We start from the raw sequence: 576,716 nt of genomic DNA, 5'->3' as shown, positions 1-576,716 counted from the left end.
ACTGGGTATTTATCTACAATAAAACATGAAATATACACTCAAACTTTTTTGTACAATATGAATCTATTTTATTGCTACACAAAAGATTAATCTCTGTAGAGAAAGCAATACTTTTGTAATATGCACAATAATGAAGACAGGTAAAATGTATCTATTAAGAGTTTCTTGCAATGGAAATGTTAATGTTTCCCTAAAATATAATAAAATCAGTAATGTAATAGAGCACAGCCCATTGCCTCATGCCATGGTTACTCACTCTCGAGATGGATGTGTGGAACTGCAGACCAGTCCCTCTTCACACGGGCATAGCTGGTTGATGCTGAATGCCAAGCCTCCTTCTGGAACATAACAGCTGCCCCCAGCAGGTAGTTTGCGCTTGCAGATCATTTCTCCATGGTGCCTGGCACAGCACATAGACGAGGGGCAATCCTTATCCTGGCGGCACCTGGACCCTGATGGTAAATGTAAATTATTCCAAGTGTTCAAAAAAATTGAATATATACTTTTATATTATTATTGGAATTAAATATGCACACATTCCCTTGAGACATACATAGAATACTTATAGCAGGGGTGGGGAACCTTTTTTAATCCGAGGGCCATTTTAATATATAGAACATGATTTGCGGGCCCAGTGCAGGCCACGTTCCCTCCATGTGATTTTACATGGTGGCGGGATCACAATCGCCGGTGATTACAGCAATGCCTGGAGCATCCTGAGGATGCTCAGGGGAGCTGTAAGGACAGCGGTGTGACTGTCTGAAGCATCCTAAAGATGCTCCAGACGGCACTGCTGCAAATATTCTGGCTGCAGGGGGCCAATCTAGGCACCTTGCTAGCCAGATGAAGCTAGTAGAAAAAAGCTCAAAGGGCCACATCAAATGATTCAGGGGGCCTTATACAGCCGCCGGGCCTGAGGTTCCCCATCCCTGACTTATAGCAATATTTACTTCACAGACTTGAGCTTTCCTTACCTTCATGTCCACCTGGTATAATTTGTTGGCACCGGCCAAACATACAACCCAAGCCTCTGGCACACTGGGAATCCTTTCGGCAGTACTGGCCTTCGTGGCGCAGTGCTACACACAGACCAAAATGACGATCACAGAACAGGCCACGCCCACAACTACGATCATGATCACATGTTACCTACAAATTATGAGGAAGAATTTTGTGAAGTACATAAACATATCAGTACATGCCATTGTATATCTATGCATTTAAACTGTTTGTAACCATTTTAGCAGAACATGATACATCTAGTGATATGGAAGTGCATTGATGTCTTAGAAAATTAACCAGCAACTTCAGTATTAGGGAAATAATTATCAAGCAATATAATTGATAATGTTACATTGATTTATCTCGGACTTATAACATTACAAGGTATGAACTAAATGTAATCTTGTAAAATTAAAAACTTAGACAAAGCTTAATTAAAACAATATGCAGTATTTGTAATTATTTAAAAAAAGGTTTGACTTTCAGCTGACTTCCTGTTAAGGATAAAATCTTCTGCGGTGTTAGTATTACAATAGCTGTCTATTAAAAAATACTGAGAAGTCAGCAGTATAGCAGAGAATGCTTTTGTACAACCATTTCCAGGCCGCATATGCTATTGACACTACAGAAAGTTTTTTGTCTTTCTCTGTACTGTAATTTAGTTAGACAGCATCAGGAAAAGTTTGCAGCACCATACTAAAGTGAAAGTTCAAGTCCAAAGACATTAAATCACCAGTAGGTTGGTAGATTTATTAAATAGAATGCATTCATAGTTGGTAATACAGAGGGTGGTTAAAATGTCATCAGAGTTTGAAATATGATAAACATTTAAGAAACAAAACAGAACAACAGTTAGTTAGTTTGATAGGTAATCAATGGGACTGAGGGACTGCTATGAGTTTTTGATAGTAATAAGCAGAGGTCCAGAGATTTCAGAGAATTATAGAGTGGAAAATAAAACTTACAGTGGGTCCCTTGGTTGTAGAGCTCTTTGCAAGTCCACCTACATCTTCAGGGTTGTTATAGGGCATTGATAACATCCAGGCCCAGATGTAGCCATCTGTGTAAGGTAGGAGTGTGAGGAGAAGAGATACCAGTAGCTTCATGGCGATAGTGTGCTATGGGACACACAGCTGATGGTGCCTGGCAATATGTACTTAGTGTGGGGTCCTCCCCCTCTCTCTGCACCTTGCTATCTGTTTACTAACTTAATGGGGCAATCAGTATTTATCAGCTTAACCTAATCACTGCTCCCCTCTTCCAGACCCCAGAACAATCTCCCGCCACACAGAGAAGCAAACCCAATTACATAGCGACCTGCAGGGGATTCATTAGTGTCACTCACACCCATTATAATGGGAATTTGCTGTGCTGTCTCCATGCACAGAACAAGTTACATTGAGAATGATAAACCTTTGTCTACAATGATGGCTTCACAGTGTCATCAAATCTGTTTGCTTTAAACTTCTAGTTGTTAACAAATACTAAATTTTACAGGTCAAAAGTTGTAGGTTATGCTTTTAAAGAACATTTACCATGATCATTGAAAAAAAACATGCCAATAAACAGCTGCAATCCCTACAGGGACTATTTATCACAGTCTGCAATTTGACAATGACTGCCATACTCATAATGCCAATATTTCACATGGGCAATAAACGCGCAAAATGTATTATGCTAACAGACATGTGCAGACACTTTAGTATATATTTGAGCACAAAGGATCAGAAAACACAACTAAAGCTGGATACAACCTATACAATGTATCGTACGATATATCGTTCCAATGCAGATCGGAGCGATATATATCGTACACATCGTAAAGTGAGCACGCCCTATCTGTCGTTCATCACATCGTCCCATCTTCTGTCCTGCAGATGAGTCGATGAAATGAACGACACTGTGCATGTAAGGATTCATTGCGCCGACGTATGCTGGATCGCACAGTGTGTATGGCGTGCACAATGTATCTGTACATTGCATCGCTGCTGGGTCATACCATCGTATCGTGTGTACTCAGCTTAACTGTACACACATACCAGACCCTGAAAGCATATAATACTCTGTAGGCATTGATTTGCGGAAAGGCCACATACTGAATGCTAAATCTGACAAGTGCAGGGGCGGTAACTTCACCTTGAATATCATTAGATCCATTTGTAAATCAATAGTTTGGCATTTATGGTACAATTATTTATCATAGGCCAAATCAAGGTAATATTTTTCATTGTAAACATTTAACTATAGATTGAATTAGGATACATTTATTTTCATATATTTATTTTATATCTTGAAGAGCTATGGGGCCTGATTCAGACCCACTCGCGAGCGGCTGTCCGCTCGCAAGTGGGTCGATGTTATGGACTGAGCATGCGCACGACGGAGGGAGCTCCGTCGTGCGCATGCGCCAGACACGACGAGCGAAGGAAAGTCCTTCGCTCGTTGTGTCCGATCAAAGGGGGCGTGCTGTCAATGTTGATTGACAGCACACCCCCTTTGGTGGGCGTGCCGGGGGCGTGCCTCCCTGACGGGGGCGTTCCCACGGGAACGCCTCCCGTCAGAAGCCGGCCCACTGACATCACTAGTGATGTCAGTGGGAGTGATTTTGGCTCTGATAGAGCCAAAATCACTCCGGAGCTTGCGGTTGAAAACCTCAACCGCAGGCTCCGGCACGCAATTTCGATGGTCGCGATGGTCTCGACCATCGCGGCCATCACAAAGCACGCTCGTATAGCCTGTGGGTGGTGACCCACAGCTATACGAGCGTCCAGGAGGACGCTCCATGAAAATGGAGCCCGGCACTCATTCAGAGCGTGCGCTCTGCTCAGAGCGTACGGCTCTGAATGAGGGCCATAGTGTGGGAATGACTTATGTGTATGTAGTATGTGGAAAAGGTCCTTTAAATTATGACACTAGTGGAATTTTCTCTGCTTTCTTTGCATGAGGACATTTATGCATATTGTCGTTGGGATAATCCAACAGTTTATGTTAAATGAAGCAGGCACTGTGGGTGAGATTCGGGTTCTGTGCCTACTATTTGCCCCTATCTGGTGAATAAGGAAAAGTCAGTCAATACCAGTTATAAATTGTAGCTTGAGTTTTTAATAGCTCAGTAACTAAAATGGAATTTAAAGTGGCAAATAGTTTTGCTAATCTATTCTTGCCAATTTATATAAAGGCATCCTTTGTAATTAACAGAGGTTTTTCATCCCCCTGAAAGCATAGCATGGAGGGAATTGAACTGCTGACATCGACGCAATGTGCTGTTCCGGAATAATGCATCCAGAAAGGTGCGAGAGAAAACGTGCGATGTCGGCACTACCATAGATGACGGATAAATGCGCAGCAGCATTTCCCGCACAGTTGAATTGCCCCCATAGAATCAGTATAGCATTTTGTACAAATATAAAGAAAAATCAGATTAATTGAAAAGTTATGTCCACTTATATTACAACATGTCTACAAAAAAAATTTATAGGGCGGATAAAATCTAAATTCATAGGGGCATATCCAGTTAGCCGCGGGGTTTACCCCACGGCTATTTATTGCGCAGGTTGGGATTCAATTAGCGGGGATTCCATGCGCCGGTGTCCCCGAGACCCCACGCGCAAGTCCCTGCTGACGATCTTTACCTCGCACCTCATGTAGGTGCGAGGTAAAATCTGCGTGAGGCCACTCTATTCGGCCTTGCGCGAGCGGGTATACCACACTGATTCCGCAGTTCTCGTGGAATCAGTGTGTTCTTGCGCAGGAGTCCCGTTCTAATGATGCTGGGAAATAGCTATTTCATTGAATAGCTAATCTCTGCATCGCGGGACTTTTGCCTGACAATTAGCCACGGGTGAAACCCTGCGGCTAATTGAATATGCCCTATAGACTGTTGATAATGCAGCCACGCTCGCTGCCTCTCTCTGCAATAACGGATGCGGGAATATGCAAGTGATAATCTCAGCCTTCCTTTTGTGTTGTATGGTGTGATGGAGTGTATGAATAGTAGGACTCCCACTTTCAGGCTGTGTGGTCTCTGCATTTGCGATGGAGATTGTAAAAACACAGAAATTTACGCAATATTGGGCGTAAACATATGCGGAAGCCTACTCTAGCTACTCTCCTCAAATTCAACTGACATGGCATCTATAGCATTGTATTTGTAATTGGGAATGCAGCAGAGCTCCCAGACAGACCTGTGACGCTCCCCTAACATGTGTTTTTTAGACTTTTTCGCGCATGCGCAGTAGCAAAACATTGCACAACTGCGGAAATATAGAAACTGCGTCCATCTCTGAATTAGGCCAAGAGTAATAATAAAAAAAAAAAATACCAGAGTAACTAAAGCATTACTTTACATTTATTTACCGAAAGCTCATGTATTCCAACATACATCCTCAATACTTTATGTTTTGGTCTTTTTGGGGATTACCATTATTTTATATATGCAATTATTGTAGACCAGGGGCAGCCAAACTATGGGCTGCTGGCCAAACGCGGCCTTCCTTCTGCTGAAATCCAGCCTCTGGTTCTCTCGTTCAGGATTCCTCTGACTGGAATTTGGAGGAGCTTGACAAGGCCTGGCAACGTCACTGCAGCACAGCCCACTCTGCTGTTCAATCTCTAGTTCCCCCTGCCACTGCTCAAAGTAATCCACAGCTGTGACTGGAGTCACTGGATTGTGGCGCACGAACAGTGGACAGGAGTAAGATTTTTAAACTTAAACTAATTAAGGGGCTCGACGTATATAAATGGGTTGGCTGAGGGGGTTCTGTGTGGCATATTACTAGTTGGTGACACTATGGTGTAGCATATAATCAATTGGGGGATTATTGTGTGGCATATTATCAATTAGGGGTATTGCTGTGTGGCATATTTTCAATTAGGGGTATGGCTGTGTGGCATATTATTAATTGGGGTCATTAGGGTATGGCATATTATGAATTGGGGACACTAATGTGTGGCATATTATGCATATCATCGTAGTAAGAATACTTGCCTACTTTAAGGTTTTCCTTCGGGGAGGAGAAGCAGGTGGGTGGTGATGGGGGCAGGGCCAGGAGGTTAGCGGCAGAATCTTACAGAAGTCTTACAGTATCGCATAATTATACTCTGCCCCCTACTTGCCCAATCGCCGATCCTTAGGAAAATTCTCCCCGTTCTGCCCACTTATCTCGGAAGTCGGCAGAATGCGGAAGAGGTGCCTACTCTTTCGGGAGTGCGGGGGATTACCCGAAAAGATCAGGGGCCTCCCGCAATTTCCGGGAGAGTAGGCAAGTATGGCGGTAAGTAAACCTTAAATCTAAAATTTTTCAAATTACTATAAAATTAATAGAAAGTATTTGTATTAGTATTAGTGTTTCATAGAGTAAGATTTACTCAGCTAAGAACCCTTACCAAATTGCTGAGAGGTTAATTGAGAGACATCGTTTTGTGACCCTCTGACCAAAATAATTTTCTTAATATCGCACTCCAAGAAACACAGTCTGGACACCCCTGCTGTAGAAACTTTTAGCTTTATAAAAATTTGCTAGTATTAAAAACTGATAACCACAGGTAATATTACTGAATGGTTCTTGTACGAATAAAAAATATTCTACATAGGTGGTGAACACAGTCAGGATGACGCCGGCATCCCGACAGGGTTAGAATAACGACATGTGGCGGTAAGGATGTCTGCGGTCAGGATGCTAGCGCCTGGATCCTGACTGGTGTCTGGATTTCAGCGCCCGCATTCTGAGTGCCGGCATCCTGACCGCCGGGATCTCAACTACATCCCGTTACAAAAATATCAGTTGTGAAGAGTGCATTTATATATAAACTAGAGTAAAAAACTATTGCTATATATTGAAGTTACATCTGCATGTAATACCTTTTAAGTGTTTTTACTTTTACTGAAAAAATAACCAATGTATGTGGCACAAGCTCAATAAAAAGTTATTTGTATATTGTTTTTACATTTTGTACAACAAGAGCAACAGTAATGCTGGGTACACACTGACAGATATATTGGCCGATCAATTGATCGTCCAATATATCTGCTGCCCATCGGCCAGTGTGTACCCGCGATATGTCTGTGAATGACGTTGTTCACAGACATATCGCATTGGCTGTGCTGCACAGCTGATGGACAGATATATCTGCAGACATATCTGTCCATCGGCAAGTGTGTACGGGTGGTCTACCTCCTGCCCGTACACATAAAGCGGCAGCCGCGGGGATGGGGGTGGACCCGCCCCCTCCTACACACTGAACACAGATGATGGTGTGTACGATCTGCAGATATATCTTTTTAGTGTGTACCCAGTCTAAAGGGTAAAAATACAAATACATCCCGAAGCTATTTACAATAATGAAGTCAAAGAAATTTTGGTGGTTTTCCATGTTATGGCAAAATGACAGTAACATATTTAGGGAGTGAATTCTATAAGACATAGGGATCTATTCAACAATGATTTTTTTACATAAAAAATGCGGAAACTATCATTTCCGCATTTTTTGTGTAAATTCACTATTCAGCAATGGGATAATACAGAAGATAACGCAATTAATTCCCATCTGGCAGAGTACCACACTGTAGGGATCAGCCATCGATCTCTACAGTGCATTAACACTTTTAGCTATTCAGCAAAGCAAAAAGCGTTACTCTAAAAATATTTACTTTATATAACGCCATCTCAGAATGGCGCTATATGAAGAAAATACATTAAACTTCCTGAAAACTGCAGGGACAGAGGGAAATTTTCCCATAAGTCCCTCCAGCATCTTGTAAATCTGCCCAGTCTCCATCCCTGCTTTGATGTGACCGGTAAGTCACTCTGGAGCCTGTCAAACCTGCCTAAATTGATTGACATGTGTACACAGGGCCTGATTCAGAGCCGGATGCTCTTGAAGAGCGCTTGCTCTGAATCAGGGCATTTTTTTTTTCTTTGCGGCCCCCTGGCCGCTCGCTAAGCTGTGGGTGACCACCCACAGCTTTTGAAAGCGGCCAGGTGATGGTCGCGACTATCGCGATCATCAGGGCTTGCGACGAGACCCTTGTGGTAGGGTCTGGTCCATTGCAAGCCCCAGAGAGGTTCCTGCTCTAACAGAGCAGGAAGCTCTCCACTCGCTATGTGCTCACAAGCGGGTCTGAATCATGCCCACAGACTTTATATTAGTCTGGATACATTTATATTTATGTTCTATTATATTTAAAATGTATATATAAATTTAAAATATAAAAGCACATAAATATATATGTATAAAGACTAATATAAAACCTGTATACACGTCAATCAATTTGGACAGGCTGTATTTATTTGGACTTACCCATTATCGGTCACCGCAAAGCAGGGATGGAGACTGTTCGGAAGCGCATGACTGAGCATGCGCAGAAGCAGAAGGTGTTGTTTTCGTAAACCGACAACAATACCTTCTGTAAAATCGCAGGGACGGCATGTTAACGCAACCGCTGTCCCTGCGAAAAATATTGCTGAATAGCTGCCATAAATTTCAATAACTTATAAATAATTGTGACGATGTTGCCCATAATATTCTGGGACAAATCGTCACTGTTGCTAAATAGACCCCATAATGAAATTACAAGCACAGAGGTCTAACTCCTACGTTATTCCACTGTAGTAAAAAGGTCTGTAAAAAGGTAAAACTGCTACTATATAGCTTGAATTTTGCAATAGTGTTCCTCTTAACACACATTAGAATACTGATATCCTCATAGCCCAGCTATAACAGACAGAACGTTAGGACAGAACTTTAGGCTGCTTTCAGTCAAGCAAAAGTAAGCTTTCATCAGCATTCAGAAGGATGGTGAAATGAAGACTACATAGATCAGTGGTTCCCAAACTTTTTTGAACCACGGCGCATTGGAGTATCAGCATTTTTTCCATGGCACCCCTGTGCCCAAAGCTTCTTATTGAGAAATTCAGCAAGAAATAAATGAAGTAAATTGTGCTTATATGTCACCCTTAGGTTCAGTTATGTGGTGGAGGACAGGGCTTCGCTTCTTTATGTCCACATATGTTTTGATTGGCAGCCATTAGCACTTGATTGGTACTTGCATAAGCACACTATTTTTTTTATAGGACAGTGATGATAGGACAGATTGATAGTGTCTAGAATTCAAATGCATACATTTGACTATAAGGATTCCGAGGGAAATGGACCAGAAAAAAGCCCTAATGCGTCATAACTCTCCTGCCGGTTGGCAGTTGGACAATCATGTTATATAATAGTCTGGCAGATAAGGGGACAAGTTATAAATGGGATCCCACAAAGTATATATCAACTTTTGGATATAAGATGATTATGGACTTGCAGATCCTAGCCAGGAAGCAATGCTTGTGTGTAAGCTGCCACCCACTAGCATTTCAGGTAATTAGTGATGGGATCATTAATTGTGCTCTCCATCTCGTCAGACCCTCCTGGAGACGAGATCCTGCTGGGTGGTGTGTGTAGATGATAAACGCTTAACAGTAGACTTGGTGGGGGTCCAGTGTGGTCTTATATGTATTTGTAAACACTCAGCCATTAACAGGTTTCACACTAGTATAAAACTTTCTGGACAATTATTGACTCTCCTGATATGATAAAGATGCAGAAATAATGCACAGTGTTCACTTTAAACAAGTTGCATTCATGGTTTACTTGCCAGCTGTTAAAACCGCCATGAATATAGAAGCAATGTTTGTCATAGTGATCAACTAATAAGACAAGAGTAGGTCATCACATCACTTGCAGATATTAAAGCGCCCATAAGTATGTATTTAAGGGATAACAGTGACAACTGCAACTGTAAACTCACTATTCTATAAAATCTGAGATGAGAGCTGGTGTGTACAGAACTATTTCCGGACAGAACCTAAAATTGCAGACAGAAAATCAAACATTTAAAAGAAGAAAAGCATCTTGCTAACACAACTAATACACAAGGATATGTTTAACTAGAAATAACATTGATAAAAAAAAAACTAAATTGTCTTCAGAAAACTGTTAGTAAGAGTCAATTATAAAATGAAAAATGTACAGCCCTACAATATTTTTTTGTGCCTAATTCTCATTCTAGGGTATTTAAAGTAATCTGCCCCTAGATTTGTGGGTTGTCAGATGCTCCAGCTAATCTACATGGATAAAACCGTAAAATGTCACATGAAATACCAAGCTCCTGCAACTTTAGCATCACTCCCTTTATTAACTTTGTCTATCTTTATTACGTTTCACTTGTTTAATGATTTTTATTACATGGGTAGAAAGAGATGTGCTGACCCATAGAGATACAACTGAAGGGTGCAAAACATGTCCTGTTATAAGGATAGGGTATAGCAAGGATGAGAAATCAGGGTAGGCAGAGCCTTCCCTGTCATACTCCTGTGATTTGATATAAAAATGATTTGAATAATACAAAGAAGATACTTATAATTTATAAACTCCCTGGGACTACAGGTAGATGAGAGATGAGGCAGCAACAGCTCAGCCTCGATTCTGTAGTCAGACACTGTTTGCAGAGCTCGGGGAGGGGCCACAACACAGGCAGTAAGCTGCACAGAAGAGAGCTAATAGAGGCATGCCTCTGTGTATCAGGGGCATGTTTTGAGCACTGATGGACACCTTGGATGTGTCATGTGACCAGGGAGTGCACTGCAGTGTTTAGAGATCGGAGCTCAATCAGCAGAAGCAAAAGAAGACACAGTAATGCAGGTAGGAGAATCAATGGACACTAAAGCTTAGTGTAGTGAGGGGAGAGTTACAGTGAGTAGGGGGTAAGACAGACTCCGCACTCAGACCCATCTCCATGTGTGCCTCTCCAGTCACTGACCTCACCACACGTCACTGGGTATAGGGGTGAGACTATATCTGAGTGATCTCAGAGGTGTCAAGAGAACTCAAGGTCTTTTGTGTGTAGAAAAAGGTTGTACACCTACCTGCAATGCAAGGTACATCATTGTAATACACACCCTGCACACCTTTATCTAATCTGAATGATTTAATCCCGCTTCTTGTCATTATGGCGTAATTCTACAAATCGTTGGTCTGTGAAGAGGGAGGAGGCTAAAATGTCACAATTCTGAGAATTGCTCAACTGTGCCTCTCGTCCTGACCATTTCACTAGGAAGTGGGTGAGATGCGGCAGGGTGACCTACACTTCTGGGAGTGGGTTTTCTGCAAAAAATTGGGAGTTGTCCAAATGTTTTGGGAGAGTCTGCAATTATTGGACAGGGCTACCTAGATGTGTAAAGATATAATGTGAACAAGTCAATGGAGGCAGGTGGAAAGTTGAAGACCAACAGTTAGATAGTGTAAGAAACCGGGCATTCCAACAGCATGTAGTAACAGTGCTGCATGGCTCCTGTTAATTGATATCTGTATTGTTGGTCCATTTTAATAAAATCACAACAGTGACAGGGGTGTTTTAAGAAATACATAATTGAAGAAAACCTGGGACACATTGATGTTCACTAAAGATGTTAATCATGTCAATATTGTTTTAAATTATAGCACATCTTTCATTGCTCCGTTAACCTGGCTTGTATGTAAGCCCTGATGTAAGAACTATTGTAATGAAATACTTAGCACACCTCACTCTCTCTGTTTGTCCAGGGGATTATAGTCAGTCAGTCTGTCTCCTGCTCTCTGCCTGCCTACTAATGAGGTGCTAACACATTGTTTACTTTCTATGTTCCACAGTTTACCATTTAGTGTTAAAGCATGTTCTAATCTATACCCCCCCCCCCCCCCCCCACCTTCCCCAATCACACACACACAGCCTGGAGAGCAATAAAAGCAATTCTACTGCTATGCACCCATTCACGGGAATAAAAATTTAAACAGTCAATAAACTTAAATCTTTCGTTTTATTGGTACTTTCAACAAAATCAGTGTTTAAACATGAAAAAAACATGATATAAAGTGAGGATTAATCAACAAAAACTTTTGAACACCGTCCCTTTCATTCTCTACATATGAGGTTCATGCTCTTACCTGTACACCTCTGAGTTATGGTCATTTATCTTCCCCCTGGTACTCCCTCCAAATTCCTTGATAACTTTGCTTAATGGCTCCCCCACTTCCTCTCTTCATACCATATCTATTGATGTCCCCACAAAATCCTCTGCCTCTAAACTCATTGCACTCACATCATCTCTTGGTCTCTCTCAATGGAGCTCCTCGCCCTTCCATGTGAGTGGACACTCACTTGATCTGGTCTTCAATTACTTCTGTGATAGCTCTGATCACATCAATTTCCCATTCCCCCTCTCTGACCATCACCTTCTCTCTTTTAACTTCTCCCTCACCCCTTCTCCACCTCTGCCTCCAAAAGTTACCATCACTAAGCATAACCTTAAGGCTATTGACACAAAATCTTTTTTCCTCCCTGCTCGACTCACTTCTCTACCCCATTATTTCTCGCTCATGCCCTGGACAAGCCATTTCCCTTTACAATGTCTCTCTTACTTTTGCTCTTAATTCTGTTGCTCAGGTGACTAGTACTCATCCTCGAGATCCACACCTCAACCCTGGTGCACCAAATGCACCAGATATCTGGAAAAGTGCTCACGAACTGCCGAGCAACAGTGGAGAAAACAAGAGACATGGTAAGAACTTACCTTTGTTATCTCTGTTTCTGCGAGGTCCATAGGGTTCACAGGGTTGACCTTGGGGTATAGCTGGATCTGGATCCACGGGCACCACGCAGTTAACACTTTAGCTCCCAGGATGCACTGGGTTCATCCTCCTCTATACCCTGCCCCCGAGCCACAGGCACCTCAGTTGGTAAGTAGCCAAGGCCGGAGGAGGAAAAAAAGAGAGAAGGGAGACTGGAACACACAAGAACCATACTCACAGAAAGGTAGATGGAAAACCGGTGACCAGCCACACAGCCCATATGAAGCCAGGTGCGGCAGGGCGGGCACCCTGTGGACCCTATGGACTTCATAGAAGCAGAGATAACAAAGGTAATTTCTTACCATATGTTTTCTACTTCCGGGTCCATAGGGGGTCCACATGATTGACCTTGGGGATGTCCCAAAGCAGTCCAATCAAGGGAGGGGACGCTCCTGTGTTGAAAGGAGAATCCGGCGCCCAAAGGAAGCATCCTGAGAGGCGAAAGTGCCAAAGCATAGAACTTTAGAAAGGTCTGGATGGAAGACCACGTGGCCACCTTACACAGCTGAACAGCCGAGGCTCCACGGCTAGCTGCCCACGAGGGACCCACAGACTGAGTAGAATGAGCCTTAACAGAGGCTGGAACGGGCAAGCCCTCCCATGTATAAGCCTCAGAAATAGCCAAACAAAGCCATTTAGCCAAAGTTTGTTTGTTGGCAGGCCAACCCCTCTGTGAAAACCAAAGAGGATGAACAAGGAATCCGACTTCCGAATGGAACTAGTCCGGTCCACATAAACTTGAAGAGCCCGGACCACATCCAAGGAGGCCTCACCAGCTAAAAAGTGAGGTGACTGAAAAGCCAGCACAACAATTTCCTGATTAATGCGGAAATTAGAAACCACCTTAGGCAGAAAACCTGGACAAGTGCGAAGCACCGCCCTGTCCTGGTGAAAGATCAGAAAAGGAGGATGACAGGAAAACACCCCCAATTCTGACACCCTCCTGGCTGAAGCAATTGCCAGGAGAAAAACAGTCTTAAGAGACAACCACTTGAGTTCCAACAATTCTAGTGGTTTGAATGGAGGACCCTGAAGGGCCTGAAGCACCACAGCCAAATCCCACGGAGCCACCAGGGGAACAAAGGGAGGCTGAATCCTGAGAACACCCTGGAAAAAGGTGCGAATATCTGGTAGTGCACTGGAACCACACAGATAGTGCAGACAAATGAACTTTCAAAGAAGCTAGGCGTAAGCCGAGGTCCAAACCAGACTGAAGGAACGCCAAATTCCTAGAAACACGAAACACTTGAGGATCATAGTTTCTCGTCTCACACCACTGAAAATAGGTATGCCACACTCTGTGGTAAATCCTGACGGAGGCAGGCTTGCACGCCTGCAGCATTGTGCTGATGACCGAGCTAGAGAAACCCCGGGACCTTAAGACGGATATCTCAAGAACCACGCCGTCAAAGACAGATGACCCAGATCTGGGTGAAGGCAAGGACCCTGAGACAACAGGTCCGGACATTGAGGCAGAAGGAATGGAGCCTCGATGCAGATCTGAGTACCAAGGACGTCTGGGCCAAGCTGGAGCCACCAGAAGCGTGCTGCTGTCCTGTTTAAATTTCCAAAGGACCCGAGGTAGTAGAGGTATTGGAGGGAACAGATACGCCAACTGAAAGGTACATTACACTGACAGCGCGTCCACCAGGCTTGCGTCGGCGTCTCTTGTCCTGGAACCGTACACGGGCAACTTGTGATTGTGATGGTAGGCCATGAGGTCCACCTCCTGCAGTCCCCACTTGTCCACGAGTAGTTGAAACACCTCTGGGTGAAGCGACCATTCCCCGGGATGCCCGTTGTGATGGCTGAGGAAGTCCGCCTCACAATTGAGGACTCCTGGAATGAAGACTGCTGAGATGGCTGGAAGATGGCACTCTGCCCAAGACAGGATGTATGAAACCTCCGTCATTGCTGCTCGACTGTGAGTGCCCCCTTGATGGTTGATGTACACCACCGTGGTGGCGTTGTTGGACTGAACCTGCACGGCTTTTCCTTGAAGAGCGTGACCTGATAACTGGAAGGCCCTGTACACGGCCCAAAGTTCCAGAATGTTGATCAGGAGAATTGCTTCTTCCGCTGTCCAACGGCCCTGAAGTGAAAGTGGACCTGTTACTGCACCAAAACCCCCGAGACTGGCATCTGTTGTGAGAAGAACCCAGTCCGGGATCCAAAAGGGGCGAGCCCCAGTGAGATGGGATGTCTGAAGCCACCAAGACAGAGACAGATGCACCTCTGGAGATAACACCAGCAGCTGAGTCCTGATCCTGTGTGGTAACCCGTTCCATTTGGATAGAATCAGCCCCTGCAGGGGCCTGGAATGGAATTGGGCACACTCCACCATGTCGAATGTCGACACCATGGACCCTAGAACCTTCATTGCCGAGTGAACAGACACTCGGCAACTTTTCAGACAACTGCGCACCCGCAGTTGTAAGGAGGAATCTTTTCTGGAGTCATAAAGATCCTTTGCAGATGAGAATCCAACAGGGCTCCCAAATGAACCATCCATGTTGATGGAATCAGGGAGGACTTTTTCCAATTTATCAGCCACCCGTGCGCTTGCAGACAAGTGATCGTCAGGTGTAGATGTTGTAGAAGAACTGTTGGGGAGGTCTGTGACGAAAGGAGAGGGTGTACCCCTGAGAGACCACTTCTCGAACCCAAGCATGCGTGGTGGTGTTGTACCAGCACTGGGCGACTTGAAGAAGTCGGCCTCCCACTCTGGGATCCCCCAGAGGGAGGCCCGTCCCATCAGGCAGAAGGTTTATCCTCCAGCTTGGAAGTAGGGCGTCTAGCACTCCACACTTGCTTCTTAGGTTTAGGGGCGGCCTTGGTTGCTGACTGCCTCAGGAAGGACTGCCCCTTGAACGAAAGGACCGAAATGCAGAGGTCCTAGCCTTAGAAGGTGCAGCTGCCGATGGTAGAAAAGCTGACTTAGACTTTGCCAGGGTATCTACAATTTTGTCCAGGTCTGGGCCAAACAACATCTGCCCATTAAAGGGTAAGGTCTCCAGGCCCTTCTTGGAGTCCACATCCGCCCTCCAAGAACGTAACCAAAAAGAACGGCGAGCAAACACCGCTGCAGCCAAAACTCTGGTAGTCAGAAGGCTGGCATCCAAAGCCGCCTCACCAAGCGACATCTCTCATCTGTCCCTCTCTGAACTTCAGGCGCCTCCTCAGGAAAGGTATCTTCTAGTACATTGGCCCAGCTTTCAATGGCTTTAGCTACCCAGGAGATGGCCATGAACCGACGGAGAGAATAGATTGACTTCAAGCAAGTCTCCACTTTCCTGTCCGTGGGATCCTTTAAGAATGAAATGGATGGCATAGGCAAGGTAGCACTCCTGATTAAGCGAGTAACATGGAAATCCACCACAGGCAGACTTTCACACTTTTTGCAATGACCTGCAGGAAACGGATACCTAGACGCTAAACGTTTCTGCGGCTGGAACCTCTTACTAGGCTACTGCCAGGCCTCTGCCATGTGGTCAGTCAGCTGGTCAGATAGAGGAAAAACTATCGAAGTCACTTTTACCTGTTTGAAATTTGGGTATTTGGATTTAGGGGCCGGAGCGTCATCCTCAATATCAAGAATGGATCGAACCGCCCTAAACAAAACTGGCACATTAATAGAAGATTTGGTCTCTACTTCCCAGAGAGGGGAATCCGAGTCAGAGTCCTCCGGTAATTCCCCATCATCCGAGAACGCTTCCGAGTCTGACAACTGTACAGACTGGGATGACATAATCGGGCGTTTAGACACCTTCTGAGGCTTGTCACTTCTGAGCATAGATTGAAAAGCTGAAGAAGAAGCCACCAAACTCTGGACTGAACTAGAGAACACATCCTCCCAAGGTGGTTGACCCGCCTGGGGGAGTCCCTGAAAGGGAATGACAGACTGTTGATTCACCGGAGGAGGCTGTATATACACTGGTAACCCCATATAGGGACTAACAGTCTGATGCCCAGGTAGAGAATGTAACAAATGCGGCATACCCTGGGAGGGGAGGATGGCTGGTTGGGGTAACCCCATATGGGGGAGAGTAGTTGGGACCACGAGGCGATCCGCGATGGAGGCCAGCACCTGAGAAAATACCGGCCAAGGAGGGTCCTGTCCCATAGTTGGGGGGTTAGAGGGACCAGGTAACTGATGGCACCTCACACACAGCCCATCCTGTGATAATTCCTCCTTATTCACCCCTGCGACGCAGCGTCTGCAGGAGAACAGAGTGGGAGCCACGGACCGCTCAACTTCCTAGTCAGACATGATAATATATAGAAATACAGACATATATAAACCCTATTGGGAAGTCCAGTGGTACACTCCTGGCACACCGACAAGCATGCAACACACAGGTCCACAGATATGGTACCGTGAAGCAAGCATGCAACTGTATGTGACCGACCTCACAAATACATGAATTTATATAAGTGAGATCCGAGAAAAGCCCTTCCCCTACACACCTGCCAGGGCCGTAGGAGAAGGAAAGGGATAGGTATAGACTGACAGTAATTAGAGATCAGCACAGACAGTCAGCACTAGCAAAAGTCACATACAATGCAGAAAGTTAATACTCACTGCACCAGATTTAGTGTCTGGGAGGGCTATAGTGCTGTATATGCTGTCCTAGCAGGGGAGAGGTACACAGGGTGACCGGTCCTCACGCTGCTTGAGAGATCTGCGATATGCCAGGGAAGATGGCCGCCGGAGACCTCAGAGGAGGAGTGGCCGAAGGAGGAAGCAGCTCAGCATTACCAGACCCGTGCAGAAAGGCGCGCTTAGCCGAGGAGCCACTAGACAGTGAAGGCTGTCTCCCCTGGCTAGCATTTAACCCCCGGGATGCCGGTTCCCGCTGCTGGCAAATTACTCCCTGGTGGTCTAGTGGTCCCGCGGGGTATACCTCTGGAGAGGGGGAGCCCGCTGCCACCGCTAGCACCTCCGGTCTGTACCCAGAGACCGGAGGCAGAAGACTGCATATACCCGCGGGTCACCGCAAGTGGTGACCTGCGTCTTACCTGATCCCCGACTCTCCTGAGGTGCCTGTGGCTTGGGGGCGGGGTATAGAGGAGGATGGACCCAGTGCATCCTGGGAGCTAAAGCTTTAACTGCGTGGTGCGTGTGTATCAAGATCCAGCTATACCCCAAGGTCAACCCTGTGGACCCCCTATGGACCCTGAAGTAGAAATCATGCTCCTATGCAGACTCCCTCCATTTCAAATTTATGCTCTCAACATACAGTACAGTCCTCTCTCTCTAAACAGTCTTATTTCAAGAACCTTAGCTCCTCTAAGTCCTCAAACCCATGTCATCTCTTCACCATTTTCAACTCCCTTGCCCCCCTACTCAACTGCCCTCCTAACTCTCTGCCCTTGACTTCACATCTATAATTGACTCCATACGCGAGGACATCTCATCCCACCAGGGTCTCAGCACCCCAATCCACCCCTCCTCATACATCTTACCAACTCTGACATCTTTTTCCCCTGTATCTGGAGATAAAGTCATGTACCTAATCCGGTCCTCCTCCCCTTCCACCTACTCTCTTGACCCTATCCCCTCCCGCCTCCTCTGCTACCTCTCTCCTGTTGCCTGTTCCCATCTTGCTCACCTCTTCAATCACTCCCTCACATTCAAGCATGCCTTTGTCTCCCCCATTCTTAAAAAACCCACCCTTGATTCTAACACTCTCTCCAACTACCACCACATTTCTCTCCTTCCATTTGCCTCCAAACTCCTTGAGCGGATTGTCTACAACTGCCTTACCGACTTTCTTTCCTAGCACTCCCTGCTCAACCCAATTCAGTCTGGCTTCCGTCCTCTGCATTCTGCTGATACTGCCCTTACAAAAGTCAGCAACGATCTCCTTGTTGCCATATCCAAGGGCCACTACTCTCTACTCATTCTTCTCAACCTCTTTGCTGCTTTTGACACTGTGGACCACCCTCTCCTCCTACAAATTCTTCACTCCCTTGGTCTGGGCGATACTGCCTTCTCTTGGCTGTTCTCCTAACTCTTTGACCGCTTTTTCTCTGGGCCTGATTCAGAGCCGGACGCTATTTGCGCTCGCTCGTTCAGAAAAAAGGTGTGGCTATTCAAATGAACCGTTCGCTCTTTGCGGTCTGTTCACGCCTCTAGGTCTGAACGAGTGAACTAAACATGCGGTCGTTTTTTGGCAAACTACGCCCCCTGGCCGCTCGCATCCTACGTCATGTCCGCTATTTATTAGATTAATCGAGTACATCGACCAGCGTATGAACTGCTCGCTATTCTTGTGGTTGGTTTTTCCTACCGCAATCATGCGAGCAGTTTTGACTATAAAATAACCCAGTGACGTGGTCAAGGACGCTGCTGTATTAATTATGCACACCAATAAAACGCCCGTTTTGACCTTTAAGCACGCCTGCGTTCGGATCTCCACTCCCCGTTTTCAAGCACCTTCCCCTGTTACCACCCACATACGCCTCCTCCTGTCACTGAAATAGCAGGCATTCACTATTTAGCGAACAAATGATTTTCGGCCGCACTGACTGGTTCGCGCATGCGTATTACGATCCGTACGCATGCGCACTTGGCCAAACATCGCTCGGAACGAACGAGCGGCCGCTTACGAGCGGCTCTGAATCAGGCCCTCTGTCTCCTATCATGACTCCACTTCACCCCCACTTTCACTAAAAGTAGGTATCCCCCAAGGTTCTACTCTGGGACCTTCCTATTTTGCCTCTGTATGTCCTCTCTAGGTGAGTTCATCAGCTCTTTTGGCCTCCAATATAATTTTTATGCTGATGACACTCAGATCTGCATCTCCTCCCATGACCTCCCACCATCTCCTCACTTGTATCTCCAACTCTCTCTTTGCTATTTCTTCATGGATGTCCCAGCACCTTCTTAAACTTAACATGTCTACGACTGAGCTGGTCATCTTTCCACCCTCCCACATAACCTCACCTCCCACACTTTAATTATTTATTGGCAGCACAACCATCTCTAGCCCCCAAGTGCGCTGTTTTGGAGTTATCTTTGACTCCTCCCTCTCCTTCAAGCACATTCAGTACATTTCACAGAAATATTTCTAGGATAAGACCCTTTCTCACCCTGGAGGCAACTAAGACCCTCATCCATTCACTGGTCATCTTGAAATTGGACTGCTGTAACTTGCTCCTATTTGGCCTCCCTCACTCCCACCTCTCTCCACTCCAATCAGTCCTCAATGCTGCTGCCTGGCTCATCTTCCTCTCCAAATATACTAAATCTACCTCCCTTCTCCTGCAAGCCCTTCACTGGATCCCCTTCCCTTTCAGAACCCAATTCAAGCTTCTCACACTCGCTTACAAAGCCCTCCCCCAATCCTCTCCATTTACATCTCTGACCTTATCTCCCTGCACATTCTCACCTGCCCACTTCGCTTCACAAATGCATGCCGTCTCTTTTGCCAACTGATTACTTCCTCCCACCTCCAATATTTTGCTTGTGCTACTCCCTACCTCTGGAATTCTCCCCCTCGCAGACTCTCCACTAAACTTCGAAAGGGCTCTCAAAACTCACTTCTACATCAAAGCCATCCAGCTCTCATCCTAACCCACTGCTCCTCCTTCACTGTCTACCCCATCTGTGTCACCCCTATCTGTCTGCCCCACTCCTTTAGATTGTACGATCTCACAAACAGGGCTCTCTTCCCTCATGTGCTTCTCCTTTACCTTACTTATGCTATCATATACTCTCTGCAACAGCACCTAATCTTTGGTTGTTGCTGCCCTGCTGCTTATTTGAGTTTTACGATCATGTATGCAGCAATGTTTATAAACCATGTCCTTTTCCTGCATTGTTTTGTACTGTAAGTAATTGTTTTTTTGTTTTGCTCATTTGTAAGGCACTCCGGAACCCTTGTAGCACCATAAAAATAAAGATAATAAAAATACACATAAATATACAGTGATACACATCCATGCATATACTTTATATAGTCGCACATACTGTATATACACATACATAGTCACATACATACATACATAGACACATATCTATACACATACATTCATACAGGCACACACACACATACATAAGGGCCCATTTCTTAATAATCACATTTCCAATGCGATCTAGGCGCGATAGTAGCGGATATCAGACATTGCAGGATACGATTGCAGATGGTATGCGTTTGGCATCCCGATTGTAGGGATGCTGACACTTACATTACCAGAGCCAGAATACCAAAGCTGGTCAGAATCCCAGCGCCAGCATCCCGACCGCCAGGATGCCGAAGGTAAGTAACGGGGTGGGGGGAGGTTACGGTTAGGCACTAGGGGGAGGGTTAGGCACTAAGGGGGGAAGGTTAGGTTTAGGATGCGGGGAGGGGAGGGTAGGGGGAGGTTAGGTTCAGGCACTAGGAGGGAGGTTAGGGTTAGGCACCAAAGAGGGAGGGTTAGGGTAGGGAAAGGGGGAGGGTTAGCATACCGACCAACAAGTGTCGGCATGTTAACCCTGTCGGGATTCTGACCACCAGGATCCCGACTGTTGGTATTTCATACCAATTCCATTGCAGACACAGCAGGTTAGAATCATTGTAAATTAATGTATTAAATTGCATCCACAAGGACAGGGGCTCCAAAAGGAGCCTGTCTCTGCGATGTGCTGGGAGTGCAGTGACTGCGTCAGTGGTCTCTTCATTCGTGTGACGGGGATCCTGCGCATGCATGGTCTACTGACCATACATGCACAGCGGCCATTGCTGGGGGAGGTTCCTATGGAACCCTCTCCCTGTAATTTTTGCAATGTGTAACTCATAGTCTATAGCGGCTTACACCATCTTTAGATGGCGTAAGCTGCGGGGACCAAGTTCCGAAATGCTTCGCAAAAAACCTATGGGGATTATGGCTGCTGGTGGCAATGGAGGGACCGCAGCATGTATCAGAGATACATTCAAGGATACTAAAAATTTGTAGGTATCCCCCAAAAACTCATGTTTTCGGAGAATACGCCGCAAATATTTAAAAATAAATGGACCCCATAGTCAATACACATACATACATATAGACAATGCCCCCTCCCTGGGTTCCTCTTACCTTATAGGCTGTCTGCTGGATAGTCTCTATCATTCTGGTAACCATCCTGTCTCCCATGCTGCTGCTGGCACAGTGTCGTGCTGTGATTAGAGTATGGGGGAGCTGAGGGGGGCCCAAGGACATGCTCCCTGTGTCCCCCTTCAGTTCAGCTCTGTGCCTGCAAGTAGGTAGAGAAAGCTGTCTGGCAGCTCTGATTGTGTGTAATTCACAGAGTGGCGAGGAGCATCTTTCTCTACCTACCTCTCAGAAAACTGCCCTATGCACAGGGAGAGTGGCTGCACAGTCCATGTAGTGAATACTGAACAAAATAATTATTAAGATGATCAGCTATTACATTGTCTCCCTCAACAAGACTCCCTCTTTCTGTCTTTTGTCTTTTTATTCCACCTTTTGTTTTTCTCCTTTCGCTTATATAATTAAAAAAAGTTTTGCCCCCTTTACCCACTGACTGCGCCATTTTCTCCTCAGCTTTTACCTTTGCACATCTAATTACTTTCTTAGCCTCCTTCTGCTTTACAAGATACTCCTCTTTGTCTTCATTATTTTGCGTCTGCTTGTATTTCCTAAAGGCCATATTTTTTGCTTTCACAATACTTGCTACCTCTTTCCCAAACCACACTGGCTTCCTTTTCCTTGTGGTTTTCCTAACCCTTTTGATGTCAAATGTGTTACTACGGGGTGAGGGAAGGGAATGTGTTACAATACGAGTGAGAGAGGGGAATGTGTTACTACTGAGATGAGGGAGGGGACTGTGTTAATACAGGGGTGAGCAGGGGTAATACGTTACTACAGAGGTGAGGGAGGGGAATAAGTTACTACAGAGGTGAGTGAGGGTAATGCAATACTACAGGTGTGAGGGAAGTCATATTAGCAAGGATTCACTAACCCCGCACATCGGTGCACTCAGGACTCATACTACATTCCCCACTGATTCATCCACTCGATTCCCCAGCTGTCTCTGGAAATTGCACAGCGGGACTGCCACGTTCTTCATTCAGACGCTCTTCGTGCAATCAGCTGATGCTGACTGGCAACATTGCAGGACGGAACTACTACTTTCCCTGCAGATGGTAAGCGTGTCCACAGCTGACTGTTCACCCACGCCGCACCACTACCCTTTGTTCCCATGTGAGGATTGATGGCAGGTTCCCCCTGCTGAAGGACATAGGAGAGGCCTCTCCGGAGATTTATGCTGGTTCACCAGCAGTACGGTATTTACCTTCTCCTTCATACAGTTACAAGAATATTGCCTTGATTAAATTTTTGCTACAAAAGGTGCAGTTTTTTTATATATTTTTTTTATATATTTTTCTGTGTCAACTTTAGACATTGTTACCTGATTTATGATATTTATGGACTGAGTGATTAAGATATCTATTTGCAGCCTCATTTATCATCTGGATTAAGATTAATTAGTATTTTCACACAACCACTATTTATTACTCATTCATTTTTCATGTATGGTTTATTCATTTATTTATTCTTCTGTGGCCACAGTATGTTTTTTATACATATTTTTATATACATATTGTTATTCATTATTAGTTTGTTTATCTATATTAAATATTTTGGTGATATTCTAGCACTCCCAGTTCGTTTCTTTTTCTCCATATTAGCAGAAAGCACTTCCAATGGGAAGCCATGCAGGCTCCCAACAGTAAAATCGACCACTGCCTTTGACTAACAATATTTATTGCCATAAGGTAAACCTCTGTAAACCTCAATTATCTAAACTGCATGATAAAGTTGGTTTGTTTAGCCTAATTATAGATATTCTTCCTCTGCTTTTCTGTAGCCTAACTTTACTGTACATAAATTCATGTCTTCCCATAAACAAGTTAGTAGATAACTTGTTTCAATCATTACCATCCTTTTTTTTTTTTTAAAACCAGCACCGGACTCAAATCCGGCCGGGTGTAATGCCACAGTCAGGGTCCCTATAACCTGGACACCCCAGCCAAAGCATTATCACCCCAAGTTGGGGATCTCAGGGGAGGTGGGGACCCCCCCAATAAAGGGGTCCCACCTCTCCCGAGCACCCCAGGCTTAGTCTGAAGCCGTGCTCTTCCCCACACCCCTGGGCTGTGGGCATTGGGGTAATAGTAGTGTAAATAGTAAGAAACTATAGTTTTTTACTGCGGAACTACAGGTGCCAGCATGCCTGCCCTTTGGCACTTGTGGAACTACAAGTGCCAGCAGGCACCCATACCCCCGCTGTAAAAAAAGTAGTAAAAAAACCACAACACACACACCGTAGAAAGTATAACTTTATTACATACACCTTCCTACCCCACTCACACATACTTACCTGCTGCCCAATGATAGGTCCACTTCTCCAAGTAGAAATCTAATGGGAGTACCTGTAAAAAAAAGATCCTACACTCACCTCCTTCATGGCGCCGGGCTCCGTAGCATCCCCGGGTCTTGGCAAAAAAACAAATCGGCACCCAGATCATTCACTTACATGGCCAAACTCTCCAGACATTGCTAACTCGACCAAACTCGATTGTTAGTAAATTTACCCCTAGGTATTTCCTACAAGGATATACAATACAATTTTCATCTTACACTACAGCATCGGCAGACAATGAGGTAGGAACAAACTTATACTTAATTTTGCCACCCCTTTCTTCAACTACAGTAACCCTAACGTTGGATTCACCACGTTGCTATTACCAAGCAGTTTTTTTGTTTATTCACTGTGTGACACAGAATATGTGAATAAATGATTGTTTTGCACCACAAATTACTTTGTACTGTATTTGTGTCTGATAAAATATATTATAGCTTCTCATTGCTACATGCTGTTTCCATCTAGTTCAAGATAAACACTGCACCCGCCACCCCCTTGCATTCCTCCCGCATCCACATACACAGCCCCCCCTGCCGTACAAGCCTGGCTGCCTCCTCCCGGCAGGAGGGAGATAAATGTCGGCAAGTGTTAAATATGCTAATGTCCCCAAATCTTACATGAGCATAGGGATGCCCGACGTGCAACAGCCTGAACACTGATGCAGATTGGGCAGCTACGCAGCTTCTGAGTAAGTCTGACCTGTCTCAAACACTGTTGTTCTTCTGGAACGCTGAGAGCTCTCATGCTGCGAAGATTGCAATGGCTAGTTTATGCACGTATATGCAACAGAGTTTAAATGGCCCCGGTATGCCTGCGTTTGCCTACCCAGCCCTGTTATCTCCCCTAAATGCTGACTACCAGTCACTAATTTTGCATTTGAATACCCTGTGCAAGCGTGATCACCAGGACCGTACCTAGGGTGGTGCAGCCGGTGCACCGACACAGAGCGCTCATGCCCTGTGGGCGAAACCGGCCACCTCAACCCGCGATCATGGCCACTAGTCTTCTACAGCCCGCTACATGTATAATAGTAGCGGTGTGTCTGGCTTCTCTGCTGCCGGGCGCACCGCTACTAATACACATTACAGCGGGCAGCGCTGCTGCAGCTGTCAGTGTCTGTCTAATGTGCTCTGCCCCCTGCACGGCCTGTCTCCTTTAGTCTTCTGGGACTGAGTGAGACATCATGACGTCTCTCCTATCCAGTCCCACAGTGGCCTGCGCTGAAGAGCGGCACCAATGCCGTTTCTGGCACAGGGCACCAAAATGTCGGCTCTGGTGATCACAATTTAATCGCTGGCATTCGCTGTGCAGCTTTTGTGCATGTGCAATGGCTTACAATCTATCGATCTGCGTAAACATTGGCTTTGCGTGTGGATCTGAATCAGGCCCCTCACCCCCCGTCTTGACGTCTCTCCCATAGTGCCCACTGCGAGAGACAGAAGCTGGAGCTCAGGAGTGAACTCCAGCCTCTGGCTGCCGCTGTGAGGAAGGAGCCGGGCGAATGGCAAATGGAGCCTTCCTGCAGCGCGGGACGAATGGCCGGTAAGGTGGGCTGGAGGAGTTCCGCCCCGTTCCGGCCCACTTTAACCCCTTTGCTGGTAATATCTCCCCATCCGGTCAAAATGCCAAAATGTTATGGTTCTGAGCAACTACACAGTAATAATAGCACATCAATAATGTGAAGCTTCTATAAAACTAGACGTAAAGATTGTGGCTTCAAACATACTCTTCTATGTGATGTAAACAAAAATGGTGATATATCTCCAAGGCGCAACAATTCAGCCCTCCTATACTATACCTAATGGATCCATTAATCTTCAAATAACACAAGATAATATAAAAAGGAAGAGTGTCTAGGCACTCAAACAAATCTTCAATACATATATTAGTGCAAAAATAGAAATAAATGCCCTATCAAAATACATTTCTCATCAAAAAGATGTGTCCAATAAGATGACAGAAGGTACATATCATAGCATCTGATATTCTCCATAAGTGCATAAAAAAAATAAACACAATAGTATAATGCCTTCAAAAATATTGATACCATGAGTAATAAAAAGATGGTGTGAATTGAATTCCAAAAACCTCTACACAGTGAGAAAAGGTAGAAAGAAATCCAAAGGGTATTTTACTAAAAGTCGATTTTGGTACATTTGTGTTTCAGGGTCTAAATCACACATTAACTAACAGATGATTTTTGACATTTGTTTTTAAACAATGTCGACAAAATCAACTCTAAGTAAATGTGACTTAGACCTTGAAACAATAATTGACCAAAAATCGACCCAAATTGACTTTCAGTAAATATACCCCTAAATCACACATTTACTAACATGATTTTTGATATTGTTTGAAAAAATTATGACAAATGTAATGTAAATATGTTTGACAAACAGAAGCGCAAACCTGTCCACCACCATATAACTGAACCTAAGGATGACACTTAAGCACAATTTACTTCGCTTTATTCATTTCTGAATTTCTCAATAACAAACTTAAAATTAGGGGTCCCGTGAAAACAATGCTGATACAAAAAGGTTTGTAAACCACTGCCTTAGGGTAATATCCTTACAATAGTAAAAACAAAGACCAGCATGTTGCAAGTTTTTTGTACATACATAATCATATGTATGTACAAGTCGTCCCAGCAGACGTCTTCCACTAGATGGCTTCCTTCCTCACAGTTATATACAATAAATGCAAAAGATCCCAAATGTGCATTACTTAAAATCAAGCTATTTTAATAAACAAATGGCTAAAATAAAAACAACAATCAGAATCCACAAGTGTTAGCAGTTACTTCCTACTGAACAAAGGTGTAAACAGGCATATCAAATAACCTCAAACGAAAGGAGATCAACCCGGCATACCATCCATCAAGTTCTAGATATGTATTCACAGCATATCTAGGAAGCCAATCAGCAAAAAGTCACAACTCTCCAACGTGTTTTCGACATGTAATGTCTTTTTCAAGGTAAGTGTGTGGATAAAGAATCTCCGTTTTAAATATCATAAGCAACCAATCCAGTTTGCATCAACCTTCCATTCGCATAAACAGCCATAAAATAGATGACAATCTTACTTCAAATATGAAAGGTAAATTTATCATAGATTTCAGACCTATACTATGTAGTAGCCCATTTTTTCAATATAATCCCTTTTTGGTAAATAAAATTATGTACACTGTTATTCTTGTTAATTGAATAAAAAAAAGTCCATCTCAAATCTTGGCAGTACACTTTCTATTCATAATAAAAATAGACATAATCATAAAACACTGACCAGGTAACCAGTCTAATGGAGCATACACACGGCCAGATTTGTCAGACTTGTCAGATTTGTCAGATGAACAACTGAACGACTGAACGATTTGAACGATTTTACCAAAGTTTTGAACAATTTGAACGATTGAACGATTTTTGACTGCATTAAAATGAATGGAATCGTCCAAGTCTGACTGCAAACCCATCAGATGTCAGATATCGTTATCTGACAAACGGGAACGCGCATTGTTGATCGTCCATCGTTCAGGCATGTCAGATATGAACGATTTTCCTTCAGATATGAACGACTGAACGATTTTTAAATCGTTATCGTTCATATCTGAAGGAAAAATCTGACCGTGTGTATGCACCATTACAGTCACTCTAGATGACTTCTCATCATATATAAAATCTGAAAGCTAAACTGGAAAGTGCAATTTCTGGAATAAAAACTTAAATAAAGGAGAAACTATTGTAAATAAAGTTAATTAACGCTCAGAAATAACACCCATAATAGCATAAATCAAGTAAATATATCACAGATGTGCCATAAAATACAAAAAAAAAACATGGTTTAACCCATGAGGGATCAAAGTGTGCAAATAGTGAACCTATCTCATTTCATACCTTGCTATATTTTTGTCTCTGTTATTACTCCACCAATTTCCTTGAATTACTGATATTCCCTCAAACATGTTATACATTTTTAAGAACGATTATGTTTTGTTTTGTTTTTTTACAATGCATAGAGAATGACTGTAGTGTATTTTAATTAGGGGTGAGCGGGTTCGGATTTCTGAAATCCGAACCCCCCCGATCCGAGGCCGATCCGAGTCAGGCTCGACTTTTCCCGCCAGACTCGGATCTGAAATCGAGGCAAAACGTCATCATCCCGCCTTCCGGGTCTCGCGGGTTTTGGATCCTATATAAGGTACCCGTGTCGGCGCCATTTTCTCACTCGGCTGTGGACAGTGAAGAGGGAGGGTGGGAGTTAGGGCTGGCTGGGCTGTGTAGTGTAGTGTTGTGCTGCTGGTGTCCATACGGGGCTGTGTCCACTCCTTCAAAGTCCATAGGGGCTGGCTGGACTGTGTTGTGCAGTCAGTTGTCCATAGGGGCTGTGTCCACTACAAAGTCCTGTGCAGTGTCCCAGTCCTAAAGGGGTGCTGTAGTGTTGTCCAGAGGGTGCTCTGTCCATCAGGGGTGCTCCCTCCAAGTGCAAAAAAAAATAATATTTTTTCTGTGTTTGTGAATTGTGTGCACTGTGGCTGCACGTGCATCAACAAAGGAGCAGCGCCAAGCGTGCGCCTGTGTCCCATAAGTAAAGGGCCTGGTGGCTTGTCCGTTAAAGGGTGCTGTAACCCCCAAAGTACACTCCAAACAAAATGAAAAAATATTTTCTGTGTCTGTGAATTGTGTGCGCAGTAGCTGCACGTGCATCAACAAAGTAGTGCCAAGCGTGCGCCTGTGTCATAAGTAAAGGGCCGGCTGGCTTGATCGTTAAAGGGTGCTGTAACCCCCAAAGTACACTCCAAACAAAATAAAAAATATTTTCTGTATTTGTGAATCGTGTGCGCAGTAGCCGCACGTGCATCAACAAAGGAGCAGCGCCAAGCGTGCGCCTGTGTCCCATACATAAAGGGCCGGCTGGCTTGTCCGTTAAAGGGTACTGTAACCCCCAAAGTACACTCCAAACAAAATAAAAAAATATTTTCTGTGTTTGTGAATTGTGTGCGCAGTAGCCGCACGTGCATCAACAAAGTAGTGCCAAGCGTGCGCCTGTGTCATAATTAAAGGGCCGGCTGGCTTGACCGTTAGAGGGTGCTGTAACCCCCAAAGTACACTCCAAACAAAATAAAAAAATATTTTCTGTGTTTGTGAATTGTGTGCGCAGTAGCCGCACGTGCATCAACAAAGTAGTGCCAAGCGTGCGCCTGTGTCATAATTAAAGGGCCGGCTGGCTTGACCGTTAGAGGGTGCTGTAACCCCCAAAGTACACTCCAAACAAAATAAAAAAATATTTTCTGTGTTTGTGAATTGTGTGCGCAGTCGCCGCACGTGCATCAACAAAGTAGTGCCAAGCGTGCGCCTTTGTCATAAGTAAAGGGCCGGCTGGCTTGACCGTTAAAGGGTGCTGTAACCCCCAAAGTACACTCCAAACAAAATAAAAAAATATTTTCTGTGTTTGTGAATTGTGTGCGCAGTAGCCGCACGTGCATCAACAAAGGAGCAGCGCCAAGCGTGCGCCTGTGTCCCATAAGTAAAGAGCCGGCTGGCTCATTTCTTAAAGGCTGGTGTAACCCACAAAGTGCACTAGTCTCCAGCAAAAATAAAAATTCTGTGTTTGTGTGCGCCTTAGCCGCACGTATATATCAAATCAATATAACATAAATGGAGGACCAAACTTTCTCTGATAAAAATAAAATAGGGAAAAATCAAGAACCACTTCCTCCTAGTGCTGAAGCTGCTGCCACTAGTCATGACATAGACGATAACATGCCATCAACATCGTCTGCCAAGGCCGATGCCCAATGTCATAGTAGAGGGCACATACAATCCCAAATGACAAAGTTCAGGAAAATGACCTTAAAAAAAACATTTAAATCATCTGAAGAGAAACGTAAACTTGCCAATATGCCATTTATGACACGGAGTGGCAAGGAACGGCTAAGGTCTTTCAATATGTTCATGACTAGTGGTTCAGCTTCACATGACGATGGAAGCCCTCCTCCCGCTAAAAAAATCAAATGAGTTAAGCTGGCAAAAGCACAGCAAAGAACTGTGCATTCTAAGAAGATATCACAAATCCCCAAGGAGAGTCCAAGTGTGGTGGCGGTTGCGATGCCTGACCTTCCCAGCACTAGACGGGAAGAGGTGGCTCTTTCCACCATTTGCACGCCCCCTGCAAGTGCTGAAAGGAGCACCCACAGTCCACTTGCTGATATGCAAATTGAAGATGTCACTGTTGAAGTACAACAGGATGAGGATACTGGTGTTGCTGGCGCTGAGGAGGAAGTTGGCGAGGAGGATTCTGATGGTGATGTGGTTTGTTTAAATCAGGCTCCGGGGGAGACAGTTGTTGTCCGTGGGATGAAAAAGCCCATCACGGTCATGCCTGGGCAGAAGACCAAACATTCCACCTCTTTGGTCAGGCAATATTTCTATCCAAATCCGGACAACAACTGTCTTGCCATATGTACCGGACAACAACTGTCTTGCCATATGTACCATATGTAAAGGTGAAATAAGTAGGGGTAGGGACGTTAACCACCTAGGAACATCCTCCCTTATACGGCACCTGCAGCGCGTTCATAAAAAGTTACTGTCAAGTTCAGAAACTTTGGCTAAGACCGTAAGCAGTCCAGGGACATCTAAATCCCGTTGTCCTGTTGTATCCAAGCACCTGCAAACCACACCGTCAACTCCCTCCTCGTCAATTTCCTCCTTAGTCAGGATCGGAAGTAGTCCTGCAGGCCATGTCTCTGGCATGACTGACTCTCCTATCCGGGATTCCTCCAGAGGATCCTGCATTGCTACGCCTACTGCTGCCGCTGCTGCTGTTTGGAGTCGTTCATCATTCCAGAGAGGAAGTAGGAACACCACTACTTTTACTAAACAATTGACCCTCCAACAGTCCTTAGCAAGGAGGATGAAGTACGACAGCAGTCATCCTGAAGCAAAACGTATAACTGAGGCCTTGACTGCTATGTTGGTGTTAGACGTGCGTCCGGTATCCGCCATTAGTGCAGTGGGATTTAGACAATTGCTGGAGGTAGTGTGTCCCCGGTTCCAAATCCCGTCTAGATTCCACTTCACTAGGCAGGCGATACCGGGACTGTACAGAAATGTCAGAAAAAGTGTCCTCAGTGTCCTGAAAAATGCGGTTGTACCCAATGTCCACTTAACCACGGACATGTGGACAAGTGGAACAGGGCAGACTAAGGACTATATGACTGTGACAGCCCACTGGGTAGATTTATCACCTTACACAGCAACAACAGCAGCGTCACCAGTAGCAGCATCTCAGAAACGCCAGCTCGGTCCAAGGCAGGCTACGCTGTGTATCACCGGTTTCAGTAAGAGACACACCGCCGACAACCTCTTAGAGAAACTGAGGGAAATCATCGCCCAGTGGCTTACCCCACTTAGACTCTCCTGGGGATTTGTGATATCTGACAACGCCACCAATATTGTGCGGGCATTACATCTGGGCAAATTCCAGCACGTCCCATGTTTTGCTCACACAATAAACTTGGTGGTGCAGAATTTTCGGAAAAGCGACAGGATCGTGCAGGAGACGCTTTGGGTGGCCCGAAAAATTTCTGGCCACTTTCGTCATTCAGCGACTGCGTGCCGAAGACTAAAGCGCCAGCAAACACTCTTGAACCTGCCCCGCCATCACCTGAAGCAAGAGGTTGTGACGCGGTGGAACTCAACCCTCTATATGCTTCAGAGGATAGAGGAGCAGCAAAAGGCCATTCAAGCCTATACATCCACCTATGACATAGGCAAAAGAGGGGGTATGCACTGGACTCAAGCGCAGTGGAGAATGATTTCCGTGTTGTGCAAGGTTCTCCAGCCCTTCGAACTTGCCACACGTGAAGTCAGTTCAGACACTGCCAGCTTGAGTCAGGTCATTCCCCTCATCAGGCTTTTACAGAAGCAGCTGGAGAAAGTGAAGGAGGAGCTAAGACGGAGCGATTCCGCTCGGCATGTGGGACTTGTGGATGAAGCCCTTCATTTGCTTTGCCAGGATCCCAGGGTGGTCAATCTGTTGAAATCAGACCACTACATTTTGGCCACCGTGCTCGATCCTAGGTTTAAAGCCTATGTGGTGTCTCTCTTTCCAGCTGACACAAGCCTGCAGAGGTGCAAAGACCTGCTGGTGAAAACACTGTCAGCTGAAGCGGAACGTGACACGTCAACAGCTCCTTCTTCATTTTCTCCCGCAACTGGGGCTGCCAGGAAAAAACTTAGGTATCCTAAGCAACCCGCTGGCGGTGATGCAGGGCAGGCAGGACCAAGTTTGGACATCTGGTCCGGACTGAAGGACCTGGCAACAATTTCTGACATGTCTACTGTCACTACATATGATACTGTCACCATTGACAGAATGGTGGAGGATTACATCGGTGACAGCATCCAAGTAGGCATGTCAGACAGTCCATACCTGTACTGGCAGGAAAAAGAGGCAATTTGGAGGCCCCTGTGCAAACTGGCTCTATTTTACCTGAGTTGCCCCCCCTCCAGTGTGTACTCCGAAAGAGTGTTTAGTGCAGCCGGGAACCTTGTCAGCGAAAGGCTTAGGAGGTTGCTTCCACAAAATGTGGAGAAGATGATGTTCATAAAAATGAATTATCAACTCTTCCAGGGAGACCAGCCTCCAGAACGTACAGAGGGACCTGTGGTGGTGGATTCCAGTGGGGACGAGTTAATACTCTGTGAGGATGAGGATGTACACAACACTGAAGAGGGTGAGGAATCCGTGGATGAGGAGGATGAGGACGACATCTTGCCTCCGTAGAGCCAGTTTGTGCAGGGACAGATTAATTGCCAGCTTGTTTTGTGGGGGCCCAAACGAACCAATCATTTCAGCCACAGTTGTGTGGCAGACCCTGGCGCTGAAATGATTGGTTTGTTAAAGTGTGCATGTCCTGTTTATACAACATAGGGGTGGGTGGGAGGGCCCAAGGACAATTCCATCTTGCACCTCTTTTTTTTCTTTGCATTATGTACAGTTTGGGGCCTAGTTTTTCAAACTGCCATCCTGTCTGCCACTGCAGTATCACTCCTAGATGGGTCACGTGTTTGTGCCGCCCACTCGTGTCGCTTAGCATAGTCATCCAGCTATCTCGGTGCAACCTTTTGGACATAAAAACACTATTGTGAGGTGTTCAGAATAGACTGAAAATTAGTGGAAATTAAGGTTATTGAGGTTAATAATAGCATAGGAGCAGAAAAACCCACAAATTCTGTGATTTTAGCTGTTTTTATGTTTTTTTTCAAAAAAATACAGATCCAAAACACAAAACCCAGAACCCAAAACACGGAAGGGTGGTTTTGGCAAAACCAATCCAGATCCAAAACACAAAACATAATATTGCTAATATGTTCAGTTAACAAACTTTGAGTTATCTGTTGGTTATACCCACACAAAACATCCCACATGCACACTCAATAAACTACAGTAGCATTGTCCATTAGCTAAAAATTCAATAGACTTGATTCAGTGCACCTCTTCCGTCTTTTTGTCATTCCTGATGACATATTTTGGAAGGAATTACACTATTGTGTTTGTTTTGTTTATTTTTTATTTGCTTATGGAGAATACTAGATGCTAAGGGGTTAATTTACTAACAATCGAGATAGGTCGAGATAACCATCTCGGGTGATTTATTGATTTTTTCCCTGCTTGCAAATTTACTAAAGGCAAAGTCGGGTGAGTTAGAGAGATTTCTCTCATCTCACTCGTAAAACTCGGGTGAGATAGCAATCTCAAATGTTATCACCATCGGGCCAAAAACATACATCCCTCAAATTTACCAAAAATCGGGATGAAACGAGTTAGAACATTCCTATATATCATTTTGTGATTTTAAAACTCAATCCCTGTTTGAAGGGTATTTCTCTGCTATACTGTTGAATAAACAGTCAATATATTAATTGTTACGTAGTCATCCTTTTAACCTAGTCTCCCCACTCACACCCACATGCAGTGATTGTGGACACAGATTGGCACAGGACCAGCAGACTTCAAGGTCAGGTGGTGAGAAAAGTGGAGGAGAAGGAGGCTGCGTTCACAATTATCCAGACTACGGTTCGTTTAATGCAACAATCTGCCCACAGTTTTTGCCGACCTATTTCTAACACGATAAAGTCTACATTTGCGAATACGCTGCCGACAGATGTTGTTCACCTGTGCTAAATATACCATCTACTGGTAATTAGTTCTGAATATCCAGCCTCAAGTTTTCGCCTACCAGTGTGTTATTGCGAATAGACTGTGTCATAATTATTGGGAAAGGCATATATCACTATACTATTAGAGACTTTATACTCTGCAACCAGACTTTTCATATCAAAAGGGCTCCAGTCCTCAACACCCAGCCTCAAGTTCTTGCCTACCAGTGCATTATTAAGACTGTTATATAATTATATTCAGACATAATTTTAGAGTGATAGTTGTTTATATTAGATGCCAGTACCACAGAGCGCTTGATCAATTTTTGTTATATCGGTTTAAGGAAGTGGGGATATTTCCTGAGAGAGCAGCTAGTGGTTATACACCCTTTTCCCTCCCTATGAGTGCCGACTGCTCCTATTTGTCTTCAGTTCCACTGTAAAGACAATGATGAAAAATCTAATTTTTACACTACACCTAACACTATCAACCTGCCACCCACCACCCAGGGGTGGCGGGGATAGACCCGGGCTATCAGCCTAAGCCAGGGGTGCCCTGGAGAGGGTGACCCTTTTATTGGGGGGGTCCCCAACTCCCCAGGGATCCCTGGCTTGGGCTGACTAACGGTCAGGGCTGATGCTGCGGCTGGGGGGCCTGGTGATAGGGCACCCTGGCTGTGGCATCAGTCCCACGTTAGAAAGGGTCCAGGGCTGGTTTTAAATATATACAGGGTACCTCACGTCATTTTTTTTTCCCATATATTTAAAACCAGCTCTGTCTCTACTGCCTTGTGCTGGTTGTTACATTACAGTGGATACCTGCACATTTTTTTCAATGTAATGTTAAGAGTCAGGACAGGCTGGCAAGCCCGAGGCTGGATAGTGTTTTGGGGGGGGACCTTACATCTTTTTTTCTAAAAAATTAACCCCTTTATTACAGGCCCAACACAAGCAACTTACACACACATATATCACTGATATGTGCATGCTGCTTGCTGTGGCGAGTTAAAATGCTCAAAACATACCAGCCTGGATGAAGCGACTTTTATGAAAGTGTGGTTAACTCCGATTATGAAAGTTTGCATAAAGTCACCAATCTTTAGTTTCTGGGTAAACTGGTGGGGCAGACTTTGGGTACCCCCCTGGAGTGTTTTTATGTTTGTTTGTTTTTTTTGTTTATTCCAAAGTTAAACCCCTATTTCAATTTTTTTATGTGATGTTTTTTTTTTTAGTTTCAATTTTTTTGTGCTATTTTCGTCAGGGAGGGTTTACAAAGGGTGCAGAGTGGTTGCAGCAACTCTGCACCCCCAAACTCCATTTCTCTTATTTAGTGCAGCACCTATTCATAGGTGAATCAATTTGGCAGATTACATTGCACTGTCTTTATGTAGCTGTGAGAAGTCAATGTAATTGAATCTGTGTAAAAATGCAAACGGGCCAAAAATTAACCACGGCCAAACAGTTTTTCAAAAAACAAAAATTTAAACCTTTAAAAATACGGAACTCATATTTTCATTGGAGTCTCCCTGTGGTCCCGGGTTTCATTTCAAAGCCACCAGGCCAAAAAAAAAAAAACTTTTTGCAACCACCTATTCAGTGTTGCTAAGTTTTCCCCTTTTGTTACCTAACACTTTGCGCACCTGCGAAAAGGCAGATAACTTCACATTTGATTAAATACAATCATGCAAAAAACAGGTCAGGCCCCTTTTTTGCTGTTAAATAACACTTTACAACCAAAAAAAGAATAGTCCCAAAAGTAACTAAACTAACGGCCCTAAGTTAACAAGCAAAAAGCGCTAAGCATTAACCAATAACACACTTCCTCTGACATGCCAGTTAAGCTCGGATTGTCTGGTACATTCTCCACGTTCACTTTTATTACCAACCATGCTAAAATGCATCAACAGTTATGCTTGGATAGGCACTTAATTTTAGGCATCAAAAAACCACTACAACTGTACATTGTGCATTTAATTTTTCAACATTTAACATCAAAACGGTATGTTTTGGCAAATTTTACACACAGATGAATAATACATACAAATATTTTCGACAAAATAGCAATTAAAAAAAACGGCAATTACAAACAGAAAATAAACAAATAAAACGTTTTTTTGTGGCAAAAAACCTTAACTCATTTGCCACATTTGCACATGTATATGTTTTTGGATTTTGTTGGCATAAATAGAATGCCTTAAAGTGTGGAAAAAGTATACATTTGTAAACAAACAAAAAATAATGATCCTAACTAGATTTACCGCTGCCACCATAGCCAGTTTAGGTACCACCTCTGGTACGGAGGGTGCGTCGTGGTGGTGTGGTTACCGTTGTGGCACCGTGTGAGGTTGTGCTTGTAGTGATGCTGGCTGCTGCCTCAGGTAAGCGATTGACTATTTGGTTGCCTAGATTTTGTAACATTGCCGTAAATACACGTTGTGTCGAATTTTGTTGATCAATTACTCTTATCAATTGCTCAGTAAAGCGATTCTGAGTTTCTTGTTGTTGAAGATTTGTTTGTTCAAAACGTACAGAGGGCCTGATTCAGAGCCGAACGCTCTGACCAGAGCGCTCGCTCTGAATCAGGGCCCTCCTACCTAAAAATGGAGCGGGCTCTTGGACGCTCGCATAGCTGTGGGTTACCACCCACAGCTATAGCGAGCGTCCATGATGATGGTCGCGATGGTCAAGACCATCGCGACCATCGGGCTTGCGACGAGACCCTGCGGTAGGGTCTCGCTGCCGCAAGCCCAGGAGTGATTTTGGCTCTATCAGAGCCAAAATCACTCCCACTGACATCACTACTGATGTCAGTGGGGCCGGACCCAGACGGTAGGCGTTCCCATGGGAACGCCTCCGTCTGGCAGCCACGCCCCCGTCACGCCCACCAAAGGGGACGTGCTGTCACTCAACATCGACAACATGCCCCCTTTGGTGCGAGACCCCGAGCGACAGCTTCCTCGTCGCTCGCCGGGTCTCGCGCATGCGCACGACGGAGCTCTCTCCGTCGTGCGCATGCGCATTCGGGCACCATCGACCAGCTTGCGAGCGACCTGCGCTCGCTCGCGAGTCTGAATCAGCCCCAGATTCCATTATACTGGATTGCCGGGTGATTTCCTGCCTAAGAATTTGCATACTTCGATTATGCCTGTGTCCAATTCTGGTGATTGTGGTGTTTTGACTCACATGTGTTGTCAGTAAGTCAATTTGTTGCTGCTGTAATGCAGCCATTTCAAACCAGAAGTTATCATGTGGGAGGGGCGGTGTCAGACTAGCTGGCAAGAGTATTGGAGAAGATGGTCCGAGTGGTGTGTTAGGCATTAGTGGGGTGTATGGTATTTTCGTGAGGGTTATAAATTCCTCATCTTCTTCTTCTTGTCCTTCTTGTAGGCTTTGGTCTCCCAAACATACTGGTTCTGGAATCCATGCCATATCTGTGGAATCTGCAATACAGTATTGTGTAATTTTGAGTTTTAATTTCAGGATAATTTTATCAACATTAAAAGAGGCTACAGACATGATGTTCTGTTATTGTTATTCCTTTAGAAAAACAAAAACTTGCAGACTTTAACCAGGCACCCGGCCTATTTTGTTTAAAAAATCGACTTAGCACCATAAAAGCTAGCCTGTCTTTTAACATTAAACAATGTTGAGTTTGATAAAAATAACCAGAACAATTTAAAAACACATTCTATGTCCAAACTCAGCTTATTATCTATGGCCAAACAAATGAGGTTCAATGTTACTAATGTAACATTGTGTAAACACAAAAAGCACATTGAATAAAAAACACAAGTTATGTGGACACTATAAACTGACAACATTAGTTTCCCTAAACTGCATAATTAATAAACTCAGGTTAAAAACAAATTTGAGAAAAAAGGAAACATATTTGCACCACATTGATAAGGACATATCCCTATTTGACAAGAATGTAACAATATGATGAAATTATATTTGCCAACAGACAAATAACAAAATGAAGAGACCCAAACAATATATTGTAGAGTGCAATTCTTGATTCACCCCAAAAAAATAAAACAAAATTGATTAGGTTTATGAAGGAGAAAGAATCACACACTCACCTGGTTTGGCATAATTTTCAAAGTTCAATGGTATGTTTCTGACACTGTTATTTTAAAAGCTCACAGATTTTGTATCGTAATTAAACGGTTTTTAAAACTACATTCATGGTCAAAACATTTAGAATAAAAATTTAACAATCTAAAGACAAACCTGGAAACCTATAAATAGTTTATACAAAGTTGGTTTACATACTGTTGTTGTAACTCTGGCCCGTAATCAATTTTGAGGAAAGTCAATGCAATGTAATAGGCGGAAAGTCAATGCAATGTAATAGGCGGAAAAGTATCGCCGTATTCAAAGACTTTCCGCCTAGGCGGAAAGTCAATGCAATGTAATAGGCGGAATAGTATCGCCTATGAATAGCAGGCTAAAAAAAGTGCAGAATTGGTGTTTTGATGTGCAACGTCGCGGGAACCCAAGTGCAGCCTTCAGACAGTCCCCCAAAGGTAAACTGCATCTAAAACATTTGAAAAAACACTTAAAGGACACCCCAAATCATGTGGGGGTACAAACCAAAAAAACAAGCAAACTTGACTCTGGGGGTTACACAAGTATGCTCCATAAGTTTTTGTAATTGCAGGGGCTTGCGGCAGGTGTTTTTTTCACGAATTTACCAACTTCACTTTAGCAACTTAAAATAAGCTGAACCCCATTTTCAAGTAAAACAAATTTGCAGGGTTAAGTTATTTTAAAACCAAAAAAACGGCACTATACTATTCTGCACCACTTACACAAAAACGCTACTTAGAAGCTAATGAGCCCGTTAAAAAAAGAACGAATACCTTCAGCAAGCCAAATCTGTGAGTACCATAGCTAACACCCATGTCAGAGCATCTTTTGGGGGTATTAGACTAATTGCCAACAAATAGGACAGTACTTTTCACTTATTTAATTTTCGCAGGGTCCCGTTTTCGCATACACTCAAATTGAATACGGGGATACTCGGCCACGCATGCAATACTTTTCTGCCTACAAAACACGCGATGTAGACGAAATGTCTGGGAGGCGGAAAAGTATTGCGGCACCGTACAAATTGAATACAGCTCTTTAAAAATGGATATAAATTTACGACAGGCTTTGGATTTGATATGAAAATGAAGATTTGAGGTTTATGGGTGTAGGTTATAAATTTCAAACATGCAGCCTTTATTAAGTCCCCTTAGAATAAACTGTGTTAATACAAATAAAAAATAAAAAAACAAAACAAACTCACTAGTTTGGCCAGGAGCATCTGTGTCCCTGACATAGCTTCTTCGAACCACTTCTGGAGGAATGAGAGCTTTTAGTGGCTCCTCATACTCCGCATATGAGGCGACATAAGGCGATTCACCACCAGTAGCTTGGGCAGCCTTCATTTCATCTGACATTTTAGACTTAACATGACGTTTTATGTCGGAAAAACGTTTCTTACAATGGCCCTCATCCCTCTTGGTAGGGCCAACCGCATTCACAGCTGCAACCGCACCAGACCAAATAGCAGTTTTGCGACGAGCAGAGGTGCTTGAAGCTTTAGGGCCAAATAATAGATGCTGGTGTTTCATCACTTCGGTGACAAGTACCAGGTTTTGGTCATAACTAAACCTGACATTACGACCACTTTTGGTCTTTCCCTTCTGGGCGGCTGCCACCTCACTGGTGCTCACATGGGCCTCTGCTGCAGACAGCAACTGACCCTCAATATGGCCCTGGCTCTCATGGTCCGCAGACATCACACAACAAATAATAATACAAACAACGGAGGAAAAAACAAAAAAGCAAATTAAGGACCAAAAAAAAAAAATAAGCAAAAATTAGCCAGAAACAAGTCAACAACCACAAATCTACTCACTGGCCCTCACTCTTCAAAGTCATAAAACAACAATCCACGAGGTTGCTGCGTTTACAGGGCGAATTATAAGCTTGGTCATCAATGAAACACAGGACACCTTTTAAGCCAATCAATTTTATTTAAAAACGCGTGTAAACAATGACAATGGTGCAATCTGTGTTTAAAATTAATACAATTACCAGGGACTGGACACATTAAAGCAAAACGACTGATTTAGTGGCAGCCAAAAAAAACAACACACACATCACCATCGGCCAACACGTTTAGCCTCAATCGCCTGTTGGTAAATTTGGTAAAAGAAAAGGGATTAAATCACCCAAATTTTGTCGAGGTCCAGAGAGATAAATCACTTTGAAAATCGGGACCATCTCGAATCTTAGTAAATTTACCCTTAAAAGAAGGACAGTCTGTATTCTGTTTGGATACTCCTTTCTGACGGAACATTTCTTTTGATAGGGCATGTATTCCTATTTTTAACATAAGTATGTGTTGAACATTTGTTTGACCACCTAGCAGCTTATACTCTTTCTTTTTTCCATACTCTAAGCACTACTAAGTTTAATCAAACTTGTTTAAAATGGAAAGACCTGCCTGTCTTGGAGAGCATATGCAATGTTTACCTCAATGTCAAAAGCTTCCTTTGTATACATTTAAACTACCATTTCAGCTGTAATTGAAACAATATGGAAAATGACACCGAGGTGGGAGACAATCTGTATATGATATTTTAAAGTATACAAAAGAAAAATGTGACAATACGGTAACCATTAAAAATGCATACCTCCCAACTGTCCCGATTTCACCGGGACAGTCCCATTTTACAGGAACTGTCCCGCTGTGTCACCCCGTGGGCCGCAGCGTCCCGCAGGTTGGGGAAAGATGGAGAGGACATGCTAACACCGCTGCTCTACATAGCTGAGCAGCGGTGAATGGATGACGCTCGCATGTGCGCTTCCTCCATATACATTGTGCCAACTCTTAAAGAGACTGGGGGCTGTCCAACACCTCCTGAAGTGCTGCATGATGAAAACGGGGGCATGGCTCGTGGGCACGCTATTTTATCGCAAGGCCACACTCCTTTCAGATAGGATGTGACCCTTATTTCCGGTCACGCGCAAAGGTCCCTCTTCATAAGGATGAAATGTTGGGAGGTATGAAAATACTAAATGTGTCTGGCAATTTAAAGCAGATAAAAAGTGGTCTTTACTTGAAAATATATAAATAATCCCTTTACTGCAGAGGACCCCATGCAGGGGGCACTCTCATTTGAAAAATAGGCATTCCCTCCATTATTAGTTATTTAGTTATTAATTATATAATTTACGACCACCAGACAGCAACACCCTACCAATGAAGAGATGGAGGTGGATTCCAAATATCCAGGATTCAGTAAAATTCAAATTAAGTGGCCCCCCTCATTTGAAAAATCAGAGATATGGTAAGAACTTACCCTTGTTATCTCTATTTCTACGAAGTCCTTAGAGTTCCACAGGATACCTTGGGGGGGGGGGGGGTATAGGTGATGGCTATGCCGTCTGGCACCACACAGTTAACTTTTAAGTCCCAGGATGCACCGGGACCTCCTCCCCTATACCCCGCCCCCAGGCCAAGGCACCTTCAGTTACGTACCAAGCCATAGGCTGGAGGAGGTGACAAAAAGACAGAAGGAAGTCTGGAACACATAAGATTCACACTCTCACAGAGAAGGAGATGGAAAACCGGTGACCAGAACAAAACCCATCTGAAGCACAGGTGCGACAGGGTGGGAGTCCTGTGGAACCCTGTGGACTACGTAGAAATAGAGATAACAAGAGTAAGTTCTTACCATATCTCTTATTTTCTACTGCAGGGTCCATAGAGCTCCACAGGAGACCTTGGGGAGTTCCCAAAGCAGTCTCCTTAAGGGTGGTGATGCTCCTGTGCAGAAAGGAGAATCCGCCACCCAAAGGAAGCATCCTGAGAGGCAAAGGTATCAAATGCATAATACCTCACAAAGGTATGGACAGAAGACAACGTGGCTGCCATACAAAGCTGAACAGCTGAGGCGCCACAGCGAGCTGCCCACGAGGGACCCACAGACCGAGTAGAATGAGCAGTAACAGAGGGCAGCACTGGAATGCCCTCATGAGCATAAGCCTCAGAGATCACCATGCAAATCCACCTTGCCAACGTCTGTTTGTTGGCAGGCCAGCCCTTCTTATTGAAACCGTAGAGGACAAACAAGGAGCCCAACTTCCGAAGGGAACTGGTACGGTCCACATAAATTTGGAGAGCAAGTACCACATTCAATGAGGGCTCACCTGCTGAAAGGTCTGGTGACTTAAAGGCCGGCACTATAATTTCCTCGTTAATGTGGAAACTAGACACCACTTTAGGAAGGAAACCAGGACGAGTCCTAAGAACCGCCCTGTTCTGGTGAAAAAACAGAAAGAGAGGGCGACAGGAGAGAGCCCCCAAATCTGACACCCTTCTAGCTGAAGCAATAGCCAGAAGAAATACCACCTTTGCTGTAAGCAATAGCCAGAAGAAATACCACCTTCGCTGTAAGCCATTTGAAGTCCACTGAGCCCAGAGGTTCAAATGGAGGTCCTTGGAGAGCCCTCAGAACCACAGTCAAATCCCAAGGAGCCACGGGAAGGACAAAAGGAGGCTGAATGCGAAGGACACCGTGCATAAAGGTGCGGACATCAGTAAGCGGAGCAATCCTACGCTGAAACCACACTGACAGTGTGGAAACTTGCATCTTTAAGGAGGTGAGGCGTAGACCCTGATCTAAGCCCGCCTGTAGGAAAGCCAGAACCCTGGATATCTGAAATACCTGGGGATCGTACCCTCTAGGGCGGCACCATTCAAAGTAGGTATGCCACACCCTGTGGTAAATCCTGGCCGAAGCGGGTTTCCGAGCTCCGAACATGGTGTTCACCTCGGAGCTGGAGAACCCCTTTGACCTTAGGAGAGAGGTCTCAAGAGCCATGCCTTCAAAGACAGACGACCCAGATCCGGGTAAAGGCAAGGACCCTGAGACAACAGGACCGGACGTTGAGGCAACAGCAATGGAGCGTCGATGGAAAGACTCTGTAGATCCGAGTACCAGAGACGTCTGGGCCACGCTGGAGCCACCAGCAGGATCATGCCCCTTTCTTGCTTGAACTTTCGAAGCACCCTAGGAAGAAGGGAGAACGGAGGAAACAGGTACGCAAACTAGTCCACCATACCGACAGAGCATCTACTAGAAGAGCCTCTGTATCTCTTGTTCTGGACCCATACACTAGCAGCTTGTGGTTGTGTCTGGAGGCCATGAGGTCTATTTCTGAAAGGCCCCACTTGTCCACTAGGAGCTGAAACACTTCCTGGTGAAGGGACCATTCCCCTGGATGCACATTGTGATGGCTGAGGAAGTCCGCTTCCCAGTTGAGTACTCCTGGGATGAACACTGCCGAGATGGCTGGGAGATTGCCTTTCGCCGAGTCAGAATGCGCGATACCTCTTTTAGGGCCACCTGACTTCGAGTTCCTCCTTGACGATTTATGTAAGCCACCGTGGTGGCATTGTCTGACTGATTCTACACGGGTTTTCCATGCAGAATGAGTCCTGCTTGTTCCAGCGCTCTGAACACTGCCCGAAGTTCCAATATATTCATCGGTAGGGCAGATACTGCCGACATCCACCGTCCATGAAAGACGTGTGGACCCATCACAGCACCCCAGCCCCGAAGACAGGCATCCGTCGTGAGAAGGACCCAGTCTGAGATCCAATCCCTTGTTGAGATGAGACGTCTGTAACCACCCAGTTAGAGACAGGCGCACCTCCGGAGAAAGCACCATCATCTGTGTCTTTATCCAACGGGGTAATCCATCCCATCTGGTGAGAATCAACCTCTGCAGAGGTCTGGAATGAAACTGGGCATACTCCACCATGTCAAACGTCTACACCATGGACCCCAGTAAACGCATCGCTGAGTGAATGAACACTCGGGGACTCTGGAGACAAGTGCGTATCCTTGTCTGGATCTTCTCTTCTGTCAAGAAGATCCTTTGCTGTTGAGAGTCTGCAACACTGATAATGTCAGTTGCAGATGGCTGCAGAGTACTTCTGGATGCCCTGCCAACAGTAAAAGGTCGCAGCAGACGAACCCCCTGTAGCCGCAGGTGGGCCGCCATGACCACCATTACCTTGGTAAACACCCGCAGTGCCGTAGAGAGGCCAAACGGCAGAGCATGAAACTGGTAATGGCGGTCTAGTACAGCAAATCTTAGAAAACGTTGATGAGCTGCGACAATGGGGAAATGCAGGCAGGCATCCTGAATATCCAGAGACACCATAAAGTCCCCAGGTTCCATAGCTAATATAATGGAACGAAGGGTTTCCATCCTGAACCAGGGTACCCTTAGAAACTTGTTTAGGGACTTGAGGTTGAGAATAGGACGGTAAGAACTGTTTGGTTTCTGTACCAGGAAGAGGTTGGAATAATAACCCGTTCCCCTTTGGGGGAGCTGGACAGGCACTGACTCCTTCTTGGAGCATAGAGTGCACAACCTTCTGGATTTCCAAGGCCCTGTCTGAATGAAGGCCAGTGGTGAAAAACTGATGAGGAGGCCTACTGCGGAAGGAGAGGGCACACTCGTGAGAGACCACCTCCCTTACCCAAGTGTCTGTGGTGGTCTGACACCAGCACTGGGCATCTTGCAGAAGTCGGCCTCCCACCTTGGGATCCCCCAAGGGGAGGCCTGTCCTGTCAGGCCGAGGGTTTATCGTCAGGTCTGGCGGCCGGAAGTCTAGTGCTCCAAGCCTGTTTCTTGGGCTTATTAGCCTTTCTGGCCCCTAAGTGTTTCGGAAAGGACTGCACCTTAGGCTTACCCTGGGGACGATAGGGCTGAAAGGATGAGGTCCCTGACCCAGATGGAGCCAGAGCTGAAGGTAGACATGCAGATTTTGCTGCCACCAGCGTATCCACTATTTTGTCTAAATCAGGGCCATAGAAAGTCTGACCATTATAAGACAGACATTCTAAGCCCTTCTTGGATTCAACATCAGCTCTCCAAGAGCGAAACCACAAGGAGCGGCGTGCTGACACCTCTGCCGCGGAAATCCTAGAGGTCAGTAGGCTCACGTCCAAAGCTACTTCATTAATGTATGCAGCGGAATCTTTGAGATTGCCTACTAACATAATTTGCTCACTAGGAGCATCTGGGGAAAATATGGCTCCAAAGCATCCGCCCACTGTTCCATGGCTTGAGCCACCCAACAGACTGCCATAACCGGTCTGGAGGCTCCTCCGGTGAGGGAGTAAGTAGACTTAAGACACACCTCCACCTTACGGTCCGTAGCATCAGTGAGAGATGACATGGATGGCATAGATAAGGTCGAACTCTTCACTAAGCGAGTCACATGAGAATCCACCTGAGGAGGAGACTCCCATTTGGTAAAATAGTTCTCTGCAAAGGGGTATGCATAAGCCAGACGCTTTTGAGGGTGAAACCGTTTCCCCGGAAACTTCCATGCCTACTCTAAATTGTCCACTAATTGGCGAGATAGGGGAAAAACAGCAGCTGTACCTTTAATATCCTTGAAGTAAGCATATGTAGGTGTAGCCGCAGGAAGGCCGTCGTCTGTAATGAGCATTGCCGTACGGACAGTCCGTATGAGGCCTGGAATAAATATCTTAGACTTAGCCTCAACCTCTTTTGGAGGGGGCCCAGAATCAGATAAATCCAGAAGTTCACCCTCATCATCAGCATCATACTGAGTGATCAGGGGTGACAATAACGGTCTCTTGTAACCTATCCATTAGTTTCTGTACCGTAGTGGACAGTGAGTTTACCCAGACAGGTTCTGCCTGGGAAAGTGTCTGCTGAGGGGAACACTGTGCCACCATCTGTCCTGGGACCCCTAGTATGGGGGATGGGACTACTGCCTGCTGCGTGAACCCCAACTGAGGGAACGCGGGGGAGGGCAGACAACCGACCCACTAAGGCATTCAAGGCCTGTGCAAAACAAGCCCAGGGAGGTTCCTGTGTCAATATAGGCACAGCAAGGGTACAGGTAAGGGCATAACAAGCTGTACATAAGCGATCCTTAAGTACATCTCCTTCTCCAATACATACCTTACATCTGGAGCTTGTAGGTAGGAGAGGAGCACTAGACTGCAGTGAATCATCACTCCCAGACATTATGAAAACCAATGTGATCCACCACACAGCAAGCACTTCTCATTGTGAGGTAAATTCCCACCCTGACAGTACTGGTACCATGAGGGCTGAAGGGAGGAGAAATAGAGATAGTGAAATGGCTGACAGAAAGAAATCAGACACACAGCGCTACTATAAATCACACACTATGCAGAATAACTACCTGCACAATGGCACTACCATCAACTACAAGACCTAAAGCCTAGTAGGAATAGTTCTACATACACTGACCTTCTGGAGGAGAGGTATGCAGGGGGACCCAGGCACCACACCACATTGGGACCAGTGTTTGCTCAAAAAAAGATGGCCACCAGAGAGCTCAGAGGAGGCGGGCCCGGGGGAGGATCGCTGTTACAGCCCGCTTAATCCAAAGAGAAAATGGCGCTGTGTGCAGTGGGGGGGGAGAGTTCTCCTGTGCTGTACAGGGAAAGCGCTCCCCCCTGGCATACATTTGACCCCCTGGATGCTGGCGCGCATTCCGCAGCACTCCAGCCCCATATCCTGGGGGTCCAGTGGTAGCACAGGCTCTTGCCTGGCTCCACTTGCAGCTGTCCCCAGGGAGCCCCCAGCCCTGGGAACAAAAACGAACTTTGCATCAGCGGGCGCCTACTGCAGACGCCCGCTGCTTAACTGAATGTCCCCCGTGAAGTCCGGCCACAGTCCAAGACCCCCAGGGGTTCCCGCTAGCTGGAACCCCCAGGAGCCCGCCGAGTTCCCCGGATCAGTACCGGTGGTCGGTGCTGGCAGGGTTTCGGAGTAGCAGCACAGATGTCCACTGGACTGTCCACTCTGACTACTCTTACAGTTCTTCAGGGGCTGTTCAGCAGCCCCACTGTGCAGTGAACTGACTCTGGCCGGGCTACGAAACCGGAGGATGCCTTAGCCTGAGGTGGGGTATAAGAGAGGAGGTCACGGTGCATCCTGGGACTAAAAAGTTAACTGTGTGGTGCACAACGGCAGAGCCATCGCCTATGCCCCCCAAGGTATCCTGTGGATACCCATTGGACCCTGCAGTAGAAAGTACTATTTTTCAAATGAGGGTGCCTCTTAGTAGTTATTGATTGATGATCAAACAAAACAATAACACCCTCCACTACAGGAAACATTACACAATATTTTTCAGTGATGGGGGATTGCACCAGAAGCACCTCATACTGGAAAATGGCATAGGGTTAGGGGGGGAGGGATAGGGTTAGGGGGGGTAGACGAGAGGGTTAGGTTACTTACGTGCCGCTGTCGGTATTCCCTCCCTTCGGGCAGCCATCAGCATTTCAATCCCATTCCGATCACAACACCGTACCCTTTACTACAGAACCCATATTTTCCAGAGAAGGGAAGGGCACATAGAGTCTAGAATAGAGACACTCAATAGATTGACAACAGTTGGTAGACAGACAATAGGTTGACAGGGACTAAAGGTCGACAGGTACAAATGGTTGACATATATGGTCGACAGGGACAAACGGTCGCATTTGTTTTTTATTTCAGCCTATTCTTTTCCCTAACCCTCTTCCCTAGTGCCTAACCCTAACCTTCCCCCAAGAATTTAAACCTAACCCTAGCCTAATGCTGGCCATACACTAGTACGACCAGCATAAGATGAGATTCATCTTACGATTTCCCTTGAACTCCCCGGCAGCTCCGGCCGCACGATTGACACACACTGTACATACAATCTCACGATACAATTGATCTGCAGTTTAGGAGGGAAGGTCATTGAAAGAACACACAACTCTTCAAAATGTAACTCAAATGACGCCGGTCGGACACATGATGCATCGCATGCACAAATACACGGCACGATCTGCATAAGATTACAATAGATAATATGGGATGCACATCTGATCATACGATATGTTTTAAGAGCAGCGGGAGCGTGCATCGGATCGGATCCTACCTAAATACTACATGATTTTGACACAATTCATCGTACGATGCGTCTAAAATCGGGCAATCGGCCCAAAATCGTGCTAGTGTATGGAAAGCATTAATCTAACCCTCCCCCAGTGCCTAACACTATTTCCGCAGTCTAACCCTAACCCTCCGGCAAGTGCCAAACCACAACCTTAAAAATGTTGAAAAAACGTGTCGACCATTTGTCCCTGACGACCATTTGTCAGTTGACCTTTTTCCCGTCAACCATCTGGTGTCGACCTATTGAGTGTCTATATAGACACTGTTGATATTTAATCCGTATACCAACCCAATCTTGACTCAGGACACCCTCATTTTTGAGAGCCAATTGCCCTTTTTCAAACAAATTACACTTGAGTTTGTACGTGCCAGTATGGGAATGTAGAACACTTTTAGTGCACTCCCCCATCTCTGGAGATTGAGTTTATCCACTAATAGTAGGGGTGAGCGGGTTCGGATTTCTGAAATCCGAACCCCCCCGAGCCCCCGCGATCCGAGGCAGATCCGAGTCAGGCTCGACTTTTCCCGCCTGACTCGGATCTGAAATCGAGGCAAAACGTCATCATCCCGCCTTCCGAGTCTCGCGGGTTTTGGAACCTATATAAGGTACCCGCGTCAGCGCCATTTTCTCACTCGGCTGTGGACAGTGAACAGGGAGGGTGGGAGTTAGGGCTGGCTGGGCTGTGTAGTGTAGTGCAGAGTAGTGTTGTGCTGTGCTGTGCTGCGCTGTGCTGCTGTTGTCCACTACTTCAAAGTCCATAGGGGCTGGCTGTGTTGTGCTGTGCTGCTGTTGTTAATAGGGGCTGTGTCCACTACTTCAAAGTCCATAGGGGCTGGCTGGACTGTGTTGTGCAGTCAGTTCTCCATAGGGGCTGTGTCCACTCCAAAGTCCTGTGCAGTGTCCCAGTCCTAAAGGGGTGCTGTAGTGTTGTCCAGGGGGTGCTCTATCCATCAGGGGTGCTCCCCCCAAGTGCTAAAAAAATAATATTTTTTGTGTGTTTGTGAATTGTGTGCGCAGTAGCCGCACGTGCATCAACAAAGAAGTGCCAAGCGTGCGCCTGTGTCATAAGTAAAGGGCCGGCTGGCTTGACCGTTAAAGGGTGCTGTAACCCCCAAAGTACACTCCAGTCCAAACCAAAAAAAAAATTATTTTCTGTGTTTGTGAATTGTGTGCGCAGTAGCCGCACGTGCATCAACAAAGTAGTGCCAAGCGTGCGCCTGTGTCATAAGTAAAGGGCCGGCTGGCTTGACCGTTAAAGGGTGCTGTAACCCCCAAAGTACACTCCAGTCCAAACCAAAAAAAAAATTATTTTCTGTGTTTGTGAATTGTGTGCGCAGTAGCCGCACGTGCATCAACAAAGTAGTGCCAAGCGTGCGCCTGTGTCATAAGTAAATGGCCGGCTGGCTTGACCGTTAAAGGGTGCTGTAACCCCCAAAGTACATTCCAGTCCAAACCAAAAAAATATATATTTTCTGTGTTTGTGAATTGTGTGCGCAGTAGCTGCACGTGCATCAACAAAGTAGTGCCAAGCGTGCGCCTGTGTCATAAGTAAAGGGCCGGCTGGCTTGACCGTTAAAGGGTGCTGTAACCCCCAAAGTACACTCCAGTCCAAACCAAAAAAATATATATTTTCTGTGTTTGTGAATTGTGTGCGCAGTAGCCGCACGTGCATCAACAAAGTAGTGCCAAGCGTGCGCCTGTGTCATAAGTAAAGGGCCGGCTGGCTTGACCGTTAAAGGGTGCTGTAACCCCCAAAGTACACTCCAGTCCAAACCCAAAAAAAAATTATTTTCTCTGTTTGTGAATTGTGTGCGCAGTAGCCGCACGTGCATCAACAAAGTAGTGCCAAGCGTGCGCCTGTGTCATAAGTAAAGGGCCGGCTGGCTTGACCGTTAAAGGGTGCTGTAACCCCCAAAGTACACTCCAGTCCAAACCAAAAAAAAAATTATTTTCTGTGTTTGTGAATTGTGTGCGCAGTAGCCGCACGTGCATCAACAAAGTAGTGCCAAGCGTGCGCCTGTGTCATAAGTAAAGGGCCGGCTGGCTTGACCGTTAAAGGGTGCTGTAACCCCCAAAGTACACTCCAGTCCAAACCAAAAAAAAAATTATTTTCTGTGTTTGTGAATTGTGTGCGCAGTAGCCGCACGTGCATCAACAAAGTAGTGCCAAGCGTGCGCCTGTGTCATAAGTAAAGGGCCGGCTGGCTTGACCGTTAAAGGGTGCTGTAACCCCCAAAGTACACTCCTGTCCAAACCAAAAAAATATATATTTTCTGTGTTTGTGAATTGTGTGCGCAGTAGCCGCACGTGCATCAACAAAGTAGTGCCAAGCGTGCGCCTGTGTCATAAGTAAAGGGCCGGCTGGCTTGACCATTAAAGGGTGCTGTAACCTCCAAAGTACACTCCAGTCCAAACCAAAAAAATATATATTTTCTGTGTTTGTGAATTGTGTGCGCAGTAGCTGCACGTGCATCTACAAAGTAGTGCCAAGCGTGCGCCTGTGTCATAAGTAAAGGGCCGGCTGGCTTGACCGTTAAAGGGTGCTGTAACCCCCAAAGTACACTCCAGTCCAAACCAAAAAAAAAATTATTTTCTGTGTTTGTGAATTGTGTGCGCAGTAGCCGCACGTGCATCAACGAAGGAGCAGCGCCAAGCGTGCGCCTGTGTCCCATAAGTAAAGAGCCGGCTGGCTCATTTCTTAAAGGCTGGTGTAACCCACAAAGTGCACTACTCTCCAGCAAAAATAAAGAAATATTTTCTGTGTTTAGCCGCACGTATATATCAAATCGATATAACATAAATGGAGGACCAAACTTTCTCCGATAAAAATAAAATAGAGAAAGATCAAGAACCACTTCCTCCTAGTGCTGAAGCTGCTGCCACTAGTCATGACATAGACGATAACATGCCATCAACGTCGTCTGCCAAGGCCGATGCCCAATGTCATAATAGAGGGCACATACAATCCCAAATGACAAAGTTCAGGAAAATGAACTTGAAAAAAACATTTAAATCAGCTGAAGAGAAATGTAAAGTTGCCAATATGCCATTTACGACACGGAGTGGCAAGGAACAGCTAAGGTCGATCCCTAGTATGTTCATGACTAGTGGTTCAGCTTCACATGACGATGGAAGCCCTCCTCCCACTAAAAAAATCAAAAGAGTTAAGCTGGCAAAAGCACAGCGAAGAACTGTGCTTTCTAAGAAGATATCACAAATCCCCAAGGAGAGTCCAAGTGTGGTGGTGGTTGCGATGCCTGACCTTCCCAGCACTGGACGGGAAGAGGTGGCTCTTTCCACCATTTGCACGCCCCCTGCAAGTGCTGAAAGGAGCACCCACAGTCCACTTGCTGATATGCAAATTGAAGATGTCACTGTTGAAGTACAACAGGATGAGGATACTGGTGTAGCTGGCGCTGAGGAGGAAGTTGGCGAGGAGGATTCTGATGGTGATGTGGTTTGTTTAAATCAGGCTCCGGGGGAGACAGTTGTTGTCCGTGGGATGAAAAAGCCCATCACGGTCATGCCTGGGCAGAAGACCAAACATTCCACCTCTTTGGTCTGGCAATATTTCTATCCAAATCCGGACAACAACTGTCTTGCCATATGTACCTTATGTAAAGGTGGAATAAGTAGGGGTAGGGACATTAACCACCTAGGAACATCCTCCCTTATACGGCACCTGAAGCGCGTTCATAATAAGTTACTGTCAAGTTCAGAAACTTTGGCTAAGACCGTAAGCAGTCCAGGGACACCTAAATCCCGTTGTCCTGTTGTATCCAAGCGCCTGCAAACCACACCGTCAACTCCCTCCTTGTCAATTTCCTCCTTAGTCAGGATCGGAAGTAGTCCTGCAGGCCATGTCACTGGCATGACTGACTCTCCTATCCCGGATTCCTCCGGAGGATCCTGCATTGCTACGCCTCCTGCTGCCGCTGCTGCTGTTGCTGCTGCTGGGAGTCGTTCATCATCCCAGAGAGGAAGTAGGAACACCACTACTTTTACTAAACAATTGACCCTCCAACGTCCTTAGCGAGGAGGATGAAGTACGACAGCAGTCATCCTGAAGCAAAACGTATAACTGAGGCCTTGACTGCTATGTTGGTGTTAGACGTGCGTCCGGTATCCGCCATTAGTGCAGTGGGATTTAGACAATTGCTGGAGGTAGTGTGTCCCCGGTTCCAAATCCCGTCTAGATTCCACTTCACTAGGCAGGCGATACCGAGACTGTACAGAAACGTCAGAAAAAGTGTCCTCAGTGTCCTGAAAAATGCCGTTGTACCCAATGTCCACTTAACCACGGACATGTGGACAAGTGGAACAGGGCAGACTAAGGACTATATGACTGTGACAGCCCACTGGGTAGATGTATCACCTTACGCAGCAACAGCAGCGTCACCAGTCGCAGCATCTCAGAAACGCCAGCTCGTTCCAAGGCAGGCTACGCTGTGTATCACCGGTTTACAGTAAGAGACACACCGCCGACAACCTCTTAGAGAAACTGAGGGAAATCATCGCCCAGTGGCTTACCCCACTTAGACTCTCCTGGGGATTTGTGATATCTGACAACGCCACCAATATTGTGCGGGCATTACATCTGGGCAAATTCCAGCACGTCCCATGTTTTGCTCACACAATAAACTTGGTGGTGCAGAATTTTCTGAAAAGCGACAGGGGCGTGCAGGAGATGCTTTGGGTGGCCCGAAAAATTTCTGGCCACTTTCGCCATTCAGCGACTGCGTGCCGAAGACTGGAGCGCCAGCAAACACTCTTGAACCTGCCCCGCCATCACCTGAAGCAAGAGGTTGTGACGCGGTGGAACTCAACCCTCTATATGCTTCAGAGGATGGAGGAGCAGCAAAAGGCCATTCAAGCCTATACATCCACCTATGACATAGGCAAAGGAGGGGGTATGCACCTGATTCAAGCGCAGTGGAGAATGATTTCCGTGTTGTGCAAGGTTCTCCAGCCCTTCGAACTTGCCACACGTGAAGTCAGTTCAGACACTGCCAGCTTGAGTCAGGTCATTCCCCTCATCAGGCTTTTGCAGAAGCAGCTGGAGAAAGTGAAGGAGGAGCTAAGACGGAGCGATTCCGCTCGGCATGTGGGACTTGTGGATGAAGCCCTTCATTCGCTTTGCCAGGATTCCAGGGTGGTCAATCTGTTGAAATCAGACCACTACATTTTGGCCACCGTGCTCGATCCTAGGTTTAAAGCCTATGTGGTGTCTCTCTTTCCGGCCGACACAAGCCTGCAGAGGTGCAAAGACCTGCTGGTGAACACACTGTCAGCTGAAGCGGAACGTGACACGTCAACGGCTCCTTCTTCATTTTCTCCCGCAACTGGGGCTGCCAGGAAAAAACTTAGGTATCCTAAGCAACCCGCTGGCGGTGATGCAGGGCAGGCAGGACCAAGTTTGGACATCTGGTCCGGACTGAAGGACCTGGCAACAATTTCTGACATGTCTACTGTCACTGCATATGATACTGTCACCATTGACAGAATGGTGGAGGATTACATCGGTGACAGCATCCAAGTAGGCATGTCAGAAAGTCCATACCAGTACTGGCAGGAAAAAGAGGCAATTTGGAGGCCCCTGTACAAACTGGCTCTATTTTACCTGAGTTGCCCCCCCTCCAGTGTGTACTCCGAAAGAGTGTTTAGTGCAGCCGGGAACCTTGTCAGCGAAAGGCGTAGGAGGTTGCTTCCACAGAATGTGGAGAAGATGATGTTCATCAAAATGAATTATCAGCTCTTCCAGGGAGACCAGCCTCCAGAACGTACAGAGGGACCTGTGGTGGTGGATTCAAGTGGGAACGAGTTAATACTTTGTGAGGATGAGGATGTACACACTGAAGAGGGTGAGGAATCAGTGGATGAGGAGGATGAGGATGACATCTTGCCTCCGTAGAGCCAGTTTGTGCAGGGACAGATTAATTGCCAGCTTGTTTTGTGGGGGCCCAAACGAACCAATCATTTCAGCCACAGTTGTGTGGCAGACCCTGGCGCTGAAGTGATTGGTTTGTTAAAGTGTGCATGTCCTGTTTATACAACATAAGGGTGGGTGGGAGGGCCCAAGGACAATTCCATCTTGCACCTCTTTTTTTCTTTGCATTATGTACAGTTTGGGGCCTAGTTTTTCAAACTGCCATCCTGTCTGCCACTGCAGTATCACGCCTAGATGGGTCACGTGTTTGTGCCGCCCACTCGTGTCGCTTAGCATAGCCATCCAGCTACCTCGGTGCAACCTTTTGGACATAAAAACACTATTGTGAGGTGTGAGGTGTTCAGAATAGACTGGAAATGAGTGGAAATTAAGGTTATTGAGGTTAATAATAGCATAGGAGCAGAAAAACCTACAAATTCTGTGATTTTAGCTGTTTTTATGCTTTTTTTAAAAAAAATACAGATCCAAAACACAAAACCCAGAACCCAAAACACGGAAGGGTGGTTTTGGCAAAACCAATCCAGATCCAAAACACGAAGAAAGATCCAGATCCAAAACCAAAACACAAAACACGAAAAGTGGCCGGTGCACACCCCTAACTAATAGTATGGCATTGTGTGGTAGATCTGGAAGCGGGTTGGCATGCAGAGACCTGGTTTACTGGAGCAATCTGGGTAGTTTTAGCAGGTTTCTTTATACAGTCCTTGATGCTCACAGCCCTACTGAATTTGTAGAGGTTTTGTTTCTGAGGACAGGAGGATAATCTGTTTATAAACCACAAATCTATAGGTCCACAAGACTGACTACCAACTACTTATATCAAGCCACTGATTTGCTGATAGCATTGTATGACTCAAGCATTCAGTCAGTCATGTCATTCCCTTCCATGTACCTGTAGTAGTCCCTCACACTGTGACTGCTAATGTGCTCTTATCATGTATAGTGGTGGGAAAATATACATATGTGTATTTCACAGATAGTATTCCTTTACAGCGCAATGCCCTTTCCTCTCCTCTCTAATCACAAATATCCATGATGAGATAATAACTAACTACCACGAGACGTTCTATATTGCAAAAATATTAAGACATCCAGAAATGGAGGAAGAAGCAACAACATCTACACAATCCTCTCTTCAATAAACTTTGTGGCACCCTCGTTAGACATTACATTAAACATCACTTCAGTGCTCAGGAGGCAGATAACATCCCCATAATGTCAAATTCTGAACCATATGGAGATAATTCTGGCAGTTGAGTACTGCACTGATGATTCTCTGACTTCAAGTGAGAATTCCAGTGAGGCATAGAAAATGAAAGATCAGACCCACCACGCCAAGTCGAAACATCTTGTGACTATGCAGGGAACAAAAGTTCTGCAGTTTTTCCATTGGCTACAGGTTTTAATGCAATGGGGGGATTACATTCCAAAGCATGCAGCCAGGTCCAGAATACATCAGTATGATACTAGAAAATGTGTCAGACTAGGGTGCGCAAAACCTGCAGCCTACCTGTTGTGCAGAAACCGAGTATCACCCTACTCAAAATACAATATAAAACAAAGGCACCCTGCACATGGGCTGGCGCTGGATATCAAAAAAGTCAAAGAATAAATATAGTGTCCACAAGAGAGCTACTTAATCCTCTTTTCCTTCTTTGCTTTATATCACATTTAGTTTGATGTTTAGATAAACTTCTTTGTAGATGTTCACAATCCCCGATGGTACTCCATATTGTAAGGACTGGAAAAAGAACACAAATAAAAACAAATGTAAGGTCCTTTAGGATGTATTTCTTAACAAAGTGATTTCTCAATTCACAGGAAAAACAGTTCTATCGATCTGTAAATAGTGTACCCCAACTTACATATGAGAAATGGGTGGAAAATCTTTCAAGGTATCTTTGTCTTCCCTCCTTGTAACGTTCCCCGATAAATAAATCACAACAACTGGAGGTGATGTACAAAGGCAAATGTACCCTACTTACAGGCAAGGAGCATTCAAGAAGCTCATCAAGGTTTCTTTGATAGGTCCTCACAACATCCTCTTGTACTGTAATGAAGAAATGATTCCTCCCCTCATAGGATATAAACCATAAAAAATGGGGGGTTTGAGGCTCACATCGACAATAAAAAGTTTAACAAACAAATAAATAATATCATACAATAACAAATAAAATTAAAAATCACAAAGACCTTGATAAAGATCTGCAGGGTAGCAGATCGAAACGCGTTGATACATGGGGACTGCTTTTTAACAGCAATGCCATGTTGACACTCTGGACATTGACTATTGACACTCTGGACATTGACTATTGACACTCTGGACATTGACTGGCTCTTTTCACACCGGTGACCTGGTGCTCTTTTCAGCACCAGGTCGTGATTTTTAATCTTATTTGTTATTGTATGATATTATTTATTTGTTTGTCACATTAAAACTTTCTTTTGCGTGGCTGTTAGCAATTTCTGAGTAAGGTCAGGGCTTGTGCAAGTGTGCATATAGGTGTTACTCGATGTTACCGACTGTTTCGCTATGTTGCTCTAGTATACGGATGTGAGTAAGGGGAAGTGGGCATCCTTATGTCAGACTGCGATCGCAATGTGAATGCAAACATTTAAATTGCACCGCTGCCCAGCAGTTGTGGGCTACATGCAAAAGCAGCCAGTATTTACCCTGCATGCAAAAACAAGAAATATATTTGCACCAGAACCGTAACTAGACTTTTTGGTGCCCTGTGCCAGAAAAAGCATTGGCGCCCCCCTCATTTTTCAAAGGGACATAATGCACCCAAAAAAAGGGCCATGGCTTCATGAGGAAGGGCCAGGGAAGAGATAGGAGAGGCCCTTCCCCATGAAGCCATAGCCCTTTTTTGAGATAGGAGAGGCCAGGAGATGCTGGGGATGAAATAAGAGGAAGCTACAAGCAAGATTGATAATAAAGAGAAATTTGACAGACCCAAACAGCGCCCCCTGACCTGTGGCCTGTGGTGCCCTGTGCGATGGCACCGGCCGCAATACCCTAGCTACGGCCCTGATTTGCACCCCTGGCATTGCAACAGGGTTTGTTTCCAGATACAAAGTTACTTGCTTTTTTTGCTTCCACCTCAGAATCAGGCCCTTAACCCCTTAACTGGCGACATCGCAGCCAGAAGTGCTTCAGCTGGCAAGGTCCATCACATGTAACTGCGCCGCCCCGCTGCCTCTCCGGCTTTTGCAGAGGAGATCCGTTACGGATAAATATTAAATAGAAATATTTAAATATATTATAATAAATATAATAAAATCGTCAGTTAAGTGGTTAATGTCAAGATTTCAGGAGGTTTACTGTACATCACAGCATATTACTGTGGATGAGTCCTTGCTCTTGTTAAAGGGCCATAAGTTTTTTTAAACACTGCCTTACCTCCAAGAGACCACAATATGGCATTAAGCTGTGGAGGAAAACTGAAACAAAATGTTTCTTAGACTACAGCCTTTACATGGAAGGGGTAACAGGACAGACCAAATGCTAGAGTCATATAATGCCACCCAACACCCACATAAGCCCTTGATTGGTATAATAACAGTGTGGTAATCCATCTGATGAAGTGAAATTTCAGGAAACAATGATAGCCAGTATGCTCTCCCAATATTACCCAGCTGAGATGGTCAAGAATGTGGATCACTTGAGAGGCTGCCACTTCAGGGATATCCCATCTTCAACAGAGAAAAAAACTAATCCAACAAAAAGTAACCAGCTACCTATTACTGTCCAGAATGCCCCATCATACCAGGATTAAGCCTGCCAATCTGCTTTCGAATTTACCAAACAGTTTAAAACTATAAGTGGTCTGATTTTGCTACACTGATGCCTTCATCAGCTGCATGGACATTCATAATGAAAAAAAAAAGAAAATACCAAACTTTTGAGAAGACTCGCAGCTATTCAGAATATAATGACAAGCCGTGTTATACTTCCATTTTCCAAGTGTTTATGTCAGTGGTCGGGGAACGGGTAAATTACCCCACATGGGGTAAAAATGAAATTCCTGGGGGTAATGGACGGACAGCCGGGCATGCATATGAATCATTCTATAATATAGAATGATTCATATGCATGCCTGGCTGTGCCGCAGGGAGGCTCTTAGCCGGGCGCCCGCTGTGATGTTATTACCAGCGGGCACCCGGCTCCTTCCCTGCAGCGCCATGTTAGCCGGAGGCTGGAGTTCTCTTCTGAACTCCAGCTTCCGCCTCTCTCCATGCGCACTATGGGAGAGACGTCATGACGTCTCTCCCATAGTTCCGAGGAGCAGCCGGGTGGACAGAACGGCGGCGGATGCAGGAGCGGGGATTAAGGTAAGTATTTTTTTTTGTACAAGAGGCACTACAGGGGCATTATATGGGGGCACTACTACAGGGGCATTATTTGGGCGCACTACTACAGGGGTATTATATGGGGGCACTACTACAGGGGCATAACTATGGGGGCACTACTACAGGGGCACTACTACAGGGACATTATATGGGGCACTACTAAAGGGGCATTATATGGGAGCACTACTACAGGGGCATAACTATGGGGGGCACTACTACAGGGGCATTATATGGGGGCACTACTACAGGGGCACTACTACAGGGGCATTATTTGGGCGCACTACTACAGGGGTATTATATAGGGGCACTACTACAGGGGCATAACTATGGGGGCACTACTATAGGGGCTCTACTACAGGGACATTATATGGGGGCACTACTAAAGGGGCATTATATGGGAGCACTACTACAGTGGCATAACTATGGGGGGCACTACTACAGGGGCATTATATGGGGGCACTACTATATGATTTCCTTCCTTCAAATCAAGGGGGTAATGTCGACGTATCTAAATATATTTTGGGGTAAAAGGTAAAAAAGTTCCCTGACCCCTGGTTTATGAGGTAAATGTGTGAAAAAATGTGTTAATCTTCGCAATAGTGCCACCTTCTGGAAACTATTGTGTATTGCAGTTTTGGGTTATTAAAATAAACAACCTTTCATTTGAGGATCCCAAGCAGCATGGATTTACTCAGGGGAGATCATGCCAAACAAAACTTATTGACTTTTTTGACTGGGTGACAAAATGTATAGATCAAGGGGGGCCGTGGATGTAGCTTATCTAGACTTTAGTAAGGCTTTTGACACAGTCCCGCATCGCAGAATGATAAACAAACTGGAAAGCTTGGACTTGGATTCTACGACTGTTGAATGGATAAGATCTTGGTTGCAGGATAGGAAACATAGAGTTGTAGTAAATGGAGTGTATTCACGGGAGGGGAAGGTCACCAGGAGCGTGCATCGCTGGTCGTTTCCATCATTATAGTGCACGATTACTGAGCGATTGCATGATTATGATGTCGTAATCGTGCAATCACTCAGTAATATCGCCCAGTGTGTACGCACTTTAAGTCTACCTATAAAAATGGGGTACCATTCTTGTCTGTAGACCTGCCACTAGTCATAAAGGTATGACAATCCATGTTACAAGTGTACAGTATATGTAGTAAATATGTGAAAAATTTATTATTTTTGTTATAACATCAAATTCTGAAAACTACTCTGCAAGTTGGAATGCGACCAGTGCAAAAAGGTACAAAAGTGGGTTCAGCCCAGGATTGAGAAACATGACAGCAGTTAAAGGGTTAATATACATGAAGTCTATTAAAGATGGATTGATCCTTTAAATTATATTTATTTTATATTACACAGGATCTATAAACAGGACATATTTCTATATTATTAATCTGTGAAATATTAAGTAAAGTCTATAGACATGCCATTTTACACTAAAATGTCTGCATGGAGCCAGGGGTGCTATGCTGGGAAAGGGGTGCTGGATGAGGCTGGGGGTGCTGAGCTGGGAGAGAGGTGCTGGGAGAGTGGTGCTATGCTGAGAGGGAAGAGGTGCTGTACTGTGAGGTGGGCGGTGAAGAGAGCAGTATGTGGTACGGTGAGGAGGGTCAGTGGTGTAACTAGGGTTTTTGGTGCCCAGGGCAAAATGAAAAGTGGCACCCCCCCCCCAAATATGGGCATGGCCACATGCCACAAGGGACATGGCCACTGAAAAATGGTGGCATGTCAACATGACACGCCACCGTTTCTCGTCACTCTGGGAACATTCCTTTCCACCTTAATGCCCCCAATAGTAGTGCCCCTTACGGAATGCCCCCAGTAGTAGTGCCCATTAAGCAATGTCCCCAGTAGTAGTGCCCTTTATGCAGTGCCCCCAGTAGTGCCCCTTTATGCAGTGCCCCCAATAGTGCCCCTTATGCAGTGCCCCCAATAGTAGTGCCCTTTACACATAAAAGACACAGACACACACACAAACACTATACTTACCTACTGCTCGGCACTATGGGAGAGACGTCATGAAGAATGATCCGCGAACAATGCTGCGCAGTAGTACGCAGATGCGGCAACATTTTACGCAGATGCTTGGACTTGCAAAGCTGCAGGTGGGCTCTCAATACATCTCCCAGTGGCTGCAGCATTTGCATATTTCCACATTACATCTGTGTACACATTTGCAGCAGCGGCGGTGGCATTAGCATACGACTTTGAATCAGGCCCTTTGTCTCCAATCCCTCTGATTGTTAAAGTATCACACATGCTCAGTAATGCAAGCCATTCTTCACTGCAGCTGAAATATATCTGTCCATCAGCTGTGCAGCACAGAAGACGCGATATGTCTGTGTACAACGTCGTTCACAGACATATCGCTGGTACACACTGGCCGACACAATATATCTGGTCGACGGGCAACAGATATATTGGCTGATCAATTGATCGGCCAATATATCTGTCAGTGTGTACCCAGCTTTAGGTGAGCAACAATCTGAAGACAAAGGTATACTGTTTATACTGATAAAAAAAACACAGCTTTTTCTTAATTTACGTTTTTCTTTTAATCAGAGTGCTATCTGATAAAACATTTCTGTCTACATGGGGACTTTTTCATTTAGTTTTATTGCAATGCAAACTATATATCTCTCAGTGGGACCCTTGGACCATAAAAAGTTTTTCACCCTGCTTTAATGTAATAAATACGGAGAGAGGAATCTCGTATATGTGTAAAATGAGCTGGCCACTAGATGGGGCGATGTCACACCTCCTATCTCTATCTTCTAGGCTCCAGTTGTTTTTAACAAACAGAACATCCCACTCATAGCTCCCTCCATCTCTCTTGGATGCTCAGGATCACACACAGCACATTCTCCCAAACAGCTGTGTGTCTGCACCCTGAAGGATTATGTTCAGAAGAGGAAGCAATTTTTAGATGAGGGTAGGTGAGGGATTGTTGAATTGGTGAACAAAGTTCCCTCTCTTGTGTGAAGATGCTTTGGGTCCATGTCCTGTTCCTGACACTATTGAGAGTCACTGAGGGGACTGTGAAAAGCTGGGACTACTCATATACTTCAGGTAAGTCTAAATCTCTTCACAATAGTTTTACAATAAGGTAAATTGGATAGTGAAAAAGTACACATGCAGCGTGGATTATTCTTGTGCCTGTTATAAACTCCTTTTACTTGCAAATCCTAGACATTAAACAGCTGTCGTAAATTTGCATGGAACCTGGCTTCCCAGTAGGTGGCATGTAGATGTATGTTTTGATGTTTTTCTAAAGATATACATATATGATATTGTTTTAATATGTGCATTATCCATATGTAAATAACAATCTGTATGTATGAGATCCAGAAATGGTCTTGTTTACTGCGCATCATGTAATTTTAGGAATGGCAGTTAAAACAAATTTGTCTTCCAAACAAACAGGGCTGATATGGTCACAACATGATACAGATGGAAATATTTACTTATTCACTCCCTAGAGAACAAAAGTGATTTTATGAGGTTAAAATAGAGAGAAATGGGATAAAAAAAATAAGATGAAATCAACGTGTCTGGAAAATAAGTGCATAATGTCAAAAACACTAAACTGTAACTTTTTTTGTCCATTATATTTAGAGTATAAACAATTTTGATGATAAACACACATTTGCTCTGCAGTTACTGAATGTGTTTACGTGCATTTACATATAATAAAAAAAAATTATGTGTACTAAACTGTTGATAATTAATTTTTCTCTGTATATTTTAGTAAATATATTTTAGTGAAGCGTAGCACATCAATCATTAACCACATATCGTTTTATGCATTAACCACAAAACAAAAATGTCCATACTAAAATAGGTGTGCCTATGCGATGAACATGCACCCTAAATTAAAATACGTAAACCGGAAATAATATGCTCTGAAATATGGGTCTGCAGTTGTTAATGAAAAAACTCTTATTTACAGGTTTGAAAAAGTCTGTTTGGTGAATAAGGAAACGCTGTACTCTTAAATTGTCTGACAGTAAAGTGGTTAAATTGAATGTCACTACTTGCCAACACATCCCACATTAAGAGCTGGCACTGTACCTGGCAACATGTAATGCACACGCCCTTCTGAATCTCCTAAGCAAATGATGGGTTTCCCTAGTATTATCACTCATACTTTCCATACAGATTTATAATCTGACACAGACAATGCAGTTAATGACTAATGCTGGCCATACACTGCAAGATTATCAGGATGATCTGACCAAATGCTAAGGGGGTTGAAGTGATGGTCAGATAATAGCGGTACCTCCATGCACTGAACGATGTATGTGTATGATGTACAGTTTACTGCATGGAATTCGTAGAATGATGGTCGGGACAATCAAAAAATGTTTGCTAATCAAATAAAATTATCCCGAATGATGTTCTGCCATTTTCAAGCGTTGAACGATCATCATTCATGTACATATGTTAAATAATAATCGCCCAGAACTGCTGTGCATTTGCCGGATCTGAACAATGATTAAGAAAGATGCAAATTTGCAACAAGTGCTGGTGGGCGATTAGTCATTGATAATAGAAAGATAGCAATGTGACAGTAATGGATACAAACAGCCCTCTCAGTTGCCACCTGCTCCAACTAGGGGGTAGATTTACTAAAGCTTCTAAAACAGACACGTGGTGGCAGGGGCAGGGTGTGCGGTACACACGGGCCCCATGGTCCATGAGGACCCACAGCGCACACCCTGCACCCATTAACTCTTTATAATTACCTAATAGCAGAAGAAAATATGATTAACCAGTACTAAAAAAATCCAGCTAAATACCACTGGATTGGTCGGGGTAGCGTTGATCAATTCCAGCCCGATTCCTGTGAGAAAGAATAATTATAATGACTTACATAATCATCCTTTCTCGCGTGTACATCAAAGTATCTTTATCCCGTGGGTCACAAAGTAACAGGTTGCATATGGATAATATGTAACATTTACATCTGAGTTCTCCCTCATGTTCCCATAAAGGTATATTTTCTGTACCTGTTGAATTTATAGCAAAAAGGATATAATTGTATGTATTTAGAACTATTTGGTGCTACAAGACAGACACATGCACATATGCAATTTCAGCAATGTGTGTCTGTGTTGTTTGAGCACCATATATCATGTGTACCAAACAGGATACATAGAGTAGTGAAGTGTATCACTACTTTTTGTGGTACACACATATGTAGAATCCCTATTAGATTGAGGCAATAGACCTATTTGGGTCTGTTTGGAATTATACATAGACCCTCTATTAGAGACTTTCTAATAATTCTCTTTTTCCTTTTCCGGTATCTATGCCATAGCACTCATTAGGCTAATAAGCCAGTTATTGTGATTATCAAAGAATATATTCTTTAAGGTGCCTACATTAAATTGCTATTTTTCGCCAGTGCATTGTCACCCATGCATATGTAATTGTTTATGTATGTAAGAATATGTTTTAAACAATCTTTTGTGATATTATATCTAGGATTGCATTCAATATTTTTATATGTAATAATAAAGGTTAATTTTTAATATTTTCAACAACTTATTTAATATATATTTTGAAAGAACATAAGTGTGCCCCCACAAAGGAGTTTCTGATCTATCTCTAGTTTAGATATTTTTTTCCAATAGGAGTATACATTATACTTATTTTGGGGGGCACCACCAACACACATAATTATTTCCAATTATGGATCATTGACTTAATTAGTTGGTTTATATCTTGATTAATTTTTGATTAATTTATGTGGCAGTAATCACCCTGTGCGGGATCAAATCCATTTTTTTCTGTCCTCTATACCTGGCAAGACAGTGGTAACATTGAGAACCATCGGACCCATACGCACAATAGTGGCTGACCTGACCCTCCCGCAGACCTAGCGAGACTTCCTGTTTGCAACTAGATCTCAGGCTGCGTCCGCCGCCGCAAGGGCTTAATTATACACACCCCTGAAACGGCGTCCAAACGCACAGGCACGTCTGCGTTTGCCCGACCACTTACCCGCCACCACCCACAAATGGCACTTCCTGTCAATCACTTTTCTCTGGGGCTACAGACTCCTTGCGTACGCATACTCCATCGCACTGGCCGGTTCGCACACTGCGATGCATATGCAGAGCAAAACCATCGACCGATTGTGTACACCTGCATCCGTGCGTTCCTTGCTGAATCAGGCCCTGAGTCTGCACACGGGCACCCTTCTCTCTTAAAACGCCCCTGCTTGGTGGTGTTGTCCCTGGCATCCAATCGAATTCTTGCTATCATTTTCTAGAATGCAATAGTGAAATGATAATAGAAAACATGATTAGTTGCTATAGGCAACACCACCACTTGTCTGTTTTAGAAGCTTTAGTAAACCTACCCCTTTATATTAACATGCGTGTAATATTTCTCCACACAGAGATGTATCAGTTATAGAACAGCTACGTTACTGTATAAAGACCGGACACTGTTTTAAATCTTGAATAATAACCCTAGACTGCGATCCAGCAGATTTTAATTTGTTTATGTTTCTGAAAGCATATTCAAAGCCTCTATTGTTTTAGATTTATATAGTGGTAATATAATCTGCAGGTCTAAACAACAAGATAACTTTACTCAGGCACATCAGACCGTGCCATGGTAGGGCTTACAGTCCAGTTTCCTACTCCACAGAAGGCAACCAACGTGGGAATTGTTCGTTGAAATATGGAAGGAAACTATAAAACCTATAGGAAATCCATGCAAGCACCGTAAGAATATAGGTCTCAATGCTGATAACACCCTGTTTAAATTAAACCAAAGATTGAGACCTGCTAAGCAGTCATGCTAACCGCTTTGACCTCATGGCCCAGATGTAATAGGCTCAAATTCTGCTGGTCCCAGCATTATTCCGCCATTATAGTCTCTAAATTTAAAGTGGCAATTAATTTTAAGGCAAAACCAGGTTGTTTTTACCGTAAAAAAATAATTGCTGCTTTAAAATTACTGTCTAGGTTGCCAAACTCGTACTTGGAGCAGCAAATTGAGGCCTTTTCATTTGGCCCCTGTGTGAAATACAGCAAATGTTGGTGTGCAGAATACAGGATTTATGAATAACCTTATATAATACCCCATGTGAAGGAAAAAGGTTTTCCAATATGAGCTCAGTGTTGTTATAGCCTAAAATACACATAAAGGCACTCAATTTGTGGTGGGCTTATTATAAGGCAGTGCACATCAGTACCTATTATAACAAACTACAGCTTTCAAATATTACTAGCCATAACCAGTTTAAATTAGAAACCTACAAAACCATACCACTGAAAAAGCCAGGTATTCACTAATATGAGTAAATGTAATGTATACTTGCCTACACTCCCGGAAGTCGCGGGAGACTCCCCAATTTTCGGGTAGCCCCGGCACCCCCGAAAGTGTAGGCAGATCTCCCGCATCCCACCCACTTTCTAGTGAAGTGGGCAGGATGGGGAGATATTACTAGGAATTCACGGGTCCGGGCTCCATCAGCTGTTCAGCAGTGCACTGTAGTACTGCACTGTGGGAGAGACATCATGAAGTGTTACCCTCTTTGCTGTGCATGAGGCTGAGTCGTGGGGGCGGAGCTCCGGAGGTTGCAGACTGCATAGAAGCCGGGCGCAGTGCTGTTAAGTGCAGCGGCGACCGGTTCCACCCTAGAGTATCCTGCGCTCTGTGCGGCGGCATCGGCAGCACCACCATAGTTATGGCCCTGACGCAGATTCCTGCATTGCGCAGGCTGTAACATTTACCACATAAGCTTTATACATTGTTCTGCTAAGTTTAATGGCAAAATCTACCATTAAAGAAATTATGAGGAATGGATAAGGTGAACACTGAAACAGTATATATAACTCTGCAGTGTCTTACAAGGGGGTTAGATTCTCCACCAGCAAAGATAGTTATATGTTAGATATCCAATGGACCAGCAAATATTACACTTCTATGAAAGTATTAGGTGTCTTTAGTGTACTGGCGGTGTACCAGGAAGTCAGTAATGTTCAATGTGCAAACATTAAAAAAGATGGAGGGACAACTGAATGAATATTCAGGTTAACCCCCCCCCTCCTTCCTGCGTGTCTGATTGGACCCATATGGGTTAGAAGGCAGTAACATTTTGGAGATGTCTATATTAGGGCATGAAGTGAACAAACCCTAGCGGATGAAACTTTTATTAAAATATATATTTTTGCCGCTTCCCATTCTGGGACAATATATCTGCTATTTAGTTTAGCATATTTGTCCCAATTTATAAAGGCAGTTAGTTTGGATAATTTACTTGAGTATAACACTACTACTCATTTGTGGTATACATTGCCAGGGCCGTAGCTAGGGTAGTGCGGCCGGTGCCATCGCACAGGGCACCACAGGTCAGGGGGAGCTGTTTGGGCCTGTCAAATTTCAGTTTATTATCATTCTTGCTTGTAGCTTCCTCTTATTTCATCCCCAGCATCTCCTGGTCTCTCCTATCTCTTCCCTGGCCCTTCCCTATGAAGCATAGCCCTTTTTTGGCTGCATTATGTCCCTTTAAAAAAATGAGGGGGGCGCCAATGCTCTTTCTGGCACAGGGCACCAGAAAGTCTAGTTACGGCTCTGTACATTGCCTTAATATTCTTTATAGCAGCAACAATCACCTAGTAATGTCCTTTTTAGTACTCTGGTGACTATTCTAGTCCCCCATACTTTTTTTTTCGTTTTCACTTTTTTGCAAGGTTTATACAAATATAATTTTAATGACAGAAAATGAAAAGTAAAATTTTATACTGTATTTTTACTGTAAGGCTGGGTACACACCTAAAGATATTCTGTCTAACCATCCAACTAGTTAATTGGTTGGAATGAAAATCTGGAAAGGTATGAAAGCAAATGACAATCAGCAATTTGCTCCCAAACGCCGGAAAATGGACAAAAACTGTTATTTGAACAAATTGTTTAGATCAAACATTTAACAAACTTGTCTAACGACCATTTTCATCTGTTTTCTGGCATTTAGGAGCAAATTGCTGATCATCATTTACTCCCATGCGTTACCAGATATTCATTCCAACCAATCAACTAGTTGGATGGTTGGACAGAAAATCTTTAGGTGTGTACCCAGCTTAAGAGTGCGCCAAAAAAGGAGTTTTCTTTCCTTCTCTTTTCATGTATTAGAATCTGCCAAGTACTTGGGAAAAATTGTTATATTGTGTGCTTTTATATAGAAACAAATCCCACTGTACTGAGACATTATGTTGTATATAATGCAATGTAAGTTTAGCATATGAAATAAAGCAGGATGTTTTTTTGTGCCGAACAAACTAGATGGATAATGAGTCAGGCATCTGGTATACTCGGGAATGACAATTTTCATCCTGTGTAATATTTATAGTAACCATAATTAGAGGCACATGATTGATGGCATCCTAATTACACTGAGGAGCCAAAGGAGACTGAATGCTTGTGGGATGTGTTATTTTTATAAATCAAATCTATGTCATAATTTGACATGCTTGATGGAAATTGGACTTTTAATAAATATATATCATCCAGCAGTCAAATTTAGATTCCATTATTAAATAAATAGTATTATATTTTCATGGATACTACAATTGTACTGTTGAACTGAGAAAAGTACATGAAAGTTGCTATGTGAATAATTTTGTACATGCCAGTTAGCCAAAGCCCGGAATTACATGTACTCCCTTTCAGGCACAGCCACGCAGGAGATAGGTGCTAGTTGGCCATAGCAAGCTATAAGATGTAAAAAAATAAGATGTAAAAAAAAATAAAAAATGTATGTTTACATATGGTTATTCTCAGCCTGCTAGTTGCATGTCTCAGCTTAGTTTGAACCTCAGAACAGAGCAAAAAGTACTCCACACAAATCAGATCTTTAGAATACCTTACCATATTGAAGAATAGTTACGCAATCTCAACAGACCACACACTCATACTTTGCAGGTCTCAGTCATTTCAGGACCAGAAGATGGGATAACCGTATAATGAGACTACCACGCGACATTAGCAATGGGCAGAATCGGAGTGGAACACGTGTCAGTCAGGACTTTGGAGGTGACAGCCTGTCTATTGATACTCTTCCAGATAACCAGACACAGATACTAGTGAGTACTAGAAATCTATGGATTATTATTTATTTGTTAATTGTGCATAATATGAATCTGGAATGCTTCTTAATGTCTGATTTCTATGTTCAGTTATCTCTTGAATTTCTATGGATATATTAATACCACAGCTATGCAATTTGAGATATAAAATATAATTTAAAAATATTCTCCAACAGAATTGTTTGGATGATAAAGTTATTATAAAAAGTATAGATAGGGGTCAATGTAATATCCTCCGACCTGCAGACATTAACGAGTTTCCAGCCAGTCTAGATGTTTTAAAGGGGCAAACATTTAAAAGGCAAAACCAGCTTAGTTGCCCTACAACATTAAATCGTTCCGAGGCCCCTAGGAGCAGGGGTGTATGGTTGTAAGAAAATAGATCACTTAAGCGTCTAGGTATAAGAATACCAAGGTATTTGAGGTAGGAAGCCTGCCATTTAAAGGGAAATAAAGAACTAAGTGCTGTCACAGTCTGTTCTGAAACGGTGACATTTAAGGCAACATATTTGCTGTAATTAATTTTCAAATTTGACAGCTGTCTGAAGCACTGAAGTTCATGCATTGAGTTATGGAGAGAAGTAATAGGGTTCATGACTACCGCAGCAGTTCATCCGCAAAGAGGGCAAGGTGATAGTCCCGCGAGCCCACCTGAAGGTCAATAATGTTCGGATTGGCTCGAATCGCTCTCGCCAGGGCCTCCATGCAAAGCACAAAGACCAATGGTGAGATAGGTCACCAGAACTTTTGCCGGAGGGGGTGGCATTAATGGCATCAGATAATTCTGCTCCCATGAACAGGGAGTCGAGCGTCTGTGACACGGCTTCAGAGAGAGTAGGGAAAGCTATATCTTCCAGATAATTCTGGATCTCCAATTCCCAGTCTACAACATCCGTGCCCAAACGTGACGAGTTTAGATTGTACAGCCCAGAGTAGAAAGCCTGAAAGACCATTGCAATATCCCTGTCTGTATGACGAAGATTACTCTATGATCCTCTGTATGCTAGAGATAATTCAAGTACCTCTGGGCCCTAAATGCCTTTGCTAGCATTTTACCTGGCCTGTTACCCCAGCGATAGTACGTATGATGGGCATCTCCAAAACCCTCTCCTAACACAATCATTTAAAAGGTTATTAAGATCAGCTCTAGCTCTTTGGAGTTTCACCAGTGTATCAGAGGCCAAAGTTCTTTTATGGGTAAGTTCTAATACCCGAATTTTGGATAGTAGGGCATCCCTGCATTCAGTTTTCTTTTTCTTTTATTATTATTAGATAGGACCCCAGCTGAATGCACTACACCCCTGATAACACCTTTGTGGACCTCCCAAACTAATGGGCCTATTCATTATTACTTACAATTCTCAGGAGATAATTAGGTTTAGAACTCGCATGGAGTTCTACCTAATTATCAGAGGAATTCATCATTCCTCCTATCCATAAGTATCTATTCCGAAAAGCTGTCATTTTTGCGATGACAGCTTTTCGGAAAATAGATACTTTTCCCTACCTGCATCCACTGCTATCCTCTTCACAGCTCTGCACTGCCAGTGATCAGTCCTCCGGTGGCGTGTCCAGCTCTCCCCCGATGCTTCATCCAGGATATGTCCACGCACACCCTCCCAGGTTTGCCTGGCTGTTATTTACCGAGCTGCAGCCACTGGTCTGTCCATGCCCGGACCCCTGCCCCCCCGCCCAGATATTACTTATATGCTATGGCTCTGTGCTTTAAACTGCATCTGTTACACAACGCAGAGCCGCGACCAGTGCAGACACAGATTCTGACAGCCGGCCGCGGCTCCGTGCTGTGTAAGAGGTGCAGTTTAAAGCTGTGCATCGGGGGATGGATGCTGTCGGCAGAAGCTGGGCAGAGGGGGCTGTAAAACTTTTTTTTTTTACAATATATGTTCTACCCGCCGCCTGTTGCTGCTGCAGATGGGAAGCATCTCCGCTTTGTAGAAACTGCAGCCACAAGACTTCCCACCTGGAAGCTAGCAACTGCAAGATCTTACCCCGGTGGTGCGTTTGGCTCCCCCCGCTGCCCGTTCCATCCAGTATCTGCCAGCGGTGGCTCCGGCTCCCTCCTCCCATACAACTTGTGCCCCCGCACCAAGTGGACCCCCTTGACCACATCTGCCTGACTTTCATATATATGCTGAAGCCGCTGGTCTGCCCAGCTGGAGGGATCTCTCACCTGGCAGCGGATCCGGCCCCCCTCCCCCGCATCCTCTGTTCCCCGATTCTGCCCTGCTGTATAATGATGCAGGAAGAATGGACTGTAACAAGCGGCTTTAAGGGGGCAAAGATGTGGACGCGTCCAGCGGGGGGATGCAGTGTCTGCACCAGATGCGGGCGGCTTCGTGCTGTGTGCCAGGTGCCGTTTGGAGCTGGGCACCGGGGGATGGAGGCTGCGGGCAGGAGCTGGGCTCAGGAGGGCTGTAGTCTCTGGCCACTGAGCTGGGGGCAGCGAGGAGACAGTGGAAAGGGATCTGAAAAAAAAAGATCCCTTTAACGCACAAGCTGTAGTGTAAAATCCAGCTTATAATGCAATTCAGGAGCTGTACGACATATGAGAATAGCGTAAAGTTAAACAGTCAATTTTCGGAAGTTGATGAATAGCATAATTTCTACATCCCCATACTAAAGTAATGGGAGTGTGGAAATTATCGTGGCAGGACTGTAACCAGGAGATATCAGTTATTTATAATATGATGAATAGGCCCGTAAGACTAGTGAAATATCGTCAGTGACATTGTGGGATATGTAGTCTCCCAGGGCTTCCCCAATCTGAGCTTTACAATAGGAGTCTTGGAGGAACTAGTGGTTGAATTTCCAATTCCTGTAGTGCGGTGGGGGTAGGGGCACAGAGATATAAGGTTAGAGATATGGGGGTATGGTCAGAACCGGTAATCTGCCAGATAGTGGCCTTTGTCCCAGGAGTGGGAGTGACTAACATAGAAGTAATCTATGCGGAGTAAGAACCATGTGGGGGGGGGGGGGGAGTAGAAGGTGTAGTCCCTCTCTGCTGGATGTAGGAGCCTCCAAGTATTTATTAGCTGAAAATCGTGCAAGGCCAGTCTAAATTTGCTAGCCTCCCCAAGAGAGGAGCTTAGGGCCCCAGAGGAGGTATCAAGAGAAGGCTCCAAAGTCCAATTGAAATGCCCAGCAACCACTAAGATGACTTGAGTTGGTCCAAGGATTTGTGTAGAAAGTTAAACTGATCTTGATTGGGCACATATAGTTTTGTTTGGCGATGGTGACCTTAACCAGTAAGCCCCTACTATCTCCAAAAGGGACGGCAGTGACATCAGAAAGCCTTATATATTTAGAAAATAAAATGGCTACTCCGCTAGCCTTGGATTTTAAAAAATTATTAAAATAACCCCCTGGAAAGTAGTGAGACTGTAAGGTTGAACCTTTCTTAAACTGGGTTTCCTACAAAAAGCTATATCAACCCTTTCTACATGAAGCATATGCAGGAATGAGATCTTTTCTCAGGCAAGTTAAGGCCCTTTACATTATAAAAAAAAATAGATACAGTAGCTTAGCCATATTCAAGGTTTACAAAGAAATACCTGGACCCCTGGATATACATTTCAATCACCAGAATGCAGGTAGTATCAGCCTGCAAATGGGTAAGGAGGATCCTGCATGCATTACTTATCCAAGCTGCGTTAAAGGACGCAGCATTGGATAATCTGCGATCCCATCAGCCAGTTAAGTGACCCATGGGGTCACACAAGCCGGCTGCCACAGATACAACAAAGAGGCTAGGAAATCTCCGTCAGCCAACGGAGATCCTGGCCTCTACCCTCCCCCCAAACGGTGGCGACATGCCTCGTTTTGGTAAACGGAGGCAGTCGCCACCCCCCTCCCCTCCCACAAATGGCAGCAAACTGTCAATCATTGACAGTCTGCTGCTGCTCTGCATGCGATCACGCAGGATCCGTACTGCACAGTATGGGTCCGGTGCCTGCGCAGATTCCAAACCATCGGGAATCTGCGTTCAGCAATGCAGTTACGTGCACTGCTGCATAAAGCCCACTGAGCGGAAAACCCCATCGAAATTGAATACCCCGCTTGCGCAGTTCCTCCATGAGCGGGTGGAGCAGACACCGCGTGTGTGTTTCAGGAGAGAGCTTGAAATATCTGGACTGGACATCCATTAAAATCAATCTCCTTCACTTGCCTGGCCTTCCGCAGAATCTCCCCTTTCACAGTATAGTAATGTAAACAGCATATAATGTCTCTAGGTCTGTCAGAGGGCATGCCTTTCAGGCGTAAAGTCCTATGAGCACGATCAAATTGGATCCTAGAGTCTGGGTCAGAGTGCAGGAGCTCATTGAATATTTTGTAAGAGCATTTCTCAGATGGACTCACGCCCTCAGGGACCCCTCGGCCCTTCACATTATTTAGTCAGCCCCTATTGTCAACATCATCCTGGTGCCACTGCATTTCTATCATCATACAGGATTGACGGGAAAGCAACAGGTTGAAATCACCAAACTGGGCGTTAACACTCTCCACATGATCCTCCAAAGAGACCACCCAGTCCGCCACCTGGGTGATGTCACAATGAATGGAGGTGAGATGATTCTTGACAGTTTCCTGTATCCTCTTTTCCAAGAGTTCTAGATCTTGTTGAATGTCCTGTCTAGTCGGCAAGGATAGCAAATGTCGCAATATCTCACTAAGATCAGAGGACCCAGTAGGAACAGACAGTAGTAAATGAGGTGCAATGGGGGTGGCTGATGAACTTTAGACCACTCACGATTATGTCACCGGTGGCTCCGGAAATTTAGTCACGGTTTGTGCCAGGTGTAGGCCTAAGCTCTGTATACCTGCAGTATCAGGCACCGGAGCTTGGAATCAAGTCCCAGGGGCATCAGAGGGTCAGCGGGAACCATGTCGGGTGTCAGGATAAGGGAAAGTCCCGAAAAAGGCAATTTATGGCCCAAAAGAACCGGACTTGCAGCTCCACACAGCCACCTCGCTCTGCAGCTAAGAGAAATCATCACACACAGATTTTTTTAAAGGGGGATGAACAGTGGGTGTTCGAGTCTCCGCACTGGGGCCAAGGAATGTGCTGAGACTGTAGTGGCTGTACTCCTGTCCTATCTGATGATCATGGAGAGGCCACCTCCCCAGACTTCCCATCACATTTCTCCTATTCGTATTTAATTATCGGTATCACACGCATGACATCTCCTCTACGCTGCGCTTCACAGACACTTTCCATCTTTTTACCGACAGTGCTGTGACCCTCCCTACAGTGCTGTGACCCTCCCTACAGTTCTGTGACCCTCCCTACAGTGCTGTGACCCTCCCTTACACTTACCTCTAGGTGAACCCTCACTGTAACTGTAACCATCTACCTCCCCATTCTAGGAGCACCCACGGTGCTGTGATCCCCACTCTAGGCATACCTTTAGTGCTGTGACATGACCACTCTAAGCATACCCTCAGATCTGTGACACAACAACTACAACCACTGTAGGTGTATCCTTAGTGCTGACATTCTCTCTCGAGTGTATTATTACCGGTTATTTACGTGGCGCCACAAGTGTTCCGCAGTGCCTTACAAAGTACATAACCAAAAAAGTGACTAACAGTACAATACAAACACAATGCAGGACAAGGACAGGTATAATATACATTGCTATATTGGTGACCATAACATCCAAATAAGCCACAGAGCATAAGCAACCAAGTGTTAGGTGCCCTGGTGGGGAGTAAGAAGTAGATGAAAATAAAGTAAGGAGAAACACAAGAGGGTAGAGGGCACTGCTCGCAAGAGCTTACATTCTAAAGGGGAGGGGCAGACAAACAGGCGTGACACAGATGGGGTAGACAGGGAGGAGGGAGCATGGAGTAGCGGGTTAGGATGAGAGCTGGAAGGCTTTGATGAAGTAGTAGGTCTTGAGAGCCCAATTGAAGGATTGTAGAGAGGTGGAGAGTCTGATGTGGAGAGGGAGACAGTTCCAAAGGTGGGGAGGAGCACGGGCAAAAAGTGTACCCATAGTGCTGTGACAGCCCCCGGCCTCTCTTTGTCTATTGAATTAGTGGTTTTCTGAAGTGTGAAATTGTTCTTTTGTACTCATAGTGCTGTGACACTCCCACTCTACAGATCATAGGTGTACTCTCAGTGCTATAAAATCAACACTTTATTTGTACCTGTAGTAATTTGACACTCCCACACTACTCACCATAGGTGTACCGGTAGTGCTGGGATAACCCAATTCTAGGTATACTATAATGTTATGAAACACACATGCTAGTTGTACCCTCAGCAAGACCTCATATCTACCACTTTGTTCCCATTAGTTTGGTGTTACTGTTCTCACTGCTGTGACACATTACTGTTACTGTCCTCGCATTCTCATTAATAATACTACCTGACCCCATCCCCGACAGAGCTTGATATGCTTTGTCTAGACTAGAACAACATGTTCCTAGAGATACAGTATGTCTTCCTTCTGCCATGAGATGCATCGGCTACAAATGTGCCTCCAAAAGCCTCTTCTTCAGTACCTGCTGACCTGTATGTGTATCCACTGTGATCTCTATGACCCTTTACTCCTCTAACTGGATGTGGAAGTCTCTGGATTAACCCACCAGTCTTCTCTGTTGGGTTGTTCTGACAAAGTTACTTTTCTGAGAGAATGATTACGGTCTACCTGGATGCACATAATTCCATTATATACTTTATGCATATATTACAAATGGATAATGATTACATTTATGTCTGCCATATACAGTACTATGATATGATGTACAGTACGACTTTGCAAAATGATTTATATATAGTGTTGAACTGGCACACTGAGTCTAACAAGATTTTTATCTGTCATGCTGATAACAAAAGGTTGTCTACCCCTAAACTATATGATGAAAATTTAATGGTCATCTAATGATGTTTCCTTCCTGAGATATTAGGATCTCCTAACCAATTTAAAGAATACTCATGTATAACAGGTGTTATGCTAGTATTGTTACATTATGCGTTAATCAACTATTATAAAAATTAAATACTTCCAGATGGAAATTATATAAAAATTGAGGAAGCATAAAGGGGAGTTCACGTTCTGCAATTGCACCCCAAATTGCAAGGATCTATTTGCATTCATTAAAAAGTGCAATGTGATCATTTGCAAACCGCCACTATGTTAAGATGTGGTCCGGTTGGCAACAGTAGATAAATGCCTGGTTTACGCCATGGAAGCATTACATACAGTTACGTCCCACTTGTACGTATATTTATATCAAATTGTATTTTACTTCCAATAAACACATTTGCTATTAGGCAAGCACATGCTCCAACTTTGACCAACTAAAGTCGTTTCAGAGTCATGCACATCTCAGCTGTAACTTCCTTTATGGCTCAGTGTGTGTAACTGAATGACAACTGGGCTCCCACAAATAGGCAGGGGTGTATTTATAATGGGTGCAGGGTGTGCGGTGCACACGGGCCCCTGGGTCCAGGGGGGCCCACACCACACACCCTGCACCAATATTATACACCACTTCGGAGTAAAAAAAGAGAAAAAAGATGTGAGACTATCGGGTGCACTCTCGGGTATTGCCTAGGAACACCTATTTAAACTAAGGAAGGCAGAGCGATCGGCTTGCCCTGAGGAAGCCGGACATCTGGCGAAATGCGCATAGGCATCTGAGACCGCTGGGTCACATGGACGTACGAGTCCACTTTGAATTTTAGTAAAACGCTGTCATAAGAAATATCACTGTTGATATACATGATACACTGATCCTGACTCGGAGAACAAGCGCTATTAGAGCCGCGGCAATTGCTGTTTACATGCTAATAAACCCCAGGGATTAGCTACGTTACAAAGGATAGCCATCTGAATCTAAGCTGTATGAAGCAGGCACTTTAATGTGTTTATTATCAATACACATCTAGCTGCTGATCATTAGGTCTATATTGAAGAAGAGGGTAATAATAACCCAATTATATACTGTGTAGTGACTATATATAGTGAAAACATAAACGTATACCACAGCAGCAGTATATTATGTGTGTGTGTGAGGTGTCTGTAATGACATTCAATTAACCTTATACACAGCAAAGCAGACCATCATCCAAGTAATTGTTTATTTGACCATTGCTGAGCAGATTTTATTGATACAATCATAAGTCATGATACATTGTAACAATGAGTTAACTGGAGTTACCATCGATTAAAGATACAGTGAATTGGCTCTGCTCTGATGAATAGCAATATTAAAGCTACATAATAAATGCGCAGTAATTTGTACTCTATGCAGCGCTTAATCAGAATATATACTGAAAATATAAATCACTGACTCAGCGGCCTCATTATAAATTTTATTTATCACTTTTCCTACTTTTTGCACTATATTCTATGTTTTAATTATAAATGTTATGGAATAAATTTCCATTTTAATAAATATTAAATAAAAGTTACTTTTTATAATTTTTTCTATGTTGCTTCTGTAACATCAATAACATTGGAGCTGAGCACCTGCCCTTGAATACCCGAGAGTGCACCCGATAGTCTCACATCTTTTTTCTTTTTGTTATCTAAGTATTTTAAGTGAGCAGGGTAGCACCTTTTTCTACATTTATTTTCTGTTAAAAACGGAAAGAAAAGGATCAACAATAATAGTTGAACATCCACATAGAGATTTAGTAGAAAGGGTAAGATCAAATAGATATACTAGTATAAGGATCAGTGCGGATTCTTTTCATATTTTTTAACACCACTTTGGAGTCCCAGGTCAGCACCGGTGTCAGCACTGGAAAACCCCCCCCCAAAAAAACGCCTGGAAAATGGCTGCCGTTGCCAATTCTCTGCATTTTGCACATGTGCAGTATGGAAAACATCTGGGAAATGGCAACCACACCATTTTCCCGGTGACCTGCCGGCCGCCAGAGAGGAGGAGACCTCGGCCTGTGACTGCACAAGGGCCCCCTCCTCTCTTGAAATGCCCCTGCACATAGGCTAATTGTTCTGAGGGCATATTGTGACTGGGGTTTCAGGCAATTCAGAGGTGAGCGCACAAGGAGACCTGTTTGATTTCAGATAGATCTCTTGCCAAATATAGTGCTGGAGCAAATGTGTGCTGACAGTGACAACTGCTACTTTCACAAGCAGATACATAGGGACACTGCAACTGCAGATGAGGATCCACATTGATTTCCAAAAATGCAATAAAGCCACATCTCCAGCTGACTTGTGTGCAACTCTCAATATTTAGGAAAAAGTCCAAATCACTACCCGTGGCAGAGCGTTAAGTTGCACCAAGCGACTCCAACCAGCTGGGTTTACCCAGTCTACTCGTGCTATTGTGCCTGCCCTAGTAACAAGTATTAATGACCAATAAACTAAGTTAAGTGAAAAAGAGCTAGAGAACCGTTTCCGGGAACGGTGGCCACCCACGCCCCTGCTCTGCCCCCAAACACTGCAACATATCAATCATGCTGCGGCTTGGAGAGGTCTGCGACCAAGATCGCAGGACACGTTCTGTACATGCGCAAAATAGGTCCTGCGCATGCACAGACCCTAAACCATTGGATGTACACTAACCATCGGGTTAGCATACATCTCTGAATCAGGCCTGGGTACTGTACTTAGAATCAATGTTTTGGTGCAGCCAGGTCACAAAGTCCGTGCACAAGCATTAACCAAGACGGCTGTTTTGTTCACCACCAAGTGGCAGGATCTCTGTCAGATTTGGCCATACAGATGGCTTACCATATCTGGCCTTACGGAGCTCAGGTGGAATTTCAGGTAAGAGTGGGTTTGGTGATAAAATCATTCAGATATATATGGTAGATTCTTATAACTTGACATTGTATTTACTGTGCAATGGGCTTCAAATAACCTACTCTTACCCATGAGAATAAACTTCTAGTTAATGCACATTACTTTCAGTCCCTTCATTCACTGGCTATTCTCAGCATGCATCCCAGCTAAATAGTCTTTTTTTTTGCTTAGAGGACGAACTGCTTTTGTGCTAGCTTCACTTATATAATGTAAGGGTTAAGAATTACTCTCTAGTAAAAATATATAAAATATACATGGCACGTGTCCAATGCTGTAACAGAAGAACTACCTGCAGAGTATCCAGTCCTTATTTGGACTTATCAGTGTTGTATGGGATTTTTTCTTTTTGCTCAGCACGTGAAGCACTACTAGAACAACCTAACTGAAACAAAAGATATAATGCAGCAGTGCCCTAGCTAATGTTCTTATTTGTCTTTCTGAGTCTTATAATTTTTCCTTCAATCAGAGTAATACAATTCCCTATCGTTATGGCAACTGAAAAGGTTACCCTGCATCAAAAAAATAATTGTATTTGCAACCCTTGCAGACACCTCTTTGCTGCATCTGCGATACCAGCTGTTGCGACTGAGTCTGGGATTATTATCGCAACCATCACGACCGATGGACGCTCCTATGGCCAGACTGTGGTAGTTGAAGTTTACCGCAGCCTGGTTGGGTCCTGGCAGCTGCGAGGCTAGGAAATCTACGTCCAGCGTTGCAGACCCTGGCCTCGTCCTTCCCGGAAAATGGCAGTGTCACATCCTGTTTCCGGCCAGCCACACCCCTGCTCCGACCCCCAAACACTGCAGCGTGAGAACCATGCTGCAGCTTGGAGAGGTCTGCAAACAAGATCGCAGGACCCGTTCTGCACATACGCACAATAGGTCCTGTGCATGCAATGACCCTAAACCATTGGAGATGTACATTAACCATTGGGTTAGCGTACATCTCTGAATCAGGTCCTGGGTACTTAGAATTAATGTTTTGGTGTGGAAAAGTCACAAAGTCTGTGCACACTAAACAGGGCTATTTGAGGATAAGTGTATGTGGACACATCTGTATTAATGATAAATAAGTCAACCTGGTGTAAAGATTTTATTGCAATGATGAAAACAAATATCATATATTAAATCAGGTTATTTAAAAAGGCAAAAGAGATACTCTACAATGTAAATTACGTTTTGAACTAGCTGTGTGCCTCAATTTCAACAAATATGTCTACATTTCTGCCAGGGCGCACAAAATTGCAAAGTAAAAATGCTATATTTGCGTAGCAGAAGCACAGGCAGAGAGGTAGAGTTAGGAGGAGTAGATGAATTCCCATTGAACCACATAGTAGGTGCAATGATGTACCGGGTTATAAAGAGAAGTAAAAAATAGGATCACTATATAGGGGTCTATTTATCATCACTTAATTTCTACAAAAGCTGGTGAAAATTAACATTTTCACCTGCAATTGTAGAAATTAAGTGCCCGGGCCATTCATCAAGAAGGTAAAGCAGGAGATATCACAGATCTCCTGCTTACCTTCCCATTGCGGAATGGCCCACTGTCCCAATACACTAGTATGGTGACAGAATTCATCAAGCTCTGAAAATACAATATTCATTATACATATACATTCTTCAGATGGCATTTGCTCCTGCTCTGGGCTCGCAACTCGCTCTTTCCCTATGGGATGGAGGCCAGGGTTGCGAAGAGGGATTCTTTCGGATCCCTCCGCCCCTGTCCGGTTCCTTGCGCCGGATGTCGGGGCTCTTGTGCACATGCGTGACCAGTAGATCACGCATGTGCATTAGTGTCACTGCTCTGAAAGGAGCAGTGAAAAGATTCACTGCTCCGAAAAGGAGCAGTGAAGCCGCTCGCGGGTACAGCTGATTTTCGGATCAGCTGTCTCCACACCGGAGCAATGATGAATTGATCAGGCATCCGTGGCGAGTTAAAATCAGTTTGGTCCCCGATAATTAACATCATGAATAGACCCCATAATGAGATAAAAGTGAGTCCATGAGGTGGGGCGGGGGCACTATCTGGCTGGAAGATATTAGGATATGACCCATCCGCTGATAACAATGAGGGCAAAGGGGCTGATTCAGAGCCGCTTCGATGTTACCCCACTGCGCATGCACCACCTCTGGCATGCGCGAAACCCATCCAGCGACTGCAACTCAGTCGCTACGGGTCTCTCTACAAGACGGGGCGAGCTGTCACGCACCATCGACAGCCGCCCCATCTTGTAGCGAGACCCGTTTTGTAGGCTGGGAGGGGGGGTGGCTGCACAAACACAGGCATTCCCTTAACAATGTGACCATTGTTAGTGATGTCAGTAGTGCGATAATCGCGATGGACTCCAGGCCGCTCGCACAAGCTGTGGGTGGTCACCCACAGCTTTGCGAGCGGCCTGGCAAAAAAAAAACACGCCCTGATTCAGAGCGGCTCTGAATCAGGCCCAAAATCTCTTCAACAACCTGCTGCTGTTAATGTTTCACCAAAAAAGAATGGTCCCACAATGCAGGTACCTTACAAACCACACCATACCAAATGTTTTGCCAAGGCTACAACCCGTCAGGCATCCATCCAGTGAGGATTTGTCTCTGTCCAGTACCTGTGGTTCTGTTTGTTTATCTTACCATTGACAAAGACATTTGATTCATCACAAAACAATACCTGGTATGGAAAATGAGGGTTCAGTGGAAGTTGCTCTGTTTCCCAGTGTGCAAACTCTAACCGACAGTCTGGGTCATCCTCAGTCAGATGTTGCAACGTCTGAATCTTGTAGGGATGCCACTTATGTGTAGACAAACTTCTCAAAATGGCCGTACGGCTAACCCTACATTCACGAGACAGACGACGAGTGCTATATTATGGGCTCTTTGAAAATGATGCCAGCACAGCAGTTGTTGATGCTTCATCTGTAACAGTTTGGTTTATATGCAACTGATCTGGTTTCTTTAAATTTGGCAAGGAGTTTGGCAACTGCACTGTGAGTAATGGATGGCCTATTTGGGTGATGTTGGCTGAAATCATTTGCAATAGCACGTGTGCTTCATTCTTCAGATATCAAGGCAATCTCAACACGTTCTGTTTGTCTTAGTGCCATTGTCATTAATGTCACTACCTGCAAAAGAAACCTAGAAAATGAATAAAGATACGCTAAAAATGAAGAACACCATTGTTTTTTCTTATGAAATTCTGGATGTTTGATGTCACATGACTACCACTTCAAGATGGCTGCCATACTGGCCACATACCCATTCCCCTATCATATGTGTAGACACTGGATTTCCTTACTCATTTCCTTTTTATAAGGGTGTTTTCACACTTATTGACCACCCTGTACTTATCATGAAGGTAATCATTATGTATTGAATAAGTAAGCAGCTAACATGAATAATAGTCTTTTGGGGGGGGGGGGGGGGGGCGTGGTTTGGCCAAGCATGAGGTAGGCAGCAGCTTGCTGAATCTCCCATCTTTTATCCTTCAGTTATCTTGATTCCCTAGTGACCCGGTGTTGAAACTTGCACCCCGTCCCTGCCTGCCCCTCCAGTGGTAATCTGTCCACATTCGGTGCTCGCTGGCTATACTTACCGGTGGCGCTGCATGTCACGGCGCTCTGCACTGTCTGCTGTCCTGGCCGCAGCTGCCTTCACTCCTGGCTCCAGCACAGCTTACTGGTGCTCTGGCTTCTGTGGTCCAAAGGTCCTGGAAGTGAGGAGCTTCAGTGGGATAAGACCGGCCTCTCATGCTGCCGACTCCTGCCGCCATCTTATCTGCACCCTGCCTGACCTGATAATGATATAATCCTGCTCTATTGTCCCCTTCCATTGAAAGTTAGGGCCAATTGGGTACCCCAGCAGACTGTGAAGACCATTGTTGTGACTGTGGGCATTCAGTGTGTTACTCTGGGGCTGTTCTGTGCTGGGTATAGTGGCCATTTTGGATTCCACACACGTAGCTGCATTCTGTTAACTGCATCTGTGCTCCTGCCTGCAGTTGTTCTGTGACCTGTGCATATATTTACCTAAACCAAGGTGCTCTCCTTACCTATAAGTCTGCTTTCTCAGTCAACATACTACTGACATGTGGAAAACAAGACATGCAGCATCCAGTGAATCAGATTCTAATCCTTCCTAACCCCCGCAATTCGCAGAGGGTGCATCTCAAAGTGATTCCCAGCAGTCTACGCAAAACAAATCTTACAAGCTATCACTACATCTGAGCAGCATGTTACAGATAAAATCGGGCAATTACAGGTGGATATTTCCTTGCTTCGTCACGATATCCAGAACGTCCGTGAGAGAATGGGTGAGGCTGAACACTGATCTGGAGAATCTTACCTCTCCTATGAAGGATACTGTTGCTGATCTCTCATCCTAAATGGCAGCTGTTAAAGCTAAATTATCCTATGTAGAGGGTCGGTTGAGGCTTCCTGAGTGTGCTGGGTGTTCCATTTCATAGAAATTTCTGTAAGATTAGCTGATTCAACTATTCAACAGAGTTGCTTTCAGTGCACAATTTGCTGTGGAACTGGCTCATAATGTCCTCTCGCAACCTCCTCCACCTGGTGCTCCGTCTCAGACTTTTATTGCCCGTCTGCTGCATTTTAAGAATTGGGACAGTTTGTTTTTTTTCTTAACGTAATTTTTTTTTTTTTTTTATATTTATGTGTCGGCATTTCTAGATAATACTTTGGTGTATTATTTCATAGTCCTACACCGGTATGTGCTTATGCAATTGTCATGTTTTATTATTCCTGTGCTTTAATATGCCCATTATTTGGCTACTTTGGGGTTGTCTCTTTTCCAACTTCTCTATCCTATATCCTCTATTATCTCACTCCTTTGATCTGTCTACGGTAAATGAGGGGCTCTGTCTGCTCAGCTGGAATGTTTGGGGTTCCCTTGTATTGGCCAAGATTAAAAAATATCATGCTGATATTGCTTGTTTTTTCGAAACTCATTTAGTTGGTGGTAAAGTGCTGGCCTTAAAAAACCATGGGTTGGTTGGATGTATCATACTTTTCCCATAATGCCAGGGATGTTTCTATTCTGATAAAGAAATCCCTTAGGCTGCTCTTCTCTAGGCATATGCAGTATTCTCAAGTAGAGGTGGGTGGTAGTTACTTGGCTTTTCTGGCTGGAGATGACATTGGTAGTAGGTCTATTCCTGTCATTCTCAAAGTATCCCATGATATTCTAGAACTGATATTTCTGATGTTTTTTTCAATACTATTTTTCTTTATACACCTCTAGAGTTTCTTATACTAATTCACAACTGCAGGAAGTCTGACACAGGTTTCATTGCCACATCTTACACAGAAAGCTATTGATTTCCTGGAAAGCTCCATTTACTTTAGAAGAAGTTGGCTTAGTTGTCTCCTCATTCCCTGCTTCCAAGGCTCCTGGTTGTGATGGGATTCCTGTAGTGTATAGGAACTTTAAGGGATTTTTTATTCCACATCTAATGGATACCTATAATATTTTGTATGAATGGGGCTCACTTCTGTGTCCAAAGCTATTATTATAGTGCTTGCTAAGCCAGGCAAATATCCCATGTTACCAGAGTCATATTGGCCCATATGCCTTCTATCCACCAATGTTAAAGTTGAAATGGGTTTTATACCTGGAAAGTCTACCGTTCAAAATATTCATAGACTTTTTTTATTATTTACAGAGGAGCGACCTATTAGAACCGGTGGATGTGGTGGTGTCTCTTGATGCTGCCAAGGCCTTAGATTTGGTCGAATGTGGCTACCTTTGGGAGATCTTGCGAATATTTGCCTTTGGTCCTGGTTTTATCTGCTGGATACAGTTACTGTACTCCCCGGCAGCCCGTGTTTCCATAAATGGCTATACTTTGGCTTCTTTTTCTCTTGCCAAAAGGACTTGTCAGGGCTGTCCTTTCTCCCCTGCTCTATTTGCACTTGCTATTGAGCCCCTGGCATGTCTTCTGCGTACTGCCCTTAATGTACATGGCCTCAGGGCTGGGGTAATTGAAGATGTTATAGCCCTGTATGCAGACGACATGCTTTTATTTTTTTGCAGGATGCAAATGTTTCCGTGGCTACGATGTTGACAATAGTTAATACATTTGGTGGTTTTTCCAGGTTTACTTGTTAATTGGGGCAAATCTAGAATATTCCTATTTCTGGTTGTTTCCGCTTAATTTCTCCTTCCCCGCTTCAGTGGACTTTACAATTTAAATATCTGGGAGTTTGGATAACAACTCTACCTAAAGTTTACGCATCTCAATATTAATCCCATTGCTTCTAGTTTTAAACTGAGGATTCAACATGGAAGAAATTGCCCCTTACAGTTATGGGACGTATTAATCTCTTTAAAATGTCAATATAGCCCAAATATTTATATTTTTTACATCACTCTCCAGTCTACAACCCCAAAAGTTTTTTTTCCAGGCATTGAGAGCATTCTTTTTTCATTTATAGGGGTAGATAGGCCTGCTCGGGTGGCCATTAAAATGCTGTATAGATCTAAGGCCTTGGGTGGTCTAGGCATCCCTAATCTCCGTATGTATTAAGTGGCCTCTCAGCTGGTCCATTTATTAGATTGGGTATTTAGTGTGGGGAATCGTACTTTGATTGGTTTCTTAACCAAGCGGATAGGTTCTTCTCCTTCTCCTTAGCAATTTTTACTTTCTGGTCTATCTGCTTCTGGTCTTCCTCCCTTACTTTGCTCCCTCTTTGTCTAGCGCTATGCTCTTACTTTATTTGATTGGTCAGATTTTGATGAAAATTCTCTCCTATGGTTTAACATTTCCTACCCTGAACTACTTAAACTAATATCTGGACTGTGAAAGGAGTCTGTTCTCTTGGTCAATTATACGAAGGGGGCATTTTTAAATCTTTTTTAAAGCTCCAGGAGGAATTTGGCTTCCCTAACATAGCTTTTTATAGATATTTGCAATTAAGACATCCAATACAAGCCCGTACTCCACTTTCCTGGATTGCATTCGGATGCTAATTGCCCAAAATGTGGATAAGCAAACTCAGGCTTTTGGCATTTGTTCTGGGAATGTTACGTAGTGTTTCCCTTTTGGTCCAAAGTTTGGGCACAAATAAGATCGTCAGCTCCTTCCCTTCCTAGACTGGACCCCAAGGTATGTTTATTTGGTCTTGACCTTGAAGAAGCACAGTCATTGATACTATAGTATTAGTGATACACTTTATTCCTTACAACTTTAGAGTAATAATAGCAAGAACCTGGTTTGCTACTGATTCCCCTAATATTTTGAGGTGGAGAGCTCTAGTCAATGATGTCGCTAATCATGAGAAATACCTATTTAAAAGCCGTAATTCTATGTCCAAGTACCATAAAAAATTAGATAGAATCTAGTTAATATCCCTCCAGATTGAGCAGATACTGACTCACAGTCGGTCTGTTAATGCAGATAATATATATTAGTTCCTTCCAGGGCCGGATTAATAATGGGGCTGATGAACCTGCAGCTCCAGGCCCACCACCAGAATAGGCCCACAGCAGCATCTGCTGTGTGGGCCGCTGCAGACAGGAAAAAAAAAAATTACTGACATTAGCCTGCCAGTCCGAGGCCATGCCCCCCCCCCCCGATTGCCAGTGCAACAATGGGCCTGATTTAGCCTGGCTCGCAAGCGGGTCGATGGCCGGGCAGTGCGCACGTGCCACATGCGCACTGCGCGTGCCCCTGGAGCTGTCGATGTTGATCGACCTCTCGCCCCGTTTTGTAGGCGGGAGGGGGGTGGCTGGTCAAACGGAACGCCTGCCGTTTGAGGGCGGGCCTACTGACATCGCTCTATTGGAGCCGGAAGCTCACTGGGGCTTACGGCAGACGAGACCCTACCACAAGAGTCTCGTCGCAAGCCCTATGGTCGCGATGGTCACGACCATCACCTGGCCTCTCGCAAAAGCTGTTGGTGGTGACCCACAGCTTAGCGAGCGACCAGAAGGCCGTTTTTGTTTTTTTTAAAAAGCGGCCGCCCTGATTGAGAGTGAGCGCTCACTTTTTGCGAGCGGCTCTGAATCAGGGCCAATGTCCATTGCTGCTGAATGACATATGTTCCTGACCTCCCGTTGTGATACCTATGCTTCCTACCATAGCAAGGCTGATTCTCAGAGCTTACCTATGTTCCTGAGTTCCCTGTGTGTTACCAGCGTTACTCCAGCAAGTTCATTCCACGTTACTCCAGTCCAGAGTCATATTCCAAGTTGTTCAAGTTCAATCCTCGTTACTCCAGTCCGGAGTCAAATTCCAAGTTCTACAAGTTTAATCCTCGTTGCTCCAGTCCGGAGTCAAATTCTAATTCTTCAAGTTCATTCAGTTCCAAGTCTACAGTTTCTTTCTACAGTTCCTTTTTCAAGTCCAGTGACTATTCAGAGACTTTTGTTCTACAGTTTTATTCATCATCTTCTAGTTGCGTTATCTCTGCACAGAGGCCTATATTATAACATCTTATATAACAGTCTCCTCTATTACTGTATGAGCAGAAACTACATTAAACCATCCAATTTCAAACTACCTATTGGTTCAGGTGTCTCTGTCTTACAACCCATTTCGGGTACACAACTCCAAGTTCCCCGGTCCGTGATAACACCTTCTCATTCAATGGTTTTGTTTATTTAAATTATTTTCAACATAGTAGATTAATACTGAAGACATCAAAACTATGAAAGAACACATATGGAATTATGTTGTAAACAAAAAAGTGTTAAACAAATCAAAATGTTTTATATTTTAGATTCCTCAAAGTAACCCTCTTTTGCTTGGATGACAGCTTTGCACACTCTTGGCATTCTCTCAATCAGCTTCATGAGGTAGTCTCCTGGAATGGTTTTGAATTAACAGGTGTGCCTTGTTGTGGAATTCCTTGCTTTCTTAATGTGTTTGAGACCATCAGTTGTGGTGTACAGAGGTAGGGTTAGAACACAGTGGACACCACTAATTGACTACTGTTGTAATCCATATTATGGCACCAACCACTCAACTCAATAAAGAGAAACGACAGTCCATCATTACTTTAAGACATGAAGGTCAGTCGATACGGAAAATTTCAAGAACTTTGAATGTATCCTCAAGTGCAGTTGCAAAAACCATAAAACGTTATGATGAAACTGGCTCTCATGAGGACTGCCCCAGGAAAGGAAGACCAAGAGTTACCTCTGCTGCAGAGGATAAGTTCATTAGAGTTACCAGCCTCAGAAACCGCTACTTAACAGCACCTCAGATTAGAGACCACATAAAGTCTTCAGAGTTCAAGTAGCAGACAAATCTCAACATCAACTGTTCAGAGGAGACAGCGTGAATCAGGCCTTTATGGTTGTATTGCTGCAAAGAAGCCACTACTGAGGATGAACAACAAGAAGAAGAGAATTGTTTGGGCCAAGAAACACAAGGAATGGACATTAGACTAGTGGAAATCTGTACTTTGGTCTGAGAAGTCCAAATTTGAGATTTTTGGTTCCAACCGCCGTGTCTTTGTGAGACGCAGAGAAGGTGAGTGGATGGTTTCTGCATGTGTGGTTCCCACTGTGAAGCATGGAAGAGGAGGTGTGATGGTGTGGGAGTGCTTTGCTGGTGACACTGTTAGTGATTTATTCAAAATTCAAGGCACACTTAACCAGCATGGCTACCACAGCATTCTGCAGAGGCATGCCATCCCATCTGGTTTGCGCTTACTGGGACCATCATTTGTTTTTCAACAAGGCAGTGAACCCAAATACACCTCCAGGCTATGTAAGGGCTACTTGACTAAGAAGGAAAGTGATGGAGTGCTGTGTCAGATGACCTGGCCTCCACAATCACCTGACCCAATTGAGCTGGTTTGGGATGAGTTGGACCGCAGAGTGAAGGAAAAGCAGCCAACAAGTGCTCAGCACCACTGGGAACTCCTTCAAGACTGTTGGAAAACCATTCCAGGAGACTACCTCATGAAGCTGATTTAGAGAATGCCAAGAGTGTGCAAAGCTGTCATCCAAGCAAAAGGGGGCTACTTTGAGGAATCTAAAATATAAAACATATTTTGATTGTTTTTTGTTTACAACACAATTCCATATTTGTTCTTTTATAGTTTTGATGTCTTCAGTAGTAATCTACTATGTTGAAAATAATTTAAATAAACAAAAACCATTGAATGAGAAGGTGTATCCAAACTTGTGACTGGTACTGTATTTTCATAATATATGCACATATATATTCATACTACATATATACTGTATATATATATATATATATATATATATATATATATATACACGTACAGTATATACTGTGTCTACATATTTATCTAGTATACAGTAAATGTATGTATATTATATCTATATACGTATATCTATATAAATGTATGCATATCTATGTATATATAATTAATGTATGTGTATATATTATAAATAAATATGTGTATTTATTATAAATATATAGAGTGAGAGCATGTATGATTTTTGGATGTCTGAAACAATGACAAATAAGAACGCAGTATTTGTATGAGATAGAAAGTGGGAGGTGCAAGATTAAAATTTTTGTCAGGGTGCATACAAACTTAGGGACTCATTTATCAACGAGTTTTATCATCTCGTAAATTATAAATGGTGCTCCAGCCAATCAGCTCCCAACTACTACTTTTCAAACAGATGACAGTTGGGAGCCGATTGGGTGGAGCACCATTATCATATACGAGTTTTACCACTCGTGAATGATAAACTCGTTGATAAATGAGGCCTTTAATTCTTACCAAACTTAGTACCCACGCTGGACTTTAAGCTAAAGGGAGTTTCCATACGGCTGATGCAAAAATCTGTGCGCCTGCAAGCAGGAAGCCACTCTGCCCACTATTTTTCTGTTCAGAGCCACAAGTGTCATCATTAGTACCGACACTAGCCCTATGCTTGGTACAAGAGTTCTGTCTGAAACAGGCTTCACCTTCTCCATACGCATGACTAAGAATCAGGGGCATTTCTAGAGAGGAGGGGGCCCGTGTGCAGTCTCCGACACGGGCCCCCTCCTCTCCGCCCGGCGGCCAGCAGCGCACTGAGTTATAGACTCTGGGCACTAGAGTGTGCCAGGAGTCTATAATGTATGCACAGATCACCGGGAAAATGGCCGCTGCGGCCAGTTCCCCTGTGCTGCGCATGCGCTAATAACGGGAAAATGGATGCCGCGGCCATTTTCCAGTGCCGGACCCTTGCGCCGACGTGGGACTCCGGAGAGGTAAGTAATATTATGGGAGCAGGGTGTGCAGGGTGGGGCCCCCTGGACCCAGGGGCCCGTGTTCGCCGCACACCCTGCACCCATTATAGATACGCCCCTGCTCAGAATAGCACATGACACAAGCTATACCTCCACAAGACAGAACAGTTCTGTGCGATCGCATTATGGCCCTGATTCAGAGCCGGACGCTCTGACCAGAGCGCTCGCTCTGAATCAGGGCCCTCCTCCATTAATATTGGAGCGTCCTCCTGGACGCTCGTATAGCTGTGGGTGACCACCCACAGCATATACGAGCGTGCAAAAAGATGGTCGCGATGGTCTTGACCATCGGACTTGCGAGGGAAACCCTGCGGTCGGGTTTCCCAGCCGCAAGGCCAGGAGTGATTTTGGCTTTATCAGAGCCAAAATCACTCCCACTGACATCACTAGTGATGTCAGTGGGGCCGGCTTCAGACGGTAGGCGTTCCCATGGGAGGGAGCTCCGTCGTGCGCATGCACGAGACCCGGACTGCGACAGCCAAGCTGTCGCTCCGGGTCTCGCACCAAAGGGGGCGTGCTGTCGATGTTGATTGACAGCACGCCCCCTTTGGTGGGCGTGCCTGCCAGACGTCTGAAGCCGGCCCCACTGACATCACTAGTGATGTCAGTGGGAGTGATTTTGGCTCTGATAGAGCCAAAATCACTCCAGGGCTTGTGGCTGGGAAACCCTACCGCAGGGTTTCCGTCGCAAGTCCGATGGTCGCGATGGTCAAGACCATCGCGACCATCTTGTTGGACGCTCGTATATGCTGTGGGTGGTCACCCACAGCTATACGAGCGTCCAGGAGGACGCTCCTTTTTAGTGGAGGAGGGCCCTGATTCAGAGCGAGCGCTCTGGTCAGAGCGTCCGGCTCTGAATCAGGCCCTTACTTCGCACGCTATCAGCTCTTAGGCTGCGTAGGGCATTGCAGTGGATACTTTATGCACGCCCACTTTCGACTGTATCCAGCTTTATTTCATATATAAGCTCTGATCTATGTGATGCCTTGATGTGATGACGTAACTGTTTTTTTGTAACGTTTGTACTATCTAAACTGTCAAGAATGCAGTATTCTAAACCCCTGGTAAAGCTGTCATTGTAACGTCTTGTTATATATTTTGACAAAACTAGACTTATGCTGGCCATATATTGCCAGATAAAATGTCTATAAACCAACAGACATTCTTGCTGACAGCCTGAAATCAACAGATATTGTGACCATACACTGTGAGATAATACTTGTATTGGCCATTATATCGGTATTCCTCTCCTGGGGAGAACACATTTCCTCTTTCCTCCCATGTGAAGGAGTAGGGGAAATGTTTGTCGATCGGCACGGAGAAGCAAATACACCAATGCGGCCAATTAGCAGCACACAAATTATCGGATCTTAAAAGTACACGCTGGACGATTTAGCATGTCCAACAGACGTGGGGGGGCTCCGGTGGCAGATCCGGTGGGGGAGAGTGCAGTCACTCTCTCCCGCATATAACGCAGGGAGAGAAAGGACTGACTGTTGCTGCATAGGGATGGCCATTGGTAGGTTAACCATCGATGGTACCATTGGTGGTTGACATCAATGATATGAAACCATCAGCTGTGAACTATCGATGGTTTCATCTACTGATGGCACATGGAGAGAAAAAACAATGCTTGGCTCTGTGTCATCAATGGCAGTGAACAATTGGGTCTCTGCCATCGATGGAAAAACCATCAGCAATTGGTAGCTAACCATCATTGGTCGATGGCCATCCCTAATGTATAAGCATCTCTCTCTAGCCAGCACGTAGCAGCATGTGTGTTGGCCTGGGGAGAGATGCTGGTGCAGCAGCAGTCTTTTCTCACTCCCTGCAGAAAGTACCACTTTCTGTTTCCGGGGCAGCAGTTTTATTATGGAAGTGGGGTCTCCTATTTAGACTAGGATAGATCAAGAAATAAGAAAATTATATTTAATTTTAAATTCAGTAAAGTGGTGAACAAAGATTTAGAGAATATTTTATTCAGTAAAAATGTATTTGAAAATCATGTGTATTGATACTTTTACTCATAAGAACCTCTGCCAATTACACTGGGAGAAATGGAGTGCCAAGGTCAGGGATGTCACGAGGGGACGGGGGTGGGGGGGAGGGATACTGATTACCTGGGCTTGCTGGAGGGGCCTGGCAGAGATTCTGCTTGTTTTGTATGTGCAGTCCTTTCTATAGGTATTTGGGTTTCTCAGTCCTAGAGGTTTATTCAATCCACCTCCCAATGCCTCCTCCCCTTTACAACTATAACTTCAGTTTTGAGGGATTTTCTGGAGACTTTACTGTTTATACCCTCGGCAACATCCCACACTCTTAATGCTGGTTGTAGACCTCTGTTAAAACTATTTATTTCACTACTGAATTCACTCAATAAACAGAGTGAAGACAATAGTGAAAATAAAAAAAAATAAAAAAGTAAAGTCACGGATTTTTAGAAAATCCAGTTTGCATTCTCATAAATATTGTCTCGTGCTTCAAAATGGCTGCTAAACTGTGTTTAAATAAGTACACTTTAAGTTAGATAACTAGAAGGGCTTATACTTTCATATGTACATTTTAGATCAATGACTTCTCTTTTCACACAGGAGGACAGCCACAAATATTACGCATCAAGAGTTTTTGGGCCGTTGGAGGTTCAAGGTCAGGACCTGTGGGTGAATTTACTGCAAGAAAAAGGCAAAAAGGCCAGGGTCCATAGCATCCTTTCTACTGCACACAAGCAAGCCTCGGTGAGACCTCCTCTGTACCTAGCCTAAGCCTAGATAACCAATATGTCTGACCTAAAAACTACCCAGTTTGGATGCAGACCTCTGATTCTCACTGACAAATTACTTCTCATAGCCTATCCAACACAAATGGGTTGTTAACCATCTCTATATTTAGCACTTTTTGAGTATCATTAATTACCCTGAAGTTTCAACATGCATCTATCTGTATGTTTTTATGTATGTATACATGTGTCCTTCCTTACTCTTGCTTCAGTTGTGCCAAATAGCCCCTCTTGACTCGCCAGAACTATGCACCCAGCTATGCAACTTTTTAGCTCAATCTTATTAGCATCATTAAAACACATATTGGGGAATTCAATATGGGAGCGAAAACATTGTTTTTGCGATGTTTTCGCACCTATGACATCATTATTGCAGGTTTTGCTTTTACACTGTATTCAATTTCAAAGACTTTTCGCAGGTTCGAAAAGTCTTTTCACCACTGAATAGGTGGCGAAAAAAGTGCAGAATTGGGGTTTAGGGGTGCAGGCTTAAAAAAAAAATAGCCTGCACCCCTGGGAATGACATTTAAAAAATAACTGTGTCAAAAAAAGTAAAAAAAAAAAATAGGGACACCACAAAAAATTATTTAAAAAATTGGGGTGAAAAAAAAAAAATGGGAAAAAATTGTTTAACAATAGGGAAATAGGTTCAGGGCTATTCTGCAAGTATGCGGCAGATGTTTTCTAGAATAGATTTATAGCGGCAGGTGCACAAATGCAGAATTTAAAAAAAATTACTTTAGGGACATCAAAATATGCTAGTACCCATTTTCATGTACCCCAAATTTGATGGGACCACTTAAAAAAACGAAAAAAATAACCTAAGTGCTCTTCTGCAACACTTCTTCAATGTCGGGAAAAAAAACACCTGCTGCGGCTATTTAAATCCCCGACTTTCATATACAGGCTAAAACGGGGGTATCCATAGTGATCCCCCATGTTTTTGGAACTTTAGGGGGGTCCTACAATTTTTTTAAGGAAAATTTCGTAACTTTACGCAAATCCCACTTCGCAGGCTCCCGTTTTCGTTAGTTTCATATTGAATACGGGGATAAGCAGGCGCGCGCCCGATACTTTATCCCAGGTAAAAGCTCCGATATGAAACGTAAACTTCGACAGCGAAGTTTACGTTTCATATTGAATTCCCCTCATAGAAGGAAATAGCGATGCACACCAACTGAGTCCCCAATCTTCCCTCTCATCTTTTTCCCTCTCTCTTAAATCTCCCATCCTTACGCTACTTCTTAATCTGATCTATCTACCACTATAGATATAGGGCCTGATTCAGACCCACTCGCGAGCGGCTGTCCGCTCGCAAGTGGGTCGATGTTCTGGACTGAGCATGCGCACGACGGAGGGAGCTCCGTCGTGCGCATGCGCCAGACGCGACGAGCGAAGGAAAGTCCTTCGCTCGTTGTGTCCGATCAAAGGGGGCGTGCTGTCAATGTTGATTGACAGCACGCCCCCTTTGGTAGGCGTGCCTCCCTGACGGGGGCGTTCCCACGGGAACGCCTCCCGTCAAAAGCCGGCCCACTGACATCACTAGTGATGTCAGTGGGAGTGATTTTGGCTCTGATAGAGCCAAAATCACTCCGGAGCTTGCGGTTGAAAACCTCAACCGCAGGCTCCGGCTCGCAATTTCGATGGTCGCGATGGTCTCGACCATCGCGGCCATCAAAATGCACGCTCGTATAGCCTGTGGGTGGTGACCCACAGCTATACGAGCGTCCAGAAGGACGCTCCATTTTCATGGAGGCCGTACGCTCTGAGCAGAGCGCACGCTCTGAATGAGGGCCATGGTCGTCATTTTGTCTACACTGGGGTTGACTCCCAGTGTACTTATTTTATATTCTGCCTCATTAATACATACTGTACAGCTCTGATTGTCAAACTCATCTTGTCTATATATTTGCTTGTTATCACGGACCTTATATTATCCCGTTATGTACTTTTCTTTTCTGTTTATTACTATTATGTCTGTGTATTGTGCAATGACAAAATCTTCAATAAACAGACTTTAAAATAAATAAATAAAGCACAAAGAAGCGACAAAACTACATTGCTAGTTTACACTGATCAATTTGATGTGCAACATTTGTCTAACGTCTCTGGTACACTGTAACGGTTTTTCGCTGCGTCTATGATATGATTAAAATGCAAAATTTAAAGGAAAATTGTTACATGTGCGGCTGCGGCTCTCTGCCTAATTGGCTCTCAGTCGCTATCCTAGCTACCTGGACTCACCTGTTGCTAGTTTTGTTACCTGACCTCAGCCTGACGGACCAATCACAGAGGACCTCTCCCTTCATTAGGGATTCTGGTCAGTTCCTGCTTGCCGGTGATATGACTAAGTTTCTGCACCTAGTGGATGTTCACGTGGTCGCTGCACGCTGTGCAGTTCCTTGCTCCTGAACCTTTGTTCCTGTGTCCAGTATCCTGCCATTGTATACCCTTGCTCCCAGACTCAGGACCTCATTCAGAGTCGGTCGTTGCGGCCACACGGTCGTACGGGGAAATGGGCCGGATATGCAAATGATGCACTTGCATGTTGCGTCCTTAAGATCGGATCGTTAGCTGGCCGACCAAGGGGAGGAAGTGGCCGGAAGACAAAAAATATGCCCCCTTCTCGTACGCATTACACGTCATCTCCGGGCACATAAGGATTAATCGAGACCATCGGGAACCATCGAAACTGGTCGTAGAGCTTAAGGTTGACCATACCCTCTCTTAAGCACTACGATCAGGTCAGTGTACAAACCACCCATGTCACGTGTGCCATGACACTACTTTAGTAATTATGCACTCCCATAAAACGCCGTTCGCATAATTAGGCACGCCTGCGTTCGGATCTCCACTCCCCCGTTTTCGAGCACCTTCCCCTGTTACCACCCACAAACGCCTCATTCTGTCACTCAAACTACCGACCTGGCTGTGTTCAAGGAGAGAGAAATTTCTGATCGTAGCAGCTAGTTTGCGCACGCGCATTGCGAACTTTACGCATGCGCAGTTCAGCGAACATCGGTGGTGTACGACCATGCAGCCGCGACGACCGACTCTGAATTAGGTCCTCAGTGTCCTGTCCTTGCCAGTCCTACTCCTGTGTCCTGCTGGATTCTGCCCTGTTCCCGTGTCCTTCCCAGCTCTGTGCCTGTGTCTTGCCAAGATCCTCCAGCTTACCTTCTGTGTCACCTCCAGTTTGTGTCTAGTTCCAGCGTGTACCTGTGGATTCAACCTGTCAGTTCAACCATATCAAGTGCTGGTTCTGTTACAAACTTCCACCTGCATCCTGAGTAGCTGGCCTGCCACAATCAAGTCCATATCCAGAATTGCAGGTTCAACATTATTCCTACCTGCATCCTGAGTAGCTGGCCTGCCACAACCAAGTTCATATCCAGCATTGCAGGTTCAACATTATTCCTACCTGCAGCCTGAGTAGCTGGCCTGCACAACCAAGTCCACATCCAGCATAGCTGCTTCAGCATTGTTCCAGCCTGCATCCTGAAAAGCTGGCCTGCTACTATCCAGATTTGCATTGTCTGTTTCTATGCATATCCACCCGTGCCAGTTAATTGCATGTCTGCAGACCTTCAAGCTAATTTCAAGCAGCAGACTCTAGCACACACCTGCATCTGTTTGCCTCAGCCATTAACTTCTACCTTGCCTGCTACCATTACTCCATATAAATTATTCTGTGTATTCCTGCTTACTTCATGTGCCTGTCAAACAAAGTCTAGGGGTCTCATGCTAGTAACATACCAAAAATATAGTAAGCTGCTACTCTCAGAGAATCTCAGTTGCGCAGGGTGTCTCTCGCGATATGGCGTACAGACATCCAGTAAGTGAGGACACATCTGTATGCATATATATATATATATATGTTACAAAATACAAAAATAGTGTGAACAAAAACATGAAAGAACGACAGTGACACAAAATACAGAACATTGGACCTGATTCAGACTCGGTCGCAAGTGATGTGCGCTCGCAACCGGGTCGATGGTGGGCCAGTGCGCATGCGCACGACGGAGCCGGCTCTGTCGTGCGCATGCGCGAGACCCTGATAGCGACGGGCAATCAGTCGCTCCGGGTCTCGCACCAAAGGGGGCGTGCTGTCGATGTTAAGTGACAGCACGCCCCCTTTGGTGGGCGGGCCGAGGGGGTGGCTGCCCAAACGGAGGCGTTCCCATGAGAACGCCTACCGTTTGGGGCCGGCCCCACTGACATCACAAGTGATGTCAGTGGAGAGATTCCGGCTCTATTAGAGCCGAAATCCCTCTGGGGCTTGCGGCAACGAGACCTTGACCACCGCGACCATCATCATGGCCGCTCGCTATAGCTGTGGGTGGCCAGGAGGCCGCTCTAAAAAAAAAAAAGACCGGCCCTGATTCAGAGCGAGCGCTCTGTCAGTGCGAACGGCTCTGAATCAGGGCCTTTGTTTATAAACATTTCTGCAACAGCAGTCATAATGCTCAAGTAAGTAAGAGGGCGGCAGAAATCAAAGGTTGGGTGCCGCTGTGAGCAGTGGGGAGAATATGGTGTTAGAAGTGATGTAAGCAAAAGCACTTCTGGGATCTGTGTATATATAATATATATATAAATACACTCACTCACTCACACTCTCTCTCTACCGTTCTGTGGTGCAAGAGGGATGTGGCACATTGCATAAGCAAAAGAATCTCTGCACTTGCAAAGTTGAGCTCTCCAAGCTAAAGCTAAAATTTATATAAAAACAGTATTATTTCAGTGGCGTCACAAGGGGGGCTCCGGGCTGCCTCAGGGTGTCACCCGCCGAGAGGTGACACCAAGGTGCAGACTGCCCCCTCAGTGACAGGAGCTGGGTGCTGCACTGTATAACTAAGTGCAGCACACTGCTCCTGAGACTGTGAAGGAGCCGGCCGGCACTGCACCCAGGACAGTCTGTACCTCTGGCACCCCCTTGTACCCCAGTAATAAGCACGGTGGACCTTCCCACGTGGCCATGCCCCCTGCCTGAAAGGCCAAGCCCCCTTTTTGGTGGCGCGTACAGATTCCCTTACCCCACTGGTGACACCGCGGGGCGAGACACCACTGTATTAGTTGTATATTTTGTGATCTAGATTAAGCTGACTAAATACACCAAAGACTTCCCCATCTGTCAGTCCTACACAATCACCCAGAAGTTTAAACATAACAACTGCTATACATGAGGGTCATGTCAGGACCTATGCTTTCTTGTTTGAGATTTGTCTGTACACAGGCTTTTAAAGACAAGACCTCCCCCATGCACAGTTACTTTAATACACTTAAGGGAATCACCTGACACAGGCTTAATTAAATAAAATAAAACTGGGAAGAAAAGGACGGAAGTTATTATATGGTATTATAATCACTATTTTCAGCTCAGTCTAAACATATGCAAGTGTCTGTAATTGTAATCCTTTTTCTGCAGTAATTAAAACTATATGAAAACCCTACAATAAACACCCTGCTGTATTAACAGTAGTAACATTCAGTTAGACCTCTATCTACAATGACTACCAAGTTTTTTGTCTGTCATATGAGCCAAGATGTTACATTGTTCTCTCTTTACAATGCACATTTATATACATATACTCTTCAAATTTGTAACAACAAACTAATGTCTTGATTAATATGACCTATCTCACCTCATTATCTCCTTCACAGAGAGTAGTTCTTTCGTTTGACTTTCCCTTCTATGGACACCCAGTGAGGCACATCACAATAGCTACAGGAGGTGAGAGAATTCACAGTGCAGGGTTTTGTCACCTACTTTCAGTACAAACTGATATAAATGTTTTTATATACAGGTCAGATAGGTGAGTTATGTATTGTTCACTTTAATATAACTGTTGTATTTCCTTCAGGTTTTATCTTTATGGGAGATGTCCTTCATCGCATGCTGACCGCAACACAGTATGTGGCACCCCTTATGGCAAATTTCAACCCAAGTTATTCCATGGAATCCACTATTAGCTACAGAGACAATGGTAAGTCAGTATGCTCTGTAACATGGTTTCTTAGGCCTTTATGTCTATAACATTACAAAGAACTCCCTATTTCATATGCATAAATACTAAATAACTACTTGGAGCAAATCCAATTGGAAGCAAATTTTCCTAAAATCTCATCTCGCTGAGCTTTTCCCACAGGTGCGAGATTTTTTGTATAAAATTGGGTGCCGAGATGTTAAATTTTTTTTTTGGGCACGTAATTTTTTGTTTTCACACCTTCAGAGCAAGCCTAATTTTTCCTAAAATCGTTAATTTTAGGAGAAATTGTCAGGACTTGCTTCAGAACCCTTAAGAGACTCCATTCCCCCCCCCCCCCCCCCCACGATGACAATTTAAGAAATTAGAAGTTACCAAATAGCCTAATTAGTCCAATAATTACATGTCATTGTTGGTTGTTAAAACCAATAATGACTTCAAATTACCCCAAAATTTATTTTTGTTTATTACTGCACCCCAAATTTAATTAAAGCTATTATTGAAAAAAATAATTCCTCGTTGCTCAATTAGACAGAATCCATAAAACCTCTGGCTTGGCTGATGATTACCGTAAACTTGTGGCTGCCAGAGGGGAACTTGGCCTCCTCCTTACTGCAAAAGCTGAGATTTCTCTTAAGTGGCTTAACCAAATTTGTTATGAAAAAGGGGATAAAGCTGATAGAATGCTGGCATCCAGATTACGATCTAAAATCTCACAGAACAATGTTCTGAAGATTAAATCTCAATCAGGTGAATCTGTCAGGGATCCCACGAGTATCACTGAGGAGTTTAGAAAATTCTATATTAAGCTTTATAACCTCTCGGCTCCCTCTGGTAGCTCTCTCCCTGCTGTGGACTCTATACAGAACTTTTTAACCAGTGTCATCTACCTAAATTATCCTCTTCGGCCATTGCATCCTTATGTGTAAAAATTGAGGTGCAGGAGATCTCAGAAGTAAACAAGAACCTTAAGACCAATAAGGCCCCTGGCCCAGACAGCTTTACAGCCACCTACTATAAATCTTTTAATTCCTTACTCTCCCCCATCTTGCTGAGGTGTTCACCAGCGTGATGTCTGATGGCTTTTGGCCAAGGCTCTCGAGGCTAGGATTATTGTTATTCCCAAAAGAGTAAAAGACCCCTCCAACTGTACTCATTACAGACCCATCTCGCTGTTGAACACTGATGTTACGATATATACGAAGATTCTTGCCAACCGCCTGAATTCAGTGTTGCCCAGCTTGGTCCATAATGATTAAGTCGGTTTTATACCGAGAAGACAGGCCAGGGACAAAACCAGGAGAGTTATTAGTCTTATTCATTCCATCAATTCTGCCCGCACTCCAGCCTTGGTGCTCTCCCTAGACGCTGAGAATGCCTTTGACCAAATTTGCTGGCCCTTCATGCTCCAAACACTGAGGGCCTTTGGCTTAGGGGGTGATTTTCTTCAAGGCATCCAGGCCCTCTACTCTACCCTTTCGGTTAGGGTCTCCGTGAATGGTCTTCTCTCGTCTCCTTTTCTTATAACTAGACAGGGGTGCCCTATGTCACCCCTTATCTTAGCTTTGGTTATTGAACCCCTAGGGAGCCTCATTTGGAAAGGCAGTATATAAGGTGTCCCTTTTTGCCAATGACGTTCTCCCAACTCCTCATACGTCTCTTCCCAAACTCTTTCAGATCTTAGCTGATTACAGTTTACTCTCGGGCTACAAGATCAACTTTTCTAAAGTCTCTCGCCCTCAATATTTCACCCATGGCCTTGGATCTCCTGCGTCACAATTATAACTTTGCCTGGCGCCCCTCTAAAATCAAATATCTAATAGTTTATATAACAACTAGATATGACACCCTATACTCAGCAAATTTTCCCCCTATGCTTAAAACAATTAAACTTGACCTCCTCCGATGGCGAGATCTAATAATTTCCTGGCTGGGCAGGATAGTGGCATTTAAGATGAACCTTATCCCTAGACTACTCTACCTCTTCCAGACCCTCCCTGTTACTGTCCCTAAATCAATTTTACTACAATTGCACAGGTTTGTCCAATTTGTATAAAAATCCAAACCTCCCCGTTTTCATTTTCTCACTATCCATTGCCCTACTACCAATGGAGGCAATAGGTTCCCTGATGTTAATCTTTATTTACGCTACCTAAGTAAGGCTATAGCTTGGTTTGCATCTTCCCAGATGCCTAGGTGGGTGGAAGTTGAAGCTGATTCGTGTATCTTCTTTATGTCTTCTTTTGTAGGAATAGCTGCATCTGATAGGCCTCAGTCTGCTCACTCACACCTGGTTATTTCCTTTACATGGTCCATTTGGGATCACTGCAACTCTCACTACAATATTACTTGTTATCCATCCCCAATCACTTCTATGTTGTTTAATCCAGCACTCTCCCAGGGTTTCAATTTCACACACTTTCTTTTATGGATTAAGGGTGGTGTTAGGGTGGTATCTGATCTTCTCGATGGAGGTGGGTACGCCTCTCTGGGTTCCTTATAGAATATATTTGACATACCTTCTATCAATACTTTTACTTACATTCAAGTCCGACACTTTATTAACTCCCTCCCCCTTAACTCAATTTATAGATCTCTAATCTCATAGGAGTCTTTGTGTCTCCACAATCCTCTTATGACAGGGATCATATCTGTTATTTACAACCTTTTTCTATGTTAAACTACCAGACACACCATGTCATGAGTTGCAGTGGGAAAAAGATCTAGGGAGTCCACCTGCTAAGGACACATTGTCTGTGGTGCAGGAGAGGGTATCTAAGTCCTCTATTTCCTCCTTGTATATATATATATATATTTGTCTTCAAATATTCTCTGTTTTTGGATATATTAACAATTGCTTTATGGTTTTTTACATTTTCATTTGATATTTTTTTCAAGTGGCCTAAAATTACCACAAAATCACCTGTTTTTTTTCCTACTTTTTTTGTGTTTTTTTTCTGCTTGAATATAAAAGAAAAGTTTATTTTTAGAATTTTTTTTACTGACCTAAATTTTTTTTTAAATTCATATGTATGAAAAAACAGCTTGTTTCTTAACATTTATTTCTTTGGTGGGGGACAGGCTGATTTCCCTTTTCTGATTTTCACGCGGGTATATAAAGTGTAGAAAAAAAATTGTGCCCTATTTTTTTGGGGGGGGATTTCGCGGATAACGACAGCGCGCATACTCGTGATAATTCAAAATTGGTTGTGAGGGCCGTGTATTGCTTTGCGGGCAAAACCTTGCAGCTAATTAGATATGCCCTTAAATGTTTTATTTTCTTAGACAGATTATAATCTTTGTACAATAGTAAAATGTTATGTTAACTTTATGAAATACCTAGTGAATCTGGTGCATTTTGAAGTACAAAACCCCACTCTTATTTTTTCATAATAATTAAATTTTATTTATATAGCACTGTTCTCCAAACAGAACTCAAAACCATTTTGTATAATTGCAGGTGGTGGAGCAGCCATCTTCGGTATGCTCAGTTCTGATCTATGTAATTATTTACAGTAGTCTTAATTCCCTACCACACATATACTGTGCATTTTTATCAGAAGCTAATTAACCTACTAGTATGTGAAAGTAAACCCACAAAATCATGGGGAGATAAACAAACTCTACACACAGTAATTGAACCCATGATGCCAGCTCTGTTACACTGCAAAGCTAACAACTGTGCCACTACACTTGCCATACAATGAACATAAATATGTAAAAAGTTCCTAAATATATTAATAAATAAAAGGTAGATTTGCTGGCATAATTACCTCCACTTGCACACGTAAAGACAATTTTCAGTGTTGTCTCTTGCTCAGGCACATCTTTTGTGGTTCAGTGGGACAAGGTTCATCTCCATGAAAAAGAAGACGCTGGAGGCTTCACTTTTCAGGCTGCACTATACAAAGATGGACGTATTGTATTTGGCTACAAAGAGGTAAGGATTCACTAATTCTTACCTCGTGGTCATTGAAGCAGCATATCTCGTGTATGGGACACCTCTAACAGAGCCTAATGAAAGCAAAACTGCTTTTAGATGAGATTTTCATTTTTGGAGGGAAATTTATATTGATTTCTCTGTTTGCATTCTTTCCAAAAGTATAAAAACTAAATACATCTAACACAATAATAAAAGCTTGTAATCCGATATGATGCAAGAATCATAATGTTGTAAATTCCTTTACACTCCCTGCTACAATAAGAGGCTTGTACTGTGTGCTGTACATTACTCACTGGCGCCATGCTATGTCTCAGCCCCCTCGTACCAGGATATGTTGTACACCAGAATTTAGAGGCTACACTGTCTGTCATTCAGTTTCCGAGTGAGATTTATCACCCAAGCAAATTTATTCTTTAAATAGAAGGGTAAGAATTGTAATGCATATGTAACATGTAGGTATGCCACTGTAGGTATGCCACTGTGGAAAATACATAACTTTTTATTATATATTAAGCACAATAATAGTATATTATAGATCAAAGGAGTACTAGAATCCATTTTTTTACAAGTGCAATTTATAATTTCTTTCATTTCCTGGTCTACTGTTGGATAGTATTTTTATGGATAACAATATCCAACAAAATGATGCCCGCATATGGATATTATACCAGTTTCTTCTTTTCCAAGCCTCACAGCTACAATAGACGGAGGCATTGTGAAAGTACTGGCAGGCTTACTTGTCTTACTAAGATAAATATAGAGAAAAGTGAAAATAAGCGAAAAATCAAAATGGTTGCTCACTTTTATGAACCAGTCTAAAGCTTGCCACTTGCATTGTAGGCCAAAAATAAATCAAACCATTTTCAGGCATAGTCTAGTCTTAAGACTGGTTAGCAGTTCATTGCTTATACAGGCTGATAGGCAATCTGCAACTGCACAAATAGACGTCCATGTAATTTATTTTCCATAGCAGTCCAGATTTGAATCAAGATGAAGAAAATATAAATAACAAAATAATTAAATCTTCAAGCATGTTATAACATAGACAACTATTGATTAGCTGTATAAACACCTACATATATTGCTTTTATCCCAAACATCCTGTCTCAGCTGCCTGAAAGTGCATATGGAACACAGGTCTTAACCAATTAACTGGCTAATATTTTTCCAAAAAACGTTCAGAAATTGTCTTTTTTTTTATGATCGAATTAGGTCAAGAACATGTATTTATAGCTTATGCACAACAATTTAATTTAAAAAAAAGCCATAACATTAATATTGATTGTTTACATTTGGGTCATCAATATATCGGACTATAAGTGATCGGACCATTGCAACTCTGCATTCCCCAGTGGCTGCTCCTTTGAACAGCCAGGTATACACTGGGGGGCTAAGGGCTGCTAAATCTAAATTTCCCAGGCTGCTGCCAGGTGGGGGGTCCTGCCTGATCAGCAGTACAACATACACTGGGGGAGCGTGCAGAGATGCAGAGGGGCCGGGAGGTTTCTTTGCCATTGGCGGCTGGTGGAGGATTATATTCTGGTAGCCGCCTAGTGGGCGTTTCTGAATGGTCACATTATCTGTGACCATGTCAGGTAACTCATAACCTGGCATGGTTGCAAACAATGCAACCGCACTAGGCAAGTGGTTAAGAAAAAGAAATAAGATTGAACTGGCATCTGTGGTTTCATGGCCAAAACACTGTTGTCAATATATAGAGGGTAATTCAAAGCAATGTGCATTGCGCCAATACCTGGCTGCGCACATATGACCCATTTATGATAGTGCCAACATCACAGGGTTTTCCCTCATACCTCTTTGGTGCATTGCGCTATTCCGGTACACAACACTGTGCCCATTGCTTCAAATTGAATTCCACCCATAGGGCCATATTGAATTTGAGGCGAAATTTATCGCCGACTACGTCATTTGAGCCTATTTCAATTATCTCCGTATTCAATCACATTGACTTTTCGCCGGTGCGAAAAGTCAATGTAAAAAAAACGGGGATAAGTTTTGACCAGCCTTTTGCTGGCGAAAAAGGTGCAGATTGGGGTTTAGGGGTGCAGACTTAAAAAAAATAGCCTGCACCAAAGGGAATGTCTCCTAAAAAAGATGTGTCAAAAACATTTTATTTTTTTTTTTAAATTGGGACACCCCAAAAAATTACCTTTAAATTTGGGGTGAAAAAAAAATAAATACAGAATACACTTATAAAAAAAAACCACATTAAATCCAGAGGGGTTCCCTTATATGCGGTAGGTGTTTTCTTCATTGCCGAAGTAGCGTCAGGTGCATTTTTGAAGAATTTTTAAAAATCATTTTAGGGAAATTTGATGGAACAAGTTATTTTTCAAATAAAAACAAACCTAAGTGCTATTCTTCACCACTTCTTCAATAGCCGCATTTATGCACCTGCCGTGGCTATTACATTCCCCGACTTCCTTCAGCAGGCTAAAATGGGGGTACCCATAGTGAATGCCCATGTCTGGACATCTTTAGGTGAGACCCAGGGACATTTCCCGATAATTCCCGAATTTTTTGCGATACCTTTCCGCCGGCTCCAGTTTTCGCTGCTTCCTAATTGAATACGGGGATAAAGTGGGCATGCGTCCGATACTTTATCCCCAGAAAAGCTGCTATGTGGAGCGAAAAGTCCAGCACAGACTTTTTGCTACCAAACTGAATACCCCAGAATACCAGTGTAGGATCTTAGATACATGAACCTAACATAATTCATACAAAAAAGGCAGCACTTGCAGAGAAAAGCACATATCTTACATGTTCACCATGATAGCAGTACTATGCTGACGGGCAGACTTAATTGTGAATTATACCTCTTGCACAGATTCCCCTTCCGGTGAAAGACATCAGTCCAGAACAACATCCTGTCAAAGTTGGTCTCTCTGATGCCTTTGTGCTTCTCAATCCTTCCACAGATGTTCCAGGTGAGAAGCACAAACATGTTACATTGAAGATGAAAAATCATGTTGGGTATACTTTAAGTAAACATCTTGTGCAAAGTAATTCCAAACCAGACTGATATACTAAAGCTGTCTAAACTCTGAGGGACTGATTCAATTGATAGCGCCGGGAAGGAGTTTCCGGAGCTATTCAATTCAGCACACTGTTAGTTTGACTGAATGATTTCTTCTTGCACCCTCCTGACACTCTAGTTGGAGAATGTCACTTATCGCATCTAAACAGCCAGGTTAATGGTGCGTACACACTGGGCGATTAAAGTGGACTAACTATATAGTGGATTAACTATATCGTTATCGTTCAGTCGTCCACTTTGTCGTCCATTTTTAACACCAAAACGATGAACGATAACGACGACGAACGTTCCCGCGGGTTGTTCGTCATCATCGTTCATCGGGTTAACATGCAGGCCAACCTGATGATGTCGTCAGGTTGCTGCATGTTATGGAATGGGGGAGAGAGCCCGGCGCTGAACGATATCGTTAATGATATCGTTCAGCGGGTGTGCTCAATGTCATGAACGACATTGAGCACACCCTGCGGGGGGGACACTAGACGATATCGCTCAGGGAGCATATCGTCTAGTGTGTACGCACCATAAGTTGTGAGAACCGGCATTCTCCGACTTAAGTTGTTGTAGTCGGACTAAACTGCAAGGTAAATTGAATAGCTCCGGGACAAACATCCCGTTGCTACTCACCTCGCTCTGAATTTAATCGCCCCGTGAGTGAAAAAAAAGAAACAACTAAAAAAATTAAATCAAAAGTACACATTTAGAGGAGATGTATCACGCATTGGACAGAAATAAAGAGTAGTTGCCAAAACCAATCAGGTTTTAACTGTCATTTCAAAGACTGCTAGATAAATAAAGATAGAAACTGATTTGGTTGCTTTGGAAAACTTCTCCATTTTATTGCTCTCCTCCTTAAAGAGAGAAAATGTATATGCGTTACCTGGTAGTACCTACCAAAATTTCATCCCACTAGGTTTTACAGAGTAATATTCTATATATTTTTTTATATATGCTTTTATTTAAAGATGCAAAACATCGATACAATAATGATGTATTGTAAATATAACATCAGCAACATACACTGTACAAATACATCTATATTTTAAATAATAATCAACAAACAATTACAAAGACAATAAGGGAGGGGAAGAGGAGGAGGAGTGGGGGGGGGGGCAAAAAGTATCCAAAAAAACTAAACAAGTCTCAAACTAAAGCAATGTGGGGCAACACTAACTTAGATCAGGCCATTAAGGGCTTATATTTATCAGATTCCTTAAATTCTAGCCAGTAGAACCATGTTGTGGTCAATGCAGAGAGGTGGTCTTTTGCGGACAGAGCAATCTACTCCATGGTCATATACATGTCTAAATGGGTTGACCATTCTTTAATAGAAGGAGGGGACGCTGATCTCCATTTGATTGGTATAACTGCCTTGGCTGCACTGTTCATATGACTCAAGAGGGTCTTTTTGTATTTAGAAATAGGCCGAGAAATAACATTAAGAATCCAAAATTCTGGGCCTTCAGGGACCCCCTCATTCACAATATATTTTGCAATTTGAATAATTTGGCTCTAGAAGGAAGCTAGAGAGGGGCAAAACCACCAAATATGTGAAGGAGAGCCTGGATACCTATAACATCTCCGGCAAATGTTAGGAAGACTTGGAACATTTTGCTCGAAACACCGGAACATTTGTACCACCTTGTAGAAAACTTATAATGCGTCTTAATAACTGAAACACTTTGAGAAGAAACGTGTAAAAATTGAAAGGCTTGAGAACATTGTTGGTCAGTTAGTGAAACGTTCAGATCAGTATTCCAAGCGTTGGTAAATTTGGGAAATGTAGTAAAGGTACTGTCTACCAATAATCTATAAAGAATAGAAGTGGAATGACGCAGAGGTTCTTTCTGTGAACATATTGTTTCAAAGTTAATCAGATTTCTAGGTAATGTACCTTGTTTATTTGCCTTCCTCACATACGACACAAGTTTAAATGTAAGACTCAGGGCTCTATTTACTACAATCCGTATATTGAATGCGGATTGTAGTGTGATATTACCAAGTGAATTCGCATTGCGAATTCAGGCAATATCACAGGGATTTACTTGTGATAAAGCTCTGTCCCTGCGGATCCCATCCGCACTCTAGTCGCTGTATTTTCGGAAAAAATACCGCGACTAAGAGCCTGCGCATGCGCCGACCCACCGTCGCTGCTACCCCCACCGACGCTAAGCCCCGCCCCCAGCGATTGCGGCCCCCCCCACCCTTCATTACACTTACCTGCATCCTCCTGGCCTCCGGTGATCTTCTCCGGGCTTCCCGATCAGGTCATCTCCCATACTGCACTGGGACCCGATCACCTGATGACCGGGCAGCAGTGCACTGTGGGAGATCAGCTGACCGGAGAGGAGCCATCACCGGAGGCCCGATCACCGATCCCTGGATTCAGGTAAGTAAAAAAAAAATGTTTCAATTTTTTTTTTCTTTTTTTTACAGCAATCAGCTTGCGGTCTGTTTAGACCATACTTGCCGACAATCTGGCTGCTCCTTCCGGGAGGGAGCAGCCAGATCGGCAGAACAGGGGGCGTGGCTGGCAAAAGGGGGCGGGTCCAAATGAGCTGAGGTCGGTTTGCGGGCGTGACAGGGGGCACAATGCAGAAAAAAAGGCAGTGCGAAGCAGGGGGCGGGGCCAAAATTACGCGAATTGCGTCAGCGCCCCCCCCGCTGCGGGGGTTTATCAGGTAATGGGGAGGGGTGTTCGGGGGATCGGCGGCAGGCGGGAGGCTTGCCTGCCTTTCCGGGGGGGCGGGAGCTGGACCCGTTTATCGGAAGGCTCCCGCCCGAATCGGGAGGGTAGGCAACCCTGGTTTAGACCACATAGCTGATTACTGGTACCGGCTCCCGCCTCTGCTCTCCCCGTTAGAGCAGAGTGGGAGCCCGGTAACCGGGGGAGACCCTGGTGGTGTTATTATCACAGGGCTTTCCCCGATATGTTTTTACAATGTATTTTTAGTAACTATGGTCGGATCACTTTTCCCATTACAATTATGGGAAATGCGATCTGCTTTACTAAAAATAAGTGATAATTAGGGGTTGGAGTAGAATTTTACTAATTCTACTCCAATTGCCCTGTAATAACTACAGGTGATACTAAAATAATGTGAAAAGGGTGTGAAAACACCCTTTTTCACTTTATTTTAGTAAAAATAATGTTAATAAATAGAGCCCTCAGTATTCTTACTGGGGAAGTCCCAACTCTATTTTGAGATCTGGAAAAGAATGAACCTCTCCGTAATAATATAATTAAAAGTCTCATATCTGCAAAATGATCATCATCCCTCATCCACAGTGTCAGCATGGTTTCACTTCAATAAGTTTTGGGCTCAATTCATTAAGTGTCAGTGTTGCTGTGGGCACTTTGCTGGTTGTTTTGACTTCCAAACCACTGGATTCACTATTTAATGGTTAGGAACGGTCATTCTCAAAAACACCATAAAACCGGCACATCTACAGTATCTGGCCAATTTAAAAGGAATCACAATACACTTAAAATGAAAGTAATCATTAAGTATTGAATAAGGAGGCAAATAAAATTATCAATGCTCTTATGTGGGCAATATTCTTTTATCAGTATATCATGGGGCTAGATTAATGATTAATTTGATTAAATTGGCAATATTATATATAAATTAAGGGGTCATATTAAAATTTTTGGTTTTTTTTATTATGAGCAGAGCAGGGTAAAAATTGGAGAATTGAGGCATTACATGCAGAACATTGGACAACTGTATTAATGTGCCCAATTCTACATATGAATGGAAAAACAAGATATTGTTTTGCAGAATTAGATATATTAATGAACATCATGGGACAGACACTACATATTTGGAGGAATTCTTCATGCAGTTAAAATCTGGCACAAAATAATTACAGATTTTACACCACATTGCCTGAGTCACTAGTTTCCATGGGACACGTTCATGAACCATCTCCACAGTGAAAGTACACATATAGTACACCAATATAAATAGAAAAACAGAAATCATAACTCCCAACCGTCAGAACAGTACAAATTATTTGAGAGCTATATCTCGCTATAACAATCGGGACTGCATTGTCCCAATCAGCCATGCAGTTGGGAGGCATGACCCATTGACTGCTGTTCTGCAGTGGCGATTGGGTGCCAACTGGACTGTAACCGTAATTAAAGGCTGGGATCGCAATTATGTGCTGTAGCGCGTCTTTCATGCGTTCTAGGCAGCGAGGAACTCTGTCTAGCAAAATGACTGGGTCTGACAGAATACGCTGCTGCTGACATTAGGATTCGGATGGCTCTCTCTCCAGCACGGACAGCTCGTCATCAAATCAGTAGTACAGCATAGGAGGAGAAATTGACAGGCTTTGTAGCTATAAATACCCTCCCCCATTCATTGGTGTACAATGTCACATGCCATTTCTGCAGAGCCAATCGCAGCTCTCTAGGCTCCAGGCTCATTTTTCAATCTTGCTGACTGGGCTGAACAGCATCAGCAGTGTTTAGGGTAATGGAGAGTCACATAGTCCACCTGGGGCCAAGGTGGCCAGTGGTGGTTCAGGGCAATCTATCACCCTAATACACCTTTTTGTCTTACATCCGTCCCCACTACAGAGCAGTGCAGACTGCCGCTACACCCTTATGTCTAGAGGAGTGTGGTCTTGATCGCTTTTCCGCCTCACAGCAGTACAGCCTCAACCCCTTTCCCCACAGCAGTGCATAGGCTGCAGGCACATATCATTGATTATTGATGTGCCCGTCGGATTTTGCTCATTCATGTGTAAAAGGTGCCCATCCACTAGACACGCAAAAGACTGCACGATTACGACATTGTAATCGTGCAGTCGTTTGTTTGTGATGTGCCTTCACTGAACGAGCAGTCGTTCAGTGAAGGCACATCAGTCATCTGCAAACTTGTTGAACCTGACGATATCGTCAGGTTGTACAACATATTTGTACGATGATACATGTCTAAACGACCAGCGGGGGCGTGCATCGCTGGTTGTTTTAGATATTTTTTAAACAATCTGCAAGCAATTATCGAACGATAACAATATTGTTCAATCGCTCAATTTAATAGTCTAGTGGATGGGCACCTTTACAAGGGTATGTAGCACCATGCATTCTAGCATTTAGTTATTGTAATGGGAGGAGTCATGAGTAGAGAGGGGAGGAGTCAGGATTAATTCTTAACCAACCCCTTCCTAAAAGAAAATGTCTAGATTCCATCCCTTGTACTGGGCCGAAAAACTGGTAATGTCACAGTTGTGTACTTCTACTGACGTGTGTCATACAGTTTGCTGCTCATACATACTGTGTGTGTGTGTTACATACAGTAGATATATACTGGGTTTCCGTGATTGCAGTTGCACACTATAGCACATCTTTTACGCTAGCTCCACAAGAAGAACCTTCCAGTAGCAACCCAAATGGACTGTGGGAAGGTTTGATAGTGTGCGTGTGTGGAAAGTAGATGAGCAATTTAGGGACTTTTTGAGAGATCTGAGGTGCATTTGAGGGACCTGTGGGGAGGTCAAAATGTTTGGTTACACTATTTGTTTTATTTCTCAAACTGTTTTAGATTTTTACACTACACATTAAATGATCAGTGATCGCGCTGTACGAAAAAAATTGAGGGTCCCAGGGATAAATAATTGGGGTCCTAATCCACTGTTTCTGGGTCCCATCACACATTATGAGGGGTGAGGGCAGACAGCAATTGTGACAGTGCTGGGGCCAAGGAGAGGGCTAGGGGCAGGCAAAACTGGGGGTAGAGAGGGGGGGGTCAAGGGTAGATAGCAGCTGGCATAGTACTGATGGGCAAGGAGGGGGTTAGGGGCAGGCAGTACTGGGGTTAGGAAGGTGGTAAGGGTAGATAATAGCTAGGGCAGTACTGGGGGCAAGGAGGGTGTTAGAGGCAGTGCTTGGGGTAGGGAGGGTCAGGATAGCAGCTGCGGCAGCACTGGGGGTAGGGAAGGGGCAAGTGTAAATAGCAGCTGGGGCAGTATGGGGGACAGGGAGTGGGCACGGGTAGATAGCAGCTGGGGCAGAACTGGGGCAAGAAAGAGGTTAGGGGCAGGTATTACTGGGGGTAGGGAAAGGGTAGATAGCAGCTAGGGCAGTACTGGGGGTTAGGGGCAGGCAATACTGGGGGCAGTGCTGGGGGTATGGAGGGAGTCAGGATAGCAACTAGGGCAGTACTGGGGGTAGGGAGGGGGTAAGGGTAGATAGCACTTGGGGCAGTGGTTAATTCCTTTGTTACTGCTGGGAGCCCTTGGCCGGATCACTGTTGTCTGCCTGCAACTCCCTTCTGCCCCATGCAGTGTCCACCTCCCCGCCTCCTGCGTGCAGAGAGCTTAGCTGGCTGAAGGAGCACAGGCTGCTAGAGGGTCCCGGCACCACTGACAACGCTGCTGCAGCCAAATCGTGCAGGTGATGCCGCCGTCCTTCATCAGGGACCTGCTCCATCTGCTTCTACTTTTGATGCTCTGTGCCTCCTGCTCAGCCTGCAGGAACCGCACTCCTCTCTGCTGCTGCCCAACCTATGCTGGCTTCCCCACTTCTTTAATCTCCACCGGTAGCTCAGCTCCGCCAGGAATGGATAAATTGCAGAGTCCATGCTGAGGTGTCCGGACTCAGGCAGCGAGGGCGATTGGCTGGGGAGATGCCGCCGTGCAGCGATTGGCCGGGGAGATGCCTCTGCGCAGCGATTGGCTACTGCAGCACACACAGGGCCAACGCATCCTGCAGGACTCGATCAGTTTTAATAACTGGGTCCCCAGTATTCTGTAGCACGTAAAAACACGCTATAGGATGTATTTTACAATCACTGCACTATAATAGGACCCATAAACTGTGAGGTATGACCCCACATTTTTTAAATGATGCTCCCTCCATGACTCTTACATCCCCTCTGCAAATGTTGGGCGGTATTCAGAAAGCACAATTCTAACACCTCAAATAAAGACTAACTGTATCATTGCTTAATTTAGGCTGTAATAAGTCATATTTTAAGAGGAAAAATAAGAAGTTTTAATTAAGGGGGTAATTCAAGTTAGCAGTTTTTATTTTTGCTGGCATGCTTGATTCTATCATGGAACACAAATATGGATATTGGGGGTCATTCAGACCCACTCGCGAGCGGCTGTCCGCTCGCAAGTGGGTCGATGGTCCCCACTGCGCATGCGCACGACGGAGGGAGCTCCGTCGTGCGCATGCGCGAGACCCGACGAGCGAAGGACTTTCCTTCGCTCGGAGTGTCTCATCAAAGGGGGTGTGCTGTCGATGGTGACTGACAGCACGCCCCCTTTGGTGGGCGTGCCTGCCAGACGGAGGCGTTCCCAAGGGAACACCTACCGTCTGAAGCCGGCCCCACTGACATCACTAGTGATGTCAGTGGGAGCGATTTTGGCTCTGACAGAGCCAAAATCACTCCTGGCCTTGCGGCTGAAAAACCCAACCGCAGGCTTTTACTCGCAGTTCTGATGGTCGCGATGGTCAAGACCATCGCGAACATCATTCTGCACGCTCGTATATGCTGTGGGTGGTGACCCACAGCTATACGAGCGTCCAGGAGGACGCTCCATATTAATGGAGGTGGGCCCTGATTCAGAGCGAGCGCTCTGGTCAGAGCGTCCGGCTCTGAATCAGGGCCATTGTAAGTAATATTAAAACGCAGAATAGGGGGAAGGATATATGTTATTAAATGTCAGGGACACTAAATATGTTTTTCACAACCGAATTTGCCCATATGGTACAAAAAGAAATGTGATGCTTTTAATTGTATCTTTAGTAAACATGTGTTATTTTATCTGTTCGGGCTTACTATTATTCTCACATATCCCACAGAATACGTTATTCGCATATTGTCAAAGTAGCAAATGCTGAGCAAAACAAGTGTAAAAAAAAGTAATGTGAAAGTGTGAGAGACATATTTTGTTGGGATTCATATATTAGTTTACACCTTCCCTTCTGTCCTACAGAATCGCAGAGACGTACTATCTACGAATATCATCGGGTGCAGCTAAACCCCACCAGGATTCAGAACCAGACAGTTGTGGAATTCACCCCTCTGCCAAGTAAAAATAAACACAAAATGTGACTGCTTATAAAACCTGGTTAATACCATTGATACATTTGAAACAATTCTGTGCTAAACCATTTATTGTTTGTCAAGGTACCTGTGGAATTACATTTTGATCAGTGCAACAAAGCATTACACACTTTGCTGTCCCTTTTAAAACTTCAATAACTTTGGGGTACATTGACAGCAGAATTTAAAATGACAATAGTTACAAATGACAAATCAGGCTTGTTTTGCATTTATTGCTATTGCCATTTTAAATCAAGCAAATCAAAGAAGCCGACAAGTCAGCTTTGAAAATCAAGCATAGATAATCCTGTTTGGTGTATGTAAATGCACCTTGTCAGGATTATTAACCAATGAGAAATGAGAACTTATTCCTAGTAATGTTTGCAATCAAGGTGATTTGAGGAGCAACTGAAGCCCTAGGACTGCCTGTCATTCACCTGTGGTATAAGTCAATCTGGCAGCCCACCAAATCTGGCTCCCCAGAGTACAGTATGGATAGCAACTAATGATTCCAGAACTGGGGATACTGGGCTAAAAGGGGAAAAAACAACTTATGCACAAATTAATAAAAAACGGAGACTCAAATTAGAACAAGCAGGCGCTATAATGGGGAACTTTCATTTAATTTAAAGAGAAGAGGGCGTCATAACACTATCACAAAAAAAGAACAAGAACTGTCTATGAAGGGAAGTGTACTCTGAAACATACGAAATAGGGGCAAATAATGAGTATTAATTATACAAAAACAGTTAACTGTAATTATGTGGAAAAACTGTTTTGTATCATTATTATTTATTAGTTGGCAGGGCCGTAACTAGGGTGGTGCAGACGGTGCGCCTGCACAGAGCGCACATGCACTGTGGGCGGAACCGGCTGCCTCCACCCGTGATCACCCCCTCTCATCTGCCGCAGCCGCCTGCTGCAATGTATAATAGTACAGTAGCAGTGTGCCTGGCTCCTTCTCTGTTGGGCGCACGCACTGCTGCGTGCTCCATGTGGTCTGCCCCCTCCCCGTCTGCTGTACCGTCTTCCGGGACTGGGAGAGACGTCATGACGTCTCTCCCAGCCCAGTCCCACAGTGCCCTGCGCCGAGGAGCCGTTCCTTCGGCGTTGAGCTATCTGCAGGCAGCCCAACGCAGAGAGGAGGCAGCACAAGGGAGGACAGAGACTGCGTCTTACCCCGGCTCCAACAGTGACATGCTCAGGAGCCGGAGCTATACAGGTAAGTGCCGAGAAACCAGGGGGGAGGGGGGCTGGGCTTTGTACTCAGTGTGGCATAATATGTAAGGGGGGGCTTGGCTTTGTATTGTGTGGCATAATGTGTACAGGGAGGCTGTGCTGTGTGCATAATGTGTAATGGGGGGATTTGTATTGTGTTCATAATGTGTAATGGGGGGGATTTGTACAGTGGGCATAATGTGCAAGGGGTATTACTACTGTGTGGCGTAATGTGAATAAGGGACACTATTTGTGACATAATGTGAATTGGGGGTACTGTATTGTGGCCATGCCCTTTCCCTACGAGACCACACCCCTTTTTTGGCCTGCGGCACGCACTATGCCGGTTTACAATTGGGGGTGGCGGGTTGGGCACCAAAGCACTTTCTTGCACAGGGCACCATAATGTCTAGTTACAGCTCTGTTATTTGGTATTGGTCTTTATGGACAGTTCTAATAATAATCATTTTGTGTAACATAAGTTTACATTTGACTTTGCCCCTAATATACTTTGAAACCCTCACCATAATACATATATTGTATTATCAATTTACTTTTATTTATGATGGATACAATTCTAATTTCCTATTATGTATGTATAGTACCCTCATAGATAATGTGGATTTATTACACAGAATTTAATTTTATTCTTTATGTACTATATGGATAACTGCAAATTACTCATTGTCTATTTTGGTTGGAAATCTCAATATCTATGCAAATTAATATTTTTTATTATTATAAAATGGGATTTGCAAATTGTAGAAATATTTGTAATATTGTCATTGATTTGCAAGGCACTTTAGTGCTCTGCACTGCCAGGCAGTGGGGAAAACAGGACATACAAAAAACAGGAATATACAGGGTAGATAAAACAAATACAGACATGAAAATAAATAGCAGGAAGACCCTGCTGATGAGAAAGCTTACATTCTAATTACAAGAGAGCGAATTTGAAACAAGGGGCGTGAGTATGGGCCCAGGGAGGAGATTGGGACAGTTGTGAGGGTGCATTAGTGTGAATAATATAGATGGGAGCAGGTTAAGCTCTAAAAAAGGGTGGGATTTCAGAAAACATTTAACCACTTAACTGGCAATTTTTTTCCCCAAAAACCACTCAGAAATTGTCGTGTTTTTTTTATGATTGAATTAGGTCAAGAACATCTAATTAATACTTATTCAATACGATTTTATAAAAAAATATTTTGTTTTGGACACTTAACATTAACATCAAGTTTTACTATAACGGTCATCAATATATCGGACTATCAATGTCTTGAACATCGCGACTTTGATGTAATCAGCAGCTGCTCCACTGAGCAGCAGCCAAGTATACACTGGGAAACTGAGAGGTAGTGAGTTTACATTTCTCCGGCAGCTGCTCCTCTCTGCAGCCGCCGGGTGTGGGGGGGTGGATCCTGCCGTGCTGACGCAGTGATCAGTGATTGGCAGCACGGAAGACATCGGGAGGTCCCTCTGCTATTAGTGCCGCCTACTGTGCATTTCTGGCAGGTCGTATCGTATGTGTATCAGTTAACGCACTGTCTGGTGTTTTTACAAACAATGCAACCCTGCCAGGGAAGGTCTGAAGGCTGTGGGAAAGTGTTCCACAAGTTGGGAAGACATGGGAATGAGATGTGGTTACTAGAGACAAGTTGCAGATCAGAACAGAATCTAACAGGGTGAGTATTTTGAGATGAGATTTAAGATTTATGAAAGTGTGGTGTTGCTGAAAGCTTTGAAGGTAAAGATGAGTAATCTGAATTGGATTCTGGAGGACACAAGCAGCCAGTACAGGTATCTGAATAGTAACTTGGAAGATGTGAAGTGCTTGAAAAGGATTGAAGCGGACATAGATAAGTGAGAGGTATGCCAGATAGTAGGAGGTTGCAGTAGTTAAGGCTAGAGATGATGGAAGTATAAAAATGTTGGTAACTGTAAGCGAGTATGTGTATGCATGTAATAAACTTATACTTTCACGGTGTGTGTGTGTTGTCTTTATTTTAACATTTATTTTTTAGGTGAACTAGAGGTAACAGTGGGCCCTTAATGACCTGCATGCTAGTACTTGTGATTCTCAAAGTTCAACATGCGGGAGAAGCATGCTGGGACCTGTAGTTCGACTGTAAAAGACAATGTTGTTTATATATTTTTTGTTCTACACACACACTATCAACACGGAACCCACCGGCCAGGGGTTCTGGGGATAGCCCCGGGCTATCAGCCCAGGCCTGGGTTGCCCTGGAGAGTGAGACACCTTTATTGGGGGGTCCCCACCTTCCCGGGGATCCCCGGCTTGGGCTGACTAGCGGTCAGGTGCAATGCTTTGGTTGGGGCACCCAGTGAAAGGGTTCCCCTGGCTGTGGCATTACACCCTTGCTAGAAAGAGTCTGGTGCTGGTTATGGTAATTACAGGGGACCCCTACTCATTTTGTCCCCTGTATTTCCAAAACCAGTACCAGCTCGCAGAGCCCAGTGCTGGTTGTGCTAAATACAGGGGACCCCTACGTCTTTTGTCTCCCGTATTTACACAACCGGGACTGGCTCTGAAAAGCCTGGGGCTGGTTGTGATATTAGGGGGGACTCCACGTCATTTTCTTTTTAATTTTAAAACTTCTGTAGCTCTTTACACACAGATGCATGCACGGATCTCACTGATCTGTGCATGCATCTGTGTCAATCAGACCTGCTGATGCTACAATTGAAAGCAAGAAGCAGGTCTATTCATTTGGGGATTTGAAGTTGGTTTTTGAGTGGGATTTGGTGTTCGATTTGTACATGGGCATGCAAAATCGAACATGAAATCACTGTTCAAAATCGAATTCGATTTTAGAGGTTTCTAAAATCCAATTTTAGTAAATGTGGGATTCATGAGGGATTTCTACATTCGATTTGCTTTGAGGTGAGCTAAATCGAACATCAAATCGAATGTAAAATCGAACTTTGATAAATATACCCCTAAGTATAGATACAGCAATAGATTATCTGTATATAAGAGATTGATTATCTTTGTACTGAAATGAAAGTCATTCAGTTATACGGGTGTACACTGGTTGGCACAGTAGGCCTGATTCAGACCCGCTCGCAAGCGGGTCGATGGTGCCCTAGTGCGCATGCGCACGACGGAGGCTGCTTCATCGTGCGCATCCGCGAGACCCGGGTAGCGACGGGGAAGCTGTCGCTCCGGGTCTCGCACCAAAGGGGGCGTGCTGTCGATGGTGAGTGACAGCACGCCCCCTTTGGTGGGCGTGGCTTCCAGATGGAGGCGTTCCCATGGGAACGCCTACCGTCTAGGTCCGGCCCCATTGACATCACTAGTGATATCAGTGGGAGTGATTTTGGCTCTGATAGAGCCAAAATCATTCCAGGGCTTGCGGTCACCGAGACCCTACCGCAGGGTCCCGTCGCAAGCCCGATGGTCGCGATGGTCTTGACCATCGCGACCATCTTTTTGGCCGCTCGCATATGCTGTGGGTGATCACCCACAGCTATGCGAGCGGCCAGGCGGCCGCTCCAAGTTTAGGTAGGAGGGCCCTGATTCAGAGCGAGCGCTCTGGTCAGAGCGTCCGGCTCTGAATCAGGCCCAGTGTGTTCTGGTTAAGATATAAGGAATTTTCATGTACTGTGCTCAATATTGAGTGCAAATCTGAATATACTTGTATTTCAGTCTGTATTATGCAGTTTCCTGATGGTAAAAATAGCAGACAAAGTGAGACTGGTGATGATGAGTCTGCAGCAGTATGGAAGCAGTCTATAATGTGTATGAACTCACAATCCCAGCCAGCAGCAGATGGTAACTGGAATATAGGGTGCAAAAGTAAAGTTGGAACTGCCTCTGTCACTTGTACCGGTGGTGACCTTGTACAGCCGTGTAGATCTTTAGCAGTGGCTGAACATTTCATACAAATTATAGACTACTTTCATACTACTGCAGACTCATCATCACCAGGCTCACTCCGGTGTACTATACTATAGATGCAACCATGCCAAGCTGGGCTTTTCCCTGACACGGTCGCATCTGATGCTTCTTTCATAAATGCTCACCGGCGGCTGCTGGAAGCTCAGGATACCTTGCTGCCCCCTCTGCTTCCTCCCAGACGCAGTGTAAGCCTGTAAGGGTAATCACACTTTGATTACTGATCACAGTCCGTCAGTGTGACCGGCTGCGGCTGCCTTACACTGTGGCAGGCAAGAAAGCAGAGGGGCCAGCATGGTGTCCTGAGCCCGGCGGCTGCTGAAAATTAGCTTCAGTAGCCAGACCTGGGCTCAAAGTATAAGGGCAGCCGCGACACCAGTCACACTGACAGATTGTGATCAGTAATCACAGTCTGAGCTCCTGCTGCAGCCGCAAGTCCCCCAGTGTACCCCTTCCCTTCTTCCAGGCAGCTGCAGCCGCATCCATGGCAGCCCGGCTGGTCAGATACACTGACAGACTGTGATCACAGATCAGTCTGAGCTCCCTACTGCACCTCTCCCAGCCAAGTGTCCCATGTCCACACTCCCTTCTCCCAGGCAGCTGCTAAAGTGATGGATGATCTTCAGGAAAGACCACCCCCTGCTGCTGGCTGGTTGCTCTTCTTGCAGGACTGTAGAGTCCTGCAAGAAGTAGCTTTGTACAGTGAAAAAAAAAAAAAAACTTTGCAGTAACACACACATTATATATAAATTTGTGTATGTGTTAAGTATATATGCATGTGTGTATATATATATATATATATATATATGCAGTGTTCTCCCCAGGCTGTTTTTGGCGGGTGCACCACCCGGCAAGAAACCGCCTACCACCCGGCACTTTGGGAGCCTGCAAGTGGGGACAGTATCTGGGAGCTGTATAAAAAGGCCAAGATCCTATAAACTTTGCAGCTTTTTCATAATCAGACGACTGGGCCCCTAACAAGAAGATGAAAATTAATATATAAAATGTTATTTCAAGTTTAAATCATAATGTCAGTGTTTAAAACACTGATATATATGGATATCACACACACACACACACAATGTCCTGGTCCGGCACTCAATACTCTTCCCCACAATCCTGTAAGTACCTGGGTGCTCACACAAGAAAACAGTAGCAGTCCTAAATGCAAAGCCACATGCAGTGGCTAAACACAATGCGTCACTCCAGGATTTATAACCATATTCTTTACTGTATGTTCAACGTTTCAAGGCCCAGATGGCCCCGTAATCAGGAATACAGACACATACAAAGAAGCTTACCTTTATACCCCACCTGGTGAGTACGAAGTGAAAGGCTGCTCCGTAGCCGTGTTCACAATACCGGAGGGCGTGACTCGCCAGAAACTGACATCACCCGTCTCACCTCTGGTGGTTGCTATGGCAGCAATTACAGCCTCAAGTCTTTTTGAATATGATGCCATGCCACAAGCTTGGCACACCTGGCAGTTTCGCCCATTCCTCTTTGCAGCACCTCTCAAGCTCCATCAGGTTGGATGGGAAGCGTCGGTGCACAGCCATTTTCAGATCTCTCCAGAGATGTTCAATCGGATTCAAGTCTGGGCTCTGGCTGGGCCAGTCAAGGACTTTCACAGAGTTGTCCTGAAGCCACTCCTTTGATATCTTGACTGTGTGCTTAGGGTCGTTTTCCTGCTGAAAGATGAACCGTCGCCCCAGTCTGAGGTCAAGAGCGCTCTGGAGCAGGTTTTCATCCAGGATGTCTCTGTACATTGCTGCATTCATCTTTCCCTCTATCCTGACTAGTCTCCCAGTTCCTGCCACTGAAAAACAGCCCCACAGCATGATGCTGCCACCACCATGCTTCACTGTAGAGATGGTATTGGCCTGGTGATGAGCGGTGCCTGGTTTCCTCCAAACAGAACGCCTGGCATTCATGCCAAAGAGTTCAATCTTTGTCTTATCAGACCAGAAAATTTTGTTTCTCATGGTCTGAGAATCCTTCAGGTGCATTTTGGCAAACTCCAGGCGGGCTGCCATGTGCCGTTTACTAAGGAGTTTCTTCCGTCTGGCCACTCTACCATACAGGCCTGATTGGTGCATTGCTGCAGAGATGGTTGTCCTTCTGGAAGGTTCTCCTCTCCCCACAGAGGAATGCTGTAGCTCTGACAGTGACCATCGGGTTCTTGGTCACCTCCCTCACCAGGGCCCTTCTCCCCCGATCGCTCAGTTTAGACTGCCAACCAACTCTAGGAAGAGTCCTGGTGGTTCCGAAGTTCTTCCATTTACGGATGATGGAGGCCACTGTGCTCATTGGGACCTTCAAAGCAGCAGATATTTTTCTGTACCCTTCCCCAGATTTGTGCCTCGAGACAATCCTGTCTCTCGGAGGTCTACAGACAATTCCTTGGACTTCATGTTTGGTTTGTGCTCTGACATTCACTGTCAAGTGTGGGACCTTATATAGACAGGTGTATGCCTTTCAAAATCATGTCCAATCAACTGATTTTACCACAGGTGGACTCCAATTAAGCTGTAGGAACATCTCAAGGATGATCAGTGGAAACAGGATGCACCTGAGCTAAATATTGTGCTTCATGGCACAGGCTGTGAATACTTATGTACATGTGATTTCTTGTTTTTTTTTTTTATTATTAAATTTGCAAAAATCTCAATAAAACTTTTTACACGTTGTCATTATGGGGTATTGTGTGTAGAATTTTGAGGACAAAAATGAATTTATTCCATTTTGGAATAAGGCTGTAACATAACAAAATGTGGAAAAAGTGAATCGCTGTGAATACTTTCCGGATGCACTGTATACAGTATATATATATATATATATATATATAAAAATAACCAGGGTCAACAACCCTAATTATGCAAGCAAGTAATGGCAGCACTGGGAGACTATGTAGATTAAAAGAATGCCTTTATTTCCTATGTTTCGGAGATGAATCCGTTGTCAGGGAGGCAGAGCTAATGAAAACACACAAACGGCGTTTGTGGGTGGTAACAGGGGAAGGTGCTTGAAAACGGGGAGTGGTGATCCGAACGCAGGCGTGCCAAACGGTCAAAACGGGCATTTTAAGGGTGTGCATAATTAACAAAGCAGCGTCATTGACCACGTCACTTGGTTGTTTCTTAGCCTGAACTGTTCGCATGATTGCGGTAGGAAAATCCTACCACAAGCACTGCGAGCAGTTCAGACGCCTTTCGATGTACTTGATTAATCAAATAAATAGCGGAGATTACGTAGGATGCGAGCGGCCAGGGGGCGTCTTTACAAAATAGCGAGCGCATGTTTCATTCGCTCAGACATAGAGGCGTCAACAGACCACAAAGAGCGAGCGCTCTGTTTAAATATCCGGCCCCTTTTTCTGAACGAGCGAGCGCAAATAGCTTCCGGCTCAGAATCAGGCCCTTAGAGCATTACCTGATTGCCGACAGCTGTGGAACGCCGACCTCAGACATCCCCATCTCCGAAACATAGGAAGTAAAGGCATTATTTTAATCTACATAGTCTCCCAGTGCCGCCATTATATATATATATATATAGATAGAGAGAGAGAGAAACTTCTCTGCATCCACATAAAAAAACCAGCACACCAAATATTCCCAAAAAAATTCCTTTAGTGTTGTAATACATAGTCACCGCCGTGGAACAAGCGTGCTGTTGTCCTAAGGAGCCAGCGTGTCACAGCCCGACAGCTGTTTCGGTGCTTCCTCACACCTTCATCACGGGGGGTGACTATGCATGCTTATACTGCAGCTGCCCTTATTATGATGTTGGAGCCTCGCTGTTTATCTCAAATGCTTGAATAGCTTAAAAGGAGCCTGTTGAGTGCATACTGCTGCTATGTACACCACCATTGTTTCTACATGTGACTGTACCTTTTTATGCTGCTTAGATTTACAACAGTAAAGGATTTTTTTTTTTAATATTTGGTGTGCCATGTTTTTTCTGTGGATGCAGAGAAGTTTCTCTATATTCACTGTACCGTGCACCCGACTTTTTGATGATAGGAGTGTGCGCATTTGTTCTGTGTATATATATATATATTTTATAGTGGCAAAATCAACCTAAGTGGCGAGTGAGCCATGTATTCTGTGTGAGGCTGGACGGACACGCCAACAGATAAGAAAAAGGAGGTGTGGCCACACCTAAGGGCTGCCCAGTGGATTCAGTCCAAGGTAGGATTGAGGCAGACAAGTATGTATACAGACCAGGTGGGGTAGTGGAAGCCAGTCATACTGCCTGTGGAGAGTTCAAGTGGGACTATGGCAGCTATAGAGCCCAGTGTGCCAAGCCAGGCCTGTTGGAGGCCTTGTCCAGACCTGCAGTCAGGCAGGAAGGACCACAAATCACTAACGTTAATGTTTTTTCACCTATTTTGAAATCAGTCTTGTAGCATGTAAATATGTAGTTGATGTATCATGACATTTTAAATGGTGTTTTAGTCTAATATTTTTGTATTATATACACCCAATTAGCTCACATTCATAGCGTTTATATTGATACAAAAACCCTGCATTAGTGTGAGGGGTTGTCATGGGGATTGATAAACAAATCTTGTTCCGGCCAGCGCCGCAGTACCTGGGATTGCTTGACACCACCTCCGGCATGACATCATCGCCGCAACCAGAAGTGGAGCTCTGGATGCCGGATGGATGGGGAAAGGGAGGGAGAGTCGCTTATTGTATATATTATATATATATATAGTGCACCAGATCACGGCTCCGGCGCTGCTGGCGGCCGTGTCTTTACCTCTCCGCGGCGCTCTGTGTTGGGGCGCATGGTGGGTCCGGTCTCCAAAGTCCTCTGTGCTGCCGGCTGTTCTGACGAGGGAGTCCCTCCACTTCCTCGCTGTGATTCCGCCACTCTGTCCATGGAGGCTGCCTTGTTGGGCTGTGTCATATGACCCAGCTCATCCAGTCAGCAGTCCTCAGTTCTGAGCCTCCACCAATCCTCAGCCAGCAAGGGGGATAAAAAAGGCATGAGTGCAAACACTCATTGCCTGAACAACTAGATACTGTAGTTTAACAGGGTATGCTGTTACTGTCTCCCAGAGCGGTTCTGCAAGTTCACCTACCGGTCCCAGTCCAGTTCTGCAAGTTCTCCTACCAATCCCAGTCCGGTTCTGCAAGTTCTCCTACCAGCTCCAGTCTGGTTCTGAAAGTTCTCCTTCCGGTATTAGTCTGGTTCTGCAAGTTCTCCTACCGGTGATAAAGCTTCCTGGACCGGAAGCGAAACGCGTCAGTGATCACCACTAACTGCTACTTATTGCTACAAGCTGCTACTTTGCATTCCTTATTCACCTGACTTTACTTTAAACAACCGAATGTCCGATTATTTGAAAGCCGGCTGCAATACAATTACCATACTCGGCTTGGTGACGCTGGACTTGGATTAACACGGGGACAGGTGAAGGCTGTCACAAGTTGACTTTATTACAGCCTCTGGACCCGTTGGGGCTGCGGCTCAGTGTGTCATCAGTTCCAAATTGGGAGCAACCACATTAGCAGCCCATTCGACTAATCCCGCCAAGACCAGCAAGCGCTACACTGCTTTAAGTTCCAGAGGTGATTACATCAGAAGCCTCACCTCGCTTCATACGGAGGACTGCAAATATATATTTATCCTGCGCAAAGACCTGAAGGTCGGAGATGATGGAGAGATCACTGTGTCTTTGGACGTTTTTCTAATGTTCTAAAAGTATATGTGATTCCCAGCAAGGATCTTTTTTATATAAATAATAGGAATATAGCAGCTGTTGTTTTTTCTACTTATTACTCAGACTAGTCTGTATAGACTTCTTTCAGATAAGTATTTTTAAATACTTGTGATTGTAATATTGTTGCAAATGCTAAATAATATATAAAGAGATTTCTTAATCATATATTTGGTGTCTTGACTCTATTTTCTGCCATGCCCAGTTATTAATTGATTTAATATTTGAATTGGTCATTTATAAGCGCAACACCAACATTCTTCTTTTGCTTGTCTGCGACTACCTAGGTAATCTCGTTTTTTGGGGGGGTTCCTCACAGACCCTTAGGTGTGTGCAGCTATTTTACATACTTATACATTTTTCTATATAGAATTTGACTAGCGCCAAGCTGACTTAGATTTTTTCACTGGTTTTCTCTTTGTGGCTAGAAAGCCAGGCCAGGAGGCTGTGTCCATAACTGTGAGAGACAGAATTAAACACTATGACTGTTTTACATTTGCAGACTAGCTGCCCATTATAGAAAGGGGCCAAGAAGTGAGGTAGTGCCCTGTTTGGGACTAGATTGTTTATTATTTTGCTCCTGAATGCTAACAGTAAAGCTCCATTTATTTTCATTTAACCTGAAAAGCTGCATGTGGATCTTTATTATGCACCTAGACAATGCACCACTTACCCCTCTACAGAGCTAAATGACCCCAAAATATCACTAACTATATATATATATATATATATACACACATACACACTGTATATACATATATATATATATATATATATATACATACATACACAGTCCAAAATACGTCGGCACTCCCAAAGCCAAAATGTAATGCCGTGGTGCCGGCCAGGTAATTTTGTGCAACAAATATCCAGTAATAACGGCACTCGTCGCTCCTTTTAAATAACACCAACATGAATCCAGCTTTTCAACACTTCGGGTTTATAGCAACCCGTCATCAGGATACATCAAAGACGTAGACCCGAAATGTTGAAAAGCTGGATTGGTGTTATATAAAAGGGGCCAATGAGTGCCGCCATTACTGGATATATGTTATAAATACAGTGTATATGTATGTGTGTGTATTTGTATATATACACACACACACACACTGTTGCACAGTACTATATATATATATATATATATATATATATATATTAGTTAACAGTTGTTTTTTTTAAACTGTACAAAACATTTTTTTAGAATGTTTTTCTAATTGCTGATTGTGTTTTGTAAAGTTCTTTACATATAATTTTATCGACAAATTGCATATTTGTTAAACGTATACTTAATCAGGTTTCAAGAGATATTATTTACATAATTTGATAATAAAAACATACAGTAGACAATTTTGGGGGCATTTTTTGAAAAAAAATATTACACAGTTAAGTGGTCAAGGTAATTGTTGATAAATAAATATGGTTCTCAATATTATCAACGCTTTATATTACATAAGTATCTGACCATCAGTATGTTATTGTGAAAAAATTATCTCCTACCATACTGAAGAAGCTGCACAGTACTGGTATAAATACTATTATATTGTGTATTTATATAAACTCTATCAATCACATTCTTTCTACATTCTCTTGCATTTTCCTTGGATCCCCAGCTTGACTATTTTTCGTAGTCAATTGTTTTCTAATATGTTTTTCTTTTGTCTGTAATATGATGATTTTGGCTGATTTGTGAGCTGGTTACATCATTCCTTTAGTTCAGGACTCTCCACTTCCAGATGCAGCCCTACACAGCGTGCATATTTTTTCCAGCTTCCCTGATCATCTCCATAAACACTATTATGTGACATATCAACAAACCATTAGCCATGGCCATAATGTTCTAATGTCTACATTGCAGAAAGTCAAAAGTTCTGTTTTAATAACATATACCGTATGTGGTCCTATTCATTTAAATACTACACAGTACACATTTTATGATGCAAGTTGTAATTATAAAGATTACAGTAACTGCCACCAGCCATGCACAGAGAACCAACATGTAAATCTTATGCCAGGATTATATAGTAGAGGAGGTGGCTTTGAATTTCAGCAACTGCATGCCAATGCATCAGGGAGTAGCTAGCCCGTCTACTCTATACATTGCAGTCCAGCTTCAGTAGATGGCTGACATATAGATATTTGTCACGCCTTACTTACTGCAAATATATCACTTAAATAATAAGCTGCCACTGGGATGAAGAGCTGTAATCACCTGCAAGATATGAAAGGGGAGCCAAATTGCAGTTTAGGAAGAGGACACATATATGCCTTTTTGGAATCAGTTCAATATGCATGCTGCTCAATGAATCTGATGCAATAATACTGGTGAGGTCCTTCAACAGAGTTACGCAATTATAAAGTGCTACTGCAAGTGTCATAATGTATATTACTGCCTATTTCTCTGTTAACATATGTTTCATTCAATCTAGCTTGTATGCAGCAGTCCAGCTGTGAGCAATGTATGACCTCTGCACCTACCTTCAACTGCAGCTGGTGCCATGTACTACAAAGGTGAGTATACAGGGATCAGACACTAAATGTATCTGTTTCCCACTCTTTTCCAAGTTATCTTCCAAGTAAGTTTTCACCCAAATTTATTGGTAATATCTGCTAATTGGCACATATTATTATTATTATTATTATTATTATTATTATACAGGTTGAGTCTCCCATATCCAAATATTCTGAAATACAGAATTTTTTTAGAATGACTTAAATAGTGAAACGTTTTGCTTTTTGATGGTTCAATGTACACAAACTTTGTTTAAGGCACAAAATTATTTATATAAAATTACCTTCAGGCTTTGTGTATAAAGCGTATATGAAACATTATGGGCCAAATGTAATAGGTAGTCTGTTTTGGTAAATTGCGAGTTTGGTGCTAAACTCGCAATTTTTAACAACTCTCCAATGTAATAGGGTGTCTGTTCACTAAAACTCGCATTTTTCAGAGTTACTAAAACTCTCCATTCTCAAACTCGCATCCAGATGTTTTCACATTGAAAACAATCAACTCGCCCAATGTAATAGAGTGTCTGTTTCAGACTCGCAAAAAAAAGATTACCAAAAGTCCCCAAATAATAGACCTGCTTCAGGCTAGCGAGTACATCCTGAGCAGGTCAGATTAACACAGAAACATGCACATATCCATGAGATATGTACATGTTTCTGTGTGTACTTATGTAAAATGTGTTTAAATAAAAAAAAAAATGATGTGCACCCCCTCCCCAAAAGCATAACCAGCCCTGGGCTTTATAAAGCCTGTTCTGGTTCTAAAAATACAGGGGCCAAAATGCGTAGGGGGCCCCTGTATATTAAGAGCCAGCACAGGGCTTTGTTGAGCTGGTCCTGGTTCTGGAAAATCAGGGGACAAAACGAGTAGGGGTCCCCTGAAAATTCCTGAACCAGCACCGAACTCTTTCTAGCGGGGGGATAATGCCACAGCCAGGGAAAACCTTTCACCGGTTTCCCCGGCCAAAGCATTATCCCTGACCGCTAGTCAGTCCAGGCCGGGGATCCCTGGGGATTTGGGTACCCCCCCAATAAAGGGGTACCCCTCTCCAGGGCACCCCAGGCCTAGACTGATAGCCCGGGGCTATCCCCGGCACCCTAGGGCGGTGGGTGCCGGGTTGATAGTGTAAAGTGAAAGTGTAAAATTTTATTTTCCATATTGTCTTTATTTGTAGAACCACAAGTACCAGCAAGCCTCCCCTGCATGCTGGTATTTGGAGAACCACAAATACCAGCATGCGGGGCATTACGGGCCCGCTGGCATTTGTAGTTCCACAACTAAAGAAATACGTAAAAAAACAAACTTACACCGTGAAAGTATAATTTTAATAAAACGTACATGCACACTCACACATACTCACCTATTATCCGAAGTAATCCATAGGGGTGTACCTGAAAAAAAAATCCATACTCACCTCTCCTATGCGTAGATCACGTCCTCTTCTCCAAGTAGGCAATCCAGGGGTTAAAATAAAAAACCGAAAAAAACCCGATCCATGCCGGACTGAGCAAAGGTATGTGTGTACATATCGCGACATTGTATCATTGATGTAAACCACAAGATTAACATCAATTAATCTTGCGGTTACTATGTAGCGGCTCTCACCATAGACGGGCTATGGGGATTTCTCACCATAGATGTCTAAGGGAGACAGAGGCTGGCCGCATTCAGCTAATCAGGGAGCTGCTCCGACGGAGATGCTCCCTGATTGGCTGGCGGCCCCTGCACTGACGGGGCACACGTGTGCCCCGGTCATTTACGCGGAGCAAAGGTATGTGTACACACATACCTTTGCTCAGTCCGGCATGGATCGGGTTTTTTTCGTTTTTTTATTTTAACCCCTGGATTGCCTACTTGGAGAAGAGGACGTGATCTACGCATAGGAGAGGTGAGTATGGATTTTTTTTTTTCAGGTACACCCCTATGGATTACTTCGGATACTAGGTGAGTAAGTGTGAGTGTGCATGTATGTTTTATTAAAATTATACTTTCACGGTGTAAGTTTGTTTATTTACGTATTTCTTTAGTTGTGGAACTACAAGTGCCAGTGGGCCCGTAATGCCCCGCATGCTGGTATTTGTGGTTCTCCAAATACCAGCATGCAGGGGAGGCTTGCTGGTACTTGTGGTTCTACAAATAAAGACAATATGGAAAACTTATTTTTACACTTTACACTATCAACCCGGCACCCACCGCCCTAGGGTGCCGGGGATAGCCCCGGGCTATCAGTCTAGGCCTGGGGTGCCCTGGAGAGGGGTACCCCTTTATTGGGGGGGTACCCAACTCCCCAGGGATCCCCGGCATGGACTGACTAGCAGTCAGGGATAATGCTTTGGCCGGGGAAACCGGTGAAAGGTTTTCCCTGGCTGTGGCATTATCCCCCTGCTAGAAAGAGTTCGGTGCTGGTTCAGGAATTTTCAGGGGACCCCTACTCGTTTTGTCCCCTGATTTTCCAGAACCAGGACCAGCTCAACAAAGCCCTGTGCTGGTTCTTAATATACAGGGGCCCCCTACGCATTTTGGCCCCTGTATTTTTAGAACCAGAACAGGCTTTATAAAGCCCGGGGCTGGTTATGCTTTTGGGGAGGGGGTGCACGTTTTTTTTTTTTTAACACACACAGAAGCCATCACGGATCTCACTGATCTGTGATGGCTTCTCTAAAACTCGCACCTTTTAATGCTACTCGCATTAAAATGTGTCAGTTTACATTGTCCTAAACTCGCCTGCACTCGCAAATGCAGTAGCCTCGAGCTGAAAAGTTCGCAGGCTATTGAATTTGCGAGTTTCAGTACAAACTCGCACTTTTTAAAAGTGCGAGAAAGTGCGAGTTTGTACTGTTACTAAAACTGACTACCTATTACATTTGGCCCTATGTGTTTAGATTTGGGTCCCTTTCCCAAGATATTTAATTATTGTATGCAAATATTCCAAAATACGGAATATTCTGATATCCAAAATACCCCTGGTCCCAAGCATTTTGGATATGGGAGACTCAACCTGTAATACATTTAGAAGGACTTTGGTTAGCTTAAAACACGTCAAAGCTACCATTCTTACAGCCGGTGCTACCATACAGCTGTTACAAGACTTGACGCTATGGGCCTCATTCAGAGCTGATGCAAATTCCAACTGAAGGTTGCCAAACTGCACAAGGATAAGCTTTGTTGTGATGCAAGTAGTGCAAATAATCTTTTCATTTTCACATGCAGGGAAAGCAGTATCTGCTGTGGCATGTAGTACTCTACAGATATTCTTTACTGTGATTCAGAGTTGAGCTAGGAGACGTCCTCCTCCCAACTCAAAATCTGTTTGCACATTTCACATTTTCCCCACTGCAGTGCAACAAGGTTTTGCCAAGGGCTGATGCAAAGTTGGTCACAATCTGGGCCTAAATTACTAAAAAATAAAAATATAAAAGAATAGTGTATTTTGTAAATATTCAGATGTGTTCTGGTCGGCAACAGTAGCACAAGACACATTCAACTTAAGTCATTGTCATAAACCATTATTTTATGTGCAACATTTGCTATTACGCATCAAATAAGATATAAAAACTTCTCTAATACAGCAGAAACAATGGCCCTCATTCAGAGCCATACGCTCTGAGCAGAGCGCACGCTCTGAATGAGGGCCGGCCTCCATGAAAATGGAGCGTCCTCCTGGACGCTCGTATAGCTGTGGGTCACCACCCACAGGCTATATGAGCGTGCAGTTTGATGGCCGCGATGGTCGTGACCATCGAAATTGCGAGCCGGAGCCTGCGGTTGAGTTTTTCAACCGCAAGCTCCGGAGTGATTTTGGCTCTATCAGAGCCAAAATCACTCCCACTGACATCACTAGTGATGTCAGTGGGCTGGCTTCTGACGGGAGGCGTTCCCGTGGGAACGCCCCCGTCAGGGAGGCACGCCCCCGGCACGCCTACCAAAGGGGGCGTGCTGTCAATCAACATCGACAGCACGCCCCCTTTGATCAGACACAACGAGCGAAGGACTTTCCTTCGCTCGTCGCGTCTGGCGATGCGCACGACGGAGCTCCCTCTGTCGTGCGCATGCTCAGTCCATAACATTGACCCACTTGCGAGCGGACAGCCGCTCGCGAGTGGGTCTGAATCAGGCCCAATATCCCGTCTTGCGTGTGCAAAAACTAATAGTTCACTAGTGCCAGCAACCTTTATCAACATCCATCACTCCTGCCCCACCTCCCGAGTCTTCTTTCTTGTATGCATGTATTTGCAGCTGCACAAAAAATATCCATACTGTACCAAGCATATTATACAACGCATCATCCCAGTCATCCAGGAGCAGGCACCTGTAACTGGCAGCATCATACAAATCTGCATGAGCACATACACAAGCGGCCACTGTTGTAGACATGTACAGTGTGAATTCATACAACATACAATCTGTATAAGCCCCTCAACCTCCAGCTCTAAATGAAGTTCTATGTGTGCATATGCCGTCACAGCCTGTAATAAGACCAAACTGACATTTATTTTATGTGCAACAATGCCTGATCGCAGTGTGTGCATACATGCAGATGCTCCAATGGCTTTGACCGCTATCGGCAGGACTGGTTGACATATGGATGTGAGCAAGAGGTGAGAACTAGTTTAGTATAACTATTCTGGAAAAGAGAAGTGCTAAAAAATATATTTCTTTGCTATGTTTCCATATATGCCAACTAATATAGTAAACATTTTCCATTCAATTACCCAAAAGTCCCAAAGCACATCCTGTGAAGAGTATCTGGATTTTTACACTACAACTGACACCTTCCACCCTTCCATCTCATCTGAAGGGGACTTGTCAACTCCAACTGCTTCAGTAGGCCTCACCACAGAAGGTAGTATACTGGGACACATATAGTACTGGGTTTGTAAGAAGCAAACAGAACATAGCTAGTAATCATTACATATGTTATAGTATACCAGCTAGCACTCACAAGTAGGCCTATATCCTTTGTAACTACAATATGAACTTATTAAAAGTATTCTCAGTGAATCAAGATATGATTCCACAAGGAAGAGAACAGAAAGTCTACTGTTCATTAATGCCAAAACATATTAATGTGCTTGACCAAATGTAACTTGATTTATAAGAATTTCTTAAGCTGGGTACACATCGGCTGTGGCGCAAACAAAGTGGCCAATTTGGTATGCTATACACACTTACCAATCGGCCACTCGATATGTCTGGTCAGACATCATAACTTGACAGGCATTTACATTTGCCAGCTCAGGTGTGATTTTATGTCAACGGGCGGTCATAGGGTTACCCGTACACACATGCAGATGTACCAATATAACTGCAAGATATATTGGCATCGGCTGTGCTACAGGGCCTGATATGTCTGAACGTCATCATTCACAGACATATCGGGTGTGCCCATCCACCGATGCACTACAACGTTCAAAAAAACTAAATATCTACTGGTGCATACACACGTAGCGATTTAAATGATCGATTTGAACAATAACAATATCGTTAACGTAATCTGTCCTTTAAATGGACCCTACCAATTCACCATTGACCTGCGATGCACGGCCACATATGGACGGTAGCGATATCATCCATCGGCCGTGCATGACGGTCAAGTTGCTCGATATCGAGCAGGTTACTATAGGGACCTGCTATCGTTGATCTGTAAATATAGTGAATAATTGATCGCTATTGTAGGTGGTGTGCTGGCTGATCGATATCAGTCATCCAGCACACCAGGGAGGGTGCATGACAATCAGCCAGCGATATCTTATCGCTGGCTGATCGCTACGTGTGTATGCACCATACTAGTGTGTACCCAGTAAGAAATGTACAACAGGGGTATTGATGTCAAAATTGTGTCAGCTAGATAACAGCAAAATTGACAGGATCATTAGCAAGCATAGCAGAAAATTATAATTATGTTTTAAGGAGAAAAGTCTGCATGTGTCTGTCAACAAAGGCACAAGTTAAATGGAATGTTGCTAGTTTAGTCTTGTGTAGTTTTTAGGATTGTGAATAAAACATTTTGAGCTATAGTCTGCCTGTGAATAAGGTAACTGTCTGTTGCTGTTTTTCAGATGACACAAAATTGACTCCATATGTAGGAGATGGTGAGTGCACAGGTATGCATGCATGAATGATGATTGACCTTTGGCAGACATACTGATAACTGCTGAATATACTCTTTCAGAGCTGCAGGAGGAGCTGCTAAAGAGACAGAGTGGGTCCCATGTACATTTTGGCACTATTATCGGCATTGTACTGGCAGTGCTATTAATCATGGTCATAATACTGGTTGTCATCTATATAAACCACCAAAAAGGCAAACAAGGGAGACACTGCTGTATGGAGGTGAGGCTTGTATCTGATGCATGCTTAGTTCTTGTAGCTTGTAACTTGCAACTAACATCCAAAAAACATTCTAAAAAATAAAATAAAATAACATAACAGTAACTTGCAAATTACTTCCAGTGAAAATAAAGTTTAATAAAATAAGATAATCCCAGTCAAAATTACAAATTTGATCTCAGAAACGTATGTGGATCCACAGTGAAAACAATCTGGTGGGTAAATTAAAATCTGCAGCGGACAAAAATGTTTGCTCCTCCAGCTGGCAGCTTGTTGTAGTTAGTCTAAACTAACCTAACCCCCCTAACCCTCCTTAGGGGTGCCTAACCCTAACTTCCCCCCCAAGTGCCTAACCCTAATCCCCCCTCTAAGTGCCTAACCCTAACCACCCCCTTCCCCGGAGCCTAAACCTAAGTCCCCCGGGGGGGTGCCTAACCCTAAGTCCCCCCCAGGAGCCCTAAACCTAACCCTCCCCCCCCCCCGCGGCGCCCAGCATCTCTACGATCGGGATGCCGGGCGCCGGTCTCCCGGCGGCGGGGAAATGCGGGCGTCTACATCTAGACGCCCAGCATTTCACCCTGCCGGGATATGACAGTCGGGAAGCCGGCTGCCAGTATTTAGGCAGTCGGCTTCCCGATTGCTTCCCTATATGATACCTGTATGGAAAAAAACTTGGTCACCAGGGGGTAGAGTTGTTGCCCATAGCAACCAATCAGATTCTAGCTATTATCTTCTAGAACAGGGGTCAGGGAACTTTTTTTCCTTTTAACCCAAAATATATTTAGATACGCTGACGTTACCCCCTTGATTTGAAAGGAAGGAAATCCTATAGTAGTGCCCCCATATAATGCCCCTGTAGTAGTGCCCCCATAGTTATGCCCCTGTAGTAGTGCCCTCATAGTTATGCCCCTGTAGCAGTGCCCTCATAGTTATGCCCCTGTAGTAGTGCCCTCATAGCTTTGCCCCTGTAGCAGTGCCCCATAGTTATGCCCCTGTAGTAGTGCCCTCATAGTTATGCCCCTGTAGCAGTGCCCTCATAGTTATGCCCCTGTAGTAGTGCCCTCATAGTTATGCCCCTGTAGCCTTGCCCCCATAGTTATGCCCCTGTAGCAGTGCCTCCATAGTTATGCCCCTGTAGTGCCCTCATAGTTATGCACCTGTAGCAGTGCCCTCATAGTTATGCCCGTGTAGCAGTACCCCCATAGTTATGACCCTGTAGCAGTGCCCCCATAGTTATGCCCCTGTAGTGCCCTCATAGTTATGCCCCTGTAGCAGTGCCTTCATAGTTATGCCCCTGTAGCAGTACCCCCATAGTTATGCCCCTGTAGCAGTGCCCCCATAGTTATGCCCCTGTAGCAGTGCCCTCAGTTATACCCAGTAGTGCCCTCATAGTTATGCCCCTGTAGCAGTGCCCCCATAGTTATGCCCTCAGTTATGCCCCTGCAGCAGTGCCCTCATATTTATGCCGCTGTAGCAGTGCCCCCATAGTTATGCCCCTGTAGCAGTGCCCCCATAGTTATGCCCCTGTAGTGCCGCTTGTACGAAAAAAACAAAAAACGTACCTTAATCCCCGCTCCTGCATCCGCTGCCGCCCAGTCCGCCCGGCTGCTCCTCGGAACTATGGGAGTGACATTATGACGTCTCTCCTATAGTGCGTATGGAGAGAGCCGGAACCTGGAGTTCAGAAGATAACTCCAGCCTCCGGCTAACGCGGCGCTGTAGGGAAGGAACCGGGCGCCCGCTGGTAATAACATCTTAGCGGACATCCGGCTTAGAGCCTCGCTGCAGCGCTGGAGGTCACTGACGCTGGGTGCAGCGGGTCTGCCGCTGCACACGGCACCAGTGACCTCCATTTATGGGGGTAATAGACGGACAGAAGGGCATGCAATGATTCATATGCATGCCCGGCTGTCCATCCATTACCCCTAGGAATTTCAGTTTGACTCCAAATGGGGTAATTTACCCTTGTTCCTCGACCACTTTTCTAGAAGGTGCTAGATAAATGATAAGTAGAATCTGATTGGAAGTAGCGCACTTCCAAAAAGGGGGCGTGTCCTCTTGGGAACTCCCAATAGCGTCACTCCGGAGGTGTGCCCAGCATCCCCGGACATGCTGGACTGTCCCCGGAGACTGTGCTTGCACATCCGGCTCCTCCACTGTGACAGGAGCCAAGTGCTGCAGGACAATGTGACACTGCAGCACCCAGCCCCTATAACTGAGGAGCAGCCGGCATTTTGATGTCCCTTCCAAGGGTGACACTCGGAGCGTCCCGCACTCAACCCCCCCCCCCCCCCCCCCCGACCCCCACAGTGATGCCACTGAGTTACATCACTCTGGGCCTGATTCAAATAAGAATCTTGGTAAAACTATGCTGCACTGCAGGTGGGACAGATGTAATATGTGCAGAGAGATTTAGATTTGTGATTGGTGTATCCAAACTGAAATTTAAATTGCAGTGTAAAAAAAAAACAAAAAAACAACTGCCCAGTATTTGTGGGCTACATGCGAAAGCAGCCAGTATTTACCCACATTTAAAAAAATGTATGTATTTCCACCCCTTTCATTGCAACATGTTTTTTCCAGGTACACAGGTACTTGCTCTGTCTAATGGTGCATACACACGGTGCGATCAGACACGATATCGCTGTCTGATCATCATGCACCCTCCCTGGTGTGCTGGATGATTGATATTGATCATCCAGCACATCACCTACTCGCTGATGACTAAGCGTTGATCGCAGGTCCCTATAGTAACTTGCTCGATATCGAGCAAGTTGACCTGCATGCACGGCCGATGGACGATATCGCTATCGTCTATACATGGCCGCGCATTGCTGGTCGTCTGTGAGTTTGTAGTATGGACCTAAAACTGAACTAATAAAACTATAAAGTTATCGTTCAAATCGCTCATTTATATTGCTCCGTGTGTATGCACCATTACACTATTTAAAAAATTGAATTAGGTCCTATGCTAGGAGGAAACCTGGATTGAACACAATCTAAGTAGAGTCAATGGTATTCTAGTGACATAAAGAAACTGGCATCAAGTACAGGAAAGTATAACATGTGGACTAATGACTAGAATAAAATTAAAATAGAATAAATTAAAAAAAAAACATAATTCCACTTCTGTAACAACCTGGTGCTACTTAGCATTGGCCTGATTCATATCTTAGTGCAGAGGCCTAAAAATTTGTTGGGCTGTCGCAGAACGTAAGGCAAAACCGTTTTTTACCAAATGCCCATTACAAATATGAATCCATCGAACACATTGGCACCTGTATATCGCTCACAAAACACTCTATTGTCCTGAAATGTAATCTATTTGTGAATGTCAGAAATGCCTACATATATATGAATGAAAGTATGCAAATCTATTATATAAACTCTTGGTTTCAGTATCGTCCCCACCAGTGGACAGTTATGAAGTTCAACAACTACGAAAGCCCAGGTGTATACACTGTGGTGGACTCTACACCAGGATTTGGTAAAGACAGCTTCATGGAGACAGAACAATAAGAATTTGAACCCCTACGGGTGGAGGAGACTGAGGGGCTGGATCCTCCCAATGAGTTTATTAAATTCTGGCAGACTGGGTACCCCACCGAAAACGCTAAAGACTACACATAAGAAAGAAATTACTCTTTAGCTACAGAATATTGTAACTCCGTACTCTCATCTTCCTGGTTCTGCAATACATCTCAGCTTCAGATAAATGCAAAGACTGATGTGCACACTCCGTGAGAAATCTGTTAAGCAATGTTACTAAGCCTTTGCCATTTTCTACCACAGCATCAGAACTCTGCTGCACACAGTATCAGAGGAGCACTAAACCTCAGCATAAATAAAATTTGCAGGGCACTGCACATCCACAGATACTCACAAATGTATCAGCTTGAATCTCACACCCTCCTTTCTATAGACTTGCAGAACATTTCATATAAGCACGCTCCTGCAGAACCTTGCCTGGAAGTAGAAAAAAGCAGAAGCATGAATTTCAGCATGAGAAACTGAATAGTATAAAATCGTAGACTAAATACCATTAATTTTATTTTTGTAAGAATGGTAGAACCTTACCACACAGCATGATATTGCAAAGCATTATATCCCAACATCAGAGATTGGGGCCTGATTCAGAGTTGCACTAAAGTCCACTTTGCAGATGGAGCTTGTGAGTTTTAGCAGCTTTGTATACGTTGAAGCCTGCGTACCCAACTTGGACAACTACAGGTGATTTAGAGTCATATGCATGTTACTTGCGTCTTAGTGTGCGCAACTTGGCGTACACACGTAGGATAATTGTTTCATGGATTGTAGGCGGAATTGTGGGCTACTGAAAGGCGAGCGTACACAGAGGACCTGATTTTAGACTGATCTCTTGAACCAAAGATAGAGCTGGTGCAAATGTGTGCTGGTAGTGATGACAGCTACTTTGATAAGAGGATGGATAAAGTAAGTGCAGCTGCACAGATGCAGACACCCCATAATACAGCCGGAGATCTGTATTTATATCTGAGCACGCAATGGGGCTGCAGATGCAGCCGAATCGCATGTAACTCTGAATCAACCCCAAGGTGTGCACCTTCATTCAGCCTCTGTAGAATTTAATATTATAAGATGCACGAAACCTCTTATCTGCCACATGACTGCAAAACATTAAACAGCATTACTTGAGTTTCATAGCCTTCCCCTCAAGAACCTCATAAATATCATATCCAAGATCCAACAGAGACAGCACCACACCTGGATCTCAGCACCGTCATAGAATTTCAGTCCATCATAAAACTAGCCTACTCATGATTGCACACCAAAATCAAAAGCATTGTAGTGGAGTATGGTATATTTCAGTCATTGCAGCAATGCAATCAGACATAAGGAACCTTCGTGAGGAATCTAGAGAGCATTGCATAACAAATGTGTACATATTTGCAGCTCAGCATGAAAGCTTGAAGAGCATTCTCAATGTCAAAAAAAGTCACAGGGTTTCCCAAATCTTCAAAAGACCTAAACTATTTTTGAATAATTACTAACTGATACTTTCTAAATCAGAGGTTCCCAAACACGGTCCTCAAGGTACCCTAACAGTCCAGGTTTTAAGGATATCCATGCTTGACCACAGGTGACTTAATTAGTACCTCAGTCAATTTGATTTAACCACCTGTGCTCAACCATGGATATCTCTAAAACCTGAACTGTTGGGGTGCCATGAGGACTGCGTTTGAGAACCTCAGGTCTAAATGCTTTAGTTTTACTATGCTATCTATTGCCACTATAAGATTTATATACCCTAGAAAGTTCCCTGTAACATGGCATACAAAAACAAAAGATGACATCTCTTTGATCATTATCAGTTGTTTTTTTATGTTAATCCTACTATACAAAAAAAAACCATAGCATGGTTTAGACTATTAAATGCATCATCTTTTTAAATGTCTCTTAATTCCTCCAACCCTCAATAGCAAATGTGTTACTGCACTCTCTAGTAACACTATTGTCCCCCACATACCATTATTTTTTATATTATTAATTTTCAGTTTTAATTGGGTAGTCAGTGCTGTATCCAAATTTCCACCCCTTCGATCACGACCTCTACAACTCAAACCTACAGCATTGTTTGATGTCACAGACGGGGAGAACTTTAGTTAATTAAATAGCAGATGCTTCCTGCCAGTGAAATCAGTGGTAAGTAATGAAAACAATGTTATTTCATGTAGTGAATTGGTGTGATTTCTCATTGAAACACTGTTAGCTATGAAACAGCAGCTAAAGTAATGAGTATAGTAAGTGTGTCAAGACATCCCAATCAGACAACAATAGCGATTTTAATATGAGACCACTGCTGACTGTATTGTGTGCCACAGCTGTTGGTCTTTTAGCACACATGCAGCCCATTGGCCTCCAGCCGGATGTACAAAATACAGTGCAACCTCTCCACAGTTGACTGGCTGCAGTTTAAGGTCAGCCTAGTAATATTAAAAAATTACTGTTTCCATTAATATATGTTACAGATACCACTTTATGTGCTGCATGCCTCTACCAAATACTCCCAGTTGACTGCACTAGTGAGTTGCGGAGTACAGCTGTTTATAATAACTGATTCATGGTTTAGCATAGAACTACCAATCAGACTTTTTTTTCTAGGACAGTTTAGAAAATGAAAGTGAATGTTTAAGGTTACAATGCATGTTTTCATGTTTACCTGTATTGTTAAATATCACTCATTACCTGTACAGGGCTGTCTCCACTGTAGACCTTTTGGCTTGCATAAACTTTAACTGCTGGTCAGATTTAAAGATCTAGAGCATGTTGAATTTATGATGTAAATTAAAGTTTTTCTAATCTAGCTCTTGGTTATTTCTTATATGCTTATAAAGTAGTGGTATTACAATGCAATGAACAGTGTAGCAGGGGCTTTGGTGGGGGAATACAAGACCAAACTTTTATCAACAACAGACATTAGTAAACATGTAATTGTGTAGTTCCTACCCATGCATGTTTTTTATTTTGTTTTAATGCTTCCTGAAGCTTAGAAGCAGATTCAATTAGCTGCAAGAATTACTGCGCAGCTGCAGCTCCCGAGTTTAAAACCAGGAGCTATTCAATAATTTAGCAATTTCCATGTGCAGTAAGCTTACGGCTAATGCACGTGAGCCCATAGCTCAAGGTTTAAGTGCCGGAGCTATGGAATTACCCCATGTGGTAAGCCCTAGAGGGCGCACTAATGGAGCATACACACGGTCAGATTTGTCAGATGAACGATTACACGATCTAAACGATTTGAACTATGAACGATTTTTGACTGCATTAAAATGAATGGAATCGTCCAAATCTGACTGCAAACACATCAGATGTCAGATATCGTTTTCTGACTATTGGGAACGCGCATCAGATTTTCCTTCAGATATGAATGATTTTTAAAATCGTTATCGTTTAGATCTGAAGAAAAATCTGACCGTGTATATGCACCATTAAAACTTTGGGATAAATTTACTAAGAATTCAGTCTAGGAGAGTTTGCTTTTTTCTTAACTCGAGTTATTTAAGGCTCCTGAGACTCTCAAATTTACCAAGAAGTGAGTTTAGTTGAGAGTGAAATGTCCAATGGTGAAGCAGAACGAGATTTCTCCCCCGAGTAGCAGGTTTTGCAGGAGATGACTCACCCGAGATTGCAGTGTCTTCTCTCTGCAAAACTCTCCCAAGCAAGCAGCCTGCACATATCAGTGAGATATGTGGAGGCTGCTTGTGTTCTAGCCTGTAAAAAAACGGGTTAAAAGTAAAAAAAAAAAGACATAGGGCCCACCCCCAAAGCTTAACCAGTCCCAGCATACTTGCCAGCCTACCCTGGTTTCTAAAATTACAGGGAACAAAATGTGCAGAGTTCCACCGTAATTTACGAAACCAACACCAAGTCCTGGTTTTAAATATAGAGGGAAAAATTGCGTAGGGTACCCCCTATATTTAAAAAACCAGCACAGGACCCAAAACGGCCGGGCTGTAATGCCACAGCCCGGAGACCCTTTCACCGGGGCTCAGGGGCCAAAGCATTGTCAGGCCAAGCCGGGGATCTCAGGGGAGGTGGGGACCCCCCCCAAGAAGGGGTCCCCCCCAGAAACCCCAGGCTTGGACTAAAGCCTGGGGCTCTTCCCCGCACCCCTGGAGCGTTGGGTATGGGGGTAATAATGTAAAGAATAGAATGAAACTATTGTATTTTACAGTGGGACTACAGGTACCAGCATACCTGCCCTTTGGCACTTGTGGAACTACAAGTGCCAGCAGACGGGCAGCACCTGTACCCCCACTGTAAAATAAATAATTAAATAAAGACAAAACACACACCGTGACAAGTAAAAGTTTATTGCATACCCCTACCCACTCACACATACTTACCTATACCATATGTTTCTGTCCTCTTCTCCCATGTAGAATCCTTAATGACGGGACCTGCAAAAAAGATTGCATACTCACCTATATCCTGGCGCTGGTCTCCGTAGCATCCCCGGGAAAAAAAGAGTCACGAACCAGACGGACCCAGGATCTGTATGTGTGTTGCCACTCATACAGATCCCTCGCGAATGCCAGCTGACGGGACTGCACAGGTTTGCACTTCCCGCCAGCCAATCAGCGGCCGCTACCTGTAGAGCGGCCGCTGATTGGCTCCGGCTACTAACAGTTCCCCCGGGGATGCTACGGAGACAAATGTTTTTGCATCTATAAAAGAACAAAAATAAAATAAATTTTTTGAGCGATTGCTTGCCATTGCGCATGCACCGCAGTGTGCATGCGCGAAGGTAGCTGTGCGATCCCGCAGCGATCGCCGTGCGATTCTGCAGACCATGGAGGCCCATTGCAGATTGATTGACAGGAAGTGACCATTTGGGGGTGTTGACAGGGGGTGGTTAAGGAAACGCAGGCGTGCCTGGGTGTTTGAACGCCATTTCATGGGCGTGCATAAATTAGCCACTGCAAGTGCATATGCAGCCCTGCGTGTCAGAAGAGCTCCCATGGCTGCGGCAGGTCAGACCTTCCGCATGGGTAAAATGGTCGCCAATGTCCTTCGATGTTTCCGATATTTATGCGTTTGCGATCGCGCATGCAAGTATTAAGGCAGCAGCGGGCATCTTTATGCTCGGGTGATCTTTGCTAAAATTAGCATATTTACAAAGCTGCGAGCGTGTAAATGTGCGGCTACAAACGCATTACCGTCTACCTCTGAATCAGGCCCTAAGTTCTTTCACTTTCTCCAAAATGCTTCACATGTCCGCAAACCTCATTAAATGCACCTACATACCACTCAGACCCCCCTAGGCTCCAAAATGACCCTCCGGTCCCCACACACCCACTTGCCATAAAATTCTTCCACATACCACTCAGACCGCCCACTAACTTGGCGACTGCAAAGGAAGTATGGGGACCACATGTTGCACACTGCACTCTTTCCTCAGATTAGATGTGCTGCGTTATCTGTGTTCTGCAGAAGTGGTTATGTGACACAGAAACCATCCCATCACAATCAGTCTTATTCTTGGCTTTGTAACAAAAAGCAAAAATTAATTCAGAGTGGGAACACAGATCTAGGGCTGGCAGACTTCTTGTTGTCCATAATTGTCTCGCAATGTACTTCAGAGTGTGTCTGTAGATTAAAATCATGCTCTGTTAAAGCAAATTAATTGGTGCAGTTCAAAGTATAAACAGCGAGGAGTAAAAATATATAGGGGGGAAATTCTACTCCAGCCAATGTGCTACTGAACATTATGTGCTGTTAGGCTGTGCACATATTTGCCTATTACAGTAGGCTGAATATCTCAAGTTTTCCTGCACACCATGGGGTTGCTGGTCACAATGTGCCTTTCTGGAACAGCACATCACAGCTATCGCCTGGAATTGAATCACCCCCCAAGTCTGAATGAATATCCACCTGAGAGGAGTGTTCATAACCAAGACTGGTGGAACATTAGCTACAGGAAAGTAAATAAGTGGGGGGTGGGATACATGAATGTGCTACAAGTGAATAAACATATCCACTTAAGGTTATACTCTATTTATAGAATATGGTAAATTACTTTATAATGCTCCCCTTGAAGGGTTCTAGCAAACAGCACAGAGACTGGATCCTTGAAAAAGTACTTATTGTATGACACGTGCGTTGGAGCTAACCAGCACTCTGGACTGTGGACTGCAAGCTCCCGATCACAGAGAGCACTGAGACTAGTTACACTGGCAAGGAAGGGAAACGCCACAAGTGCAACCACTGTGGACAACCAAACCCACATGCTGACTCTCAAAGAGCACAAAGACCAGAGGTAGTAGTGTAAAGAGGACATCAACAGTAGCATTAAGAGAACAGGGATGGAATAGGGTTAAGAGGCAAATAGCTTTTTATCACCATTCCCGCAGCTTCTTGGCTTCAAAGAAGCAACCCCTTAAGCCGGGTACACATTAGACAATGTGTGAGCCTGGCCGACGAACGACGCGATGGACGACATATCGTTCCGTCACGAACTGGTGAATGACTGCACGATATGTCATTTACCAGCTGCCTCCGCAAGCATGGGGTCGTTCATCAAATTGACAGATTGAGCTGCATGCAGGCTCAATCTGTCAATGCGATGAACTACCCCACGGGAGCATACAGGGTCGTTAATAGTGGGTACACACTGGCCGAAGTAGACGATATGTCGGGCCGATCCAGCGACATATCGTCTAGTATGTACCTCTCATTATTCTCAAAAGAGCTTAAAGATCGTTGCAAACAGCAACTTATTGTTTTGTATTTAAAGTTTTGTTTCTTTTGTTTTTCTCCAGTTGTTTTGATATCTATTGCAGTTAATGTTCATATGTTGTTGCTACAGTTCATGTTACACTATACATAGCTCTCCTATCGTTCAGTCACTTCTATTTGGAGACAGAACCAGTTACTAGTGGGCACCCGGCTCCCTTTCCACAGTGCCAGCCGGAGGCTGGAGCTCACTCCTGAGCTCCGGCTTCCGGCTCCCCCACGGGCACTATGGGAGAGACGTCATGACGTCTCTCCCATAGTTCAGCAGAGCAGCAGGGCGGACGGAGGCAGCGTACGCAGCAGCAGGGCTTATGGTAAGTATTGTTTTTTTTTTGTGTGTGTGTAAGCGGCTTCATATTGGGGGCATAACTTCTGGGGGCATTACTATTGGGGGCACAATTACTGGGGGCATTTACTCAGGGGCACTACTACTGGGGGCATTTACTCTGAGGCATTACTACAGGGGGCATTACTATTGGCACCACTCCTGAGGGCACTGCATAAGGGGCACCACTACTGGGGGCACTGAATAAGGGACACTACCATTGTGGGCACTACCACAACTGGGGGCACTGCATAAGGGGCATTACCACTGTGGGCACTGCATAAGGGGCACTGCCACTACTGTGTGCACTGCATAAGGGGCACTAGCACAACTGGGTGCACTGCCGAATGTGCATTACCACTGTGGACACTGCATAAACGGCACTACCACTACTGGAGGAACTGCATATGGGGCACCACTACTGGGGGCACTGCATAAGGGGCACTACCACCACTGTGAGCACTAAATAAGGGGCACTACCACTACTGTGGGCACTGCATAAGGGGCACCACTACAATGGGCATTGCATAAGGGGCACTACTGCTATGAGGCATTGTATAAGGGGCATTGTTACTGTGGGCATTGTGTAAAAGGGGCACTGTTGTGTGTCATACATGAATAAGGGACACTACTATGTGGTGTAATGTGAATCAGGGCTGAATCTAGATCGTGCTACTGTGTGGCGTAATTTGAAATGGGAATACTATTGTGTGACCACGCCCCTTTTTTTCGCCATGCGCTGTCCCATTTTTATAAAAAAAACACAGAGGGGGAGGGGAGCTCCACCACTTCTCTAGGACCACTTTAAGCACTGATATGGGGGCATCCAGTTTGAAAGAGGGGAGTTCCCTCTTTGACATAAGGGTTCCTCCAGATTTCTATGTACCAACACCCCCTGCAAATTAGGGGAAAAAATTATTCTGTGTAGAGGAGCGCCATCATGGCGGCATCGCATGCTGGCTTGCCCTCCGCGAGTCCCCACTGCTACTGAATGCAAACAGGGAAAAGGTATTTCTTTTCTCATTGATGCTGCAGGGCAGATGACAACTGCGACACATCATCCACAGTTTTGATATCTAAGCGGACAACAAGTCACACAGTGAAGGGGTTAAAAATGTTTAGGTTATCTTGCATTTTGTACTACGATGGAATTTAAAACTTGATACAAATCTTTTTTATTAATTTAGATGGAAACTAGCTGTTTCCTCTTTATTCATATTCAGTTAGCAATGTCACATGCTTCATCTTCTAGCAATATCAGGGTTAATCAAAACTAGGTTCTACGCTTAATATGTCACTGCCAGCAGTTCTCCGATATCCCCATGCCAAATAATGCTCTCAGAAACATGGAATCATAATTAATTTGGAAGTGAGTCAAGATAGGCAGTTAAATGTTCCATCTTTGCACAAGGCCTAAATACTACAGAATGTTCCTCTCTGGCTGTTTTGGAAATCCAAGTAGCTCATTACAGGACAATGTATTGTGTGGAAAAATTAGATGCTAATCTTCTTTATATTTAAGATACTCATTTGCAACATTAATAAAGAATGTTTAGAAATAAGTGTTAAGTGGGGTCATACACAGGTCACAGCCAGATAAAAGTCAACTCTAATTAATTAGTCTCGGTCAGAATATGGGGGTGATTCATTACTGGACGGAATTGTAAAGCTACATGCAAGCAGCTTTACAATTCCATCCTTGCAAACATGCAAATGCAGCAGGAGGTGTATGACACCCCCTGCTGCATTTGCGATTCCAGCACTCCGAGGTCGCAGGCTGGGATAACCATCTAGACCGGATGGTGTTGGGCCGCTGGCCAGCTGAGTAAGCCTCAGCCTACTCAGGCTGGCCAGCTTGCGAGGCCAGGAAACTGCGTCTGTGGAAGCAGCCACTGGCCTTGCTACTCCCGGAAAACAGGGCGGACACGCCCCATTTAAAAAAACGCCGGCTAACCCCACCCCCGCACTGGCCCTTAAATGCCTCTGCCTGTCAATCAGGCAGAGAAGGGGCTGCCTGCAATCACGCAGGACCCGTTCTGCACATTCGCAGAATGGGTCCTGTGCACGCACAGATTCCCGATAATTGGGAATCTGCGTTCAGTATTGCACTTGCATGTAATGCTGAATTAGCCCCTATATCACAAATATAAACATCAGTATTAAAAAGGTATATATGACAAGCTGTGTGTGAAAGTAAGGTATAAAAAGAATAGCTGAAATTACTTTCTATCCTCAATGGGAAACAAGTCACTTGACAATGTTTTTTTTTCTGAATTTGAGAAAAAGGTGAAATTATTGAATGTAAAAACTAAAGTGTATTTATAAAAAAACAATCATAATTTCTTTCATAATTCATGAAGTTATAACTCGTTAAATACACTATTTCCTTCAAAACTGTCAACAATCCCAGCAACTACAAAAATTTGTAATTGTCACTTGGTCTTCCTTATGACACTATCAATATAAAAAAAAAAAAACTTTTATGCTTGGGTATTTAATTAAGTTATTGTCAGAATCTAGATCTCTGGAAGGTGCTTTGGACAAAATGTTCTCATTTACATGCCAGTACCCATAATACTTCTAACTGACACACCTGTGGCAGAGCTTGGAGAAGCAACATGTGGTCGGCAGATGTGGCTGGACACGGAGAACTGAGTTTGTACACAAAGTGAATGTTCTGTTCTGCTGTGATTCAATTATGGACATTCGTCCTATTAATATGGATTATTATTTATTAACCATTCTGTGTATAGCACAAGGATACTTTGGGGCATTTTACAAATGGGGAAAAAACAATTGATATTAAATTGATATTAAACGACCAACAAATAAGTAAAAGGGGGCCTAGTTAGCAAACCTAGGTGTATATTTACTAAAGTACGATTTTATGGTCGCTTTTAAAATCAGTAGACGTCGTGTTTCAGTGTCTAAATTGCAGATTTACTAACAGTTGGTCTTGAATTCATTTTGAAAATCAGTCGGATTTTGCAGATGTAAATGCCGTCGGTTTTGATCTTTCAGTTCAAAACTGAAGGCAAATACAACATAAACACGACGGGTACACATTAAACGACCCGGCAATCTTGCTGATGGATGGGGCGATTACCCTTGGCCTAGACCATGCAAGATTGCCCGTACACGCTAGAAGATTTAATGAAAGACAGAAGGATCATTCCTTCCATCCGTTATTAATATGCACTGTATCGCATGCAATATTGTGTGATTGGCAGTGCGGGCAATCGCACAACGCAAACGTGGGTAAACATTAAACGATGTGCCCAATATATCCTTCTGATCCCACCTCAAATCAGTATATAAGGCTGCAAACAAAAATCCACAAGTCCAGTGGCATATAGCCTGCACTTGTGGCCGCAAATAATACGCACCTAAGTGAATCAACCCCTAAATGTTTGTGAAAGATAAATACCTAACTTACCATTGCTATCTTCATAAGATAACGAATGCTCTATAATGATGTCATGGACATGAGATGGAAAATTCTCCCACAAATATCAAAGTACTAAATATTTAAGATATTTGAAGCCAAGTGTCTGACTGAAGTGTGAAATCCTATTGAAGAAAAATAATGTGTTAAATAATCAGTGGAGTATTTGAAACATATTCAGATATATTTCTGGAATATCTTAAACATATTTGTATAGTGAGACATAATTCTGCTTGCAGGTCTGGATAAGATAGTATAGCTACAGAGATGTAAAAATATAATACACTAAGGGGGAATTCAATTCCTCGGCATTGATGCGATATGCTGTTCCGGAATGGCATATCACGTCCCCTAGCATTGCAAGTTTTCCCTTGCATCCTATAGAGGTGCAAGTGAAGACTTGTGATGTTGGCACTACCATAACTGCTCGATATGTGCCCAGTGGCACATTGAACAAAACTGAATTCCTCTGTAACATGGCAGACCATTTTAAATCACTTTTTGTATCTTTAAACACTATTCTATGGCTGTTTTTTGGTTTGTTTTATTATAAATTTTGTTTTATTTGAATAATTCTATTACTAAATAGGTTTTTATATCAATAAATACAAACTAATAGTTTTAAATTATGTCTTTTTGAATCAAACATGCATAACTTCATTTGAACTTTTCCCGTTTTTTTTTTTTTGGTAGGATAATTGTTTCGGAGTATAGTAGTAGCATCCTTTACAGATAAATTATATTAAGTAGAAATATAAATTTTTTGGGGGGTTGTGAAGATGAAGAAGTTTGGATTTAGCTGGTGCAGGAATATCTTTTGTACAGTATGTCTTAGATTTTGGTAGAATAGCCTAGGGAGGTTAAGAAGGTGGCCCAGAAATTTGATAAGCTTGTTTATGGGGGGACAAGTTTACATGGATCACTTGAAGGTTTTGGATGGTTTGGGTATGTTTGTATGAGTTAGGGAATGTCAGAGTCAGTGCAGCCCCCCCCCCCCATTAAAAGTTCTGTAATCAAGAATGGGAGCAGTCAATGACTGTGGAAAGAAGGAGCATGCCATCGGCAAGGCTGAAGAGTTAAATTGAGAGACAAATTCTGTTAATGGCGTTGCATGAGAGTATAATTGTTTGAACGGATAGACAGAGTTGAGTAGAAACTTAAAAAAGATTTTCGGAATAAATTACTGTAGACAAAACAAGGTGAAAACTTCACCCCAATATGGATGGCACAGATTTTCACACAAAGTGTGGACTTTAGTCAGGAGTACTTTTATTCCTTTTGTTCCCCAGATGTCCAAATCCCCAGATTGCAGATGTGTTTAGTAACATTTCCTATATTTGTGTATATAATATACACTTGCAGGAAGAGACTCCTTCTGCTTGGCATTAGCACCCCTCCCCCCTCACTAATACTCCATGTTAATTGTAGAGTTTATCAAAATTATTTTGACTATCAGTATTGTTAGTTGTTAGAGTGTGCATCTACCTCTTATCAATATTCATTACATCTTATATATAAAATTCATTGGTCTGTTTGTCTGTCTGGTTATGCAATTGAAAACCCCTGTACCAATTGAGATGAAACCAATGCAAGGTGCAGTTGGATCCTGGCCAGGTTTTAGGGGGGTTAGGGTCACAGTCGGACCTCCCGCTGGTGTACACTGGGCAGAACTTTGACCCGTGGAGCCTGTTCTGGGCCTTCCACTGGATGGATTTGGATGAAAACTTCACAGAGGGGTGGCAATTGGTCTGGGATGTCTAACTTAATAACTTGAAGATTTAAACCCGGGCAACGCTGGGTACTGAATATATCTACATATCTATGTACTGTAGAATAAGTGCTTTTGCTATGGTTTCATGCTTGTACCAATACCAAATCTGCAGGGATCGCAGTCATCTGCAGACTACAATATCCTTGCTAATAAAATCACCAGTGATTAGGCTCCTTTAAGATCCAGGAACTATGCCCTTGCCAATTACATTTTCATTGAATAGGCTCCTTTGTGTAAGATCCAGGAACAGTGCCCTTACTAATTACATTTCCCATTTGAGGTCAGGCCCCAGGAGACTAGAACCTCCAATCGAGTAGGCAGAAGTGAAAAATTATTCCTGAAGGACCGGAAATGAAAAGTATTGGGAAGAAGATTGTCCAATAGGTTGTGTGAAGAAAGGAAGGGAAAAGAATGACGGGTGTTGAGATTCGGGCTGATATTCTCAGAAAGGATTTGGGTCAGATGTTTTTGTTTTTTTCTGAATTGGTATAATAACACCATGCTTGAATAATAATTAAAAAAAAAAAAAAAAGATACTAGTGGAGAGAATACTGATGTTAATTAAGAACGAAACAGAAAAAATTATTTTTCAGGGCACCGCATCAATGGACATGGAGTAGACTGGGGAACAAGAGACTCGAGATTTCATAAAGGTGACAGAAGTTGCACAAAAGGAATTTAACCAATTAAGCATGCTGCTGATACTATTTTAAAATCATATCTTGTCAACCTAACCATTGAAGTAGAAAGCTAGAGATTGAGCAGTAATGATGGTCAGAGAGGTTGGTGTGAGAGTGTTGAGAAGAGATTTAAAGCATGGTTTGGGTGGACTTCTGACCACGCCCCCAATGATGATGGCTGCAGCTTAATGCTGCTCCTGTGAGGCCGCAGCACCTCCCTAATCACCGGAACCCCCCCCCCGTGGGCCTGTAATGCCGGATCAATACCACCACTGGTAAGGGAACATCCCAGCCTTATATGGAGAGGTATTTTACCTCTCATATGCCCCCTAAACACCCGCACCAATGCCAGGAATGGAAGAGGTGCGACTCCAAGATGGTGGCAGTGACCTCTGCACAACAGCACTCGACCCCCCCTTCCTCTCCTCCTGCAGCTGCTACTCAGGCTGGGGATAGCCCTGCTCCTACCCTAGCCACATATCCAGATGCAGGAACAAGCAGACTCCTTTAGGCAGGTACTGCAGGAGGCTAATTGCACTCTCTGTGTCAACTGCATTATATTACTAACTACTGAAGCTAATTTAGGTGAGACATTCTAAGATGTGTTCAACCTCAAACAGCAATATGATACCCTGCACGAAGAGCATCCTCAGGTCCTTAATAAATTGGACGATTTGGAAAACCGATCCAGGAGGAACAATCTCTGCATCGTGAGGATCCCCAAGTCATTAAAGGTAATGCACTTTCCCGTTTTATTTCTTCCTCTCTGCCAGACTTGTTGCAGATTCGGAATGCCTGCACTGACATGGTCGTAGAACGTGCGCACCATATTGGACCCCCTCACGACAAACCAGATGCTCGTCCGAGAGTCACCATATTCCGCTGTCTGAACTTTACCCATCGTGAGGTGATATGGCAGGCGTCCAGACGGAGGCGCTCTCACCTGGGAGGGTAACAAATTAATTATTTTTCAAGATTACTCCGCAGAAGTGACCAGAGCCCACAAAGCTTATGCCTCAGTGTGTGCTTTATTGGTCAAGCAGAATAGTCACTTCGCCTTATACCCAGCACGTCTGCGCCTGTTTACGGAGGTTTCCTGTGTGGATTTTTCTTCTCCAAATGACGGGGCTGCCTTCCTCCGAGAGGAGGTGGAGGCTACGACTGGCGATTCTCCCTCCTCTTTCATGGACTCTCAAGACTGACTTACGACTACTACTGTACATTGTCCAGTTACTACCCGTTGCTTTGCTGGTTCATTTGTTTCGAAATATTTGGACTATGCATGTTTAGTCAGGTTCAGTATGCACATTATTGCCTCTCCATTGTCTGTCAATTGAAGTTCTCCATTACTGTATTTTCATCTTTTTTTCTTTAGGAGGTGGCGCCTGTTCCGTTGCTCATTATAGCCACTCCACTGTATTTATTGTTTTTTTATATTTGGTTTTAATTACTATATTTTGTGGAGGATCAATTCTTGCTGTGGCTCCTTAGAGCCCTAACCTTTATTATACATATGGTCTCAAAGGTATTCCTTATTGCCAGGATTTTTGTCCCGATGGCTTGCAAGGGTATGTATCCCTTATATTTGATCTCTGTACTATTTTGTATTGGTGTTGTATCCCCAATTTTTCTGTTTTCTTTTTAATTTGGTTGAGATTTGCCTAAATGCTCCTAAACTCCCTTATGTCCCCTGACAAGTCATTGCGGTGTGTTTCTGACTTCAGTTTGTTTACCTATTGCTGAGCTCTGGGTGATGCATTATTTAGATAGTTTTTCATACAATGTATTTATTATAGTTTACTTTGAGCTGCACTTATGGTTTCTTCATTATATACAGTATGCTTCTACTGTTTTCCTATATCGATCAGGGACCTCTGATCCATTTTCGATTGTATGTTTTAATTATACTCTGATATAGCCCATCTGAAGCTCTGTAATGGAATGTGGGTGGGATTAATTCCCCCATCAAATGAAAAAAGATATTTACATATGTCCGTAAGCTAAATATGGACATTGGGCCTGATTCAGAGCCGGACGCAATTAGCGCTCGCTCGTCCAGAAAATAGGGGTGGCTATTCAAATGAACCGTTCGCTCTTTGCGGTCTGTTCACGCCTCTAGGTCTGAACAAGCGAACAAAACTTGCGTTCGTTTTTTTAAAAACTACGCCCCCATGCCGCTCGCATCCTACGTCATGTCCGCTATTTATTAGATTAATCGAGTACATCGACCAGGGTATGAACTGCTCGCTATTCTTGTGGCTGGTTTTTGTTACCACAATTTTGCGAGCAGTTCTGGCTTTAAAATAACCCAGTGACGTGGTCAATGACGCTGCTGTTTTAATTATGCACATCCTTAAAACGCCCGTTTTGACCTTTAAGCACGCCTGCGTTCGGATCTCCACTCCCCGTTTTCAAGCACCTTCCCCTGTTACCACCCACATACGCCTCCTCCTGTCACTCAAATTATCAGGCATTCGCTATTTTGCGAGCACATGATTTTCGACCGCACTGACTGGTTCGCGCATGCGTATAACGATCAGTACTCATGCGCAGTTGGGCAAACATCGCTCGGAGCGAACGAGCGGCCGCTTACGAGCGGCTCTGAATCAGGCCCATTGTTTTGTTAAAAGAGATGCATTTATTACCGCTGGAAGTTCTAAAACTTAATACCATGGGATATTCAGTTTAATCATCCTCCTCTTATACCTCTAAGAGGGGTGTGGTCACGTTTGTAAAAAAGCAGCTTTCTCCCCAAATCCATACCTCCTTTGCAGATCCTTCTGGGTGCTTTACTTTCTTCTTCAGGGTCCATATGCTCTACAGGGAGACCTTGGTGTGTAGGTGATGGGAACAATCCAGGCACCACGCAGTTAAAGCTTTCAGCTCTCAGGATGCATTGGGTCCACTATACCCTGCCCCCGAGGGTCACCAGCCCCTAAAGCTTATTTCTTTATTTTATATTTACAAGCGACTATAGAGTGCGCAGCAGCAGACTGTCCATGGTACGTCTGCGCTGCCGCTCAGTCGCCACTCCGATGCCGCAACACCAGTACAGATCTGGGGATCTCGGCGGGTGTTCCGGGGGTCAGCGCTAGCCAGGGTTCCCGGAGAGGGCCCAGACTGCACCTGGACATCAGGGTACAGGGAAGGCGGGCCGCTGCTCACGGTGACCCGCGCGTAATGGCAGTCGATACCTCCAGTTTCAGGGGACAGACCGGAGATGCTGGGTGTGGACACAGGCTCCATCCATCATACTCCACTTGACCACCAGGGACATATGGTGCGGGAAACCTGCTTCCCTGTTTAAGCGGCTCCTCCTCTCAGCTCAGCGCGCATTTCCACTACGGTCTGGCTTCCCTGAGCAGCTCTGCTCAGGACACGCCCCCTCTGAGGTCTCCGGTGGCCAATTTCGAAGTGTGCAGTCGCAGTTCTCCCAGGACAGCGAGTGGTCCAGTCCCCCTGCATACCTCTCCCCAGGGTCAGCGTATGTAGCACTATTTCCTACCAGACACTGCGTCTCTGTAGTGGAGTATAGTGCCACTTTGCAGCGTCTTTCCTGCATTGTAAGTGACTTGTGCTGGCGCCATCGGTCAGCTTATGGCTATACCCTTTCTCTCAGTTCTGCCCTAATTCAGGTGTTGTTAGGGTAGCTCATACCTGACCTCTTAATATATATAATTTAATATTTCTGAGGTCTGTCACATACTGTTGTGTGCTGCACTGTGCCATATATTGGCAACTGGTCCTGCAGCTTACATAAGCGTAAGACAGGACCAGTATATTGCTCCATGGTAGTATTTATACATACTTGTGGTTGCTTTGTACACAGTGCGCTATGGTGTGTCATTTACCCTGCAGACATGTCTGACAAAGGTAATGAACACATTCCTGTACTTTTGCCGCAATCCTGCAGATTATGTACTGCAGTTTTCAGTGAGGAGGCTATGCTTCGGGATGGGTTATGTATAAGGTGTTCGAACCCGCCATGTGCCTTCAACACCTCGACATCAGTACAGGAACCCCCTTGGGTGTTTTTTCTCAATTACTGGCCTCCATTGTGGACCGCCTGGCGGTCCCGGCTATTGTTCCTCCTATGGGGGTACCACCTCAGCCCGTCCCTCACTCACAGGGACTACCACTGATTATGCAGACCCCTCCTGTACCATAGCAGGCGGTCATTCTCACAGTGGGATTACTACAGTGTGGACCTCCACCATGGGTGGATGTTTTCTCTACCTCAATACAGAGTCTGGCTACGACCTCTACGGCCATTCAGACCATGGTGCAGAGTGAGAAACCTGTACGACCAGCTAAGCGTCCTGTGTTGTCATCTCAATCCACACAGCTGTCAGAATCTGAGATGTCATCTGATGATGGAGAGGTGGCTGATGCCTCTAACTCAGACTCCCCTCGGCAAGAGGCGGAACTTAAGTCAAGGATTAATTTTCATGTCTTGGTGTGTGCGGTCAGGTCCACATCAACCTCAGAAAAGTTTGACCTCCTGTTACCCATTTCCTGAGGCTCATTGTAAGAAGTGGGAATCACTCCCTGCAGTGGATTCACACGTTACACAGTTAATTAAAAGTGCAACGTTACCTATGCCTTACAACTCTTCCTTAAAGGATCCTACAGATAGAAAGGTGGAAACTTGTCTAAAGTCTCTCTCTATATATATATATATATATACTCTTTTTTTTAAGGAGCTGTTGCCCGCCCGTCCATGGAAATCTCCTGGGTAGCTAAGGCTATAGAGAGTTGGGAGGATACACTTGAGGACTCCTTGGAAGTTCCAGAGATCAGGTGTCACTGGTCGGCCATACTAGGGATGCGGCTGCATATATCGGTGGGGCCGCTCTGGATGCTAGTCTACTGCCATCCAAGGTCTCGGCCGCAGCTGTGTCTGCCCACCGTTCCCTGTGGTTACACTATTGGAGAGCAGATGTCGATTCTAAGAAGGGCCGGGAGGTCTTACCCTATAATTGGGAGATTTTGTTTGATCCAGACCTGGACAAGATTGTTGACACGTTAGCCAAATCAAAATCTGCATTTTTGCCCTTAGCATCTGCGCCTGCAAAGTCTCACAGCTCCTCCTTTAGGTCCTTTCATACTCAAGGAAAAGCCAAAGGGCAGTCCTTTCCTAGGCATTCCACTGCCAATAAAACTGGCAAGCCTAAGAAACAGGGCTGGAGCACAAGACGCCCGGCCTCCAAACAGGAGGATAAACCCGCAGCCAGACGGGGTGGGCCGACTTCTTCAGTTCGCCCAGTACTAGTGTCAACCACCAAGGATGCTTGAGTAAGAGAAGTGGTCTCTCAGGGGTACGCCCTCTAATTCCTTCAAAGGCCTTCCCACAAGTTTTTCTGCACAGGCCCTCCTTCAGACAAAACCAAGGCGTTGCAGTTCCAGAAAGCCATACAGTCCTTGCTGCAAGCAGGGGTAATTGTACCAGTTCCACTAGCTCAACGAGGTACTGGTTATTATTCTACTTTCTTTCTGGTTCATTGGCCTATTCTGAACTTCAAATCTCTGAACAAGTTCCTCAGGGTGCCCAGGTTCAGGATGGAAATCTTACGATCCATCATACTGGCTATGGAACCTGGAGATTACATCGTATCACTGGACATTCAGGATGCATACCTACATGTTCCTATAACACTTTCTCACCAGTGTTATCTGCGGTTTGCTATACTGCAAGACACTTTCAGTTTCGGGCACTGCCCTTGGCCTATCCACAGCTCCAAGGGTATTTACTAAACTTATAGCTGTCATGGCAGCCCACATGCTGGGTCAGGGTATCTGGCTCCTACCATATCTGGACGACCTCCTCTTGTTGGCAAGTTCTCCAGAAGTGCTTTCACCACCAACTGCAACTGACAGTTGCTTGTCTACAAGCACACGCGTGGTTAATCAATTGGAAAACGTCCTCCCTAATTCCCTCACAGAGGATGGTTCATTTGGGAGCCCTTCTGGACTCTCACCAACAGAGAATCTTTGCAACTCCAGAAAAGATCTCCACGCTGCAGCTGCGAGTACGCAGATGTCTCCGCAGTCGCCGGGTGTCAGTCCACTCGGCGATGCAGATTCTGGGATCCATAGTATCCACATTCAACATGGTGGAATATACTCAGTTCCATTCCAGGGACCTGCAGGGGATGATCCTCTCCAGGTTGAACGGATTACCACACCAGATCAGAGCTCAGACGATGGTACTCTCTCCAGAGGTGCGTCTGTCCCTCTCTTGGTGGCTACAGACATCTCATCTAACAAAGGGTCGCCCCTTTTGGATCCCGGACTGGATACTCCTAACAACATACACCACTCTCCAGGGATGGGGCGCAGTAACCGGTCCACACTCCTTTCAGGGCCTGTGGACAACGGTAGAGGCATCCCTGCCCATCAACATATTGGAACTTCGGGCTGTGTACAGGGCCCTCATGATGGCAAAGCACATTCTTCATGGAAAGCCCATGCAGGTTCAGTCTCACAACGCCACCACAGTGGCTTACATCAACCATCAGGGAGGCACTCGAAGTAGGGCAGCAATGACCGAAGTGTCACGCATTCTGACTTGGGCAGAATCTCATCTCCTGCCCATTTTGGCAGTGTTCATTCCGGGAGTTCTCAATTGGGAAGTGGACTTCCTCAGCCGTCACGACGTGCATCCAGAGGAATGGTCTCTTCACCAAGAGGTGTTTCAACTCCTGGTGGACATATGAGGTCTCCCAGAGGTGGACCTCATGGCCCCCCGACACAATCACAAGTTACCAGTATACGGGTCCAGAACAAGAGATGCCGAAGCAAGCTTGGTGGATGCTCTGTCAGTAAAATGGACCTTCCGGTTTGCATACCTATTTCTCCAGTCTCCCTGCTTCCTCGAGTTCTTCGGAAGTTCAAGAGAGGCACTGTCCTGCTGGTGGCTCCAGCTTGGCCCAGACATTATTGGTACTCAGATCTTTGAAGTCTCTCCATTGACACTCTGTTTCTGCTTCCTCAACGTCCGGACCTGTTGTCTCAGGGTCCTTGCCTTTACCCGGACTTGGATCGTCTGTCTTTGATGGCGTGGCTCTTGAAACATCCCTCCTAAGGTCCAAGGGATTCCCTAACTAGGTAATCAACACGATGCTCAGAGCGTATAAACCTGCTTCCACCAGGATCTACCACAGAGTGTGGCATACATATTTCCAGTGGTGTCGTACAAGAGATTACGACCCTCGGGTGTTTCGAATTTCCAGAATACTGGCATTCCTTCAAGCTGGATTGGACATCGGCCTACGCCTGGCCTCCCTGAAAATGCATGGCTCTGCACTCTGTGGTTCCAACGTAGAATTGCTCCGATTCCGGATATCCACACTTTCCTATAGGGTGTTCTCCAGATTCAACCTCCCTTTGTCCCACCAGTGGCTCCTTGGGATTTGGCAGTAGTTCTCCGGGCCCCCAAGGTCCTCCCTTTGAGCCACTAGATTCAGTGGAACTTAAGTGGTTAACAGCTAAGACTCTTTCTTCTGGCTATTGCATCTGCCAGGAGGGTGTCAGAATTGGGAGCGCTCCTTTTCTGATATTTCACCAGGACAGGGCGGTGTTTCGTACTCGTCCCGAGTTCCTTCCTAAGGTTGTTTCTAGTTTCCATATTAATCAGGAAATTATAGTACCGGCCTATAACCAGACCTCTCGGCAGGTGAGGCCTCATTGGATGTGGTCCGCACCCTCAAAATTTATGTGGATTGTACCAGTTATTTTCGGAAATCAGTCTCCTTGTTTGGCAGCATCTGTAGCCTACATAAACAGATTTTAAACAATTTGCTAGGGAATATAATGCACTTAATATGAAATACATACAATACATTTGGATCCATTATAAATTTTAGTCCAATATAGAAATATGAAATACAAAACAATTCCTTTTTCTTAGGTGATTGGTGGATCTACAATGCTTTAACAAAGAAAAGACAAGAAGTAATACAGTGCACAATGTGATTCAATAAACTTAATACATGGATTATCAAACCTCATAAGAAGTGCATAAAACCCACAAGTTAGAATATTTGAGGACACAAAGTGCTAGCTACACAATGCGAATAGACTCACAAAATGGATCTCAGGCATATCAATAACCTTAAATATTCCATGGAAGGCATAATGGGGCAGATGTATTAAGCTCTGCAAAGTGATAAAGTGAAGAGTGACAAATGTCCAGCCAACGCTGTCAGTTTGAAAAATAACAGGAGCTGAATGGTTGGTAATTTTATCACTCTCCACTTTATCACTTTCCAGATCTTAATACATCTGCCCCAATGTAACTCCTTAGTCAGCTGATTAGAGACAGGAAAAATATATAAACTCTGGAAGGCATATAGTGACTCCTCCTTCCATTTGGTGTCTTGAGAATATTCCTGAGCTTTCCTACAAAACAGAAAACACATTTTAAAAAACTCAGATGCCATAGAGTATTTCATTAAAATGAATGGTAATAATTGTACTCTTGGCATTCGGTCAAGGGGATCCACATTGCAATAGCATCGGTTGTGGCCTCAGACCTTAAACCTTCTGCGACCCATATGCTTTTGAGCCTAGACGCCCATAAAGGCATTTGATACGGTCTCCTAGCCGTTTCTTTTTGAAACTATGATTCTTCCAGATTTTGGTCCTGATTTTATTAGTCTGATTACATTTCTTTATACTGCTCCTTCTACTTCTCTTCAGTTTAAGGTCACTCGGAGTGATACCATCACGATGTCTCGTGACATAAGTCAAGGATGTCCCTTTTCCCCTCGGTTGTTCAACATTTCTTTAGATCCTGTACTTTAATGGAATGATACACCTGTCAAACCGTAACGCGGGTGTCCTAAGGCTAGCTCAGAGAGAAGAGACACCTCTTGTGGAGCAGAAGGTTACATCAAACTACATTAAAACAATTAGATTTGTAAAGATTCAGATCCACCCAAACAGACTAAACATTTCAAAAATACAGTAACATTTTAGATAGCACAACTCAACCATCCCCCATTATTCTTGAAAAGAAAGTACAAGGATGTAACTTATTATCCAGTGGTCTTAATTGTGATATAACCGCTTCAGTTCCTACATCAGACATCAACAATAAAAGACCAAGCCAAATTCAAATTACAAAGAATTGGTGCGAGGTGAAATGCTCTTTTCAAAGTAAGAAATGCCTTCAAACCGTCTTCAGACAGCCAAGGAGGATCAGACCCTTTTTTTTAGTCAAGGTAGTGAATGGGGCTGCAATTACAGAAAATTACTGGATAAACTGCCGATAATAGTTGGCAAAACCAAGAAGTCTCTGAAATGTTTTCAGATTTGTGGGAACAAACTAAGCTTGAATCTCTAGACGCTTAGTAGTATACATATTAATAGCCTCAGCAGATACAGTCAGGTCCATAAATATTGGGACATTGACAGAATTTTCATATTTTGGCCTCTATTCACCACCACAATGGCTTTGAAATTAAACAAACAAGATGTGCTTTAACTGCAGACTTTCAGATTTAATTTGAGGGTAATTACATCCAAATCAGGTGAACGGTGTAGAAATTACAACGGTTTCTATATGTGCCTCCCACTTTTTAAGGGGCCAAAAGTAATGGGACTATCAACTCAAAAGCTATTTCATTATCAATTAAGCAGGTAAAAGGTCTGGACTTGATTCTAGGTGTGACATTTGCATTTGGAATCAGTTGCTGTCGACTCTCAATATGAGATCCAAAGAGCTGTCACTATCAGTGAAGCAAGCCATCATTAGGCTGAAAAATCAAAACAAACCCATCAGAGAGATAGCAAAAACATTAGGTGTGGCCAAATCAACTGTTTGGAACATTCTTAAAAAGAAAGAATGCACCGGAGAGCTCAGCAACACCAAAAGACCCAGAAGACCACGGAAAACAACTGTTGTGGTTGACAGAAGAATTATTTCCCTGGTGAAGAAAAACCCCTTCACAGCAGTTGGCCAAATCAAGAACACTCTCCAGGAGGTAGGTGTATATGTGTCAAAGTCAACAATCAAGAGAAGACTTCACAAGTGAATATAGAGGGTTCACCACAAGATGTAAACCATTGGTGAGCCACAAAAACAGAAAGACCAGATTAGAGTTTGCCAAACAACATCTAAAAAAGCCACTACAGTTCTACAACAACATCCTATGACAGATGAGACAAAGATCAACTTGTACCAGAGTGATGGGAAGAGAAGAGTATGGAGAAGGAAAGGAACTGCTCATGATGCAAAACATACCACCTCATCAGTGAAGCATGGTGGTGGTAGTGTCATGGCGTGGGAATGTATGGCTGCCAATGGAACTGGTTCCCTTGTATTTATTGATGATGTGACTGCTGACAAAAGCAGCAGAATGAATTCTGAAGTGTTTTGGGCAATATTATATGCTCATATTCAGTCAAATGCTTCAGAACTCATTGGACGGCGCTTCACAGTGCAGATGGACAATGACCCGAAGCATACTGCAAAAGCAACTAAAGATTTTTTTAAGGCTAAAAAGTGGAATGTTATGCAATGGCCAAGTCAATCCCCTGACGTAAATCCGATTGAGCATGCATTTCACTTGATGAAGACAAAACTGAAGGGAAAATGCCCCAAGAACAAGCAGGAACTGACGACATTTGCAGTAGAGGCCTGGCAGAGCATCACCAGGGATGAAACCCAGCCTCTGGTGATGTCTATGCGTTCCAGACTTCAGGCTGTAATTGCCTGCAAAGGATTTGCAACAAAGTATTAAAAAGTGAAAGATAGATTTAGGATTGTTTAGTTTGTCCCATTACTTTTGGCCCCTTAAAAAGTGGGAGGCACATATAGAAACCGTTGTAATTCCTACACCGTTCACCTGATTTGGATGTAATTACCCTCAAATTAAATCTGACAGTCTGCAGTTAAAGCACATCTTGTTTGTTTAATTTCAAAGCCATTGTGGTGGTGAATAGAGGCCAAAATATGAAAATTCTGTCAATGTCCCAATATTTATGGACCTGACTGTATCTCACACTTCAAACTCACATTTCTCAAGTTTGACAAAGAGTTGATTTTCTCTGAGTTTTGACTCAATGATGAATAGATTAAGATGCCAACCGAGAATCTACTCCGAAATTCTCTTAAAACATAAATCCTGGAACACTGCTGACCAAAATAAGGGGATTTTGGTACTTACCGGTAAATCCTTTTGTCTGATTCCACAGGGGACACTGGAGGTGCTTACGCTGGGGTATAGAGGCGTGGATAGCTGGAGCTGGCACTTTAATTTAGAAGTGTGAAGCTCCTCCCCCTCTATTCCCCACCAGCCCTCAGTTTAGAAAATAAAGACCGAGAGGAGATGGAGAACAACAGGAGTGAAAGGGAGTAGAACATCACACAACAACAAAAACCACACAACGCATGGAACAAACTAACAGGCAGGTGAAGAGCGCTGAGGTGGGCGTCCAGTATCCCCTGTGGAATCAGAGAAAAGGATTTACCGGTAAGTACCAAAATCCCATTTTCTCTTTCATCCACTAGGGGACACTGGAGGTGCTTACGCTGGGGACGTCCCAAAGTCTTCCCCACGGGCGGGAGCGCTCTGAAGAACCTGCAGAACAAGGCGGCCAAAACTTGATGCTGAAGCCGCAAACATATCAAATCTATAAAACTTCACAAACGTGTGAACAGAAGACCAAGTGGTCGCACGACACAATTATGAGGTGGAGGCACCTCTACCGGCCGCCCGCGACACACCTACAGAACGTGTGGAAAGAGCCAAAAAGGACCGAGGAGGCAGAGTATCATTGCTGACATAAGCCTGAGGGATAGTCAGTCTAAACCAACAAGCCAACGTCTGTTTTGGAAGCTGGGCAACCACTCCGAACAGCATCATAGAGGACAGCCTCCGACCTGCGGAGGGACGCCGTCCAAGAAACATAAATGTGAAAAGCTCGAACAGCCATCAGGGTAGAAGGAACACCTGAAACCTTTACTAAAAGAAGCCACCACAATAGGTTGGTTTATGTGGAAAGCCGACACCACCTTAGGAAGGAAAGCGGCTACTGTCCTGAGTTCCGCCCCACCATCATGAAACCCAAGGTAAGGAAGCTTATGACAGAACCCCCAATTCCGAGACTGTGCGCCTAAGCCCAAAGTGAGGAGGAGTACCGTCTTCCAAGACAACAACTTAATATCAACCTCCTCCAAGGGTTCAAACATGGAAGACTGAAAAGACCAGAGTACCAAGATCAAATCCCAGGGTGCTAGTGGAGGCACAAAAAGAGGCTGCACACGCAAGACCCCCTGAAGGAACGTCTGCGCACCAGGAATGAGAGACAATTTTCCTTGAAAGAAAATGGAAAGAGCAGAAACCTGCCCTTTTAGAGCTCCAAGGCGAAGGCCAGACTCTAATCCCGTCTGGAGAAGAAACAAAAACAGCGATAATCGATAAGTCCTAGACAGAAGGCCCCGACTGGAACACCATGAAATATAAGATCGCCAGATGCGATAAATGCACAGCCAAAACCAGCTTTCTGGCGCAAAGCATGGTGGGAATAACAGAGTCTGGGATGCCTCTGCGTCTTAAAATATCAGTCTCAAGAGCCACCCCATCAACGCAACTGTGCTAAGTTGGGGTGTGAGAAAAGACCCTGCAACAGATGGTCCAGGCGAAGACGAAGCGGCCACCGCTCGTCTGCTAAGAGGGACTGAAGGTCCGAGAACAAACTACGCCAAGGCCATTTCGTTGCCACGAGAAAGACTGAGGCCGACTCGTGTTTTATTTTTAGTATACGAGGAAGAAGTGTAATCGGAGGAAACAGGTAACGAAGCCGTAAGTCCACGGCACTGTCAGAGCGTTTACTGCCTCCGCATCCCGAGTCCTTGATACGTATACCAGAAGCTGATGATTTAATAGACGCCATAAGATCCACCCGAGGATGACCCCAGCACCGTACTAGAGCCTGAAACACGTCTGGGTGAAGCTTTCATCAGCCGGGATGGATATCCTGACGACTCAGGTAATCTGCTTCCCAGTTGTCTACTCTCGGGATGAAAACTGCCGACAGGATTGCCGACTGACTCTCGGCCCACCTGAGAATCTGAGTTACTTCTCGCATGGCCATGCAACTACGAGTCCCGCCCAGGCGGTTGATGTATGCAACGGCTGGCGCATTGTCTGACTGAACTCTTACCAGAAAAGACGTTAGAACTGTGTTGCTTCTTATGAGAGCATTGGAAAACGCTCTGAGTTCCAACACCCTTATAGGTCACCGTTGTTCCAGAGGAGACCAACGACCCTGAAATTGATAGTCGAGGACCACTGCTCCCCATCCTCGAGGGCCGGCATCCATTGTTACGATTATCCAAAGCCCACAGTCCAAATTTTCGGCCCGCTAAGAAATTGTTGGATTGTGTTCACCAGAGGAGAGCTACCCTGGTAGCCGGATTCAAACGGATCCATCAATTCGAATTGTAGTGCTTCGAAGGCAGCTATCATCTTCCCCAAAAGATGCCACGAAGCATGGACACCTACTTCGGTCTGAGAATGAACTGAACTAGCAACCGGATATCCTGGACTTTGTCTTCCGGAAGGAAAATACTCTGTGATGCCGTATACAGAATCATCCCCAGAAACAGAAGTCTCTGGGATGGAATGAGATTTGTCCAACCATGCTGTGATTAGAATCTGATACGTCAGTGAGGTGTGGTCCAAGAGAAGGAATTATGATGGAGCTGATTAATAGGTCTTCCAAATAAAGAATTATGTTCACTTCGGCCGACCGAAGATGAGCAATCATAACTGACATAATCTTGGTGAAAATGCGTGGAAGCGAGAATAATCCGAATGGCAAGGCGAAAAATTTATAGTGATTTGCAATATGGCAAAGCGTAGGAATGCCTGATGCGGTTCTCAAATTGGAACATGAAGATAGGCATCTTTGAAATCCAGGGATATCAGGAACTCTAAGCTTGGTTCTAAGCTTGCTATGAGAGACAGAAGAGACTCCATTTTGAAACGATACATCTTCAGGTACCGGTTTAAGGACTTGAGGTTTAAGATGGGTCTGACCGAACTGTCCGGTTTGGGCACTACAAAAAGGTTTGAGTAAAACCCCTTTCTTGAGTCACCAGAACTATCACAGCCGATACTATTAGAGACTGGCTAGTCTCTTGTAGAACTTTCCGTAGGTATTTGCAGAATCGTAGTGACGAACCCAGCTGGAGGGGAGAATTCAAAGTTTATTTGGTACCTCAGGGAAAGCAGGTCTGGTTTCAAATTTGTTGAAAATTCTGTAAGCGAGCACCCACCGCAGGAGACCCCAGGTGGGACGGAAGACCGTCATGCCACCTGTTGCTCAGCTGGCATCAGTTCCCGTCTACGTGCAACTGTATGTAGTCGACCTCTACCACCCCTTGTCTGAGTGGGAGCACCTCGGGATCTACCACGAAAGGTCTGTGGTGCACGAAAGGACTGAAACGAGCGTCCTCTATAAATTCACCTGGGAACCAGAGCCGATGAAGGGAGGAAGGAAAACTTACCCCCCAGTGGCCGAGATATCCATCTAATTCCGGGCCAAAAAGCATGTCACCAGTGAATGGTAAATCCTCCACAGCACGTTTGGATTCTGCGTCGGCCTGCCAAGAACGCAACCAGGTAACGTCGGCCCGCCAAGACTCTGCGGCCAGAAATAACATAAGCGGATATGAGAGTACTGATCTGACTGATATACTTGGAAGCTTCTCCTAGGTAAACTGCAGACTCACGTGTTCTGCTAGTAGATCCAAACCCGAAATGAACTGATCAGTTAAGGAAATCACAGCCTGGTCAACACAGGTGGTAATAAGTGTAGGTCTAAACTGAGCCCCTGCTGCAGTATAAATAGACCTTAGCTCAGACTCCAAATTATGATCAGAAGGGTCCTTCAGCAATGTAGCCCCCTGTACTGGAAGCGTAGACTTTTTTGAGAGACGGGAAACAGACGCATTAACAGGGTAGGGGGTTTCCCACTTTTCCATCATAGATGACGGAAAAAGATAGCTAGACGGGAACCGACGAGGAATTTTGGTACCTTGTATCCTGATGTTTCCAGGCCACTGAAAACTGCTGTTGAAGTTGTTTTGAGAACAGGAAAACTGATAACCTTTTTTGGTGGTTCAGTGAATAATTCACACTCCTGGGAAGCAGGAACAATATCCTCAGGTACATTAAGGATCTGCCTACCGCCAGAATTAGAGGTTCCACCCCCCGTGGAGGCAGGTTCTAAGTTTTGACCGACATCATTCAAAACTTCCTGTAATTCACCTTCTCAGTATACTCATGTGAGAGGAGTTTCTCTTCCGAATCCTCTGACTGGAGGACGGTAGTAAGAGGACGCTTCTGAGTAGGAAGTGAAGGGAATAGTAGCAGTGGTACCCATAACCTGTACCAGGCTGCCTAGAGACTTGGTTAACCCTGCCAGCCAGGGGGGTTGAGACTTACGAACCTTCGCCCATTTAGACGTTAATTCTGTCTTAACACCTACCATGTCAGCAGCCCATGGAGGGGTGGGTGAGTTAGTAATGTCCATTACAAAACAAGCATCACCTAACGTGGAGCCCATAAAATATGGCTTGGTCTGTTTGTTGCTACACTTGGAACAAACAAACAAACATCTTTTGATAAGCCTTAGACATTTATACATCACCCACCAGATAGTGGAGAAATAAAGAGACAGTATACTTGTACAGATGCAGACAGTATATAGACACAGAAGGCTGATGAAGAGAGAAGACACCCTCCCACAGCAACAAAGTCCCTGCTTTTTACTAAATGCACCCCAGTAGCACTCACAGCCCTTTGTGAAGGATCCTGTAGTCTAAGGCTGCCTGGAGCAAGGGAATCCAGCGTTCTGTTAGACATGCTGCACACCTCCTGAATCAGGGAGAGATGCAGTTATTCACTGCAGAAAACGGCAGGCACGCTGTTTTACACAGCTGTCTGCCGCGTGTAGAGGAGAGAGAGAGCGCGCGCTGGCTAGGCTCCGCCCCCTTCTACATGCCCTAAGGGCTCTCATTATGGCGGCTATTAGCGGCAATACCTTCCCCCTCCGCGCTACACTGCGGGCATAAGCAGGGAATGCTAGAGCCTGGAGCTGTGCTGAAGCGCTATCCTAATGACAACAGACACAGTTTACTAAGCTGTGTCAGCGCCGGGCAGCGTGTAGGGGGCTGGGGAATGCGCAGCTGTTACTCACTGAGTGTCCCTGAAGTCTCTCTCTCCATGCAGCAAAGCCTTCTCTTCATTAGCTTCACGCTGTGTGAAGGCTTGCTGGGGTGATAAGAAGCTGTGAGGTGCTTTTAGAATAAGCCCTGTGCACTCCTTCCTGATTTTTGTTTTCATATTAAAATTCAGGGCGCCCAGTACCCGGACCCCACCTTTGATATAGGTGGCGAAGGGTACCTGTAGTGTAAAAGATGCATAAATAAATAAAATTAAATGTATTGCTGGAACACAGCCTGTAGTGACCAGCTCCTAGGGCACATTTTCTAAACTGAGGGCTGGTGGGGAATAGAGGGGGAGGAGCTTCACACTTCTAAATTAATTAAAGTGCCAGCTCCAGCTATCCACGCCTCTATACCCCAGCGTAAGCAGCTCCAGTGTCCCCTAGTGGATGAAAGAGAAATGTTCATTACTGCCAATGTGGGTATTAAAAGCAAATCTCCAACTCATTGCCTTAAAGTACCTGTTTTTTTCAGATAATCTGGAATATGTCATTTAGGCTCCTTTGCTGGAGTAGAAGTAGCAAGAGCAGTGTTAGATGCCTCTTGTGAGAGTCTATAATAATTTATAGTGTTTATTTAAAACATACTGTAAGATTCATCAGTATTTCTGAGAAAAAAATATAGTCTAAGGGTAAAACAGATGTGGGATTACTGGATGTACAACCGGTTACACTTACCTTAAAACCAGGTGTAGTGCCAGTAAAGATTAAACAATACCCATTGACCAGAGGATCAGGAAAAGGCCATACAGCAGCAGATTGCTGCATATCAGAAAACAGGGGCTATAAGAGAATGCAGGTCCCCATGGAGCACCCATTTATTTCCAGTGAAAAAGGTGGGGGCAGATGGTAAACAGGAATACCGGATGGTGCATGATCTAAGAGAGGTAAACAAACGGTTGGTGGTGGACCTACCTATAGTGCCTAATCCACACACCTTGCTAAACCAAATACCAGCTACAGCAACTCATTTCACAGTAATAGACTTAGCCAATGCATTTTTTTCTGTACCTCTTACATCAGAGTGTCAGCTCTACTTAGCTTTAACAAGTATAGGCAAACAGTATTGCTGGACTAGATTACCCCAAGGAGGGGCAACCTCTCCATCTGCATTTACAGAGGCTATGTCCAACATACTGCAAGGGTGGAGACCACAGTTTGAGACCACCCAGTTGTTGCAGTATGTGGGTGATTTGCTCCTATGTGCAGATACAGAGGGGTAGTGTCAAAGTGAAACTAAATCACTTATTTTTCTGTGTGAACAAAATTGCAGAGTGTCAAAAGAAAAATTGCAAACAGCTCAACCACAAGTCACCCTTTTAGGACATTGTATTTCTCAAGGTACAAGACATTTGACACAAGATAGGATATCAGCTATACAGAAAGTGCCAGAGCCCACTACCACCAGGCAACTCAGAGCATTTCTATGAATAATAGGGTATTGCAGGGAATGGATTTCCAATGCATCTCTCATAATGCAGCCCCTCTATGATGCGTTGACAGACACAAAAGATAAAACAGTAATATTAACATCAGAACAGAAGGAAGCTTTTATGTAGATAAAAACTGCAGTTACCCAAGCACCAGCACTAGTATTACCCAGATATGACAGACCTTTTATGCTATTCTGTCATGAAACACAAGGACATGCTCAAGGGGTATTAGTGCAGGAACATGGTGGTAAACCAAGGCCCCTGGCAGATTATTCACTGCAGCTTGATAGTATAATCAAAGGAGCACCCTCTTGTATAAGAGCAGTAGCAGTTGCAGCTATGCTTAAAGACAAGGCAGCAGATTTAGTGCTGGACCACTCATTGATGATACAGGTTCCCCACTCAGTAACAGAAATACTTAACCAGGCCAGAACTAAGCATCTTTCTGCAGCCAGGTTAACCAAGTATGAGGTAGCCCTACTAAGCCCTACCAATGTGACCATTAAGAGGTGCAGTGTTGAATCCTGCTACATTGCTTCCAACGCAGGATTCAAAAGAGGGGAATAGTGAGGGAGGCATACATACACCTGTTGATAACATACCAGGTAATGGCAATAAGGAACACAACAGTGAGGATGAAGAAGGGGATAATGTACAGCAAATACAGTCACATAAAAATACAAATCAAAATTTTTCTGACCATGATTGTCTTGAACTTATGAAAATGGAAATGAAGGAACTAGAAAATGTGACAGATGTTCCCTTATCTAATCCAGACTGGGAATTGTTTGTAGATGGCTGTAGATATTATCATGAAGGGTCCCCAAGAACAGTGTATGCAGTCACCACCTTAGATGAGGTATTGATTCAACAACCACTCCCACCTTCCTGCTCAGCACAGGAAGGGCACTCACTGAGGCATGTATAATGGCTGAAAATCAGACAGCAAACATTTACACTGACTCCAGATATGACTGGGGTGTGGCCCATGATTTCGGGTCTATTTGGAAGAGTAGGGATTTTATGGGCTCGGCTGGTAAAACTATTAAGCATGCTGAGCTCATTAGATCGTTGTTTGCAGCCTTACAGCTTCCAAGTAAGAGTAGCCATTTTAAAGGTGCAAGCACACACCAAGGAGAAAACAGCTGAGGCCAAGGGGAATGCCAAAGCAGATGCTGCGGCTAAGCAAGCTGCCCTGTTATCTATCCCAGCTCTCTATGGTATAGAAACAGACAAAGAAAGACCCCTTGGATATACAGGCTTTACACCAGTTTCAAGAACAAGCCACAGAAGGCGAAAAGAGAGGCTGGGAAAAAGAGGGAGCCACCTGTGTTAATATGCATTGGGCTAAAGCCACCAGGTGGTGCCTCCCAAGGGCCTTATATCCCCTGATGACCCAGCTGGCCCACGGTCCAGTGCATAATTCAAAGGAGGCCATGGTAAACACGGTGCTCCAGCACTGGATAGCACCAGGCTTTAATGCAGCAGCTACAGCGTATGTAGCATCATGCCAGGTGTGTGGGAAACACAATCCAGGACAGACAGTAAAAGTACCACAGAGACATACTCCAAAGCCATTATACCAGTTTCAGGGACTGCAGATAGACTATATTCAGTTGCCTAGGGTGGGAACATATGAGTACGCCCTCGTTTGTACAGACCTCTTCTCTAATTGGCCAGTTGTTAAAGCCACTGCAAAAACAACAGCCAAGAAATTAATAAGTGAAGTCATTTGCAGATATGGTATACCAGAAACTATAGCGTCTGATAGAGGGTCACACCTTACAGGAGAAATTATGCAGCATATCATGAAGGATATGGGCATTGAACAAGCCTTTCACACCCCTTATAGGCCTCAGGCCAGTGGGCGTGTAGAGACTAAATGGTACCCTCAAACTAAAGATACAAAAGATGATGGCACAGACAGGCAAGACATGGGTGGACTGTCTGCCCATAGCTTTATATTCAGTAAGAACCACCCCCAGTAAGAAACATAAGTTGTCACCTTATGAAAATATGAGATATGGTAAGAACTTACCCTTGTTATCTCTATTTCTACGAAGTCCATAGGGTTCCACAGGATACCTTGGGGTATAGGTGTGACGTCAGTCGCAGGGCACCAAAGAGTTAAGCTTTCAGCCTCCCAGGATGCACTAGGTCCCCCTCCTATACCCCGCCCCCGGGCCAAGGCACCTCAGTTAGTTACCAAGCCATAGGCCGGAGGAGGAGAAGGAAGAGAGAGAACAAAGATCTGGACACATACAAGAATCACATTCTCACCAGAGGGAGACGGAAAACCGGTGACCAGAGCAAAGCCCATCTGCAGCACAGGTGCGACAGGGCGGGAGTCCTGTGGAACCCTATGGACTTCGTAGAAATAGAGATAACAAGGGTAAGTTCTTACCATATCTCATATTTTCTACTTCAGGGTCCATAGGGTATCCACAGGATACCTTGGGGATGTCCCAAAGCAGTATCCTTTAAGGGTGGGGACGCTCCTGTGCAGAAAGGAGAATCCGCCGCCCGAAGGAAGCATCCTGAGAGGCGAAGGTGTCAAACCTGTAATACCTCACGAAGGTATGGACAGAAGACCACGTAGCAGCCTTGCAGATCTGAACTGCCGAGGCACCACGTCGAGCTGCCCACGAAGGACCCACAGACCTAGTGGAATGAGCCTTCAGAGAAGGAGGGACCGGTAGGCCTTCATGAAGATAAGCTTCAGAAATAGCCATACGGATCCAGGCTGCCAAAGTTTGCTTTGAAGCAGGCCAACCCTTTTTACGGAAGCCATAGAGGACAAACAAAGCGTCCGACTTCCTAAACGAAGAAGTGCGGTCAACATAAGTCCTTAAGGCCCGCACAACATCCAAAGAGGCCTCACCCACGGAAAGACCCGGTGAGTTAAAGGCCGGAACAACTATTTCCTCGTTAACATGAAACTGGGAAACAACTTTGGGAAGAAACTCGGGCCGAGTGCGGAGCACTGCCCTGTTCCCATAAAAAAAACCAAGAAAGGGGGTCTACAAGAAAGAGCCCCTAACTCAGAAACACGTCTGGCCGAAGCAATGGCCAGAAGGAAAACAGTCTTAGCTGTTAGCCATTTAAGATCCACTGAGCCCAGTGGTTCAAACGGCGGTCCTTGGAGAGCCCTCAGGACCACAGCCAAATCCCAAGGCGCCACAGGTGGAACAAAGGGCGGCTGAATGCGGAGAACACCCTGCATAAAGGTGCGCACATCCGGGATTGTAGCAATCCTACGGTGAAACCAGACAGATAGGGCCGAAACCTGTACCTTCAAAGAAGCAAGGCGAAGCCCATGATCTAGTCCCGCTTGCAGGAAGGCGAGAATCCGAGACAGACGAAACTCCCGCGGTGCATAACCTCTCGGTCGACACCACTGGAAGAACGTATGCCACACGCGATGGTATATCCTCGCGGAAGACGGTTTCCGAGCTCGTAACATGGTACGCACCACAGAGCTGGAAAACCCCCGGGACCTCAGCATGGCCGTCTCAACAGCCACGCCGTCAAAGACAGCCGAGTCAGGTCCGGGTGAAGGCAAGGACCCTGAGACAGAAGGTCCGGTCGTAGCGCCAACCGCAGAGGACTGTCCACGGACAGACCCTGAAGGTCTGAGAACCAGTGCCGTCTGGACCACGCGGGAGCTATCAACAGGAGCGTCCCTCCTTCCTGTTTGAATTTCCGGATTACCCGTGGAAGAAGGGAGACCGGAGGGAACAGGTATGCGAACCGGAACGTCCACCGGACGGACAGAGCATCCACCAGAGACGCCCCTACGTCTCTTGTGCGAGACCCGTACACCGGCAACTTACCGCGGGACCCCGCTGCTTACCTCTGTCCCCCTTGAATCCGGCCATGGTCCGGAGCATCTGGGGTCACCGCTAGCTGTGACCCCAGACGCCCACCAGCATCCCCGGATCAGTACCGGCGTTCTGGTACCGGCGGGGTGTAGGGAAGACAGCATGGACGTCAGGACTGACTGTCCATGCTGTTCATCCAGATGTGCAGCCACAGCTGCATGAAGAAAAAGCTTCAGGGGCTCTTCTAGCCCCCACTCCAACAGGTGCACCCGACTCCGGCCGGGCACCAAACTAAACTGAGGTGCCTTGGCCCGGGGGCGGGGTATAGGAGGGGGACCTAGTGCATCCTGGGAGGCTGAAAGCTTAACTCTTTGGTGCCCTGCAACTGACGTCACACCTATACCCCAAGGTATCCTGTGGATACCCTATGGACCCTGAAGTAGAAATACTATTCTTAGACAAGGTGTTATTTCCGTCAACAGTTGCAGCACAATCATGCAGATTTAACAGACTATGTAGCTACTCTTTGTAGTCAAGTAAATAACATCCATTCTTTAGTTTTCTCCTCCCTTCCAGACCCAGAAGCGGTACCTGGTGTACATTCATTGGAACCGGGCGATTGGGTATACACTAAAAGAAACGTCAGCAAGTCTCTGGAGCCAAGATTTGATGGTCCATATCAGGTTCTGTTTGCTTACACAAAGGGGGTCATTCAGACCCGCTCACGAGCAAAGTTCGCTCGCAAGCGGGTCGATGTTGTGAGAATGCGCATGCGCACAACGGAGGGAGCTCCGTCGTGCGCATGCGCGAGACCCGGCGAGCGACGTGAAATACGTCGCTCGGGGGCTCGCACCAAGGGGGGCGTGCTATTGATGGTGACTGACAGCACGCCCCCTTTGGTGGGCGTGCCGGAGCGTGGGGGCCAGACGGAGGCGTTCCCATGGGAACGCCTACCGTCTGTGTCCGGCCCCACTGACATCAGTAATGATGTCAGTGGGAGTGCTTTTGCCTCTGATAGAGCCAAAATCACTCCTGGGCTTGCGGCAGCGAGACCCTACCGCAAGGGTCTCGTCGCAAGCCCGATGGTCGCGATGGTCTTGACCATCGCGACCATCATCATGGACGCTCGCAAAAGCTGTGGGTGGTAACCCACAGCTATGCGAGCGTCCATAAGGCAGCTCCACATTTAAATAGGACGGCCCTGATTCAGAGCGAGCGTTCTGCTCAGAGCATTCAGCACTGAATCAGGGCCAAAGTTCAGTGATAATTGGAGGAAAAAGCACGTGGATACACGCCTCACATTGCAAGAAGTTGACAGTCAAGATTGACTCACCATCATGAATCCTTTTTGTGTGATAATGTTGGCTATACTTAGTCTAAGGGTATTGCACACATACCACGGGACAACAGGAGGACAAATAGAGTACTCCTGGGTAGTCTATGGTAACTAGACTTACCAGTTACACAGATTTAATGTAACCTGGTCAGGAGGTTCGATATATGTAAAAAGTTTGGGACAATATAATATAAGGCATTTCTACTGGGCACCAAGGCAGCATGATAATATTACTATCATAAGTGGAATAAAAATTAAGTGTTGTATTGACAAGTTTTTGGGCTATAAAGGATTTAAGAAAACTTGGGCACAGGGAATTCAGTGTGTCAATAGTACGGACCCTGGTATACTCATAGGAAGCCCAACAACTATAGAAAGAGGTGTAGTGCTAGTTTGCACTAATACCACGCAATTACCAAATAATTCAGTAATAATGACAAGGATGTACGTCCTAAATAGCAAGCCCACTATAAGGAATGACTCACTAGTTAAAGTTCCCTCCACTTGTGTAAATGTGGGTACCCAAAGACAAACCACTATATTTAGATTTAATATTTCTTTCCCCCCAGATCCAAAATGCTATAGCAGACACAAGAGAGAATGGTATGCTACATTGCTAGGAGCATCAGGTACAGGTATAGGGTTACTTAATAGTATAGATATAGAAACTTTAGCCAGCAAAATGAGTAATGCAGGAGAAGATATGAGAAGATTAGTTACAATGCAAACTACGTTGATGCCTACAGTATTTACCCCATTACAGGCCAGTATATCTTGGGATAATGAATATTTACAAGTGTTCAATAGCACATTGTTTAACACACTTTACCTGTCAACAAATGTTTCTGAACTGTTTAATTGGACTGAATGTTCTCTCAGAACCATGCATCAAAATATGCAAAAGGTCAAAGCACAAACACAGTTAATGACAGGTAACGAACAAGTATACAGAAGGATGTTTAAAATATCTTCTTTGTTATGGATACAAATTCAGGGAAAGAAGATGTTGTGTACTGACAACTTTTGCACGGGTGAAGTTCATGTGTATAATGTCACACAGAAACAGGTTATGTGTAAGTACTTCATCTTACCAGTCCCCTTGTGGACAACTACTGGAGGCACTCAGTTGTGGACTCCCCAGATGAGAGGTACACACATAGACACCAGTAATAGGACACATGACTTATCCCTATGTACTGATACCGATGATGGATTAGTATGTCCACAGCAATCACAGCTATATGAGCCTTGTAAGTTAGAACACCCAACCAGTGTATGCAACTGGGAATTGCATGATAAAGACGTGGATGTTTATAGAGGTAGAGCCTAAGGTTGTATGCCTAGTCATATATGATATGAATACAACTTCCCTCTATAATTTACCAAATCCTTTTTCTGGATGCTTATTTAACGTTACACACCTCAGGTGGAAGAACACTACTTATGTGTTCTATGCAAAGAGACAAGAAGATGTACAGTTTGAATTTCAGGTGACTGAGATATCTCCCCATAACCTTACAGTTAATCTCCAAAGTATCATTAATGCCATTCATAATACAGAAAAACTTGCTCACAACTTATAGAAAGTAAACTATTCTGCCCATCATGCACAAATGCAGACAATTGTAGAAGCAGAGAAATTGGTGGAAGTAGCCACACAATTAAAAAATCATTTACAGCACCATTGGTGGGATGTGTTCACAGGTAACTCACCTTCAGTCAAAAGGATGTTTAGTGGTCTCATTCACCCAGTAATCATTATAATCATTGTATTAATTTTGCTCATTTTGTGGAATTGCTATCTATTTTATAATTTTAGGAAAATGGTAAATAAAGCATCTGCACCAGTAGGGACTCTCTTTTATCACACATAAGAAGAGTGCTTCCGAGTAGGAAAAGTGTTTAGCGTTTGAAAGAATTACATTGATCACACCTGAGAAGAATGTGTTTTCTGTAGTACTGATGTTGGAAGAAACCCCTCTTTCTAGGGAAAGATGCGCCGGGATTCTTGGTATTCTAGTGATGAATGATGCTTGCATCTACTTGCATAGGGTGACTATGGAAGTAATATAGTTACTATGAAAGCCATGACTCCAATAAGGGAAAGATAGTATGTTTTAATAAAAAGATGGGATTGTGAGAGTCTATAATAAATTTATAGTGTTTATTTAAAACATACTGTAAGATTCATCAGTATTTATGAGAAAAAGCAATTTTCCTTTACACAAATATCATGAGATTGAACCACAATTATATTGAACGAGCAACTGAAAGACAGCAACAGAATAGGATACCAAGTTTGGACACTGAAGAAAAGACAAACTGAAAGACGCATTGACATATCCTATGTACTTGTTAAACCAATCATATGTATTCTTTTCTGTCAAACCATTTTTGGCAAATGTTTGTAACAGCAGTTTTCTGAAGGTATAAAAGACGGCTCAAAGTGGATGTACCTCTGAGAGTTAAGTGGAATTCATCACAAGTGTGTTGAGTTTCCTTATCTTCCCAGCCGGCTGGAAGGAAAATTAATAATACATGAGCAGAGTTTCTCATACCGTGATCCAGGGGTAGGAGGCCTCGTCATCCTAATACTCCTATCGTACCATGATTCACTGAGACAAGTCATGCACAGCTTGAGTTAGCATTTGTATTTGAGTGGTTAAGTCCTTAACAGGAGTAAGAACTATATAAGAACGAAAATACACGGTGCTTAGATATCTGAACCAATACTGTACATAGACGAATATGCACTAACCTTTAGACTATAGGTGTAGTACACTGAAGAGCAATCCAGAGGCAATCAGACAATTAGGACACATAGAAATAATAAAAAGAAAGGATCAGGGATCAGGACTAGAAACAGACAAGCTCAGTCAATACACAATCCAGAGTAAGTGCAGGCAACAGACAAAACTTTATTGGTACACAGTATGCAGGCTGCAGACAAAATAAAATAAAGAAACAGGCCAAGGACAAGGGTTAGAGAAAACAGCAAATTAAAGTACAATACGTACAGCAACAGGTAAAAAAATGTTCAGTAAGTCACAAGTAGCAGTCAATATTGCCAACACTGGAGTAAAGGCAGAAGTGTTATTTAAGAAGCCTAAGACCAATGGGTTGCAAGTACTGAAGACCATCCTCCTGTTGGTTAATGTATGTGACAACTGGTGATGTACCTGGTGAAGACAGAAAGCCTGGATCAGCATATAAACGCTTCATAACCTGGAATGTTCCACGTAAGATAGTGTGCTCTGATTTTCTTTTAACTAGAATATTGTCCAGATACAGCCATACCATAATTCCTTGAGTCCTGAAAGAAGAAGGGGAAGTCTTTGGGGAAGTAGACAGTATAAACAGGACACATATGAACTGCAAATGGTAACAAAGCTCAGGAAATCTGAGAAACTGATTATATTGAGCTATAAACGGAATATGTTGATAAGCATCTTGTAGATATTTTAACAAATAAAGTCCACATGTACCAGATAATGGACTGTATTGACTCCATGTAGAAATGTCTACAATGAATTGGTTAGTGACTTCTTACTTCCATTATTGCTAAACAAACGAAAAAGGTGGCTTAAAGGTATTTCAGCAAACTGAGGAATATACTATTTGCCTGGCCGATTAATTTTCTGCTACTTTGGTGGCTGAAGGAACAAAATGCAGTCTTAAAATGTAGTCTCTCCAAATTGCCGAAAAATACTGCTTCGCTCGCTGATAGTTTTGCGGAACTCTGCGGTTCTGGCGGGAGAAAGATTAAGGAATAAAGGGCCCTAATGCATAGCATGTCACACAGTAGGACCACCAATTCATAGCATGCCTACCGTAGTGCCCCTAATTCATAGTATGCCACATCATGGCGACCCAAATTTATATTATGCCACTGTGATGCCCCCAATTCATATGTCACACAGCAGGGCCAATCCACAACATAGCAGGGATTATAATACATTGTATGCCACACATCAGGGCCAATTCATAGTATTCCACACAGCAGGTCCCCCAATCCATAGTATGCCACAAAGCAGGGACCCAATCATAGACTGCCACACAGCAGGGCTCCCAATCCATAGCATGCCACACAACAGAGATGCCAATACTTTTATAAGAGGAAGACTTTAAAATGTCTGCAGTGGATGATTTGACTAAGTAAATTTATGGTCCAGCAGAGGGGATACGACTGAAGAACCCTACAGACTGGCTTCAGGACCGAGCACCAAATAAGGCACAGCAGGAGGCCAAGACAGTATTCAGGTGTTTAGAGGGCGGTGGTGCGATGCAAATGTTAAGCCAGAAGCAACATGTTTTACAGTGTTTGATGGCTACCGCTGTTCTGATTCTTCACTGGGGATGTCTGGACATGGGATCATCGGGGATGCCAAAGCTGTTCAGAACACCGAGGATGCCAGAGCCTGGGATCATGGGGGATGCTGGGACCTAAGATCGCTGGGGATACCCGGACCTGAGACCGCCAGGGATGCTGGGACCACCTGGATATATTATTGCCCTTTTATTCTATTTTTTGTGGAGAGGGAGAGAGGAAGAAGGAGAGGGACTCTTGAAGGAGTTGTAAATTAAATTTCCAAATTAAATTTCCTGTGACAACGCCTGAAAGGGGAGTCAGCTAACAGATCCAATGGCTATGGTCAATAAGAAAATAGTGTATACAGGAATAGGTTGTGAGGGTGGAAATAAACTGTGAAATCCACTTTGCTGGATGCTGAAGGAGACTCCCAACTGGAAATCATGAGCTTTCCTAACCTCTTGGAGGGAAACCCTAGAACCGCAGAGGACGTATCTATGTGGGGTTCCAAAGTCCAACTAAAGTCCCCAACTAACAAAGCCACCTCTATCTTGTCCTGAATAAGCTCCAATAACCTAGTAAAAAAAAAAAAAAAAAAACAACGTCTGTATTTGTTTAGGAACATATAAGTTAACAAAGGAGAACCCCTGTTTAGCAATAGTGGACTTCACTAGGAGGAAATCCAGACAGGCCTGTAACTTGGAAGCAGTTTGAGAACAAGATATTGACACCCAGGCCTTGGCTGCAGAGTAGCTATTATAATAACTTATGGGAAAATGGTGGTTAATCAGACCGGGAGAGGCATCTTTCTCAAATGCGTCTTCTGGAGGAAGTAGAGGACAGCATTTTTTCAGAGCCTTAACATTATTAGAAAATATAAAAGGAATATTTTCAGGATCCCCTCCTTACTCAAGGGGGTAAAGGTACCAAGATTTGTGTTGGTCCGAGATTGCCATCTCGGGTGAAAATATCACTTTTTTGCTTATCGGGAATTTACCATCATTAAACTCGGGTGATTTTTTTATCTTTTGGGGGTGAAATTGGGTGAGTTAATGCCGGAAATTTGGCTGTTTTTATCACTAGAACTGAATTCACCATCGGCTCATATCGGAAGTACTTTTCATTCACTTCAGCCTAAATCGGGAATTTACCATTATTCATTTTGCTATATTCGGACATTTTTACAGCCAAATCGGGGAGTCAATAGAAGTTTCAAATGCACCACCTCCTGAGCTGCGAGATTCCATCAAACATACACAAATCAGTGTGATTTGTGTATGTTCAATAATGAAAAGTGTGTTTTAAGGTTTCTTTTTTGGGAAAAAATTGACGTGGGGTCCCTCCCCAAAAGCATAACCAGCCCTGGACTTGTCAGTTGGGGAACAAAACGTGAAGGGTTCCACCGTAATTTAAGAACCAGCACCTGGCTGCAGGGCCAGTCCCGGTTTTAAATATAAGGGGTTAACAAATGCGTAGGGGTTCCCCTATATTTAAAACCAGCACCGGACCCAAACCAACCGGGGTGTAATGCCACAGCCAGGAGACCCTATTACCGGGTCTCCATGGCCAAAGCATTCCCATCCCCAAGCCGGGAATCTCAGGGGAGGTGGGGATCCCCCAAAAAAGGTGTCCCCCCTCTTCCCGAGCACCCCAGGCATGGTCTTAAGCCCGGGGCTCTCCCCCGCATGCCTGGAGCGGTGAGTACGGGGGTCATTATGTGTTAGTTGAAAACTATTGTATTTTACAGTGGAACTACAGGTGCCAGCATGCCTGACCTTTGGCACATGTGGAACTACAAGTGCCAGCAAGTGGCCGGTATCCGTACCTCCCCTGTAAAATAGTTTTAAAAAGACAGAACACCGTAAATAGTACAGCTTTATTACATACATACCTACCTATCCCATTCACATACTTACCTGCTACCAGATGCTCACATCCACTTGTCCCATGTGTAATCCAATGGGTGTACCTGAAAAAAAAGTTGAAGTGGAAAACTGGGGTCAAAGGAAGGAGAGGAGGGGAGTGAGCAGTGATCGCAAATACACGCTATAGCGCATATTTCACCCATTTTTTGAGGACAGGAGACTCACTTTTCAAAAATGAGCGGGTGTCTGGGGATGTGCTCTGCTGCAGCCAATCCATGGTCGCCAATTAAGTGTAAGACAGGGGCGGGCTGGGCGAGGATATGTCTTCCGGACTGGACCCCTCTGAAATGAACTTGTTAAGTGGCCGAAGACCTATGTGCGGCAGTGACAAAGAGAAACCTCTCTCTTTTGGACGGCTCCATTTGGCAAGACCGCCCCCTTGGTTCCATCAGACGCTGTGGAGCTTCAGCCTGGGAAGGGGGTATGTCGCAGCTGATGACCCCAGCACCGGTTTAAGTTCTGCAAACCGGGACTTATGCTGGCCACACACATAGCGATATTTTACCCGATCTGGCCGATTCCGACACATTGGAACAACAGATCGTGTAAACTATGGCCAAATTGAGAGTAAATCGTGAGTCCCAACTCACGAACACGATGCAATGCGCGTCCCCGCTGGTCACACATCGCATCGTCAGATCTGCTGAGCAGTAGGGCAGATCTGACAATCTAGGACCCGATGCACTGTGAAAGTGTGGATGCAGAAGAGATCATAAGAAGATTGGACACCAAATAGTGTGCAGATCGTGTGGAGATCGTGTGCAGAGCTGCTGGGGACAGTTTCAAGGGACATCGTACACATTGGCTGATCGTGAGAATATCACTATGTGGGTGGCCAGCTTAACTGTGTTGCAGCCAGGAACATGGGAGATGGATGAGGGCAGAAGGAGCATCTGCATTAACAGATGCCCTCCCTCATACACCTCATGGCATAGGCAGGGCGGGGACGGCTGCTGGGGGAGCGATCCCCCGGGTGGATGGCCAGCACTTAATTGATCCCGGTGCACTCACTGACTTTATTCTGCACATGTGCCTGGTCCCAGGTTGTTACAAGTCGCCGACACGACTTGCTACCTTCCAGCATTTCGATGGTTACTCCTACTTCAGCCTGCCGTATTGCATCATCTGTTGCTAGGCGATCTGGACGCCGGACGACATCACGTGTTACTGGAACACTAAAGGATCCTCCGTTACTTTGATTGGTTCCGTCTGTTTAAATATCGGGCGGCATCCTCACAGCCTTGCTGGCTATAGCGTCTCCATACATGCCCTTCTGGTTCCTGCTTCTGGACTCTGTTCCTGCATCTCCCCAAAATGTACCTCGATCCTTAGGCTGCTCCAAGTCCTCCGGGTCTCGTAGCCGCACCACGGCTAAACAAGCCGCACCTTGGTCCTTAGGCCGCTCCAAGTCCTCTGGCTCTCGTAGTCGAAGCAGCACCTCAGTCAGCTGCACCGAATGCTCTGGCTCTCGTAGCCACACCACGGCTAACCAAGCTGCATCTGGGTCAACGGGCCACTCTAAATCCTCAGACTCTCGCAGCCGCACCACGTACTTGCTGCATCAATTCTACAGGCAAAACCAGCCACATCAATTCTTCCAGCTACTTGCTGCATCAATTCCATAGGCTGTACCAGCCACATCAATTCTACCAGCTACTTGCTGCATCAACTCAATGGGCTACACCAGCCACATCAATTCTACCAGCTACTAGCTGCTTCAATTCAACAGGTTATTCCTGCCATCTCTAATCCTCCAGCTACAAGCTGTATTTATTCCACAGACAGTGCCAGCCGCTTTATTTCACCAGCGGCAACTGCCGCGTCTGTACCATCAGTGCTGCATTAACCACAACTATACCACTAGTGCTGTATTAACCGCAATTATGCCATCAATGCCTTATTAGCCGCATATTTTGCACCAGTGCTGCACAAGTCGCATTTCAGCTACTAGTTCACATTTGTATCTTCTATTCTGGTACTCCTGGGTGGTCTGTGTAAACCCCTATTACTTCGAGTTTAAGTCCAGGCGGCCGCCTAAGTACCGGTGAGCGTACCTAGTTCTAAGGGATTTGGTTTACGCAGGGTGTCCTGGAAAAACCGTAACACAGGTGTGGTACTCGGGGGTCCTGCTGCTGGACGTGGCCATGTAGTCTTGCTCAGGGTGCCCATAGAGGGTGTCAGGGAGGACCTGGCTGACTGCCTAACATAAACATGCAGTCAGATTGAACTGCAACAAGATCATGCACCCAGCTCTCCACAAGCTGCAAGTTCCGGGGTCGTGCGACACAGAGACATCACAGAGGGTCAAAAAGCAAGGAGTTGGGCACACCAGGGACTAAACAGCGTTCCCTGCGAAGCCTACTGCAGTGACCTGTGCCAGCAACCAAGGTCAGTCCAAACTGGAATAACATTTCAGAGCTGTGCAGATTTTTTTTTCTAGAGAAGAGGAATGGGCTAGCTGCTACTACTACTACTACTTTAAACTGCTATCTACCCTTACCCCTTCCCTATCCCCAGGACTGCCTGCCCCTAATCTCCTCCTTGCCCCAGTATTGCCCCAGATGCTATGTCCTCTTACCCCCTCCCTACCCCAGCACTGCCTGCCCCTAACCTCCTTTTTGCCCCCAGTACTGCCCCATCTGCTATCTACCCTTACACCCTCCCTACCCCCAGCACTGCACTCCTTGCACCCTGTACTGCCCCAGCTGTTATCTAACCTTGCAACCACCCCTACCCTGCCCCCTAACTACCTCCTTGCCCCTAGTATTGCCTCAGCTGATCTACTGTGCATCCGGAAAGTATTCACAGCGCTTCTCTTTTTCCACATTTTGTTATGTTACAGCCTTATTCCAAAATTGAATAAATTCATTTTTGTCCTCAAAATTCTACACACAGTACCCCATAATGACAACGTGTAAACATTTTTTTTTAATTTTTGCAAATTTAATAATAATAATAAAAAAAACAACACACTAAGAAATCACATGTACATAAGTATTCTCAGCCTTTGCTAAATACTCTATTGATGCACATTTGGCAGCAATTACAGCTTCAAGTCTTTTTGAATATGATGCCACAAGCTTGGCACACCTATCTTTGGGCAGTTTCAACCCATTCCTCTTTGCAGCACTTCTCAAGCTCTATCAGGTTGGATGGGAAGCGTCGGTGCACAGCCCTTTTCAGATTTCTCCAGAGATGTTCAATCGGATTCAAATCTGGGCTCTGGCTGGGCCACTCAAGGACATTCACAGAGTTGTCCTGAAGTCACTCCTTTGATATCTTGGCTGTGTGCTTAGGGTCGTTGTCCTGCTGAGGTCAAGAGCGCTCTGGAGCAGGTTTTCATCCAGGATGTCTCTGTACATTGCTGCATTCATCTTTCCCTCTATTGTGACTAGTCTCCCAGTTCCTGCCACTAAAAAACATCCCCACAGTGTTCGACCATCAACCTGGTCGGTCGTTAAGCTGTGGGTGGTAACCCACAGCTTACCTAATGACCAGGAGGCCGCACTTCAAAAATGAAGCGGCCGCCCTCATTCAGAACGAGCGCTCGCTTCTTGCGAGCGCCTCTGAATGAGGGCCTAAGCCAGTTGGGTAGAGAAAGAGGCAAACCCAGGACCTCACAGAAACCAGCCAAATTGTCACAGTGACGTCTTTCAATATAAGAAGCTTGCCCTCTGTTATGATCCTGTCTGCTACAATCAAGATTTAGTATTTATTTTCAGATTTACCTTGTTGCCTGGCCTGCTGGTCAGGTTTCCTGTTTGCCTTGTGAACTGGTGCTGTTGGAGCATGTCAGCTGATTGCATTCCCTCCAGTCAGAATGCTCATTGCCTCAGCTGACTATAGCAACTAATCATACCTTGTCTGCCTTTCGTTCTGTGCCAGAGCATAAGTCATTCTGACTACTAGCAAGTTTCTAGTACTTCAAGTAGGGATGGGCAGAGCAACTCACAGCACTGAGTTGAGCCACCTGTGCCTCCAGCCTGCTTTTGATTACAGTGTTTACTACAGCCTTCCAACAAGTTCTGGTGCAGAATTTTTCCTAATCTGCTGCAGTGATTTTGAACTCTGCCATGTGATTTACCCCTATATCTTCTGTGAGTTTACCTGGTTCAGTGTGTACTATAACTTCACGTCCATCCATTGCACCAAGCAGCCCAGTTTCTTTCCATCAACATCCAGTGACCGTTTGAACTGCACTCCTCAGAACTACACTCAGTAACAAGTGCAGTATCATCCAAGTCTGACTCCAGTCCGGTTTAAGTTTCCAACTCCAGTCCAGTGTGGTCCAGCTCAAGTATCCAACTCAAGTCCAGTATCACCAAGTTACTGTACCCAGTTATTGCCCACAGGTCTCTGATCCTGTGTACGCCGACTATCCTGGCGGATCCGGACAGGGCGGATCCTGACACCCTCATGGGTAGCCTGGTTACTAAGAGGAGACCACAGCAAAATCTGATCTTTTAAAGTTAGACCACAAGAGGCTAAAGAATCCTCCACTGTTGTAGGGTGCTGCATGAGAGGTCCTGGAAATTGGATTGGATGGGCATTAAATTCAATACCTACAAGCATTCGTGCCTTCTTAAGAATCTCCTCCTTCAGAGTTTAGTAATGGTGCCTGCAAATGATGTTGCAGGGTTTTTCCGATGACAGGAACCTATGTCGTAGGGCTTGATGTGTCCTATCATAGTGAATTTGAGAGTCAGGATCAGCATCCAAAGGCTCATTAAAGATTTTTGTGAGTGCATCAATAATGCCGTGAGATGGGATTTCCTCTGGGATCTGCAGATTATTTGTGTCCCCTGTTGTCAATGTCATCCAGACATCTTCGCGTCTCAATTAATGGGTCTATACCACTTCCTGAAACCTTTTTTCTAGGGACTGAAGGTCTTGCTGGATATCTTGCCTAGTTGTCAGGGACTGGAGACGTTGCATAATCGCTCAAAGTTCACCACCACCCACAAGGAATGAGGGAGAATAATGAGGACTCATGTAGAGGGAATCTCAGTAGGCCCAGATGCCATAAGAGGCGAGTGAGAATAAGTGGCAGGAGAGGTAGATGAATAGGTTTCAAATAAAGTTAACTACTGGCTTTGGCAGGTCCCTGTCTTGGCATTAGCACAATCAGGGCACAGCATCAGTATGGTTCAGGAAAAGTCAACATTGAGGTTGGGGAAGGTACGCCATGCCACATTCCCCCAGAAATCAAATAGTTAAATTTTAGCATTGAGAAGAAAAATAGACATGGAGAGGGAAGGTGTGGGCAGAGAGTGGCATAGCAGTCCAAGAACTCTTAAGACAGAGGACCTCATTCAGAGTCGATCGAAGCGGCCGCACGGTCGTACGGGAAAAGGGGCCGGATAAGCAAATGATTCCCTCGCAAGTTGCGTCCCTAAATTCGGATCGGAAGCTGGCCGACCAAGGGGAGGAAGCGGCCGGAATTCAAAAAAATATGCCCCCTTTTCGTACGCATTGCACGTCATCTCCGGGCATATAAGGATTAATCGATACCATCGGGAACCATCGGAACTGGTCGTAGAGCTTAAAGTTGACCATACCCTCTCTTAAGCTCTACGATCATGTCCGTGTAAAAACCTCCCATGTCACATGTGCCATGACGCTACTTTGTTAATTATGCACTCCCATAAACCGTATGCACTCCCATAAAACGCCGTTCGCATAATTAGGCACGCCTGCGTTCGGATCTCCACTCCCCCGTTTTCAAGCACCTTCCCCTGTTACCACCCACAAACGCCTTAATCGGTCACTCAAACTATCGACCTGGTTGTGTTTAAAGAGAGAGAAATTTCTGATCGTAGTGGCTAGTTTGCGCACGCGCATTGCGAACATGCGCAGTATAGCGAACATCGGTGGCATATGACCGTGCGGCCGCTTCGACCGACTCTGAATAAGGTCCAGAGTGAGCAGGTATGCACTCAGGGTTGGCACTAACCACTAGAGATAAACATAGAGCAGGGACTCCTAGTTAATCACCCTTCTAGTCCGCAGTACCTATACAAGCTGTGAGGAAGATTGACAAATCCTCAGGAGAGTGGTGAAGGGGCTAAGGTGCAATTAGACACCAGCACCAGCGCTGCATGGATTATCTGGAACCAAGATGGATAATGCAGGGAGCCGGGCACGGTGCCAGGTAATGGAGAGGAAACAGATGAGGCTGGTCAGAGAAGCAGGGCCCATAGAAGTAGCAGGGCAACAGCACAGCACACTCCAGACAATCCAGACCAACACTGCCGGAGTGGGGATGGCCAAGATGGCGGATATGCTGTGGGTATGGCGTCTCGTTGTAAGGCCTGCTGCCTACAGGATCTGCTGATGGAGGACGCTGGTCAGGTCCCACGGAGGGATCAAAGCAACATGTGAGCTCCAGACATTCACTCAGTGGGACACTGAAGGCAGCCTCACACTGCAGCAGAGACAGCTCCAAACTTTAGTCCTTGGTTGGAGGCCCGGAGCTGTAAGCAGCAACGGAGTCTTCACAAGGGTCAGGTAGCAAACTGGAACACTTTATATGACTTGTGGGGGTGAAGGAGCCCCAGAAATGTGCTTGATTCACTGCACAACAGTGAAAATAGTTACTTCTAATTGATTTCAGCATTCAGACATTTCAAACTCCCAGTTAGCCCTCGGTATCGACATATAGACCATTTATGATGATTTAGGGGTATATCGTTAAATACTACTGAATTTTGTGGTCTAGAGAATATATAGGTTGGCAGAGATGAATGCAGGAATGCTGAGTCATTGTAGCTCATGTTGTCAATGCTTATATGCTTGCTCACTACTGTTGGACAGTGACAAAAGACGCCCCAGAAGAGGAGTACAAGCGACAAGCAATAAGAGAAAGTGCTTTCATAAATAGTCGCTATTTGAGATAGTACTTTTGGTTGCTCTGTTGTTTCATTTTGTGTTATTTGCCACTGATTGAATTGAAACAACTGTTATTTATATCAAGAAAATATCAGATTTTAAAATTGCTTTTAATTATAACTATATTAATGAAGTACATATAGAGCAAGTAGTATAGCGCATTCGTTTTTTTTTACCTTAAAATTTGTAAAGTATGACTATTTTTAGAATAGAAACAAATGAAAAGTATTTTTGTTGCACATTTTTAGTGGCACTTCTCTAGAGCTCAGACAGTGCTACAGTATTCCACTATGACTGTTAGCCAGGCCACGTCCCCTGTGAGTTACATTAATGGTGAAAAATATGTAAATCAATCTAGAGTACAGTATAAAAGCAAAAAGGAGGACATTTCATAAGAAGCATCCTAAGTGTTTCATTCAACCATCGAGTAGCGTTCCCGCTAGGCTGTTTTAGCGGGGCGCGGCGCCCTGCCCTCTTTCTGGAAGGCAAAAAGCGCCCTGCCCTCCAGAAGGAGGGCAAAAAGCGCCCTGCCCTAACAGCCTGCGGGAACTGTCTTCACCCGCGGGTCGCAGTGTCCCGCGGGTGAAGAAATGTGCGGTGACCCGGTCACCGCCGGAGAATAGACGCCGGGCGCATGCGCCCGGCATCTATTCTCCCTGTCTGCAGGGCTTGGGGGCTGCCCGGCGTGTCCGTAAGTGCCGGGCACGCCCCCAAGAGTGACGAAAAGGGGACGCGTCTTATAGACACGCCCCTTTTCGATGACCACGCCCCCTTCTCGTTCGCTGTCTAGATCCGGCGCCCTGCCTCGCGCCGGAGCTAGAGTGAACACTAATCGAGGGGATACAAATTTCAAGTTGGTATAACCATTTAGACTCGAGTTTGAGAAGTAATTTAGACTGGTCACCACCACATTTAAATGGTGGAACATGGGGTCTGATTCAGAGTTGTACATAGACTCTAATGTTCAATACATGCGCAGGATCTGTGCTGCACATGTGCTGATCACTGTTTGCGATGGTGGTTGCAGTCCCCCCTAAGGTACAGCATGATTGTCATGTTGTGGCCATTTGGGGTCGGTGATACCCAGCATTGAAAACTGGTGCGTGTCTGTCCTGTTTTCAAGACATTCTGAGAGCAGCGTATGAGTCTTCCAATGCAGATTTCCTGGCCCCAGCAGAGTGAAAAAACCGACCATTCTACTTAAAGGTTACTTATGGCCAATGTTTTTGGAGATGATCCATTGCTGTGTCCTCGTCCACAGAAGCTTGCAGGAGGTGTCTTATTTACATAAGATGCCTCTTGCAGCATTAGCATATTTAGAGACGCAGCTGATGTATGTACAGCGTACAACTCTGAATCAGGTCCATGTAATGGATAGACGCAACAGCATATAAATGAGTTCTACTTGCGATGACATTACACATGCGCACTTAGGTCGTAAATATAGTATCAGTTATCATCTGTCATGTACCTCCAAATAATGAGTTATGGTAAGAACTTACCTTTGTTAACTCTCTTTCTTCGAAGTCCATAGGGTCCACAGGGAGACCTTGGGGTGTAGGTGATGGGAACCAATCTGGGCACCACGCAGTTAAAGCTTCCAGCTCTTAGAATGCATTGGGTCCACTCTCCCTATACCCCGGCCCCGAGCCACCTCAGTTGGTAAAAAGCCAAAGGCCAGAGGAGGATAAGAGAGAAGGAAGACTGGAACACTCAAAAATCACACTCACAGAGAAGGAGACGGGAAACTGGTGATCAGTACGATAGCCCATATGAAGCCAGGTGCGTCAGGGCGGGTGCCCTGTGGACCCTATGGACTTCGAAGAAAGAGTTAACAAAAGTTAAGTTCTTACCATAACTCATTTTCTTCTTCAGGGTCCATAGGCTCCACAGGGAGACCTTGGGGATGTCCCAAAGCAGTCCTTTTAAGGGTGGGAACGCTCCTGTGCTGAGAGAATTACAGCGCCCAAAGGAAGCATCCTGGGACGAAGGTGTCAAATGCATAGAACCTTAGAAAGGTCTGGACAGAAGACCACGTGGCCGCATTACAAAGCTGAGCAGCCGAGGCGCCACGGTGAGCTGCCCACAAAGAACCCACAGACCAAGTAGAATGAGCTTTAACAGAAGTCGGAACAGGCAGGCCTGCCTGTGTGTAAGACTTTGAGATAAACAAACATTGGCTAGATAGCTTCGTATGACTATCGGCTGTCCATCCCTTCTTGTAAAATCCATAGAGCACAAACAAGAAGTCTGATTTCCGAAGAGAACTGGTATGGTCCACATACGTAAATCCTGAGGGTGCGTACCACATCCAATGAGGCCTCACCTACCGAGAGGTCAGGTGATAGAAAAGCTGGTACTATAATTTCCTGATTAATATGGAAACTAGAAACAACCATTGGAAGGAACTCAGGGGCGAGTACGAAGCACCGCCCTGTCCTGATGAAATATCAGAAGAGGAGGACGACAGGAGAGCGCTACCAATTCTGACACTTTCCTGGCAGATGCAATAGCCAGAAGAAAAAGAGTCGTAGCTGTTAACCACTTAAGTTCCACTGAATCTAGTGGTTCAAATGGAGGACCCAGGAGCGCCCGGAAAACTACTGCCAAATCCCAAGGAGCCACTGGGGGGTCAAAGGGAGGTTGAATCTGGAGGACACCTTGGAGGAAGGTGTGTATATTTGGAAGCGGAGCAATTCTACGTTGGAACAACACTGACAGCGCAGAGACATTCAATGAGTTCAGGAATAGGCAGAGGTCCAATCCAGCTTGAAGGAATGCCAGGATTCTGGAAATCTGAAACACCTGAGGGTCGTAACCTCTTGGGCGACACCACTGGAAATATGTATGCCACACTCTGTGGTAGATCCTGGCGGAGGCAGACTTACGCGCTCTAAGCATCGCATTGATGACCAAGCTAGAGAATCCTTTGGACCTTAAGGGGGATGTCTCAAGAGCCACGCTGTCAAAGAGGCAGTAATAAGTAAATAATCTTCCTCCCATTTGGTTCTTTTTAATAAATTTGTATATTTTTGGAATATAAATTGTAATGAAGATTGTTCCTTCCAGTAATTCAGGTCTTGATTGATAGGGGTATTTAAGTAGCCCATAGTTAACATACCCTCATTTAAGACCCTAAAGGTCGAAAAGCGTTGAGAGCAGAGGGACACCACAGGACCTATCCAGAACCAGTGCGGGGCAGATGAGGACTGATAGCTGAGAACTAACCTGGGTCAGAAACATCTTTCCAGTTATTATATGCATCTGTTTCTCTAGATTCTGGTAGGAGGCCAACTTCACCTGTGATAATCATGTATTCGTACTATATTTAAGGAAAGCTCATTATATGCTGAGCATTTTGCCTTGTCGTATTGGATTTATGTTCATGTTGTTCTTATTTTTGCTTTAATAAATGTGCCATATCAAATAAGTGCGCTTTATAGAAGCAGATTATTCATATGGCATGGACAACCTGGCTTTGGAAAAAGGTCTATTATAACCTGTTGTAAAGCAATAATTTGAAGATTACAAAACTATCTGCACTAGATTTTCTTCCCTTCTTTCTTTTACATGTTATAGTATATACTTGTTATACTTCACCATTTTTGGAGATGAAATACCAAGGATAAAGACATCACTGATACGTATAAGTTAAGTATCTATTGATTCTATATTTTGAGCAGGCGCTACAGTGGGATACCTTACTAGATACCTTCTCCTTAGGATATCCAACCCAAGCTCCAGTTTGACGTAAATATTAAACACCACTCTTTTTGTTTGCATTGTGTCAACAATCTTGTCCTGGTCTGGACCAAACAAAATCTGCCCATTATAGGGTAAGGGTTCCAGGCCTTTCTTAGAATCGCCATCCGCGCTCCAATAAAGTAGCCACAGGGAACGGCGACCAGACACGGCCGCGACCCTGGCTGTCAGTAAACTAGCATCCAGAGTGGCCTCACCGATATATATGCAGCCGCATTACTAATATGGCCGACCATTGACACATGATTCTCTGGAACTTCCAATGAGTCCTCAAGTGTATCGGCCCAACTCTCTATAGCCTTAGCTACCCAGGAGATAGCCATGGACGGGCAGGCAACAGCTCCTTAAAAAAAAAGAGTATATAGACTTTAGACAAGTTTCCACCTTCCTATCCGTAGGATCCTTCAAGGAAGAAATGGAATGCATAGGTAACGTTGCACTTTTAATTAACCGTGTAACATGTGAATCCACTGCAGGGGGTGATTCCCACTACTTACAATGAGCCTCTGGAAATGGGTAACAGGAGGTCAAACGTTTTTGAGGTTGATACCTCTTACCAGGCAATTGCTAGGCTTCAGCCATGTGATCCACCATGCTGATCTGACAGAGGGAACACTGCCAAAGTCACCTTCAACTGTTTAAACAAGGGATGTTTGGATTTAGGGGCTGGCTCGACATCCTCTATAACAAATACAGATCTGACTGCACGCACCAAGGCAGGAATATTAATCATTGATTTAGGCTCTGTCTCTTGTCGAGGGGAGTCGGGGTTAGAGGCATCAGCCACCTCTCTGTCATCAGATGACATCTCAGAATAATAGTTGTGTGGATTGAGATGACAACACAGGACGCTTAGCTGGCCTAACAGGCTTTTCACTTTGCAGCATGGTCTGAAGAGCAGTAGAGGTCGCTGCCAGACTCTGTACCGAGGTAGAAAAAACATCTACCCATGGTAGAGGTCCACCCTGTGGTAATCCCACTGTGGGAATGACCACCTGCCGTGGTACAGAAGGGGTCTGCATAATCAGTGGTAGTCCCTGTAAGGGAGAGACGAGCTGCTGTGGTACCCCCATACAAGAAAACACAGCCGGTACCAACAGGCGGTCCACAATGGAGGCCAGCATCTGAGAAAAAGCCACCCAAGGGGGCTCCTGTACTGATGTCGGGGGGTTCGAGGTACATGGCGGGTTATAACACCTCACACATAACCCCTCCCGAACCACAGCCTCCTCACTGAAAACTGCACTACATAATCTGCAAGATTGCGGCATAAGTACAAGAATGTGTTCATTACCCTTGTCAGACATGTCTGCAGGGTAAAATGATGCACAATATGGTACTGGGTACATAGCAACGAGTATGTATAAATACTAAAGGGGCCTATCCATTAGCAGATGTATTTCTGAGTGATGAAAGACAAAGATATCCCTTGAAAATTCCGGTGGCTGTGCTGAACGATATCTGTCATGTACATGACAGATTTTGGCAAACGACGAACGATGAACGATATCGCATGACATCATTCAGGGAGTGGATTTTTTTTTTCTCTGCAGCGCTCTGTAGCTGCTGCTAATATCTTTCTTCGTTTACCGCACATAAACTGCACGATATTGCTAATATCGTACAGCTATATGCGATAATTGACCAACATGTTGGAGCGATGATAGATGCGATTTATCGGCCGCGGGAGTGCGCATCTGTCATCGTTTAGGGCCTATCCATTAGCAGATATAATGAATGATTGAACGATATATCGTTCATTTTATCTGCTAATGGGTAGACCCCTTAACAGGGAGCAATATACTGTTCCTGTCTAATGCTTAGGTAAGCTGTAGTAACCTGTTGCCTAAATATGGCACAGTGCAGTATGTGACAGACCTCACAAATATTGTATTGTAAATATATATATATACATATAAATATATATACACACACACACACATACATATATATACACACACACATATTATAATATATATATGGTCAGGTATGATCCACCCTAACAACACCTGTATTAGGGCAGAATGAGAGCAAGGGTATAGCATTAAGCTGACAGAAAAAAAGAGAAACAGACAGGCAGCACTAGCACAAGTCACATACAATGCAGGAAAGACGCTGCAAAGCGGCACTATACTCAATTACACAGACTCAATGTCTGGTAGGCAATAGTGCTACATACGCTGACCCTGGGGAGAGGTATGCAGGGGGACCGGACCACTCGTTGTCCTGGGAGAACTGCGACTGCTCCATGAGAAAATGGCAGCCGGAGACCTCAGAGGGGGCATGTCCGGAGAAGGAGAGCAGTTCAGGGAAGCCAGATCGCAGTGGAAAGGCGCGCTGAGCTTAGGGGAGGAGCCGCTTACACAGGGAAGTTGTCTCCCCTGGCCGGTCATTAACCCCGGGATGCTGGTTTCCCGCACCAATTAGTCCCTGGTGGACCAGTGGAGCGCGATGGCCGGAGCCTGCGCCCACACCCAGCCACCTCTGGTCTGTCCCGAGACCGGGGGTATCGACTGCCACACGCGCGAGTCACCGCGAGCGGTGACATGCCTTACCTGTCCCCTGATGTCCAGGTGCAGTCTGGGTCCTCTCCGGGGGCCCTGGCTAGCACTGACCCACGGAACGCCCACCGAGATCACCAGATCAGTACTGGCGTTGCGGCATCTGAGGGGTGAAGGAGCGGCAGCGCAGACGCAGACAGTCTGCTGATGCGTGCTCTATTCTTGTAAAATTAAAATAAAGAAAATAAGCTTTAGGGGCTATTTAAACAGCCCCCCTGTGAAATGGTGACCAGACCGTCCGGGCACCAACAAAAATTAGATGCTTCTGGCTTGGGGCGGAGTATAGGGAGAGTACCAAATGCATCCTGGGAACTGGAAGCTTTAACTGTGCGGTGCCTGGATTAGCTTCCATCATCTACACCCCAAAGTCTCCCTGTGGAGCCTATGGACCCTGAAGAAGAAATATAGTGTGTGTTCTAAATCGTCCTTATGGCCTATATTATATAGGCCATGGATCTCTGTCATTCACATGTTGGCTATAGGCCTATATCAGATCTGGAAATTATTAGCATCTGGCTAGAAAAGCCTGACATCAATCCCAAATGTTTAATATTCTGAGCCTATTGCAAAATTTGAGAAAGCCTTTTGTTGTCATACTTCTAAAGCACAAATTGAAATGGTAACAGAAAGTAATAATGTAATTACAATACTCAGGCATTGGAAAGATTACAGTCCAAGTAAATTAAAAACTCTATCTGTTCAATATTGGCCTTGTGTGCAAGAAATTTGGCTAAAGTATGCGGTCACAGTATTGGTGCAAGCTTTTCAAATCTCAAAACAAGTGGAATGCATACATAGGATGCTCAGCAGCATATTGCCACTGACTTAATTGGCACCTACGTGTGAGAAAACAACAGTTATGAGCAAAGAGTTAATTTTGGAATTATTGGGGTGCATTCATTACAGTCACCAGAATTATATGTGTGTGTGTAAGATTTTCTATGTTTTCTTGTAACTGAATTCTTTCTAACAGGGATACAAGTATACTGTAGAATACAGTTTTGATACAGTAAGTATTGAACAAATAACTTTGAGAGTGTTGTATATTATTGAAGATGTAAAAAGAAGTGGAGCAGGCATGGTCTATAGGTAAGTGTGGAAAAGGTGTGGGTAATAAAATAAACTATCTAGTAACAGTGCATGACAATGGTGGAGATGATATATTTCATCTGCTCACTTCCTACAAAATTACCCAACATGTTCCAGTTTTATTCATGCTGTTTTTACCACTGTATTCCACTGCATGCAAAGCACTACATATATACAATTATAATAAACAAGTCAACCTTTAAACCATTAGACTAGGTTCCCTTTAAAGGTTGCAACACAGTGAAACAAACTGATCCATCATTGGAGAATGCAATCCAAAAACAAATGCTATGGTCAATAATAATTGTGGATCAGACCTTGTAGGACATGCCTATAAATTACACTGGCCTGTATGTAATCCAGTTCCATAAGTAGGTCCAAGTGTCTAGCCAGATCTCATGCGTGTCTAAATTGTGCAGTAATTGTTACTTATGCTGGGCATACACTATACAATTATCTGTCAGATATCTGTCCAATCTGGCTGGTTGCAATGAAAACCTGGTAATGTATGGGAGCAATTGGCAGTCGATCATATGGTTTTAAACCCTGGAAAACGGACAAAAAACAATTGTTCAAATTGGTTAAATTTGTGTGTTTTAGCCAATTTGTCTGAATGACCATTTTTGTCTGTTTTCCAGTGTTTGTGAACAAATGGTCAATTGTCATTTGCTCCCATACATTACCAGATTTTAATTTCAACCAGCCAGATTGGACAGATATCCAAAAGATAATTGTACAGTGTATGCCCAGTACTAGGGCTTGATTCTAAACTGGATGCAGACGATTTTCACAAAACTGAGACAACCATTTGAAGCGTTTTGAGAAAGTGCATTTCCGTTTCTGTGCGTCTTTAGAAGCACCATCAAAACCTGCACCAGCCCTATGGCAGTTGCAGTTTCTCCGTCTGAGTATGGCCTCCTGTGTGAGTGTGTCTTTGGACGCAGATGCTTTCAGCCACACAATATTCCATGCAACACTACTTCCAAGCTTTTACTGATCAGGGTTAACAAGCACAGTTTCAAACACAGCAGTGCCTTGCTCAACCTCTTCTCTGGAGACTTCCTCTGCACAGACAGCACCAGGCATGCAGCTCTCAGCTGTGATGATTCTTACCACCGTTTGAGCTCTGGCAATTGTAGTCAGCAGTAGGTATCAGCCGGGTGGGCACTTGCACCGTCCAAGCTTCGGCAATTGCAGTCAGGTGAATATCAGCCAGGCAAGTGCTTGCTGTAAACGGGGAGAGGGAGAGCACTGCTATGTATTCAGAGCATGTAATGAATTAAGGAGACAGACTGAGGAGACTTAAGAGTCTGATTCATTACCGATCGTAACTGCGATTACGCATGCAATCGGCCAATTGTTGCGTTCTGCGCATGCATCACAGTGTGCCTGCACGAACTGGTCACTGCGACCAGGACAACGATTGCAGTGACTACGCAGACTCATCCTAGAGTGATTGACAGGAAGTGCCGTTTGTGGGAGGTGACGGGGAGGGGTGGTCGGCGAAACGCAGACGTGCCAGGATGTTTGAAGGGACATGCATAAATTATCCACTGTGATGCCTTATGCAGCCTGAGTACTCATAGCGTGCAATGAAGTTAGCAATTCCTGAGTAAGGCCAGAGCTTGTGCAAGTGTGCGTGAGGCTGCGATGGTTCTCTTTGTTACCGATGGTTTCGCAGTCTTGCTAAGGATTATGGATGGGTGTAAGGTAAAGTGGACGTCCTTAAGTTGTGCTGCGACAGCGGGATAACAATTGCAATGGATTAGCATACTATCGCAGTGAGACTGCGTGCGTAACTGCTATTGCAATCGCAGTTGCGATCCGTAATGAATCAGGCCCATAGACTGATAAGGAGGCAATTAGTATTATTAAAGAGTTAAACTGTGAAAGGGCCACCTCACAGTCTATTTAAGAGATTATTTAAATCTGTACTTCCGACCTGGACAAAAGACTGTTTCCACAGTGTGTGAGCCTGTGCAACCGGGGGAGCAAGAATAGAATAGCTTAACCCAGGATATAAATTTAGGTTCCATCCCAAATCTAAACAAAACCTTGCATGAAGGGCGGAATTCAATTGTTTGCAGCCACCTACGCACCGGTCGGAGCTATGCAATTGTTGCTCCTGTCGGGCGCGATCAGCTGCCGGTGCCGGCATTTCAGCTCGTACCCCCCGGGGGCGCGGGCTGCAATGTGCAAAAAGTTACCTGCTTAAGCGCCCAAACTGCACTTTTCGCGATCGTGCCCAGCACTTGGTCGGGTGTAGTTGTTTTACGCGGCTAAACCATAACTCATTGGGCGCAATCGGCGCGACATTCTATTCAATTCAATCTCTCCCTGCGAAAACCTCTTTAAACGAGAGATCGGGCGTGAGAAAACAATTGAATTCCGCCCAAATAATGTCACTCCATAGAATCAAAGGCCTTGAAAGCATCCAAGAACACCACCACTGCCCTATTAACCACAGAATCAGCTGGCTGCAAAACAGGATAAGGGGCCTGATTTAGAGCTAATGCAGCTGCGACTGCATCATTTTCCACAGCGCGACTGTCCCTTCATTCCAATACCACAGCCAATGGGATTCATATGAAGCTGCTGCTGCGCTAATCCACTGCCTTGCATATTAAGACACACCATTGGCCGCACCATCATACATAGCACCAACCCCAATGGAGGCGCCAAATGTCCATATGAACATGGGCGCTGAAATCTGTGCAACTGCAGAGAAAGCCACAGTCTATGATCGCACCACACCCGTCTCTGGTTAGCCACCTCCTTGTTATGACCCAGGAACGGCCCCTGAAATTGCCTCTCTCTGCGACGGTAACCTTTAAGATGCATGAGCAGACTTAACACATAGCCAATTGTGTCCGACATCGACATTGCGTCCAACTCTGAATCAGACCCAAAATCTTCTAAGATTGTGAGAGGTGGACTTCCCTGGCATAAAACCCGTCTGATATGAGTTATTGTTCATGCTAGGCTGTTTTAGCAGGGCACCCGATATTTAAAGCGCAAAATGCGACCTGCCCTTTTAGCGGTGCCCTGCAGCATGGCCTGGCCGTTGTAAGAGAGAGCTTGGGGGAAACCTAGCACCTTCATAGGTGACGCTACCGATGTGGGCGGGGCCGCGTCCCCTTCACTGGCCGGTCACGCCCCCTACTGCCCCCCGCACCCATGTGCCCTGCCTGCCCCAAATCCTGGCAGGAACACTGACCACCTCACCAAGCCAAAGTGCAAGAATCTTGCATAGGATTTTAATGTCAGTGGAAAGGAGATAATCTGGCCAACAGGAGGCAGGTTCAAGAGGATCCTTTCCAGGCTTAGGGATCATAACAATGATGGCCTCCAACATAGAACCAGGGAGAAAACCCAGGCCACACAACTCATTAAATAGGTCTAGCATATTAGAAAGATAAGAAAAGGGCAGGTTTTTTGAACAGCTCAATGGGAATCCCATCTATCCCTGAGGCCTTACCACTCTGGAAAGGAGGAGATTGCCTGCTCAACCTCCTCTAAAGTAAATGGAGAATCTAGAACTCTGCTGTAGCAGCTTCCATTTAGGAGGTCCTAGTAGTAGAAGAACGATCAGATACCGCTGCTCAAGCGTCTTACAATGATTTTACAAGTCAACCTCGTTTCGGTTATGAAAATCTCTGATATTTATTTCCCTCCCAAACAATCAGTCCCACAGGACAGCTTTAAAAGTTTCCCACAAGACATTAAAAATAAAAACAACTGAATTGATATTTGTGGAGAAGAAATCCTTCCAATTCTGAACCAGCATTCATTAGTGAGCCAAAAAGGATTAAACTTCCAATAAGAATAACCATGTGGAGCAGCCATATTAAGAGACAGAGCTAGGGGGGCATCATCCGACACACCATGGAATCAATACTCCGCCTCCACAACCTTCAGCACAAACCTCTTGGATATCAAAGCAAGGTCAATTCTAGAAAAAGAGTGGTGGGAGGCCGGGAAGCAGGAGTACCGAGCTAAGAGAGTGAGGATGGCGCACCCGCCGTACATCCAATAGGTGAAGGTCATCCACTAAGTTAATAAAGGAAAGAGGGAAATGACCAGAGACAACAGGATGTTCTCGCCATCTAACGCAGGTTGCAATACATTATTGAAATCACCTATGACTGGGGTGTCAAGAGGCAGGGACATAAATTATCCACCTTTTTTTAGGACCTTGCATGTAACTGGGGATGGGGGGGGGGTATATAAATTAAAAGAATGATGAGTGACAATGAGTGCATAGAAGCACGTACAAATACATAGCACCCCAGGGGACCAATCCAAACTTCCTCCAGGACAAAACCAAGACACCTATGAACCAGGGCCGATACTCCCCTGGAATACGGGAGAGATGTGTAAAGTGATTGGTCCAACTCACTCAGGGTTTGAGCAGGACCAATACTGTCCCTCCTACTAAATGCATTTCAACCAGGTAAATGACATCAGCATTAGACCTTTCACCTGATTCAAGACCAGGAAGCATTTCACCCTATCATGGTGGCTGCCGACATTCCAGGATTGTATCTGAATGGCAGCATCAGGACTAGTGAACACTAGAGGGGTAGCAATATACCAGGAATAGCAATAGGTGTGTTTGCCGAAAACAACATAACGTAGGAACCAGCGAATAATTTGAGACATCTAAAAGAGGACACAGTAAACAATGGCATTCAAATGACAAAGGCATGAAAAAGAAGCGTTATGGTAGACTTACCTTTGTTAACTATCTTTCTTCGAAGTCCATAGGGTCCACAGGGGAGACAATGGGGTGTAAGAGGTGGTTAGGACTGGGCACCAACAGCTAAAGCTTTACATGACCCACAGCCTGAGGCAAATTCAATTTTGTTAACAAGCCCAAAGAAGGAGCAAGATAGGAGAGAAGGAAGACTGGTACACTTAAGAATCACACTCTTACACAGCAGAGAAGGAAACCGGTGACAAAGAGAAGAAACCCATAGTAGCCAGGTGAAGAAAGAGTTAACAAAAGGTAAGTCTACCATAACTCTCCTTTTCTTCCTCAGGGAGACAATGGGAATGTCCCAAAGCAGTTGTTCAAGGGCAGTGACGCTCTTGAGCGGAGAATCCAGCGTTCAAAGGAAGCATCCTGAGAGGCAAATGTATCAAAGGCATAGAACCTAAGAAAGGTGTGGACAGAAGATCATGTGGCCACCTTGCCCATGGAAGACCCACAGAGCGAGTAGAATGAGCAGATACGGCACAGGAAGACCAGTCTGCGTGTAAGCCTGTGAGATAATAATGCAAAGCCATCCGGCCAGAGTCTGTTTGTTAGCCAGCCCTTCTTGTGGAATCCATATAGGACAAAGAGGAAATCAGTTTTCCTGATGGAACTAGTACGGTCCACGTAGATCCTAAGAGCACGGACCACATCCAAGGAGGCCTCACCTGCCGAGAGGTCTGGCGATGAGAAGGCTGGAACTACAATTTCCTCATTAAGGTGAAAACGAGAGACCACCTTGGGAAGGAAGCCAGGACGAGTTTGAAGAACATCCTAGTCCTGATGAAAGATCAACAATGGAGAGCTCACAGGAGAGCGCCCCCAAATCTGACACTACGGGCAGACGAGATAGCCAGAAGAAAGAGTCTTTGCAGTTAGCCATTTGACGTCTACTGATTCCAGGGGTTGAAACGGAGGCCTTTGAAGTGCGTAGAGAACCACTGACAAATCCCACGGAGCCACTGGAGGGTGAATACGGAGGACACCCTGAAGGAAGGTGCGAACATCTGGCAGTGGAGAAATTCTGTGATGGAACCAGATGGACAGAGCAGAAACGTGCACTTTCAGAGAGGCCAGGTGGAGTCCAAGATCCAATCTAGCTTGAAAAAAGGCAAGGATTCGAGAAACTCGAAAAACCAGAGGGTCGTAGCTTCTGGTAGCATACCAGATGAAGTTTGTATGCCATACCTGGTGACAGATTCGGGCAGAGGCCGGCTTATGCGCTCTGAGCATGGTCTGGACAACAGAGCAAGAAAAACCTTTGGATCTTAGGAGGGATGTCTAAAGAGCCATGCCGTCAAAGATAAACGTGCCAGGTTCAGATGTAGACAGGGACCCTGAGACAACAGGTCTGGTAGTAGAGAATGTGGGAAAGGAGCATCTATGGAGAGACTCTGAATATCGGAATACCAACGGAGTCTGGGCCAAGCTGGAGCTACCAACAGGAAAGTACCCCCGTCTTGCTTGAGTTTCCAAAGGACCCGAGGAAGAAGGGAGACTGGAGGGAAGAGGTATGCCAGATGGAAGGTCCACTTCACTGCCAAGGCGTCTACAAAGGCTGTTTCGGGGTCCCTTGTCCTGGACCCGTACACCGGAAGCTTGTGGTTGTGTCGTGAAGCCATGAGGTCCACATCTGGTAGACCCCATTTGTAAACTAGGAGCTAAAAGACTTCTGGGTGTAGAGACTACTCCCCGGCGTGCACGTCATGACGGCTGAGGAAATCCGCTTCCCAATTGAGAATCCCCGGGATGAACACCACGGAGATGGTCGAGAGATGCCATTCGGCCCATGTGAGAATGCGTGCCACTTCTGCCAATGCCGACTGCAAGTGCCTCCCTGGTGATTGAGGTAGGCCACCGCCGTGGCATTGTTGGACTGTACTTGTACTGGCCTGCCCTGCAGAATGTCCTGAGCCAGAGTGAGGGCTCTGTAGATGGCTTGTAGCTCCAAGACGTTGACTGGTAAGACCCTCTCAGTGGGAGTCCAACGGCCCTGGAAGGAGTGTTGGCCGATAAATACGCCCCACCCACGGAGGCTTGCATCCGTGGTGAGGAGCACCCCATCCAGGATCCAGAAGGGGAGACCCTTGTTTAAGTAAGACTTCTGTAACCACCAGGAGATAGGCGAACTTCCGGAGAGAGGACCATTTTCTGGGATCTGATCAGATGGGGCAGCCCATTCCACCTGGAGAGGATTAGGTGTTGTAGGGACCTAGAGTGAAACTGAGTGAACTCCACCATGTCGAAGGTGGATACAATGGACCCCAAGGTCTGCATTGCAAAGTGAATTGACACTCTGCGACTGTGGAGTAACCTGCACACTCGTTCCTGCAGTGCGGATATTTTGTCTGCTGGCAGGAAGATTTTCGAAACTTGAGAATCCAGAAGGGCTCCCAGGATGTACCATCCTTTGAGAAGGGGTCAGGGAAGACTTTTTACAGTTGATTAACCAGCCATGTGTTTGTAGAAAGGCAACGGTTATCTGAAGATGGCGGTGAAGGACCTCTGGAGAGCATGCTAACATCAAGAGGTCGTCCAAGTATGGGAGTAAGTCTGACCCCCTGACGATGAAGGTGGGCCGCCATAACTGCCATGATCTTGGTAAAGACTTGCGGAGCTGTAGAAAGCCCTAAAGGCAGTTCTTGAAATTGGACATGTTGCTGTAGGACAGCAAACCGGAGATATCGCTAATGAGAGGGTGCTGTAGGTACATGTAGGTAAGCGTTCTGAATGTCCAGAGACACCATAAAGTCCCCAGGTTTCATAGCTAGGACAATAGAGTGGAGGGTTTCCATACAAAACCTGGGCACCCTGATAAACTTGTTCAGAGATTTAAGATTGAGGATAGGCCGATGAGACCCATTGGGCGTCTGAACCAAGAAAAGAGTAGAGTAGTAACCCTTCCCTCGCTGTGACGACGGGATCAGAATTATTACCCCCAAGTGCAGCAAGGACTAAATGGCTGCCTGAAGGAGCAGGGCTTTGCTCGGGTCTGATGGAGGGCTTCTGTAAAAGAACTGCTGGGGGGGTGTCTCAGGAATGAGAGGTACCCTTGAGAGACCACTTATTGTACCCAGGCATCTGTGGTGGTCTGATGCCAGAACTGGGAGAACTGAAGAAGTTGGCCTCCCACCCTGGAATCCCCCAGGCCCAGTCAGGCTGAAGGCTTGTCCTTGGATTTGGCAACTGGACATCTAGTAGCCCAGGCCTGCTTGGTCCTGGGCTTGGAGGACTTGACTGCCATGGAAAGGACTGACATTTACCTTTTCCCTGGGATGAAGCGACCTAAAAGATGACATCCGAGGCCTTGGTCTAGATGCTGCCGTCACGCTTGGCGCTGGGGAAGTGGAAACTCTGGGTCCGGGTTGCGGGAGGAAACGAAGGCGAGGGGCCTGGATATATGTTCTCCTCATCCACAGCTCTCGAGTGTTGACGAGACCTGGGCAATGGTGCGGAGTCTAACCCACAGGATGGTGTTCGCCAGTGACCCCTCCAATCGGGATTTGGGCTTAGCTGCACCCTGTGAGCAGGTCGCGGTCCTTTGACCAGGTACCCGAGCTCAGTGGGAATTGGAGACACAAATAACCGTGGCCCTAATAAGAGATGCCTAAGATTTAAGGCACTGTGGAGTGATCCACAAACAACGTAAAGAAGTCTGGCAATACTGTAGCACAAAGTTCACTAGTGACACGTTTAGCACACAGGCAGATATGGAAATTCACTGTTGTATGAAGTTCACTAGAGGCTCGTTGAGCACACAGGCAGATGGTAATTAACTGTTGCACCTGGTTCACTAGAGACTTGTTTAGCACACAGGCAGATGGTAATACACTGTTGCATGAAGTTCACTAGAGACACGTTTAGCACACAGGCAGATGGTAATTCACTGTTGCACAAGGTTCACTAGAGACACGTTTAGCACACAGGCAGATGGTAATTCACTGTTGCACAAGGTTCACTAGAGACACGTTTAGCACACAGGCAGAGATGGAACACACTGTAGAGCAAATAGAACGCCAGGAACCTGGACCGGAACTCAACTAGGGACTAGGAGACAACCGTTGTTCAGGCAGTTTGCAGAAAGGTGGAAGCAGGTTATATACCCCACAGAACCCTTTGATAGGTGCACAGCGATCAGCTGATGCTCACCTATCCCAGGCCGGAAGTACAGTCACATGGGCCGACTGACATGGCGGCGCCCATGCCGGGAACCCCGATTCCAGACACCGGACCGCCCGCAGTCCCCTACGCATGGGGAGAATGCTCAGCGTCCTCTCAGCTGCCGCGCCAGCTGCCTGACCGCCCGGGAGATCAAAGGAAGCCGGCGAGGAGGTAAGGCCGCGCTGATCCCCGGCAGAGCCCTGACACCAAGGTAGCCACAATGTTGTTCAGCTCTAGGCCAAACAGGATCTCCCCAGTGTAGGGCAGTGATTCCAAGGCCTTCTTAGAGTCCATGTTGGCCTTCCATAATCAAAGCCAAATACATACGGCGGGCTACCACGGAAGTAGCAGATGCCTTGGAAGCTAGGAGACCAGTATGCAAAGCCGCTTCTCCTAAATAGGAGGCTGCATCCCTGATGTGCGAGATGTAGGACAGCTGTTCCCGAGAAGCATCAGAGGGAAATGTGTTCTCTAGAGCATCTGCCCAGCTCTCAATGGCTTTGGCCACCCAGGCAGTAGCCATGGCTGGACAGATAATAGCTCCTGTAAGAGAATACACAGATTTGAGGCAAGCTTCAATCTTCTATCCATCGTCTCCTTTAGGGAGGATGCCGTAGGAATAGGTAAAATAGAGCTTTTAACTAAATGTGTCACGTGGGAATATACCATTGGGGGAGCTTCCCATTTAGCGCAATCAGCTGCTGGAATAGGATAAAAAGAAACCAGGCGTTTTGGCAGCTGAAACTTTTTACCTGGCGTATTCCATGCTTCACTCAGGAGTTCAGAAAGCTGATCAGAGTGAGGAAATTTCGCCAAAACCACATTCTGTCACTTAGAGTGGGTCTTTTGCCTTAGGAATAGGCTCTGCATCTTCTATTTGAAGAATTGATTTCACAGTCCTCACTAGTGCAGGTACATTCAATTTAGACTGAAGCTCCTAATCCCCCGAGGGGGACTCAGTGAGACAGATCTGCGTCTTCTGCCTCCCCAGACGATACTTCAGAATATGAGAACTGTGTGGACTGTGAGGATAGCACAGCACGCTTAGTAGTTTTACTGGGTAAGGGTCTCTCACTTTGCAACAGTTGTAGAAGTAGCCACTAGACTCTGCACTGAGGTAGAGAGCATGTCTATCCATGGAGGAGGCATAGGAGTTACCTTGTATCGCCGGGTTTACCTGTTGTGGCAATCCCATAGGGAGAGCTACCACAGGGCCTATTAGGCGGTCCGCAATCTTTGCCAACACCTGTGAAAAGGAAGCCCAGGGGGGTTCCTGAGCAGAGGCTGGCCTGGTGTAGTACAACAAGATGCACATAGACCATCTTGCATCAAATCCTCCTGGGTTAATCCTGCAGAACAGGACCTGCAAGAGGCAAGTATAGGAGCAGCAGCAGCCTGTTTGTTACCCTTACCTTTGCTAGACATAGCTGCAAGGACAGTGCAACACACAATATGGCATTGTAGCAGCGTGCAACAAACACAGTATGTGACAGCCTTCTCCAATACAGGTAGATGTGAAGTACAGAGAATTCCCTATACACCAGGATCCCATGGTTATGAGAGAAAACCGGCAGCAGAGCTAGCACAAGTCACATACAATGCAAAGTATAAAATATAACTGCAATGGACACTAGATTCAACTACACAGACCGCAGTGGCTGGTAGGAAATAGCGCTGTATAACATGGCTCCCAGGAGAGGTATATATGGAGACTGGACCCAGCATTCCGAAGACCTGTGCCTGCTGAAGAAAATGGCTGCCTTGGGTCTCTGAAGGGGCGGAGGGTGAAGGAGGAGCAACTCAGAGGCGGCAAGACCACAGTGGAATGGCGCCTTGAGCTTGGGGAGGGGCCGCTGGAAGAGAGCTGACCTCCCTTATGCTCACATCAACCGCTGGTTCCCTGGCCTCTTATAACCTGCGCCAGTACAGTCCTGGTGGTCTAGTGGAGTCCCGGACGGACCGGCAATACCTGGTTGCATTGGCACCGTACTTAATATGCATAATATGCCGCGCCGACCCAAGTGGCGCTTCCAACAGCAGCAAATCATTTAACATCTCTACCGATCGCTTGGCCCTCATCCTGGGAGAACCCCAGCACCTCCGGTCTGTCTCTGGAGACCGTAGGTAGGACTGCGTTAAAGACGCGGATTCCCGCAAGCGGGAACCCGGCTTACTTGTCCCTGTGTCCCAGCTGCACTCTGAGGTCCTCCCGTGGAGCCACGCTAGCTAGGCCCGATGCCCCGCCGTAAGCACCGAGCCGATGGCTGGAGTTGCGGCGCCATGGAGGGGTGATGGAGCAGCAGTGCTGGCGTCCAGACGACTGTCTAGCACTACTTGCTCTGTCAGTAAAAAAGAAATAAAAGAAAACCTAAAGGAAAGCGTGGGCTGCTTAAAAGCAGCCCCACTGTTTGAACTGTGAACCAGCTCTTGCCGACACCAACAAAAAACTAAATTGCCTCAGGCTGTGGGCGGAGTATAGGGGGGAAGGACCGAAGCATCCTGGGACATGTAAAGCTTTAGCTGTTGGTGCCCAATCCTAACCACCTCATACACCCCATTGTCTCCCCTGTGGAGCCCTATGGACCCTGAAGAAGAAATTCACAGTAATACTTAGTAACGGTATACATATAACAAGTAGGAAAACCATCTACAAATCAACTACATAATAAAAACACCCGCCACCTTATATATGCATTCCAACCTAGTATACATAATTACCTAACCAAAAAACCCAAATAACTACCTAAACAATCAAAATTTCTATAGGGGGAAGAGAGAAGCAAATCTTACCTTTGGCCCAGTGTTCTCCCCAGAAATTTTTTCTAGCTGGGTGGTATCAAGAAGTAGCCGGTGGGGCCTTCGCAATAATAAAATGTTTTAAACCCTGACCTTATAATGATTTAAACTTGAAATATTTTAGAGGCCCAGTTGTCTGATTATGAAAAGCTGCAAAGTCTGTAGGATCTGGTCCTTTTTATACAGTTCCCAGATACTGTCCCCCCTTGCAGGCTCCCAAAGTGCCAGGTGGTGCATCCGCAAAAAAACAGCATGGGGAGAACACTGCCCTCCCTTACCATTCCAGCCCGACAGGTCTCAGGCTGCTCCCCCACTGGCTCTCAGTCAAATGTGCCCATTATGCAGTGCCCCCTGTAGTTATCCCCATATGCAGTGCCCCCTGTATTTGTGCCCTTTATACAGTGCCCCCTATAGTTTTCCCCTTTATGCATTGTCCCCTGTAGTTTCTCCTTTATGCATTGCCTCCTGTAGTTTTGTTTTGCCCCTATGTAGTGCCCCCAGACTGGCCCCTTATGCAGTGTCCCCAGACTGGCCCCTTATGCAGTGCCCCTAAACTGGCCCCTTATGCAGTGCCCCTAGACAGGTCCTAGCCAAGTCCCAGCCCAGAACTTACCTTAATATGCTGCTTGGCGCTCCCACTCCCGATGCCTTGCTCTGACTGGATCTAACTAGATCCAGCAGGCGCGCAGGGCAGGCTCCTCACGTCGCGGGTGACGTCATGACTGGGAACGCTTGCCTCTGAAGCGATCGGAGGCTTCTTTAACCTCCAGTCGCATCAGAGGCCAGCGTTCCACAGAAGGAGGCGGTGCGCGGAGGCGGAGGGTGACCGGGAATGCGGCGAAGGGAAGTGCCGGGCGGTAGGCTGTTTCTGCCGGGCGATGTGCCCGCAGAAAACAGCCTGGGGAGAACACTGTTGGTTGTAAGGTCTACTGTCCCTAAGGCCCAAGGCAAAAATGCCCGCCCCAGCACTAAGGATGATAGACCATAAGGGTCATTGTAAAGAGACAGTTCAAAATAAAGCAGAGCCACAAATAACATTAAACAGAAGAGAGTAATAGGGTAATGACTGTAAAAATACCCATCAGTCAATTAAAGCATGGCATATAATACAGAGAAAAGGCATAATAGCAGATTAAGATATCACCCTATGGGCTATATCACACTTGCCGGTTTTGACCGGGCGCCCAAAAGCCGTCCGTTTTTTTGCCGGGTGTGAAAAATAGTGGTGGCTGAAAGCAGGTGCCTTCTTTCACACGGCACGGTCGCCGTGTTACAGCCGGGAATATCCACTGTGGAGGACGGCTGCTGTGCCGTGTCCATCCCTGCACTCCAGTGGTGTAAAGGAAACAATGTTTCCTTGTTTCCTTTCACACACACACACAACGGCCGGTATGTGCAGCAGCTACTGCTGCTGCGCATGCCCAGTAGTTTAAAAAAATAAAACTAAATTCAAAGCGGCTCAAATCCACTGGTTGTGAAAGGCACTGAGTGCCTGAAAAAAAACGTCCGGCTACTGTCTGTTTTTTGGCCGGACGGCCAAAACCGGCAAGTGTGAAACTGGCCTAAGACAATCGCAGTCCACCCGATAGCAGTCTCAAATCTGTCAGTACACGAAGTAGCATCTCTTGGGGAGTCAAGAATGGAAACCGACCTTCCACCAACATATATAGGCCCTCATTCAGAGCCGTACGCTCTGAGCAGAGCGCACGCTCTGAATGAGGGCCGGGCTCCATTTTCATGGCGCGTCCTCCTGGACGCTCGTATAGCTGTGGGTCACCACCCACAGGCTATACGAGCGTGCATTGTGATGGTCGCGATGGTCGAGACCATCGCGACCATCGAATTTGCGAGCCGGAGCCTGCGGTTGAGGTTTTCAACCGCAAGCTCCGGAGTGATTTTGGCTCTATCATAGCCAAAATCACTCCCACTGACATCACTAGTGATGTCAGTGGGCCGGCTTCTGACGGGAGGCGTTCCCGTGGGAACGCCCCCGTCAGGGAGGCACGCCCACCAAAGGGGGCGTGCTGTCAATCAACATTGACAGCACGCCCCCTTTGATCGGACACAACGAGCGAAGGACTTTTCTTCGCTCGTCGCGTCTGGCGCATGCGCACGACGGAGCTCCCTCCGTCGTGCGCATGCTCAGTCCATAACATCGACCCACTTGCGAGCGGACAGCCGCTCGCGAGTGGGTCTGAATCAGGCCCATAGTCGGGCAGAAAACAACATGGCGTATATGAGGCCCAGTTCACTGAGACGCCTTTGAACCTATAGAAACTGGGATCTACAGTAGACTTCTAGCCGGCCATAGAGAAATCCGGATATTTGGCCACCTTATGTCCATTTTATTCTGGAGGACCATGATGACTAGCCAGAAGGAGGATAGCATCGGTCTTTCAAATGCAAAATCTTTGCGATTAAAGAGCGAGGGGCACCAGGTCGTAGAGCCCTAGTAAGGATACAGTGTGCCCTCTCCACCGCAAATTGGGCAGTAAAGACATCACGGCCAATGGAGTAGACAAGCTACTTCTCCAATAACACCTCCGGATTGGAACCTTCAGTCTTCTTAGGGAGACCAACAAAACAAATTATTTATGCAGTGTTGTGTCTAAATGCCGAAGATTTTGAGGCAGCAGGCTGCCATCTCAGATTCCAAAGTAGAGAGCCTCCTAGCAACACGTGCAGTAGCATCCTATAATGTGGATATGCAAGCCTCAGTCACCCCCACACATTAATTTATTTTCTGTATGTCCTGCTGGAGCAGGGAGAGCTCAATATGAACATCAGAAATCTTGCCCATCACAGTTTTCTCCGAAGAAGTAATGGCCTGCAACAGATGTTGCACAGGGAGTTTGGGCTCCAAAGAGGGATTCACAGAAGCAGGCAGAGGAGGAGGATGGGAGGAATGAGATGGTGGAGTGGAAGACCTGTAACCTTCAACATCATCAGTTCCCGAGCGAGAGAACCTCTCCAGCAGTGGGAGAGGCTGGGAATTCCTTCTAATTTTTCACAGGTCACCAATTTTCCTACAATCTCCAGGAGAGCACAATTAGCGTTCCCGCTAGGCTGTCTTAGCGGGACGCCACGCCCCCTGCCCTACTTCTAAAGGGCAAAAAACATTGCCCGCCGGCGCCCCGCTGAAACAGCCTGCGGGTGTCGTCCCCACCCGCGGGTCACAGTGTCCCGCAGGTGGGGATAACTGCGGTGTAGCGGTCACCGCTGGTGAACTGATAGGAGTGCTTGGGGGCAGTCCGGCATGTCCCTAAGTGCACGCCCCCAAGAGTTACGAAAAGGGGACGCATCTTAAAGACACACCCCATTTTCTTGGCCACGCCCCCTTTTCAGCCACGCGGACCCTTTCTCTGGGTCCGGCGCCGGACCCAAAGTGAACACTACACAATCTACCTGCTACATTGAGCCAGTCCAGGTCACTAACCCCAGATGCACAGCATATTTATTTTTTATATGTTGGTAAGGTGAGCTTTCAAAAGATAACCTGTAAGTTAGAAGCTTATGCTTTAAATACCTTGCCGTCAAAGGCTTTTACTAAAAATATATGATGCATTAACATAGGCCCTGATTCAGCAAAGATCGCAACTGTGATTGCAATAGCGATTGCGCACGCAGTCTCATTGCGAAGATATGCTAATCCATTGCAATCGCTATGCCGTCGCAGCACTACAAAAGGACGCCCAACTTACCTTACACACATTCCTAATGTTTAGCAAGACTGCGAAACCATCGGTACCATTGCAGCCTCACGCACTTACACAAGCTCTGACCTTACGCAGAAATTGCCGTCACTTCCCACAAATGGCACTTCCTGTCAATCACTCTGCGATGGGTCTGCGTAGTCACTGTAATCGAAGTCCCAATCGTGTGAGCGCAACAACTGGCCGAATGGCTGCGTAATCACAGTTGCATTCCTTGCTGAATCAGGCCCATAGTTTGGAAAGCTCAAGAAGGCATAAATAGGCAACATAACCTAAATTTAAAAGTAGTTCTAAAATTCATTAGTTAGGTCCAAATGTATTAAAATAATAATAAAATATTATTTATATACATTAATTTATCTTAGATGAAGTCTTTCCTGACAAAACATGTACTTTACACATGGGAATAGCATAAAGGGGTAATTGATCCACAGTGACAGCTTGCCTGGGGATGTTGTCAGCATCCCGGCGTGAGTGATGCCAATGGTCAGAATACCAGCTCCAGTATCCCGACAGCCGGCATCCTGAAGATAAGTATCGGGGGTTAGGTTTAGGCACTAGGGGGGAGGTTAGGTTTAGGCACCGGGAAGGGAGGGTTGGGGTAAGGGTTAGCGTAAGGGAGCTTACCTTGTAGTATCGGGATTCTGAGTGTCGGGATGCCGCTGTCAGTATTCTGACAGGCGGCATCCCGACCGCCGGGATCCCATACCCAACCCGCTTGTCTGCCCCACATAAAATCTTTGCAGCTTCTGGTCAATTGACGGACTCACTCCTGGCTCCTGTTCGATTTGGGACGAAGCCCTATTCAAACATTTTCCAGTAAAATAAGTGAGCAGCCTATTATACAGCTGCTTTAAGCACAGTAACCTTGCTACAGACCTGCAAGTATATCTCTCAGGAGCATACTAATATCTGGGACATATTAAAGTGTGTGTCGCTTTTGCATTGCCTTCATCATGTGAATCAAGCTGCACTTGTTCATGGCTGTTTATGCAATAACTATATGATGTTTCATAATTTATAGTCTGGACACTTCTGGGTTGCCTGCATGACAATTTAGCTGTACTTTAACATCTTTAATGCAAAGCATTATCTGTTACTGCATAGGATTTCTTCTGCAGCAATTGTATTACTATTCTAACTTATTTGTTGGTATACTTGACAATTATAGGGCCTGAGTAAGAGAAAGCAATACCGTAACATCGGTCGCAATGGTTGCTGCTTTGGTCAGGCTGCGTAAACTGAAGCTTACTCAGCATGGCCATAGGAAATGGACAGCAAAGTCGAGATAGTGTGCGTCCGACGCTGCATACCTCCAGCACGGCATACCTCCAAAACTGGGCCAACACTCCACCGTTTTGGAGAATGAGCCTTGTGTCCGCCCAACCCCCCAGACGCTGCGGCATATCAAGGATGCTGCGGCTAAAGGAAGACTGTGATCACGCTGGATCCCTTCTGCACATGCGCAGAACGGGTCCTGCGCATGTACAGACCCCAACAACCATCAGGTTTGTGTACATCTCTGAATCAGGCCCACAGTTTTATGTATATTTATGTGGTTGAATTAATTTTGAAAGTACTCTCCTGGATTATCTCATATCTGTCCAATAACGCACTCTGGGGGTGAGTCAAAGATAGACGCAGTAGCATCTGGATCTTTTGTTGCAGCCGCTACTGAGTCTTTATTCTAATGCCATGGCCAATAGGCATATTATTGAGACGCCCACCCAAAAATTGTACCTGCCCTATGGCAGGCGCAGAAAGTCTGAATGAACATGGCTGCGGGTGTCAGTGCAACTGCGTCTTTAGATGCAGCCGCTGACATCGATACGCCAGCGTTTGATTGCCACCCTCCCAGTTACCACCCATCCAAATTGCAGGGCTCTGCATGCAATTTCGATCTGCATCACTGTGTGATAATCAGGATGCATGTGTAATGCGGTCCAGACGAATACGCAAATGAAAACCATCTGCCTCTTGCCCTCAATGACTTTCCTGTGTCCAAATCTAAATCACCCCCTCTGTCTCTGCATCCCCTTTCCTGTTGGCATTCACTAAGCTTTTGTCTTGGTCCCCTTCTCTTCTCCTTCTATGCTTCTTCCCTCATCAGCAACATTCTGGGAGGATGACACCACCATAACACTAATTTGGCTTTTTAATACAGTGATAGCATCATGGAATGACCTCTCATCTAAGCATTACAGACACATATATACACATAAAATTTATCAAATAAGAAATAAGGGCCTGATTCAGCTTCAGACGAAATAGATAAGCTGCTCGCAAGCAGCTTAGCTATTCCGTATGTGCTGATATACTAATGTAGAAGGAGGCATCACACCTCCTGCTGCATTACGTATCTGAGCTGCGTTGTCCAACGCAGCATCGGATACTTTGCGGGACAATGCCCAGCTAAGGTGACCCATGGGGTCACGCAGCCGGCCGCCGCAGTTGAGATGAAGAAGCCAGGAAATCTCCATCAGACGACGAAGATCCGGGCTTCTTCCCTCCCCAACGACGGCGACACGCCTCCATTTCGGGGAACGGAGGGCATCGCCGCCCCCAAACGGCAGCAGTCTGTCAATCACTGAGAGTCTGCTGCCAGTTTACGTGCTGGCTCGCAGACCCATTCTGCACATGCGCAGCATGGGTCTGGCGCCTGCGTGGATTCCCGCTCATCGGGAATCGGTGTGCACTTCTGAATTAGGCCGATTCAGTAAGGATTGCAACAGTGATTGCAATAGCGATTACGCACGCAGTCTCACTGCGATAGATTGCTAATCCATTGCGATCACTATGCCGTCGCAGTACTACATAAAAAAACCCACTTTACCTTACACACATCCGTAATCCTTAGCAAGATAGATACCATCGCAGCCTCACACACACTTGCACAAGCTCTGACCTTACTCAGGAATTGCTAACTTCATTGCACGCTATAAGTCTTCAGGCTGCGTACGGCATCGCAGTGGATAATATATGCACGCCCCTGCAACAGCCCTGGCACACCTGCGTTTCGCCGATCATCCCCCCCCCCCCCCCCGTCACCACCGACAAACGGCACTTCCTATCACTCTGCGATGGGTCTAGGTAGTCACTGCGACCGCAGTCCTGAACGCAGTGGCCGGTATGCGCACGTGCACTGCGATGCATACACAGAACGCAACAATCAACAACGCCTGCCTAATCGAAGTTGTGATCCTTGCTGAATCAGGACCTAAGGGCCGAATTCAATTAGAGGTGAAAAGTATAATGAATTTGCCTCATTCGCCTGTTTTGACAAGATTTTTTCTCTGTGCGCGTCTCCGCTTTTTGCCCTATTGTATAACTGGCAAAAACGAGGATAGGCGAATGTAGCGTAAAGCTGAACTAACGAAAAAGGACAGATTTTTGGGGGGAAATCAGGCTGTAACCCATAAAAAGGCTAAGTGACCCTGGGAATCTATGTGGAAGAGTAGTAATAGCCCTAGTAAAATAATTTGGTGATTATTTTGAGGAAAAGGGCTGTTATATGCATATTTGCATATGTGTAAAAAAATGGTATAAAGCAATGTTTTTTTCAGAAAAATAAGCACCGCAGTTCACTTTGGGATACATGAAAATGGGTACTAGTAAATTTTTATGTCTCAAGTGAATATTTAAAAAATCTTAAAAATACACCTGCTGCAGCCTCCTGCAATCTCAAAAACACCTGTCTCATCCATATAGCCCCCAAAATACCAGGCCTCACAAATTTTACCCATTATCCAACACTTTTTAAATTTTTGCCCCAAAAATGACATCATTTTTGGGGTATTTAAAAAACATATTTTTTTTTTACTTATTAGTCATTGGGGTGGGGGGTGTCTAAAGGGTTCTGGGTTAAATCCACACATTTGCACCCCAAAATAGCGATTTTGCACTTCCAATTCACCTGCTTATAAGTGGAGAAACTTTTTCACCTATTTTTCTATGTAAAGTTTTCGCATAGGCGAAAACGTACTGGAATTGAGAACAGAGAAGAGTTGAAAACAGGCAAAAAGTGCAATTCGGCTAAATCTTTTCACAAAACTGCACTTTTTGCAGCTAATAGAATCCGGCCCTAAGGGGCATATTCAATATGGGAGCGAAAAGTCCGTGCTGGACTTTTCGCTGCACATCGGAGGTTTGACTGGGGATAAAGTATCGGGCGTGTGCCCGCTTATCCCTGTATTCAATTTAAAAGGTGCGGAAACGGGACCCGGCGAAAAACTGACTGGCGAAAAGTCCTTTGAATTTTCGGGAATTGATCCTGGCACACCCCAAGATATGTCCTGAGATGGGGAATCACTATAGGTACCCCCGATTTGGCCTTCTGCATATTGTCGGGATTTTTAAATAGCTGTGGCAGGGGTTTTTTACCGACTTTGAAGAAGTGATGAAGAATAGCACTTAGGTTTTTTGGGGGCAAAAATTAACTATGCCCATCAAATTTGGGGTACATGAAAATGGGTGCAATAATATTTTTAAGTCCCTAAAGTGCATTTTGAAAATTCTTAAAAAATGCACCTGCCGCTACCACCCGCATTCTTTTAAACACCTGCCGCATACTTTGGAACCCCCCTGAATTAATTTTGTTATTTCAAAACTTGTGCCCCATATTTACTTACTTTTAACCCCAAAAGTAAAATAATTTTTTTGTGGTGTCAATTTTTTTACATTTTTTGACAGTTCATTTTTAGGGACTATTCCCAGGGGTGCAGGCTATTTTTTTAAGCCTGCTCCCCTAAACACCAATTCTGCACTTTTTTTCACCATGTAAAACATGGTGAAAACTTATCCCATTTTTTTATCAAAGACTTTTCGCACCGGCGAAAAGTCTTTGAAATTGAATACGGGGATAAGTCAGACATGCGAAAATGACGTCATCGGCGATAAATTATTGCCAATTCCGACTTTTCGCAGCCAAATTGACAGCCAAATTTATCAACGAGTTTATCACTCAAAACTAGTGATAAATGTCACTGTATATGATAAATGGTGCTCCAGCCAATCAGCTCCCAACTGTCATCTTTCTAACAGATGACAGTTGGGAGCTGATTGGCTGAGCACCATTTGTCATAAAAAGTTATATTTATCAGTAGTTTTGAGTTATAAACTCGTTGATAAATGAGGCCCTGAATACGGCCCTAAATCTAATTCAGTAAAGATTATATTTCCCACGCATGATTCAATTGACAAATCCCCTTGTACTCATTGTTAGGTGATCTGCCATATGACTCAACTAATGACTGCAAGCAGCATGCAACATATTAACTCTACCACCATTGGCCTTCACTCATTCCTGGAAACGTGCTCATCTGATTTTCCATCACCTCACCTACCTCACTAATAATACACGAAGCAGAGTCATTATAACACCATTACAACCATTTGCGCGTACAGAGCCGCCGTCCCCGTCATCATATGCCATGGCAGGACTAGGGACAGAGTCAGACAGACATATAACTAACCGGTACTCGACTGGTCAAACATCAGATCATTGACCTTCAGCGACAGGCGATTGGCCCCATCACCTGTCCGTCATAAATTCGACGCCCGGCCTATAGATTGCCGCGCCCGCGTGCGTTATAGCGCGTGGGGCGTCGCGAGGGCAGAAACCGTGAGCACGAGCACCTTCAGGCTGAGTATGAGGAAGAAAGCGCGGGAAACGTCACAGGCGCCTCCTCATTGTCACAGTCACCGAAATTATCGTCACCGCCTATGAGGAGGACAGGCCAGGGCTTCAACGCCAGGCATCTCCTAGTTTAATGCTTACCGTACATTATAGTGTGGCTGAAGGCATGTATTCTGTGACTATGTACAATAATGGAAATATACTGAGTATTTCAGCTCAGGCTTAGCCAGACCTCACAGCAGCTGAAGGGAATTGCTTACCGCTGTGATTGAGTACACGTTTGAGAATGTGCATTGGTAGGAATGTGATGTTTGTATTTAAGAGTGGCAAGCTACATACATGTATATAAGTTTATTTTAACCAAGCTGACACAGGACTGCGGGAGTTTTTTGCCAAGAACTACCACATTTTGTGGAAGCTCCAGCCAACAGTGCAACCTTTCTTATCCCAATGTTAACAACCAGGAGCAGTTCAAACCTGCATCTTTTTCTGATAGGAACTGACTTTACAGCCATAGGTGTCAATCCAATTACCCGAGAAGAGGGCGAGTTGCCTTTGCAATATTAATGCTGGCAACGGCTCCCAAGCCCTCACCATTCATGGGCCCTTTTTGTGCCGGAAATCTGCAAGTCCGACGGTCCCATAAGTGCCTACCCTCCAACATGACCCTTTCCATCAGGTACAAAATGCTCTGCTCCTGGACTTCCCACCTAATTTATGATTGCAGTCACCTGTGCTGAGTTTGGTAATTGATGAAACAGGTGTTTCACCACAGGTGACTGTAATCATCAATTAAGATAGAAGTCCAGGAGCAGAGCATTTTGTACCTAATGGAATGGGTCATGTTGGAGGGTCTGTAAGTGTGGCATACAGCTGCACTTACTCATGCTGCAAGGGGACTCGCAGGTAATTGGACTGACCCCTTAGGGTTCAAACCCAGGGTTCAGTGGTAGTAATGTTTCTTCTAATGTGTTTAGGACTCCTGAAGAAAAAACTGTCCAGTGTCATCGCACATTCTAGGGTAGATGTATCAAAGCTTGGAGAAAAATAAAGTACCAACGAACTGTCTTTTTAAAACACAGAAGACAGAATGCTGATTGGTTGGTACTAATGAACACCAGCATAGAGACCCCCTTTCACTATATTTCAGTTAGTCAGGAGGTATCCCCTGCCCTCTCATAGAGCTAGTTCTCGTACAGGGTCCTTGGATGGGTACACTGATTTGGCTTCACCATCCCATAGAAAACATTATGCACATGAGTTAATAGTACCTGCTAAACAACATAATAACATTAAAAAGAGTAATAAAATAAGCCCTAAATTGGATGCATATTTGAAAATAAATGTGTAACAGCATAAACTATGAGTTCACATGTAGTATTTTTCCATGGGTGTGTAGACAGAATTGCAGGCTATTCAGAAGTGAGCATACAAAGGGACATATTCAATTGAGTGTGAGGTTTAGCGAGGAAAAAACCCTGCACCCAATTTTGGATTACCACGGGTATGCGCGCTCCCGATACCCGCGGTATCCAACTAAAAAAAAGTGGTCATGGGGTTTTCAGCCCTGAAAACCCAGCACCGCGCAAATAAATAAAAAAAAACTACACTTACCTGCCAGGGGGTTTCTGGTGTTTTCTGCGGCTCCCAGTGGCCTCACCTCCATCTTCTTACTGGGGAGGGGCTGCTGGGAGTCCCGGGGGCTGCTGGGAGGCTGCAGGGAAGCACATGGGCTGCTGGGAGATGTGGTTCTCCCAGTGCTCATTACGGGGGGGCATATATACACTTGGGGGGGGGGGGAATCAGGGGTCACACACACTCATGCATACACTCACTCATACACACACACACACTGGCATACCGCTGCTGCAGGAGACCGAGTCCCGACGTTGGATGCAGAAGACAGCACTTCTTTATTAAGTAATTACTGACGAAGCTAATTTAAAACTTCCAATTGCTTAATAAGTCATTAGGATGGGTGCCGCCGGGGTCCCAGAGTATTTCCCGACCATTTTTCCTAAAATTATGGAATTTAGGAAAAATTGGTTGTGCTCTGGAGGTGCGCAAAAAAAAACTCCCGGTGCTCAAAAAATAAAAAACCCTGCACCTAATTGAATAGCAAAAATCCTGCACCAGGAGGCAAAACCCCACGGGTGTGGGATTTTTGATTTTCTCACGCCTAATTGAATATGCCCCAAAGATTTCAGATGGATCTCTTGCACCAGGGATAGGGCTGGTGCAATGATAGCAATGACAGCTACTTCTACAAACAGGTTGATAGAGGCAGCCAAATTGATGTGTGCAACTATGAATACATGCAAATATACATATTTATTACTGTGACCACAATGTGGCCACCCCTTCTGCCTACTAGCGTAAAACTCTGTACAAGACTTTTAGTTGAAATGGGAAAGATGGAAGGGGTGGAGTTTCAGACTTTGAAAAAGTGCCAGTGCCAGCTATAACCCATGGTAGCAGTATCCCCAGATTGGTAGAAGGAAAAAAGTATAGTATGCATAAAATACAAATACAGTATAGCTGCACAATTATAGACTAATTTGAATAAACAGCTTGTGGAGAAATAAATACAGCTCTGTTATTTTTGACTATGCATTTTCTTTTGTAAGCTGTATTTCAAGTTTTTATTGAGTTTATTGTTTTTACCAAATTTTGTATGATGTTTTTATCATGTTGTGTTATTGTTAAAAAAAAACAAATTCAAAAACTATTACAAACTGCGAAAAACACAAATATACTTGTTATAGAGCAGTTCCTTGGTGTTTCAAAGAAAACCAAGATAAAAAAAATAGCTTGTGTAACTGGCCTTTAATTCTTAAAACAAATGTATTTGTCATAGTAAGGATAATCTCAGATGGTCAAATGAAAATATGAAATTTGAATATTCCAGACCTCAATGATATTTGTATGATTGCACAATTTAGATTACTTGAATAAAACAGGACAGTGTTTATGTGTTCTACAGACAATATTTATGTGTTCATACTGTATGTCTTACAGAAAAGTAGCAAAAAGGAACACGATCAATGGCAGTCCCATCCAGCAGCAGCTTCACCCTCATTCCCAACCAGAAGTTTAGACGGAGCAAGCGGCGCCTTACAGTGGTTCTCGAGAGCACCAACTCTGCAGAGGTGCTAACTTTGGGACATTTCAGAGTCTTGCCCTTAGAAATTTTCCACATTTTATTAGAGTATCTATCAGGTGAGAAAGATGCTGATTACTAAGAGATAGTGGGGGAGATGTAAGAAGTGCCGAAGCGGTATCAGCGCACGTTATGTGCGCTGATACCGGTTCTCCCCAATGTATGATCAGGGGGTTTGGCGGTAAATGACAGGGGTGCTATACGCCCCTGTCATTATCGGCGCTGCTATCTACAAGATAGCAGCGCCGATAGCCAGGCCCATGTATGAACTGTCAGATCGCCTGACCGTTCCGCCCACTGTCGCTATCGACAGCTACAGCCTGGCGATGCCCTATCCCCACAGCAGGGACAGCGCTGTCCCTGCTGCGGTGGCTGCCGGCTCCAGGACTGCAAGCGGGATCTTGCGATACTTGCGAGATCCCGCGCATGCTCAGTGGAGCCGGCCGGGACTGAGACACAGCGCATCAGCACAAGGCTGATGCGCTATGTCCTCAGGCAGGGATCGCCGGAGGGGGGAGTTAACACTCCCTGGCTCCGGCCGATGAGATGTTCATACATCTCATCGTTACTGCTTCGCCTCGGTAAAGAGGCGAAGCAGGAAGTGTTATGGCAGTACGTTAAGTGCCGCTATAATACAGCCCCCCCCCAGTGTTTGATATTCTGTATTGTTGTATCATTAATATTTTAGTTCCTACTAAATATCCATGAGACCAAGGGTGATCTTTTTTAATGGACAAAAGAAAAAACTCTTTTTGGGGGTGCAGCTATTGGGGGCTTTTTAGCAAAGCTTAGAGAGATATAAAATTGTTAGAGATACAGTACCAACCAATCAGCTTCTAACTTACATTTTAGATCCTGTGTTTGAAAAATGACAGTAAGGAGCTGATTGGTTAATACTTTATCTCTCACAATTTTATCTCTCTCTGAGCTTTGATAAGTACTCCCCTTAGTTAGATAAATTGTAGTATTAAAACATAACTTTTAATAATTTGTTTAAGAAAAAAATATAAATAGTGACCAATCCGATAAACAAACAGATATATGCATTTGCTGTGAAACTGGATTCTTTATTGATACATTTTGGATAAAGATATTTCTTCTATGACGGATGTGCTTGCTCTTGAATATTTTTTGAGTTAATCATTATGTACTGATTTCAAGCACAATTTGTCATTAGTAACGTCAGTCTATTCTTGTTCAGAATCATTACTTGTAAATCTATACAACTGAGGTGAAAATATAACAACTCTCTTATCCCCTCAGGGCTTTTAAAAAGATGCTGCCATTAACCCTCAAAATAAGCATCCTATTCGGCTGACCGCAAATAGCAGATTTAAATGTTTATATATAGGCACAGTCTGCTTGAAATTCACAAATGGCAGAATAGTATTCAAATAAATGTAAATAGAATTGTCATAAAATATAAACAGTCTGCAAGAAATTCACCAATAGCAGAATAGTACTAAATAAATGTAAATAGAGTTGTCATGAAATATGAACACAGGGCTTGATTCAGCATGGATCGCAATTGCAACCGCGTATGCAGATCAGCCGATTGTTGCATAATGAGTAAGGGACCACACTGCGCGTGCGCGGAGATCGCACTGCGCTTATGCACACAGACAGGAATCCATGCAGATTGAGTGACAGGCCGTGAGCGTTTGGGGGTGGCGATGGGGGAGTGGTTGCAGGAACGGAAGCGTGCCTGTCCGTTTGAACGCTGTTGCATCGGCGTGCATAAATTAGTACTCACTGCTCGTGACGAGTCCTGCAATTTCTGTTACAGGTCAGAGCTGCCGTAATTGTGCATGACGGACCAATGTGCTTCAATATTACCGATGTATGCGCAGGACTGCGAGGTATTACAGATGTGAAAAAGCAGTAGTGGACATCTCTATGCTGGCTGAGCGGTGGCAGACATTAGGATATTTTCGCAGCAGCATTGCGTGCTATTGTGATCCGTGCTGAATCAGGCCCACAGTCTGCATGAATTTCAGCAATGGCAGAATAGTATGAAATTCACGAATGGCAGAATAGTATTCAAATAAATATAAATAGAATTATCATCAGATATTTGGTATTCACCTTAGCTTCACAATTTCCAGAACAAAATAATATTGACATATGTAAGAAACTTCCCTCTACTGTGAGAGAAACAGATGTCTTTGTTCTCTCAGGAGGAATTATAATCAAGTTGGAGGTGAGAAAGACATGATACAGGTCCATAGGAACCTTCCCCCGGCAATGACCGCCACATGCGCAGGAGACGCGACACAGCAGTGAAGAGACTGCTGAAGAGGCTACTTCAGTCCTGGTGCATCGTAAGGACGAGCTCCTTTCTGAGCTTCTATCCCTGCCTATGCTCTTTAGTACATCCGGGCTAATATCATGCCCAGATCGCATTGCAAATACAATTTTTAACAAATGGGCCCAATTATGCTGTATCTGCCCATCAGATTTGAGCCAGAAGCCACAGCCTAGTCCGCCATACATACATCCTGTTGACAGTTTTTTGGTAAGTGACAAGACAAACAGCCTTAAATATAACATCTAGCTCATTATTATTATTATTATTATTATTATTATTAACAGTTTCTTATATAGCGCAGCATATTCCGTTGCACTTTACAATTTGAAAGAACATTAATAGAACAAGACTGGATTGTAAGTGACAGACATAAAGGTAAGAGGGCTCATGCAGCAGGAATGGACAGGGGGATAGTAGCAACGGTATAGTAAATCTGGCCACACATCTAACCAACATTAATACAACTAACTAAACAAACACTCATGAAGTGTACTCCACACATTTAACCAACTTTTTCCTCAGACAAGCCAACGTCAGACAGTCTGCCTGTTTCTGCAGAAACAAATATTTAAAATAAACAAATAGTGTTGGATTCCCTCCCACCTTTTATCCAACACAGGTCACTCCAAAATCAGGGAGAAAACCAAACAGGGTTCCAGGTAGCACCAGGGCTAATTTTCCCATGGGAGCCACCAACCCCCGCATATTACCAGGGTCAATGTTGAGGATAAAACAAAATAGTTCTGGCTGACACAGAACAGACTGTATAATTTTTTTCCAGACAATAGTACCAGGTAAGTATAAGGTGAAAGTGAACATTCTCTGTGTTTTTATTTTTAAACTAATAGTTTTTAGACCTGACGGGCCCGTGTCCATCTCCGCTCCTCCCCCATTTCCGCTGCCACTCCTCCATCCTCTGTTCCTGTTACAGCCTCTGTACCCACCTCTGTTTTTGCTCTGTCCTGACTTCTGTCCCACCTTCATCCCTGCTCTGCCTCTGTTCCCCATCTATGCCTACTCCTCCATCACTGTCCTCAGTCCCGGGCGCTTTATAATTACTCTCTGGAGACTCCTTGTTTGTCATGTCTCGCCAGCAGTGGGAGTCGTTAAGGGAAGATGCACGTCCCGGCTCCCACCACATCCAAAATTGCATCAAAACAAAACAGCAGTCAAAGTTCAACCCAGCATGAGCCTTTGTCAAGACCTATCCAGTCAGTAGCAGCAGGTAGAATGACTCGGCAGATTCCAATAACTGTCTAATATACTCCTACATAATTCGTAAAATGCCAACACCTGTTAATTATTCACTGCTGTATGTTACATAGTGCATATAGTATATCACTAAGGACTACTACCATATCTGTAGCACAGACTGTGTGTCATCGACTATAACTGTGCATACACAATACATAAATTTAGATAAATATATACATATACAACATACATACATACACATATAAATAGCTGTATATGAGCAAAGGTTACCTACTTAAATATCGCCGTGCATGCTGTAACCAGTGTGCAGTTCATGCTGGAACGCATCTCAGAAACTGACTGTGGGTCATTATGATACGCACGCGTAACTTCCAGTTAAATTCACAGGCTGGATTATAGTATAACATCACCTTTCCTCCTGCAAATGCTAAATGTGAGCAACCAACTCTGTAGTTATTATCTTTCTGAGGCTCTACATTACACTATGCTAAAAAGATACAAAGTGCATGCATCACATATTCAAACCAGGTAATAATAACCATACATGGCCAAAATCACCTAAGTAAATACACAGCAGCAGCATTGACACACAAAGTATACTATCCAACAGGCATCTGTGTACTCATTCTAGTACACCTACAGATGTGTACCCAAAAGAGCACTTAATGTGGGGTAAACACTTAGCCGACAGCAGCACCAACCGATGGACCCAGTGAACATGTGACCAATTTTGGTAAGCATACACACTTTTAATAAGTATAGGTAAAATAAAGTGAGAGAAAGTCAGTAACCAAGTCTTACATATAATATATTCATTTAAGAATTTATAATGAATATATATGGTGTAAGCTGGGTGTAGGTATTGATTAATAAATCTCAGTGTAAGTGAGATAGAATTCTATATTTTGGAAAGAATATATTACTTAAAGGTATAGGTACACCAACTCAAAACCAAAAAAACTGCTGACATGAAAGGTGCTAATGTTCACCAACAAGCCCTGTTTCAAGGGTGAAACGCACGTCCAGCACAGGGGCTCCCGCAGGCACCGACGGGGACTCCTTTTCTATTGCTTTTGGAGAGATTACTCTGATTTAGCTTAATAATCACACACAGGTATCTATTTCTCTTTTTTCCTCTGCATTGTCATTCTCTCATTCGGTCCGACCATGGCATCCTGCAATGCTTTTTAGCAACAGAGTCCATGTCGGTTAACTGCTACAGGGACAGCAGAAGTGACCTTACTTCCTTCTATTTGTCAGCCCCTAAAGAACATGCCCGATTACATATCTGTTCACTGCTAAATAAGCACACAGAATTAAAGGGCGTTTTGTTCCTGTTAAAAGCTACAACTCTGCCTTCTTTTCTATGGGATACTGACACACATTTGTGAGTACACAGACATCTGCCTCACTATCTACTAAAATGTGTTGCAGATGGAATAATATCCTGTCTTCATATAAATTGTTGCGATTTAGATTGCAACATAATTACTGCTGATTCAGATCCACATTAAGGCCCAAGGTTATTCCAAGTGCTATGCCCGTCTATAGATTTTATTACAAGAGATTCAAGAAATATATACTTATATCATCTTATTCTTTATATGATATTAACATCTAATGGATGACTAAAGGCCGTATCATGTATGTACAGAGGTTTTTTTATTGCAGATGGACATAACAATATTTGATATATATCAACTATTGCCATTTAGATTGCAACGAAATACTGTTGGAAAAGTCCAATATTAAAACCTGAGGCTATCTTCTTATTAATATATTTGTTTATATGTCATTGCTCTTTTTCAGGAAGTCAAAGTAATATCAAACATTTATTTGACAATAATAACCCCTGATTAATATGGGATCGTGCAGACGCATGACACATGAATAATTCTTTGTACTTGTACTAATATTTGGACTATGCGGATATATTATCTATGAATGGTCTTTCCTTTTTTAGCACTGATTAGCTCTTTGTGTACCATCTATCTTAAACTAATTATTCAATGCAAAGTTATATACGTGTCAATAAGATAGCTAGTTTTGTCCAAGTATAAATATCCTTGACAATAAGGATATACTAAACCTGTAATGAGCAATTAGTCTGTACCTATAAAATTGGTAAAGGTGCGTGTTAACACCTTTCATGTAAGCAGTTTTTTTGGTTTTGAGTTGGCGTACCTATACCTTTAAGTTATTAAAATATATTCTCTCCAAAACATAGCATTCTATCTCACTTACACTGAGATTTATTAATCAATACCTACACCCAGCTTACACCATATATATTCTTTATAAGTTATTAAATTTATATATTATATGTAAGACTTGGTTACTGACTTTCTCTCACTCTATTTTAACTATACTTATTAAAAGTTATTTTTTATTTTGAACTCATTTTCCAATTTCTTATATAAATCCAACCTTCAATAACATATATCTAAGTTGTGCTCCACCCAAGGGTTCTTTCTGTTTTTGTTACAAGTGTACCTCTCATCTTTTGTAACAAAACACTTTTTTTGAGTATGCATATGTACTGTAGTCAACCCAGGGGAGCACCACCAACCTGAGATATCACATAATAATTTTCTATTTTATTGATATATATGTTGGTTTTTGCAGTTAATACATTCTGTTTTAACTCTTGATTTGCACTCTGACTATCATAAGAATCATTCTAAAGTCCTGTGCAGGATATTTTTGTTTTGTTTTCTTTGTGGTAAAGCATACACACTTACCAATCGGCTGCATGAATATGTTTGGCCATATATTTGCAGATGATGGTTGTTCAGACACCCTGAACAACCATCATCTGTCATCTGTCCGCAGGTCCGTCGTGCCCCCCCTCTCCGTGGGCTCTGCAGCAAGTGTATGGGTGGTCGCCCAATATATCTGCCAGTGTGTACCCAGCATTAGAGTTGTGGTGTGTGTGTGTGTATGTAGCTAGATAGATATGGGACCGTAACTAGGGTGGTGCAGCTGCCACTACCGTGATCTGTAACTGCCTCCACTACCTAGCACCTGCTGAAATGCATATTAGTAGCGGTGCGCCCAGCTCATTCACTGCCAGGCGCACCGCTATTAATATACATTGGAACGGGCAGTGACTGTCTTCTGTGCTCTGTCTCCCAGCTCATTCACTGCCGGGCGCACCACTATTAATATACATTGGAGCGGGCAGTGACTGTCTTCTGTGCTCTGTCTCCTGCAGTGTCTGCAGGGAGAGAGGTAATGACGTCATGTCTCTCCAGCAGAGGAGCCACGGATGGGCGGTAGGTAGCCTGAGGAAGGTAAGTGGGGGACGGAAGAGACACTGACACTGGGCTGGGGCTAGAAGAGACGCTGGGGCTGGAAGTGCCACTTGGGGCTAGGATTGGAAAGGGCGCTGGGGCTGGAAGTGAAACTGGGGACTTGGGTTGGAATAAATGAAATCATGATTTACTATTAGAGGCATAGGGAGGGGAATGGGGGGGAGTTATAATATGTGGCATAATGTGTAAGGGGCATTACTGTGTGGCATAATGTTTATAGGAGCACTACTAATGTGTGACATAATGTGTAAGGGGCATTATTGTGTGGCATAATGTGTAAGGGGCATTATGCCAAACTACTGTTTGGCATAATGTGTATAAGGGCACTACTGTGTGGCATAATGTGTAAGGGGCACTACTGTGTGGCACAATGTGTATAAGGGGCTGTACTGCGCAGTTTAATGTGTAAGGGGCACTACTGTATGGTATAAAGTGTTTAAGGGGTAATACTATATGGCATAATGTATTTAAGGAGCTCTACTGTGTGGCATAACATGAATAAGGTACACTACTGTGCCGTGTAATGTGAATAAGGTTTCGCTACTGTATGACGTAATTTGAATTGGGAGTACTATTGTGGGGCCATGCCCATTCACCACAAGACCATGCCCCTTTTTTGGGTGTGCGATGTCCTTATTTAAAATATGGGGAGGGGGGCACCAATGCGCTTGTACAGGGCACCAGAATATCTACTTACGGCACTGTGTGTATATTTATAGAGAGAGAGAGAATATCCTATTGTTGACCAGTACTCCCTATTAGCATGCTACTTATATACAGTATATATATATATATATGGCACTCTGTGATTTTTAGAATGGTGAAAAATGTATGTAATCTCACACAACGGAAGTGAAAAAGTAAAAAAATGTTATCTCATACAACGGAAGTGAAAAAGTAAAAAATTTAATCTCACACAACGGAAGTGAAAAAGAACAAAATGTAATCTCACAGAAGTGTGTGTGTCTCTTCCGTTGTGAGAGATTTAATGGGTGATCGGAACGATCACTTTCAAGTCTATTTATATGTATGTAAATGTAAATAAATATGTAGGCCATACATATTGCAAAGCATTTCTGAAAAATGTTTCCTGAAATGTTCCCCATTTTACCACTGTCTCTGTAGATTAGTGCTAATGAAAAGTGTAAGCAAAGCTGAGTACACAACTGGCCGACCTGCCGACCTATCTATTGATTGCTAAGTGCATATACACTTACCAATCATTCGGGCGATATATCTGCCAGCAGAGCTATTTCAATATGACCGTCCACTGGTGACGTCATTGTCAATTACTTCTGCTGCAGACATATCAGGCGGTCGAACTTCTACCTTAGGGTACATAACCGGGCTCTGGACAACAGGAAGTTGCCTGTACAACGTTGTTACTTCCAGTGTTAACTTGCTGTTGCAGCATTCCAGGTTCCAAGCTCCGTTCATTCTAGTGACTTTTTCCTAGTGTCTTCCACGGTGTGTGTACTCAGAACGTCTTCTGAGTACAATCTATTAAAAGTCATCTTCTCTGCTAGCTCTGCAGCTGAATCCTCAGTGTGTGTACTGAGTTCATCATTCAAGTACCATCTCGTTATGCCATTCTCCTGTGCTGCGTCTGAGGCCACAGTGTGTGTACTGAGAGGGTCATTCAGACCCGCTCGCGAGCGCAGGACGCTCGCAAGCGGGTCGATGTTGCCCCACTGCGTATGCCCACGACGGAGGGAGCTCCATCGTGCGCATGCGCGAGACCTGGATAGCGACGGGATCTCCGTCGCTCCGGGTCTCGCACCAAAGGGGGCGTGCTGTCGATGTTGATTGACAGCACGCCCCCTTTGGTGGGCGTGCCGGGGGCGTGGCTGCCAGCCGGAGGCGTTCCCATGGGAACGCCTACCGTTTGAAGCCGGCCCCACTGACATCAGTAGTGATGTCAGTGGGAGTGATTTTGGCTCTGATAGAGCCAAAATCACTCCAGGGCTTGCGGCAGCGAGACCCTACCGCAGGTTCTCCATCGCAAGCCCGATGGTCGCGATGGTCTTGACCATCGCGACCATCATCATGGACGCTCGCATAAGCTGTGGGTGGTCACCCACAGCTATGCGAGCGTCCAGGAGGACGCTCCATTGGTCAGAGCGTTCGGCTCTGAATCAGGCCCTGAGTTCATCGTTCAAGTACCATCTCGTGATACCATTTTCTGTGCCGCGTCTGAGGCCACAGTGTGTGTACTTAGTACATCATTCAAGTACCATCTCATTATACCTTTCTTCTGTGTCAGTGCTGCGTCTAAAGCCGCAGTGTGTGTACTTAGTACATCATCCAAGTACCTGCTCATTCTACCATCTCCTGAGCCAGCATTGCGACTGAAACCACTAAGTGTGTTCTCTGTACATCACTTCAGTACAATCGTGCAATATCTTTCTCCTGTGCTTGTGTTCTTCCATTTTTTCCCACTTGTGCCGGATACCTGACCAAAGGGCCGCAACCTGCCTACTGGCTGCAACTTAAGCCCAAATCCCGCTTGGAGGGGTCACTGGTGAACATCTCCCAGTAGGTTAGATTCCGCGCCTTTGGTCAGGTCTCGCCAACGTCCGGTAATGGTGGATGAGGAAGACACTAATCCAGACCCCTCGACTTCTATTCCCTTCTCAACCTGGGTGCACGTCTTCTAATCTCGTGGCGGAGAATCACTTTAGCCAGAGTGTGACAGCGGGGTGGGGAGGGTTAGGGTTAGACTACAAGAAGGGAGGGTTAGGGGGAGAAGGGTAACTATACTTACCCGACCCCTGTCTGGATACCAACCATCAGGATGCCTCTGTCTGTATTTTGACAGGAGGCAACCCGACAGCCGGCATTACATACTGATTCCGTGCAATACTGTACAACTAATACTCTAATGCCTGCAGGAGGCTTGTAAGAAAAAAAAAACACCTCCAGCCGGCATCTCAGATCCGAGTGCTGTGTTTGAAGATGCATCTTCGGATCAACATCGTGACCATCAGTCGCAATGTTTGTAGCATCGACCATATAAGTAAGCAGATGCTTACTCAGACTGCCCACCTCATGCTTCTTGCTAGGCCAGGAAATCTGCATCCTCCAATGCAGAATCTGGCCTCAGCACTCCCGGAAAACATGCACGACAGGCCCATGTTTTCGGGAATTCAGCTTGGCGCCACCCGTTCCCCGCCCCCAAACGGCTGGAGCAGGTCAATCATGCTGCAGCTTGGGGGCACTACGTGTGATCATGCATGACTCGTTCTGCACATGAGCAGAATGGGTCCTGCACAGGCACTTTACTCTCGGAATGTACATAAACTATCGGGTTTATGTTAATTTGTGAATGAGGCACTTAGCCAATTATTATGAACTGTACTTTTTTTTTTTTAAATTGTGATAGTGTTCTTATTTCCATTTTCCTTTGGCAAATTATAGGTCCCTGCAGGCCCTGGTGCCAGGGCAAGCTGGCACTTGTGGTTCTCCAAGTGCCATCTTGGCCTGGCAGTAGGCGTTGCGCAACTGGGTCATGTTGGGACTTGTAGTTTGCCAAAGATAATTTTTTTTATTGATTTAAATTTTGTAATACTTTTCTACCCCCATAGCCTTAGGGAATTGGGAATATTCCTGGTGCTATTGGCACCAGGGTTGGTTATACCCAGGTGGAAGAGGGCCCACATGCATTTTTCCCTGGGAAAGCCAGCCCTGGTTCCATGACCTGGGACTGGTTTAGAACCATGGTTGGGGGATAACCTTTAGTAACCTAGGTTAATGGAGGGAAACGCTCATTGACTGAGAGAGGCAGAAGCTCACCAATGAACACCCAGCAAATGCATTTACAGCCTTAATATAAGTCGTGCCCTTATAATTTATATATATATATATATATATATATATATATATATAAATTATTTTTTTTAAAGGACCTTTTATTGACAGTTTTTTTAGTATTCTGTGAACACCACAAATAGAACCAAATAGTAGCAATGCAGTAACAGAGCAGTAAAATGAAGAGGTGAGGGGATGTGGTTTTAGAATATGATTACCGAGATGGTAACAGATATAAACAATATGTTTACAGAAAAACAGCAAATCATTGACAAAGAAATGAACAGCAAGGCACAATCCTTGGAGAAATAGAGAGGGAAGGAAAGTCAGTGTAAGCTAGTAATGAAGGACAATACAAAGAATGCAAACTAAATACAGGTTGAGTCTCCCAAATCCAAATATTCCAAAATATGGAATTATTTTAGCTTAATTGAGATAGTGAAACCTTTGCTTTTTGTTGGTTCAATGTACACAAACTTTGTTTAAGGCACAAAATTATTTAAAAATATTGTATAAAATTACCTTCAGGCTGTGGAGCTCATTCAGAGCCGCTCGCTAGATGTGATCGCTCACACCCAGCGTATGCAAATTCAGCTAAGTGACGGCATGGCAGGCGCTCGCTCGGAAAGGCTTAAGCACACCCACTTTGTGTTGGCGAGCGATCACTTTGTGTCTATAGACGCCCATTAGCATATGTAGAGACGCCCACTAGCGCACGTCATCTCCAGGAAGTGTATTAAAACATTGGTACATCAAGGACCATCGGAAGGGCTCGCAGCGCTTGTGGTTGCCTTACCTTACCGCAAGCACTGCGAGGACTTCAGTCTAAAAAACAGGCAAGTGACGTGTACTATGATGCTGCCTCTTAATTATGCACGCCTCTGAAACGGCGTTGAAACACTCAGGCACGCCTGCATTCGCACCTTCACTCCTCCGTTATTAGTGTCCTGCCCCTGTTACCACCCACAACGGCCTCTCCTGCCACTCATTACTCTGGGCTCTCTTTGCTGGGTGAGCGAGCAGAGTCCGATCGCTCCGAGTAGTTCGCGCACGTGCAGAACGAAGCGTGCGCATGTGCGGTTGCTTACCATCGGCTGTGAACAAGTGAGCGACCGCTTGCGAGCAGGTCTGAATGAGGTCCTGTGTGTATAAGGTGTATATGAAACAAATGAATTTCATGTATGTACATGAACTTTGTTTGAGCCACAAAATTATTGAAAATATTGTATAAAATTACCTGCAGGCTGTATGTATAAGGTGTATATAAAACATAAATTCATTCAGTGTTTAGATTTGGGTCCTATTCCCTATTTAATTATGGTATGCAAATATTCCAAAATACGGAATATTCCGATATCCAATATACCCCTGGTCCCAAGCATTCTGGATATGGGTGACTCAACCTGTAGTATGTAGGGGAAAGGTGGTTTGAAGATTGTAACTGCACTCTGAAACCCCCTTGGTGTTGAGTGTGATAAATGAGGTGCAAAAGAAAAATTAATCAATAGCAAAGGATATAATAAATGAGAATTTTACTTTACCATAAATGTGGTGCAAAAGAAAAATTGATCAATAGCAAAGGCTATAATAAATGAGAATTTGACTTTACCACAATTGCAGACAATAAATGTGCAAAATTGACTACACAGTGTAAATGATCAGCTTGTATATAATGGATGGTTAATCAATGCTGATAATGCAGTAGCAATTATAAAGCATGGAATGGAACACAATTTTGTTTAGGTGTGTATCATAACACACACTTTAAAGGAATAAACGGTGATGGTAATGGTCAAAGTTCTGGTATCTCAGTGTGTGATAGTCTGAGTAGCGTGTAAGAACACAGGGGGTCATTCAGACCCGGTCGTTAGCGACGATGCGCTCGGACCGGGTCGATGGCCCCTCACAGAGTATGCGCACGACGGATCCGGTGCCGTCGTGCGCATGCGTGAGACCCGCTACGACCGACAGCGCCGGTCGTAGCGGGTCTCGATCCAAAGCTGTCGATGTTGATTGACAGCCCGCCCAGTTTGGAAGACGGGCCGCGGGGGTGGCAGCCCAAACGGGGGCGTTCCCATGGGAACGCCTACTCTTTGGGGGCGGTCCCACTGACATCACTAGTGATGTCAGTGGAGAGCTTCCAGCTCAGACAGAGCCGGATGCTCTCCGGGGCTTACGACAAGGGAGACCCTACCCTAGGGTCTCGTCGTAAGCCCCGATGGTCGCGATGGTCTTGACCATCGCGACCATCACCTTAGGCGGTCGTAAGGCTGTGGGTGTTAACCCACAGCCTTACCACCTACCACCGCAAAGGAGGACGTCTTGAAAATTCAAGACGTCCTCCCCTCATTCAGACCGACCGCACGCTCTGTGCGACCGGCTCTGAATGAGGTCCACACTGTGCCAATCTGAGCAGGTAATTATAAAGGACCCTAAGCAAAGCTAAGAACACAAGATGACCATTCCTTGTGAACACGGGGGATCTGCAATGTTCCAAGATTTGAGAAGTTTATTGTCATCATCAGGTGTGGAAATAAGTATTGCGGATCCGTTTCGAGAAACAATTTGGTCAGGAGGCCCCATCTACAGGGTATATCGGCCTTACGGAGAGCCATGGTAATCTGCTGGAATGACCTACAAGTGGCCAGGGTATCAGCCGAATTGCCTCCAAATATCTGTAGATCTCCCAACAGTGCTCTGGAAGAATGTTGCATGGAGGATGGCTTACTTAACATGAAAATAATGAATCCGTATAAGAGTGTCCCGAGGGCCCCAGCCGGGCATTTTTACAGCAAGGCAGCAGGTGAATATGGTCAATTAGGAAGCCCACAAAAGAAGTAGTAGGCAGTAGTCTCCTAAAGATATCAGTAACAAAGTCCTTGAGGGACGCATTTGTCACCGATTCCGGAATACCCCTTATCTTTATGTTATTGCGGTGGTACCTATCTTCAGGGCCATTAACTTTAATGTGCAATGCCGAAACCTCAACCTAAAGTTGCTCAAGTAAGACAATCAAGTCATTATGGGACCCCACGTCGTCCTCCTCCAACTTATGGCCGTATTCAATTAGGTGCGATAGTATCGCCGGCTATAAAATCGTCCGATTTCGCAGATTTTTGCGCGATATCGCCGATTCCGGTATGCGCGCTGCCATTTTTCACCAAAAAACGGGTAGGTATGATAATTCAACAGGCACAAATGTCAGGACATGTAGGAAAATGCGTCTGTACCCCAAAAAATGGCTAACGTACACCGGAAATCTATTTAGTAGTTTATTATTGGCCGTAATAAAAGTATTTAGGGTACTTAAATTGCTTCGGTTGGCTGTAATTTGCGTATTTGAAAAAGATAGAAAGCTATTTTTTCCAGGAAATTACTATTGCACGTAAATTGGGGGTACGTTAAAATAAGTGCAAGCATATTTTCATGTCTTAAAAGCACACTTTTAAAAACCGTTAAAAAAATACCTGGTGCAGCCACGTGCAATGTTTAAAACACCTGTCGCTTCCATATAACCCCCCGAAATACAAGACCCAATAATCCCATTTTCAACTTTTTTTTTATATTCACCCAAAACTTCATCGGTCGTTTTGGCCAAATTATGAAAAACTTTTGGGGTAATTTATCATTAGGGGGGGTGTCCAAAGGGTTCTGAAAGAAATCCCAAGATTTTTAGGCAAAAATAGGGATTTTGCACTTTTTTTCACCAGGTTTGAGAAGGTGAAAACTTGTCGCCTATTTCACACTATCCAATTATTGTGGGTACGATAATATACTGCGAAATCGCGGGTGTGATAACGATATTATCGCGGGTGCGATAGTTTACCACAAACTCCGCACTTATCGCACCTAATTGAATGCAGCCCTAAGTCTCCAAATTGTCAGTACGGTCCCCCAAGTCTTCAACAGTCTGTTGGCAAGACTGAAAAGCTGCACGGAATTCCATTGTGATATCTTCCTTGAAGGATGCCAAGAGGTATTTCATGGAGTCCACTGTCAGAGGTGCATGGTCTCCCAATTCAAAAGTGGCTTGCAAAGGTGGGGAGGCAGGTGAGGAAACTTTTGCTGCGAAACCGGAACCTTAGAACCTCCGGGTACAGGGTGTGCAACTCCTCTGACTGGCGAACGTTGTTTAAAGAATTTTTTTTTTTTGCAGTGGGGTAGGGTGTTGTTGCTCTCATGGTTTTGTTTTCTTTCGGTTCTGTACTGTGGGGCTTTGTTATTGTAATAACAGTTCCCTGCAGGATGAGGATTCAAATGAGAGAGGTTTAGAAGGTTGGTTTTATTTAATGTTACAATGTCCCGATGGAGGCTGTTTATGGTACAGTGTACTCCAATGGACTCAAAGGGGGGAATTCAATTGTTTTCTTGTGCCCATAAGTAATGGGCATCCGACGGGCGATATTCAATTGTTTTGCCGATAGGTGCGAGTGCCTAGGGCAACGATTACTTATTGCTCATTTCGCCAAAATGCACAGGTTTGGACGTGTAAAGTGCTAAATGGTAGTTTGGGCAACCAAAAACCCGACTTTGCGTGGATCTCTGCTCACCACCTCAGGTGTGTGCAATCAGAAATAATGGGCAGCTGAGGCACTCGTGGCCATTAGCTCCCGGTCACTTTAGTTGGGAGTTTGGGCGCCAAAATACAATTGAATATTCCCCAGAGAAAAGGATTCGACGTTAGTTTTTTTTTTAAAAGGATGTCATGCTTGCAAGTTTTAACAGCAATTCACATTTTCTTTTTGATTCTTCTTTATTTCCTATGCGCATTTCCTGCTAAAGGCAAGGTATAAAATAGTTATGAAAATAAAAAAAGAATGGTCAGAATCAGAAGCATAGGGGTTGTGTAAAAAGGATAGCCCTTGTGCTTTAGGTAGAAAACAGAAAAGGTGATTGCCAAATTTTCTTTTCTTTTTTTTTTTTAACACACATGAGTCATGCAAGTTCATTAGATTTTACGTTTTTTGGAGGGTAAGAGGGATGTATTTGAATGCTTAACTGTTTTATCAGCATGATAGATATTTAATTGCATGTGTTTTATGTTTATTTCAGTTAAAGATATCAGCATAATGAGCATGGTTTCCAAATCTATCAGTGGACATCTTAGTGGTTACATTTCTTCACCAGCCGGAAGTCGTCGACTGCTGCGTCAGGACTTTCACCGTGCTGGTGTGATGGAGTTGAGGAAAGATGCTCCCATTCTTGAACACTACAAAGCTTTAGGTAAAGCGTATTGTAGCTCTTAAAATAGCAAACTGCAAAGCATAGGTTTTTTCGTATTGTAATTTGTTCAAATTGTTTATTGTATTTACATTTATCCTGCAACCATTGGGGGACATTGGACATATGGTATGGAGGTGGATTTAGGAACTTGTGCACTTTAAGAAATTCCGACGGCAGTCCTGGCTCTTCGCCTCCTACATTCCCTTGTTGGTAGTTAGTCATTTTTTTCTAAATGTCCATAGGAACAGGACCTTCTGTTTACTGTACTGCCTAGGGCAGTGTTACTTATTACTTTAGAGTTATTTAATTTTAGTTTGTATTCAATTATATTCGGCTGCCGTCATATTGCAGTGTCTAACAGGAAGTTTAGCACTTGCTGTGCCTGATTTAGAGTTGCATGCAACTTCCGACTAAGGGCAATATTCATTTAGAACTGAAAACCCCTTTTCCGCGGAAAAGTATCGCGGATCGGGGCTTTTCGCGTGGTCGGAACTTATCTTCAAATTCAATTCTAGCGGGTTTTCGCCTACGCAGAAAGTCAATGCAATGTCATAGGCGAAAAACTTTCACCTAAGAATAGCAGGAGAAAAGAAGTGCAAAATTTTATTTCTGGGGTGCAAAGGTGGGGAAACCACTCAGAACCCTTGGGACAGCAACTTGCCGTTTTCACGTGGTTTGTAATTGAATACGGCGAATAGTGGGGATGCGCACGATAACTTTCCTCGTCTAAAACACGCGATGTTGGCGAAAAGTCAGGCAGGCAAAACTTTTCCGCGGGTGCTAAACTAATTGAATACCGACCTAAGGGGGGGGATTTAATTAGACATGATAAAGTGAAAACTTAACACCAGAGAAGTTTTCTCGTGTTTTGGGGCAATATTTTCGCATCTTTTGTCTATGGGCATCCCAGTTTTTTGCACTGTCCTATTACAAAAGACACGAAATTGCATTTGTACGAAAACTGGTGGTGTAAAAGGCTAACTGACATAGGAAATCAATTTAGAAGTGTATTAGTGGCCCTAATAAAAGTATTTGGGGTACTTAAATTGTATCAAATGGCTGTTATATGCATTTTTGTGTAAGTGTTGAAAAATGATAAAGAGCAAGTTTTTGGGAGACAATATTTGCTGCAGTAAAATTAGGGGTACATTAAAATGGGTGCAAGTATATTTTGGAGTCCTAAAAGTGCAATTTCAAAAAAAGTTAAAAATACACGTGGTTCAGCCACATGTAATGTTTCAAAAACTTGTCTATCCATCTATCCATACAGCCCCCCCAAAATACCAGACCCACTACTTTAAACTCATTCTCCAACACTTTACATTTTTTTCACCCCAAAAATGACATTGGCCAAATAAAGCTAATTACAAAATTCTGTTTGCCTAATTTGTTATTAGGGGGCTGGGGTCCAAGGGGTTCATAACTCTCCACATTTTTAAGTAAAAATAGGGATTTTGCTAAACTTTTCACCTGCTCTGAGATCGTGAAACAGTTTGCCCATTTTTGTCTATGGAGAATTTGCATGTGCGAAAACTTCGACAATAGGTTTGCAAAAATAGGTTTGTTAGCAAAACAGCGGCTTTTCGCGGCTAATTGAATCCGGCCCTACTGGGCGGCAATGGGGTATCCACATGAAGGATAAGTGTTTTGTGTGTATGTTGATGGAATTGTGGGCTATTCAGGATAGGGATGGTGCAGAAGATGAGATGCTTACTGGTGATGATGAAGACTACTTTCATCAGTGGATGAATGGAGGTTGTTTGGTTGCATAGTTGCAACCAACTCTGAATACAGGCAGAAATCTGCATGTATATCCGAACGCGTAAAGCGTGTGCTAGGAACAGGGAATAGCTACTGGTAAACACCCACTACTGCAACCTCTTCCCCTTTCCTCCTGCTATCAGACCTCTTGAAGGGGGATCCTGGTCACTACCACCACATCCTTGTGCGGCTACTGCCATTTCGGCAGACAGCTTATCGGCACAATTTTCTCCCCACACCGGAGGTAGAGACTAATGGTGAGCTACGCCCGGTCACCAGGGCTTGCTAGCATAAGTGAGCAGCCTCTGGTACCATCTAAGGGGTTTAGGCAAGGTGCAACTTCACAAAAAGTATAGGATGATCCTTCACAGGATTAGGTATATTAGATATTAGAGACAGTATGTAGTGGACCACCTTATTTATTAAATTACTGACACATAATATAAATTATATAATGTAGTTGGCGGTGCTCCCAGGAATAAAGTATGCAATATTCAAAGGTAAAGAACATTTAGCAACAGATAAAAAAGAAGAAATTCCTTTTTGGGGCATTCTTTATTAAATATTCGTAAACGTTTCATATGAGGAATTCGGTTTATATTCCTATTTGAAATAATGGGGTAATCAGATTCATAAAATGGCGAGTCTGCCCTAAAAACAAAATAATATGACACAATATACCAGCTTTAAATAAGCAATAGTTTAATAGCAAAAATAGTGATAAGTCAATATTCTGGATCAACACTTTAATGTGGCAAACAGCAAAGAAGAAAATGGAATAAATAATTAAGTAAAATACGTATATTTCAAAATACTGTAAGGCATTGTTTTTCAACCACTGTGCCGTGGCACACTAGTGTGCCACAAGCAATTGTCAAGTGTGCCGCGGCAGTCAGCTCAGAGCACTTGTACTGTAGTGTGTTTTAGAACTGAGGAGGCCAATGTAGTGTGTTTTATTCCTGTGGAGGCCAATAGGTGTGTAAATTTTTATGTGGGAGCCAATGTTTATGTTTTTTTCATTGGTCATACACACCGCATAGCTGGATAGTGTGCCTTGGCAATTTTAAAATCTTGTGCAGTGTGCATAGAATTGAAAAGGTTGAAAATCACTGCTGTAAGGAATGTCTCCCTACACCACTGCATCAAAGACTTTAAGGGGTAAATTTACTAAGATTCGAGTTTTTTTTTTTTTTAAACACTCTTTACTTCGCCGAAACTCGGGTGTGTTTTCCGTTTTTCAACTCGCAAATTTACTAAAAAGTGAGTTTAGCTGAAAGTGAGTCTTCCGAAGGTGAAGTAGATTTCTTCCCCTAGTTGCGAGTTTAGATGAGATTACTCACCCGAGATTGCAGTGTTTTCTCTCTGCCAAACTCACCCGAACAAGCAGCCTGCACATATTAGTGAGATATGTGAAGGCTGCTTGTGTTTTACCTGTAAAAAACGGGTTAAAATATAAATAAAAAATGACGTAGGGTCCGCCCCAAAAGCATAACCAGCCCCGGACTTGTCAGCCAGTCCTGGTTCCTAAAATTACGGGGAACAAAATGAGTACGGTTCCACCGTAATTTAGGAGCAAGCACCAGGCTGCAGGTCCAGTCCTGGTTTTAAATATAGGGGGGGAAAAAATTGCGTAGTGGTCCCCCTATATTTGAAACCAGCACCGGACCCAAACTGACCGGGGTGTAATGCCACAGCCAGGAGACCCTATTACCGGGTCTCCAGGGCCAAAGCATTCTCACTCCAAGCCGGTCAGGCCAAACTAGATTCTTAGTAAATTTACCCCTAAGAGTTTATATCATTCCACAATCGTTACCCTGTGTCAATTAGAAGTAACACTGGTAGGAAAAATATTCACACCAGAATGTCCCGATGTATTTACATCTGAGAATTAATCGCAGCCGAGCAAACCCAAAATGAGTAGTCCGGTTTGTGCAAATTCACTGGTGTTCCAAAATCATAAAAAACATAGCTTGGTCAACTTAAAATCTAATGTCACCGTTCTTTGTTAAGGCTAAATTTTCTATGTTATTGCTAGTTAGCAATTGATTTTCCAAATAACATCACAATATCTCAATATCAATTTCTATCTGGTAAACAACAACATAGATCATATATCAAAATATTTGCATACGATTTACTGCAGACGGATATAAAACCCTGTCAAAAAACGTATACCACTTAATTTGTTAACAAAATTTGTTACTTCTATGGAGTCCCAGACACACTAACTAAATATTATGCTAATTAGTTTAAACATCTTCATTACGGTAACCTTTAGGAGGTGCAATTTAAGATACTCAATAGGGCCTACATATCCCAAGCCCAACGAAAATAATTTATCAGTGACGGAATTGGTTGATGTATGCAATATAATTGATACAATGCCTTTTTCTTTTTTCAGCAATAAATTTTTATTGAGTATAATACAAAATATTTATGGAGGTAAAGAAAAAAGGGAAACATACATAAAATAAATTATAAGGGGGTGACAGTACATACAAAGACATTAAACAAACACTGGAAACCGCAATTACCAGAATAGATAATTAAATTAAATATTTTGGTCCACCTGTGGTATCTCATTTAAATCAAAAGGAGAGGCACTTCGAGGGATTGGAGAGGATAACGACAGGGGTGCAACCCCTCCATCTGTAACATAAAGATGCCAAGGATGCCATTTCACAGTAGGGGATGAAATAGCCATAGAGTAATCAACCTCCCTCATCTCCATTTCAAAATGGGATTGTGTTTTAGTTATAACTTTAGCAAATGGAGGAGGGGAAGAGGACTTCCAATGCTGAGCTATAGTGGCTTTAGCAGATATCAGAATGTGGCCTAGGACGTATCGGTCAGATTTGGGAACGGAAATTGGATACTGGTGGAGAAGGGCGAGGGAGGGATCTAGAATTAAAGTGAGACCTAGGACATCTTTAATAAGAGTGAATACTTCTTCACAGAAGGGGCGTAATGAAGGACAATCCCAGAAGACATGGAAAATAGAGCCTTCAGAGTGACAGAGACGCCAACAGAACTTTGAGACTGTGGGCCAGATTTTGTGTAATCTAGAAGGTGTCAAATATAATCTATTTAAAAGTTTTACATGCATTTCAATGTGATTAGTACATTTAGACATGGAGAAGGTAGAGAGATAAATAGTCTCCCATTGGGAGAGGGTGAAAGTACGTTGAAGATCTGTTTCCCACCGGAGTTGGGTAGGGGATTTAACTGTCAGAGCTATAGGAGAGATTAGGGAATACCAGAAAGATATAGCCCCACTAGAAGAGGGGTTATTAAATTTACTCAGAATTTGGTGTGGTGGAGTCTGGAATACAGTAGGGCCGGTGTTCATCAAAGCATACCAATGTGTAAGTTGGTAATAGTAAAACCAGGTAGGGGGTCCCAATGAATACTTAGTGCAGAGGTCTGAATACGAGAGAATAGAGGACGAGGAAAAAAAGTCTGCTAAGGACACAATACCCAAAGTCATCCAGTAGGACATATTAAGACTAGGTAAAACCTTGTTCAACACCTGAAGAGAAATATTTCTGGTGGGCAGGGTAAAATCAAAATGGCCCGGGAGATTATAATCCCAAACTTTTAAAGTATCCAAGATTGTTTTAGGGAATAGGGGGATTTGTGGGCGCAGTGTATGGGGTATCCATAAAAGGTTAGGAAGGGGAAATTGCCGGAGGCGAGCATGTTCTAAATCTACCCAAGGTTTAATAGAGGGGGGGAGAAACCAGTCGCATATTTGAGAGAGAAGGGCCGCTTCATGATATCTGGTCAGGTCAGGGAGATTAAGGCCTCCCTGAGGTTTAGGACGAACCATACGACTATAAGCCATTCTATGTGCTTTACCCTTCCATACATAAGAAATCATCAAGCGGCGCAATAATTTACCTGGGATAGCATACGGAATAGCACGGAATAGAGACATCAATTTTGGTAATAGCATAATTTTGAACGCCACTATACGGTCCAATCAGGAGATCCTGTGGCTCATCCAGGCAGTAACTAGAGAAGACAATTGAATCAAAAGGGGAACATAGTTTTCAGTAAAAACATCATTAATGGAGGATGGTATATTAATTCCCAGATAGGATAGGGAAGACCTTCCAAATAAAAGGGAAACAACTCTTTAATGAACGTAGAGATAAAGGTGGAATATTAATGGGTAAAGCTTCAGATTTTGTAACATTCAATTTACAGTAGGAAGCTGCACTATAATTGTCTAAAACGCTGTGGAGCGATGGCAACGAAATCTCCGGGTCGGTGACAAACAACAAAACATCATCTGCAAACAGACATAATTTATGAGAGGTGTCATAGATAGAGAGCCCTGGAAACTCAGATGATAGGCGGATTTTTTGAGCAAGGGCTTCTGTGGCCAGCACATATATTAGTGTGGAAAGGGGGCACCCCTGTCTGGTGCCATTGGAAATTGAGAAGGGTGAGGAGAGAAACCCGTTACTAAAAACATGAGCAGAGGGATCAGAATAAAGGGCATTAATGGACCGAAGAATGTCGCCCCGGAATCCATATCTATATAAAGCATATATTCCCAGTGGAGCCGGTCGAACGCCTTCTCAGCGTCAAGAGATAAAAGGAGGCATTGTAATTATTGAACGACACCCATTCAACCAAATCTAAAACCCTCCGGGTGTTATCGGGAGCCTGGCGTCCACGAACAAACCCCACCTGATCGGGGTGTATCAGCCGGGGAAGTAATGGGTTTAAGCGGTTAGCTATCAATTTAGCAAAAATGTTCACATCCGCATTAAGGAGCGCAATGGGTCTATAATTTTTACTCTCAGAGGGATCTTTACCAGGTTTCGGAATGGTGACTATTTGTGCTTCTACCATTTCGGGTGGGAAAGATCCGATATCAGAGGCTTCTGTAAACAAATTTAAAAGAATTGGGGAAAGGGCTTCAGTAAATACAGAATAGAAAGAGTTTGAAAAACCGTCAGGGCCGGGGGCTTTGAATTACTTCCTGAATTTCCGTCAGAGACCAAGGGGCATTCAGGGACGCCAGGCCATCCGCATCTAGAGAAGGAAAAGATAAATTATCTAAAAAAGAGGAGATAACATTAGCCGAAGGTTGGGGGATTGAAGGGTCCTCACGTAAATTATATAATTTCGCATAATAGCCCGAAAATAGATTAGCAATGTCAAGGGGATTAAGGCATTTCGAACCAGAAGGGGTTAAAAGAAATTTAATTCTGTTGCGAGCTTGATGACCACGCAGCTTACGTGCTAAAAGACGGGAGGCTTTATTACCGGCCGTATAAAATTTATGTCGAAGACGAGCAAAAGCCACTTGCATACGTGACATAAAAAGTTTTTGCAGCTGCGCTCGCACTTCTTGAAGTTGTTTACGTAATACTCTAGTGGGGTGGATTTGATTCTGGGACTCTAAAGACAGATGGATTCCAGACTATTCTGTGTCACGAGATCGAGCCTTAAATTGAGCTCCTTTTTGGATGGAGTTACCACGGAGAACTGCTTTCAAGGCACACCAATGTGTGAAAACAGAAGTATCAGTAGGAGAATTAGTCTGTATATATAGTTTAAGAGAATCAGTAAGGGCCAGTAGAGTCTCAGGATCTTTTAATTGGTACTCAGGAAGACGCCAGGGACGCCTAGTAGAAAATTGATGGTCTATATACCAAATCCATAAGACAAGCGCATGGTCAGACCAAGTAATAGGGAGGATTTTAACCATTTTAGTAGACTGTAGAATTCCTTTATCCAAAAGGACAAAATCAATTCTAGAGTAACTATTATGAACTGAGGAAAAAAAGGTATATTCTCTCTCATCTGGTAGGTAAGTACGCCAAGCATCATACAAATCGTACTCCGCCAATAATTTCTTAAAGGCCAATGAAGGGCCCATATCGCGAGGGGAAGAAGAATGGCCCTGGGGAGAGGATCTGTCTAATTTAGGGTCGAGAACTAAATTAAAGTCACCCAGCGAAATAAGTGCTCCTTGCCGAACTTTAGATATATCCTCAAAAGTATCTCGTAAAAAGGGGACCTGTCGGGAATTGGGGGCATAGAGAAAAACCAAAGTGACAAGAGTCTCCTCAACCTTCCCAATAAGAATGAGGAACCTGCCGTTCCCATCCTCTATTTTTCTATGTAACACAAATGGGGTATTGGCATGAAACAGTATAGCAACCCCATTACGTTTGAGAAGGCTATTAGCAGTATAGCATACAGGGTATCTATGGTCCTTAAATATGGGGGTGCTGAGGATGAGAAATGCGTCTCCTGGAGAGCTACAATATTAGCCTTATGATGATGGAAAGTAGAAAGAGCCAAGCGTCTCTTTTGTGGGGAGTTAAGTCCCTTGACATTTAGCAAGAGGACTTTAACCATTGGATAATGTGAAACAGTGGAAAATTGAGAATGTCCTAAATGTATGTGTCACACAACAACAAAGAAAAGAAAAAAGGTTACACATTAAAATAGGGAAAAGGGGAAAAAATAAAAAATAAAGGCAAAAAAGGGAAATAGAAAACCCAAAAGGCCCAGTATATCGGGCCACAGCAGTTGCCGTGAAAAAAACAGTACCGCAAAATGGTTAACATGTGGGGCGGGCTGTGTCATTCCCCATCCCTGAGACCTATTATAAAACTAATTATAAACATACAGTAATATATCACATTTACCTTCCCTTCTCCAACCTAACAACAGAGAAATAATCTCAATACATACTGCGGTCATGAAGAAGGCAGGAGAAGGGGAAAAAATTATTGTAATCAAACAGTAAATCACTTACATTAAATGGAACAATAAACAGAAATTGCAAGGATACCACAGACCTTACACCGGAAGTGCTTGTATTTAAGAGGTGCAGCATGGAGCGTCCACAAAAGAAATCCAGATCTATAGATATGGAAGAAACAAAGTTCTTACAGAAGGACCTTGGTTGTGGCGAATAGCTGAAGAATACTGAGATGGTTTCGCAATAGTCTGTTGCTTAACAGATCTAGATGTATCCAATAGAAAACCAGGAGATTTAGAAAAAGTCCAAAAAGGCAGCATAAATCGGCTTTATCCCACTCGAGACCACTCCGATTGGAGAAGAGGAGCTTGTGAAGATGTAGGATTCGAGACAGAAATTTCCCATTCTGCTAACAATTTGGCGCCAGCTTCCAGTGAAGAGATAATAAATGTTGAACCATCTTTTCGCACCAAAAGCTTCACTGGGAAACCCCATCTGTATTGGATGTCGTTATCCCGAAGTGCTTTCGTGAGAGGTTGGAATGTTCTCCGTGTATTAATGGTGTGGATCGAGAAGTCGGGAAACAACTGGAGATTATTAAGAACTTCCGCGTCTTCCGACTCTCGTGCCGCCCTTAATATTTCTTCTTTGATATGAAAGAAGTGAAGTCGCAGGAGGACATCTCTGGGAGAGCCTGCTGGAGCTGAGCGGGGTTTAGGTAGACGGTGGATGCGATCGATCAGCAAGTCGCGAACCTCTGCAGATGGCAATAACTTCTGGAAGATGTTCAAAGCAAAGTCCTGGAGTTCTACATTTGATACCGATTCCGGGACGCCTCTGATTTTAACGTTGTTCCTCCTGGATCTATCTTCCATATCCGCCAATTTGTTTTTGACAGTCGCCAACTCCGTGAGGACTGAGTTATGAGATGTTAAAAGATCATTATGCCAGGAAACTAGTTCTTGCATCTTAGTCTCCAAGTTGTTTGTACGGTCCCCAATACCAGTCACTTCATTGGTGAGTTGTTTAATAGACACTTGGAAGTCAGAGGTAAGGTCCGTGCGGAATGCCTGAAGCATTTGATGGAGAGTGCGGACAGTAAGTGGAGCATCAGCAGAAAGATCAAGGTTGACATCAGGGCTAGGAGAAGGGACAACCTTGGTTGTTAGCGGAGATTTCCCAGCAGAAGATGAATCAGTGGTTTTCTGTGCTACAAATTTGATGGGAGGTGCGAGAGTAGACAACTTGCTTCTTTTGTTCGTATAACAAATATAAACAGATATAAAAGGTCAAGTGGTTTCTGTTGCGGTCAATGCAATATTAGGTAAATATGGGCTGTGGAGGTCTCGTAGGGACGAGTGATGGATATCACTGAAAAAACATGGCAGCAATGGATGCTACTACCCTGCTATTAGGGAGATGTTGAGGAGTGAAATATTCATCCACTAGCAGGAGTGTGATGTTGAGATAGATAGGCCATGTATATTGTATTGCAGGGTGTTAGGGACAGAGCAAGCTGTAAGGAGATATATTGTGGGTATGGGGCCCAAACTCAAGATGGCGCCTGTGGCTTCCCCAGAGGTGTTACAGCAAACCTGGTGGTCAGCAGTCCTGGAGAGGGAGAGGTCCGGCTCAGCAGGGGGAAGCAGGGGCCTGGAGGCAGGATCGATGGTGATGTGCACAGAATCCAGGTGCGCCAAGCGGTACCCGCGGCAGGGACGTCACGCGGGCCCACTCCGGAGCTCCGAACTCGAGCCCGTGGCTTCCGGAAGGTGAGCAGGCCGCAGGGCTCCGCAAGCACTGGGACCTCAGGAGGGCTTCGCGGGAGGGCGTCAGGCACCACCAGGCGAATTGGGGATGAAGCAGCAACCGCGGCGGCCAGATCTCGCGGGTCCCCGTCCGGGTTCCAACTCGAGGCCGCGGCTTCTAAGCGGGAGGTAGGCCGGAGAGCACCGGAGGCCACTAGAAGCTCAGGGGGTGCAGGTAACTGAGCGGAGGGGAGGCAGGCACCTTTAGGGGGTTGATGGTGGGTAACAGACCCCCATGTGCAGCAAAATAAGCTCCTTATTGGCATATGTGGCAGGAGCTCCACCAAAGCACGTCCGTGCTAGCAGACAGTCAGTCCACGCCCCCTACAATGCCTTTTTCTAGCACAAATTTTGGGAATGTGGAATGTTTTATAGAGTTTGGAACAAAATTTTATCTGTCAGGAAAACTGCTTTTTGGCTTAAATTGGGAAAATGTCCAATACTTATGCTATCTTGAAACTTTTCCCTGGTTGTGACCAATGTTGAACTTATCCTGACAGAAGGTGAATCTCCAGAAATTGACCTCTGCCTCACCCCCATTACTGAATGATGTCAAGACAGATTTGTTAGAAACTCTGTATTTTGAATGTAGTTTCAGACTCCTTGTCTTTGGAAAATGAGTTAAACTTTTTCATATTGATTGGGGGCTTATATTGAATCCCCTGATACAGTCTTATATAATTAAGATATATAAGTCTACAAATTGTTCACTATCTAGACAACTGGTAGAATGCAGTTGATATGGAGATGCCTGTCACGTGGGCCACTCCCGTGACAGGGCCTCTATGCAAAGCAATACAACTGATACTCCACAAATAAAAAAAATGTTGGCAGAAGCAAATTCAGATTGGGCAAAGCCACGGGCAACAGCTAGTATTCAATAATTTATTTATTTAGTTTACATATACTTTATTGCAAAATCAAATATACAAAACATATTTCACCTCAAGCATCCGGATCATTGTTGCCAAAAGAATACGAACTTTATGGACAGAGTGACGACCCTTAACAAAGCCAGTCTGTGCCAGATGTAGTAATTTGGGCAACAAAATTTGAAGACGCTGGACCATACTTTTGGAAAGTATTTTTAAATCTTGGTTCAATAAAGATATGGGACTCAATGTAATAGACTGTGAGCTGGCGCCGCTGTAGGAATACATGCGAGTATGGCCATATTTTTAAAGCAGCAAGCATGTTAAAGGCTAAACCAAGCTGGTTTAGCCTTTAACTTGACTTGAGAAGCAGTCCGTGGACGTCTCAATACAAAGCTAGGCGGCTGTGGCATTTGCATTTTTTCACAAGTTTACTCCATGCGAGATCACAGCTGAGAAGCTATTTGCGTCCACCTCTGAATCATGCCCATTGTTTCCAAGTAATAGGCAGCTGAAATAATTAAGGTAAACATTTACACTTGAATTCCATTTTTGTCCAGTGGACTGTTTAATCACTTGCCTGGTGTGGTTGCATCATTTGTGACCACGCCAGGCTGTACATTACTTGACATAGTCGCAGACAATACGACTAGTCAGAAATACACACTGGGCGGAAGATAATCTTCCAGCTGCCGTGCTGCCGATTACAGCTGATTGAGCAGCACAGCAGGACCTCCCACCCGGTGGCTGCAGAGTGAAGCAGCCGCCGGGAAATGTAGATGAAACAGCCCCCATTGTATACCTGGCGGCTGCTCAGAGGAGCAGCCGACGGGGAAGTGTAAAGTTGCGATGGTCTGATCATCGATAGTCCGACATATGGATGACCGATATGGTAATAATAGATATTAAACACACAACATTAATATATATTATTATAAATAGATAATAATAATAATAGATATTAATGTTATGTGTTTCAAAAAATAAATTACATTTTTTTTAAATAAAATTGTGTTGGATAAGATGTTCTTCACCTATTTCAATCATAAAAAAGGAAAATTTCTGAGCAATTTTTTTTTTTAAATATTAGCCAGTTAAGTGGTTAAATATGGATGCAAGTAAAAATTATTCCTGTGTATGCAGTGTTGGAATAAGAGTTTGTTGCATTCTACCCAAAAACTTAAGTAAACTTGTTGCTTAATTAGAAAAGCTTAGCAACTTCTTATTGAAATTAATTGTTATTGTAAAAATAAATGTTTATTCATTTTCATCTTATTTACATGTCTTGTGACTCTTGTCACTGTTTTTTGTTTTTAATGTTGTAGAGAATCATTTAAGAAATGTATATTGATAAGATAAAAAAATAATGTTTGTTAATATCAGCTGGTAGCTACTCCGTTACGTTTGTTGTTGATTTATAGAAGTTCTGAACAGTTTTTCCTTTGGATAGAAATTTACCTCTATCATATGTGCACCTTAAAGGGGAAGCAGTCGGGAAGCCGATGGACGGAATCCCGACCGTCGGCTTCCCGACTGTCTAATCCCGGCAAGGGCTAAATGACAGGCGTCGAAATCCCGACGCCTGTCATTTTACCTACGCCGGGAGCCCGATACCCGGCTTACCAATTGAAGGTAAGCCGGGCGCGGACAGCCGCAGGGGGGGAGGAGGGTTAGTTTTAGGGTTCCCGGGGGGGACTTAGGGAGTTTAGGGTTAGGCTAGGGGAAGGGAGGGTTAGGGTTAGGCACCCCCGGGGGGGAGGTTAGAGTTAGCCACCCCGTCGGGGGACTTAGGTTTAGGTGGCGGGGAAGAGGGGGGATTAGGGTTAGGCACTTGGGGGGGAGGTTAGGGTTAGGCACCCCTAAGGGAGGGTTAGGATTAGGGGGGAGAATAGGTTAGTCGATACTTACCTCTCGACCATCGGCATTTTTACTGCTGCAATGCGGCCGGCGGTAAATCATACTGAATCCCCTTAAAGATAGTGTAAGCTTTTGGAGATAAATAAGCGGCTCAGAAGTGAGTATAAGGAAAAAGGGTTTGGGGAGAATTGAGTCTTTTTCTCTCTTGGCTGCAAGCTATACAGAGCTGTACCGAAAGGATGAGCTGCTCTTTTAATGGGAGTGTTCATCTGTGCGTGGGGATAAAATAGATAGTGTGGACTGGTGTGGAATGATATGTCGACAGTCATAATGTCGACATTATATAGACCAGTGGTTCCCAAACGTTCTTGAATAATGGCACCCTAGAGTATCAGCATTTTTTTCATTGCACCCCAGGCCAAAAGTTTCCTATTGAGCAAAGATTATTAAATTAAGTAAATGTGCTTACTTGTCTTCCTTAGGTTTAGTTATGTGGTGGTGGACAGGATTGCACTTCCGTTTATCCACATATATTATGATTGTCAGCCGCCAACATTGGTTTTGCCTATCATATTGACCATGAATAATTTAGTTTGGTCCTTGTCTGGACCACCAACCCGTGACACTCCTGCACTGAGTTTGGGAACCATTGATGTAGACACTGATGAAATGTTGACATGTTTGAATGTGTGGCCCAGTGGTAATCTGCTTCTGACGGCTGCTGCAGCTTCCGGGTCCCGGCGGTAATGTGACCGTCACTTCTGGGTCAGACATGTGATCCTCCAGCATTCTGGTAAGTATTTCCACTGTTCCTAATTCCTTACCCTCCATCTAGTGCCTAACCCTGACATCCTCCTGCAGCCTAAACCTAACTCTTCTGTGCGCATCATAACCCTAATGTCGACATTCTGACAATGTCAACATTTCAGATGTTGACATTCTGAGAATGTTGACATGTTGCCTGTCAACATATTATCTGTCAATATTGTGATGGCAACATTGTAAATGTCAACCTTTTGAATACATCGTATGTGGACAAGTCACATGGTGTAGTCAAGGCAAAATGGGAAGAAATGACGAGAAGGGTTACAAGAGGAGATAGGGAGATGTATTAATTACAAGTGACATTAAAAGTTTGAAATCCATGGTACATACAAGGGGATAACTGAGACGGGAACAATAGATGCATGTTTAGCAATCATATATGTAACAACCTGAGTAGATATATATGGAGAAATAAACACCAGAAAAGTACTGATTGTAAGCAACCATTTACAATTTGAAAGAAAAAATAATGGGTTATTTTAACTATCCAACATGGTTACATAAAGGAGCATGAGGAGTTTGATTCCAAACTGGCAAATGCTATTGTGGCGTATATCTCAAGAATAATCGCCAGGAATTATGTCATGTGAATGTATATATATATATATATATATATGTATATATATAAATGTGTGTATCAAAATGGTTTCTAGGCAGTGTCCTGTATTTGGAATACAAGGCTTGGGAGAGATTTGTCTCCCTGGAACCAGGCATCCAGATAACCATGTCTTATCTCTACAGGCCTTAAAGTTTGGGGAGAGATACATCCTTAATGCAGATGGTCAGACCTGGTCAATCCAGGTCATGGGATATAAAATTCTTTAGGAGGGAGATGACAGGAATGTATGGTATGTTATTGCTGACTGGTTTCTAAAACCCCCTCCACACTGTTTCAAGGCCCCTACTTCCTATAGACAATATGGAAGGGTGTGGCCGATTTCTTAATGCCCAGTGTACAGCAATGAAAGAGTGAAAAACCCAATGGTGGGGGCTAGTGCAGCTGTGGGGGTATAACTGTTCTTGTCCCTCAGTGATAAGTGTTCTTGTGCCTAAGGAGAGTCCTGAGACGACTGGCCTGAATCCAATGCTCCTGTGTCTCCTTCACAACTGAGTCTAGATGTAAAGACTCTGGGTTTTTTATCATTTTAATTCCTTTTATTTTCTGAAACTTATTTGTAATATTTTTGTATTGTCCATATTTGTATTACCTTTTTTTTGTAATCAATAACCTTGGAAATATTTTTCGGATTAAACATTCTTAATCCAGTGTATTCTCCATGTTCTTGTTGAATTCACGAGCCTGTGAGGTCAAAGCTACGTACCTATTTGTAAGTGAGTGTGCTACCTATTTGTAAGTGAGTGTGCAAATTGATATTTGAGGGGAGAACCGATTGACTCCTGTGAACTTCGTTGGTGGTGGCAGTACTGGGTTAGACTAACTGCACGTGCTGAGGTAACCATAAGTCACTGGTGGTGAGTCTCAGATTGAGGTATCTGGAGAATCAGCCGGCTGGTCATGACAGCTATATTTGTAAAAGGACATAGGAGAACTTGAAAGGATAAGGAGCCAAACAATCTCAATAACAATGGGAACAGAAGGTTTAAATGATAGAGGTTAGAAATTTCTTTCATTGTCTTATGCTTATTTACTTTGCAAAAAGGCGCCCAATTAATATGTCTATAATTAATATATATATATATCTATATAAAGTCAACTCAGAGTTTTGTCTAATTAATTATACCAAAATCCACAGAGAGGAGAAGGGATCATGAATTTGCAAAGTGTCTGTATAGGTTGGGTATGGGTTCCCGGTGGTCAGGATGCCGCCAGTCAGAATACCGACAGCGGCATCCTGACAGTCAGAATTCTGACAACCCATAGGTAAGTATACTACCACTAAGTCTAACTTGTACACTAACCTCCCTTCCCAGTGCTTAAACCTAATCCCCCCTAGTGCCTAAACTTAACCTATCCCTCCCCCTTCAGTGCCTAACCCTCCCCCTAGTGCCTAACACTCCCCTACCCCCGGATACTTACTTTCAGGATGCCAGCAGTCGGAATACTGGAGCCAGGATCCCGACGCTGTCGGGAATCCGGCGCCGGTATTTAGATCGTCGGCATCCCGCACATCAGAATGCTGACTACATCCCGTCTGCATACTATAAGAGTGAACAAGTTGTTAAATTCCTCACCACATGTGGTGGTGATGGCAAATTCACAAACAGAATGTAAAAATTAATTGGGTGTAATCTGCAGCTATAATAAATAAAGGACATTAGATGGTGACTGATCTAGAGAGTTTATCTGATTACCATTTTTGACATTTTAGAAGTGTGCTAAATTAGCAACTGGGGGCTTAACTTTCCCTTCCTCCTGATAGACACAATTAAGCGGCCCTTACACGGTGCGATTTGAAAATGTAAGACACCTCGGTACGTTTTCAAATTCAGCCGGATGCATCGCATTCTGTTGTGAATGGTAAACTATGCATCTTGCAAGATGCTTCGTTTACCTATTAATCAGCTTGATGGATCGCAGAACTTATGGTTTTTCCATAAGATCTACGATGCCGATGTACGACGGCGGGGACACGCATCGCCGTCGTACAGCATGCCAAAACACACACGATATGCACGATTGATCGTTGCAATCGATCGAAATCGTGCATATCGTGTGTAAAATCGCCCCGTGTATGGGCCGCTTTAGATTCTGAAAGGTTGAACTTGATTTACATGTTTTTTTTTCAATCTTTGTTTTATCTGAACCTTATAAATACATGGTTTTGCAGCTAATAACAAGGTTAAATTGTCTAGCAACAAAAATGTTTGACATATATTTCTGACTTGAATTAGAACTTCCCCTTTGAGACCACTGGCATTATAGAGAGAAGTATTAGGTTTGATTGTCAGACTGTTATTCTACTTTGAAAGATGATTGCTATGATTGAACTGGTTTCTAGGTCATCCCTCCTGAGGTCTGTGTCAGTGAGACAGCGTACTTCCTATTTTAAGCTCTTAACTTGGCAGAGAACGTAGATGGATGAAGAGTGTATCACCTGTCACCTGTTGTGTGAACATTTGGTGTTTGTCAGTGTGACACTGACTTCTTTTTTGTTCTTTAAAAAAAAAAAAATCAATTTGTATTGAACATTTTTTCGATTTAGATTTTATTTAGTAGGTAATAAAAAAGTGTAATCTTTCTGACAACTTAGTTAGTGTTTTCTGTACAACACCCAAGAACACAACATATCGTACACCCATCAGCCATAACATTAAAAACACCTGCCCTCGTGCTGTCAAAACAGCTGTGACCGGTCGAGGCATGGACTCCACAACACCTCTGAAGGTGTCCTCTGATATCTGGCAACAAGACGTTAGCAGCAGGTCCTTTAAGTTCTGTAAGTTGCAAGGCGGGGTCTCCATGGCCCTGACCTGTTTATCCAGCACATCCCACAGATGCTCGATCGGATTGAGATCTGGGGAATTTGGAGGCCAAGTCATCACCTTGTACTCTTTATCATGTTCTTCAAACAATTCCTGAATTGTTTTTGCAGTGTGTCACATTGTCCTACAACTGCAATCAGGGAATACTGTTGCCATGAAGGGGTGTTCTTGTTCTGCATCATTGTTTAGGTAGGTGGTACATGTTAAAGTACCATTCACATAACTGGTAAGTCCCAAGGTATCCCAGCAGAACATTGCCCAGAGTATCACACTGCCTTCACTGACTTGCCTTCTTCCCATAGTACATTCTGGTACAATCTCTTCCCCAAATAAATGACACACATGCACCCGGCCGTCCACTTAATGTAAAAGAAAATGTGATTAATCAGATCTGGCCACCTTCTTCCATTTCTCCATGGTCCAGTTCTGATGCTCACAAGCCCATTTTAGGAGCTTTCAGTGGTGGACAGGGGTCAGCATGAGCACTCTGATCAGTCTGTGGCTATGCAGCTCCATTTGCAGCAAGCTGCAATGCACTGTGTGTTCTGACACCCTTATATCATAGCCAGCATTTACTTTTTCTTCAATTCGTGCTGCAGTAGCTATTTTGTGGGATCAGACCAGATGGTCTAACCTTTGCTCCCCACGTAGATCAATGAGCTTTAGGTACCCATGACCATCTCGCCGGTGCCCTTCCTTGGAGCACTTTGGTAGGTACTAACCACTGCATACTGGGAACACCCCACAAGGCCTGCCATTTTAGAGATTCTATGACCCAGTCGACTAGCCGTCACAAGTTGACACTTATCAAAGTAATTCAGATAATTTCCTCTTGTCCATTTTTCCTTCTGCTAACACATCAACTTCAACAAATGACTGTTAATTTGCTGTCTAATATATCCCACCTCTTTAACAGTGCCATTGTAACAAGATGATTAATGTTATTACTTTGCCTGTCAGTGGGTTTAATGATAAATCTGATGGGTGTATAGTACTTTTTCAGAGAGCAACAACAGGCCAGACAGTCTTTTTTATGATAATGGTGAAAACCCTGTGCCAAATGCATGCATTACTTCTAGTCTAAATATTACACTGCAAGAACATTTCCCTCAATAGCCATAGTTCTACACAATACCACTAATAAACTGACTTCTATCTTCCTTTCCTCCTTTCTTTTAAGGATACATTGTTTCGGGTAGTGTGCTACTAATACCTTGGACTGCTCCACAGTCTGCTAATATATATATATATATATATATATATATATACAGCGCCTTGCAAAAGTATTCACCCCCCTGGGCTTTTTACCTTTTTTGTTACATTACAACCTGTAATTCTTTTTTTTTTATCTGAATTTTATGTGATGGATCTGCACAAAATAGTTTAATTTGGTGAAGTGAAATGAGAAAAATATATATAAAAAGAATCTTTATAAATAAAATTCAGAAAATTGGCATATGAATATGTAATCACCCCCTTTGCTATAAAGCCCCTCAAAAGTTCTGGTGCAACCAATTACCTTCAGAAGTCACATAATTAGTGAAATGAAGTCCACCTGTGTGAAATCTAAGTGTCACATGATCTGTCAGTATAAACACAGAGGCTGCAACACCACTAAACAAGAGGCATCACACCATGAAGACCAAGAAGCTCTCTCCAAACAAGTCAGGGACAAAGTTGTTGAGTAGTACAATTCTGGGTTGGATTATAAAAAAATGTATGATCCCCCGGAGCACCATCAAATCCATCATCATCAAATGGAAAGAACATGGTACCACAACAAACCTGCCAAGGGCCGCCCACCAAAACTCACAGACCGGGCAAGGAGGGCATTAATTAGAGAGGCAGCACAGAGACCAAAGGTAACCCTGAAGGAGCTGCAGAGTTCCACAGCAGAGACTTGTGTATCCGTGCATGTGACCACAATAAGCCGTACACTCCATAGAGCTGGGCTTTATGGAAAAGTGGGCAGAAAAAAAACATTACTTAGTGATAAAAATAAGAAGATACGATTTGAGTTTGCCAAAAGGCATGTGGGCGACTCCCCAAATGTATGGAGGAAGGTGCTCTGGTCAGATGAGACTAAAATTGAACTTTTCAGCCACCAAGGAAAACCCAACACATCCCATCACCCCAAGAACACCATCCACACAGCAAAACATGTGGGGATGTTTTTCAGCAGCAGGGACTGGGAAACTGATTCGAGTCGAGGGAAAGATGGATGGTGCTAAACACAGGGATATTCTTGAGCAAAACCTCTTTCAGTCTGCCTGTGATTTGAGACTGGGACGGAGGTTCACCTTCCAGCAGGACAATGACCCGAAGCATACTGCTAAAGCAACACTCGAGTGGTTTAAGGGGAAACATTTAAATGTGTTGGAATGGCCTAGTCAAAGCCCAGATCTCAATCCAATTGAGAATCTGTGGTCAGACTTGAAGATTGCTGTTCACAAGCGGAAACCATCCAACATGAAGGAGCTGGAGCAATTTTGTCTTGAGGAATGGACAAAAATCCCAGGGGCAAGATGTAGCAAGCTCATAGAGACTTATCCAAAGCAACTTGCAGCTGTAATTGCCGCAAAAGGTGGCTCGACAAAGTACTGAGTTTAGGAGGGTGAATAGTTATGCACGCTGAAGTTTTCTGTTATGTTGTCCTATACATTATTTTAAAATATATCATTATAGTCATTTTTTATAAAAAGATAGATTAGTTCCTGCATCTTTCAGTCATATTTATAGTGCAATTTTTACCACAGCTAATATCCCTTCTGTTTGTAAGCTAGTCTACAATTGTAAACATGATCATTTAGCATGATGTTTATAGTTGTACTGCTGGCACATATATAATGCTTTTTTGTCAACCTAACGGTGGCGGCATTGCAGGGTCCACATACTGCTTGTCTGCATTGTGATTGTTGACAAGCTGTATGTATCCCACATATTGAGCTAACTTTTGGCAGCCATATATAGCATCTAAGTGCAACCTAAAATTAATAGTCTGCAAGTTGCAGACACCCTCAAGTTTATTGATGACCTTGTCACAAATCCAACCTGCGTTTGCCTTTTAAATGATTGCTGCTTTAAATCTAGCGGCTAAATCACCGAAAATGTGCGGGTGCCTGCAACTTGCCGACTATTACATTAAACCCAAAGCCATTTTCTTTTGTAACTTTCTTATAAAATTAGAAGTCCAGAATACACCACTCCAAACAAATGTAGAAGGTGGTACAGAATACACCATTGCAGCAAATGTAGAAGGTGGTACAGAATACACCATTGCAGCAATAGAAGGTGGTACAGAATACACCATTGCAGCAAATGTAGAAGGTGGTAAAGAATACACCATTGCAGCAAATGTAGAAGGTGGTACAGAATACACCATTGCAGCAAATGTAGAAGGTGGTAGACTTATCGTAGTGCTGCCTGCACTAGTGTATGGTTTAACATTTTTAGTAATTTTTTGTTTAATTAAGCACCAAAGGGACAGGAAGATTATTTAGTTATTATGGTGAGTGGGATGATGTATAAAACATGACAAAGGGGTCTATTCATTAATAATGATGATGTCCCCACACAAATTAAGAATCCATATTGCTGCATATAGCAGTGACATGGAATGTGCACTGTAAGCAAATTACCAAGAGAAGCACCGGCAAAAACCCTGATACTAAGCTGTGGTTGTTTCCACCTCACCAGCAGACGAGGAATTCATGCGCAATCCACATGTGTAGTGAGACCTAATACAGACGGGAGCTTGCAAAGCCTCGCTGCCTTCGCAGGTGCCCTATTAAAAGGTATTGAGTAACGACATCTTACTTTCTGCTGCTTAATAAATAGGTCAGGCACCACAGTCCCCATAGAAGGCTATGGGAATGCAGTAACAAACTAAAAAAGATGGACTGGTAGAGAAATCAGTAATTTGTCATTGGTCTCCCTCTTCTATATATGGGATATTCTTAATAACCCCTTTCTCCAGCTAAAAGTCAGACCCCTATAAGTCATACATGCCTACCCTACTGGAAGTCGTGTGAGGCTCCTCATTTTTTGGGTAGCCCCCCCCCCCTCCGCTCCCCCGGTAGAGTAAGCACTTCTCCCACATTCCTGGGCTGAATGGGTAGAATTTGCAAGGCGATCGGGGGTCTTCGGATCGGGGCTTAATGATGTGATTCCGCAAGAATCACGTCATTTGGACCCGCCCCCTATTTAAATATGCACCAATTGTGGCAATTTACCGAGAGGGCACAGGGCTTAATGACACAACACCTGCTTTTCCTCCCCAGGCTTCTCCCAGGGAGGAAAAATAAAAAGTAGGCAAGTATACTATATATTAATAATAGGGCAAAGAATTGAAGAAAAAAAAAGTAACAGACCAGGAAGACACCTCCACATTCCATGTGTCAATCTAATTTGACTCATGTGTAGTAGCATCACAAAGGGGGTGCGGGGGGTGGAGGCCATACCCGGGTGTCACACGCTGAGAGGTGACAGCAAAGTGCCGACTCCTTCCTCAGTGACAGAAGCCTGACACAGTGAGGGAGCTGGCACTACACACAGACTGGTCCCCGGGGGCAGTCCGCATCTCTGGGACCCCTGGAGTGACTAAAACGGGGGTTTGGGCCATAAGGCCACACTCCCCTATACACACCAGGCAGGGGCTGGCTGGCAACTTTTAGCCTGGGGGGCAAATGCATGCAGGTGGCCCTGGCAGAGGAGTAGCGTGTAGCCAGGGTGCCTGGAGCACGTGCGTGCTTAGCCGCCCCCCCTCAAGTGTTCCAGGGAGGAGGCGGGTCCATATGGAATTAATGTAAAGTAAAAATAAAGATATGGGGCAGGCCCCTGTAGTGGTACCCATATGCAGTGTTCCCTGTGCCCCAGGAGAGGACCCCCTTATACAGGCCACCAGTAGTGATCCTCCTATGCAGTGCCCCTTATACAGTTCCCCCAGTAGTGGTCCCCCCTGTGCAGTGCCCCTTGTGCCCCCAGTAGTGAGCTTCTTATATAGTGTCCCCAGTAGTGGTCCCCCCTGTGCAGTGCCCCTTGTCGCCCAAGTAGTAAGCCCCTAATATAGTGCCCCCAGTAGTGGTACCCCCTATGCAGTGCCCCCAGTAGTAGTCCCCCCCTTGTAGTGTCCCCAGTAGTAGCCCCCCCTTGTAGTTCCCCCCAGTAACAGCCCCCCCTTATAGTGCCCCCAGTAGTGCTCTCCCCTTGTAGTGCTCCCAGCAGTGCTCTCCCCCTTGTAGTGCCCCCAGTAGTAGTCCCCCCCTTGTAATGCCCAAGTAGTAGATCCCCCTTGTTGTGCCCCCAGTAGTAATACCCCTTGTAGTGTCCCCAGTAGTGCTCTCCCCTTTGTAGTGTCCCCAGTAGTAGTCCCCCCCCTTGTAGTGCCCCCAGTAGTGGTCCCCCCCCTCCCACAGTACACACACACACGTAATAAATAATAAAAAAAAAAAAACCTGAATCCCCGCTCCCGCCGCCACCATCTGCTCCTCCGCTCGTCCTCCCGGGCCAGGCCACTCTGCATTATGGAAGAGACGTCATATGACATCATGACGTCTCTCCCATTACCCACTGCAGGAGCCGGAAGATGGAGCGGCTCCTGCAGTGGGCACAGCGGCAGTCAGTGAGAGTCTGACAGACTCTCATTGGCTGCCACTCAAAACAAACACACAGCTGCAGGAGCCGGCGGCTGTGTGTTTGTAACTGTGTAGCGCTGACCGAACTCCATCCGGTCAGCGCTACACGCGCGGTGCAGCTGTGTCACACAGACTGCCCGCGGCCAGCGGCCCGCATCGCACTGCGGCACCAGTTGTCACCACGGGGAGGGACACCACTGCTCATGTGTGGCCCATTATAGATATGAATAACTGGGAAACATACAGACTTTAGGGCTGGTTTGTCTTTGTAACTATCCACTATATATCACTCTGTAAAATACTTACTATTATCATTGTTGCTTATTTGTAATGCACAACAGTGCCCCGCAGCCTCGGAGAGTTCATGTTTGTAGCTCCATTCAAAGACTTCTATTGAGAGTTTTTTGCTGAAGTAGGTCTCATTTTCCTTTGTTACTATCCATCTTTGATATACACCATTGCAAAGATCAATAGTTCAACATAACAGATCTCCAGTGGAAGATTTATTTTTAAGAAGGGGAGCTTTTGCAAGACATTCTTAGGCCCGTATTCAATTAGCCGCAACAAGTCAGAATCCGCAAAATAGTTTCGCTGATTGCGACTTTTCGCCAGGCGGAAAGTTATCTCCGTATTCAATTGCAAATACTTTTCGCGTACTCAAAAACGCAATGCAATGTAACAGGCGAAAAAGATTCGCCTCTGAATAGGTGGAGAAAAAAGTACAGAATCGCTATTTTGGGGTGCAAAGGTGGGAAAACCACTCAGCACCCTTGGGATAGACCCCCAAAGGATAACTGCTCAAAACCCCCTAAAAAATATTGAGGTACACCCCAAAAAAGCACTTTGAAAATGGAGGCGAAAAAGTGCAAAGTGGGGGTACAAACGTAAAAACTAGCGAAATAGAAACTTGCAGGGTCTGCAAGTATGGGTGAGGTGTTTTTTTGATTGCAGGTGTTTGCTGAAGGTGCTTTTTTTCCGTTTCTTATAACTTCACTTTAGCGACTTTTAAATATGCGTGCACCCATTTTCAAGTACCCCAAATTTGACAGGACTACTTATTTTCTCCAAAAAATACTGCTTTATGCTATTCTTAACCACTTGTGCAAAGACGCTAAATAGTGGCAATTGTGCAAACTTAAGTACCCCAAACTGTTTAGGGCTAATCGGGCACCACTTTATTGATCCCCAATGTTTCCGCATCTTTTTGGGGGGTTCAGGATGACTTCCCCGATTTAGACACCACTTTTTGCCTGTTCTGACTTCGCGTGTCTCAGTTTTCGCGTCTTTAGGAGTTTAAAAAGGGCTAATCGCGGGTCCGCAAACAAAATAGCGTGAAGAAATCTTCACAACAGGCGCTTCAATAGGTACCCCTTCCACAGCAGCTGTATTAAATGGGTGTAGTCATACCCAATATAAAAAATCCCCAAGAACATGCGATACAGCGGTGAGGTAAATAAAGGGTAAATGAAATTAAAAGATGTTTTCTAACCAGATAATCAATAATTACATTTAATATAAACAATTTCACAATAATAAAAAATGTATAAATATCACATAAATTCACATAAAAACATGTGTTTTGTCCAATCACAACATATGTTACCCCTGCTCTGAGCTATGATAAGCAAAACATGGATAGCTGCCAGGTACGCGCACGATAAGTTTCCGTGGCTAAAATACGCGATGTAGGCAAAAACTCCGGTAGGCTAAACTTTATCGCATACGCGAAACTAATTGAATACGGGCCTCAAGCTGCCCATCCACTACTAGATGCGTGGACGACGGCACGATTACAACACCGTCGTCTCCCGTGGGGTGAAGTGTATTTACTGAACGTTCAGTCGTTGTGTATGCAGATCAATCATCCCCCGAACATGGCAACCTGACGGCGGTCGTCAGGTTGACCGTCATGTTCGGGTGATGATTGATGTTAAAAACGACCAGAAGGCGCGTGAATCGTTGGTCATTTTTAACCTTTTACTGCCCGATTTGCAGGCAATTACCAAGCGATGGAGCAATAACGACTTTCGTTATCGCTCAATCGCTAGATTTAATCGCCTAGTGGATGGGCAGCATTAGGCTGAGACAAATCATAGCTTTAACGTTTTGTCACTATTCCTAGCCATTCAATAGTTCTGTGTTGTGGTGATATAGACAAAAACCCCAAAACAATGCAGACAATAAACGTGTGAAAATCTGAGGTAGTATTAGGCCAAATTTCAGCAGATATATAGAAAATTCTGAAGAGTTCACAACCTTTCAAGCACTGTAATAAGCTTTTATATAATATTTATCTTTATTTTTCATTTACAGTTATCTGCTATTAATGACATCTGCCTATGATTTTGGACATTTAACCATGAGAGGGATATATAAATGTACCATCAGTCTAGGAACATGTGGCTATGCAATGCAGACATATCAGAATGAAGTGCATTTTTATTCTGTTATGTGTTTCGGGCTCATTTTCACATGCTTGTGCAAAAGGAAAATATTGTCTAAGTATACATATGATTTTCAAATATGTCTAGATGCTTTTTGTCAATACATGTGCTATTTAACTGCAACTATTGTTCTGAATAACCAAATTGTTCATGCATCTCAATTGCATTTTTCCCAGATCCATCTCACAATAATGTATTTTGCTTTTGGGGGTTTATTTTTTGTTTTTGAAAAGGATAGTCTATATTTCATGTTCTTACCCATTTATTTGCTTTTTAAGAGCAGTATACCATACACTAAAACAGCTTTGTTTATGTGTAAACTGTAAGCAATAATTGGGTTGTAAAATGATTTCCTTTCATTTGGCATTGTGTATAACACAGCATTGTGTGCTTTTGAGGCTGAGCACAGGAAATAGAAATAATACGCCTTGAGGGTGTTAGAAGGAAATTAAACTGTGACTTGTCATCCTTTTTTTCCAAGCCCAAGTGAATCCATACTTGTCTACTTCTGAAAAAGTATTTCAGGGAGATTGTGAAAGTAACACCTATGAGCGCTACGGTAAAGAGTGCGTGTACTGCTACATCTTAGAGGAGCGCCATAAAACTGACTTACATCCAAATTCAAGCGAGCCCAAAAGCAATTAATAAGATCTATTTGTTGATGGCAACACACTAATACTCTTCAGAAAATGCATGTAGCCATAGGGATCATTGGAGCTAATTCAGACCCGCTTGCTAGGATGCGTTTGCTCGTAGCTGGCCAATATTTGCAATTTGTGCATGCGTATGCATCGCAATGCGTGTGTGCGAACCACTGCGAAAGATCGGGAAGCGTTCGCTCGCCCAGCATAGGCAGCCCAGCTGAATGAGTGACAGGAGAATCTGTTTGTGGGTGGTAGACTAGAAACGAGGGAGTGGAGGTGCGAATGCAGGCGTGTCTGAGTGTCTCAACGCAGTTTCAGAGGCGTGCATAATTAACAGGCAACATCATTGTACACGTCACCTGGTTGAAATTCACACTGAAGTGATTGCAGTGCTTGCAGAAGGGTATAGTCAACTTCAAGCGCTGCGATCGCATCCGATGGTGCTCGATGTACCAATGGTTTCATGTACTTCCAGGAGATGACGTGCGCAAATGGGCATCTTATGAATGGCTGGTTTCGCGTCTGCATACACAAAGTGATCGCACCCCAAGACATAGTGGGCGTGCTAATGCCTTGCCGTGCGATCACCTGCCTTGCTAGGCGTGCGTAGGATTTGCATATGCTGGGTGCGAGCTAACGCATCTAGTGAGCGGGTATGAATGAGCTCCATTGTGCCTTATAACCAATGCAAGGAAATTATACTAATGATCCCATTTGAATGTATATATATCTCTTTTTTTTAATATAACAGCTTCATAATGGGGGTGCATTCAGGGAGATTACTACACTCTTCATGGAGTCAGGGAGATTGCTACTATTTCAGGGAGTCTCCCTGACAATGAGGGAGAGTTGACAAGTATGGCTCTATCTTGTGTTTTAATACCCTGTTAGTATTTTAAATGCATATGCATACTAACTAGCAGCACTGTCAAAGTGTCTTGCAACACATTACTGAGCATTAGCTTAGCTCTAGTGTCATAAGAAACCAACTATAAAATTAACTGATTTTATATTCCATTTTTTAATTTATATATTGTCTAAACAGTAATGTCTGTCCACTAAAATTGTGTAGGTTTATTATAAGTGATGGGTATGTTTTGTGACTGTAATGCATTTATTTATCAGGATAAAAACATGGGCCTGACATGTCAAATGCTTTTTCTTTGTCACAGACAGGTAAAGTTGAATACATTTTATGTGATCCAAAAATATACTGGTAGGTTAATTGGCTCATAACTAAAAAAGTAACCCTAATGTGTATGTATGTGATAGGGACTGTAAGCTCCACTTGGGCAGGGATGAATGTGAATGGTCACATACTGTATTCTCTGTAAAGTGCTGTGAAATTATGTATGTGATATATAAATAACTGGTAATAAATTAATACTGTGTAATTCAATTCATGTTTCCTATTGCCTTGACAATAAAATGATAGTTTTTGCCTTCATACCTAAGTACATATACTTGATGTCAGAGCTAGTTGCATTCCAAAACACATACAATACACAAATATAGAAAATATTTAGATAAGTTTGTTACCCAGCCAAATCTGTGTGACACTGTATCCCTTCTGCATCCTAACCATGTTTCACATTATAATAAAGCTTGTGGTGTTCTGTTCTTTGAGCATGTGGTTTCACTGAGGATTCCAGAGGAGCTTTGTTTTCCAAGATGTCATGGATAAACAAGATCTTACTAGCACATCTTGAGGGCTTTCCAACCTTTCTTCACTAGTTCAGATATTGCTCACAGCTGTTAAAGAAGGAAAAGAAAATTTTGATTCTGGCTTTCTTCATTTTTATTTTACTGAGAGTTCTCTCATAGGGCTTGTGGGGGAGTTATTGTCAGTGGCGTAACTAGGGGGGGTCGGGCAGGGTGCGTGCCCTGGGCACCGTGGGACCGGCGGCGCGGGGGGGGCGCCGCCGGCCACGGTCCGGCCCGCCCTAGTTAGCCACCAGTGTAGCGCTGACCGCAGTGAGTGCGGTCAGCGCTACACATTTACACAGGACCGGTGCTAGGCTTCCAGCGCCGGTCCTGTGCTGCACAGTTGAGCCCGTTCCCTCCCCCTGAGCGCTTGCCCAATAGCTCTAGGAGGCGGACTCAGGCTGTGCATAACACACGCATCGCCGCCAGCGCTGGCGGCGATGCGTGTGTTAAACAGCAGCCAATGAGAGTCAGATAGACTCTCATTGACTGCTGCAGCACCCACTGCAAGAGCCGGGCTTCCGTCCGGCTCCTGCAGTGGGTAATGGGACAGACGTCATGACATCATGACGTCTCTCCCATAATGCTGAGCGCGCCAGCCCGGGAGGACTGGCGGGCGGCGGCGGGAGCAGTGTCGCGGACCGAAGCAGCAGCAGCGTGGATTCAGGTAAGTATATATATATTTTTAAAACCTGTCTGCACTACTGGGGGCACAACGGGGGAGGGGGGTGGCTACTACTGGGGGCACCATTACTGGGAGGACCTCTACTGGGGAGGGCTACTACTGGGGGCACTTAATCGGGATGGGGAACCTCTACTGGGGACTAATACTTGGGGGGGGGAACTACCACTGGGGGCATTATAAAAGGGGCCTACTACTAGAGGCACTGCACTGGGGAGACCACTACTGGGGGCAATAATAGGAAGGGCCACTACAGGGGGCACTGGATAGGGGGGATCACTACTGGGTGCCTGCATAAGGGGGACCACTACTGGGAAAACTGCATGGGGGGACTACTGCTGGGGCACTATATAAAGGGCACTGCATGGGGGGGGACTACTACTTGGGGCACTATATAAAGGGCACTGCATAAGGGGATACTGCTACTGGGCGCCCTGCATTGTGGGGACTGCTACTGGGGGCACTGCATAAGGGGGAACAATACATGGGGCACTGCATTTGGGGGGGCCACTACTGGGGGTACTGAGTAAGGGGAACTAATTGGGGGCTGCATAAGGGGGACCACTACTGGGGATACTGCATAAGAGGGACCACAACTGCATACTGGGGTTACTGTATAAGGGGTACTACTGGGGTTAAGGTGCATATGGATAGGAATGTTCAGCGTGAAAATAAAGGGGTGTGTCATATTGACACGCCCCAATTTTAAGTGACCACGCCCATTTTTTTGCCGCGTGCACGCACATGGGGGGGGCTCCCTTTTCAAATTTGCCCTGGGCTCCAAATACCCTAGTTACGACACTGGTTATTGTAAACAACATAAAATAAACTGCAACCTCTCATCTAGCTCTCCAACAAAACGCTGCCTCCTCTCTATTGTGCTAGAGCCCAGCATGCTGTTGGGGTTTGTGGGGAACACTAATTTTTCACCTGCTTGCAGGCTGGCAACAGAGTGTAAAGGTGCCCATCCAGTAGAAGATTAAATTGAGCGATTGAACGATAACAATATCGTTATCGTTCAATCGTTTGCAAATCGTTCGCAAAAATGTCTAAAACGACCATCGATGTGCGCTCCCGCTGTTCATTTATACATCTATCATCGGGCAAACATGCTGGACAACCTGACAATAACGTCAGGTTCAGCATGTTTGCAGATGGTTGATGTGCCTACACTGTTAATGACTGCTCATTCAGTGTAGGCACAACACAGACTGACAAACGACTGCACGATTACAATGTCGTAATCGTGCAGTTGTTTTGAGGTCTGCTAGTGGATGGGCAGCATTAGTGATAACTTTGATTTCATAACTATTTGCTGGTGACATCAGGAAAGTTGAAAGACAGTCATTAATTCTTGGTATTAATGTACAGTTACTGTAACAAATTATATTATTGATATTGCCACTTACTGAAAATTTTCACATTAGTTATACAAAAACAAGTGAACAAACTCTGGAGAATATCAATAATGTAGTATCAATTTATATTAAGAGGCCTACAATATGGGGGCGCGATTGGCAGCCATCTCGGTTGGACGCGTCTTCCTGTAGGTCTAGCTTCTGGGATTTAATCCACAAGCTCCCCTGCATTGCTTACCTCATCCCATTGGATATTTGGGGTGTGGAATGTTTATTATACTTTTCTGTTATTAATCCTGGTCTGCCTGTACTTGGAATTTCTACCAGATATAGCTACACCTTATCTCTCCAAGTGCCCCATTTATTAATGATTGCATTTGCAATGCGATCTGGGCATGACATTACCGCCCATGATCGTATTGCAGATGTGATCATAGCTTTGGAATGTACTATCCAGCACACACCGGGACAGGGGCTCCATAAGGAGCCCGTCCCTGCGATGTGCCGGGAGTGCTGCCTGGGCTACTGTGCATGCGCAGTCCCGCTGACTGCACAAGCGCACCCTCCATTGACGGGGGGGGTTCTGGGAGAACCCTCTCCCGGCTAATTATGTGAAGTGTAGCCCATCTTCAGATGGTAAATTTGGCAGCATCGCATCCCCGTTATAAATTTTTGGTGGATGCGGCTGGCAGCCGGAATGGAGGGATTGCAGCAGGTACCGGAGATATTCATGAAACCATGGAACCCTCTTGCAAAAACAGATGGATAAATTTATAGGGGCAGTGGCAGAATTCCAAATGTAGCCTACTTTAACATCTCACCAGGTTTCTGAAAATGAAAACTGTATCAGAGTTAATTTTCATGACATCTCTGAACTGAAACAATAGGCCTCAATGATCTCAGCAAACCATCTACTATTGCCAAAGTAAATGACCTTCATAATAGGTTGCGTCACAACAATTTGCAGGTAGAGGAACTAACAGAATCGATAAAGGGTCCTGATCTTATGAAATTTTTGTTAGCTGATCTTCCAGCCCTCCTCTATATCTCTGAGAATTTGCGACACATGAAAATCGAATTTGCACCTAGGGCCCTTAACGCGAACAGTTATATTCAAATGCCTGAATTTTGTACACAAATAACACATTTGGGACCTCATTCAGAGTCGGTCGTTGCGGCCGCACGGTCGTAAGGGAAAAGGGGCCAGATATGCAAATGATGCACTCGCAAGTTGCGTCCTTAAGATCGGATCGTTAGCTGGCCGACCAAGGGGAGGATGCGGCCGTAAGACAAAAAATATGCCCCCTTCTTGTACACATTACACGTCATCTCCGGGCATATAAGGATTAATCGAGACCATCGGGAACCATCGGAACTGGTCGTAGAGCTTAAGGTTGACCATACCCTCTCTTAAGCTCTACGATCAAGTCAGTGTAAAAAAACCTCCCATGACACATGTGCTATGACACTACTTTGTTAATTATGCACTCCCATAAAACGCCGTTTGCATAGTCAGGCACGCTTGCGTTCGGATCTCCACTCCCCCGTTCACAAGCACCTTCCCCTGTTACCACCCACAAACGCCTCATCCTGTCACTCAAACTAACGACCTGGCCAAGTTGAAGGAGAGAGATATTTCCGATCGTAACAGCTAGTCTGCGCAAGCGCATTGCAAATTTTACGCATTGCAAATTTTACGCATGCGCAGTTTAGCGAACTATACACACAAGATGATATTGACTCACTTAATAAACAGGCATTTTGAGGTTTTAGCCATCAGATTAAAACCCTCATCCTCATTAGCTCTTTTTCACATGTATCTCTCAGATACACCTAAGCATGATTGTTATGTGCTCGGACATAGTTTGGTTGCAACCAAGACCGCTACTGTACAGAATTGGAAATATCCCTCCTCACCCTCTATTCACAAGTTCATAAAAAATGTAGAGATGAGCAGTTCGGTTTTTACTCGGTTATGATTGGATTTAGAAAATGGCATCTCATTGACTATCGGGCTCTCATGTGGTTTGGATAGCCAATAAGATAAACCTGAAGTTGCGCTAATTTGGTAAAAAGAACCAAGTAGAACTGAACCGCTCATCTCTAAAATAAAGTACAATATGCATTTCAAATAGAAACATAGGTGATGCATACTCCACATTTGCAACCTCCGCCTTGATGAAAAGGTTCAATTGGCGCAAATTTGTGATGTATGGGGAAGGAACTAACTTATTGCTCATGGATTCACCTCCATCTCTTCAGGTCCCTTCATCCCTGAATCCTCCTATCTCATTATAATATTTATGTCTGTGTCTTATGCTATTTTCTGTTCATGTTGCATTATTTCTTTATTTGTTTTTTCATGTATGTTTACCTTTTTTTCTACTGTACCCCTCCCCCTTTGCTTTTATTTATTTAAAAAAAAATGTAAATAAAAGTGATTAATAATAATAATAAAATAGACATTGGGGACTTTATATCTCCTACAGAAATTATTCAGACCCAATCTGACACTTTCAATTACCATTGAGTAAGTCACATTTGCGATAAAAGGCCTTAAGCCTATGAAGTCCCTTGGCCCCGATGGTCCCAGTAGTGAGTTTTATAAGTTGCTGAAGCCTTGAATTGTTGACTCACTGACTGCATTCCTGCTATTATTGCTGATGGTGACATCCCCTTGCACTTTAATTCTGCTATTATTAAAGTCTTGCCAAACCTGACCGCAACTGCCTACTCCTGTCTTCCTATAGATCCATTTCCCCATATAAGATAGACTGCAAACTATTTCTAAAAATAAGTCCTTGAAAACTATTCTCCACAAATAACCTGGACCAACTGGGTTTATTTGGGGTTGCAGTTCTATTACCAGCATATGGAAAATTCTTACTATTTTGTAATCCTTGGAAGATACTCCCCAGGAGTGGAGCCCAGGCTATTACTTTCACTGGATGCTGAAAAAGCTTCCACTTGGATACTTGGGACACTTAAGCACTTTGGTTTCCCAGATACTTATACTCAGTAGCTACGTACTTTTATACACTAACCCCTGCACTCATGTTTTTCCTAATAATTTTCTTTCACTCAGCTTTATGTATACAATGTGGAACCTGACTGGACTGCCCCATTACTCCCTTCCTATTTGCATTGGCCCTTGACCCTTAGGCAATAGCACTTAGAAATGACTCCGTTTTTACAGTTATTAAGGTGAGTGATTGTGAAAGCATGTTAGCGTTAGTCACTGACCATATCCAATCCACTCAATTCCATACCTGGTATGAGCAACACCATTTCCAAGTTCAGCTGTTTACCAGGATACAGTATTGTATTAGTATAACTAAATCTGAGTCCACCCCACTTTGACATCTTCTACTTTTTTGGTGCAACACCCTCATATTGCATCTATGTTATGGCTACACACTCCAAGTTAAAATACCCCAGCATCCACATCCCATTACAGTTTTCCCAACTCTATGGGCTGAATTCAATTATGCTCGAATTTAGGATTAGACATAATGCAGTGCCCTGGGCTATTCAATTACAGCCTGCAGCATCCCGCGATAAGCCCGCAGTCTGCCTTTATCGGGGCTGTCGGGAACTCGTTAACCCAAAGATCCAGGTACTTATCACGGAATCTATAGGTTAATGCACGAGGAAGAGGCCTAATTGAATAACTCTGGGCATTAAAGCTTGAGGCTAGAAACCTTTTCCTCACGTAACATATCAAGGTTAATTGAATTAGGCCCTATATTTATAATTACACACCAATTTTAAAGTTACTACATACAGAACTAAAACATTGGAAAAATCTCTTGTTGTCCCTATTGGGCCGAGTTATGCTGGTCATACACCTGCGCGACCAGCATCAGATCAGATTCGCCATCCGACTCCCCGGAGCTCCCTGGCAGTCCCAGCGGCATATTTGTTGTTTTTCTTAGCACACGATCTGTCGTACGATCGATCGTGTGCCTCACGCACTCATCAGGGAAAAAGTAATTGAAATGACTTGAATGGATGCACGATGCATTGCATGCACAAAATAAACGGCACGATCTGCACATGATAGGATGGAACATATGTGCTGCACATCTGCTAATACAATCCGTTTATAGGAGCTGTGGGAGCGCGCATCGGATCGTATCTTACTCCAAAAACACACGATTTCCAGAGGATCCATCGTAAGACCCGTCGAAAATCGGGCAATCGGCCCGAAATCGTGCAGATGTATGGCCAGCATAACTGTGATTAAGGGTGTTATTTTCCCCAAGCTTTCCTATCTTCAGATGCTACCCATTCTGATTACAACAGCTGATGCTCTTCACTGCACACAATTGTTTTCCAAATTTATCTGGCACTCCAAACACCCAAGAATGCCTAGAACCAATTCCTATTTACCTAAAAATCAAGTTGGTTTGGGGGGCGTTTGCAAGGTCTGCCTGTTTTAGATATATATCTGATTGGTTATTGCAGTTATTTTTACGACTCTACACTTGGAAGAGACCCTCTTCCATCCCTATGTCCCTGCTGCATACTCCTAAATTCTTACTTCTGTCCTTCATGATATTATTCTCAGAGACACTTACATACCATGGTGGAATATTAATAAGTGTCTTAGTATAGAACCTGGTATTCTTCTTATATACTGTTCTGGGGTAACCTGACCTTTCCTCCTTCACTAGATAATCCAGATTTAAAAAATGGTTTAACCGCAGTATTTTATTCATTAGGAATGTTTTTGACCCAGGTGGTCCCACATGCTCTCCATTCAACAGCTACATGATGCATATGATTTTCCCCACTCTCAATTTTTTTATGTTTTAACAATTATGCCATTACTCCCAATCTCTTGTAACCCCCTAAATTACTGACAACATCCCTGATGTTTTAGAATGTCTGCCACAATAACCAGATTTAAGATTTGTTATATGTACTCAGAGCAAATTTAAACTAATGTGAACTCTTATGGCATAACACAGAGCAGATATGGCATCAGAAATGACATGAGTTATCCGGATAAGATGTTATTCTCCCAAAACTAGGTAAAATCATGTCTGCCCTCGGCTCTGCTACCTTACAGGAACACACTTGAAAACCTTAAATAAGATGTATATCCCCTTCTACTCACAGGAATTACCTGGTGACTGTGGAATCTGGGGACTATCCAGAGTGTCGTTGTTTTAACTCCTCTCTAACACATAACTTTTGTCAATGCCGGAAGATTGCAAAATTCTGGGATAAACTACTCTTCAGAGTGGCCGAAGCCATTCTGCTTGTCGACTTTACTGTGTGGTGTACTCAGCCCTTTGTTGATAATCTAACTCCATTTCTTGCAGTCGTTGTTACAGTGGCTAAGCAAGTCATCTTTAGACATTGGATTTCACCTAAGACACCTACCTTTTGGATTTCACCTAAGACACCTAACTTGGGGGTAGTCAAGTGCTGCCTTATGGATGTGTTATTTCACGTATGGAGAACAAACCGTTTTAACATTGAAAGAGAAGTTAAATTATTTAATTAGAAATGGGGTAGATACATTGAAGGTTTACAGATCCAGACAAATATATGGAAGGTGTTCAAATCAACTGAATGTTTCCTATTAAGGTAGGTTACATTATGTGTTTTCCACACCTACTCAAGGCTCCTCATTATGGGCCCCTTGTCATTTGGTACTTGGATTCTTATGCCTCCCAGCCCTTTCCCCCTCCTCTATCTGACTCTAAGGGGTAAATTAACTAGGATTGGAGTTTGGTCGAGATTGCAATCTCAGGGGAGTTTAGACATGTTTTTCATCTCGCAGATTTACTAAAGACAAACTCGTTTGAGTTTGGGAGAGAGTTTTCATTTTTCACTGAAAAACTAGAGTGAGATTGCAAACTCAAATCAACTCATCATCGGCCAAACTCTAAAATACTTTTCATGAAAAAGATGCAACTCGGGAATTTACCAAGAATCGAGATTACAATCTCGGGTGAGATTTTAGCAAACTCGCAGAGAAATTAAGTTTCAAATAGACCACCTCCTGAGCTGCGACTTTTGCAGAAACATACACAGATCAGTGTGATTTGTGTATGTTTCTGCATGTGTACCTAATTTAAAGTGTTTTTATTCCACAAAAATGACGTAAGGTCCCCCCCAAAAGCATAACCAGACCCATACTGCTCAGCCAGTCCTGGTTCCTAAAATGATGGGGAATAAAACGAGTAGGGTTCTCCCATAATTTAGGAACCAGCACCTGGCTGCAGGACCAGTGCTGGTTTTAAATATAGGGGGCAAAAAATGCATAGGGGTCCCCCTATATTTAAAATCAGCACCGGACCCAAACCGACCAGGGTGTAATGCCACAGCCAGGAGACCCTATCACCGGGTCTCCAGGGCCAAAGCATTAACACCTCAAGCCGGTCAGTCTAAACTGGGGATCTCCAGGGCTCTTGGCAAAATATAAACCACAACCCGATCAAGATACTTCAATCAGCGGTGTATGTGTGTGACCACATACACCGCTACCCAGCTCCTGACTGATCAGTGTGAACTGTCAGGAGCCAGCAGTCAATCAGCGGCTGCTAACTGTAGAGCGGCTGCTGATTGGCTCCGGCTCCTGACTCACTGACCAGCCCGCGTGGGAACTGGGTTTTTTTTGCCAAGAACCCTGGATGCTACGGAGACCAGCGCAAGGATGGAGGTGACGGAACCAGCTGGCACTGGTAAGTATGTGTGAGTGAGGTAGGTAGGTGTGTAATCAAGTTTTACTTTAGACGGTGTGTGTGTACTGTGTTTTTAAACTATTTAATTTACAGTGGGGGTACGGTTGCCAGCCGCCTGCTGGCACTTGAAGTTCCACAAGTGCAAAGGGTAGGCATGCTGGCACCTGTAGTTCCACTGTAAATTACAATAGTTTAGAACTATTTACCACATTATTACCCCCGTACCCACCGCTCCGGGGGTGCAGGGAAGAGCGCCGGGCTTCAGCCTAAGCCTGGGGTTTTGGGAGAGGGGGGACCCCTTCTTGGGGGGGGTCCCCACCTCCCCTGAGATCCCCAGCTTGGGCTGACCGGCTTGGGGCATTAATGCTTTAGCCCTGGAGACCCGGTGATAGGATCTCCTGGATGTGGCATTACACCCCGGTCGGTTTGGGTCCGGTGCTGATTTTAAATATAGGGGGACCCCTACGCATTCCCCCCCATCCTATATTTAAAACCAGCACTGGCCCTGCAGCCAGGTGCTGGTTCCTAAATTACGGGGGAATCCTACTCATTTTGTTCCCCACAATTTTAGGAACCAGGACTGGCTGAGCAGTTTGGGGCTGGTTATGCTTTTGGGCCGATGACCCTACGTCATTTTTTTAAAAGATCTAAGCCTTGTTTAACAGGTAGATCACACAAGCAGCCTTCAAATATCTCACTGTTACAGGCTGCAGGAGAGTTTTGCTAGGGGAGAAATCTCGATCTGCTTCACCATTGGCCAACTCACTTTCAGCTAAACTTATTTCTTAGTAAATTTGAGAGTTTAAAAACTGGAAAATCACCCGAGTTTCGGCGAGGCAAATCGAGTTTAAAAAAACAAAAACTCGATCAGACTCGAATCTTACTAAATTTATCTCTAGGACTTTTTCCCTTTCTTCTGTTTGTGATTGAAATGATGGCAGCATGTATGATGCGACCTGTTCTGGTTTGATGTAGCTTCTTTGATTTATATCAGTGAAAGAGTAACTTGTATCCTTATTTCTATTGTAGAAATTTTAGCAAAGCTATGTACAAGTTTGCCTTCATATGCTGTATTTGTTCTTATTTTATAAAACAGATATGCCCTTCAAAATGTGATTTTTCTGCTTTCACTTTAGGCTTTAATTTCTATGGCTGTAAGCCAATAAAAACTAGAGAATGAATTTGAAAGATCTCTTGGACATCTTCCCAAACGTTTTGTAGGAGTTGGAACAAGAATCATTTAATTGTTTTATTTTGGTATAGTTATTTTTATGTGCTTATTTCTCTACAAAGTGTTGTTACCTGTAGATCAGAAATCTTATATAATTGAATGAGATAGAGGCGTCATGTTTCTGATCTTGGCCAGCGGCTTAAAATCAGCATTTAGACTCGAAACACTTATATAGTAGATTTGTCCTCGGATGACCCCTGCAGCTGAAGAAACAGATTTTGAACTGATCATTTGATATGCGTATAACCCTGAAGTTAAGATGTATAGAAGTACAACCAGTGCCAACTAAAACAATAGGCTTCTAATTAGTTGTTACTTTTTGTAAAGAAACTTTTTTTGCCCTTGCAATGTGCTCTATGGGTAAGTTTAGAAAAAACTTCTAGATAGCACACACATATATTTGCAGTGTTTTTCCTGAGTCCATGGCGTGTACTAGAATTAAATTTTGGGAGGAAAAGTAGTTGCCTTAGAGACATGAGGATTAGTTGGCACAGTTAGAGCCAAACAAACTCAGTCTGACTAGGAGTAGATTCTGCTTATAAAGGATTTTGCAAGGACAGTGTGAGGCAACTACTAGCAACTGAGACCTTAGAAATGTATCCATTGCATTGTTTTACCATAACTCCCGTTAACAATTTAATGTTTTTTGCCAACACTGTCAACAACCAGGAATTCCATTACCACTAACTGGCATGTAATATGAATTGTATATATAATGTGACATGCTTCTTTCATGGGGAAACAGAAAGCTTGTAGGAAAATCTGATGTTTGTGATTGGACTAGAGTTAAATAGTGTGATGCACTTAAATTACATAAAGTTTGGTAAGTCCTAAGAGCATCTATGAATTCAAATTGGGATATCCAACTTACAACATTGTCAAGTATCAAGATTGTAGATATTTGTAGTTTTTGAGTACCTATTATAATTTCATAATGCAGCATATTGCCCTTGAGGGAGTTCAAATGGTCATAAAATTAGCAGATAGGTATTACAGATGCTGGTACTTTATAAATAAATTGTAATAATAGTGTTAATAATAATTACAAAAATAAATCAAAGCACGCAGGATTGATGGTAACCTCAATTCAGGAAGCCAACAGAATAAGCTCTTGTCTGTTAAGTTTAATGCTTTATTATTTTTACCGCTCTGCAGGTCTATTGTTTAAGAGGTGCACACTGCTTCTACCCACCAAAGAGAGACTGAAGTACATTCACAAGATGGTTTCAGAAGTAAGACTCTTGCCTACTTTTTGCAGCAATCATATTCTCCGCCTGTACAGTGTGAATAGTATAATTTTTTCTTGAAATGCTCATTGTTACTAGAAGTCACACTGTGGGCTCAATCCTGTTAGGTGCAAGTTCCATGAAACTCACATACATTGCATGAATGCGTGCACCCTAGATATGCGAGATCCAATTAGAAATGGCAATTCTCGGTAGTCGTGGTGAGGGTGTGCAACTTCTCTCCAAAATGCGTCTGGGGAGAAGTGCATGAAATAGTAGGGAAACCATTCCGGACCCCAAGTAAGTGACAACTGAGATAGCAGGACAATATACAAGGGAATCTGTATGATATGCCGCCTGCCGCATGGCCCAGGAGTTCGAATCCCGTCAGCGGCAGCCCGACAAAACAGCAGAGCCCGGCAGCGGAAGCCTGACAGCGCTGGAAATCCCGATCGTGGTGAGGTAAGTATGAACTAACCTAACCAGCCTAACCCTAACCCTCCTTAGGGGTGCCTAACCCTAACCTCCCCCCCTGTGCCTAACCCTAATCCCCCTCTAAGTGCCTAACCCCCTCCTTTGCCTAAACCTAAGTCCCCTGGGGGGTGCCTAACCCTAAGTCCCCCCCGGGGGTGCCTAACCCTTCCTCCCCCTAGCCTAACCCTCTCGGGGGGTGCCTGACCCTAAGTCCCCCCCGGGTGCCCTATTCCTCCCCCCCATGGCTGTCCACTCACGGCGCCCGGCATCCGCTCGATTGGGATGCCGGGCGCCTGTCTCCCGGCGTCGGGGAAATGAGCGGCGTCTAGATATAGACGCCGGTCATTTATCCCACGGCGGGATAAAGCAGTCGGGAAGCCGGCTGCCGGGATTTCAGCAGCTGGCTTCCCGATTGTATACCTATACAAAGCTGTTTGTGGCCATAAGGAAAGTATTACCTTTTATTGCACTTTTTATTAATGGTTTGTAAAAAGTTGGAACAATCATTTTTACCTCTCATCGGCAAATTCAAAAACACCTCTCCCATCATTACGACACTTCCACATACCTGTCCCACCTCATTAATACCTTAACATACCTGTTCCACTTGATTTAAACCTCCACATATCTGTCCCACATCGGTTACATCTCCACATAACTATCCCATATCGTTTACACCTCCACATTTCTGTCCCACATCGTTTACACCTACACATAACTGTCCCACATCGTTTACACCTCCACATACAGTAACTGCCCAACATTGTTTACACCTCCACATAACTGTTCCACATCATTTAACCCATGGTTATTAAGTTTGGAATGGATTACATAAGTAATTTTCAGAGCGAGTTCGCCGTGACAACGGCTCACAGGAGTCATCTCGCACTTAATAGGATTGTGCCTTATGTGATATATAAAATGAAGTAGAACAAGCAGTGTGGTACTCATTGGGACATTACAATGATTCGGTTTGTACTACTTTTGATGCAGCAATTTTTTTTATTTTTTATGTTACAGGTTATGTGCAACTTACATATTATTCCACTGTTGTGGTACATTATTTTTTTTACCACGTGAAATAATTTTATGTGTTTAGTTTTTTATATATTTTATTGTCTTTTTATCTAGATAGCGTTCATCTATTTCTATAGTACAGGCCACTCCACTGATAAGAACCTCATTCAGAGTTGGTCATAGATGCAAGTTGTGGCTTTTTTTACCGCAACCTCCTTTTTTGTAGTACGCATGTATGTCTTTTGTGCGATGCATGTCTTTTTTGATGCTCTTCTGACTAAATGCAATAAATCAGCCAGGACGTGGGTTGGAGGCTGTCTATAGATTTGGCTAAAGTACAGTAAGGGTGTGTAAATGCGAATTGTGGCCAAGTTGATTCCCCAAGCGCAAATACGACTGTTTGGAGGGAGGTAATCTGCAGATAATCTTTGGTGAAAGTTGTGGCCTGATGATGATCATGGCTGTTGGTTGTGTCTGATTCACTGAATGCATGTATGTCACCCAATTATGCAAATATGGTAAAACTGCTGCAGCCTACAATCTAATGATCTAATAGCAGGACATGATTACAGTGGGCCTGATTCAGAGCCGGACGCTCTGAACGAGCGCCCGCTCTGAATCAGGGCGTGTTTTTTTTTTTCCGTCCGGCCTTTTGGACGCTCGCATAGCTGTGGGTTACCACCCATCGCGACCATCGGGCTTGCGACGAGACCCTGCGATAGGGTCTCGGTGACCGCAAGCCCTGGAGTGATTTTGGCTCTATCAGAGCCAAAATCACTCCCACTGACATAACTAGTGATGTCAGTGGGGCCGGACCCAGACGGTAGGCGTTCCCATGGGAACGCCTCCGTCTGGCAGCCACGCCCCCAGCACACCCACCAAAGGGGGCGTGCTGTCACTCACCATCGACAGCACGCCCCTTGTGGTGCGAGACCCATAACAACGGCTACCCCGTCGTTATTCGGGTCTCGCGCATGCGCACGATGGAGCTCCCTCCGCACTAGGGCACCATCGACCCGCTTGCGAGCGCTCAGTGCTCGCGAGCGGGTCTGAATCAGGCCCTGTGTTCACAACACTCGATTTAAAAAAAATAAAGGATGTTTTTTATATTTGTGTCTAGTTCGATTTGCATTTCATAGGCTTCAGTTGACCTGAGTACTTATTATATATGTTTTCCTGCCGTGTACTGTAATGTGTATGAGTTGTGTACTTTATTTTTGAGCATTGTTGTATGCACAGAGAAATCACACCTCCATTTTCGACTGTTTTTACATTTGTATCCAACAGATTTTACATTTGTTTCCAACACTGAATGAAGGGTCTAAGGAGCTGCAGGATATTCTATATAGTACAAGCCAGCATCTTAAGGAGCCATTCATTAATTTAACCGTTAGGAATGTCTTAGGAATGTCGTGGGGTTTTGAGCATTTGCTTGCCTGAAATTCCTTCATGGAAACATCACAATGAAAAGGGGGTTTATAGAATATGAATTCTAAACACAGATTAGAATTGGAGTACATAATATTTATTGGACTAGATGATGAAAGCTTGAGATTTGTTTTCTATATACTTTCTGTGTAAATTAAATAAATGCATTTACAATCTACTGTTACCTTTACCAACCAGCAATTGAAATAGCTGACACAATTAATCCAGTAAACACTGCACTTACAATATATCATTCTTTACTTAAGAATTATATACATTGTTATTGAAAATTATACTTTTCCTTCATGTGTATATTTACATTTATTTGTTTGTGTCATGGTGGTATAATTATTTGTAGCTAATTTGTTTTGATTTTTCTTTTTACTTTTTAATTTGTTAACAAATGACACATAAAACAATGAACAACAGTAATCCCATTCATGACCAGTGGTATTTAAATGTTCTAGTTCAGACTGAATTTCATGTGTGCATTGTGTCACATGGAATAACTTTTTATTTGGGAATCTACCCTTTTAAATTAGAATAGTTATACATTTTTATTTTATTGTAATTTTATATTTTGCAGCAAAGTTATGTAAATACCTTTTTTATTTTATTTTTTGGGATTATGTAGGGAAAAGCAGGGAAAATGGGTGTCACGCTCTGGCTAAGATGATTCTCCGCCATGAGATTACAAGACGTGGACCCAGGTTGAGGAGGGAACAGGATGTGAGGGGCCTGGATTAGTGTCTTCCTCATCCACCAGTACCGGATGTTGGCGAGACCTGACCAAAGGCATGGAGTCTAACCCACTGGGAGGTGTTCACCAGTGACTCCTCCAAGCAGGATTTGGGCTTTAACTGCACCCAGTAGGCAGGTCGCGGCTCTCTGGTCAGGTATCCGGCACAAGTGGGAAAAAATGGAAGAACACTACCACAGGGCAAGCACAGGAAAATATATTGGGGGATTGTATTGAAGTGATGTACAGAGAACACACTTAGTGGTTTTAGTTGCAATGCTGGCACAGGAGATGGTGTAATGAGCGGGTACTTGGATGATGTACTAAGTACACACAGGTCCGGATTAAGGGGGGGGCGACAGGGGCGGTCGTCCCTGGGCCCCCACACATGGAGGGGCCCCCACTAGCAGCGGTGCGCTGTCTGCGCCCGCCGCTAGTGTCCCCTCCACTAGTGTAGTGTAGACCGCGCAGTTAGCGCGGCCACACTACATAGTGACATACACACAGCCGCCGCCGGCAGCTGTGTGTATGTTACAGCAGCCGATAAGAGTCACACAGACTCTCGTTGGCTACTTCGTCAACGGAGGGAGCCGGCTGGAGCTCACTCATGAGCTCCGACTTCCGGCTCCCCCCGCAGCGTCAGGTAAGTTGTGATTTTTTTTTGTGTGTGTGCATGTGCATAAGGAGAGGGTGGGCTACAGGGGGCACTGCATAAGGGTTCCACTATAGGGGTCACTGTATAGGGGGCCGCTTCATGGGGCACTGGGGGGGCGTTTTCAAGGGTCAATGCATAGTGGGTACAACTACTGGCCCCACTGTATAGGGGTGGACTACTACTGGGGGCAATGCATAGGGGGGGTACTACTGGGGGCAATGCATAGGGGTGGCTACTACTGGGGGCAATAGGGGTGGCTACTACTGGGGGCAATAGGGGGGAACCATTACTGTGTCTGATGGCACTATATAAGGGGCACTATATAAGGGAACCACTACTGAGGGCATTAAATAAGGGGCACTGCATAGGGGGACCACTACTGGGGGCACTGCATAGGGGGGACCATTACTACAGTGGGCACTGCATAGGGGGGACCATTACTGGGGGCACTGCATAGGGGGGGACCACTATTGGGTCTGGGGGTACTGTATAGGGGGACCACTACTGGGGGCATTATATAAGGGGCATTACTACAGTGGGCACTGCATAGGGGGGACCATTACTGGGGGCACTGCTACTGGGGACATTGCATAAGGGGTCCCCACAAGTTTGTTGCCCAGGGGCCCCCACAGACCTTAATCCGGCCCTGAGTACACACACTGTGGCTTTAGACGCAGCACTGACACAGGAGAATGGTATCACAAGATGGTACTTCAATGAACGCTACCATTGGGTAAAGGGTTAGGTGAAAACAGACTGTCATGGCTGCGTCTATGATGGTAACCGCAGAAACCACATTACGGAGCGAGCACATGGATGTCCTAGCAGACCCCAGGTATAATCCTCAGCGTGTCACTCGTCGCCGCACCTGGCATCTGATTGCTCTAGAGATCAGGGGAAGCTGGTGCTGAGGTGAGTAACGACCGATCCTAGGCCGCAAGCTGACAATGGGGAGCATAAAAGCATTTGTTGCCATTTTTACTTTACTAGAGTCAAGAACAAAGGTACATAATTTAATATTGAACTCTTTTTAATGATTATACTTGATTAAGATTCAGACATACAAAAGCAATACAGAAAGTGGGTATGTTAGATGTAGATAATTATCAGCAGAGCACTCAAAGAAAGTAAAGTACAGGTTGAGTCTCCCATATCCAAATATTCCAAAATATGGAATATTCCAAAATACAGAATTTTTTTAGCATGACTGAGATAGTGACACCTTTGCTTTTTGATGGTTCAATGTACACAAACTTTGTTTAAAACATACAATTATTAAAATGAGGATGGGAATAGAGGGAGAAAGTAGAAAGTTGGATTCATAGCAGCTGAGGAGGAGGGGAGAAGTAAATGATGACGATAAATTCAACTAGGGGGCCAGAAAACTGCAAATCAGAGAAAGGTAATCTGCACGTTATGAAAGAGGGCCCATGGTTCCCAGACCATTCTTAAGGAATTGGAGGAGTTTCGAATGATACTCATCATGTATTCCATTTGATTACATGTTCCACAATTTGGCATTAATAGAGTGTAGTGTGAGAGCAACAAGTTGTTTCCAGGAAGTTGCAATTTCATATGTGGCTAAAGTCATAATGGAGTAGATTCAGGTGCGTATGAATTGTGTTGTGCAGTTTCTTCTCCAGTGTAAAGTACCTGGAGCTATTTAATTAGAGACCCGCGATCAATCTGCAAGCAGCCCCAAGGCAGCAGCGTTAAATGATGGAGGGTTAGAGCAGAAGTCAGCATTAACTGTTGCCACTGTGCTGCTTACGGTTTCATCATGGGTCTCTAACTTGATTAGATCTGGGCACTTTCCTGGGAAAAAAGACCATGTGATACAACCCATGGGTAATTGAATCTGTCCCAAAATGTATAATTATTGAATTTCTATTTAACATGTATTTTATAAAATTGTATGACAAGAAAACAAAATGCATGAATGTAACATAGATTTATATTGCTCTGTAGATCACCATTGCAACAAAGCATCTTTAGATCACTTATAATAGTTAACTAGTACTAACTGACATTGCAAGTTATTACATTGCTAGGTCACTCTTTATAGATAAATTCATTTTTAAGGTGCCGATCCACTAGAAGACAGGCAAAAGACTGCACGATTACGACATTGTAATCGTGCAGTCGTTTGTCAGTCTGTGATGTGCCTACACTGAACGAACAGTCGTTCAGTGTAGGCACAATCAATTATCTGCAAACATGCTGAACCTGATGTTATCGTCAGGTTGACCAGCATGTTTGAACGATGATATTTGTCTAAAAGACCAATTTTTTAAACAATCTGCAAACGATTTTCAAACGATTTTCAAATGATTATCGAACGATATCATCGTTCAATCGCTCATTTTAATCATCTAGTGGATAGGCACCTTTGCCCACTTTTTCTACCTGCATTCGGGAAACCCAGGGAGGTGGAGGTCCAAGTGGCATAGGTGAGATGGAAGGCTGCTGTGGTACATTTTCCGAGGACCTAACAGCTTATCCATAGCAACCACAATTCTGAAGTTCAGTTGTTGAGGGCTTTATGTGTCCAGGAGCTAGATGAAACAGCTCTTGGGCGCACTTCCAAAACTGCGAAGTCTGGTTACAGTCTAACGAGAAAGGTGTAAATCACCTGCCCGACAGTTGTATAGAACATACTGTAGATCTATTACTTGCGTAGGTCCTTACTTTAGGACAGTCAGAGTTATACAGTACAGGTGTTATATTCTGAGCTATAAAACCAATTTTCCACAAAATGTTACTGCAGTTTTACAGGGAAGCAATTAGTAGCTTGATATACTGTTCCCAAGTATAAGGTGGCTTAGAACACGACATTACAGCATGAGCAGTATATAACAGTACAGTGTCCTATATTGAAAAAATGACTGTAGCATAGATTTGTTTTTTTGCAGTATTTGGTCTGGGGCCTCATTACTGTGTACATCTGCTTATGCTGCCCTGTATATAAATACTGCTATAGTACCAAAAACCCCTTCCATGTCTTGCATTTACAGCATTCACATCACAATAACTTGCATTGTGCTTTGCAGGTCTCTTGTTTTAAACTGTGTGGCTGCCCATCTCCCACCCAATGCCTGGGGCTCTTCTGTTATGGAGCATTTTTAAAGGTGTGTTTCCAGTTCTTTGCAGCACTGTTACAACTCAAGTCAGTTAACAATGTATATTAGTTGAAAAACAGTAAATATTTCAAAACAAAAACATTTTTTTAAGTTTTCTTGTGTTATTTTTCCAAATACTTTGTTTTATTATGAGAAAATCTTTATTTCCCAACTAGTTTCCAGTTAAAGCAATTTGAAAAGTATTAATATGCGTCACTGAATGTTTTCTTCATGAACAGAAATTTTGTACACTTTGCATCTGGCCTTGATCTGACATTCACTTTGTAAAATATACAAACTCTTCCAAAGCTAAAAAATGAATGTTTTTTTCTCTGAACTGAGAAGCATATTTAAATTTACATTTTAATTGTTAAAGCAATTGAAAGCATTAGTGTTGTTTTAGCTATTGTGGATCACCCCACGATAGAAGTCTAAAAAATTATTTTCTAATTAGTGTGGAAAAAATTAATCTTTGCATTTAATTTTGGTGTATTCCTGGTCCAACTGGAATAGTGCATGTTGAAATAGCAAAACTGTCACTTTAAAGTCCTATCTGTTGCCACTATAGGACTTCCTCTTTATTTTAAACTGTTTTACTATGAAGTGGGTGTACTGATACATCTAGTTTAGTAAGGTAGTTAATCAATATTTCCATTGTGGAATGAGGTTATTGAATTGTTATAAAGGGTGCATTCATGGATTCAAACTATGTTGTATAATTTCTATTCAGCAGAGGAAAGATCAGTTTTGTGTCTGCACTTTGCACTATTTCACCAATTTATCTAATTTTATTTGTAAAGACAAAATGTAATTTTTTTTAATGTACATACATTGACAAGTTTATGTAATTCCCAATATGTGTCCTCAACCTGCTCAATGCCCCTCCCCTCATCAGAAAGGCAAATTATTGCATCTCCACAGTGACACTTCCCATTAGAAAATGGTGCATTTGTGCAATAAATGCATGTGATGTGAAAAAAACCCACAAAAAATTGCAAAGTATATTACACATTTGTAAATTTACTTTGCAGATCCTAGTCTGGTGTACAATCTCAGTATTCTTTATTGAGGGTGCTCTGATATTATTGCTACTTTACTAAATAATTTTACTGTAATCCCTATATCATGAAAGGCCTGAAAACAAGTAGGTGAAAAGCAAATGATTACTTCTGTTCAGCAAACCTGTTATACGGACATGACTCCATCCTGCAGTTAACACATTGATTAAGTATATAGTGAGATGGTATACAAGGGGCAGTATGCGTAAAGATAGGTAATTATTAACAATATTTAAAAATGCAATATAATTTAGAATATTTAAGGCCTGGTGTTCCAAACATGGTTATGTATACTAATTGTGTCTATAGGTATATGGAGAATTACATAACCAGGACTGGAGTTTGCAGTCTGTAAATAAAGCTGATTTGTTTCAAAGAGCACATTTAACAATTATGGATCATCTCTGTGTTATTATGGAGTATGACCCTTTATGATATGCTAAGCTGCAAGATAATGTTTCAGAGAAAACAGGTACACACAGTCTAGTGCAAGGGTTACCAACCCTGGTCCTCGAGAGCTACCAACAGTGCATGTTTTCCAGGTCTCCTCACAGAATCACAAGTGAAATAATTAGCTCTACATGTGGATCTTTTAAAATGTGTTAGTGAGTAATGAATACACCTGTGCACCTGCTGGGTGACCTGGAAAACGTGACTTGTGTGGGGTCCTGAGGACCAAGTTTGAGAACCACTGATGTAGTGTGAGCCATGAGGCTGATTCTTAGTTGGGAGCAAATAAAAAAAGCAAGCAACTTTGGATGTGTTTTTTCCATGCAGGGTTAATACTGGCTTCTTTTGCATGTAGCCCATAAACGATGGACAGCTTTATTTTTACAATGCAATTTAGATTTGAATTTTACACACCCCTCTAAAATCTAAATCTCTCTGTACCTTTTAAATCTACAGTGCATCATGGTGCAAAGTTACCTGCTCTTTTTGCTTTGCACCCAACTCAAAATCAGCCCCTATGTGACTATGGAAGAGTATCACTTTATAACCCAAGTTGTACATTAGAGAATTTTGTGTTATATGGCGGAAAAACAAAAGCATGATAAAGAAATGTACATTTTAAAAAGTAGCTTGTTAAATGGAAACTATTGAAAGCTTACAGATTGAGCAGATTTTCTTAAAAATGTCACATGGACAAGAGAAATAAACAAGAGAATGTCAAAAACAGATGTTAAGGAGGAAATTCAATTAGGCGCGAGGTTTGCTGCATGGGAATAGCTCCTGGTTTGACACCCGGGGCTATTAAATACTGCATTTATCACGCATCGGTAACCATGTGTCAACGCGTGCTTACCCATAGATTCCCCACAAAGTTATTCTGTCAAAATGCAGAGTCTTCATTTTAACACAAATTTTCCTTGCAGCTCCTTTGGTTGTGAGGAAAAAAATCCACCCTCTGGGGCTTAGCGCTTGGGGTTCCCACAGTGTGTATAGTTAGCTGTGGGGTAAACCCTACCCCTAATCATATTCCCCCCTAAGAGTCTCTGGAAGATAAAGATTGTGAAATTAGGCTCTTAAAGAGAGTGTTTTGCAGAGACAACAAGAAGCAACAATGAATGCATGCGGTAGAAAATTACCTATTACATTCTAATGTTAGATGAAAAGGCTCTTTAATTAAATCTTTACAAGCAATACTTATTGAATGTGAATTTGAGAAAGATCATCTGATTGTGAACCATAAAGAATATAAAATCACAACTTTGGAATGTTAACCCTCAGAAAATCCTTTGAAGAAAAAGAGAAATCTCTTTGCTTGTTGCAGGTTCACTCAGAGTTGGTAAAAGAGAGACAGTGACAAAATAGGCAGGGCCCCCCCAGGGGTAAGGGGCAGAATTGGGCTGAGCTGTGAATAATATGGGTGCAGCTACTTCAGGGGTGGGGCATCAATTGGTGCATAAACCAGTTTATAAATTCTCCAAGTTTGGGCTGTGGCGGTGGTTGCTATAAAAAGGAGAGAAAACTGCTGTAAGTTCACCCACACACAGAAAGCCAGAATCTATAATAAATATATATTGAAATCAACGTCGATTCTCTCTTTCTCTCTCTCTCTTCTCTCTCTCTTCTCTCTCTCTCTCCAGTACCAGTCAAAAGTTTGGACATACCTTCTCATTCAATGGTTTTTGTTTATTTCAATTATTTTCACATTAGTAGATTAATACTGAAGACATCAAAACTATGAAAGAGCACATATGGAATTATGTTGTAAACAAAAAAGTGTTAAACAAATCAAAATATGTTTTATATTTTAGATTCCTCAAAGTAGCCCCCTTTTGCTTTGATGACAGCTTTGCACACTCTTGGCATTCTCTCAATCCGCTTCATGAGGTAGTCTCCTGGAATGGTTTTCCAACAGTCTTGAAGGAGTTCCCAGAGGTGCTGAGCACTTGTTGGCTGCTTTTCCTTCACTCTGCGGTCCAACTCATCCTAAACCAGCTCAATTGGGTTTAGGTCGGGTGATTGTGGAGGCCAGGTCATCTGATGCAGCACTCCATCACTTTCCTTCTTGGTCAAGTAGCCCTTACAAAGCCTGGAGGTGTGTTTGGGGTCATTGTCTTGTTGAAAAACAAATGATGGTCCCAGTAAGCGCAAACCAGATGGGATGGCTTGGTACGCCATCCTTTCTCGAAAGGTTCTATCTTTTTTTCCCACATATATCAACGCACACGGGCAAGTATATAAACGATAAACTTGTACATGTAACACAATGGCTAATAAGTAATTTACGACCACTATATGGATGATTAAAGGTGTTGCCCACTGTTAGAGAAGGATATGTAAGACAATTCAAGCATCTATAACATCCTAACTTAGGACGCAAAAAAACTTGAGATTGTACCTTGTCAATTCTACTCATATCAGTCTTAACCAACCAATTGTCCTGAAGATTTAGATCAGGGTCTGTGCCCACAATAGGCCAGAGAAACCGGACTGTTTTCCTAATATGATCACTGTTGGTATGAAAATGGTTGACCCATGGCAATTTATGACCAATATTTTCTTTGGATTTGCTAGGTTCTAATAATCGCGATCTGGGTATGGCCAAAGCTTTGTTCTTGGCCTGAGACAAAATGTCTTCTGCATAGCCTCTCACACGGAATTTAGCATACATAATATCCATCTGTTTTAAGGCAGTATCTTCGTTACCACAAATTCTGCGAGCCCAAATAAATTGCGAGAAAAGTAGACCATACTTCAAGGGTCTAGGGTGACAGCTCCCGTAATGTAAGAGTGTATTTCTGTCAGTGGGTTTACTAAACAATTCAGTAATTAATTTGTCACCATCCAATCTTAGGTTGACATCTAAATAATTGACAGAATAATTATTGATATTAAATGTAAACTTAATCGGACTGGCAGACTGATTATGTGATTCAATAAAGTCGAGAAATTCCTGCCTAGAGCCTACCCAGATAAAAAAAATGTCATCTATATACCTGGCGTAGAAAAAAATCCTACCAGATATATAGATGTCCTCAAAGAAAATGTCCTGTCCTGCCTGAAACATGTAAGCATTGGTGTAGGATGGGGCTACATTCGACCCCATCGCTACGCCAATGAGCTGTAAGAACAATTTGTCCCTGTGCATAAAGAAATTTTTTGTGAGTATAATTTCTAATAAGTCGATCACCAAATCAACATCAGGACCCGCATACACATGGCTCTCCATAATAAGTTTTCTAACAGCTAACAACGCCTCCATATTGGGAATTACTATGTATAAGCTACTTATGTCAATACTACACAAGTAGCTTTAAATAGTTATAGGGGGTAAACTCAATATTTGGTTCATATTTGGTTCAGAAACATAGTTGTATCAAGGAGAAACCTCGGGTGCTCTTTAACACAGGGTTGTAACACACTATCAAAATACACGGAAAGTGCCTGGAACAACGAACCCCTGGCACTTATGTATCTTGGGTAAGGTGTAAATCAACGCCTTGACAGGACATTTGGGGACAAGTGCCTCACTAAGTTTGCTAGAGATGGCTCCTTCCAGAACTGCAATCTGTCACGTAGGGATTTGGAAGATGCCTCAGTGGGGTCAATAGGTAACAACCTATATACCGACACATCTGCTAATTGCCGGTCGATCTCCAATAAATAATCAGAGGTGTCCTGTGTGACGATAGCCCCGCCTTTATCAGCGGGGCGAAATACCACATCATTATATTCTGACAGATTACGGAGGGCCCTCCATTCACCCACAGATAAATTATTGTGTTTTCTGATTTTATCCATGCCACCAGAAAATTCCTTCACCTCATGATCAAGCATATGGGTAAACGTTTTAATAGCCGCATTGTTGGAGATGGGTTCAAACTGTGATCTAGGTAGAATCCTCATCAGTGATTGTGGAATCTCCTTGTACAAAGGGCAGGGCGGATATGGTGATGTTTTAGATCCACTATATATATATATATATATATATATATATATATCTCATAGAAAAGCCGGAACTACAGGTCCTGATTGCAGCCATTCCGCGAGCTGTAATTAGCTCATGGCCGGCTCCAATTTCTCCCTGGCTGCTCCGCATCCGCTGCCACACGGGCCCCCTGTCTCTCTGGGCCCTGGACTAGAGTTTCGGTAGTGTCCACCCCCTTAATGCGGCCCTGACAGTAAGCAATCCTCATTGTCTTCAATTATACGGGACAACCTTTCAAGCAAAGTAGTAGGAGTTGTAACGGTATGGTGTTGTACCCATTAGACCATATATTCGACAATTTGTTGTTTTCAGGTGAATTAGAACGACATATCACCCATATCGTCTAGTGTGCACACACAATTGTGTACTCACGTGCGTCTTTCATCACATCTCATCTGCTGTGCTGCACATCAAATGAGCAGTTATCTTTAACGATGTTGAGCAAATCGTGCAGTGTGTATGTCCAACCAGACATCCACGCAATATGTCTTTCCAATCTGGCCTCTGAAGACATCACCTCAAAGCTACTCAAAGATATATTATATAAGATCCAATGATTAAACTATATACTTTATATCATTCAGTTGTTTGAAGGATTGCATAGTGTGTATTCACTATATCATTTGTCCTGGGGTGAAGGGAAATTGGAATGACCATCGTGTCATTTGCACGTCGTTCTGATGTGTACGGAGCCAACTCAGTGAGAAGAAACCATTTCAGATTTCATGAGAGTGGGAAAACAACAGAGGTTTAAGCACAGGAGAACACAAGAGAAGAATGGCTTGACTAGCCGAGGTCTATAACGCAGGGAAGCACTGAAAAGCTACAGCTCTGAAGAAAGGTTGAAGTCTCCTACACTGGCACTGGGAAGTACTAAGAGTGCCCCTGCGGGAGGGTCTCGGCTCCCAAAAACCCATGGACTTCCTGCTCTAATAGAGCAGAAAGTCAACTACTGACATCACGAGTGATGTCAGTAGGGCCGACCACAAATGGCAGGCATTCCTAAGGGAATGCCTGCGTTTGTGCAACCACCCCCCCTCCCCGCCTACAAAACGGGGCGAGCTGTCAATCAACATCGACAGCTGTCCCGTCTTGTAGTGAGCGACGGAGCTGCCGTCGCTCACTGGGGCTCATGCATGCGTACGCTCGAGGCGGCGCATGCGCAGTGGGGGAACATCGACCTGCGGGTCTGAATCAGGCCCAGAGTTCTATATGAGAATTTGATAAATTGTGACCATAAAGATGTGCAGTGTTTAATTGGACACATGGAATACAAATTCAGCTGACTGTTGCCATGTATGTTAAAGAAGGATAAATGTTTCATCAAAGCGTGAGTTTACAGGCCCACACATGACAGCCAAGATGTCAAAAGTGCCAGCTGAGTGAACTAGTTACAGACATATTATTAATAGTAATATTCCCAAGACCCAAACAAAAATAGACAAAGCAACATGGAAAATTAGGCCACCAGGTGGGAGAAGAATGTATGGTTTTGAAATTGTGGATAGGCCCTGTAAAGTCATAGAAGAGGGCTTTGGCATAAATGGCCTCATCCCAAACCTAGATGTAGCTGGTCAGCCACCTGTAGCCTGGAGTTCTCGGTTAACCTTATATGTCTTACTTTTATGGATTGCTTATCTCGCACACTGTAATATGGCTGACTTATTTAGAACTTTGTGAGTAGAATGAACAACGCATAGATCTGATGATTTTGAAAGTATTGTGTATATAGCTTTAGTATTCTGCAGTGGCCCCATCTCATTCAAGCATTGCCTATTCTGACCAGTGTAACCCATGTAGTGTACCCAAGATGGCTGCCTCTCTAGTACATTCATGGGCAGTATAAATAATTATTGGAATTTATTGACTAAATGCATGTCTAAGGTTATGTTATTCTGCATAGATGACATCTTTGCTTGGTACATTGGCATCTATCACTATGATTGTGAGGCAAAATATGAATTGCTCAGCTGAGGTGTTTGATATTTCCATATGCAATTGCACTTCGCTGAGTGCTCATTTACATTTATTAATTTATATTCGTGTTCCAGATTCTTACAGCTGGCTGGGATGAACTAGAGTGTCACAGAGTCTATATTTTTCTTTGTGATTTGACTAATTTACCTCGTAAGGTTCAGACTCTGGTTAGCAACAAGCCAGGTAAGTGGCTAAGTGAGGTAATTTCTTGAAGCATACTGTATGTTATTTCGTGCATTAAGTATTTATTCAGATGATATTTCTTGCTTTACTATAAGGATTAATAGGGTTCTCAAATTGTAAAGCCTTTCAAACGATTTTGTTTGTCCAAGTTCAGTAATAGGCACCTGGTTTAAGAAACTGCTGTAGCAAGATTAATTTGAAACAACCGTTTGCCCTGATAAAACTTTTTTGTCAAAGTGGGAATAAGATAGATAAGTGCACGTTGTACATGTTTTATTTATTTTGTGCGTATTTTGTTTCATTGGTCAATTAAAGGTGTTCTGTAAAAGCTATTAAATATTTATCAGTTTATATTCTTTTTTTTGTGTGTATTTATATTGTATTTCCCACATATTTTTCTGGGATTAGTCCTTTAAAGTCAGCCAATTCACCTATTCTCTTTCTTCTTTTAGTTTTATTTTTGTCATTTAAGGTATAACACCTAAATAGTGGTTGTTATATTTTGTCTTCCTGAAGTGATGAATAAAAAGATTTAAAAAAGTGCTCATATTTGAAAAAGAAAATACAAACAATAGCTTGACCATATCTTTGTATGAACCAATTACCAAACTAATTTTAACAAAAAAATACATTTATAGATATATAACAGTGGTAGAAGGGGCAAGGGAACCATGAAACTGGAGAACACCTTCAGGGAGTGGCAGAGAAGGAAGGACAGGCTTATAATTCTTTAGTGTGTACAGTTGTAATAGGGGATAGTCTCTTAATTCTGTGCCATTATTTAGTGGGCTTGGGCTGTTTTAGCCACATACTGTAGAGGAGAGTTCAGCATAATGGTGCCCAGATTCCATGGAGATGTACTCTGTATACATATCGAAGTAAAGTCTCCCACACCATTCTTTTTTAAAAATATAAATATATTTGTTTGTTAATTTCAAAACATAGATGCCAAATTATTTCTGGCAGTAGTGAACATTACATTCAAAAATGAGAAATATGAAAGTTAAAACACAGGGAAATTGTTACATTCTAACAAAAAAGTGATGAACAAATGTATGTTATAATGGTATACTTCTAAATAAATGAACAGATATAGAATAGAATAATATACTTCAGACAATCATATTGTGAATATTGTGAATATTCTAAGTTTTCTACCAAACATTTTAGTATGGTGCACCAAGAAGTACGTTGGTGTATCAGCAGAATATGATTATCATAAAACCTAGAAAATTTTACAGTGGTAACATAGTGTGGCGTTTAATCTCAAGAATAATCACCAGAAATTATATTTTGTGAACTATGTGTAATGATGCAGCTGCAATTAATGTCCTTTAATTGACCTGTGTGTGTCCAGAGAGGCTGATGGATACTCCGCAGTTTACGACTGGAACACCCTTTGAAGCCAGCCACACTAGGAAGAGGGGTTGATAACGATCTATGTCAATTCCTGCGATATGAGGAATGTTTATATAACTGAGTTTTGTCTCCTAAACAGACAGTTATGGGGTCCTTTGACCAGTTGAGGAAAATGTGAAATTGTCTGGTGTTATTTGAAGAGCAGAATGTGTATAAGTCACATAATTTATTAACAACTGTCATGGGGAGAGTTAATCAGAAAAGTGGGGGGCTAGGAGGGCTCTTGCAGGACCATAAGAGTGCAGCTCTTCCAAAACAGTTTGTCACTCATTGGGGATCAGACGGAAGTGCTGTGAGTGCAACAGGATATTCTTGTGGGTGAAATCCCCCTCCCCATCAGCGGTGTTAAGAACTTTATTGTAAGTTGTCTTAGAAACTCTAAGTTATTTCTTTTATTTTTAGAAAATATTTGCATTATAATCTGTTTGTCATTTTATTAATATGTTTGTAAATAAGCCTTGAAAATAGTTTTTGGATTAAACACATTTAATCTAGCATATTCTCCGTGATTCTTATTGAATATACGAGCCTGTGAGACCCATGCTACATATCTGTGTAATTGAATGTGATTTATTAATAATCTGTTCAGAGATCACAGAACTCCAGAAAAATCTGCGTGGTGGCAGAAGAATCATGTATTTTGGTAAGTGACCGAGGTGCGCCTTCATCATGACCAGCTGATCCAGATTGTTGAATCTGTGAGTCAGCCCGGGTTCATAACACATAGCAACAAACATTTTGAATTAAGGCATGGGTGTGTGAATTGTGAGTCTTCCTAGTTAAAGCAATGTAATATGTAATATGTAGTATCAAATGTCAAATCGCTGCTTCTACTGAGTGAATCTGTATCACTCTCAAAACATACATATAGATTTGCATATATACAATTAACAAGGAGCGCAATCATTTTTAAAAATCATTACTAAATTCAATTAAAGTGTTCAATATCATAAAAACATTGGATACATAATAAGAAAAGACATATCAAACATAATCACATTAATTGGCATCAAATTATCCTCTGTCCTGCTGGTTATGCCATCAAGTATAGTTATTTTGTAAATCTTGCAAATAGATGGATAGAATTCTTATGAAAGAATATACTTGATGTGATTGCTCCTTTTAATATAGTAAGCTTTGGGGAGATGTTTTCATCTAGATTGTATATTATGCTTAGTCCAGCCTTTATTTATCCCTCCAGAGGGAATTATTTGCAAAACCTGTTAAATATATTCAAGTAGCAGAAATCTTCACGAGCACTACCACCTCCCCCTTCTTTTGAACCACTTCGGTGATTGCTGGAAGCCCTCTTATGCAAGCGGAGAATTGCTCAGTTTATTGGGGGAACTAAGTGTCCCAAGTTCTTACCACTCCATAGGATAGATGAGCACCTCACAAGGTTTGCAGTGGGGGAGGGAGTGTGCCGATTGCCAGTAACAGAAGGATGGGTCAGCAGCATAGTCTGCTTAACAGTTAGGATATATGCATGTGTGGCCAGTCAGGTTCCCTTTTTCTTTTGACGCATTTCTCCGCTATTAGTAGTGGTTTCTTCAGAAGGAATCATGTATAAACACTGATCTCCCAGTGAGAGCATTTATACTGCTCCTGACCAATCAGAAGTTTCACAGTCTCCATACACCTGTTATCAGCCTAATTGGCTCTTCCAGAATTTTTAGGCATATATAGCCCTGAGTCTTGATGCACTTTATAGTAATTAATTATATAACATAATAATACAGAGAGGATATATATATATACAGTGCCTTGCAAAAGTATTCACCCCCTTGGCTTTTTACCTTTTTTGTTACATTACAACCTGTAATTTAATTTTATTTTATCTGAATTTATGTGATGGATCTGCACAAAATAATGTAATTTGCTGAAGTGCAATGAGAAAAATATATATAAAAATGAATCTTTATAAATAAAATTCTGAAAATTGGCATGTGCATATGTAATCACCCCCTTTGCTATGAAGCCCCTCAAAAGTTCTGGTGCAAACAATTACCTTCAGAAGTCACATAATTGGTGAAATGAAGTCCACCTGTGTGAAATCTAAGTGTCACATGATCTGTCAGTATAAACACACCTTTTCTGAAAGGCCCCAGAGGCTGCAACACCACTAAGCAAGAGGCATCACACCATGAAGACCATGGAGCTCTCCAAACAAGTCAGGGACAAAGTTTTTGAGAAGTACAATTCTGGGTTGGGTTATAAAAGAATATCCAGATCTTTGATGAACCCCCAGAGCACCATCAAATCCATCATCAACAAATGGAAAGAGCATGGTACCACAACAAACCTGCCAAGAGAGGGCCACCCACCAAAACTCACAGACCAGGCAAGGAGGGCATTAATCAGAGAGGCAGCACAGACCAAAGGTAACCCTGAAGGAGCTGCAGAGTTCCTCAGCAGAGACTGGTGTATCTGTGCATGTGACCACAATAAGTAAATAGAAGAGAGTAAACACAATCCCTTGTACTATGTACAATAGTGATCAAATTATCACAATCACTGCCATTCTATCCACTAGAGGAATAATTGAACACACAAGCACGATATTAATAACCATTGGTGTTCTGACAATAAATTAGATATGCAATAAATAATAAAATAAATATATATTCTATAGCAAAAAAGAGAACACAAACATATATGAAGATATATATGTGAATAAACATACATACCCATATATATATGGCATTTGTATCTAACACCTTATTAAATATTTTAAATATATATTAAAGTATATACATGCTAGTTATCTAATTTTAAACCAAGAACATATTACAAAAAGCACAATAACCCTAAAATGGGGGGATTATAGTTTATTAATATCACATTCAAATGTTATTCTATTGATTCATTCAACCCCATCGGAGTTAGAGTATCCAGAGCAAATATCCAATAAGCTTCTTTCCTACACAAACAATTAAATCTGTCCCCCCCTTTACTTGTTGGTTTCACTACCTCAATAGCCTGTAAACTTAGAACACTCACATCACCATTATGTGCAGACATAACATGTCTGGATAAACTATGCTTAATGTTTTTCTTTAATATATTTTGTCTGTGTTCCAAAAATCTGATATTCAAAGTTCTCGTGATGTGCCCCACATATTGAGTACCACATGTGTAGGTGATTTACTAAATAACATGAAGTCTGACAGAAAAATTCTTAATAGCAAAAGAGGTACCCAATGACGTAGAAGAAAACATAGTGCTTCTGTGTTGAACAAATTGGCAAGTTGTACAGTGATTCCTTCCACACCTAAAGCATCCCACAGGTTTCTGTTGCCACCAATATGTATTAGATGTGCTCTCTTGTACAATTTGTTCTTGAAAATGACTAGGTGCAAGGTGCTCCTTTAAGTTTGTAGCTCTCTTGAAAGTAATTAATGGTCTTTCCCCTAAATGTTTATTTAACATTTTATCTAATTTCAGTATAGAAATTTTTTCCTGAACAATATTCCTAATTTACAGGGACCGGGTATTATACTTAGAAATAAATCTAGGTTGTTCATCAGTAACTACCAATAATTTCTTGCTCTTCATTGGATTGAGGAGAATCCCTATCCTTATTCTGTGCTGCTAATAATGCAGTATCTAGTAAACCTCTAGGGTAACCCTGATCTAAAAATGACTTAGTGAGTTCATTGGCTTGAGCTAGAAAGGATTGATCCTCAGTACAATTCCGTTTTAACCTGTAATACTGACCCTTAGGGATATTATTAAACCATGGTTTGTGGTGGCAACTATTGTAATTTAAATATTTATTACTATCTACTTCTTTCCTGTAAGTTGAAGTAATCATGCTATTATTCTTTTTTTTTTTCAAAATATTTTACTGGTAAACTGTATACATTAATAAAACAAATATAATATACAATGTATCACAATCAAATATATAAACATTTACATTCTATGTTTACCATGAAACATATATATATACAAGTTGTCAGAAACAAATGGGTTGAGAGAACCACACGTATCCCCAATAAACATTATGGGTCAGCCAAATTACTACTTTAGAAGGGTGAGCCTCCTGTTGAAACAACTTCTAGGTTGTACCCAGTAGTTACACCGCTTGGCGTAAATTATCTTTTGTCTCAGAAGGTAATGCACAAACATATGGTAACCATGTCTCGAAAAACTTTTTGACCTTTTTTTCCTTGTTAATTGACATTTCAAGCCAGTCCATGTGGAACAAATAGGAAATACGAGGTATTAACAAAGGTAATGTCAAGGTATCTGTGGATATCCACTGAGACAGGATGGTCTTCTTTCCTGCTGCTGCAATTTTAGCTAACAAAATTCGTTGACCCAGTGGTGGTTTAGGTAAATTTTGATCAAGGTATATGTCCCATAGGGCCCATTCGGAAGAGATATTAATAGTTATACCTAAAATATCTTTAATATAAGTTTGAATTATAAGCCAAAATTTTTTAACTTCAGGACAATTCCACATACAGTGATAAAGATCTGCTCCTAGTGCACTAGTGATGTCAGTGGGAGTGATTTTGGCTCTGATAGAGCCAAAATCACTCCGGGCCTTGCGGTCAAGACCATCGCGGCCATCAAACTGCACGCTCGTATAGGCTGTGGGTGGTGACCCACAGCTATACGAGCGTCCAGGAGGACGCTCCATAATTATGGAGGGCGGCCCTCATTCAGAGCGTGCGCTCTGCTCAGAGCATACGGCTCTGAATGAGGGCCTATGTGTGTGCTATAAAAATAACTGATAATAATAATAGGAAGGGGTTTCACTTTTCCTCATTGATTTATTAAAAAAATATATTTTTTTACATAAATCTCTTGTATATCTGTTAAGTTCAATTAATAAATCATACATGTTTGGTCCTTTAAATGGGGTATAGTTTAGGCCTTTAGAAATAAGAGCTTTCTCACTCTCAGTAAGCTTTCTAGAGGAGAGATTATAAATGCCCTTATTCCTCAATTCCTTCTTATGTTTTTGGAAGGATTTCTTCTTTCCTCCTCTAATTCCCCTGGGTCTGTTTCTCTGGTCCTCTTTTGGGAATAATGTTCTAGCACTGAAAACCTGTTCTGGTTTTTCCAAGGAGCTACTAGTCCCTCTCCTAAAAAAGCTTATCTAGAGTTTGTGTCTGGATTGAATCCAGTTCTAATTTTAGGTCTAGCCCCTTTTGCTCTATAGGAGTCTTCAAACATCTGATTGTCCATAGACATATCTGTTCATTTGTAATTATTTTCTATGTGGCCCCCTCTCTGCCCCCTATTAAAGTAATGCCTAGTGCGCATTCTCTGATCCAATGGTACTCTCTTATCTTGATTTTGTGGTGTTTTAATTTCAGTATATTTAGATTCATCATTAAGATTAGCCCTTCTATCAAATTTATCATAATTGTACGGTCTATTTCTGTTCCTATTGAACAACCTCACTTCATTATTGGTGTAATCATAGTTATCCCTTGACAATTTCTTGTTTTTATTTGTTATTAAAAACTTCTCATAATCCTCTATCTTTTTATTAACTGTCATAGCCATGTCTAGGCACTCTGTTTTTGCTTCAAATGGTTTTAAAAGTTTTTGGACCTCTTCAATTTCCTTTGAAACCTCCAACACTATCTTTTCCCTATAATAAATTAATATTTTCATCAATGATAAAGAACAATGATCAACGGTATCATTCCATTTCTTCATAAGATCATTATCCTCTTTAAATGAGCATGATTTAAATATTCGCAATCCCCTTGGTATCATGGCGAACTTGGTGCCCATCCCAGTACTATGTATCTGCAAAAAAAAAGTTTATTAAATGTGAAATAGTTATGTAATAATATATATTCAACTAATTCTAAAATAAAATTTGATCGCATTGGATCCAATTCTGTATCGATGTCAAAATAATATCTCAAGGCAGAAATACCCTTCTGATGTGGAATATTGGAGTATAAAGACTCCACAATGCATGTTAATAGCAAATAATCATCTTGCCATTTAATATTACAGATTAAACTCAGAAAATGTGTAGTGTCCTTGATATAGGATCTTAGTCTACTAACATATGGTTGGAGATAACTATCAACAAAAGCGGAGGGGTTAGATGTAATTGAACCAATCCCTGTAATAATCGGGCGACCAGAGGGGGTGGTTAGCCTTGTTACCGGATGTTCATTATAAAGAAAAGAATATTTTTTATTTATAATTCCATTATCCAAAGCTCTAGATAAGATATTTTGCAAGTAGCCCATATATTCTATAGTTGGATTAACAGATCATTTCTTATAATATTTTTCAAAGTCCAATTGCCTATAAGCTTCCCTAATGTTTTCCTGAGTATCTTGGATTACCACCCCCCCTCCCTTATCAGCCGTTTTAATCAAAATTGATTTATCCCCCATGAGAGACCTCAAGGCTCTTCTCTCGTTGGGATGCAGGTTGTTATTGGAAAAAATGTTTTTGACTCTTACTCTTTGTTTTATGATCCTCACATAATAATCTAAATTCCTCCAAGGTTGCTGTATAGAATGTTTCAATGTAAGCCCCCTTATGTTGAATAGGATAGAGGTCTGATTTATTAACAAAATTCTTTTTAGCTTTATAATCTCTTTATAATAATTTTAGGTCATAAATTGGTATTTCTGGGATAGCATTTAAATCACCTTCTTTGCTTAGCTCCTCTAAAGTCTGAATGGCTATTAAATCATCTTTATCAAGAATGATAGGTAGATAGGAAGTGGCTTAAATTTTCCTCATTGATTTATTCAAAAAATATATTTTTCTACATAAATCTCTTGTATATATGTTAAGTTCAACAAATAAATCATACATGTTTGGTCCTTTAGATGGGGTATAATTTAGGCCTTTAGAAATAAGAACTTTCTCACTCTCAGTAATATTTCTAGAGGAGAAATTATAAATGCCCTTATTCCTCAATTTCTTCTTATGTTTTTCTCTGGTCCTTTTTGGGGAATATTGTTCTAGCACTGTAAACCTGTTCTGGTTTTTCCAAGGTGCTACTAGTCCCTCTCCTAAAAAAGCTTATCTAGAGTTTGTGTCTGGATTGAATCCAGTTCTAATTTTGGGTCTAGCCCCTTTTGCTCTATAGGAGTCTTCAAACATTTGATTGTCCATAGACATATCTGTTCGTTTGTAATTATTTTCTATGTGGCCCCTCTTCACCCCCTATTAGAGTAATGCCTAGTGCGCATTCTCTGATCCAATGGTACTCTCTTATGTTGATTTTGTGGTGTTTTAATTTCAGTATATTTAGATTCATCATTAAGATTAGTCCTTCTATCAAATCTCCTATCAAATTTATCATACTTGTACGGTCTATTTTTGTTCCTATTGAACGTCCTCACTTCATTTTTGGTGTAATCATAATTATCCCTTGACAATTTCTTGTTTTTATTCGTTATTAAAAACTTCTCATAATCCTCTACCTTTTTATTCACTGTCAGATCCATGTCTAGGAACTCTGGGCCTGATTCAGAGCCGGAAGCTCTGAACGAGCGCCCGCTCTGAATCAGGGCGTTATTTTTTTTTTTTTTGGAGTGTCTTCCTGGACGCTCGCATAGCTGTGGGTTACCACCCACAGCTTATGCGAGCGTCCATGATGATGGTCGCGATGGTCAAGACCATCGCGACCATCGGGCTTGCGACGAGACCCTGTGGTAGGGTCTCGGTGACCGCAAGCCCTGGAGTGATTTTGGCTCTATCAGAGCCAAAATCACTCCCACTGACATCACTAGTGATGTCAGTGGGGCCGGACCCAGACGGTAGGCGTTCCCATGGGAACGCCTCCGTCTGGCAGCCACGCCCCCGGCACGCCCACCAAAGGGGGCGTGCTGTCACTCAACATCGACAGCACGCCCCCTTTGGTGCGAAACCCGGAGCGACAGCTTGGCTGTCGCTATCTGGGTCTCGCGCATGCGCACGACGGAGCTCCCTCTGTCGTGCGCATGCGCACTAGGGCACCATCGACCCGCTTGAGAGTGCTCAGCGCTCGCGAGCGGGTCTGAATCAGGCCCTCTGTTTTTGCTTCAAATTGTTTAAAAGTGTTTGGACCTCTTCAATTTCTTTTGAAACCTCCAACACTTTCTTTTCCCTATAATCAATTAACATTTTCATCAAAGAAAGAGAACAATGATCAAGGGTATCATTCCATTTCTTCGTAAGCTCATTATCCTCTAAAATGAGCATGATTTAAATATTCGCAATCCCCTTGCTATCATGTTAATATCAATATTTTTTTTTAAAGTTATCTGATCAAGCCAATGCCTAGTTTCAGTTTTTAATAGTACATCTAACTTTCTAAACAGCTGTAACATATCAGAATTATTAGACACACCTTAAAGGAGCACCTTGCATCTAATCATTTTCAAGAACAAATTGTACTGGATAGCACATCTAAAGGCACCCATACATCAGCAATTGATTGCAGCAACCGTGCAATTTGCAATCGATTGTGTATAAAAATCTTTCCCTTTTTCAATCGATTGTGGCAATTCTCCAATCTGCAATCGATTGAAAAAGGGGCAGATTTTTATACACAATCGATTGCAAATTGCACGGTTGCTGCAATCAATTGCTGATGTATGGGGGCCTTAATACAAATTGGTGGCAACAGAAACCTGTGGGATGCTTTAGGTGTGGAAGGAATCACTGTAAAACTTGCCCATTTGTTCAACACAGCAGCACTATGTTTTTTTCTACGTCGTTGGGTACCTCTTTTGCTGTTAAGAATTTTGCTAACTGTCAAACTACATATGTTATTTATTTAATCACCTGCATATGTGGTACTCAATATGTGGGGTGCACCACGAGAACTTTGAATATCAGGTTTTTGGGACACAGACAAAATATATTAAAGAAAAACATTAAGCATAGTTTATCCAGACATGTTATGTCTGCACATAATGGTGATGTGGGTGTTCTAAGTTTACAGTCTACTGAGGTAGTGAAACCAACAAATAAAGGGGGGGACAGATTTAATTGTTTGTGTAGGAAAGAAGCTTCTTGGATTTTTGCCCTGGGTACTCTAACTCCGATGGGGTTGAATGAATCAATGGAATTAAATAACATTTGAATGTGATAATAATAAACTATAATCACCCCATTTTAGGTTTATTGTGCTTTTTGTAATATGTTCTTGGTTTAAAATTAGATAACTAGAATGTATATCCTTTAATATATATTTAAAATATTTATTAAGGTGTTACATACACATACATACAGCATTTGTATCTATGGTTATTCACACATTTATATGCATATATATGTTTGTGTTCTCTTTTTTTACTATACAATATATATTTATTTTATTATTTATTGCATATCTAATTTATTGTCAGAACACCAATGGTTGTTAATATTGTGCTTGTGTGTTCAATTATTCCTCTAATGGTTTGAATGCCAGTGGTTTTGATAATTTGACTCTATTGTATATAGTACAAGGGATTGTGTTTACTCTCTTAAGATAACATTAAATTAATCAGAATACACTCTATACACTGTTAATGTGGTAAATGACTATACTAGCTGCAAACGTCTGTTTTTTTAAAGGAATATCTACATAGGTGTATAGAGGCCCATTTCCAGCAACCAAGACTCCAGTGTTCGAATAGTACATTGTGTAAGCTAGACTAATGGATGATTAGAAAACCCTTGTGCAATTATGTTAGCACAGCTGAAAACGTGTTTGCTCGTTAGAGAAGCTATAAAACTGGCCTTCCTTTGAGCTAGTTGAGTATCTGGAGCATCACATTTGTGGGTTCAATTATACTCTCCAAATGGCCATAAAAAGAGAACTTTCATGTGAAACTCAACAGTCTATTCATGTTCTTAGAAATGAAGGCTATTCCATGCGAGAAATTGCCAAGAAACAGAACATTTGCTACAACGGTGTGTACTACCTTCAGAGAACAGCACAAACAGGCTCTAACCAGAGTAGAAGGAGAAGTGGGAGGCCCCGGTGCACAACTGTGCAAGAAGACAAGTACATTAGAGTCTCTAGTTTAATAAATAGATGCCTCACAAGTCCTCAACTGGCAGCTTCATTAAATGGAACCCGCAAAGCACAAGTGTCAATGTCTACAGTGAAGAGGCGACTCCGGGATGCTGGCCTTCTAGGCAGATTGGCAAAGAAAAGCCATATCTAAGACTGACCAATAAAAGGAAAAGATTAATATGGGCAAAAGAACACAGAAATTGGACAGAGGAAGATTGGAAAAAAGTGTTATGGACAGACGAATCGAAGTTTGAGGTGTTTGGATCACACAGAAGAACATTTGTGAGACGCAGAACAAATGAAAAGATACTGGAAGAGTGCCTGATGCCATCTGTCAAGCATGGTGGAGGTAATGCAATGGTCTGGGGCTGCTTTGGTGCTGGTAAAGTGGGAGATTTGTACATGGTAAAACGGATTTTGAATAAGGAAGCCTATCACTCCATTTTGCAACACCATGCCATACCCTGTGGACAGCGCTTGATTGGAGCCAATTTCCTCCTCCAACAGGACAATGACCCAAAGCACACCTCCAAATTATGCAAGAACTATTTAGGGAAGAAGCAGGCAGCTGGTATTCTATCTGTAATGGAGTGGCCAGCGCAGTCACCAAATCTCAACCCCATTGAGCTGTTGTGGGAGCAGCTTGACCGTGGGGTACGCAAGAAGTGCCCATCAAGCCAAACCAACTTGTGGGAGGTGCTTCAGGAAGCGTGGGGTGAAATTTCTTCAGATTACCTCAACAAGTTAACAGCTAGAATGCCAAAGGTCTGCAATGCTCAAATTGGAGCAAAGTTTGAAGGACAAAATTATTATTTCAAATACAAATCATTATTTCTAACCTTGCCAATGTCTTGACTATATGTTCTATTCATTTTGCAACTCATTTGATAAATAAAAGTCAGTTTTCATGTAAAACACTAAATTGACTGGGTGACCCCAAACTTTTGAATGGTAGTGTGTAAATATACATATATATATATATATATATATATATATATATTACATATATATTACATATATATTACATATATATATATATGTATATATCCATCCTCTCTGTATTATTATGTTGTATAATTAATTACTTAAAAGTGCATCAAAATCAAGGCTATATATGCCTAAGAATTCTGGAAGAGCGAATTAGGCTGATAACAGGTGTATGGAGACTGTGAAACTAAGCATTGGTCAGGAGCAGTATAAATGCTCTCACTGGGAGATCAGTGTTCACACATGATTCCTTCTGAAGAAACCACTAATATCTAATAGTGAAGAAACGCGTCAAGGGAAAAAGGGGACCTGACTGGCCACATATGCATATATCCTAACTGTTATGCAGACTATGCTGCTGACCCATCCTTCTGTTACTGGCAATCGGCACACTCCCTCCCCCACTGCAAACCTTGTGAGGTGCTCATCTATCCTATGGAGTGGTAAGAACTTGGGACACTGAGTTCCCCCAATAAACTGAGCAATTCTCTGCTTGCATAAGAGGGCTTCCAGCAATCACCGAACTGGTTCAAAAGAAGGGGGAGGTGGTAGTGCTCGTGAATATTTCTGCTACTTGAACATATTTAACAGGATTTGCAAATAATTCTCTCTGGAGGGATAAATAAAGGCTGGACTGAGCATAATATACAATCTGGATGAAAAGATCTCCCCAAAGCTTACTATATTAAAAGGAGCAATCACATCAAGTATATTCTTTCATAAGAATTTTATCCATCTATTTGCAATATTTACAAACTAACTACTCTTGATGGCATAACCAGCAGGACAGAGGATACTTTGATGCCAATTAATGTGATTATGGTTTATGTCTTTTCTTATTATGTATCCAATGTTTTTATGATATTGAACACTTTAATTGAATTTAGTAATGATTTTTAAAATTTATGGCGCTCCTTGTTATTTGTATTTATGCAAATCTATGAGTAAGTAAAGAGAGCAGAACATTACAATAACAAACATAGGGGCTACTAAAACTGAAAGTTCAGGTTTTGAACGGAAATCTAAGCCTAAAACAGTCCAGTGAAGATAAATAACCTGAGAGAAAGCAAAGGAAAGATGACAATCATTCCAGCTGTACACTGCAATCAGCAAACACTGTCATGCTCAGCAAGTAGTAGCAGTGGGCATCAAATGTAGATGTAGACGCATGTCCAGAGTAGGCATCAGAATGGTCACAATCTTTTTAGTAATCTGCACTTGGTTCACATATAATAGCTACAGTAATAGGCAGAAGGAGATTGATGTTCCACTACCACTAGAGGTGGTCAAGGCTTAAAGACTATTTGTAGTTAATAAAACCATCCATTCAGTTTATGACCGCTAGGATCCCATACCCAACCCACCTTAGGGACCTGCTGCTATTAGCTACATGAAACATTGTCTTTGTATTTATATTGTGGCCAGGGCTCTACTTATCTCTCAGCTCGCCAGCTTACTGCAGTGACTGCACAAACTGAACACTCATAGAGCTGGAAGGTCTAATTAGCACACACACTGCTGTCCACTGGGGGTATAATCTAGGGTTGGTTGGTGCAGTCACCACAGTCATGCCGCATATCGACTAGTAGACATGGAAATAACAGCACGATTACGACATTGCAATCGTGCTGTCGATTCCATGTTTAGTGATGTGCCTAGACTGAACATTCACCCGTTCAGTCTAGGCACATCCATCATCCCCGCACATGCTGAACCTGACCAGCATGTACGGGCGATGATAGATGACAGAAACGACCAGCGGGCACGCGCAACGACGTCGTTATCGTGCAATTGCCTGCTAAAATCGTGTAGTGGATACCCGCCTTAAGCTGGTGATCTGAGAGATAAGTGGAGCCCTGGCCACAATATAAATACAAGGACAATGTTTCATGTACTGTATCTAATGACAGCAGGTCTCTAAATGAGGGACCTGCTGCCATTAGCTACGGACCCAAAGGCTAATCCCAGTATGTGAAAACCACAAGAGATGGATTGCCTTGGTCACTCATAACTGTCAGCATATACTGGCCAACCTGATGTAAGTAGTGTCCAGGTGCAGAGAGAGTGCACAGCAAGTAAAATGTAGGCCATTCACTATGGTAAATGGTGCTTGCTTCTGCTTAATGTTAGAGGCAAAAGATGGCAAAAGGGTGGCCATATATATATGATGTCACTCAGGATGTTACAAGAAATAACCACCAATGTGTCAGCGGGGCTCATTCAGCATTGCTCGTATGCAATGCTGAACATAGATTCGTGATTATTTGCATGTGTGCAGATCAGCAGAACATTTGCGAATGTGCAGAACAGGTCCTGCGTGATCGCACCGATGGTCATGATGGTGATCCCAGCCAGCACCTTGGTCGCAGTGTTGGAATCGCAGATACAGCAGGGGGTGTCATACACCTCCTTCTGTATTTGCATATTAGCAAGAATGGAATTGCAAAGCTGCCTGCGTGCAGCTTTGCAATTCCGTTCTAAGCTGAAGCACCTCCAATGTGTCTTCAGGTATTGGTTAGAGTCAGTTTCGACCGTGATCATGTCGACATTCATCATGACATTTAGACATGATAAAATGTGGACCTGGTGGTCCAGCGGTTACTTACCTGGTCACGGCAGCTCCAGATTCCTCTTCCGGTAATCATTTGACATGCAGTTCTGATGCTGGCGTTTGAGGCTTGGCATTCCGGTATGTATTGTGTTCCTATCCGTAATCCCTAACCATAACCCTGACCCCTAGTGGCTAACTATAACCTATCACCGCAGTCTAACCCTAACTTTCCCGCAGCTACACTAATCCTCCAACAGCATTCTGAATGTCAACATTTCACATGGCAACATTCTTAGGATGTCGACATGGTGCCTGTCAACAGTTTGAACGTCGACATTGTGGTGTTAATATCGTCAATGTCGACCATGTGACTGGATCCCTTATCAATGGGTGTTGTTGATGCTCACTGCATTGTCTTGGTGTGGGTCAGTTACTGCTTGTCCATATATGAGGGTGGTTCAATAAATTAGGTAACAAGACCTCTCATTGCGTAAATGTATTCAACTCATACATAAATGTATAATCAATAGTATGGCCTTGGTACAGATTATTCTTCCACATAACATTTAAGCATTTGTTCCATTGGTACACCAAGGCATCTATCCCAGCAAAGAGGAAATCAGTGTCAAGCATCCGAAGCAAGGATATGACGGCTTGCTGAACTTCAGCGTCGGTTGCTAATCGCCTTCCACCCAGGGGCTTCTTCAATGGTCCAAAGAGATGGATATCACTCTGTGCCAAGTCAGGGCTGTAGGGATGATGATCCAGTACCTCTCAATGGTAGTGCCATAACAACTCATGCATGTGATTGACTGAGTGTGGCCTGGCATTATTGTGCAACACTACAACACCTATTCGCAACAACCCAGGTAGTTGTCAACAAATTGCCCTCCACAACTGGCTCAATGTGTCATAATAGCGGACAGCATTCACATCTTCCTTGGTGAGGAAATCAACAAGAAGCACGCCCTTGTGGTCCCAAAACACTTTCTTTGCTGATGGAGTTGTTTTGAATTTCTTTGCAGGTGGGGTTGATTCGTGTTTCGATGTCATGGATTCTTGCTTCAACTCCAGTGTCACTTGATGCACCCACATTTCATTGCCTGTAACAATACGCTGCAGGAACTACTCTCCATCCTTATGGCAACTGCATCAAGTGCACAAGAGACAATCCTGTCCTATTGGTTTTGTAAACTTCTGTGAGTTGATTCGATACCCAGCGTGAACTCTTTTTCCTATACTCCAGATGCTCATGAACGATGTTGTGCACATGTTGTGTGAGATGTTCAGTTCATCAGTAATATAACTAACTGGAATGCGTTTGTCCTCCTGATTTAAACCTTCAATGTGGCACAAATTATCATCTGTGGTGGACGTGCTTGGCCAGCCGGATCGCTGCTCATCTTGAACATCTGTGCTACCGTTATCAAAAGAAGCGTACTAAACCTTTTTCTGTGACATGACGTTATCACTGTACACTTCTTTCAACACGTTGGTGATAAATTTCAGCTCCTAATGTGCCCTTTAGACGCAGACATCTAATAACACTACGCACCTGTTTGAACGTGTTTCTGCCAGCCCCGCTATCGTACAAACGGTGTTTGGCAGAATGACTAATATGAGGCGCAGTCTAATGGCCACGTGGGGAAGCAGTGGTCTACCTACTCTGGTCTGGTGGGAAATTAGAATCAAATAGAGAACATTACACTCGTGAGAGGTTATCAGGGTTCGGCCTAGGATCAGCCGTTATTCACCCCAGCACCGCCTTCCTCTGACTACTCGTGCGGTCAGACATCAGGTGTGGTGGCAGGTGACGCGCTGAGGATTTTGCCTTATGTGCTCTGGGATTTCCATGTGTGGCTCTGTGTCTTGGTTACCATGTTTACTGTCATGGGTGCCGCCGTGATAGTCCTTCTCACCTGACTGTACCTTCAACCAATGGTAACGTGGTCTCGGTCAGCTGACGCTGTCCTCCTATGAACTGCTACCATAGGGTATAAGTACTGGGTTCTGGACACCAGGAAGTTGCCTGTACAACGTTGTTACTACTGGTGTATGCTTGCCGTCACTTCGTTCCAGGTTCCTGTTCCTTGCTATCGAGTCTTCTCCAACTTCTATAACCCTCTGGTGCATCTCCATTCGCATTCCGTGTACTCAGGACACTTCAACTAATACAACCACTGTGTCATCCTCAGAGCGTCTGGCATTGCACTCCGCGTACTCAGTACACATTAACTGAGTACAACCACTGTATCATCCTCCGGAGAGCCTGGCTTCGCACCCCGTGTACTCAGTCCACATCTATCAAGTACTACCACTGTGTCATCCTCCGGTGTGTCTCAATTCGCACCCTGTGTACTCAGTACAACCGAGTACAACCATTGAATCATCCTTCTGTTCCAACAGTGCACCAGGATCCACACTCCGTGCATGCAGTGCGCTTCTATTTTAGTGCTATCACCATCCTCCTCCAGTACCAGCAGAGCATCCTACTTCTCCGTGGACCTGCCCTCCTCTCTTTCTGTATATCACTTCAGGAAGCAATTCCCATTGTGCCAACTCTGTACCTACAGGTATAAAACCTGTACTTGTACTTCTCCAAAGTACTTCCTCTGGGCCGTAGCGGTGTACCTCTCTCCATTTCCCACTCGTATTGGATACCTGACCAAAGCGCCACGACCTGCTTGCCAAGAGCAGCTAAACCCATATCCCGCTTGGAGGGGTCCCTGGTGAACACCTCCTGGCAGGTTAGACTCCGCGCCTTTGGTCAGGTCTCGTCAACATCCGATACTTGTGGATGAGGCGAACTTACATTCAGGCCCCTCATCTCCGATTCCTCTCTCAATCCCTCAACGATATCAACCAGGTTGGACTGCATACATGGGTGATGGTCGTTATCGTTATTGACCATCCGTGCCCACGCATCGTCCGTCGTTTGGGGGTTGGAAGGGGCCAAAAAATAGACTAAATAAACGATATAATGATAAACGATATTGTTATCGTTTATATCGTCCTGCAATATCTGACCGTGTGTATGTACCATTACACACATGTAAATACTCGTGTTTCCAAATGTATCTTTTGCACCTAGAATAAGGTAGGTACAAGTGTGTAATAATGATTACTATCTGCAAAGCATATACATGGTAGGTGCACTGCACAAAGTGAACAATTTGGCATATAGGTGAGAAACAAAAGCATGAAAGAAAGTAAAATCCTTGTCATCAGGGTTTGAGAGTCTTTAGGAATTGGCCAGCTGGTAATCCCGTAAAATGTGCCATACCAGATGTGGTCTTGCAAACTGGGGGTTGGTTTTAACAGCTTCCGTTACACTATTTGTAATAATAATAAAAAACAGGAAGTACTATCTTTAAAACATAGTACAGAACTTAAAAGAACGATTACAGTTTTAATCTATGAATGCAAAGCTATTAGTATTCCCAACGGTTGAAGAGTAGCTATGCTGTCAGGATCCAAATGGCTCTCTTTGAAAAAATAAATAAAGTAGAAAGAGGCATTGAGGCCTAACAGTATGACTGTATCTTGGTCTTTATTTCCCGCACCAAGGGCTAAATGTAATAGCTGGTTTATAACATGCTTGATGCTTTAAAAATACGGTCATAGACACATGTATTCCCGAGCAGTGACGGCTAGCAGGCTATTACATTTTACTCCAGGTTATTATTATTAGTGTTATTATTGTACTCTGTTTTTATGACACTGCAAGTGGTCCACAGAGCCTTATAAAATAAATAAGCAGAAACAGTGCAAACAACACAAGAAAAAAATGCAAAAAGTCATATTACAAAACATTGCAGAATATAAGATACAAGCAACATAAACATTAATGCATAAGCAGTCAATTAAGTCAGGGAGGGAAAATCACAGGAGTGAAAAGGGCCTTGCTCGTAAGAGCTTAAAATTCAAAGGGTAGGGGGTTAATTCAGTATGTGTCTGGCCACAATGCAGAAGTCAAATATTTTCTGATGCGGCGGAATCATTTTTGGTTTTAGATCTACTTCATAAATGTTAGCCAAGTTTCCGTATCTCTTGAAGGAAGAAGCAAACAGGAAAATGAGAACTGTCATTCTACAAGATTGATTAACTTCAGCCCTAAAATGTCGCAGAAATGGACAAGAGCTACAGGGTCCCAGAAGCCATTCTTATTTTCCATTGTGCGATGCTGGAAAGCCACGTACAATGTTCCACCAGTATTTCATATTGTTATTAGTGGGCTTGTCCTTTGGCAATCTAAGAGTTTGTGCTGCCACAGAGTGTAACAAGAGAAGTCCTGGAGCAAGAAACTTTTGCTGCTATCAAATTATATACGTACTGAGAGAACTTATTAATTTTGTTATTATTCTGGGTGCAATAATGTAACCTGTAAATTATATTTTGAGGTCTATCAACTTGTGACCCTCTCAGACAAATTGCCTATGTTCCCCTGTCAGTTTGTCTTTTTCCACAACTTTATTGAAGATTTTTAAATTCATCAATTACACCCGGGAGTGAAATGCCCCTTATAGCAGCTGCTAGTTGTCTCTAGTGCCCTCACTTGCAGGACTTGCTGATGCACAGTCTCTTGGAGCTTCATACATACATTATCCAAGACCTCTTTGTTATCCTCCAAAGAGGAAAATGTGGCTGCCAAGTGGACAAATCTGATCAAGTCTTGAAACTTCACTTTTTACAGTCTTCTAGAGTTTCACTTCAAGGGTTTGAAAGTACTGTTTAGTATGAAATCATTTTAGATACTTTAATATGTCTGTCAACTCACCCTTTTCTCCAGGGACTGTGTATGGGTTAGAGGTCTCAAGAGGGTAATGTGTGTCTCATGATGCAGAGCATAATGCACTTTTAGTAGTCATTTCCGCTACATTGTGATTGTAGTAATAGTAAAATAAAGTTGTCGTCAAGGCTTCTGCACAGGTGTATCATGTTTTTACCTTGATTTTGAAACCAAATTGTGCGGTAAGAAAGGATGAATAATCCTGTGTCTGTATATAATCATTAAAATAACACATTACTCAATCTACAACAATAGTTATGGTATATTATTAAGAAATTATGCAATGTATTTTCACCTAAACCCTTAATACATGATATAGGTACCTATCAACAGGTTAAAGCCCAAATGTAATAGCATGCATCTTATGGGCGCCAGCACAATTTCAGCGAGATAGCTACTAGATTTAAATCGGCAATTCACTTTAAAGCTAAACCGACCTGTTTTGCCTTAAAACTAATTACTGCATTAAAGCTAGTGGCTATCTTGTTGCAAATAGCAGGCTATTACATTTAGACCCAAGTGTTTATGAATTTGTAGTTCAACTACAAAACTAAAAACCACTGTAAGGACAGATTTCTGTGTGTATACTATAGATATAGCTTATCATTGAAAGTGAAATCATTAGACCTCCTGGGATAGTCGTTAGTCAGTGGACCTACCTGACGATATTAAAATGAACCTCTATATACCCCTGCCTGTACCTTCTAAAATCCTTCCTATAAACCTCTAAGGATGACGCTAATTTGCGTACGCAGTCATACAATAAATAGAGACTCCAGACTCAGAACATGTGGTTCCGAAGCACAAAGTATTATTCAAATAAAAGTACAGTCAGTTACACGCTATGATCTGTGTACAATTTAGCGCAAAGGAATTATACAGACCCCAAGTACAGTATACATACGCATGCGCTCTGGACCAGATCCCAGCATTCAGAAAGAAAACCTCCATCTATCAGCATTCAGCAAGAAGACTAAAGACCCAGTGTTTGAGCACACATGTTTATACCCCCCCAGAATAGACAGGACAATAGAGAAGTTTCTTGCTTATGCCATTTGTTCCCATGGGGGAACCATCTGTTACAGAGCGTTTAACAGGCTGCTTCAAATAGACTCAACCCCGCCTCCAATAACTAGGGGTCTCTGCCCACCCGCCCCCTAACAGTCATCCTAACAGTTGTTCATAAAATATACATTTTGTTGTTTGAAGTCTCTGCGATCCATAACTCGAGAATGCATGATGCGATCTCCCCACCGATTACACCGGAATACTGTGGAAAGAGTACGCATCAATACAAAACCAAACACGGCTGTCTTATCTTAACATGTATAAAACCTTAGTTATCAAATATCTTTATTTCTCAGCATTTAAACTAACTGAACCACCTTAAATCATATACTTTAAAGCTTATTAAACCTTATGTGTGAATATGTAATGTGTGAGTATTCGGGTTTGATATAAAGACGTATTAATGTGTGTATGAGGAAGGGTGCACTTAACTCTTACTAAGTGAACATCTTAGCAGTGTGACATGCTGAGCCAGATAGTTCCACATGCCCACTCTGCCAGCAGTCCCCCCCCACCTGTCCCAGGCTTCAAAAGAAAAACTTTATTCTCCTAGTCTCTTGTGTGAAATGCAAATAGCCCAGCTACAAGAGACAGACCTAAGATGACACTCTAGTCTTTGAAGTCATGTCATTGCAGGAAGCTTGCTAATGTAGGTGTGTATTCTAGCCAGACCACCTGTAGTGAGGGCAGACACTGTCCAGGAAGCTTATCTACACAAGCTAGTTGTCACGTAGCCATCATACAATCCAATTTTCTTTACATACTGTAAAGCCATTTCTGAAACATATCCTTTATAATACGTAAAGTCATAAAATAGGCTTCTGGTGAATCGCCGTAACTTATGGCGATGGTCACAGATGCATTCGCATGATGCTAATAGTATTATCGCCACATGTACTAAAGTGTGAGTTTATCTAAAATGGCGCTTAGACGGCCATCTCGCAAAATGGCGTCTTGTGGCCAGTCGCAAGATGGTGTCGCTGCGATTCAATTTTAAACTGATCTTGTCTCAGCCAATAATCTAGTTTCGACAGTCCACCCTTTGATAGTGAACAACATGCTATCACAATCTGGTCTTAAAATTTAATTTAGGCTTACATTTAAATATTATTTAGTGTTATTATGGGATGGCACAAGGTGGTTCTTAATCCATCGATAATGTGTCTTAGTGGGGACATAAAACTACTATTATACGCACACCGCGGATCTTGGAAGATCATGTGAAAGGTGTGGGGATGCACCAGTCTTATAAAAGCTGTCTTGAAGGGGAATTTAGACTTTACATTATCTGAGGTGTTTTAAAAATAAAATTTCAATAATACATTCAATGCATGGCTAAATATAATACATTAAATGATGGTATATCCTAGCTCAGGGTTGTAATGCAGTTCTGTATTTACCTCGGTATCCATACTGGCCACTATCATAATTTCATTCTTTCATTTTACTCTATTTTTACATTTTCCACACTTCAACACAATAGGCACACACCGGACGCATATGCCAATTATTATGATGACAATCAGTATAAGGATTAAGAATTTGCCTATGCTGGCGATCACTTCCTGGACCCATTCCCCTAGACCTGAGAACCATTTCACTGGGTTCAGCCATGAAACCCATCCTTCTATCTTCTCCCCTACTTCAGCCACTGAAGCGTTATGGTTCTTGCGAAATTCCCACTTTAGCTGCAGAATTTCATCCATCTTCCGGTCTACCACCTCCTTAGGGTCGCTGGTATCATTGGTGACATAGGTGCAACATTTTACTCCAAATTGGGTGGCTAACGTTACGCAATACCCTCCAGTAACAGCAGTTAAATAATTCAACACTAGCCTGTGTTGCACCAGTTCTTTCTTGTACGCTTGCAATTCTCTCACTGTATACCTGAATGTGTCATCGTACATCTCGGTGATATTATCTATCAATTTAGCAAGTTCCTGAATATATCTAAAATTTAATGTACCCCGAGCAATTTTGGTGGAATCCAGTGCGACTAAAACTTGAAAGCCAGTTGTCTCACTAATTAACTGAGTGGCTTTATGCACATCACCAGGTATCATATTTCTCTTGCCTCTGTGTTCATATTGCGTGTGAAGATATGGGGATGGTGTGTTTTATATATACCAAGCATTTCAACATGTGTGAGGGTCATAACTTCTGGAAGTATTCTTCCCAAATAACATAACAATTACAATACTAAAATTGGTCAGACACTCCCCTGATTGGCATTGCACTCCTCCTCCTGACTCCACTCCTTCAGCTCTGCCATCAGCTCACATTTCCTTTATCGGTCCTCCATCACAGACACTGAGTATCCCCAAACAGATCATCACGACAAAAACTCTGGAAAAAAAAACTAGGATGACCACAGCAGACCACTCCATTGCTGGAAGCACTGATCTACACATTTTTTTAGCTCAGATATCTCACCGTCACCTTTTTAATCCTTCCGGCACAAGCTCGCAATCGACAGGTCCACGCCATCGGCCCTGTCTCCACCTTGTATCTCCACTGTTTGGTTAACCTCCCTATAGTGAGTGGAATGGACCCACGTATCTTCCTCGGCCACCCTTTGAGGATGTTGTATCGTCAGATACGGACCTTTCCACTGATCAGTCAAACAATCTGAGCTAAAAAAAAAATTTGGATCATAACAAATTCTCCAGATTTGACATCATGACAGGTTGCATTAAATATGTTAGTTAATAACACTTTCAGTTTCTGTTATTCGCATTCATCTTCGTGAGACCCTGTACAGTAACCTCATTATCATTTTTTCACATGAGGCTGCCTATTTGAACAGTATCTCCAAGGGGGGCAAATAAAGGAAAAGACAGTCTGGGATAATCTTAGTGTTGTTACCCATCACCTTACACATGTTCTTGGAAACGTCACCTGTAAAATAAGTCCCCCCATCATTTTTAATAATTCTAGGGATGTAGTATCTGCATACAGGTTCCTGCAATTAAATCTTGTTATTAATAGCTACTGCTCTAAATAATGTCTGGGCCACTGGGTTGGATAATATTCCGAGTATTCGAACTTAGCCTGGCATGGCTGCCGTTTATCCTTAGCAACCTTGTGTCCTGTGAGTGGGAGACAAAGCACAACAGTTTAATATCATTTAAACATGACCTAAAATACAACAATAAATCATCCACATTTTACATTAGAACAGATCCATTGATAGTTTGAAAAGATTGTAAACAGTCATATAAGGCCTGGGAGAAGATACTGGGGTTACCTATGAACCCATGGGAAACCCGTGTTCATGTGTGGTGTTCTTTACTTTGCAGTACTTACTTATGTGTCCCGCTTGGTTGCAATTAAAACATGTTTTTGAGCGGGGTGGATGAAAAGATTGTTGTGGGATTTGAGCAAGAGGGAAAAGTGGTGGGTATGGGTAAGGATGTGAAGGATAAGGGTATTGTGGGAGGTATGAAGTTTGTGGGTAGAATGAGACCTGTGGTTGTGTATGATATGTGGGGTAAGGATGTGTTTGCTGTGGTGTGGGATTGGTGAGGACGTGTAATTGTTCAGGTGCAGGTGTGTGTGTGGGTGCAGGTGTGTAGGTTAGCTGTGATGTTATTGTCATTCCTTCCAGAGCTTGGATACTGACAGCCATTAGTTTTTCGCTCTGGGTCTCTCTCTTTTTTGTGATATTTTTATCATGTTCTATGGCAGACTCTATGAGGTTATCTATTGTGATTCCCCTCCAGCCAGGTTGTGAGGTCTGAACCCGAGTCTTTAAGTCGTATTTCAGACCGTCCATGAGTACCGTGACTATCATTCCCCTGTGGTGAGTGCTATCTTTAATATCTTCTATCCCAGTGTACTGGGTGATAGCCTGCAGAGCCCGGTCGCAATAGTCTTCTGCAGTTTCACTATCCTTTTGCTTGATTGTGAAAATTTTGTTCCAGTTAACTACTACTGGAAAATATATACCCAATTGAGTTACAATGCGGGAAATGTTACCTTGGTTTACTTGGTCTGTTAAGGGAACCTCACCATCCAATACACAATCCGTGATAAATTTTGTCACGTCGGTATTGCGTGGCAGACAGGCCCTTAACACCACACGCCAATCTTTATTAGTTGGCTCATGTGAACTACCCAAATTTCTCAAAAATCTTTGACATTTGGCTAGTTCCATTTTGGGTTCGGGGAAATCATTTATGATGGAATTTAGTTCTGCTCTTGTCCAGGGACAATGCATTACTACTTCCCTCATGGGCACTACACCGTTCGCATCTGCATTTCCATTCGGAACAGTTATCGTCCGAATGGGATGCAGACTGGTAGCGTTGCTACCTCTGACCTGGTTACCTAGCTGGGGGTTTAATCTGCTGCTACGTATGGTATTAACAACTTCCTCTACGGGTGCAGAGTGTGTTAACACTTCCCTTGCTGTTACCGATGGAGATGGCGGCACCACCCGTGATTGTGGTGATGCAGCATCTATCATTTGCACAGCATGGGAAATGGCAGACATTACAATAGGCTCATCATCCACATCATAAACATTTTCTTTATGGTTGCTTAAGAGAGGGTACAAATTGCTTGTTACATTTTTATGAGTATTTTTGGTAACTGCACTTGCATCTCCATCCACATAAGGTGGGGGAGGTGAGCGTGAACTGCTGGCAATACTCTCCACAACGCTACCTTGCTGCACGTGCGTGCCATTTTGCGGCTCGCCCGTATTGCAATTTAGCGTTTCGGATGTATTCTGGCAATGCGCTCGCGACGCCAGTTTGCGTCGCTTGCACATTTTTAAGCCACGCATCCCCTTCATGCTGCCACAATTTTAAACATTCACAATATTTGACCTTTTTCTCTCGGAAGCGCATCAAACTGATGTGATCCCGGACATTATCTAATACATCCTTATCAAAACTACCAATTCTGGGAAACGGTCTAACACTCTTCATCGTCATTTTAAACCATACATCACAATACCTTATTGCATAAGTACCGTACTTAGCATGCATAATACGACGGGCCGATCCAATCGGAGCTTTCATTAGCAGCACATCATTGTCTAACATCTCTACTGTTTGCATGGCTCCCATTTTGAGACAAAATCCTATGCTTTTCAATAAAGATTTAAACTGGTGAAAGACAATCTAGATACTCTCATTTAGCTACGGAAGAAATTTCTAGATGCCCCCGCTCACCTACGGAAGAAATTCTAGATGCCCCCGTCACCTACGGAAGAAATTCTAGATACCCCCGCTCACCTACGGAAGAAATTCTATATGCCTCCGCTCACCTATTCTCTCTCAGCTCACAATCACACCTAGTGCGGCTCAACTACAATGCTCAAATATTATTGAACATTGCAGTCACACTGAGAGCCGGTCCCTAACAAAAATAACAAACCATGCACCTGCTCTGTGTACTGAACGGTAAGCTGCTTACCGAGCGGCTAGACTAACCCTTCCACCTAGCCCTTAAGGATCATACGATACCCTTAACTGTCCAACACATACTCACTGTTACACACTTTTTCCTGCGCAGAAAAATAAACGTTAACCCAGATATTGATAACAATTGAAAAAGGTAAACCTCGACGGCTTTGTTTAAACACGTGGCAGTAGAACCGGAAGTACGTATACACTATTGTGCGACCAGCCGCATACACAATAATGCGACTACCACACAACTGTATAATGACTTTTTAACTGCATACGCAAAAGTGCGTCTTTGCTGTGCGCAAAGCTGCGACTCAGCCGCGTATTCAATACTGCAGCACCCCTTTTTAAATGTTAGGTTCTATCAACAAAGGAAAACAAAGTTTTTCCTTTCTTGTCCCTGGATTCTAATCAGCTTCCTTTGCTCACACGAAAATGGATAGCGATTTTTTAGCACAAAGCGGTTGCAGGAAAACCCTGCATGTGGCCACTCCACCCTTTGCTGAGATATCGATAGCCGTATGTGCCGTGTGAGTAGGTAAGTGACTTCACTCGATGAGCCCCCATCTGATGATATTAAAATGAACCTCTATATACCCCTGCCTGTACCTTCTAAAATCCTTCCTATAAACCTCTAAGGATGACGCTAATTTGCGTACACAGTCATACAATAAATAGAGACTCCAGACTCAGAACATGTGGTTCCGAAGCACAAAGTATTATTCAAGTTCAAGTCAGTTACACGCTATGATCTGTGTACAATTTAGCGCAAAGGAATTATACAGACCACAAGTACAGTATACATACGCATGCGCTCTGGACCAGATCCCGGCATTCAGTAAGAATACCTCCGTCTATCAGCATTCAGCAAGAAGACTAAAGACCCAGTGTTTGAGCACACATGTTTATACCCCCCCAGAATAGACAGGACAATAGAGAAGTTTCTTGCTTATGCCATTGGTTCCCATGGGAGAACCATCTGTTACAGAGCGTTTAACAGGCTGCTTCAAATAGACTCAACCCAGCCTCCAACAACTAGGGGTCTCTGCCCACCCACCCCCTAACAGTCATCCTAACAGTTGTTCATAAAATATACATTTTGTTGTTTGAAGTCTCTGCGATCCATAACTCGAGAATGCATGATGCGATCTCCCCACCGATTACACCGGAATACTGTGGAAAGAGTACGCATCAATACAAAACCAAACACGACTGTCTTAACATGTATAAAACCTTAGTTATCAAATATCTTTATTTCTCAGCATTTAAACTAACTGAACCACCTTAAATCATATACTTTAAAGCTTATTAAACCTTATGTGTGAATATGTAATGTGTGAGTATTCGGGGTTTGATATAAAGACGTATTAATGTGTGTATGAGGAAGGGTGCACTTAACTCTTACTAAGTGAACATCTTAGCAGTGTGACATGCTGAGCCAGATAGTTCCACATGCCCACTCTGCCAGCAATCCCCCCCACCTGTCCCAGGCTTCCAAAGAAAAACTCATTATTTTCCCAGTCTCTTGTGTGAAATGCAAATAGCCCAGCTACAAGAGACAGACCTAACATGACACTCTAGTCTTTGAAGTCATGTCATTGCAGGAAGCTTGCTAATGTAGGTGTGTATTCTAGCCAGACCACCTGTAGTGAGGGCAGACACTGTCCACGAAGCTTATCTACACAAGCTAGTTGTCATGTAGCCATTATGCAATCCAATTTTCTTTACATACTGTAAAGCCATTTCTGAAATATATCCTTTATAATACGTAAAGTCATAAAATAGGCTTCTGGTGAATCGCCGTAACTTATGGCGATGGTCACAGATGCATTCGCATGATGCTAATTGTATTATCGCCACATGTACTAAAGTGAGAGTTTATCTAAAATGGCGCTTAGGCGGCCATCTCGCAAAATGGCGTCTTGCGGCCAGTCGCAAGATGGTGTCGCTGCAATTCAATTTTAAACTGATCTTGTCTCAGCCAATAATTTAGTTTCGACATACCATATCCCCAAGTCTAGATGGACTGCGATAAAGCAGGAGGATGAGAATATGAGACAACTAGATGTGATAGCGGAATCCACCTGTGAGTGGAATAATCCCATATGTTGTTCCCTAATTCCAATGGCACAATTTTTTTTCTTGCAATGACTTTAGACAGCTGAGTGAAGTCTAGCAATTTGACACTTACCTTATGCCATGGGGGGGTGAACTAGTGGAGAACTTAGCTGGAAGTACCTGGTAACATTAGACCTTACAAACGGGCAGTGGCAGTTACCCTGACAGTCTTGGCTAAGTCCAAGACTGCATTTTTGACACCTGAGGGTTTGTTTCAGTATAAAGTCTTACCAATTGGACTACATGGAGCAACCGCTTTGTTCGAAATGGCTATGGATAAACTCCTGAAGCCCCACAAGGCATTTGTGACTGCATATCTGGATTACATAGTCATTTACTCTCAGGATTGGGAAGCATATCTTTCCAAGGTAGAGGCAGTCTTGGCGTCTTTAAGATCATACAGCCTTCTAGGCATCCCCAAAAAAAGTGTTACCTTGGCCATATGAAAGGCAAAATATCTTGGATTTGTTATTGAATGAGGGAAGATCAAACCCCAGATAGACCAGCTAAAAAGAACTGGCCCAGGCCAGTGAGGAATACTTAACTAAGATCTTACGTCAGACAGGATTGGTAGGGTAATAATAATAATGCTTTTATTTACATTGCACTTTTCTCCAATAGGACTCAAGACGCTTTACAGATAGTATGAACATAATAGAGGTTTAAATTTTCATAAAATACAGAAACCATACATATAAAACAAAGCCATTTGGGTTCCAAGTATTATTACTACCACAGTTTTTTCGAGATGGCTTCTACTTCCCTGCAGCTGTCCTGCTTCAGTGTTCCCCGATTATTGTGGTCACACACATCCCCAAGACCAGCAGGGAATGAAGTACAATTCTACTCTTCGCAGCTCTACTCTATGGTTTCTGATCCTTGCAGTCCAGCAAGAGCCTAACACCAAACCAGTCTGGTATTAAAACTGCTGTAACCTATAACATTGAAATTCTGCCCTAGTCTCTGGACCTTTTAACCAGTCTCAATTTCCCCTGCTCCAGGATGATGCTTCCTCTTTTGTATTCCCAAACTATGGATTTTATTCCCAAACTATGGGTTTACTGGCGCCATCAGTATAGTCAGTCTCTCTAGTGGCAGTGGCAGCCTGCACTCTGAACAGTCTGTGCAAGATAAATCTCCGCTATGGTGGCTACAGCTCTTTCACAGACCTACATGCATGCATAGAAAAATTTTAGAAATAATATTTTAAAAACATAAAAGGGAAAAATGTAATTTGGTATCCTGAAGAAAAAGGATTATAGTGGACTTTGGCCCTGATTCAGACCCACTCGCGAGCGGCTGTCCGCTCGCAAGTGGGTCGATGTTCTGCACTGAGCATGCGCACGACGGAGGGAGCTCCGTCGTGCGCATGCGCCAGACGCGACGAGCGAAGGAAAGTCCTTCGCTCGTTGTGTCTGATCAAAGGGGGCGTGCTGTCGATGTTGATTGACAGCACGCCCCCTTTGGTGGGCGTGCCGGGGGCGTGCCTCCCTGACGGGGGCGTTCCCATGGGACCGCCTCCCGTCAGAAGCCGGCCCACTGACATCACTAGTGATGTCAGTGGGAGTGATTTTGACTCTGATAGAGCCAAAATCACTCCGGGGCTTGCGGTTGAAAACCTCAACCGCAGGCTCCGGCTCGCAGTTTCGATGGTCGCGATGGTCACGACCATCGCGGCCATCAAACTGCACGCTCGTATAGGCTGTGGGTGGTGACCCACAGCTATACGAGCGTCCAGGAGGACGCTCCATTTTTACGGAGGGCGGCCCTCATTCAGAGCGTGCGCTCTGCTCAGAGCGTACGGCTCTGAATGAGGGCCTTAGACTTTATTTGAACATGCCCTGTATCCACTTTTACTTAACCCTGGGAATATGTGAACCATAAATGAGGGTAAAAAGTACCAGTCCATTTAATGTGGGAAACTATGTACGGCAATGATAAAGCAAGTTAACCCTTTGTTTCAGCACACAATGTTCTTTTAGTTGTTTCAAGTATTTAAATGTTTTTCTTGTATAGCTGACCCTAATGGAACACAATGGAATTTAGCCTGCAAAACTTGTAAACTGAACTTAGGCAATAATGAAAATTCCCCACATATGGTAAGTTCATCAAAGTATTTCCTGCAATTGAAAAATCACAGAGCCTGCACAATAACCAAAATATGATTGTGTAAATGACCTTGAACCCATTAAATGCAAAGCAAGTCCCTATAATAAGGGATTCACATACAATCCCACTCATTTTACCCTATGATTTTCACTTATGCAACTATGGATTTGAGTTGCATTGCTGTTCCATGCCACTCCAAGGATCTGCAATACATGAAGGTAGTTCTGTGAGCAGCTTATTTTTCAGGTAGAGGAGAAAATATGCTTTGTTATCTATATAGTAGATAACATAGCTACAAATGCAAGACAAAAGTGTGCCATAATTATCATAATGAGGATTAACCTACTAAGCATTGAAAGGGGAGATTCCCCTATGATTTTGTTTGAGGTAAAACACTGAGGGTCTGATTCTAACATCGGCCAACTGTGTGCATATTGGCATTGCGTGCGGTTTGTGCTTACCTTTGAATCAGGCCCTGAGTTTATTACATTTGTAAAAGATCGTCCCAGGAAACACAGTGGGCCTGATTCAGAGCCGGACGCTCTTTCAGAGCGCTCGCTCTGAATCAGTGCGCGCCTATTGTATTTTTAGAGCGGCCTCCTGGCCGCTCGTATAGCTGTGGGTGACCACCCACAGCTATACCGAGCGGCCAGGAAGATGGTCGCGATGGTCAAGACCATCGCGACCATCGGGCTTGCGACGAGACCCTTGTGGTAGGGTCTCGTTGCCGCAAGCCCTGGAGTGCTTTTGGCTCTATCAGAGCCGAAAGCACTCCCACTGACATCACCGTTGTGGTAGGGTCTCATCCACTGCAAGCCCCAGTGAACTTCCTGCGACGAGACCCTTGTGGTAGGGTCTCGTTGCCGCAAGCCCTGGAGTGCTTTTGGCTCTATCAGAGCCGAAAGCACTCCCACTGACATCACCGTTGTGGTAGGGTCTCAACCACTGCAAGCCCCAGTGAACTTCCTGCTCTAATAGAGCAGGAAGTTCACTACTGACATCACTGGTGATGTCAGTAGGGCCGCCCACAAACGGCAGGCAGGAACGCCTCCATTTGTCCAGCCACCCCCCCTGCACTCCTACAAAACGGGGCGAGGTGTCAATCACAATCGACAGCCGCCCCGTCTTGTAGTGAGTCCCGCAGCGAGTGAAAATTCACTTGCTATGGGGCTCGCGCACGCAGCTATGGGGCATCGACCCGCTTGCGAGCGCTATCCGCTCGCGAGCGGGTCCGTATCAGGCCCATTGTGTTCTGTTTGTTCTGTTTTTTCTTCGTCATAGCCCCCCCCCCCGAACTGCCTTCTTACACATTCTGGCGTGGGAGGTCGCGGGGGGCCGGCGGCCATTACGGGGGACCAGTACTGACAGCTGTCACCATCTCAGGAAAGCAACAGCAAAGGCTGCAGACAGTAATGCAATAAAAAGGTGGGAAATTATAAATGCAAAGTTAATAAAAAAATAAATCATCAAGTAGAAAGCTTCACTTTGCTACCCAAATAGAAATGTTTAACGTAGATGTATGGTGTTCTGCTTTGGCGCTCTCTCAGAGTATATGCTTTCTTCAATCCATTTAATATTTTTATAAAACATGCTAAACATAAAAACAAACATAGTATAGTCTATTTAAAAACACATGCACCCTTATGTGAGTCACACTGGTAGGAGAAGACGTGAGTAGACCCCTCAGTCTTTAAAGATGAAACAGTCGTTCTCTTAAGTATTTACTAGCTTCCTTCTAGGCAAGTGCTGGATAGACAAGTGCCTTGTCTAGACATTTTCCTACGTACCTGAGAGAGTGCCATACTGTGAAACAAAATCCCAACCTTTTCGCTTTTGAAAAAGAACAGGTGTCCGAAACAAGTTAAGAGCTATATAGACTTGGACCTTCATTGCACCTGCAGTCTATATTGTGATCTGTATAGGCTGAGGGAAAATTGCCAACTGAAAACTGCCTGTTACCAGGACATTACATGTTTCAATTGATGTGCTTTATCATCCTTCACATCCGGTAAGCATATTACCAGAGAGGATTAAAGTCCATAGATGGCCTATATACTGGGTAATAATGGAATCAGTCAGTTCACCCAAAGGAGTGAAGGACTATCCTACTATTGATGTGCATAGATGAAAGAAGGAAGCTAGTAAGGAGAATTCTTAAGAGGGGATGGGTACGGCATGCCGTCACTCGGAAATTAATTGAAGAATACATGAAATCTGAGTGTACCAGTGCAGGACAACATATATCTATGTTAAAGAGGTTACAGACAGGAAAAATATTTTAGCATAAAAATAAAGCTTTTCTTTTGTAAAATGTATTAAAAAAAATGTTCTCCTATTTTTAACCACCTTAATTTATTTATTTATTGTTTTTAATGAATCTACTATTCAAAGTCCAGGTCTGGAAGTTAGGTCACACAGTGAAGCAATATCATTGGCACTAAGCTGTTCTGGAGAACTTTTCTTGGTAATTTGCGGCTACCAAAGTTTTTCTATTGCTGCGACAAGCATAAAATAGAAAATCTTTACTATTGCTGCAATTGATAAGTAAATAATCCCTAATTATTTTAAATAAATAATTGTAAGTGTAGTTGTCTATTATTTACTTGATCTAGAAAAAATATTAACATCTTGAAAAAAAAGTAATTGTTCTGTAGTGGATATGAGTTGTTGCTTGATTTATAACATTCCATTGTATACACAAGAGCATTATCTTTATTATGGCAGGAGTTATCTATGATTTAGGTTAAAGGGAGAAATTCTTAGCATGTCTGACCATGCCAGGAGGCAAGGAAGAGCTATGACTAGAATGTCTAGATAACATATGAATCAGTAGTAAATATGTAGGACCATATTTATTAGCTCCACCTATCCAGCAGAGATGTCCATCATTAGGACCTGATTCAGAGGTGGATGCTAATGCATGCGTGGCTGCAATTTTTTTGTAGTCGCTGCTGCGTTAATATGAAAATGCTAGTCACAGCTTTCCCTTTATGTAATTGTGAGCACCAAAGAGTGCAAGCTCTGAGACCAGAGCCGGCCCTAGCCAATTTGGTGCCCTAGGCAAGATTTTGGCTGGTGCCATAAATAGATATACACATGCAAACGGACGGGAGAACTCCGGTCTCAATAAATTAAATGACATCACACTGATACTGTAAAGCAACGCTTCAGTGCTTGATTGCACTTTTGTCTAGCAAAAAGCTGCGCTGTATGGGCATTGAATGAGCTATGATGTCACATGTAAGAGACGAGGCGGAAGTCAATGACGGACTCCCCTAGTCTTCAGAAATCACTAACGGCAGGATTCTTTACTTCTTAAAATGTATGTGTGTACTGTTATTCTTTGTTCACCTTGTGCCCCAAAACGTTAAAATTGTTCACTGTGATTATGTGAATGCACGTGTTTGAATATTAGAAGTCTCTCGGTGCCGCTGCTTGCTTGCATTCATGCATTGTACATATATTGTAAATATTTCCAGAGGACTCCAGAGAATTTTTACAGAAACGGGAGAGTGCCAGTCTGACAGAACCACATATATATTAGGGGTGAGTGGGTTCGGATTTCTGAAATCCGAACCCCCCCGAGCCCCCCCGATCCGAGGCCGATCCAAGTCAGGCTCGACTTTTCCCGCCTGACTCGGATCTGAAATCAAGGCAAAACGTCATCATCCCACCTTCCGGGTCTCGCGGGTTTTGGATTCTATATAAGGTACCCGCGTCGGCGCCATTTTCTCACTCGGCTGTGGACAGTGAAGAGGGAGGGTGGGAGTTAGGGTTGGCTGGGCTGTGTAGTGTAGTGCAGTGTAGTGTTGTGCTGTGCTGCGCTGTGCTGCTGTTGTCCATAGGGGCTTTGTCCACTCCTCCAAAGTCCATAGGGGCTGGCTGGACTGTGTTGTGCAGTCAGTTGTCCATAGGGGCTGTGTCCACTCCAAAGTCCTGTGCAGTGTCCCAGTCCTAAAGGGGTGCTGTAGTGTTGTCCAGGGGGTGCTCTGTCCATCAGGGGTGCTCCCCCCAAGTGAAAAATAAAAAATATTTTTCCTGTGTTTGTGAAGTGTGTGTGCGCAGTAGCCGCACGTGCATCAACAAAGTAGTGCCAAGCGTGCGCCTGTGTCATAAGTAAAGGACCGGCTGGCTTGACCGTTAAAGGGTGCTGTAACCCCCAAAGTGCACTCCAAACAAAATAAAAAAATATTTTCTGTGTTTATGAATTGTGTGCGCAGTAGCCGCATGTGCATCAACAAAGGAGCAGCGCCAAGCGTGCGCCTGTGTCTCATAGGTAAAGGGCCGGCTGGCTTGACCGCTAAAGGGTGCTGTAACCCCCAAAGTGCACTCCAAAAAAATAAAAAATATATATTTTTTTGTGTTTGTGAATTGTGTGCGCAGTAGCCGCACGTTCACCAACAAAGTAGCGCCAAACGTGCGCCTGTGTCATAGGTAAAGGGCCAGCTGGCTTGACCGTTAAAGGGTGCTGTAACCCCCAAAGTGCACTCCAAACAAAATAAAAAATTATTTTCTGTGTTTGTGAATTGTGTTCACTGTGGCTGCACGTGCATCAACAAAGGAGCAGCGCCAAGCGTGCGCCTGTGTCCCATAAGTAAAGGGCCAGCTGGATTGTCCGTTAAAGGATGCTGTAACCCCCAAAGGGCACTCCAAACAAAATAAATAAAAAATTTTTTTTTGTGTTTGTGAATTGTGTGCGCAGTAGCTGCACGTGCATCAACAAAGTAGTGCCAAGCATGCGCCTGTGTCATAGGTAAAGGACCGGCTGGCTTGACCATTAAAGGGTGCTGTAACCCCCAAAGGGCAATCCAAACAAAATAAAAAAATATATTTTTTTGTTTGTGAATTGTGTGCGCATTAGCCGCACGTGCATCAACAAAGTAGTGCCAAGCGTAGCGCATGTGTCATAGGTAAAGGGCCGGCTGGCTTGACCATTAAAGGGTGCTGTAACCCCCAAAGTGCACTCCAAAAAAAATAAAAAAATATATTTTTTTGTGTTTGTGAATTGTGTGCGCAGTAGCTGCACGTGCATCAACAAAGTAGTGCCAAGCGTGCGCCTGTGTCCCATAAGTAAAGGGCCGGCTGGCTTGTCCATTAGAGGGTGCTGTAACCCCCAAAGGGCACTCCAAACAAAATAAAAAAATATATTTTTTGTGTTTGCGAATTGTGTGCGCAGTAGCCGCACGTGCATCAACAAAGTAGTGCCAAGCGTGCACCTGTGTCATAAGTAAAGGGCCGGCTGGCTTGACCGTTAAAGGGTGCTGTAACCCCCAATGTGCACTCCAAACAAAATAAAAAATTTTTTTCTGTGCTTGTGAATTGTGTGCACTGTGGCTGCACGTGCATCAACAAAGGAGCAGTGCCAAGCGTGCGCCTGTGTCCCATAGGTAAAGGGCTGGCTGGCTTGACCGTTAAAGGGTGCTGTAACCCCCAAAGGGCACTCCAAACAAAATAAAAAAATATTTTCTGTGCTTGTAAATTGTGTGCACTGTGGCTGCACGTGCATCAACAAAGGAGCAGCGCCAAGCGTGCGTCTGTCTGTTAAAGGGTGGTGTAACCACCAAAGTGCGCTCCACAAAGAATAAAAAATTATTTTTTTTTTTCTGTCTTTGTGAATTGTGTGGGCTGTAGGTGCACGTGCATCAACAAAGGAGCAGCGCCAAGCGTGCGCCTGTGTCCCATAAGTAAAGGGCCGGCTGGCTCATTTCTTAAAGGGTGGTGTAACCCACAAAGTGCACTAGTCTCCAACAAAAATAAAAAATTATTTTCTGTGTTTGTGTGCGCCTTAGCCGCACGTATATATCAATATAACATAAATGGAGGACCAAACTTTCTCCGATAAAAATAAATTAGGGAAAGATCAAGAACCACTTCCTCCTAGTGCTGAAGCTGCTGCCACTAGTCATGACATAAACGATAACATGCCATCAACGTCGTCTGCCAAGGCCGATGCCCAATGTCATAGAGGGCACATACAATCCCAAATGACAAAGTTCAGGAAAATTACCTTGAAAAAAACATTTAAATCATCTGAAGAGAAACGTAAACTTGACAATATGCCATGGAGTGGCAAGGAACGGCTAAGGTCTTTCCCTATGTTCATGACTAGTGGTTCAGCTTCACATGACGATGGAAGCCCTCCTCCCGCTAAAAAAATCAAACGAGTTAAGCTGGCAAAAGCACAGCGAAGAACTGTGCATTCTAAAAATGTCAGAAAAAGTGTCCTCAGTGTCCTGAAAAATGCGGTTGTACCCAATGTCCACTTAACCACGGACATGTGGACAAGTGGAACAGGGCAGACTAAGGACTATATGACTGTGACAGCCTACTGGGTAGATTTATCACCTTACGCAGCAACAACAGCAGCGTCACCAGTAGCAGCATCTCAGAAACAGCAGCTCGTTCCAAGGCAGGCTACGCTGTGTATCACCGGTTTCAGTAAGAGGCACACCGCCGACAACCTCTTATAGAAACTGAGGGAAATCATCGCCCAGTGGCTTACCCCACTTAGACTCTCCTGGGGATTTGTGATATCTGACAACGCCACCAATATTGTGCGGGCATTACATCTGGGCAAATTCCAGCACGTCCCCTGTTTTTCTCAAACAATAAACTTGGTGGTACAGAATTTTCTGAAAAGCGACAGGGGCGTGCAGGAGACGCTTTGGGTGTCCTGAAAAATTTCTGGCCACTTTCGCCATTCAGCGACTGCGTGCCGAAGACTGGAGCGCCAGCAAACACTCTTGAACCTGCCCCGCCATCACCTGAAGCAAGAGGTTGTGACGCGGTGGAACTCAACCCTCTATATGCTCAGAGGATGGAGGAGCAGCAAAAGGCCATTCAAGCCTATACATCCACCTATGACATAGGCAAAGGAGGGGGTATGCACCTGACAGTGGAGAATGATTTCCGTGTTGTGCAAGGTTCTCCAGCCCTTCAAATTTGCCACACGTGAAGTCAGTTCAGACACTGCCAGCTTGAGTCAGGTCATTCCCCTCATCAGGCTTTTGCAGAAGCAGCTGGAGAAAGTGAAGGAGGAGCTAAGACGGAGCGATTCCGCTCGGCATGTGGGACTTGTGGATGAAGCCCTTCATTCGCTTTGCCGGGATTCCAGGGTGGTCAATCTGTTGAAATCAGACCACTACATTTTGGCCACCGTGCTCGATCCTAGGTTTAAAGCCTATGTGGTGTCTCTCTTTCCGGCCGACACAAGCCTGCAGAGGTGCAGACCTGCTGGTGAAAACACTGTCAGCTGAAGCGGAACGTGACACGTCAACAGCTCCTTCTTCATTTTCTCCCGCAACTGGGACTGCCAGGAAAAAACTTAGGTATCCTAAGCAACCCACTGGCGGTGATGCAGGGCAGGCAGGACCAAGTTTTGACATCTGGTCCGGACTGAAGGACCTGGCAACAATTTCTGACATGTCTACTGTCACTGCATATGTTACTGTCACCATTGACAGAATGGTGGAGGATTACATTGGTGACAGCATTCAAGTAGGTATGTCAGACAGTCCGTACCTGTACTGGCAGGAAAAAGAGGCAATTTGGAGGCCCCTGTACAAACTGGCTCTATTTTACCTGAGTTGCCCCCCCTCCAGTGTGTACTCCGAAAGAGTGTTTAGTGCAGCCGGGAACCTTGTCAGCGAAAGGCGTAGGAGTTTGCTTCCACAAAATGTGGAGAAGATGATGTTCATAAAAATGAATTATCAAGTCTTCCAGGGAGACCAGCCTCCAGAACGTACAGAGGGACCTGTGGTGGTGGATTCCAGCGGGGACGAGTTAATACTCTGTGAGGATGAGGATGTACACAACACTGAAGAGGGTGAGGAATTGGTGGATGAGGAGGATGAGGACGACATCTTGCCTCCGTAGAGCCAGTTTGTACAGGGACAGATTAATTGCCAGCTTGTTTTGTGCGGGCCCAAACGAACCAATAATTTCAGCCACAGTCGTGTGGCAGACCCTGGCGCTGAAATGATTGGTTTGTTAAAGTGTGCATGTCCTGTTTATACAAGGACAATTCCATCTTGCACCTCTTTTTTCTCTTTCCATTGTGTACTGTTTGGGGCCTAGTTTTTCAAACTGCCATCCTGTCTGCCACTGCAGTGTCACTCCTAGATGGGCCACGTGTTTGTGCCGCCCACTTGTGTCGCTTAGCATAGTCATCCAGCTACCTCGGTGCAACCTTTTGGCTTAAAAACAATATTGTGAGGTGTGAGGTGTTCAGAATAGACTGGAAATTAGTGGAAATTAATGTTATTGAGGTTAATAATAGCATAGGAACAGAAAAACCCACAAATTCTGTGATTTTAGCTGTTTTTATGCTTTTTTCCCAAAAAATACAGATCCAAAACACAAAACCCAGAACCCAAAACACGGAAGGGTTGTTTTGGCAAAACCAATCCAGATCCAAAACACGAAGAAAGATCCAGATCCAAAACCAAAACACAAAAGTGGCCGGTGCACAACCCTAATATGAATCATAAATTAATTTCATGTATGTACACAAACTTTGTTTGAACCACAAAATTATTGAAAATAATGTATAAAATTACTTTCAAGCTGTGTGTATAAGGTGTATATGAATCATAACTGCATTCTGTGTTTAGATTTGGGCCCTATTCCTAAGACATTTCAATATGGTATACAAATATTCCAAAATCCCCTTGGTCCCAAGCATTTTGGATATGGGAGACTCAACCTTTAGTGACAAAAGACGTCAGTTCACTTAAGGATAATTCCAGAGATTCTTCAGTAACAGTAACAGCACAAAGCACCATACCATCCAGCCACCAATGGATTAGCTGCCAAATTTGGGCAGACATTCAAAAATGCTATAAAGGTCATGAGCCACAAACAAATTATGAAATCAACAATTCCTAATTTGTTTATAGAAATTCTGAACATATTACAGAGCAAATATCAACAGTTATGTTCCTCAGCAGGAAACTGAGATTTCACTGGGACTTACTTAAATCAGACTTACGTAAATAAGTCCATAACAAACAATTCAAAAATATATTTCAAATGTTAACCAGAGATTTTCGATGTGGGTCAGGAAGTTTTAGCACAAAATTAGAATATGAAAAATGGCAACTATGTAAAATCATTTGAAGGTCTGGCACTTAATATATACTGCCAAGGTTGCAAGCTCAAATGTCATAAGTGACCACATATAATACAAAGAACATTACATTACAGTGACTGCCATATGCAGAGAATATCACAGTGGCCGTCATATACTGTAATACATAGAGCAACAGCGACCACCATACAGAGATCATATGTGACTGCCATATAATGCAGAGAGCATCAGTGACCTCCATATAATTCACATATAATTTAGAGAGCATCATATAAAACATAGACTATCGGTGACGGCCATATAGAAAAGAGAGCATAAGTGACAGCTATATAATACAGTGAATGCCATATAATACAGAGAGCATCAATGACCACCATATAATACCATCAGTACCATCAATATGTGGTATGAGTGTACAGTATATAAAGCAGCTTCTGAATCAGGGAGTGGATACAATTGACATGTTCACAAGGAAATTGTTTTTTTTAGTCAAACAAATTTCCTTGTGAACATGTCAATTGTATCCACTCCCTGATTCAGAAGTTGCTTTATATACATTGTTTCATTTCTTTTTACCTTGGGACTACCCCTTCAGCTTCATTGAATCAGGGTGTGCCTGTTTTCTTTTTACTCACGAAGCGCCTAGGCTTTCTTTGTTTTATAATATGCGGTATGTGAGCAGTCATCCATTGTTGCGAGTATTGTTTGATCAGTGATTTCCCCAAGTACAGCTATACTTTTAAACAAATCAGTCATGTCTGTCAATTAAATAGAGATGGTTGTAAAAGTGGTAAAAAAACAAGGTTATGGGCCCTAATATAGTCTTGCGTGCAGAGATTTTTGGCGACCAGGAGGATGTCTAATATATATAGTGACAAAGAAGCTTACTTGCCACACATCTCCTACAGGGAGATAGGTAATTTCTCCTCCGGCCACCAGAGGTCACTCATAGTTGTACCTAAATTTGTTAATGAAATTCCTTATAGCTAAAATGGCCAGTTGTATCCTGTTGGGCCTACAGATGGGTCCACATACATCTAGCCTCATGGCGCGTTAAACAGCTCTTCTAGTCACGCCATGCCGTGGCGTGACTCGGTAGTGCCAAGCGCCTTTACGTGCGACTTTTTGCCTTCAAATGCGCCTTATTCGCAAAACAGTGCAAATAGATAGCACAAGCAGCATGCCTATGTTCTCTGTGCGTCTACCGGTGTATCTGCCCCTAGAGGGCGCCACTGAGTCCCCAGGAGGGCGCCACTGAGTTCCCAGAAGGTAAAAAAAAAAATTCCCCCGCGTTGCCGGGCGCCCGCTGATATTTGTTATCAGCGGGCACCCGGCTCCCTCCCTGCAAAGGCAGCCGAAGCTCACTCCAGAGCTCCGGCTCCCGCATAGAGCACTATGGGAGGGAAGTCATGACGTCTCTCCCATAGATCTGTGGTGGAGCCATGGTCGGACCAGACAGCAGCGGACGCAGGAGCGGAGCCTAAGGTAAGTGTTGTGTTTGTATTTTTTATTTTTCAGAAGGGAGGCATGGGGGCATTACTACTGGGGGCATGTCTATAAGGGCATTACTACTGGGGGCATCTCTATAAAGGGTATTACTACTGGGGGCATGTCTATAACGGGCATTACTACAGGGGGCATTACTACTGGGGGCATGTATATAAGGGGCATTACTACTGGGGGCATGTCTATAGGGGGCATTCCTACTGTGGGCACTACTATAGGGGGCATTATTACTGGGGCACTACTAATGTGGGCACTACTATAGGGGGCAATACTACTGTGGGCATTGTATTAGGGGCACTACTAAGTACTGTGGGCCTTGTGTATAAGGGGCACTAATTTGGGCATTGTGTAAAAGGGGCACAACTGTGTGTCATAACATGAATAAGGGACTAATGTGTTGCCTAATTTTAATTGGGGATAGTGTATTGTAAAGGGAATTACTGCATGTGGCATAATGTGCTATACAGGGCATTACTGCATGTGGCATAATGTGTTATACAGGGCATTACTGCATGTGGCATAATGTTTTATAAAAGCCATTACTGCGTGTGGCATAATGTGTTATACAGGGCATTACTGCGTGTGGCATAATGTGTTATAAAGGCCATTACTGTGTGTGGCATAATGTGTTATACAGGGCATTACTGCGTGTGGCATAATGTGTTATACAGGGCATTACTGCGTGTGGCATAATGTGTTTATAAAGGGCATTACTACGTGTGGCATAATGTGTTATACAGGGCATTACTGCGTGTGGCATAATGTGTTTATAAAGGGCATTACTGCATGTGGCATAATGTATTTATAAAGGGCAATACTGTGTAAGACGCATTACTGCACATGGCAATTATTCGCCATGAGGGGAGAGCTTGGGGAAGCCCAGCACCTTCATAAGTGCTGGGCTCGCCCCACATTGTGATGAATTGGGGGTGTTCCGCAAGGACATGCCCCCTTTCTGGAAGCGCGTGTGCTTTCAGCGCGTGCAGAGGAACGTCATCTACAAAAGTTTTTTTTTTTTTTTGTGGGACCGCAACTTTCGCCCTGAGCTCCACAATGTCTAGAACTGGCCCTGTTTTCCATGTGATTAATATACTTTCCTGATGACTAATTTTGCTGATTCTTTTACAGCAGGGCACAAAGTGGGCCATCTTTGTCAATTGATCAGCAGCCAACAGCAGTATTGTCATGTTTTTATTTTGGGATAAATCCATAATTAAATCCATTGAGTTTGAACACCATGGAAAGAAGGAACACCCACATAGCCTAACTACCCAGGTTTTTGCCGGTGCATGCGCACCGACCAGGGACTAGACTATGTGTGAAAGGTGAAAGGGGCCAACAGTTGTCGGAGTCCCAGGTCCTCGACCCTGCTCGGTAGCAGGGTTATTCCCGGGTCCGACTCGGGTCACCTTCAGTCTGAATGGCATAACCTGGGTCACGATGACCTGTCATGCCTAAAAGGCTCTAATTGGCCGGCTCAGTGGCGCTTGGAGATGACATTATCTCCAAGCATCCACTGCTGCCTGATGGCAGACCCGGGTCACTGCAAGACCCGGGTCCGGTTTGAAGGGTGAGAACCAGGAATAACCCGGGTCATCACCCGTGTCTAAAAGGAGTAGCCTGGCTTCAACCCATGCTCAGTGAAATGGGTCCGAGCGGGGTTGAAGCCGGGACTTTATGTCTGAAAGTGATATTGGAGTAAGTGGAAAAGTGTGGAGAGTCTTTAACAAAGCAAAAATACTGCAGCCTGACACAAACCTTTTAACATCCTTTTATTTTGGTCACCCTAACTACTGAAATTATTTTATGTGGGTCATATGAACATTCTTGTGGTCTGCATGCTTGGAATCAAGTACAAGTTGCAGTACTATTGCCACATCACTGAGATTTTGTTGATTGAAGTAGATCTGGGTACCAGAAGCACAATAGGCTGCAGTAAAATGTGCTGTGAAGCTGTATTGGAGCAGGTTTTCAGGTTAGCATTGGAGAAGAATACTGTGAAGCAATACTGAAGTAGGTTTTCTGGATAGTAATGGAGCCAAATGCTTGTGAAGTAATTACTGGTGCAGGTATGCTGGAACACACTGAAGCAGAATACAGGGAAGCAGTGGAATGGGTTTTCTACTGAACCAGGAGCTAGTGTACAGATCCTCAGAGAGAGCTGTTGTTCTGGTGATGAGTAGTCAGCAGTTCCTGGTATAAATGGTGTGCTCCTTAGATCTGATAGGCTGGATAAATCATGTGACCGAAGGTGCTGGAGACTGGTTTGTCAGAGCAGATCATGTGATACTGTCTAAGATGGCAGCATCTATGATGCAGAAAAGCAGAAACTGCACATTTACAGATGAGTAATTACAGGTCTCAGGATTGCTGCAGGTGGCCAGCAGGAACATAGATGTCCATGAAACAGTGCAGAACCCGGGGACAACTTGTAATTATATCACTACCGGTACATACAAACAATGTCCATATACAGCGGGTAAAATAAGTATTGAACACATCAACATTTTTCTCAGTAAATATACTTGTAATGGGGCTATTGTAATGACATTTTCACCAAATGTCAGCAACAACCCATGCAATCCACACATGCAAAGAAATCAAACCATAGATGTCCATAAATTAAGTTATGTGTAATAATGTGAAATGACACAGGGAAAGTATTGAACACGCTTACTGAAATTTATTTAATACTTCGTACAAAGCCTTTGTTGGTAATGACAGCTGCAAGACACCTCCTGTTTGGAGAAACTAGTCGCATGCATTGCTCAGGTGTGATTTGGGCCCATTCTTCCACACAGACAGTCTTCAAATCTTGAAGGTTCCGTGGGCCTCTTTTATGAACTGTGATTTCTAGTTCTTTCCATAGATTTTCAATTGGATTCAAGTCAGATGATTGGCTGGGCCATTCTAGCAGCTTTATTTTCTTTCTCTGAAACCAATTGAGAGTGTCCTTGGCTGTGTGTTTGGTATCATTGTCTTGCTGAAATGTCCACCCTCGTTTCATCTTCAGCATCCTGGTAGATGGCAGCAGATTTTTATCAAGAATATTTTTCCGTTCATCCTTCCTTCAAATTATATGAAGTATGCCAGTACCGTATACGGAAATATAGCCCCTCACCATAATGTTCCTACCTCCAAATTTCACTGTTGGTATGGTGCTTTTTGGGTGATGAGCAGTGCCATTTTTCCTCCAAACATGGTGTGTATTATGGCATCCAAAGAGTTAAATTTTGGTCTCATCTGACAAGACTATATTCTCCCAGTATTTTACAGGCTTGTCCAAATGTTGTGAAGAAAACTTTAAACGAGCTTCAACATGGAGTCTTGCGTGGTGAGCGTGCATACGGGCCACGGCGGTTGAGTGCATTACTTATTGTTTTCTTTGAAACAGTTGTACCTGCTAATTGCAGGTCTTTCTGAAGCTCTCCACAAGTGGTCCTTGGCTCTTGGACAACTCTTCTGATAATTCTTTTCATTCCTCTGTCAGAAATCTTGCGAGGAGCACCTGCTCATGGCCAATTTATGGTGAAATGATGTTCTTTCCACTTCCGGATTATGGCCCCAACAGTGCTCATTGGAACATTCAGAAGTTTAGAAATCCTTCTGTAACCAATGCCATCAGTATGTATTGCAACAATAAGGTTGCAAAGGTCTTGAGAGAGCTCTTTGCTTTTACTCATCATGAGAGGTTTCTTGTGTGACACCTTGGTAATGAGACACCTTTTTATAGGCCATCAGTTGGAACTGAACCAGCTTATATTAATTTGCACTGACAAAGGGTAGGATTGCTTTCTAATTACTGATAGATTTCAGCTGGTGTATTGGCTTTCCATGCCTTTTTGCACCTCCCTTTCTTCATGTGTTCAATACTTTTTCCCTGTGTCATTTCACATTATTACACATAACTTAATTTATGGACATCTATGGTTTGATTTCTTTGCATGTGTGAACTGCACTGGTTGTTGCTGACATTTGCTGAAAATTTCAAATCAATAGCCCCATTACAAATATATTTACTGAGAAAAATGGTGATGTGTTCAATACTTATTTTACTTGTTGTATGTTATTCCATTTGGTTAAATGCAACTACTAATGGATGACTTCGATGGATTGTATTTTTTTTCATAACTTTTTATGTCATGTGACTGCACAGCAGTGCAAATAGCTCCTAGAAAATGTTACTTTTAGAGTGGATTTTCTCTTTTTGCTCAACCTAAGGTAAGACCCCAATATACTATAAAGGACATCAACCTTTCCATTGCATTATCTAAATCTGTAAGAAAAATTACATTAAAAATTATTTAAGAATATACTGCACTCCATCTTGCTTGTCGCCATGAAACTCTCTCTTGGCAAAGTCGGTTAAAGTTCAGAAAATGGTTAGCATACATAAACGCATATCTTTATTCCTTTGACTGACCGAATGTTTTGACTGACTCACTGTGACCGAGAGACTGACTGTCCGTGAAAGACTGAGACCTACTTTCCATGACTGACTACTGACTGAACAAATGTCTGACTGACTGAGAGACGAACCCTCCCAAGGTTCTGCATGCCTTTTCCACCATACTGCGCTGTTGAGTGACAGTCAGTTCCCAGAGGTGAGCCGGAGCCAAGCCGCTACCACAGCAGAAGAGGAGAGTTGTCGTCCATGCCATGTTGGGGGCTGAATACAGCAGCTGCTGAGCCAGAGCTGAGTCAGTGTACCACCAACCGGTTGCTGAGTGACAGTCAGTTCCCGATGGTGAGCCAGATCCGAGCCGCAATAGAAGAAGAAGAGAGCTGTTGTCCATGCCATGCTGGGGGCCAACCACAGCAGCTGTTGAGCCGAAGCCACTGATAGTCCCTGCCAAAGAGGAGCCTTAAGATGAGCTAGCAAAGAATACAGATGGACGAAGGGGCATGTTTCACATGTGGAAGGCACCACTGCCACTTGGTAAGCCACTAAAGCCAGTGTTCCCCATGTTCTGTACTTGAACTGACAAAGTTTATATTCTTGTGGTATGTACACACAATTTTATGATGTGCAGCATACAAGAGATGTATTCAGTCTGTAATTACAGCCATGATGGTTACCGGTTCATTTTTACCCATAATATGTTTTTCCAAAGCAATAGCATCTTCTCTGATTCTCTATGATAGTCTGACCTTGAGTGAGGAATCTAAAGTGTCCAACTCAATGTCTTAATACTTTCAGTATCATATGCTATTTTAATTTTAAAATACTTGTGATACTTCAGTGTTTGTATGTGTGTGGTAGGGAATTAGACTGTAAGCTACAACTTTACTGAATACACTGTGCAACAGTGAAAATGTTTCAGACTCGAAAATAGTTACTTCTGAATGATTTCAATTGAATTTGACATGTAAAACTTTCATTTAGCTCTAGGTTCCGAGATATAGCCCATTTATAATGATGTTGGGGTGTTTTGTTAAATACTAGGGAATTTTGGCATCTATAAAGTATATAGATTGGTAAACCTGAGTACAGGAATGCTGAGTCACTGTAGGCCATGTTTTGTCAATCACAGTCCTCTGGTTAATCGAATCAAAATTCTTCTGCCCCCTTTACAAATCAAACTCCGACTTATGAATAACTTTATAAAGAGGATGAACAAAGATGGAGAAGCTTTCAAGTACATGAGAGAAAAATGTCCACTTCCATGCTAAATTTAAAAAAGGGATTTTTGTTGATCTGCACAATGTCAACTTCTTTTTTTTTTAGAAATTCTGTTTTTATTGACATAATAAAGTAAAACAGTTTCCATTCATTCTTGATGACAAAATATTCTGTTTACAAAACATTATATCAAGTCTGGACACAGCGAGAAAAATTAACATTGCTATACATAACAATATACAAATAAAGAGACATTCAAAATAGTATTCACATCAAGTTTCTGAACTGAAGAACTAAGGGGGCTAAGAAGAAAAAAAGAGGGGGGGGAGAGAAACTAAAAAGGAATATTTGACCTTAAAGGACACTTTCTTAGAGAAAAATCCGTAAATTTTATTCATAATGAATCAGTTTGCATCAACACATGTGGAAATATAATTGGTATATGTACTCGTTGATTTGTAGTCAAACCAAGGGTACCAGGTGGATATAAAAACAGACCGTTTATCTATTGAGGATAGAACAAGGTCCTCCATTGACATATAATACTCTAATCTAGAAAACCATGTCTTGCTAGTAGGGGGGACAGATGATCTCCAAAGAATGGGTATCGACGCTCGAGCAGCGTTACTTAAGTGGCGTAAGAGTGATTTTTTATATTGTGACAGTGGAGTGGGAGAGTGATTTAGCAGCCAAAAGGCTGGATCCGTAGGGACAGATATCGCAAGTATGGCATTGGAGGTTGCAATGACATCTTTCCAGAAAGGCTTTATGAGAGGACAGGACCACCATATATGTAGCAGAGATCCTACTGAGTCGAAGTATCTCCAACATTTAGCTGATATTGAAGGGTACATTGTGTGTAGTAGCAAAGGATGTCTGTACCAGCGCATTAGAATCTTATATTGGGTCTCTCTGGTTTGAACACATACTGAGCTATTATGGGCTTTAAGAAATATGTTTTCCCAATCTTTTTCTGTTAGATTTACATTAAGGTCTCTTTCCCAAGTTAAGGTGAAGTGGGGAGGGGTCCGGGAACCTTGATGTTGTAATAATTTGTATATAGTGGATATCGTATGCGTAGGATTTGAAGGAGCTACGCAGGTCCTCTTAAATTGTGTCATTGCCCTAGAAGCCAATGTGAGCCTAGACCCCGATTGGAGATAATCTCTGATCTGTAGAAACTTCCAGAAATCTTTTTGTGGAATATTACATTTAGTCTTAATATCTGAGAATTGTTTCACACCGCTGGAAATCACCAGCTGACCGACCCTAAAGAGCCCCTCAACCGCCCAGACCGAAAAGTGTGAAAGAGTCATGCCAGGAAGAAAGTCAGCATTGGCTAAAAATTAAGTTAGGGGACCGAATGTTGAAGAAATGTCGGATATGCGGCGTAAAGCCCCCCAAACCAAAAGGGTTGGGGTAACGGTCAGGTGAGAAAGGTTAATCTTCGGCAAAGCCGGAAGCCATGGGAAAATTTTGGGATATTGCAGAATGTATACCCCCTCCAATTCCACCCAATGCTTAACCTCCCGGCTCCTGGTCCAGTCCAACGCCCTATTTAAATGAATCGCATAATAATAATTTTTAATGTCAGGAAGCTGAAACCCTCCTCTGCGAGTGGAGCGCGTCATAATTAATCATTTAAGCCTGGGTCTCTTACGGGACCAGATAAATTGTTGAATCAGAAGCTGTATGGAGCTGAACCAGGAACCAGGAACGCCTTTCGGCAATGTCTGGAGGACATACAGTAACTTAGGGAGGGTGTTCATCTTGACGACTCGTATGCTACCTAGCCACGAGAGTTGTTTAAAGTGCCATCTGCTAAAGTCTGCTCGTAATACTTTAAGGAACGGAGTGTAATTTAACGAGACTAATAAGGATAAATCTCGAGGCAGTTTGATACCCAATTAAGTGATATGTGAGTTCTGCCACTGAAAGGGGAAAGAGCATTTTAACCCCACCATATGTAAGGGAGAAGTTTATATATTAAGGGCGCATGATTTGGACATGTTAATTTTAAAATCTGAGAGTGTACTATATAAATCAAATTCCCGCATCAGATGAGGAAGGGAAGCCTCAGGATATGAGACCAATGTCAAAATGTCATCTGCAAACATAGCTAGTTTGTACTCCACGTCACCCATCCAGAGGCCGGATATATGTTCATTGGCCCTGATTGATCTAGCTAACGCTTCTATACAAAGAACAAAAATCAGTGGGGACAGTGGGCAACACTGTCTCGTCCCATTGCTATTTGAAAAGGGGTCAGAAAGAGAGCCGTTGTTACGAATCCTAGCAGTGGGCATACTGTATAGAGCCAAAAATCCTATGCAATGCTTGAGAACCTAGCCCAATATGCTCCAACACAGACCTCATAAAATGCCAGTAAACCCTATCAAATGCCTCGGTGGCATCGGTGGAAAGCATAATAGTGGGAATCTGACCTCTGGATTAGGTTGAAGACTTTAGTAGTGTTATCCTTCGCCTCTCGGCCAAGGACAAATGCCACCTGGTTGCTATGTATTAGTGAGGGGAGTAGGCCATTCAGTCTATTTGCCATTATTTTTGCAAATAATTTTAGATCCACGTTTAAGAGGGAAATAGGTCTGTAACTGGAGCATACCGAGGGGTCCTTACTCTGCTTAGGGATCACAGGACTGGGGGGAAAAGTGAGTATCCGCTGATATGCATTTGAAAGCTTGCAGAAGTCTGGGAGCCGGAATATCTTTGAATGTTTTATAATAAATTATGGTGTATCCATCTGGGCCAGGGCTCTTGCCCGATGGCATAGATGAGATGGCATGTTCCAGTTCTTGAAGAGTAAACGGCTTTTCTAGTGTATCGCGATCAGAAAGCGAAAGAGTGGGGTATGTTACATTTGCCAAATATTCTTTAGCATTTAACAAGCAGGAAGCAGGGTCTGCTGCTTTAGGGGCTTTATTCAAATTATATAAAGTTGTGTAATATCTTTTAAAACAAGATGCTATTTCAGGGGTCTTAAAATGAAGAGAACCAGTTTCATCTTTCATGGAGCTAATAAATGTATTCGCCCTCTGAGACCGGAGCGCTTGAGCGAGCAAGCGTCTCGGTTTGTTTCCCCACTCATAATATCTACGCTTGCATCTACGGAGAGAAAGTTGGGCGTTTTCAGAAAGTAGCCTGTTCAGCTGAGTTCTGGCCTCTGTCAGCTCGGCATATTTTGGCCCAGACAGTGTGGATTTATGTGAGAATTCTAAAGAATGAATCAGTTGCAAAAGATTCGCTATGCGTTAAATTTTTTGCTTTTTCATAGGGGAACCAAGCTGGATAATCTTGCCTCGCAATACGCACTTATGAGCTTCCCATAAGGTAATTTTAGAGACATCTTCAGTGTCGTTAATGGAAAAATAATCAATCAGGGTTTTGTTGATTTCATCTCTACAAGTAATATCCTGCAGTAAAGATTCATTTAGGCGCCAGGTCCACTGATTAGGAGATTGATGTCGAGCCAACAGAGTTATTGATATGTGGGCGTGGTCCGACCAAGTAATTGAGCCAATCGAGGCATCTAAAAGGAGTGGAAGGTGTTTGTGAATTAGAAACAAATAATCCAATCGTGTATATGTTTTGTGGGGATGAGAATAAAATTAATAGTCACGGCCTAATGGGTGAGAGACCCTCCATGTATCAGCCAGCTGAGGGTCGTGAAACAATTTCCTGACCCTACTATATTTCTGTTGAGAATATCTGGGGGTTTTAGTCGAGATATCAAGGGTTGGGTCAAGAGTCCAATTAAGCTCTCCCCCCAGCACTACAATCCCGGTGCATAGAGATTCAAGCTTCGGAAGGTGAGATTGAAAAAAGGAGGTTTGGTCCTGATTAGGGGCATAGACTACAATGAAAGTATAGGGTTGGTTATATATTTTACAATTTATTAGGAGTATCCTACCCGGGACTGGTTTGTGAACCGAAGTTATAGAAATTTGTAGAGTTTTTGAAAATAAGATCGCTACTCCCTTGGATTTGCTGTCTGGGGTGTTGCAGTAATATGCGAGTGGGTATCGATAATTGGTTAGGGATGGGCTGTGGGCCGAAATTTTAAAATGAGTCTCCTGTATCAGTGCAACATCTACCCTATCAGTCCATAAGGATCTCAGTAGAGTAGATCTTTTCTCAGGTATATTAAGGCCCCGGGCATTAATTGAATGTATTTTAATTGTACTTGGGGAAGTCATGTAATTTGTGAAGATACAAAACATACATCAGTCCTCAAAATGGTCAAGAGAAGAAAAAAAAATAAAAACAATTACATCTGAAAAGAAACATAAAGTGAAACATGAGGGAAAAAGGGATTGCAAGAACAGGGTTAAACCCACAGTGGAGAAACTGGCACTCTGAGGAGCCAGGAACCCAATAGGCATATAAGCCGAGGGCGGGTGTGGGGTTAGGGAGTCACCGCACTGGGCTTAATAGAAAAACATACAATGATGTCGCAACAAGACATAACATATAAATGTCTAATATTACTTATTGAATTATAAGAAAAAACACCTAGTATTTCAAGGATATCAAGAATGGTATCCTAATGAATCATTGAAAAGATTTTAACTATCCATTACTCAAGATAAACATAAAACCAAACTGGCAAATAAGGCAAACATTTGGCAAGCAATGAAATCAACAATTAGATGGATCTCACCCACTACCGACGGAGGAGAAACCTAGACCAAGAGCAGATAAGATCAATCAAGTGGCATCTTCAGCCAGTGAAGGTGATGAAGCATGTGGTCTCCTCCTGGAGCCACGAACTTCTTGCCAAGGAGGGTTATTCTCAGGTCTTTCAGGTAATTGCAGTTCAGGCAGATCGAATTCCCAATTAAGCTTTGGTATACCAAGTCCAGAACAAAATGAAGGCAGATCAGAATACGAGGTTAAAGAATGAGTTTTCCCAGCCGAAGATACTTGGAGATTGAAGGGGAAGCCCCATCTATATTTCAGTTGGCGCTTATGGAGCTCATCAGTGATAGGTTTAAAGGATTTAAGCTGTTGAAATGTATGCCAGGATAGATCTTGGAATATTTGGATCACTGCACCGTTGAAGTAAATTCCGTCCAAATGTCATGCTTTGCGCATAAGTTCATCTTTCTGTGAATAGTAGTGTAGACGACATATGACATCACGGGGGCGATCTGCTTGAAGACCTCTTGGTTTTAAGGCTCGGTGAGCTCTATCGAAGGTAATAAACTCATTCGGATCATTCCCCAGAATTTCTTTGAATATATTTGTAAGTGCATCTATCAGACCAGATTGGGGGACTTCTTCTGGTAGACCTCTAATACGAATGTTGTTTCTTCGTCCCCTGTTATCGAGATCTGTCATCCTCAGATTAATAGCACAAATTTATTTTGTTTGGGCAGAAATTACGTCATTCAAGGATATCAAGTAAGCATCCGTGGATTCTTGAAAGTTTTCTAGAGAAGTGACTCGGTCAGAGATCTGCGATATGTATTTCCGAACAATAGCAAGTTCCTGCCGAATGGTATCTTGGAGATCCTGTTTTGTGGGTAAGGTCTTCATGAAAGACATAATGTCCTGGAGATCTGTGTCCTTCTCAGAGGACGTATGGGGTTGGTCTTCCTGAAATAGGGACATTGTAGGGGTTGATGAGGAAGAAAGGAGGCTGAACATTATTGGATCTACTATGACCTTGGCCGGAGTGGTATGAAGAAATGGTCCCAGATCTGCCTGAGAATGGGACCCTTTCAGTAAAGGTGTGTTGCCTGTTTGAGGTGGTTTTTTATTTTTGACCATAAGGTAGCGTAAAAAGATCAGCAAATAGTAGCATAGGTCACAGTAAGTGACATCAGGTTACAGACATATAACACAGGTAAAGATCCCGCATACGGTGACTCCCTGCAGCCTGGCATTACATTGACATTAAGTCACATCGAGTAGCAAATCAGAGGGAAGTTAAGTGGTCTCCCAGTTGACCTACATAAAAGCTGAATACGTATAGAAATTTATATAGTTGAATATTTCCTCTTTGGCAGAATTTTAATAGGGGAGAAGGAATGTATGCAGTAGAGAGATTCAATTGCTTTGTATAAACAGAAGATGCAAGAGTAATAAATTACTTGTAGACTGCTATATCTCCCACAGAAGGGTTGGCAGAGTGTCAGTCAGACGTTATCTGCCGTGTTCGGGTGGTACTGTGGGACTCACCAATACATATCTCCAAGGCGGTAAAACAACCAGGTAATCACAGGGAGGTAACTTCTATCTGGGAACTTCCAGAGATTTAATGTATCCCCCTATTGTTATAAGGTGTGTTGATATAGATGGTTGCCCATTGAGTCTCCATGTAAGTTATCTGCAGCCCAGAACAAAGTCAGTAGCTGAGTGTTGAATGAAAGGGCTGTAGGGCTGAATGGCAGGGAGCACCGGTGTCCCGATAAATGATCGCGGTGAAACGTGTAGCATGTCACATGGGCTGCGAGGTGCTGCCGGACTTTGTTAGGAATTGAGGCCCAGGATGTATGGGGAGACTGGGCTGTGCATCAAGGAGCTGTCTGCTCTAAGTGCGCTCTTTGCACCGGGAGGAGGGAGAAGTGATCAACCGCCACACCTCACCTGGGATACCAGTCAGCCTCCGGTCTTGGCACTCTACGGTGGCGCAATCAGTGGGTCTCCGCAGCATCCACGAGGCAGCAGGCAAGGTAGGGTACTTCCGGGCACACTTCCGGCTGCGTCTCCAACGCGAGTCACCGGCTTCAGCAGGGTGGCTAGGCTGCAACCCGCAAACACTAATAAGTAAGTCCCGGCTCCGCAACCTACCCCCTGATAGTGAGAGGAACTTGAGGGAGCCTTGGGCATAAAAGTGGTCACCGCTGGGTAATGTAGGAAGGGAGAGTAGGACTTTTCATCTCCGATGGACAGGAGCCTCTCACAAATGTGGCTGCTTCCCTTGCCTGCCAGGACCGAGTCCTTCAGGTTAATGAGAAAGTGGGAAGCCTTTAAAGATGTGCATGGCTCTTGGGTAACAGAAGAGCTGGAAACTATGGACCTCATTCAGAGTCTCTCGCTAGCGCTGTGCGCTCGCAAGTGGCCCGATGGTTTACGTTCGTGCATGCGCACGCTCTGTTCTGCGCGTGCGCAAACTACTCTGTGCGATCGCAGGCCGCTCGCTCATCCACCAAAGACAGCCCAATGAAATGAGTGACAGGAGAGGCCATTCGTGGGTGGTAACAGGGGCAGGACACTAATAACGGGGGTGTGGCGGTGCGAACGCAGGCATTCCTGAGTGTTTCAGCACCGTTTTAGAGGTGTGCATAATTAACACGCAGCATCATAGTACACGTCACATGCTTGTTTTTTACACTGAAATCCTCGCAGTGCTTGCGGTAGGGTAAAGCAACCACAAGCACTGCGATCGCTTCCAATTGTCCTCGATGTACCATTGTTTTAAAACACTTCCTGGAGATGACGTGTGCAGGTGGGCGGCTCTGCCTGTGTGATTGAGCGTACGCTGGCCGCTCGCTAAGACATGGTGTGCGTGCTTATGCCTTGGCGAGCAATTGCTTCCCGTGGCGTCACTTTGACAAATTTGCATACGCTGGGGGTGAGCGTTCGCATCTAGTGAGAGACTCTGAATGAGGTCCAATGTTTGTTGATATGTAAATACATGGTTAATCGCTACTTCCTTTTCTTTTTTTAATTTAATATAATTTTGTGTTAAACAATACTTTTATTGAGACTTTACTGTGTGTTCCTGTCCATTTGAACACCGTTATATGGGCGTGCATAAATTAGCCACTGCAAGTGCATACGTAGCTCTGCGTGCCAGGAGAGCTCCCAAGACTGCGGCTGGTCAGACCTGCCGCAAAGGCAAGATTGCCGCCGATGTGCGGCGATGTTACCGATATTTACGCAGGTGTGCGTCATAGCACACAGGTAAGAAGACAGCAGTGGGCGTCCTTATGCTCAGGTGATCTTTGCATACATTAGCATATTTTCGCTGCTTCGTTGCATATGAATCGCAACTGTGATCGCATTAGCGTCAATCTCTGAATCAAGCCCAAAGTCCTTACATCAACTAAAGTCAGGACAATTACAGTGAATCTAAAAATCAAAGGCAAAACTGTAGTCACAGATATCGAAGAAGTTTTATTTGTACCAGACCTTGGAACTAACTTAATCGCCATCAGTATCTTTGAGAAGAAAGTCTTAGTTACTGAACAATGTTATGCAATGGCTGCTGCTGACTTTAATCAAACTATGAAACAGTGGCATAGGCGATTGGGATTAGGACATTTATACTGTAGTATGACAATATACAAAACATCAAGAAGGGATGGTCACAGGAATGACTATAAGCAATCCTGATCATCTGATGTGTGACAGCTGCATCAAGGGTAAGCAAACCCGATGCCCCTTCCTGAAACCAGCAACTAGAGCTGAGGCACCACTATCATTAGAACACGCAGATGTATCTGTTTCTATGGAACATGAATCGTTTAGTGGATTCATGTATTTCACGACACTAACAGACGATTTTCCAAGGATGATCCATGCGTATTTCCTAAGAGCAAAAATTGAAGTGATACACAAAATTGAGGACTACAAGAATTTAGTAGAAACTCAACAGGTTTAAGATCTGACAATGGAGGAGAGAACCAAAACAAACATTTTTCAGACTTCATGAGAAAATATAGGATTAAACATCAGCTAACCATGTCGTATACTCCAGAACAAAACAGTGTAAGTGAGCATGCAAATCATACTATAGTGGAAAGGGGTTGGGTATGAAATCCCGGCTGTCGGTATTCTGAACAGCGGCATCCCGACAGCCAGAATCCTGACACCCTAAGGAAGTGACGGTTAGTACTCTTCTAACCCCTACCCTGACCACTACCCTAACCCACCCTCCCTGATGCCTAACCCTAAACCCCCCCCCTAGTGTCTAAACCTAACCTCCCCCTCCCCGTACCCTAAACCTAACACTCCCTACTCGGTGCCTAACTCTAACCCTCCCCCTAATGCCTAACCCTTACCCAGCTACCTAACCTCAGCCTAACACCCGATACTTACCTTCTTGATGCCAGCTGTTGGGATACTGGTGCCGGGATCCCGACCTGTCATGATTTCGGCGCCAGTATTCAGACCGTCGGCATCCCGCATGATTGTGCATCCATACTGGATGACTGTACTGAACGACATAATGATCACGTTACGTCATTCATTAACAATGCATTGGACGTTAGTGATATTGCTTGGTTTGGTGCACATCAAACCTGGCAACCACGGAAGCGCGCAAACACACGTACACTGAGCCATATAGGCGATATGTCATTATAAAACAGCATATCATCACGACATCGCTCCAGTGTGTACCTAGCTTAACCAAGAGACTTTAGACCTTGAAAGCCAACAGCAAACAAGGATTTCAACAAGACATACAGTAACAAAGGGTAACCCTCAAAGAGGTATAGTGAGGAATTTTCCAATATTGCATCCTGAGAGTTACAAAATTTAGAAGTAGAAGAGAATGTAAAGGAAAGTAACGAGTGGTCCCTCTGGAAGTCTGCTGTAGATAAGGAAATGGCATCTTAAAAGACCCACCGAAATAAAATAATAAAAAAATGAGTATTCTGTAGAAAGCTAACTACAGATTGTAGGGGCTTCTTTAGAGAGGAGGGGGCCCGTGTGCATCCCCTGTCATGGGCCCCCCTCTCACCCCGGTGGCCGGTCACCGCAGAAACAGTAGACTCTGGGCACTAAAGCCCAGCACTAAAGCAGCCGCCATTTTCCCGGTGATTTCCTCACAGCGCACGTGTAAAATGCCAGAAAAGGGAGCTGAGTGCCTGCATACAGCGGGAGGCGTGGCTATGACATCATTTTGGGGGCCAAATGATGCATGGCGGGTCCACGATGACGCATTCCTGTGGTCGCACCCCTGGCCCCGCGAATCGCATCATTGGGCACCCCATATTCGGGAGGCTCCCGACCAAATCGGGAGGGTAGGCAAGCCTGCCCTGCAGCCATTATAGATACGCGCCTGACAGATTGATCAAAGGCCTGATACAAGACTCACTGTGCACAGGGATTTATTCAAAGGTTCAGAATTGACTACCATAAAGTGGTCTCCCCTGTCACAGTACCCTACATTTGAATTGCTATATCTACACTATATGATTTACTATTATATCAACTAGATTTTCATTTGTAATCTCTTAATGGTGAACTAGCTGAATAAATCTTTATGGAGCCACCAGAGCACTATGATAAAACATTGTTTCCAGAAAGTAAAGTACAGTATGCCTACTTAAGAAATTTTTATATGCTTAAAACAAAGTGGCAGATGCTGGTACATCAAACTAGACATGGGCGATTCAATTATTTACATGGCGCCTACTTTTTTTGGGGGGGGGTGGTGCCCGACAGAGAAATTCAATTGGTGATCCATTTGGGCGCAATAGCCACCGGCACCAGCATTTCTTCTTGCACCCTCAGGAGGGTGCAAGCCATAATGTGCGATAAACCTGTGGTTAGGGCACCCTTGCCGGGACTTTTTAGCTGTTTTACATGGCTAAACCCAGTCTAATAGGGCGTGAAGATGGCGATAATTAATGAGCGCCAAGAACAATCATGTTGCAACACTGGGTGCCCATTAATTATCGCCACCCACACACAATTGAATCGCCCCCTGAGTTGCTAGAAATGGACTTTGAAAGATCAGAAATAGATCATTGTACTGTATATACTACAAAATTATAAAAGCAAAGCTATTTCCTGTCGTACGTTGATGATTTGCTGCTATTTAGACAAGAAAATCACAGTGAAAATGTTAAGAGACTTTTAGGAGAAAAATTGTAATTGAAAAACCTAGGTCCTGCATCACCTGCTGGGTAAAAACATTTGAAACTTTATTACTAAAATATGGTATTGTCAGAAGCAAAACCAGTGTATACTCCCGTTGACAAAAGTACAAAACTAGAATCATGTCGCCAACTACAGAATCTGAAATAGAGGAGATGAGAGCTATCCCATACCAAAATGCAATTGGGAGTCTGATGTATGTAAGGAAGTTGCCCTGGAATGATATTGAAATACCGATGGTTCAAATGGAGATCCCGACGCGACTAGGTAAGTACTCTAACCCTACCCTGCCCCCCCAACCCTAACCCACCCTTAGTGTTGCCTTAACCTAACCTTCCCGGGGTTTGCCTAACCCTAAGCTCCCCCCAGTGGTGCCTAACCCTAAATCCCTCTTACGACACCCTAAACCTAAGTCTCCCGGGGGGTGCCTAATCCCCCCTCCCAGCACGCTAACACTAACACTCCCGGCGGGGTGCCTAACCCTAAGTCCCCCCGCGGGTGCCTAATCATAACCACCCCCATCCTCGGATTACCTTCATACTTACCCGCCATCTGGACGTTCGGGATTCCGGCGGTCGGGATGCCAACGCCGGTATCCTGACGTCCATTGGGATATCGGAGTCGGCATTATACCTGTGCGGCAGGATTGCGGCGTCTGTATTTTGACTGCCGGTAACCCGTCCGCTGGCATAATAACTGCATCCTGTTGCCCGGATATCACACATGCCCTGAGCCACGTTAGCCAGTTTTCACTGAATCCTGGAAAACAGCATTGGTTGGCGGTTAAGAGGATCTTGAGATACCTCAAACGTATATTTTTAAAAACTAAAACTTTAAAAGTTAAAATATTCTGTAATGCAGATAGAGAACCAGATTTAGACAACAGACATTCTTATAATGGATAGTTGTATTAGCAGGCTCAGTGATAAGCTGGTCAAGTCAAAAATAACCAACAGTTGCTTTATCTTCAATAGATGCAGAATATATGGCTTTGTCTGAAACAGCAAAAGAGGCACTTTGGATTAACAGTACTTTAAGTGAACTAAAAATGTTAAAACCTAAAGAATCTCTCAACATCCTTTGCGACAATAAAGTTGCTATAGACTTTACTGCTTGTAGGAAGCACCATGGCAGAACAAAGCACATCGCTATCAAACATAATTTTATTAGAGAACTTCTTGAGAATAAGTTACTTACTGTGAACTATGGGCTCGATTCAGACCCGCTCGCAAGATACGTTCGCACGAATCCAGCATATGCAAATCTTGCCAAGGCAGGCGATCGCACGGCAAGGCATTAGCACACCCACTATGTCTTAGCGTGCGATCGCTCTGTGTATGCAGATGCCCACCAGCCTGTCTGAAGACGTCCACTTTCCTACGTCATGTTCAGGAAATGTATGCAACCATCGGTAACATCGAGTACCATTGGATTCGTACGCATGCGCAGAGTGCAAAAATAGTCTGGCTGCATGCGACACAGCTTAGCGAGCAGGTCTGAATCAGGCCATATATCACGAGTGAGCAAAATATTGCCAATATACTCACTAAGGGCTCTATTCATCATCACTTAATTTCTACAAAAGCTGGTCGGGCCATTCATCAAAAGGGTAAAGCAGATATCTCCTGCTTACCGGAGTGGTCTGCTGTCTCCATACACTAGTATGGGGACAGAATTCATCAAGCTCCGAAAATATTGATTGCGGAAGCATTCGCCATCTTCAGATGGCGAGCGCACCCGCTACACGCTCCGGAGTCCCGGGTCTCGAAAAGGGATCCCTCCACCCCTGTCCGGCTCCTTGCGCGGATGTCTTGGCTCTTGTGCGCATGTGTGACCTGCAGTTCTCGCATGCGCACTTGTCTCACTGCTCCGAAAGGAGCACTGTAAAGATTCACTGCTCCGCGCTGGAGCAATGATGAATTGCTCCAGCGCTCGCATCGAGTAGGAACATTAATTATCGGGGTCCGGTTCAGACCCCGCTAATTAACATGTTTAATAGAGCCCTAAACAAGCGCTGAGTGCATTATGTGAAAAATGTGGTCTGAATTAATGGTGTATCTTATTATTATTGCTTGATGTTTTTATTATGTTTTATTACAGGAAGATTTCAAATAAGATATTTAGAACTCGTAACTAGAGACATCTCTAAGTGAGGGGGGGTGTTGATATGAAGTTAAATGGTTAATTGCTACGTGCTGTCTCTAAACTGTGTGTTATTGTGCATGACTCATCTGTCTAACTAACATCACATGCAGTGTTGGACTGGGGGCATGAAGGACCCACCGGGGAATTGCAGTGATATGGGCCCGTATATAAAGGACATGACCAGCTAAGTCTTAGGGGTAAATTTACTAAGATGGGAGTTCTATTAAGAAGTGATGTTGCCCATAGCAACCAATCAGATTCCAGGTATCATCTTCTAGAAGGTACTAGATAAATGAGAAGTAGAATCTGATTGGTTGCTATGGGCAACATCACTTCTTAAATAGAACTCCCATCTTAGTAAATTTACCCTGAATCTGTATACTAAACACAACAGAACTTGGCATGAATAAAAACTTCAGCTTCTGCATTTCGTACAGATTCAGACTCAGTTGCACTCAGATATACAAGTATTGCATATCGAATTAATCAGCGCAGTCTCATGAAGTGGTTTTGTCACCTTGCATTGTGACTAAGATGCAAATTCAGTTGAAAAGCTGCTCTGCGCTAGCTGAATCACACTGGACTTTGGATAACCACAAGTACCAGCATGCGTGGCATTAAGGGCCCGCTGGTACCTGTAGTTAACCTGCAAAAGAAATATTAATATAACCACAACACACACACCATGAAAGTAAAGTTTTAATAAAGCATACATGCACACTCACATTCATTTTCACACCATACTTGCCAACTCTCCCTCATTGTCAGGGAGACTCCCTGAAATAGGAGCAATCTTCCTGTCACCCTGAAGAGTTTAGCAATCTCCCTGATTGCACCTTACCCCCATTATGAAGCTGTTATAGTAAAAAAAAAACACAGATATATACATTCAAATGGGATCATTAGTATAATTTCCCTGCATTGGTTATAAGGCACAATTCCTATTGTTACATGAATTTTCTGAGAAGTATTAGTGTGTTTTCATCAACAAATAGATCTTACTAACTGCTTTGGGGCTCATTTACATTTGGATGTAAGTCAATTTTATGACTCGCCTCTCAGATGTAGCAGTACACGCCCACTTTACCGCCACCCTCATAGGTGCTGCTTTCACAATCTCCCTGAAATGCTTTTTCAAAAGTAGGCAAGTATGACTCACACTCACGCATACTCACCTAGAATCCATGTAGCCATTCACACCCTCTTGTCCAGAAGAATCCACGGCATCTGTAAAAAAAAATTCAATACTTATTCCTAGCATAGATCATGTACTTTCCAAGTAGGCATCCAAGGGGTTAAAACACAAAATAAACAAAAAGGGTCTATTATAACCCAAATCCTGGTGTTAGTTTTTTCAATTTTAAATATATATATAGGGGTGTGCACCGGCCACTTTTGGTGTTTTGTGTTTTGGTTTTGGATCTGGATCTTTCTTTGTGTTTTGGATCTGGATTGGTTTTGCCAAAACCACCCTTATGTGTTTTGGGTTCTAGGTTTTGTGTTTTGGATCTGTATTTTTTTGAAAAAAAGCATAAAAACAGCTAAAATCACAGAATGTGTTGGTTTTTCTGCTCCTATGCTATTATTAACCTCAATAACCTTAATTGCCGCTCATTTCCAGTCTATTCTGAACACCTCACACCTCACAATAGTGTTTTTATGTCCAAAAGGTTGCACCGAGGTAGCTGGATGACTATGCTAAGCGACACGAGTGGGCGGCACAAACACGTGGCCCATCTAGGAGTGACACTGCAGTGGCAGACAGGATGGCAGTTTGAAAAACTAGGCCCCAAACAGTACATAATGCAAAGAAAAAAAAGAGGTGCAAGATGGAATTGTCCTTGGGCCCTCCCACCCACCCTTATGTTGTATAAACAGGACATGCACACTTTAACAAACAAATCATTTCAGCGCCAGGGTCTGCCACATGACTGTGGCTGAAATGACACAGTCATTTCACAGGACACTGAGGACACTTTTTCTGACATTTCTGTACAGTCTCGGTATCGCCTGCCTAGTGAAGTGGAATCTAGACGGGATTTGGAACCGGGGACACACTACCTCCATCAATTGTCTAAATCCCACTGCACTAATGGCGGATACCGGACGCACGTCTAACACCAACATAGCAGTCAAGGCCTCAGTTATACGTTTTGCTTCAGGATGACTGCTATCGTACTTCATTCTCCTCGCTAAGGACTGTTGGAGGGTCAATTGTTTAGTAAAAGTAGTGCTGCTCCTACTTCCTCTCTGGGATGATGAACGACTCCCAGCAGCAGCAACAGCAGCAGTAGGCATAGCAATGCAGGATCCTCCGGAGGAATCCCGGATAGGAGAGTCAGTCATGCCAGTGACATGGCCTGCAGGACTACTTCTGATCTTGACTAAGGAGGAAATTGACGAGGAGGGAGTTGACGGTGTGGTTTGCAGGCGCTTCTATACAACAGGACAACGGGATTTTAGGTGTCCCTGGACTGCTTACGGTCTTAGCCAAAGTTTCTGAACTTGATAGTAACTTTTTATGAACGCGCTGCAGGTGACGTATAAGGGAGGATGTTCCTAGGTGGTTAACATCCCTACCCCTACTTATTTAACCTTTACATATGGTACATATGGCAAGACAGTTGTTGTCCGGATTTGGATAGAAATATTGCCAGACCAAAGAGGTGGAATGTTTGGTCTTCTGCCCAGGCATGACCGTGATGGGCTTTTTCATCCCACGGACAACAACTGTCTCCCACGGAGCCTGATTTAAACAAACCACATCACTATCAGAATCCTCCTCGCCAACTTCCTCCTCAGCGCCAGCTACACCAGTATCCTCATCCTGTTGTACTTCAACAGTGACATCTTCAATTTGCATATAAGCAAGTGGACTGTAGGTGCTCCTTTCAGCACTTGCAGAGGGCATGCAAATGGTGGAAAGAGCCACCTCTTCCCATCCAGTGCTGGGAAGGTCAGGCATCACAACCGTCACCACACTTGGACTCTCCTTGGGTATTTGTGATATCTTCTTAGAACGCACAGTTCTTTGCTGTGCTTTTGCCAGCTTAACTCGTTTTTTTTTATTTTTTTAGCGGGAGGAGGGCTTCCATCGTCATGTGAAGCTGAACCACTAGTCATGAACATAGGGAAAGACCTTAGCCGTTCCTTGCCACTCCGTGTCGTAAATGGCATATTGTCAAGTTTACGTTTCTCCTCAGATGATTTAAATGTTTTTTTTAAGGTCATTTACCTGATCTTTGTCATTTGGGATTGTATGTGCCCTCACTATGACATTGGGCATCGGCCTTGGCAGACGACGTTGATGGTATGTTATCGTCTATGTCATGACTAGTGGCAGCAGCTTCAGCACTAGGAGGAAGTGATTCTTGATCTTTCCCTATTTTATTTTTATCTGAGAAAGTTTGGTCCTCCATTTATGTTATAGTGATATGTACCTGCGGCTAAGGCGCACACAAACACAGAAAATATTTTTTTATTTTTGTTGGAGACTAGTGCACTTTGTGGGTTACACCACCCTTTAAGAAATGAGCCAGCCGGCTCTTTACTTATGGGACACAGGCGCATGCTTGGCGCTGCTCCTTTGTTGATGCACGTGCAGCTACAGTGCACACAATTCACAAAGACAGAAAAAAAAGATTTTTTTAATTTTTTGTGGAGTTACACCACCCTTTAACACACAGACGCACGCTTGGTGCTGCTGCTTTGAGGATGCACGTACAGTGCAGACAATTCACAAACACAGAAGAAAATGTTTTATTTTTGTTGGAGTGCACTTTGGGCGTTACACCACCCTTTAACAGACAGACGCACGCTTGGCGCTGCTGATTTGAGGATGCACGTACAGTGCACACAATTCACAAACACAGAAGAAAATGTTTTATTTTTGTTGGAGTGCACTTTGGGGGTTACACCACCCTTTAACAGACAGACGCATGCTTGGCGCTGCTGATTTGAGGATGCACGTACAGTGCACACAATTCACAAACACAGAAGAAAATATTTTATTTTTGTTGGAGTGCACTTTGGGGGTTACACCACCCTTTAACAGACAGACGCACGCTTGGCGCTGCTGCTTTGAGGATGCATGTACAGTGCACACAATTCACAAACACAGAAAATATTTTTTTATTTTGTTTGGAGTGCACTTTGGGAGTTACACCACTCTTTAACAGACAAGCCAGCTGGCCCTTTACTTATGACACAGGCGCACGCTTGGCGCTACTTTGTTGATGCACGTGCGGCTACTGCACACACAATTCACAAACACAAAAAAATATATATATATTGTTTTTGGAGTGCACATTGGGGGTTACAGCACCCTTTAACAGACGAGCCTGCTGGCCCTAACCTCCCTCCCCAAGTGCCTAACCCTAACCCCCCCTTCCCCGCTGCCTAAACCTAAGTGTCCCGGCGGGGGTGCCTAACCCTAACCTCCCCCCGAGGGTGCCTAACCCTAACCCCCCTTCCCCTAGCCTAACCCTAACCCTCCCGGGGGGCTGCATAACCCTAAGTTCCCCCCCGGAGCCCCTAACCTACCCTCCCCCTCGCAGCTGTCCGTGCCCGGCTTACCTTCGATCGGGATGCCGGGCTCCCGGCGTAGGTAAAATGACAGGCGTTGGGATTTCGATGCCTGTCCTAAGACCCTTGCCGGGATTAGACAGTCGGGATGCCAACGTTCGGGATTTAGACCGTCGGCATCCCGACTGCATACCCAAGCGGCATGTGTGTGACACAAATTAAAAACAATACTACAGTGCAACACCTGAAACAAACATAAAAGCAAAACACTAATCTAAAGCTAATACCCTCATGATACTAATACATATAGATATAAATGTATGTATATTATGCAATGTACCACAATCAGCAAACAATGACCATATCAAATCCCACAAAAAACTCCGTGCTGAGGTAAACGTTGATATTTGGAATACATTATTTTTGAATATCTAAAGTCTCGGAAAGCTGTTTATTGTGGAGCATATATATATATATATATATATATTTATATATATATATATATATATATATATTGGTATATACAGTATCTATAAAGAACTCTATAATTTAAAAATTCTCTATATTCGCACGTACACATTATAATTAGGGATGTGCAGGCTCGGATAGGTTCGAGTTTGCACGCCGAGTTCGGATTTTTTCCTCCAAAAAAAAGGAACTCAGAAAGAGGCAAAACGTCATCTTGCATGGACAAACATCATAATTCCTGGACTTTGTCTTTGTCCAGGAATGATGATGTTTGTCCATGCAAGATGACGTTTTGCCTCTTTGTGAGTTCCGTTCTTTTGGAGGGAAAAATCCGAACTTGGCGTGCAAACTCGAACCTATCCGAGCCTGTATATCCCTAATTATAATATGATATGTAATAAAAGCTCCCCACCTGCAGCGAGTCTTGAGGATCTCTTGCTAATAGGTCCAAAAAAGGGAAACTGCTACGATAAAAATAAGAGACTATGCCAATGGGGGATATTATCAATAAAATCTGTATTTATCTGTTCATAGAGTCAATGCAAAGAGAAATGGCTTTTCTTATGTTCACTTATTTTTTAAAACACATTTAGACTAACACAATATATAATATAAATCCTTGAAATATCATTAAGTTATCTTCAATTATAATGCATATATGCATAAATATATTTACCAATGGCTTCTTAGATTGTCAAAACATTTTTTCCAGAGAATTGAGATTAGTATAGGATGACAATATCACTCCAAGATCCAGTCTATATTGTACTCCAAATGTTGTTCCTTAGTAAAATCCTGCAGTGTGCTTAATACGTACAGACCCAGGTTGGGGGATGGCTGCTGCATATCCAATACTCACCATCCGCTGCACCTGTCCTATATGCATGGGAGTGCTCGGGGGGTACACCTCCACAATGGTATGTCTCGGCAGGACCACAAGTGGATTTAGCAGTAGCGGGGGTGACAGTGGTGGTCCAGATCTGACACGCTGTTCTCCCCACGGCAGGAGGATTTTTCACAGCAATGTGGTGCTGGGCTTGAGACATTTGCTTCCATGATGGGTGGTAAAGAGTCACTCACAAATGCGTCCTCCTCTCCACAGTAAATTTAGCTTTCAATAGCTATTAGGTAAGTCCCGACAAATTTCCAATAAATTGTAACAAAGTATCTTGGCTTAGATCAACGGGTTTCATCCCTTATCTAGGGACTTTTTCAAGAAAAATGCCTGGCCCAAGATACCTCCATTCATACCGATCCAGATTGCTAATTAGAGGACTCTGATGTTAATTGGATACACAAGGTCATTAGCAAAGCCCTTCAATAGGTACCTCTCAATTCATTGTATTGTAGCAATTTCATACAGTGTTACAAAAATGTTTACACTGTACCTAAATAGAGTATAGTTTCATGAAAATAACTCAGTCCTAGGGGTAAATTTACTAAGAATCAAGTATGGTCGAGTTTGCTTTTTTTTTAAGTCGATTAGCTTCGCCGAAACTCGGGTGTTTTATGGCTCCCGAAACTCTCAAATTTACCAAGAAGTGAGTTTAGCTGAGAGTGAGATGTCCGATCGTGAAGCAGAATGAGATATCTCCCCCATGTAGCATGTTTTGCAGGAGATTACTCACCCAAAATTGCAGTGTCTTCTCTCTGCCTAACTCTCCCAAGAAAGCAGCTTGGGACCCATGTGGGACCAGCCAATGAGCGGCTGCTACATGTAAAGAGGCCGCTAATTGGCCAGCAGGCCATGTTAAAAAACAGATGATTCCGATCATGTCAGTTCCCGTAGTGTAAGCATATACAACAGCATATACTTACACTTGTTCAGATAACTCGTTTTTTTGTTTTGCAAAGATCCTGGATGCTAAGGAGAGCAGCGCCAGGATGGAGGTGAGTATATGATCTTTTTTGCAGGCCATTTCCCACGGATTCTACATTGGAGAAGAGGACAGAAACATCTGGTAGAAGGTAAGTATGTGTGATAGATGGATGTGTGTAATAAATCTTTACTATTCACGGTGCGTGTTATGTCTCTTTTTAACTATTTATTTTACAGTGGGGGTATGGGTGCTGCCTGCCTGCTGGCACTTGTAGTTCCACAAGTGCCAAAGGGCAGGCATGCTGGCATCTGTAGTCCCCACTGTAAAATACAATAGTTTACATATATTCTTCACTTTATTACCCCCGTACCCACAGCCCAGGGGTGCGGGGAAGAGCCCCGGGCTTCAGACCAAGCCTGGGGTTTGGGGGGGAACCCCTTTTTTGGGGGTCCCCACTTCCCCTGAGATCCCTGCCTTGGCCTGAGCGGCTTGGGCTGATAATACTTTGGCCACGGAAACCTGGTAATAGGGTCTCCGGGCTGTGGCATTACAGCCCGGCCGTTTTGGGTCCGGTGCTGGTTTTAATTATACGAGGACCCCTACGCAATTTTTCCCCCTATAATTAAAACCAGGACTGGCCCTGCAGCCTGGTGCTGGTTTCTAAGTTACGGTGGAACCCTACTCATTTTGTTCCCCATAATTTTAGAAACCAGGACTGGCTGGGAAGTCTGGGGCTGGTTAAGCCTTTGGAGGGATACCCTATGTCATTTTTTTAAACTTGTTTTTAACCTATTTACAGGCAGAAATATACATGATAACAGTGATCTACATATGTTTCTGCCAAACTCGCAGATCACAGGCAGGTGAATTTTTTTCACGAGGTTTTACTGGAGTGTTGTTCCTTCTCATGAGAGTTCACAAACGCTCTGCTTGGTAAATTCCCGAATCCTATCTTCACTAGTGAAAAGGTTCTCGAGTTTAGCCGATGGTGAATTGAAGAGAGTTTGCTAACTCTTCAGTATTTTCCCATAGCAAAGGAGATCTCTCTCCTGAGTGGGGAAAAAAGCACAAACTCTCCAGAGTTTGCAAACTCACCCAAACTCAATTCTTAATACATTTACCCCTTATAGTCAATAATATAATGAACACAATAAAATCAAATTGTACAATATAACACATAGTAATTTTAAAATCACAATAAATAAATTATATACAGAAAAAATAATATATACCTAAAAGCAATATATATATATATATATATATATATATATAAAAATAAAAGGAAAAAAAGCCACTCTCTTAGCATGAATTTGAACATATCTGATTTTTCTTTTCTCTTCTGTTTCTTTTATTTTATTTTGCATATCTATTTGATTCTAACTCTCTTAATAGATCACAGTTGTTATAATAAAGAAGATAAGAAAGCAAGAAGATAAATATATCTAAATTGTAGCTAGAATACAGTGCATCCGGAAAGTATTCACAGCACCTCACTTTTTCCACATTTTGTCATGTTACAGCCTTATTCCAAAATGGAATAAATAAATTTTTGTCCTCAAAATTCTATACACAATACCCCATAATAACATTGTGTAAAACTTTTTTTGAGATTTTTGCTAATTTAATAAGAAAAAAGAAAGAAATCACATGTACATAAGTATTCACAGTCTTTGCTCAATACTTTGTTGATGCACATACAGCAATTACAGCCTCAAGTATTTTTGAATATGATGCCACAAGCTTGGCACACCTATCTTTGGGCTGACTCACCCATTCCTCTTTGCAGCACCTCTCAAGCTCCATCAGGTTGGATGGGAAGCGTCGGTGCACAGCCATTTTCAGATCTCTCCAGAGATGTTCAATCGGATTCAAGTCTGAGCTACTCAAGGACATTCACAGAGTTGTCCTGAAGCCACTCTTTTGATATCTTGGCTGTGTGCTTAGGGTCGTTGTCCTGCTGTAAGATGAACCGTCGCCCCAGTCTGAGGTCAAGAGCGCTCTGGAGCAGGTTTTCATCCAGGATGTCTCTGTACATTGCTGCATTTATCTTTCCCTCTATCCTGACTAGTCTCCCAGTTCCTGCTGCTGAAAAACATCCCCACAGCATGCTGCCACCACCATGCTTCACTGTAGGGATGGTATTGGCCTGGTGATGAGCTGTGCCTGGTTTCCTCCAAACATAATGCCTGCCATTGACGCCAAAGAGTACAATCTTTGTCTCATCACACCAGAGAATTTTGTTTCTCATGGTCCAAGGGTCCTTCAGGTGCATTTTGGCAAACTCTAGGCAGGCTGCCATGTGCATTTTAGTAAGGATTGGCTTCAGTCTGGTCACTCTACAATGCAGGCCTGATTGGTGGATTGCTGTAGAGATGGTTGTCCTTCAGGAAAGTTCTTCTCTCTCCACAGAGGAATGCTGTATCTGACAGAGTGACCATCGGGTTCTTGGTCACCTCCCTGACTAGGGCCCTTTTCCTACGATCACTCAGTTTAGATGGCCGGCCAACTCTAGGAAGAGTCCTGGTGGTTCCGAACTTCTTCCATTTATGGATGATGGAGGCCACTGTGCTCATTGGGACCTTCAAAGCAGCAGATATATTTCTGTACCCTTCCCCAGATTTGTGCCTCGAGACAATCCTGTCTCGGAAGTCTACAGACAATTCCTTGGACTTCATGCTTGGTTTGTGCTCTGACATGCACTGTCAAGTGTGGGACCTTATATAGACAGGTGTATGCCTTTCAAAATCATGTCCAAACAACTGAATTTACCACAGGTAGACTCCAATTAAGATGTAGGAACATCTCAAGGATGATCAGTGGAAACAGAATGCACCTGAGCTCAATTTTGAGCTTCATGGCAAAGGCCGTGAATACTTATGTACATGAGATTTCTTAGATTTTTATTTTAATTAAATTTGCAAAAATTGCAAAAAAACTTTTTACACGTTGTCATAATGGGGTATTGTGTGTAGAATTTTGAGGACAAAAATGAATTTATTCCATTTTGGAATAAGGCTGTAAAACAACAAATTGTGGAAAAAAGTGAAGCGCTGTGAATACTTTCCGGATGCACTGTAAGTCGCACATACATATGCTTGCTTGGTCATGCATATATTTATAACAATAGACAATTAGGAGATGTTTGGGGAAAGGGGGAAAAGAGGAAAAGGGGAGAGAATAGTAACATTACTAAGAGATAGGGATAATGACAGGGGAGGTTAAAAAAAAAATGGGCACAACCCTAAACCTGCTCGGACAGGAGGAAGGGTATGTGTTTACGCATACCTTTCCTCCGCAAGAATGACCGTGACAGTTTGTGTTTATTGTATTCCCCTTTACCCCTATACTTTGAGGCTTTGTAACTTGAAACCGAGGAGTTTGTCTGAGGAGGAGCTTAAGCCCTCAAAGAAAAACGCTAACAATTTAAGTGCTGAGCTCCTGCACTCTCAACTGAACCCCTTGGTAGCAGTTTCATCCAAATAGACATGGTGAGCCTTCTCAGGACAAAAGAGAGTCAGAAAGGATAATTTTACGAATTGTAATAAGTATAAACCCACGTCTGTAAAAGTTCTCCTACTTGTCTGGAATTGCTCTTGTAAAATCATTGTGTGCCTACATTTGCAGTTTAGTGAATGCTTCTGAAAATGCACTTGGTGGAAACAATGAAATAAAAACCACATTAAAGTCCATCCTACTTCTGCTTTAACACCAGATCCTTCATTAATTGTAACATTTCCATTTTCTAATAAAATATTACACTTTTTAGCTTCTATGCCCTAAAAGCCTAGCCAGCTGCTGTGAAATTAAAAATCCCAGCATGCTTTACCAGCTGATTGGTGGGAAGATGGTACGCTGGGACATGTAGTTTCACAACAGCTGGAGAGGCACAGGTAGGAAGGCCAATCAGCGGGATCCCGTGATTTTGGGCTAAAAATGGCCTGGATTGAATCCTGGGATTGGCCATAAATGTTTTTTTTTTAGATGCCGGGCTGCGCTGTGCATTTCCAACAGAGTGCTCAGACGTTGCCCGACTCCTCTTCCCCCGGTTGTGTGCAGGGTTGCTGCTATTTCCTATGTGGCTAAAGGACCTCTGTGACGTATCCACCACGTGACCGCTGCAGGAGGCTGGACAGCTCCTGTGTTACCATCCACGAGGGCACAGAGGGGAAATAAATATTTGTGGCGAGCTCAGCGAGCCACCGTGCCCGAAGCGCAGCGAGCCCGCGAGGGGACACTTTTGATTCCCCGTTAGCATCCCCGCCCCTCCCCCTTTCAGGCCGGGATCACGTGGGTGTGACGTCACAGGTCCATCAGCGCTGTATAGTCTAGACCTAACCTTGTGTGCAGTGCACAGTGTGACGTGAGGACACAGGTCACGCTGCGCAGCCCGACGCATGCTGCGCAGCCTGACCGCCCACCCACTTCTCTACAGGACACCGTCACCGCCCACCGGTAACTCCCTGTGGGGGCAATACGGGAAGCATTTATTTTAAAACCAACCCAATTGAGTTTTTTTCATTCCCGGGATTGAAAAAAGCCCTTGGATTGGCCTCCCTAGCCACAGGTTGGCCAGGCCTGTCATAAATGAATCATGACACTGAGGTGACATTGGAACAATCACTTTCAAACATGCTTTCCAGCAAAAGAGCATCTGTAGTATGCAAAATGCATCCTTGTTAAAAATATAGGGATGAGATTTAATGTTTGACCCCTGGTAAAATTGGTCATCCCCTTCATGACACCACTTCCACTACAGTTTGTATTGTGTTATTGTTGCAATGTTAGTTTTGTCCAATTGTTGTCATTTAGGAAATATTTTTTCTATATTCTATGTTTGTTTTGCGCCCGCAGGAGGGCATATATATATATATATATATATATATATATATATATATATGGAACAGTCAGTAATGCTGCATTATATTTCTTTACATTGACAAAATTGTTGAAAACCTTCTATTTTGCCCTTGCTGTTAATACAGCACTCAGATTGTTTTCTGAAAGACTACCTGCAGCATAGTGGACTGTGCACTTAATGGGCGCTACTGTACCAAGTGTTACAACTCAGCAATGATGCAAGCGACATTAAAAGTAAACTGAATGCTTGTCATAAAGTGTGTGTGTGTGCCCATTCACTTGCATTACATTTTGAAAACGCTCTCTATCAGATAGATTTGACAACTTGATCTTAACTCTCAAACTGTCACTCATACAGGGTCATCACGCAAACTAGAGCTTCGTGTGCGTCTCTTCTGCCGTAACGTGCTACTGGATCACTGGACCCACCGCAGCGATACTGCTTTTTGGCTGAGCCGACTGCTTAAACCATGGCCAATGGTAAACCAGGCACAGCTACTTTACATTGTTTTTGGACCAGTCTCTACAATAGATGGTAAGCAGCAACGGAGGCTACTATTTTTATGATATTTTGGTGTTGTTAGTGCCTATCTAGTTTTTAACTGTCTTGCCAGTGAGCATATCATGAGAACTGATGCATGAATTCTACCAGCCTATATCTATATCTACTTTCATGCCTATTAGCCTGTAACTTGTAGGCTGGTCCTGTACGTCTGGGTGTTGTATTTATGTTGTATTTAGAGCTGACTTGTAGAAACTGTAGAACAGGTCTTGTTTGTTCATGCTGGTAATTTTAGTAGATAGCCAGCAATGTCAATGTTTGCTGTTAGTAATCTATGTAGGCATGCATTTATTTTGTTCTCTTGTTTGCCTACTTTGCTGACCAGGAAATGTTTTATTAATGTAATGATTGGTGGAGTAAAATGACATATACAGTATATCAAATTTGCATTTTCCTATATTTGTATTGCTAATGATCTATATGACTAGTCTCTGTAAATGTCTGTACATTTAATTGATAGGAAAGCTCTTAGCACCATCTAGAGGTTCAATTGTACTCAACAGTTAATTTGTCAGTTAAGGCCACATTTCCTATAATGAATGAGCTCTATATTGCAACATTAGTGTTTGGAGTATTTCTTAGGAAGAAAGCTGATGACTTTTTTCATTATATTTGGGTCTTATAAAAATTATTTCAGGACATGTGGCTTGGCTAAAGATGACAGAAGGAATGAGTGATGAGATCAGCCTGAAAGGACTTGCTGATGCTATCAAGCTGCTCTATGACACCGAAGCCAAAGAATGGACTGCTGATGATGTTATTAGTCTGGTGGATGAACTTACAGGTAGAGTCTTATGCACATGCAGTAACACATGGCGCTCACACATATACATATGTATTCAAGCTAAACAAAATTGTTGCAAATGTGGCATATCTTTTGAGGCAAAGAAATGAAAATACACATTGGACCATATTCATACAGTATGTTCTCTTTAGTTTTGCATGTTGATTTATCACTTGCATTATCTGCAAAATCTACTTTTATTTTGGCAGTGGTCCCTCATGAGTGGCTACTAGAAAACAATGTTCGTCTGCTCATCCTGAGTGGAAACAGCATTTGTTTCACCTTCATGGCTAGCAAAGCTGTGAATGGAAGGACAGCAGATCTTGCTAGAATGGTTGCCTTCCTTGCTCTGGTGAGTGCTAAGTACAACAGTTATGTTATATTTTTTGTTTTACAGCTAGGCTTTTGTTTTAACATCATGTTGTAATTATTTTTCCTCATCATCCTGTGCAACACTTTATGACATTTTGTAAAGCTTTTTAAAGTCAATGGACACATAATTGAACTGTACTATATGAGGTCACTTCTAGTAATTAATTTTTTCAGTTTTATTAATTTGTAAATTCTTGTCAAAATAGTGCAATGTGTGTAAGTCATGCAAAACTGAGCTAACTTGGTTATATAAGTATCTTCAGGTTGGGTACGGGATGCCGGTGCTTTGGATCCCGGTGGTCAGAATGCTGACGCCTGCATCCGACAGGGTTAGGATACCGACACTTTTCAGTAAGTATCCTAACCCTACTCCTAAACCTAACCATCCCTACCCACACCCTAAACTTAACCTCCGCCCCTAGTGCCTAAACCTAACCCTCACCCCTAGTGCCTAACCCTAACTCTCCCCCTAACCCCACTACTTACCGTAGGGATGCCGGCGCCGAGATTCTGACTGGAGTCGGGATACTGGCGCCAGCATCCCGACAGCCAGGATTATAACTACATCCAGTTTTGTCCTTTCTTTTGAGAGTACAATGAACAAGACACAGGTCCCTCAAGCACTCATTGTATAAATGATAATAAAACATATCTACTTTTAATATAAAGGGAGTTGTGACTGGGACAAACTTGTATGTTTATAATAAAATGATTTGGGACTTCCGGTGGGTGGCGCATTCAAGATGGATGAATTTTGACAGGGCTCCGCATTCGGGCATATAATCTATTGCCATCCTGCATGATTTTGCACTCAGCTGTTCTCTATTGCTCCTAGTGGGCTGGTCCCTGAAGTCTGACCTTGAAAAAGCTGCCCTTGTGCAGCGAAACATGTTGGTGATACCTACCCTGCTATTTGGCACTTATCAGTTTGGACTCCAGCAACCTGTCACCCTTGGGGGCACCATTTGGATTTGGGACTTTTGCGCAATACATCCAGCATCTGGTCACCACGAGGCTTCATCTGTGTGCATTGGACCATATCATTTATGAAGACCATCGCTAATTAAAGAACTCCTCACCATTGTGATTACAGGCTGGTAATATATCTATACCAATTCTGGACTTTGCCACCAATTTATGACTATAATTCATGGTGCATGTTCATTCGTCATGCTGATTTACCCAGTGCCTACAGGGTTCCAAACCTTTATGCCTTTATGAATGAACTAACCTATGTTCATGTGATAATTTTATAATTTATTGATTTCCTCAGTACTGAGTTTTATTTTGTACATTATTCATTGTCTATCTTATTAAATAGTTTTTAAACATATTATCAGCGCTGCTATTATACTGTTTATTTTGGTCCCTGAAGTCTACCTGCACACTGCCATGCCATTGTTGGACTTGCAGAGTTTGTCTTGCAGCCATTTTCCCAGAGGCCGGCCCTCCTGCCATCTTGTCCTCGATGTGCTATTCGGCTGTCTCTGTCTACCTTGCCTCTTCTTGGATCTTCACAGCGATCCCTTTCTGTGAGAACCATCTACCTGCTTACTTCCACCTCTGCACTGCCTGCTCCCTTGGGCTGTGGGGAGCTCTCTCTAGTACCCGTGGAAGGCTACCCTTTAGTGGTGACTGCCTGAGTTGATGACCTCCTCCTCTGGGACTCTCACCTGTTTTTGTGGCACCAGCTGGGACTGTGTTCTGCTAAAGCTGGTTGCATATCGGGGAGCTGTATATCCGGCCGTGGAAAACCTGGTGTTATTGCCGCTTCTGCCTACAGCCCTCGTCTTGTATGTAACTCTGTCTGAAAACTCTTGGTGGAGCCTCTGGGTGGTCTCTGCTGGCAGGGAGCGGGCCCTGTTGGTGGGTGGTTCATGGCTCCTGACCTTTCCAGCTGCCTGCCCCCAAATCTGAATCAACTTCTTTTTTGATCCCAAGTGAATGTGGTTGCGGATCTCTCTGGCTGTGGTGGTGCACCTCCACACCTCAAGGATCTGCTTGAGATGTGGAGGTGCACCTCACCTCCTTCCCTCACGGATCTGCTTCTGAACCTACTTGCTGTTAGAGCTCAGCGCATCATCTCCTGGGGCTGACTGGTCGTGTCCCTCCCCCTAATTACCCCATGCGCCTAATGCCCGACAACCTGGTGATCTAGGTAGGGATTAATTGTAGCCTACTTGTCCTCAGCCGCAGTCTTCTGTTGCTGGCCCGTACTGGCCAGCAGCATCGCTTCTGGAGTGCTTCTGTCTAGAAACAAAAAATACGAAACACACCTCTGCGCAATATATTAGCTGCCCCCTTCGTTAAATTCCGTGGGTATCACCCTACCCCCCAAAACAACATAGAAATGCAAAAATACAAATGGAATTTAGAGTAGGGCGCTTGTCTTACATATGAGTCTCTGATGATAGAAGTAAATACTGGAATATCCAAAAAGTCTCTATAGATATATATGCTTGTCCACAGTAAATGTTTCCAAGAACTTAGAGGTAATTATCCTTCTCTTCTCCCACTCAGTGTGGTACATAACAGAAACAAAAAATACCAATGTGTACAGCCTTCTTTCTAGAGATGGGTTAACAGGAGAGGGGAATCTTCTTATATCCCACGAAAACCACTCACTAGTGGAGTGTGCCCTTAATCGATGTATATAGTCGAGTCCCCTCTGTGAAATCACCAATCCTCTCAGCTTCCCACAACCAAGATGGAATGAATAAACAAGGGGCGTACCCCACTCACTATGCCGACAATATTCTCAAATGTGTAAAGGTTTCTTTAAACATGCATACCATACTCACGTGCGGGTAAGTATGTCTTAATCTCATAAAGGTATATTTTATAGAAATCTTAAAAACTTGTTGATATCCATCAGGATTTGAAAAAAAAGCAAAATGTATTCCATATATAACAAAATACAGCTGACATTGGATCCAAACATGCAAGGTAAGTTCTCACACACTTTTGGTTAGTCCGGATAAGAAAAAAAGTAGCCTTTACCTGAAATCCAGTGTGCTGTACATCACCAGTCCATACCCAAAAAGACACCCAAAACCAATGCGTTTTGACCATACAGGTCTTTATCAACAGTGGCGTCACAAGGGGGGTGCGGGGGGTGCGGGCCGCACCCGGGTGTCACCCGCCAAGGGGTGACACCAAGGTGCAGACTGACATTCCCCCACAGTAACAGGAGCCGGGTGCTGCACTGTAGTATTAAGTGCAGCACCCGGCTCCTGACACTATGAGGGAGCCGGGCACTGCAAGACAAGGCAGTCAGCACGCACCCCCTGCACCCGCTTTGGTAATATTAGGAACGGGACCACGGGGATTCGGGCCGCGAGACCACGCCCCATCCCACGATGCCACACACCTTGTGAGGCCATGCCCCCTTTTCGGGGCACTTGCGGCTTTGCAGCCACGCCCCTGGCACGCCCACCAAAGGGGGCGTGCTGTAACTCACCATTGACAGCATGCCCCCTTTGGTAAGAGACCCGGAGCGACGGCTTGCCCGCCGCTATCCGGGTCTCGCGCATGCGCACGACGGAGCCGGCTCATGCGCACTGGGCCACCATCGACCCGCCTGCGAGCACTCAGCGCTCGCAAGCGGGTCTGAATCAGACCCATACTCCCTAATGGGAGCATTCACACTCTAGTGCTGGACTGATGACGTATGTGCCTTGATACAACACTCCCTGCTGATAGAGTGGGTAATTTAACCCCACTCACTGAGTGTATAGGGCCATAATACTAGACTACTCAAAAAGAACATGAAACTATGAATCTACCAAAATCGAATAAACTTATATATAAAACAACCTAAATCTATAAAATCAGTGGAATCAGTGGATTTAACAAAATTTGACAAATACACTAGATCGTGCCCCACACATTCCCTATTGACAGAGACACATCTTCCATAGGGCTTCTGTCTTAAGCCCAGCATCTTCTGGCCTCTTCCAAGACCACCGGAGCTCTTCCTACGATGTCTGCCTCCTCCACCTGCCAACACCGAGTTGGCTGCCCAGTGGCGCCTGACGCCAGACTCTGCGGGCAGAGTCAGCTATGATGCAGCGAGCCGCGATTGGCTCACCACCATCGCTTTCTATTGGCTGCTAGTCTGCAAGCCGTAATTGACTCACGGTCGGTGCCAAATTCAAATGATCGCTGGTCCGCGAGCAGCACCCAGCTCGCAGCCGGCACCAGATGTCACCCGCGGCCCGCTGCTGGAAATAGTCCAATGAGATGTGTTTTGCCCAGGGTAAGGTGCCCCACACACCACTGTTCTTCATTCCGTGCCTCCTACTGTGTTTTCCCTTCCCTCCCCATTTCCAATTGCTCCTGCCTATCTTGTTTCCCAGCTTTGCTCCCTTTTCTGTTTTTCTTCCTCTTACTGAGCTCACACACCCACAGAATCGCTGGTGAGTCCTCCTCCTCCCCCTCCCCCCCCTTGATTCAGCTCTGGTCAAATCTCAGAAAACTCCACTAGAATTAACACCTTAGAGCAGGGGTGGGGAACCTTTTTTTGCCGAGGGACATTTTGATATATATAACATTATTAGTAGGTCCAGTCCAGGCCACGCCCCCTCCGTGTGATGTCACATGGGGGTGGTGCCACAATCGCCGGTGATTACAGCAATGCCTGGAGCATCCTCAGGATGCTCTGGGGAGCTGCAAGGGCAGCAGTGTGACCATCCTAAGGACACTCCAGGCATCACTGCTGCATAGATTCTGGTTGGAGGGTGCCATTCTAGGCCCTGTGCTAGCCAGATGAGGCTAGCAGGAAAAAGCTCAGAGGGCCAGACCAAATGATTCCGAGGGCCTTATATGGCCCCCGGGCCTGAGGTTCCCCATCCCTGCCTTAGAGCAAGCTACACGTGACCTCGAGGATGATCTTTAGACTTCCTATAACACATTTAGGAACACTCTAAACAGATTCAGTGGCTTCTACAAGAAATTAATCATTTAAAGTATAGGAATGGCAGAAATAAGCTGTGTTCATTTTGGGGTTCCAGGTAACATTCCTGACTCCGCCCTCCCCAATTACATCTTCACTAAGCTTATTACAGCACTGACTCTTCAGGATAACATTAGTATCCACATGCAGGACTGGACACTGGCCTCCTGGCCTGGTATAGCTTCCTTAGCTTGTTGGCTTCCGCTTCTCGCAGTCTGGCCTTCTTCCTTGCATGTACCATAGCTCAGTCCCAGAGTTTGATAGCCTTTCCTGTATCTCACAGGTCTAGGCTCAGGCCTCCTGGCCCTCACTGGCTCACTAGCACAGTGAGCTCTGTCTGACTGGTCTGCCTCAGTCCTCTCTGGACTGAGTTCCCTCAGCAGCCATTAGGCATCTTCCCACAATGCCTTTCTAGTCTGTGTTGGCGGATCTCCCCTGCCCCACACAGAATCTGCTGCTCGCCAGTGCCACCTCTGGTGATACTGCCACAGAGGATACAACTCAGGCAATGTAATTTAACTCGCACACTATTACTGACTGAAAACTCGAAAAAACCAGACCTGCTTCAGGTTAGCGAGTCTAGCCTGAGCAGGTCCGAGTTACACAGAAATATGCACAGATCCGTAAGATCCTGGCTTGCTTCTGTGTTTAAAAAAATATTCAAATGTAAAAAAAACCAATAATGTGGGGTTCCCTACTATAAGCATAACCAGCCATGGGCTCTGTTGAGCCTGTCCTGGTTCTTAAATTATGGGGGGAAAAATGCGTAGGGTTCCCCTGTATTTTAAGAACCAGCACCAGGCAGGGCAGTGCTACCATTAGGCAGCATTAGGTGGCTGCCTAGGGCGCCGGCCACTGCAGGGTGCTGCTTAGTCAGCCTAACATTAAAATGAAGGATCTCTCTGAAAGAGAGATCCTTCATCTACATACTGGCAGAGATAGCTGCGGGTCCTATCAGCAGCTGCAGCTTTTCCCCTGTTGTCTGGACTGGCTACAGTACAGCCACAGCACTGACATGTCATGTGCTGTCAGTCACTGTGCAGCCAGCCCGACTTCTCTCCTTCCATCCCTCCGCTGCTGCTGCCTCCTCCCTTTCCCTCTATCAGAGTCTCCATACCGGCAGAGAAGCTCCGCCTCCCAGAGGAGACGAGGAGCTGCACGGAGCATGCTGAGAGGGCATAGTTGAGTCACTTGGCCTTGTTTCCACATCGAAGGTATGGCTTTTGGCCACAATTCTTCCACGAAGACCACTTTTGGCCAGAGTTCTCAAAACAGTAGATGGTTGTACCTGGGTCATAATCCTGACCGCGGAGATTCTGGCACTCAGAATGCTGGTGCCGGAATCTCAACACCTTTCAGAATCCCGGCACCTGCATCCCGAAGTTAAGTAGGGTTTGGGAGCGGGGAGGGGAAGGTTAGGTTGAGGCAATGGAGAGGAGGTTAGGTCCAGGTGTACTGATTGACAGGTGTCAGTATCCTAACTCTGTTGGGTTGCCGGTGTTGGGATTCTAACCGCCGGCATCACATACCCAACAATATATATATATATATATATATATATATATATATATATTACTAAGCTACTTCAGAAATTAGTTTCCAGTTCAACTCTTATTCTGTATGGTTAATATATATGTGTGTATTATGAGTATTTGCTCTTTTGAGTATGTGTGTGTGTATATATAGTATATATAATATATATATGTATATATATATATATATATATAGAGAGAGAGAGAGAGAATAAGCACGCAAAAGTAAACAGAAAGATGGCCGATAGAATGTGGGTGTGGGGGGGGGTAGGTGTTATGTGACAATAAGTGTCTATGTATAAGGTAGAAGTGTTTTTGAAAAAAATCTATTGATACAATGTAGGGTACCATCTATCTGAAAAAGAAAAACACTTAAGGAAATATATTCTTTTGCATGTATGTGTGTATGCTGCACACGAGTGTGTATGAGTGGAGAGATGTGTAAGTAGGTTTGCATATTTGTTTGATTAGAAAAGGAAGAGATATTCATAAGCTTGCATATAGCTGTGTAAGTAAATAGGCAAGGAGGTGGGGCTGAGAGATGTATTGTAAATAGGTTACAGAACAGGGAATAGTATATAAAATAGTTTAATAGTTTATATAAAATGATTGGAGTATTTAAATGTATAGAAATAGATGGCAGGAAGATAGTAGATAAAGTACAGTGAAAATAATTTATATAAAATGATTAGCAGATTATATTGCAGGAATCTTAAAACAATATATGTATATACAATGCAGACAGAACATATACAGACAGATAAATGCAGAGTTAGTGCAGGAAAAAGATACTTTGCAATGTGTCCAATAAAGCATGCTGTAAGGAGAGTCCAGGTGAGTGCAGTGCAGTGTTCAAAGAGTGTTATTTTAGGCTGGATGACGATTTATATACCTTATACCAGGGATGGAGAACCTTTTTTTCTGCCGAGGGCCATTTTGATATATATAACATTATTTACGGGCCCGGTGCAGCCACGCCACCTCCGTGTGATGTCACATGGGGCCGTGGCCACAGTCGCCAGTGATTACAGCAATGCTCGGAGCATCCTGAGGATGCTCCAGGGAGCTTTATGGGCAGCTAAGGATGCTCCAGGCGGCACTGCTGCATAGATTCTGGCTGCAGGGTGCCATTCTAGCCACCCTGCTAGCCAAAGGAGGCTAGCATAAAAAAGCTCAGAGGGCCAGACCAAATGCTTCCGGGGGCCTTATACGGCCCCCGGGCCTGAGGTTCCCCATCCCTGCCTTATACCCAGAATGTACTTGTTCAGGTGGTGGGCAGTGACCTTCCCCAATTACACACTGCCCGGAACAATAGGTCACTCCTTTCTATGCTGATGTATATTATTAGTTTATTAGCTGGCTGTCTGCCACATCATATGCTAATTTGTGCATGAACTGCCTGGCATATGTACACCTCATTAGTGGCACTGAGTAGACGCTGTCAAAAGCATGCAGGCGGCAGTGGATCACAAGCAGCCATTACGGGAATTACATCATAGTTTCTTCACATTGATCATTAAACAGTTTTGGCTCAACATTTGGTGGTTCACTAGTGCTTTCTTAGTTAATAATTTTCTTCACAGCTGAATGGGTTATATTTGGTATATTACCACGGGGTGCCAGGTGTTTGCAAATTACTTTTAGTGGTCTATAAAAACTATACTTCATATGTGAATTCAACCAACTCCATCATCCATGGCCTTGTTTCGAGAAAAGTTATCTGTATGGATTGGGTGGAGATGTGGGAAAGTTACATCCTCTCAGACCCTGTCCAGCAGCGCATTAGAAGCTGTTTCCATACTGCTACTTGTTATGAAACCTGTACCTATTGTGGAGAGAGGGGTTGCCTCTCACCTGAATTAAAGCAAAGCCTATGCAGTATGCAGCAGCAGCGGAGGTTTGGAACTCTGGGTTGCACAGGTCCAGCTAGAAGTCATCACTGGATGACAGGAAGGGTTTAAAACCCTCATCCACCCCAGTGTTCTGGGCACTGACGCCGAATAGCGGCCAGCGAGTAGGCCAGAATTTCATTAGTGCCAGAGACTTTTCTGAACTAGCTGTGCTAAGGAGCATAGCAGATTGTGGCTGCATTATACCACAGCAGACTGAACACTAGCACTTTGGTGCTGGGTCATTTACAGTACTTACACCTGCATGTCTAATTACTGTACCTGTTTGTCCAGGCTTCTGTCTGTATATGTTAAAGTGCCGTGTCTGTTACAATTAAAAGGCACTGTCTCACTGTGAACCTGCCTATCGTGTGTCCTATTTATCACGACCCTGTCACACTATATAAAGGATCCCCCTATTGTGATAGAGATTTGATCACTCGCTCATATGGTCCATGTTCCTCCCTCACTTTATTCCCTCTTTAGTTTTTTTGGGGGGGGTTCTCCCCGACCCCACCGTGGCTCATGGATTTGTTTTGTATAATTGTTTTTTAATATATGTGTCCTGACAGTTACTTGCACTTTATGGAACATCTTCCATGTTTGCCTTTCATAATTATTACTTTGATGGACTATAGTCCATGTTTGTTTGCATAATATGCCATACCTGTCTCAATAATTTGATGTATATGCTCCTTTGATTGCTACTCATTTCAGTTGTCTATTGACTATTTCATGTATATTTGATTGATTGATGTGCTACAATAAAACCATGTGTTTTTTTTTAATTATTCATCTTTCAACACTAGGTGATTTTTCTATTTTATTTTTTTACACTCATTATTTATTAAACACTGCAATAGTCATGGAAAATAACAAGGCAAAGAAAAGAACAACAGTAAATATAACATTCCACCAAAATAAGGCATTTGAGAATACTTGTATATACCAGGAAACAGTAGACACACATCAGCATACTGGGCCGCCACTTACTGGGGTCACCTGCATCACTGCCCTTGTACAGTCGAGTAGAGAAGGGGATACTAATTCCTCACGGCCCAGGACAACCAATCTGGTGAGAATGTATTAATGCAGGAAGGAAAGTCTTGAGCCTGTTTGCAATAATACAGCATACACACTGGATGATATTTTTAACAATATGAACGATAACAATATTGTCATCGTTCATCGTGTTCTTTATCGTCCAGTGTGCACGCCGTCAGTGACCAACGATGTGTGCTCCCGTGGGTTGTTCACGATATCTTTTGTCGTCTTTACATGCAGCCCAACTTGGTCAATGTTGTTGATATCGTGCTTATCGTTCAGTGTGTACGCGACGAACGATCAACGACTAACAATATTGAAGTATATTGCCACTCCCAGGACACTCCCATTCCTCCATTTTGTCCTCTTCTGCGGAGCCGGAAGAAGCAGAAATAGAGAGGGGTGCGTATTTCATAAAACAAAAGCGGTAAGTAGTTAAAACACTGTCCACCAATGTATTTACACTTCTCCACCAATGTGTCCACTGCCTACCAATGATCTCACTGTCCACCAATGATTCCACAGTCCAGAAATTAATATAGAGTGCCAGGTGCCCGCTGGCCCCCGCTGTCCACCTATGTTAATATATAGAGTGCCATGTGCCCTCTGGCCCCCGCTGTCCACCAATGTAAATAGCACTGTCTGCCTATGTTAATATATAGCGTGCCATGTGCCCTCTATCCACCAATATGAAAAGGACTGTCCACACATAAAAATATATATAGTGCCATGTGCCTGCTGGCCCCCGCTGCCCACCAATGTAAATAGCACTGTCCACCTATGTTAATATATAGAGTGCCATGTGCCCACTGGCCCCTCTGTCCACCAATGTAAATAGCACTGTCAACCTATGTTAATATATAGAGTGCCATGTGCCCGGTGGCCACTTATGATTCCACTGTCCACCTATATATATATAGGAGGCCAGTGTAACTGTTGGTGCACAATTTCCACATACCAACAATGAATATATGTTTAAATACATTCTTGTCAAATAATATTATGTTGATTTTAATATATTTTTTTATGTTAATCTATAAATAACCTTATAATGCTTTATAAATGAAAAAATAAATGTCAAACAGCATAGAATTCGTAATGTATTCAGCCACATACCCTTTGTACATTTTTACTACAATTATTTTAAATTAACATCTATGAACTTATCTATCCATTATTATCAATATCCATAAAATAAAATAAAAAACAATATGAGTCACGTTATTAAATTGTTTTGTAATATTTTAAATATATTAATTTTATTAAAGTATTGTTTTACTTTATTATTTTTCAGATATGGCCAGTACACAGGATAAGCAATTCTGGACTGGATTCATTCACTTGTATCAGTCCAATGAGTGCCTTTGGAGGTTGAAAAGCAAAGATTATTCCAAACAAGTCAAGAAGAATTAGGCAATGGAGCAGTTAGTGAAGTACAGTACAGGGCACGACAGTGATCTGGACATAGACTGGGTCAAGGGGAAGATCCAGAATCTTAGAATTGTATTTATGGAGGAGCACAAAAAATATGTGGAAGCACAACGTTCTGGAGCAGGGGCAGATGAAGTCCGGGAAGCTGTTGCTATGGTACTACGATCTGCTCCTGTTTACCCTAGACAAAGAAACAAAGAAGCGGTTGCGGTGCTCGCTGAAGCCACAGTCGCCAGACGTCGAGGTCCAGGAAATGGAGAGTCAGGAAGTATTGCCACCTTGCAAATACAACTTTTTATTTTTTATTTTTTTTTAAACAATTTTACTATACAAATTGATAATACTAAAGAAGTATGCGTGTGGTTATTTTGACCATGTTAATCAATCAGCAACATTAATTTTTATTTTATTTTACAATGGATAATTGTTTATTAATAGCTGATTGTTTAACTTTGCCAACCTTACCACTGGCTCACTTCTCCACTCTTCTCACTTTTGTGTAATTTTTTTTTTTTCATGACTTATGGAAAATAATTGTATTTTATCTTGATTATAGCTAAAATCTTAAAAATTGTAGTTTCCCAGTTCGTCTCCTTGGATGTGGATCCTGAATCTCTGACCAGCGAGGCCACAGAAGTGGCGGAACCTGCGATGGAGACGCCGTCCCAGGCCCCTGCCAAGAAACGGAGGACGGCAACCAAGGCTTCCACTTCTGGACTGTCTAGGAGTGAGCGATTTTTGAAACACGTGGAGGTTATTCAGAAGCCCCCAGACGCAAATACTAATTTTTCTACTCAATATCGCCAGTGAAAGGCAGGCCATTCCACCAGAACAGATCATGCCTTTCAAGCGCATAGTATATAAGGTTTTGGTACATGCTATTCAAGGTAACTTCAGTATGGATAGTATCATAGTATTAAATACTAGGCAACAGCCCATCCCACCGGCCTTAGGCAATTTTCCCGTCCCACAACACAGACTGGCGTACCCCCCGATGCCAATTCCTCCTCCGTCACATCCCCACACCTATAATGCGTTGCGCAGCCCTGTGCACCACCTCCCTTTCCCGGGACCTGCACGAGTGGTGTGCACTCAGCATGGCAGAGTGCACAGACCACACTACATGGCGATGAAAAGTTTTTTAATTTGTGATTTTTTACCATATTAGCATTTTTTTCTAGTGTTTTTAAAAATAGCTCACTCCTTTTTCTTTGGCTTGTGCTCCAGAGTGACCATGAGCATGGTCGGACTATCATAATGGACTTCATTTGCCCCATGTTTATAGAATGTTGTGACTTCTCATGTTTAATGTGCTCTTCATGAAAAAAGTTTTCAGAATCTGGATCTTTACCTTGATCCTGGGTTATGTTCACATCACTAATGTTGCTCTCTATTGTACTATACTAATTGTTAAAGTGCCTAAATTTATTGATTCGGTTGGAATAGTCTTTGCTCCAGAGGCACTCAGAGGCCTGGTATAGGTCAATGAATCCTGTGCATAAATATTGGATTGTATTTAATATAATTAATATAAAATGTTAAAAAAAAAATTGTGTTGAGTGATTATTTGTGCCGTAGTTGCTCTACAGGTGATATATGATGGATAGGGTGGGGATGGTTTTGAGGGTATACATAATGATGGTTTTTAAAGGTAATACAATTGTAAACTTATAAACTTTTTAGTGGCTGGTTTAAAAAATTAAGCTGGAATCCAAAAAAAGGAGCATTTTCTAAAAGATTAGGTAAATACCCTGTGCTAATGCTTCCCCTCCCCCTCCCCCCTTAACATTAACTATACCTTTTAAGGGACTCATACACGGTGCGAGATGCATTTTAAGTGTTTACAAACCCGCCAGCTATACCCTATTGGAGGCACGTTAAATTATCCCTCCATCCCCGGCAAAGGTGATTTTTTATTTTTTTTAAACAATCTGGATTCTGGGATTCAGTATGCCAACGCCGCTGTCCTAATCTACCTTAGAATATCTACATCGACATTTATGTGTGCCCTTGAATTCAGACTTAAGTAAATTGTCTTTCCTAAACATTTTTACTTTATTGACTACAACAATATAGGTTTATAATATGTATAGTGTTTAGAATACATTTATTTATACACAATAAAGACACAATATGTTATTTGTAAAAAAAAAGGTTTATTCAATGTACAATTTACATATTTAGCCATAACACAGTACGTTATACATTATTCCTGCCATGAAACCGTACCCTCCCCATTAAAATAGGCCAGGTACTGCTCCCTGGCCTCTTTTGTACGTCCTGAGTGCACAGTGGAAAAACATGCTCTATTCAGAGATGTCAACATATGGCTTTTGTCTACGTGGTAAGTATTATCTGGCAGTGATGTAGGTGCTGGCCTTTGTACAGTGTTTTTATTGTGCATTAAATTATGGAGGGCACAGCAGGCCAATACCACCCACTCAATTTTGTCCACTCGTAAGTTAATAGGTGTTTGAAAAATTCAGAATCTACTACTCATGATTCTAAATGCATTTTCTACAGTACACAGTGCTCTAGAAAGTCTGTAGTTATATATCCTCCTCTCCTTTGACAATCACCTTTGTGGGAACGGCTTCATTAGGTGCTCATGCAAAGCAAATGCTTAATCGGCAACACAGACAAAATTTAGTCCATATTTGGATTGCGAAGCCGAAGGTAAATTTAATTTGTTAGACATGAATCTCTCAGAAAGGGATGTAGTTATGAGACTGACGGCCATGATGCTGCCGGTCTCAATCACAACGCTGGAAGCCTGACAAGGGACTTAAGATAGGCATCAAAATACCGATGCCTATCTTCATCCCAACGCCGGAAGTCAGTAGGACGACAGCCTGAACAAAGGTAAGCTGGGGCGCCCTTAGTGTTAGCCGTGGGGGGGAGGGGGTTAGGCTTAGATAGCATAGCGGGATTAGCATTAGGTTTTTTGGGGGAGAGGTTAGGGTTAGGCACCCCTAGGGGGGAGGGTTAGGGTCAGGCACCACTAAGAGGGGAGGGTTAGGGTTAGACACGAAGGGGGGAAACTTAGGTTTAGGCAGTAATGGGGAGGGTTGGGGTGCGGGTGGTGATGGTTAGGGTTAGGCTACAAAAAGTGAGGGTTAGAGGGAGAAGAGGGGAGGGTAAGTATACTTACCCGACCATCGGGATGCCGCTGTCTGTATTTTGACAGGAGGCATCCCAACAGCTGGCATTACATAGCGATTCCTCTCAAAAAATACAGTCTCCCTTAAGGACCCACCATCCGATGATCTGCCATTTTTGCCAACATCCACAAAGATGAACTCATTGTTGACGTTCACGATGGCCATCATTATGATACTGAAGAATCCTCTGTAGTTAAAATACATGGATTGTGTGGAGTAATCCGTACATGTTTCCCATCTCTGGCACAACCACAATTTGGGAAATTCCATCGTGTTTTGAAATCATTAGCAATTGTGTGCCAATCCTCCACCAATGAAGGAAACTACAATAAAAAGATAAAAAAAATGTCATACATGCATTTTTTTTGAGTTATCATCATATACCAATAATTAGCATCAGCGAAAAACACTTGGGATGCATAGAGTGATGGGCAGCAGCCATTTTAGACTTTGGGGGACATAGAGTGGTGGGTAGCAGCATATACCAAAAAGGGCAGCAGCCATTTTACACTTTGGGGGGCATAGAGTTGAGAGCAGCAGCATATACCAAAATGGGCAGCAACCATTTCACACTTCGGGGGGCATAGAGTGGTGGGCAGCAGTATATACCAAAATGTGGAGCAGCCATTTTACACTTCATGGGGCATAGAGTGCTGGGCAGCAGCATATACCAAAATGGGAAGCAGCCATTTTATACTTGGGAGGCATAGAGTGGTGGGCAGCAGCAGATAGCATTGAGAGTGATTCAAAAATGTTCTTACCTGGAAGTACTAAGGCTTGAGGATGGTAAATATGGCTTTGCATGTCTCCGGAATGATGAGATCCAAAGCTTCGGGTGATATGAGGGTGCCAAAGTTAAGGTCAGTCAGGGATCTGGCAGTCGCCAGGAAGCGCAGGGTCATGATGAGTCTCTCCTTGGCAGGTATGGCCCACCGCAGCCTGGTATCCTGCCTCTGGATGTAAGGCGTCACCAGGCCAAGTAATTCCTGAAACATCGCATCATCCGGTAGTCATCCGGATTATTCTCACAAATTTCCATTAGTCGTGGCATGTGAGAGAGAGAATCCCTCTGCTTCAGCCACACCTTCGTCCAGCATGAACGAACCCTTCTGCTCTTCTCAGACCTCTCCCTATCTGTTAACACCACAACTCCAGCATAAGCGACCATCACTCGATAATGATAGATATCTATCACAAGAGATAGTAGACACAGTTTAAAAGGCAAGCCAAAAACAAACCAGAGCAAATTAGCAATGCAACAGCATTCAGCAGGGATAAACCAAACCAAACTAGCCAGAGAGCATAAATGCAAATATTTAAAATGGCCACCAACTATTTATCCCCTCATGAAAGCCCCGCCACCCATTAAAAAAAACAGAAAGTATACACCCCTCAAAAAACAGCAGGCCAAGATTGGATCGTTGATCGTTTTGCAAAATAGTTTGTAAAATCATTCAGTGTGTACGGCCGATATCGTTATCCTGACACCGGGAAGTTCAAGGGAAATCGACCAGCGATATCATTCAGGTTCGACCAGTGTGTATGCCCCTTAAGTTTGGCAAACAGTTTGACATCCGGATTTAGAAGTGAGAGTGGCCTATAGCTGGGGCATAAGGCTGGGTCCTTATGCTCCTTGTAGATGACCGTGATAAGAGTCTCGAGGGACTGAGGGATGAAACCGACTTTATCAGAGATGGAATTGAACGCCAGCAGCATCTTAGGTAAAATAATAGACTGAAACATTTTATAATACGAAACTGTACACTCAGAAGGTGATGGGCTTTTACCAGTAGACATGTTTTCTAAAGCATCCTCCAGTTTCTCTAACGTGAATGGGTGGTCTCACCAATCTTTATACTCGTTAGAGATAGTGGGGAAACCTACCTTCTGGAGGTAAATAGACACTTTCTCCTGAAAAATAGCCAATTCTGAGGAAGATTTTGGAGAAGATTATACAGTTTTGAGTAATCGGAATGAAATGCAGAAGCAATGTCTGTAGTCAGCCTACAACCCCTACCAGCCTCATCTTTAATCACCTCTATGTTTGCTCCCCCATTGAAAGTAGTGATTTCTACATAGGCAAAAATCCCGTTTCATCCTCTAATTCAGCAATTGATTAAGTTCAGCCCAGACCGCTGCCAATGCCGTCTGGTCTGCAGTTGCTATAGAGGCCTTATGCACAAGTTTCAAGGGACAAATTTGTTGTTACAGCTGCAACTTGAGTCCCTTGGGATGGGTACGGGAGCCCGGCACTCGGGGTCAGAATCCCGACACCGTCATTCTGACATGGGATGGATACCTACATCTGTCAGTAGGTATCCTAACCCTACCCCTCCCTCCCTGCTGCCTAAACCTAACTCTCCCCTCCCCAGTACCTAAACCTAACCCTCCCCTAGTGCCTAACCGTAACCCCTTACCCTATCCCTCCCCCTAACCCCACTACTTACCGTAGGGATGCCGATGCTGGGACTGGTGTTGGGATTCCGGCGTCTGCATTCTGAGTGCCAGTATCCTGGCATTTCAACTACCTGCCTAGGACACCCAACTGTATCAATTTTCCCTGAATCACCCACTGCATTTCTTAAAATCAAGGCATACAGTAGGCCCAAAGTTGCAGAATGGGCGTTTTGTAATTTATAAATGACCTCCAAGATATTGCTTCAATTATTTCATTGGTTATTGCTGTTTGTGTCTATTACTGAAAATCAGATACTTAAATGGTCATTAAATGTAATTCTGTTTGTGATTAATAAAAGGGCACTAATAATATTCACATCTTTTGTTTTTATGTCAATTTATTAAGTGAATCACAGTTAAATAAAGCCAACATATCTCAGGAAAACATAAAACACATAATATACATATGGCATACAGTGGCGGTTCTAGGGGCGGGCTAACAGCGCTCCGGCTCCCGCATAGAGCACTATGGGAGGGATGTCATGGCGTCTCTCCCATAGATCCATGGTGGAGCTGTGATCGGACCGGACAGCAGCGGATGCAGGAATGGGGTCTAAGGTAAGTATTGTGTTTGTATTTTTTATTTTTTAGAAGGGAGGCATGGGGGCATTACTACTGGGGGCATTACTACTGGGGGGATGTCTAAAGGGGGCATTACTACTGGGAGCATGTCTATAAGGGGGCATGTCTATAAGGGGGCACTACTACTGGGGGCATGTCTAAAGGGGGCATTACTACTGGGAGCATGTCTATAAGGGGGCATGTCTATAAGGGAACATTACTACTGGGGGCATGTCTATAAGGGGGCATTACTACTGGGGGCATGTCTATAAGGGGGCATTACTACTGGGGGCATGTCTATAAGGGGCATTACTACTGGGGGCACTACTACTTTGGGCACTACTATAGGGGGTATTCCTACTGTGGGCACTACTATAGGGGGCATTATTACTGGGCACTATTACTGTGGGCATTGAATTAGGGGCACTACTACTCAGTACTGTGGGCCTTGTGTATAAGGAACACTAATTTGGGCATTGTGTAAAAGGGGCACCACTGTATGTCATAACATGAATAAGGGACTAATGTGTGGTGTAATTTGAATTGGGGATACTGTATTATAAAGGGAATTACTGTGTGTGGCACAATGTATTATACAGGGCATTACTGCATATGACATAATGTGTTATACAGGGCATTACTGCATGTGGCATAATGTGTTATAAAAGCCATTACTGCATGTGGCATAATGTGTTATACAGGGCATTACCGTGTGTGGCACAATGTATTATACAGGGCATTACTGCATGTGACATAATGTGTTATAAAAGCCATTACTGCATGTGGCATAATGTGTTATACAGGGCATTACTGCATGTGGCATAATGTGTTATACAGGGCATTACTGCATGTGGCATAATGTGTTATACAGGGCATTACTGCATGTGGCATAATGTGTTATACAGGGCATTACTGAGTGTGGCATAATGTGTTATACAGGGCATTACTGTGTGTGGCATAATGTGTTATACAGGACTTACTGCGTGTGACATAATGTGTTTATAAAGGGCATTACTGCATGTGGCATAATGTATTTATAAAGGGCATTACTGTGCAAGGCGCATTACTACACATGGCTATTCGCCACGAGGGGAGAGCTTGGGAAAGGGCCCAGCACCTTCATAAGTGCTGGGCACGTCCCACAGTGTGGTGATTTGGGGGTGTTCCACAAGGACACGCCCCCTTTCCGGAAGCGTGTATGCTTTCAGCGCGCGCAGAGAAATGTCATCTACAAAAAGTGGTTGGTTTTTTTTTTTTTTTTTGGGGGGGGGGGGGCACAACTGTGAACTTTCGCCCTGAGCTCCACAATGTCTAGAACCAGCCCTGATGGCATATGATCTAGGTTAAATCAACCAACAGTATAGTGATCCATTTTTTAAAGTAATATAAGAGCAAGAAAATAATCTCACAGCGACAGTGTGGAGAGCTGTCAGAGAAAGAAAGAGTTAAAGAGAGGAGAAAAAAAGAAGGTGAAGAGAAAAGAAAGGGAGAAAAAAGGATAAAAGAAGAGGAGGAAAGTAGAGAAGTAAACGGGGGAGGGGGTAGTCTCTATTCGTAAAGCCTAAAAAACTATATTAAAACAAAAATGAATTACTGAATGGGGAAGAAGCATTTTGGGAAGTCAACCAAGGGGACCATATTTTGTTAAAAGATTTAGAGAAGTGACGAATTATAGCAGTCATGTATTCCATCTTATAAACGTACCAAATACCTGCTAAAATCGCCTGCATGGGTGATGGTGTGGGTTTTTTCCAGTCGTTCTGCTATTTGACAGGTCATGGCAGATACAATGTGCCGAAGCAGTTTATTTTGGTGTCAGGAGAGGGTGGGAAGATTTAAGGGAAAAAGGAAGTATTTAGGGTCAAGAGGAATAGTCATCTCGGATAGATGTGAGAGGAGATCGATTTATCTCCTGCCATATAATAGCCAGTTTTGGACAGAACCACCATATGTGTGTCACAAGTCGCTCATGCTTATGCCGGGGGACCGTTCGCTGAACTCCTCCCAACAACTGTCCATCATCCCTGCACTGTTCAGGATTGGTTCCTGCGGCTATTTCCTGCTAGTGCCCACGCTGCTCCGATGCCGGTGATAGCGTTTCACGTGTTTCCGGTTTTGGTGTTGTCTCCTGCTATCAGTCGCGTACCCAGTCCTCCTGTCTGCTATTGCTACCTGCCATTTGTGTCAGCTAGGTGGCACGGTCTGCATATCCATGCTCTGCCGTTTGTGTCATCCAGGTGGCATAGACAGCACTCAGTGTCCAGAGTGCGCAGTTCAGTGTCCAGCTACTTGTGTCAACCCGGCGGCACACGCTGCACTTCAGCATCCAGCTGCTTGTGTCAACCCGGCGGCACAGGCCGCACTCTAGCATCTAGTTGCTTGTGTCACCCCGGCGACACAGGCCACAATCCTGTGTCCAAAGTACGCAACCCAGCGTACCACCACTTGTGTCAACCTGGCAGCACAGGCCGCAATCCAATGTACCACCGCCTGAGTCAACCCGGTGTCACAGGTCCTTCTTCAGACCCCCGCAGCCAAGGCTACTACACGGCCCAAAGGCCGCATCTTGTTCTGTGGAGAAAAGTAACATGTGGTCAATTCATTATAGTAAAGTGTTAATGCACCAGTATTGTATGAATTACATGTCACATTAAATTCATCATATTATACCATATAACTCAAACAGGGCTTTCCTAGGCTAGCCCTATAACCAGTATAACCAGTATCTGGTAACCTAGGCTCTCTTTATAAGGTATGGGAGGGAGGGTTACATTTGGCCCTCAGGCCACCCTGCCAAGGCTGCTACATGGCCCAAAGACAGCATCTTGTTCTACGGCCCACAAGCCACAACAAGCCATGGTTTACCAGCCCTCCAGGCTGCTGCACGGCCCAAAGGCAACATCTTATCTCATTACCCTCGGGCCCTGCCTAGTCAAAGATTTACCAGTCCTCAAGGCTGCTCCAAGGCCGCAGCTAGCCAAGTATTCCAGCCCTCAAGGCTGTTGCAGGACTGTACCCACAAAATAATACCCGCATCTTAACATTATGCAGAGAGGTACCCTCATTCTGACATCCCCTCCAGCACCTATCCGAAGTGCTGGGAAACATAGCTTTAAATCGGGATGGTACATAATACCACCAATATAGTCGTTTATAAATATTTTCTTTCATTTTGACACAGATAGAGCTGATGCGGCGTTGTCCCAGATTTCTGTCCAATCTTCACTATCTATAGTGTGTCCAAGATCCATGTCCCATGCTAGATCATGAACGACCCACTTCCTCACCTAATAAGGCATAAATGGAGACCCCTGGTAGAGGAGCGTTTCAAACAGTTAGACTCAAAAGAGGTTAAAGGTCTACTAGTCAGAATAGAGCTAATTTTAGAATGAAAGTGCCTAATTTTTAGAAAACGAAAGAAATCTTTGAAAGGAATTGCCACTGTTGAATTTAGAAAATTGAGGAAAGTTAACATCAGTAGTAACAGCCAAGTGGTAAAGGAGGATTTATATAAGCCTGGGGGGAAGGCAGGATTATGGTATAATGGTATCAAAGGAGATGGACCTGGGGCTAATTTAAGGCGTCTATTAACAAAATCCCAAACAGCTAATGAGCAGGAAACTACAGTGTGGGAAACCACTGTCCGGGGGCGACGAATCCTAGGAAGCCACAACAGGGAAGATACTGTGGCAAGTCCCAGCTCCTCAGTCTCAATGTCCACCCAGATCTTCCTTGCATCAAATTACCCCACTGCACACAATGCTGTGCAGCATAATAACATTTTCTAAAGTTAGGTATACCCAAACCTCCCCCCCAAGAAGGACGCTGAAGTAGTTTAAGTCTAATCCGTGGGCGTTTCTGGTTCTATATGAAGTTGGAAGTTTGATGTTGGAGGAATTTAAAGACATAAGGAGGAATATATGTCGGAAGGGTTTGAAATAAGTATAGGAGCTGAGGAAGAACGCTCATCTTAACTGACTGTATTCTGCCTATCCATGAAATAAAATAGCTAGACCACTCATGAAGATCCGATTTGATAGAGTCTAAAAGGTGAGGGAAGTTTGCCTTAAACAGCTGGTGAAAATGGTGAGCTAAAAAACAACCTAGATATATGATTTTCTTTTTATGCCAGGTGCATGAAAGCAGGGTTTATAAAGTATGTTTGAGCGTGGCAGGAATATAAATATCAAGAACTTCTGTTTTGCAACAATCATTTTGTAGCCCGAGTGCTGGGAGTATAGCTGTATTTCAGAAAGGAGTGATTTAAGAAATGAAAACGTCATCAGCATTTATAATATTCACATCTTTATGTGTGTATATATACATATTGTGACAGGGACACCTCCAAGATGATGCTCAGACTGTAACTTTGGTTTAACCATCTGCTTTATCAGTCAGGAGGGCAGAAAACTATCACATAAACTATTTCTTTCTTGGTGATCCCCATCACTAGACTAACACAGTCCAAATGACTATCAAATTTGCCAGTTGATTGCCCTGCCCACAGGTACCACTACCTTTTTAAAGGTAAAGTTACACTTAAGCTCAGTGACCTGATGGGCTTAGCCTGCCACCTGGGACACTAATCCTTATGACTGGACAGACTTATACTGGGTACACACTTGTCGATATATCATTCGTTCGGTCAACAAACGATACTTGGTAAGTGCATCGGCGGATGTGTACACCTGATATGTCTGAACTATGTAATTCATAGACATATTAGCTTGGCAGCCAATGCCGATCTATCTGAAAGATATATATGTGCATCTACATGTGCGTATGGGTGACCTGCCGATCAGTGTGTATAGCTTACCAAACGGCTGCTCGGAATGGCGGATTGGTCTGCTGACCCATTAATCGTGCTAGCATGTACCCAGCATTACTCCAACATCATGTCAGAATGCATATATTTGATATAAAGTTATAATGCGATCATTACAAAATGAGTGGGGGAGGGGGGGATCAGGGGGGGGTGCAGTGAAAATTTTGTTACCTGCCTGCAGTGTTATTAAATTGGGCTTTTTTACTCCATTTACAGATTTTCCCAACTTATCAGCTTGTTTCTGTTTTGTGTGAATATGTTAACTAAAAACATATGTTAACCTTTTTTTTAACACTTCTTTCTTTTCCTTGATGCCAGGTTTGTGAAAAAGATTTGTACTGCATGGACTGGGCAGTGAAAATGATGCAGAGGGTCTGTAAAGTGTTTGGTACACAACAGGAGAGAAGGAGCTTCTTGCAGAATGTGGAAAACTCGTTTGCACGTATCATCATGGACTTGTTGCAGTCTGTAATCTCAGGTGAGTGTGTGTCCTCTTGGAATGTTTCACATAACAGAAAAAAGAAAGATCCTGCATAGGACTATAGGTAACAATATTGAACCAACTTATTGTGCGATTAATTACTATTTACTCTGTCTAAGCCGGATGATTTCCTGAGGCAGAATCTGTTTACAAATCGGAATCTGCAAGATGCCATTTTGCGACTGATCTCCCAGCGCCATTTTAAGTTACAACTCACGAGCTAAGTACAGATGGCAATGTTTTTGGTAATCCTTTTAGAAGCCATGACAAGCCCATTCTGGGGACAACCTTGCATAGAAAAATACCAAAACAACTAGAAAAACAGCTTCCTGAGAAAAGTAATTAGAAAAGACAATACACCAGGAACTGTGGATGTTTTTGCATGTAAATGGAGAGACCCCACATGTGGACAGGTGTAGCTATGGCAATTGTAATATGGCCCAGACACTTGAATTTGACTGAATGAACAATGGTAAGAAATCTGCTTGAAAAGAACTGAGACAGGTATCCTAATTAGGCAGAAGAAAGCTTTTAAACTCACTGTCAGACAGGATGGCACCAGCAATCGGCGGGGGGTCTCCACCCTGTTTGAGAGTGAAGCTCACTGCCCATAACACATTGCATTGCAGTTTAAAAATGTTAGTAAGGAATGATATATATATGTATATTTATATATATTAAATCCATCATAAATAGACAAACATGCATAAACACCGCACATTACGCACAGTTGCGCTGTTAACATAACGCACATTTGCGAATGCATAATATCCCGCATGCGAACGCTGTTTATTAGCTTCGTGCGCATGCATCTTCCCCAAGTTCACTAGCGTCTTTTCCCAAACCCCTAATACTTACACACTGCGCAGTGCGGCAAGGTAGCGTTGCAGAAGGTATTGCCAGTAGTTCACGAGCACCACCACCACCTTATGTGGATGGGGGTGCAGGTACAGTTATTGAAAAAACCCATAAAACGTAACAAGCAATTTGTACCCTCTCTTAAGTAACCATAAGGAAAATGTTTATGATGTGGATAATGAGCCTATTGTCATGTCTGCCATTTCCCATGCTGTACACATGTTAGATGCTGCACCACAACAAGCACAAGTGGTGCCACCATCTCCATCAGTAACAGCACGGGTAGTGTTATCATCCTCTGCACCCGTAGAGGAAGTTGTTAATACTATACGTTGCAGCAACAGACTAAACCCCCAGCCAGGTAATAAGGTCAAAGGTAACAGTGCGGCCGGTCTGCTTCCCATCCAGACAATAACTGTTCCAAATGGGAATGCGGATGCGAACGGAGTAGTGCCCACAAGGGAAGTAATAATGCATTGTGCATTGTCCTTGGACAAGAGCGGAGCTAAATTCCATAATGAATGAATTCCCCGATCCCAAAAAGGAATTAGCCAAATGACAAAGATTTTTGAGAAATTTGGGTAGCTCCCATGAGCCAACTAACAAAGATTAGCAAGTAGTGGTAAGGGCTTGTCTTCCACGCAATATCGACGTGACAAAATTTATCACGGATTGTGTATTGGATGGAGATGTTCCCTTAATAGACCGAATTAATCAAGATAATATTTCCCGCATTGTAACTCAATTGGGGGTATATTTTCCAGTAGTAGTTAACTGGAACAAATCTTCACCATAAAACAGAAAGAGAGTGAATCTGCAGAAGATTATTGTGACCGGGCTCTGCAGGCTATCACCCAGTACACTGGGTTAGAAGATATTAAAGAAAGCACTCACCACAGGGGAATGATTGTCACTGTACTCATGGATGGTCTTAAAGAGAACCTAAAGACCCGGGTTCAGACCTCACAGCCTGGCTGGAGGGGAGTCACAATAGATACCCTCATAGAATCCGCCAAAGAACATGACAAAAACATCTCTAAAAAGAGAGAGGCCCAGAGCGAGAAACTAATGGCTGTCAGTATTCAAGCTCTAGAAGGAATGACGGTAACATCACAGCCAGCAGACACACCTGCACCCACACCTGAACAATTATACGTCCTCACTAATCCCACAACACTACAAACACAGCCCTACCCCACTTATCATTCACAACCACAGGTCCCATACTACCCACAAACTCCATACCTCCAACAATATCCTTTTCCTCAATATCCTTACCCATACCCACCACCTTTCTCTCCTGCTCAACCTACACAACCATCTTTTTCTTCATCTAACCCACAAAAGTGTTATAACTGCAACCAGCTAGGACATGTAAGTAAAAACTGTACGGCAAAAAGGGTAGGACCCCCAAACCAGGGAGTACCTGGATATCCCCATAAAGGATATACACAGGCACCAGCTCCAATTGTGGCCGTTAATGCTTTATTGGAGAGTGGGAGCCAACGCTAGGAGTTGGGTCATACCTGTGGTCTACAGATAGACAGGTTGACGGGAAGTACTAGGGAAAAACTGGTAATGGTAATTGATGTAACTGATACCCAATCTCTGTTCTGCTTTCTTCCCTGTGTCCTAACACCCTGACTGTCAGTATCTTTTTGCTTTCACATAGGGGGAGGTATACACTACACATGTCCCATGGGTTCATAGACAACCCCAGTATTTTCTCCCAGGCCTTATACAACTGTTTACAATCTTTTCAACTTGCCAATGGATCTGTGCTCTGATACAATATGTGGACAATTTATTGTTATGCCCTGTTTCATTTATACCATGTTTAAATGATATTAAACTGTTGTGCTTCATCTCTCACACACAGGACACAAGGTTGCTAAGGACAAATTGCAGCCATGGCAGGCTAAGGTCAAGTACTTGGGAAACTGTCCAAACCCAGGGGCTGAGACACTACCTAGAGCAGTAGCTATTAATAACAGGGTTTAATTGTACAGAAGGTTGTATGATACGGTATCCCTAGAGTATAGGGATACTCATTTCACAGGTGGGGTCTTCCAGAAGCATGTGTAATGAGTAATAGTAGCACCAGGACCACCCCCAGGCCCCCTCTAAATCTGTCCCCCTTTGAAACCCTGTTTGGTAGACAACCTCATTTGATTATAAGTCCACAGGAAGACTTGAAGGGTAACAACGATGTAACTGTAAGGTATCTCATATCAATGAGTAAACAGTTAAAACAGCAACAGCAGAAACTGAAATTGTTGTCCCATGATATGCCTGAAACTAACTGTCATGATGTTGAACCTGGAGAATATGTTATGATCAGAAATTGCTTGCGTTCAGGTTGTTTGACTGATCGGTGGGAAGGCCCGTAACCGGTGTTGCTGACAAGTACCACATCCTTGAAGGTGTCTGAGAGAGATAGCTAGGTCCATTCCACTCACTGTAGAAAGGTCAACCAACCGGTGGAGATACAGGGTGGAGTCGAGACAGATAACGTGAACCTGTCGATTGCGAGCCTGTTCCGGGAGGGTTAAAAGGTGCGGTGAGATACCTGAGCTAAAGAAATGTGTAGATCAGTGCTTCCAGCAATGGAGTGGTCTGCTGTGGTCATCCTAGTTCTTTCTTCCAGAGTTTCTGTCGTGATGATCTGTTTGGGGATATCCAGTTTCTGTGATGGAGGACAGAGGATGGAAAGGGGAGCTTATAGTGCTATCAATGAAGTGGAGTCGAGAGGAGGAGTACTATGCCAAATCAGGGGAGTGTCTGACCAATTTTAGTACCGTAATTGTTATGTTATTTGGGAAGAATACTTCCACAAATTATGACCCTTACACATGGTGAAATGCTTGGTATTCATAAAAACACACCATCACCATATCTTTACACACAGTATGAACACAGAGACCAAAGAAATATGATACCTGGTGATGTGCATAAAGCCACTCAGTTAATTAGTGAGACAACTGGCTTTCAAGTTTTAGTCGCATTGGATCCCACCAGGATCGCCCGGTGTACACTATTTTTTAGATATATCCAAGATCTTGCTAAATTGATAGATAATATCACCGAGATGTATGATGACACCTTCAGGCATACAGGTAGGGAATTGCAAGCGTACAGGAAAGAACTGGTGCAACACAGACTAGTGCTGAATTATTTAACAGCTGCCACAGGAGGGTATTGTGTAACATTGGCCACCCAGTTTGAAGTAAAGTGCTGCACATATATTACTAATAACACCAGTGACCCCAAGGAGGTGATAGACCGGAAGATGGATGAAATTCTGCAGCTAAAATGGGAATTTCAGAAGAACCATAATGCTTCAGTGGCTGAAGTAGAGGAGAAGATAGAGGAATGGGTTTCATGGTTGAACCCAGTGAAATGGTTCTCAGGTCTAGGAGAATGGGTCCAGGAAACGATCGCAAGCATAGGTAAATTCCTGATCCTTATACTGGTTGTCATCATAGTAATTGGCATATATGTCAAGTGTGTTCCTACTGTGTTGAAGTGTGGAAAATGTGAAAATAAGGTAAACCGCAAGATCGAAATTATGATGGTGGTCAGTAGTGACAATATGAATACTGAGATAAAGGAAGAACTGCATTACAATCCTGAGTCAAAGTGTACTGTACGAACAGTGTAACCTGAATTTGTGTGGTTGTGCATAAATATATCGTTTATGTTATTTTAAGTCATCTTAGATAATGCAGTCCCAATCCCCCCTTATCCAAACTTCCTTTATAGGTGAGATGAGTTCCCACATCCTGCCAATGGTCCCTTGAGGATCCGCAGATGGCGTATAAGGGTTGTTTTACCCTCCTGGAGACGCATTGTCTAAATGGTTCAAATGACCAAACCGTGTCATACCATATATAACATTAAACGGTATATTCTCATGCATGACTAAACAGATTCAGAACAGAGTATGATAGCATGTTGTTTGCTATCAAAGGGTGGACTGTCGAAGCCGGATGATTGGCTGAGGCAGAATCTGTTTATAATCTGAATCTGCAAGATGCCATTTTGCTACTGATCTCCCAGCACCATTTTAAGCTACAACTCACGAGCTAAGTACAGATTAAACAGTTTAAAAATGTTAGTAAGGAATGATATATATATATGTGTATATATATGATTATCTACATATATATATATATATATAAAATCCATCATAGACAAACATGCATAAACACCGCACATTACACACAGTTGCACTGTTAACATAATGCACATTAGCGAATGCATAATATCCTGCATGCGAACGCTGTTTATTAGCTTCGTGCGCACGCATCTGCCCCAAGTTAACTAGCGTCTTTTCCCAAACCCCTAATACTTACACACTGCACATTCACGTAAAAGGTTCCATAGCTTCAAAGTATAAGATTCAAGTTTTATCCATTTATTACTAATACTGTGAAATAAAGACTAATTGGTATCTAAGGTTTAATACATGATACGTAAACCGTATTTGGTGTTGTACTGATCTGCACTTTCTCAACAGCTTTCCGGTATCATCGGTGTGAAGATCGCAACATGCATTCTCAACTTGTGGACCGTAGAGAGTTAAAACACCAAAATGTACTTTGTAAAATTAACAGCTTAGGTTTGCATGAGGCGGGAAAACGGAGACAAAAGGCTGTCGGAGGCTGGTCTGTGTCCATTTGAATCGACCTGTTAAATGTCCTGTAACAGAAGCACTGTGATGGAGAACCAATGGGATCGCAACAAACCTCTCTATTGTATAGGCTATTTCTGTAAGGATATATATATATATATGTGTGTTCTGACCCCAGTCTTCAGTCTTCATGCTGATGCTGTTGATGGAGGTTTCTTGTTGATGCCGGAATCTGGTCCCAGAGCGTGTGCGTATGTATAACTATACCTTGGGTCTGTATAATTTCTTTGCACTAAATTGTATTTAGATCACAGCATGTAACTATCTGTACTTTGCTTGAATAATAACACATTTTTTCAAAGTCTGAAGGCATTTATTCACTGTATGACTGCGTACGCAAATAACGTAAATTTTAGAAGGTATAGGCAGGTTTTTAGAAGGTATATGCAGGAGTGTATAGAGGTTTAAAATCAGTATCATTAACTCAATGATAAAACATTAAATATAGTTGGCGGTGCTCTTTGGAATCAAGTATACAAAAGTACTTAGAAACTCAAAAAACATTTTATTTAGAGCTAAAAAAAAAGAAAGAATAAATTCCTTTTTTGGGGCACTCATTAAATGTAAAGTATAATGGGTATGTAAAGATATTTGGTGCTAAATATAACCTTTATTATGTTAATTTAAGAATAAAAGGGGGGGAGGAAACCTCCTTAGCCTCAGAGAATTGATCAGTCTGCCCTTAGTTACAACATATCATTCAAAAAGTTTTTAATAAAAAAAGATTTTTTTTGTAATGAATCATGAAGCATATTCTCACACTGCTCTCAATGAGCAATAACCGATAATAAAGGTGAAAATTCTTGGCAAATAATATTACCATGAATTGTTACTCAAATGTATCAAACAAACAACGAAGGAGAGAACACAATGTAAGTAAATTGCCTTCAATACATCAATCATATAATATCTTCCTCCTTATCATCATTTAAAGAGAGTCCTAGCACTTAACACTGGTTTCAATCCAATATATCCGGTATCTCCAGGTGATAAAGACACTGGTACACTTCAAAAAACCTCTTAGTTATATTATATTATGAGCTTGATCTTTATGCTGGGTACACACTGACAGATACATTGGCCGATCAATTGATCGGCCAATATATCTGCTGCATGTCGGCCAGTGTGTACCCGCGATATGTAGGTGAACGTCGCCGTTCACCGACAAATCGTATTGGCTCTGCAGACATATCTGTCCATTGGCAGGTGTATACGGGCGGTCTGCAGACCGCCCGTACACACACAGCGGCAGCCACGAGGAGGGGGCGGGACACGCCCCGACCCACTGGCTGTCAGGTCCCGCCCACTGGCCGCCAGGACCTAAGGGCACAAGCAGATGATGGCCATTCAGTGTGTATGAACGACCATCATCTGCAGATATACAGTATCTGTCAGGTGTGTACCTACCTTTAAACATAACATAGTGCTGTATCAAACATAGATAAGGCAAATGCTCCTCATGATGGTGTCACATTGTGTTTACTAAAGTTATACACAGCTTATTAGTAGATGTCCTGGTAGCAAAAAAAAATAAAAATATATATAAATACTGATACCCCTTTTACACCAGAGCTAAAACCCGGGTTATTGCAGAGTTAACCCGGGTAGCTCCTTGGTGTAAAAGGGGACAGGGTTGGATTCCCAGGTTGAGTGACCCGGCAATCCAACCCAGGTAACTTGTAGGGTTTAACACTGGAATGACCCGTGAAACCCTGCAGTGTCAACGGGGCGATCCGGGTCACGATGACCTGGAGCGCACTGCGTGCCGTCATCTCCAAGGCACTTCCAACCGGCGGAACAGCATTTCTGATCCCATTGCTACATCGGGATGATCCATCGCAGATGTATGGGGGCCTTTAGTCGCTCTCTCATCCTGTGTCCTCTCTTTGTAAGACACCAGACAGCAGAAGGGACGGAGACACCTTAGTGCTGTACTATACTATACCTACTACACAATATACTGCATTGTTTATAGAGCTGGGAATGTCTAATCTTCAGTGTTCCAATGCTGCAGTGATGCTGATAAACCAATGATATCCTTAATAGATGCATGTCTGCTTAAGATGTTTCTTGACTGTCTGTATTACAAAGTGTGATCACACTAAGAAGCTTAATTACTTAAACAGCTGATGGTGTCTAATCCTCACTGCCCTAATACTGTTGTGATATGCTGACAAATTATACCCTTTTCAGACGTACTGAGATTCCCGGGAATTTGGTCTGCCTCGGCCAATTCCTGGGATCTCATGTATGTCTGAAAGTTACCTACCCGGAAACACGTTCCCGGGTAGCTGGCCCTCCAATTGACCAGTGAATTTCCCAGGAGTTAAGTCCAGCGAAATTACCCTGCTCATATCTGAATGGTGCTACCCGGGAATTTACTCCCGGGCTACACCAAGCAGCTTTTACATTGAGTGGGCAGTGCAGAGTGTCCTATAGGATGCTCAGCGCTGCTGCTCACCACCACCACCCCCCCCCGCGCCAGGTGGCTGTGTCGCTGTAGATCGAGTCAGCGACACAGAGGACCCCAGCCGGACGCCGGGGACACCTGTCGGCGGTCTCCAGCCTCTCTGCCACAGCGGGCGCTCCCATTGGACCACCATGGCAGTACATCTACGGAAGGGGATCTATCTCTTCCCCATGGGGGGGCAAATAGGGAATACAACAAATACTTTATTAATAAAATAAAAGGCTAGATTTTGATGACATCATCAGCGGCAGCCGGAGAGGGGATAGGCTAGGAGGGGCAGACGGCAGAGGAGAGGCAGGTATTCTGAAAAACTTGGCTTATGTCTGAAAGGGGTCTACCTGGGAATTTCCCAGGTAGATGCTGTAGTGTGAAAGGGGGGTCTCGACCAAATACCCGGGATTTTGCACAGGAGAAATTCCCAGATCTGAGCAGGAAATTTCCCGGGTCGTATGTCTGAAAGGGGTATTAGTTATAGCCTTAATTGATACGTGTTTGCCTAGATGTTCTCTTCTGTCTGTATGCTCAGCATTACATAATATGGTACACATTGATGATATGGTGGACACTGGAATGCCTTGATGATATGCTGTCAAGTTATATTGTTAAAATGCAAATGAGTGGCTTATGCTGCTAAGCAAACACTCAGTATATTTATTTCTTTTTCTACAAAGACAAATCTAATAAGCCGTGTATAACTTTAGTAGTAACACTGTGACACCCTGAGCAGCATTTGCCTTATCTATGTTTGATACAGCACTATGTTATGTTTAAAGATCAAGCTCATAATATAATATAATTAAGAGGTTTTTTGAAGTGTACCAGTGTCTTTATCATCTGGAGATACCAGATATAATGGATTCAAACCAGCGTTAAGTGCTAGGACTCTCTTTAAATCATGATAAGGAGGAACATATTATATGATTGATGTATAGAAGGCAATTTACTTACATTGTGTTCTCTCCTTCATTCTTTGTTTGATACATTTGAGTAACAATTCATGGTAATATTATTCACCAAAGAATTTTCACCTTTATTATCGGTTATTGCTCATTGAGAGTAGTGTGAGAATATGCTTCATTACAAAAATATTGTTTTTGGTTAAAAACTTTTTGAATGATATAGGAATATGTTGTAACTAAGGGCAGACTGATCAATTCTCGGAGTCTGGGGAGGTTTATTCCCCATTTGTTCTTAAATTAACATACTAAAGGTTATATTTTAGCACCAATTACCTTTACATACCCATTATACTTTACATTTAATGAGTACCCCAAAAAAGGAAATACTTCTTTTTTTTTTTAGTTCCAGCTAAGAACTTTTTTTAGTTTATAAGTCCTCTTGGAATGTACTAACAAAATATGAGAATTTTTATTGTTATTAAACACTTAAAAATAAAATTGAGCACTATGCCTACTAGGTTGGAAATCCCACCCTTCTTCCACTCTTTAAACTAAAAAGAAGCTGTCTGGACAATAACAGTGGAGATAATGAGATCCCTAGATCTGCTTCACAAAAGTCTTTGCTTTAACAGAGCCACCTATCTCGTAGAGAGCTGTATGCTCACAGGTACTGGGATGCCCCCAAGTCTTCAAGCTCCAGATAATTGAGATTACTTATCTCTGGGTATTGCAACTTGAACTTGATGGATAAAAAGGCATCTCATATAGTATTAGATAGGACACATAAGGCTCTGGTTTCGACGGACAGGATATAGTAGCTGTACAAAGCAAAATCACTGGACTTTGAAACAGGCTGACGTTAGGGCAATCAGAGGGCAAGAGCAGAGTTCAGATAACAGGTAAAGTACTGTGCAGACAGCAAGCAAGAGCAAAGACTGGGTAAAAGAACAAGTTCAGGGCAGGCAGCAAGCAAAAGCAAAGTCCAGGTAACCAGCCAAGCTCAAGGCAGGTAGCAGGCAAGCACAAAGTCCAGATGACAGGTTGATGCCAAGGCAGAAAACAGAAGCAATATCCAAAAACTATCCAAATCACAAAGATGAAGTACTCACAGGATGCTGAGCTAGCAAAACTACCACCAGTGCTGGTGCATAATATATAGTAGTAATGGAGCCTTAAAAATCCAGGAGAACCAATTACAGAAGATGTGAAGGAGCAGCCTGAGTCACATAATTAAATAAGAAAACACTAGCACTTCTGATCTGTATCCTGCAGCAGGATCAATGCAATGCCAGACGTCACCTAGCAACAGAGGAGACTGGAGAGCAGCTGCAGCGTTAGCAGAATGTCAACTGCAGTTGCTGCCTTGCAATAGACCTGAGAATTGCTGCATGCTGTGTTTCATAACAGGAGCTGCATATATATCGTGAGTGCAACCAGGGGCTGGCTGGCAACTTTTAGCCTGGGGGGCAAATGCATGCAGGCGGCCTTGGCAGTGGAGTAGCATGTAGCCAGGGTTCCTGGAGCATGTGCGTGCTACGGTGCCCCCCCTCAAGTATTTCAGGTAGGAGGCAGGTCCATATGGGATTAATGTAAAGTAAAAATAAAGATATGGGGCAGCCCCGTGTAGTGGTGCCCATATGCAGTGCCCCCCTGTGCCTCAGGAGAGGGCCCCATTATGCAGGCCTCCAGTAGTGCCCCCAGTAGTGATCCCCCCTGTGCAGTGCCCCCAGTAGTAAGCCCCTTATATAGTGCCCCCAGTAGTGGTACCCCCTATGCAGTGCCCCTTATATAGTGCCCCCAGTAGCAGTCCACCCCCCATGCAGTGCCCCCCAATAGTGGTAACCCTTATGCTGTGCCCCTTAAATAGTGGCCCCAGTTGTAGTCTCCCCCCTATGCAGTACCCCCAGTATTGCCCTATATATAGAGAAACCAGAAGTGGTCCCCCGATGCAGTGCCCCCAGTGGTAGTCCCCTCCCCCCTATGCAGTGCCCTTAGTAGTAGTCCCCTCTTGTAGTGCCCCCAGTAGTAGTCCCCCCTTGAAGTGTCCCCAGTAGTTGTCCCCAGTAGTGGTCTCCCCTTTGCAGTGCTGCCAGTAGTGGTCCCCAACTTGTAGTGGCCCCAGTAGTAGTCCCCCCCTTGTAGTGCCCCCAGTAGTAGTCTCCCCTCTTGTACGGTCCCCAGTAGCGGTCTCCCCCCTTGTAGTGCCCCCCCCCCAGTAGACACACGCAATGAAAAAAAAAAACACCTGAATCCCCGCCGCCGCCGCCGCCAGCCGCTCCCCCGTCTGTCCTCCCAGGCCGGCCCGCTCTGCATTATGGGAGAGACGTCATGACATCTCTCCCTTTACCCACTGCAGGAGCCGGAAGATGGAGCGGCTGCGGCAGTGGGTGCAGCAGCAGTCAGTGAGAGTCTGACAGACTCTCATTGGCTGCTACTTAAAACAAACATACAGCTGCCGGCGCCGGCGGCTGTGTGTTTGTCAGTCACTGTGTAGCGCTGACCGACCTCCGTCCGGTCAGCGCTACACGCGCAGTGCAGGCAGCTGTGTCAGGCACCCTGCCACCCGGCCCAGCCCGCCTCTGAGTGCAACTCTGCAGGACTAAAACTACTGTATTTAGGGCCTGATTCAGAGATGTGCAAATCCATCCATCTCAGATGGAGGTCTCAGACACCTCCTTGTTGCGTTTATACTATCAGCTCCGCAACTGACGTCGCAGACTGGGATCACCATCGCGGCTGATGGTCGATTTGGTCAGCTACAGGAGCTGAAGCTTCCCGCAGCCTGGCCGGTGCCTGGTCATGCAAGAAGCCAGGAATCTGCGTCTGCTAACGCAGACACTGGCCTCATCCCTCCCGTATAACGGAGACGACACTCCCCCATTTCCGGGAATAGCAACCAGGCACACCCCCGCTCTGTTGGGTCTGTGAGCGAGATCGCAGGACCCGTTCTGCACATGTGCAGAATGGGTCCTGCACAGCCGCACACCCCTAACCATCGGAGATGTTCGTACATCTCTGAATCAGGCCCTTAGTGTGCAGCTGTCATAATATATTGTAGGAGTCTGATCAGTTCCTTCTGCGCTATGGAAGATGAGCAGTATTGTATTTGGTGATAGGGTGGAGTTGAATAAAATATATTTTGGAGGATTTACTTGTCTTCTAAGGGCATATTTACAAAAAAATTGCAATATCCCCCCCCCTAAAAAATAACATTCCTCATCCCCACATATCACCTTCGCGGTGATGGTTTTGTATTTTTTATTATTGCTATTTTTGTTAAAAGAAAGGACTAGCTCAACAGAGATGTAACAGTGCCTACATCTCGAAGGCTATTACAGGTCCACTTCTGCTGTTGTTTGTGTGCATAAGATTGCAGTGAACAATAGATGGAAGAACACCATGCAACTTGGGCAAGTGGAGAAAAAGAATAAAGTAGTGTATGCTGTTGAAAAGCTAAGCCCTGATGTGAAAGACATGGACAGAGTTGCAGAAGCAGCTGTGACTTTTGTTGTTTGTTTATTCTTTAGGTGTTCACAACATATTCATGACAGCTGTTATATATTTATATTTATTCCATCCATATGTACTGTACATACTAGTATTTAGGGCCTGTCATTCGCCGGGACCCTAGCAATCATGCCCGGGGTTGCAGGGGTGGTCGTGGGGCAGTTCTCTTTCCTCCTTCTCCCCCTTGATGGAGGGATAGTCCATCATCATGGGGGTGATAGTTGCAGGTGTGGAAGGGGGCTCACTGGCTCTGGGCACTGACAGGAGGGAACAGTCAGATTCTATCATCTCTGTTCGCCCCCAGTCTCTCTCTCCAATCTCTGTCCCCCTCCCATCTCTCCACTCATCTATGTCCAACCCAAACTTGTCAATTTACTGGCTGCCCCCTCCGGGGCATCCCGGTCGGCTCAGCTGGCAAAGTAGGAAGGCTGGTGGGTGTGATAAGGTAAATGTATCATTGTGGCCCAACTCTGCTACACAATGCTGTAATTACCGGCAATTCAGTGCAAATCACATCACCGGCCGCCCGGACCACCCACTTACTTCAAAAAGACTTGTCCACTCTTCTAATATTGATGTTAGAATGTGACAAGTGCAAATGTCAAAAAATGGGTTCAGAAAAGCAGCCTAGCAACTCCTCACGGGTGCATGGCTACTCCTCATGGAGCATGGCCTCCTGCCACGCCCCATCTCTGCATGTTGGCCGAGCAGAGTACCAGGAAGCTGAGCTGCTCGGCCAGGCTTTCGGAACGGACAAGTTTAGCAAGCCATTGACCCTTCTGGCATTTGCCAGAAATGCGAGATGGCCAGTCCAGCCCTGCTTTTAAAAATAGGGGGCTTTGGGAAGATACACTTTTTTCTATCACACATTATTTTTCTCTGTACCTGTGTTCTTTATAGTATATCTCATTATTTTGAAATGAATGTATACTTTAGACAAATTACCTTTTGTCTTGTTAATTGTCTTTGGGAGATAGTCCATTTCTGAAAGGAGCAACACCAGTGCTGAAGAATAGACCTAGTGGGAGACATTTAGCAAGAAGCGGGATTGTTAGAGATATTATTTCTTGAGAGATGGGACCACTATTATTTATTGTTAAAGATACCAGGAGACTGTTGTTTATTTTATTTCCCTGATACTCATCAGCTAGGGGTACCAGTAGGACCCAATGCTATTTTGCTGCTTACATTGGTCCAGAACATTTGAAACAATGCTAAGTAGCACAACTCTTTGATAAAGGTGAGAGACAGGACTTTTTAGCTCAAACAGCCGCATGCTGTTTGGGCTAAACCATCTGAAATTTAAGGATTTAGAAAACGATGCACATCACAGAATATTGCTGGTGGCTTGGAGTAAAAAATCGCCAGCAATGTGCAGCATTTGCAAAACTGTCAACTATATTGCTACATTATTTTTGAACATTGAAAATTGTGGCCTACAGTGCTGTAACCAAACTATAGTGACACCTAGGTCTTGTTTCACAACTAGGTCAGTGTAATCGCGGCAAGGGATGTAACATAGGCGTCGAAATACAGACATCTATGTTAATACCGATACCGGAACACTGGACCTCTTGAGCCGCCGGTATTTCAATCCCATTCCGTTTCACAGATATGTTATAGTTTCTGTTGTAAATGAAAACATAAAGTCTGCCTGCAAACAAGCATGATATTAAAAACACTTTATATTACAGTCTACAGAGAACATTTCTGTTGCTATATTGCAGGAGGTCGCAATGAGGATGACAGCAGCTTCCTGAACCTTTTCCATCTGGTCAATGCTCAGGCAAATTTTCACAAAGAGATCCTGTACTTGACTCTTAACTCCCCTTCTGTCTGAGAATAATACCTCCAGAGATCTTTGCATGTCCAGAAAACGTAAGGTCTGAAATGTTTCAGTGAATGGAACTGCACTGACTATGAGGCTAGTTGTGCAGAAAACTAAACATTATTCATGATAAAATGTAGTGACACAGTGTCTTTCTAGTCATCTAATGGAGTGATGTGTGCAGGGCAAGTGTAATTTACCATGTACCCCCTTCCCAAATACCTAGCAAGTATTAGAATACTGAACAAAGTAATACACAGAGCTTTATTTACAAACCGGCGTTTTTGTAAGCTGCTGCTTCCCAGTGGATTACAGGTAAAAATTTGAAACAGCACCACACAGTCAGTGTAAAGCACGTCGGCTTTACACTGACTGCGGTTTTTACCTTCAACCCCCATGAAGCAAAGGCTTACAAAAGCAGATGCTTTGTAAATAAAGGCCACAGTGTAGTTAGCATTAGCAGTTTGTAGCCTTATAAAAAGTTGTTTGAAATTTTAACCTAGTGTGGCCATGTCCAAGTAAGATGTTTTCTATAATGACTAAGTATTACTTTATTACTTAATTTCTTTTGTGGGGAAGTTAGAGTGTGATCATTTATTTTCAGGATGCTTTTCTTGTCAAATATAGGCACTCCCCAACACTGGAGAGATTGCATGGTTACTTAACATATGAATGTTGAGTTAGATGGCTATGAGTGTGAATGCAGTGTTTGCAAATAGTCTTTACTTGTTCTGGTGGTACTGTTGCATTATGGGTTATTGTAAAGTTGGCAGCAACTTTCTGTAAACTGCAGCTGTTGAATGTGGCTATACCACTGGCTAATGATTCAATAGCTTTGGGAGTGCTTGTTTTTAACTCTGGAGTCATTTCAATGTGAACAGGGAACACAATATTTGTTTATTTTGAAACTAGTGGTGTCATGCAGTGGTTTGGTGGCCATACTAGCAGCTAAAATTCATGATCATCACTAATTATTTTGGTTTATCATAATATAATGTATTTTGACAGAGCTATATATATATTGTAGTTATCTGTCTGTACTTATAACGGATACACCTTTATTTTGGACACCAGTGTTTGTCTTTTAAATAAAGAAAAATTAAAACCACTGTGCAGTTGTTCAGTTTATTCCTATGTGTACTTCCTAAGTAGGTGATATAGGCCCTGATTCAGAGCTGGACGCTCTGACCAGAGCGCTCGCTCTGAATCAGGGCCCACCTCCATTAAAATGGAGCGTCCGTCCACAGCATATACGAGCGTCCAACAAGATGGTCGCGATGGTCTTGACCATCGCGACCATCAGACTTGCGAGTGAAACCCTGTGGTCGGGTTTCTCAACCACAAGGCCAGGAGTGATTTTGGCTCTATCAGAGCCAAAATCACTCCCACTGACATCACTAGTGATGTCAGTGGGGCCGGCTTCAGACGGTAGGCGTTCCCATAGGAACGCCTCCGTCTGGCAGGCACGCCCCCGGAACGGCCACCAAAGGGGGCGTGCTGTCAATCAACATCGACAGCACGCCCCCTTTGGTGCGAGACCCGGAGCGATGGAAAGTCCTTCGGTCGCCGGGTCTCGCGCATGCGCACGACGGAGCTCCCTCCGTCGTGCGCATGCGCAGTGGGGAACATCGACCCACTTGCGAGCGTACTGCCGCTCGCGAGTGGGTCTGAATGACCCCCATAGTCTGAATGAAGAAACTCTGTATTTACACAGTTTCTTGTAAAATAGTCATTTCAAAATGTAAAAGAAACAGATGGGGCTGATGCACCTCTGAAACTTTGCGAATAACATCATCTTATTTTTATCACTTGCCATATTTCATTCAGCCACTGCGCTCAATGTTACCAATCTGTGGGATCAATCCAATTGTCCGCAATGATTTTGTGGATGCGAGTCATCGTGGCAACATCTGCACTTTACGGCAGCCCAAACTCACACAAAATTGCTTGCAAAAATTGTGCGAATTCGGGCTTGAGGCAGGCACCAAGGGGTGCGAGTTCAGGTGCCATTTTAGTACCGTGGCTACATACAGCATCTCGAGCGCTTCACGGACAATTGGATTGACCCCTATGACTTACATTATTCAGATATATATTTACAGTAGATTTAGAGCTATAAGAGAAGTATTGGCCAATGAATGGTAAAAACAATACGATACAATAGTTTGTAGGAGCCACTTTGCAATTTGATTCTTGCATTAATTTATTTGTCTATTTTTCTCTCAACCCTCCTACATTAAATGCTCCTTTTTGTCATTCAATTTCCCAGAAAACTATTACTGGTACAGAAAAGTATATGCAGATTATAAAAGTATTAAGCAAAGATCTGCTTGTTCTAAACATAAATATCCTTTTTAACAAATGGATTTCCTGCTAGGCATGTTTTTAAATTGTACATTTTAAAATTAAAAGTTGTTAAGGAGCAACAAGAAGGGTCTGAATGGTATGTTATATAGGTGGCCTATAACAGGAACTAATGTGCAATATTGCCTGACCAGAATTTCCATTTTGTCTAATTCCAATTGATTCTAATATGATTGGATCAGATTTTGAAAGGCCATTAAGATTGCATGGGTGGCCACGTATATTGCCACAATGACTTAAACTGGCAACATTTGCCAACATCATCTGTGCGTATTGTGATGGAAGCACTGGAGAAGTGTGGAATGGCTTATATATATGTCCTAGGTTCCTGTCATATGTGTTCTGAAACCCCCAGGAGAAGTCTGTTTGGGAAAAACAGGCTAGAAATGTCGGCTTTAGAGAAAAGCCGGTTTGGGTCCTGGGGGTGTGGATGTGAGGAGAGGGAGGGCTCCATCCACAGGCCACTCCAGGTTTGGGGCCTTTTCATTAGGGCTTGCAGCTGGTAATTGCTAATATAAGCTGGGTTTGTTTGTGGCTGAGTGTCTCACTCCTGGGAGAGCAGGCAGACTAGCCTGTTCAGAGACACTTGGTTTCTTTCCTTGTAAGTACTGTGCACGTGTTTTGTTGATGGTGAGGGCAATATGCCCTACCATTATTATAGAGAGGGAATCTGGTGTGTAGCTAGTGCCCAGCCAGGCTAGGACTTATGTTTATGTTTTGTTTATGTTTACATTAATTTGGCACAATAAAGACTGGCGCCGACCAGTTTGTACGAGAACCCCAGACTTGTATCCTGTTTCTACAGCTGCTGTGTGCGTAAAGAGGGAGTCCATCTACCCCAGGAGAGGGACCCATACCCTGACTGCCCGCATTCTCCACCAAATGTGACACAATCACACACTGAAATTGCAGCAAGGAAAAATTTTAATTTAAAATTTAAAGGGACAGACACCAATTCGTCAGTGTGGATATAAAGTTGTAGTGTTCCCACTAGGCTGTTTTAGCGGGGCGCGGCGCCCTGCCCTCCTTCTTGAGGGCAAAAAACACCCTGCCCTCCAGAAGGAGGGCAAAAAGTGCCCTGCCCTCAGTCCCTCGGTCACCGCCGGAGAATAGACGCTGGGCGCATGCACCCGGCATCTATTCCCACTGTCTGCAGCGCTTGGGGGCTGCCCGGCATGTCCGTAAGTGCCGGGCACGCCCCCAAGTATAATGAAAAGGGGACGCGTCTTATAGACATGCCCCCTTTTTATTGCCACGCCCCTTTTTCGGACGCGCACTCGCCTTCGGCGCACACACAAAGTTGCCCTCTCTAGCTCCAGCGCCCTGCCTGCCGCCGGAGCTAGAGTGAACAAGTTGTGTCCTTTGAAGTCCATAGAGGTGATGTCTGCAGATGCTTAGGGAAGCCAGATTCTGCTTCCAACCTACACCCCAGGACAAAATGGAAGACATGGTTAAAGCCTTGCTCCAAGCTATGGCAGCTCAGCAGGAAACGAACAAACTGCAGCAAGAAGCTACCAGGGCTCAGCAGGAATCCACACAGGTGCAACTATTGGCCTTGGAGGCAGCCCAGAGGCAACATCAAGTCACCATCGAGGAAACCCGCCAGGCCATAGCGGAAAACAGCCTGGAGATGCTTCCCCTGCTCTTCTAACTAACACTCACACCATACGGGCCAGTCACTTTCTGCAAAAGATGACCCAGAGTGATTATGTGGAGGCGTACCTTACGGCCTTTGAAAGAACCGCCGAAAGAGAGAAGTGGCCTAAAGAGCAGTGGGCAAGTCTTGTGGCACCCTTCCTGTCTGGAGAACCACAAAAGGTTCTATGATTTATGCCTGGATGATGCCAAGGACTATGCAAAGTTAAAATGGGAGATCCTAACCCACTTGGGAGTTACCTCATTTGTTCGGGCCCAACAAGTCCACCGCTGGGAGTTCCAAATAGAAAAACCTCCACGCTCACAGATGCATGACCTCATCCATCTAACCACAAAATGGCTGCAGTCTGAGACGCTGACAGGACCACAGATTGTGGAAAGAGTCGTGATGGACCGGTATCTGCAATCGCTACCTGCGTCTCTGCGCAAGTGGGTGAGCCATGCAGATCCTAAGTATGCAGACCATCTGGTCGAACTGGTGGAGAGGTACATGGAGGCTGAGGAGCTAATGAGTGCCCCACCGAGCCCCGATGGCGCGTCTGTGAACTCCCATTGACACTGGTAAGACTGTTCCGGGGGAGAAGGGTGCTGGGTGGTGGAATGTCCTCAAGACTGGGGGTGTGGAACCTGGAGATGGGCCAGCCAGGACAGGAAGGTTCCTACCCCATAAAAGCCTAAATATTAATGTCATTCAATGTTTCTGATGTGGTGGTTTCCGACCGTAGGATGTCTTTTTTTACACAACCAGCCTGTACTGCTGACTGGCAGGTTGAGACAGATAAGCACATGTGTATACTCACTGTAGAAGGCAACCGAGTAGAGGCTCTGTTAGATTCTGGTAGCCTGGTCACACTTATGAAAGCTGAACTGGTGAACCCCTTGAAGCGTAAGGGGAAAACTGTTGGTGTGACCTGCATACATGGGGATATCTGGTATTATGATACTGCAGAAGTGAACATAGAAACACCATGTGGTTCCGCGATAGTCTCTGTGGGTTTGGTACAGGGCTTAATGTATGATGCAATATTGGGCAGGGACTTTGCTCACTTCTGGAAGTTGTGGGAAAGCCGATTGTGCACAGAGGTAAATCACCCTGACTCGTTTGAGAGGGTTACTGACGTAGTAGCAGAGTCAGAGATGTTCCCTTTTTCTAGTACGATTGGCGAACTAGAGAATGCGGAGCCTGATGGTGGCTCGCCAAGTGGTGTGCCTCCCACTGAGGTGGGGAGTGTTATTGAGCCCGTGGACCACCTGCCTGATCTTGAGCTCAGGAGAGAGGTCTTTGCCGTGGAGCAATTGAATGACCCTACTCTGGTAAAAGCCAGGGAGAATGTCAAGGTGATCAATGGTAAACCCATAGACCCCGATAGTCCTTTGTCATATCCTCACATGGCAGTATGTCAGGATTTGTTGTATCAGGTGACTAAGAAGGGGGAAGATATTGTGGAACAATTAATAGTTCCCAAAGCATACAGAAGAACAGAATTAGAATAGCTATTGATTTGGTTGGGCCATTAATGAAATCTGCCCAGGGCCATCAATATATTTTGGTGATAATGGATTACGCTAGCCGGTACCCGGAAGCGATACCATTACGCAATACGTCAACCAAGACCATTGTTAGAGAATTAGTCCATGTCTTTAGCAGGTTGGGAATACCTAAGGAGATCCTGACTGACCAAGGTACCCCATTTATGTCAAAAATCATGAAGGAGTTATGCCGCCTGTTTAAAATTGACCAATTAAGAACCTCTGTGTACCATCCCCAGTCCGATGGATTAGTGGAGAGGTTTAATAAAACTTTAAAACGCATGCTAAGAAAAATATTGGACAAAGATGGTAGAGATTGGGATTACTTGTTACCTTATTTGCTGTTGGCCATAACAGAGGTTCCCCAATTCTCCACAGGGTTTTCCCCTTTTGATTTATTATACGGGAGACTTCCAAGGGGGTTACTTGACATTGCCAAAGAGACATGGGAGGGGCAGTTCAGGCCTTATAAAACAGTTATTGAGCATGTTTCTCAAATGCAAGAAAGAATTGCTGCTGTGGTGCCGATAGTAAGAGCACTTGGAACAGGCCCAACAGGCACAGCAGAGGGTATACAACCGCAATGCTCGCTTATGCAGCTTTGCTTCTGGGGACAGAGTGTTGGTGTTGGTTCCCACAGTAGAAAGTAAAGTTTTGGCTAAATGGCAAGGACCCTTTGAAATCTTAGAAACAGTGGGGCAGGTCAATTATAAAGTTTACCAGCTGGGGAAAAAAAGAAAGCCAAAACAGGTATACCATGTAAATCTTATAAAACCCTGGAAGGATAGAGCAGCACTGACAGCCGTCCGAGCCCCTCCAGTAAACCCAGGGCCCATGGTACCCGAAGTGACAGTGGCAAAAACCCTGTCAGCCAGTCAACAGCAGAAAGTTAAGGAATTTCTGATCAGAAATAGGGTGCTGTTTTCTGACCTACCAAGGAAAACCATGGTCATCAAACATGACATAATCACTGACCCAGAGGTTAAGGTTAACCTAAAACCCTATAGGTTACCAGAAGCCCAAAGAGAATCAGTGTCGAAGGAAATTAAAAAATGTTAGAGTTGGGTGTAATTGAAGAATCGCATAGTGAGTGGTCAAGTCCCATTGTGCTCATTCCAAAACCTGACGGGAGTGTGCGATTCTGCAATGACTTCCGGAAATTGAACAGTGTGTCAAAGTTCGATGCCTACCCTATGCCTAGGGTGGACGAACTAATTGAAAGGCTGGGGACAGCCAGATATTTAACTACTCTTGACTTAACCAAAGTGTATTGGCAAGTGCCGTTAACTGAGAACGCCAAAGAAAAGACTGCTTTTTCTGCACCTGAGGGGTTGTTTCGATACAAAATGTTGCCCTTTGAGCTACATGGGACACCTGCTACCTTTCAAAGAATGATGGATAGGATTCTAAGGCCCCATAGACAGTATGCTGCTGCTTATCTGGAAGATGTGGTCATTCATAGTCCTGATAATGTGCAGTCTCACTTGCCCAGAGTACAAGCAGTGTTGGACTCCATCTATGAGGCAGGTTTGATGGCCAACCCAAAAAAGTGTTGTCTGGGGATGGAAGAAGTAAAATATCTTGGGTACACCATTGGCAGAGGTTTGATAAAGCCACAGCTCAATAAGATTGAGGCAATCCAAAACTGGCCACGACCCCTGAATAAAAAGCAGGTGAGAGCCTTCTTAGGGATCACTGGGTATTATAGGAGGTTTATACCCAATTTTGCCACCATTGCAGTCCCACTGACTGGCCTTACCAAAGGCAAACAGATAGTCATGGTGGAATGGGGTCCTGAAGCAGAGAAGGCTTTCCAGGAGTTAAAAATAGCGTTATGTACCCAACCAGTTCTGATGACCCCTGATTTTGACAGAGAGTTTGTTGTACAAACCGATGCGTTAGGTGTAAGTATCGGAGCGGTCCTGTCCCAAATCAGAGAGGGTGAAAAACACCCGATTTTCTTCTTAAGCCGGAAATTAAATGTACATGAAAGAAACTATGCTACGGTCGAGAAAGAAGCATTGGCCATAAAGTGGACGTTAGAGACTCTCAGCTACTACTTGGTGGGAAGAAAGTTCAGATTGATCACTGACCATGCCCCTCTGAAGTGGATGTCAGAAAACAAGGACAGTAATGCGAGAATAACGAGATGGTTCTTGGCATTACAAACCTTTAAGTTTATGGTAGAACACAGGCCAGGAAGCCAGCTGGCCAATGCAGATGCTTTATCACGTGTCCATTGTTTGGGGGCTGCAGTTGTTCCGCCCCACAGGTCGAAACAAAGGGGGGGGATATGTGATAGAAGCACTGTAGAAGTGTGCAATGGCCTATATGTATGTCCTAGGTTCCTGTCGTGTGTTCTGAAACCCCCAGGAGAAGTCTGTTTGGGAAAAACAGGCTAGAAATGTCGGCTTTAGAGAAAAGCCGGTTTGGGTCCTGGGGGTGTGGATGTGAGGAGAGGGAGGGCTCCATCCACAGGCCACTACAGGTTTTGGGCCTTTTCAGCCTGGTAACAGGCTCATTAGGGCTTGCAGCTGGTAATGGCTAATATAAGCTGGGTTTGTTTGTGGCTGAGTGTCTCACACCTGGGAGAGCAGGCAGACTGTGCACGTGTTTTGTTGATGGTGAGGAAAAAGTGGCCCTACCATTATTATAGAGAGGGAATCTGCTGTGTAGCTAGTGCCCAGCCGGGCTAGGACTTATGTTTATGTTTTGTTTATGTTTACATTCATTTGGCACAATAAAGACTGGCCAGTTTGTATGAGAACCCCAGACTTGTATCTTGTTTCTACGGCTGCTGTGTGTGTAAAGAGGGAGTCCATCTACCCCAGGAGAGGGAGCCCTACCCTGACTGTGTCACATTATATAGATACATTTAGATCTTGACTTCATTTTTATTCCTCAGAAACTGTCAGTTAAGATAATTGGAAAAACAGGAACATGATAAATACTGTAAGCTATGGTTTACAAGAAGATTACCCTCAATTAAATGGAACCCTGTAAACCTATTTTCTAGTGTTTTGAAAACTGGGTAAAGGCAACACTCCTTTTCTTTTTTTAAACCTGGAAAATAAGTTTTCTGCCTTAATAATGGTAACCAAAGCAAATTATTTTGTAAGTCTGAAATGCTGTAGAATGAACACAGCTGATGTTATAGTTGCAATGGGTGCCATGGTACATGGATAAGGCAAATATTAAATGTAAAATAAACTTTCTTTAACAGTATTTTGCAATGACATTTATTTTGTATGGTCATTGAGCCATGAAATTTATAAAAAAAAAATCATTTTTGGTATGGTTCCCCTTTTGTAGTAAGAATTTTTTTTTCCACTGCCCCTGGTCTCTTCAAGTGAACAGCACTGTCCTCTACTGTCCATAGCCACAACAATCCATAGTTTTCATTGCCTACAAGACACTCCGCTGTCACCCACTGGAATAAGGAGCTTCGCATATCAAGTGGTTGGCTTGGTGATGTCGGCACATCTTTTCACCTGGATATATAATGATAGGAAGAAAAAGAAAGAGCTGAACAGCAGCCTGATAATTAACCTGGGGCCTAATTCAGAGAAGTACGCTATGCCATTGTTTTTGCAGTTGAGCAATTATCGTAAACTGTGCATGTGTCAAAGTCCATTACAGTAGTTGCAAGTAGCAACTTTTTATTCGCAGAATGATGAACAGTTAAGGGGCGTTTGAGGAAGGTTAACAGTGTGTGCCGCTAAAAATGCAGGTGCGTGTCGCTACCATTTTCAAGGCGTGTAGCTGTCTGCTTCAGTTACCCCTTACGCACAAAACATGTCTCTTGTGTTTCAGTTCAGGCGCCCATTCAGCGCGACCACAGGGTTACTCAGGAGGCCGATTATCGAAGGATCTATGTATGCGGCTGTGTATTAGTACGAAGTTGCTTGGATTCGCGATGACACCTGTGGGCGTTTCAGCACAAATGCCAGCGTCTGCAACATTGGCATATTTTCCCATATCGTCTGCATACAAAATCACAGCAGTGATGGCAATAGCATACTTCTCTGAATCAGGGACCACAATTACTTAACCACACAGACCTGTATCTGTAAATGTTTGTACATTTTGATACCTTACAATATAGTTTACAGTTTTAATAAATACTTAAAACATATAATTACACAAGTCAATATTTGTGTATACTGAGTTCTGACATCATTAAATCCTACTTACCGACATTATCTGCTCCTCGGGAGATGCCCGGAGAGCAGACACAGCAGGCCACTTTGGGGGGCGATGCAGAGTTTCTATGTCATTAGGGGCTAAATTACACATTTTCGCATCATTTAGCCCCGCCCCCTCCATACGGAGCCACAATTCATGGCAATTTTGCTGCATCCCGCCCACTTCAATAGGAAGTGGGCGGGATGCAGGAGATATGGTTTACTCTTCCGGAGGGCTCCCTGAAAATTTAGGAGCCTCCCGCAACTTCTGGGAGAGTAGGTAAGTATGCATTATATCAGTATTTATTAGACACTCCTGTGTATTACAAAGAGTAACATATCCCCTAATTAATAGAATGAACAACTGTGAGCACAATCAGATTAAATATGTTTAATAAATGCAAAAAGATTAAAAATTACAATACACATATAAAATGGTCAAATATAGTAATGTTGGAATTTGTCAATACCAAGGACCTCTACAGCAATTAAATAATGTACTGTGCAGTAAGCACAGAGACTGACAGCCAGAAGGGTGATGTAACAATGTAAATGTTGAAAAGAGAAAAAAAAAAGGTTTTGTTTCAAATACCAAAAATACAAAAGGTAATAATAGAAAGTCTAACTTGGGAGTAAAACTTCCAGATGTCTTAAAGGCAAAGGTTCCCAAATGTAGTCCTCAAGGCTCTCCAACAGTTCAGGTGTTAGTACTTCAGTTAATTTGATTTAACCACCTGTGCACAATCATGGATATCTCTAAAACCTGAACTGTTGGGGAGCCTTGAGGATCACGTTTGGGAACCTCTGCCTTAAGGTATTAATAAAGTTCCCCATAAAAAAAGAGCCTTGCAATTAATTTTAAAAGATTGATGCTAACAAGTGGTTGCCCATAGTGACCTTAATTAGTTGTGGGTGAAATCTGTAGAAATAGTAGTTGTCTCCAAATATTCTACTGATGATATAATCAACTGAAATGCAGCCCAATGTAATGGTTAATGACTTGAATTAATTGAAATCAGTTATAAACTTGCATATGGGTTTTAGTAGTCAGTGTAAAATGGGATGAAAAGTCACATTAGCTTAAACCAATTGGTATAATATTAAATGCAGACTTGAGAACAGAAGACCCTCCAACATGACCCCTTCCATTCGGTACAAAATGCTCTGCTCCTGGACCTCCTTCTTAATTGATGATTGCAGCCACCTGTGGTGAAACACCTGTCTCATCTATTATCTAGCTCAACACAGGTGGCTGAAATCATTAATTAGGTGGGAAGTCCAGGACCAGACCTTTTTGTACCGGGTGGAAGGGGTCATGTTGGAGGGTAGGGAACAGTTCCGGCTAGAAGTGAGGACATCTAAAGGTGCATACACACAGTACGATCTGTACCACCAACGACTTGAAAGATATCTTTCAAAAGATATCTTTCAAAGATATTTCATAAATATCTTTGAAAGATCTTGAACGATCTATGAACGATATCTTTCAGTGAGTCATCCTGCCACATCTCTGAACAGGCAAAGTTGACGATATCGTCCAGATTGGCCTGCATGTACGGACGATCATAGATATAGTTATCGTTCATATGGGAACGCCCATCGTTGGTCGTTCACTGAATAAAAAATTAGAGATCTGAACGATATATCGTCCCGTGTGTATGCATCTTAAGTGTCCTCACTTCTACTGTACATCAAGTAGGACCCCACAGCCAATGAATCCAGGTTGCCTAACCAGATTTGAGTTTAAACTGAGATATGCTGTTAAGCTGGTACTGCCACTACATTGCAGCTCCCTATTGATGTGCTGTGCGGCTCTCACACCGACCATACCCTTCAACATGACCCCTTCCACCAGGTACACAATGTTCTGCTCCTGGACTTTCCTCTTAATTTATGATTGTGTTCTACGGACTAATTGAAGAGAATAGACTTTTTAACACAGGTAATGGCAGTCATCAATCAAGTGAGTAGGCCAGGAGCAGATAACTTTGTACCTGGTGGTAGGGGGTCATGTTGGAGGGTCTGGACCGATGCTAACACTAACAGATCGCCTTGTAATGAAAGGATCCTGAACAGTGATATGTTGCCAAGCCGGCCCGGATACTACACATAGCGCAACCTTTGATTGATCTGCCGAGTAGCTATAAGGTTGACGCTGACATCACTACACAGGAGACGGCCTGTGGATATCCGAACCAGCATGGACAACACACACGGCTTTGGAGTGTCAGCAGAATTACTTCCCCAGGCAGTGGCATAAGTTCATCCCAGACGCTCGGAGGCGTCACAGCCACTGACTCTGTAATGTAGCAATTCGTATGCAGACAGGCTATAGATAGACGAAGGCAGCAACTAAAGGTCTGACATGGAGCTCTCCACTAGTGTATGGTGGCTTGTCTAGCACCTGCTTTTGAATCACATGCCTTGTTTTGTTTGCATACACAAAGCGAACGCTCGTACAGGTAAGATGGGCGTGCTTATGCCTTGGCGAGCGATCGCTCCCAGCCGCGTCACTTTCAAATATTTGCATACGCATCGAGCGAGCGTACACTCTTAGCAACTGGGTCTGAATCAGGCCCACTGTTCTGCGTGGTGTTCTCCCACCTGCAGCCACATCCCGCAATGCAGAGGAGGAAGAGGTGGGCCGCAGGAGGCTGGGAGCAGCAGAGAGGGCGGCCGGTGAGACAGTGACGTCACTGGCACAGCGCCTTTTGATTCCCAGACGTTCATTTCCAGAGGGTCTGGGGAATTCCCAGGCCACGTCTGAGCCAGAAGATGTTTTGCATGAGAGTCCTATGTGCAGTTTAAGAGATTTGTTTCACTCTACAGAGTTTGCTCTATTTTCACGTTCCATTAGCATTGTCTATTATAATTATTTTCCCTGCCTGTGCCATTTCCCTAGACATTGACCTGGCTGCTTCTTATGCCCAGCTCACTGCACTATCATCTTTAGTATTCATTTACGCATCTACTTTTATACAGGCACAGATTCAGCAAGGGAACTGACAGCTGGAATGCCTGCCAAGCAACTTCATTGGCTGAGTTGTTGCATGGATACCCCCCTGTCCTGCTCCATACCACACCCCTACACTTCTGGCTTTCACAGTTACTGTGTCCACACTGGGGCTTCTGCCCTTTAGTTTGATTACAGGATCACTGGTGGCCATGCAGAGACTAAAGCATGGTATGCTGTAACATGTATAGGCATTCTTCCAGAAGCCCCATTTACAGTCTATATACAGGGAAATGGCCAGCCCCACGTCGTGATTCGTACCATTGCCCCGCCCCTCTGCGCACAGCTGCTATGACTGCAAGAAACTTCACACATTTTTAATTACATATACCCAGAAAAATCCCATGCGGCTCGGGCCAGAGGTTCAGCTAGGGGCGCAGGGCTGCACGCTTCCAGGCTACAGTACTCCATACAACAGCCCTGTCAGCTCGTGCCATGAGCTGCCGCTGGCAGCACAGACATATGCGCAGGCTTACACACTACATCCACCTCTGAGTCAGGCCCACCGTGTATTTGTAATTTGCAGAGGTCATGATTTAGAATATGTTTTATTGCAGATAGTTATCAAATAGTGTTCTTACTGTCCATGATCTAAACTGGACAAATAACAGCAGTGAATTAATTAGTTAATTATATTGCTCATTCCCTAAATCATCTCTTGAGATAGTCTACATGGCGCTTTGTTTTATTACGCCTGTAATTTGCTGCTGGATGCGGCACTGTCGGGCTCTAACAAGTGCCATGTGCCAGCCAAATTACTAACAGGTCTAACTGAATAATCAGTCATGCACATGGCTGCATCAGTACTGTCAGGCAATGTGACTTAAATTGGGAATATCTTCTGCAACAAAATGACATAGGGAAAGCTATCATATGAAGGGGTGCCGTAGAAAAAATGCTGTTACTCTAGGGAGCTGTGATTCAAAAAAGTTTGGGATCCAGTGGTTTAGCCCTTAGGCCAATATAAGCAGAGGACTCATAATAGAGAATGACAAATATGTGCTAAGTCACTTGTACCTATACTTACCGACTTTCTGTCTGCCCCCTCCGAGAGGGGGTGTCACGCAAATTACTATTAAATTACTATTAAAACCACTTTCCTACTGCTCCGGTGCCTGTCCAGGATAGCACAGAGGTGTGCTCACGCTGCACATCGCTCCTGGCTGATGCTGAGGTCAGTCTGTGCTGCTCCTGCCCGTACACTCAGTGTTCTGTTACGGAGCATGGAGATGGCTCTCCACAGCCTCTTGCTCACAGCGTGTCTTCCCAGCATGATGGCATACAGACGGCATGCCAAAGTTCTCTCCTAAACAACAGTATGGGTGCAGCCAAGTCGACGCTCTTTCTCCACTCAGAGCGCTGCTCCAATACCAGCTGATCACAGCACCCAATCCCTGGCGATCCTCCCCTATAAATTTAATTTCCAGACTGGCCTCTGTTGCCAGTACATCATCACTTCTTGCTGAAATTACAGCTCAGTGATGAGCTTCCAGGTACTCGGTTTCTGAACGGACACAAGGCCTGATTCAGCAAGGAACGCAAGTGAGAGAACGCACGCACTCGGCCGATGCGTGTATATGCTAATCAATGCATACGCACGGCAGCAGCAGCATAAGATGCAGATGCCCAGCACCACACAATACCACCCACTTCCCGTTACTCAAAGCCTGGAGTAGTCTGCAAGACAGCAGAAACATCGATAACATCAAGAACCATATGCACAATAGAGGTTGACCTGATGTCCTGCAGGATTTTGGCCGCTTCCTGCGTGCATCGAGTCATCTGGCTGCGTATGCCACCGCACTGCCTTAATTATGCACGCCCCTATAACAGCATCCCAATGCACAGGCACGCCTGCATTCGCCCAACCACCCCGTCACCACCCACAAATGGCACTTCCTGTCAATCAACATCGAAAGGGACTGCGTACACACTGCGTGTAGTTTGCGTACCCTTACCCGATCGCACTGGCTAGTTTGCGCATGCACAGCACGATGCATTAGCATGCGCAGTGCGAAAACATTGGCAGAATGCGTGCGTTCTCTCACTTGCGTTCCTTGCAGAATCAGGCCCCCAGTCCATTATATCCAGTTTCTGTCACGGCTACAGACACTTGAGACTCCTGGGAAGAGTCAGGCTTACTAGGTAGTATGAACTGAGGTGGTTTTAGGAATGACCTTTTCATGAAATATCACTAGCACGAAATTAAAGTAAATAGAATTTATTCAAGAACAAAAACTGTATGGCAAAGTTCCTCATTAAATCTCAATAACACAAAGTTCATGATATGCAGGGGTATGCCCCTGTGAGAAAAAAAGTTCAAAGTACACACTGAACTGGTGTGGGGTGAAACCCCGAGTCCGACACGTGGCTAGAGCCTCAGGATAGGATGGAGGTCAATAAGAGGGTTGGGCCCTGTATCGTGATGGAGGTCCGGAACTGGGTTGAGCCCTGAGATGTAACAAGATCCGGAACGAGGTTAAGCCCCAAGGTGTAATGAAGATCTGGAACAGGGTTGAGCCCTGAGACGTGATGAGGGTCCGGAACGGGGTTGAGCCCTGAGACGTGATGAGGGCCCGGAACAGGGTTGAGCTCTGCGGTGTAATGAAGGTCCGGAGCAGGGTTGAGCCCTGCGACGTAATGAAGGTCCGGAGCTAAGTTGAGCCCTGCAGCAGGATGAAGATCCGGAGCAGGATTGAGCCCTGCGGCGGGATGAAGATCCGGAGCAGGGTTGATCCCTGCGATGTGATTATGTTCCGATGAGGATAGACTGTATCGGTACAGTTGACAACTGTAGAAGAAGTAACCCCAGTGTCTGTATGAGTCAATTATAACAAGTAAACCAAATAGTGTAGCGTAGAATGGAATAGCAGTAATAGAGCAGGATAACAACGGAAAGACAATGGCAATGCTGATGCTGTATCAGAACTTGAACCGGAACACGAGCAAGAATGTAGCAAGGTCCACAGTATACACCAGGCACACCGGGGATATGGCAGGAGTCCAAGGAAGACCTGAAAGTAACATTGCACAGACAATGAGGCATAGTTAGTAACCGGCTTTATACTAGAGGTCTGTGATCCATAGGAAGTTCAGAACATGTGACCCAAATAGAATCAGGTTTGAAATAATAAGCAATCAAGGAATCAAACAACCTGACAACACCTAAGAAACAGATGATCACTTTTACTCTCTGCACACTGCATGTGATGAACGCCAGCAACCAGAATAGATCCTACAATGACCACAATGGAACTTTGGCAAGTGTAGTTTATCTTTATGTACTGAAATAGTCAAAGTCCTGACAGTTCCTATATCTGGTAAACAAGCCTCCTATCCTATCTTGTACATCAGTTTGGTTTTTACCACTTGTTCTTCCAGCCACCATCGGTTCCAGCCAATACATCCAACCATCTTTGTCATCCGATGCTTCCAACATCTTCAATTCATCAACATCGGTCCCAACCAATCAAGATCAATTCATAAACATCTGACTCATATCAATTAAGTTCTTCAATTCTTCAACATCGGTCTCAAACCGATCCAACTCTCAATCCAACATCATTGGTCCCAATCCGATTCTGCTCATTCATTCAGTTTTATCATCTCCAGTTCTCATTCCAAACTGCTGATAAATAAAGACATTACATTCCTGTTCTGTCCTTCGGGCCCATCATCCTCTGCAGCTTGGAGCTCCTCTACCTCCTCACAGCAATACATGAGGAAGTCCTGGCTCAAGTCACCCAGGTTTATTCACACCTCCCAAGTCTCCTCTTCAACCTCCCACGCCTGTTCCAGCCCAAACCAACCCTCAGGCATGACAGGGGGCAGCCAGGTCGGTGCAACAGAGGTTGTGGTGGTGGCATAAGTGGGAGGTGCGGGGGTGTGGCAGCAAAATCACATCATCGTGGCCCCACCCCACTGTACAATGCAATATTACCGGCACTGTAATGCAGGGGGCAGGGCTACAATGACATAATTCAGCGCAATTCGTTTCATCCCCCCGGACCATCCACTTTTTCTCGATAAGTGGGTGCGACCGAGGGAGGGCACGCAGGGGGCAATCCGGGATAGTTGCCTTCTCTTGTGGGGGGGCCTAGAGCGTTACCCGATTTTCGATAGAAGTGTTAATAGTTTATTCTTATCAATTAACAAAATGTAAAGTGAATGAACAGAAGAGAAATCTAAATCAAATCATTATTTGGTGTGACAACTATTTGCCTTCTAAACAGCATCAATTCTTCTAAGTACACTTGAACACAGATCTGTGGCTGTAGGCTTGCTCATATCCTTCTTTCTCTTCATGTAATCCCAGACAGACTTGATGATGTTGAGATCAGGGCTCACTTCCAGGACTCCTTGTTCTTCTTTACACTGAAGATATGACATTGGCTGTATGTTTGGTGTCTGGGCGTCCTGCTGCCAAATAAATTTGGAGCCAATCAGATGCCTCCCTTATAGTATTGCATGATGGATAAGTACCTGACTGTATTTCTAATCCTGACCAAATCCGCAACTCCATTTGCTGCCATGCAGCCCCAAACTTGCAAGGAACCTCCACCATGCTTCACTGTTGCCTGCAGCCACTCATTATTGTACCGCTCTCCAGCTCTTCTGTTCCAGCCAAATATTTAAAATTTTGACTCATCAGTCCAGAGCACCTACTGCCATTTATCTGCACCCCAGTTACTATTTTTTCATGCATAGTTGAGTCATTTGGCCTTGTTTCAACGTCAAAAAGGTATGGATTTTTGGCTGCAATTCTTCCATGAAGACCACTTCTGGCCAGACTTCTCCGAACAGTAGATAGGTGTACCTGGATCCCCCTGGTTTCTACCAGTTCTGAGTTGATGACACTGCTGGACATCTTCCAATTTCGAAGGGAAGCATGATGTGTCTTTCATGTGATGCACTAAGTTTCCTTAGCCAACCACTGGGGATGATTCAATTCTTTTGCCGGCGTGTTTTTTTTTTTTTTTGACGCCCAACGGAGCAATCCAAGTGTTGCTCAGGCAGGGCGCGATAGCCGCCGGCTCCGGCATTTCTGCTCGCACCCTCAGGAGTAACAGCCTAGTCGAAGACGATAACACCGGGTAACAGTCAATTGTTGCCAGGGATTTAAGAGTCAATTTCGATTAATTTTGTGCTACTGACTATGCCATGTTTATTTTTCAATTGGCTCTAGATAGAAATGTCGAGATGGAAATGTCGACAAATATAAGTGAAACAATCCCCTGACTTGTCCAATGCTTTTACAAATTGTTTCATTAAACCCAGTTTGATATGGGGAGGCAGCAGTATGATTTTTTCCTGTCAATTAACAGCTCATGAATGATGTTGGCTTCTCCTACAGTTATAACTTCTATTGGAGGCCAAACGGTTTGCTGCCAGTGCTTTTGTTTTGCACGACTATCCCATAAGCATATGTGACAAGCAGTGGCGGGAGTAGAGAGTGGTGGGCCCAGGTGCAAGAATATGCTTTGGGCCCCCCTATACAGTGCCCCCCCCCTTCGCAGTGCCCCCAGTAGTAGCCCCCCTATGCAGTGCCCCCAGTAGTAGTCCTTCATATGCATTGCCCTCCAGTGGTAGTCCCCCATATGCAGTGTCCCCAGTAGCAGCCCCCCATATGCAGTGTCCCCAGTAGCAGCTACCCCCCATACAGTGCCCCTAGTAGCACCCACCCCCTGTATAGTCCCCACCAGTAGCACCCCCCCTATGCTGTGCCAGTTCCCGTGCCCCCTTTACACACACACAAACAAAAAACACAACTTACCTGAATCCCCGCTCCTCCAGGCCAGCTCTTCTGCACTATGGGAGAGACGTCATGGCGTCTCTCCCATCACCCGCTGTGGGGGGAGCCGGAAGGCGGAGCTCATGAGTGAGCTCCAGCTGGCTCCCTCCGTGGACGCAGCAGCCAATGAGAGTCTGTCGAACTCTCATACGCTGGCGGCTGTGTGTTTGTTACTGTGCAGTGCTGACCGCTCTCACTGGGGACACTAGCGGCGGATGCAGCAGTGGATATGGGCCCCTGCACCACAGCGGGCCCCGATGCAAGCCACCGGGTGCACCGCCGCTAGTTCCGCCACTGGTGACAAGGATACTTAGTATATTCACCTTGCTGCCCAAGACGAAAGTTCACAACGTTTAAAACAACACATACGGACCACTGATGCCGAGAATAAGCAATTTTTTCTAAGACTAACTTGATATTTTCATATTTTCTTTAACTTTTGTTCGATGACCGATAGGAATCGACGCAAATTTATTCCCATTGTGCAGTAATGCGCATTTTAAGCTCCTTTTAGAACTATCCAAAAAGAGCCACCAGTCTTCTGCTCGATATTCTGGTAAACCCATCATCTGGAGAAGTTCCGGAATATTGTTGCAATACACAAGATTGTTATCTTGGCTAAAGAACGGCAGTATGGCTTGCTCTCTATTTCACTACGACGTTATAGTAACAACCGGCTCAAGACAGTGCTTTTCTTGAAGTCTGGATGCTAAAAGCTCAGTTCCTTTTTTTCGATAAATTCAAGTCACAAATTAAATCGTTTAGTTCCTTTTGAGAAAATTTGTTTGGAGTAGAGGAACTTTCTTCAAACTCACTTTCATATGTGTTGTCACTTGCACTGGATGTAATGAACATTTCCACATCATCACATTCAACTTCGCAATGAACTGAATGATGGTACAGGAAAATCTTCGCTAAGTGGTATCGGTTGTTTTGCAGAATTCATACTTGGGTATTCCCATTTGCGTTTCTTAAATCGATGCATACCCTTCACATTTACAGCACAAAAATAGCAGTCACTCAAGTGATCTTTTGGCTCACACCACATCATAGGTATGCTGAAATTAAGTCCTTTTTGATCACCTTTAGTCCAATTGCGGAGTGATTCCACGCAGGTTTTACAAACTTTGTGAGGTACCCAAATATTGTCTTGCTAGCTTATGTGACGTCCAAAATAAGCCTGATATGCTTGTTTTACGAATACAGGTATATTTTTTCTCTCTATTGCAACACTATATTTGCCACAGATATAACAAAAAACATCAGGGTTGTTAGTACATCGTCTCAGAGAAGAACTAATTTTTACAGTAAAAAAGTTTTTTCACACATTCAGTGCTAACTCCCAACAAAAGCCGAGGACTTACTGAACAAAAAAAGCCCAAACGGCGGAAAATTTGTTTTGGTGGGACAGAGAGAGGGCTGAACAAAGGAACAGGAGGTGTGCTAACTGCGTCACTCGGTCCTCTCTGTTGCTCCTCTCTGTATGCTGGGAGGAGGCGTGGCTGTGGTCTGAGGATGTCCCAGCAGGCTCAGCAGTGCAATGCCACGCCTCCTCCCAGCGTTCGTGAGATTTGAATGTGTTATGTGTCTCAAACGTGACTACCAGCTACGTTATCACAAATAAGTCAAATTATTGTTATTGTTGAAAGAGGGTAGTTGTTAAAAAAGCAAAACTAAATCGATTCTGTTAAGTAAAGCAGGCCTAGACTAGTAAGGTACTTCAAATTGAGAAAATTATTGAATTTTATAATTTTTCATTAATTTGAAAACTGGAGCCAATTCAGCTATAGCGAAGATATAATGAGAAAATAGGACCTGCGGGTAGTCTCAAACCGATATTAAATCCTTAGCAAGAAAAAAAATATATTTTTTGTTCCCCAGTGTAATTAATTATATGATTTCATGATTCTACTCTGTATCTGCTGAGACGCTGAAGGAAACTAGGCCGATATGCCTGGATGAGAAACTAGTAATGGATAGCATTGCAAGATACAAAAGAACATGAACGCCCCAGTATAGTACAGTAATATAAAAAAAGGGAGGTAGCCTCAGGCTTTATCGGCCAAAGCTATTCAAATAGGCTCCCTTTTTCTTTTACCTGTGTTAACGCCCATTAAATGAATGGGTTAACGTGGTAATTCCATGAAAAGTTCACGGATTCGGGCGTTAAGTGGCTATTATCGCCAGATAACAGCACACTTATCAGGGATTTATTTTCAGGTCTCATGAGACCTGAAAAGAAATCCCTGTTAAGTGGGGCTAATTGAATAGACCCTGGCAATCAATTAGTCCACGGCTAATTGAATCTCCCCTTAGTGTTCATTTTGTGCCCTTATTTGCCTGTTTTAAAGGTGAAACCTATAGACTCTGGGCAAGATTTTATAAGATGCCTGAATGTGTTTGGCCCTGGATTCTGCAATAGGCATTCTAAGGCACGAAACAGCAGTAGCAGAACCACCACTCACAAAGGAAGTCAATGGTCTGAGCCTTTCCTTGCTGCTGCTTGCGGTGTATGTTATGTTGGCAAATTTCCATTTATTGTTAAAGGTGATGGTTTCTTTAAGATTGTGAAATATTGTTTAGATTTGAGATGCCCTTTTATAAACCTTTTTTCCCCTTGACCACCGTTATTAGTTGTTAAAGAACTATAACTGGCAGCAGCCGCAGCACTGGTACTAGGTTGCTGCTCCTGCTTTTCTATTGACTGATCCATAATTAGTTTTATTTTTGACAACAGGACAGGAGTAAAGCTAAAATTGTTCAACTTGAATGCCACCACACCAAGTGAATGTACAATGAGATAGGCTTTACCATGCAGTTTAATTAAAAGATTGCCCAAAATATATTTTTTTCACTTGAGAATTGTTTTGGGGTGCAGATGATAGAGGGGTACCACTGCACACATCCGCTTCCACTGGAAGGAAAACACACTATGCAATTTAAAAAAATGAATTTCTTATTTTACAAACACAATTGTTTTCACGCAGTAGGAGGAACAGGTCTCCTTTGCTAGAATTGTTTTGAGGCGCAGACGATGGAGGGGGGGACACCACCCGCATATAGAACAGTAATATCTGCTGTCAATTCTCAACACACACTTCTTGAAACACACAAATTTCATTAGAAAAGACTGCAGGTTTATTTCTGAAGGCAGAGAAATGTGTTAAGGGTGCTACGCTTCCCCCACCCTCAATGTGTTGTGCCTACCAAATCTATATCGGTCTTTGGATAAGCTCTGTACAATCTTGCCCGCTATCAAAATATTGCTATTTTGGACCAGCAGCATATACACAGCCAGCCAAGAAGACAACAGCACTTCTCACATGTGTCGTCTCACAACCACAGAGAGGCCCTGATTCAGAGCCGGACGCTCTGACCAGAGCGCTCGCTCTGAATCAGGGCCGTCCTATTTAAATTTGGAGCGGCCTTTTGGACGCTCGCATAGCTGTGGTTTACCACCCACAGCATATGCGAGCGTCCATGATGATGGTCGCGATGGTCAAGACCATCGCGACCATCGGGCTTGCGACAAGACCCTGCGGTAGGGTCTCTCTGCCGCAAGCCCTGGAGTGATTTTGGCTCTATCAGAGCCAAAATCACTCCCACTGACATCACTAGTGATGTCAGTCGGGCCGGCTCCAGACGGTAGGCGTTCCCATGGGATCGCCTCCATCGACAGCACGCCCCCTTTGGTGCTAGACCTGGAGCGACAGCTTGGCTGTCGCTATCCGGATCTCGCGCATGCGCACGATGGAGCTCCCTCCGTCATGCGCATTTGGGTACAATCGACCCGCTTGCGAGCGTCCTGCGCTCGCGAGCGGGTCTGAGACCCAGAGAACGCTCTCTCAAGTGAGGTGCAGTGAATGCAGCACATGCAGCTTATAGACATTTACTTCTCAGATAATTATCCATGTTAACATGCTCCTTCATGGGCAATTTCATATAAGGAGCACTCAGGACTACAGTGAAGGAGCACTGTATGCTACTTGCAGATATTTGCTCCATGCTTTATCAAGAGTCATTATGTACTTTAGTTACTTGGAGCACTCTCATTATCTGAGAAGTTTGCAATTATCAGAACAAAAATCTATTTACAAGTCTCTTGTCCCTGAACATGTGACCATTTCTACATCTTAAGTGGTTGGAAATGATGGAATACATTGCTACTGCACTAACTTATAAGGATAATATATTTGGACACAACTAGCGGGGTGAGAACTCCACAAGTGTGTTTTATAATACATAATAATACATAAATTTCATAAAACAACATAAAGTTATCGATTTTTGAAGGATTCATTGATGGTTTTATGTTTAAATATTGTGCAATAAAATTGACCTCTAGTGGTAATTACTAGATCTACAGACGCAATATATTTTTTCTTTGTAGCTGTTTGGTGGGATCCTATTAGATATCATGTGATGGCAGCCAGTACTTATAGCTGCTTTATCAGAGGAACAGCCCATTTAAATGCTTAAGGCATCCTTTTTTTTTTTTTTTTAAGAGTGTACTAGTGTTAGGTGAAATAGCAGTGTGTAGCATACATCATCTACCCAACCTTTTAACCAACAGAGACAGCATAGCAATTTTAATAGTTTAATTATGTTTTGGATCTCCATTTATTTATATTGACGTAAAGTATGGATGCTAAATAACTAGATCTGGGTCCTAAATGGCCACATTATTGACCAAATAAGACAAATCCAGGCCAAACAATAATACACGGCCTCAGTTAGGCTTTCCATGATGACAATATAGTGTATATTATCTACAACTGAGTGGTTGTAGAATAGGGATAACATATCCTATATCTAACAAACTACATAAGGACTTCTCTTTTTTTTAACTGCAATATAGTTTTATAGATCAAAATATAAACTGCCTGTTCCTTTCAATATGTATACTAATTATGAGAGTACAGGTCCCTGGCAATGAAAGGAGACCTAAATGGTAATGCTGCTAGTGACATAACAAATACACAGACTGCTGCATACTTAGTATAAGATGAAGATTGGATCCTAAAGCCATAAACAGAAGGGGATGCAAATATAATGGAAGCTGACTCACCTGCAAGCAAGGGTTTAAGCATCCCTTAGCTCAGCATGGTTCCTCACAATATGTAGATAATGTATGATAGCAGGACTAGGCCAATGATGGCAAAAAACATCAGGATGAAAATGTCCAGCATCTTGAAGGCCTTGGGAAGCAGTGAATTAGACTGGTGGAGGGGGAGGTGACTGAGCGAGGTGGCTTCTGAGGGGAGGGGGCTGCAGCTGCTCACACTGTCTCTCTCCTGCCATGCTCCTGTCTTATTCATGTTGCTCTACAAAGGAAAAACACAGCTCTGGTATCAGTAGTGTGATCACACTAATTCCCCTTTCATTTAAATATAATGGGTAACTCCTCTTAGACTGCTGATCACCTCCTATGCAAAGCAAAAAGTGAGATCAGCCTGAAGATGAATAGTGCTCTTTAATGATGCAAACACACACTGTGGGGTAAAGGAGAGGAAATCTATATTATTTAAAGCCCTTTGCTGATAGTGATTCTAAAGCGGAGTAAATACTAGACGATATGGCGCCCGATCCAGCAGACATATAGTCCACATCGGCTAGTGTGTACCCACTATGAGCGACCATGCGTGCTCCAACGGGGTCATTCATCACATCGACAGATCAAGCCTACATGATGCTCAATCTGTCAATTTGATGAACCCCATGGTTGTGATGAACAGCATATCGTGCGCTGTCATTCATTGCCCGCCGGGTACACACAGTCTAGTGCAGGGGTAGCCAACCCTGGTCCTCGAGAGCTACCAACAGTGCATGTTTTCTAGGTCTCCTCACAGAATCACAAGTGAAATAATTAGCTCCACCTGTTGATCTTTTCAAATGTGTTAGTGAGTAATGAATACACCTGTGCACCAGCTAGGTGATCTGGAAAACGTGAACTGTTAGTAGCTCTCGAGGACAGAGGTTGGCTACCCCGGCTTAAATGTATATGTTTTTTATGACCTGCTAGAAAGGTTCACAAGTTGCCATTTATTTTAAAAAGGTGCAATGATAGGATTGAAAGCTTTGTTCCTGTAAATGACTATATGTTCTAAATAGAAAATCCTTTTCACTTCCTATTCAAATTGTCTGGACTTTTTAAGGTTTATTTTGCGATTTAAAACACACAACTTTAGTGTTGAGTGAACACAATGATGTGTGCTGTAGTACATCATGGTCAGTCTATAATTGACGCTTATAATGTATATAAATTGAATTCTAATTAAATTAAAACTAGTAGTGGTTCTGTATCTGTGTTGTAGGGAATATAGAGCCGTATTCAATTTGAGCGGACCAGCGATACTTTTCCGCCTCCCGGACTTTTTGCCTAAATCGCGTGTATTGCAGGCAGAATAGTTTCGCGCGCGTGCCCACTTATCCCCGTATTAAATTTGACAGTAGGCAAAAATGTGACCCGGTGAAACTTAAACAAGCGGAAATCAGCATGACACCCCCTAAAAAATGCTCTGACATGGGGGTTCCCTATGGAACCCCCCGATTTGGCTTGCTGAAGGTATTTGGTGTTTTTAAACTGGCTCAATAGCTGCTAAATAGCGTTTTTGTATAAGTGGTGCAGAATAGTATTCAGGAGGTTTTTTGCAGAAAATAAGTTATCCCAGCAAATTTTGGGTACTTGAAAATGGGGGCCAGCATATTTAAAAGTTGATAAAAGTTTAAAAAAAATCGTGAAAAACCCACCTTCCGCATGCACCTTCAATCAAAAAAACACTTGGGGCATACTTGGGGACCCCCCTGGTGTCTGGTTAGCTTGGTTTTGTCCCCCAGCATTTTTTTTTCGCCCCCAAATTCAAAGTAATTTTTTGGGGTGTTAAGTGTTTTTTTACAATTTTTTTGACAGTTTGTTTGGGGGACTGTCTGAAGGCTGCAGGGGGATTCCCGCAACGTTGCACCCCAAAACTGCACTTTTTTCCACCTGCTACTCATAGGCGAAACTTTTCCACCTATTACATTGCATTGAGGCGGAAAGTCTTTCAAAGTGAATATGGCGTTACTTTTCCACCTGGCAAAATTACGTCATCGGCGAAACTTTTTCGCCTCAAATTGAATACAGGCCATAGTTTGAAAGTTCCACTGGGGAAGAGACTGATGATAAATAAATGTTTAAAGTTGTGTAATATGAAACCGCTAATGCTGGGCATACACTGCCAGATAAAATGTCCGTCAGACCGACAGACATTTTATGTGGCCGGCTGCCAGCCGCAGATGTCCGCGGCATACACTGTGAGAGAAATCTCACAGCGTATAGCCCGACATCCGCGCTCTGCCCCCGGGGGAAGAGACATTTCCCTGTTCCTTCCGTAGGAAGGAACACAGGAAATGTCTGTCTGTCGGCCGCGCTGGGCATACACAGCCCGATGCGGCAGACAGTTTACCGGGTAATATCGCATTGGACGGGCATGCTGGACAATCCAGCATGCCCGACCGAGCAATATTTAACCCTCGGTCGCCCCCCCCACAATTATCGCGGCGATCCGCCGATATCGGGCGGGTCGTCCCGATAATTGTAGCGTGTATGGCCGGCATAAGAAACGTCCAGCAGAAAATTACCTTTGCAAGTATTTTCAAACACTTCTATGTAGCAACTAAATGTAAATAAACATTTCCATTAAGTTTTTTTTCTCTAAATGTTCAATTAGAACTTAATTGACTAAACTTTTTTTTTTTTAATAAAAAACAAAACAAAGGTGGTTTTGGAAGCAGGAATATTCAAAATTGACTTCATTTTCTGAAACAGTCCTGACACCGTGGGACTCATGCAGAGATGTACAGTTTACACCAAAAACTAGGGCCAGACACAGACATCTGGCAAATGTCAAAATGACTGATGGCCTAATCCAGCCCAAAAGCCTGGCCGAGCAGCTTCGCCGGCATGCAGAGAAAGGCGGTGCATGCCGTGAGGCCACGGCCCTTTTCATGCAGTCAGATGCCTAGGTCGATTTACAGCCCCAGTCCATCCCTGCCAAAAACAAAGGCATTTTTGTTTACAATCCTATAGGTCTGCAAGCAAAAATCCACTAGTCCAGTTGCCGTTGCCAGTGTTTCTACACCGTTGCAATAGCAACTTGCCCCTGTAGCACCTGACCCCTATAAATAGAAGTAAGAGGCTGCTAGTTTATCTGTCAGGAGCAAGTAATCATCCCACAACTGTTTTTTTTGTAATTTAATTTTTTTTTTAACCTGTGGATGTCTACATGAAGCAAAGATGACCCCAGGATTTATGTAAGCAAAATTTGTTAAACAAGGGTTTTCTGTGTGGAGGTGTATTTATTACTAATAAAAAAAATGTATTAGGTGTGTGTGTATTGTATGATTATATTTCACAGCTTGCACACAGCAGCAGACGTATAGTATGGAAAAGCACGAGACTCTGGCTGAGCAAGGTTATTGATCCTGTTTCTGTCAGAAGTACAGCCATAGCCAAAAGTTTTGAGAATGACACAAATATTGGTTTTCACAAAATTTGCGGCTTCAGTGTTTTTAGACCTTTTTGTCAGATGTTACTATGGTATACTGAAGTATAATGACAAGCATTTCATAAGTGTCTAAGGCTTTTATTGCCAATTACATTAAGTGTATGCAGAGTCAATGTTTGCAGTGTTGACACTTCTTTTTCAAGATCTCTGCAAATACCTGGCATGCTGTCAATCAACTTCTGGGCCACATACTGACTGATGGCCGCCCATTCTTGCCTAATCAATGCTTGGAGTTTGTCAGAATTTGTGGGTTTTGTTTGTCCACCACCTGAGGATTGACCACAAGTTCTCAATGGGATTAATGTCTTGATAGTTTCCTGGGCATGGACCCAAAATTTTGAGGTTTTGTTCCCCGAGCCACTTACTTATCACTTTTGCCTTATGGTAAGGTGCTCCATCATGCTGGAAAAGGCATTGTTCATCACCAAACTGTTCTTGGCTAAGAAGCAACCCCACACATGAATGGTCTCAGGATGCTTTACTGTTAGCATGACACAGGACTGATAGTAGCGCTCACCTTTCCTTCTCCGGACAAGCTTTTTTCCAGATGCTCCCAAACAATCTGAAAGGGGATTCACCCGAGAAAATTTTACCCCAGTCCTCAGCAGTCCAATCCCTGTACCTTTGAAGAATATCAGTCTGTCCCTGATGTTTTTCCTGGAGAGAAGTGGCTTCTTTGCGGCCCTTCTTGACACCAGGCCATCCTTCAAAAGTCTTCCTCCTGTGTCATACCAACAGTAAAGCATCCTGAGACCATGCTTGTGTGGGGTTGCTTCTTAGCCAAGGTAGTGGGCTCACTCACAATTTTGCCTATGAACACAGCCATGAATAAAGAATGGTACCAAAAGATCCTCCAAGAGCAACTTCTCCCAACCATCCAAGAACAGTTTGGTGATGAACAATGCCTTTCCAGCATGATGTAGCACCTTGCCATAAGGCAAAAGTGATAACTAAGTGGCTCAGGGAACAAAACATCAAAATTTTGAGTCTATGGCCAGGAAATTCCTCAGACCTTAATCCCTTTGAGAACTTGTGGTCAATCATCAAGAGGCAGGTGGACAAGTTGCAAGTTGTAATTTTACTTCAGTATACCATAGTAACATCTGACAAAAAAGGTCTAAAAACACTGAAACAGCAAAAACCAATACTTCATTCTCAAAACTTTTGGCCATGGCTGTAGAGCGTATAGAGATGAGATATTGGGATTTACAGTCCCAGGAGGGTAAGATTGGTAAGTGGGGACTAATTTAAAAACACTTAGGCCCGTATTCAATTTGAGGCGTTAAGTCCGGATTTGCGGGAATTTACCACCAATGACGTCATTATAGCCTATTTTAGTTTTACCCCGTATTCAATTTGAAAGACTTTCCGCCTAGGCAGAAAGTCAATGCAATGTAATAGGCAGTAAAGTATCGCCTATGAATGGCAGGTGGTAAAAAGTGCAGAAATGGGGTTTTGGGATGCAACGTTTCGGGAACCCCCGCGCAGCCTTCAGACAGTCCCCCAAAGGTAATCTGTCATATAAAAAAAAATAAAAAATTAAAGACACCCCAAAAATTGACTTTGAAAAAGGGGGCAAAAAAAAAAGTTGGGGTACAAACTTAAATAGCGAACTTGACTCTGGGGGGGTCCCCAAGTGTTTTTTTTTTATTGCAGGTGTTTGCGGCAGGTGGGTTTTTCACGATTTTTTTAAGTCACTTTAGCAACTTTAAAATATGCTGAACCCCATTTTCAAGTACCCCAAATTTGATGGGCATAGTTGTTTTGCCCTAAAAAAACCCCATCTAAATGCTCTTCTGCATCACCTTATTCCAAGCCGCATTTATGCACCTGCCGCAGCTATTAGAAACCCAGACTTCCTTCAGGAGTTAATAATGGGGGTACCCTTTGTCCTCCCCTATGTCTACACTTCTTTAGGGGGGACCCTAGAATATTTCCCAAAAATTCCTGTTTTGTTTAACCTGTAAAAAAAACGGGGTAAAAATTAATAAAAAAAAAAAATTACATAAGGTCCCGCCCTAAAAGCCAAACCAACCCCAGGCTTGCCAGCCAGTGGTGGTTTCTAAAAATATGGGGAACAAAAAATGTAGGGTTCCACCGTATTTTAGAAACCAACCCAAGGCTGCAGGGACCAGTTCTGGTTTTAAATATAGGGGTAAAAAAAAACATGGGGATCCCCCTATATTTAAGTCCAGCACCAGACCAAACCAACCGAGGTGTAATGCCACAGCCCAGAGACCCAATCACCGGGGCTCCAGGTCCAAAGCATTAGCACCCAAATCGGTCAGCGCAAGCCAGTGATCTCGGGGGAGTCAGGGACCCCCCAAAGAAGGTTCCCCCCCGAGCACCACAGGCTTACGCTGAAACCCAGGACTCTTCCCCATACCCCTAGCTTGGTGGGTATGGAGGTAATGGGGGGGCCAAATAATGTAAAACTATTGTGTTTTACAGTTGAACTACAAGTGCCAGCATGCCTTCCATTTTGCACTTGTGGAACAAAAAGTGGCAACAGATATGCGGCACCTGTAACTTCACTGTAAAATAAATAGTTAAAAAAAAGACAAAAACACACACACCGTGACAGTATAACTTTATTACACACACCTACCCATTCACACAGATACATCTGGTATAGGTAAATGTCCCCTATCCTTAAAACATGGGTATGCAAAGAAAAAAAATCATACTGGCGAGTCATACCACATGGGAACTGTCAGTAGCTGGAGCCAATCAGCGGCCGCTCTAAAGTCAGCGCGGCCGCTGATTGGACTGCAAAGCCCCGTTCAGTTCCGTCAGCTGGCATTCGGGAGCTATGAGTATGTGTGGCAACACATATACTGATAGCTGTTGTGTGGGTCGTGTATACTCGTTTTTTTGTTTTGCCAAGTACCAGGATTACTGCGGAGACCAGCACCAGGATATAAGCGAGTATGATTTTTTTTTTCTCTTTGTATAGCCATGTTTTAAGGATATTCTACTGGAGAAGGGGACAGATACTTCTGGTATAGGCACTGTTTCACATGTGTCTCAGCTACCTATTATCCATTGCCTGAGCTTTCAGATACTTCACCATTACATAGTTCATTTAGTCTATTAGTGTGTACTAATCTGCAACATCTCCAATTGACTTTGAGGTTTTGAGCCTTCTGCAGTGTTAACTGGTAAAATAGTGGCCTAGAAAGCTATCATCATGCCTGCATAGTATGGAGAACCACAACTTTCTCCAGGGCCTGATGGAATGATAAAAATGAGAGCTACAACTACCTCCATTTGCTGCATGCATTTCAGACATAGGACCGTATTCAATTAACGGCGAAAACTGACGGTTTTAGCCAAAAAACAGGTGAAAACTGCAACAGGCGAAAAAAACACTGGAGAAAAGTTTTCTCCATCCCAGACCAGGATTGAAAAAAAAAAAAAAAAAAGGAATATCCCTATTTTTGCCTAAAAATGTGGGGATTTTTTATAGAAACCTTTGAACTGCCAATGATAAATTACCAAAAACAAATTTAAAAGTTGCATTCTTTGGCGAAAAGAACGGTCACGCAAATTTTTAAAATGGTTTTAAAGTATTGGGTCTGATTTTTCAGGGGGGGGGGGGGTGTGGATGCGTCAAGTGTTTTAAACATCGCACGCAGTCGGTTTAACGTTTTTTCGAATTGCGTTTTTACGACACAAAAATAGACATGACCCATTTTAACATACCCCCCAATTTACGTGGTGTCCAAAGTAGGGATGTGCAGGCTCGGATAGGTTCGAGTTTGCACGTGGAGTTCGGATTTTTCCCTCCAAAAAAACGGAACTCAGAACGAGGCAAAACGTCATCTTACATGGACGAACATCATCATTCCTGGACAAAAGACCAGGAATGATGATGTTCGTCCATGTAAGATGACGTTTTGCCTCGTTCTGAGTTCCGTTTTTTTGGAGGGAAAAATCCGAACTCCACGTGCAAACTCGAACCTATCCGAGCCTGCACATCCCTAGTCCAAAGGGTTCTGAAGGAAATCCCCACTTATTTAGCCAAAAATGGGGATTTTGCTTTTTTTCTCTCCTGGTCTGGTATGGAGAAAACTTTTCTCCCGTTTTTTCATGCCTGTTGCCGTTTTTTGCCTGTTTCCTGACTAAGATTTTGCCTTTTTTTGTCGAAAAACCATCTGTTTTCGACAATGCGAAAAAAAACAGCAATTTTCGCCACTAATTGAATACAGCCCATAGACCACTTGAAGAATTTGCCCAAATTAAGGGGCCTATGTATCAAGGCATTTTTTACATAAAATTATGCAGAAACTGCAGTTTCTGCATAATTTATGTATTGATCCGATGTAATAATGGCACAATGCTGGAGATTCCACAGAAATCTCCGCCAAAGTGGAAATTAGCGCTTCAGATCACAGTCCCCATTATTATCAATGGGGATTACGATCTGACTCCTATGTACTAAACTCCAAAAAGCTAAGCTTTTCATAGTTTTGCCCGGCAGTTTACACCATCTTCAGATGGTGTAAACTACTGTAAGCCTATGCAGGCTCCAGGTGCAGGAGAGATCGGCAGGTGCAGGAGAGATCGGCAGGTGCAGGAGAGATCTTTCGATCTCTCCTCCGCAGCCCCCGGCCAGTACCGGAAGCTGACACTGTGTGCATGCGCAATGTCATCTTCCTCCGGGGAAGCCTTTCACATCTGTAAAAGACTTCTCCCCTAAATGCCGGGGATATAACTTGCGGGGACATTGGTTACCGCAACCGCTGTCTCTGAGGAGTTCCCTGTAGTACAGAGTCGGGATATTTTTATTAAGAATGAAAATATCCACGGGCGAGTTAGGTGCATATTAATCGCAGCTGGTCCGCGATTATTAGTACATAGACCCGTAAATGTTTTGTCCTGTAATACAATTTTACCCATACCCAGAGGCACTGATTTGCAACCACAGTGAAAGGCTTATTCTGCCATCATCTCTACAAGCAGTGCATGCACCTAACTAACTGCTTTTTAATTGTGTGGTATAACAGACAGTTAAAGGTCAACAATGTCTAGATAGACACCAGATGTTCACTAGGCAATAGGTCGACAGGGACAAAAGGTTGAAACGAAAATGGTCAACATTTTCTTTTTCTAACCCTAAACCTCCCCTTGCTGCCTAACCCTAATCCTCCCTCCTGGTGCCTAACCATCTGGGTAGATGCCTGACCCTAACCAACCCTTCTAGTGCCTAACCCTAACAGTCGGGGTAAGTGCATTACCCTAAAAAAAAAAAAGTTTACAAAAAATGTGTTAACCATTTGTACTGGTCGACCTTTAGTGTGTCTACCTTTTGTCGACGACCTATTACCTGTCTAACATCTGGTGCCGATCTAGATATTGTCGACCTTTTAACTGTCTATCTATAGTCCGGATACCTTTAAATTATGGATCCCCAGTCATCAAAGTAATTCTGCAGAAGTAACAAACATTTTTATTTAAACAAAAGAAATGTCACTTTTTAAACACCAACATAAAATATTTTATTGGTCAGCCGGTTCCAAAAATATCTGCTTTTCTCTCTTTTTTCTCTCTCGTGTTTTTTTTTTTTTTTTAAACCATTAAATTAAATTAAAAAAGAAAGAATATGTTCAGTTTTGAGACCTAGGATAGAACGTTAAAAAATATACCAATATTTAGGTTCTAAACAAATGAACAATGAAAAAAATATATAGCATCACAGAAAGAAGGAAGATATTATATACCCTTCTATTAATCAGGGAACCTCTCCAGAATCTGAAAATGTTATAAATATATTTTTAAAGTGATTATGTGGGAAACAAAACAAAAAAAATCCAGTTTATTCATATAGAGGCATTATGCACTCATTCATTTGTACATATAAATTAACTAAAACTGCATAAGGGCATATTCTTGGCCCATACAAATCACCTATTAATTTTACCTTCCCAAAACAAAAGAGCTGCTACTGAATGACAACACAGTGACATCATAGGTAAAAATGATACTTTTATTTTCAATTTAATTAAACCGAAAAAGCTTTTCTTGGTGGCTGCATGATTGATTTCTTTTTATATGATTATAGGCCTAAGCAATTTCATACAAAGGCTTCCCAGCTGGAGGTGTAATAATACAAAATAAAACCAAACAAGAAGTAGGATAAAGTATGACTGACACATACACAAAACAGTAAGGCTGCGGAGGGAGTGTGATTTGGGGGGACACCGTGTCTGTTCTCCCCTGTTCCGCACTGGGCATGAGGGGAAAGTGCATTGATTGAGGAGGAAGAACAAAAAATTCGGAGTTTGGTCCAGTTAGGATTGTGGAATAAAATGTCATCTCTTCCTTAGCAGAGAAGATATTTGGATTTTTTTCACTTGGTCCTTGGTGGGGGAGGAAACACAAACACACACAGAAAGGAAAAACTCCCACTTTTGCCAATAGACCTATATCTACAGTGTGGCAGCATGTCTGCAGGAGTACAGATTCTATTCCAGCGCACGCACGCACACAGAGCCTTGTTGCGTTATCCAGTCTGACAGTAACAACGTTACATTGCCTTCTAAAGGAATGTATCAAGTATTTTAAGAGTTCTGTGGAATTACCCCGTCCCCCTCACCAAGTATTCACATTAGTTCCAGTTACTTTTGCTTTAGTAATTGTGCTTTAAAAGTGACATCAGGAATATTGAAATGACTTGTGCTTGGTCCCCAACATTTCAGATCACTGCCCCTCTAAAGCTCTATAGATGCGAAACCACCAACCTTTCACTGCTACAAGAATGAAGGCAAAACGTGCAGACTAAGCGCTGAAGACACAAACTGTCCGTGCTTGAAGGAAATATAGGCTACAGCAAATAAGGCAATTAAATGACAAGGCAGCAGAAATTGGGCTCACAATGCATTTGGTTGAATGTCAGCCACAAATTGGCACCAGGAGACTGCCGCACCTCTTCTTAAGGAAATGTCATAACTCATAATATGCAGAAATGATTTGTACAAAGTGATAATCCCAGTTTTACATGAAATATATGAATAGATATCAGATGTTTTTCCATGCTCTCACACGGGGAAATGTGGCAGACAACACCTGCTTAGCTCAGTACCTGCCCGACACTTAGAAGATCTCAGTCACTAGAGCACAATGCTGACTCCAAACTTCAAAGACAAATCTCTTTTTGCTCTACTATATATCTTGAAGGCCAAACACAGGAATTGGCATGGAGGGAAAAGTGGACATGTTGAGGGCTAAAATGTAATAATTTTCATGAAACATCAATATTTCAACAAGCCATTGTTGTTTAATCAATACATGTAACCAGTCCCTTTTTTGCCTGCTTTCTATTTGTTTTAAATCCCACAAACTCTGTGGCGACTTTTCTATCTATATAACAAAATGGGAAGAAAAAAAAAATATATATATATATTTATAAAATATACCAAATGGGAAAAGAAAAAAAACAAACAAAAAACCCCAAAACAAACCAAATACAGTCTTCAATGTAAAAATATTATAATTAAATCTTTCAAGCTGTTTACTAACCAACTACACTAATATATATATATATATTTGATTAAAGGTATCTGACTTTAGGAAACATAACATCAAATTTCTGGTGGGGTGGGGGATGTTAATCATAGTGGCTGCCACTGAGGGGCTGCTTTGGGAGGATTGTAGAGAGAGTTGTGGGTGCCGCCTACTGCAAAAACTGACACCACAATGTAAGCCACTTCTGAATGCTTTCTGTGCCAGGGAAGCAAACAGTGGGCTTCTATGACTGTTAATGTGAACATACTTCTGGTGTGGTCTGTTAGACTAAGATTAAAGAACAATATGGGAAAAAAAAAGCAGGATGACCGATACCAGCCAAAATCAGTTCGAGAAATTCACTGACCAGCATAACACAGCCATGCAATGTTTCCATATCATATCATTCGAGAGGTCCTAAATTAGGATATCAACAGTTTATCCCAAACAAAAATGAGAAAAACAGTTTCAGATTTGTAAATCACATTTTAAATTTAAAGGAGCGAGCAGTTTTCTTACCCAACTGGAAATTCATGTTCCTGCAATATGTATATTGAAAGAGAAGGAAAGAAAAAGAAAACAAACAAAACCTACCACATCCCGCTCCTTAAAAACTATTAAAAAAAAAAAAAGAAATTATATACCAGTGCAAAGCGCATAGACAGGTCAATCAGACATACAAAGGGCAGGGGTTCTGGGGGTGGGGAGGAGATCTCCCCTATGCTGTCCCTCCAGTGACTAAAAGATGAAGCAAGAGGTAATTTTTTCTTCTGCCACAAGAGGGTAGCAGAGAGGGTTTAAGAGAGAATGCTGAAACTGAGGGAGAGGTGGAGCCCACCCTTCACAAAGCTGGGAGAGGGCTGCACTGGAATGCTTCATGATTGTGTAAGAACGAGAGATGAGGTGAGTTCTCCCAATCACATGGCTTCCACATAATTAGCAGGAAGCATGCCAGTGTCCCCTGTGCGCTCCACAGTTCCGTACATCCATCCATCATCAATCTGCTGAACATTGATAATAGTATCACCATCCTGGAAAGACACCTCGTCTTCATCTGCAGCATTGTAATCATACACAGCTCTGAAGCGCTTCTGTGAAATGGGAGAAGACACAGGACATGAAAGAGAAAATGAGAAACATTATGACATTTCTATTTAGCATATGCTCTATAACTAGTAGTGCTGTTGCAGCCATAGGGCTATGAAATGAGGGACCCCTTCCTAAATATATGTTTTTACTCCTATTCAGATCTCTCATATTATCCTACATGTAAAATGATCGGGCTGAAGAATCTGAGAATTGCCTGGTCTTGGCTGCCCTTTTTGGTGTTAGCCACAAGCTTCCACACATCCTGAGTTCTGGAACAGAAGCAGATGTTCCATAAGTTATGCCCACTACCTACACACAAATCAAGTTTTTAGGCTGAAAACTGTACTATCATTTGACTGAAAACCTTATTAAGCATCTGAATAAGGTCAATGGTTTCTTGAGAATGGCTAGGCTGTAATGTCAGTGGCTCCTAGTGAAACCGGCTGCATGGTCAGTGGTGTCACCGGTTCCTAGTAAAACAATAGGCTACATAGTCAGTGGTGTCACTGGTTCCCTGTGAAACAATAGGCTACAAGGCTATGGGTGTCATTGGTTCCTAGTGAATCAATAAGCTACAAGGCTAGGGGTGTCATTGGTTCCTAGTGAAACAATAGGCTGCATGGCCAGTGGTGTAATTGGTTCCTAGTGAAACAATAAGCTACAAGGCTAGGGGTGTCATTGGTTCCTAGTAAAACAATAGGCTGCATGGTCAGTGTTGTCACTGGTTCCTCATGAAACAATAGGATGCGTGGTCAGTGGTGTCATTGGTTCCCAGTGTACTGATATTTTTGATTTCTAATGGAACGATTTTCTGCATTTTCATGAACATTACATGTGCCCACAAACTTGCTGCCACCACTGTGTGAAAGTAACAGCTGCAGGCTACACTTTCCTCCTTGAATCTTTACGAAAATGTACTCACCCCCCCTGCTGGGGCAGTATGCTGGGTTGGGACTGGAGCTGGTGGTTCTTGGTAACCGTATTTGGGTTGCTGTTGTTGCCTCTGATGTTGATAAGCTATTAAAAACATAAAAATAAATACAGAACAAGCGTTAAAAAGATAGTAACCAAGGAAAGATGATGACTATCTTTGCAATGTTCAGCAAGGTTATTGAACCTGAGCAGACTCAACATATGGATAAGGTTACTTGTGGCTCTCAAAGTTGTGAAACTACAAGTTCCAGTAATGGCAGGGAAACACAAAACAGCTGGATAGAGATTGCTTAAAACTACTCTCTAGAGTATTTTTCAAATGAATAGCTCTTTACCACTATGTATGTTATTTTTCCCTGTGTTGACAATATAGGTAGAAGCCTTTTCCTACACATCAGTAATAGGCGACCTGATATACATCCATGGTTTCATCTGTGGGCCTCAAACTTTTTTAAAAGGGATGCAAATTATTTTATTACAGAATGAAAAAATAGCCAACATCACTTATCCCATAGTGTACCATGCTACGTACATGTTACTTTCCACTACATGCTACTCAGACCTTCCACTTTCTCCACAGCAGCCCTCACATCTCATAAGTACTCCAATAGGTAGATTTACTAAGACTTCTCTAACAAGGAAAAAAGTGTTGGGCATGGCAACCAATCAGATTCTAGCCATCATTGTTTTAGAATGTACTAGATAGTGGGCAACACCCCCACCTTTTAGAGGTTTTATTAACTCTATCCCAAAACTCCCCCATATGGCCATCAGACCTACCCACATGACCCCACTTTTACTCACAGCTAGTTCTACTAGCTACCACTCTCCCTCATGTCCCTCCTCCTCTAGTATGTTGCGTGATCTTCCTGTATTGTGCAGAGGAGGTCATGTGAAGTGAAAATTGCTCCCATTCTGACTTATGCTGGGTGCACCATTAACGATGTGTACCTAGCCGGTGTGTCATGCGGCGGGGTCCCGGCATCGGCAAGTGCATACACACTTGCCATGGCAGGGAGAGACAGTGCAGCAGCATGGCCCCCGTTGACTATATCGCCCCTCGGACCTGCATGCAGATCCGACGGGGCGATGTCGCTGACGACGCACATCAGCAGCAACATAGCGGGTACACACTGCCCGATGTGGATGATATGTCGTCAGATCCGCCGGATTGGACAACATCAGTGGTCGCCATCCTTAATTGGGATGTGAGCTACTCCAGAAAAATGAAACCTCCTGAAGAGCTACTAACATTTTTAAAAAACAAAGAAATTGGCTAATAACTGAAAAATTGAAGATCATTTAAGGAAAATAAAAAAAATGTTTCATAGAAAACAACAATGCTTTTAATTAATACAGTAATATAGTTGCACATTTCACTTATAAGTACCAGCTCCAAGGAGGTAAGTGCAGTAGAGGAGCAAAAGATATACTGTAGGCAGTGCTGGGTGGATGTCAATCGCCTCAAATGCAGTCGACTCCTGTGAGGTCCAGACTGTGTCCTTAATATTGTTCAACCCTACGGCAATCACCTGACGAGTGCCCCCATGGCTCCACCCACGGCTTTGTCAGAGGTCGCTTCCTCCTAGCTGACTCAGCAGTACTGCAGCTGGACAAGCTACCCAAATTACGGCCGCGAGCTACGGGTTGGAGACCACTGGTCTAGTGTGTACCCCAGCTTTAATCTTTGCTTTATAACAAAGTAAAGAATAAGTCAGATCGGGAGCAGCTGGCTGGGTGCCAACGGTGACGGGTTGCCAGCCAGCCTGTTGCCCCCCCCACTGATATACATTTTCTTTATGACCACAAAATTCCTGAAGTGGAATTGAATTTGATGAATAGTCATATGATTACCGTTATGAGTCAGTTTTGCCTTGCTTGTACACTGTACAATTGTGTTATTGATGGCAGCTGCATAATTTCCTAGCTTTATTCTAAACAGTAGAAAAAAATAATTTTTTTCCTTCCCTGGGTATCACCTTCAAAGCCTCAATTTACCTGAACTACTGGCCATGGGCTGATGGGATGGCATACTGTCCGAGGGTGGTCGGCGATAATTGGCACCATCTTCTGATCCTCTGCGGCCCAGTTCCCCTCCTTCAATGGATGGATTTCCCATTCGGCTCTTATCAAATTCTTCATGATATTTAATCTGCAAAAGAAAAGTATCTTTGGAATTATCAACCATAAAGCTAACAATCCTTGTGGCCTTTCGCAGATTTACCGTTGCCATGTCTGTATCATCATTGACAGTAATGAGTATAACTTTGTGAGAATCTTCACCACAAGAGCTTTTCATGGTTTATATACAACTGCACACATACATTCACAGCCCCCATATAACACTCTGTGAGGGCCCTCCCTCACTTTTATGGGAGAAGAGCCATGGCAATATGCAGTTCAGAGCAGGGAGAGCAGAATAAAGACACCAGACAAAACCTAAGAGGTCAGATTTATAGGGCTTAGCATTCTATATGAAAGGGGCACCTGAAAGCAAATCAGAGCCACACCCATACAATCAGGTGCCAGATCAGGTATACAAGGCCATACAGCTGGGGTGGTTCATTCCTCAGGCAATGAAATCTTTCTGCTCTGAAACAGCGATAGATATCTAATGGCTCTTCGGTGTGTCCTAAGGAAAATGCTGCCATATGAGGGTCACCTTTTGAACTGCACTTATGAAAAACTCCAATGGCCTGTATAAGCACTGCATGGTAATCCTTTGTTAAGTACAAGCTTTGTAGGGAATACATGTAATTAGCAATTAAGATAAAAGCTATAACACCTAGTGGAGGGATGAGGAATACTCACATTACTAATCTGATCTTGTGTCTTCTTAATTCTCTGCAGCTCAGGAGTATCAGCCACCACACTGAATCCCTTGCCTTTATTCTTTTCAAAGTCTTCCTTGTAGCGAATCTGAGGACAAGGCAATGTAATAACATTAATTTTGAATTTTATTTGCGGTTTTAAGCTTCGTTATTGCCCAAATAAGTTAGAGATGATCCCCTATGCAGCCTTTACAAATGGTATAACTCTTGGAGCAAAGACTTGAAACACATTATTATATAGTTATTTGATCTAACTCTGCTCCAAAAAGTACTTTCCCATAGAAAGGTAAAGGTACATACACACGGACAGATATATCGTTACGATATGAACGATAACGTTCAATGATATATCGATCATATCGTTCAATTTTTATTCAGTGAACGACCAACGATGCGCCTTCCCGCATGAACGATAACGATATCTATGATCGTCCGTACATGCAGGCCAATCTGGACGATATCGTCAACTTTGCCTGTTCAGAGATGTGGCAGGATGACTCACTGAAAGATAACTTTGAAACATCTTTGAACGATCTATGAAAGATATCTTTCAAGTCGTTGGTGGTACAGATCGCTCCATGTGTATGCACCTTCTAGCTACACACACAAACGATTGTTACCAACGATTTTCTGAACAATTTTTTTAAAGTGTAATGAACGATTTTTTTGAATTACAAACGATTTTTGCATATTCCCTTAATGAAAATCGTTGAGTTGGTCAGTCTGACTGAACACCAAAACGTGAACGTGCATGAGCGATAATCGTTCATCGTTTTGACTCAAAGTGAACGATTTTTAAGTTTGAACGATAAACGATATCGTTAACGATAATCGTTCAAAAAATCGTGTGTGTATGCACCTTAAGACTTCCAGAGCCTTCTTTGATCCTGTATCAGCTTTCCAGGATCTTAACCAAAGGGCGCTGCGTGCCACTATTGAAGCTGCTGATGTCTTAGAAGCTAAAATTCCAGGATCTACTGCAGCTCTTCCCAAATAGGAAGCTGCTTCCCTTATATGGGAGATATACATCATCTGTTCTCTGGTAGCATTTGGTAGAGAGTCTTCCAATGCCCCCATACATTCTTCAACAGCTTTGGCTACCCAGGCGCCAGCCATAGCTCAATGAGTAACGGCTTCAGATGATTAAAATATTGCCTTAAGACATGCTTCAATTTTCCGATCTGTGGAATCCTTCAGAGAAGATGCTTACGGAATAGGCAACGTAGCATTTCTGATTAAATGCGTCACATGAGCATCCACAGCAGGAGGTACATACACAAAAAACAGAGTACATTTAGTACATACACAAAAAACAGAGTTGCAGATGCACTATGCGATCATTACGGTTCACATTTAAATGTATTAAATATAGTTTCAGAGGTAGTTAGCATATCAATGGCCAATGATACGGGCCTGCCAAGGTCACCTCATTAAGCAGGTCCTTAACACTCTGGGGTTCACATCTGGGACGCAGGGCACCCCAAAAGACAGCTCAACCAAAGACCTCCCCAGGGCATCACACGAAAAAAAGGGTGACAGTGATGTGTTATAAAGTATCAGGTGTGTAAAAGTAGCTAATAAGTGTTAAAATAATAAAGGTAAAATGTGTGAAAAAATACATTTAGTATATACAGAAGCTGGGAAAGGATGCAACGATGTTATTCTTTTATTCACATAAAACAGTTTTTTCGGGTTACCCCATGCCTCTTCCAAAAGCTCAGTGAGCTGTTCAGATACAGGAAACTCACTTTTGGCCACCTTCCGGTGGTGATCAAACACTAGAGCCTTCTTACTATGAGCTGGTTAGTCATCCTGAATATCTAGGATTGATTTAACCGCCCTCACCAAAGAAGGATGGTCCTGCTCCCCCGAGCTAGATCCTGGAGACGAACCCTGCGCATCATCCAATTCCTCGGATGATGCATCTGAATCCATATGTTGAGCAGACGGATAAAAAGATAACTTGCGCTTAGGCACCTTAGTAACTACCGGTCTGCTTTCAACATTAGATGGTGCCATACTCTGACTAGAATGGCCATAAACATCCTTCCAGGAAGGATGCATAGGAGGTGCAAACATGGCATGCTGTGGACACCCACAAAGAGGATACCCAAGATGGCTCTTGTTCAGGAAGACAGGTAAACTGGACTGGTTAGTTGGCTCTTTATAAACAGACAATACACAAACCATCCTTTACATCCTGAGGGGGACAAACAGGCCATACATGATTTACATGAAGCCAGCACAGAGGGCTCCCCCCTCCTGTTTGCCATTATCTTTTGACATGGCAATAAACGCAATGTTATGTATCGGCCTTTACAAAAAATGTAATGAATTTGAAGTACTCAAAGAAAAACCTCCACCCCAAAGGGATGAAGAGAAAAAAAACAGGATAGTTAGAAATGATAGACAGATATAAAAAGACCGTGTCAATACAGCAGCTAGCAAACAGTCACATACAATGCATATGTAATATAACTACAATTAACTCTAAATCAACAAGAACACCAAGAATGGTAGAATATAGAGCACTATGGATCTTATTCAGAGACGGCCGTACAGTCTACGACCGCCTCGATGTTTTGCCAGTGCGCATGCGCACGAGGGAGCCGGCTCCCGCGTGCGCATGCGTGAGACCCGCTACGACCGACTGCGCCGGTCGTAGCGGGTCTCTTTCCAAAGGGGGCGAGCTGTCGATGTCGATTGACAGCTCGCCCCGTTTGGAAGGCGGGCCGGGGGGGTGGCAGCCCAAACGGAGGCGTTCCCATGGGAACGCCTGCCGTTTGGGGGAGGCCCCACTGACATCACTAGTGATGTCAGTGGAGAGCTTCCGGCTCTGACAGAGCCAGAAGCTCTCCGGGGCTTACGACAAGTGAGACCTTACCCTAGGGTCTCGTCGTAAGCCCCGATGGTCGCGATGGTCAATGACCATCACGACCATCACCCAAGCGGTCGTTAGAGCTGCGGGTGTTAACCCACAGAGTAACGACCGCAACAGAGGCTGGCGGTCAGGATGCAAGTGGCCGCCCAGTTACTGAGCGACCGCTTGCAACCTCCGATCGCCTCTGAATGAGGCCCTATATACCTTAACCAAGGGAGAGGTATACAGGGAGACTGACCCAAACTCTCCTGAGACCAAGAGCTACAGCAGTGCACTGACAGTGGACCGTGAGCGTCTCATACACGTGGAGGGTAGGTGGAGCAACCCAGACGCGCAAAACCCTTTGTAGGAACTGCGTCTGGGTCGGAGCTGCCAAGGGAGCGCCAACCTCCCCCCTAAGCCGGGTACGCTGACCTCATGGCAGCAGAATTGAGTCTGCTGCCGATCCCCGGCATGAGATGATAAGGCCCCGGCGGTCTAGTGAGGAACGTGGACGCTCCCGAGCCCTGACTGCAGTAGCTTCCGGTGCGTCTCCGGGGCTGGAAGGGCTGCCGCATACGATTCCCCGTAAGCAAGGAATCGCCTTACCATTCATCTCCGTGCGTCGGGTTGCAGTCTGGGTCCCAGCATCGCTGCTAGCAAGCTCAGCCGAGACCCACCAGAATCACCAGCCCTGTTACTGGTGTTGCGGCCCAGCGGATGTAGAGGGAGTAGCAGTACATGCGTCTTAATGCAGACGCTTAGTACTGCCAACCCAAAAAAGGAGAAATAAAATAAAACATAAAATACAAGCTTAGGACTGCCCTAGCAGTCCCCTGTTACAAAGGTGTGTCTTAATCCTGCCGCACCAAAACGAACAACTGAATGCCTGTGGCTAGGGGCGGGGAATATATGGAGGAGGACCCGAGGCATCCTGGGAGCTGAAAGCTTTAACTGTTTGGTGCCTGGATCTCTCCAACCACATTATCCCCATGGTATCCCTGTGGATCCCTATGGACCCTGAAGAAATTGGGAGTAGTTTTACTTTTTATGATTCCAACTTGGACATCTACATATATGCTTTGTAAATAGATGTGGATGTCCAGAGACTGTGTGGCAGTAAGTGAAAACCATTTCAACTTCCCATAGTATGGAAAGAATGGAGGTTTTGGCATTATTTGAGTAACTGGCCTATAGGAATAATAAAGGAATAATCTCCCTGGACCAGTGGGAAAATAGCACAGGGAGTGTAGAAATCAAATCATTTTCTCTAAATTTATAGCACCAGCATGGGGCTAGAGAGGATTCTGAACACTATACAACTAAATGCTGTTCTGTTTCCTTGAGCACCGTATCCATGACAACAAGAAAAGCATTTAACCCCATAAAGACCAGTCATTCCTTCTTCTTTATCAAATTAAAATGTTCTATTTGATTTTCTCATCTTTCATTCAGGAGAGACATAGTTCTATCTTATATACAGAGAAATAAGTTTTCCCAAAGGGTACTTTTATGCAATTAATAAAACCCTATTACTTACATCCATGAATTATCTAGACAGACTTACACCTGCAAGGCAGAGTCATAATCAACTAAGATCTACTTTCATCTGGATGCTCTGCATTCTTTTCTCAAACTCCCAATGTCTGGAACATCCTATTGAGTCCCTTAAATCTCAAAGCTATTCAGAGTTCTTTCAAAACTTCTGTCACCCTGTCCTACAGGCATGTTTGTGCTTGTAATGCTTAACTGTCTGCAGTCTGTAGCCAGGTCACAATTGTACATGTTGTATCATGCACATACAATAAAACAGAGTGACACTCCTCCTGTTAAAGTCATTTATAAATACATTTAACTTTCACTAATAGTGACAGTATCTGTTATCAGTCCATTTACTTTGTACTTCTATGTGCAATATAATGGCCTCTTTGTATTTCTCTCCTTACTACCACATCATGGACTCCCTTACTGAAAGAACCCTCCCCGGCCCCCTTCTTCCCAATCCCACTTACTCAGGATCTCTGCCCACTTTAACCTACTGTTTATTTTCTTCTCTCTAATTTCCCACCGAATTGCTCATCCAGCCTACTGTGTACACCTACTATGTAGAGAGCTCTAGATGGCTACTTCCACTGTACTTTCAAGGGCAGGATGAACAGCCCATTGAACTATGTATCTTATTAGTCACTGTTCATTTTATCTTATTTGTCTTATTTCCATGTATTGCTCATCACACATTGTAACTAATGTAGAGCGCCCAACTCGTCTGCCTCGCCTGGTACTCTATTGTGTAGAATGAACAGCATGGCTCTAATGATTTTGCAAGGATCTCGTCCAGTATTTTATCTCCCCTATTATGTGTCATCAGTTTCAGGGATTGCCTCTTCTGCCCAGTGTAATCCTATGTAGTGCTCCTAAAAATGGTCGCCTCACCTGGATCCTTTTGGGATGGATGAATAATCCTTGGAATTGAGGACCCTAAATGGCTGCCAAACATTTGTATTATATTCATGGTTTCTGTAAGTCATGAAAACCTATGCGTCTGTATTATGTGCATGTTATCTTTTAAGACCTTTTGGAGAAAAGCGTAATAAGAATAATAAAAAAAAAAAATCTATATCTATATCTAAAAAAATTAAAAATAGATAGATATATCTATCGCTATAAAGGGAGTACATATTGGGCCAGAACAAGATGAGTATGCTATTTTTTACATCTATTTTGCCCAATAATTTCTTTAGAGTCTATATATAAACCTAGTGTCAGACAGATCAGTTTAGTGTAAACCTAATAAGAACTGATCAGTCAGCTAGAATTAGAGGAGTTTGCATGGATCTCTATTACAGAAGACACTAGAGATATGTCGCTCAATTCATCGGATTGTGTGTACCGGCTATGGTCGATAACAGTGCGCACTCCCGCGCATAGTCAGCGACATCGTCCATCGGGCCATGCTGCCAAATGAAGCATGGCCCTCGTCGTCGCTCCCGGCATCGGCAAGTGCGTACGCCTTTAGGACTAACATCTAAAATAGATCTTTAGAAAGGTCATGAAGCATGAAGATTAGTACTGTACACAATAACAAAGCCCTATTACAAACACAGTATGGGCTAAATGCAACAAGTTATTCTCTGTCCCAAAAGCGAATACCTCGATTAACAGCGGCATAACTATTGCAAGGGCCACCATTACTGGATCCCTCACTATCAGCCATTGTGAGAAGAGGGTATAACCTGAATGAGAACAAGTTGACCAAATGAAAACCCCTTCAAGTAACCAACAGTTGGATTTAGCCATGATGGGTGGATGGATGTCACACAAAATGGGGGAGACCTTACCTGACTCTGAAGCTCACTTTGCTGCTTCAAGCGGAGATTTTCTGGAGTATCGGCCACCATAGTAAAAGATTGCTTGGGATAATGCCTGGTATTAAGAAAGAAACAAACCCAGTAAATTAGAAAAATATACAAAATTAGAATTATGCCATTAGTAATTAAAAGTAAATAATGTCGTCACTGGAAGCAACATCATTCATAAAAAGCTCAGAGAAGTAGAACAAACACGGATGTTACACAAAGAAACCTGAGGCTAAAACACAGATTGCATACAATCATCAAAGTGCTCTGTCCCAGATATCTGTACAACCTATTCATTCAGTGTATGCAGAACCTCAAAGTAAAATGGCATTATATCCATTTAAGCTTCAGGCTGCAGCAGTTTTAAAAGCTCCCATAACTTCCCAAGTACTACCATTAGGAGTGTGGTGACATTGTGAATAACGGTAGGATCCCAGCATGCATGTAAGGAGGTTGAATAAACTGAAACATTGGATTCTGTTGCTGCATTATAATAATTCCAGCTATCACAGCAGGTTGATCAGTCTGAACACTAAAACACAGACTATATATTAGATCATTGAGATGATCTAAGCAAAGTGTACAAAACAGAAAGCAACTGAATTTGTGGTGTAAGGGTTACAATAATGAAAACATGAATAATAGAACAGCAAATCCCATGGCTCTGTACAAACTTAGGAACAAGTCTCACAATTAATACAAACAATAGCCATAATGATAACCATCAGCTGCATTACATATGAAAGTTACCACGTACAAGCTTTTCCTGTGGCAAGTCCAGTACATGTTATAATTAACTTGATAAATAAACAGCACAGCTGAAGGTATAAAGGTGCTCTAGGAAACTATGACACGAAGCTTATACATTATACACAAGGGGTAATCAGACCATTATGTCTTACAGTTAAATCTGTGGCCTATTCAGGCACACGGCTTGTACAAATATGGCTGGTTTCCATTCCAAATTACAAAAGGAGTATTGTATTTACAGTTTGTCAGGTGACCGATACATACTCTAATACGGTAACTGACATGTTAAATGGACAGAATGATTGTTCTACGGAAAAGAGACTGTTCGAATACGTTTACAAAGTATTTGAACAAGTCTTCGAAAGTTGCGTAGCAATAGGGGTCACTGAAGGCGAACTTGTGACTGGGTCCTGTATGTAATTTGGAGGTCAGACAGCCCCATTTTTATGTTGTTCTACGGTATTTGAATTATGCTATTACATCAAATACAATTTGGATGTAGGAGAATATTTGTACGTTTCAGAAAACAGTGACATCAGATGCATAGGGAAAGGAAGACATTGCTCTCTATGGCTCACGGGGAAATGTTATTTATTTAACTGCTCTTCTGGCATATTCCAATCGTGCCATCACTTCTGCTGCTCACTTCCGTTATCCTGTGTGCTATATGATATAGGCTTGTGTAAGCTAGTGCTTAGCGTACTGCATTCATACATGTAGTTCTGCAATAGCTGATGGCAATAAAATGTCTATCTGTACCCAAGTCCTATGGGGAAAGGATGTACTTTAAAAAAATAAAAAAAAAGTGCTTGCCTGATTGTATCCCTAAGAGCTGGCATAATATTAGTCATTGGCAGTATACTGCAATTGTGAACAACCGGGGACAGGCTCCCACAGTTAATGGTGATCTAGTGTGCGGATATAGAAGTGAAGAAAAGTGACTGGGGTCTGCACATTATTGGCTCAATTCAATTTGCCGAGAATGGTGCGAGTTGCCATTGTAACGGCATGGAAATGCTGCCAAAGGCAACGCAACTCGCCCCCCTCACTACCCAATCTCACCTCCCATACTTTTGTACGCAGCCCAACGGGGCTGTGAACAGAAAGCTGAGCGCTCGCAAGCGGGTCGATGGTGCCCTAGTGCGCATAACCCACAGCTATGCGAGCGTCCAAGAGGCCACTCCAAGTTTAGGTAGGAGGGCCCTGATTCAGAGCGAGCGCTCTGGTCAGAGCGTCCGGCTCTGACCAGAGCCATAAGTGCCAACAAATAGCTGCACATACATGCACTGTGAAGGGACTCGCAGGTAATTGAACTGAGCCCTAAGTATATCTTTATTCACTTTTTAGGTTTGGTGGTTTTATAAATAACCCTTACAAGTCCGTTGTGGGTGGAGAACAAATAAAAAAAAAATCTCCTTTCATCAACTATCATATCATCGTAACTAGACACCAATATGTAAACCTTTCACTATTTCCCAGCTCTTGGAATCACCACACAATGACCTAATGCTAAGCCTACAGCAGCAGAGAGCAGAACACCTGTCAGTAAGAGTACATTTACACTACTCCATTATAAGAATGCTCTGTACCTCCATGGCAGCAGATACTGATCCTCCCTCTCTATGAAGGATAAACAGGAAAGCAGGCTAACTTCTCTCGTTCAATATCTGCTCACCTTTAACAAAGCCCAAACCTGCGTAACAGCAGGAAGAAGTACAGGATAATCATTTATTTAAAAAATGCAAAATATAGGGAAGTATGCAGCCTTGGACAGACAGGTAATAATTGCTGTATTTCCATTTCACCTCACCATGGTAATGGCTAGTTTAAGGTCTGTACCCAAGTACTTTCATTGACTACTGTGCTTGGGCAACTACAGCTTTAAATGTCTTTGCCAAATTCAGCCTCAGCTGAAGCTGCTATGTCAAGCCCATAATGTTTAACAATGGTATGTAGGAGTCATCACGTACAGACTGTTATATAGAATTTAAAAAAAGAATTTGATGAAAAAAAAAAAAAAAAAAAAATTCATATGATTAGCGCATGCACCAAAAAAATTTATTTGTGCATAGGACCCCTTGGCCGTTCCCGATGTTAAACAGCTGAATTCATATAACATCAGATGGCCATTGCTTTCACACCATTCAAAGGTGGCTACCATCGGAAAGCCGCCATCGAATGGTGAAAACACTACCAGTGAAAGAAAAACATTGATGGTTGTGAAACACTGGAAGCCAATGTCCATCCCTTGTAAGAAGATGGAGAGTGGAGCAGTCAATGCTTATTTAGTGTGACTGAAGAGTGGAGCTTGCGGAGAGAGCAGCCGCCACACTGATTGATGATCCTTTGTAGTGATTAAGGGCAGAGCATTGCGCAGTAGTAGTCTGTTGGGAACAATGCCGTTTTTGTGACTACACTGGTGGAGCCATTTATGATACGGTCTGCAAGAGAACATGCTTGATTAGAACCTTCACAGAGGGTATAAACTTAAGATTCACATGAATGCATCAAAAAACACATGGAGGCACAGGAGCTCCAAAAGAAGCTCGTCCGAAGCTATGCATCAGAAGTGAGGTGATCTCATTAGCAGTCACTTCACTTTTGTTTCATGCCTTCGCAGTGCTACTGTGCACGCAGCTAACCATGCATGTGTGGCGGCCGTTCAGCTGTAACTTGCTGGTGTCCTGTAATACTTTTTATTGTCAGATGGGGTCCTAGTGCAAAGCCTGGTGCCATCAGTACAGGGCTGGTTGACCCTGAGGGGGTCCAGCATTTGTTATTTTTGCAGACACCACTTTCCTATGGATTCCAGCACTGGTTCTTAAAGGCCTAAGACTGGTTAACAATTAAGAGCGGACACCATAACGTTTGTTTTTTAACCATCTTTTCACATAATGAAAAAATATATAGTTACGGTAGACTTACCTGGATAACTCCTTTTCTTCTAGGTCCATAGGGTCCACAGGGATAGCATGGGGATATTATGGTTGGAAGACCAGGCACCGAATAGTTAAAGCTTTGGCTCCCAGAATGCCCTGGGTCCTCCTCCATATATACCCTGCCCCTAGCCATAGGATTTCAGTTTAGTTAACAAGCCTCAAGACAGGAGAAGGAAAGAGGAGAAGGAAGAACAATCGTACACCAGAAACACTCTTACAGAAGATGAGGGAATCTGTGAGCAAAAGAAATTCACCCAATGAAGCCAGGTGCGTCAGGGTGGGTGCCCTGTGTACCTCGAAGAAAAAGAGTTATCTAGGAAAGTCTACTATAACTCTATATTTCTTCTTCGGGGTCCATAGGGATCCACAGGGATACCATAGGGATGTCCTAAAGCAGTTCCCCTAGGGTGGGGGACACTCCTGAGCAGAAAGGAGAACTAGTCACTCAAAGGAAGCATCCTGGGAGGCAAAAGTATCAAAGGCATAGAACCTAAGAGAAGTGGACAGAAGACAACGTGCAGCCTTGCATAATTGTCCAGCAGAGGCACCACAACTGAATGCGCACGATGGCCCTACAGACACAGTAGAATGCGCTGTCACCGTGCTTGGAACAGGAAGATCAGCCTGTGTATACACCTGGGAGATAGTCATGCTTAGCCATCTCACCAGAGTCTGTTTACTAACTTGCCATCCTCGTTTGTGAAAACTATATAATACAAAAATAGGATCTGATTTTCTAACAGAATTCGCACGCTCCACATAAATACGGAGAGCACGAACTACATCCAGGGAGGCTTCACCTACAGAAAGGTCTGGAGCCTGAAAAGCTGGAGCCACAATTTCTTCATGTACATGAAAACGGAACACTACCTTAGGAAGGTAACCCTCCCCTAGTACGAAGAACAGCTTTATCCTGGTGAAAATCAAAAATGGGAAGCGACAAGAGAGTGCTGCCAAATCCGAGACTATGCGAGCAGAAGAGAGAGCAAGAAGAAAAATTGTCTTTGCTGTCAACCACTTCAAATCTACAGAGTCTAGAGGTTCAAATGGGGAAGCTTGTAACCCCTTAAGAACCAAAGACAAATCCCACGGTGCTGCAGGTGATACAAAGGAAGACTGAACTCGCAGAACTCCTTGAAAAAAAAAAAAAAAAAAAAATTCTAACATCTGGTAATGAAGCAATCTTCTTCTGGAACCAGACTGACAGTGCAGAAAACTGCACTCTCAAAGTGGCCAGGCGAGCACCTACAGCACCTGGTATTCCCAGGTGGTCTCCCATACAAGTAACAACCAGGCCCAACACTGCACAGCCTCCAAGATCAGACTAGATCTGGCATGTCCAGTGTGGTGTGGCTATATGTAAATCCTTAACACCTTATGATCATATTCCTTATGGGAACACCATTGACCAAAAGAATGCCAACCTCTGTAATAGATGCAGGCAGAAGCAGGCTTCTGTGCCCTAACATTATTTGAATTACAGAACTGGAAAACCTTTTGCGCTTAGGATGGAAGATTCAAGAGCCACGCCATCAAAACCAGACAAAGTCCGGATGTCGGCAAGGACCCTGCGTTGGTCCTATCCTCTTCCTTTATGGAAGGATCTGCTGTCTATGGACAGATCATGTATGTCGGTGAACTAATGACGTCTGGGCCATGCCAGAGCCACCAGTATTAGCGTTCCGCCTTCCTGTTTGAATTTTCTGAGAACTCCTGGGAGAAATCAGAGGCAATAGATACGCCAGCCTGAAATCCCATCCCAGTGCATCCATGAATGCCACTGATGGGTCTCTAGACCTGGACCTGCACTTTGTGACCCTGTGGTTGTGGCATGATGCCATGAGATCTATCTCTGGTAGAGCCCATTTGTTTACCAGGAGCTGAAACACTCCCGGATAGAGAGATAACTCTCCGGCGTGTATGTCCTGGCGACTTAGACAGTCTGCTTCCCAATGTAGCACTCCTGGTATGAATATTGCAGAGATGGCCGGAAGATGACGTTCTGCCCAAATCAGAACCCTTGTCACTTCCTTCATGTCTACATAACTTCTTGTGGCTTCCTGATGATGGAGGTAGGCCACTGTAGTCGCATTGTCGGACTGGATCTGGACCGACCTGCCCTGGAGCAGGTCCTGTGCCCTCATCAGTGCTCTGTATACTGCTCGCAGTTCCAGAATGTTTATTGGCAGTTACCTACAGCACCTGCTATTCCAAGGTGGTTTCCCATCAAAGTACTAACCAGGCCCAATACAGCAAAGCTTCCAAGATCAGATGAGATCGGGCATGCCCAGTGTGGAGAGGCTGTAGATGTTATGACCCTCTTGATTTGTCCATCTTCCCTGAAAAGTGTGATGACCTGTCACTGCCCTCCATAGTTAGATCCAATTTGGAATCCTGAACGGGCGCCCTTTGACTAGATGATACTTTCTCAGCCACCACAGGAGGGCGTGATGAACCTCTGGAGTGAGAAGGATCCTCTGAGACCTTATAAAATGATGATGTCTGTTCCACCTGGAGAGAATCAATCTTTGTAGAGGTCTGAAATAGAACTGGGCATATTCCACCCTGTTGAAGGTGGATCCATGGACCCCAGGACCTGCCTAGCTGAGTGAATGGGTACCCTCTGATTTTGGAGCAATATGCGCACTCGCAATTGTAAAACCTCCGTAGATTGTCAATATCAGGAGGCCATCCAAGTATGGCAATATCCTGACTCCTTCTGAGATGAGCAGTCATGACTGCCATGATCTTGGTAAACACATAAGGGGCTGTGGACAGACCAAAAGGCAATGGTAATGTTTCTGACAAACAGCCAAAACTCAGAAACCCTTGGTGAATAGTGCAAAAGGTACATGCAGATATGATCCTGTATGTTCAGGGAACCATGAAAACCCCAGGTTCCATTGCCAGCATAATTGACCGTGGGATTTCCATACAGAACTTGGGCACATGGATGAACCTGTTGAGAGAGTTCAGATTCAGTAGAGTGATATCTATTTAGCTTCTGAATCAAACACAAATCTGAGTAATCCCTCGTTCTTGTTAGTTAAAGGAACCGGGATGAACACCCCTGAATTTAGCAGGACATAAATGACCTTGATAGGATCTGATGGGGGAGTTGTGAAAACAACCTTCTTGGGTGTAACACTTTAGGAAGGTGTCATGTAAGAATCCCCAGTAGGGAGGGGTTTTCCCACCTAATGCACTCTCTCTCTCTGTGGGAAAGGGTAACAGAGAGAGGGTAAAAAGATACTAATCTTTTTTGGAATGTGGAACAGTCTGCCTTGAGTGTTCCATGCTTCCCCTATAAGCTTAGTGAGCTGTTCAGATTGAGGGAATCCCGCATAAATCACATTCTGGTGTCTGAACACCAGGTTTATTAGGCTTTAGGAGCCGGTACTTCATCCTCTATAATGAGTATTGAATTAACCGCCCCTCTAGAGAATAACATCCACTGATGAATGATGCTCCCCCTCCGAGATAGACCCAGAGGGAGAAACCTGTGTATCCTCTGCCTCCTCAAATGATCTATCAGAATCTGAAAGTAGGACTGACTACAATCCATATATATGCTTAGACGGCTGACACCTTATTCGCCTGTAACATCTGCAGATAGGTGGATGCTAAAAACCAGATTCTGAACTGAGTGGACATAACCCTCCATCCAGGAAGGATGTATGGGAAGAGGAAACATAGCAGGCTGTAATCACTGTGGGTAATCAGTAGTGGGAGGCAGTGTGGGGACTGACTCCTGAACAGGTGCTGTTGAGGTGGACTGTTGTGGTGTAGAACAATCTAACCACAGTCCATACTGTATGAAATCCTGACAGGCCATTTACATGAAACCAGCACAAGGACAACGGTCTCTTGTTTACCTTTTTCCTGAGACATGGAAAATACTTCCAAGTAACCTACAAGCAGTGTAGGGTTAACAATTCAAAGTGACCCTATTTACAGATAAAATTAAATGTGAAGTACACTCTAACCCTCTATACATCAGGTAGTATAGGGTTAGGAAACACAACAGAAAACAAAAAAAACTCTTCTTTCCAGCAGAGTTAGCATAAAAGTCACATATAATGCATATAATATGTTTGCAAAAGGGCATTAAAATCAACTACCTAAATACATAAGTATGGTAGGATCTACATGCATAAATATTCGACCTCCTCTACTTACAAGTTGGCACCGAATCAACTAATACAAAACACAAAAGTTGGTAGGATTCCAGTGCTATATACCTTGGACCTAGGAGAAAGGTATACTCAGAGACCAAACATTTCCATGATCAATTGCAGCTGAGCGTCTCCAATTAATTAGGAGAGGCAACCCCTACACACCTTGTAGTTGAGGGTCAAATAGAGCAATAGAAGTGATACTTATAACTGTTTGAACGGAATCGCTATGACATACCGCCGGACTTAAGCCCGGCGGATGTAATACAGACCCCGGAACGCAGAAAGCTGAAAATCCTGACTAAGGTAAGTTCTAACCCGAACCCTCTCCTCTCCCCCCCCCCCACCACTAACCTTAACCTCCCATAGGGGTGCCTAATTCTAACCTCCCCCCTAGTGTCTAACCCTAACCCTCCCCCCCAGGGGTGTCTAAACCTAACCCCCCTCCCTGCACCCTAAGCCTATCTATCCCGGGGTGGTGCCTAACCCTAACCCCCCTTCCCCTAGACTAAGGGGTGCCTAACTCTAAGTCCCCCCGGGAATCCCTAAACCTAACCCCCCCTCCCCCTCCCCCTCCCCCTCCCCCTCCCGTGGCTAAGAGGTCCCGACGCCCGGCCTACCTTCGTTCGGTATGACGGGCATCTGGATTATGATAGGTGTCAGTATTTTGACGCCTATCATTAGTACTATGCCAGGATCTCACAGTCGGGAAGATGGTGGTAGGCATTTTGACCGCCGGCTTCCTGACTACATACAGTCTGAACTCCTGTTTCCCTCTACGCGTAGCATATATACGTATAAAAAGGTAACAATGCAATGTGACCACCTTCATCAATACCTTTATGTCTTGTGAGGGCACATGCCGTACATGATTTACATGAGACCAGCACAGGTGGCTCCCCCTCCTGTTTCCCTCTATCTTTTGACATGTTCAAAGTAAAGGCAACAATCGCAAAGTTTATGTGACAGTCTTCACAAATCTAATGAATGTGAAGCACTCAGAAAGAAATAACTGTGATAGTAGAAATTTGCAAATAGGCACTAAATCAATCACATTGGTAGGATATAAGTGCAATGCAAACAGCAGCTAGCAAACAGTCACATACAATGCATACGTAATATAAATTACAAAGGGCTCAAAATCAACTACAGCAACGCAAAGTAATAGTAACATATAGAGCACAGTATACCTTAACCAAAGGAGAGGTATACAGGGAGACTGACCTAGACCTTCCTGAGACCACAGCTACCAGGTGCACTGAGTGTGGACTGTGAGCGTCTTACACGTGGAGGGTAAGGTGGAGCAACCCAGACGTGCAAAACCATTCATCAGGACTGTGTCTGGATCGGGGGAGGAGCTGCCGGGGGAGCGCCTACCCCGGGGGAGCGCCTAAGCTGCGTTAACCAGCTGGGTACGCTGACCTTGTGGCAGCAGATTGTGTCTGCTGCCGATCCCCAGGGTCAGACGATAAGGCCTCAGCTGGTGTAGTAAGGATGCGGACAATCCCTGGTACTTACAGAAGCAGCTTCTAGTGCATCTGACACCAGAAGCAAGGACTGTCTCGCACAATTCCCCGCAATCGAGGAATCGCCTTACCTGACATCTCCAAGCATCTGATGCAGTCCAGGTCACAGGCATTGCTGCTAGCTAAGCTCAGCAGCACCCCGCCGAAATAACCAGCACAGATTACTGATGTTGTGGCCCGGCGGGAGTAGATAGAGTCACAGCCCATGCATCCTAATACCGACGCTTAGTACTGCCAACTCAAGAAACACAGTAAAATAAAACATAAAAGGAAATGTTAGGACTTCACAAGCAGTCCCCTGTACAAAGGTGCATCTGAATCCTGCCACACCAAACGAACAACTGAAGTCCTATGGCTAGGGGCGGGGTATATATGGAGGACGACCCATGGCATTCTGGGAGCCAAAGCTTTAACTGTTTGGTGCCTGGTCTTCCAACCATAATATCCCCATGGTATCCCTGTGGATCCCGAAGAAGAAAATCAGCTTGCATACATCCAAAGATTTGTACACACAAAATGCCTCTCAAATTGCATCCTGCTAATTTACTAAACTCAAAACCGCCACAAAATCGCAATAGTGCCAAAATGTGCAAACTAGCACTTAGTAAATTACCTTTAGTGAGCTGGCCATGTCCTCTCTATACAGCATGCTAAAATCCCAGTAGCCTGAAAAATTGTCACAATTTTCTTCACAAGGGTGTTGACCTTGGGCACTGTTGTAAGGAGATTGCTTGACCCTTGCTAGACAGGACAGATGACACGTGAAGAGAGAAGTCAGGCCAGGTACACATCAGAACGATGGGTTTCCTGGCCGACGAGGCAACAGACAGAACGACACTGCTGTTGCCCGTACACACTGAACGATATAGCGTTGTCATATCGTTCAGTGGCCGCATCCAGAAGCATGGTGGCGTACACAATATTTTCTGATTGACCGCGCAGCACGGCCAACCAGATGTCGTATAGGACTCGCAGGAGCGCACATTTGGGTGTACACACTGTGCGATCCACACAATATGTCGTTCCAAGTTGCCTGGGATGACATATCGTGCCAATGTCGCTCTAGTGTGTACCCAACCATAGCACTATGTACTGTTGGTATAAACTTTGTTGTCTACTGTTCAGCAAACTTTTTGTCTATTCAGTCAGTTTGCAACAAGCAATACTGGCAGAACGAAAACTCCCAGCTTGGAATCAAATCCATGAACCCAGTTATCTATTGTGCCACCCAATGCAATGAGGAATTAGGCAGTACTTGAATAGACAACCTAAAAAAAAAAAAAAATCATCATCAGAACAAACTTAAAGCCCATTCTATAATCCTGTATCTAAATGCAGACATTTGACAGTACTTCTTCGCTTTAGAGGTTTCCCTCCCAGGATAAATTCTAAAAGCTTGGTACACATGTACAATGTAGGTAACGATCCAATCGCAGTAGCAATTTCCCTTTATCTCCTGAACACTCCCGAACCAACGATATTGTGATGGGTCGTTAACGATATATCGTTTAGCAGCAAACATCCCCACAGTGCATCTTCTGTCTCCCTGTCGGCTGGCACAAAATGGTGGAGGGGAGTGGCAAGGAAAAGTGACAACAAATCGTTCATACACAAAGAACGATGTGCGCCAATCGTGAAAGACAGGTCGAGATCTTTCTGTATGTTTCAGAGTTCAGCGACCACGATTAACGACAGCGCGCAATGGCATAGTTATGCCCACACGGCACTTTTTAAATGATATGTCTTATTCCAAATGGTCGAACATGACCATATCGTTTAAAAAAAAAAATCGTACAGTGTGTGGGGGCCTTTATTGACAGAGAAGCTGTACCTTTCCCTTCAAGATAATTTATTACTAATGGCATCACCAGTGACCTGTCCAGAGTTAGATAGGACAGTGGAGTGTTCCCTACATAGGTCCGTATTCAATTAGTTTCGCACCCACGATAAAAGTTTTGCATGCCAGACTTTGCGCCTACATCACATATTTTAGCCACGGAAACTTATCGTGCGCGCCCCCGCTATTTGCAGTATTCAATTCCAAGAGATGTGAAAACGGAGACACAAAGTCAGAACAGGCGAAAAGTGGTGTCAAAATCGGGGAAATCAGCCTGAACCCTCTAATGAGCTGCAGAAACATTGGGGATCAATGTAGTAGTGCCCGATTAGCCCTAATACAACTGTTTGGGGTACTTAAGTTCCCACAATTGCCACTAATTAGCTGCTTTGCACAAGTGGTGAAGAATGGCATAAAGCAGTATTTTTTGGTGAAAATAAGTAGTCCTGTCAAATTTGGGGAACCTGAAAATGGGTGCAAGCATCTTTTAATGTTTGTAAAGTGAACCTTTAAATAAAGTGAAATTCCACCCCCAAAACTGCACCTGCAAACCCCTTCTTAGTGCACCCCCAGAACCTTCTTTCGCTAGTTTGCAAACTTGTCCCCCCACGTTGCACTTTTTCATCCCCAAATTCAAAGTACTTTTTGGGGATGTTCTTAAGGTTTTTGGGGGAATCTTTTTACGCAGTTGTCCATTGGGGGGCTGACCTAAGGGTTCTGAGTGGTTTCCCCACCTTTGCACCCCCAAACAAACATTTTGCACTTCTTTTCTCCACCTAGTCAGAGGTAAATCTTTTTCGCCTATTACATTGCATTGACTTTCCTCGTACACTAAACCGGATGGAATTGAATACGGTGATACTTTTTCGCGGATCTCGGCTTTTCGCTTCTAAATTGAATACAGGCCTCACTAGGATCATCTCTGCCCTGATGACAGTACCCTAGGCAGTCAAAAACTGGCTCAACTCAGATGAGGATTGGTAATATAAAATTGTTACTTTGGTGAATGACATCTTACTCAACACACTGGCCTGTTAACCTCCTCACCAAACCCATTTCATAAACTATCCAAGTAAGCTATTCACCAATCAAAAAGCAGAAGCATTCCAGCTACAAAAAAAAAAAACAGACCATAAGCAATTAGAACATCAATTTGAGCCTGGTGGCCACAAAAATAAGCATCTCAGAGGTTAGAAATTGTTTAGGAACTTTATGAAGCTAGTTATCTTACCTTGATGAACAATGTTAAACAGAACTAGGTGAATTGGAATCTTTCTTATTTCCTGGATAATCACAAAACCACCAAAATGAATACATCACCACATTTTCTATATCTCTTTCAAAAGCCTTCTTTTAAAGTGCCATTCCAAACAGCATACAATGCAACACACTTACCTGAGAGGTTTAAAATACTGTCTTAGCAGGATACACAATTTCAGGATCTCTAGAAGCTACATTATCCCACAATACTATAGGAAAGCCTAACTTAAAGAGCCCATACTGTACATCTGTGATTGACTGCCACAATTCGTTTACCGACAGCAAGCTCGGGAGAAATCGGAAAAATTCAACATGTTCGCCAATTCAGACCAAAAAGTGGTTGGGATAGGAGAGTCAGGGAATTTTAACATACTGCGTTTCCTCGATCCAGTGACGGATCGCCGATCGATGGCAGTTTTTCGTCTGCGGATCGGCCCCAGGGAATGGCTGTGCTGCCCTATGGCCCGCATTAGCCTAGTTATGTCCTACAATTTCCCTCACTCTACTAAACAAAGGGTGGACATAGAGAATGGACTGACAGATAAATACAGATTCCATGTCATGCCTAACTAGAAAAACCAGACAACCACTACTGGAGAGTTCGGGATGCAATAAATGCTCAATGACACATCTCAGACTGTTCACCATTTGTGAGACCCTCCTTTGCCACCACTCTCAATTTCCCCATCGTACTTAAAGTAATTTTATTCACCCTAGAAAGACCTAGTTGTTATCAGACTGTTTAATTTAGATAGCAACATTTGCCGAACTATAGAGTAGCTATACTCTCTCTAAAATGCCCTATTCTATCATTCTAACAATTACCAAACTTTGCAAAACAAGCCCATAGCACGACAGAAGTCACATGACTAATTTTGACGGCCTCCGCTCTTACACTCCAAAGCAGCGGATTCTTACCTTTATAATGCAGTACTAAACCCAACCACCATGACGTACATGAGATAACTTGAGAACTAGACAACCACAGACAGGGCTGAATTTGAACTTTCAATTGTTTTAATTGTGACCATGTAGCTCGCCAATATCTCTTACCTTTTTCTCTAGTCTATACCCTTCCATTATTCATACAGTAATATTTTACAATATCACCAGCAGCAATAATTTGTCTTACACATTTTCAAAGGAATTGTATAGAATATACAATATGAAACCGTGGCTCTCCAGCTTTTGTTAAACATGTTACTATTATCTCATTTATACTCAGCAACTTGTTATTTTAGGTTCGAGAGCCTTTTAAATTAACTCTACACTACAATACTATGCGTTGAATTATAAACAAAAGCCTGACCTCCGGTCTCCATCAAATAGCATATCACAGTAATCAGACACCAATATCTGCCTGCTGCCAAGTGTTTCATTATTTCCCGGCTCCACTAACCACCAAGTAACGCAATACCAGGCATACAGCAGAGGACGAGGCAACACCTGTCAGAGGAGACAAACCAGCCCTGGACATGCTCTCTCTGCTATGGTGGCCCCTAAACAGATTAAACAAAATGTGGGGGGTTTTCTCTCACCACTATTGATGCATGACAATGGATGTTTTAATTCAAATGAGCGCCAACTTATCGGAGGGCGTTTTCTATAGTCAACACCAGTTCTTAAGAATTGTACTGCATCTACCCAAGCAAATTTTAGATTGTGTCGTGAAGAACACATTACAGTTTCTCTTGACATCATATTGCAATAAATATATTGTATTTAAGCATTACTCCTTAGGAATAAATAGGCAGAGATTTAACAAAAAAAAATACCCATGGTTGCTTTTAAATACAGCAGCCGTAGACATATACCCAAGTATTTCTCCCAAGTTATACTAAATAGGTGTATTTTATCTCAGCTCTGATATGTGTGCGGTATGTTAGTCACCTCCACTCCATTTTGTGTGTGCGCCAGACTCGTAAGGTGCCTACACACTAGACGATAATTTACACAATTCGCCTGATTTCAATGCATCGGGACAAATCGTGTAGAATATGTCCAAATCGTGTGTGCCCACTAACAATCACGTTGCACGTACCCACTGGTCGTACATCGTATATTCCGATCTTGCTTGCTGCAGGTAAGATCTGCCAATCTCGCACACAATTTGGTGCAATAGATTTTGCACCATATCGTGTCCTGGAGTGGCGAGGAGAGTTCAAGGGAAATTGCTCACGATATCGCATCGTCTAGTGTGCAGGCAACTTCAGGAACACATGCATCCTGCATGACACGCACCTAGAGGTTGCTTGTAGAATACATTAATTTTAAACTATTTCTTCACTACTTCTATTTATTTTAACTATTACTACAACTATTATTTTACATTATATTACATTTTTTCTATATCTAACGAAACCCCAAGAGTTCTCCCTTCAGCAAGTGAAATGCCAGCTGGTGTTACAGAATTGTGCTAGTGTACAGAGGCCTGTGACCATATTACAAGCTCACACAGCAGAACTGGCTGAATAAAGGGCAGCAAATCTCACAAACACTATAAAACTAGAACCAATCCCTGTTCTGATAAGGCTCGGGACACATGCAGGTAAATAAACGCCTCACATTTCCCAACCAGGAGCCTAAACTAGCTGACAGTTTCTAAATGCAACTTTAATGTACAAACCAGCTTGTGTGATAACAGTCTAGTCCATAATTGCTTTATTTCGACTCATCCAGGACTGATACCATGTTGCATAATTCTGCTGGAAGATGATTGCACTACAAAAACTAGACATGGTTACTGCGCAACTAGAAACATCTATATCCGTTCAAAAATCAGTGTTTCCAATTAAAATCCATGTGTCCCCAATTTTATGAAAACTGCATTGATTAGAGGACAGGTATAAAAAAAAAAAAAAAAATATGTATACAAATAAATAGTAAATCTACTTTCAATATAAATGTGTAAATGAGTTATCTGATTAAAATGTAGCTGTGGTCTGTAAACAGCGTAGGTAACCATTTTTTGGGCTTAACTAATTCTAACTAAGCTTATCACTTAGAACTAGAGAAATAACTGAAGCAGTAGATACTTGCAAAGAGATGTAGTTTATATCCCGGTGCTCAGAATGCCTGTGCCGGAGTCCCGACACCAGCCAGAACCCCAACGCCAGCGGTAAGTAGTAGGGTAAGGGGGAGGGGGTTAGGGTTAGGCACTAGAGGGGAGGCTAGAAAAGGTTTAGGGGTAGGAGAAGGGTTAAGATACTTACAGACAGCCGTCGGTATCTTAACCCTGCTGGGATGCTGGCATCGGCATCCCGAGCCCAGGCATCCCATACCCAACCCCTTGCAAAAGTTTAGTCTTATTTCTCGGTGATGCTAGTGTTCTTACAACCTTACACTCAGTTTTAGTCTCTCACTGTGACAGACAAATCCTTCTAAACTCAGGCAGGACTTAAACCAGCATCTAAAAAAATTATTCCACACAGCTAGCTTAATACGCGCTTTGTGAAGTTACCACAGTGCCTATTTGTATCCTGACCACGGGTGACAGGAAGTAAACGGGGCCTACGCGTAGGTGACCACTCTCTGCAAATGGGGCGTTTCATCTTTGACCACAATCACATCCTCTTCAAACCTTATGACTATTTACAGACAATAGTGGATGCTTAGTCAGTGCAGCGTCACAACCCACAGGGAAGAAATGTACATTCAGCGACAGAGACAAGCAGGTAGAGAGAGAAGAGGGGAGGGGGAATAAATAGATAGTAGCTCTGTCAGAGGTAGAACAGCAAGCCAGAAGGTTGAGGGATAGCTTTCAAAGATAACAAAATTGCGACAGGAAGGAGGGGAAGACTGTATGTAAAGAAAAAATAAAAAAGCACAAAAAGAAAGGATAAAAGGGAAAGGGCACAAGTAAAACAAAAATGAAAACAAAACTAAAATAAATAAATTAAAACGGGTAATCAAAGTGTGAAAGCAAAGGTAAAAAGCAAAAATTCTTTCAATGTGTATGAATATTTTTAATCTGTGGTTAGTTCTCAACCTCCCTGCAGAGTTCCTTCAAAAAGGTTGTGCAAGTGTACCTAGAAGAATTGATGCTGTTTTGAAGAAAAGGGTGGTCACACCAAATATGATTTGAAATAGATTTCTCTTCTGTTCATTTACGTTGCATTTTTTTAACTGATAAAAATAAACTATTATATACTTCTAATTAAATGCACTCTTGCATGCCAGGATGAGGCATATTTCTGCGACATATACAGGAGCAGAAACCTAGACTCTAGACTGTGACCTGACAGAGAAGAGAGCGGGTGAGGCCATCGTGTGTGGAATGAGTGGAATCTCTCTGTGCAAACCCTCTTCCCTCACACTGACCTCCACCCATAGTGAGGAAGGTATACTGTAATCTTTAAAATGCAATATCATACTGTAACCATGTTGATCCTTATGCTGGCCATACACCTGCATGATTTCTGTCCGATTGCCAGAAAACATGAGTCTTACGATGGATCCTGTGGAAATCGTGTATTTTTGGAGTAAGATCCGATCCGATGTGCACTCACGCAGCTCCTATAAACTGATCGTATGATCAGATGTGCAGCACATATGTTCCATCCTATCGTGTGCAGATCGTACCGCTTATTTTGTGCATTGCGATGCATCGTGTGTCCATTCAAGTAGTTTCAATGACTTTTTCCCTGATGAGCGTGTGAGCCACACGATCGATCGTACGACAGATCGTGTTCTAAGAAAACAACAAATATGCCGCCGGGACTGCCAGGGAGTCGGATGGTGAATCTGATCTGGTGCTGGTCGCGAGGTGTATGGCCAGCATTACAGGCATAGCAAAATCTGTTGTGTATTAAAATGTACAACATCTCCAATCAATCTCCCTCTGTACTGTTCAGTGAAAGGATAAATAACATCCAGGTGTTGTGCAAAATGTAAAAAAAAAAATTGTGTCGATACAAAGTTGAGAGCAAGACAGTCATAATTTCTCCCAAACTGCACACAAGTAGTAAATGCATATATTCACCCGCATGCAGAGTTGTCTTATCCATAGGGGCACCAAGAGGAGGTGTGCTCAAAGGACCCAGGCGTCTCTGGGGGAACCACAAAAAGAACCTTAAGATGTTGCCATACCCTATACTCCCCTCCTCCAACTCTCCCTCCCACAATGACCCTGCTTATCCATACTCTTGGTTTCATAGCGGTCTTCATTATCAGTGTAAACTTGCACCACCCATATCCTTGGTGCATAAGATCCGCCTGACCACAGACAGACGGCGTAATGGTTAGCATTACTGCTTCACAGCACTGAGGTTGTGGGTTCAATTCCCACTACCGCCCCAACTGTGTGGAGTTTGTACATCTCCCTGTGTTTGCGTGGGTTTCCTCCGGGTACTCTGTCCCAACAAAAAATAACCCTAGTGTGTAAGAATGTGTGTGAGCATGTGGTAGGGAAAATAGAGTGTAAGCTCTACTGGGGCAGGGACTGAAGTGAATCGCCAAATATTCCCCTGTAAAGCGCTGCGGAATATGTGTGGGCTATATAAATAGCTGATAAAATAATAAGATAATAAATAATTACATGTACACACAAGTCTGCATAGCCCGCAATTATGGTCAGGATGTCTTCTCTGAACTTAGTCTAGACGAGAACGCCCAATTACCACCCAGTTATGCCCACCCAAACACAAGCAGCGATGCGTATGCTTGGTTCTAGCTCATGCAAAGTATGAAAACACACAAGATGTGCTCTGGACATGGACTCGCTAAAATATGCATTAGCCCCAATTAGGGGTGAGCGGGTTCGGATTTCTGAAATCCGAACCCCCCCGAGCCCCCCCGATCCGAGTCCGATCCGAGTCAGGCTCGACTTTTCCCGCCTGACTCGGATCTGACATCGAGGCAAAACGTCATCATCCCGCCTTCCGAGTCTCGCGGGTTTTGGATCCTATATAAGGTACCCGCGTCGGCGCCATTTTCTCACTCGGCTGTGGACAGTGAAGAGGGAGGGTGGGAGTTAGTGCTGTGTAGTGTAGTGTAGTGTAGTGCTGCTGTTGTCCACTACTTCAAAGTCCATAGGGGCTGGCTGTGTTGTGCTGTGCTGCTGTTGTTAATAGGGGCTGTGTCCACTACTTCAAAGTCCATAGGGGCTGGCTGGACTGTGTTGTGCAGTCAGTTCTCCATAGGGGCTGTGTCCACTCCAAAGTCCTGTGCAGTGTCCCAGTCCTAAAGGGGTGCTGTAGTGTTGTCCAGGGGGTGCTCTGTCCATCAGGGGTGCTCCCCCCAAGTGCTAAAAAAATAATATATTTTCTGTGTTTGTGAATTGTGTGCGCAGTAGCCGCACGTGCATCAACAAAGTAGTGCCAAGCGTGCGCCTGTGTCATAAGTAAAGGGCCGGCTGGCTTGACCGTTAAGGGTGCTGTAACCCCCGAAAGTACACTCCAGTCCAAACCAAAAAAAAAATTATTTTCTGTGTTTGTGAATTGTGTGCGCAGTAGCCGCACGTGCATCAACAAAGTAGTGCCAAGCGTGCGCCTGTGTCATAAGTAAAGGGCCGGCTGGCTTGACCGTTAAGGGTGCTGTAACCCCCGAAAGTACACTCCAGTCCAAACCTAAAAAAAAATTATTTTCTGTGTTTGTGAATTGTGTGCGCAGTAGCCGCACGTGCATCAACAAAGTAGTGCCAAGCGTGCGCCTGTGTCATAAGTAAAGGGCCGGCTGGCTTGACCGTTAAAGGGTGCTGTAACCCCCGAAAGTACACTCCAGTCCAAACCAAAAAAAAATTATTTTCTGTGTTTGTGAATTGTGTGCGCAGTAGCCGCACGTGCATCAACAAAGTAGTGCCAAGCGTGCGCCTGTGTCATAAGTAAAGGGCCGGCTGGCTTGACCGTTAAGGGTGCTGTAACCCCCGAAAGTACACTCCAGTCCAAACCTAAAAAAAAATTATTTTCTGTGTTTGTGAATTGTGTGCGCAGTAGCCGCACGTGCATCAACAAAGTAGTGCCAAGAGTGCCCCTGTGTCATAAGTAAAGGGCCGGCTGGCTTGACCGTTAAAGGGTGCTGTAACCCCCGAAAGTACACTCCAGTCCAAACCAAAAAAAAATTATTTTCTGTGTTTGTGAATTGTGTGCGCAGTAGCCGCACGTGCATCAACAAAGTAGTGCCAAGCGTGCGCCTGTGTCATAAGTAAAGGGCCGGCTGGCTTGACCGTTAAAGGGTGCTGTAACCCCTGAAAGTACACTCCAGTCCAAACCAAAAAAAAATTATTTTCTGTGTTTGTGAATTGTGTGCGCAGTAGCCGCACGTGCATCAACAAAGTAGTGTCAAGCGTTCGCCTGTGTCATAAGTAAAGGGCCGGCTGGCTTGACCGTTAAGGGTGCTGTAACCCCCGAAAGTACACTCCAGTCCAAACCAAAAAAAAAATTATTTTCTGTGTTTGTGAATTGTGTGCGCAGTAGCCGCACGTGCATCAACAAAGTAGTGCCAAGCGTGCGCCTGTGTCATAAGTAAAGGGCCGGCTGGCTTGACCGTTAAGGGTGCTGTAACCCCCGAAAGTACACTCCAGTCCAAACCAAAAAAAAAATTATTTTCTGTGTTTGTGAATTGTGTGCGCAGTAGCCGCACGTGCATCAACAAAGTAGTGCCAAGCGTGCGCCTGTGTCATAAGTAAAGGGCCGGCTGGCTTGACCGTTAAGGGTGCTGTAACCCCCGAAAGTACACTCCAGTCCAAACCAAAAAAAAAATTATTTTCTGTGTTTGTGAATTGTGTGCGCAGTAGCCGCACGTGCATCAACAAAGTAGTGCCAAGCGTGCGCCTGTGTCATAAGTAAAGGGCCGGCTGGCTTGACCGTTAAGGGTGCTGTAACCCCCGAAAGTACACTCCAGTCCAAACCTAAAAAAAAATTATTTTCTGTGTTTGTGAATTGTGTGCGCAGTAGCCGCACGTGCATCAACAAAGTAGTGCCAAGCGTGCGCCTGTGTCATAAGTAAAGGGCCGGCTGGCTTGACCGTTAAAGGGTGCTGTAACCCCCGAAAGTACACTCCAGTCCAAACCAAAAAAAAATTATTTTCTGTGTTTGTGAATTGTGTGCGCAGTAGCCGCACGTGCATCAACAAAGTAGTGCCAAGCGTGCGCCTGTGTCATAAGTAAAGGGCCGGCTGGCTTGACCGTTAAGGGTGCTGTAACCCCCGAAAGTACACTCCAGTCCAAACCAAAAAAAAAATTATTTTCTGTGTTTGTGAATTGTGTGCGCAGTAGCCGCACGTGCATCAACAAAGTAGTGCCAAGAGTGCGCCTGTGTCATAAGTAAAGGGCCGGCTGGCTTGACCGTTAAAGGGTGCTGTAACCCACAAAGTACACTCCAGTCCGAACCAAAAAAAAATTTATTTTCTGTGTTTAGCCGCACGTATATATCAAATCGATATAACATAAATGGAGGACCAAACTTTCTCCGATAAAAATAAAATAGAGAAAGATCAAGAACCACTTCCTCCTAGTGCTGAAGCTGCTGCCACTAGTCATGACATAGACGATAACATGCCATCAACGTCGTCTGCCAAGGCCGATGCCCAATGTCATAGTAGAGGGCACATACAATCCCAAATGGCAAAGTTCAGGAAAATGACCTTGAAAAAGACATTTAAATCAGCTGAAGAGAAACGTAAACTTGCCAATATGCCATTTACGACACGGAGTGGCAAGGAACGGCTAAGGTCGATCCCTAGTATGTTCATGACTAGTGGTTCAGCTTCACATGACGATGGAAGCACTCCTCCCACTAAAAAAATCAAAAGAGTTAAGCTGGCAAAAGCACAGCGAAGAACTGTGCTTTCTAAGAAGATATCACAAATCCCCAAAGAGAGTCCAAGTGTGGTGGTGGTTGCGATGCCTGACCTTCCCAGCACTGGACGGGAAGAGGTGGCTCTTTCCACCATTTGCACGCCCCCTGCAAGTGCTGAAAGGAGCACCCACAGTCCACTTGCTGATATGCAAATTGAAGATGTCACTGTTGAAGTACAACAGGATGAGGATACTGGTGTAGCTGGCGCTGAGGAGGAAGTTGGCGAGGAGGATTCTGATGGTGATGTGGTTTGTTTAAATCAGGCTCCGGGGGAGACAGTTGTTGTCCGTGGGATGAAAAAGCCCATCACGGTCATGCCTGGGCAGAAGACCAAACATTCCACCTCTTTGGTCTGGCAATATTTCTATCCAAATCCGGACAACAACTGTCTTGCCATATGTACCATATGTAAAGGTGAAATAAGTAGGGGTAGGGACGTCAACCACCTAGGAACATCCTCCCTTATACGGCACCTGCAGCGCGTTCATAAAAAGTTACTGTCAAGTTCAGAAACTTTGGCTCAGACCGTAAGCAGTCCAGGGACACCTAAATCCCGTTGTCCTGTTGTATCCAAGCGCCTGCAAACCACACCGTCAACTCCCTCCTCGTCAATTTCCTCCTTAGTCAGGATCGGAAGTAGTCCTGCAGGCCATATCACTGGCATGACTGACTCTCCTATCCGGGATTCCTCCGGAGGATCCTGCATTGCTACGCCTACTGCTGCCGCTGCTGCTGTTGCTGCTGCTGCTGGGAGTCGTTCATCATCCCAGAGAGGAAGTAGGAACACCACTACTTTTACTAAACAATTGACCCTCCAACAGTCCTTAGCGAGGAGGATGAAGTACGACAGCAGTCATCCTGAAGCAAAACGTATAACTGAGGCCTTGACTGCTATGTTGGTGTTAGACGTGCGTCCGGTATCCGCCATTAGTGCAGTGGGATTTAGACAATTGATGGAGGTAGTGTGTCCCCGGTTCCAAATCCCGTCTAGATTCCACTTCACTAGGCAGGCGATACCGAGACTGTACAGAAACGTCAGAAAAAGTGTCCTCAGTGTCCTGAAAAATGCCGTTGTACACAATGTCCACTTAACCACGGACATGTGGACAAGTGGAACAGGGCAGACTAAGGACTATATGACTGTGACAGCCCACTGGGTAGATGTATCACCTTACGCAGCAACAGCAGCAGCGTCACCAGTAGCAGCATCTCAGAAACGCCAGCTCGTTACAAGGCAGGCTACGCTGTGTATCACCGGTTTCAGTAAGAGGCACACCGCCGACAACCTCTTAGAGAAACTGAGGGAAATCATCGCCCAGTGGCTTACCCCACTTAGACTCTCCTGGGGATTTGTGATATCTGACAACGCCACCAATATTGTGCGGGCATTACATCTGGGCAAATTCCAGCACGTCCCATGTTTTGCTCACACAATAAACTTGGTGGTGCAGAATTTTCTGAAAAGCGACAGGGGCGTGCAGGAGACGCTTTGGGTGGCCCGAAAAATTTCTGGCCACTTTCGCCATTCAGCGACTGCGTGCCGAAGACTGGAGCGCCAGCAAACACTCTTGAACCTGCCCCGCCATCACCTGAAGCAAGAGGTTGTGACGCGGTGGAACTCAACCCTCTATATGCTTCAGAGGATGGAGGAGCAGCAAAAGGCCATACAAGCCTATACATCCACCTATGACATAGGCAAAGGAGGGGGTATGCACCTGACTCAAGCGCAGTGGAGAATGATTTCCGTGTTGTGCAAGGTTCTTCAGCCCTTCGAACTTGCCACACGTGAAGTCAGTTCAGACACTGCCAGCTTGAGTCAGGTCATTCCCCTCATCAGGCTTTTGCAGAAGCAGCTGGAGAAAGTGAAGGAGGAGCTAAGACGGAGCGATTCCGCTCGGCATGTGGGACTTGTGGATGAAGCCCTTCATTCGCTTTGCCAGGATTCCAGGGTGGTCAATCTGTTGAAATCAGACCACTACATTTTGGCCACCGTGCTCGATCCTAGGTTTAAAGCCTATGTGGTGTCTCTCTTTCCGGCCGACACAAGCCTGCAGAGGTGCAAAGACCTGCTGGTGAACACACTGTCAGCTGAAGCGGAACGTGACACGTCAACGGCTCCTTCTTCATTTTCTCCCGCAACTGGGGCTGCCAGGAAAAAACTTAGGTATCCTAAGCAACCCGCTGGCGGTGATGCAGGGCAGGCAGGACCAAGTTTGGACATCTGGTCCGGACTGAAGGACCTGGCAACAATTTCTGACATGTCTACTGTCACTGCATATGATACTGTCACCATTGACAGAATGGTGGAGGATTACATCGGTGACAGCATCCAAGTAGGCATGTCAGACAGTCCATACCTGTACTGGCAGGAAAAAGAGGCAATTTGGAGGCCCCTGTACAAACTGGCTCTATTTTACCTGAGTTGCCCCCCCTCCAGTGTGTACTCCGAAAGAGTGTTTAGTGCAGCCGGGAACCTTGTCAGCGAAAGGCGTAGGAGGTTGCTTCCACAGAATGTGGAGAAGATGATGTTCATCAAAATGAATTATCAGCTCTTCCAGGGAGACCAGCCTCCAGAAGGTACAGAGGGACCTGTGGTGGTGGATTCAAGTGGGGACGAGTTAATACTTTGTGAGGATGAGGATGTACACACTGAAGAGGGTGAGGAATCGGTGGATGAGGAGGATGAGGATGACATCTTGCCTCCGTAGAGCCAGTTTGTGCAGGGACACATTAATTGCCAGCTTGTTTTGTGGGGGCCCAAACGAACCAATCATTTCAGCCACAGTTGTGTGGCAGACCCTGGCGCTGAAATGATTGATTTGTTAAAGTGTGCATGTCCTGTTTATACAACATAAGGGTGGGTGGGAGGGCCCAAGGACAATTCCATCTTGCACCTCTTTTTTTCTTTGCATTATGTACAGTTTGGGGCCTAGTTTTTCTAACTGCCATCCTGCCTGCCACTGCAGTGTCACTCCTAGATGGGTCACGTGTTTGTGCCGCCCACTCGTGTCGCTTAGCATAGTCATCCAGCTACCTCGGTGCAACCTTTTGGACATAAAAACACTATTGTGAGGTGTGAGGTGTTCAGAATAGACTGGAAATGAGTGGAAATTAAGGTTATTGAGGTTAATAATAGCATAGGAGCAGAAAAACCTACAAATTCTGTGATTTTAGCTGTTTTTATGCTTTTTTTCAAAAAAATACAGATCCAAAACACAAAACCCAGAACCCAAAACACGGAAGGGTGGTTTTGGCAAAACCAATCCAGATCCAAAACACGAAGAAAGATCCAGATCCAAAACCAAAACACAAAACACGAAAAGTGGCCGGTGCACACCCCTAGCCCCAATATGTGCAAGAGTAGTAGATATTACTGTAGTCATGACAATATTTATCAGTGCTTTGGCAACCACAGCTCCCAAGCTATTGAAGGCATGATAAGACACGCTGAGACTAGTAGTTTCACAACAGGGTGAATATCACAAGACACCGAGGACTTTATTTACGATCAGCTTTTGTAAGCCGCTGCTTCCTGGCGGATTGCAGGTTAATATTTAAAATGGCACCCAGTGTCAGGGCATAGTTTCACCTGCAACCTGCCGATGAAACTGATGAAAATAAAAGCAACCTGCAACTTTCCAGCTCTTGATAGAACACTCAATCTCCCTAAGTAGATGATGGGAGCTGCTGTGGAACAACCGCTCTGCAGTATCATTTTGCTGCATTTGTATATAGTGTTCTTACTAACAAAAAAATAAAAATAGGTGCAGCGGGAAGGGAGAGACTGTCACAGCACCAGACAGCTGGCACATACATTTCATGTATGCGAGTAGGAGGTTGCAGGCACTCTACCTGAAATGAGCAGATTCTCAAGTTGGGGGCTGGTACAGCTGTCACAAAGTAATAAAATACTTCCAGTATATAGTGACCCTATAATTGTGCAATGCGTATGGGTAGGAGATTATTAGGCTGACACTCTACAATGTATTTGGGCTATTTTAACTGTAACATATGAAACAGTATGAGCACACTTAATATTCTAAAAACTTATTAATAAAACAAGATAACTAGTGTTCATTGTAGCACCCTGCACCTGTCACAACCTGTGCAGTTTCTCTTTCCTGCCTGGTGTGTCCCTCTCTGCTCCTGTGCTTCTAGCACACTCTGCTGATGGAACAAACTACTGAGATACAGACCAAAAGGTGTGCTGGAAGCACCTGAGCAGAGAGCATCACCCCAGGCAGAAAAGAGGAACTGCACGGGTTACGACAGGTGCAGGGTGCTAGAATTACCACTAGATGAGATATGTGTTCCTATGCATAATAATTGGCGTGTCGTCCCTGGAATGTATAAATGATGTGCAAGTTATCAGCAGAAAGCCATGGCTAAATACAATGAGTTGCAGCTGAAGCCACGGCTCTCCAATGACTTCCTGTGCGCATAAATCCACATTCCAAGGACATCACACCTACACACTATGAATTTTCCAGGTATTAGTAAAATAGCGGTAAATACAGGTATCAAATATGGTGGTCATTGAAATAACCTGACCTATAAGGGCCCTATGCAATATTCTCTATAGAGTAACAAATTACAGTGATCTTGGCAGTATTTACAAAAATAAAAAATGCAATACACTGGCCTTTGTTTTAGGTCTCCAGTGTCGCATTACAAAATAAACTGATCTTCATGACTAATTAGGCCATTTGAGACCTAATTTTCCATAAATGATTGAAGGTATGGACCCAAAAAGAACAATTTCAAATCAGCATCACAACAGAATCAGATGTTTCTGGGGAAGAGCAGTTAATCCAGTGACAAGGTGACCAAATCTACCATTATTACTATTATCCTTTATTTATATGGCGCCACAAATGTTCCACAGCGCCTTACATAGTACATAGAACTAATAAGTGAACAAGAATCAAGTAACTTACAGTACATTACAGTGCAGGAGAAGGACAAGATTTATATACATTGCTGCAATAGCGATTAAAGCACTCACAATAAGCAGCCGGGAGTTGGTAGTCACGTGTTAGGTGCCCGAATGGGGAGTAAAGAGTAGAAGAAAATGTAAAGAGAAGCACATGAGGGAAGAGGTCCCTGCTCGTGAGAGCTTACATTCTAAGGGAAATTTAAGAATCTACTGTAAGTGGCCGTGGCCCAAGCTCATTAATAGTGCTCTGTAACTTTTCATTAAAATGTTTGATTACATTTAAAGAATAACATTAGGAGTAAGAGTCAACCCCCCAATGTCTGCCGTGATCGGAGAAGCTCTCCCAATGTGGGTTTTTACCAGGCAAAGGCAAGGACAGCTTCCCTGAACTACACAAGACATCAAAGTACCTGCCAGACTGGGTGAACACTCACCACTAGATAAGTAACATTATGCATTTACTGCATTACACCAAAATCTTGGATGCCAGTGGAACTGGGCTTTAAAATAGTTTTCAACCTTCGTGTAACAAGACAGAAAAAGCAGTAAGAGTTGCAGGGTTGTAGTACGAAACAAAAATAAAATGTAAATTAAAGAGGTAAAAAAGCTAATTTAACTGCAATTATACTTTAAGGCAATGGGCCTGAATCCGAGATGTAACTAAACCAGTTCATTTGCCTACATCTCCGATGGTTCTGGGTCTGCGCAGGACCCGTTCTAAGCATGTGTGAAACGGGTCCTGTGTGCTCACTTGCAGACTACCCTTAGCCGCAGAATGATTGACATGCTGCGTTGTTTGAGGGGTGGCGACCAAAACCATTTTCCAAAACGGGGGCATATAGCCCCAGTTTTGGAGGCGTGCCGAGCCCAGGGTCCGTGTCGTCTGATGTGGACTTCCTGGACCAGGCTGCCCAGTTCCGTCGACCAGACTGAGTAAGTCTCAGCTTACACAGCCTGGCCAAAGCAAAAAACACCAATGGTCGCGATGATAATCCGAGGCGGCATCTACGGACGCATGCAGGAGGCGTCTATTTCTTACAAACACCTCCAGCTGCATTTACATTTAGTTGGTTGGTAATGTACAGCTGCTTCCCTGAGGCTGTGCAATACCGTCCATCTCTGACGCCAATGTTTAAACTGTTGCTATGGAGAATGGAGTGCCAATGGCATGGTTGTCTAATGTTTTAACGCCGGTGTTGCTGACTACCTAGATCACAGGCCCCTACTGAATACAATATCAGAAACAAAGTGGGCTATATAATGATGCTTACACAAGCCAGGTCCTTGTACTTACACTGAACTTGCAGAGATTTTTTTACTATGTTCTCTCTCAAGTGTAGGAAGCATAATAGAGAAGTTTTATAGTGCAGTATATACCAATTAGAGAGAAACGGGACATGTTCCTCTTCCTTTCTCTGCACACACAGCTACAAAACAATACATTAACCGCATTTCATTTTGGAAATCACATGAAGCCAGGTCTCAATTGTTTTTCAGATAATTACTTTCTTGTGTGCAAAGAGCTGAACACAAAGGGGTTATACACAAAATGAATATACTTAATGACTGGGGTTGATAATTCAATGCATGTAATACTCTTCCTAGCCTATTGTGTGTGTCATTGGTCATGCAGAGAGTGAATAACTCACTACATAACAGGATGTGCGCTGCCTACAAATGGTGCAAAACAGTCTACAATCACACACAGAGAATAAGTGTCATCTTGGAAGGAAAGCCTTTAGACCAGGGGTATTCAATGTGTGTCCCTCCAGCTGTTGTGGAACTGCACATCCCAGAAGTCCCTGCTACAGTTTTAGCACATGTTCCCTTAGAGCAACAGTGTGGCAGGGAACGCTAGGATCTGTAGTTCTACAAAAGGTAGAGGGCCTCCTGTTGAATATCCCTGCTTTAGATCTTCATATGTTGCTGCTGACCCGAACTGTTGGTAAATTCTGGAAAGTGTGTATTTGTCAGCCCATTGATATGCAGTAAGAAATCTTTTTACAGCTCTTGCATCCTCTGCAGCAAATTGCACTAGGTGGTGTAAAACTATATCTAAGAGAAGTATTGCTAAACCACTACATCGGCACCAAATAAGGACACTTGCTCCATACAGCCAAAAAGTCACACAGGAAACTGAACACAGAATGCAGCGAGTTTCTTATAACTTCCTGTCTACACATACCAATCACTTGATGCAATGTACTCGTATTTGCATGTGCTGCTAACTGGTGCTACGGGGAGCATTCCATGGGCAGTTTTTATTAACCATATAAAGATCTAGGATTAGCAGAGTTCCTTCTGGCAGAGGATCGGTTTCATCTTTTTTTTACTTCATAATTTTATTACCTGACCTGATATTATTCCTACTAAATTGTTCTCTGCATTATTTACAGTAACGTTATTTGCTGTACTATCAATATTTGTTTTAGTCTCTACTATCTACTAACACCGACTCATGGTATAGAATTATAGATTTCAAAACAAGTCTCTTTAAAACCCATCAAAATGAAATGCTCCTGTCTTGGCTGAGAACCAGGACCATTTTCTAGTTTGGCCACGTTTGGGTCGAGTGGCTGGATTACATTACATCATGTTAGTATGGTGACAGACCGCACTATAATCTGCCAACCAGATTTAAGAAAACAAAACCTTATCATCCCAAAATATGGATATGCAGATCGCTTTGTGGCCATATATGAACAGCATATTAGCCAAAATAGTGAATGTGAAAACAGATAGTAGGTAAACCTGAGGCATTTCAATCATGCTTTAAGCAAGCTACATAACATGCACCTTTATTATTTTTCATGTGGCCCCCCCATCTACACATTCTAGCATGCCCTGCCACAGTTTTGCTATTTGGGCATGCTAAAAACTGGTTTTAGCAGTGTACAGTGACATGCAGTGTGCTGCGATAGGTCTAAGCAGTGTACAGTGACATGCAGTGTGATGCTACAGGTCTAAGCAGTGTAAAGTGACATGCAGTGTGACGATATAGGTCTAAGCAGTGTACAGTGACATGCAGTGTGCCGCTATAGGTCTAAGCAGTGTACAGTGACATGCAGTGTGCTGCGATAGGTCTAAGCAGTGTACAGTGACATGCAGTGTGATGCTACAGGTCTAAGCAGTCTACAGTGATGTGCAGTGTGCATGCGATAGGTCTAAGCAGTGTACAGTGACATGCAGTGTGCCGCGATAGGTCTGAGCAGTGTACAGTGACATGCAGTGTGCATGCGATAGGTCTGAGCAGTGTACAGTGACATGCAGTGTGCATGCGATAGGTCTGAGCAGTGTATAGTGACATGCAGTGTGCCGCGATAGGTCTGAGCAGTGTACAGTGACATGCAGTGTGCCGCGATAGGTCTAAGCAGTGTACAGTGACATGCAGTGTGCCGCGATAGGTCTAAGCAGTGTACAGTGACATGCAGTGTGCCGCGATAGGTCTGAGCAGTGTACAGTGACATGCAGTGCATGCGATAGGTCTGAGCAGTGTAAAGTGACATGCAGTGTGACGATATAGGTCTAAGCAGTGTACAGTGACATGCAGTGTGCCGCTATAGGTCTAAGCAGTGTACAGTGACATGCAGTGTGCTGCGATAGGTCTAAGCAGTGTACAGTGACATGCAGTGTGATGCTACAGGTCTAAGCAGTGTAAAGTGACATGCAGTTTGACGATATAGGTCTAAGCAGTGTACAGTGACATGCAGTGTGCTGCAATAGGTCTAAGCAGTGTACAGTGAAATGCAGTGTGACGATATAGGTCTAAGCAGTGTACAGTGACATGCAGTGTGCTGCTATAGGTTTAAGCAGTGTACAGTGACTTGAGTGCTGTGCTCCTTAACATTTGGTCTCATCACTCACGCGCTACAGTATGGCTTCTTGTCGTATCCCTTGTAGTTCTTCATGTTTAGGGTCATCTTGCAAATCTCGCAGTGGAAGCATGCTTTATGCCAAAACTAAGAGAGAAAGAACATACACATAAATGACCTACTTTCAATCTCTATTCAAGAAATGCATAGGGTAATAAATCGTATAAGCCGAATGATCGGATTAACTGAACTGTAGTAACATGTGCTACAAAAAAGAAAAGCATAAAACAAGAAAAATAAAAAACCAATACTAGGTTGTATATGATCATGTCAGGCCTTACCTAACAATAACATTGCTCAGTTATGCAGCCCATAAAAAAAATTACTCTACATGGTGCACAGCACAACTAAACAATGATAAAGGTATCTGAAATCTCTTCTAAAATTGAGCAAATTATTTATATTTTGGCCCCTGTATGCCAAAACCATCACAATGAAGTTTGCTCCATTAGAAAAGAATGCAAAATTAAACTGTTAATAAAACAAAAAGTATGAAGACAATGCTAATGCATACCAGAGCAAGTTACAGTAAAATGATTACACTTTACTGTAAATCCTCCCTGATCAAGGCCAAAACTCAAATAAATTTGTCTTATGGTGCATACACACGGTCAGATTTCTTATCATATATGAACGATAGTAAAAATAGTTCATATCTTTGACATGTATGGCATTCATCGACCAATGATGCACGTGCCCGCATGTCAGATAACGATATCTGGCATCGACTGTGTTTGCAGACAGATTTGGATGATTTCATTCATTTTAATACCGTCAGAAATCGTTCAAATTGTTGTAAAAATCGTTCATTGTTATCGATGAACTGACAAATCTGACCATGCATATGCACCACAAAATACATTTTTGCAGCTCATCAAAATAAAGAAATAAAATGATGTCTGTATACCTTTAAAACCAAGAGTCTGAGACAGGTGGCCACATAGCTCACATGATCATCTACTGGGTTAAGACCCCATTAAGCTAAGAAAGTAGGGCAGGATACAGTGTACAGTCAGCTGCACAGTCAGCACCCTCTTAGATGTGTATTTCATGCATTGCACTATTGCCTATACAATGGTTTGCATTGGTAGCACGCTTCAACACATGAGGGTATACCATGAGACATTCTAAAATTGTTAAGGACATTGTTCAAACTTATCTGATCTATTTCTAAAGCACTTTCATGCATCTACTGTACAAACATGAAAAGTGTTTAATAGTGAATTCACACTGATTATACATACTACTACTACTCAAATAAATAGAGTTTACACTGTAGTCCACAATTGTTAACACAGACAAGAGTCATTAAGATGCATTAGACCTGAGACCTGTTAAAGCTTGTGTACATGATGTTAGGACTGTGCACTTCTGGACAGTCTTCCATCAGCTAACAGATCTGTATCTTCTGCAAAATATGCCAAAACTGCACAGTGCTGAAACCATGAAGGGCCGCAAGTTACCAGGTGCAGAATGACATGTCTGCGTAAGCCCAAAAACGCTGCACTTTAGACCTATAGACAAGCTATTTGTTATCTGAAGGTATTCAAGTTTGTAAAATAAATTAAATCCTTTAGTTATTGCAGTAAATATTATTCACATATTCTTTAATATAGGTCATAGAAACATGTAACCATTAAAGCTGAACGGTGTTATAAATGAATAAAACGCCTTATGAACTTCCCTCCTGTGATATATTTTTCCATCCTAACAAAAATGTGACTCACGTTGACCACCATGATCATGTTAATAGAGCAGCCCAGGATGTTCCCATTTCACACAAGATTTTTATCTGTAAATAATATTCACCCAAAAAATTGTGAACGCCTCACTCCCCCACTGCAACTTCTGCTATTATTAAATAAGAAAGTACCAAAAATACTACTAATAAAAGAACACAACAGATCCATTTCAGCTCAAATACAAGCTGGTGTACCATGCCTCTTGAAAAAAAGAATCAAAGTGTTTATGTAAAGGTTTATACACTAGACAAGAGTTAACATGATTGCACTGTATGTAACATTTCCCTGTACAAGTTCATGTCCTCAGTTATGTACCACTGGAGGCTAAAAGAAGTTCCTTAGGAAGCAAGCACAGGAAATAAAGTCCTCCATGATCAAGGCTAAAACTCAAATAAATGATTATGATAAGCTGCTACAATGTATTTTTGACTAAAGAGATAAAATGATGTTTGTATGTATGCCGGGTCCACGGCCCTGCTCTGTACCAGGGTTAGGGACTGGAACCTGGGAAATTCATGGGTAGATAAACCCATGTAGTTCCCAGGTCGTCAGTCTGAAAGGGGTATTAGACAGGTTGTCACATATTCCAAAACTACTGGGCCCCGTGATGCGAATACCCCTTTCACTCAAACCCAGAGACTATAATGAACACAGGATTAACCCGTGCTGCATCTTTTTACACAACTCTTTGGTTCCGGTTAAATCCTGTGTCATTTCCTTTTACACTGGATCTGTGTCTTCCCTGAAAAGGGTTAGCACATAGTCACGGCATTTAAAGTGGATGTTTCTGAGACTGTTTATAGTGCTTTTAACATAGCAGATGAGGTACATCTACTCTACTGTCTAGTCCAGAGTTCCTATATTATTGTGGATATCTTGTTTGAAAATGTTAATGAAGGCTTAATGAAACTAATTAAAGTCGGCAGTCATAGCCAGGCTTATTTCCACAGGAGAAAAGCAGAATGTATGGCTGAGAGAGCTAAAAATATTTACCCTGGAGCATAATAATATTTACATGTACTAGAGCGCTTTCAATCCACCAATGAGGTTCTTTTGTTCTTAACGCAGCCTATCCTGCTTAGACTCAGAAAAATCACAGGTCATGGCAAGAGTGCGGACCTGGGTCAGATAACCTGGGCTGATCCATTTAAACCAACACACGACCAGGGTTTTTACTGGGTCCTGGTTAGTGCAAGCCAGGAAGCCTAGTTCTACAACACTGCAACATACATGATCAGACCACGGAGGGCTAAACCATCAATACATACCTCAGGGGCTGGCATTCAGACAGTGCTACTGCCAGACCTCATAACAAATGGGGCTGCTCAACAGAACCTAAAAGGTGCGTATCCACTAGACTATTAAAATGAGCGATTAAACGATTATGACATAGTTATAGTTCAATAGATCTGGCATTAAACTGCTGAAAACTACCAGCAATGCACGCTGCTGGTCGTTTTCTACATCAATCATCACTGAAAATGCAGGCCAACCTGCTGATAACAACAGGTTGTGCATGTTAGGGGATGAGGGAGGGTGCCTGCACTGACCGACATATTGTTCAGTGTAGGCACATTATCCACTGCACATGATGGAGAACGATTGCATGATTACAATGTTGTCATCGTACAGTCGTTCCACTCTCGTGTAGCGGATACGCACCTTAAGTCCAGCAGACCAAACAACTCTAGAAGGAGTAGATATATGCAAAGCATTGTATTACAGGTCTAGAGGTCTTAGTGCTTTAGCTTTTCACTTATTTTAATGTATCCATTATATTAAGACCAGAATAGTCCCTGTAAGATTTTAAACACTGTAGAAAATATTAAGATTACATACTGTGACAAGGTCTAGTATTAGACCACATAGCGACAATGAAGCAGAGGAATTTAGTACCCCGGAGATAGCTTTTTCTGACATGCTCACACAGGGTGGAATACTCACAGGAGGGATGGAACAGTGACAGAAAAACACAAAATTAGATGGCTCAGATTGCTAACACTACAAACATTATGCATGCTTGTTCACTTAACTGAACATTGCCACAATAGAATTGTATTATTCAAAATGATTATTTAGATTATTACATAAGAACCTAGGTAAAGTATCTTTTAATGTTGACATAACTGGTCATCGTCGATGTCTCTACATAAGTCATGTATTGTACAGCCATGGCCAAAGGTTTTGAGAATGACAAGTATTGGTTTTCACAAAGTTTGCTGCTTCAGTGTTTTTACACCTTTTTGTCAGCTGTTACTATGGTATAATGAAGTAAAAGTACAAGCATTTCATGTGTCAAAGGCTTTTATTGACAAGTACATTAAGTTTATGCAAAGAGTCAATATTTGCAGCTTTGACCCTTCTTTTTCAAGACCTCTGCAATTCACCCTGGCATGCTGTCAATCAACTTCTGGGCCACATACTGACCGATGGCCGCCCATTCTTGCCTAATCAATGCTTGGAGTTTGTCAGAATTTGTGGGGTTTTGTTTGTCCACCCGCCGCTTGAGGAATTTTATCACAAGTTCTCAATGGGATTAAGGTCTGGGGAGTTTCCTGGCCATGGACCCAAAATTGCAATGTTTTTTGCCCTAAGCCACTTAGTTATCACTTTTGCCTTATAGCAAGGTGCTCCATCATGCTGGAAGAGGCATTGTTTGTCAACAAACTGCTCTTGGATGGTTGGGAGAAGTTGCTCTTGGAGGATGTTTTGGTACCATTCTTTATTCATGGCTGTGTTCTTAGGCAAAATTGTGAGTGATCCCACTCCCTTGGCTGAGAAGGAACTCCACACATGAATGGTCTCAGGATGCTTTAGTTGACAAATATAAAATTGCTTTAGTTGACAAATATATGCAGAGTTGACAAATATAAAATTGTTTGGGTGCACAAGTTTTAAAATAAAAGGTCTTGGGAAGATATGACTCCTTGTTAGGGTGGCTGGACACAATTCTGAAACATTAAGCTCAAGTAACCATAGATTTTTATTAATTCTTCAGCTCAAGTCTTAAACAACATGTAGCCATTAAGATTACAATGCTGACAGCAGCACAGACTATTTCAGGAGATGTGTGCTGCTCTTAAGCAGCTCTGGGTGATTAAAGCATTTAAAGGGTTAAACAAAAAACATGGCTAACGACCAAGTTTTACAGCCTTTTAACAAATTGGTTAAAACAATTATCTTTTCCACTGCTAATTTAATCAGATGCCACAATTGCTTCAGTGTGTTATTGCTTCTTGGTGAATATCTTCCACAGCTCTCAAGGTAAAGCTGACAAAACTTATACAGTTATTTCAGATCGAAAAAGTAAGCTATTAGACCACAGGTTCTCAAACTCGGTCCTCAGGACCCCAAGCAGTGCATGTTTTGCAGGTCTCCTCACAGAATCACAAGTGAAATTAGCTCCACCAGTGAAACTTTTAAAATGTGTTGCTGAGTAATGACTACACCTGTGCACCTGCTGGGTGACCTGGAAAACGTGAACTGTGTGGGGTTCTGAGGACAGAGTTTGAGAATCTCTGTATTAGACCACATAGCGACAATGCAACAGAGTGACAAATCTTATATATAAATTTCATTGGTCGGTCTGTCTGGTTATGCATTCGGACACCCCTGCACCGATTTTGATGAAACCAACTCGAGGTGGTCTAGTTGGATCCTAGCCAGGTTATAGGGTTACAGTCGGACCTCCCGTTGGTGAACACTGGGCAGAACTTTGACCCAGGGAGCCTGTTCTGGGCCTTCCACTAGATAGATTTGGACAACATCACATAAAACATAACTTAAGGAGGGGTTCCCAACCACCATTTCAAGACACACTAACAGATCAGGTTTTAAGGACACAGGTGTCTTAATTCCTTAGTTATTTTGATTGAACCATCTGTGCTCAAGCATGGATATCACTAAAACCTGGACTGTTATGCTGGGTACACACTGGAAGACATACTAGCCGATCCATTTATCGGCCCTTCAGCCAGTGTGCACCAGCGATATGTCTGTGAACGATATCGTTCGCAGACATATCGCGTTGGCAGTGCTGCACAGCCGATGCCCAATATATCTGCAGATTTTTTGGGCCAATGTGCTGTGTGTACGGGTGGTCAGACGACCGCCCGCACACTCACAACAGAGGACGCGGTGAGGAGGACATGACACGCCTCTTGGCAAGCGGGACCAGCAGCCAGAAGACAGATGATGGTTGTTCGGTGTGTATGAACAACCATAATCTGGAGATAAATCGGTTATGTGTGTACCCAGCTTGAGTGTGCCTTGAGGACCGAGGTTAAAAAGATTTAAACCCAAGCAACGCTGGGTACTTCAGCTAGTGTTATAATAAATGCCTAGTGGAGGGTAGATTTCAAACTGCAGAACATTTGAGCTCTACCTAATGAAATAGAAGTGTACACTGTATATATTAAAATACCTCATATTTCTCTGCAAAGCAATAAAAATACTTCTGTCAGGTCAGAGAAGTGTAATGCTATTATAAGCAGTCCAATTACATTACTGCATACACTATACTCCAGTTATTAGCCTGGAAATTAATGACTCTGCAAAACCTAAAATGTACAACTACACTGCAATCTGTAATGCTACATTCATTTAAGAGGAGTGCGCTCCGGCACAGTCTCCTCTCTCTAGTATACAGTAAGAGTGAGGCGCAACAGATCTGATGATGTTACAGTTGTATAATGAACAGAGTGGTCCGCGCTCCAGGTCTTAGAGGTTATGTTTATTGGGATGTGTGGGGGAGGGGGAAGGGGGAGCGGGGGGGTGGGGTCGAAAAGGGGGTTAGGCGGGTGGGCTGGGGCAGAAAGTGGGGTATGGTGGTGCTGCACGTGGAACAGGAGTACCAGATCCTGTTTGTTACAAGCTGGACGAGGGGGGGTACACATGCGCTCCTATGTGTGAATGTGTGCTGGGAGGGGAAAAAAAACTATGAGTGGGTGGGGGGGGGGGGGGGAAGCGAAATGTGGGGGGGTATGTAGTAACAAGGGATGGCGTGTATTGGTGTGTGCCTTCAGTGTACGTGGTGTTGGTGTGTAATGAAGAGCCAGACACTTGAGATTGAATCCAACCTGTTTATTGGTGAGACACAGTGCTCCCCAGGTGGTTCCGTGAGTGGGGTTGGGGTTGAGTGGCGGGTTAAGTAGTTTCCTGGTCAGGGAGTTGGTGGGCCCTTTTAGGGGGCTCCTTGCCGTGCGGCCCTTGCTTCTGCACATCCCCTTTGCTGGACCTATGGTCTCAGTCTTAGAGGACCAGGATAATGATGATGACAATGAAAAGTCCCGTATAGTGACAGTAGCGGCGTCCCACACTGATACTGTAGTTACCTACCGGTAGGTTGCAGTCTCTGGTTCGTGCACAGTTGTCGTGTACTCCGGTATTGGTGTGGTGGTTGCTGGCACCCTGCGAGCCCGCAGAGTGTACCGGACGGGCGCCCGTCACTGCTCCGAGATGGGGGATGATGCGGTGGTCCGCGTGTATAACTCTGTACCACCTTGCCGTGGGGTTGATGATGGGCTACAAGGTGGGGTAATGCAGTAGTCTGTGTGGGGGTGTGTTGCCTCCAACGCGTTTCGGCCTTAAGCTCGCAGGGTGCCAGCAACCACCACACCAATACCGGAGTACACGACAACTGTGCACGAACCAGAGACTGCAACCTACCGGTAGGTAACTACAATATCAGTGCGGGACGCCGCTACTGTCACTATACGGGACTTTTCATTGTCATCATCATTATCCTGGTCCTCTAAGACTGAGACCATAGGTCCAGCAAAGGGGACGTGCAGAAGCAAGGGCCGCACGGCAAGGAGCCCCCTAAAAGGGCCCACCGACTCCCTGACCAGGAAACTACTTAACCCGCCACTCAACCCCAACCCCACTCACGGAACCACCTGGGGAGCACTGTGTCTCACCAATAAACAGGTTGGATTCAATCTCAAGTGTCTGGCTCTTCATTACACACCAACACCACCTACACTGAAGGCACACACCAATACACGCCATCCCTTGTTACTACATACCCCCCCCACATTTCGCTTCCCCCCCCCCCATGATGTTACAGTTGGGCTAGTACTCATGTGCAGCTTTCACCATTTTTACTGTGCAGAGTGTCACAGTATTGTATGGATGCAAAGTACTTAAGCTCCTACGGGGAGACACCTAAGGGCAGCTGTTAACCCCTGCAATACCATTGTTCTGCTTATCGCTGATACCACTGTGTTAATGCAGTTACCCTGTTGACATCAATACACCCAGCATCCTGGTTAAGCACTCTCTGTATGGCCTAATAGACACTTTCACATTCCACCTGAGACTTATTGGGCAGAAGCAGCGTCTAGAGCAGTATACTTAAAGAATCGGGCACCCACAGTTGCTGTAAAAAGCAAAACACTGCTGGAGGCGTGGTCCATAAGCAAACATGACCAGCATATGACCAGACATCATTTTCTCCGTACAGTGTTTCTCCCTGATATATCGGTTGGGTCTCATTAGAGATAGCCCCATTCTCATATCTTTAGCCACATTGTATAATATCAGGTGTCTCTACTCGATAAACCAATTCTACTAGGACCGATATCGATATTTGGATAATTGGTGCTCTTCCATGAGTCTAGTACTACTACGGATGCTAAAATATATAATCAGTATTACCATTATACTATATTTACATCATTCAATAATAATATATATATACGTACATATGCATATTTGTGTGTGTGTAATATATATATATATATATATATATATATATATATATGTATATGTGTGTGTGTGTGTGTATGTGCTTACATACATGTATATGCATTTGAACAACTGAATTAATACACATACCATAAAAGCGCACTTATTTACTTTATTCCAGCTCATGTCCAACTTATTATGTTAACAATATACTGGAATTCAGATGCTATTGTTCGATGGTGATCATCGATGGTCAGCTACATGTTTGTTAGATATAGATAGGCTATTTTTTCCTCTTTTTTCCATTTATTTTATTTTAGTACACTACTCAGGATATCGCAAAGTAGCTGATTCAGCATAGGCGATGTTTCAATTACTCATTAATAATGAAGTTCTAACTATATAATTTATATTCTCCGATGGTCTATATTTCTCTGTCATGTTTATTGTTGGGACATAGGGGTAGACAGCCAAACATATTGACATATGGGGGCTGAAATAGGTATGCTTATATATGCATACATATGTGTTATATGCACATAGTTATATATGCATACTATGTGTATCATCATACGCCTATCACTAATTGATTTTAGTTGTTTTAATAACCATTTTTCTTTTTCTATATTTATTGAATGTTTTGTGTTTAAGATGTCGTAAGGAATATTAAGAGTATATTGGTAAATGATATGGATAATTTTTTTTGGAACCGACCGTTAAGGGTTAAGGAGAGTTGGATGGTTAGTAAAGTAATTATCTAATTACCCAATGGGTTCCACCCTGATACACTATATATATATATATATATATATCATCTAGCCATGAAGGGGAGCATTACAGCTTGAAAAAAACTACAGTAGTAGCCAAAACGCGTTGCTGCTCTCCATACCAGCCACTGAAGCTACTACCCATCTGGAACCAGGTGCCGCCACATTGAAAACTAGCCTGTAAGTTTTTTTCCTGCGAGATTTGAACCACCGTTAGACCATTGCCCTATCAGCATCCTCCGGTGCCCACTCCAGTTACGGATCCGGGTCACGTGGCCGCTGACGGAGGTCCCGGCGGCTGTTAAGCACAGGATGGGTGCTGACGCAGAATAAGAGACCAACAAGCGGCTTGCAGACCTGTCGGACATCAATGTTTAGCACATCTTGCTGAAATACACTGGTAATTTTCAGTTACTATTTCCTTTGTGAAAAGGACGGCATGGTCCCTATCTACAGGTACTTATTGACAGCCTAAATATTTAAGTACCCAGCAGAACTTTGTGTGACTGTTTATTGCACAATAGGGTACTATTCTACATGTTATATACAGGCTCAACTTCGGGAACATATGGTCAGCCTCATTAATCACGCTTGAGATTGGCTATATCACTTGTGACTTTGATACAAAAGTGGCATTTTTTCAACGGGTTCCACTAATATCATTACTGATACATTGTTGGGGATAGCCATCAGTGGCTACAGGCTCCACCAGTGCCTTAACAATTCACTTGCTACAGCAGTATAAAGCTCATTCTGCACAGGTATATGGTGTAGCTATTCTCACAGGAGAGTGTGTTTAGATCAAGGAGCCTGATCAACTCCTACATTTGCATGCTTGTTAATTTCCTGTTGGTTATGAGCTTCTAGCAGGCTCACTTATTATTCAATAATTTTTACAATTTTCATATTTATCTTTGTGTTTATACATGTGTTTTTGTTTTTTATTATTATTATAATTTAAGCATTAAACTCTTTTAATACATTGATGTGTTGTTCTTATGTCCCAACATAAATAACAGAGCGCAGTGTATTCCTCTTCTATTGTTTATGCTTGTGAGGTTGGCAATCACCTCTTTTAACATTGCTGCACTGGTATTTGGATCACTGGCTCATTAGCGCTGAGGTGTTTCTTGTGGTCCATAAGCAAGCCAAATGCCAGTCATCTCAAGGTGTTTGGTTACAAAGTGGAGTGTATCTTGCTTGGATACTTACAAGAAAGCCAGGGATACAGACTTGTGCCCGGCATCCATTCACTGGCAGTGACCACTGCACTGCTATTTTCCCCACCTGCGGGACAGGGCGGCCCGCGAGTGAGTATGGCACCCGCAGGCTGTTTTAGCGGGGCGCCGCCACGAGGGAATGCTAAGATAGACGCAGTACGTTTGCAAAGGCACTTTGTACATTCAGAGACTGATCACGGTGTATACCACAAAACATAGAAAAATCGAGCAGAGACGGTTCATCGTTGTTGTGTATGTGGATGACGTGTTGCTAACAGGTCAAAAAAGGCACATAGCCAGTGACAAGCCGGTTACAGCAGAAGATAAAAACTTAGGGCCTACACATCACCTGTTAGATGTAAAATATTGCAAAGCTTGAGGACAGAAACTGCCAAGGAAGCCTTATACCTAAAGAGACTGTGATTTGGGTCTTCTATAACAGGATGAAACCATCAACAGAGTGTGACAATAGAGGTGCAATAGACTTGTCCTAGAGCACAAAGCACCTTGGATGGTCTAAGCACATAACTATCACTGATATGACAACAAAGGGACTGACGTCAGAGTTCTGAGTGTGTTCCTAAAAGCGTTTGGACAGCAATACATTTGATATGTTTCATTGTTTTTTGATGCATATCCAAATGTCTCTGGTTACAGGATGGACTTTGCCAAATGATTGTAAAGTGTGATATATGTTTTTATGTAACCGGAGACAGTCCAGAGTGAGGGGGATAGGGTATTAGAGAGCAATGCGCAACCTCCAACCTGATGACATCACCGCTGGGCTACTTGGTCATATGCAGCTGGCGCCCTCTTTACTGTGTAGAGCAGGCCTGGCCAACTTGTGGCTCTCCAGCTGTTGTGAAATTACAAGTAAGAGCACGCACTGACAGAGTTTTAGCATTCCCTAATGCAAAACGGTGGCAGGGCATGCTGGGACTTGCAGTTTCATAAACAGCTGGAGAGCCACAGGTTGGCCAGGCCGTGTGTAGCGTGACATTAGACTAGAGCGTCATCACATCCCATGCTCCGCCCCCAATGGAGTATCATCCCACGTCACGCCCCCCTTCAGACGCAACACGCCTCCTCGCCATGGAAGTCTGACAGTTCCCACCCGGAAGGAGGGAGCTGAAAGTATGCAAGTACGACCTAAATACCGCTGTTAACCCCTTCAATAGTTTTCTGCTTTCCGCTGTTTTACCACTTTTACCTGTTATCCTGCTGATATTAATAAACCCAGCATCCTGGTTAAGGACTCGGTATGGCCTAAAGGTGGGTACACACCTAAGCGATATATCTGCAGATCACTCAGTCGTTCATACACACTGAACGACCATCATCTGCATGCTGCATTGAATCCCGGCGACCGAGGGGCAGGTTGGGGGCGTGTCCCGGCAGGTGGGGGGGGGGGGGACATGTCCCTCCCCACAGCTGCCACTATGTGTGTACGGGCGGTCCGCCCGCACACAGCTGACGATGGACAGATATGTCTGCAGATATATGTCCATCGGCTGTGCAGCGCAGCCAATGCGATATGCAAGTGAACTATAGTGTTCACTCTAGGACTGGCTGCGGGCAGGGCGCTGGACCTAGAGCTAGGGCACTACTGCGTGTGCCGAATAGGGGGCGTGACCAAAGAAAAGGGGGCGTGTCTTTATGACGCGTCCCTTTTCCGCCACTCCTGGGGGCATGCCCGGCACTTACGGACATGCCGGGCAGTCCCCAAGCGCATGCGTCCGGCGACCGCTTCGCCGCCATTTTGACCACCCGCGGGACACTGTGACCCGCGGGTGGAGACAGAACCCGCAGGCTGTCTCAGCGGGGTGCCGGGCTGGAGGGCAGGGTGTGGTGCCTCACTAACACAGCCTAGCGGGAACGCTAGAACTATGCCGTTCACAGACATATCTCTGGTACACACTGGCCGACGGCCAGCAGATATATTGGCAGATCAATTGATCAGCCAATATATCTGTTAATGTGTACCCAGCATAAGTCACTTTCACATTCCGCCTGGCACCTATTGTAACCAAAACCCTAATAGACAAAATCAATATTTACCAATAGCATTGATACACAATTTGTTCTACCATTTCGATCCTGGAATACCAAACAGAGATACAGTATAGGCAAAGAAGATCCATCACAACAGATATGCAACAATGTATAAGCCTGAAATAGCTATATTTTATCTCTTATATCACAAAGATTAAAACCTCTGTATACAAGTGAAGTCTCTGCACCACTTATCTGGTTTTAAAGCATGAAAATGAACCTAACCCAATAAGACTATCAATAGAATATGGTGAACTGTACTCTCTATATTGCTAGAATGTAGAAACTGCTTTTAGTTAATTAGAAAATTATGCACAATTTTCTTACACTTAGGGGTAAATTTACTAAAGTGAGAGTTTTTCGAAGGGAGTTTTAAAAGTGATGTTGCCCATAGCAACTGATCAGATTCTACTTACCGTAACATTTAACTAGCACCTTCTAGAAGATAATAGCTAGAATCTGATTGGTTGCTATGGGCAACATCACTTTTAAAACTCACTTCTAAAAACTCTCACTTTAGTAAATTTACCCCTTACAGTTTTCTGAAAGTTTTTCTAATAGCCTGACAAATACATCCCATGCAATTCAATTATTACTGGGGATTTAGCTCCAGAGTTAAGTACTATTCAATTAATTCCTGAGGCTGCACTTATCATAGATATCTGCTTGCAGCTCAGGAAATCCATGTTAAATAGGACTTCAGAGCAAGTCGCGGGTGCTGGGCGCATCGCAACTTCACTTAGCACAAGAGAAGCTGCAAAAATGTGCCCGTAACAGAAATTTATTGAATTGCTCCTGGGCACGTAGCCCGGGAGCTAAACTCCTGTCTAACAAATAAATTGCCCAACTAGGAATACAATACATTTTGTACTACCCCAGCTAGAACCACTGGTGGAGTCCATTGCCCCTTGTCTACCCCTCAAACACAAATAAGGGGTTGCTGCTCTAAGCATAAGATTTTGGAAAAGTTTAAATATGTACAGTCAGAATTGAAACTTTGTTAAAGCTGCCAATTGGTTAAGCATCAGCATTTGCCAAAACTGTTGTTTTGACAACTGAAATTACTTTGCATTTACTTTTAAATTTACCAAAACTCTTAGCATACACACTTAATGATATTTTGAAGGATTTACCAGATTCAGACGGATCGGAACGACAAATCGTCAAGGGTGTACCCACAATGCCGGCCATTGCGCTATCCCGCGGAGCCGTCAGCCGCAACGTCAGGTAGGCCCTACATGCAGCTTAATCAGACGATGCAAGTGACGACCCCATGCAGTTGGATGCGGCAGAGGCCGACATATCTGGCGGTCGGCCACCGGATCGTCTAATGTGTACCGGCCGCCAGATATGTTGGCGCATCGGCAGAGAGGTTGTCAGTCACATCACTGGGTACACACATCATTTAGTGTGTACCCAGCTTTACTTGTGGAGAATCAGCTGTTATCAAGCATTGGCTAAGAATAGTAGATGCTGTCCTGATGCAGATGATTCCTGCAGTGTTACTAGCTGGGGGAGGATTTCTGGAATTTCTCTAATCAATAAAGTGGTGTTCTCAGCAATAGATGCTGCAGTACTAATTTTAACCTGCTTTACCAGTTAATAGGACAATCTGTAAGAAGAAAAAAATTACACAAAAGGATTACTATTGTCTTTGCTCAGCAAGAATAGAACAGTACTGTCTCTTTATATCACTTCGCCAAGAATGATCACAATTGATATAAAATATATATAGACTGATTACTTGGTCATGTGTCAAAACCCATTACATTTGGCTATAAAAAGAGGTACTACAGCATTACATAAAGTGGCATCAACAGTGTCACAGTTAGCACACAAGATTATCCAAAGATCTGCATCTATGGCCTTGGATAGCCTGCGTTGGCCACACAGATTAAAAAATGTAGTGTTTGAGAATTGTGTAATTTCACTGCAGTATAAGGAACCTGGCCAATATGTAGTCTTCCAGAAATATGTAAAACCGCCATCCCAGCACTTGTCTTTCCCCTTTTTTTTTTGCCAAGTTCCAGTTTATTAACAGACTATGCAGTATAGGTACTCATTTCCTGGACTGGTATGATAGAATTCAGTCACTTGGTGTAATATCAAAGAGATTAGAATGTTTGACTTGGACGTGTTCTAACGAAAAACACACCCTTAAGACTAATGCAAACGTATCCCAGCCCTGGATAACACCGCTCAATTCAACTGCTCATTGAAATACCTTCTGACTATGGTCATCTGATTGCACAGAGATCTGACAGGAAGTGTTTGGTGGGAGAGGGAGGGGATTTGAGGGCACAGTCATACCTGTACACTTGTAATGAAGATAGCAAATATTAATTGTAAAGTGCAACAGTATATGCTGGTTCTGCATTGATAAACTAGGGGGAAATGTTATGCAAATGACCTTGTTGAAAAAAAATGTCAAACTATTCCCTTTGCAGAGAGAGAAGAGAAATGTGTACTGTAGTCTCAGTGTTACCATACAGGGAGAGATTTATCAAACTTTTTTAAAAAGTAGAGAAATTTCCCATAGCAACCAACCAATTTCTTCCTATCATTTTATAGTATTTACGTGATAAATGATAACTAGATGTTGACTGGTTGCTATGGTCAACTTCTCCACTCTTCAGAAGGTTTAATATACTTCTCCCCATAGGAAAGCAAAATTAATATTTGTGGGCAGAGATGGATCAAAAGATAATTTTTCAAATAACTTGTATGTCATGGACATAGGATACATGTCACATGCCTGAAGATAAAGGGACACTGGGCACTGACAGGCAGCAACACCAGATAACAGGGGGTCTTCCATTAGAGTGGTGAAGAGAAGGAGATGGTATCAAACATACTTGCCATATAACATTACAATATTTCCTGCCTGTGTGCTGGTGAAGAGTGCAGTTTCCACTTAACACTAGATAAAAACACAGGCCAAACCTGGTGTTATTACCACAGTTGTTTTATAAAAAGGTGACATAATAGTACATTATAGCACTTCTGTAGTGAAAAAAAACAAACCTGGGGGAATAGATTGTGGCATTATAAATGGAATGGAAAAGAAAATAAGCTAAGAGGGAGTACAGTTCTTCTTTGGCTGTAGACTGTGCCTTACATTGGTAGGAAAATACACACAGAGTTACTGAGGGAGGAAAATAGCAGTAAGTGCAATTCTAACTCCAGTCTCTCTTCTCTCAAGAGGCTCCTGAAAAACTCAAAGACCAATGAGCATTAACCAGGGGAAACATATTGTGCAACAGGTCTGTAGCTGAAATACATTAAAGTAAGGACACTCACAGCCAAACATACGTGCACTTGCACAAACACACAGAAGTCTCTATTCATGAACGGAAGCTAATCACAAAAGGAGATGTTTAAGAGAGGGAGGGGGGTGGGGAGGCTGCTGCAAGATTTTTTAGCCCTGGGAAAATGAACTCCAGGGGTCAAGCCCAGCAAAGGGTGGGGTCCATGAGCCTACTTAACCCCTCTAAGATATACAGAACTCTGAAAATTCCAAGCATTGCACAACTAAAATCATTAACCCATTTTATGTGGAGGTGAGGAACAAAAGTAGTCACACAGCCCATTTATCCACAACAGTACTAAATTGAAAAAAAAAAAAAACTTAGGTTATGGCTGTACAATGCCTTGTGTGCACTTTTGATGCATATGGGATTAAGATCACAATCATATCATTATGTTTAGTTCACCAGGACAATAGACCAGGTCAATAAGCTCTTTGCTCTGTTTGGCTAAAGTAATTTGTGTGGCCAAATCTCTATGTTTTTTGGGGGGGGAAGGGAAATTCCAGACCAATGAGATATAGGGGGACAGGGGGTAAGGAAATCAAGGAGTTAATGCTGGGAGAATTAGCGTTGTGCAGTTGGTGCCAGGATGATCTGACTTCCGCATACATGGCGGCTAGTGAGGGGAGGGAGGCAGCCATTATTCACACTGGGCTAGGATGGGAACACCATACATATGAAGCATAGTCAGAAAGAGGGACATTGTGCCATTACAGAACAAGACAGGGTAGTAAAGGAGACAGCCCTGTGACAGAGGAATGACTGCAATAAGGCACACAGGAAGTGCGCCACCCTTCAGCAGCCAGTACACACTCTGCACTACACTAACGGAATTGAAATACTAAGGGAGAAAGGCCACGCAACAAATGAAGTCTTGGCACAACATATGTGATCTGCCTAGTAAACGGAACCTTTTTTATGCTGCTCTTTTCAAAAAGAAACTGTGTAAATCTGTGTACACAAAACCAATTGTCACATGTATTAAATGAATAAAGTCGTTTATGCCACAGGCAGTGTTCTGTCACTTCAACAGATATTTTATCTTTAGTGGATACAGACATCACATTATACTTTGCTTTCTATAGATTGCAATGGAACAAATGGCAAAGAGATAAATAATCTGTGTACGTATACAGAAGATAGGTCTAGACAAACCTTTAGCATTTTGTAGGCAGAGGACAATATGGTGGATCCATCAGATTTATGAGAGATACGCTCAAAACATAATATTGCAAAATGTATAATATAATGTTTCACAGGGACTGCATGTAACTGGATACACAGGTAACTTATTCATATGTCAGAAGTACAGCGTGCGATTATTGGGTGAGAGGAACTGCAGCAATATACTGCCAACTTAGCCAATAATTAGGCCTTAAATTAAGCTGCAACTGAACACTGAATTTAGGATCATGCTTTTAAGTAAAATATGTATATATGTCTACATTGTGAACAATGGAGAGGGTGTTATATGTATTAATTAAGTACCAAAGCAAATTTAGGAAATCAAATGATAGAACATTGGTATAGTTTATTACAGCATATACCTGGACGGGTGTCAACAGGTAACATCTAGAAGTAAGGAAATAAGGAACACACAAGATACATAAAGCCTAAATGGATATCATACCTGGCTAAGATGTACAATCAGCATACTATATAAAGTGTATGAGGAGAGGTGATTAGAAGGGTTTGTATAAAAAAAAAAATGTAGAGCAAGTAAATTCTATGATAGAATTGTATAACATACTACTACCGGTACTGTAGAGTATATATTGTAGGTACACATGCAAGAATTTTATAATTACTTTATTTATGCTACAAGAAATGTATAATAAGGAATCTTATACTGACAAATGTACAAGTTATGCAGTATATATAGGATAGTGAACCACGTACAGTAACCACAGGCTCTGGGGGTGGGTCTTTAGCATGTCCATTACAGAATGTAGTACATGTACTATTTGATGTATACATTATACAGTATATGAACTATGTCCAATGCAGAATGTACAGATACTATGTACTGTGTCCATACTGTAACCATTGCAGAATGTAGGGAGTATATGTACGGTGTCCATTGCAGAATGTAGTGACTATACAGAAGGTACTGTGACCACTGCAGAACGTACTGAGGACATGTACTACAGTATCACAATATATGTACTATATCCATGCAATGAATCAGCTTGCCGCGCTCGATACAAGCTACAGTGTATACATAAATCTATGCTGCACTCTGCCTCCTAATGTACCTTGTCCAGGCAGTTGACTTTCTCAGTCGGGTAGACGATCTTGCCGCAGCGGGCACAGCTCGGATTCATGTTACCGGGTAATGTGGTTATGTGGATCGGGAACTGCTAGCGTGTGACAGTCTCTCCGCACCCTCCCTGGCTGTCTCTGTAGCCTCCTCCTCTGCGACTCGCTGGCTGTCTGCTCCCGTGCCCTCTGCTGTCTCTCGCAGTCTCTGGCTGTCTCTTCTTTGCCGCGCTGTCGGGTGACAAACACAGGAGGGGCGGGGGCGCGGGGGCGCGCACTGGACGGGGGCGCGCAGTCGGTGGGCGGGGTGGGGGAGTGTCGCGTCTGCTCTCCCCAGGCCTGGGTGACAGTATGTGCTACTGAGATTACAGTGGCGCTGTATGTCAGGTTACCAGACAGGTCATACATGACTTGTATGTTATAATATTGATTCTTATGCATCATTATTAGAAAAAAGATGGTTAATGCATAAGCTGCTAGCTTGTATGACCCTGTACTATAGTAGTCACTAGAACACGCTGTTTCGACAGGGGGTATAGCTCAGTGGTAGAGCATTCGACTGCAGATCGAGAGGTCCCTGGTTCAAATCCGGGTGCCCCCTCATTTTTCTTTTGTATAATTATTTCTGATGAGGGTCTCAGAGTTTATCCATGTTTAAAATAATGTGTTTTATTTTATTCAAAATCTATGCATTTGTATCAGCAGTGTATGTCAGGAGAGATCACTTTAGAAACAGATTTATAAAAAAAAGCAAAAAGGAAATCTCACTAACTGAGCTAGTAGGTCAGTGTTATATTGTGTATTCCAATAGCGCTGCTACAAAATATCATAAATCATGCATTTCACAAAGGACAAAACTATATACAATGTGTAGTAGCAATCAGCAATGGGGGTATAGCTCAGTGGTAGAGCATTCGACTGCAGATCGAGAGGTCCCTGGTTCAAATCCGGGTGCCCCCTCATTTTTTTTTTCATTTATATTTAGTTTGTAAGGACTACAATTATTTTACAATTTCTATTAAGCATAGTCAACATCCTAATTTGCTCTATTCTGGGAAAATATATGTCCAGCTAGAAATTCTGAAGAGCACATGATACACAGGTAAGCCTGTCAACAGCAGTAAATTGAGTGAGGGCCTAATTCAGAGATGCACACAACATAGATGGCGGACGCAGTCAGTGCCAGATTAATGTCCACATGATTAATGTCCACATGGGCCTGGAGCTGAAATTTATGGAGGGCCTATTGTGTGCAGTTGCAGGGGGTGTGACAAGTGCTGCAGCATTGTGCCTGGTGATGTGGGGTCGTGCCCACTGTGGTGTAGATGTGGTTTATATAGGGGTGTGCTCTGTGCTGTGGGTGTGTTTAATTCCATGGAGGGCATAGCTAGCCCCAACATTCAACATTGTGGAAGGATGTAAACTGTATTGTCTGCAGGCTTGCCTACCCTCCCGAATACCGGTTGCCACTCCCGACCCCCCGGAAAGGCAGGCAAGCCTCCCGGCTACCGACTGACTCCCCGACTACAACTAGAAACCCCCCGCAGCGGGGAGCCCGATGACGCGATTTGCGCTAACTCTCGTCATCATGGCTTCGCCCCCTGCTTCACAATGCCTTTATTTTCGGCATTGTGAAGAGGAGGCGGGGTCACGATGACGCGATCACGCAGACATGCCCCTGGTCCCGCCCCCATGCGGAGTCAGTGCCCGGCCACGCCCGCCGCTGTGTACAGGCATTCAGCTCCCTCCCGGAAGGAGGGAGCTGAATGTCGACAACTATGATTGTCTGCCTTTCCTTGAGTGCTAGAAAAGTTCAGATTAATAAAAAAAAAAAGAAAAAAAAACGTTATTGGCATATTTCTATAAGTGTTCATCCCACAACCCTATCCACTGCAGTAAATGGATACATTTACTGCCTTCTTATGCTGGGTACACAATATATGATAATTTATGCCAACCCAATAACCCATTTGTTAACATTCATAATTTTGACATTAGGGTTAGGCTGTGCGGGAGGGTTAGGCACATTAGGGTTAGGCTGTGCGGTTAGAGTTAGGCTGTGGGAGGAGGAGGATAGGGTTAGGCACTGGGGGGAGGTTACACTTAAGGTGCCTACACACCTTAGCAATGTGCTCACAATTAAATTTCCCTTGAACTCACCTCGGCAGCACCCCTGCACTCCAGGACACAATATGCAACAAAAGCTGCACGATGTGTCACAAGCTCTATTGTGCACGATCTAAAGATTTGCCGATCTTTAGAAAGTGCAGAATAGCAGACAGATGCTTGCACAGATCAGGGATATCCGTGATGCATGCATCTGTCTGTAAAACAATAAACACAGATGCATAGACGGATCAGTGAAATCCGTGTGTGCTTCTGTGTTTAAAAAAAAATGAAAGCATGTGTGAATTTAAAAAAAAAATGGCGTGCACCCCCCCCCCCCCATCCAAAAGAGCAACCAGCCCCAGGCAGTAGTGGCCCAGTGCTGGTTGTGCAAAATACAAGGGACAAACGACATAGGGGTCCCCCGTATTTAAGCACAACCACAACCGGGCAAGGCAGAACCAGCCCTGGTTGCCAAAATACAGAGGACAAACGACTGAGGGGTCCCCCGTATTTTGCACAACCAGCGCTGGGCTCTGATCCGGTCCTAATTATGGAAATACAGAACCTTGACCGCTAGTCAGCCCAGGCCAGGGATCCCTGGGGAGCTGGGGACCCCCCAATAAAGGATCCCCCTCTCCAGGGCACCCCAGGCCTAGGCTGATAGTCCGGGGCTATCCCCGGCACCTCTGGATGGTGGGTGCCGGGTTGATTACCGTATATACTCGAGTATAAGCCGAGTTTTTCAGCACATTTTTTGTGTTGAAAAGCCCCCCCCTCGGCCTATACTCGAGTCATGCCCGCATGGTACGCAGCTGAGTAGCGTACCATGCGCGCCGCGGTGCAGACTGTGTCTCTGTGACACAGCTGCACCGCGTGTGTAGCGCTGACCGGATGGAGTTCGGTCAGCACTACACACTGCCAAACACACAGCCGCCGGCAACGGCAGCTGTGTGTTTGTTGTAATCAGCAGCCGATGAGAGTCTGTCAGACTCTCATCGGCTGCTGCTGCTCCCACTGAACATGACGTTCAGAGGTCATGACGACGTCTCTCCCATAATGCAAAGCAGCCGGAGGAGCCAGTAGCAGCGTCGGGATCAGTAACGATACTGGATCAGAACCTCTATATACCTCTGCCTGTACCTTCTAAAACCCTTCCTATAAACCTCTAAGGATGACGCTAATTTGCTTACGCAGTCATACCATAAATAAAGACTTAGACGTGGAATCTGTGGTTCCAAAGCACAAGTGTTATTCAGGTAAAAGTTCAGACAGTTACATGCAATTGATCAAGACACAATTTAGGCGCAAAAGGAAAATTATACAGACCCAAGTACAGTATACATATGCAAGCGCTTCTGGACCCGGAGATAGGCATCAGCAAGAGACCCCTAGTCATACAGCGTTCAGCACGAAGACTGAGAACCAGCGTTCGTGCACACATATTTATACCCCCCCAGAATAAACAGGACAATAGGGAAGTTTGTTGCTGGTGTCAAATGGTTCCCAGGAGAGAAGCATCTGTTACAGCACATTTAACAGGCTAGTTCAAATAGACTCTCCCTGCCTCTAACAGCTGGGGATCTTCCTCTTCACGCCCCCTGCAACATCCTAACAGTTGTTCCTAAAATATTCATTTTGTTGCTTGTAGGCTCTGCGATCCATAACTCGAGAATGCATGATGCGATCTCCCCACCGATAACACCGGAATACTGTAAAAAGAGTACGCATCAGTACAACTCCAAACACAACTTGTTTAGCATGTATAATACCTTAGTTATCAAATATCTTTATTTCTCAGAATTTAAACTAACTGAACCAACTTAAATCATACACTTTAAAGCGTATTGAACCTTATGTGTGAATAAGTAATGTGTGGGTATTCAGGGTTTGATATAAGGACGCTAGTTAACTTGGGGCAGATGCGTGCGCATAAAGCTAATAAAACAGCGGTTTCATACAAAGTCCTATGCATTCGCTAATATGCGACTAGTTAACAATGCAATTGTGTGTATTAATGTGTGTATGAGAAATGGTGAAAGATGCAAATGCATAGTGCGATTAGTATTATCGCCACATGTACTAAAATGTGAGTTTATCTACAATGGCGCTTAGGCGGCCATTCGCAAAATGGCGTCTTGCGATCTCATTTTCAAGATGGCGTCTTGCGGCCATTCGCAAGATGGCGTCACCGCGATTAAATTTTAAACTGAACTTGTCTCAGCCAATTATTCAGCTTCGACAGTCCACCCTTTGATAGCAAACAACATGCTATCACAATCTGCTATTAGAATTTAATTTAGGCTTACATTTACATATTATTTGGTGTTATTATGGGATGGCACAAGGTGGTTCTTTATCCATCAATAATGTGTCTCTGGGTGGGGACATAAAACTATCTTATAACAATCTTATAATAGCAGTCTTGAAGGGGAATTGAGACTTTACATTATCTGAGGTGTTCTATGAATAACATTTCAATAATACATTCTATGCATGTCTAAATATAATACATCAAACGATTGTATTTCCTAGTTCAGGGTTGTAATGCAGTTCTATATTTACCTCGGTATACATATTGTCATTACTGACCACCATCATAGTTTCATTCTTTCGTTTCACTCTGTTTTTACACTTTCCACACTTCAACACAATAGGAACACACCGGACGCATATGCCAATTATTATGATGACAATCAGTATAAGGATGAAGAATTTGCCTATGCTGGCGATCACTTCCTGGACCCATTCCCCTAGACCTGAGAACCATTTCACTGGGTTCAGCCATGACACCCATCCTTCTATCTTTTCCCCTACTTCAGCCACTGAAGCATTATGGTTCTTGCGAAATTCCCACTTTAGCTGCAGAATTTCATCCATCTTCCGGTCTATCACCTCCTTAGGGTCGCTGGTATCATTGGTGACATAGGTGCAACATTTTACTCCAAATTGGGTAGCCAATGTTACGCAATACCCTCCAGTAACAGCAGTTAAATAATTCAACACTAGCCTGTGTTGCACCAGTTCTTTCCTGTACGCTTGCAATTCTCTCCCTGTATACCTGAATGTGTCATCGTACATCTCGGTGATATTATCTATTAATTTAGCAAGTTCCTGGATATATCTAAAATTTAATGTACCCCGAGCGAACCTGGTGGGGTCCAATGGGACTAGAACTTGAAAGCCAGTTGTCTCACTGATTAACTGAGTGGCTTTATGTATATCACCAGGTACCATATTTCTTTTGCCTCTGTGTTCATATTGTGTGTGAAGATATGGTGACGGTGTGTTTTTATGTATACCCAGCATTTCAACATGTGTGAGGGTCATAACTTCTGGGACTACTCTTCCCAGGTAACACAAACCTTCGGAACTCGGGGAGAGCCATTTATATGCTTTTCTTCCACAGATGAAATAGACATTATCAGGGAGAATATAAGGAATGGTATGCATCATTATCATTAAGCACATTTCCCTTGCAAACAATCCTATTTCTGGTTCTTCCATCTGGTACATGCAAGTTTCTGGCTGTATTATTTTAGCACAATAACCATTTGGCACCTTACCAATAATTTCTTTGGTGAAACTCAGGGCGTCATTCAGACCCGCTCGCAAGCGCAGGACGCTCGCAAGCGGGTCGATGTTCCCCCACTGCGTATGCGCACGACGGAGGGAGCTCCGTCGTGCACATGCGCAAGACCCGGCGAGCGACGGGCTCTCCATCGCTCCGGGTCTCACACCAAAGGGGGCATGCTGTCGATGTTGATTGACAGCACGTCCCCTTTGGTGGGCGTGCCGGGGGCGTGCCTGCCAGACGGAGGTGTTCCCATGGGAATGCCTACTGTCTGAAGCCGGCCCCACTGACATCACTAGTGATGTCAGTGGGAGTGATTTTGGCTCTGATAGAGCCAAAATCACTCCAGGGCTTGCGGCAGTGAGACCCTACCACAGGGTCTCCGTCGCAAGCCCGATGGTCGCGATGGTCAAGACCATCGTGACCATCATCATGGACGCTCGCATATGCTGTGGGTGGTCACCCACAGCTATGCGAGCGTCCAGGAGGACGCTCCATTTTCATGGAGGAGGGCCCTGTTTCAGAGCGAGCGCTCTGGTCAGAGCGTTCGGCTCTGAATCAGGCCCTCAATGTATACCGATACCTAAAATGTTTCCCACCAGACTTAATGGAGCGCAGCAGATCATGGTTTATGGACTCATTATCAGCTCTTTGTGAGAAGGTCATTGTCTGATTATTCCCCGTCATTTCCCAACTCCCGGGTTTATTGGGGTTGGTTATGTTTAAACACAAAAGTGATCTATCTACTTGGAATTGATAGAGTTTGAAATGAGGTGGTTTGGATGAGAGGAATTTTCCATCCAATGTTTTCCCTTTTTGCAATTCTAAAATTTCCGTGATGTTCAGCGGGAATGGCACCAACCCTACGTTATGCTGTCCCTGGGGCACATGTGAACACACCCAGCAATCAGTTTTATTTAACACTTTGCCTACCATGCTATGATAATTCTCTAGAGGATACCCACCCCAGTACGGATTATATTTAGGTTGGCACCGTTGGATACAGTTCTCATCAACTAGGGACCCACAAAGCTCACAAATACAGGAATCTTCAGACGATAACCCTCCATGCCTACCCCGAGTATCCGGAATGACAGCTTTTTTAACAATAACAGTACTAATATTGGAAAGACACTCCCCTGATTGGCATTGCACTCCTCCTGACTCCACTCGACCAGCACTGCCATCAGCTCCCATTTCCTCAATCGGTCCCCCATCACAGACACTGGATATCCCCTGACTGACCAGGATGGTGAACACTCTAAAAGAGAATATGAAAATGAACACAGCAGGCCCGTCCATTGTCACAACAAGACCTGCAAATTTCTCTCAGTTCAGGTAACTTACTACGACCTTTTCAATCCTCCCGGAACAAGCTCGCGAGCGACAGGTCCATGCTATCAGCTTTGTCTCCAACTTGTTTCTCCACCGGTTGATTGCCCTTTTTGCAGTGAGTGGAATGGACCCAGGTATCTCTCTCAGCCACCTTCAAAGATGTAGTACTCGTCAGCAGCACCTGGTACGGACCTTCCCAACGATCAGTCAAACAACCTGAACGCAAGAAATTTCTGATCATTACATATTCTCCTGGTTCAACATCTTGAAAGTTCGTTTCAGGCATATTATTAGACAACAATTTCAGTTTCTGCTGCTGTTGCTTTAACTGCTTACTCATTGATATAAGATACTTCACAGTTACCTCGTTGTTACCCTTTAGATCTTCCTGTGGACTTATAATCAAATGAGGTTGTCTACCGAACAATATTTCAAATGGGGACAGATTCAGAGGAGGTCTAGGAGTGGTCCTTATGCTATGTAGGGCCAAAGGTAACGCTTCTGGCCATCCTAGTCCAGTCTCTGCCATGATTTTACTTAGCTTATTTTTAATAGTCCCGTTCATCCTCTCTACCTTGGCACTGGCTTGCGGTCGGTAGGGGGTGTGAAGTCGGCTATTAATACCCATCAGCTTACACATATTTTGAAAAACATCACCTGTGAAATGAGTACCCCTGTCACTCTCGATGATTTTAGGGATACCATACCTGCATACAAATTCCTGAACTATTTTCTTGGCAGTAAACGCAGCAGTATTAGTGGCCGCTGGGTAAGCCTCAACCCAGTTAGAAAATACGTCTGTGCACACTAATACATACTTAAGGTTCCTGCAGGGTGGTAATTGGATGAAATCAATTTGTATCACCTGGAAAGGTCCATCAGTCGGTGGAATGTGGGACGGTTCGGTAGGGATCACTTTCCCTATGTTCTTTCTCAAACAGGTCAGACAGGACATTGCTATCTTCTCTGCTTGTGAAGAAAAACCTGGTGCGCACCAGTATTCCCTCACCAACTTGCACATACCCTGTTTACCCAGATGAGTCAAGCCGTGTGCTGCCTCAGCCAGGCTGGGGTGATATGCCTTGGGGGCTACTGGCTTACCATGTCCGTCCCTTCAGAGCCCAGCGGACTCTTGCCCACATCCCTTGGACTTCCAAATGGATTTTTCCTGAATTGAACACAAATTTTGCATCTCAATTAATTTCAGCATATCAATAGTTTGAAATGACATAATTCTTTCAGTTGGAGGAAACATTTTTAACCCTGCTGCCCATTTTGCAGCTTTATCAGCTCTGTTGTTGCCCAGTGACACCGGGTCATCCTCACATGTGTGGGCTTTGCATTTAATTACTGCCACTGCTTTGGGCAGTTGGATTGCTTCTAAAAGATGTTTTATGTGTCGGGAATGTGCAACTGGTGTGCCTGCTGCTGTCATATAATTTCTCAGATGCCATAGAGCCCCAAAATCGTGCACCACCCCGAACGCGTACCTTGAGTCAGTGTAAATGTTAGCAGATTTGCCTGCTGCCAGTTCACATGCTCTAGTCAGTGCTACTATCTCTGCCACCTGGGCTGAGTGAGGAGGACCGAGAGGCTTAGCTTCTATGATGTCTGTGTCATTTACAACAGCATAACCTGTACATAATTCACCTGTGTCTGTTTGTCTATGACAACTCCCATCCATATAAAAAGTTACATCCACATTCTCTAAAGGTGTGTCATGTATGTCAGGTCTAGCAGTAAAGGTCTGATTCAGATGTGTCATACAATCGTGCATATCATTATGTCTGCCGAACTCATATCCCGCCAGCAACTCCTCTCCTTCCACCCTTTGTACATCATGTTGTACATATGGTAGGTATGTTGCTGGATTCAGCGTACTGCAACGTTTAACAGTAATATTTGCAGGAGCGATTAGAGCTAGTTCCCATTTGGTGAACCTAGCCAAGGAGACGTGTCTGGTTTGAGCTGAGTTCAACAGAGCAGATACAGCGTGGGGAGTGTAGACAATCATATCATGGCCCAATACTACGTCCTCACTTTTACTCACCAATAAAGCGGTAGCTGCTCCACTTCTCAAACAGGTGGGGAGTGATCTTGCTAACGTGTCCAATTGGGCACTGTAGTATGCTACGGGTCTACTGGCATCACCATGTTTTTGTGTAAGGACACCTGCAGCACAACCATCGGCTTCCGTACAATACAAATCAAAAGGTTTTTCATAATCAGGTATTCCCAATGCAGGAGCTCTTGTCAGACTATCCTTAAGATTAAGGAAAGCCTGTTCTGATTCCTCTGTGTGTATGACACAATCGGGCTTTGAGGAAGAGACTAATTCCTGTAAAGGTAAGGCCAAAATAGAAAAACCTGGTATCCACATTCTACAGTATCCACACATTCCCAAGAAGGTACAAATTTGCTGTTGATTCTGCGGCAGTGTCATGTTTGTTTACAGTTAAAACAGGTTCGTGTTTCGGGTGAAGACATGTGGTGTTGGTGTTGTGAGGTTTGCGCAGAGGGTAAAGGTGGTGGATATGGGTAAGGATAGGGAGGGTAAGGGTATTGTGGGGGATAAGAAGTTGGTGGATAGCCTGGGACCTGTGGTTGCATCGGGTTAGTCGGATAGAGTTGTGTTTGTTGTTGAGTGGGGTTAGTGAGAGCACATACTTGTTCAGAAGTGAGTGTGTGTGCAAGTGCAAGTGTGTCTGTTGGCTGTGATGTTACCGTCATTCCCTCCAGAGCTTGTATACTGACAGCCATTAGTTTTTCGCTCTGGGCTTCTCTCTTTTTGGAGATGTTTTTATCATGTTCAATGGCGGTTTCTATGAGGGTATCTATTGTAAGTTCCCGCTAGCCAGGCTGTGAGGTCTGAACCCGAGTTTTTAAACTCTCTTTCAGACCGTCTACAAGTATCGTAACTATCATTCCCCTGTGGTGAGTGCTATCTTTAATATCTTCTATCCCAGTGTACTGGGTGATAGCCTGCAGAGCCCGATCGCAGTAATCTTCTGCAGTCTCACTCTCTTTTTGTTTAATGGTGAAAATTTTGTTCCAGTTAACTACTACTGGAAAATATATACCCAATTGAGTTACAATGCGGGAAATGTTACCTTGGTTTACTTGGTCTGTTAAGGGAACGTCACCATCCAATACACAATCCGTGATAAATTTTGTCACGTCGGTATTGCGTGGCAGACAGGCCCTTAACACCACACGCCAATCTTTATTATTGGGCTCATGTGAACTACCCAAATTTCTCAAAAATCTTTGACATTTGGCTAATTCCTTTTTAGGATCGGGGAAATCATTTATGATGGAATTTAGTTCTGCTCTTGTCCAAGGACAATGCATTACTACTTCCCTCGTGGGCACTATACCGTTCGCGTCTGCATTTCCATTTGGAACAGTTATTGTCCGAATGGGATGCAGACCGGTAGCGCTACTACCTTTGACCTGGTTACCTGGCTGGGGATTTAGTCTGCTGCTGCTGCTTATGGTATGAACAACTTCCTCTACGGGTGCAGAGGGCATTAACGGTCTAACACTCTTCTTCGTCATATTAAACCATAAGTCACAATACCTTATTGCATAAGTACTGTACTTGGTATGCATGATACGACGGGCCGACCCAATCGGCGCCTCCATTAGAAGCACATCATTGCCTAACATCTCTACTGTTTGCGTAGCTCCCATTCTTAGAAAACTCCTACGCTTTTCAATAAAGATTTAAACCGGTGAAAGACAATCAAGACACTTTCACTTACCTGTGGATGATTTAAGTCGGCGGCGCCCACACACCTGGATAAGATTTAGTTAGGCAACTTCCACACCTGGATAAGATTTGAAAAAGGCAACTTCCACACCCGGATAAGATTTAGTAAGGCGACTTCCACACCTATGAGAGTTTATATGTCGGCTACTCTCACGCACCTCTCTACAACAAAGACAACATGTACACCTGCTACTGTGTATAGAACGGTAAAGCTGCTTACCGAGCGGCTAGACTAACCCTTGCACCTAGCCTTTAAGGATCATTAGATACCCTTAACTTTGTTCAACAAATATTCACTGTTGCACACTTTTTTCCTGCGCAGAAAAATACACGTTAACCCAGATATTGGTAATAGAAAAAAATGTAAACCTCAATGGCTTTGTTCAAACGTGGCAGCACAACCAGAAGTACGTATACGCTATTGTGCGACCAGTCGCATACACAATAATGCGACTACCACACAACCGTATAATGGCTTTTTAACTGCGTATGCAAAAGTGCGTCTTTGCTATGCGCAAACCTGCGACTTAGCCGCGTACTCAGTACTGCGACACCCCTTTAAACATAAGGTTCTATCAACAGAGGAAAAAAAACTTTTTCCTCTCTTGTCCCTGGATTCTAGTCAGCTTCCTTGATTCACACGGAGATGGATAGCGATCTTTCAGCACAAAGCGGTTGCAGGCAAACCCTGCATGTGGCCACTCCACCCTTTGCTGAAATATCGATAGATGTATGTACCGTGTGAGCAGGTAGGTGACTTCAGTACGAGCCCCCAACTAACGATACTGGATCAGAACCTCGATATACCTCTGCCTGTAACTTCTAAAACCCTTCCTATAAACCTCTAAGGATGACGCTAATTTGCGTACGCAGTCATACCATAAATAAAGACTTAGACGTGGAATCTGTGGTTCCAAAGCACAAGTGTTATTCAGGTAAAAGTTCAGACAGTTACATGCAATTGATCAAGACACAATTTAGGCGCAAAAGGAAAATTATACAGACCCAAGTACAGTATACATATGCAGGCGCTTCCGGACCCGGAGATAGGCATCAGCAAGAGACCCCTAGTCATACAGCGTTCAGCACGAAGACTGAGAACCAGCATTCGTGCACACATATTTATACCCCCCCAGAATAAACAGGACAATAGGGAAGTTTGTTGCTGGTGTCATTGGTTCCCAGGGGAGAAGCATCTGTTACAGCACATTTAACAGGCTAGTTCAAATAGACTCTCCCTGCCTCTAACAGCTGGGGATCTTCCTCTTCACGCCCCCTGCAACATCCTAACAGTTGTTCCTAAAATATACATTTTGTTGCTTGTAGGCTCTGCGATCCATAACTCGAGAATGCATGATGCGATCTCCCCACCGATAACACCAGAATACTGTAAAAAGAGTACGCATCAGTACAACTCCAAACACGACTTGTTTAGCATGTATAATAGCTTAGTTATAAAATATCTTTATTTCTCAGCATTTAAACTAACTGAACCAACTTAAATCATACACTTTAAAGCGTATTGAACCTTATGTGTGAACATGTAATGTGTGGGTATTCAGGGTTTGATATAAGGATGCTAGTTAACTTGGGGCAGATGCGTGCGCATAAAGCTAATAAAACAGCGGTTTCATACAAGGTCCTATGCATTATCTAATATGCGACTAGTTAACAACGCAATTGTGTGTATAAATGTGTGTATGAGAAATGGTGAAAGATGCAAACGCATGGTGCTATTAGTATTATCGCCACATGTACTAAAATGTGAGTTTATCTAAAATGGCGCTTAGGCGGCCATTCGCAAAATGGCATCTTGCGATCTCATTTTCAAGATGGCGTCTTGCGGCCATTCGCAAGATGGCGTCGCCGCGATTAAATTTTAAACTGAACTTGTCTCAGCCAATTATTCAGCTTCGACATCAGGAACGGGGTTTCAGGTAAGTGTTTTTTTTTTTTAATTACATCTTTCTCTACTAGGGGGGCTTCTACTGGGGGCAGTACCTGGGGGGGATTTCTACTGGGGGCACTACCAGGGGGGGATTAATACTAGGGGCACTACCAGGGGGGGATATTACTACTGGGGGCACTACCAGGGGGGTATTACTACTGGGGGCACTACCAGGGGGGGAATATTACTACTGGGGGCAGTACCAGGGGGGTTTACTACTGGTGCAGTACCAGGGGGGGATTAATACTGGGGGTACTACCAGGGGGGGATATTGTTACTGGGGGCATTACCAGGGGGGGTATTACTACTGGGGGCACTACCAGGGGGGGTATTACTACTGGGGGCACTACCAGAGGGGGAATATTACTAGTGGGGGCAGTAGCAGCGGAGGGATTACTACCAGTAGCTGCTGCATTTCCCACCCTAGGCTTATACTTGAGTCAATAAGTTTTCCCAGTTTTTTGTGGTAAAATTAGGTACCTCGGCTTATATTCGGGTCGACTTATAATCGAGTATATACGGTATGTAGTGTAGTGTATTTGTAAGTGTTGAAAATATTGTCTTTTGCTGTGGAACTGCAGGTCCCAGCAAGCCTCCCCCGCATGCTGGTACTTGGAGAACCACAAGTACCAACATGCGGGGCATTACGGGCCCACTGGTACCTGTAATTCTACAGCAAAAGCAATATTAAAATAAACACAGGACACACACACCGTACAAAGTAAAAGTTTATTAAACATACATGCAAACACATATGTACACACACATGCACACACTATCTCACATACTCACCTATGTATCTCTGAAGCCATCACGTCTCCTTGTCCAGTAGAAATCCATAATGTACCTGTAAAAAAAATATCCATACTCACCGTCTCCTATGCAATGTTCGAGTCCTCTTCGTTCCATGTAGGCAATCCATGGGGTCTTGGCAAAACAATGGTGGGAACCGCTCATTGGCTGAGAGGTGGAAGGCTTGCCTCTTTCAGCCAATGAACGCTCAGCACCGGGGTTTCCATAGTGAAACCCCACCGCTGAGCTCTCATTTGGGAAGTACCTTCCTTACAGGATGGTACTGTTGTCTGGTGGCTAGCGTATTTGTGTTTTTTTGTTTTGCCAAGACCCCATGGATTGCCTACATGGAACGAAGAGGACCTGATTGCATAGGAGATGGTGAGTATGGATATTTTCTTTTACAGGTACCCTATGGATTCCTACTGGACAAGGGTATGTGATGGCTTAAGGGATACATAGGTGAGTATGTGAAATAGTGTGTTTACATGTGTGTGTGCATGTATGTTTAATAAACTTTTACTTTGTACGGTGTGTGTGTCCTGTGTTTATTTTAATATTGCTTTTGCTGTGGAACTACAGGTACCAGCGGGCCCGTAATACCCAACATGTTGGTACTTGTGGTTCTCCAAGTACCAGCATGCGGGGGAGGCTTGCTGGGACCTGCAGTTCCACAGCAAAAGACAATTTTTTCAACAGTTACAAATGCACTACCCTACATAATCAACCTGGCACCAGCCGCCCAGGGGTGATGGAGATAGCCCCGGACTATCAGCCTAGGCATGGGGTGCCCTGGAGAGGGGGACCATTTATTGGGGGAGTCCCCAGCTCCCCAGGGATCCTCGGCTTGGGCTGACTAGTGGCCAGGGTTAATGCTTCGGCCAGGGGACCCGGTGATAGGGTTCACTTGGCTGTGGCATTAGCCCCCCGCTAGAGAAAGTTTGGTGCTGGTTCTGTAAATACAGGGGGTCCCCTACTAATTTTTTTCCCCTGTATTTGAAGAACCAGGGCCGGATCAGAGCCCAGTGCTGGTTGCGCAAAATACGGGGCACCCCTACGTCGTTGTCCACTGAATTTTGGCAACCAGGGCTGGTTCTGACTAGCCAGGTGCTGGTTGTGCTTAAATACCCCTATGTCATTTGACCAGCACTGGATCACTAAGCCCGGGGCTGGTTGCTCTCTTGGGGGGGGGGTTAAACTGTTGTGGTTTTTTTCACAGGTTATTCATTTTTATTAGACACAGATGCACAGCTTGCAGCGCAGATCTCCCCGATCCATGCCTCCATCGTATGCGGATCCGAACGACATATTGTACAGGCATAAACACTGTACGAAATGCCGCAGGATCGTATATGAGATTAGCAGATCTTGCCTGCTGTAGGCAAGATCTGAAGATGCGATGTACGACCCGCGGGGATGCGCATCGGTATCGTGATCGTGAGTGGACACTCACGATTTGGACATATTTTATACGATCTGTCGTTCCGATGCGTCGAAATCGGGCGAATCTTTTAAAATATCGCCTAGTGTGTAGGCACCTTTAGACTGCAGAGGAAGAAGGCAAGGCCATTACTAGGGTGGTGCGACATGTGCCACGGTACAGGGCACCAGAGGACAGGGTGTGCTGTTCGGCCGTGCCTGTCAATTTTCTGTTTAGAATCATTCTCACTTCCTCTTTTTGATCCTAGGCATCCCCTGGCCATCCCTATCTCTTCTGTGGCTGACCATGTGGCCACCTCCCCAAGCACATTTGGTTATATCACCCTTTACTTAACGCACACATCTTAAAATACTGTCATACTCTGGACTCGAACCCTCTGCTGATATTTGCTGCATATATACTACAAGTAGCACTTTTTCTATACCTTCAGCCGGTGATCTTCACTACCAGCTCCAGGCTTATGCACAGCTGTACAAAGCCTGCTGCAGGTGCAGCTTCACAGCACCCTCCTACATGTAGAGCTGGTGAGTTATACTGCATAATTATTGTGTATCATCCCTGCAGCCATTGCATTCACACTGTATTTGGCACCGACACATGGATAACAGTGGTACAAAGGGATTGGTACCCCATTCATCACCGTATGGAACAAATCAGTTTAGTCATGCCCCTTCCCCATGAGGCCAAGCCCCTTTTTCGGGCACATGTCTTATGTCTCTATTTAAAAAATGGGGGGTGAGTGCTGATGTAGACAGTGGCGGATCCAGGGGGGGGCGATTGGAGTGATTGCCCCCCCCCCCCTAGCATTCTTGCCTCTCTCTACTCTGGTTCTGGGACTCGGGAGTAACCAAAAACTCCCCCAGACACTGCGCAGTGTCATCATCCAGGTGCAATCAAAACTGTGGCAGTGCTTCTGACTGATGGGCCCGCTCCTGTGTCCTGGAACAATGCAATGCAGCCATGCACAGCAATCCTCCTGACTAGGTCACAGATTACAATGTCAGACGAACAGCGGCATGACAGCGGCTCCTCTCCGCCTTGCCCCTTGTATTAGTACCCCAGGTGTCGCCAGTAGCTCACCTGCCAGTACTCGGAAATCCCCCAATAAAAATTTTTTTTACCCACGGCCGTAGCCCCGCCTACGTATGGCATTATGTCATGATTCGTAGGTCTATGGGGAGGGGGTGAAGCCAAAAGGATTAGAATCTATAAGAATTTCGGTATCACCCAGAACCGTGAATCGTGGGAATATGCAGCGGTGGCAGAGCAAACTGCCAGACCCCGCCCCCATCAACAACCTGCTGCAGCATGTCAGGATGCCTAAGTAAGTGAAAGTGTGTCTGTGAATATATATATATATATATATATATATATATATGTTGCACAAGAGGACTGGCACTCGTTGCTGCTAGTGAAAATAATGTTGGGTGCCCTCAGTGGAAATGAAATACACCAAGAAAGAAAGCTGCGGCACTCCAAAATAATTGCTGTAAAAAGGTATGTATTTGGCAATACTCTTGCCGACGTTTCAGAGCTGCACTCTTTTATCAAGGCAGCCAAGTACACAATGATAACATCAAGAAATTACAAACATGACATGCAAACAACACTCACCTTAAATAGGAGGTGATATACACTGGTCTGCTGCAGACCAGGCAGAACGCGTCCTCGCCGAGGCCGGGGTCCCGTCGAATTGACGTCAGCCAGCCGCGACAAGGTTGCCAAGCAACCGCAACTGTGCTTGGCAGCGTCTCCCCGGTCTGCTAGACAGACCGCGGTGATGTCTCTAAGACAAATGGCATGGCACATACAAAGGTGGTACAGTCAGACTCATCCACATAATGCATACTACTGTCAGCAAAAACGAGGATATAAATATACTTCAATAATCACAAGTACCCGGACATAGAGAAAAATGCGTGGATGATGCAATGTCCAAGGGATAGTCAAAGAATGCATTTTATATACACAGAATCTTAGGCGAACCACAAGGAAGCTATACCCTGCACCTTATATGTGGACACAGGAAAAGTATGGAATTGATAACACCACTAGATAAGGGTAATGGGCTGTTATATATTGGGGAACTGGAGACATCACCCCAGATATTAATAAATGAACTAATTAATAAAGCGTGGACCAAAGGGGTAAAATGAATGGCATGGGACGTCAACTATAAAATGTTCCAATTTATTTTTTCATTAAGTCCACGGGGTGCAATGGTTTCTAGTTGGTATATCCAGCGTGCCTCCAGGCGCAATAAGTTATTCTCATGGTTCCCTCCCCTGATGGAGCCAGGTATCTGGTCAATGACCATATGTTTAAGTGAAGACAACGAGTGTCCTGATTCAAGGAAGTGTCGGGCTACTGGTTGTTCTGAGAAGCCCCTATTCAGGGCTAATTTGATTGCTGACCTGTGTAATGCCATTCTTTCTCTGATGGTCCGAATTGTTTTGCCAATGTAGTAGAGTCCACATGGGCACATAATCACGTAGATGGCAAAGGTAGACAAACAATTCAACACAAAACGGATGTGGTACATTTTATCCTTATGTGGATGTTTAAAGGAATTGCCAATTAACTTATATATGCGAATAGTGCAATGTAAGCACTTATAACATCCTGGTGGTCTCTGTAAAAATGTAACTGGTCTTTCAGGTTGAGAAAATCCTGTGATGTCAGTGTGCACCACTATATCTCTTATGTTACGGCCCCTAGTATAGCAGGCCATCGGTTTTTTATTGCAAAGGCTTGGTAAGTCTTTATCAGTGGCAATGATAGGCCATAGAGCTCGACAGGCACGTTGAACCACTGGGCTGGAAGTTTGGAATCGCTGTTTCCAAGGGATGTTATCCTTATGTGGCTTGATCGATGGATGTAATAATTCAGCTCTTGTAATTTGGAGAACTTCTTCTTTCTGGCGTTTCAACATCCCCAGATCATATCCTCTGATCACAAATTTGTCAATGATTTTATCAAGTTCAAGAAGAGTATTCAAAAGATCGCTTGAGATTCTGGAAACTCTAAGCATCTGTGATTTGGGGAGGCCTTGTTTAAGTGGTTTAGGATGATGACTACTAGCCAGAAGTAGTGTATTTCTATCAGTGGGTTTACTGTACACGTTGTGCGTATATGGCCATGATCAACTGTGACTTGTACATCGAGATAATTAATGGTGTATCCACTGTATTGATAAGTTAACTTAATAGGAGAGTCACGATTATTAATCCGGACCATCAACCCCTTAAGTTGCTCTTCACCTCCCGTCCATAATAAGAACAGGTCATCAATATATCTACAATACATCAATATCTCACCCAAAATGGTAATATCTTCAAAAAACATGTGTTGTTCTTCTTTAAACATGTAGATGTTTGCATACGAAGGGGCGACGTTACTGCCCATGGCACAGCCGCGAAGTTGTTGGTAAAAGGATCCATCGTATAGGAAGTAGTTACGGGTAAGTGTAAGTTGTAGAAGGGTCATGAAGAGATCGATATCGATATTAGATACTTGTTCCTTAAGCAGGAAGTTATGCGTTGCTGCGAGGCCTTCCTGATGGGGGATGGACATATATAAATTGTTGACGTCCATGACACACAAAAGTGTGTTATCTGGGATCTCACCGATTGTAATGCCAGTAAGAAACTTGTAGTGTCCTTAATAAACATTGGTTGTTTCATCACCAAGGGCTGCAAGATTGAATCCAGGAACATGGATATTGGCTGGTAAATTGAATTCCTAGCCGAAATAATTGGCCGTCCTGGAGGCCGTGCAGGATCTTTATGAATCTTGGGTACAATGTAATAAACTGGAACAATTGGATGATCTTGGCTTAACGCCTTCCTCAGTTTATCAGATATTAATCCCTTTTGGGTAGCTGTGGGGAGTATTGTGTCAAGTTCTTGTTTAAATTCCAATGTTGGATCCTTAGACAAAGGCCGATAAGTAGATTCATCTGTTAATTGAAGAGTACAGAGATTCGGATGATACTTCTGAGCCTACATCAGTCCCTTTAGGCGAGACCATCAATCCTCCGGTAGAACCGGTAACAAGGGGCCGCCCACCCGTAGGGGACACCAAACCAAGGGCAGAAAAGGGCAACCCTCCAGAAAGAAAATTTGATTTATAACCTCTCTTCCCGCATCTTATCACCTGAGGAAGTACAAGTTTTAAATAAAGGCTTGTCATTCGTCCCTACTTCTTACCATGATGAATTCACTTGGCAATTAGACACCCATCGTTTTTCTCGTAAACTTCGCCTGCAGGAATTTTTTCAAGATAAACCTACTACCAGTACCTTGGAGCCACATAATAATTTCATTACATCACGCAGTTGTTCCAATTTTGATCCCCAATCCTCTAATGCCTCATTAAAAACGTTCACCAGACTAGTGGACGAAGCAGTATCTCGGTACACCCATACCCCCACGAAACAACATCCAAATTTATCAAAATCTGAACAACTGGCACTTAAACATCTGGGTGCCTATCGTGACATCATCATCCGCCCGGCGGACAAAGGGGGCGCCATCGTGATACAAGACTTGTCGATGTACCAACAAGAATGTACTCTACAATTAACAGATGAATCTACTTATCGGCCTTTGTCTAAGGATCCAACATTGGAATTTAAACAAGAACTTGACACAATACTCCTCACAGCTACCCAAAAGGGATTAATATCTGATAAACTGAGGAAGGCGTTAAGCCAAGATCATCCAATTGTTCCAGTTTATTACATTGTACAAAAGATTCATAAAGATCCTGCACGGCCTCCAGGACGGCCAATTATTTCGGCTAGGAATTCAATTTACCAGCCAATATCCATGTTCCTGGATTCAATCTTGCAGCCCATGGTGATGAAACAACCAATGTTTATTAAGGACACTACAAGTTTCTTACTGGCATTACAATCGGTGAGATCCCAGATAACACACGTTTGTGTGTCATGGACGTCAACAGTTTATATATGTCCATCCCCCATCAGGAAGGCCTCGCAGCAACGCATAACTTCCTGCTTAAGGAACAAGTATCTAATATCGATATCGATCTCTTCATGACCCTTCTACAACTTACACTTACCCGTAACTACTTCCTATACGATGGATCCTTTTACCAACAACTTCGTGGCTGTGCCATGGGCAGTAACGTCGCCCCTTCGTATGCAAACATCTACATGTTTAAAGAAGAACAACACATGTTTTTTGAAGATATTACCATTTCGGGTGAGATACTGATGTATTGTAGATATATTGATGAACTGTTCTTATTATGGACGGGAGGTGAAGAGCAACTTAAGGGGTTGATGGTCCGGATTAATAATCGTGACTCTCCTATTAAGTTAACTTATCAATACAGTGGATACACCATTAATTATCTCGATGTACAAGTCACAGTTGATCATGGCCATATACGCACAGACGTGTACAGTAAACCCACTGATAGAAATACACTACTTCTGGCTAGTAGTCATCATCCTAAACCACTTAAACAAGGCCTCCCCAAATCACAGATGCTTAGAGTTTCCAGAATCTCAAGCGATCCTTCGAATACTCATCTTGAACTTGATAAAATCATTGACAAATTTGTGATCAGAGGATATGATCTGGGGATGTTGAAACGCCAGAAAGAAGAAGTTCTCCAAATTACAAGAGCTGAATTATTACAACCATCGATCAAGCCACATAAGGATAACATCCCTTGGAAACAGCGATTCCAAACTTCCAGCCCAGTGGTTCAACGTGCCTGTCGAGCTCTATGGCCTATCATTGCCACTGATAAAGACTTACCAAGCCTTTGCAATAAAAAAACGATGGCCTGCTATACTAGGGGTCGTAACATAAGAGATATAGTGGTGCACACTGACATCACAGGATTTTCCCAACCTGAAAGACCAGTTACATTTTTACAGAGACCACCAGGATGTTATAAGTGCTTATATTGCACTACTTGCCAATATATGTTAACTGGCAATTCCTTTAAACATACACATAAGGATAAAATGTACCACATCCGTTTTGTGTTGAATTGTTTGTCTACCTTTGCCATCTACGTGAATATGTGCCCATGTGGACTCTACTACATTGGCAAAACAATTCGGACCATCAGAGAAAGAATGGCATTACACAGGTCAGCAATCAAATTAGCCCTGAATAGGGGCTTCTCAGAACAACCAGTAGCCCGACACTTCCTTGAATCAGGACACTCGTTGTCTTCACTTAAACATATGGTCATTGACCAGATACCTGGCTCCATCAGGGGAGGGAACCATGAGAATAACTTATTGCGCCTGGAGGCACGCTGGATATACCAACTAGAAACCATTGCACCCCGTGGACTTAATGAAAAAATAAATTGGAACATTTTATAGTTGACGTCCCATGCCATTCATTTTACCCCTTTGGTCCACGCTTTATTAATTAGTTCATTTATTAATATCTGTGGTGATGTCTCCAGTTCCCCAATATAGAACAGCCCATTACCCTTATCTAGTGGTGTTATCAATTCCATACTTTTCCTGTGTCCACATATAAGGTGCAGGGTATAGCTTCCTTGTGGTTCGCCTAAGCTTCTGTGTATATAAAATGCATTCTTTGACTATCCCTTGGACATTGCATCATCCACGCATTTTTCTCTATGTCCGGGTACTTGTGATTATTGAAGTATATTTATATCCTCGTTTTTGCTGACAGTAGTAGGCATTATGTGGATGAGTCTGACTGTACCACCTTTGTATGTGCCATGCCATTTGTCTTAGAGACATCACTGCGGTCTGTCTAGCAGACCGGGGAGACGCTGCCAAGCACAGTTGCGGTTGCTTGGCAACCTTGTCGCGGCTGGCTGACGTCATTTCGACGGGACCCCGGCCTCGGCGCGGACGCGTTCTGCCCGGTCTGCAGCAGACCAGTGTCTTTCACCTCCTATTTAAGGTGAGTGTTGTTTGCATGTCATGTTTGTAATTTCTTGATGTTATCATTGTGTACTTGGCTGCCTTGATAAAAGAGCGCAGCTCTGAAACATCGGCAAGAGTATTGCCAAATACATACCTTTTTACAGCAATTATTTTGGAGTGCCGCAGCTTTCTTTCTTGGTATATATATATATATATATATATATACTGTATGTGTGTGTGCATGTGTCCTATGTAATATATGAATGTGCTATACTATATATATATATATATATATATATATATATATGCACACATACATACAATGCACACAATACACACAATACACACACGCAAGGATACCCCCTCCTACGAGTCCTGCATTTGTCCATGGCCACACACTGTGGAGAGGTTGACGTCTGGCTGAATGTGAGGCACATTATGAAGTCACCAAGGGGAGTAGTTGGGACCAGAAAGGGATGGTGCCAGGATAGAAAACAGGAGGAGTCAGGGTTATTATCATTAAACCACTCCCCCCTAGATGAAAAGTATAGATCCGCCACTGGCTGCAGGGCATCTGGGCCCAGAGCTGATCTAAGCTACAGCCATCTCTAGCTGCTGCCTGCATGCATTGTGATGTCACAATGCAGGTCACAGCCCTATATAACGGACGCCCAGCTACTGGCAGCCATTTTGTGGTGACATTTTGTCCTACATTGATACTCTCTGAATAGTTCCTGCTTAATTTAAATGACTTTGGATAACGACTACTGATATGGATTTTGGATTACATCTTCCAATAAGGTCCTAAACAGCAACATCTTCAGGAACACAGTCTGAATAACATCTTTAGGTAAGGACTATACAACAATTTTTGGCCTGTCACCCTTAACCCTTCAAACACTTCCCTCCATTTTATCTGCAGTTTTTAATTTTGAAACAATCGAAAAAGCTAATTATTTATCTGGCATGACACTGCATGACTTAAGATGCTTTCACACTTGTCCAATTCTCTGGGAATCCAATTCCAGTCAAGACTGTTGACACAATCCTAATGGAGACCTGTACGCAGATTCAACACCCAATATATGCCTCCACATATGACCAATTCTGCAGCAGATCATAGATCTGCATCTCCTACAATCAGGGCTGGCCCTAGCCCAAATTTTTGGTAAGCAGGTATATTTTTTGGCGCCCCAATATTCAGTGCCCCTTTTACAGTGCCACCGGTAGTGGTCACCCATGTGCAATGCCCCTTGTGCCCCCAGTAGTATTCCCCTTATATAGTGCCCCCAGTAGTTGTACCCCCTATGCAGTGCCCCTTTTACAGTGCCCCCGGTAGTGGTCCCTCATGTGCAGTGCCCCTTGTGCCCCAGTAGTATTCCCCTTATATAGTGCCCCAGTAGTACTCCCCCCCTATGCAGTGCCCCAGTAGTGGTACCCCCTATGCAGTGCCCTTTTTATAAGGCTTCCAGTAGTGGTCCCCCCCCTTGTAGTGCCCCTAGTAGTAGTCCCTCCTCTTGTAGTGCCCCCAGTAGTAATCACCCCCTTGTAGTGCCCCCAGTAGTAATCCCTCCCTTGTAGTGCCCCCAGTAGTATCCCCCCCCTGTAGTGCCCCCAGTAGTAATCTCCCCTTGTAGTGCCCCCAGTAGTATCCCCCCTTGTAGTGCCCCCAGTAGTATTCCCCCCTTGTAGTGCCCCCAGTAGAATTCCCCCCCTTGTAGTGCCCCCAATAGTAATCCCCCCTTGTAGTGCCCCCAGTAGTATTTTCCCCCCCTTGTAGTGCCCCCAGTAGTATCACCCCCTGTAGTGCCCCCAGTACTATTACCCTCTGTAGTGTCCCCAGTAGTATTCCCCCCCTAGTAATCCCCCCCTTGTAGTGCCCCCAGTAGTATTCCACCTTCCCCTGCAGTAGAGACGTAATAAAAATTAAAAAAAAAACCACTTACCTGAAACCCGCTCCTGGTCCTGTTCCCACCGCCGATATCGGCTCCGTCCGGTCAGCGCTACACATGCAGTGCAGGTGTGTCACAGAGACACAGTCTGCCCGCGGCCTGCATGGTACGCAGCTGAGGCGTCCTTCACTATGTGGCGCCTTACGCAGCTGCGTACCATGCGTAACGGGAGAACCGGCCCTGCCTACAATAGTCTACTGAAAGGATTGTGTCACCATTCACACTCTTCCAATCTGTAGCAGACCAGCTGCCATTCACAGGCAAAAGCGTATCTACAAGTAGGTACAGAGAATGTGGTTGCTACAGAGCCCAGACCACCTCCGAGGCCCAGCCCTCTACCTGCACCGAGTTACAATGCCATCTCCTGAGTCCCGGCTTTTCTATTCTCACCAGAGTGCTGCTGTAGGACATCTGGGCCCAGAGCTGATCTAAGCTACAGCCATCTCTAGCTGCTGCCTGCATGCATTGTGATGTCACAATGCAGGTCACCGCCCTATATAAAGGATACCCAGTTACTGGCAGCCATTTTGTGGTGACATTTTGTCCTAAATTGATACTCTCTGAGTAGTTTCTTATTTATTTAAACGACTTTGGATAACGACTACTGATCATACTTACTTACTAACCTGATCCCCTGAAGAGTTTAGCAATCTCCCTGATTGCACTTTACACAGTAAAACAAACACACCACCAGCGGTGCCGCGTAGTACACTCGTACTACACGGCGGTGGTGTGTTTGTTTTAGCAGCCAATGAGAGTCAGACAGACTCTCATTGGCTGCTGCACCCAGGGCCGGAGCCGGACTCATGAGCTCCACTTCCGGCTCCCGCACTGGGTGAAGGGAGATACGTCATGACGTCTCTCCCATAGTGCCAAGCGGGATGGGAGCAGCGGACAGTGGCGGGCATAGGAGCGGGGATTCTGGTAAGTATAATTTTGTTTGTTTGTGTCTGCGTGTTTTATGTGTAAAAAGCACTACTACTGGGGGCACTGTCTATTGGGCACTGCATAGGGGGCACTATATAAGGGGCACTTTATATTGGGCACTATTGGGGGCACTGCACTGCATAAGGGGCACTACTGGGGGCACTGCATAAGGGGCACTACTGGGGGCACTATATAAGGGGCACTACTGGCACTATATATTGGGCACTACTGGGGGCACTGTATTAGGGGCACTACTGAGGAAACTATAAGGGGCACTACTGGGGACCCTGTACACTGGGCACTATATATTGGGCACTAATGGAGGCACTGCATAATGTGCACTACAACAAGGAAAATTGCATAAGGGGCACTACTACTGGAGACATTGCATAAGGGGCACTGTTATAGTGGGCATTGCCTGAGGGGTGCTACTACTAGGGGCATTGCATAATGGGCACTGTATAAGGGACACTACTACTGGGGGCATTAGGGTGCATATGGAATGGCAAAGAATGCTCCCAGAGTGACGAGAAATGGTGGTGTGTCATGTTGACTTGTCCCCATTTTTCAGTGGCCACGCCCCTTGTGCCATGTGGCTATGCCCAATCTAAATAACATCTTCAGTTAGGACTATGTAACAATTTTGGCCTGTCACCCTTTCCCCTTCAGACACTTCCCTCCATTTTATCTGCAGTTTTTTAATTCTGAAACAACGGATAAAGCAAATTATTTATTTGACATGACACTGCATGACTTTATCACAAGCCACCATTGCAGCTTGTTACTTTCTCCTGCTGCTACTGTCTCCCCAGTCAACAGGCAACATGGATGCTGAACTGGGACGACGACTGCGGTTACTGGGAGACCAGGATGCTGGGTGGCCGCAGGTATTGCTGGGACTGCTGATTGATGTACAGCTTCCCAGCTGTCTACTTTCTAGCAATTTGCGTACCTGCCTCTTATTGGTGGAGGATCTTTTATTACTTTGCCTGAACCGGTACCACGTCACCGGGTATAATTTACTCATCGAGTGTGAACTCCCTGTTGGTCCTGTTGTTATACTTATCAGCCGGTTTCCTGTGAGGATTGACTTTTCTGTCCTGCCTAGCTTGTGGCCCTGCCGCATCAGTGGCATTCAACCCAGAGTGGCAAGTTCCATTTTCAGGCCTCCTCTTGTCAGCAACTACCGCTCACACCATCTATTCAGCGGCACCTGCCTGCGGTCTCACGACCTTTACCATCAAGGTCACATCTTTGCCGCCAAGGTCGCATCTATGCCGTCAAGGCCGCACTTTGGCCCTCAAAGCCATACCTCTGCTCTCAAAACTGCACCTCAATCCTCTAAGCCATATCCGCTCTTACTTCGTCGTACCAACAATCCAGATCTCATCTCTGCAACCAAATCTGCACATGGATTATCATCTTGACCTGTGCCTGCCTGAATCCACCACCAGCTGCTTAATACCAACTGATCAACAGTATAGCCATGTAAGCTTCTACTGTCTAGCGTTTAAGCCCAGGAGGCAACCTAAGTACTGGTGAGCATATTAGCTCTAAGGAAAAAATGGGGGTCTGTTATAGGCAGAAGACCTCGCCAGTGCGATGCTAGAGGTTTTACATGGTGACTACAGGTGATCGTAACAGACTTAAGATGCTTACACACTTGTCCAATCCCCTTTCGGGATCCAATTCTAGTCCAGACTGTTGACACAATCATATTGGAGACCTGGTCGCAGATTCAATGCCGAATATATGCCTCCACACCTGTCCAATTCTGCAGCAGATTTTAGATCTGCATCTCCTTAAATCAGGGATGGGGAACCTCAGGCCCGGGGGCCGTATAAGGCCCACTGAGTAATTTGGTCTGGCCCTCGGAGCTTTTCTCAGCTAGCCTCATCTGGCTAGCAGGGTACCTAGAATGGCACCCTGCAGCCAGAATCTATGCAGCGTACTTAGCACGCTTCAGACAGTCATAACGCTGCCCTTACAGCTCCCCTGAACATCCTCAGGATGCTCCGGGCATTGCTGTAATCACCGTTGATTGTGGCCCAGTCCGTGTGACGTCTCATGGAGGAGCGTGGCCTGCACGGGCCCGCGAATAAAGTTATATATATCAAAATGGCCCTCAGCAGAAAAAAGGTTCCCCACCCCTGCCTTACACTCTTACAATCTGTAGCAGACCAGCTACATCTCACAGATGAAAGCGTAGCTACAGTAGGTGCAGAGAATGTGGTTGCTTTCGGGGCCCAGACCACCTCTGGGGCATGCTTGCCGACTATCTGGCTGGCCCTTCCGGGAGCCAGATCGGCTTTACTGGGGGGGCGTGACCAGCAAAGGGGGCGGGGCCAGCCAGACTAAAAGAGTATGCGGGCAGAGCCACGCGATCGCGTCACTTTGGCCCCGCCCCCGCTACACACTGCCGATATTACAGGCAGCGTGAAGCAGGGGGCGGGGCCAAAATGACGCAATTCAACGTGAATCGCGTCACAGGATTTTCCTGTAATTGCGGTGGGGGGCAGGAGGGGTTTGCAGCCTGCCTTCCCAGGGGGTCGGGAGGCTCCCGACCAAATCGGGAGGGTAGGCAAGTATGCTCTGGGGCCCAGACCACCTCTGGGTCCCAGCCCTCTACCTGCACCAAGTTACAATGCAATCTCCTGAGCCCTGGATTTTCCATTCTCACCAGAGTGCTGCTGCAGGGCATCTGGGCCCTGAGCTGATCTAAGCTACAGTCATCTCTAGCTGCTGCCTGAATGCATTGTGATGTCACAATGCAGGTCACAGCCCTATATAAAGGATGTCCAGTTACTGGCAGTCATTTTGTGGTTACATTTTGTCCTACATTGATACTCTGGGTTAAGCAATACAGGAAGGCTTAGAGGGATTAGGGTTAGGGATAGCGGGGAATACTTACTGGATGTCTGGGGCAGCAAAGGTCATGACCACTAGGACCCCAAAGCTGTAATGGAGCTGCTGCAGCCATCAGGAGCAGGTAAGTGACCACTGGGCCACCAGGGATGATATGTCTACATTCCATCACTGTCCAGTGGCAAATACAGGATTTCTTGAGGGGGGTTTCCAAATGCTTGATTTTGGAGTGAGTGTGGCCAGTCCATGAAGAGGGCATAATTAGCACTTATCCATCTTTGCATCATACAAAGTGTATCGTGTGTCATAATTCCAGCATACAGTATGCAGGACCAGCTATCACAGTAAGCAATTAAATGCAGCAGTAGGGACATCCTGCCTTAGCGCTATGTTTTTGTTTCAGATGTGGGCACTATTTTAGAGTATGAGAGCAAGTACAGGTGTCTGGGGGAGCAGCAGAAAACATAGCACTGCCCTGGACATAAATGTACATATTGGTCTCGTTATGCACTGGATAGTGTATTATTATCCAGTATTAATAATTAAGCCTATAGATAAGATGGTCTATAGCAGTGCACCCCTAACAGTGCACATTTTCCAGATCTCCTAGTTCAGTGTTGGCTAACCTTGACACTCCAGCTGTTATGGAACTACATAACCCAGCATGCACTGCTACAGTTTTGCTATTAGGGCATGCTAAAACTGTGGCAGGGCATGCTGGGATATATAGTTCCACAACAGCTGGAGTAGTTGGTGCATAGGTGTAATTATTACTGCCTGACACATGTTAAAAGATCCACAGGTGGTACTATTTATTTAAATTGTGCTACTGAGAAGCACATGCAGCGCTAGTAAAATTCTGTTATATTACTCTTTCTATTGTGGTCATGGTGTGGGCTGCGGAGGGGGGTTTCCAGGCAAACGGAACCCCCCCCTGTGTTTGCCTATGCTGTCTACATGTTGAATGTCAACATGGATAACATCAACATTATGACCATGTTGTTGACCATGTCCTGTGAACATGATGAACATTGACATATCACACACACCCACTTCAGTCCCCTTAAGTGCCCCTCAAACTCCTATACCCTCTCTACTTACCACTGTGTATGTGTGTATATACATATGTGTGCATATATAGCTGATTATATATATATATATTTATATATACATACATAAGAGATGAGTGGGTATGGTACCCTGATAACCGAACCCACCCGAGCTTGCAGATCTAGGGCAAGATCCAAGTCCGGCTCGGGCTTTCCCGCCTGATTCGGATCTCAAAGCGAGGCAAAATGTCATCATCCTGCTGTGTCGGATTCTCGCGGGTTTTGGATTGTATAAAAGTCCCTTCCCCACGGTTTCTGTGTCCATACAGGGGCAGGGGCTGCTGTGTCCAACCAGGGGTGCTCTGTCCATCCAAGGGTGCCCAGTGTATAAAAAAATAAAAGCTAATAAATAATAGAATGAATAAAAAAATAATATATTTTTTTGTGCTGTACCCCAGTGTACTATATTTATTGTTATTTTTTTTTACTGTGATGCTGCCTGTCAGACTGCAGTGTTTGTTACAATGTAAGTGGTAGCGCAGTGTATAAGAAATATTGTCATACCGTAAGTGGTAAATGCAGTGTATTCGTAAAAAATATTGTCACACTGTTAGTGGAAACGCAGTGTATTTGTAAAAATATTGTCACACTAAGTGGAAAACGCAGCGTATTCGTAAAAAATATTGTCACACTGTTAGTAAAAGAAATGCAGTCTATTCGTATAAAATATTGTCACACTGTTAGTAAAAGAAATGCAGTCTATTCGTATAAAATATTGTTACACTGTTAGTGGAAACGCAGTGTATTTGTAAAAAATATTGTCACACTGCAAGTGGAAAATGCAGTGTATTCATAAAAATATTGTCACACTGTTAGTGGAACGCAGTGTATTCGTAAAAAATATTGTCACACTATAATTCAGGGATGGGGAATCTTTTTTCTGCCCAGGGCCATTTTGATATATATACCATTATTTGCGGGCCTGGTTCAGGCCATGCCCCCTCCGCGTAACATCACAAGGGGGTGGGTCCACAATCACCGGTGATTACAGCAATGCCCGGATGCTCCAGGGAGCTGTAAGGGCAGCGGTGTGACCGTCTGAAGCATCCTAAGGATGCTCTAGGTGGCACTGCTGCATGAATTCTGGCTGAAGTGTGCCATTCTAGACACCCTGCTAGCCATATGAGGCTAGCAGAAAACAGTTCAGAGGGCCAGACCCAATGATTCCGAGGGCCTTATAAGGCCCCCGGGCAGGAGGTTCCCCATCCCTGCTGTAATTGGAAAACGCAGTGTATTCGTAAAAAATATTGTCACACTGTAATTGGAAAACGCAGTGTATTCATAAAAAATATTGTCACACTGTAAGTCGAAAACGCAGTGTATTCATAAAAAATATTGTCACACTGTGAGTGGAAAGAAACGCAGTGTATTCATAAAAAATATTGTCACACTGTGAGTGGAAAGAAACGCAGTGTATTCATAAAAAATTATTGTCACACTGTTAATGGAAAGAAACGCAGTGTATTTGTAAAAAATATTGTCACACTGTTAGTGGAAACGCAGTGTATTCATAAAAATATTGTCACACTGTAAGTGGAAAACGCTGTGTATTCGTAAAACATATTGTCACATTGTTAGTGGAAAGAAACGCAGTGTATTTGTAAAAAATATTGTCACCCTGTAAGTGGAAAACGCAGGGTATTTGTAACAAATATTGTCACACTGTAAGTGGAAAACGCAGCATATTCGTAAAAAATATTGTCACACTGTAAGTGGAAAACGCAGTTTATCCGTAAAAATATTGTCACACTGTTAGTAAAAGAAATGCAGTCTATTCATAAAAAATTATTGTCACACTGTTAATGGAAAGAAACGCAGTGTATTTGTAAAAAATATTGTCACACTGTTAGTGGAAACGCAGTGTATTCATAAAAATATTGTCACACTGTAAGTGGAAAACGCTGTGTATTCGTAAAACATATCACATTGTTAGTGGAAAGAAACGCAGTGTATTTGTAAAAAATATTGTCACCCTGTAAGTGGAAAACGCAGGGTATTTGTAAAAAATATTGTCACACTGCAAGTGGAAAATGCAGTGTATTCATAAAAAATATTGTCACACTGTTAGTGGAACGCAATGTATTCGTAAAATATATTGTCACACTGTAAGTGGAAAACGTAGTGTATTCTTAAAAAATATTGTCACACTATAATTCAGGAGTGGGGAACCTTTTTTCTGCAGAGGACCATTTTGATATATATATACCATTATTTGCGGGCCTGGTTCAGGCCATGCCACCCCCGCGTGACATCATAAGGGGGTGGGTCCACAATCACCGGTGATTACAGCAATGCCCGGATGCTCCAGGGAGCTGTAAGGGCAGCTGTGTGACCGTCTGAAGCATCCTATAGACACTCTAGGTAGCACTGCTGCATAAATTCTGCCGGCAGTGTGCCATTCTAGACACCCTGCTAGCCAAATGAGGCTAGCAGAAAAAAGTTCAGAGGGCCACACCAAATAATTCCGAGGGCCTTATAAGGCCCCCGGGCAGGAGGTTCCCCATCCCTGCTGTAATTGTAAAACAGTGTATTCGTAAAAAATATTGTCACACTGTAAGTGGAAAACGCAGTGTATTCATAAAAAATATTGTCACACTGTTAGTGGAAAGAAACACAGTGCATTCGTAAAAAATATTGTCACACTGTGAGTGGAAAGAAACGCAGTGTATTTGTAAAAAAATATTGTCACACTGTTAGTGGAAAGAAATGCAGTGTATTCGTAAAAAATATTGTCACACTGTTAGTGGAAACACAGTGTATTCGTAAAAAATATTGTCACATTGTTAGTGGAAAGGAACGCAGTGTATTTGTATAAAATATTGTCATACTGTTAGTTGAAACACAGTGTATTCGTAAAAAATATTGTCACACTGTTAGTGGAAAAAAACGCAGTGTATTCGTAAAAAATATTGTCGCACTGTTAGTGGAAAGAAACGCAGTGTATTCGTAAAAAAATATTGTCACACTGTTAGTGGAAAGAAACAGTGTATTCGTAAAAAATATTGTCACACTGTTAGTGGAAACACAGTGTATTCGTAAAAAATATTGTCACATTGTTAGTGGAAAGGAACGCAGTGTATTCGTATAAAATATTGTCACACTGTTAGTGGAAAGAAACGCAGTGTATTCATAAAAAATATTGTCACACTGTTAGTGGAAACGCAGTGTATTCGTAAAAATTATTGTCACATTGTTAGTGGAAAGGAACGCAGTGTATTCATATAAAATATTGTCACGCTGTTAGTGGAAAACGCAGTATATTCGTAAAAAATATTGTCACACTATTAGTGGAAACGCAGTGTACTCGTAAAAAATATTGACGTGTGTGCTGTACCCCACTTCATTTGTGTTTGTTATGGAGAATGATCAGTTGAGATGGCAGGAACCACATACTAGTAGTGGAGCTGCTGCCAGTACTAACCAGTCATGACGATACTAGTCCATCTACATCATCTACTAAAGCCGATACCCAAGGGGACAGGGCTTAAATCAAGGCATCTAAAATCAAGCAAGCAATGTTTTACAGTGTTAAAGAAAAAAAATGTAAAAGCTAAGTTAGCTGCAGAGAAAGAAAAAATTTGCAATATGCCAATTACTACACAAAGTGGCAAAGAAAGGATAAGGCCTTGGCCTTTATTTTTGACTGGTGGTTCTGCATCTCATGATGATGTAAGCCCTTCTCCCTGTAGAGGTGTCAAAAAAATTAAAATCACTAAGGCACATGAACCAACTGTGTGCTCAGAAAAGTCACAGAACCCCGAGGAGAGTCCAAGTATATCCGTGGTTGCCATGTGTGAGCCTGACCTCTCTAATACTGTACTTGAAGAGGATCCTTCTTCCACCATTTGTTTGCCCTCTGAAAATGTGGGGATGAGCAGCACAAGTCATCATGCTGACGTAGAAATGGAGGATGCTTCTGTAGAATTGCACCAGGAGGATGATGAAGATATTTCTGTAGTTGGCGCTAACAAGGATGATGAGGATGTTGATTATGATGAGGATGTTGATGCTGAGGATGTTTGTATAAAAACTGTAAATCAGGCAACAGTTGTTGCCCATGGTGGGAAAAAGCCCATTGTTGTCATGCCTGGGCAAATTACCAAAATCCGGACAACAGTTGTCAAGCCATCTGTACAATTGCCAAGTAACAGTAAGTAGAGGTAAGGACCTTAACCATCTAGGAACCTCCTCCCTGTTACGTCACTTGCAGCGCATTCATCAAATTGAAAAGGGTTTTTCAAATTCAAAAACTTTGGCTAAAAGAAAACGTAACAACAATCAGCCCAGTGTCACCTAGCTGCTCCCTTCTCTGGATCCAAGCGCCTGCAATATCTACCACCAACACCTGCATCATCATCAACATCCTCAATCGTGATCGGAAGTAGTCCTGCATCCAATTTCATAAGAATGACTGACTCCTCTCCTATCCGTGGTTCCTCAGAAGGATCCTTGAGTGCTACGCCTGTTGCTGCTGCTGCTGCTGCTGTGAGTGGATCTTCATCTCAGAAGGGGACCAGGAAGAAGACTACTTTTAATATAACCAAACAATTGACTGTCAAACAATCCTTTGCAATGGGGAACAAGTATGACAGCAGACACCCAGCTGCACAGCGGACTACTGATGCCATAACAGCTATGCTGGTATTAGATGTGCGTCCAGTATCCACCATTAATGCAGTGGGATTTAGACAGTTAATTGAGGTCTTATGTCCCCGGTACCATGTCCCTTCTAGATTCTACTTCTCTAGAATAGCAATTCCCAATCTATACAAGGACATTAAAAAAAACCTTATCAATGTCCTCCGAAATGCCGTTGTGCCCACTGTCCACTTAACCACAGATATGTGGACAAGTGGGACAAGGAAAACTAAAGATTAGATGACTGTGACAGCCCACTGGGTAGGTGTATTGCCTCCAACAGTGCAAACAGCAGCAACAGCATCTAACAAATGCCAGCTCATTCAGAGGCAAGCTACTCTGTGTGTCACCGGTTTCACTAAGAGGCATACCACTGAGAACCTTTTAGAAAAACTCAGGGAAATCATTGCAAAATGGCTTACCCCATTTGGACTCTCCTCGGGATTTGTGATTTCTGACAATGCCACCAATATTGTGTTAGTATTACATGTGGTCAAATTCGAACACATCCCATGTTTTGCTCACACAATTAATTTGTGTATTTCTTTCCGTCGGCATAAATCTAAAAATGCAAAGAGCTGGTGGTGAAAAAATTGTCAGCTCAAGCAGCACGTGACACGGCAGCATCTCCTCTTTCAGTTTCTGCGGCTGCCAGGAAAAAACAAAATTTTCCTAAGAGACCCACTGCTGGTGGTGATGCAGATCAGTCAGCAAAACCTAATGACATCTGGTTGGGTCTGAAAGAACCACCTACAATGAGTGACATGTCTACCGTGACTTTGTCTGATACGGTCACCATTCAGAGAATGGTGGATGATTATTTTAGGGATAGCATCCAAATAAGCATATCAGACAGTCCGTTTCACTACTGGCAGGAAAAAGAGACATTTTGGAGTCCCTTAGACAAACTGGCTTTGCTTTACTTAAGTTGCCCACCCTCCAGTGTGTACTCTGAAAGAGTTTTCAGCGCAGCCGGGAACCTTGTCAGTGATCGGCGTAGGAGGTTACTTCCCCAAAATGTGGAAAAGATGATGTTCATCAAAATGAATTACAAAAAAAATACAGAGGCGCCTGTAATGGTGGATTCCAGTGGGGACAAATTAATATTGTGTCAAGAAGAGGATGTACACACTGATGGGGATGACGATGACAACATCTGATCTTACCTATGTTGTAAAGCCAGTTTGTGTATGGGATCATTGCCACCAATATCCACTGCACATTGGCAGCTTGTTTTGTGGGGGGTCCAAACAAACCAATCATTTCAGCCACAAGTGGCAATCCCTGTCGCTGAAGTGATTGGTTTGTTAAACTGTGAATGTCCTGTTTTATATATAAAACATAAGGGTGGGTTGGAGGGCCCAAGGACAATTCCATCTTGCACCTCTTTCTCTGCATTATGTGCTGTTTGGGGCATTGCTGCCTGACATTTTTAATTTTAAAGTTTATGAATGTCCAGAAATTGTAATGGCCACAAACAGCATCTCCTGCATGCCTCTTCAAATTGATGGGGTGGGCAAATATGAGCAGCAGCAGCACAGAGCATCTACCTGCCAGGATGTGTGCAATAAAGTGGAAATACGTTTAATACAAAAATTAGTTGTGTATATTGGTCACATACAAATATATTTACATGGCACATACAGTGCGTAAAGCAGGCTGAGGTAACCTGAAGCACGCCACCTGCTGATGACAAATGACTTTCAGTAGGCCCAGCAAACATCACATTTGCTTGGGAGTTCTAATACAGCTAGAGAACTACAGGCTGCTTTCCTCTGATGTAAACAGCAAGTCTTGGTCCCATTATCCCTAACAATCTCCCTGAGTACAAACTAGTAAACGTCTGCTTACAGTATGTTCTAGTAGCACCTCCACAAGCAAGGCCACCTAATTTTTTTTATCATTAAATTAATTTTTATGATGTATAAAAAATTAAAAACCTCCTCCAGAGCAAAGATGTGTTTTAGGAACTGAAGAACTTGATCCTAGATTGATCTTCCCTCATAATTTTTTTTAAGAATCAAAATATTAAATTAAATAAATTAAAAGCTAATCAATCCTTCCGTCCTTTCCCTGTTTTCAGTGCATAAACATTCCAACTCCATTGGGCCTCTGACCTAGTTAAGGAAAACATTCTTGGTTTTCAAATTCCTAGGGGTCGTATAGTTTATTAAACTGCCATCCTGTCCAACACTGCAATGCCACTGTGTGCCATGTTCGAAGCTGAACTGTCACATTTTAGTGCCGCCCACTGCTGTTGCTTAGTTTAGGCAGCCAGTTAGCTGGATGCAACCTTTTGGCCCTTAACTAGGTGAAAAAAATCAATATTGTGAGCTGTGAGGTGGTCAAACTTGACCTTAATACGAGTGGAAATAAAAGTTATTGCGGTTAATAATACTGTAGGCACAAAAACAGGCCCAAATTCTGTGATTTTAGCTGTTTTTATGATTTTTTTTAAAAAATACAGATCCAAACATTTCAATCACACCTGTAGTCTCTAAATATAGTCCAATAGGTGTGTGTATGCCATTCCCATAGCCGGCTTGGCCCACGTGTGCATGCCAATGCAGGTGCATTTGTTACTACTCATCTGGCGGCTGTACTCATTATGCTAATGGCCGCAGGTAACGTAATTGGCGGTATACAACATTGTGCCAGTTTCCGCGACGACCAGTGTAGCCATGGATACTGAATGCTAACTAATGCTGCAGGAAAATAGCCAAATACAAAATAATACACTTGTATCACATTGTACATTAAAAAAAAATGCTTGAAGTAGCTATATATAATGGAATGTGGTGATAGAGCATTACATCAACAGCATCTAAAAATCATATATAAAATAATAAAGACACATATACCAGATGTAGGGAGAAGGCAACATCATGCCACCATGGAGGGCATGTGCAGGATGGAGCATTTCCCCCACATGTGGGTTTTAAAATAAAATAGACATGAAATGTAGTGCAATTCAACATATTAATCCTATATATCAAAAACTCATGCTGCCAAGGAAATCTATAGGAAAAGGAAAAACGGAAATTCTCATTCAGTCCATTTGGTGAAATAGAATTTAAATGATAAATCCACTGAGATTCTCTGTGTAACAGAAGTTTCTGTCGGGTCCCCCTCTCTGCAAAGGCGGGATGTGGTCAATCGGCATAAAGCCAAAATCACAAACGGTACAGTATGTCCATTTTCTCCAAAGTGACAAGCCACAGGTGGGGTACTCTGGTCAATCCGAAAGACTGCTTTTTTAATCAAAGGGCAGGATATACTGTTCACCACATATTTACTCTCACGATTCATGTGGTGGCTTAATTTGTAGGAGAGTCCACTCTATGGATGTACAAAATTATCTCCAAGAATCACATATGTATATTTAACACAACCTGGGCATTTGTAAGCCCCTATGTGATGAGAGAAAGTCAGTGTTTGTCGTCTTAACATTGGAGGTTCATTTGTAACAAAAGAGTGGAGTAACTGTGCAACTATCCTGTCTATCCTGGGTCAGATTGTATTATATGCCATTGTTTCAAAATAGCCTGTCTTACTTTGACGGAAGAAATTGCAAATGTGCTGGAGAAAATGATTCTCTCAATAGGTTCCTCTTTTCCTTAGGGAGTAAGCACTGTAGTTCTGTCCAGAATCAAACATTTAATGGTCAAGATTTGTGGTCACTGGCATATCTATAATGGGTCCAGGGGGGCCCACACACTGCACACCATGCACCCATATAAATATTCTTACCGCTTTGACGGCCTGGCGCAGGCTGCAGAATCACTGGGAAAATGTCCACTGCAGCCATGTTTCCAGAGACCTGCGCATGCGCAGCAGACTCTGGCATGAAGCCGGAGACTACTACACTGGCAAAAAGGAGGTGGTCCAATTGGAGCCTGCACACAGACCCCTCCTTTTCTTAAATCACCTCTGTTCATGGTGCAAGGGGATCCTTTGATGAAACACACATCAAGTTCCCTAAGGATACCCTTGTGCCTGTAGCTCTCATCCCCCATTTCACTGCCTTGGCACAACGGAGGGAAGCAGATCCCAATATATGTAAATGCACAGGCTCTGTGATTTCTAGCAGCTGCATCATCAATTTATTTATATCAGGTGTATTATTCATAACCATACCCTACCACCGTTATTACTTTTCCTCATGTGTTCCACTTAATTGTGATATTTATCATTATTCACAGATACCCAGGTTCTTGGGGATTATTTTAATTTTGTATTGTACTTTTTTGAATTTCTTTTCGTACTTATATTTCACGCGCCTCTCTCACATTTTGTCTGTGAGAGCATTTGCACCTTCCTCACATACACATTCCTACTCTCTCAATATTATTCCTTACCATTGTATTTAGCTCAGTTTTGTGGCACTATCGCACCTATTTTGTGTATCTATTTATTGATCTACAGGTGTAGTGTTCAGATCGTTTATTCTATGTATACTAAGCCTCCAAATTTAACCATGTTTAATTAAAATGTAAATGTTATATTTATACTTACATTCAAACCTTCATAACGTATGCCCCTTTTGTTGAGTTCTCTTTTTGTTTCTTTATTGATATACCCACTGCTCTGGGTGCACCTGACCACCTATGGTTCTGATTTACTTACTTACTGTCCTTACTCATTGACATATACTTATTGGACTATTATATACAGAAAACCAGACACCTGACTTCTGATTCCTTTTTCCTCACCCTGTATACCATATTTTGTATCAGTCTGTTTCCTATAGAGTAATGTTTTCCTTGCTACTCCAAGGTGAATATGCACATTTAATTCTATGCACATGGGGCTTGATTCAGCAGCGGACGCAATGGTGATTACGGACGCAGATTGCGCGATTGCCATCGTGCATACTGTCGAAGCTGAATAATTGAGTGAGACAAGTTCAGTTTAAAATTTAATCGCAGCGACGCCATCTTGCGAATGGCCGCAAGACTCCATGTTGGAAATGAGATCGCAAGACACCATTTTGTGTGGTCAGCATTAATTCAAGTTATAACCCAGGAGCTAAGAACAGATGGCAATGTTTTTGTTTACCTACCAAGGGCAACGGGAAAAACCAGCTGTCTGAGTAGAAGTAAATAAGAAGAGACAATGGGTATTTTTACATACAAATTGGGAATCCCTGGATGCAGATAAAGTATAGTTGTGGCAATTGTAATATAATATCTACACAATTGGATTTGCCTGAATCCTAGACAAGATGGCTCCAAATCCCAAAAAGTTTGAGGTGATAATACATTTGCACTTCACACAAGAGTCTGTGAGAATAAAAGAGGTTTTGTTTTCCTTTGAACACAGCAGGTGGGGGCCTGCTGACAGAGGGCATGTAGAATTACAACTCTCAGCCATCCACACTGCTGGATGCTCACTTCGTGTATGAGAGATTATGCACTTAAATCTCACCCATTAATAACTAGCGTCCTTATATCAAACCCCGAATACCCACACACTACATATTCGCACATAAGGTTCCATAAGCATCAAAATGTATGATTCAAGTTGGTTAAGTTAGTTTAAATGCTAAGAAATAGAGGCTTTTGATATCTAAGGTATTATACATGATAAGCAAGGTATGTTTGGTCTCGTTCTGATGCGTACGCTTTTTACAGAATCCCGGTGTTATCGGTGGAGAGATTGCATCATGCAAACTCAAGTTACGGATCGCAGAACTTATAAGCAACAAAATGTTTTAGTTGATGGAATGTTACAGGAGGCGTTACCAGAAAGACCCCGGCTGTTAGAGGCAGGGAAAGTCTATTTGAAACAACCTGTTAAATGTGTCGCTACATATGCTCCTCCTCTGGGAACCAATGAGATCAGCAGGAAGTTTCCCCTTTGTCCTGTTTCAGTCTGGGGGGGAATAAATACATGTGTCCAAACACTGGTTTGGCAGTTCATGCTGAATTTTGGGTGAACTGAGGATATCTAGTCAGAAGTCTATCTCTGGGTCCAGAGGCGCAGCGTATGTATAACCGTACTTGGTCTGTATTATTTCCTTTTACGCCTAAATTATGTATGTATAGATGGCGTGTAACTGACTGTACTTTTACCTGAATAATACTTGTGCGTTGGAACCACAAGATTCCACTCCTGTCTTTATTTGCGGTCATACTGCGTATGCAATTAGCGTTGTGTTTAGAGGTTTATAGGCAGGTTTTGTCTTAGAGGTTTTTAGGCAGGGTTTTGTCTTAGAGGTTCTAGGCAGGTGAATCTTAGAGGTTTATAGGAAGGAATATATTAAAAGGTTTATTTACAAATTTAACAATGTGTACAAGCAGCACTGCGCAGTGATCACATTTTTATTACGGACGCACATAGGAATCCATCGCAAAGTGAGTGACAGCTGGCAGCGTTTGGGGGTGGTCATAAAAACACAGGCATGTCTGTCCGTTTGAAAGCCGCTTCATGGGCATGCATAAATTAGCCACTGTGATTGCATATGCAACATGAGAGCTCTCTGCGTGCAAGGACACTTGCAGTGTTTGCAACTGGTCAGACGTGTTGTAAATGCTGCGTGACTGCCGGATGTACATCGATGGTACCGGTATTTACGCAGAAGAGCGTCACTGGACGATATGAGAAGGCAGCAGTGGCCGTATTTATGTCGGCTGTGCTTTGACAGGTATTAACATATTTTAACAACTGCGATCCATAGGCGGTTGCAGTTGTGATTGAATTTGCATCCGCTGTTGAATCAGGCCCATAATGCAGGACAAATTATGTCTGACATTCGTTCAATCATGCTACATTGGCTCCATAATGTTTATGCTACATATCACCATTAGCCTTTATAGGAACATGCCCAAAAATACATTCAAACTATTTGTTTGTAGCATACGTAGTTTCACTGTGCCATTAAAAACAAAGCAGGGCTAACACAAAATGTTTTCTCGGATATATGCACAGAAAATGTATAAGAGTAAGGCAATATCAAGGGTAATGTTACAGGGACATGTGAAAGGGTGTTTATATATGTTAATGTTATCCCAGCAGCTGTGCTAAGAACAATTATAGTTTTCAGATATTGTGCCAAAACAATAGCTTCTAGCGACAACAAGGAAGAGGAGGAGGAACCACAGCAGTAGCTGGAGCCAACGCCTGACCCAACACATGATGGTATATATTTTTCACAGCATTTCTAATGGTTAACATTTGTTAGTTTTCTGTTTGTCCATACTACATAATATAGATAGAAAAATACCATTAGTAAAGAATTTGAGCTTTCACGCTCTCCGCTATGTTTAATGGGCCTGATTCACTACCGATTGCAAGTGTGATTATGCATGCAATTGTTTGATTGTTGCGTTCTGTGCTTGCTCGCAATGCGCATACGCGAACCGGGCCACTGCAATCGGGACTGCGATCACATTGACCACGCAGACCCATCGCAGAGTGATTGACAGGAAGTGATGTTTCTGGGTGGTGATGGTGGGGTGATCGGCGAAACGCAAACGTGCCAGTGCGTTTGAACGCCGTTACAGGAGCGTGCATAAATTAGCCACTGAGATGCCATACGCAGCCTGAGGACACATAGGGCGGAATTCAATTGTATTCGCGGCCTTCATCTCCCGTCTAAAGTGACAGGAGATCGTGGGCCGCTATATAATTGTCCAAGATGTTCGCGCTGATCGCGCCCATAGAGGTCAGGTTTAGCCGCGTAAAGCAGCTAAACCCAACCAAAGTGCTGGGCGCGATCGCGAAAAGTGATGTTTGGGCGCCCAAACATGTCACTTTTCGCACATTTCAGCTCTCATCCCCCAGGGGGTGCGAGCTGAAATGTAGCGCTGGCTGCTGATCGCGCCCGACAGGAGCAAGAATAGAATAGCTCCGTCGGGCGCGATAGCGGCTAGAAATAATTGAATTCCGCCCCGTGCGATGAAATGAGCAATTTCTGAGTAAGGTCAGAGCTTGTGCAAGTGTGCGTGAGGCTGCGATGGTACTCAATTGTACCAATGGTTTTGCAGGCTTGCTAAACATTACGGATGTGTGTAAGATAAAGTGGGCGTCCTTATGTTGTGCTGAGGTGGCATAGCGATCGCAATGGATTAGCATACAATCATAGACTGCGAGCGTAATCACTTTTGCAATGTTAATAGCATTCAGGCCCAATGTTAGTAGCCATCCTGACTATTAGCAAAATGTCAGGATGTACATGAGAAACAATAAAATGCTATCAGTGTATAATATCTATTTCATAGTGGCAAAGAGGAATATGATGAAGGTGGTGTCTATTTGCTGACAAACCAAACACCCAAAAAAATTTTTTTAATAAATAATTCTTTATAGCAATAATATATAGTATCATTGTTTATAGTAATACATTGTTTTTATTTTAATCAGTTCTAGTTTTATTTTGTTCTTGTTAAGATTTTATTATGTTTTATATTCTTGCTGTCATTATTATTTAATAAAATAATTACATAATTTTCATCTTTCTATTATTTTCTAACATTTACAATATGTACAGAGTTAAATCTTTGATAGCAAAAGCGTGGTAACTGTTAATAAATGATGTGTAATGGCCAAATAAGATAGTAAAACATTAAATAATAGTAATATCCCTAGTGACTCACTGCCATCTTTATACTCTCCTCTACTGCCCAACCCTAGTCTTTTCCCTAATCTCCAAATACTCTTTCACATTATGATTTCAATGTTGTCTCAAGTCAACTCTGAAGATCATTGCACAATCCTTATTACCTGAATGTTACAGACCTGGTTCAGAGATACTCCAGTCTCTAACCGCTGTACATAACTTTGTTAAGATCAGCACTCACTTAAGCCTATGTGATGTGGGTCTGACACAGAGTTAATCAAAAAACAACCACCTGGTCTGTCTATAGAAATTATTACACTCTCCAGTATCTCTCCCACTCTCTATTAATCATCAGGGTCTGACATCACTAAATGTTGTTTCAGGAGCTATTCGCTCCAAATAGGAAGCCCTAAGATGGGTACACATCAGACGACCCATGATTGACAGACGACCCAGCCAATGGCAGATGTGATGGACGACATATTGCGCGGTTCATACACACTGCGAACGACCGCACAATGTCATTCACCTGCCACATCCAAATGCATGGGGTTGTTTATCAAATTGGCAGATTGCGCAGCATGTATTGCAGATCTGTTGATGTGATAAATGACTCTGCAGGAGCGCGCAAGGGCCAATATAATGAGTACACATAGTGGCAGCACTCCCTGCGGTGTCATCTGGTGCGGAGAGGGACCTTGTGTGCGCGGCACTGCCATGCACCGTTGAAAAAGGGGTGTGGTCATGAGGGAAGGAGTGAGGCCTCCTAGCCCGAACCCCCATGCCTATTACTTGGAGGGAATGGGGGGGCAGGAAGTCCCTGTGTGGAGTGCCGGCCGGCTCCCTCAGTGTCTGGAGCCAAGTGCTGCACTTAATGCTACAGTGCAGCACCCGGGTCCTGTCACTGAGGGGGAGTTTGCACCTTGGTGTCACCCCTCGGCAGGTGACACCCAGCAGCGGACCACACCCCCCGCACCCCCCTTGTGATGCCACTGGGTACACATTTACCAATGTGCCCGATATGTCTGCCCAATCTGCCGGGTCGGGCGACATATCATCTAATGTGTACCCACCTTTAAGTCCTCCCTACAACAAAATTAAAGCTAGGAACACACTATACGATATATTGTACAATATATCATTCTGACGCGGATCTGAATGATATATCGCATACATCGTAGTATGTATGTACAATACAAAAGCAGTTGTACATCGTAACGTCCCATTTGCTTTTTTACACAGCAGATGGGAAGATGCAATGAATGACATGGTGCTGTTACATCATACACTGGATTGTGCAGTGTGCATGATGTTTTGTTACATCTTATCGCATCATTACCCAAATAATAACCTGTAGTACAGATATGTAGCACGGATTAGCCAAATCTGCAGGCAAAATGGATCCGATAAGAATCACAGAGACCAATCTTATTAAATAAGTTTAATATGAGAAAGAAACAATGCTTAAAGTATATGGGCAAGATGTAATAGGGTGTGAGTTTGGAAAATGATTGAGTATAGAGCTATACCCACACATTTTCAGAACTCGCATGTTTCTCACACACCTGCAACTCACAATGGCAATACACACATCCATCTACATATCTTGCCATGGTGAACATACAAGTCGGGCAATGTAATAAAGTGCGCGTTGCACACTATTACTATTTACTCAAAAAAAACAGACCTGCTTCAGGATAGCAAGTCTAGCCTGAGCTCATCTGAGTTACACAGAAAGATGCACAGATCTGTGCATGTTTCTGTGTGTTTTAAAAAAGAAAACAGTAAAAAAAAATAATAAAATGACATGTGTCCCCGTCCCCCCCTTTCCCCCCAGCATAACCAGCTCTGGGCTCTATTGAGCCTCTCCTGGTTCTTAAAATACTGGGAAAATAATGCATATAGGTCCACTGTATTTTAAGAACCAGCACCGAGCTCTGTTGAGTCTGTACTGGTTCTTAAAATACAGGGGAAAAAATGTGTAGGCTTCCCCTGTATTTTAAGAACCAACACAAGGCACTGTTGAGACAGTCCTGGTTGTGGAAATACAGGGGACAAATTGAGTAGGGTCCCCTGTATTTTCCATAACCGGCAGCCGAATCTTTCTAGTGGGGATGTAATGACACAGCCGGGGAACCCTTTCACCGGATCCCCCAGGCAAAGCATTACACTTGACCGCTAGTCAGCCTAGGCCAGGGATAAAGGGGGCCCCCTCTCCAGGGCACCCCGGGTGGGTGATGGGTTGATTGTGTTCAAGTGTGCATAAAAAATAGATTTAATAATATTGTCTTTTGCTGAGAAACTAGAGGTCCCAGCAAGACTCCTCCACATGCTGGCACTTGGAGAACCACAAGTACCAGCATGTGGGTCATTAAGGGCATGCAGGTACCTGTAGTTCACCTGCAAAAGAAATATTAAAATAAAGATAAGACTCACACACCATGAAAGTACAATTTTATTAAAGCATACATGCACACTCACATTCACGCATACTCACCTAGAGTTCCTGTAGCCATTCATGTCTACGAATCCACAGCACCTGTAACAAAAAAAACAATACTCACCCTCAATTCCTAGTGTTTATTATTTTTTTTGCTAGTCACATTAAAAGGTATGAGTTTTCATAGGAGAAAATTAATTCAGACTCAAATAATGTAATAGCCTTGAACTCTTCACAGGCTATTACACTTGTCAAGTTGTGAGACAAACTCAGATCTTTAAATGTGCGAGAAAGTCTCACACAAAAAAATTGGACCCTATTACATCTCGCCCAACATATATAAAAAAAATTAATAAGAATGACATACAAAGTTAGTTTTAGGCAAATAATTTTCTTAAAAACAAAATGGAAAAAATAATAGAACAGTCTCACTTGCATGAATCTGCTTGTGGGGAGACACAACAAGATGGAGCAGTTCCCCAATGTCAGATTGGCTTCCAAGAATTGTACAAAGTTTCAGAGTTCTACATTGTATTTTATGATTACATGGGCTGTCACACAGCCCCCCTTCTGCTGGCTCACTGGCTTGGGCAGATGCTAATTAGGTTTTATGTTCGTTTGTACAGAGCATGCTGTCAGTAGCATGGGGAGGGGTAACACTCCCCAGGCCAACCTCATGTGGGTGAGAAGGGAAAACCTGTAATGCATAATTTTATTATCTGTCTCTTGGATCATTTGCTGGCAGTCCTAAAGGGCTATAGATAAATCTGAGAGGCTCCCCCTCACATGGCATCTTCTCAGACAAATAATTACCTCTGCAGCTGGACATATACATTAAGGTTCATTCGCAGGTCACCATGAAGGTAATTAAACAAAATATAGTTAATAAACATACAGGGTTACATGTTGCCTAAAATCTCAAGATCCATAAAATAATCACAACACTGAGAACAATAATAATAATAATAATAATAATAATAATAATAAATCATCAGAGGAAGGTTGAAAAAAAAACTGCATGGTTGAAGTGCTCTTCTTTTATTTATGGTATTTTTGTATTATGGTAGTATCACAACATGTCCATAGTGCTGTGCTGGGAAAACTATTATTTATTAACATAGCACACATCTATTTATGCAACGCTTTACAGAGAAAAGTCAGTCATTCACATCAGTGCCTGCCCCAGTGGAAATTACAATCTATATTCCCTTCAAAATGTAAACACATACACACTAGGGTTCATTTTTGTCAGAAGCCAATTAACCTACCAGCATGTTTTTGGAGTGTGAGAGGAAACTGGAGTACTCACAGGATATTTCCGCAGGCAAGGGGAGAACATAGAAACTACACACATACAGTACCCGGGTTGGAATCAAACTTTTAGATTGCTTGAATTGGTGCATGCAAACTTACAAACAACATAACATGGCTTCCGGGGCAAAGGCTGGATGGCAAAACAGGTAATTTGTATCAACTAATATGTGCGTACATCTACATCCTCGCTTTTCTAAAACAAGAAATATAACAAGAGTGTTGGTGCGAAACAACAACAACTATGGTAAATGTAGCCACATTGTGCACAAAAAAACATTGGCAAAAAATACGGGAGGAAAGATGGGGGACGGCTAAGGATAAAGTCCTGTAATAAAGAAGGGAGTAGTCTCTTCTTGGGATCTCTCTCCCGCATGTCACTTACATTGGTGACACCTAGTGCGGCTGTGGCATGAATCTGTGCACAGAAGGCGTGGCCTCACTCCCTTATGTGTGCTACTCTGGGGGCGTGACCGCATGTCACGTCCCGCGTTCTCAGCACACAGTGACTATGGCAGCTACTGGGAGCAGCCCACAGCCTCTCCTTGCGCTGTGGCTGCTCGGTGACACCATCCAACGGGGTGACACCAATATAGCAGAGCAGCTCTGCAGTTTGGCATTACCCCCTCAGATAGTGTCACCCTGTGCGGCCCGCACCCCCTAATGACGCCAGTGCCTGTCTGTGCTGGGCACAGACATGAAGGTATCTGGAACTCATACAGGTGTTTAATTAATAGCATCTCTGTCACAAACAATGGGTTCTCTTGCACAAATAGCTGGCAGTGGATCAAGTATAACTGCAGGTTCCACGACATAGCTGTTTAGTCTGTAAGTGTCACACTTATCATATATAGGATAGGATGTTGTCAGTCCAGGGTTAACACTGAAAAGTTGAAGCACAGAGTCTAACAAACCCCCACGGTTTCACCATGAGCGGCCACAAGGCAGGATGGGCTTCACTGCCGGGCATCCACAGATCACGGCTCCCTCAATTCCCCCCAGAGGTAACAATATGGGAGTATAGACACAGTACAAAAACAGCAGACAAATAAATGGTCATGGAAGCTGAGGCCAGGGTCACCAGAGAAGGTGCAGAACCAGGAAACAAAGAAGTCGGGTTCACAGGCAAAGGTGCTGAATGGAGATATAAGCCACTAGTATCAAATCAAAAAAGCACAGAAGTAATATTGGAGCACAAGCAGGAGACCCGATACTCTGGCACCAGTATGGTTCACAGTGTGGGTTTAAACAGGCAGGGATGTTTGAATTGGGCACCAAACTGACATCACAAGTCAACTCATCCAAAGTCTTAGAAAAGCTATAGTTTGGGAAACTGACCAGTAAAACAAGCAGTGCAGCCAGGGGCTGGCTGGAGAATTTTAGCCTGGGGGGCAAGCACACAGCACCAGCCCATGAGCAGTGACTCAACCTTCCCCGTCTCCCTAACTCTTAAGGTGCGTACACACTAGACAATATGCTCCCTGAGCGATATCGTCTAGTGTGTCCCCGGCAGGGTGTGCTCAATGTCGTTCATGACATTGAGCACACCCGCTGAACGATATCATTAACGATATCGTTCAGGGCCGGGCTCTCTCCCCCATTCCCCAACATGCAGCAACCTGACGATGTTGTTAACCCGATGAACGATAATGACGAACAACCTGCGGGAATGCGCGTCGTCGTTATCGTTCATCGTTTTTGTGTTAAAAATGGACGATAAAGTGGATGACTGAACGATAACGATATCGTTATCGTTCAGTCATCCACTTTAATCGCCCAGTGTGTACGCACCATAACCCTCCCTCCCTGCGCTCAAAAAAGCATCACACTCCCCCCTTATCTACACCACAGCATGAGTTACACACTCCCCTCTCCTCCCTTACCAACACCCCAGCACTAGTTACACACTCCCTCCCCCCCAGCACCAGTTACACACTCCCCCCTCCCCAACACCACATCACCAGCTACACACTCCCCAACACCCCAGCACTAGTTACACACTCCCCTCTCCCCCTTACCAACACCCCAGCACTAGTTACACACTCCCCCATCCCCAGCACCAGTTACACACTCCCTCCCCCCCAGCACCAGTTACACACTCCCTAACACCCCAGCACTAGTTACACACTCCCCCCTCCCCAGCACCGGTTACACACTCCCCCCTCCCCAGCACCAGTTACACACTCCCCCCTCCCCAACACCAGTTACACACTCCCCCCCAGCACCAGTTACACACTCCCCCCCAGCACCAGTTACATACTCCCCCCTCCCCAGCACCAGCTACACACTCCCCCCTCCCCAACACCACAGCACCAGTTACACACTCCCCTCTCCCCCTTACCAACACCCCAGCACCAGTTACACACTCCCTCCTCCCAAACACCACAGCACCAGTTACACACTCCCCTCTCCCAAACACCACAGCACCAGTTACACACTCCCCCTCCCCAACACCACAGCACAGCACCAGTTACACACTCCCCCCTCCCCCCTTACTAACACCAGCAGCATTTACAAACATCCCCCCTTAGCAGCACTATTTAAAAAAAAAAAAAACTTCCTTACCTGATCCCGGTGACTGCTGCTCTTCCAGTCCAAACACAACAATGCCCGGAGGTTGAGCCTGAGAAGCTCCGCCTCCTCGAGCTCTGCTGGGAGCTTCCTGGGCATGGCTGCTTTTTCTCCTGCTATATTGCCGGCTGCCAGTAGTAGCAACTGCCCGGCAGCAATTACAATAAAGAAAAATTGCCTGAAACTGACGGGAGGGGCGGGGCTTGCGGTGTGGGGGCGGGGCCTCGGAATGTCGGGCAGGCTGCTGCAAACAAGAGTATGCAGCACTGAGCCAGAATGTCCAGGAGGGGAGGCAGAGCTGCGGGCGTGGAACTCCTTTCCAATCCTCCCCCTCGGTGATGAGGTTACAGTGCCGGCCATCATGTGTATGCAGCATATGGTTGCAGTCAGCTGGCGGCCCCCCTGAGCTTAAATTGTACCGGCCCGGGGGGCAGATGGCACCCTGCCCCCCGGCCCAGTCCGCCACTGAGTGCAGCACACCAGTCACTTGAAGGATGACAGCTAGGACCTGCAGTGATTGCTAAGGAGAAGAGGGCATTGGCAACAGACACCCACAGACCAGATACAGCAGTGCAGGACCAGAGGGATTCAACATATGCTTCCTAAAGACCCACCACCAGACACTCACATTGTGGCTCTATTAACCCTAAACAGTAGCTTGTGTTAGGCACCTGTGGCCTGATTCAGAGATGTACGTTAATCTGATGTTAACGACAGATAAGCACACGACTTCTGCAGACTAATAAAGGTGTTCAACTATAACAGCCACCTTTCCCAGGTGAAGCAAATTCACCCGGTACTAGGATGCCCCAGGACTTAACTCTGGTACAAATCCAGGTCCAGAAAAAGGTAGATTACCAAGCAGATGCAGGGCTGGCAAAGACAGAGTGCAGGCAGGGATTCCTACAAGCAGGGACAAGTAGAAATTGTAAAATGGCAGGCAAAAACTGTCAGAGAACTACTAGAATACTGCAGCAGGGCAGGCAACTTCTGGCAGGTCAGAAGCTATAACCAGCAATGCACCAAGGGGCCTGTGTTTTCAGGGAGCCAATCAGAACCCCAGAACAGAGGCAGGCCCCTTGCAATTCATTACACTGCAGCTTGGTAGCTTCACATACAAAGACAGGTCCCTTACAAATAATTACACTACAGCTGAGAAGCTGCACAGAGACAGGCCATATACAATTAATTATACTGCAGCTGAGTAGCTGCACAAACAGATGCAGCATCCTGGCTGTAGTAACAGCCAGGATCAACAGACAGTGCAGCCGCAGAGAATCACGATTGCCTAACACCCATCAGGACTATCATCAGCCATTGAGGGTAGTGTGACACAGTGTCCCAGTTGCTTAGCAACTACTGGGAACCGCCGGACCTGTGAGCCACTGTGGCATCTCCTAATGCCAAGATGTCACCCTCAATCAGATGTTCCATATAAGGTACCCCGGGCAGGTTCCGGAGACAAGAGAGGACTAGGGGCCTCATTCAGACCTGCTCGCAAGCGCTGAGCCCTCGCAAGCAGGTCGATGTTGAGGCCCTGTGCATGCGCAGCAGCCACACTGTGCGTGCGCAAGCCCCAGAGCAAGAGAGAAATTCTCTCGCTCTGGAGCTTACTACAAAATGGGCGGCTGTTGATGGTGATCGACAGCTCACACCATTTTGTAGGTGGGGTGGGGGGGTGTCTGGCCAAATGGAGGCGTTACCGAAGTAATGCCTGGAATGCCTGCCGTTAGGGGGCGGCCCCACTGACATCACTCGTGATGTCAGTGGTGAGCTTCCGGCTCTATTAAGAGCCGAAAGCTCACTGGGGCTTGCGGCAGACGAGACCCTACCACTAGGGTCTCGTCACAAGCCCTGATCATCGTGACCATCAAGACCATCGCGACCATCAACCTGGCCACTCGCTAAAGCTGTGGGTAGTCACCCACAGCTTAGCAAACAGCCAGGAGGCCGGCTCTTTACAGAGAAGTGGACGCCCTCATTCAGAGCGAGCGCTCGCATTTTGCGAGCGGCTCTGAATTAGGTCCTAGGTGCATAGCTGTAATGGGGGGCCCAGACAAGGCCCATAGATAATACTTCCTTTGACCGCTGCCTGCGCTGATGCATGATCAGCTTTATTGCACCGGCTCAGTGTGTGATGTCAAGCACCTGTTACGAATCCCAATGCCTACTCAATGTGAAACCACAAGAACCCAACTAGCGAGATCTTCACCAATAACAACCGCCCATTGTTCCCATAGAACTAGGATATGTTCACCTGTACTTAGGCAGCTGCCTGGACTTAAGCTCAGGGTAGTAATGGTTCACATGGAGGTACAAGGGAATTCAATACAGGAAATGTACAGTTAGAACAGATACAGGTGATGGTATAAATTATGAGGAATAGAAGAGACTTTCGACCAATGATTAACTTGAATTGGTTCAAAGTACCACAGCAACCGATGATGTGATAGTGCACATGGTGCAGCAATTGTGCCGATGGTGCGGCAATTACGCCGATGGTGCGGTAATAGCCGTTAGTAAACAGTTTAGGTTTGGACAATGGCTTGGGAGCCGATGGTGTGGCAATTGTGCCAATGGTGCGGCAAGTATGCCGATGGTGCAGCAATAGCCATTAGTAAACAGTTTAGGTTTGGACAATGGCTTGGGAGCCAATGGTGCGGCAATTGTGCCGATGGTGCAGCAATTGTGCCGATGGTGTGGCAATTATGCCGATGGTGTGGCCACAGCTGTTAGTAAGCAGTTTAGGTTTGGACAATGGCTTGGGAAGTCATATGGAAGCTGATGAACAGATGGCAGCACGGAGGCTGCTTGGTGCAGCTGGGAAGCCGTATGGAAGCTGATGAACTGATGGCAGCACGGGATGGAAACAGAATCACGAGGACAACAGGAACAAACTGACCATGCAGCAAGCCGAAGAAACTCACAAACACACTATAGTCGGCACAGCTGCAATAGTCCAGTGAGTACAAATAGGCTGAAGCCCCAAGCAAATTTGCACTGTGGAATACATCACTTCCTGAGGTGTGCCGATCGCCTAGCAACAGGAACAACTGAAGTAACCCTGTCCTGTCTGGGCAACCTGTTAGAAGGATTCAAGTTGTGACCGCGACTTGTAACAGCACCACACCACTAGCAGACAACAGCGGAGCTGTGGTGGGGTAAGTGATGGAGCTGAAAGGACACTGTTGGAGCTGGCTGTCCACTGGAGGGACACTGTGTGGGTTGGCTGAAGGGACACTGATGTGGCTGACTGGAGGAACACAGACAGAGTCTGGCTGGAGTGTCACTATGGGGGCTGGCTGCAGGGACACTGTGGGTGCTGGCTGCAGAAATACTGGGGGGGTGGCTGCAGGGACACTGTGGGGGCTAGTTGGAGGGACACTGTGGGAGCTGGCTAAAAACACACTGTGGGGGCTGGCTGGATGGACACTGTGGGGCCTGGAGGGAAACTGTGGGTGCTGGAGGGACACTATGGGCTGGAGGGACACTGTGCTGGCTGGAGAGACAGAAGGTGTTTGGGGCTGAAGGGACACTGGGGGGCTGGAGGGACACTGGGGGGCTGGAGAGACAAAAGGGGTCTAGGGATGGAGAGACACTAGGGGCTGGAGTGATGCTGGGGGACACTGTGGAGTTGAAAAAACACTGTGGGCTGGAGAGACAGAAAGGGTCGGACATGGGGGTTAGGGCTGAATAGACAGGAGCTGGAGAGACAGAATGGACGATGAGGCTGAAGAGAAGTTTATTATTTTTATTATCCACAACTGGCAATATTAGTGTCACAGATATGTTTTTTTGTGAATCCAGACAAAGGTCTAGACATGACAGGGTCTCTGTGGATTCTGTAGTAAAGGTTGCTGGGCGGCTGTAACTCCTGCTCATGTGTGGGTCTGAGTACTGAAAATAGTAATGAGTGTTGGCAGAGACCCAGACCAGAGGCGCAGAGTCTAACCCACCGGTGGTGTTCACCAGGGACCCCCGCAAGGAGATATGGACTTTGCCATATCCGACAGGCAGGTCATGGCCCCCTGGCTGGGTCACCAAGTACTAGTACTAGAACTAGGGAAATGGACAGGAGCTGTGGATCTGTGGTCATCTGTAGGAACCGATGGTCTGTGGTAATCGATAGGAATCGATGAGTTGTGGTTTTTAAAAATAACCGATAAGTTAAGATGATCAGTAGGGACCGATGAGATGTAGCTATCAGAAAGAACTGATGAGTTATGATTTTCAGTAAGAGCCTATCGGTGAGAACTGATGAGTGGTGACTATCGGTATGCACCGATGAGCTGTGGTTATCAGTAAGGACCGGTGAACGATGGTTGTTGACATGGACCGATGAGCTGTGGTTATTCGATAAGAACCAATGAGCTGCAGTTATTGGTAAGAATTGATGAGCACTGGTTACTGGTAAGAATTGATGAGCTGTGGTTACTGGTAGGAATCGATGATCTGTGGGTATTGGCTGGGACCGATGGACTGTGAGCATCAGCTGGAACTAATAGACTGTGAGTACCATCTAGAACTGATAGACTGTGTGCTGATAGAGCCAGACGACTAGGTGAAGAAAACACAGGAATAACTCTAGAGGATTAACACAGGAGCGCTCTCACGCAGCAAGGGCTGTGAAGACAGTGGCACTGGCAACTTGAGACTTCCTGGGCTGCTCCTTTTATCTTCCCTGATGCATGTTCGCATCTCCATTCCCCTGTTTCTGGTGGCCAGCCTCTGTCGCCACCCACAAACGGCTACTGTCACTTACTCTGCTGGGCAGTCTATGCGCAGCGAGTGAATGCTTCCCATTCTCTTGCAGTGGTTCGCACACGCACACTGCGATGTGTATGCATGCGCACAATGCAAACCATCGGCAGCTATGAGCGAACGCATCTTAGCGAGCGGGTCTGAATCAGGTCCTGAGGGCAAATAACGCAGTTGCTTATACGCACGCAATAGGTCGACTAAATTTGCACTGTTCATGCGTATGTATCGCAGTTCGCATCTGCAAGATAGACGCTGCATTCGGAACTGCAAATGCCGAGGCTACTCAGACACATGGCAGAGTGATTGACAGGAAGTGCTGTTTGTGGGTGGTGATGGGGGGGTGGTTGAGTGTATGCAGGCGTGCCAGTGCGTTTCAACACCGGCATGCATAAATTATCCACTATGATACCAGATGCCGCCTGAGGTGTCATAGCGTGTGCATAAGTAAGCAATTCCTGAGTAAGGTCTGTTCTCCATTACTATCCGATGTTACTCGATGTTACTGTTTCACTATGTTGGTCAAGTATACGGATGTGAATAAGGGGAAGTGGGCATCCTTATGTCAGGCTGCAATCACAATGCGAATGCAAACACATGAAATAACACAGATGATATTAGTAACGCAGTTGCATGCGTATAAGCAAAATAGCGATCCGTAGTGAATCTGTCAGGATCTGCAGCTTCTAGCCTGAGGCACTGCATTAATTACTGCCTGTCTGTGTGCAGTGTCAGGTGCACACTAATTGATTCCCCCATCTGTACACAGCACAGCTGCACTCTGGACTATCATTAAGGGAGACTTGCTCTGGTTGGGCCTTGTTCCTGTTAAATTTCAGCCAGCCCTGCACTCCATGCGGGTGATAGAGTTTTTCGTACTTCCGGTTTCCAGTCTCCTGCTTGTCAGTCGAGTTCCTGAGTCAGTCTAGCTGTGCTTCATGTGTGCCGTTTATTCCATCCAGGCAGCTCCACCTGCATCTCATCCACACATGCTGCTTGTACCATCTGGGCAGCACAGAGTGCTTCCTACCCCAGAAGCGTCTGTCACCATCCGGTGGCTTGTGTCAACCCGGTGGCACCAGTTGCAGTTTAGCGTTCCAGGTGCGCAGTGTAGCACACCATCGCCAGTGTCATCCCGGCGGCACTGGTAGCTACTCTGCGTTCCAGGTGCGCAACCTAGCACACCGTCACCAGTGTCATCTTGGCAGCACTGGTAGCAGCTCTAAGTTCCAGGTGCACAACTTAGCACACTGTCGCCAGTGTCATCCCAGCGGCACTGGTAGCTACTCTGCGTTCCAGATGCGCAACCTAGCACACCGTCGCGAGTGTCATCCCGGCTGCTCTTGTAGCAGCTCTGTGTTCCAGGTGCGCAACTTAGCATACCGTCGCCAGTGTCATCCCGGGGGCATTGGTAGCAACTCTTCATTCCAGGTGCGCAATCTAGCACACTGTCGCCAGTGTCATCCCGGCGGCACTGGTAGCAACTCTGCTTTCCTGGTGCGCTATTGAGCACACCGTCACCAGTATCATCTCAGCAGCACTGGTAGCAGCCCCACTTTCTTGTTGCATACCTCACCTGAGTCTTATCAGCCCAAAGGCTGCAACAGTCCTGGGGCCCCAGGTCACTATCAGCCCTCAGGGCTGCTGCAACAGCCCAAAGGCTGCTTCACACCATTAGTCCCTTGGCCATGACTATAAAGGCCACAATCAGCCTCCAAGCCTGCTCCAACAGCCCTAAGGCTGCTTCAAATTACCAGTCCCTTGGCCACAACTATAAAGGCCACAACCCGCCCTCAAGGCTGCTCCTTCATCACATTACCAGTCCCTTGGCCATGACTATAAAGGCCACAACCAGCCCTCAAGGTTGCTCCTACAGCCCACAGGCTGTATCACACCTCTTGCCTTTGGCACAACTAGTCAAAACAAAACCAGCCCCAAGGCAGCATCGACAGCCCAACGGCTGCAACCGAATCCTTAACCCTTGGCCACGACTAGTACAATACATTCCAGCCCTCAAGACTGTCATCAGTTGGCTCTACATTAATACCATCGATTCTCTCCAGGAATCATAACAGAATCAGTCCCTGAGGCTTTTTCCAAAGCTGTATGTATATTCTTCCAGATACTAGCAAAGTATTGTACTGATGAATCTACAGCTGGCACATCAACAGGTAAATTATGGAACTCAGGAACTTTAGGATGGAATGGAGTGGTTCCAGAAGAAGAATGATATAGGTTGTTTTGTGCAAACTCTGCCCAGGGAAGAAATTCCAACCATTTGCCTTGAGATGAGGAAAGGTAGAGGTGCAAAAAGGTCTCCAGATCTTGATTGTCCCTCTGCGTCTGCCCATTTGTTTGCAGATGATAAGCGGTGTAGAATTTTAAATCCACTTGAAATGCTGAACATAATGCTCTCCAAAACTTTGCATGAACTGTACCCCACGATCAGATATTATTTCTTGGGGAACTCCATGGAGCCTAAAGATTTGTGAAAATTAACAATTGGGCAAGAGTGGGAGCAGAGGGTAATAACCTTGAGCAGAAGGAAATTAGCAATCTTTGAAAAACGGTCAACGACAACCCAGATATAATTGTGTCCACTGGAGGGTGGAAGATCAGTAATAAAATCTATAGAAATATGGGTCCAGGGTTGCTTAGGAATGGGCAAAAGTTGAAGAGGTCTGGCAGGAGTCCGTCGAGAAGTTTTGTGCTGAGCACACTTAGGACAAGAAGTAACAAATTCAAGAACATCAGCTTTCACAGAAGGCCATCAGCACTGCCTCTGTAGAAATTCCAGGGTTTTCTATTAACCAGAATTACCAGAGAATCGTGAGGCATGGGCCCAATGGAGTAATTTTTTCTGGAGTTTAGGTGACACAAAAGTTTTCCCCACTGGAGGAGTGGTAGCTGCAAATACTATAGGACTGAGTATCAGATGTTTCATGGATTATTAGGGTTCAGAACAAACAGATCTAGATAGTGCATCAGCTCTGTCATTCTGTGAACCAGGTCAAAACACCAGCTTGAAGTTAAATCGGGTGAAGAACATGGCCTAAAGAGACTGCCTTGGGTTGAGGCATTGGGCATTTTCAGGTAAAACAGATTCTTGTGGTTTGTGTATATGGTCATAGGATGATTTGCTCTCTCAAGAAGGTAATGCCACTCCTCTAGTGCAAGCTCGATTGCCAGCAATTCTTCACCAATGGTGTAATTCTCTCCGCAGATAAAAATTTTCTAGAGAAGTAACTGTCTGAGTACATCTTGTTGTCCTCAAATCTTTGTAAGAGTACGGCTCCTACAACCTCGGATGTGGCATCTACTTCAAGGAAAAAAGGTTGAGAGACTTCAGGTTGTCTTAAAGCTGGAGCAGAAGTAAAGGAATGTTTCAGAGACTGAAAGGCAGAATAGGCCTCTGGGGACCAGTGAGATGGGTTAGCATCCTTTCTATTAAGAGCAGTGATGGAAGCGACTAAGGTGGAGAAGCCTCTAATAAAATTTCGATAATAATTGGCAAAGTTAAGAAAGTGTTGAACTGCCCTTAACATAATTGATTGAGTCCAATTGGTAATTACTTGAATTTCTCTGGGTCCATCTGAAGTCCGGTGCCTGAAAGGATGTACCCTAAAAAGGCTATAGAGGGTACCTCAAAAATGCTTTTCTCCAGTTTGCAAAAAAAGTTGACTCACTCTCAGTCTTTGCAACACCTCCTTCATTTGTTGGCGATGATTATCCAAATTTTGAGAAAAAAATTAAAATTTCGTCAAGATAGACCACTACAGATTGGTACAGCAAATCCTGGAATGTTTCATTTACGAAATGCTGGAACACAGCTGGAGCATTACTCAGGCTGAACGGCATAACCAGGTATTCATAGTAGCCATCTATGGTGTTCAGGGGCGTATCTACCCATTGGCCAGGATGGCACTCGCCAGGGGCACCGACCAAAGGGGGGGCGCCACCCGGCAGTACCACCAGTAGCCAAGGGGTGGACAAGTTCCTCGGCCCCACAAGTGTAGGGCAGACCGCAGTGAGAGCGGTCTGCCCTACACAGTTTACAAACACTGTGTGCTGGGGGATATCTACTGGAAACTCCCCTTTCTGTTTTTCTGTTTAGTATGACCCCTCCCTTTCATGCACCTGAAGGGTATTGACAAATTGATTTTAGCAGCTTCCATTTTATGTTTGCTGTTGTGAGAGGCATGAATGAATCAGCATTTGGAGGGCATGCTGGCTCTTGTAGTGCTAGTTGGAGTTCCCAGGGGTGACTCCCAGGTAAACTGGCTCTCAATTTGGATGTATTTCTGTATGTGCCTTTATCATGAGGCCTTACAACAGATAATTACATGGCCCAGAGTGGGCACTGTTATCATGCAGAGTAGGGACTGCCAGTATAAGAGAAGCCGTGAAGTGGCCTGTCAGCTTACTATGTACTTATAAAGGCATGCAACAAATATCTCTGAATTTCTATTACCATATAGTTTTCATGTATTGTTGCAGGTACAATTTAGTGTGCTGGGGATATCTAGGGGATACTCCCCTTTCTGTTTTTCTGTTTAGTATGACCCCTCCCTTTCATGCACCTGAGGGGTATTGCCAAATTGATTTGAGCAGCTTCCATTTTATGTTTGCAGATGCTAGAATCTGGAACATACTGTGCAACTGACCGGTTACCTTGGCGTAGACGCATGAGCTCTTTGGCCGTGGATGAAGTTCTTCTCGGCTCATCAAAGATATTCCTAAACGTGGCAATGAACTCGGAGTAATTTGAGAGCAGTGGGTCAGATCTATCCAATAAGGGTGACACCCAATCAAGGGCTGAACCGGAGAGAAAGGAGACAATATATGCCACTCGGGTCTTGTCTCTCGGGAAGCTGGTAGGTTGGAGTGCGAAGTGGACGTCACACTGATTAAAAAAAAAACCTGCATAACTGCATTCCTGTCGAATTTATTAGGAAAAGAGAGTTGAACCCGGGCAGCTGGCATAGACATAGAAGAAGACATTGCAGATGGATTCACTTGCTCCTGACAAGGAAGTTAAGTTTGAAGCATATCCTGAAAGCTTTGAGCCCACTGTCTTTGTGATGTTTCTAAATTTTCCAGGCAGTTAGCAATACCCTGCAGGAGATCCGCACTGATAACTTGACCTGTTGCCAAATCCATCAGACCAGTGCCAACTGTCATGGATAGGGTTGTGAATCCGGACAAAGGTCTAGATGTGACAGGAACTCTGTGGATTCTGTAATAAAGGTTGCTGGGCAGATGTAATTCCTGCTCATGTGTGGGTCTGGGTACTGAAGCTAGTACTGAGTGTTGGCTGAGACCCAGACCAGAGGCGTGGAGTCTAACCCACCGGCGGTGCTCACCAGGGCCCCTGCAAGGAGATATGGACTCTGTGGCATCCGACGGGCAGGTCGCGGCTCTCTGGCTCGGGCACTAAAACTAGGGAAATGGACAGGAGCTGTGGACCTATGGTTTTCGGTAGGAACCGATGGTATGTGGTTCTCGGTAAGCACCGATGGGCTGTGGTTATCGATGAGAATCGATGAGTTGTAGTTTTTAAAAAGAACCAATGAGTTAAGATTATCAGTAGGACTGATGAGATGTATCTATCAGAAAGAACCGATGAGTTCTGATTTTCAGTAAGTGCTGATGAGTTACAGTTATATGTGAGAACCGATGCGCGGTGGCTATCGGTATGGACCGATGAGCTGTGGTTGTTGACATGGACCAATGAGCTGTGGTTATTTGATAAGTACTGATGAGCTGTGGTTATTGGTAAGAATTGATGAGCTGTGGTTACTGATATTAATCGATGAGCTGTGGGTATTGGCTGGGACCGATGGACTGTGAGCATCAGCTGGAACTGAGAAACTGCGAGTATCGGCTGGGACTGATAGACTGTAAGTATTGGCAGTGCCAATGGAGCCAGAGGGCTAGGTTAAGAAAGCACAGGAATCACTCTAGAGGATTAACACAGGAGCGCTCTCTCCTCATGCAGCAAGGGCTGTGAATACAGTAGCACTGGCAACTTAAGACTTCCTGGGCTGCTCCTTTTATCCCCCCTGTCCAGAGGGCATTGGATGCCGCAGTCAGCTGACAGTGTCAGCTCTGGATTGGCAGTATTTGTCACGATCAGGGTTTCTCAGCATAGGGGACGACGGGTATTACCTGTGAGGGCGCTGTGGTGTGGTCCTTCCGGCGGTGGGCATTGGCTGTGCGAAGTGTTCTGCAGGCACTGTGTCATTTTGGCCAGGGTAGGCCTGGTGATGTTTCCATTCTGCTCTGGTATGGGTGCCGCCATCTTGCCTCTGGTCATGTGACTTAGCTGCTCCAGTCCTGGCGTGTCACATGCTCTTTCACAGCGCATGCTGTGAGAGAGTTTCTGTGTTCCTGAACACCCTGCATCTTCTATAAAGCCTTTCCCTGCCAGAAGACCTGAGTGTGCAGTTAACTCTGTACCTACACTGCCTCTGCTTACTTAGGCCCTCATTCAGAGCCACTCGCTAGCGGCAGTACGCTCGTTCCGAGCGATGTTCGCACATCTGCGCATGCGTACGGATCGTTATACGCATGCGCGAACCAGTCAGTGCGGCCGAAATTCATGTGCTCGCAATATAGCGAATGCCTGCTATTTTGAGTGACAGAATGAGGCGTATGTGGGTGGTAACAGGGGAAGGTGCTTGAAAACGGGGAGTGGAGATCAGAACGCAGGCGTGCTTAAAGGTCAAAACGGGCGTTTTATGGGTGTGCATAATTAATACAGCAGCGTCATTGACCACGTCACTGGGTTATTTTATAGCCAGAACTGCTCGCAAGATTGTGGTAGCAAAAACCAACCACAAGAATAGCGAGCAGTTCATACGCTGGTCGATGTTCTCGATTAATCTAATAAATAGCGGACATGACGTATGGTGCGAGCGGCCAGGGGGCGTTTGTAACAAATAAACGAGCGTATGTTTTGCTCGCTCGTTCAGACTTAGAGGTGTGAACAGACTGCAATTTGCGAACGGATCATTTGAATAGCCACCCCTTGTTTTTGAACGAACGACCGCAAATAGCGAACGGCTCTGAATCAGGCCCTTAGCTCTCTGTTGGCTCATATTGCAGCTAATCCAGTGTTTAACTACCCATCTCAGTACAACTCTCCAGTTAACCCAATAGCTACTACTATTCAATTACTCCATAACCTCTCTGGAATTCATCTCACCTGTATCAACTTGTAACCTGATATTCTGTCTGTAGCCTTGCAGTGACCCTTTGGATTGCAAATACTTTTTATTAGTTCTGCCACTACCTGAACATTTACCCATTCATATTTCACTGCAGTTTCTAGTCATCACTTCCCTAACTATATTCTGGACTTTATATTATCTGTGTACAGGGGCATTTCTAGAGAGGAGGGGGCCCGTGTGCGGTCTCTAACACGTGCCCCCTCCTCTCCGCCCGGCGGCTGGCAGCGCACTGAGCTGTGCACGGCCAACGCCGGAGTTATAGACTCTGGGCACTAGAGTGTGCCCAGTCTATAGTGTATGCACAGGTCACCGGGAAAATGGCTGCGGCGGCTATTTTCCCTGCACTGCGCAAACAACGAGAAAATGGACGCCGCAGCCATTTTCCAGTCGTTTTACAGCGCCGGACGCCCGCGCAGACGTGGGTCTCTGGAGAGGTATTATTATGGGTGCAGGGTGTGCGGGGCCCCCCTGGACCCAGGGGCCCGTGTTCCCCGCACACCCTGCACCCATTATAGATACGCCCCTGTCTATGTACATGTCTTCAAGTTCACCCATTAAAAAAAACACTTTTCAGTTTAAATCTGTTCAGGTGTCTGCTCCTGTTACCACTCCGGGTCCCCAACAAACCCAGATCCTAACAGTTCCGATCAGCTGATCCTGGGGAAGATGAGGGCGCCCTGTCTCCTGTACACTTGGAGAATGCCGGTGACTGGCCACTGACCTGCGAGAGGCTGCAGGCCCGCCAAAGAGAGACAGAGGCGATGTGCACACTTACTCCGACTGCGGTTTGTGACAATTAGAAGGAAAAGGCTTAGGGAGAGTAATCTTCATTCTAAAGAAACATTACTGATACAATTTCCCTGTTGGTTCACCGGGTATGCAGGCACATCAGACACCAGAACTGGGATGTTGTTAATGGACAAATGCAGGCACAATTGTTCACTTTGTCCCCCTGTAAATTCTCCTTAGCGTTTCTGCATGTGAAGCAGGAGGTGTGTTGTCAGTGTTGCATGCAGACACTAAAGAGAATCCACAAGGGGAGTGAACAGTCATGTCTGCATTTGTCCATTAACTGCATCCCAATCCCTTAAATATGCCTCCCTGGTGCCCCAAAATCATGCGCACTCTCCATCCGACTGTTGGCTCCATCCTGGAGACCTGGAAGAATCTGCAGAATATAAGTGGCATTTCCTCTGTGGTATCTCCTCTTACTCAAATTTTTCATAACCCCCTTTCCCCCTTGGTACCTCTGGTTGGTCTATATCCACCTGGTTGGCAGCTGGGATCTCCAGAATGTCATTTAATTTCTGATTGTAGATTAAGGGCCTGATTCAGAGCCGCTCTTAAGCGGCCACTCGCTCGCACTGAGCGATGTTCGCACAACTGCGCATGCGTATGGGTCGTAATGCGCATGCGCAAAACAGTCATTGCGGTCAGAAATCGTGCGCTCGCAAAACAGCGAGGGGCTGCTAATTTGATTGACAGAATGTACCGTTTGTGGGTTGTAATGGGAAGGTGCTTGAAAACGGGGGAGGGGAGATCCGAACGCAGGCGTGCCTAATGGTCAAAAGGGCGTTTAATGGGAGTGCATAATTAGTAAAGGAGCGTCATCGACCACGTCACTTGGTTGTCTTTAGCCTGAACTGCTCACAGTGATAGCGGTAAGAAAAACCTACCACAAGCACTGAAAGCAGTTCAGATGCCTTTCGATGTACCTGATCAATCTAATAAATACCGGAGATGACGTGTGATGCGAACGGCAACGGGGCGTCTTTACAAAATAGCGAGCGCATTTTTCGTTCGCTCTCTCAGACATAGAGGCGTCAACAAACCGCAAAGAGCGAGCGCTCAATTTAAATAGCCGGCCCCTTTTTTGGAACGACCGTCCGAAAATAGCGTCAGGCTCTGAATCAGACCCTAAGTCCTTACCAGAGCTTTGCGATGATATCCCCTTACTGACAAAGACTTCTGGGTTTTTCTACAGAATTACCACTTTGCCTCTTCCCTTGGTGGTCTTCCCACAATTGCTAGGGAACTGACACCATTTGAATACATGTGCTCTCACTGAACTGTCACTACGATTTCCAGTATCTATAAAATTCTACTGAGTAGCCTGTACCATCTAACCCCACATTTCACTAGGATCTGTATGAAATACCGGTGGCTGTTTAGTTCAAATCAAGACAGAAGCCCACCAGGAGGAGATCCTGATGCCGGCTGGTAAGTATCCTAACCCCCCCCCAACCCTCCCTTAGGGGTGCCTAACCCTAAAACTCCTGTGGTTGGGCCTCACCATAAGTTTCCCCCGGGAGTGCCTAAACCTAACCACCCCCTTCCCACACCCTAAACCTAACCCTCCGGGGGGGGGGCCTAACCATATTCTCCCTCCCAAAACCTAACCCCGCTACACTCCCTAAACCTAACCCTCCCTGCACCCTAACGCTAAGGACTTACCTTGTTCGGGCTGATGTCCTTGAGCGTTCGGGCGTCAGGATTAAGATAGGCATCAGTATTTCGACACCTATCTTAAGTCCCCCGTCGGGCATCTCCTGTCGGCATTTAGTCTGCCGGTCTATACTCTGCATCCCAATTTGCTGATATATGGGGTAGGGATCTCATGCCTAGGGGCATACAGGTTATTTGGGAGACAGTTTACCAAGTCATTAATATTTGTTATTCTAGCACAGAAGTTCTGGAGACCCAATACAAGGTATTGACCCGGTTGTACCATTGCCCAATTATCCTGCATAAATTATTTTCCACTGTGTCCCCTCTTTGCTGGAGATGCCACAATGATGTAGATAGATTGATTCACCTAAGCTGGGATTGCCCCCTCATAGTTCCATTCAGGACTGAAAGCTCTATGCTTAGCTTCAGAAATTCTGGGTTACTCTGTCTCCTCAAGTCCTAACTTTTCGCTATTGTCCCATTCATATATCCCTATCTCTAGCTATGGTCAGTCAGGGCAGTGGTTCCGGTGCATTGGCGCTCTCACATTCCTCCATCAGCCTGGGATTGATGAAAGCGCCTTGATTCTATATGGTCATGGCCGATATTTTCTTTTCCATGTCCGACAAAGACACTAAGTTTATGGCAATGTGGTTTAGCTGGATTGACTTTAAGATCTCCCTTACATATAAGGGTCATTGGGTATTTTTGAAGTTACCTGCTGCCCTGCAACTGTCTAGCAGATTTCTTTACCTTTTTTCCACTAGCTGCGTACATGCACTGTATCCACCCCTCTCTCCTTACTCTCCCATCTGCCTTCCCTCTTTTGTCTCTTCTTTCCCTACTTGGTAGGGATGCAGGGCTGGCTCAAGGCATGTTCGACCAGTGCAGTCAAACAGTGGCGCCACTCCATAGAGGTCCCGCTGTTTCACCCATAGGCCTCAGCTGTGCGGGACCCCGGAGTATCTGAATGGATGCTGCGCGCATGTTGCCCCCAGCCTGACATTACACCAGAGGCGTGCCATGCGGGCACACCCCCAAATAACATTATTTAGGGTGCGTGGCCTATGGTATTTAGGCCATGCCCCTAATTTCGGTCGCGAGCTGCAAAGGGGACGATGACTATCCATGCTGCACAGGGCGCAGCTACCCCTGGAGCCAGCCCTGGTGGAATTTATCAAGCCTTGGAGATAAAGTGGAGAGAGATAAAATATTAAATGTGAAGAACTGGGGGTATGTGCAATGGGGACCCCAGTAGTGGTAATGCCTCGAATGCAGAGCCCACGGTAGTGGTGCCCTGTATGCAGTGCACCCAGTAGTAGTGCCCCCAGGAGTGGTGCCCCTTATGCAGTGCCCCCTATGCAATACTCCTATTAGTAGTGGCCTCAGTAGTAATGCCCCCAGTAGTAGTGTCCCCAATAGTAATGCCTCCTGTATAAATACACCCAGTAGTAATACCCCTGTAGTTGTGCCCCCAATAGTAATGTTCCCCAGTAGTCATGCCCCCTGTGTCCCCAATAGTAATGCCCTAGTAGTAATGCCCCCTGTGTAAATTCCATCAGTAGTAATACGCCTGTAGTATGTCCCCAATAGTCATGCCCCCTGTGGTAGTGGCCCCAGTAGTAATGCCCCCTGTAGTAGTGTCTCCAATAGTAATGCCCCCTGTATAAATACCCACAGTAGTAATACCCCTGTAGTTGTGCCCCCAATAGTAATGCCCCCTGTGTGTGCTCAATAGTAATGACCTAGTAGTGATGCCCCCTGTGTAAATTCCCTCAGTAGTAATACCCCTGTAGTTGTGTCCCCAATAGTCATGCCCCCTGTGGTAGTGGCCCCAGTAGTAATGCCCCCTGTAGTAGTATCCTCTGTACAAATGCCCCCAGTAGTAATGCCCCTACATTAGTGCCCCTAATAGTAATGCTCCCTCTGTAGTAGTGCCCCACCTTCAAGTAGTAGAGCCCCCAATAGCAATGCTTCCGAGTAATGCCCCTAGTAGTAATGTCCCCCCCAAGTAATGCCCACCGAGCAATGCCCACAGTGGTAATGCCCCCAGTAGAAAATCCACTTGTGCTAAAAAGAAAAAAAAGCTCATACTTCCCTTAAGCCCCGCTCCCACGTCCGTTGCCATCCACGTCCAGTCCGCTCGGCTGCTCCTCTGCACTATGGGAGAGACGTCATCACGAATGAGCTCCAGTCTCCGGCTCCAGCTGCCGCTACGGGGAGGGAGCCAGGCACCCGCTGGTTACAATCTCAGCGGGCACCTGGCAAATGGTGCCTCCGTGCGGCGCCGGGGTTAGGTTGGCCGGAGGAGGCGGAACTGGTTCCGTCTCCTCCAGTTCACTTTAACCCAGATGGGTGTGGGGGCCCAAGGACGACTTGCCCTGATGCCCTCCCATTAATCCGGCCCTGAGAAAATCGCAGTGCGGCTTATACACATGCGAAATGACAAACAATCGCTTGATCTGTGTAAAAATTGCCATTGCGTCCATCTCTGAATTAGACCCTATATTCCAAATATATAGATATAAATAAAGGTGACCTATAACATAATATACAGTATGTAAAAAGGATATATACAAAGTCAGAAATCCACTGCACTTGCCACTCCCAGATTTGGGGTGCAGACCTGTACTCGCCATTCCCAGGAATGGGGTGCAAGTGGCTTGTGACCACATTGCTTAAATAAATAAAAACAGAAAACTCAGCACTCACCATTGTTAAATCACTCACAATAATATATAAATAAATAATGGGGTTATTATCCCACATCACGAGACCCCACTTCTCTGCAGGTCCTACACTATCTGTCATACTTATGGAAACCTGGTAGCTGCTATCACAGAGTTTAAACTGAAAAAATTTTATTTGGTTTAAATCTCACCTGCCAACTAATGGCTTTTAAAGGCAAGGCAGTCACCAAACATAGCTTCTATCATGCTACCAAAAAGGCAGCTGATACAGGTTATTATAAATGAGCTTGCACAGGGGTGCATGAGAAAGCTATGATCACAAAAGGTTAATTAAAAATTAACCAAATAGATAAAGTCAGAAATCCACTGCACTCGCCACTCCCAAATTTGGGGTGCAGACCTGCACATGCCATTCCCAGGCATGAGGTGCAAGTGGCTTGTGACCACATTGCTTAAATAAATAAAAATAGAAAACTCAGCACTTACCATATTAACGATAATGAATTAGAACCTCTATACATTCCTGCCTATACCTTCTAATAGCCTGCCTATAAACCTCTAAGGATGACGCTATTTTGCGTACGTAGTTGTATAGTAAATAAAGACTCCAGACCTTGAACCTGTGGTTCCAAAGCACAAAGTGATATTTCAAATAAAAGTACAGTCAGTTACACGCTATGATCTAAGTACAATTTAGCGCAAAGAATTATACAGACCCAAGTACAGTTATACATACACAGCGCTTCTGGACCAGATGTAGGCATCAGCATGAAACCCCCGTCAATCAGCATTCAGCAAGAAGACCAGCCACCCAGGGTCAAAGCACACATATTTATACCCCCCAGAAATAGACAACACAATAGAGAGGCTTGTCGCTGATGCCATAGGTTCCCAAGGAGGATGCATCTGTTGCAGAGCATTTAACAGGTTGATTCAAATAGACACAGTCCAGCCTCTAACAACTGGTTGTTTCTGGTTTCCTGCCTCATGCACATCCTAACAGATGGTCATATAATTTACATTTCGGTGCTTTAAGTCTCTGCGGTCCATAAGTTGAGAATGCATGTTGTGATCTTCACACCAACGATACCGGGAAGCTGTGGAGAGGGTGCAGATCAGTATAATACCAAGCACGGCATACTTATCATGTATTAAACCTGAGCTACTAAATAACCTTTATTTCACAGCAATTATAATAAATGAACAAACTTGAATCTTATACTTTAAAGCTTATGAAACCTTTTATGTGAATATGTACTGTGTAAGTATTTGGGGTTTGATATAAAGATGCTAGTTAACTTGGGGCAGATGCGTGCGCATGAGGCTAATAAACAGCATTTTCATACAAGATCTTATGCATTCGCTAAAGTGCGACTAGTTAACAGCGCAATTGTGCGTATTTATGTGTGTATGAGAAATGGTGTAAGATGCAATCGCATGATGCTAATAGTAACATCGTCATATGTACTTAAGTGTGAGTTTAGCTAAAATGGCGCTGGGCGGCCATTCACAAAATGGCGTTTTGCAATCTGATTTACAAGATGGCGTCTTGCGGCCAGTCGCAAGATGGCATTGTTACAATCTAATTTTAAGCTGGTCTTGTCTCAGCCAATTATCCAGCTTCGACAATATATATATATATAACCTGCAGCAAACTCTGGGCCTGATTCAGAGCCGGACGCTCTTTCAGAGCGCTCGCTCTGAATCAGTGCCCTCCCTCTCTTTTTTTAGAGCGGCCTCCTGGCCGCTCGCATAGTTGTGGGTGTATGGGGAGTGTGGAAATTAATGCAGGGGAACTTAGCAAGGAGATATCTGTGATATCTCCTGTGCTAAGTGGCTACATGAATACCAAAATAACGTTATTTAAGGAAAATGTCCTTAAAAACGTTATTTTAGTGTTGATGAATAGGCCCCTATAATGTTTACATATCACCTGGTCAAAGTGCATACACACTGCACGATTTTTTGGAATCTTGAATGAGATTGACAAATTGAGCTGCATGTTCATTCAACCTGAAAATGTGATGGGCGATGCCACGGGAGTGCGCATAGTGAGTACACATTTGATGATGTGAACGATTTGTTTTTCCAATCCATTGGAATCTGGCATATCATCCGAGAATCTTCTAATGTGTACTCAGCTTTACTCCTTTTTAAAGTGACCATAAACTGTATATTAGTTGGGATGTGGTCAAAGGGCCTGATTCAGCATGTATTGTAATTGCAACAGCGTGCACAGCGGCAGCATTGCGATGCACTGCGATCACGCCCACATACAGAAAGCCATCACAGAGTGAGTGACATGACATCAGTGTTTGGGGGTGGTGATGGGGGGAGTGGTTGGAGAAATGCAGTCGTGCCTGTCCATTTTAATGCCTTTGCATGGGCGTGCATAAATTAGCCACTGCGACGGCATACACAGCTTGAGTACTCACTGGGTGCGACGAGACTTTAATTGTGCACGAGGATCCGATGTTACTTGATATCACCGAAGTGTATGCAGGACTGCAAGGTATTATGGATGTAAGAAAGCAGTTTGGGGGATCTCTATGCTGGCTGAGTGGTTGCAAACATTAGCAAATTTTCGTAGAACTGCATGCGATTACGTAGCCACAATCGCAATAGCGATCCGTGCTGAATCAGGCCCATAATACCGACCATGGGCATCCCGAAGGTAAGAAGCGGGGTAAGGGTTAAGTACTAGAGGGAGGGTTAGGCACCAAGGGGGGAGGGTTAGGTTTAGGCATTAGGGGGGCGGTTAGGTTTAGGTACCGGGGAGGGAAGGTTAGGGGTAGGGAAACTGGGAGGGTTAGGATACCAGTATCCTAACCCTGTCAGGATGCCGGCATTGAGTTTGTGACCGCCGAGATCCTGAGCGCCGGCATCCCGAGCACCAGCATTCCATACCCAAACCATATTAGTCAGCCCTCTCTGTTTGCATGTAAGGATGTAAATAGAACTTTGGGGGCCACATAACAAGATCTTAAAAGCCCACCCCCGAGGTAAAATAAAAACACATACATTTGCCCCCACACAGAGCCCATTCATGTTATGCCACAATGTAGTACACCCCTTATACACATTATGCCACGCAGTAGTGGTGTCCATTATACATTATGCCACACAGTAATGCCCCTTACGCATTATACTACACACCAAAGCCCTTTACAGATTATGCCACATAGTAGTAGTGCCCCGTATAACACATTATTCCACACAATAGTGCCTCTTACACATTATGCCCCCCCAGGAACTCACCTCCCCATGTCCCTCCAGCAGCCTCTCACCTCCCCGTGTGTCATCAGCAGCCAGCAGGTGTGGATTTGGGGCCGGGCCGCCAGCTAATTACAGCTGGCGCACCGGCAGCCAATCAGGAGCCATCACTGCTGATTGGCTGCCAGTCTGCAAGCTCTGATTGCCTCGTGACTGGTGGTGCTGTCTCTCCATGATTGCCTTCCAGTGCGCCAGCTGTAATCAGCTGGCGGGTCGGCACCAAATCAACATCGCTGACACCAAGGCCCCTCCTTGTGTGCATGACTGGGTGCAGGGGGAGTGGGTGGCCACAGAGGCAGCTCGGGCACCATAGCAGCCGCAACCTTTGCATCAACGGTAGTTATGCCACTGTTTGCATGCATATTAGCAAACAGTAGGGTCCTTTCCATGATCAATGGAATGGGACAATGTAAACAAATAAAGGCTGCAGGTGTACTTCGGGGTCCAATCTTCAAACCGGGCAACGCTGCATATCCCAGCTAGTAAGAAATAATGTACAAGAAAAGGTAGCGCTATCCCCGTGGGATATAAATACAAGTAAAAATTAAGTCAAATATATCAAAACTTTACATGTCATTTATTAACACCTATACGGTATCTCAAATAGAAACGTAAAAATCTCTACACATATAAACAAAAGTTAAAAATGTATAAAACTAGTAGAAGTGCCAACATAATAAATTCTCATATTACCACTTTGTTCATGGACCCCAATAATATTGTTCCACAAATAATTTCCAATGTTTATGGGGGGTATCCACTTAGCGATTTAGCCAAGCGATTGCACGATAACGACATAGTTATCGTGCAATCGCTTGCAAATCGCGCATGCATCGGGCATGTTTTGGTCGGAAGCGACCAGCGATGCGCGTGCCCGCTGGTCGCTTCTGACATCAGACATCGCCCGTACATGCTGGTCAACCTGACGATCTCATCAGGTTCAGCATGTGCGGGGATGAGGGATGTACCGGGACTGAACGAGTGAACCTTCAGTCTAGGCACATCACTAGCTATACAAACGAGAGCATGATTGCAATGTCGTAATCGTGCTCTCGTTTGTATATCTTCAAGTGGATACCCGCCTTTAGAGTATGGATGATCTGTAAAATATAGCTCTCCATTGATGGAATTATCGATGCTAAACTGATGCAAAAGAGGATCCACTTGAATAACCGGCTGTGTAACATACGCCGGACTCACAGCAGGTCAGACTGTAGTAAGCTTCAGCTTCTGAAGCCTGGCCTGGGAAACAACCATCGCATGATCCCAGCCTGCGACCTCGGATATGCAGCAAGGAGGTGTCTGTTTCTTACAGACACCTCCTGCTGCATTAGCATTTTAGATGGATGGAATTGCTCAGCCGCTTGTGTGCGGCTCTGCAATTCTGTCCTTCTCTGTCTGCAATCCATCCGCAGCTTTTTTTATGTTATATAGTATATAGGGCCTGATTCAGACCCCTCGCTAAGATGCATACTCTCGCTGCTGCCGATGATAGGCAGTGTGTATTCATTGTGCCATTAAAAATGGGGGAGTGGAGGTGCAAACGCAGGAGTGCCTGAGCCAGAGTTGCCTACCCTCCCGATTTTCGCGGGAGTCTCCCGAATACAGGTGGGAGCTCCCGCTACCCTGTAAAGTAGGTTGAATCCCCCGCATTCCCTCTGCCCTGTCTAAAAATCCGGACAGCGCATGCGCGAATCCGGAGGTAAAGGGGGCGGGGCCCGAAGCTTAAGACGCAGGGGCGCACTCACCGGGTGCAGGGAGGCAGGAGTGTGGCTGCTGTGAGGTCTCCTGGGAACGCCTTCTCCTGCTCACAGACTGCTGCTGGGAGAGACTGATGCTCCCACCATTCCCTGGCCAGCCTGTGATGACAGAGGGGGGAGGAGCCGACGCCGGAGGACACTGAAAACAGAGGAGCTGCCTGAGCCTGAGACTGTGAGTGTAGAGCTCACTGCAGCTCCTGCCACATGTATAACTCATGTCAGTGCCATGGGGGAGGGAGGGAGATCTATTACTGTGTAATTGTATGTGTGTGTGTGTGTGTGTGTGTGTGTAGTAATGTGATGTATGTGTAGTACAGTATGTGTGAGTGTAGTAATGTGATGTGTGTGTGTGTAGTAATGTGATGTTTGTGTGTGTAGTAATGTGATGTATGTGTGTGTAGTAATGTGATGTACAGTATGTGTGGGTGTAGTAATGTGATGTGTGTGTGTGTAGTAATGTGATGTATGTGTGTGTAGTAATGTGATGTACAGTATGTGTGGGTGTAGTAATGTGATGTATGTGTGTGTAGTAATGTGATGTATGTGTGTGTAGTAATGTGATGTACAGTATGTGTGGGTGTAGTAATGTGATGTGTGTGTAGTAATGTGATGTACAGTATGTGTGGGTGTAGTAATGTGATGTATGTGTAGTAATGTGATGTACAGTATGTGTGGGTGTAGTAATGTGATGTATGTGTGTGTAGTAATGTGATGTATGTGTGTGTAGTAATGTGATGTATGTATGTGTGTAGTAATGTGATGTATGTGTGGGTGTAGTAATGTGATGTATGTGTGGGTGTAGTAATGTGATGTACAGTATGTGTGGGTGTAGTAATGTGATGTATGTGTGTGTAGTAATGTGATGTATGTGTGTGTGTAGTAATGTGATGTATGTATGTGTGTAGTAATGTGATGTATGTGTGGGTGTAGTAATGTGATGTGTGTGTAGTAATGTGATGTATGTGTGTGTGTAGTAATGTGATGTATGTATGTGTGTAGTAATGTGATGTATGTGTGGGTGTAGTAATGTGATGTGTGTGTAGTAATGTGATGTATGTGTGTGTGTAGTACAGTATGTGTGGGTGTAGTAATGTGATGTGTGTGTAGTAATGTGATGTATGTGTGTGTAGTAATGTGATGTATGTGTGTGTGTGTAGTAATGTGATGTATGTGTGTGTGTACTAATGTGATGTAATTGTGTGTGTGTGTGTGGAGGTGAAATCTTCATATGATGTGTGTGACTGACTGGGTGTCTGTGTGTGAGACACTGTGTGTGTGTGAATCTATTCATGGGATGTGCTGAGACTGTCTGTGTGTGACTGTGTATGAGACTGTGTGTGTGTGACTGTGTGTATGAATCTATTCATGTGATGTGTGTGAAACTGTCTGTGTGTGTGTGAATCTATTCATATAAATGAATGTGTGCGTCTGGGGGGGAATCTATTAATTTCAATATGGCAGGGTAGAGATGTATTAATGTCAGTGGGGGAGCTAGGGCGTCAGCTTATAGGAATATATACGCCCATAGGTGGAGTTAGACACGCCCTTTGGGTGGAGCAGACCACGCCCCCACAAAGGCGCGTCGCATTCTGCAGCCATCTACAATCTCCCTCAAAGTCATTTTCAAAAGTAGGCAAGTATGGCCTGAGCATCTCAACAGCGTTTTAGAGGTGAGCATAATTAAAAGACAGCATCATAGTACATGTCACCTAGCTGGTTTTTACACTGAAGTGCTCGCAGTGCTTGTGGCAGGGTATGGTCAACCTCAAGCGCTGCGATCGCATACGATGTACCGATGGGTGCATACACTTTCAGGACATGACGTGCACAAGTGGGCATCTTAAAATAGGCTGGTGGGTGTCTGCATACACTATGTGATCGCTCTCTAAGAAATTCTGGGCGTGCTAATGCATTGCTGTGTGGTAGCACTGGCTACGCAATTTGCACACACATCTAGCGAACGGCTCTGAATCAGGCCCATAGTGAGTAGTATAATGCTTAATTGACCAAGCAGTACATATATTGAATAAAAATAACAGATGCCGGTAATAATCACACTGACATCAAGCCTACAAACCTCCATCCGTAGCTTGTATGGGAATGCAGTGTGCGGCGGCAATGTGTAGCCTGTCAGTGGACAGGAGTTCTGGCTCGCTAATCATGCAGCCACCCAAATTCGAAGTCCAGCGGCCGACAGCTAAATGTGAAGGCAGCTGGAGTATACTTAGCCTGCAATCCTCTGTCCACAGCTTGTAGGGGGAAGCAGTGAGCAGTGGCAATATAAAGACTGTCAGATTGACAGGCAGAAGCGTTTGGGGGGCGGGGACAGCCTTCATTCCTGGAAACGGACACCTCCTGCTGCATTTGCATTTGAAATGAGCGGAATTGCACAGCCGCCTGTGTTCGGCTCTGCAATTCCATCTATCTCTAAAGCTGCCCATCCACTAGACCACAGGTTCTCAAACTCGGTCCTCAGGACTCCAAACAGTGCATGTTTTCCATGTCTCCACACTGAATCAAGTGAAATAATTAGCTCCACCTGTGGACCTTTTAAAATGGGTCATTGAGTAATGATTACACCTGTGCACCTGCTGGGTGACCTGCAAAACGTGAACCGTGTGGGGGGTCCAGAGGACCGAGTTTGAGAACCACTGCACTAGACGATTAAATTGAGCGATTGAACAATAACGATATCATTCAAAAACATGTCTAAAACAACCAGCGATGCGCGCTCCTGCTAGTCGTTTAGACATCTATCATCGGGCAAACATGCTGGACAACCTGACGATAACGTCAGTTTCAGCATGTTTGCAGATGATTGATGTGCCTACACTGAACAACTGCTCGTTAAGTGAAAACACAGATTTTGAATTGACTGCACGATTACAATGTCGTAATCGTACAGTCGTTTTGAGGTCTGCTAGTGAATGGGCAGCATAAATCAGGCCCATGGTAAGGACTGGACAATTCTTTGTCCAGAGTGATTTGCCAGAATCCACACTTAGCATCCAAAGTGATGAAGACTTTATCATTAGGCATATCTGCTATCACTTACTTCACTGTTTTGAGGGGGCAGTGTGGTTGCATGAGTGCCTTCTTCAAATGTCAATGCATATGTGGACTGACCCATTCTTCTTCACAGCGGCCACCGTGACTGACACCCATTAAGTAGCTTCCTCCACAGGGGTGATCACTGTGAGTGCAGTCTGCGGTTAAGCTATGCAATTACTTTGTGTCTCTGAGCAAGGGGTATCTACCTGGGAGCAAGCACTGCAAATGCATGTGATTATAAAGGAGGCCAGCAAAGTCTCTCATCTGGGATGTCTAGGACAATAACATGTACGTCAGCTCCCAGTGCTATTAAACTAAAGGTGCATACACACGTAACCAAGCAGGTTCCCCTTTCCTGGTCTCTCTCCATTGACAGCTCCAAACTATCACCCCATCCACGCCACCCCTTACCCCCTCCACCACATAGGTTCCCCATTCCTGCTCTTTTTCTAATCACAGTTCCAAACTCCCCCTCCAATCCACAGCACCCTGTCCCATAGGGCTTAGAGCGCAAAGGAGCTGTTGAGCAAAGGACGCAGCAGGGTGGCATCTGGTTTTGCAGGCAGGGAAGGAAGATGACTAGGACCAGCAGTCAGTCAGTGACAATGAGAGAGTGAGTGCTATCACTGTAACTCAACCTATGTAAGGTAGCATTACTGTGCGGCATAATGTGCAAATGGAAACTGTTTGGCATTATGTGTAAGGGACACTACTGTGTGGCATAATGTGCAAATGGAAACTGTGTGGCATTATGTGTAAGAGACACTACTGTTTGGCATAATGTGCAAATGGAAACTGTGTGGCATTATGTGTAACGGGCACTACTGTGTGGCATAATGTGCATAAGGGGTTCTACTGTTCGGTGTAATGTGTACGGGGCACTATTGTGGGTCATAGGGGGCTATACTGTTTGGCGTAATGTGAATAAGGGACATTACTGTGTGGTGTAATGTGATTAAGGGGCACTACTGTGCGGCATAATGTGAATGAGGTTGCACTACTGTATGGCGTACTTAAATTGGGGGTACCATCATGGGACCACGGCCCTTCCCCACAATACCATGCCCCTTTTTTGGGCACATGCTGTCCCCATTTAAAATATGGGGGGTCACCAATGTTCTTTCTGGCACAGGGTACCAAGAGTCTAGTTATGGCTCTGGTGGCCACACCGATGGTCTGGATTAGGTCAGCTTCCCTGTTAGAGTAGTAAATTTTTGCATTTTGATGTGTGTGGTGCAGGAGATCTTTTAATAAATCATCATGCTAGACCAGTGTCTATTTTATTTCTTATGGAATTATGGGTTCTTTTCGGATCTGAGGTCTACACATTCACAATGGAATCCTGTTACTGGTGGGCTGTCTGGCTTGTATTCTATTTTGTCAACTCTCTTTGGTCATGGACAGCTTCACTGTCATTTGCTGCGTGAATTTCACGGCGATCCTAAGTAACCCGAGGGTTACTCAGATGGCCAATGTTCACGTAAGTGATCCGATGGCTGTGTCCTCAAACGCAGCAGCGGATCACAGTAGCTGGCAGGAGGCATCTATTTACACAATATTCCTCCTGTGACATTAGCATAATTTTGAAACCGTCGCAGCTGTGACTACTTAGCGTACAACTCTCAATCAAGACCTATGTACGTAACCACTGCAGTGACACTCCTGCAACACTCCCATAACACTCACATAGGACTGTACACGTACGTGTGCATGCATCTTAAATCGCTAAACAATTGGGACGCATGTGCAAAAGTTAAGGAAAAAACGCTCAACTGCATTGGACATTGAAATAGAGTGCAACTCAGAATCAGGCCCTGTATGTTTTCTGTAGGGTCTGGTATTTCCGTATTGAAAGTATGCTTGTAAGCCAGCCTATAATCACACTTTCTAATTAAGGCTTCTCAATCCTCTTTATTCTCTCTCTCTCTGCATATACAAAAGTGTCAGCTTTGTCCACAGTATCAGATCCAGCAAAATTCAGTAGCAGATAAGTCTGTGCCTTTTTATACTTGTCAGACAGCACAGCATAGCAGTAAATCATACTTGCCTACATAGGCAAGTGCATAGGGAGAAGTCCGGGGAGGAGTAGCAGCTAGGTTGCGATGGGGCGGGGCCTGATGATTTACCTCATTAAGCCCGTCTCTTCGTGGTAAATTACCGTGATTGGCACAAATTTAAATAGGGAACGGGGCTAAATGACGCGATTAATGAAGAAGTGCGTCATTAAGCGCCGCCCCCTACACGGGGACCCACAATCGCCACGGAAATTCTCCCCATTCTGCCCACTTCACTAGGAAGTGGGCAGAATGCGGGAGAAATGCCTACCCTTCCGGGGTGTGAGGGTTAAGCCCACCTCCTTTGTGATAAATTACCGTGATTGGCGCAAATTTTAATAGGGCCGGGGCCAAATGATGTGATTAATGAAGAATCGCGTCATTAAGCCCCGCCCTCTACACGGGGACCAGCGATCGCTACAGAAATTTTCCCCATTCTGCCTACTTCACTAGGAAGTGGGCCGAATGCGGGAGAAATCCAGGGGTGCCTCACGTGAATTCTGAGAGGGTAGGCATGTTTGCAGTAAACGTGCCACTCCCTGTGGAACTCCAACCACGCATCTGCAACAATACCACTCATCTGACACCGTGCAGATTGTTTGAATAAGTGTATGAAAGACAGGACACTGAAGCTGCGGTAAGCGCGACTTTACTGCATGCAAACAACTAATGCAACATGACCACTTATGGGCTTCTAGGGCAAAGACTGATTGTCAGAACAGGTCACTTCCACCAACTACAGACTTATGACTATGACCCATCACACAAAGAAAAACAGGCAGAACAAGTAAAAATAAATTAAACAGTGAGATTTATATATTCTAAATGTCTGACAGTATAACAGTGCCACTCAATAAACCAGTGTCAGGACTGTCTTGTTTTGTGTTCCTGACTGATATGGAGATTGGCAGGCTTGACATAGTTTCTGCACATGTGCAGATACACAAGGACATAGGACCTCATTCAGAGTCGGTCGCAAGCGCTGAGCGCTCGCAACCGACTCGGTTGGTTCACTGGGCATGCGCACGACAGAGCCAGCTCTGTCGTGCGCATGCGCGAGACCCGGCTAACGACGGGCATTAGGGGTCTCGCAGCAGATGGGGCGAGCTGTCGATGGTGAGTGACAGCTCGCCCCGTTTGCTGGACGGGCCGGGGGCATGCCCGGCCAAACGGAGGCATTCCTTAAGGAACGCCTGATTGTTTGTGTGCAGACCCACTGACATCATTGCTGATGTCAGTGGGTAGCTTCCTGCTCGATCAGAGCAGGAAGCTCCCTGGGGCTTACGACTGCCCAGACCCAACCTTAGGGTCTAGTCGTAAGCCCCGATGGTCGCGATGGTCTTGACCATTGCGACCATCACCCATGTCGGTCGTTAGAGCTGTGGGTGTTAACCCACAGCTTAGCGATCGACAAGTAGGCGGTCATTCAGGATGCAAGCGGCCGCCCTGATTCAATGCGACCACTTGCATCTAACAACCGCCTGTGAATGAGGCCCATAGAGAGGAGGCAGCAGTGTATAGGATGCGAGGATAGAGCTCAGGCACTGGGATCTGGTAATGACTAGAAGTTTGGAGGAACACAAAGAAGATGTACTCAGAGAATGACAGGACTCAGGAGGCAGCACTGGATACGGGGTACTGAGAACTAGGGCCCTCATTCAGAGCCGCTCGTTAACAGCAGTACGCTCGTTGCGTTCCGATGTTGAGAAACCGCGCATGCGTCGGTGTAACACTGCGCATGTGCGTACGGCATATTGCAAGCTTTTTTTGTCTCGTTCGTCAAATTGCGAACAGGAAGTGACATGTCCAATGTGATTGACAGAACAGGCCGTTTTTGGGTGTTGACGGGGGTGGAGATGGAAAAACGCAGGCATGGCGAGGTGTTTTTGGGGCGTACATACATTATCTGATGCGAACGTCAAATGTGTTCGTACCAAGTCATACGTCACTGGATGATCCTCTTTCCGTTCAAACTGCTCGCACAGCTTGGGGTCTGGATTACTCGACCACATTGGCGATGGCCTTGTCCTCCGTCCCGGGCCTCCACGATGTTTCATCGATTAATCACGGCTTGTCAGAAAAACAATCAACTCTGAATTGAAAACCAGCTTGTAATGTGTTTTGAAAAGAGTTTTTTTGGTTAGCACAAAACCGTACGCAGGTGGAAATCATAGCTGCTAATTTCTGGATTACACAATCAATTAGCGTACATTTGTAGTTATGTTTTTTTTGGTTTGAATTTTGTTTTTATCCTATTGTAACAATAATGTCATCATGTTTGGGTGTATTTTACCATTTTGCTTTGGTCAGGAGAATTTGCATCATTATGTAATTTTTAAAGTGTTCCTTAAAGAGCCCTTTTTTTTACAAATTTTTTTTTTTTTTTTGGGAGGTCGTTTTTGCCTTGTGGGCCAGGATTAACTCGAAACCATTTATAAAATAATGTCAGAATACAATGTAGAACATTTTTCTAAAATTTATTTGAAAAAAACATTTTCTGGACCATTTTTGGCCCAAACTTTTTGGCCAGTGTTATTCCAATAAAAATTATAATTGGGCCAAACATAAAAGGTTTGGAAACTTAAAACAAAAAATTAAAAACAATTCACAAGAAAGGAGAGGGAAGTTTTGGCCAGAAAGGAATATGGGGCAAGCACAGAAGGAGTGTGGGAAAAGTAGCCAGTGCTGTCAACGTTTTTTACCCCGTTTGGCTGGGGGAGGGTGGGCGCCAGACCGGGTCCGGGATGTCATCGGGCTGGCCTGTCCAGAGGCAGATGTTGTGGCCTCTGGACTAGGCACAGGGCTAGGCACATTTGGAGGATTGGCTGATGTTGTGCCAGAGGTGGAGGATCCTGATGTTCCGGCAGGAAGGGAGGTCGGCTCCACCATGTGCTGGCGAATGAGCTGCTCCAGGGCATTGGCGATGCGGATGTTGGCCCTGGTATTTTCCGCCAGGGCCTGACCAATGGTCACGTTGGCCGCAGCATTTTGCTCCAGGGCCTCAGCCACCCGTAGCAGACTGGCGTCCATCCTCTGCAGAATCTCCGTATGGAAATCCGATTTAAAATTGAGTTCTGTGAGGAGTGCCACTGCCTGCGAGGGGGATTGCCCTGGACTGGCTTCTGCAGGGTCCTCAGCCGGATGTACTGGTTCCTCCCCTGCAGAGCCAGCAGAAAGTCTGCGGCCAAGGCTCCCCTCTGGAGCAGACTCATCCGCCTGTGTCTCTGTGAGAAAAATGAGAAAAGAGTCACATTAGAATCTACATATTGGCACAATAACATTTCAGAGTTGGTTACATCACAATATTTACCTGGGACAACATGAGGAGCCGCAAAGTCTGGCATGTCCGTATCCATGTTGGACACGCCAAACACCTCCACAGCCTGCACACACCCCTGTGCCAGCTCTTCCAAATCATTCAACTCCAATGACACAGGGGTGGGACCCCCACCTGTCCCCCTTGCATGCCTAGCCCTGTCCGCCATTTTTTGTTTCAGGCGATATTTGAAGTCTTGCCATCTGTGGGTGAAAAAGTAACCATTATTCCTGCATTTTTTTGGTTTTGGGTTTTAGGGGGGTCAAGTTTTTACTTACCGCCGTTTGACATCCCGGGCTAGACGGACATAATCACCCACCCTATTGACAGCACTGGCTATCTCCTCCCACATTCTCCACTTCTGGCTTGCACCCATATTCCTGTCTGCCTGTGGCAGGATGTCCACACACTTCTGAACCAAAACCTCCATCTCCTTTCTTGTGAATTGTGGCTGCCTTTTCTTTTTCCCTTTTTTGCCCGGAATACTGGGCCCAGCAGCCTCTTCCATGTCATCCTCCTCACCTATTTGTTTAAACGTTGAGAAATTTAAGCTTGCAAACTTTCACTATATTATGTTCCCAAATAATCCTTGTTTGGAAATGCCTGAAAAACTTACCTGCCGTCTCTTGGCCATTGTTTCCCTGGTCTGTAGCCATTTCTTACATCCAAACAAGAAATACACCAGAACGTTTTTTTTGGGTCGTGACGTATTTATACATGCGTCCTTATTTTTCGTCCGCATCATTGATTGTGCGTTCCTATGATCCCTCCTTAATTTGCGCGGGAAAATAAACACTATTTATGGCTTTGGGCATCTCGAGTCGAGGTGGCGGGTGTTGGTTGTTGGAGGTTACGTTGGTCGGAGTGGATTGTTGGCGGGAATTGTATTTGGCGGTGTTTGGCATTTTTTTCTGTGTGTATTTTTGGAGATTTTCTTTCCGTTCGCTTTTTTTGGTGTGTTTGTTTTATTTGTCGTGTCATTTTTGGGTAAGTTTTTGGCCGTCTTCCTTTTGTTCGCTTTGTGTATCCTTCTTTTTGATAAATTTTGTTCGCTAATTTTTGTCCAATTCTCCTTTGGTAGGTTTCTTTTGGCTCTGCCCCAACGACCTTTTTATCCGTTGACTTATATATCCTCTATTGGTAAGTTTGTTTTTTCACTTGTTTATTAAATGTTCCTGTTTAGTTTAACGCAACTTTGTTTCACCTTACAGTTTTAACCTTTGGTTTTGTGATTCCTAAATGTATGAACTAATTAGCGCATTTTTATCTGGTTATTTTCTGTCTTGTAATTGCGTACTAATTAGCGCATTTTTTATCTGGTTATTTTCTGTCTTGTAAGTGCGTACTAATTTGCGCATTTTTGGCTGGTTATTTCCTGTTGTTAAATTGGTTGTGATTTACCGTTAGATTTTTTGTTTGAATTTGGGGCCCAAATTGTGGTAGTCTGCGCACTGTCGTTTTGCTCTTTGCCGAAATTTGTGTTTATCCCCTTTTATGTTTAGTATTGTACCCAATTTAGATTCCTAAATGGCCACCCTAAATTTATGCATTGTTTGTTTGTTTATAATTTTAGGCGTGGTAAATCATGACAATACCCTGGCATGTAAGCATCATTGGATTGGATTGTAAAGATAAGTTAATTTTCAATTTTTGGGGGGCAAAAAAACCTTACATTCAATTCTTGCCATTTCAGGTTGATCTTGGTCGGATTGTTGTGGCCATGCTCCCGGAAGCCGACCAACCTCAATCTCGTCCCAGGCGTAGGCATCGTAGGCGTGCAAGGCCCCAGATATATCAAACACGTGTCACCCTTTTTGGAATGCCCGATGATGAGGTGTTAAGACGCTTCCGTCTTCCGCCCGAAATCATCATAGACACTCTCTCATTAATAGAGAGTGATCTTGAACGGCAAATTGACAGTCCTACAGCAATACTACCACTCACGCAATTTATGGCGGTGTTACATTTCTGTGCCTCAGGATCGTTTCAAACAACAGTGGGAATAGTTGCGGGAATCTCCCAATCCTCCTTTTCCAGGATCCTGAGGCCCTTTTCAAGCACCTCCATCATTTTATTCAAATGCCTTTGGATATGGGTGCCCTTAGTGTGGCCAAGGCCAATTTTTACCAAATAGCTGGCTTCCCACAAATCATAGGGGTTGTGGATGGTACTCACATACCACTTCAGCCTCCAGCACGGCTGGAGGCAATTTTTCGCAACCGCAAACACTATCACTCCCTGAATGTAATGGTGGTATGTGATGCCTCCCTCCAGATCCTGTCCCTGAATGCAAAATTACCCGGAAGTGCACGACTCATTCGTCATCCGGCAATCAGGGATATGGCAAAAATTAAACAACCTACAAGCTGGTGATGCATGGCTTCTGGGTAAGTGGAGACCTTTAGTACATAACAATGTTAAGCTTGATACACAGTGTTCCTGATGTTGTCACTTCTTTTTCACAGGAGACAGTGGCTACCCTTGCACGCCCGGGCTGCTCACTCCTTATTTGGCTCCCACACCAGGGCCACAAAGTAATTTTAATTCCGCACTTACAGCCACCAGGCAAGTGGTGGAGCGCTGTATCGGCCTTTTAAAAGGCCAATTCAGATGCCTCCACCGCTCTGGTGGCGAGCTCATGTATTTGCCGGATATGGTTTCGAAAATTGTGGTCCTCTGTGGGATATTTCACAACATTGCCATAAGGAGTGGTGTCCCAATGCAGCCAGAGGATGCCTTGCCTGAGGATGGCCCCCCCGAGGTTGGTCGGAGGTCAGTATGTGGGGGGCCATACGCGATGATGTGGTGGCCAGATATTTTAGGTAATTATTGGCACAAAAGAAGTTCTTTGACACAATGTGGTAAGGATTTTGGGAGACCATCTAATTAATTTGTTTATTATTTCCCATCTTCTGTTTGATTTCATAATCTTTGGGACTGAGACGATGACTACTTCCTGCTGCACAAAACAAACCTTCATGGGGACACATTGGATATATATTGCAACGCAACATTTGTGGAATCATGTTGGCATGCTCATTCGTCAACCAGTTCTTGATTTTTCTTTACTTTTTTCATATGGTGTTTGATGGGTTGTACATTTTGTTATCACTGTGTGTATTGTTTGTGAGCCAACACTTTGGTATTTTAGTTATGTGTGGAATACATTTTTTGAGTGTAATTTTGCTAAATTTCTTGAACATTGCAAGCAAGTGTAACCAGGTTCACCCACCTTAAAATTGCTTAAGGGTTAATCCTGTAATGTCGCAATTTGCCCAAAATTTAAATATGCTTTCTGGGTCAAAACAAACACCAAAAGGTATTATGTACAATCAGTATGCTTTGGAATCTCGGGCTAAGCAGGTTGCCCCCAAAATTGGAACATGTAAAATGTACTAATTGCAAAAATGTAACCCAAAAAATTTCCCCAAGCCGATTGTTACTGTTAGCTGTTTCATGTGGCTGTTTTCTAAAAACCAAAAACACACAATCTTAGTGACATTAGTTGCAAATACTTGCTGCAAGAGTCTACTTATGTAAGTGTAAACAATCTAAGATTTGGAGACAAGGAATGAGACTGAACTCTAACTTTAACTTTTTTATTATGAAAAATAATTTTGGTATAAAATAAAAAATTATGGATGCAGGATCCCAGCCATACGGTCAAGGACCACCAGCAGGCCGATCACGTGGCCCTGCATCACTTGGACGCACCTGGCTAGGTCCGCCAAACGCCTCTGGTCCTCTGTGGGTTAGAAAAGTGTGGGGCTTAATACATAATTAATGAAACACCCAGAAAAAACAAGCAAAACAGAGATATCCAAAAATGACAATAGTGTGACCAAAAGCACATTTAACCCAAAAAACCAAAGGACACAAAAATGGACACCCAAAAATTAAAAATAAATAAATAAATGTTTTGCCATGTGGGATATGTGTATGGGGAAATCAGCAGTAAAAGGTAAAGACAAACAGAGATATACCCAAACTTGTGACAAACCAAGAAAAGGAAAAGGCACAGACACAGGATTAGATCCAAACATTTTAAAACACAAAAAAGGTTAAAAGGGAAACATACCGTTCAAAATGACGGCTGGCCCAGAACCAACTCCCTCGTCCTCCTCGGAGGTGGCCACATTCCCCAACGAGGTGGGAGGGGTGATGACGGATTCCGGGGAGGGGGTAGTCACGAGAGGGGTGGTTGGAGGGGAGGGGGAATTGGGATGGAGGGGAAGTAGCACAGAGGGATGTGCGACAGGGTCTGTGCAGGCTGGGGAGGAGGGGGAATTTAGGGTATTTTGGGGTGAGGTTGTTTGGCTGGGGGTTGGGGAGAGGGGCCGAGAGCGCAGTCTTTGACGGCGATGACGCCGTAGTCTTCGCTCTGCCCCTAAATGATGGAAAACAAATTGAGGTTAGTTTAGAACATCACCTTGTTAAACGCTAATTGTTGAACCCCAAAAAATGTAAACATGCACATGCAGATATGAGTACAAATAATAAATAGGCCATACATGAAAACATGCACATGCAGATATGAGTACAAATAATAAATAGGCCATACATGAAAACATGCACATGCAGATATGAGTACAAATAATAAATAGGCCATACATGAAAACATGCACATGCAGATATGAGTACAAATAATAAATAGGCCATACATGAAAACATGCACATGCAGTTAGGGCCACAAAGATAAACATGAAAACCACAGTCAAAAAAACTTACTTTCCGCTATCTGCATGCGAAAGCATGCCAGCAAGTGGGGCGTCCTCCGTTGCAGGTCGGACCACCTGCGCTCCAGCTGGCCGATCTGGCGGCGTGAGCCGAAGGAACGCAGGCGGCCACGTACCTCCGCATATGCGGAACGCTTTTCCTGATTGGTGATGGGGGAGGCTGGCTGGTGATCCGCCTGTCCATCACCTCAGTTAAGACCATGAGCTCGCGCCTGGTGAATGCCGAGGCTCTCATGATGGCAATGGTGTATTTTTAATAAAACAATTTTAATAAAGACCAGAAAAAAAATTTGATTGGCTAATGTATTTGGGAAATTAACAGGACCAATTCTATTGGTTAGTGTATGAGTCATGTGTTCGACAGGGCCACAAATCATTTGAGAGTTATGATAGGCTTGATGCAGTGACATGCGTAAGCTAATTTAAATAAAGAAATGAACCCAGTAAAATATGCGTGGGTAAAAACAAAGAAAACAAATGGATAATTGCCTCAAACATGTATTTTGACAAATAAAAGCGAATGTTTAAGCCGTACGTATTTTGCGGGTAAACACAAACACAGACAAGAGTAAAGTTTATTGCATGTCAAAAAAAATAAATAAATTGACGAGCAATTAAGCTAATTGATATATTGATTGGCATGATACGATTGAGGGAGGTAGGCAGAATAAACGAGCAGGTAATCGGAATCTGACAGGCCCACTTCCGGTTTGTACTTGTGCGTGCGTTCCCTGCAAGCCACATTGGGGATGTACGCTCGCTATTTGGCACGCTCGTTAGTTAGAGGAGGGGTCGGTAGACTTTGGGGAGGAAGTTTAGCTGCGTTCGAAATTACGAGCGAGCGCTTAAATTAACATATTTCAGTACGTACGCCGAACGTACGAACGGCCACTTGCGTCCGGCTCTGAATGAGGGCCTAGGTACGAATAGGGAGTTGACTAATACCCTAGCCAAGGAAGCGGAGTCAAAACACACCATCGGTTTTTGCAAGGGAACCCTGCAAGGGCATGTGGATTTTGCTGCATCTGAATTGCAAGTCACAATGCCCTGGAAGGGTCTCCCTATGACTTAAACTAGAACTCTCCAAAAGGTACTGAAGGCAAGCCCCCAGAACCACGGACTAAACAATGGAGAAAAATAGCAATAGCCCACGTCAATGATCCGATGTTTCCGGTTACAGCTGGTGATGTTGAAACCGATGGTTCTGGTTTATAGCTGATGAATAAGGAACTGATGGTTCTGAATACAGCTGATGAATGTGGAACCACTGCTTCTAGATATAGTTGATGAATGTGGAACTGACGGTTCTGGATCTAGATGATGAATGTGGAACTGGGAAGTTGGTAATTGGATAGGTACCGATGAGGTTAGACTTGAGTAGGTACCACTTGGCTGAATATTGGATAGGGACCGATGGTGCTGGTATCAGATAGGGACCGATCATGCTGATATCAGATAGGGACCGGTGGTGCAAGTACAATGACAACAAGGAGAAGTTTGGAGCTTAGTAACTTAGCACAGGAGTGAGACATGTTGTCCAAGGCACTGACTGATAGTCAGTGCAATCATTTAATCCCCCCTGGTCTGTGCTGATTGGCTGAGAACATCAGGTGCCTGTTACGATGTGTCCGATTGGATGAAGGGTTGCTCTATGTTGAATGGAGCATAGAGTCACATGATCACTGCTGGCCCAGGGACTGGAAGATCAGCAGTCAGCTGTCCATAGGTGTCATGGTGGCGCCCAGGTTCAGAGATGGCAGGAATGCCAGTGGGGATACAGCAGCCAGAGGAAGATCGGGTACACTGCGGACAGCAGCGCAGAGCAGGAACCAGAGAGCTGGCCTGAATAGATTACCTGTGCAGGTCAGTGCACCAGCGTGAAGGTGAGATCTGTAGCACAGTAATGCGATTCCTGACAGTACCCCCCCCCTCTTATGTGTGGGCACTGAACACACACAAAGTTTTGTGGATTCAACCAATGAAATCAAGATATAAGACGTGGAGCATGAGCATCTGCTGTTTTAAACCAACTTCTCTCTTCTGGTCTATAACCCCTCAAGCACTGAGGTACTGGAGATGACCATAACGACATCTGGAATACAGAATTCTTGGATGTTTTTTCTTGAGAGAAATATGAATCTTTTTCCACAATTGCGAGAACTGTTGTAAGGATGAAGTAGCAGCCGGAACATCCAGGGATGGAGTAGACTGGAAATCCGAAACCCTGGGATGTTGTCCATAAACAGAGGAAAAAGGAGTAGTATAAGTGGCAGTGTGATACTGGAAGTTTTGTGTAACTCTGTCCAAAGAAGAAGCTCTACCAAGTTGTCCTGAGAGGAACTGATGTGTAATCTCAAGAAGGTTTCAAGCTCCTGTTTTATTTGTTCAGTTTGGCCATTGTTTTGGGGGTGATATGCAGAGGAATAGTTTAATTTTACTTGTAAAGTTGAACATAGCGCTCACCAGAATTTGTCCACAAACTGTACACCCCGATCGGACATGATTTCTGTGGGAAGACTGTGAAGTCTAAAGATCTCTCGTAAGAAGACTTGTGCCAGTT

At 44.1% G+C, this 576,716-nt stretch overlaps 3 protein-coding genes, 1 long non-coding RNA gene and 2 other non-coding genes across 7 annotated transcripts; 4 read left to right on the top strand and 2 right to left on the bottom strand.

Annotated features, from left to right (window-relative positions):
- The first annotated feature begins 61,383 nt into the window (after window positions 1-61,383).
- Window positions 61,384-139,523, top strand: PLXDC1 (plexin domain containing 1). Of its 2 annotated transcripts, XM_088474710.1 has the most exons (14): window positions 61,384-61,624; window positions 68,495-68,655; window positions 92,291-92,434; window positions 98,140-98,209; window positions 98,340-98,462; window positions 102,284-102,402; window positions 105,254-105,353; window positions 113,417-113,512; window positions 126,815-126,896; window positions 131,435-131,495; window positions 131,617-131,740; window positions 132,957-132,989; window positions 133,070-133,230; window positions 136,627-139,523. In XM_088474710.1, exons 1-14 carry the CDS (start codon window positions 61,540-61,542, stop codon window positions 136,744-136,746), a joined length of 1,479 nt encoding a protein of 492 aa, XP_088330836.1. In that variant the 5' UTR covers window positions 61,384-61,539; the 3' UTR covers window positions 136,747-139,523. The 2 variants fall into 2 exon arrangements, with proteins under 2 accessions (XP_088330836.1, XP_088330837.1); XM_088474711.1 differs by lacking the exons at window positions 102,284-102,402; window positions 105,254-105,353.
- Window positions 139,524-217,191: 77,668 nt separating this feature from the next.
- FBXO47 (F-box protein 47) lies at window positions 217,192-396,830 on the top strand. Its single transcript, XM_088474708.1, has 10 exons — window positions 217,192-217,366; window positions 233,004-233,174; window positions 272,021-272,097; window positions 279,455-279,532; window positions 287,068-287,176; window positions 358,869-359,045; window positions 359,710-359,856; window positions 360,066-360,208; window positions 382,401-382,560; window positions 396,718-396,830. The coding sequence occupies exons 1-10, from the start codon at window positions 217,192-217,194 to the stop codon at window positions 396,828-396,830; spliced, it is 1,350 nt and encodes a 449-aa protein (XP_088330834.1).
- An 8,761-nt stretch (window positions 396,831-405,591) lies between these two features.
- LOC148521738 (uncharacterized) lies at window positions 405,592-420,749 on the bottom strand. The gene is made up of 2 exons (XR_015878799.1): window positions 420,425-420,749; window positions 405,592-405,859 (listed from the first exon to the last, which is right to left on the bottom strand). It is a non-coding gene; the product is annotated as an uncharacterized LOC148521738 (long non-coding RNA).
- A 9,128-nt stretch (window positions 420,750-429,877) lies between these two features.
- Window positions 429,878-490,865, bottom strand: LASP1 (LIM and SH3 protein 1). The gene is made up of 7 exons (XM_088474608.1): window positions 490,599-490,865; window positions 472,560-472,654; window positions 442,460-442,544; window positions 436,242-436,349; window positions 435,429-435,582; window positions 433,420-433,514; window positions 429,878-432,499 (listed from the first exon to the last, which is right to left on the bottom strand). Exons 1-7 carry the CDS (start codon window positions 490,665-490,667, stop codon window positions 432,326-432,328), a joined length of 780 nt encoding a protein of 259 aa, XP_088330734.1. The 5' UTR covers window positions 490,668-490,865; the 3' UTR covers window positions 429,878-432,325.
- Window positions 490,866-491,131: 266 nt separating this feature from the next.
- On the top strand, window positions 491,132-491,203 carry TRNAC-GCA (transfer RNA cysteine (anticodon GCA)). The gene has a single exon. It is a non-coding gene; the product is annotated as a tRNA-Cys (tRNA).
- A 287-nt stretch (window positions 491,204-491,490) lies between these two features.
- Window positions 491,491-491,562, top strand: TRNAC-GCA (transfer RNA cysteine (anticodon GCA)). The gene has a single exon. It is a non-coding gene; the product is annotated as a tRNA-Cys (tRNA).
- The last annotated feature ends 85,154 nt before the right edge of the window (window positions 491,563-576,716 follow it).

This window comes from Taudactylus pleione, unplaced genomic scaffold, assembly GCF_031769625.1.
Source record: "Taudactylus pleione unplaced genomic scaffold, aTauple2 ptg000155l, whole genome shotgun sequence".
NCBI lineage: Eukaryota > Metazoa > Chordata > Amphibia > Anura > Myobatrachidae > Taudactylus > Taudactylus pleione.
Note: the sequence above shows the minus strand (reverse complement) of the source record. Positions and strands in the feature narration are given on the sequence as shown.

Bases quoted from the DNA above. Each gene is read 5' to 3' on its own strand.
- LASP1 (XM_088474608.1), bottom strand. From the start codon at position 490,667: ATGAATCCGAGCTGTGCCCGCTGCGGCAAGATCGTCTACCCGACTGAG. The intron at 472,655-490,598 runs GTACATTAGGAG...TTTCTCTCTTAG, and splicing joins AAGTCAACTGCCTGGACAAG to TTTTGGCATAAAGCATGCTT. The intron at 435,583-436,241 runs GTGAGTATTCCT...TTTCTTTTGCAG, and splicing joins CACAAGATCAGATTAGTAAT to ATTAAATATCATGAAGAATT.
- FBXO47 (XM_088474708.1), top strand. From the start codon at position 217,192: ATGGCAGTCCCATCCAGCAGCAGCTTCACCCTCATTCCCAACCAGAAG. The intron at 359,857-360,065 runs GTAGAGTCTTAT...TTATTTTGGCAG, and splicing joins TCTGGTGGATGAACTTACAG to TGGTCCCTCATGAGTGGCTA. The intron at 382,561-396,717 runs GTGAGTGTGTGT...GCTATATTGCAG, and splicing joins GTTGCAGTCTGTAATCTCAG to GAGGTCGCAATGAGGATGAC.
- PLXDC1 (XM_088474710.1), top strand. From the start codon at position 61,540: ATGCTTTGGGTCCATGTCCTGTTCCTGACACTATTGAGAGTCACTGAG. The intron at 113,513-126,814 runs GTAAAAATAAAC...CATTCAATCTAG, and splicing joins GGAATTCACCCCTCTGCCAA to CTTGTATGCAGCAGTCCAGC. The intron at 126,897-131,434 runs GTGAGTATACAG...GCATACATGCAG, and splicing joins TGGTGCCATGTACTACAAAG to ATGCTCCAATGGCTTTGACC.